General features: G+C 40.5%; 2 protein-coding genes, 3 non-coding genes and 2 pseudogenes across 6 annotated transcripts; all 7 read right to left on the bottom strand.

The window, feature by feature from the left end:
* Window positions 1-21,384: 21,384 nt before the first annotated feature.
* On the bottom strand, window positions 21,385-24,619 carry SP5 (Sp5 transcription factor). Of its 2 annotated transcripts, XM_065927896.1 has the most exons (3): window positions 24,489-24,616; window positions 23,752-24,154; window positions 21,385-23,055 (listed from the first exon to the last, which is right to left on the bottom strand). In XM_065927896.1, exons 2-3 carry the CDS (start codon window positions 23,800-23,802, stop codon window positions 21,913-21,915), a joined length of 1,194 nt encoding a protein of 397 aa, XP_065783968.1. In that variant the 5' UTR covers window positions 23,803-24,154; window positions 24,489-24,616; the 3' UTR covers window positions 21,385-21,912. The 2 variants fall into 2 exon arrangements, 1 of the variants encoding a protein (XP_065783968.1); XR_010662244.1 differs by lacking the exon at window positions 21,385-23,055 and adding an exon at window positions 23,217-23,388 and having other exon boundaries at window positions 23,752-24,619.
* Window positions 24,620-73,891: 49,272 nt separating this feature from the next.
* On the bottom strand, window positions 73,892-495,845 carry MYO3B (myosin IIIB). Its single transcript, XM_065928997.1, has 37 exons — window positions 495,827-495,845; window positions 474,945-475,055; window positions 474,519-474,591; window positions 473,442-473,625; window positions 472,589-472,723; window positions 462,577-462,681; window positions 462,240-462,339; window positions 459,958-460,034; window positions 441,608-441,753; window positions 360,750-360,815; window positions 325,547-325,702; window positions 309,627-309,723; window positions 308,549-308,665; window positions 307,943-308,047; window positions 305,160-305,243; window positions 304,139-304,341; window positions 298,105-298,203; window positions 297,656-297,770; window positions 289,455-289,581; window positions 288,186-288,396; window positions 287,235-287,382; window positions 285,826-285,979; window positions 284,483-284,571; window positions 282,661-282,790; window positions 254,264-254,343; window positions 246,078-246,155; window positions 243,549-243,754; window positions 209,573-209,684; window positions 208,005-208,167; window positions 206,672-206,752; window positions 193,474-193,575; window positions 188,856-188,955; window positions 162,317-162,371; window positions 161,286-161,385; window positions 75,787-75,893; window positions 75,368-75,414; window positions 73,892-74,567 (listed from the first exon to the last, which is right to left on the bottom strand). Exons 1-37 carry the CDS (start codon window positions 495,843-495,845, stop codon window positions 74,429-74,431), a joined length of 4,221 nt encoding a protein of 1,406 aa, XP_065785069.1. The 3' UTR covers window positions 73,892-74,428.
* LOC136163467 (small ribosomal subunit protein eS6 pseudogene) lies at window positions 147,486-148,228 on the bottom strand (annotated as a pseudogene).
* LOC136165734 (U6 spliceosomal RNA) lies at window positions 160,873-160,976 on the bottom strand. Its single transcript, XR_010662727.1, has one exon. It is a non-coding gene; the product is annotated as a U6 spliceosomal RNA (small nuclear RNA).
* Window positions 180,567-180,688, bottom strand: LOC136165855 (small nucleolar RNA SNORA26). The gene has a single exon (XR_010662820.1). It is a non-coding gene; the product is annotated as a small nucleolar RNA SNORA26 (small nucleolar RNA).
* TRNAG-CCC (transfer RNA glycine (anticodon CCC)) lies at window positions 191,745-191,817 on the bottom strand. Its single transcript has one exon. It is a non-coding gene; the product is annotated as a tRNA-Gly (tRNA).
* LOC136162941 (large ribosomal subunit protein eL39-like) lies at window positions 351,300-351,520 on the bottom strand (annotated as a pseudogene).
* Window positions 495,846-538,231: the final 42,386 nt, after the last annotated feature.

Raw genomic sequence — 538,231 nt, 5'->3', positions numbered from 1 at the left:
CAGAGAACCCTCACCCCACCCCTATCCCCTCACCACAATAAAAGCCCCACCCCCTCCCCTCACCACAATAAAACCCCCAAGCCAGTATTATGCCTTCTATACTAGCTCTCTCAAAGCATTCTAGACCTGCCTGAAAGGCCTGCCCTGCCCTGCCCTCCCTAGAGACCTCAGTGATATAAATAATCTTTTCACAACCTCTTGCTGTGTGCATCAATATCAACATCTGACTGAACCAGATTTGGGGATGGTGATCCAGCCTGATTATTCAAGGTGGCCTCTATAATCTTAATTCAAAGCACAACAGTGAATTCACAGGCCAAGTCAAACACAGACTATCAATGCCTCAGTGTCATGATCACACACACTTAAGTTTCACACTTAACTTACATCACTTGAAATGAGGCAGCAATGCGTGATTCATTATTGTGAACCACAAATTGTGGTTACCAACATCAGCGGTGAGGGGAAAAATCAGTGACAGCGACTGCTAAGGGCAGTTAGTTCACGCTGTATCCATTTGACTCTAATAACAACCTGGTTTTCAGTCCCTATATTTTGGCCACAGATTTTATGTTACTTTTAGCTAAATGCATTCCTAACTGGTAGGATTATTTACTCAACATTATTCTCTCCATTTTCAGACATAATTCCCTGGGATCCTCTTTATGGCTCAGAAAACAAAGACAGCTATTGAACATTTCTGTTAGTTAACTAAGTAAAGAAGATTTATGCAATTCTTTCTTGCGCCTAAAATTCTCCCAATTTAACCGTACCTCACTGTGATCATAGGTTTGGTAATTTTTAAACTTAAATATATTAATCTTCTTCCATCTGGGTCAAGGGAGGAAAATGAAAATAAAACTTCCTAAGGCAAAGTAAGTAACTTCAAATTTAAAATATTAAAATGGTAAAAGAAACACAAGGTTTCTTTTTCCATTTTTTTCATTCACTCAGTCAGTCAGCCATTTATTTGAAAGTCTTTGACGCAACACAGACTGTATCTGAGGTTGCACTAGCCCCACCCCACGATTCTGCAGTCATCACTGAAACCTAGAACTTTTTGCATCCTTGGGAGGGGCTTTCTAGGACCCAAGATTTTCAGTTCTAAAACTGGGGCCATTTCTCTCTCTTTTTTTGTGTGTGTGTTTTTCCCCAGTTTTATTTATTTATTTATTTACTTTACAATATTGATTGGTTTTGCCATACATTGACTTGAATCCTCCATGGGTGTACATGTGTTCCCCATCCTGAACCCCCCCTCCCACCTCCCTCCCCATCCCATCCCTCTGGGTCAGCCCAGTGCACCAGCCCTGAGCACCCTGTCTCATGCATTGAACCTGGACTGGCGATTCATTTCACATATGATAATTTACATGTTTCAATGCCATTCTCCCATATCATCCCATCCTTGCCCTCTCCCACAAAGTCCAAAAGACTGTTCTATACACCTGTGTCTCTTTTGCTGTCTCGCATACAGGGTTATCGTTACCATCTTTCTAAATTCCATATATATGCGTTATGGTGGTGTTGGTGTTAGTCGCTCAGTCGTGCCCAACTCTTTGCGACCCCATGACTACAGCCCACTAGGCTCCTCTGTTTATGAGATTTTCCAGGCAAGGATACTGGAGTGGGTCGCCATTTCCTTCTCCAGCGGATCTTCCCAACCCAGGGATTGAACCCGGGCCTCCTGCACTGCAGGCAGATTCTTTACCAACTGAGCTATAAGGGAAGCCCTATATATGTGTTATGAGAGACCTTAAACAAGAACTGCTTGGTTGAACACCATCTAATTACTGGCCGGCAGAAATAATCAGACATGATAATTATTCTTGTTTTAAGACACTAAGTTTTGTGGTGATTTCTTATGCGGTGATAGACAACTAAAACAGCAACTCAAACTGCCTACGGTTGGGTCCCTGATCTTTTCCCTCAAACCTATTCTTTTCATAGTCTTCCCTTTTCCTTATATGACAGCTCCTTTCCTTGGCTCCCCTTTTCCCCTCTCACATCCAACTATTCAACAATTGCGTTGGTTTTACCTTCAAAATATATCGAGTCTGACCACTTCTCCTATCCTTCACTGCTTCCATCCTACTTCACTGCCACTGTTATCTCGTGCTCAGAAGATTTCAATCATCTCCTGACTAGTTTCCCTACTTCCTCCCTTGCCCCTTTCAGTCTCTTTCCAACACAGTATCCAGAATGATTCTGTTAAACTGTACGAGATCCTGTCACTCCGTTGCTCAAAACTCTCTCAAGGTTTCCCATCTCTCCTATGATAAAAGCCAAAGTCTTTGCTAGGACTCACACAGCCCCACATGATCTACTCCCCATCACTTCTTTCGTTATTCCTCTCTAGGTCTCCCTCTTGGTCAGTCTGCTGTAGCCACATGAGCTTCCTTGCTCTTGTTCAAACACAATAAGAACATCCATGTCTTAGGGCTGCAGGACATTCTGTCCCCTTTGCCTAGAATGTTGTTCTTTTTGCCAAGATGGTCATTTGTTTGGTTCCCTTGCTCTCTGGAGGCTGTCTTCTCACGGAGAAGGGCCCCGAGGCCCTCGCTGCTCAGAGCACCTAAAATTTCAGCCTCCCAGGCTGACTCTTCCTATTCTCCTTCTATGCTTTATTTTCCTTAGAGTACTTTTCATTATCCACCATACCATAATTCTACATATTTACCTTGTTTATTGTTTGTCTCCCCACTGAAATGAAAGCTCCATGAAGGCAAGGATTTCTGTCTGTTATGTTCACTGTGTTATCCTCAGAGCCTAGAGAACAGGACCTGGGACACAGCAAACTTTCAAGAAACTTATTGTTCAACGGATAATAGTATATGCACTGTATATACAGTACTATACACAATATATATACTCATGGATTTTCAAATATAGAAGCTGCACTTAGGAAGATAACAGAAGACAATCATGATTACAGAAGACAATGCAAGTGCTATCAACCTTAAGGATGTGAGAGTGTGATGCAGCAGTTTGGAGATGAAAGGAGGAGAAATACAAAGAAGGGAATGGATGCCAGTATCTTTATCCTGCAAAATATTAGAGACAAGAGGTACTCTTTCTGGTGATTGGAAAAAGAAGTAAAGTTATGAGCACCAAATTGAGAGTCAGAAGCAGAACTAAAAGAACTAAGAAAAATGAATTCTCTATAGGAACATGGGAGATGTGAGTGATGATGTTAAGTCATCACTGTGAGTCAGTAGAAAACATTGGCCATATCTGTCTTGGTCTGATTTCCCTAGAACACAGAGCCTGAGGCAAAGCTTAAGGGCTAATGTTTTATTAGGAGGTACAACCCCTGCTCTGAGAGAGTTAGAAGGAAGACAGACAGGGAAGGATTGGCAGCAAGTACAATCAGTTACTGCATTGATGAATGATGAGTTACTGCATTGGCCACTGCTTTATAAAGTGCCATGAATAACCATAGCTGGTTCCTCAGCTGGTGACTACTCAGTCATAAAGAAGCTCTTTGGGCAGGCTGGTTGGTAATGTTGTGCCTGGAACAATCCATCAGAGGGAGAAAGGTAGAGAAAACGTACCTACAATCTGCCTTTGCTTTCTTTCTTCCGCTGATCGGAATCTGCTGCCTGGAGAGTTGACTGTCCCACGCATGCAGGCTGTGTCACTGGCCCCTGCAGGAGCCACGGGGGAAGCAGACCTGTGCGTGTGGTCTAATGGCCTCCTGGGGTGGAAACAGCTCAGACCCAGTTGGTGACCACTGGGATGGCCTGGGCGGGGCGAGCTGAGGGACTGGGAGGAAGGTAAGGCTGAAGAAATCTGAGTAAATCCATATGATATAGCTGATATAACGCCCCAATCTGATAAATCAAGAGACACAGATACAAGCATTTATTTTTTTGGAGATAAGAAGGTAACTATTAAAAGAATAAAATCAGCAAAGAGTTAAAGTGATTGCCTCTGGGACAGGGAAGAGGTTGGACAGTAGAATGTTGGTTATTATTATTATTAGCTTTTCTAGACAATTGTTTCATGCATGAATTACATTGACAAAAATTATTTTTTAAAATCTCACAAACTCGGTTTTATTACTCCCTTTCCCCAAATTCTTCAATGATATTCCATTGCTTTTAGGACAATTAAACGTGTTGAACAAATTTATTTCCAAAGGAAATATTAGTTCTCAGACACTGCAGGTTAATATTCTTGCTATCTGTGTCATCTAAATTTGTTCTACTATGAATGTATTATTCAAATGCCAGGATTTTGTACTAATCCTGCCACAGACATGGCATTTAAAGGAAAAAAAGCGCAACTGGCCATGTTGAATTTCAGAGATTTCAGTTCTGAACTAAAGCCCCTGACTCTCAGGGGCCTGCAGGCCTCTCCAGCCCACTGTAAACTACGCCCTCCTGCTTTTCACTCAAGCCATATTGGCCACCTTTCTATTTCGTGGGCCCCCACTCTTCTTCCTCAGAGCTTTTGCATCAGAACGCTCCCTTCACTGACCATGACCCCCTCCCCACCCCATTCCTCGACACATCTACTTCAGTCTTTACACTGAGCTTCAGGTATCCACATATCACCTACATGATATTTGCCTTTTTTAGGTGATGCCAACTGTGTCATGCCAGGTTCCTCTGTCCATGGGATTTCCCAGGCAAGAACACTTGCTTGGAGTGGACTGCCATCTCCTCCTCCAGGAGATCTTCCAGACCCAGGGATTGAACCTGTGTCTCCTGTGTCTCCTGCATTGCAGGCAGATCTTTTACCACTAGTGCCACCTGGGAAGCTGGCATTTTAATCACCACCTTCCTTTAAACTGATACTTTGTTAAACATAAAGACATTTATTTTACAAGGAAACTTCATCTGCCAACAAAAGGGGAAACCAATATCATCTGTCATAAACTGCAAAACTGTAAAAAAAAAAAATAATGAGGATAATAATAATGCATTTCTGTATCACTAATGGTCCATGTAACATGCTTTGCAACACCCTAGACTAGTTACTTGACTTTTTCTTCCTCATCTTTGAGTTATTAGCTTAAATATTCCCTTCCCACCCTCCCACCCCAGGGAAATCTCTCTAACAGCTCCTGTGCTGTGCATCTTCCAGGCCATTGCTACACAACATTTAAGAGCCTACAATACCTGTGGTCATCTACCTGTGGGGTTATTTTTAAATAGCTGCTTCTCCCACTGGACTTAAGCTTCATGAGAAAAAGACGTGTGTCAATTTTGCTCACCTCACATCTCTTTATGTCTCCAGTGTGGAACCCATTGATAATGCTTTAAAAAGATGTATGGGATGAATAAATCAGTACCTGTATGACATCAACCAACTTCCTGTGTTTTGTTTCCATGCTCGCCAATCCATAGTCTAATTACGTGTCTCCAAATTCTTTCTGAAAGGAAGAAGAGGGTGGCCTGGGGTGGCAAGTCAGAATTATAAAAAATGCCTACAAGAGCATCTCCTACCCCGTGTGTCCTTATGCAGAGCGACTTTGTCACCCTCCCATTAAGAGATGAGTTTAATTCCCTCCCTTTGAATCTAGGTTAGGCTTAGTGACTCACCTGAACCACCTCATGTGACTTCCAAAGCAGGTCAGAAAAGGCTTGCAGCTTTCACCACTTTCTCTCAGCTCACTCACTGCCTGGGTGCGCCTCTCAGGACATGCCCTCACAGAGACCAGCCAATGGCTGTGAAGAGCTGTGAAGAGCCCAGCCAATGGCTGTGAAGAGCTGTGAGGAGCCCAGCCAATGGCTGTGAAGAGCTGTGAGGAGCCCAGCCAATGGTCGTCAAGAGCCCAAGCCAATTGGCTGCCAGCCTCAGCTGAGCCGGATCTTCAAGTACCAGGGCTCGGTCATCAGGATGGTGAGTGAGGCAGCCTCTAGGTGGGTCCCACCCCCAACCATCGAAGTTTCCCAGGTGAGGCCCCATATATTGTGGATCAGAGCCAAGCCATCCTATACCCTGTCTGAATTCCTGACCCACTCAATCTGTGAGCATAGTAAGATGACTGTTGTTTTATGCCATTAAGTTCTGGGGTGGTTTTTGCACAGCAGTAGATAATGAGATCGGAGGAGGCTATGGCAACCCACTCCAGCACTCTTGCCTGGAAAATCCCATGGACGGAGGAGCCTGGTAGGCTGCAGTCCATGGGGTCGAAGAATCGGACACGACTGAGCGACTTCACTTTCACGCATTGGAGAAGGAAATGGCAACCCACTCCAGTATTCTTGCCTGGAGACTCCCAGGGACGGGGGAGCCTGGTGGGCTGCCGTCTGTGGGGTCACACAGAGTCGGACACAACGGAAGTGACTTAGCAGCAGCAGCAGTAGATAATGAGATGGAGAAGGCAATGGCAACCCACTCCAATACTCTTGCCTGGAGAATCCCATGGACGAAGGAGCCTAGTAGGCTGCTGTCCATGGGGTCGCTCAGAGTAGGACACGACTGAGCGAATTCACTTTCACTTTTCACTTTCATGCATTGGAGAAGGAAATGGCAGCCCACTCCAGTGTTCTTGCCTGGAGAATCCCAGGGACCGGGGAGCCTAGTGGGCTGTGGTCTATGGGGTCGCACAGAGTCGGACACGACTGAAGCGACTTAGCAGCAGCAGAAGCAGATAATGAGAATAGAGTTTGGTACCTGGAAAGTGGGATTCTCCCATAACAACCCCCCAAACCACAACCTACCGGCTTTTGATTGGGAAGCTGGAAGAAGCTTGTGGAAACAAAGGAAAACCAATAAAATGAGAACAAGCAAAGGCTACTTATTCAAAACTTGAAGGAATCATCCACCATCATTTGCATTTTGGCAAACAGTCAAAGGCAGGCAGAGGAGTGGGGCAGTTTTGTAGTGGACAAAAGGGGAAAACTTCAAATATGCCGTGGTTGGAGGCTGTTGGCATGAAGATACAAACTAGAAGTGGGACAGACTAACACAGACTAACTAGAAGTGGGAAATCTTATGTGATTGGTTAGGATGAACATTTGGCTTTCACTGGTTGGCCCTAAATTGGAAGCAGGGATAAAAATTAGGGAAGCTAAAGTTATTAATCAAGTCTTGGTCATTTTGGGCCAATTGTTGCAAGAGGTAGCTATCTACTTTTCTATAGTCTGTCTTATAGCAGGCTGGATTTCTGGGCTAGTTACTATAGATAATAAGTTAGTTTCCTAGGCTGGCTGCTGCAGATTGTGGGTGAGAATTTTTATGTATTATCTGGCCCTTATCTGTTTGTATATTCAGCCCTCTCAAGATCTTGAGAGGTTTGCTAGTGAAATCTGGATGAACCTTGAGAAGACTGTCAGTGAAAACTAGAGAGATGAGGAGGAAATTGGTATTGGAAGGTGGAAAAAAGATGACCACGCTAAGTTGTAGCAAAAGGTTTAGCAACATCATCACCTGTGATAACATGAAAAATAGAAGATATAGCAAATGAACTAGTGGATCTGGCTAAGGAGATTTTCTGAAAGAATGCTGACAGTGTCAACTGGTTTCTTTTACTTACTGATGATAAAATATAGCTCTGCTTAATTTTGCAGCAACATTTAGAGGAAGTATAAGGAGCTCCAGTCAGTCTTTCCAAGCAGTAAATCATCCTCAGAGTTAGGCAAGACCCTCAGTGTAAAGGTCAAATCAAGGGTGCAATCAGGAAAACAGTGTCTCAGAGTATAGAAGAAGTCAACAGTGTGACTTTAATTTTTTTTTTTAAGGCCTCAGAAAGATGTAAGATGGTGCCTTATGAACCATTTCAGACAGATACATAATAGGCCTTTAAAGGACCTTAAGACTAGAAGACTCATCTCTTTGGTCCACAAGTCTTCAGACTGCAAGGAACTGCAGTGACGGGTCTGTGCCCCCAAAAGATCCTGAGACACCTGAGAAACTGCTGTGTGGATCTCAGAACTGAAATCCTAAATCACAATGGACAGTTGTATTTTTCCCCTTAAAGATTATATCTGAGGCAGTTTAATATTAAAATCATTAGTGTTCAAAGAGAACATTGTCAATCACAAATTTAGACTGTATAGAGAGTGGCATTAAATTGTAGGGTTTAATCCTGCATATGTATCTTAGTAGTGGTATTTTAGATGGATACAAAGTGAGGCAACTATAAACGAGGACACAATTTACAGAGGAAAACAAACAGACCTTATGAACAAACAGTACAGAAACTCTGATTTTTAAACCCTGAGCTGGGAAGGTATCTGGGATTGTTTAAACTCAAGTGTAGAAGCTGGCCATTAGCGCTGCTCCAGTGAGGAGCTGGAAGTAAAATGAAATCATTAAGTTTAAATGTAGTAAAACTGTTGGTTTTCACTCTATGTGTTTCTGTTTTTGTCTGTTTTTTAGAAAGCTTTCCCATTTCTAAGAGAAAGAGGTGGTGGTGGTTTAGTCGCTAAGTCTGACTCTTGCGACCCCTTGTACTGTAGCCCAACAGGCTCCTCTGTCCATGGGATTCTCTGGCAAGAATGCTGGAGTGGGTTGCCATTTCCTTCTCCAGGGGATCTTCCCGACCCAGGAATCGAACCCAGGTCTCCTGCATTGCAGGCAAATTCTTTCCCGACTGAGCTACGAGAGAAAGAGAGGAGTGATTAAACTTTACCCACAGATGGAAGGATTGGAGCAAAGAGGCAAACTTACATGATCAAGTCAAGGACTGGCCTATTTCAATCACAGTCCTGTTTGTGGATTATGAATCTTTTCAGAATACAACTAAGTTCTGTATCCACTGTCCAGGGGAAAATAAAGGTCCAGGAAGAACTTGGCATACAGTGCCCATTCATGGACCCCCATGTACAAACAACAGAATTCCATAAAGCAGTTAATGAACTTCAGGTTCTATACTTTGAAATGGAAAAAGAAATATCTAAAGGGTTCAAGAAGTAGACCATAATTGCATTTAAGTAATATAATCCTGTTTATAGAAAAGCAAATATTTATATTATATATAAAACAACAGTAACAGATTTTTTATTCTAAGTTATTTAACTTATATTATCAAATGTAATCCTCCCGCCTCAAAAATCCTATAGAGCCTACCAGGTGGTACTAGTGATAAAGAATCTACCTGCCAATGCAGGAAACACAGGTTCAATCCCAGGGTTGGTGAGATCCCCTGGAGAAGGAAATGGTAACCCAAAGCCTAGAAAATTACATGGACAAAGGAGCCTGGTGGGCTACAGAGCAGGGGTTGCAAAGAGTCAGACAGGACTGAGCATGTACGCATACCCAACAACCCCATAAATTAGGTTCTATCATTATACCTATTTTGCAAATGAGGAAACCAAGTCTTGGGGAATTAAGTAGTTTGTCTGAAATTATATAGCTAGGTGTGGGTACAGGCAGTTTCCAAACCCAGGAGACACACACACACACTCAAGCTGGAAGCCACATGAGATTAGGAACCTCTGGCATATTTAGCATCAAGGTCAGGGCCGGGAACAGTGCAGGAGATCAATAAAGATGTGTTGATTGAATGAAAGAACCAAAATGTTAACAGTGGTTATCTATGAAGGGAAAGGATAAAGTGGCCCTTTTATTTTCTGCTCTGTTTATTATTTGGATTTTTATGAGTATGTTGGTGAAACATTGTTAGTGTTTAATAAATAGCTATGTTCATCTCTATATTTTCCATCCCGCACACATACAGGCGTGTTCACGGGACTAACTCTCATCAAAGGGAAGCAGGTAGAAATAATGTGTCTCCTTTAGTCTGAGGCAGCTTATGAGACGAGGATGACTGGGGACCATTCCTCAGGTTGAGACTATGAGCGATCCAGCACTGAGGCTGCAGCTTTATCTCCCAGTGTGATCTTGTAGGGTAAATGAAGATGAATTTCAAGTTGTTGTTTATGACTCCCTGAATTATCTTTTTTGGTTTACTTGTTTATTGTATCTTTACTGCCCTACTAGAATATCAGTCTCCTAAGAGGAAAAAGCTTATCTGTCCTGTTCACTGTTCTGTCCCTAGGCTCATGTCACTGACACATGAGAAGAGCCCTATAAATAGTGGAATAAATGAATCACTCACTGACTAAAGTCCTCAGAGCATGGGCAAAGTTGGAAAGCAGTGATGGAGTTTTCCATAGCAACAGCCTAAGAGAATACCCTTTTGGGGGTGAGAACTCATTTTGAGGACTCCAGCAGACAGAGGCTAGGAGGAGCCAGTAAGGTGACACCATGTGACATCTTTTAAAGCGATGCAATTCACAACTGCCACGGGAAGAGTCAGCAGGAGCACTGCTAACGCCTGCCCCTGGAAGCACCGTGTGGTCCGCCAGGGTGCTGGTTATGGTTTAGTTACTGTAACAGACAGCAAATAACAATGGCTTAAACAAAATGGTTTATTTCTGTCTTAGAAGTCTAGCAGGTAGGCAGCCCAGGAAAGTTGGGCTGCTCTGCTTCAAGCGATGGTCTGGGGACTCCTATTCCTTCTGTTTTTTATTTTTCTAAGGTCCTTTAGGATGTTGCCCTTATCTACATGACTGACCTGGAGGCCCACCACCATTATATGCATCCCAGCCTCAGAAAAGGGGTAAAGAGGAAGGGGAGGACATGCAGCTTTCTTTAGGATGTTACTGAGAGTGGCGTTTATCACTCAGGCTCACATTCCATGGCTGGGAACTTAGTCACATGGCTACACCTGGCTACAAGCGAGGCTGTGGTGTGTCATCTCTAGACAGAGAGTCTCATGCCTCCCTAAAACCTGGGCATTACTACTGCTATAAGGAAGAAAGGAACGATGCATACTGGGGGGTAACTGGCAATCTCTCACCAGTGAGGAGGCATCATAGCTGATGCTGAGAAACTGTCCAAACCTAATGGTCTATATATGTGACTCCATTATTTTTTTTTTATTATTATTTTTGACTAGTTGTATCACAAGATATGATAGTCATCCTCTAAAATGGCCTCCAGTGATTCCCACCTCCTGGTATTCAAACCCTTATATAACCCCTTTCTCTTGGGTAGCCTTCTTCAAGTGAATAGAATGTTGATAGGCTGTACTTCTATGAGGAGATTACAAAAGATTTACTTCCAACTTCCTAGCATATTTTTTAAAAAATTGCTTTCCCAGCTTGCATGTTTTGATGAAGGAAGTGGCCACGTTGGAGGGACTCATGTATCAAGAAACTGTGGGTAGTCTCCAGAATATAGCCAATAAGGAACCGAGGCCCTCAGTCCAACACCCCACAGAGAACTGAGTCCTGCCAATAGTCACTTAAGTCTGGCAGTGTATCATTCACTGGTCCAGCCTTCAGATGAGGCCCTGGTCCTCGTCAACACCTTGACTGACTGCAGTCTCATCAGAGACCCTAAGCAGAGGCTACAACTAAGCTCTGCCTAGACTCCTGGTGCTCAGAATCTGTGAGATAATGTGTGTTGTTTCAAGCCTTTCAGACTGTGGTATTTGTTATGCAACAAAAGGTAACTAATACAGAGGAATCTCTGTCAAGACTGTTGCCAAATACTCTGGATCTAGCCTCTTAGGACTGCCATGCCTGTTTCTTCTGAGATATGGTCCGTCCATATTCCTGTGGTGCTGGAGAAGACTCTTGAGAGTCCCTTGGGCAGTAAAGAGATCAAACCAGTCAATCCTAAGGAAATCAACCCTGAATATTCACTGGAAGAACTGATGCTGAAGCTGAAGCTCCAATATTTTGGCCATCTGATGTGAAGACATGACTCATTGGAAAAGACCTTGATGCTGAGAAAGATTGAAGGCAGGAGGAGAAGGGGGCGACAGGGGATGAGGCGGTTGGATGGCATCACCAACTCAATGGACATGAGTTTGCACAAACTCTGGGAGATGATGAAGGACAGGGAATCCTGGCGTGCTGCAGTCCATGGGATCACGAAGAGTCGGACATGATGGGGCGGCTGAACAAGACCAGATACCTGTTCCTTCTGAGGTACGGTCTTTCCGTATCATCAGTCCCTTAGTCCTCCACGTGACACTCATCACTATCAGCTCTTTCCCATCAGAGAGGCTCTCCTTTTCTCCTCAGCTCTGGCTTCTTCTACTCCCTACCCTTCTAGTTTTTGCTTTTTGTTTCCTTTGAATAGTCACTTAGCACAACCTTCTATATGAGCTTAGATTTTGATAACAATAGTCAGAAAGATGCAAGGGGATGACTGCTAAGGCACTGGGAAGTTGAGATTGTCTCAGAGAAGGCAGGAGACTCAGGATACTGGGAAGGGCAGAGGGAGCCAGTCAGCAGCCTCCGACAACCACCTTACCTCTGCCCAAACAGTCCAGGGTAAAAAGAGATCCTGGTGTCATCCCTGAGTCTTCTCCCACTCTTCATGATCCTTAACTCTGTCCCCCTTTTCTAGGCTGCTGGGTTTCCAATGTATCATAGATAACTGTTGCTTCATTTGATCAGACATGCCCTCAGCTGTCTCCTCTGATAAATGAGAAGGTCAAACTGGATGATTTTAAAGTTCTCCAACTCCAACGTGTTAAATTCTCTCTCTCTAAGTACCAGTTGGGGGAATTTATCTGGTCACAGAGTGCACCCTTGATCTTTCAAGGTTCTGGGGAACTCCTAAGTAACATGCCATAGTCAGCATCAACCTAGCTTTTTGTTGTCTTTCACTAAGTGTTCTCCTAAAGCACCCCAGTGAAGAAAGCTGAGAACTGAAAAATTGATGCTTTTGAACTATGGTCTTGGAGAAGACTCTTGAGAGTCTCTTGGACTGCAAGGAGATCCAACCAGTCCATCCTAAAGGAGATCAGTCCTGGGTGTTCATTGGAAGGACTGATGCTGAAGCTGAAACTTCAATACTTTGGCCACCTCATGCGAAGAGTTGACTCATTGGAAAAGACCCTGATGCTGGAAAGGATTGGGGGTAGGAGCAGAAGGGGACGACAGAGGATGAGATGGCTGGATGGCATCACCAGCTCGATGGACATGGGTTTGAGTAAACTCTGGGAGTTGGTGATGGACAGGGAGGCCTGGCGTGCTGCAATTCATGGGGTCACAAAGAGTTGGACACAACTGAGCGACTGAACTGAACTGAAAGTACCCCAAATCAATGATGGACAGTTCAGGTTTGGAGGCAGAGAAAGAGGCTCATTCACTGGAAAAAACTTTCATTTATGTTACAAGCTTCCCGGGAACTTATAATTCATAACATCTTTCTGTAATTCCAAAGGTCAGAAATAAAATGTTTTTCAAAGAAATGTTACAAAATCATGCTTTGGTTTGAGAAACAGACCTGAGATAAGCCAATAAAGATTTGGTGGAGAAGGAGAAGGTGGGCTGAGGAAGATAGCAGAGAAGTCAGAGGAATTGAAGACTCTGAGTTTAGATAAATATCTACAACTTCCTAAATTTTGGCCTCCACCAAGAAGCCCTAGGGCTCTGGACTTGTTTTAAAATGGCTTTTTTTTTTTTTTTTTTTAAAGCAAAACAAAGGCTTGAAGCAACTGTGCTTGTGGTTTAGAAATGCCATCTTTGCATTTCTGCAGCATGGAGTGTACCTGTATTTTCCACTCATAGTGGTATAGTTTATACATGCCCTATGATAATTAGTTATTAATCATCCAATGACACTAGAAAACTAACCTGTTTATTTAGCTGAGTATTCCTTTAAAGGAAACAGATGTTGTTAAAAGTTATTGTCCTACGTTTGGGGGAAAATTCCACTAACATGAAATATGATTGGTGATTCAAAAACATAAATCTTCTGTGTATATTAAATACTATGATAAAAGGACAATTGTCTACATAATTGTATATCATGCACAGAAGAATCACTCTACAATTAAGACTATTTCTGTCTTTTCATCAGGAGTTAGAAGATTGTCAATTGAGTCTCTCGATTGGGTGAGGGATTTCAGCCAAGTGGCCTGTCCATTGAGACAGAATGGCCAAGTCCATTCTCTGTTTACCCAGAATAGCTTGTGAGTGGTAGGCTTGAATTTGCTTATTTCCATAGATTAATCTTATGCATTATTAAAGGTACAACCTTCTAAACTAGTGGTTCTCAAAGTTTAGCATGCATTGGAGTCACCTGTAGGACTTACTAAAACACATTTTGCTGGGCCCTTTCCCCAGAGTTTCTGATTTAGTTAACTTGGAACTGGACCCAAGAATCTGCATTTCTAACAAGTTCCCAAGTGATGCTAATGCTGCTGGTCTGGGGACCACACTGTCTTGAACTCTCAGCTCTATATAAAAACCGAAATGATTTCCAAATGCTGCAGGTGGAGTTTGTGGACTGTTTGTGAAAGCATAAATATTTATGGCATAAAATAATTTAATATTGTTTTACCTGCAGTAATTTAATTTCTCTTTCCTTTGTATTGTAATAGGAGGTTCATTAGTTGCTTTTTACTTAGGCCTGGTATTACATTCATTTGTGTACATGTCTTATCTCCTTTATGACTGTGAGCTCTTTGAAGGATTGTGTTCATCTTTGAATGCTCAGTGAACCTTAGTCATCAGATAAAAGGTGAATTGAACTTAGTTATGTATACATGTTTTGAATTTGTTTTGCCTGAGTTTTCTGCATCTAGTATTGTAAATAACAAATAATGAATTAATTATGCAGCTCATATTCTTAATTATATATATCAACATAACTGACTTCAAGGGTATGATGTCTTTAAATTTAGCTGGGTCAAAGCTTGTAAATCTAAATAGTTATATTAACATAATTATTGAAAAGTTGCCTATACTTTTCAGTTCTGTCACTGTACTATGAAATTTCCATACATATAAACATGACTTGGCGACATGCATCATGGTAGAGCATTTATGAAGACTGACACCCCCAGAAGTGTTATCTTCAAACACCAACATTAAGAGCATGTGAATATGTTCTGATATTACTCTGCAGAGAGGCTGACTGATTTAGCCCCAAATTACTTTGCTCCTCTTCAATGCCTTTAACTATATATTTTCAAAACCTGGATTTCTGAAAGCAGTTGCCAGAATGACAGGAATACCCATACTACTGTTGTATCTTTAGTAGCCTTAATAAAATATATTTGGATTTTTTGGTTTACAGATTTTAGACTTGAAGCATTTCAGCTTGAGAAGAGCCTGTAAAAATCCTCCAAGTTCAACTTGTTGAGGTCCACATCTCCCTGACTGCCAACTCATACTCAGCTTAGGTTTAAAAAGAAGAAACCATTAAAGAGAAGAATCAGCCTGGGGTAAGGAAGGCACTTTCCAGGGGTCCATTCTAACTTTGAGAAAGTGATCAAGCCTTTTCCTTCAGCTTCTACACAATGACCCTTTTAGGAACGTCCTATCTAAACAGGATCCTCCAAATGTATATTATACTCCATGGTCCTGTTATTCCCTCTGATCTGCTTCCCTTTCTCCCACTTCGAGATCTCCATGCTACAGACACAAGGGGACAGCTACAGCCCCGCACCCAGCTTCCAGCTCCTACCGCTCAAGACGGGCGGGCCTGCTATTCACAAGCCTGAATCGCGACTCGTGAAGGGAGTACTTTCTCCTTAGAAAACTCAGCAACCTTCTGCTCCAAACCCAGACTCAGTATAAAATCTGTCACCACAATGACTTTCTTGGCAGTTGTCTGTGGTACTATGGAGAGATGACATGAACTTCATCAAGGATCAAACAGAGGAGAATAAAGACTTTGAGACGAAATGAAGTCTCTGTCAAATATAAGAACATTAACAAGGAATAAAAACAGCTAAATGCTTATAGGTCCTTAGCTCAATAAATAAAGAGCTGTGTTTATAAATTAAGGTAATAGTTTTTTTTAATGCTTTTTACTAATTAAAGTTTATCCAACTGGGGATTAACTCAAACCATAATCCTCTACCATATTTTACAATTTTTCTCTCAATTGTGATGGAAATACTTTTCCATCACAATTGGAAGTACCATGATGTTCACAAATCTACAGTAAACAGCAGTCATATACTGCAAAGCTAAAACATGATTTGAATCTATAAATAGAACTCTAAATTTAACTCACTCATCTGTAAAATTTAGACCAAGGAATATAAATGTCTGTTAAAAAGACGATAGGTTTTAAATAACTAGAGTTTAGAATCCTGTCAAGTCCTACATAATAGAGAACAAAATAAAATAATAGGTATAAATACATCAAGAAAAGGACAAAAGACACATGACACAAAATGAGTTTCCATGCTAGAGATGGACACAGATATATCAATGACATGTGACAACCACAAGCAAAAAGACATACAGAATATAAGAATAAAACTTGCAAAGGCAGAAATAAGAGAAATAAGCTTTCATGGTACCTTGCATAGAGTTTTAGGAAATTGCTACTGAATACTTTTCAAATTAAGACACGTTTTCCCAACGGTAAGCATAAATGAGGATTTACCTTTGATACTTGCCTTGTGAATTGGCTGAAATTAAGCTGAGGGCCAGATGTTTTTCACCCGTGTTTCAGATTATGCTAACACAAAATCATTAGAAAGCAACCATGCAACTGAACGGTTTAACCTTTTTTAACTTTGTATTAAAAAATTTTAATACACTTATTTTTTAACCTTGTATTAAAAAATCAGGTGACATCTAGATATAGCCTTAGACCTCAGAAAACTTTAGTATATTTTTGATGTTATGGTTTTGGCAAAAAATGAAAAAAATAGTTTTTCTCTAAAACAAACTTTCATGTTACAGTGGGCAGACCAAAGTTTCATCATGCTGAAACAACTTTTTGAGAACTGAAACCCTGTAGATTTTTCATATACAGACATCCCTCGGCACACAATATTTTGATTTTATGATGGTGTGAAAGTGATACACATTCGGCAGATACCAAACTTCAGATTTTGATCTTTTCCTGAACTAGCGATATGCTGTAGGATATTCCTGTGACGCTGAGCCAGGCGGTGAACCAGTTACCAGACTGCCACACAGTCACCAGAGTAAACAAACAAAACGCAACCATCCTGTACCTATACAACCATTCTGCTGTCCAGTACAGGATTGCATAAACTGCATGAGACAACCAACATCTTAGTATAAAATAGCCTTTGTGCTAGATGATTTTGCCCAGTTGTACTTTGACCATGTTTAAGGTAGGCTAGGCTAAGTTAGGTTAAGTGTATTAAACGCAATTTCAATTTATGATATTTTCAACTCATGATGAGTTTATAGGGAGGTAACCTCATTGTAAGTCAAGGAAGATCTGTATCCAACTAGGAATTTGATTTATTTCCCCTGAATTGAATTTTGGTATTTGGTAGACAATCAAAATATATTAGTTAATATAGTTTATTATTGTGCAGAAACTACTGCAGTTCACATGCATGGGTTGAATTATGAATTAAGTGTCAAATACCCTGTTGGGGATTATGCTTCAGCATAATTACTAAAGACATGGAAGGAGAAGTATATAAAGTCTCAAAAGGGAAGTCATCAAAATGTCAGCATGAAAATGAATACTACATCAATCATCACGTGTAAATCTTCAATTGATAAAAAAATTAACAGTGAAACTGTGAAACTATTTTTTAAAAGTTTAAGATTGTCCATAACTGTTTAATTACCTCTTTGCTGAACAATATCACTTATTCATTATTGAAAGGACCATTATATAAGTTATTTTACAGTGTCCATAAATTAATTTGAACACTGCAGACTCTTTAAAAATAATCGAGGCACAATTAACACAAGGATCTTTATGCAAAAATGTGCTGAGTCTGAACACCAGAGAAAAATTTACTGTTTACACATATATTGAATGCCACATGAATCAGGTTACCATTATAGTAGCCCAATAATGAAACCTGTCATTTTGGTGTATTAGTCTATGTCTCATTACCAACATTCGCCTTTCTATCTAGCTGTTTTCCTTATCTGTTCCTAGTTTATTAAACTATTTTGGCACATGTTTTCATTTCAAAGCTGCCCTTGGTCTCATACTCTTCTAAGTTCCACTAATTTCATTACATATTAGTATGACTTGCTTTGAGTGGCCCTCAGTTTGGTACATTAGCAAAGCATAATTACATTTACCATAAAACAAAGCTTAAGGTTTGAATCTGATTCCCCAATCGATGATTTTCTAGTGAGACAGTGTTAGTTTATATAACTAGTCATTATTTAACATGGTGAGGTAACACAAATAAAAGTAGTTAGCAATTTTTGAGCTCTGAACAACTTAGTAGGTGTTAATGTAGGCACAGAGACCGCTTTAGTGACATTCTGTGAAACTCTCACAGTAGACCCAAAGCAAATGGGAAAGATGCTGCTTTAAACTGAATACCTACAAACTAGAAGTATTAGAATAGAAATAGATTGCAAATAGTGGTGAAAAACTGCCTTTTCTACAAATACTGTTTGACAGAGGTTTCTGCCAGAAGCAATTTCATCAATATTAATTTTTCGAATAGGTATGTTATCAGATTGACTTAAAGGAAAATAAAGCAACATATACAACACAGTGAAAAGACTAATACAATGGTGAAAAATGCAGTTGTATTTTCTTTAACATAATTTACTTTCATTACCAAAACTATTCCAAGTTAGTGGTCAGCTAAATGTAAATTTGCACAATTATTCCTCGAGAAAAGCAGAAAACTATAGAGTTGTTAACAAGTTCAGAAACATGTAACTCCAAATTACTTAAATTAGTGATAACTCAGTTTCTCCATGTTCTCACATTTTCGGTCAAATGGTTCATTTATCAGCTGTGTTAAACTTAATCATATCACACTTATTTTAGAATTTTCTGAAAGATCTTTATATTATAATAGAAATGTCTTTATATTATATTTGCATGCTACTAAAACAGTTGCTTAAAAAATGTCTATTGCCACTTGAAGCCATCATTAACATAGTTTCTTCACTTGGTTTTTAAAACTCAGTTGAATTGGGTTCTGGGGTCCTTAAGTAAAGCCTTGAATCCAGTTGGTGGATTCAACTGGATTCAAACTTTCTTTTTGGATGATGGCTAAATTCTACATAAAAAGTAAATTTTAGTTTATATTAACAGTAATTTGCTTCTGAACTTTTAAATTTGAATTTCATTAAAATTTCTAAGTGCTTAATTTACATAATTTATGCATATATTTCTTGCATACGATGTATTTTAAAATAATTTTTGGAAGTTCTAAGTGGTTAATACCATAGTAGGTTGCAGTTCAATGAAACAAATAGAGCATGCAGCAGCAGTTCACATTTTAACAGCTTACATAATCTAATACATTTCTTCACTGTCCAATTTGTATTTCTGAGCATTTATTAGCTTATTTTTCAGTATAAACATGAAATGCTTTCCTACACTTGAATAATGATATCACATTATTGTGACTTCCTGGTTTCTACTTGAATAATGGCATAGAACTTTTTTCTAAGGTAACTGAAACACAGATTTGCACTGACAGGAAGGAACAGTCTTTGAGTTGTACCAAGTTAGTCTAGAGCCTGTTTTTTTACCAAGCTTTTAAAATTTGCAGGTTCAATTAAGTAAAAGCATAAGAAAATGATCTGTCATCAGATGACTTCATTCTACTTTTAAAAATTATAAATATTGCATTTTTATATAAATTCCATATATTTTACCTTTCTCTTCACCATCACAAAGTTATAAGAAAACTGTCTTCAATACCTTATCTGTTTAGATACTAAATTCCATACATTTTACCGTTTTTTCTTAATAACAAAGAAAGTTATAAGGAAACTTTATCTTCAACACTTCATCTGTTTGAATGCTAAACAAACATAGCTGTCAAGAAGCTAGTAGATTCACTACAGTACTGCCCGTTGTATTTCCTTACCAAGGGCATTCTCTTTCACATAAGAGAATCATTTCAAGCCCAAAGGAAGCCCTTGGTGTTTCCACTCTCTAACAAGGATTCCTCTTTTCCTACCATCTGCCAAGAAACCTTTTTGGCTCTGAAGTCAACCCCATGGTTCAGGTGTGAGTTTCTGTAATTCTACCTAGAAATGATTCTCAAGAATCTTGCTGTAGATTAAGATCACACATTAGATGTATGTTAGTGTCACTGTGCAGCATCTTCATTACTATCACTTGCAAACTGTCATAGCCTTCAGAATTTAGGCAGCTCAAACTGCCCTTCCCAGGTAAAGAATTCCAATCTGTCATTAAATAATCCCCAAATCTCTAAAGAGAGTAACTGGTTCTAAGACCTATTCCCATAATAATTTTAGTAGTTATTACCTTGTCCCAAGTTACAAAGTAAAAATGCTATTTATTAGGAGTGTAAAAGTAATTTTCATCTCAATTATGTTGCTGGTTGAGTTTTACTTAATACATTAGGTCTCGGAGTATAACCCTCCTGCTTTTTAAGAACTTACCCCTAAGTTTGACTTCAAACAAAAGGCAAAGTAACACAGTGTGTTAACTGTGAAATCCTATCAATTTATATACACCTCTACTACCATGAAAAAAAAACTGTTTAGTTCCATGGAAATTTGGCATTAATAATGCCAGTCAATTTAACACTGACAAAATTGAGAATAATTTCTCTTCTTTGCTAGTTCTAAGTCAGAAGATTGAGGTTTCAGTTTCAGGTTAAAGACTCGTATTTGAGAAAACAGGAGCCAGCGGAATTGAAAAAAAAAACACTTGTAAACTTCACATTTAAAATTTCACATTTTAGAGACAGGTGAAAAACCTAGAGATGAGTATTCCTGGCTCCTCCCTGAGAAAAATCTAGTCTACTGCAGTGATTGAAAAAATAAAGTCCCAAGATACAAAAGGGAGCTAAACTTCCAGGCCTAGGGAGAAATTCCAAAGTGGCTATTGTGAAACAATACTGGTACGATTTCTACAGCAAAAGGATTAAGAGGAGAACAAGCAAGACAAGGTTGTGTATCATGACCGGGCTGAAATACAGGAGAAGCGCTTCTTTCCGGAGAAAAGACCCACCTGAAAAAGGGCCCCCAGTTACTCTGTAACTGTCCAGAATCTCATCTTGAACAGATCCTTGAGTTACTAGCACCTCTGCAGACCGCAGCATGGCCGGCTGCCAGGAGGAAGCCCAGCTTACCTGTGAACTCCGAGAGTACCAACAACCGGAAAGACACAGGCAATTCACCAGATAAAAAGATCGCGTACTGTACGTCCAGCAGGTATCAACTTTTAAAAAGAAGCCCGACAGTCTCCGGTCAAGTCCTAAGGCCGCGCGAGAAACTCAAGGTGTGATGGGAAAATCTTACCCTAACCTCTTAACCACAAAACTGACCCTGCCCTCCTACTTTTCGCATCTTTGTGCCCAACTTACGTGCCCAGAACCTTCCAAACCAAAGAAGCCTCGGACATAGGCAGCCCACAGGAGCCTTCAAATTCCTGGCGAAACCTGACCGCTTTGTAAAGCCTCCCGGAAGAAGAAAAGATCAAGTGAGACAGGCTCAGCGGGGTCTTGCCGAGGTGACCCCGGAGTTAACGTATTTATTTTCACGCTGCAACTGCTGATTGCTTTACAGAGACAATTCATGCTGTAGCTCTGCATGGAGCTGAGGACAAAAGTAACATTTTAATTAATGTTATTATAATTATTAAGAAAGCTATTAAATAACCTGTACAGAGCCCGGCCCAGTCCTAGCAAAAAACTTGAGCACTATTTCAAATCTCTCAAGGTCCTTCCGTTTTGATTTCAGTAGCGTCTGCTATACACAAAGGTCAGCCCAGGGTGGGTCCCCCTAAATGCAGGTCTCCCAGATTGGGGGGAAATGGTTCAGAGCCTCTTTTTCCTGGCGCCGAGCTCTCATCTCTACCACTCCTGCTCCTCCCGGATGCAGGGTCCCGTCCGCAGGCCGGCCAGGGAGCTGGAGGCCTGGCGTCGCTCTGGGAGGCGGGCGAGCAGGGAGGGGCAAGTGCCTCTGTTGGGTCTCCCCTTGGCCGGCTGCCCACAGCCCGTCCCCGCCCCCCCCATCCTCCCCGAAGAGGTGCTAGTAGGGAACCCGAGGCGGGAGAGGTGGCCCCCAGGTGGGCTTACAGGTCCCGCGGGTCCTCCCGCTTTACTCCAGCCTCAGCAACTTTGAGCTTCTTATTCTGGTGCGTCTTGACGTGCTTGGCTAGGTGGTCGCTGCGCATGAAGCGCTTCCCGCACTCGGGGCAGGCGAAGCGCTTCTCGCCCGTGTGAGTCCGCAGGTGCCGCTGCAGCTCATCCGAGCGCGTGAAGCTCTTGCCGCAGAAGAGCCAGTTGCACACGAAGGGCCGCTCGCCCGTGTGCCAGCGCAGGTGCGCCTTCAGGTGCGACGTCTTGCCGTACACTTTGCCGCAGCCCGGCACGTGGCACACATGCTGCTTCTTCTTGCCCGGCTCTGCCTCCGGGGCGCCGCCCGCCGCTTGGCAGTTGGGGCAGCGGCAGCGGCGGCACCTCCTGGCCGTGGCCGCCAGGGGGGCCTTGGTTTGCAGCAGCGCAGCGATTTGGCTCTGGTACTGCGCGAAGTCCGACGGGCCCAACACAAGGCCCCGCTGCAGCGCGGCGGCGGCGGCTGCAGCGGCGGCCGCCGAAGCGGGGAAGCGCGGCGCGTGGGGGCCCCCGGCGCAGGGGCCAGAGAGGCTGCCCCCTGGAACCCCCGAGGTTCCCGGACCGCTGCCGGCCTGCGGGATACTCCACCACGGGAGGTCGTCGGGGGCCGAGTTGGGGGACAGCTGGCGGCACGTGGGCGGCGGTGGCGGCGGCGGCGGGGGCAGCAAGTTGGAGTAGCCGGGGGGCAGAGCGGCCTGGGCCGCGTAGGGCACGTAGGCGGGCGCGCAGCTGGCGGGCAACGCCGCCATGCTCGAGGGCAGCATCTTGACCGGCGAGAACTCGTAGGGGTACGAGGGGTCGGCAGGGGGTGTAAGCGGCAGCTCGTGCGCCGCCCCGAAGGACGGCTGCAGGTGCGTTTTCTGTGGTGTCAGCCCCAGGCTGGGGTGCGGGGGCGGCAGCGCGCCGGGCGAGTGCGCCGGCATGTCAGCGGTCCACGGGTGAAAGAGCCTGGAGGGCGAGCCCAGCGCGGGGTCGTAGGACACCTGCAGGAAATCCGGGGGCGCCGTGGCGCCCGGCTGGCCGATACGGCTACAGGTGGCGGCTAGCAGCGCCAGGGGCGAATGCTTGCCCAGGTCCGGGGAGGCGCTGGGGGTGCGGTCCTGCATAGGCGGCGGCAGGGGAGGGCGGAGAAGAGACAAAAGGTTAAGCGCTCCAAGCGCGGTCTCCGGGTCGGCCCGCCTCCCGCACGCCGGCTGTAACACCGCCGCCCCTCCCCTGTCCCGGCTGTCCCTCCCCTGGCCGCCGCACCCTGCGCACGCACCCACCAGTTAGGGGAAACTTTTGTGCCCTCGCTACCTGGACGCAGAAAGCGCGAGCGCTTCCTGTTAAACTACTTGGTGCGGAGAGTCGCTATCCAGTCTCAGAGGAAGCAGGCAAAGTAGGAGGGGAGAGGGATCCGACGGGCCACTCCCGACTGCGCGGTCAGAAAGGGTCTGGAAACACCCACAGCCTGGCTGCTCATCTGCCTTCCCTCCCATCTTTTAAGCTCTCATTTCCACTCTACTCTCGCGCTCCTCCTCCGCCCGCCCCAGGAGGGCCCAGCGCGTTGAGCTGGGGCCGGTTCTCAGCGAGAGGCGCACCTCCGAACAACCCCCGCGTACGCGCGTCCCTCCCCCAGAGGCCACACTCTTGACACCAAGGTTGGGTGTGAAGTTGGTTATGGGCACCCTTAGGTCTCACTTCATTGGCACCCACCTAGCGGATTCTCTTTGAAATTCAGGGGGCACAGTACCAGGAAAGACCCAGACACGACCCTTCCCACCTTTCCCTCGCCCGCCTCCAAGCCCAGCCCTGACCTGGAGGAAGGCTTGCAGAGAGTCGTTCCGGAGGACGGCCACGGCGGCCATGGCTACGGCTTGCGGGCCGCTGGCTGCGGAGCAGGGCGCTGCTGAGGCATGGAGACCCGAGGGCGAGGACGAAGGGCCGCCTAGCGTCCCTTCCCGGCGCCCGCCCTGCGCGCTGGGGCCCTCCCTGCCCGCGCCCCTCGCCGCACCCCGCTCGGTCGCCCCGCGCGCGGTCTGAGCGCTTCAGGATCACCTCCAAGAATTTGATAAGGACTTTGCTGGGCCGCCAGCCAGTCAGAGGGAAGATTTATGGCTTTGAAGTTTGCCGCTACCCAATCATCAAAGAATAGCGGCTCTTTCAGAAGCGAAAGCAAATCCTTTGAATCCACAAAGCTCCTATGGTGTGTTTGTTGGTCTGGATAAAAGAACTGATTATTAGGGGGGATGGGAAGGGAGGAGATAAAGGCGGGACAATTAATGAAGTAATCACTATGTGGGAAATGTATATACACAAATAATTGGATTTTCCTGATCAAAGGGGGCCTTGCCGCCTGGAGACCCGCGCTTGGGTTGCTTGAGACACTCGATCCCCCTCTTCCCCCTACTCCCTTGCAATTAAAGATTTGCACCGAGGCTGCGCCCAAAGTGACAAAGTGTCTTTGTTATCTCCAGAGAAATCTGCCTTCGGCTTCCAGGCACGGGACTTGGAGACGAAGATGAGGGTAATTCTCTTCTCCCAACGTACTTACACACCCCACAGCCGGACAGCAAACGCAGAGGCCCGAGCACATCCTCACTCCGAGCACACCTTGGACCCGAGGGAGTTCCCGGGGCTGGGCACGGGAAGCCCCGCGCCCCGCCGCCGCGTGCTCCCGCCTCCATCTCCAGCCCGGCGGCAGCCGAGAGGCCGGCAGCTCTGTGACCCTGGGCGGGGCCGGGCGGCCGCCCAGGGCGCGGGATAGTAGCGCACACGCTCCAGTGCCTCCCGCCTCTGTTGCGACGTTCCTCCTGGCGATCTGGAAGTTCTCGGGCCACAACTTTTGTAAATAGTGAGCCTGGGAAAAACCCAGGCCGTGATTACTGCCAAAGCTAAGCTTGGCAGGACACCCAGGGCAACCCGAGGGAAAAATATTTGCTATCTCGCTTTTCTCTCTCTGGGCAGGGCCCTGACCTCTATGCGGCCCTACTGAAACCCCCAGAGATACTAGAAATCCCCACCGCCGCGCTAAGGCCCGCAAGGCGAGTGCGCCCTATTGCAAGCTGCACACGCCTGGAGGAAGGCTGTAGACGCTGTCGTTGAGCAAACCAGAGATTGTACGAGGGTAGCTCTCTAAGTGGAAAGAAAAGTCCATAAAAGCTGTTGTTCCTGTCACCTTTGTAAAAGTTCTTCAGTCTCGGGACATGCTTCCTTGGGGTCAGGAAAACTCTCCTCACAGTGTATTCTCCCCCAAACCCTCGCTGCCAGCCATGGCCTGGCCGAGGAGGGACAGCTGGCCATCTGCCTGCCTCCGGCCCAGGGCGCGTCCTGCGGGGGCCGTGCGGACACCCAGATCTCCTCACCCGGTAGGGCAGGCGGGGCTCCGCGGTGCCCTCACCGCGTTGGAGGGCATTAGGGGCCGGGAATAGCCGCTGAGGCCTCCCGCCGGCGGCCTCGGTCGGTGTGACCGCTCAGCAGAGTGGGCCTCCTGGGCTGGACCAACTCCGTTCCGCTTGCAGCCTCCGGGTACACCGTCTCCTCTCTGCGAGGCCGCGGACCGTGCAGGGATCCTCTGAACCATCTTGCACCCAGCCTTCCTGGGTAAGGTTCTCCCGGTACCGCAGGAGACTTACACGAGAAGTCGGATCAGGTGGTCCAACTTGCCGGGCGGAGCCAGCGGTTAGCCCAGCACCAACTTCTGGTTCGAGTCTGGGCTGTGTATTGGTGCCCTCTGCACTCGTATTGCATGCTGTGTGTTTAGTAGCTCACTTGTGTCTGCCTCTTTGCGACCCCCATGGACTGTAGCCCACCAGGCTCCTCTGTCCATGGGGATTCTCCAGGCAAGAATACTGGAGTGGGTTGCCATGCCTTCCTCCAGGGGATCCTCCCAACCCAGAGAGCAAACCCAGGTCTTCTGCACTGCAGGCAGAGCCACCAGGGGAAGCCCAACGCCAGGGCATCCTCCATGCCCAAAGCCAGCAAATAGAAACATCTTGCTGAAGAGGAGTGGGCCGAATGCAGCCCAAATATTATGTTTGAGCACTCCGCAAGTCCTGTCCTTGCATGCCCCTCTTCTTTCCAACAGGGTGCCACCCAAGATCGGTGACTGCACACTCGGCTGACACAGTCTGACTGCTGAAGAGGTGGTCCCAGTGCCCTGGGGGCCAGGAAAAGGAGGGGACTTAGTGTTTTGCTTCGGAGGCCGGGCAGACCTACATCTCTCCACCTGAGACCAGAAATCAATTACCTGCGAAACCTGGGACAGGAAGGGGCCCTTTCCCGCAAGCATGTCAGAGGCCAGGGAGTCCTAGGTCGCACACTCATGCAGGCACCTGTCCGCACCGTGGAAGCGGACCTGGTCCCTTAGTGAGCTTCCTTTTGGGCTCCTGTAAGCTCTTTGACCTCCACTATCGATGCGTGGGCAGAGTGCCGCCCGGACTGGGACAAGCAAGCTAGAGGCATTCCTATTTGCCGAACCTGATCGCTGTTTAAACAAAAAGGCTAGAAAACCCAATTCACATCTCCATAGTTGTTACAGAAGAGAACGTTTTCTCCAAGATGCCTCAGTAGCCAATAAACCTCCATCACTGGCCAGCAGGGAGAGTACTGACTTGGTGTTAATAGCTCCAACTCTGAAACTCTGAAGGCAGATTTCTAGGTGCCACTTTTCAGTTGGTGACATTGGCCAGCAAGTTACTCAACTGCCTTGTGCCTCAGTTTCCCAGTTTGTAAAATGGGGGTTATAGCACTGCTCACCATGCAGTGTCTTCATAGGCTTAAAAGAGGTGAATATATTCAAAGTCTTTAGGATAGTGTGGGTACACAGTAGACCCTCCCGTGACTGAAGTCCTGGTTCTCGGCCTCCCCTCCATTTGTGAAAACCCTCGGGGATTCCAGCCCTCCCAGGCGCAAGCTGAAGTTTGGAGAGATACTTTTTACAAAGTGCTGTTTATCCGTTCTCCCTTTGCACAAGGGGCTCCTGAAAAACTTACTCTTAATGAAGTAATGTTCGGTGCGTCCATTAAAAATGCAATGCCGGGAGATCAAAGTACAATATTTATTTTAGAAATTTGTTGCAATCACCAAGAGATACAGGTATCAAGGCCAAATGTCAGTTCCGTTACACAAAGCCCCGCGCCCGGGAAGAGCGTGTGGCTGCTCTGCCATAATGTAAAGAGACATCAAAGACCAGGCGCGCGGCAGAAGTGCGCAGCCGGGAGGAGGGAGGGAGCCCGGGAGGGCCGGGCGAGCCCCAGACGGCTCCGGGGCTGCGGGGGCGGGGGTCAGTTCAAAGGAGTATCCGCTGGGGCGCGAGTTCGCAGGAGGGAAGATTTAATGGGCTTTCCTTTGTTGGTGGGTGTGTTTGTGCTTGGAGGACCCAGGAACTCCTCTGTGGTCCTCCCGCCCGAGGGCGGGGGCGGGGGTGGGAAGCAGCGAATGGGGAGCAAACTTTAACCGCGGCGGGGGGCGGGGAGGTTGAATACTAGCCTCGGGGCGGCGGCTGGCGCAGCGGAGCGGCTCTCGCAGCAGCTCACCAAGCAGCAGGGTTCCCGGGCTGCGAAGTTTGCCTGGCGGTTTCTTCCAGGGCGGGCGGCGAGCGCTGACTGGGTGCCACCTGTGAGGAGAGGCGGGTAGGTGAACCCGCACAGGCATTCCTGCTACGGACGGACCTGCTGTGCGCGCTCCGGAATCGACTACAGAAAAACGTGTTTACTGAAGAGTTCTGGGGTTGCAATTTCGTGATGGGCCTGGTACCTCTCCTCAGGCATTTTCTTTCAGCAAAGGGGCCCCATGCCCCTGGGATCAATCCAACAGGTCTCCCATCTTCGGTTGACTTAAAAAAAAATCTATACATAATTTAGGTCATTTCAACACATTCTTAATTCACTGGCTCTTTAGAGCAGGATGTTGTTTGACTGCCCAGTCTCGCCCCCACTCTGCGAAAGCCTTAACCTTGCAAGATTCCGCATTCACCTAGTTAATACAGTACCAATTCTTGCTTTAGTAAAGGTGCCTGGAGGGGAGAGGGCAGGGTTTTCCTGGTGGAGGTAGAGCAGAGTCGCAGGGGGATGCCTGTGCGTTTTCTTAGGTCATCTACAACCAAGTATTCTTAGAGCAGTTACTCGGCAGCCTTTTGAAGTCCTGCTACAGCAGAAAGCTGCTATTGTTGTTTTCAACTCTCAACAGAGAGGGGATCAAACTTTGCCCCTTCAATTTGAAAGATTTTTTTTTGTTTTGTGTTTTAATGGTTGGTGAGTGGGGGGGAGGGGGGGTTCAATCTGACACACTCTAAGTTAACTTTGAGGATTTGGAGACCTTTTGCAGTTTAAACTGCAGACCAAATCACAGATGCCCTAACACTTGCGTCTGAAACAGGGCCTGGATCATTATTACAACCAAGATGATTCAGTGAGGAGGAATTACAATCCTAGGAATCTTTGGAAAACACAAGCTTAGTTTGAAAGTTTCTTGAGCTGGAAACATTGAGTTAACTTTAAGCTTAAGTTTCAGTGGGCTTCCTGATAGCTCAGTTGGTAAAGAATCCTCCTGCAATGCAGGAGACCCCTGTTCGATTCCTGGGTCGGGAAGATCCCCTGGAGAAGTGATAGGCTACCCGCTCCAGTATTCTTGGACTTCCCTTGTGGCTCAGTTGGTAAAGAATCTGCCTGCAATGTGGGAGACCTGGGTTTGATCCCTGGGTTGGGAAGATCCCCTGGAGAAGGGAAAGGCTACCCACTCCAGGAGCAGTCCATGGGGTCACAAAGAGTGGGACAGGACCGAGTGATTTTCACTTTATCTTCAAATTTGGATCAATATGTGATGGTTGGATAAGTGGAATTCTCAATCTAGGAGGGATAGTTTATCTCATCCAGTTAGACTCCTCCGTTTGATGGCAGAAGGAAACAATAGTTGCCTAAGGGTGTCATGCCTGTGCGGCACTGTGAACTTCAGCAGATGCTTACTGGCGTTGGGTGGTGGAGTGGAATTGTGTGTAACAGTGTCATCTGCACAGTGTTTGGTGCTACAGAACACATAAATGCCGTAGGGACTCAAAGGAGAGCGCTGCTGAGGTCTGGAGTAGTTGAGGGAGGCTTATTAGGGACCTGGGGTTTGAAGGAGACTTTAAGGCCCTATGGAATTTTAATTCATAGAAAGGAGAGGGTAAAGAACAGCAATGAAACAGAACTCCCCTTCAGGGAGAAGCTGAATAACCATGAAAGATGAAATTCTGCACCTTAGATTTGCTAGTGTAAACACAGTGGAGCCAGGTTAGAGAATCAGGGAGAAGCGTTTGGCCCAGATGCTATAGGTAGTAGGACTTTAGTGTAGGCTTCTTAGCAGGTGAATTACATAAATTCAATTCATTTCTTAAATTTCCTTCTTTAGGAGGGTTGGCTTGCTGAGCACTTAGAAGGGTAAATGCAGATGCAGTTTTCTAAGTGTGAGATGGTAAAGGTGTAATCTGGGAACTAATGTGGGTAGTGAAAGGGTGACAAACATTTTAAAGGGAAAAAGAGTAAAACTTGATTGACACGTTGGAATAAGAGATGAAACAAAGGGAAAAATAAAGATCCCTCTCTTGACAAATGGTGCTGGGAGAACTGGGTATTCACATGTAAAAGAATGATGTTGGCCATTTTATTTACATTGCACATAAAAATTAACTCTAAATGGATCATAGAGATCTAAATACAAGAGTTAAAGTATAAAAGTCATAGAAGAAAACATAGGATTAAGGCCTCATGACCTTGGGTTAGGCAATGCCTTCTTACATACACCAAAAGTATAAGTGGCAAAAGAAAAAATAATTGGACTTTGTAAAAATTTATAACTTTGTATCCTTTGCTTTAAAGGATATCATCAAAACAATGAAAAAGCTCATAGGAGAAAATATTTACAGATGATGCATCTGATAAGAGACCTGTATTCATAATGTATAAAGAAATCTTGCAACTCAACAATAGAAAACTAACACACTTTTTCAAAGGGCAAAGGATCTGAATAGACGTTTCTCCAAGGTAGATATGCAAAAGGAAAATAAGCACATGAAAAGATGCTCAATAGCATTAGCCATCACTGAAATACAAGTCATTATTTGGCTTTCACAATAGCCAAAAGGTGGAAACAGCTCAAATGCCTATTAATTGATGAATGGATATACAAAATGTGTTACATTTATATGATGGAATATTATTCAGTTGTAAAGAGTCTGAAATGCTGACACCTGTTACAACATGAATGGACTTTGAAAAGATTATATTATGTGGAAGAAACCAGTCACAAAAGATCATTTACAGTATATTTCCATTTATAAGAAATGTCTAGGATAGACAAATCCAGAGACAGAAAGTAGATTAGTGGTTGCCAGGCTCTGTGGGGTCGGGGGTAGGGGGAGCAGAGAATGATTGTTTTTGGACTGCTTTTTTCTTTTGGTGGGGGTGAAATATTCTAAGATTGTGGTGATGGTTGCACAACTCTGTGAATATACTGAAAACCACTTTAAATGGATGAATAGTATGATGCATGGTTATATTTCAATAAAGCTGTTAAAAATTCAAAAGGAACCGAAAACAGCATGTAAAGCAGTAAGAGTGGTTCAGTTGCTGATGAAATTGGGAGATTAAGGAAGAAAGAAAGACTGGAGTTACGTGGAAGTGCTGCATTCAGTTTGGGGCTGTTGAGTCTAAACTGTGAGCTGGATGTTCATGGGGGAAATGCTTGCAGAAAGCCAGAAGTGTGGGGATCGGGCAGTGCAAGTGAGCAATAAAACTAGAGATAAGGAATTACAAACTTTTGAAAAGCAGTGATGGTGGAATAGGTGAGCTCATTGAAGTGAGTGGAGAACCAGGTAGAGAAAAGCTACAGCAGAATTTGTGAGGAAACTCCAATTAGAAGATGAACAGAGGGAGAAGCACCATCAAAGAGCCAAGGGAGACTCAAGAAAGCCCAGAGAAAACAAAAAATGTAGAGGCAGGAGATGAGCAAGACCACTGGACATGACCAAAGGGGTAAAGAGCTAGAGGAAAGGGTAGTAAGAAAAAGAGTTCATCTGATTTGGGAGGAAACTTTGAGGATCTCTCTTCAGAGCTGAGGTGGGGACAGAAAGAGGAATATGAGTCTAAGCAGTGGCTGGATAAGATAGCAGAGTCAAGGCAAAGCGCTGCATTTGTGTTTTAGGGTGTGGTTAAAAGGAAATGTTAGAAAGAGGGGGTGGTTGTAGGTGGAGAGCGTAGAGACTGGGGGCTTGCAGTAGAGATGTGAAGGCTTCCTTTAATGAGGAGCAGAGAGAGGTTAGCAAGTCTAACTGCAGGAAGGAACTTCTGCTGGGGGCCATGCCAAATGAAACTCAAGGGGGAAGCACAAAGTATGCAGCAACATGGATGGACATAGAGATTATCATACCAAGGGAAGGAAGCCAGACAGAGAAAGACAAATAATCATATAATGTTACGTATATGTGGAATCTAGAAAAATGATACAAATGAACTTATTTACAAAACAGAAACAGACTTATAGACATAGAAAACAAAGTTATCGTTACCAAAGGGGAAAGAGGGGGAGGAATCAGTTAGGAGTTTGGAATTAAAAGATACACATTTATATAAAATTAACAACAAGGACCTACTATATAGCATAAGAAACTATATTCATATTTTATACTAACCTATAATACAATAGAAAAGAATCTGAAAAAGAATAAATATGTATATATATGTATGTATAGTTATTACACATCTGAAACTAACACTTTGTGTAAATTAGTTTCACATGTGCTGTGCAGAGTCACTTAGTCATGTCCGACTCTTTGTAACCCCATACACTGCAGCCCACCAGGCTCCTCTGTCCATGGGGATTCTCCAGGCAAGAATACTGGAGTGGGTTGCCATACCTTTCTCCAGAGGATCTTGCAACCCAGAGATCGAAAACCCAGGTCTCCCAGATTCTTTACCGTCTGAGCCACCAGGGAAGCCCATGAATACTGGAGTGGGTAGCCTAGCCCTTCTCCAGGGGATCTTCCCAACCCAGTAATCAAACTGGGGTCTCCTGCATTGCAGGTGGATTCTTTACCAGCTGAGCTACCAGGGAAGCCCAAACCAACCATACTTCAAATTTTTTTTTTTTAAGGTACGTGGTAAAGCCGCTGCTGGGAGTAAAGGGGGTGGGGGTATTCCACACTAAAAGTGCAGTAGGAAATGATTTGCAGATCAGGTGATGCTTACACCTACTTGTGTCAGGCCTTGTCCTGTGTGTTTTACTCCACCACACGCTTAAGTCCTGCCTTCTAGGCCACTCTACTGGCACCTGGATTTCCTCAGACAAGAATGTGGCCCCTATCCTTACCCCTCCTGTCTTGTAAGATGGACGGTGCAGATGTCCTGCTGTGGGGGCTGTCATGTGGGGCAGGAGGAGGAGTTTGGGGGTGCTACCTGCCTGCGTGGGAGGGAGGTCCCCACATAAACCTGCTGTTTTTTTGGAGGCATATAAAATTGCTTTCTTTGGGCTGTAGGCAAAAATATTGCTTTCAACAGCATGGATATGAGTGATCTTTAAGTGCAGACAAGGCGCCCTTACAAAAAACATCCTACAAAAGATAGTACCTAGCTTCCTTTCTTAGTGGCTGGTGTTGGTGGTACAGTGGTGAGCATAACTGGCTTCCAAACTTCCTTTCTTAAGAATATTGTTTCCTATTTTAGTTTATTAATATTCATGTTTTAAAACTACCCTGTGTTTTGATTTGTGACAATAATCACTTGATGCCAGGAGAAATAATGGCACAGAGAAGTGCAGAGGCTGAGGTCACTGCAGGAGCTGGCAGAAGCTCAAGCTCCTTCTGCTCCCATCTTTCGCGGCACAGGGAACCCAGGCTGTGTGAGTGCAGAGGGTCTGTGCGCTCAGGCACAGTGGGGGATCCCGGAGATGGAGAAGATGTGCCCTGACTTGTGGGGTCTGGAATCCAGTACTGAGGACAGAAGAACTCGCATCGGAGCCACGGTTGGGTCATGGGACCACGGGGAAGACATTGATGGCAGATGAGAGAACCGGGGCCCAAAGACGTGAGTGGTTAGCTTCCTGAGATCACACAACACAGTGGAAAAACAGTTGTGCCTAAGTCATTTCTCCAACGCTGGTAGAAAACGGGAGTATTGAAAGATTTTCCTTGTCCTGTTACTTGTGGGATCATCCCCCCCCCCCTCTTAAAACAGAAGAAAGTGATAAATCTTTCTTCTAAGCTACACAAAAATTTTATACATGAATTTCTGGAAATTTGATCTGGAAATAGCAAAAAAATGAAAACATGCATTAATTGGATGCAGGTCTAATAAAGATTCTGTCTGCATAACAAGAAACGAAAAACTCTGGACTCTCTTTTAACCCTCTGAGTCTAGCCTCACCCTGGATGGAGGTGGGGGGAGGGTAGCTCACGGGCTGGCAAAAGGAGCGCTATGAGGTGGTGGGTTTGCAGCACGATCTCTCTGGCATGCTGGTGGTGGCCCCTGGGTGGTCACTGCCTGTGCCCCAGGCGCTTTGACTTGCTCTGTGCCTATGTGACCACGTCCCGGAGGCTCACACTGCTGCTGCCCATCACAGCGATGTGGGGTCTCATCAAATCTCTCACAACCCTACCTTATGGATGGGGGAAATGTGGCACAGAGGAGTTAAGTTATTTGCCCAGGATCCTACATCCTGTTACTGGATTTGGATCCAGATAATGTTACTTCGGAGGGCAACCTTTTAACCTTCAGGATAGAGGGCCACCCTGAGGAACTCAAGTCTTTCGGTTATTAGAAAAGCAATGCACGTGTCTGTGGTTCTGCAGCGCTGGTATGAAACAAGAAACCTGGGTAATTTTTTAGCCCTGTTACAGGGTGTTTATTTGCCTCGTGGTTAAAATGTCAGATCCACAGACACATGTCTGTGTCTCCCAAGGAGAAAGACAGTTTGACCTCAAGGAGGATAGTCTGGACCCATGACCTTTCCTTTCTTGGCTGGAGTACCCTTCTCTCCCCCTTACCCTCATCCCAAGTCACCAGGGGGCACACAGAATCAGCTATTTACCTTGGAAGGTTTAAGGCTCCAATTCTAAGGATATAAGTGTTGGTCCAGTATCTTTAGGGGTCCAGCTAGGGATGGACTAACACAAACATCAGGTCTCCAAGTGTCCCTAGTTCCATTTAAAAGATCAGCTCACCCATGGGCCTTTTGGTCCTGAGAAACAACACCCTTTTCTGTGGGTTCTAGGATCATGATTTGGTTTCAAGTAGGAGCTGTTGCCTTATCCTAGCCCTCCCCCTGCAGAATCACTCAGAACTAGTTGTTCTCTTTGGGGACCCTCACTGATCCTCATCTCTAATTGCTCTCTTCTCTCTCTTTTCCCTTTTCTTGGTTGCTCTGTTAAGTCTTTGTCATTTATTATTTTCTAACAATTGCCCTCATCTCGCATGCTACTAAAATAATGCTCAAAATTCGCCAAGCCAGGCTTCAATAGTATGTGAACCATGCATGAACTTCCACATGTTCAAGGGATTTAGAAAAGGCAGAGGAACCAGAGATCAAATTGCCAACATCCGCTGGATCATCAAAAAAGCAAGAGAGTTCCAGAAAAACATCTACTTCTGCTTTATTGACTATGCCAAAGCCTTTGACTGTGTGAATCACAACAAACTGTGGAAAATTCTTCAAGAAATGGGAATACCAGACCACCTTACCTGCCTCCTGAGAAATCTGTATGCAGGTCAAGAAGCAACAGTTAGAACTGGACATGGAACAACAGACTGGTTCCAAATATGGAAAGGAGTACGTCAAGGCTGTATATTGTCACCCTGCTTATTTAACTATATGCAGAGTACATCATGAGAAATGCTGGACTGGAGGAAGCACAAGCTGGAGTCAAGACTGCTAGGAGAAATATCAACAACCTCAGATATGCAGACAATACCATCCTTGTGGCAGAAAGTAAAGAACTAAAGAGCCTCTTGATGAAAGCGAAAGAGGAGAGTGAAAAAGTTGGCTTAAAACTCAACATTCAGAAAACTAAGATCATGGCATCCAGTCCCATCACTTCATGGCAAATAGATGGGGAAATAGTGGAAACAGTGAGAGACTTTATTTTGGGGGGATCCAAAAATCACTGCAGATGGTGACTGCAGCCATGAAATTAAAAGGTGCTTTCTCCTTGGAAGAAAAGCTATGACCAACCTAGACAAGCTTATTAAAAAGCAGAGGCATTACTTTGCCAACAAAGGTCTGTCTAGTCAAAGCTATGGTTTTTCCAGTAGTCATGTATGAATGTGAGTTGGACTATAAAGAAAGCTGAGTGCTGAAAAATTGATACTTTTGAACTGTAGTGTTGGAGAAGACTCTTGAGAGTCCCTTGGACTGCAAGGAGATCCAACGAGTCCATCCTAAAGGAAATCAGTCCTGAATATTCATTGGAAGGACTGATGCTGAAGCTGAAATTCCACTACTCTGGCCACCTGATGAGAAGAACTGACTCACTCAAAAAGACCAAAATGCTAGGAAAGATTGAAGGCAGGAGGAGAAGGGGATGACAGAGGATGAAATGGTTGGATGGCATCACCAACTCAATGGACATGAGTTTGAGTAAACTCTGGAAGTTGGTGATGGACAGGGAGGTGATGGACAGGGAGGTCTGGTGTGCTGCAGTCCATGGGGTCACAAAGAGTCAGACACGAATGAGCAACTGAACTGAAGATTTGCCTAAGTGGCTTCTACATGAGGCTCCAAGACCTATACCAGGATTCATACTTACCTCTTGTTTACTGTATTGGTCAGGGTTCAGTTAAGTGAGTAGAATTAGTTCTACCTGATTAAAGCATAAAGGGACTTATTCCAAGGTTGCCAGTGTCTTACAGCTTGACTGGAGGAATAAAGAAACAAAGTCTCAGCTGAGCTTTCAGGAATGACTGCCAAAGCAACCCCACAAACCTGGGTGGACAAGGAAGCCATTGTCTCTTTCCAGGATCAGAAGGTGGTGGCATTAGAAAGCTGCCTGCCTATTGAGAAGCCAGTGACACCTGCCCAGCCTCAGAATTATACCACCTGTGATCTGCACTGTGATCTGTACCTTGTCTCTTGACACTGTATATATAGGACTGTGAAATTAGGACCTCTCTTATAACTGGCATAGAAAAAACAGATATACCACAACTGTACTTACTAACAGAGGCAGCAGAAACACAGTTCCTGCCTCACAATTATGTACTTCTGTCTCCTAAATTTGGTATGCTGCATCTGAGTGGCTTAATCTAAATCACAGAACCCTAAATCTGGAACCCTAGCTGCAAGAGAGTCTGAAAATGTAGATTTTTAACTTTCTGGCCTAGAAAGAAATTGGAGTAGCTACTAAGTGAGCCATTCCAGATATCTGCCATGTTTGCTGCTTATGAGGTTGCTTCACCTTGATTCCTGGTTTATATCCCCAGGTTCTCACTTCTCTTTTAGGGAACTGCAAGTACCAATTTCGGTTCAGTCACTCTGGTCTCGCTACAGTGGAGTTATGTCATTCAACCAGTATTTACTGAGTCCCTAACATGCGTGCTCCCTTAACTGTTTCCTTGCCTCATGACTACCCAGTTCATCTCCAGCTTTAACCTCGATCTTTCTCTAGAATTCCAGCCCATTATTAACTGACATCCTTGAGATTGCCTCAAGAATGTCCTGCCAGATCTCCAAAATAAATATATCCTCAGGAAACATCTCCCTGCTTTCCAAACCAACTCATTGTTCCAAGATTTCTGGTTGGTGGTGCTTAAACTGGTTCACATACAAACTCAGCTGAACTCCTTCCTTCACTCCCCACTTCCATCACTGCTCACTGCATTTCCATGCTGTCATCCAATTCTTCCTTCTCCCACTTCCATTTTCCTGTTTGAAGCTTTCATTATCTTTCAGCTCCCTTTTCACAGCCTTTGTGGCAGACTATATTTTCCAGAGATGATCCCAACAATATCTCTCATCCCACAATCTAACTGGCCTGAGTGACTCACTTACAACCAAAAGGAGATGGCAGAAGTGAATTCCAAGGCTAGGTGTGTAAAGGTCAAGTGACTTCCATCTGGATCTCTTGGAGTGCTTGCTTTCTAGATATTCCCTCCTTGGAATATTCCCTCTTGGAACCCAGCATGAGGAGACCAAGCCACATAAGAGGCTCCCAATAGGGGCTCTGGTCAACAGTATCAGCTGAGGGCAGTCTCTGAGTCATCCCAGCCCAGGAGCCAACATGTAAGTGAAGAGGCCTGAGAGTGATTCCAGTCCCCAGATGTTTCAGTCAGCCTAGCTGAGGTTCAGACATTATGGAGCAGAGGTGAGCCATCTTTTCTGTGCTCTGTCCAAATTCTTGACCCAGAAAATCCATGAGCACAGTGAATGGTTCTTGTTTTACTTCACAGAGTATAGGGTGGCCTGTCACACTGCAGAGCCTTAGGTAAACAGTCCTCAAAGCCATGCTGCACATCATCTGATGATCACCTTGCTAAAACACTGAGCAGCTCATATTTTTACTTTGCTCAGAAAACTGAAATGTCTCCCCACTGAATAGGGAATTAATTGTATGTTTTCCAGGCTTGCATTCAAGGCACCACATAATTCTGAATCTTCTTGCCTTATTTTCCACTTTAACTCATTACCCACCTTTCATTCCAATCTTACTAGATAGTAACTCTTCACCTGGCCCTGCCTGAAGCTTTCCTAGCTCAATGAATTTTCACAAGCACTGGCCTTTTTTGGAATTTTAATTTTCTATATCCAGCAAAGTCCTACCTTAAAGCCAGCTCAAATCTCTCATCCTCTAGAACTGTGCTGTACAGTATGGTAGCCAGTAGTGACCTGTGGCTATTTGCATGTAAAGTTAAACTGATTCAAGTGAAAACTCCTTTACTCAATCTTACTAGCCACATCCTACCGGACAGCACTTGCTCTAAGAAACTTCTCAACTTTACCTTTTCCAATTAATTTCTCCTTTCCTATAGAATCTCCTTTCCTACAGAACTGTTTATTTGGGTCTTTGTTGTTGCTCACAGGCTTTCTCTAGTTGCACCAAGCCTCAGTAGCTGCAGCTCGGGGGTTCAGTAGTTGTGACACATGGGCCTAGCTGCTTTGTGGCATGTGGGATCCTCCTAGACCAGGGATCAAACCAGTGTCCCCTGCTTTGGAAGGCAGATTCTTAATCACTGAACCACCAGGGAAGTCCCCCTAGAGAATCATGAACCACTGTTAGCAATTTTGACCTGAATGACATTTTGAAGGTCGTATAAGCCAATACCATAAAATTACAGATGTATCTTGGCTTTCCACTATTCTAGTGCATTGATCTATATATGGTAGGTGGGCTCAAACATTTCTTGAATTGCAAGGAAGCAACAATGAATCTATCTGTCCTAAGGGGTTTGGGTTAAATGAACTCTTTGGACATTTTCCAGTGAAAGACTAAACAAACAACAAATCATATGTCTTTGACAATATATAATCTCCCTGGAGAGCTGTTTCTCAAATTACAAATGATTTGGGAGGAGGGTCTTTTGGGAGGGGCATCTAGGTATAGATTGTTAAATACTGTAGGGATTTAATTATTTAGGAATGTGTGTATGTTTTGTCTCAAAGGATGCCAATTTTTGCCCTGTCCTCATGACACCTTAACTTACATGTCAGCTCTACATACCACTGAGCAAGGAGGAATTTCCTTCACATGGTTCCTTCTTTGAACAAGGAGGACATGGTAACAGATAATTACCAGACAGATGAAATTTCATTCAGTTTAAGTTTTCACCAATCCTCAAGTTATTAAATTCATACAAATTAGACACATAAATCTATGGCTTTTCCAGTAGTCATGTATAGATGTGAGAGTTAGATTATAAAGAAAGCTGAGTGCAGAAGAATTGATGCTTTTGAACTGTGCTGTTGGAGAAGACTCTTGAGAGTCCCTTGGACTGCAAGATCAAACCAGTCAATCCTAAAGGAAATTAGTCCTGAATATTCACTGGAAGGACTGATGCTGAAGCTCCAATACTTTGGCTACTTGATGTGAAGAGCTGACTCATTTGAAAAGACCCTGATGCTGGGAAAGACTGAAGGCAGGAGAAAAGGGGACAACAGAGGATGAGATGGTTGGATGGCATCGCCGACTCAATGGACATGAGTTTGAGTAAACTCCAGGAGTTGGTGATGAACAGGGAGGCCTGACGTGCTGCAGTCCATGGGATTGCAAAGAGTCGGACATGACTGCGTGACTGAACTGAACTAAAAGCTAAACTCTAAAATCATATACTATGTAATAAGATACTTTTTCATGTGTGTGCTTATGTAGAGAGAGAGAGAGAGAAAATTTAAGTCTAATCATCTAAATTTTCACTCATACAATATAGCCTGCTAATGGGGGATGCAGTAGACGCACTGTGTTTAGAACACAGCCTTCCACATGCCCCAGAAGAGAAAAGCTTTGATGATGTTTATGTATGACACTATGTGTTCATGTTAATAAGTGTTGATTATTACCATTTCCCTTCACTCATTATTATAGAGTGAAACACCTATTAAACCTGGGAAATTTTTGAGGTTAATTTTTAATCTAAACATTCAGTTTTAACCATAAAACCTGGACTCTGTACCAGAAGCAGTTTTCCAGTTACTCAATAACTTTATTTCAATCTGACAGTAATATATGGGAATCTATTTACCTGTTTCTGGAATAGATGATGAAAATTAAGAGTATTGTTGCCTGTTGACTCCTTTGGACCACTCTCCTAATTTAGTCATCCCTTTAGAATAGTTATGATTTCACCCATCATGGCACTATTTTATGCTTCTTTAGGTAGGATGGGTTTTTAAGATGCAGAAAGCATTAATTTTTCTTGATAGTTTAGAAAGGTGCCCTCAGGTCTTAGCACTATTATGCAGCACTTTAGGGAGATGCTTTTGGGCTTGATGCATCCCAGCGTGGTCCAGGGCAGGGAAGTCACCCTCCCCTACTCCCACATGCCTGCTGAGGGGAGGGCAGCCTTGTCCATCTTTACCAGTGAACCTCTGTCAAGTGGACCATGCCCTGAACTCCCATCCTAACACCAAGTGAAATAAAGTGAAAATGTTTGTCGCTCAATTGTGTCTGACTCTTTGCGACACCATGGTCTGTCCATGGAATTCTCTAGGCAAGAATACTGGAGTGGGTTGTCATTCCCTTCTCCAGAGGATCTTCCTGACCCAGGGATTGAACCTGGGTCTCCCACACTGCAGGCAAATTCTTTACCATCTGAGCTACCAAGGAAGCCCCAAGAGAGGGTTTTAATAGCTTTCCAAATCATTTGCCCTCATCTTGGTATTATTCACCAGATTATCAACAACTTAAGAATACAGTGGCTTAGATTTAAGTCTGAAAGGAAGAGCTATGTAAAATACCTGTGTATTTTGTTCTCCACAAAGCTAATTAACAATTGATAAAAATATATATTGCTATATTCTTTTGGCAGAGCATAGAGTTAACATTTTCTTCTAAGTAACTTCCCTGGTGGCTCAGATGATAAAGAGCCTGCCTACAATGAAGGAGACCTGGGTTAGATACTTGGGTCGGGAAGATACCCTGGAGAAGGAAATGGCAACCTACTCCAGTATTCTTACCTAAAGAATCCCATGGACAGAGGAGTCTGATAGACTACAGTCCATGGTGTCTTGAAGAGTTGGACATGACTGAGCGACTAACACTTTCTTCTAAAAGAAACTTCACAGACATATGAAGTTCTTTAACCTAATTTCAGTTAAAAAATAGTAACAAGTCCAGCCCTCTGTGCATGCACACGGCCATAGCTGTGTGATCCTGGGCAGAGCTCTTGACCACTCTAGGCCTCATTTTCTGCACCTGTGTAATAAGGGACAATTCTTTTTTTTTTTTTTTTGCTTCTGCTTTTCTTTCTTTCTTATTTCCAACACAGTAATAAACGCTTTTTTGGATATGTTAAATGTGAGGGCTTTTAAATAAGCTTTAATTGGGCAAAAATACATAACTGAAATTGACCCTCTTAATAATTTTAAGTATACAGATCAGTAGTGTTAAGTAGATTCATATTGTTGTGCAGCCAGTCTTCAGAACGTTTTAATCTTGCAAAACTATAACTCTATACCCATTAAACAGCAACTCCCCATTTCCCCAGTCCTTGGTAACCAGCATTCTACTTTCTCTGTGAATTTGCCTACTTTAGAGATTACATATGAGTGGACTCAAACAATATTTGTCTTTTTGTGACATAATGTCTTCAACTTTCATCCATGCTGTTGCGTGTATCAGATTTCCTTTCTTTTTGAATCTGAAGCAATTACACTTAAAAAACAAACAAAAAGCCCACCTGTATTCAATCTATTATTTCACAGATGTGGATGCTGAGGCCCAGAGAAGTTAAGTGACTCATGCAACGTCACTGAGCAGTTTTGTGTAGGAGTCTGGGCCAGGAGAGCTCAGGCTCTCGGGACTTTCGGACCAAGTACTTTCTCTACCATGGGGAATTTGCATGTGCACTCAGTCATGTCTGACTCTTTGAGACCCCATGGACTGTAGCCCACCAGGATCCTCTGTCCATGGAATTTTTCAGGCAAGAATACTGGAATGACTTGCCATTTCCTCCTCCAGGGGATCTTTCCAACCCAGGGATTGAACCTGGGTCTCCTGCATTGGCAGGCAGATTCTTTACCACTGAGTCACCGGGGATCCCACTGTAGGGGATGAGGGACTGCATTTCAGTATATTCTAAAAGAAAGATTATGGGGTTTAAAATAGCATTCTGTTTAAGCAGGGACTTCCCAGTAACTGAGACTCTGAGCTCCCAGTACTTGGGGCCTGGGTTCCATCCCTGGTGAGGGAACTAGATTCCTCATGCTGCAATGAAGATTGAAGATGTGTGCCACAACTAAGACCCGGCATAAATAAATAGCATTAGGTAGAAGGGAAAATAGCATCAGTTGTGCTGGAAAACAAGGTGTGCAGCTGGGAACATGCGGCAGAGCCACGGGAAGAGATTATGGTCTGTGAGGGATGGGGAGAAGGAGCAGCAGGAAGACTGACATGGGAAGAAGGGAGTAAAGTGGGGGGAAGGGAGCAGTGGGGAGAGAGAGGAGAGGGGAAGGAAGGAGAGGAGCCAGATGGGAGCTCAGTGACGGTCTAAGACCCGGCTTTAGAAGAGGCTAGGGAATCCAACCTGCAAAGACTTCTGCGCCTCAGCAGCCAAACCACTTTGACTTCAGGCCCACCGCCTCGAATCAGCTAAGTTTAGTGAGAAATCATGGAGTTCTCGATTCCATGTCCCCATAGTCACCTGTCAACGGATGCTTCAAATACCTGAACATAGGACAAAGGCTTAAAGTCTTAAATTGCAAATACTTGGTTTGGGCAAGTTGACTGACATGCTCTCCATGAAAGTATAATCAACCTATAGCTCAACAAGTGTAAGTGATTTTATCAGAAACTTTCTAGTTTAAGTGCAGAGAGTGAGTGGAACAGACAAGTTGCTGGGATTGCTAAAAAGGCAGGTATTAATGCAGGCGCGGGAAGGAAGGGGAAACCAGGAGTGGGGAGATTTGTGCATCTCTACCTGTGCTTGGCCTCAAATGCCTGCAGTAGTTATGCGTGTGGGTATTTGGAAGCAGGTCTGCCTTGACTAGAACAATGAGTATGGACCCAGAGGTTCACAGGATTTATGAAGATTTTACTTTTTCAACCCAGTTAATTCCTTTCACAAGGAAGCTTTTTCCCAGGTGATTCATAAATAACGGATCAGGCAACATGTTCCATAATATCTCTGTATTCTAGATACCCAGAACGCTTTGGTGCACACCCTGGGAACTCTAATTGGATGTTCATTTATTCTGAGAGTCTTTGTTTTCCAAAAACTAATTCTTCAAAGACTTGTACAAGACAGCAGAAGCCACCTTCACGGTGGACACAATTTTCTTTCTCTCCCAGGCTCCGAATCCTGGCTGGCTAGAAAGCTACCAGGCTCATTTCCATATCAAACAAAGAGAAGGCAGGAAAATACTCCCCTGATCGACATAAAAAGACACATTACAGGAGATTGTCTAAGAACTTGTTTTTACAGCCAAAATTAGCAAATTATTCACAGTAATAGGTGAGTCGGATGACAATAGTGTTTAAGAGAACAAAGCCGCTCATCAGGACTCCGACCTCAAATCCGCCTCACGGCGGGTCCCCAGCTGCCAGAACATCTCTGTGCACAGACAGCCAAGAGGCTGTAAAAAAGAAAAAGAGGCAGCCAGGAAGTCTGCCACTTACCCAGATGCAGCTACCAGAAAATGCGTTCCAGGGCGCGCTCCCATAGCTGCTCAGAAGGCTCCGTGGGTGGCCACTGCGTTAACGTGGGGCACACGTGGCTCCCATCTCGATAGGAGTTCCAGGGAAACCAGGGAGCTTCAGACGCCCCATATCCATTTCCTTTCTTGATCTGAAACCCTTGGAAGTTTTGGAGACTTTCAGTGGAAACCTGAGCTGCCAGCTGCCAAGTGTAAGTGCTTGATTTCCTGCACTTAATCAATACCAATTTAGTAACCCCTTGGAAAAGCTTAACGTACGCCGGGTTGCAGGGTGGTGAAAACACACTTGGCACCTTTCTGTATGAGGTCTGCCCCAGAGACAGCTCATCACCTGGTAAGTCAGTGTGGGCCATCTGGGACTCAGCGAGCCTTCCTATGAGGCGGTGGTAAAAGATTAAATAGACAGAGACTTGAAACTGTACCTGGGAACTGGGGCCTCCAGAAGGGGAGGAGAGTCTTAAGGCAGGACTCAGGATCCATCTATGAGCACCTGGGTTAAGCCTTGCAGAGGCAACATCCCCAAGGAGCTTAGCCAAGTGAGCAAATTGGGAATTTAATGAAATCAAGCACTTATACTTGGCAGCTGGCAGCTCAGGTTTCCACTGAAAGTCTTCAAAACCTCCAAGAGCTTCAGATCATCTAATTCCCCCTGCTTTAGGACATCCCTCCCTCCCGTCATAATTAACGAGGACCTGTCTGTTGTCCTGGCCTCTCGGGGACACGTCTTCTGCCAGGTGACAGCTAGAGCATCTCGTAAACTTTCTCTTACCTTCATTTAGGGCCTCTTGAAGATAACAGCTCAACTCAAAGAGTGCCTCCAACCATAGGATTCCAGGTACTGGCACAAAGGTGCTCAACTCCGGCTACAGGTGAGAATCATTTAGGAAAATTTTCATGACACTCAGGCCCCACCCAGACACACTAACTTAGAATCTGTGAGGCTCAGGCATTGGGATTTTAAAGAAACATTTTATTTAAAAATAATTACAGCTTCATAAGATATTGCCAAAACAGTGCAGAGATGCCCCATGTACCCTTCATCCAGCTATTACCTAAGTACAACGTGTAAGACCAGAAAACGGACACCAGTCCAATGTGTATGAGTAGTTTTATGTCATTTTATCACATGTGTAGATTAGTGTGACCCCAACAGCACTCACGATACAGAACCATTTCAGCTCCGCAGGCCTCCTTCCTGCTACGCTTTACAGCCACACCTAGCTGCTGCTCCTTGCCATCCCCAACCCTGGGAATCACTTATATGTTCTTCACCTAACTCTCTCTTTCTGAGAATGTTATATATAAATGGAATCATATAGTACGTAACCTTCTGAGATGGGCTTTTTACTTGACATAATGCCCTTGCGTGGGAGTCATTCGAGAGGCTGCATTTATCAATGGTGTGTTCCTTGTTACGGCTGAGCACTCTTGCACTGTATGGCTGTGACATGGTTTACCTATTCACTTCTTGATTATTTTCCATTTTTGATTATCACAAACAAGGCTTCTATAAACATTCATGTACAGGGTTTTGGAGGATATACGTTTTTCTTTCTTTGGGATACATGTTTGTAAAACTTCACGTCATTCCAGTAGGAAGCAGGGCTAAGAACTCTTGGACCAAGGAGAACTGGAGAAGTAGCTACCACATGTCTCAAACATTTGCAAGATACTCTGTGTGATGCTGTGCTGTGCGGTGTGGGGTGCAGAGGAGGAATGACAGCACAGGCGCTGCAGTCAGACTGCCTGCGCTCAGATCCTGGCTTCACCACTTTATGCCTCAGTTCAGTTCAGTGCAGTTCAGTCACTCAGTCGTGTCCGACTCTTTGCGACCCCATGAATCGCAGCACGCCAGCCTCCCTGTCCATCACCAGCTCCCGGAGTTTACTCAAACTCATGTCCATCGAGTTGGTGATGCTATCCAGCCATCCCATCCTCTGTTGTCCCCTTCTAGCTCACCTATAAAATGGGACAGTAAAACCAACTTCATAGTTCTAGGGTGAGCACGCAGGGAATACTGTTCTGGACTGCATGCTGTGTAACCCCAAGTTCATATTTTGAAGCCCTAATTCTCCATGTGATGCTACCTGGAGGTGGCCCTTTAGGGGACAATTAGGTTTAGATGAGGACCTTTAAGAGACAATTAGGTTTAGATGAGGTTGGGAGGCTGGCGTCCCATGATGGTCTCTGCTATAAGAAGAGACTGGAGAACTTGCTCTCCCCTTCTCTCTCTCTCTCTCATCCTCATGAGGATGCAGCAGAACAGGGTCCCTCTGTAAACCAAGAAGAGTGCTCTTACCAAGAACAGAATTCGTCAGTGCCTTGATCTTTGACTTGCCCAGCCTTCCTGTGCCCAGCTGTGAAAAATGAATTTCTGTTGTTTAAGCTCCTCAGCCTATGGTATTCTTTTAAAACAGCCCAAGTTGATGATAGATATAATTCATGTAGAGGACACAATAATAGCTCAGTGCATACTAGCACACAATTTTTCTGCTGGGAACTGAATTTAGGTCATGTTGGTTCCTGACTTAAAACTCCTCAAAGGCCATTTTAACGCCTCCCCTCAGGTCCTATGCACAAGCCTCAGTGAACTTTGCAGTGATATCTTGCTGTGGACAGCTGACAGCTAGTGTGAGAGAGGGTGCGCTTCCTCCTGAGAGCCCTCCCAGGGTCTGCCCCTTGCCGAGCTCTGCATTCGCTTTTTTATGACACTTCCTGCTGGACATTGGAATTGCCTCCATTGTATGGACACCATGGGCTTCTCGGTGGCTCCCTGGCCCATGTCCTGCCTACCAGTGAATCTCCAGTGCCTGACATGGTGCTCGTGAGTAGGTTCCCATTAAATACATGTGGGATGAAAGAACAAATAAATGAACCAAGGGTCCTGTTACGGCGTGTGGCAGGAAAGGACGGAGCCCCCAGGTAACTCTCTGAGAAGGTCCTGCTCTCCTGCTTACTCTGGGTGGCCGAGGTGATGGCAGCCTGGCCAGAGCCTCGAGTCAGTCACTGACACTTGTGCTGGGAGTGTCAAGGCTGCCGGTCACACAGTGAGCCCTGGGAACGAACATGACAGGCTGGGAGGATGCAGCCAGGGCTCCAACACCTGTATCAGGATCATAAGGCTGTCAGAGCAGAAAGAGGAGGACACACTGGGACTTAATGTTAGAAGAGGCAAGTTCAAGCCGTGTGACTTGGAGTAAATCAAGTAACTCCAGTGCCTGAGCTTATCTGGAAAATGAGGACAATAGTTGTTTACCTTAGGCCTGGAGCCAGGCTGCCTGGGTGTGAATCCGGCTTACCACTTACTGTTTTGTGACCATGGACACTTTATGTAACCTCTCTGTGCCTCATTTTTCTCATCTGTAACAGGGGGATAATAATAGTATCTACCTTATAGGGTTATAATGACTAAAAACAGTTCATAAATGTGAAGGGCTCAGAAAAATGCACAACTTACTGTTAATTAAAAATTTAAATATATATAAATAAATACAGTGAGAATAAAGGGTTATTGTGAGAATCCAATGAAAGGAAACTGAAGTCATGTTGCCTGTGATTCTGGCAAGGCTTTATGAAAAAGATTTTTGCTGTTTTAGTCGACATTCAAAATTCCACACTCTGATAAGTATCCGGAAAATAGCCAAGCTGTAGCAGGGAGCCATTGGACACCGTGGACCCGATCTGCTCAGGAGGGGCCAGAAGTTGCTGCCATCTGATGTCTTGTGGCTGCATGGAAGGAGCTGGGGCTGTAAGTCCAGTTCCTAGTGGACAGGTGTTTGAGACCCAGAACCGTCCTTACAATTGGCACCTTGTTGAGTTCTCCGCAGACAGGCGAGGATTAAGTCGAGAGGAGACCAGATGACTCTTCCATCCAGAGCTGGTGGACCCAGCAGGCAGGGCTGAGGCTCACTGATTGAGATTGGGCAGCCAGAGTTAAATCCTTCGCTGTTGTTGTCTACACTCTGCTTTGCAGAGAAATTTCAAGTTCTGGTCCCCAGAGCAGTCAATCCAACAACTTTCATAGATACTGTCATGTTCACATTATACTTCCATCTGGCCATGGCATTTCAAAGAACTAGATGCATCTCTTTTATTATCAAAAGAATAGTATAATTAATGCAAAGTTTTAGGCTCTGAATTCTGCTGTCAGAAATGAAGTCAAAAGAGCAGTGCCCTGGACATTAACTTTTCTTTAGAAGTTTTTATTTCAGTCAAAGAAAATAGAATGCCAGGAAGGAAAAGAGTTTTGAAGTATTTTGTTCTTATTTTCCTTTAGGAGTTCAATTTTAGAGTATTGATTTTTATTGATATACAGAGATTTTTCAGAACCTAAATGGAGTGTATAGCCAAAAATAGCAATGTAGTAAGAAAAGTTCTCTCTCTGAAATTTAAATAACATAAGCATGTATGAGATTGTTATACCTTTGGAAATCTCTCAAACGATCAAGAAATTACTTGCTAGTGTGATGAAACTGATGGTTCTTCCTGAACCATCATGTTCTTCCTTAAACGTGTAACACAGGGTGAGCAGTTTAATTATTGGTGTTTTGCCTGCCCTGAGACAATGTTGTAAGGTCAGAGGCTTATGGTGATATGAATATAGGAAACAATCTTGAAGAATGAAGCATTTGTCTGTTATGAGAAGATGATGCTCAGCCAGCATGAAACAAGCAGTCCTGCCTTCTAGCAAAACATATCCAGTGAGAAGAGGATCATTGATGCAGCTAGTGCACCGGGCCATCTTAACTCCACGCCCTCTGGTGGCCCTGCTTTGGAGAGAGTACCTTGGCTCAGTCTCCTGGGCCCCACTCTTGGAGACTGTGATTGGTGAGCTTGGACTGGAGTTTGGGGCTATGCAAGCACTGAGCTCACCCTACCATGGTTGTAATGAGGTGGGTCTCGCCAGCACCTTGAGAAACCTGATTACCTTTCCTCTAACCCCTCAACTTCATCCTCCCCAGTCATCTTACCCTGACCTTCTCAGAATTTACATAGTAGGTTTTCTTATGAACAATAAACTGGGGGACTTCCCTGGCAGTCCAGTGGTTAAGACCCTGCACTTCCAGTGCAGTGGGCACGGGTTTGATTCCTGGTCAGGAAACTAAGATCCCACATGCTGCATGGTGTGGCCAAAAAAAAAAAAGAAAAGAAAATTGGTATCCTGTTTCATAAGTCTGTCTTCTGCAAGATTAGGTAGACAGAGGTTTCAGTTTATCTAAAGGCCCAGGAGCTCAGCAGAGGTGCACAAAGGTGTATAGGGTTGGGGAGCTGGAAAAGGAGGAGCTGGGGCCTTCCCTCTGTGTTTCATGGACTTTTGTGACTTCACAAGAAGGAACAGCTCTTGACCTAAAACATTCTGCAAACTATTGGGTTATATTTATCAGTCCTCCAGAGCCAGACCCTCCATAGATAGACTGATTAAACTGAGCTGAGTTTCCAAGGATATTTTACCCCCTGATAAGTGGTGACCCCACGTATCTCAGATCGTTCTCTCAGATTGCATCCCTATCAGGGGGTAATGAGTAAGAACTGTCTTAAGGCTTTTGATATATACCCTCAGATTGCAGACCAGTAAGTCCATGCTAATGTTTACTTCTATCAGCAGAGCTTGAGAGTACACATTTCCTATAGTATTCTAACACTAGAACTTGAAGAAAAAAATTGCCATTCTGAAAATAAAATGGTACTTTATTTATAATCTCTGTTTTATTCCTAGAGCTTACCCACTTTCCTATAGGTATCAGTTTGTACCTATAGGTACCAATTTTCTATAGGTATCTTCTTTGTAAACTCCTTGGGCATGGTTTTCTTCATTTCTTTTTTTAGGTGGTGTTTTTTGTTTTCTTAGTGGTTTATGGGAGCTTGTTGTGGATATTGAAAGCAAGGCTACAATGTCTTGATTTTCATTGTATTCTTAGTGCATCACACTAGTAAAGACATATTTGTTGAATGAAAAAATGTAAGAATATTAGCCTTTATCATATATGCAACAGATGTTATTTCTAGCTTGCATTGGAATGTTAATATTTAAAAATATTTTTGTTTAAAATTATGTACAACATAAAATATTTACCATTTTAACCACTTTAAGAGTTTAACAGCATTAAATATATTCATATTGTTGTGCAACCATCACTACTATCCATCTCCAGAACTTTGTCATCGTCCCAACTGAAATTCTGCACCCATTAAACAATAACTCTCCATTCTACCAGTGCAGTGGAACTTACTGAATGGTGTCTTTATATGAAGGGGCTTTAAATTTTTATGTAGTCAAATGCATTATTCTTTTTCCTTTAAGTTGCCTTAGATAATACATTTAGAAAGGTCCCCCTTCCTAAAAACTATGGAAACATTCATATGTATTTTCTCTTAGATTTTGTAGTTTCTTTCTGTCTTTCTTTACATTGAACTCTTTCTTTAATCTACCTAGAATTCTCCTTCAATAAAACACTAATGACTGTTGGGAGATAATTCTGCATGTGTCTCTTGTGTGGCTGCACGTCTTATGAGCAGAGGCATTGACTGCCTTTGTTCTGAATTATCTTTTCAAGGATGTTTGCATAGTGATCAGCCTGAGAAAACATGGACAGTGTCCCCTTAGGAGCAGAGGGTAGGTTGATAGGTTATCCAATATGATAAAGATAATGCCTCATTCAAGGCAGAGGTGAGGCAGGATTATAACCCACTACAAAAAAATAGAGCTCCTTAAGTTTGGGGTTCCTCTCTGTAATACACCCCACAATATGTGCAAGTATCATCTGGTCCTCTTTGCTTTGCCCTGTGGGAACTGGGACTCAGGGAAGCAGTGTAAGTGCTGATCTTCTGGCTATTGCTATTGTACTTTGTCTTTGACCCAGCACTCTCGTGTTTTTGGACAACATCCATGAAGCTCTGTCAGGCTAACTTGTTAGTCTGCAAGTGAATAAAAATGTGAGACTGTCACAGTTCTTGACAAATAACTTTCTTCTCAAATTTTCCCAAAAGTTTAATTTTCCCAGCACTATTAATTGAATCATTTATCTAGTAATTTGAAATTTCAGCTTTATCCTTAAGAAATACTTATATAGTAATGGCTCAAATGGTAAAGAATCTGCCTGCAATGCAGGAGACCTGGGTTTGATCCCTGGGTTGGAAAGATCCCCTGGAGAAGGAAATGGCACCCCACTCCAGTATTCTTGCCTAGATAATTCCACGGACAGAGGAGCCCGTCAGGTTATGGTCCATGGAGTCGCAGAGTCAGACATGACTGAGTGATTAACACTTTCACACTTTACATATACCTGTGTTTATTTCATGTTTTTCTTGCCTATTTCATTTTTAAAAATTTTGTGTAATCTGGTACCAGTAAAATTCTGTTATTTTTTGGAAATTTGATAGCATACTTTAATATCTTTTTTCTTCTGTATTTTCCTATTCCTTGTTTCTTTCTTTCTTTCCTTCCCTTTCACCTTCAGTATTTTTTTTTTTTTTTTTTTTTAGCTTTTGTACCAAATGAATGGTATCTATTTTGTGTACTGTTCTGTCTGGCACACAGTAAATATTTAATACATATCTTTTGAATGCTACTAATGAAACACAACTATTTTTGTCAAGTATTCCATCCCTTTTGAGTGTTTGTAATTACATTAATTATAGCAATTAAATTAGAAATAATTTTGCATGCACTTCTAATTTGTTAACTAATTTGATACACTAGTCCTTTATTTTTTAGAAAAATTTTATTTTGTATTAGAGTATAACCAGTTAAAACAATGTTGTAAACTAGTCCTTTAAATGTTAAGAATTTAACTGTTACTGATTATACAATTTAGGAAAAAACAAATCACCTTCTTAGAAAATGCTTAATATAAACAGAATTCTTGCACTATCTTTAAAAAATTTCAGTTTCATATTTGCAGGATTCTGAAATTGATGATGTTTCCTGACCACTCTAAGGAAGTTTATAAGTAAATATTTATTTATTGCCTTTAAATGGACTTTATTATTTCATCACATCTAGTTTTTCATTAGAATAAAATTTTGCTGTTGTTTTTGCTAGGAATGTTACAGTTACCTGTCTCAGGAGATTGCTTAGAAAGAAAAATGATGTCATAGGGAGCATTTATTTATGGGAAAGCATTAAAGCAGCAGCATAAATATATGGACTTTGTCCATGACAAGAACTGCTACTTGGGGGCCATGGAGATTATTCCTAGGGTTGCTCCCTTTTCCATGGGTTTCTCTGCTGGTCACTGCTTAGGCCGTAGCCACTGCCAGTGACCTCCCTGGCAACTGTGGCAGTGAGCTGGGCAGTGAGAGTCAGGGACCATGGCCGAGGCAGCATCCTCTGGATGCTTCCCTTGATGACAGACAGGGATCCTAACTCTGTTAACCTGAAGACATTTAAAACTGCAAGTAGTCCCAGATTCTGCATTGTTCACTAATCCTATATCCCCTGTTGATTTGATGCTATTCAAAGAAAAATAGAAGTATAATACTCTCTAGAGAAACAGATGAATTCTCCAGCACATTTAAAATCCATGAAGTTCCTCATTCTTGTATTCACAAGGAACATTTCTACATTCTGAAAAATCTAGTGAATTGGTATCAGTATTTAAATTGATTTTGATACTTATAAGTGGCTTATAAGACAGAAATAAAGGTATTGAAATTTTGGAGGTAGGGACTGGAATTAAATAATAGAATCTACCTTCCAGTTATGAGATCAACCTAATTTTCAGATGCAGTGTTAATGCTTCTGTTTCTGTAAAGTAAAGCTCCATGTGGGCTTCCCTGGTGGCTCAGCAGTAAGGAATCCACCTGCGGTGCAGAAGACATGTGTTTGGTCCCTGGGTTGGGAAGATCCCTGGAGGAGCGCATGGCAACCCACTCCAGTATTTTTGCCTGGAGAATTCCACGGATAGAGGAGCCTGGAGGGCTACAGTCCATGGGGTCACAAAGAGTTGGACACCACTGAAGCAAGTGAGCATGCATGCATGCACAAAGTTCCATTTAAAATGTTTTTGCCGACTTGTTTGCTCCCAATAATTTAGAAAAACACTCTGTGATGTATAAGGACAATGCATATAATTTCTGTATGATCATAGTTTAGTGAGGACCTTATGATGTCTATGTGAAACCAGTGATTAGAAAACAAAATAACAGAATGAAAAGTCAGAGGCTTTGCTAAGGACTGCTAGGAAGAACATGTAATTGCTTCTCCCTCTCTTCCTTAGTGGTTTCTCATTGAAAGCCAAAAAACAAAACAAAACAAAAAAGAAAGTTGAAGTAAAATTTGTTCTCCCCTACATTTGTCAAACTCATCTGCATCATTTAGATATGTATATTTTTTTAGTTGGTGGAGGTCTTTATGTTTATAGCATTTCTCTCACTCTTTATATAGTGAAGAAGTTCTGGGGTTATACCAGCTCTAAAAGTGCAGGAATCTTTTCTGCCTTGTTCACCTCAGGGTCTCCAGCTCCCAGCACAGTGCCTGGCCTATAGTAAGTGCTCATTAAAAATGGATTGCCTGAATGGTAATCTGGTGTTACAGATTAGAGACAGTACCCTCTAAGGATGAACTGTAATTTATCTAGGGCATTTCACAAATTGTGATAATTGGGGAATCAGAAATGGTATTTTGTTAATTTTGGTGACTAGCTGGATAAGTGAACGTATCCTAGATAACTGAACTAACTTATTCCAGGTAGAATTATTCATTGTACCTTTCTCCATCACTTACCCCTTGCTCACTGTTTAGAAGCCACACATTGTTATTAGTCATGAAAAGAGGCAAACAAGAAACTAACTAAAAGAGATTTACTAAAATACAATGAATGTTGCATATGCTTCTAGACATCTAAAAAGGTGTATCTCATTTCTGCCAATTTAATAAGAATTTATATTTTATTGTTGCAATTTATTTGACATAAACAAAATCTAGGATTATGATAAGCCAGTGGACAAAATAAAGCTTTGTCAAATGAAAGTGGCCATTGCTCATCCAGGAATCATGGAAATTTGCAAAAAGAGTGCTGTTTACAGCCAGTCGGGGAGATACTTTGTAAATACACTCTCCCATAATTGAGAGTTGCCATTTAGTGGGGAAGAGTGCCAATTTTACAAAATATTTTAGGCACAAAAGAAAATCTCTTAGGTCCTGTTCTGAAAATGACATGAACATTGTTCTCATTCCCTAAGGTCTGGAGCTGGGCTCTCTTATTTACAAGACATGATTAGGAGGAGTCTATGCCATTTTAGACTAATGACGTAAGTTGGAGGATATTCATTATGACAAAGTATTTACTGCTTATGAGCACTAATTTCTAATAAGTGTTTAGTTCGCTTCTTTTTGTAATGCTGTGGATAGTTGCCTTAAGTGTTATTTATGAATGAGCATTAAACACAATAACCAAGCAGCTCTTTTTTAAAGACTGAAATTAAAATCCCAGATAAAGACACAATCCTGATTTAAAATACATTTTGCTGGTAGTTAGTCATCTAATTTGGCAGAGAGGAATTTGTTTCTGAACAAATTCCTTAAAAGATACAACGACAATAAGCTAGTTGATTAGATTTTCCCCTTTAACTTTTCATTTACTACTTGGCAAAGACAATTTGGGACAGATTTCTTTATTTTCTCCTCTGGCCTAAAACAAAAAACCCCCACTTTCCAAACTGTTACCACCGAAGAGTTTATTAAATGGCTGAAAAAGACAGCTGGTCCCACCATCTGTTAAAATTTTTCAGGGGCCAAATAAAACAGGTTACACCTTTAGCCATGCCAAGTGTTGCAATACCCCCTTCCTCTCACAGCCTGGGGAGGGCTAATCTGAATTTCACGCTCTGATTTTGCTATGGCTAATGCTTGAGCTGCTTATGTGTACTTCTCCTTGTTGCTTCTGTTACCTCTCTTTCTTAGTTACAAAGCTATTCTCACATTTCAACGAAGCTTATTTGCCACCATTACCTTACACCTAGAGTCTCTATAGTTACACCCAACAACTAGAAGAGAATGCATAGACACCTAATTTCTGACTTTTCAAGCAAAAGGGGAGAACCAAAAGTATGTTTCTGTTGTTTTGCAACCATTTTTCTATAAATGCTAATGGAGGTAATTCAGATTTTGGAACAAAGGCTTAGCTCACCACACATTGCAGGTGTGAGAGGGTTGAAACAAAAGAGATGCTAACCCTAATGGTATTTCTTGTCATTAACAATTCTTTGATGTTCACACTGGAGCCTCCCTTTTATCTTTTAGTTTTTCAGCCATCTTTGTTAACACGCAGCTCAATTGAATCTTTTTTTTTCCCACCTCCCCCTGGCCTTTAAAGACATCTGCAAAATGTTTATGCTAAGTTAGTTTCCACTGCATCTTTTAGTACCAAGGCAAAGTAAGATGAGATAAAGCTTGTGAGGTTATTATTAAAACATCAGTAAGTTTCTATCATTAAGCTGAAGGGGAAGATCAATAAAAAGGGAGCACTTAATGTTACTTTAATAAGGATGAGTTTCCTGTAACAGGACTTGGGATTAACTTTAGTATTACAGAAGTTGGCTTTACAATAAGGACATTGCTGTGATGAGGAGTTTAATTTGCCTTTACCCAATTAAGCACTTTGCAAATACTCTGAATGTACTTGATCTATTATTTCCTGTTTTCAAAAGGATTCATGATAGAGCATATTTTAAGAATATTTGACTATAGCTTTTGCTTCCTTCTAGATCAGTCCCTGGCAGACTGCCAAAGACTGTCTAAGGCCGGTTTGCCTCCGTCTGTCCTTCTGTCCATTTAGGATTGGAGGAGGGAGGAAGTGCGATGATAGAAAGTAGAAATGCAGCTCCAAGAAAAGTTTAACTTGCTTTGATGACAGCAAAAAAGTAGGGAACAGTCAACACTACATAATATACCCATAATATATCATCCTAAGCTATTCAGAGGCGGGATCTGCAGCTACACAGTGGGTGCAAAGTAGAATCATATGTTTTACACCAAAATTGTTTGGCTGACCTTACTATTTGTTAGTACATTTTGCATTGTTTTGAATAAAGTAGAAATGTTTATTAATAGTGTCTTAATTAACTAATACAGCTTTTCTTTTAATTGCTGGATGAGACAAAATGTTTAACTAGTTAACTGTTCAACCAATATAAGTGCTGATCTCTCTGGACATTTAATTTGTTTTCACCTGAGGACTCATTTTTTGGCAGGTATTAATTTGGAGCTAGGTTAACACTACTGTTCACAGCTATAATAAATGTGGCAACTCCCTCAGCCTTTTATATATAGTTCAGCCCCAAATGTCAAATGCTAGGGAGCAGATAATAAGAAAAGATAAAATACAAATTAATGTTAACAATGTATCTATTTTATGATTTTCCTCTCATATTATTTAATAATTCTTAGCATTTATATGATGCTTTTCATCTTCAAAGCACTTTACAAGTGTTAGCTAATTAACCATGAGGTAATGAGGCCTGGATAATAATGCTGCAGTAAATTTTCTCTAGCTCAGATTATAAAGTAGAAATGGAGATGTGTGTATTCATACATTAAAAAAACTAACAATAGGTGGTCTTAGAGATTTTTTTGAGTTCGAGACTCAGCCAGTTTATCTTCTATGCATAACTTACGTCTCTCTTTAAAATATCTTGGGCAACTCAGATGCTCATGAATTGTATTTCCCATTTGGCAGATGGTTGGCAAACTTGCTTTCATCTTAGCCTTGTCTGTTCTTATTCCTTGTTATTTTCACCTTGAGCTCTCTCCTCTTATTCAATAACAGAGAAAAGTCCAAAGGGAAGGACATTCAGTATTAAGAATTAGGTATAAACAATCATCTTCTTCTTCCCCAAATTTTCTATGTTCTTTTCCCATATGTTTCCCATGTAGTTTTCAGCTTGTGGACTACACACTAAAACATTTGTGTTATTTTGCACTTTTGTATAAGGCACTAGTACAGGTATATTTCATTACTTTAGAATGGATGTATATTTGTGCTACAGATAGTCTGACTTTGTATAAGGCCTAAATTATATAGCTTTTCAAATGGTAAGCATACTTTATTCAATATAAAGTACTACTCTCTGATATAAAATGTACTGCAGTAAGGAAAACTGTTCCCAATAAAAGCACTGTAGTTCATAGCTGACTTCCATTAAAAACTAATAAACACACTGTTTTATGAGAATGGAGAATGAATTACTGCACTCAGGCTCTGAGGACAGTTCTTATTTTCCTGAATCTTTAATTTGGAAAAGCCACTAAAGCTAATAAGACTCTTCTTATTCATGAATAAGATCTTGAGAATTCAGAGGGAATTTTATTTGAACCACATAAAGTCTTGTATATTCTAAGTCAGGGAAATTTAATTTAACAAGCAGTTATCCTATGTGTTAAAGGCTTTCCACTCTTTTTCCTATGAATTATGGTATGGAGCTATGTCTACAGAGCCCAAACCCAAGACTGATAAATTGAGGTTTCAATCTGGGCACTCTGTCCTCCTGAGACTTGGGGAACATGTTGATGCTACTGAAAAAAAGCCAAATGATGATGGGTGTTCCACAGACCACAATGTCCAAATGACAACTGAACTTTTTCACTTTTCAGTCTATTTCTGAAGTCTTGAAATCCAGTATCAGCCTGTCTGCCTTCACAGTAATAATAGATCCCCAAAGAGAAGAATCAATTGCTAAGATTCATTGAATCTGGTTCGATAAATGTCTTAGTGATAATGGCCTCTTGACCAAACTAGTACCAGCTGACAGAGTCCACATAAAATGTACCATTATTGTAGGATTGGTTTCCCCCAAAACAAATGAATTATACATTTAACTTGCCATCACATAACGTGATCAACTGGAGCTTATAATATGATGGTCATGGGGAAGTGTTTCTATTAAAAATCATGATCTTGTCCCCAGCCTTTTATTCCTAAGGATACCCGTAGTGTGGTGTGTTATTGTGATGACTCCAGTCTTCAGATAGGAGTAGGGGAGAAGTCAGGTAGGACAAGAAATGAAATCAAGACTATTTTTTAACATCAGTGACAAAACATACCCGCTTTTCTGTTTGCTGGGGGAAAGGAATGAACCCCAGTGAAAATAAGAACTGAATCAAGTTTTTTTTTATACTATTTCAATTAAATCTATCAAACATTTCCTTGCTAACTGATTTTGCTTCTGTTGAGAGGATCATCATCACATATAACAAGAAACTAACCTGATCCAAAATGCATAGGTTTGTCTGCAGTAGTTATTAAGTATATACTGACAGAAATACACTGTGGAGGCTTTATAGAACTTCAAACTCTTACAGTGTTTAATAAGAATTATTTCTTGTTATATCTAGCTTGTAAGTATAAATAATGGGGAAAAGATGTGAATTTGCTAATAATTTTTTAAAGGTGCTAAGTCAACCAAACATATTAAATATAAACAGAATAAAGATGTTAGAATAGTAGTCAGTAACTGGAGAGACCTAGTGTACTGAATAGGTGCTTCTTCAGTGGTTTGATGGTTGTTGATTGGCAGGATCCAAATCTGGAAGTGAATGTAGGATGCTGGATTCCAGGACATAAAGTCTTGGGGTTTCATGGTGGTTCAGGAAAAGCCAAGGAAGCTACTGATTGAGGGTCCTTGGAAACCCAGGCGTAGGCCCCATGGAGGAGCCCAATGCCCTCACTGGACAGAGGAGGAAACTACAGTTTTGGAGAGATTCTGTCCCAGCTCCTACCCTCTTTGTCCTCTTTGATCATGTTTTCTCCCCTCTTTTCTGAAGTGTGCTTGGTGAGCTGTTAAGCATCCCATACTGTCTTCCTCCTTCCATAGTCAATGATCAGTAAGGATCACAGTCCATAGTTCCATTTATATATTAGAGTATTAATTATGTAGGGTTTCCCAGGTGGTTCAATGATAAAGAACATGCCTGCCAATACAGGAGAGGCAGGAAACGCGGGTTTGATCCCTCGGTCGGGAAGATCCCTTGGAGTAGGAAATGGCCACCCACTCCAGTATTCTTGCCTGGAGAATCCCATGCATGGACAGAGGAGCCTGGTGGGCTACAGTCCATGGGGTTGCAAAGAGTTGGACACAATTGAGCAATTGAGCATGCATGCTTAATCATGCAACTTTTTTTTAAAGGGCAACAAAACCATTTTACTAGGTTTTTGGTTTAAGAATTTTCACTAGGCCAAACCTATTTGATGTTTTCTCAGAATGGTTGGAAAATAGTTATAAAAAAGTTTTCTCTCCATTTCTCTGAGTAATAGAGAGCAGGGGTTAGAAACTTTTTCTATAAAGAGTAGATAATAAATATTTTAAACTTTGTGGACCATGAGGGTTTTGTCATACTGACCTAATACTGCTGTTACTGTCTGAAAGCAGTGATGGACAAAATGCAGATGAACGGGTGTGGTTGTACACCAACAAAACTATCTATAACGAGAGGCTGTAGGCTGGATATGTCAACCACTAGCCTATTTTCCTGCATGACCATGGTTAGTCACAATTCTTGCGTATCAGTACTGAAGAAAACCCATGTTATTCATTTTACCATCTGGATATTAAGTGCCAAATAGCTGAGGCAAAGGCTGATGAGTTTTAGTCTTGATTTTTTTCAGTCTGAATGTTCTGAGTATGTAAGCAGAAGTGACTGCTAACCTAAAATTGTGTGTCATGGAGTTAGCATGCTATTAATATTTGTGATGAAGGATTTTTCAAAATAAAGACATTGTGAATTTAGGGTTATGCTTCTACATCAGTTGGATATTTAAAAAAAAAATCAGAGTGTAGTTTCTTTACAATCTTATATTAGTTTCTGCTGGACAAGTGTGTGTGTGTGTGTGTGTGTGTGTGTGTGTGTGTGTGTGTGTGCGTGTGTGTGTGTGTGTGTGTATCCCTTCTTCTTTGGATTTCCTTCCCGTTTAGGTCACTACAGAGCATTGAGCTGGACAAGTGTGTGTGTGTGTGTGTGTGTGTGTGTGTGTGTGTGTGCGCGTGTGTGTGTGTGTGTGTGTATCCCTTCTTCTTTGGATTTCCTTCCCGTTTAGGTCACTACAGAGCATTGAGTAGAATGCCCTGTGCTGTGTGTTCTCATTAGTTATCTATTTTATCAACAGTGTTTTTTAGCTTAGGTTCTAGCGGTCAGAACTACTGCCTATGGCTGCCTTTGCATAACACACCCCAGACTTTTCACTGCCTGTCAGTCTCCGAAAAGTTTGTTTTTCTTGGTTCCTTGCTTTAATACCAGCTCTCAGAAGTTAGCACATCTGAGAAACTAATCACAACAGAAATGTAGATTGTGACGAGAGAGTGTAATGCACTCTTCTTTCGGATAAAAGATGGCTTAGGTGGTCTTCAAACAGAAGGCTCACCATCATCTTCCCCATTGTTTTGTTAATTTTCACCAAGAAATCCAGGATATCTCTGCAAACTCCTGCTGAGGCTATTCCACACTGCCTCAAGACATCCAGTAATTTCATATTTCACAAGCTAATAGTTGTCTGAAGCTTCAAGTTTTTTTCAAACTCTGCCCTATTGGACTACACTGAACATTTCCACACCTAAGTTTCCTGTAAAAATGCTACTAATAATGATGATAACATCTATCTAACAGATTACTGTGAAGATTAAATGGAGCATTAGGGGGTAAAACCCAAGACTTTGCATATAACAGGTACTCAATACATGCCAGTTCTATTATTCTCAGATAAAAATTATATGAAACCATCAGGATATTATATATTAAATTGCATTTTGACTCTCTGTCCAGGTGGATCATCATTTAACTACCAATGTACCTTAAAGGACAGTGAAATGCAGGCTGCATGGCTCCTGGAAAGAACATGCTTATAGGGCTCTGATACATCTGGATTGCCTATTGCTCCTTCCTCCTAGCTTTCTGACCAGGGTCAGGTAACCTTTCTGAGCTTTATGTTTATACTTTTCACCTACTTAACATAGCCAGTGTGAAGATTTGATAGGAGAATGCCAGTGAAATTTTGTTAAATAAATGCATTAAATATTTAAATTTCAAAAATGACTTTAGATATCCTCGATTATATCTGTAAATATCTGTGAAGTTGTTGCCAGGCACTAGGTCTGGTATCAACATCTTATACATTTGGAGAATTAGAGAAATATTTTTGGGAAGAAAAACATCTCTTTTCTAAGAGATGTCTGTTCTGTGTACAAATGAGGCAGGTCTTAGACAGTATGACATAACCAGGAAGCCTGACAGTTTGGTACAGAGAGCCTAGAACACAAAATAAATTGACTTAGATTCTTTCCTCTACTCTGTTATTGCCTCACTGTGTGACCCCAGGGCAAGTCACTGGACCTCTGCTCCATCATCTGTAAAAAGAGTAGATTGGCCTAGGGATTTTCTGTCTTAATAACTGTCCCAAAATAGAACCTGTGTGCATACAGGGCAGTGACATGTCATTTTTATGTCTTGAAGTCTAGCAAGTGACATTCAACTATCCAGTGATGTCAGGGAAGGTTAATGTGTAGAAATATTTTCTTGGCAAATCAAACTTCTTTTGTTGTTTTATTTTTGTTCCCTTCCTTTTTTTTTGAACTGTATATGGCTCAGTAAATCCACAAGAGTGTGTGAATGGAGAAAACATTCTGTGTGACTCAAGAGACTAGCATTCTTTGCTGGCTGGTTTGAAAAACAGTAAACATAGAGGTTTATGTAAGTGAGAAACATTATGCAACTAAATAAAAAAGCACAGGCTCTCCCCAGGTTGTCACTGGTTCATGTGATGTCATGTGTAAATGCACAAAATCCTTCTCTACCTATAAGTTTATTACAGTGAAAGCCTGATTTGACTGGGCACTTCAATAAAAATAGCCAAACTGGTGTTTACACATGGCTGGGTCAGTCTTTCAACCAATTAGCCTGATCAATAACTAGCCTGACTTTATTGACAGGTCCTCAATGGATCAAATGATTCAAACCACTGGGTCTGATTAGACAGTACTGTGAGCAAGTCATGGATACAAGTAAGGAAATATTTAAGAGGAAATATCTTAACATCCCTTTAAAATTTCTACTTCACACAAGGAAACCCTCCTGCACTGTTGGTAGGAATGTAAATTGATACAGCCACTATGGAGAACAGTCAGGAGGTTCCTCATAAAACTAAAAATATGACCCTGCAACCCCACTCCTGGGCATATATCCAGAGAAAAACATGATCTGAAAGGATACATGCACCCCAGTATTCATTGCAGCACTATTTACAGTAGCAGTAGCCAAGACATGGAAGCAACCTAAATGTCCATCGACAGAGGAATGGATAAGGCAAATGTGGTACATATATACAATGGAATATTACTCAGCCATTAAAAATAACGAAATGATGTCATTTGCAGCAACGTGGACGGATGTAGAGAGTATCATACTGAGGGAAATAAGTCAGACAGAGGAGGAAAAATATAATATGACATCACTTATATATGGAATCTAAATAGAAATGAAACAAGTGAACTTACTTACAAAACAGAAAGAGATTCATAGACTTAGAAAACCAATTTACCGTTGCTGGGGGGAAGGAATAGTTAGGGAGTCTGGAAGGTCATGTACATATTGCTATATTCAAAATGGATAACCAACAAGGACCTATTGTATAGCACATGAAACTCTACTCAATGTTACGTGCCAGCCTGGATGGAAGGGGATTTGGGGGTGGGAAATGGATACATTTATGTGTATGGTTGAGACCCTTTGCTGTTCACCCGAAACTACCACAACACTGTTAATCGGCTGTACCTCAATACAAAATAAAACGTCTACAGTCTGAAAAAAAGTTTCTACTTCACACAAACTTGACTTAGGATGAAGACTATCATAATTCAATAATAGCTACATAGAAAAGGGGCACCATATGTAATTAAAAAAGAAATCCCCCAAGATTTATTTTAGGAAATAGTCTCTGAACTTTGAAAGATATATATATATATACATATATATATATGTATACACACACACACACACACACACACACACACACATATATGATACAATAGTCTCTTTCTCTTGAAGGTTATGTTAGTTGTCATCAGGGAACTGGCATTAAATAACTTATGAAATCCCACAAAGCAACATTAACAGTATGAAATACCAACACTCACAGCCCTGAACAAACCACTTTTCAATGACTCCTTTAATGTCTAGGGCAGTCTAGTTATTACAATGATTTTTCACTTTTGAACCTCACCTACTTCATTAACAAAAAATTAAATCTCTCCCATCTTCAGTCCAAATCTCAATTCTACTCCGTCTCTTCAGTCCCTGATTGCTTCCACCCTAAAAATCTGGATAATCCTACAAGCTTCTTGAATTAACTTTCCACCCTTTTCCTTCTTTTTCCTACTAAGCTTCTGGAGAAGTAGTCGGCTGCCACAAGAAACTAAAGTGACTGTCCCAGACATCCAGTTAATAAATTACAGAGCAGTTCCAGACCTTAACCTGTTTCTTCTGCATGGGGTCATCTTTAATTTATCCCTCCCTATGCCTTCCTTCCCTATCCCCTACCACTCAACACATAAATGATATTTTTGCAGGTGGTATTGGTTTCATACCCTTTCTACTCTCCTTCCATACTCTCACTCAGGTGCTTGTGTGCTAAGTTGCTTTAGTTGTGTCTGACTCTGTGCAACCCTATGGACTGTAGCCCTCCAGGCTCCTCTGTCCGTGGGATTCTCCAGCAAGAATACTAGAGTGGGTTGCTATGCCCTTCTCCAAGAGATCTTCCCGATCCAGGGATCCAATGCCTGTCTCTTACATCTTCTGCATTGACAGGCAGATTCTTTACCACTAGCACCGCCTAGGTCTTTGCTACCTTTCGCTGAACTAACATGTAAGACTTCCAGCTGATCTTGCTGCTCACTTCTCCCCTTCACACTACTGCCAACAAGCCTTTGCTGAATCCCAGCTCTGTTCACGGCATTTCTCTGAACAAAGTCTCCAGTGGTTTCTTTTTGCCAGTAGAGTACAGACTCCCTAGCACAACATTCAAAGTTCTCTATAATCAACGTCTCTAGTTTTACCTATTATATATGTTCTATGCGCTAATCAAACCAGAAAAGGACCTGAATTTTCCTGCTGCTTCACTATTCAAGACTCAGGATGAATACTGATTCCTTCATGAAACATTCCTTTAGGTTCTGTCCTCTAATATTACTACTCTGCCATTTCCTAGTAAATATTTATCCATGTGTCAACTCTTCCTTTCTATATTGTAAGCTCCTAGATCAGCTCAGTGAAAGCATCTTGAAACAGTAATATCTGGAGGTTAGTCATGAGGTACAGAACAATCATTTATTTTTAATAATAGTTCAAATTTATTGAACTGTACAAATTTATTGAACTGAAGGGTGAATTATATGGTATGTGAAATTTATCTCAATAAAGCTGTCATAAAAATGGAAGTTCAAATACTAATATTTGTAAATAATTTAAAATCATTTATATAATTTTAAGCAGAGCACTGGGCTTTCCTATTGCCCAGATGGTAAAGAATCTGCCTGCAATGCAGAAGACCTGGATTTGATCCCTGGGTCAGGAAGATCCCCTGGAGAAGGGAGTGGCAACCCAGTCCAGTATTCCAGCCTGAAGAATTCCAAGGACAGAGGAGCCTCATGGGCTATGGTCCATGGGGTTGCAAAGTGTCAGAAACACTTGAGTGACTAACACTTAAGTAGGAAAAGTTACAACAAAGCAAATAAAGCATTCACACATTTGTATCTATTTCCTGAGATCTCATTTGAAGTGAAGTGAAGTGAAGTGAAAGTCTCTCAGTCATGTCTGACTCTTTTCGACCCCATGGACTCATCCATGGAATTCTCCAGGCCAGAATACTGGAGTGGGTGGCCTTTCCCTTCTACAGGGGATCTTCCCAACCCAGGTCTTCTGCATTGCAGGTGGATTCTTTGCCAGCTGAGTCACAAGGGAAGCCCGAGATCTCATTTAAATGGCAGTAAAGAGAACTGAAAAGAATAAACGCAAAGTTGTCATGAGAATAAACTCAAATATGGAATTTTCAAGGGAAATGATTTTAACATATTTCTGGAAGATGAAAAGTGGATAAAGAAAGTATCTGCTTCTAGTAATTAAGAAATAGGTAATTCAAGCTGCCTTTCTTTGAGGTCAAATAGTAAATTAAGAAAAAAATTTAAATATACCTAACTGAAGGCATTGAAAAGCTAGCAAGAGAGTGAAGAAATACTGAACCAAGGTCTAGGAGAAGATAGAAATTCTAAGAGGATAGCTCAGCACTGGGGGTAACTTTTCTTCTGGGAGACATTTGCTAATTACAGAAGAGACAACTAAAAAGAAGCAGCTAAAAAAAAAAAAAAAAAAAAAAGGAAGCAGCAGCAGCTGTTAGGTTGAGCAGTGTGGGGCCAATGGGACAAAAGTTGGACTCTTAAACACATAGCCTCCAACACACGCACACATATTCTGACTTGGATTGCAAAGAGCTCTCCTCTAGCAGATAGGAAACCAGATGCAGCTGCTCTCACAGGGACTGCAGGTCCATTTCCAACCTTCCCAGACTCTGAAGTCATATTAAAGTTGTCCTGATTTATTCATGCCCCAGCAAATATTACTGTCTTATGGAGGAAGAGAATACTATTCTGAGCCTCCAATTACCTTTGCAAACAACTTTGTACATATAATTTCCATTATGAAATAAATAATAACTAAGACAGTAAGAAAACATGAATGAGAACCATATCTAGTAACACTGTTGGAAACAAAAGAGAGGGGAAACCATAAAAGCAGCCATGGAAAAAGACAGATTACCTTCACAAGAACAAGTTGGCTAAAGCTGACCTCTCAACAGATACAATGAGAACCAGGAGATAGAGTGCTGTCTTTAAAGTTCTAAGAGAAAATAACTGCCAATATAGAATTGTACACTCATCAAAAATATCCTTCAAGAACTAAGGTCAAATAATGATATTTTCAGTTGAACAAAACCTTACAGCAGGAGACTCACACTAAAGGAAATTCTAGGCAGAAGGAAAGATTCTAGAACAGAAGGTCAGAGATGTGGGGAAAAATGAGCAGACATGAAAACAATAATAATGTCTTGTGGGATACAAAATATGTGTTAAATTAAGATACCCCATAGCAGTGGGAATATAGTCAAGGAATATGATAGATAGATAGATACTGTGAATAGTGTTTTAAGGTCCTTGGATTCTTGCATTATCTAAGAAGAGGGTATAAGTAGCATAAGTAATATTAGATTTTGAAAAGTCAAGGGTTCAGTTCAGTTCAGTTCAGTCGCTCAGTCATGTCCGACTCTTTGCGAGCCCATGAATTGCAGCACGCCAGGCCTCCCTATCCATCACCACCTCCCGGAGTTTACTCAAACTCATGCCCATCGAGTTGGTGATGCCATCCAGCCATCTCATCTTCTGTCGTCCCCTTCTCACCCTGCCCCTAATCCCTCCCAGCATCAGGGTCTTTTCCAATGAGTCAACTCTTCACATGAAGTGGCCAAAGTACTGGAGTTTCAGCTTCAGCATCAGTCCTTCCAATGAACAGCCAGGACTGATCTCCTTTAGGATGGACTGGTTGGATCTCCTTGCAGTCCAAGGGACTCTCAAGAGTCTTCTCCAAAACCACAGTTCAAAAGCATCAATTTTTCAGTGCTCAGCTTTCTTCACAGTCCAACTCTCACATCCATACATGACCATTGGAAAAACCATAGCCTTGACCAGACGGACCTTTGTTGGCAAAGTAATGTCTCTGCTATTTAATATATTGTCTAGGTTGGTCATAACTTTCCTTCCAAGGAGTAAGCATCTTTTAATTTCATGGCTGGAGTCACCATCTGCAGTGATTTTGGATCCCCAAAAAACAAAGTCTGACAGTGTTTCCACTGTCTCCGCATCTATTTTCCATGAGGTGATGGGACCAGATGCCATGATCTTAGTTTTCTGAATGTTAAGCTTTAAGCCAACTTTTTCACTCTCCTCTTTCACTTTCATCAAGAGGTTTTTTAGTTTCTCTTCACTCTCTGCCATAAGGGTGGTGTCATCTGCATATCTGAGGTTATTGATATTTCTCCCAGCAATCTTGATTCCAGCTTGTGCTTCTTCCAGCCCAGTGTTTCTCATGATGTACTCTGCATATAAGTTAAATAAGCAGGGTGACAATATACAGCCTTGACGTACTCCTTTTCCTATTGGGAACCAGTCTGTTGTTCCATGTCCGGTTCTAACTGTTGCTTCCTGACCTGCATGCAGGTTTTTCAAGAGGCAGGTAAGGTGCTATGATATTCCCGTCTCTTTCAGAATTTTCCACAATTTATTGTGATCTACACAGTCGAAGGCTTTGGCATAGTCAATAAAGCAAGGGTACACACTGTAATTTCTTGGGTAACCATAAGAGAATGATAAAAGTGTGTGTATATGCCTAATAACATAGCCTCAGAATGTATAAAGAAAAAAATTGACAAAAATAAAAAGGAGTAGGCAAATTCATAATCACAGAGGGAGATTGTAACATACTTCTCTTAAGAACTAACAACTAATAGAAGCAGTCAAAAAATCAATAAGAGTGGGAAGATGATAACTGTCAAACTTGAACTACTGTGTATATATTAAAGGCTGTAGAACACACCTAATTTTAAAGTATATACGGACTATTTATAAAAGTTTTATTCAAAAAATCATATGTTAAGCCATGGCCAGGAGGAGAAGGGGACGACAGAGGATGATGGTTGGATGGCATCACCGACTCAATGGACATGGGTTTGGGTAGACTATGGGAGTTGGTGATGGACAGGGAGGCCTGGCATGCTGCAGTTCATGGGGTCACAAAGAGTTGGACACGACTGAGTGACTGAATGGAAAGTCTCAACAAATCATAGTAAATTAGTTCTTTGGCCATGGCACAATTAAGCTAGGTTCAACAACATAAACAAGAGAAAATACCTGTATGTTTAGAAATTAATAAATAAAATTCCAAAAATCTTATTTAAAAAATGTCATAAAAGGAATGAAAATGTTTTGAGCCCAATAAAAAAATGGGCTTCCTTGGTAGTTCAGCTGGTATAGAATCTGCCTGCAATGCAGGAGACCCCGGTTCAATTCCTGGGATGGTAAAGAATCCAATGTGGGATGTGGGAGTGCAATGTGGGAGACCTGGGTTTGATTCCTGGGTTGAATCCCTGGGTTGGGAAGATCCCCTGGAGAAGGGAATGGCTATCCACTCCAGTATTCTTACCTGGACAATTCCAGGGACAGAGGAGCCTGGGAGGCTACAGTCCATGACGTCGTAAGGAGTTGGACACGACTGAACAACTTTCACTTTCAATAATAAAAAATACTTGTATTTTGGTACTAATTTTATACTTAGAGGGAAGTGATAGCTTAAATGAATATATTAGAAAGAAGTTATAAAATTCTAAAAAGTTAGGAAAAATAACAGCAAATTATATCAAAGAAAAGATAAAATATAGCAGGAAAAGTTTGTAAAATAGAAATTAAATAGATAATAAAAAAGATGAACAAAATTGAAAGTTGTTTTCCTTAAAAGACTAATAAAATTGACAAACCTGAAAAGACTAGTCAAGAAAAAAGAGAGGGAACACAAATTATCATCATCACAAATGAAAAAGGGGACCTTACTGTAGATTCTACAATATAAAAAATATCTTAAGATAGTTTTTGAACAATTCTAAACAAATCTGAAAATGTAGAAGAAATGGACAAATTCCTTAAAAAAGAAAACCTACCAAAACTGACAGAGAAAGAAATAGAAAATATGAATAGTCATGTTAATAAAGAAATTTATTCCACTAAAATTTTCTCTTATAAAAAACTGTAGGCACAAACAGCTCCCTGAGTGAATTAAAAAAATTTTTAAGAAGGAATTATTGTCATGCTTATACCAACTATTCCAAAGAAAGACAAATTGAATATTATGAGAATTAAAATTTTACATGCCAATTTTATCATGAGCAGAGCTATAAAAATTTTTTTTAAATTAACAAATCAAATGCAGCAGTATGTAAAAGGATAATACAACATGATAGAGTTGTATATATTGTAAGAATGCAGATTTATTCACATTAGAAAATCAACATAACTCACTATCAAAATATAGGAGAAAATTCTTAGGTAATTTAAATACACACAAAAACCAAGTATTTGATAAAATCAGAAATCTACTTTTAAAGAAAAAACTCTCCTACAAATAGAAGAGATAGCAAACATTTGGTAAAGTACTGAAAGTTTTCCCTTTGAGATTGGGGAAAAGATGAGTCTTACTGATAACCCTCCTAATCACCATTGTATTGGCAATCTTAGCCAGGTCAGTATGGCAGATTCATTATAAACATGATTCCATTTTCTATCTCTCTGTGTACCTATGCCTTTTGTAACATATCTGACTGCAGCACTTCCCATCAAGAGATAGATTCTATTATCTACCTCGAATCTGGGCTAGCCTTGTATTTTGCTTTGGTTTAAAGAATGTGGTGGAACTGACAATGTGCCAGTCCTTAAGAGGCATCTCTCTCTTTTGGAGACAGACACTGCCACTGGGGATGACAGCAAATGGAAGGATGAGACCACATTGAATAGAACTAAGTTAGCCCAGCTGTCCCTGCTGTGGCTCTAGGTGTGTAAGGAACCCAGCCAACATCAGTAAAGCTGCTTAGCTGACCTGCAGCTAATTTCAGATGCACAAGTGGGCCCTGGCAAGAACAGCTCAAATAACAGAAACAGTCAGTTAACCCATAGACTTGTGAGAAATACATGGTTGATTTGGGTGGTTTACGGTGCAGCAATAACTAATTGAAACAGGCAGTGAGTCAAGAAAAAGCAAAGTATAAATATTGAAAAGGAAGAAAAAGTCTATAATTATTTGCAGAGGGTCTAACTGTATATATAGAAAATCCAAAAATATCCATAGACTTGTGAGAAATACGTGGTTGACTTGGGTGGTTTATGGTGCAGCAATAACTAATTGAAACAGGCAGTGAGTCAAGAAAAAACAAAGTATAAATATTGAAAAGGAAGAAAAAAATCTATAGTTATTTGCAGACTGTCTAACTTTATATGTAGAGAATCCAAAAATATCTACAGATACATTATTGGAATTAATGAGTAAATTTAGCGACAGTGCTAGATCTCAAGTGCAAAATATCAATTGCACTTCCATATAAGGATGATGTCTTTGTCTGTTCAGTCTGCTGTGGCAGAATACCATAGACTGTGTAGCTTAAACAACAGAAATTTCTCTCTCACAGTTCTGGAGGCTAGGAAGTCCAAGATTAGGGTGCTGACAGATTTGGTGTCTGGTGAGAGCCTGCTTCCTGATTCATAGGCAGCTAGCTACCTTTTCACTGTATCCTTACATGCAGAAGAGGCAAGCAAGCTCTCTGGGATATGTTTTACAAGGGTATTAATTCCATTCATGCGGGCTCTGTTCTCACGAAAGTGAAAGTGAAGGTCGCTCACCCATGTCCAACTCTTTGACCCCATGGACTATACAGTCCAAGGAATTCTCCAGGCCAGAATACTGGAGTGGATAGCCTATCCCTTCTCCAAAGGATTTTCCTGACCCAGGAATCAAACTGGGGTCTCCTGCTTTGCAGGCGGATTCTTTACCAGCTGAGCTACCAAGGGAAGCCAAGACCTAATCACTTCTTAAAGGTCACACCATCAAATAAATTGGGGATTAAGGTTTAGCTTGCAAATTTTGTGGGGACATAAACATTTAGTCCATAGCAAGCAACAAATGGAAATTTTTAAATAAAAATTACATATGGTACAAATTACATATGGTACATAGGAATACAACTGACAAAATATGTATAAGATTTCTCACATAAAACTCTAAACCATTATTGAGAGAAGAAATAAATAGAAGGATATATCATGTTCATGGATTGAAAAATCCAATATTATGTACATGATAATTCCTTCTAAATTGACTTATAGACTCAAGATAATTCCAAATAAATATCAACAGGCTTTTTTTCCTCTAGAAGTTGACTAATTCTACAATATACAAAGGGACCAAACTAATCACAGGTGTTTTGGAAAAGAAAAACAATGTTGGAAGATTTGCTCTGATATATACTAAGACCTATTATCAAAGTATGGCATTTAAGGTAAGGATAACAGAGAGCTCAATGGAACATAATAAAGTATCTGGAAACAGACCCATGAACACTTGGTTTATGTAAATAGTAGTAATTTAGAACAGTAGGAAAAGGATGGCCTTTTCATTAAATGGGGCTGAGACAACTGAGTATCTATTACAGAAAACCTGAAAATTGACCCTTACTTTCCACCATTCACAAAGTCAATTCTGTGTGGGTTGAAGATCTAAATGTGAGAGGCAAAGTAATTAATGCTTCCTGAAGGTACTAAAGGCAAATATCTTTATGACCTTGTTAAGTAAAAGATTCTTAACAGGCTATAAAAGAGCACTAATCAAAAAGGAAAAGATTGATATGTTGTACTATGTTAAAGTGACAAAATTTCTTTTCAATCAAAAGGCTTTTTAAGAAGAAGAAAGGGCAAGCCACCTACTTGAGGAATTATTTGCAACACATATAACTAACAATGTATAATACATTCCTCAAATTAAAGGAAAAATAGTCAATAAAAAACAGACATGTAGCAAAAGGAGATATCTAAAATGGCTATTAAACACATATAAATATGCTCAATATCATTATTAATCAGCGATGTGTGAGCTATAATCACAGTAAGACCCTACTATATACTTGTCAAAGTGCTCATATGAAGAAGAATGATAACAGCCAGAGTTGGTGAGAACGCAGAACAATGAAAGTGAAAGTGAAGTCGCTCAGTCGTGTCTGACTCTTTGCGACCCCATGAACTGTAGCCCACCAGGCTCCTCCATCCATGGGATTCTCCCATCAAGAATACTGGAGTGGGCAGAACAATGGGAGCTTTCTTTTACTACCAGAATGACGATAAATTGGTACATCACTTAGGAAAAAAGTTTGGCATCATCTACTGAAGTGAGGGTATGCGTACCTTGCTGCTGCTGTGTACCTTAGGATCCTATAATTCTAATCCTAGGTATATAGCCAATAGAAAGGCATGCAAATATAAACTAAGAGACATATACAATAATGTTGTGGTAGCAATTTGCAAAACAGACTCAGATTGGAAACAATTCATATTTGCCTATCAAAAGTATAATGGCTAAATAAATTATGGCATAATTATACCTGGAATACTACACAGTCATGAAAATGAATGAACTACATTTAAATCCCATAACACAGATGAACTTCACAAATATAACATTGAATAAAAAGAACAAGGCCCTCTCAAATTACATACTACATGATTCCATTTATATATAGTTTCCCAAATTTATCTATAAAAGATAAAACCAAACTGTAGTGTTTAGGGATACATGTAAATGGTAAAACTATGAAGATCAACGAAGTATTTACCATAATGTCATGAGAGTGTTTCTCTTTGGGGAGGTAGGTGGGGGTAGTAGAGATTGGGAAGGAGGAGACTTCTAGGGTGCTGACAGTGCTCTGTTCTTGACTGTAGGAGTGGTTACATAGATACTCATTTTCTGATAACTTATTGAGCTAAGTCTTCTGATTTGTGCCTATTTCTGTATATGTACTATATTTAAAAATTAAGTTTAGAAAGGGGATGGAGGCATATCTGTAGATGAACCAAAATGGGGGAAGAAACAGCAGTTCAGAACATGAACACCAATGGTTTCCATGAAGTTTTAAAATACTGTTCTACTATTCTTGGAATTATTTCTATTTTGTCCAAGGATCATTATTCTATTTGTCTTGATATTACCCTTCAGTCTTCTGGTTTTGTTCATGTCAGGCATTCTCACAGAGATACTGTCTTGAGTCAATGGCACAAAAAAACAGGTATTTAATTATATAATTTAAAAGGTAATCAACAACAATTTAAACACAAAATTGTAAGCACTGGAAGAAGAGGGGGTGAAGAAATTGAGATAAATGCACATCTTTCATAGAGGGGAGAGTAGATATTGTCTAAAATGATAAATCAACATCAAAGCAAATTATTCAGAGACATGATGGAAACCATTAAAAGAATTAGAGAGAATTTTTAAAAATGACTGCTTCTGGGAGAGGGACTAAGTTTGGGGCATTGAGAAGAACACTCTGGACTGTTTGACTTTTGCTTTGTTTTTGCTATATGCACATAACCTTCATAAATCTAGTAAGACATCTATGAGATTCCAGTTTGCATCATTCTCATCTAGAGATTTAAGAATTGCTCTTTGAATTTGTGGCATTATAACTAGTCAAAGAATAACATCTATAATATGTCTTATCTATGCAGTAGCTGATAATGAACATCATTTCTAAAGTACTGTTAGGAGCCATGATATTACTGAAGCAGTTATTCTATATGACCAGTTATTTTAGAGCTTCTGAATTATGATTTTATAATTACTTCTATTTCCTTTTAAACTTTACTTATAGGTATATTTTAATTAGAAACAAGCCTGTGTATACAATTGTATACAGACAAGTGGGAGATTATGAACATTTATATTCAACAGTTTGAACAGCTAACATTATCAAATCAAAAGTAGATGAATCAATGATGAAAGTGAAATTGCCAAAACTATTTATATTAATAACAATGTTAAAATCTATATATTCTATATACTATATTTTAAACAATAAAATAAAATGCATTTGTGTTTCTGCTCTATTTGCATACCTTATGAACATACATTTAGGGTGAAGATCTGGAAAAAAGATCAAGACTCATTTTTTAAACAGTAAAGTTCAACTATTGAAAAATTGGCTCTATTTCTTTTTCTTTTAATGTTACAATTTCTGAGATCTTTAAATGCCTCATTTCATCATTTGTGTTTGTAAAATGCTTATTAGAACTCTCCCCTTTAAAACTTTGGTAACAATTACTTTTTCTATTTCCTCAAGTTTATTTTTTTCAAAATCTAGGTACTCCCATGTGTACTATTGGCCAAATATTTTTAAAGTAGAAAGAATATTAAGAACATCTTTTCTAGAGAAAGTTAGATTTTCATATCACACAGCAGTCTCACATACTGTTTTGCACAGTAGCTACTCAAGAGAGTTTGTTGCATTGGATCACACTGAGTCATATATGGTATAATATGATTAAATAGGACTAGTCCAAGCTTCAGTGAAAAATCAGAGCTTATGGTATAAGAAAAGTGATCAATCACATGTAATTGAAAGTAACTTTAGATATGTTTCAGTAACTAAGTCTCTCCACTCACTCAAGGGGGGGCATTCCTCCTGTGCTGGGCACCGTGCTAGACTCTGTGGCCACAAAGATGGAGAAGACAAGATACTTCCTCTGCAGCTACTCATGGCCTCATGGAGACAGTCAACCAGGGAATGGACAGTAACAAAATAATGTGACACGAACTCTGATGGGTCCAAATTTTCTTTCCAATTCATTCCTTTCTTTATACTGTCAAGGTGATAAAGGTGTCTTAGTAAGGTGGAATAAAGAAGCAAAGTTTAATCAGAATAATAACCAGCAGGAGAGGGGTTCATTTGCCTTAAAGGAAGAACCTGAAAGGTTCAGACTTCTTCCCCTAAGCATGAAACATTATCCTGGCCTCAGAGACCTTGAGTGTATCCCTCTGGGAGGGGGGCACTCAGTAATGAAGCCCCAACCCTGTGGTGAGGTGGGAAGGATAGAAAAGACCAGCAAAAGGAAAGAGGATGCAGTGCAGAGGTGATGAGGAAAGGGACTCCTGGATTTTCACAGGGGCAGATTCTGCATGGAATGATGTGGTAGGAAAAATAAAGAAATATCATCAGTGTCCTCAGGTGAGATTGTTACTCTCATAGATATTGGGGCATGAATTATGGGTATTGCTGTAGTGGAGGTATGCTCATGTCCCACAGGGACTCAAGAGTTAAGAAAAGGAGGGGTTGCCCAGCTCAGGCTACAGAGCAGATGTTGCGAGACAGGGGAGTAGGTGATAGAGGCTGGAGAAAATGGTTTGGAATCTGAAAATTGTTCAGTAAGTCTCCAGCACAGACCACATGTCCAAAGAAGTTGATCCCATTGCACCTTTCTTATTGAATGACAGTCAGTGAATTACCATGATTGTTCTTACCCTCAACAGACTTGGGAGGCAGAAGGTATAGCTCAGGGTTGAGCAAAAGATGCCCCTTTTGAAGATGAAGAAAAAAAGAAAGGGTGGACTGAGCTGTCTTCCTCAGGGATAGAGTCCACAGGTGACAGAGATTTGTAATATTCATCTTCCCCATCAAGCACTTTGATTTGGCTGCAACAAAGGAAAGAGTTTCAGCAGCAGAAGAAAACAAGTGCAGCAGTCATCAGTGGGGCAGCTAAAATTGTGTAAGTTCCTGGAAGAGGGCTGGGCCCCCACACTGGGTGGTGGGGCACAGCTTAGCGTAGCTCAGGGTCTCCCAGCATGGAAACCGGGGTCTGAGTCACAAAGCCTCTCACATCTGGGTCACACACTAATAACGGACCCGATTTAGTGGTATCTGGAAGTTGTGATCGTATTGCAGCTTGATTTATGTGAATTAACTTGTCTGGTTCCCTCTAGATGAGAGAGTTCCCCTCCGGACCATCTTTAGCTCTCAAACTACTACCAATTACCTATCTCACTGCTATTCGAGACGCTATCAGTCAAATCAGCCACAAACTCTGTAGTGCCTCCTGGCTAATCATTGGGAGAAAATTTCCTCTGTGTACCTTTAAGGCTCAAGGGTAGAGGAATGTGGAGGAAGGAGTATTTGCACTACATGAAGTGCTCTGATTGTGGGACAGTTTTATACAACCCAATACATATCTCGAATTATAAGGACAGTATAATTCCCTGGATAATTATGAGAAATAACATTTACTTTTTGGTGGCAATTTCAGTCTTTTCAGACAGAATAAATTCAAGTTTTGTGTACTTGCTACTGTGAAAAGTAGTTTCCAATGTCAATAATAGTGGTGATATCCCCACTGCATATTTTTAGAAGCCTCTCTAGAAAGTTTTGCATTTTCTGTAATATCACAAAGGACCCCTTCTGTTTACAGTTGCTTAGAACTAAGAAGACAGATATTTACCCAAGTTTTCTTGGCTTCCTCTTGCTCCCTTGATATTCTAGAGTTCCCTGTGGAGAGGGCCAAGAACACAGTCAAAGCAAAGCAGCAAGTCGTTAATTTTTAATTCAAAGTGATTTTGTGTTGAATGCAAGCAGATGCTGATAATATCAGAAGTCACAGCATAATTTTTTTGATCAAAGGGCTCAAGTGAGCCTGATGAAGCATGCATCTTGCTCGTCTTTGATAAACCACATCAATTATTCACCGTGAAGGCAGACATCCTGACATGAAAGCAACAGATAAAGAGCCTAAGCACATGTTCAAGACGAGAGTATAAGAGAGTGGGGGTGGGGCTGGAGGGGCTGGAACAGGTATTAATAACAGAATTATTAACTGGAAACAAAGCCAGTGAAACAGCTTTATGGCCACTTTGAACTCACATTTAACTGGTTATAGTACATGGTATCCTCAGGGCTACTCAACATTTTGGGCTCCTGACATCTTCGGCGAGGTGTTCGCTGCTTCTGTGCAAGACCATTTTCTGAATCTGCAACAGGATAACAGAAGTTTTCTGTCAACTATCTGAGGTTTTGGGAAAATTAAGTGTAAAATTGCTCATCACATAAATGCATTTAGCAGAAACTCTGTCCTATTTTAACAAGCAAGTTAGAGCTTTGCTAATATCAGGAGAAATACTACACACACACACACACACACACACACACACACACACACACACACACACAGACTGCTAAGTGTAAACAAGGGTAGCTATCAGGGAGTTTGCCTTCATCTTTCTTATCTGAGTCAGCAGTCAACAGTGACAGAAAGCAAATTGGTTTGTCCATGCTGGTGAAGTAGAGGTTGGTGGTTAGCCTTTGTAGAGTAGAGAATGCCCTCTTGGTGAGACAGTTAAGGCAATGAAGGCAATCTGGGGCAGTTTGTACCATGTCCTACAGTGAGAGTTCAAAGACATCTGGAGAACACACATTGTTGGGTAGATGAGAAGCAAACCTTTTGGTGGGATACATTTTGAAGGCAAAGTGGCTTGAGCTAGTATTTTCTGAAATGCTTTGAACAATGCCACTGATCCATGCAGTCTCTGGAGGTAGTGTAAAGGAGAAGGCGAAAGGATGATTGCACGATTTCACGGAGCAGCCTCTCTGTCTTAGTCCTGATTTCAGAACCCTGGACCAAGGGTGCACTGGAGATTAGGAAGCCACGTGTACAATGAAGTCATGATTTATTTCCCTTCCAAGCAGGTGCTTTTTGTGAAACCTACTATCCTTCTGCACTATATCTGAGTCAGAATTCAGCAGTTCTAACTTCTTGCCAACACACACACAGACACAAATAAACACACACACACACACACACACACACACACACACACACACACACAGCTGCCATAAAATACTGCTCATGAGTGCCATGGACTGGAGAGGAGATATCATTTTCCTGAACCAAGGATATGTATACCATAAACTATTTATTTATAAAAGAGTGATTTGTACTTGGAATCATAGTTTGATTTTATTAGAGATCCTTACTCTACAAAGAAGTTCTAGGAGAATTTTCTAAGTGAAGAATGACTCAGCAAAGACGATTATGAAGAACAAATTATCAGTTTCCTAAATATGAAGTTTTGCATTTTTTGAACTGGAACATATCTATGTTTGAACAAGACTATTAGAACCATACAGGGCTTTAGGAACTATCTGTTCTAAATACCCATTTTTTCACAAAAGGAAACTGAGGCCCATAAATGTTGGAAGACTTACTCCAGTTTGAGTGGCAGAGTAGAGACCCAACCCTAGATCTCCTACCTCCTATTCTAGCAGTTAAAAAAACTATACCATATTGTCTTCTTAATAAAAAATTCTTTTAAAAAGTCAAAGGTCTGCATAAAAGTAAGCTCCATGAAAAAATATTAATTAGCATAGCAGAATGATGGTGCTTGCAGAGGATTCCAGTAGCCTGGACAGACATCCCCATTCACTTCTTCCGGAGCTGTGCAGAGAACAGGACTCCAGTCTCTTGTACTAGCACCAACCGCAGAGTAAAAGGAATCCAGAACTGAAATGGGTACTTTCTGATAGTTCCAACACACCTACTTCCATATGCTTTGCAAAGTCTATATTTTGTAATATGGTAGAACATGAGTTGTGAGGCTCTTTTACGTTAGACCTTCAGATTTATAGATTAATGAACAGAGTGTTTAGAGTTAAGGTTGCTTGTTTTAAGCATGTACTGGAGATCTGACATCTATTCTCTTTTAGACTTTCTACTATTATAGGAATTCCAACCCTGGCAACTCAAAAGACTGATCTTAAATTGTTTTAGGGTTCAGTTGAAGTTCAGCCCAGTTCAGTTGTTCTTTATGTAAAGATTACAATTGATCAGAAGCCTTTATTTATATTTTCCACTAGGAATGCTTAATATAAGACGTGGGTCTCAATTTTTGATCTTGATGAATTTGTTGTTCTATGGGTGGGTGTTCTTTTCCCAATTCTTAGAAAGAATCAGTTATTGGATTGAATTTTCTCTTTTTAAAATTTCCCATAAATTAAAACAAAATATTAGTATCTGATGGTATCTATACCATACTAGAATCTAGTATAAGCTGGTATCTGATTTAGCATCAAATTTTAATTTTTATTATTTTAATTTTAATACCTCCATATTTTATGTTGCTTTTTAAAACACTAGAACAGGTATTTTGCTACTGGAGCAAAACTGAGTATTAGTGATATATGATCAATCACAAGCAGCCAACTAAATTGAGAAACAAATTCAAGTACTGCTGTTGCAACAACTGGACAGCAATGTGCAAAAATTTAACTTAAATATAGAGCTTACAAAATATATTCTATATATGTGAGGTAATTCGCTTGATGATGTGGGGAAGACAAAGAGAAATAAGACGAGGTCCTTGCCTTCAGTCTAGTAGAGGACACTGTGCCTTAAAAGGTTAGTGACTTGCCTAAGGCCATAGCTATTACTGCTGAACTCAAATTAGTTCTTTTTTAACTCTAAATCTTTTATTTTTCTCAATACAGTTCTTGGTTCTCACAGGCCACAATACATTCCAGATGTGATATAGTTAAACATTTTGAATAGTCCCATGAAAACTGTAGAAGGAAATGAAAAAGACTACCTATCTTAACTGTGGAAGAAGATAATAGGGACAAGGATGGGTTCAATTATATTAAAGTGAAATATTCTATATGATGAACAGTAATAAAACCTTAAGATGAAAGAAAGTGCAACAGAAAGATTAAAAACAAATTAAAATATAGAGACACGATATTATACTTAAGGTGGAAAGGCTGAGGAAAGAGAAAGATGGTGGTGGTGGTTTAGTCGCTAAGTCATGTCTGACTCCTGTGACCTGATAGACTGTAGTCTGCCAGGCTCCTCTGTCCATGGAATTCTCCAGGCAAGAATACTGGAGTGGGTTGCCATTTCTTTCTCCAGGGGATCTTCCCGACCCAGGAATTGAACCTGGGTCTCCTGCATTGCAGGCAGATTCTTACCAACTGAGCTAATAGATATATTTCTATATTTTGAAATACAATTATGAAATGAGATACTGAAAAATATTCAGCCACCTTGACAAAGAGCTTCAGTTAAAAGAATTACTACTGCCTTTCTATTAGGATAAATTGAAAGGTCAAAAGACAATGTGGGAGTGGCCCTGGATACACAGATGAGTTTATAGGCTCCCCCTCTCCTGAAGTGACTTGACAATAGATAACAAAAACTAAGTAACTTGTTTCAAGGACCATGTTCCAACAAAGTAAACTGAAAGAGAACAAAAAGACCACTTGTATAAAAATGGATGTAACACTTTCTTCAACAGAAAAAAGCTAGAATCATAATAAATATTTAATAATTGGGGAGAAATTACTGCTGAGATATTAATATGATGTCATGTCATGAGAGCACCAATGAGGATAAAAATGGGTATGATATTGATACATGAAAATTCAAAATTAAGAAAAAGCAGCAAAACACAAAATAGCATGTGGTACAGTGATTAAACCTATGTGTGTATGCACTTTGAGAAGTTTGTCAAGATTTTCTTCCTTGAAAATTAAAAAAAAAATAATGAGGCATGTAGAACAAAAAATGTTTCTTTCAGTGTATAAAGAAATTACAGGTGAGAAAGACTAAGTCTGTAAGTGGCAGAGTGGATGCATGAATCCCTGTCTTTTAGCCCTTTAGCCAATCAGTTTGCCCAGAAGAGATACAAAGCAACAGGATTATCTAGCAATTGCCTAGTTCATTTGACTAGCTTATGTAGATAAACTGCGCAATTTGAGTTTGAAGACATACATTAGAATATAAGTTATTTACTTTGGAGACAATGAAGTTCATATTCTGTAAGTAGTCAACTTCTGCTTCATGTAAATAGTTGTAAGCCAAGCCAAACTTCAGTTTGTAATACTTTGGGGTGTGTGTGTGTGTGTGTGTGTGTGTGTGTGTGTGTGTATGTGCACATGCTCAGTCATGTCCTATGCTTTGTGGCCCCATGGACTTTAGCCAGCCTGGCTACTCTGTATAGAATTTTCCAGGTGAAAATATTGGAATGGGTTGCCATGCCCTCCTCCAGGGGACCTCCCTGACCCAGAGATTGAACCTACATCTCTTGCATCTCCTGCATTGGCAGGTGGGTTCTTTACCACTAGCACCACCTGGGAAGCCCATACTCTGGGCGCCACCTACCTACTGTGCTTTTTAAAAGTATATTATATCATGAATACTAGTTTGCATTTAACATAGGTCTCTTTCCTTTTCAAGAATCTCTGTACATTTTTCCCCCCTGCACCTTTTTTATTTCATTTTTGAGATCTTGAACACACCCTCTCTTCTGAGTTGTCACAGAACTCTATAATAAACTGGATATAAATCTGTCAGAAAATGCAAGAAATATGGAGGGAGTTTCAATAGCACCAGGAAATGCTAAGTCACATCCGATTCCTGCAGACCTTTATTAGGGAATACTCCTTATTATACGTGAACCGTGAACTTCCAGATGTTCAAGCTGGTTTTAGAAAAGGCAGAGGAGCCAGAGATCAAATTGCCAATATCCGCTGGATCATTGAAAAAGCAAAAGAGTTCCAGAAAAACATCTACTTCTGTTTTATTGGCTATGCCAAAGCCTTTGACTGTGTGAATCACCACAAACTGTGGAAAATTCTGAAAGAGATGGGAATACCAGAACACCTGACCTGCCTCTTGAGAAATCTGTATGCAGGTCAAGAAGGAACAGTTAGAACTGGACATGGAACAACAGACTGGTTCCAAATAGGGAAAGGAGTACGTCAAGGCTGTATATTGTCACTCTGCTTATTTAACTTGTATGCAGAGTACATCATGAGAAACACTGGGCTGGAGGAAGCACAAGCTTGAATCAAGATTGCCGGGAGAAATATCAATAACCTAAGATATGCAGATGACACCACCCTTATGGCAGAAAGTGAAGAAGAACTAAAGAGCCTCTTGATGAAAGTAAAAGAGGAGAGTGAAAAAGTTGGCTTAAAACTCAGCATTCAGAAAACTAAGATCCTGGCATCTGGTCCCATCTTTTCATGGCAAATAGATGGGGAAACAGTGGCAGACTTTATTTTTTGGGTCTCCAAAATCATGGGAGACGTTGACTGCAGCCATGAAATTAAAAGATGCTTGCTCCTTGGAAGAAAAGTTATGACCAACCTAGACAGCATATTAAAAAGCAGAGGCATTACTTTGCTGACAAAGGTCCATCTAGTCAAGCTATAACAAAGCTATAGTTTTTCCAGTAGCCATGTATGGATGCAGAGAAGGCAATGGCAACCCACTCCAGTACTCTTGCCTGGAAAATCCCATGGATGGAGGAGTCTGGTAGGCTGCAGTCCATGGGGTCGCTAAGAGTCAGACACGACTGAGCGACTTCACTGTCACTTTTCACTTTCATGCATTGGAGAAGGAAATGGCAACCCACTCCAGTGTCCTTGCCTGGAGAATCCCAGGGACAGCGGAGCCTGGTGGGTTGCTGTCTATGGGGTCACACAGAGTTGGACATGACTGAATTGACTTAGCAGCAGCAACAGCAGCATGTATGGATGTGAGAGTTGGACTATAAAGAAAGATAAGCGCAGAAGAACTGATGCTTTTGAACTGTGGTGTTGGCGAAGACTCTTGGGAGTCCCTTGGACTGCAAGGAGATCCAACCAGTCCATCCTAAAGGAAATCAGTCCTGACTATTCATTGGAAGGACTGATGTTGAAGCTGAAACTCCAATACTTTGGCCACCTGATGCGAAAAACTGACTCATTTGAAAAGACCCTGATGCTGGGAAAGATTAAAGGCAGGAGGAGAAGGGGATGACAGCGGATGAGATGGTTGAATGGCGTCACCGACTCCATGGACATGAGTTTGAGTAAACTCTGGGAGTTGGTGATGGCGAGGGAGGCCTGGTGTGTCGCAGTCTGTGGGGTCGCAAAGAGTTGGACACGACTGAGTGGCTGAACTGAACTGAATTCCTTATTCCTTAATTCCAAGTCATTACATGGCATGACTGCACAATTGTTCAAGCCTGTGGTGAGAAACAAATGGCTGAATTCAGTTGATGGCTTTGTTCTGTAACTTTAAATGACTGGCTTGGGAATTTAATATTTCAATTTTCTTTATTGAACATGCAGGTATATTTTAACTAGAGTGGCTAGATCAAATACAGGGTACCTGCTTACATTTGAATTTCAGATAAGCAAATGATACCTTTTGAGTGTAAGTATATCCTGTGTAATATTCAGGACATACTTATACTAAAAAGTGATTGGTTATTTATCTTAAATTCAAATCTAGTCAGGTGTCCCATTTTCCTCCCTAAATCTGGCAACCCTAATTCAAACACAATTTTAAGTCACAAATGAGGCTTTTTGTTTTTCTCCTAGCATCCCAGAGATAAAGGACTTCCTCTGTTCTATTTGACTTGCTGAGTTAGAGCTATTTTGGCCACAAATGCTCTTCCCAAACATTGACCCTAAGAATGTCTCCCTTTTCATCACCTAATCTGGATGTGCCAGTTCTGGTAAATTTCCTAGCATGGTTACATCAAGGGAAGGACAACCACAGGGATGGCAGGATGGGTCATGCAGCCTGAATATTCTCTGGCTTGGTGGGACAGTATGGATTCCAAGTCTTGAGGAGTGGGCAGGCAGGGAGCAGGGTTCCAGGGAAAGCCAGTCTTTTGCACCCTCCTTGAGGGCCTCAGCAAACATGAATACTTTCTGAGCAGTAGGACTTTTGATCTGATTGCCATTTTGTGGATGAGGCATTTTCAGGGTTTCTTGCCAAGTAAAACATCCCCTTTAAGCAAACAGAGTTTGGATTTACAGATGGCAAATCCTATATGAGGTTATGAGATACATTCTATTTAGGCTCATTTTCTTCACACTACAGCAGATGCTCAGCTTTTAAAAGTATCAGTGTCCATATATAATAGAGAGAGCCCAGCTTGGTGTTCTGTGATGACCTAGAGGGGTGGGATGGGAGGAGAGGAGGGAGGCTCAAGAGGGAGGGGATATATGTATAATGATGGCTGATTTGAGTTGTTGTACCTCAGAAACCAACACAACATTGTAAAGCAATTTTCTTTCAATTAAAAAATTACCAGTGTCCAGATCAGGACCTACTACACATTCATGGACTGTAGCCCACCAGGCTCCTCTGTCCATGGATTTTCCAGGCAAGAATACTGGTGTGGGCTACCATGCCCTCCTCCATGGGATGTTCACAACCCAGGCATCAAACCTGGGTCTCCTGTGTTGCAGGCAGATTGTTCACTGTCTGAGCCACCAGCCAAGCCCTATATCTGTATATAGATACAGATAGATAGATAGACAGACACACAGACAGACAGATAGATGGTACTGGTGATAGTTTAGTCACTAAGTTGTGTTTGACTCTTGGGACCCCATGGACTGTAGCCCCACCAGGCTCCTCTGGGGAAATCTTCCTGACCCAGGGATAGAGCCTGTGTCTACTGCAGTGCAGATGGATTCTTTGCTGCTGAGTCACCAGGGAAGACCAGATGGATAGATATATAGATTTAATTTCCTTAGATGGTTCTAATGTGCAGCCATGGTTGAGAGTCATGGTTCTAGACCAATAAGAACTACATTGGCATAAAGTGTTCAATGATTTGCACTACTTTAAAAATGCAGTCTGTGGGACTTCTCTAGTGGTGATTCAGTGGTTAAGACTCCTCACTCCCATTGCAGGGGGCATGAGTTTGATCCCTGCTTGGGGAACTAGGATTTCTCATGCTGCTCAGGCACAACCAAAAAAAAAAAAAAAAAAAAGAATGCAGTCTATAGAAAATTGTATAATTATCAAGTCTGTAGAATTAGGGTTGGCAGACTTAGGAAAAGAAAAAAAAAATTTGTCTAGATTTGAATTTCAGATTAACAACCAGTGATATGTTGTGGGACATGGGCTATGTCAGAGAAGCTCAGAGTCTTGATAAGGAGTTGCTGTTGTTGTTCAGTTGCTCAGTTATGTCTGACTCTTTGCAACCTCATAGACTGCAGCATGCCAGGCTTCCCTGTCCTTCACCATCTCCTGGAGCTTGCTCAAAATCATCATTGAGTTGGTGATGCTATCCAACCATCTCATCCCCTGTTGCCCCCTTCTCCTCCCGCCTTCAATCTTTCCCAGCATCAAGGTCTTTTCCAGTGAGTCGGCTCTTCACATCAGGTGGCCAAAGTATTAGAGCTTCAGCTTCAGCATCAGTCCTTCCAATGAATAGTCAGGACTAATTTCCTTTAGGATGTACAGGCTGGATCTCTTTGCAGCCCAAGGGACTCTCAAGAGTCTTCTCCATGTGGGAGAAGGCGAGGGTGGGATGACTTGAGAAAACAGCATTGAAACATGTATATTATCATATGTGAAATAGATCACGAGTCCAAGTTCAATGCATGAGACAGGGTGCTCAGGGCCGGTGCACTGGGATGAGCCTGAGGGATGGGATGGGGAGGGAGGTGGGAGGGGGGGTCAGGATGGGGAACACATGTACCCCCATGGTTGATTCATGTCAATGTATGGCAAAAACCACTACAGTATTGTAAAGTAATTAGACTCCAATTAAAATAAACAAATTTAAAAAAGGAGAGTATTCTCCAACACCACAGGTCAAAAGCTTCAGTTCTTTGGCACTTAGCCTTCTTTATGGTCCAACTCTCACATCCATACATACTGGATAGGGAGTCAAAGGGGAGAAATTATGCCTTGGAAGTTCAAATGTTCCATTTTAAGTCATGATATGGAGGATGATAATCTCTGTAGTTCAGCACCTTGCTTTTATGTCTAGGGGTTCTGAATGTCAGGGAGCTTGGGCCCCTCTGCTGGCCTCTGCTCGGAACCTGGGCTTGGAGTCAGGTCTTTCGATTCGAACCCCTCGGCCTAGGTATTTTGATGCTTGTTCTTTAACTGAGACATTCTGACAAGTTTTCAGCTTACTATATCTAACTTCAGGAGAGACTAAGGAATTCAGTAGGTTTTTGTAAAACACACACACACACAACCAGAAAGAGATATTTTCTCCTGGGGTGCATGTAATTCAGATCTTCCTTTCTAAGATGAAAGGAAAGCTACAAATTTTCCCAGTTGCCATGTTATGTCATGAACAATCTTCTTCAAAATTGCAAAATTGCTACAAAGAAAACATCCCTGAGTTACATTAGTGCCTGTGGAAGATGGTGGAGTTTTAAATTGTCTGTGTGGAATTTTCTCCTTATTAGTAAGGGAAGTGGTAATAACTTCTCCTGAAACTATTTAATAGCTCAGGGCTTGACATACACTCACCAAATAATGAATGAATGGTGACTATTCATCATTTTTGTTAAGTCCTGTTCCATTTCTGTGGTCCACTCTTTGTTTCTATCAATTGGGATACTATTGCCAAGGACCTTCCTATCCTGGGACACCTCTGGGGAACCTTAGTCTGCCAACGAGGGAGATGAAAATGGCCTTTAACAAACAAGGTTCGTTATATAATTTTTTCTTAAAATCATTTCAATATTTTTTCTAAGAATACATATTCACTTTTTTTAAACAAAAAATTAGTCATTCATATACTTTGTTACTGCTTTTCCTCATACTTAACAGTAAAGTTATAAATATTTTCCCATTTTTTAGCCTAATTTAAAAATAATATCATACTTTGAGTTACATTTTTAAAGTAATGAATGGACATGATGTTCAAATAAGTTAAGCAATGAAAAGAAAAAAAACAAAAACAAAAACAAAAAACCCTGATCCCATTCCCATAATAGCAGCAAATATTGGAACAGATTTCTTATCTGTCTTCCAGATTTGTCTAAATGGCATCAATTCTAAAGTTGCATGCTATTTCATTTTATAAATGGACCATAATTAACTTATGTAATTTCTTGTTTTGGGCACAGAAGTTGCTTGCAGTGTTTTTCAATAATAAACAATGCTGTGAGAAACATACTCTTATGTTTCCCATACTCATACTCAACTCATACTCAACAACATACTCAAAGCTCATACTCATGAGCTTTGACAATTCACATTATTTTCTTAGGATAAATCCCTAGAAGTGGAATTATTGGCCACAGATTATATATATTTTAAAAACTTACAATTTTTATTTCCAACTGCTTTCTAGGAAATATGTAGCAAAATATACTTCTATCACCTGTACCAGAGATGACTGTTTTCGAAGGCTTTCATCATGGACAAGCATCTTTAAGAAAAATCCTGACAATTCAATAGGTGAAAAAAATGGCATATCATTTGTTTTGATTTGAATTTCATTAATTACTTGAGAGGGTGAATGCCTGCCTTTCCCTGCTGTCTGTGCCATGTTGTAGGAAAGTATTTTTCAAACTTCTGTCATTCAACTGCCACATAAACTTTTTTTTTGCGCTATATTCAAGACACCTGTACTGTTCTTTAATATTTTAAAAATCAACTTAATTACTTTTTTCACTTAAATACATGGAAAACATGTGCTATTTGCCATAAACAGAAGCAAATAATAAAGTAAATACAGTGAGAATAAAACAATATTATTACACCTCAGCTAGATTCTATTTCCCACAGAATGTTCTGGGCTTCTTAAAGTTTTGTTAAAAAGACAGGTGAGAGGAATTTAAGACATACTAATACCACTAAGACTTTCTCCTTAATCTGAAGAATTTAAAGTGAGAATTGTAAAAGGAATAACTTTCTTTCACACAATTCAGTGTTATTTAAGGTCATACCCACACACCATCTAAAATCAATGTGCAAACTATCAGAGATCTACATCCCACGCTTTGAGAAACATGAATGTTGCAGAAGAAGAAAGGCAGGGGAGTCAGAAAAACCCTAGTATGAATCCCACCTCTAGCACTTGTTACAAGTCTGAACTTGCTGATGATGATCACGCAAGTAAGGCTGCAGTGAGGATGACATATAACCTATGGAAAGAGAAAGCAGGGCAACAGAGGCAGAGCAAGCACGCCTAAGTGGCTGTCATAATTCTTGGTGTGTGAAAGTGGTTCTCTGCCTTGTTTGTATGTTAGTATCACCTAAAGACCTTTTGAAAAACACAGATGCCTCAGCCTCACCCCTGGAAATCCTAGTTCAGTTGGTTAGGATTAGGTCTCTGGAATTGTTATTATTTTAAAAATGCCCCTCCCCCTTTCAGATGATTTTAATTTGTAGCCAGGGTTGGAAAAGACCAGAGATTTAACTCTTTCCTAAGAGCTTAGATTGATTTTGTGGATTTGTTAGCTGCCGTCTTGAAAGTTGGCCCAGGATCAGACAGGTTTTGCAAGGACAGAAGGAATTCTGGGAAGGGGAAGCATCTCCAATAGGGCCATCAATGTCAAGCATTTTCTTAGCCCTGGAAGCTGCATCAAATGGCTTGAGGCCAAAGCAGAGATTGATTTCCCTGGACATTGGGAAAATCATTTCTCTTGTTCCAAAAGAAAAGTTTTGCTGATCATGGAAACATTATATCTGGTTTCCAGAAGTACAATGCTGCTCAGTACTCTTCTGGAAGTTTCTATACGAATGTGTGACAAAGCTGAAAAGCCAGTCGAACCTAGTAAGACTTCCTTTAAGGCAAAACAAATGCAAGGCAAAATCTCTGAAGTGTTAGGAGGCTTGAAACTGGTCAAAAATGTTTAAAAGGTACAAGCTTAGAATAAGTTATACAGATTCTAGTGGGTTGTGCTGCTTTTCCTTCTTTTTCTTTTACTTTGCATAGTGGTCAGAATGTTTACATCATGTCCCATCTCTCTGCTTTTAGGAGTTTTAAAACTGCTTATTTTGAGGCCTCACAGCACTCCTTTCCAGCCAGGTGTCTTCATGTGGGGACAACTCACTTCTGTTCTATAACTTTGGTCCTGTAGGGGGATAGGAATTAAGGTGAAAATGGCTGCCCAGAGTGTGCCCAGTGGGAAAACAGCATTAATTCAGCTTTTTCAAAAATGTCAACATGAAAAAAAAAATCCACAGCCTGGATCTGCTGCTTAGCAGACCCACAATGCCAGGCAGCAGGCTGGGAGATGTCATTTCTGGAGCTCCTAATGAGATGCAAATCACCTAGTGAACTACTTGGGTGCTGGGAAACAATGTCCTGGGTAAAAGCAGATAAAAATGGAACGGAAGAATGTCTTTGAAGATTGGAACGACATTTTAAATGCTTGAGGATATGGGACACCAGATAGTGCTGGTTTTACTAAACTAATTGTGACTGGGTCTTTGATTCCTCGTGGCAGGGGATTCTGGGGCGTTCATCCCCAGCTCTGCCTGGCTCTCTAAATTGGGCACCTGGTTCCGGTTTCTGTTGTGAGTGTGCAAAGGGCCAGTCAGCTGTACTGACACCAGCACTGGACTTGGGGTCAGAAGGCCTGGGCATAGTTCAAGTTCTGGGTGAATTGCTTACCTCCTTGGGCCACCACATTTTATCTGTAAAATGGAGTTGGACTAATACAGTGATTTTTTTTTTTCAACAGAGGATGGTGATGTGGGATGTTACATCTGTTCTTGCCTGGAGATTCTGCGTTGTTCTCCACGGGGTCACACTCCTTCCCAGTGTGTGAGCATCTGTATACAGTGAAAGATATGCCTGATGGAGGTTTGTTGCATGAAATGAGTGTGAAAGCAGGTAAAGGCTGAGAACCATTAGCTGAGAGGCTCTTTAAGGTCCTTGCCAACTTTCAGTTCAGTTCAGTCGCTCACTCATGTCCAACTCTTTGCGACCGCATGAACCGCAGCACACCAGGCCTCCCTGTCCATCACCAACTCCTGGAGTCTAAGATGCTGTAACTACAGACTTCCTGCTATTTGGCCTCTTAGTACCTCGTCTGCAAAATGGACATGAGTGCTGTTGACCCTACTGGCTTGCTGGAATTTAAAGATGATCAATCAAAATACATTTGGGGAAAAATTCTCCATAACTACACCAGAACTTCATGCTAACACAATTCAGTCATTTAAAATGCAATGCTGCACAAGGTGGCCTCAGCTGAACCCCTTTCTGGGTCATTTGGTTACTGATGGACTAAAAGACCACATTTTAAGCTCACTTAGTCTTTCCCCAGGTGTGAGCAAAACCTGCAATTTACAGATTAATGTCATACAGCTGTACAAACACCCACCCAGGTTCATAAATTCTACACTATTTTTACAAATAGAGAGAGCAGTCATTAGTATGAATGAGTTGGTTTGAAGGAGATTATACACACAAATGACTGACAGGTATGTGTGTACCTGTGGGAAACAGTAGAGAATGTGAATAACAGAGGAAATGAAATCTCAGGTATGATTTTTGTTTGCATTAAACTAATGAGATGCAAAAGTGAAATCAATGTAGTATTAGTGGTGAAAAAATAGATTGCTTTGGTTCTTTTTCAGTTTTAATCTCCCAAAACCCAATAAAATAGGAAGTATCTGGGGGAGACAAAGTTAAATAGAAAATAATTACATTTGGGTTATTTTCCTATTTTGTGCTTCATGTTGGAAAAAAAATTCTTTGGTACACTGTAAATTAAATCTGGTTCAACTATCCAGTAAACATTTAAAGATGTATAAAAATAGTGAGACTCAAAGCTCTCAGTTCTCTGCTCAGATTAAGAGTTCAGACTTCAGTTCTATAGGGTCATATGGAATTACTTAATTTACTTTGCTTGTTTTCTTACAGTTTGATATGAGGTTAACAAAAACCTCATATGGTTCATAGTGGTATGAACTCATAAACAAAATACTGATCTGTCATGCCCTCTACTTTCCTTTATTTTTAAAGAAGGTTATTTTGTCATAAGCAGGTCATACAAGACCTGAATTTTAGTTTCTCCACTGGACTCGAGATCTCTCAACAGATGAATGTCATCCACTTTCTTCCCCTTTAAATCCCCCTTCTCTGAGTCACCTGACTCAGCTATAAGCACATTCCAACATGTTGCAGAAAAAAACAAGCCAAGTTTAACCAAAGTAAATACTTACAGCTATTATCAGCATACCTGAAATGGGTATCTCCTGGCTTATACAGTGATTTAGACCTTGAGAAGGAAATTTTCACCTTCACTCAGGCTTCTTTTGGAGTGATTTTGTATACTGACACATTGAGTCATTCTGATTACTAAATTTGACCGAAAGACACGCTCTGGTATAATTTTAAGTTTCCAAAAAAAAAAAAAGTTTCCAAACTAACTTATTTCAGGGGATTCATATCAGGAGTCTTCAACCCTTGAACCTATAGGAAACACTCTTTCAGTGTTTCCTGGCTTATTCAAATGAAATTTTAGCAATCCAATCAGAAGCCTGGTAGCATTTATGTGACAATGTAGGGAGAATCATGTTAACAGGAGCTGTCCACTGGAGCGATCTTGGACAAGCATGATGGTGAGAGGAAACGCGCCACTAGTTCTGGAAGGGCAGGAGCTCCTGGATGACTTGGCACCTTCCCACTTCCAGCTCTCACGGCCTCTAACCCTGCATGAGCCGAGGACCCAGCAGGGAGGGGTTAAATGGGTTGAGGAGCCAGTCCAGCTGGGGGTCATTAGCAATCAAGGACCAGCGTTAAAAGGCAGCAGGAGACTAAGGGTCTCTGACAGGCTTGGCTCCGTGCACCATCTGGAAGAAAAGAGGCTGTCTAAGCTGGATTAAAAAAAAAAAGAAAAAGACTTTGTGGAGATCCCCTTCTTGGAGATACAAACATGAACAGTGATGTTATTTTCCAAGTGGGTCCTTCCTTTTTGAGAGCAGGGCCAAACAGTCACATTTCCAGGTCAATCCCTGGCCATAATGGACCAGTCGCTGGCACCTGGGGCTGGGGCTGGGCCAGCCCGGGAACCTGTCTAGTGGCTTTATAGTGGCTAGTGATCAGAACATCCATGACGGATAATGAGGTACTGGCATTGTGAAGCCTGAGTGAGGGGCAGACTTCGTAGCAAATAACATATGTAACTGTATGTCTGTGCATTATAAACCAATCTGTGACAAAAAAAGAGAAAATCTGACAGCTTTACTTAGGATATTCCAAGTTGATCATTCAAGTTATAATTTTGGACACAATGAAAATTTAAAAACAAGCTAAGCTCACTTCTTAAGGTCATTCTAAGGCAATCTGTACAAAGAGGTAGCAAATACAGGCAGTCATAGATGTCACAATTACATCTTCCTGGTCACTGACAGTCACATTATTCACTAAGTTGCTTTTCTCTCTTTTTTCACTTTTGGGTCCCTCTTCCCCCTTCACCTTATCTATAAATAAGACAGAATCAAATGTTTCAATACAGAATTGTACTTATTTTGGTCACAGATTGTTGTAGGTTTACAGAATAAAGAAGCCTTATAATGTGATCCCTAAGATATATTACAAGACTAATTTAGAACAAGCTGTTAATCTCTTTGTAAGAATCATTAATATTATAGTTGAATTTCAAGAGGAATTTGCATTCCACGTTCATTACTGTGTGATTCTAACACTGGTCTTCAGTATACCTTTAACTCTGATAACAAAGAAGCCAGTGCAATCAAGCAGACTCAGGGTTGTATTTGTTTTTACAGGGTTGGACGTACTCTTCTGGAATTGCTAAGAATGAATAGTAGGTAAAATCATCCTTAAGAAGCTTTTGGCAAGTTTATAGATGCCTGGGAAAGGGGAAAGTAACACAGAAGATCTAGGACACAGTAGTCTCTCAGATTTAGGGTCACCAGAGTGGAGTGGAGGGTCAGATGAAACTGGCTGCTGATCCAGGTGATATACATAATTTGGAGAAGAAATCAAGATGGTTGGCAGGCCAATAGAAACACAAGATTCTGAGAGTTGGGATTTGGATAATTTTTAGTCATCCTATTCTAAACTTTGGACAAATTTATATCCATTATTGGCTCTCCTGTCAGAAGTATAAAGGTCCAGTCACACAGGACAGAGCTTATTTAAAAGGATATATACAAATCCCCAAAGACAGAACATTGTAGGCTCAAGGCATAGAGGAATTCTATGCTTAAAGTTCTGTAGCTGGGCTCATGCTGATTTTGACAGTTCCCATGGGAAATTTTCTTATTGGATAAGTGTGATTACGTGATGTGACTTCTAAATAATGGAAACTGAGCACTGATTAGGGTTATGGGTTCCTGGGAATGGATATGAGAAATTTCTTTCAAATAAATCGTTTGATAAAAACATCCAAACTTGATACAAACTTACTGCTAATCTCATACTAAAACTCCACAAAAGATCTGTCTACAGATCTGTCAACAGATTAATGTTGTCTCTTTAGTGTGCCATCTTTTATTTTATTGAAGGCAAAAGCAGAAGACTTTTGCGCTCTTCTGCCTTGTCCTCTCCCATCCCTAGGAAGAGAGTCCTCAGAGAGGAAATACTGAACTACTGATTCCATTTCCGATCTGCCGAGTTCCCTTAGGCTCCCCTGTGCCTGATGCTTCCATTTTGTGCAAATGGTGAAGTTTTGCTGCCATAGATATTATTCCAAGAGCTAGTTGTTGGATATTCCATTTTGCCAAGTGACTCTGGCCCTTGCTCTTTAAAAAGATAAAACAAACAAAGAAACAAACAAACAAAAAACATAATCATTTAACACATATGACTTGTTGATAGAATTTTTATTTAGACAAGTTTTCCCAATCTTGGGTTAAATGTCCTGCTTCTGTGTGATGTTACATAGGTTACTTTGAGGCACAGCAACCAAATTTCTGCTCCATAAAGATTAGGTGATATATCATCTAAATGCCAACAGAGCTAAGCTTCTAATTCTATTCATTCCAAAACATAGTTGGTTTGCAGTGCTGATGAATTTACTGTGCAATTAACTGTGGTTGATCTGTAAGTCCTCATGAAGGTTAGTAAAATCACAAACAGTAAAATGGACTCAGTGAATTTTTCTGACCTCCAAGATCTACAACTACTTGCTCCAGAGACTTTAGTCCCTTTTCTGTGATAACACAGCTTTGAAGAGTATATTGCCAGCTTTGTCTCTATGTACTGAGAATTACCTGTACAAGGCTCACAATATATAAATTGCTCAATAATTGGAACAAGCATCTCACATCAAAATATGCAATTCAGATTCTATTTACTACCTAAATGCAAAATCCTTGAAAGGGCTGAGCTATGAAATTATTCAAACATAAAAATATTTCTAAAAATTTCTCAACTGATGAAAAATACTATACCCTGTTTCTTTTTCCTGGGTATGATTTAGTAATAAGTATCAGGATATTTAGTATAAATATAAATACATTCTATGAAATAGAATAATACTTACACATGTATAGGGAAAGCAATTTTAATTTATTTGTGAGAATTACCATAGCTGGAAAAGAAATATCCAAAGGTACTTCACTTCTGCTCTTCAAGACCCACCGGCAGTTTTGTTTAAAACTTATAGAACAGCACTGACCACCTGATAGAGGGTAGTCAGTTTCATCAACAGAACCTAGACATGTAATCAGAGATCTCTGCCTCAGCCTCCCCTTTTGAAAATTTGCTACATTCAGCCACAGAGCATGATGAATATGTTGGAAATAAAAATTTCTAGGTGGATACTGGTTGTTTGCCCTAATATCTCCTCCCCTCTGCTCTAGTCAAAGGGCTTTATCTTTCCTGTGGGGAACATATTCCAAGAATGTGGATGTGGCTGCTTGCCCATCCTCTGCCTCTTCCCCAGACCAGACTGAACACATGGTCCAGGTCTGGTTCCAGGTCTGGGAGCCTGGAAGAGTGTCTCCCACAGAGACTAGTTCATGGGTGGACACAAGCCACAGGGCTGGAACTCCTCTAGGAGATCTGAGATGGGGCACTGGAGGAGAAAGAGCCCTTTGCTCTTTGAGATCTCAAGTTCTACCCAGTGGATATTGGCTCAGGGCTGGCAGTGGCCATTTTACTAACATTGAAAGTGATATCCTGAAAGGCTGAGCAGCGCTGAGAGAAGGAGACATAGACAGAGGCCTAATGACATTATTTAAACCCTAATAAAGTGCATTGTGGCTTAAGCTAGTTTGAGATGGGTTTCTGGTTCTTGGATCTAAATGAGACCTTGCATAGTTCTTATAAACGAGTAACAGTAACTAAATAGTTATTGTCCTTCCTGCTAATTACCAGCATTGACATTCCAAACCTGCACCCAGTATGGAGCCCACTGGGTTCCTTTTTCAGAAATGCCTAAGTTTCTCAGATGGGTGTAGTCCATCACAGATTAGGTCATTAGGTCCTTCTGAGCCACTAAAAAGTTAATACATGGAGGTTCCTAAAGAAATATCATGCTTGTATGGTATGGGTGTGTGTGTATAGCATTTCATAATTTTAATATTAGCTAGGGGTGGAACAAGCTAAGTGTGCCAGTGTAATTTGTGAGGCATCCATTTCTTATTAACGAAGTAAACAGAGGCATTTATGAGGAAACATGAGCAAGGAACTCAGCAAGCACGTGGGCAATTTCCCACCTACATCAGACAAAACATGAAAGAGTAACTCTTAATTACAACCAAATATTAGCTGACCCCAGGGAACTCATCATCCCATCTCAAGGTCTATATTTATGAAAATTTAAGCAATGTCTTAAAACATGTTAATTTGTTCTTTGTTTATTTCTTTCCCTGACAGATTAATTTATTCCAAGGGACTTTGGTTCTCAAGCGCTAATCTATCGATCGGGCCCACGTACGACATAACTAACAGCCTGGGGAGGAGATTTTGGTGGAAAACAAAAGTCTTTCTTGTAGTTTTCCTTAGGTAATTAACTTTGTATTTGTGGGCCCTGGAATGCTTCCAGTTTTCTTGGGATTTGCATCTCTGACTTTCAGATCAATGGTTAATTTCACAAGAGAAGCTAGGAGCACGGGGAGGGGAGGATGACGGAGAAAGGACTTCAGGCTCGAATGAGATGCTCAGAGTACATGGAGGCAATAAGAAAAGTTATGGTTTTTTTCCCTCTACTGGATGATATCTTTCCAAGAGCTTCTATGTAAAGGGCATTGAGACATTAATAAGAACTTGCAGTACTGGCTCTGGAGAAGGGAAGGTGAGGAGCCTGTGAGGAATGTTATTTGTCACTTATGGAAACATTTGTGAGGTTTGGATCTTTCCATCTTATATAATCCCACTGGGAAGTCCGAGCAATGCTTACAAAGTGCCATTGTTTTAACTTCTGTTAATTGCTTATCAGTTATTTTGAGGCCCATGACTGTACTGAGAAGTCTGTGGAACTTACACACTATAAATATTTATATCTTGTATAAAGAGAAAGTACATAGCAAGTAAGACATGGGATTAACCTTACACTCTGTTCCCTCACCAATATCATGCTTATATTACAAGACTAATTTAGCAGAATAGAAAGCCTCCAAAAATGAACCTGTCCCCAAATTTTAGGCAACTTCTTAAACATTCCTGGATTTTGTCTATAGGTTGTTTTTAAAGGTATACAAGTTTTAAAAAGTACATAAAAATCAGTGACCCCTAATCATATTATTTCCCCCTCACTAATCTTTCAAATCAGCAAGCAGAGAGGTTTCTGTCACTCTCTGGAATTCCTGATTTCTACAAGTTTTGTGCCTTTACCTAGAACTTATCATATACAACAAGCCTACATTATTACTTATAAAATGCTAAATACAAGTCAGAAATCTAAGGTACATATTCTGACTGTGTAATATTGCTTTTACAAATGAGTTAAATGGGATAAACCTAGTCCTATGTACTACTAGGACACAGATCTGAAATTCAGGTACCTCCTACCAGGTGAAAGCAGCTTCCTGGTGGCTCAGTGGTAAAGAACCTGCCTGCCAATGCAAAAGACGGGAGATGCAGGTTTCAATCCCTGAGTTGGGAAGATTCCCTGGGGAAGGAAGTGGCAACTTGCTCCAGTATTCTTGCCTGGAGAATCCCATGGACAGAGGAACCTGGCGGGTTGCAGTCCATGGAGTTGCAGGGTCAGACACAACTGAGCACACATGCATGCATATGAAGTGAAAGCAGTCGCTGCTCAGAATTACTGTAATAGAGTGTTACTTTTACACCAAATATTTCTACTGCTACCCCTAAAGTGCTTCTCCCAGCAGAAAGATTCACATCCCTGCCCTGTTGAACTCAGGAGAGGTTATGTGACTTTTTTAGGCCCATGAAACACAAAAGGATGCATGTATTTCTAGGCAGAAGCTAGAATGTGGTTCATTCAATTTCTGCCACAATCTCTACCAGCAATGATCTGGACGAAAACCGCTATAATAGCCAGGGCCCCGGAGTGAAGATGACACAAAGCAAAGCCACAGCCAAGCCACAGTGGTACAGCATGAGTGAGAAATGAGCCTTTGTGGTTGTAAACCACTAAGATGTGTAGGGTGTTTGTTTCTGCAGCATAGTCTAATCTATCCTGACACAATATCTTAAACTAGAGATAGACACTTCATTTAACTATTTGTTAGCTGGCATCTTATGAAATTGCCATTGGTAGTGATAAATAGAGCAATCTCATGTGATTCAGCTTATTATAATTGAGAAAAATTGTAATATAAATTTGTATTCATGAATGCTTTCCTTCTAAGCTATAATTGCTTATTAAGAGCACAATTATTACTTTCATTTTTCTTTTATGAGGAATATCATAGCAAAGTCAGAAAATGGTGGGAATGCATTCCTAAATCCACAGCAACATCACTGATCAACTGAGTGTCTTCCATGTGTCAGGTCCTAGGGATGCATTGGTGAGCAAGACAGACATGATCCCTGTCTTCATGGAGAGTCCATTCATTCTAATGGTGGAGTTCAACTCTAAACAAATAGATTATTGCAAATGATCTTAAATGAAGCAGATCATCCAAGGTTTTGATGTCCGTGGAGGGAATTTTAATTTTAAGCCAATGGGAAGCTACTGAAGGAGAATGGGAAGAAAAAAGACATGCAATAGTTTACTTCTTTAATGAAAATCATTATCTCTGGCTGGAGTACCACATGTGTGGAGGCACAAGTGTGGAAGTAAGAAGACCAGTGAGGAGGTCAGAGGTGATGGCTATTTGGACGAGGCTGTGGTGGTGAAGAAGAAGAGGTTGAGAGAAAATCAAGAAATGTTGGTGTCAAAACAAAAACAGAACTTGCCGAAGGACTGGATGTAGAAGGTGAGGGAAAGGGCACAATCAAGAGAGGCTTCCAGATTGCTGGCTTGGGTCCTTGAATGGATGGTATGCCATGTACTGAAATAGGGAACACCCAGGGAAGACAGGCTTCTGAGGCTGTGAGGAACTTAGGGGTTTGGTTTTGGACATGTGAAGCATGGGATGACTACGAAACATCTGAGTGGCGATGCTGAATGGGAAGCATGTGTGGAATGCAGAGAAACAATCTGGGCTGGACGTAGGAACTGAAGAGTAATCAGCACCTCAGTGGGATTTCAGGTTTGGGGCATAAATGTAGATAAAGAAGAAAGAAGATTCTTGGATGCCTGAGGAACCCCAGCATTTAGAGGTTTTAGTAGGAAAGCAAAGAGTAACCATGAGATTGGGGGAAAGCCAGGAGAATAACCTTCGCAGACACTAAGAAAGGGGCTGGTTTATGAAGGCCGAGAGAAGGGAAATAGAAAAAGGACAGAGAAGCTCCCCTGGACCTAGCAAACTGGAGGTGTTCCAATGACTCGGAAGTGTGTTTCAGGGGAGTGATGAACCCAAGAAGTTCTGTAAGGGAGGAAATACAGGCAATAGGTACAGTCAAAGATGTTTTAATATTTGGGATTGACATATACACACTAGTATATATAAAATAGCTAAACAACAGGACCTACTGTATATGTAGAGCACAGGGAACTCTACTCAGTACTCTGTATGACCTATATGGGAAAATAAAAAAGAGTGGATCTATGTATGTGTATGACCGATTTAGTTTGCTATATAGCAAAAACTAACACAACACTGTAAATCAACTATACTCCAATAAAAATGTAAAAAAAGTACATTTGTAAAATCTGAAGGAGCAAAGACAATTGGCTAAGAAGTGGAACAGAGAAGAAGGGTGAGGGAGGAGAGTTCAGAATTAACAGTATTTATTTTAAAAAGACTGTGGAAAACCCTGGAAATGATTGAGCTTACCTAGAAGCTACCAGATTGTTTTCTACCATTAGCAGAAATGTAGGCTTGAGAGCTAGCTAGCCAGTTATAACCCTGCACATCTGTAATACATGGCCACTTTCTGAAATACCATGTTCCTCAAGCATAATCTTCTCCTCCACTTTCTTTTCCTATATTTATGGAAAATGCTGACCTAGCTGGATTCTGTATCTCTTGGTACAGTTCACTTTCCTTTTAGCTTGAGGGTTATTAGATGAGAGTAGAATTTCATTATACATTTTAGTCAAAACAATGTTTAATTAATATTTTTAATTGAAAAATTTACACACTTTAGGTATAGGACCAGACAAATAGCACAAAAGATGACAGAGTGAATAATTCCTCTCCAGACCCTTAGTCCTTGCTCCAGAGAAATCACTGGCATTACAGTATTGTGTGAAATAGCCTCTGTAGATACAGTTAGAAAGCCGTCACTTCTGCTGTTAGAGCAAAACCCAAACCCCCAAACCCCTCAAATGTAGCATATTTCTACACTCTGTCTTGCTTTTCTCATATTTCAACATAATATGGAGACTGTTCCATAAGAATACATATGGATACAACTCACTTTTTGTGGCTTCCTAATATTACATTTTTTATGGTTGCACCATCATTTGATAAGTTTCTATTGATGAAGATGTAGGTTATTAGCATTTTAAAATCAGGAAGAAAAAGTCAAATGATTACACAAAACTTTGCCTAAGATTAATTAAACAGCTGTTATCCCCAATCCCAAGAAGATTAGACTGGGAATAACTGATATTTTCATATTTTGTGATAAGAAAGATAACTGGTGTTCTTGTGACTTTTCATTTATTTATTTTTAATTTTTAAAATTTTTATTACTTGGAGGCTAATTACTTCACAATATTGCAGTGGGTTTTGTCATACATTGACATGAATCAGCCATGGAGTTACACGTATTCCCCATCCCGATCCCCCCTCCCACCTCCCTCTCCACCCGATCCCTCTGGGTCCTCCCAGTGCACCAGGCCCGAGCACTTGTCTCATGCATCCCACCTGGGCTGGTGATCTGTTTCCCTATAGTTAATATACATGCTGTTCTTTGTTTCGAGAGAACAGCATCTTTCGACTTTTTCATTTATGATGTGTGGGGATATCAGCAACTTTAGCCTTTAGAAATAATAAGCATAAGTCATAGGAGTACTAAGGAAAGAACGAATATGGAAGTTTTAAATCATTTAGAATGATTTAGCTATCAAACGACTTACATAACAAGTACATGGTGTTTTTTTTTCTTGAATAATAAATATGCTACTAGATTTTTTCAACATGGCAAAGTTTTCTAAAGATACTTTCTTTAACACTTTATGTTACATGAACAAATAGTATTTTCAACTTCAAACAATAATGCTGCTTTTGGTTGGGGCAGGGGGAGGAACAGTCTGAGAGTTCAGGATTGACACGTATACACTTCTATATTTATAATAGATAACCAACAAGGACCTACTGTTATAGCACAGGGAACTTTGCTCAATATTCTATAATAATCTAAATGCAAAAGAATTTGAAAAAGAATATATGCATGTATATGTATAACTGAATCACTTCGCTCTACACCTAAAACTAACACAATATTGTTAATTGACTATGGTCCAATGCAAAATAAAAATTAAAAAAAATAAAAAAATTTAGAATCCGTCTACCAGTGTAGGAGATGAGGGGTCAATCCCTGGGTCAGGGGGATCCTCTGGAGAAGGAAATGGCAACCCACTAGAGTATTCTTGCTCCTCCAGTAACCCCATGGACAGAAGAGCCTGGCAGGCTATTATCCATGGGAAACAAAAGAGTGGGAAACAGACATAGCACTAAACAACAAAATTAATGTATTATGGAAGTAAAGGGCTCAAATGCCCTCTCCTGGTATCATCACTGATTAAGAAGGTGTGTTTCAGGGGTTAGGGAGCTGGACATTTGTTTGAAAACACATAAAATAAGGTTTGGTTGTGAAGGTTTGGAAGTCAGTCTTAACGATTCTGTGTTTTATTCTGTGATCCTTGGAGAGGCACTGAGGTTTCTGATCAGGAACACGACACGGTACAGCTGTCTCTCAGAATCTGGGGGGGGACTGGTTCCAGGGTACCCACGAACACCAAAATCCATGCTTGCTCAAGTCCCTTATACAAAATGGCCCCTTGTATCTGTGGCTTCAACCAGTCCTCATACAGAGGGAGGGCTGACTGTAATTGGTAGTAGTGTTACAGAATGAATGAGAGGAGAGGGAAAAGGGAAAATGGAAAAGGGCACAGCAGGAGTCCAACTGAGGTGATGAAAACCTTGGCTGGAGTGACAACAGAAGAAACAAAATGTGAAAAGGACATAAGAGCCAATCTTAACCTTTTTGTCTCTGTCCCAGCACCCCTGAGAAGTGAGACAAATCCCAGTAATTAACACTGACTCACTCTGCATTCAAAATTTTGTTATAAATGCAGCAGAAAATGCAATTAAAAGGCTAAACCATTAAAGCATGTCACAACAAATCATTACAATATATAAACAAGGAAGTGAGTGTCTTCAGAGTTTTCTATTGCTTACATTGAATGGGCTGCTTTTGCTTTTTTTTTTTGGTGCCTTCCATGAGCCATTGCTGTTATAAGGCAGGAAGGCAAGACCTCCAGGAAGGGATGATAGCAATGATGGTTGATTCATGAACCTAATAATTTGCACTAGGTAAATTCCAGATGGTTTAAGAATAAACACTTTAAGGATATTTATATTAAATCTAAATGTTAACGAAGTCTTTAAAATGATAAAAGATATGGGTGAATATATAATTGGGGTGGGAAAGAACTCTATTATACCAAAGGCAGATACTCTAAAGAAAATATTGAGTTGACTACATTAAAATAAGAAAAAAAAATCATAGAAAACTTTTAACATGTAGCATGTTTAACAGTGAAAGAGCAAACAAAAAGAGAAAAAATATAAAATACAAACAATAAAGTGAAAATATTCACAACTTTTATATTTAACAACAGATCACTATGCATAAACATCTATCATAAATCTTTGAGAGGAAGGTATTTCCTGCTCAGAGCTCTCTTCAGGGAATACAGCCCACTGGATAAACCTGAAATGCCTCTCCTTTGATGGAAAGGCAGTCATAGTTATCCAGAGTATGGCCAAAGGATGCTCCCAGTGTTAACAGAATTATATACCTTAGCTTGATATAGTCCATTCTGCTGATTGGTGAGGAGATAGGATGACTAAGAACATGATGGAGAAGGGGGAGGTCTTATAAAAATGAAGAAAGGATGCGTGGAAACATCCTTTCTGTGTCATGTTCCTGATAAAAAAAAATAGCAGAGAAATAGTAAATCTATTTTTCAAGCAACACAACACACAAAGAATATGAAAGCATCTAAAACACAGGACCCAGCCTGCAGTAAGATACTGTTTCGGAAGAACAGCATGTATATTATCTATGGTGAAACAGACCACCAGCCCAGGTGGGATGCATGAATCAAGTGCTCGGGTCTGGTGGGCTGGGAAGACCCAGAGGAATCGGGTGGAGAGGGAGGTGGGATGGGGGGCCGGGATGGGGAATACGTGTAACTCTATGGCTGATTCATATCAATGTATGACAAAACCCACTGAAAAATAAAAAAAAATAAATTAAAAAAAAAAAGTGTACTGAATTTAAGCAAAGGTTGACAAACTAGAGGCAGAGAGGAAGCAGGCCCTCCCTTTAATAATAATTACAATAATAGCTAATTATATGATTATGACTTACTAGGTACCAGAGGCTTAGCTTTGCTCTGACATACGTAATTTCATTTAATTCTCATAACGACTCCTGAAAATTGGTCTTATCCCCCATTCTACAGATTTGGAAACTGAGACTCAGGAAACTGAAATGCCTTGCTTGGGCTCACAAAACTAGAAAATGGCCAGGGGATTAAAATTTGTTCTTACTACTACACTCTGGTCATTTCCTCACTGGCCATCTCTTATTAGCAGGGAGACCACATGTGGTCTGAATGGATCCAGGTTCTCAGCCTGCAGCCACAAGCATGGCTCTTGGTAGAAGGACTGTAGTTCTGAATTTCCACATAGGATGGCTGAACTCTACAAGTGCCATGAAGTATCAGGCTACGCTAGGAGGCTGAGAGACTAAAAAAGGAAAAGCCACCACAAAAGAAATGGTCTTTTTGGCCTTCTACTTTCCAGTAACCAAACTGCAGTCTGTTTATTCAGATGGAGGCAGACCCTGGTGCCAAGCACTGTACGTTGCGGGGGAAGTTGTCTGTGTGGTCCTTTGATGTCACGTGCATCCCAGGAAGATCCAGCTAAAACAGGGAGAGCTGCTTCGTGTTTATGCCTCTAAATAGAACCATTTGAGTATACAGACCAAAGACCTGGTCTAGGAGCACTGCGTTTTCTCCAGTAGGGTGATTCATCACTAATGTCTTCATTTTGGACACTGCAGTTGAATGTGAAGCCATATGCTTTAAATTAAAAGCACACTAAGCAAATCACAAGTTTCTCAAGATGGTGCTTAAAGTCTGTTTTGGCATCTGTTGGTTGCCAAGAGACCCATATGATCCTGTAATTAAACAACAAATATTTTCTGCAAAATCAATCACTTTAGCTGTCCCCAAATGCTATGATTACGTTTAGATGCTATGTTGAGAAATAAGTTGCACAACTAGACCCTTTTAGAATTGTTTGTTCCCTACTCCAGTACTGTCCTGATCTTTCTCTTAGCCATTTTATTCCAATTCATTATATCAAAATGCAAAGCTTTTTAGTTCCAATAAACATCAGAGCCACAGAGCCAGAAATATTGGCAGCAGAACCACCACTAATAGATACTGTTATATCTACATGGTCAGAGGAGTCCTTCACCATGTGGTTGGTACCAGAATCAGTTATGGGTCTTGGCTGTAGTCATCAGAAACCAGTTGAGATCATCTTAAGTAAAAAGGGGAATTCACTGGAAGGAAGTCAGGGACTCAGAGAATGGATTGGGAGGGAGTGAACCCAGCCTGGTAGGATCCAGAGGCACTCTGGAGAGCCAGGGAGTGGAAAGAAGCATGACCACTGCTGTGCTGATGGCTCCACCTCCTCCCTCCCATGTCCTTGCCTGGTTGACTGGTACCCGGGGGGGGGGGCACCGCCTTGGCAGGACCTCTTTTACGGGCTGCTCCATGGCTGTTCTGTAATAGGAGGCAGGATTGCTCATACTTTCCACCTAGATGGGGAGGAAATTACCCCCAAAAGATGGGGTTGCTGAGAGCAAGTCAAGGCCAATAATAGGCAGTCAAAAATTCTGGTACCACACTTCTAAAATGGAGACCATTTTCAGGCCATGTTTTCCTATCTAAGCAGGAAAATGTGTGGATAGAAAACCAACTCTATGAGGGTCACAGAAGATGTAAAGGTAGGATACAACACCTAATAAGCAGACACTGGCAAGTGAAAGAGACTCCTTCCAGAAAGAATTGAAGCTTTTTTCACAGGTTTTTAACTGGTGAATGTGTGTTTAGAGCAATGACTTCCTAGGCCTACTTCAGCTGGGAGGTTGCCTTCTACAACATTCTTTGTTTCTTATCCTCTCACAGGGCCTTCTCCATTCCAGAAGTAGTGAGGCAGGTGGGTAGTGGTAGATGAAGGCAGAAGTGGAAAAAAGAACAGAGGAAGGGATGCTTATTTAAAATGGCTTGTTCTTCCCCCCTGTCAATGTTATGGGTAGGAAGAAAACACATAATCAGAACTAAGGAATTTCATGGCCAAATTAAGGCCAATTACGAATGTGCAGTAATGCTTAGGTATGTGGAACAGCTAGAAGCAGCGTTCTGCATGATTTACATTGTACTCTGAGGCCCAGCTGAACTTAGGTAAGATCTAGCCCAGATGAGGAGGGGCAGATGGAGAGCCCCAGGCTGGAACCAGTCAACAGAGAGTCCACCTAGGAGGTGAGACATGGGGGCTGATGGACCCACTCTCTCTGGGGGCTGGTACCAGAAGCAACAGCTTCTTGGGGGGCAGGGGTTAAGGGAGGGATACCTCTCAGAATGGTTGTGATGAGGCTTCTTAGATTATTTTCAGTATTTGAAAAAACCCAGCCAGCATCAAAGACGGGCTAATTGCAAACTCAAATTTCTTTCCTTTTGGCCTGAAATAAACTTACTCAATGTAGTGCCATTGACTGTATCACGGTGGGTTAAGCCCAAATGGCAACCATTCCCATAATTAATAGAGTGGTGGAATTAATTTTAGTAAATAAACTGTATGCTTGGAAGAAGATAAAATTTCAAAATATATTATCCATAAGAGAAATAATAGTAGGTGTTATAAGTGACAAGACATGTTGGGAACACCTGCACTTGGGCATTTTGACTGCAAGTGCTTAGTTGCTCTGTCGTATCCAACTCTTTGCGGCCCCAAGGACTGCAGCCTGCCAGGCTCCTCTGTCTATGGGGATTCTCCAGGCACAAAAACTGGAATGGGTTGCCATGCCCTCCTCCAGGTGCGACTGGAAAGGTCTCCACTAAAATGCAACTGGTTTAGGAAGCGTGAATTCATGAGGTATAGGGACCACAGGAGCCTCATTCATTCATTAGACTAGCTGAGAAAGGGGCAAGAATTGGTTGGGGTTAAGAATGAGAAGGGAGGCCTATGAAGGCCCAGATGGTATATGTCCTTTGGAGCTGGGAGACCCTGGAATACCCTTACGGCACTTAGAAAGCAACAGAAAACAAGAAGTGGGCTGTGTTGGGTGGGGGCAGAGGTGTAGGGCTAATAACGGCTTCTACCTCATCATCTAGTCTTGCCTGTCTAAGGTTGTACTGGACAGATCACCTCTCCAGCAGCCATGAGCTTTCCACCCACCATCTAGCCATCTTTAGTTAAGGCAGCAGTGCAAGAATTACTGCCATTTTTTTTTCTTTTTCATTTATTTTTATTAGTTGGAGGCTAATTACTTTACAATTTGAACACCTCCTATTCATGAGGGCTGGGCTGCCTGATTAGCATATATTATCTTTTATCTTCCCCACAACTCTGTAAAATGGTGGTCATGGTTGCTGTTTTACAGATGAAACTTGGGAGGGTAAGTGACTTGCCTAAGATCCCAAGGACTAGTGAATATGGGAGCAGACAGCTCCAGAGCCCACATCATTCTCTTGCACAGGTGTTCTGTAGATAGGAAATGGAGGGGGATGAGGGGGTTGGCGGGATACTTCCCTGACCTTGGGCTCCACACAACCCTCACAGCTGAGTCAACTGGGGCCAGTGAGGCTTTAATGATCACCTCTGTGCCTGGTACTGGGCTGCCTTCCTCAAAATAGACAGAAAAGTAACAGATGAAGGTGTGTAAGTGCAGTTTGGCCCTGAGGGTGTGTGTGCTGGGAGAGAGTGCATGGCCACAGGGTGGCCAAGAGCAACAGGGAAAAGCAAGGGGAAAGCTGCAAGAAGGAGGGGGTTGGAACATGGGTGGGGTTGGGGTTTGCATATGAGGGGCTAGTCTTGGGGTACAGTTTACCTCAACACATCTGCCACTAGCTGGGGCATCAGAAGATGCTCAGGACCTGCCACCCTCAGGCAAATAATCTTGTAGCACAAATTAGCCATTTTGTTATTTACTTCTGTGGTAAAGTTCCCATTTGCTATTAGATAATGTGTTCGATGTTTGTTAGCTGAGGTGATAGGAGCCACTTCAAGTCTGTTAACCCAGCACAGGAAACATCAGTTTACTTAACCTCACAGAATAGTCTGTGAGGAATGGTTGGCTTTAGGTGTTCTAGGGGGCTCACATCATGTAGCCTGGATTTCCTCTCTCCTACTGTCTCCTGTATACCCAGTGACCCTGCTTTTCTCTGTCTCTAAGCTCTGCTCCTCCATAGGCATTGACCACACTCTTGTACAGCCCTCCTCTTCCTGGCAGGGATGGGGGAGTGACAGTGCCGGAGGATGTGATCTGGGGGACGGAGGCAGCCTTATGTGAAATCACAACTTGGGCCTAACTTGAGGCATTTCTTCCACCCTGCACCAGTCACAGTGGCTGGGGGGATATCAGAGATACCAGGCCTGGATCACATAGTCCAAGTTTAGACCAGAAATTGGCATAATTTGCCTGAGAGCCTCATCAGAACCACATGAAGTGTGTGTGTCGGGGATCTATTTCCCAAAGGAAGGAAAGTGACAGGATCAGAAGAAGTGGAGGAGAAGGAATGCTGACAACACTAACCATTGCTGGTTACAGTGTCATGAATATCACAGTGTACAAATTCAGAGAGCTCCACGAAATAATATGGATTCTCTAGGAAAAATGGGCTAACATCTCAAGACATAGGAAAACCTCACAGATGCTCCTGACTAATGACTACCAGGGTGCACATCAGAGAGAATTGGAAAAAAAAATAACAGTGGAAAGCCAAGGCTGCATCATGTTCAAGTATATGGAGCTCATTTATTTTAAGATGTGCAGTTCTCTTTTAATTATTTATGATACCTCACAGCACATTGTAAGTGGATCTCAGTATGTTTTGTGAGACTAATGACGTCGTAGGAGTCACAGAACTCACTTGGGTCTGTGTTCTCAGCTCTTGCTAAGAATTGGGAGAGAAGCAGGAAGGTTGATATTCAGATCTATTTATCTGCTTGGAGATGTACATTTTCTATGCTGATGTGTGCAAGAGGCTATGGGCTCTGGATCATTGAACTTAGAGAAACTCTGTGAACCTGGGTGAGGTACGTCAGGTCACTGAACCTCAGTTTTCTTCTTTGTAAAACAGAAAGGTTAAGACTCATTAAAATTGGTGAGAGAGTCATTCATTACTATGTTCAAACAGTGAAGAGCACCTGGCATGGCTATGTGAAGGGCTTCAAGGATACGGCACTAAACAGCATGGATAGGGTCCCTGACATCAGCAAAGGACACCAGTGAAAGGAAATAATATTCAAAAGACACCTGGCACGGAGCCTGGTACGCAGTAAGTGCTTAATAACTATGAATTATGTTCCCACCAACTGACTCACTCATCTTGTCTTAATCCAAAAATGGTAGCAAATCTCTCAATTTCTCTGAGCCTCAGTTTTCTCATGGGTTTATAGAGGGGTTTAGAGATATTCTAATATTTCATATTGCTTTAAAATTCTGCAGATCTTTGGTTCTCTTTCCTTTTCACCCAGGGCACAGAAAATGGGCTTAGTTAAGGGAACCTCCCTAGGGACTGTCACTTAACTCCTGCCTTTAAAGGGCAGCTTCATTACTGTTGCTCAGCTGGCACCCATGCTATCAACCTGACCCCAGTGTAAAGCTTGCAGAGGTTTATACCCACCCCATCTAAATCAGCCTCAACAAGCACCTCAATAAACATAAAGACACGTATAAGAGTGATTTTATAAGACATGGAAAAGAGTGTAGTTATGATGGGGGCTTTCATTCAGATAGATTTGGCTGAAATCTCAGCACTAGTAAGGAATTTTTGGACACATGATTTAACCACTTCATGCCTCATTTTCCATATGTGTAAATGAGAGGAAAAAAATCTGCTTCAACAGGGATATTGTGAGGATTGAATAAGATAATGTATGGGGCTGGTGCCTGGTGTGGAGTGTATTAGTAAATGGCATATACTACCTCGAGTTGAGAAGTGATCGGATGTTAATTGCAAAATGGTAAATATAAGGAACTTCTGCTGGAAAGTAAAGCACCGGCAGCTGGTTCTAGATTTAAACTATCAATCTTATGTTTTAAATGAGTTTAGTATATACTATTTGTGCATTCTGTAAGTACATTATTCTTTCAGCAGAAGGTTGGGGAAGAGATATCATGAAAATTAACCAGCAAGTGCAATGCTCACTTATGAAACAAGAGGGCTGGATCAGTTCACCTTGAAAATTTTTTTAAATTCTAAAGTTCTAGAATTCCAGGCTTTGCTAAAAGTCTGTGGGGGAATTTGCCAAAAAAGGGGGGGGGGGGAATTCTTTGGTCCTACTCTGCTTCACTCTCTCTTTCCAAAGTGGACTTGTCAAATAATGGCCGCCAACCTCTCTTGTCATAACCTTAAGTTTTCATAGAAAATCTGTTTTGTTCAGTGAAATGTTGAAGTATGGTTTACAACCCCAACACATCTTTGATTTTTAATTTTTTATCTTAGAGAAAGTGGTTGGAACTCACTTAGCATAATCATGAGAAACAACAGAGGCCCTGTGTGCCTTTAACACAGAGATGCAAGAGTTCTAGGCCTCCTGGGAATGAGCATGAAGGTCTCAAATTGCAGGTGCATATTGACACTGAACAAGTTCTTAAATCCCCAGGAATCCTCTGGTGCTCAAAGGAGAGCAATCAAAAACCTAAACTAGCTATTGTGTCAATAGATTTTGTGAAGGAAAGGAAAAAATTATCATGCCTGAGGCTATTGGGGAAAAAAAAGTTCCAAGTAAGGAGGAGAGGTAGTAAAATATCCAAAGGCTCAGCTTGGTGATGTTCACTTTTAAATGTTGAGAGCAAATGTGGTATTATGACTGTTTTCTTCTCTGGGACCATTTTGACAGGACTCTGTGGCCTTTGAGTATCGGGACATAGTCTTTCAAGTTAATTTACTCAAAGATCCCACTACAAAATCAAAAGCCTGAAGGATGGTGAGTGTGAAGAGAGTGGTTCAGCAAAGTGCTTTTCCCAGCAGCACCCTAGAGGTCCTAATGGAGAGAAGCCATGTGAATACTCCAGCCCACATCCCAGGAAATTCTAAATTTGGCATCCCACCCTTCCATTGTACATTTAAAAGAGAGCAGTGGGCCATTTTTGTTCCCTTCAAATTCATCCAGATTTTCTTAGCTCAGTTCTATGTCTGTCCTTCACAGAGATAAATATGCAGATGAAGAAAGATCTTTCTCAGGAAACGATTTTGTAGATTCAGAGAGAGTTGAGGCAAACAAAACAAAAAGAAACAAACAATCATAGTGCATGACTTCTGATAATGGAAAGGAAAATGTTTGGAAAAAACAGTTTGAAGGCAGTAGTCTTAGCTGGTGCAAGGAGAGGAGCATTTGGGTCCTGGCCTTCTTGGACCTGGCTCCCTCATTATAGATGTATTAAAAACAAAATATGTTAAGGTAGGGGTGGGCCACAATGAGGAATTTCATTAGATGTAAAACTAAAATATGGAAGAGTAATTCCATTTGTTTCCAAACAGCTAGGGTGCCAACTCTTATTCTCAAAGCAGAAAAGTTAGGATAGAAATTTACAGAAAAAAAAAAACAAAACCAAAACTTTAAATTTTGAATCTTTGTCCTTTTATTCATAGGAAGCATTCACTCTCCTATGGCTTTTGGTTGTTTTCAGAGAAAGTAACTGTACCAAGTATTCTGTTCTTGAAAGTAATTTCTTATCATGTATACATATATTTGGGCTTCCCTGGTGGCTCAGATGGTAAAGAATCTGCCACAATGTAGGAGACCCAGGTTTGACCCCTGGGTCGGGAAGATTCCCCTGGAGAAAGGAATGGCCACCCATGCCAGTATTCTTGCCTGGAGAATTCCATGGACAGCGGGCCTGGTGGGGTATAGTCCTTGGGGTCGCAGAGTCAGACATGACTGAGTGACTTTGAGACAGAGATAGATACATATATTTATGTATGTTTGTATATATGTATACTTATATATTTATGTGTATGTTATTTGCTTATGTATATATGTCTATGATATAAAAATACATACTATATACATATGTGTATATATAGTATGTCTCTGTATATATACACATAGACATATATGTGCATGTATGTGTGTGCATATATATGTATATATATATATACACCTATCTATCTATCTATATATATATATAAAACACTTTTCCAGTGGATATTGGCAATTTGTTCTCTGCCAAAAGTGTTACATATATATAACAGGAACCAGAGATCAAATTGCCAACATCTGTTGGATCATAGAAAAACCCAGAGAGTTCCAGAAAAACATCTACTTCTGCTTTATTGACTATGCCAAAGACTTTGACTGTGTGGATCACAACAAACTATGGAAAATTCTTTAAGAGATGGGAATACCAGACCACCTTACCTGCCTCCTGAGAAATCTGTAGGCAGGTCAAGCAGCAACAGTTAGAACCAGACATGGAACAACAGACTGGTTCCAAATTGGGGAAGGAGTATGTCAAGGCTGTATATTGTCACCCTGCTTATTTAACTTATATGCAGGGTGCATCATGTGAAATGCTGAGTGGGATAAAGCACAAGCTGGAGTCAAGATTGCTGGGAGAAATATTAATAACCTCAGATATGCAGATGACACCACCCTTATGGCAGAAAGTGAAGGAGAACTAAAGAGCCTCTTGATGAAAGTGAAAGAGGAGAGTGAAAAAGCTGACTGAAAACTCAACATTCAAAAAACTAAGATCATGGCATCTGGTCCCATCACTTCATGGCAAATAGATGGGGAAACAATGAAAACAGTGACAGACTATATTTTTTTGAGCTCCAAAATCAACTGCAGATGGTGACTGCAGCCATGAAATTAAAAGGTGTTTGCTCCTTGGAAGAAAAGCTATGACCAACCTAGACAGCATATTAAAAAGCAGAGACATTACTTTGCCAACAAAGGTCCATCTAGTCAAAGCTATGGTTTTTCCAGTAGTCACATATGGATGTGAGAGTTGAACTATAAAGAAAGCTGAGCACCAAAGAATTGATGCTTTTGAACTGTGGTTCAAAGAACTCTTGAGAGTCTTGAGAGTCCCTTGGACAGCAAGGAGATCCAACCAGTCCATCCTAAAGGATATCAGTCCTGAATATTCATTGGAAGGTTCAGCTGAAGCTGAACTCCAATACTTTGGCCACCTGATGCAAAGAACTGACTCATTGTAAAAGACCCTGATGCTGGGAAAGACTGAAGGCAGGAGGAGAAGGGAACAACAGAGGATGAGATCATTGGATGTCATCACTGACTCAATGGACATGAGTTTGAGCAAGCTCTGGGAGTTGGTGATGGATAGGGAAGCCTGGCCTGCTGCAGTCTATGGGGTTGCAAACAGTCAGACATGACTGAGCGACTGAACTGAACTGATAATACTTTTGCCTCTGAGATCACATAATTTAGACAGTGTTTGTGATAAGAATATTAACTATAGGAAGCAATAAGTTTGAGGCATATTTTGACCAAGCTAATACAGACATAAATCCTCTGTGGTTTTGGGTTTGGAAATAGTCATTTTCTTTCCTTTAGCTGTCTTGTGATTTCAAAAAAACAAAAACCCATACCATGCACTGTTGCAAAGGCAGGTGTGAAAAGTTATCCAAGCCTTCTCTGCTACAGCGGTTGATATTTCTTTATCACAAAGTGTCCCTTCAGTAAAGGTGCTGCAATTCTTACTTTGCTGGCACTGGGAAGAGTTGGCAAGACAAAAAACTAACATATCCGTTTATTAAAAATATGAATTGAGTTCCAGAGATTTTACTTAAGTGTTGTTTACACAAACTGTTAAATATTTGGATAATCAATTGTCAAAGTAGCAGTTCCTGGAAGAATTATTTTTCATGAAGCTGCCAAAATATCTGATTTCAACATCAAAATTAATTTCTCAAAATTTTAGATTTAGTTTAAATCAAATTTAGATTTGATTTGGAGCCATCAATAATTAACTTTTATGAGCACACAGCAGAATCTCTGGTGTCTGGCAATGTCTTCAGGGCCACTGAAACCAAAACTTCCACCATGTGACCTTTATTCAGGGGCAGCTCTACTTTTAAATTAAGAACTTTTCATCTCAAAAATAATGAGCAATTTCTTTGAGTCACATATCTCTGTTGCCAGAAAAATAAAAGACATCAAATTTTTCAGCAACACACACAACCAGGCACCATTTTTGCTTTTATGTAAAGTATCAATTCCACATGTAATTGCTGAATATTTTCTAAATTAAGAGCCCATGTGGTGAGCGGGTGCACACAAAAAAGATAATCAGAAAAATCTCAGCATTAAAATATAGCCTGCAAGTAAAAACACATAAATCACTTTGGTGAGGCCCAGCCTGCTGTGAAAATGACAGCTCTCAGCCTCATATTTCTGTTGAGTCTAGTGCAGAGGAACCACTGGGCCTGTGAACTTTAGGTCATAAGGTAAAGGCAACTGAAACAAATAGCTATAGAGCATGAAGTCAAAGACCAAACCTGAGCTTATGATACAGTCTTATGATAGAGTCTGTGCTAGAAGGAGACCTGCATTCTAGTTTCTACTATTCATTCCACTACTCAGTAAATTCACTTCGCCAAAGGTGCCACTTTCCCAACTGAGGATAATAAAACCTCCTCTCCCTCTGCCTACACCGTGTGATTTTTAAGGTGATTTCCAACTCCAAGAGTTGTGACTTTACTTATTTCTTTATTCAGCTGCTTGTTCATAGCCTGTTGCTAATGAAGTCACAGCTGTAGATTATCTGGGTCTGTTCCGTTGTTCACAAATGGTACCCCAATGCTGGCTGGTCATCTGACAAATGTCACCAGAGGCAAGTCTGAGAGCACAACTGTGCCTGATGTGATCCTGTGTCTACTCCTGGAAAACCATGAAAGCATTTGCAAAAATGGAGGTGGCTTTACAAGAGCTCAAGGCCCTACAGTGTAGGGTGGGAGGGATGGGGAAGTAGAGGGTAGTGGGGTTGAGAAGGTGAATAGATCGCACAACCGCACTACTTTCCACGCTGAGAAGCTTTCAAAGGTGACTGAGGTATAAGAACAGATACTTTTTTGGTCCCATTTAGAAGAAAGATATGCTCAAGTGACTCCTGAAACTCTTTTTGACTCAGGATACAAAGAATCACTAGGAGTAACACATTATTCACCTGGGATGCATTATTCAGGCTAGTAGAAACATTTGCAACTTGAGGACATGCTGGAATTTATGTGCAAGACTGATTTGTCAGGTTTCCTCTCTGCATATGCTCGGAGCTGTAGTCTTCAGCCTTGGCTGCACGTTAGAGTCATCTGGGGAACTTTCAAACAATCTTGACGGTCAGACCACACCCCAGAACAATCATATCAGAATCTCTGCAGGTGAGATCCAGGCAGGTCAATATTGTTTAAAGCTCCCCTGGTGATTCCAACATGTGGCCAAGGTTGAGAAGTGCTGTATTAGAGAAATGACAGTCTGAAGCACGGACCCTGACTCAGGAGCTGAGAAGGCTGGAAATGCTGTCAGTTACGCTGACTTGTTAAAAGTGTCCCAGATTTCTAGAGTAACTACCTAGTGTCTCCTGAAAAGTTATTTCAGTTTTCCTATTAGAGGTCAGAATCACAGGCAGACTGCCTAAAAATAACTCATCAGCAACTTGTTTGACTGATGAAAATTTTGGAAATTTTAAGCTGTTTTTTAACTTAAGCTTATTGCCTTCTCCCTTTGAAATATTTTAAGTATTGAGAATCACCTTACAGATCAATAAAAAGTCTTGTTCACTGTGTTAACAAGTGTGAAAGGTCCAAAACAAACCCTATGAATATTCCCCAGTGCCGACATAACCTTCTACCTAAAATTCAAGAGACACTTAAGGGGGAAAAAACCAGCAAAGACATTTGAAGAGAACTGTATTTCCTTAAAGGAATGGCGAGTGATACATTTTCCACATTAATTTATATCCGCCCTTCATCTCCACAGGCTCAATTAATAGAAGCTATGCATAAATCATAGGAGAGATCATTAAATCAACCAGTTCACAGTGCTGACTAATTGGTAAATAAATACTTCATGAAAATGGTGATGGGTCTACAGATTCTGTTTTTCTTTTAAAAAGAAAAAATAACCATAAAAAACTCTTAACTATAGCTTCAGTAGAGATAACCACACCTCATCCACTTTGATTTTATAATACTTCTGAGTTTGTTGGAAGGAGTTATACCACAAAGATAGAGCCCTACAGGGTGGGCCACAATTCTGGATGAAAAGTTTATAATTAAAAGAAAAATTCAGATTTGTTTAATTAGCCAGATGCCTGGTAGCATGTACACAAGACATCCTAAATCTGGGTGTTACCATACTTCTGTTTTGGTCCAATTGTTTGTCACTGCATTAACCTAACTAGAGACAGAGGAAGAGAAAACAAGATAGGCACAGGGGAGGATGAAAACAGGTCTTTGCCAGGATACGCTGAAAACAAAGAGACACTTTGTAAATTAGCTTGCTATCTGAGGTTTTATTTATTTATTTTTAAATCTTATAAGGTTCTGCTATATATGAAAATTCCTGGGTTGGGAAGATCCCCTGGAGAAGGGAAAGGCTACCCACTCTAGTATTCTGGCCTGGAGAATTCCATGGACTATATAATCCATAGGGTTGCAAAGTCAGATACGACTGAGCAACTTTCACTTATAAGACCTGAGTCTGAGGTCAGGCTGTACTGCTTGATCACTGTGTGATCTTGGGCAAGATGCTAAACGTCTTTCACCATCTGGGGAGAATAATAGTACCTACTTATAGAGACATTGTCTTATTTAAGATACTGTGTGAAAAACATTTGAACCAGGTGTGAGCAGAGAAGAAAATGTTCATGAAATACTTATTATTGCTGTTATTTACTACCAGCCTAGTACCTGTTTTGATTTTTCTCAGAGAAACTCAATTTTTACAGAAATAGATCCAACAGAGCAAGGACACAGATTCAGATGTAAATACAGATCAATGATCCTTCATAAAATAAATGAAAATTCAGGAAATTGATGCCTTGAGCATCTCGTCTCTCGTGGAGATCTTGGATGTGGCAAGGGAATGGTGAAGGCAAACTTAAAAGGGAGGCAGTGTTCCCATGGCCTGTGGGAAAAGGCTCAGGGAGAACGAATCTGACTGTTCACTGGGGGCCTCTGCCTCAGGAGGACAGCAAGGCTGAGCTTCCCTCCACTGAGTCAGGATGCAGTGGGGCCCAGAGGTGGACCAGTGGGGACCTCTTCTCAAGAATCTGTCAATCGATTAGGTGAGACCAGAGTTAGCTAAACACACAAATATGCTTAAACACCAAAAGCAGAGCCCCTTGAGTTCCGTTAGGACCTGGGTGTGGACTCTGCAGTGTGGCAGCAGTCCGGGGGCAGTTTGAGGGACAGGAGTGGCCAGAGGGCCTGGGGCAAGGTTGGGCTTCCAGTGCTCGGGCCAAGGCTAGTTTCGCATTTGTGGAGAGGGGTTATGTCTCCTTGCAAGCTGTGACTTTCACAGCCTTTGAAGTGAGCGTTTGCAGAAAAAGACCTGCTAACTTCTAGGGAGTAAGCTCAGGAGGGCATTCTGTGGGAGAGTGAAAGAAACAGTCTCATTTCCTCTTCCCTGGACCCCAAGAGAAAAAAACCACGGCTATGAAAGGTTTAAATATTGAATGTTTGAACATTGCTGAGTACTCATTTCACTCTTCTGGGGACCTCAAAGTCACAACTCCAGCTGGGATTTGTATTTTCTTAAAGAAAGAGAGAGAAAGAGAGAGGAAGGAAAGAGAGGCAAAGAAGAAGAAGGACAACTGGGATTAAAAGCAAGAGGGTGAGGAAAACTGGAGAGTTCTCACCAGGTCTGATTAGAGACTAGACAATGATGTATAGACACTAGCCAGGGATGGGTGTTTAAATGCAGCAATCCCAAGCGGGAGGGGAGGAGGGAGAAATGGAAGAGGGATGGACTAGGAGTTTGGGGTTGGTAGAGTAAACTGTTGCATTTAGAATGGATAAACAAGGTCCTACTGTATAGCACAGGGAGCTATATTCAATATCCTGTGACAAATCATAAAGAAAAGAATATAAAAAATGAAAGTATATATGTGTATGACTGAGTCACTCTGTTGTACAGCAGAGGTTGGCACAACATTGGAAATCAATTATAATTCAATAATAAATAAATAAGTAATGAAATGCAGTGACTCCAACAATGGGTCCAGAATTAAAGAGAAGAGTGGTGAAGTCATCTCTCCTCAATAACAGTGCTTTTCCCCCAAGACTTCATTCTATCCTGCACACATTTGTCTCTATATTGTTTTGTTTTCTTCCAGAGTCTAAGACAGGAAGTAGCAGTTGTCCACCAAACTTCCTATCTTCACCCTCAACCCTTCCCAAACTGTTTTCTTTGAGTAACATCAAATCCCAGGAGCTCAGGTTCCTTGCTTCCTGGGAATTTTCCAGACCTACTTACTGGTAGCGTGTCTCTCCAGACATCACCAACTTCAATCTGCTTACAGTCCTAGAACCTCTTCCCCACAAAGTTATGTAACACGAAAGAGCCTTTCCTTTGCCCCTGCCAAGATTAAGTGGTTAGAAGGAAGTTTACAAATCAACTGGGTGCCTTACAATCGTTAGCCTATCCAACTCGAGGTTATCTTACATTGTGTGCGTGCCTGCTAAGACATTTCAGTCATGTCCGATTCTTTATGACCCTGTGTACTGTAGCCCTCCAGGCTCCTCTGTCCACAGGATTCTCCAGGCAAGAATACTGAAGTGGGTTGCCATGCCCTCCCCTAGGGGATCGTCCCAACCCAGGGATTAAACTCATGTCTCTTATTCTCCTGCACTGGCAGCTTCTTTACCACCAATGTCACCTGGGAAGCCCATATCTTACGTTAGATTAAGATAATTCTTGGCTTTCTGGATTGTTTTCACTTGTTAATAATGACACATACCTTTCAGCTCCTTTCCAACACGTATTTTTTAAGTTTCATTAAAATTGCCACAAAAGATTCTTGCCTGAAAAGATAGCTTATTAACATATATGATCATCAAGAGCATAATGGTATTATTGTATCTAAAGTAAATATTAGCTTTTGTAATAAATCAGATAGAAATTAAATTGCTTAGCCAAAATTGTGAGAGTTCAGCAAGACCCAAGCTTGCAGAGAAGGCTGTAGCCAATCAGAAGGCCAAATGAGAGCTGGGCACAGCTTGGGGTTCCCTCCTCATAATCTGACCAGCAGCCCTTCCACAGCAGTCTCAATAAGCACACAGTATCGGTAGAAGCTGGGGGACTACAGTATAAACACAGCTTCAAGGCCAGTCTTCTAGCTGTTCTCCAAACAGCTTACAGTCCCTAATATCTGCCCATGTGGGGATTCCAGAGCCAGCACTGGCTATAGCTATCTGAGAAGCAGTGTTTGGAGTTTCCCATTTACTGAGGAGATGCAAAGAAAGAAGAAAATCCAACTGATTTTGTATTAAATCACTTAACAAACATTAATTAATATCTACCAGTGAGCAAGGTAGGGCTACTAAGATGTCATGGAAAATGTCCGGAGTATAACATCCCAAATCCTTGCCTGCTGACAAGACCAGCCCTTTGCAGGTCAACCGAACTTCTTCCAGTCTTTCAAGTTTTGTGAATGTTCCTTGCTTTCCTTTTTGTCCCAGTTTTTTCATCATTCCCTTTGCCTGAAACATACTTTCTGCTATATTGTATGAAACTAATTTCTTCTCATCCTTTAAATACAAGCTCAATTATAACTTTTCTAGGGTAGTCTTCTCTGATCCTTGGGACAAGGCAAACTTTCTATTTGCTCCCATAGCCTCCTGAACTTCCCTTTTCACATAATCCCTTTCATGTTTATCACTGCTTAAATGTCTTTCTTCCTGTCTGTAAATTTCATGAGGCGGGCGCTGTCTGTCTTCTTTATAACTATGTGCCGATATCTTAAAACTTCATGCCTAGTACATAAGTTGCTTCATGTTTATTATAAGAATTATTTAATTGAATATAATGTCCCCTGCCTACAAGGACTCCTCTAACAGGAGAGGGGGGAAAAGTACAGATAAATGCCAGAGTATGTGTGTGTGTGTATATTTAAAATATACAAAATTAAAACCGGGCAATAGCACAAAGAAAAAATTCCAAACCAAGACTTGCCAGTTTCTGATTTTCCTAATGTTGAGTAACATCACATGGATTTCAATTCCTCCCTGTGGTCATTGTTACTATTGTAGATATTTAGCCACTGCTCATGAGAATGAGTAAAAGGAACTCAGTCTCAATTTTGTTCCTCTATATCTCAAGTTTTAAAATATGTGTGTGTGGTGGGGGGGTGGGTGGGTGTGTATTTCAGGGACACAGTGTTCAGTCTTAGCTTTCTCTAAATAGGCAAGTTGTCTGCAGTATTATGACTATCAGTGAAGTGACTTCACAGGGGGTTTTTTGACTGACCAAAAGCAGAACAGTAAGAAAGCACCCAAGAGCTCTGTCAGTCAGGATTCTGCATATAAACCTCTGCAAAACATTTACATAAGTCACTGACTCCACAGAACTATGCTAAGCTCTGAGGAAAAACTACAAAACTATATCTAATGCTATAAAGCATTAGCAAGAAAAATTCAGTGTACAAAAATGCATTATGATCAAATAGAATACCAAGATTTCAAGGATGGTTCAATGTTTTAATAGTTTTAGAAATGTGTAATGCTAATATACCACACTACCTAGAAAGTTAAGGAAAAACTTTAGTTCTGTGATTCATCTAAATCGATAAAGAAATAGATTTTGACAAAATATGGTACTCTTACATATTATCAAACTAGAAATAGAAGATAATTAATCTCATAAAAGTAATTTATTAAAAATTTACAGTACATATCAAACTTAGTGGTGAAACTTTACAGGCATTCTCATTAAGGCCAGGAAATACATAGTCATACTCATTAGTTCTGCTAATATCCAATCCTGTATTGAAGCTTCCAGAGAACATGGTGGGGCAAGAAAAAAAAGAAGGCTATCAATGGGAATGAAGAGATAATTTTTCTCTTATTTGTAGCATTGTTATAGGCTATACAGGAAGCCTGAGACAATCCATAAACTATTGAAACTAATAAGTGTCTAGCTAGTTGATATTCAAAATCAACATACAAGAATCAACAGTGTTTCAGTTCCACTTGTAAAAATAACAGAAAATATAAGTGTTGCAGGCCATCCCCAAGATGATCTCAATGAACCCCAGCCCACAAACCCTGCCTTCCTGGTATTCCTGTGTAAGCAATAGGAAAACACATAAATAACAATGTATAACTTCCAAGGTTGGGCTATTTAAGATACTGTGGGTTCATCTTTTCCCTCTTGGATCCCTTGTGGGTGGAAGCCAGTCACCGTGTCATGAAGACACTAGAACAGCCCTAAAAAGAGACCTATGTGATGAAGAAGTAAAGCCTCTTGACAACAGCCAGGAACTGAGGCTTCCTTCCAACAGCCATCTTGGAAGCAGATCCTCTAGCCTTAATTAAGCCTTCATATGACGGCAGCCCTGCTTGAAATCTTGACTTAAATCTCATAAAAAATGCTAAGGCAGAATCACAGTTAAACTTCTGAACTCCTGGCCCTCAGAAACTGTGAGATAGTAAATGTTTGCTGTCCTAACTAAGTTTTAGGGTAATTAGGCAACAATAGATAAATAAGTTTCAGAAAAATTTCCAAAATTAATATAAGAAAAGCTATGAAGACATAGAAAATTATTCCAAAAAATTATTAAATGACATAAAAGACATACTGAATAACTACAGTATTCTTTACTAAAGGGGAGAAATTCTTTCCAATTTAAGCTACATATTCAGGGCAAAGTCCCAATCTATGTCCTCTGCAACTTGCTAAGCTAATCCTAAAATTTACATGGAGGATCAGAAGAGCAAGAATACTCTAGAAAAATTTGAAGGATAACTCCAGGTGTGCGGAGTGGGATAGATAAGGCTTGTATCCCAGATATCAAAATTTATTACAAAGCTGTTCTAGCTTAACTAGAACATGGCATGGTGTTGGCATAAGAATAGACAAACAAATCAATGGAACAGAATAGGAAGCCCAGAAAGAGAGCTGGAATCTTGATTGATGTGATAGGCAGAATAATACCCAATCCCCACCTCCAAAAGATGTCCATATTCTAGTTTTCAGAATTTGTGAATATGTTAGGTTACATAATAAAGGCGAATTAAGGGTTCAGTTCAGTTCAGTTGCTCAGTTGTGTCCGACTCTTTGTGACCCCATGAACCGCAGCACACCAGGCCTCCCTGTCTATCATCAACTCCTGGAGTCCACCCAAACCCATGTCCATTGAGTTGATGATGCCATCCAACCATCTCATCCTCTGTCATCCCCTTCTCCTCCTGCCCTCAATCTTTCCCAGCATCAGGGGCTTTTCAAATGAGTCAGCTCTTCGCATTAGGTGGCCAAAGTATTGGAGTTTCAGCTTCAACATCAGTTCTTCCAATGAACACCCAGGACTGATCTCCTTTAGGATGGACTAGTTGGATCTCCTTGCAGTCCAAGGGACTCTCAAGAGTCTTCTCCAACACCACAGTTCAAAAGCATCAATTCTTTGGCACTCAGCTTTCTTTATAGTCCAACTCTCACATCCATACATGACCACTGGAAAAACCATAGCCTTGACTAGATGGACCTTTGTGGGCAAAGTAATGTTTCTGCTTTTTAACATGATGTCTAGGTTGGTCATAACTTTTCTTCCAAGGAGTAAGCGTCTTTTAATTTCATGGTTGCAATCACCATCTGCAGTGATCTTGGAGCCCAGAAAAATAAAGTCAGCCACTGTTTCCACTGTTTCCCCATCTATTTGCCATGAAGTGATGGGACCAGATGCCATGATCTTACTTTTCTGAATGTTAAGGGTACAGATGGAATTAAGGTTGCTAATCAGCTGACTTGACTTTAAAATAGGGAAATTATCCTACGTTAACTGGGTGAGCACAGTATAATCACAAGAGTCTTTAAAAATGGAAGTGAGAAGCAGAAGAGTCACTGTCAGACAGATGGCCTTGTAAGAAGGGCTTGGTCTGGTATTGCTGGTTTTTAAGATGGAGGAAAGAGGTAATGAGCCAGGGAATGCAGAAGGCATGCTGAAGATGGAAAAGCAAGGAAGTGAATCCTCCCCTAGGCCTTCAGAAGGAATGAAGCTCTGCCTAGACTTTGATCTTAGCCTACTAGGACCCATTTTGGACTTCTGACCTCAAGAATTGTAAGATAATAAATTTGTGTTTTTTACACTACCAAATAGTGGTAAATTGTTACAGGAGTCATAGGAAATGAATATAATCTATGTTACAAGCCAGTAGGTAAAGAATGCACTATTCTACCAATGGAGCGACACCAATTGGTTACCCATGTGGAAAAAAAGAAAATTAGTTCCCTCTCTCATGTTATATACAAAAATAAATTTGAGGTAGAATGAGTACCTACATGTGAAAAGCAAAATAGTAAAACTTTTAAGAGACATAAAGTTTAATATTTTTATGAGCTTGGAGAGGAAAGAATTCTTAAACAAGGCATAAAAAGCATGAGCTATAAAGAAAAGAAACCGGCAGAACTATGTTAAAATTAAAATCATCTGTTCAGGAAAAGATACTATACATAAATACAGAAAACAAGACACAGACTAAGAGAATATATGTGCAATGCATCTAAGGCACAAGAAATTAATATCTACAATATAGAAAAATTTTTTCCAAATCAATGAAAAAAAGGCAACCCATTGGAAAAAAATGAAGGATATGAATAATTAGTTCATAAGAAAGAAATTCAAATGCCCATTAACATATGAGAAAGTGCTTATCTTTATTATTAGTCATAGATGAGCAAAGAAAGCCATGCATTGTTGTGTATCTGACTGGAAAGTTTTTTTTAAAATCTGAAAATTCTAAGGATTGGTGAGGATATGGGAAAAAGGAAGAGTCATAGTCTTCTGGAATGAGTACAAATCTGTACTTTATTTTTGGAGAGAAATTTGGCAATATTCTGAACATTAGATGTGCATCCTCTGTGACCCAGACTCCTATTTAGGCAGGATGCGCCCTTGTATATAAGGTGACGTGCACAAGAACATCTGTCATAGCATCATTTGGAACAGTGAAAACTCATGAACAACTTAAATGCCAATGAAAAATAAAATAGATGCTGTGCTGCTTCCATGAATTAATAAAAGAGCGCCACATGTGTCAACATGGATAAACACTGGAAACATTTTAAGGAAGAAACTAAACTTGCAGAGTGATGAATACATTCTGCACTTGTAAGGCTTAAAAGATATACTATTTATAGCCAAGACATGGAAGCAACCTAGATGTCACCGACAGATGAATGGATAAGGAAGATGTGGTACATTTACACAATGGAATATTATTCAGCCATTAAAAAGAATAAAATAATGCCATTTGCAGCAACATGGATGAACCTAGAGACTGTCATACAGAGTGAAGGAAGTCAGAGAAGGAGAAATATTGTATGATATCCCTTACATGTGGAATCTAAAAAGAAATGATATAAATGAACTTACAAAGCAGAAAGAGACTCACAGACTTAGAGAACGAACTTATGGCTGCCTGCCCACACTGCTGTGTTTAAAATGGATAACCAACAAGGACCTAGGGTATAGCACATGGAACGCTTTTCAACATTATGTGGCAGCCTGGATGGGAGGGGAATTTGGGGGAGAATGTATATGTGTCGCTGAGTCCCTTTGCTGTTCACCTGAAACTATCACAACACTGTTAATCAGCTGTACCCCAGTGCAAAATAAAAAGCTTAAAAAATATATATACTATTTATGCTTTTGTATAGAGAAGCTTGTGTAGGATCTGAAGCTTATACTATTGCAGGTGGTGTACTCATTAAGAAAAAGATTATAAACAAAAATTTAAAATATAAAATAGAATATAAAATTAGGTACAGAATGGAATATTAATTTTGAATAAGAAAAACACAACAAATCACAAATTTTAAAAAGCTGACAAATATCTGGAATAATAAAATCCAGAAAAACAACATAGTATGATTACTAGCTATTCAACACATCTTTATATAACACAATGTTTTCTTATATTTGTTAGCTTCATTCTCCTTGACTACAATTAAAAAAATTTTTTTAACTTTTTATTTTATGTTGGAGTTTAGTAAATAAACAACGTTGCGACAGTTTCAGGTGGACAGCAAAGGGACTCAGCCATACAAACACATGAATTGATTCTCCCCCAAGCTCGCCTCCCATTCAGGCTGCCACAGAACACAGCAGAGTGCCCTGTGCTATGCAGTAGACTCTTGCTGGTTTTATATTTTAAATACAGCAGGGTGGACATATCGATCCTGCACTCCCTCGCTCTTTCCCACAGTCTTCACCACTCCCCGCAACCGTAAGTTCATTCTCTAAATCCATGAGTGTATTTCTGTTTTACGAATAAGTTCTTTCTACCACTTCTTTTTAGATTCTGCATATAAGGGATGTTACATGATATTTCTCTTCTGTGTGACTTATTTCACTCAGTATGACAACTTCTAGGTCCATCCAAGTTGACTGCAATTTTGTAACAGATTTTTTTATAGTGAGTGTTCAAAGACAATTCCATGGCTGATCAACTAATAAAAGACAGAAAAGGACCCTTTAGAGAAGATTCTTAAAGCATCACAACTCTAATTTCTGTCCTTGCACAGCAGAATGGCAATTTGACCTTTCTGGGCAGGGCTCCCAGAACAGCCTGGAGCCTGGCCCCTGAATGAGGAGCAGATTCTTCTCTGAGGTTGAGGGAAATCAACCAGGGGGAATCTACCCGGGGCAGAACATCTCTGGCTTCTGGGAGCTGGAAGGGTACAGAGGTGGTCCTGGCAGCCCCAAGGGTCTGAAAATTAGACTGACAAAGACAAATCAACAGGATGAAAACAAATTTATTTAATATAAATTTTATATGATACAGGAGCCTTCATAAGGAAATGAAGACCCAAAGAAATGGTTAAGACCCAAAGAAATGGTTATGCTAGGTGTGTTGAAGAGTAGAAAGATGTGCTAGGAAAAAAGGGACAAAGGTGAGCTAAGTACAGTAAACTAAGGGAAATTTAGCAAGGTGTGTTTAATCAGACTGTTCTATGTATCCCTTCTCTTGGGAGATAAGGATGCTCCTTTCCTCTAGGCATAGGAGGAAAATCTTGTATGAGAGCTTCATGATGTGTTCTCATCACAAAGGGCAGAAAGTCCTTGCTGCACATGACATTTCTCAAATTCCTTCAGCTTGAAATAGTCAGCATGCCAGCACGTCATATTTTGGGGTAGTGTGTCCTGAACCAAGTCACTACACATTTAACAAAAGATCAATAACTTGTTAGGGTATGAAATGAAAATTCAGTATAGTGATGACTGTGGGGATAAGAGACAAAGGGTAGGACTGGGATAGGGTGAGGGCGGTTTCAACAGTGTTTCAAATTAAAAAAAAAACTTGATGCAAACTTATGCGGCTATTTTTGTACTACTTTTCTTCTTTTCTGGATGTTTGAAAATATTTTATTACTTTATACATATACATATACAAAAATCAAAGCACTGACTGCTAGGGTTGTAACTGGCAGTGGCCCCTCCATGCTCAAATGACTTGAAAATGTCCTGTCCAAAGAAAAGATACTGTTTAAAAATAAGAGCTCTTTAAATTTGGTGATGCTTATTCTCCAGTCCTTTGCTGGTCATAGTTTCTCCATTGTATTATACAATCAAGAAGCACATTTCATAGCCTTAATATGAATAGTTGCTTCTATCGTGACATGCTGAGTAATTAAATTCAATCCACAAACTTTTTGTTGCCTAGGATTTATGGACTAATTAGAATATGAATTTCTTAAAATGAATAACTAGTTCCCCATAATATATAGAATTTCTGTAATAAAGTAATTTCTCTAAGAAAGTGATAAGCTCTTTGGGGCTACTGCTAAAGATCCAAGCCTTCAGGAAGCTTTCCAGGCCCTTCATGTAATGCTGCCATCAGTCAGGGAAAACACAATTCCTGGGGGCTCTGTTCACTTAGACCATAATATCTACTCTTTGAAGCAAGTTTCACAAGGAACAATGTGAATATTTTAACAGTTAGTTCAGAGAAATATGTGCAGATTGTGGATAATACAGCAAATATATTAATAGCCTAAGATATTTAATACATTTCAAAGTATAAATTATGTACAATGCAAATTTTAAGAGTAATTAAGAGTGTTCACTGTATTTACCTTAGGATGCTTTTGAGATCCTGTAACAGGAAATGTTTATTAAGCTTCCAATACTCTCTCACAGGGAATTACTTTTGATATTATTTGTTTAAAACAAAGTACCTCATAGCAACTCAGGAGAGGGTGAAACTTCAAATACAGAACAGCTGTTCTGTGTTTAAAGTCCAGGCCAGCCCTTAATACTGTGTTCTATAAAACAGATCTAATTAACATTAAGTTGCTTGGTCACCTTTTTGCCCACTGAAACAAACCATGTTGAGTCACCAGACGTTGTAGCCCTAAGAGAGCATAGTGACCTTGTGTGTGTGAGAACCCACTTTCTCTCAGGCTGACAGCTTGGCTGTATTTGGGGGAGGGCACATGTACCTCCTACTTCTTCGTAACGAACCCTGGAGAATACCCCAAACGGGTATTGTTTATGCAACCTTGTTTACAGAGGATTTGGGCATAACATTAAATTTATCTCAGAAGTATTAAATGAGAAACACATATGGCATGCGTGCATGTGCGCGCACACACACAGAGACATTCTCACATACCCTGCAGTTGTAGAACACTTTGCAGTTAGAGCAAAATCTTTCCTCTTCACATTCAATATCTGGAAATGCTTGAGGTTTGAGGAAAACATTTTCATTAAGTGTTTGATGTTGTGAAGGAGCTCCAGGCAGTGGAAGACTGCTTTGGTTCACATTTCAGAAGCTCCTCAGAATTTGGGAAGAGGAGCTAATGAAATATTTCCCTGTTTAAAGTCACAGGAAAATGAACCTTCTAAAAATTTAAGATATTCCATTTTAAAGTGCATGGTAATATAAAATACTACCTGAAAGCCATGATACTCCAAAGGGAAATAGGGACCCATCATCTCCTTAAAGAAATTCACATCCTACTAATCTTCAACCCAATACTGATAAATGGGGTGCTGAGTCACAGATTACTAGAATTTATTCTTAAGTCCAGAGACTGAAGAAACCTAGCTTTTATGTGTGAGCTAGCAATATTAAAGTGAAAACGAAAAAATATTTAGTCTTCTGATACAAACCAATTAGCCCATATCTAGCTATCTATTTACCAATACATTCAACCAGCATTGATTGACTGCCTCTCAGGTTACAGATGTTATAAAAAGGCCCCATTAGGCATCCAAACAGGAATGAGCTGCAAACTTTGTCCTCCAGGAGATTAAAGTCTAAAAGCAAAAACATTTTTCCCAGTGGGTAATAAATCAGATAACAGACCCATTCTACAACTTTTTATTACTTCCTAAATAAAATAGTTAGATATGAAACTTTTGCTTCTTTTCCCCACAACTTCTACCTCTCCTAATCTGAAGATCTTGGTACCTAAGAGAGGAGTGTCTCCACCTGGGGATATAACAGTGGTTCCACTGAATTGGAAGATGAGACTGTCACTTGGCCTTTGTGGCTCTATATTTTATTGAGCCAACAGGTTACAGAAAGGGATTACTGGATGGATTGATCTTGATTGTCAGAGAAATGTGATTACACAGCGGGGCAAAGAGGACTCGGGATGTTACCAGATACCTCTCAGTATTTCCATGTCCAACAGTAAAAGTTAATGGAAAACTACAGCAAGCAGAAATATGTCGAACCAGTGAAGATTCAGACCCTTTAAGAACGAGGTAAGCAAGCTGAAATCTTGTCTGAGAGATCACAGGGTAAGGAATAAGGATGTTATAAGCATCAACTATCGCATGAGGGCTTCCCCACCTGGTGAAGAATCCACCTGCAATTTGGGAGACGTGGGTTCGACCCCTGGGTTGGGAAGATCCCCTGGAGGAGGGCATAGCAACCCACTCCAGTATTCTTTCCTGGAGAATCTGAATGGACAGAGGAGCCTGGAGGGCTACAGTTCATAGGGTCACAGAGAGTCAGAGATGACAGTACAGCACAGCATAACACACGGCTTTATGACTTTTTCATTTATAATAAAAAGTACTATAGCAGTTCTACACATTTTCTTTTAGCCTTTCTTATGCACAAGTGTGTATTCACAAGTACACTAATTTCTTTTCCCTTTTCTTCTCGTTCTCATACTATTAACCAATACTCTCGGTTTCACAGTTTGTGATGGTGGGATGGGACCTGACAAAAATCACGTTTCCTTTGCTCTATGACTACCTATTAGGCTCTGCCAACAGGAGGTGCTAGAGGGAGACTGTGAGGCTGGAGGGGGGAAGGTGGGGTTTGAGTCCTCCTGTTTGCTCCTGTTCCAAACATCACCACAGCCAGGAATCTTCATCCTGGCAGCAATGCTTAATTCCAGCAGTCACAGTTGGTTCCAGCATGCAGTGACCGCACACTGCCAGAGCCAGCCTCACTGCCTCCCCTCAGAGAACAGCACCAGCTGGACAGTGACCCTTCCCAGGGGTCTGGACTTCAGCTCCGGGAGGTTCCTCGTCCAAGCCTAAATTCTAACAATATCAACATCTTTTGTTCCTCAAGCTGTAAGAGTGACAGCTGCTTCCTAAAGCTTCCAGGAAACTACAGGGTCTTTCCCTTTTGCCTTTTCAGTTCTCTAATACTGGTAACGAACTAAAGAGCTAAATTTTCCCAGTTAAAGTAACTGGTGTGGTTTCTGTCTCCTGACTGGACCCTGACTGATAAACACTGTTATTTCTCCAATATCCTTTCTATCCCTTCAACTATACAGAGAAGTCCTATCTGGGAAAGACTGACCCTGCTCCTGACCTAGGGATAGGCCCTAATTGGTCTAAGTCAGAGCAGCTTCATTCCCTTCTTTAGATGACTGGTGTATACAACCCAGGCCTCAGCCAATTAACTCACAGCCATGGGGACTAGTTAGGCTAGTCCAGTCAAATTGTGGGAGGTGGAGGCTCTGTCTCCATGGGAACAGGGCTTTGTTTAAATGTAAAATCTACAACTGCTGTAGTCATTTTGCCATCTTAAGGGAAACCAAAGAGAATGGAGCTAAACCAGGCAGGATGACCGAGTCAAGGGAATTTCAAAGAACAGAGCCTGAAGTCCTGAGCATGTCATGCCTCATATATTCAGGACATTTCAATTAAGTGAGCCAATAAATCCTCTTTACTGTCTCAGCTATTTTGAGTTAGGTGTGCAATTACTTGCCAGCTAAAGCCTTACAATGAAGTCATCTTATAATTAAACATATGTGTGACTATAAAAGACCATACTGACTTATATTATGATACCGTTTTATATACATGCTTTGTATTAAGCACTCACAGAGAAGGTAACCCAAATGGGGAGAATACAGTAAATACTGAAGAATGGTAAGTTCTTCACCTTTGTTTGGGTCCTTCAACTAGAGTTATCTTTTATAACCTGTCTTCTTCCCTCTGTACCTTAAAAATTAAAAAAAATCATCTTTTTTTTATCTGAATAGGAAAAGTTTTTCTGAGTCTGTTTTCCATATTCATCAGGACAAGGGAATGTGTTTATTTAAAAAAATTTTTTGTTGGTATTTCTAATATTCTGGGGATAGGAATTCAGATCCATTAGAATACATACAAGTTCAAATGAATCAAAACCTGGAAACTAATTTCCATCAGCTTCGCCTTCAGCTTCTTATGCTAGCATGTTGACAGGCCAATCAGGAGGAAAGTGGCAGCCTGCTCTTATTTCTAGAAACCGGAGATCTTTAGGGCCTACCTCTGCCTCTGACCTCCTATTTTTTTGGCCAAGCCATTGAACCCATGCCCTCTGCAGTTGAAAATCAGAGTCCTAACCACTGAACTGCCAGAGAATTCCCTGTTCTCCTTCTTAAACATTCTTAAACACTGTAAAGCCTCAACCCTGGGCCTTTGACCCTTTAGTGAGGAGAAAAGGCACCAGTAATAAAAATCACCCCTCATATTTGCATAGTGCTCCAATTTTCAAAATACTTTAGACCAATCATTTAAATTGGATACCAAACTTCCCGGAAGGTGAACAGGGGAGGTATTGCCACTTTATTGACGTGGAAGGTCAGGGCTATGACTGACTTATCCCCAGACTGACTTCTGTCCCCAGGTTAACCTAGCAAAGTGACCTCAACGCAACTAGAGGTGATCAGGAAATGAAGGCTAGTGAATGAAAATGAAAGAAAAAGGAGCTTTGGCACTGCGGCTTTCCTTACAACATTCTTAGGGCTGCAGAGTTCAGTGGTGGAACTAGGACAGGAATAGAGAAACTCCTCTGGAGGGGGCTGGCTTGGGACATGTTCGCACAGGGGAGGGCTGACGGTTAACCACCACACCAAGCCTTCATAAACTGACTCATTTTCTGACAAAGCTGACTATGCAAACCTCCTTCCCCATGTGGAACTCTCTCATGGAGAATTATTAGGCCACCAGGCCTCTGGTGTTTTTGCACAATGGCCTACAGAATTGGCTATGGGATTAAAAGCAAAAAGAAAGGAACCTCAAAGAAAAGGGAACTGTATAAAATAAAAGTGACTTGGAGATTCCCTTCCCCCTCCCACACCCCCAATCCTGCCTCTATCTAATGGTGCCTAGGGGGGAAGTAGAAAGAGCACTGTTCTGGACTGGGGCCTAGAGCTGCTGACTGCCATGTATCTTGAGTGAGTTGTTAGTTTTGGGAGTCTTCACTTCCTTTTGTAAAATAAAAGGCTGGACTCTTCACACATCTCTAAGGACCCTTCCAGTCATGTGATTCTAGAGGGCACTGGGTATGGCAGAAAGGGTTTCTCTGTCTAAAGCCTTCCCTTGCCATTTACCATTTGTCAAACTTGGACAAATTCTCTCTTTAAAAAGAAATAATGCTTATTTTTTTCTTCCTATCGTTAAAGTATAATATATGTACTATAGAAAATGTAAAACATACAGGCAAGTATGTTAAGGAAGAAAATAAGGATCTTTCATAATTCTGTTACCCAGAAATAATCAGCTGTTTTAGGGTATTTCTTTCAGTGATGTAAATTAGGGGTTGGCAAACTCTGACCCTCAGGCCAAATCTTGTCCACTGCTATTTTTTTTATGGTCTGTGACCAAAGAGTGGTTTTTACATTTTCAAATGGTTGAAAAATAATCAAAAGAGTAAGAATATTTTGTGGCTAGTGAAAATTATATGAAATTCAAATATAGGTGTCCATAAGAAAAATTTTATTGGGATACAGTAATGCTAGTTAGCTTATGTACTGTCTTTCACTCAACAACAGCAGATCGTGTGCCCCATTAAACCTAAAATATCTGGTTCATCACAGAAAATAGTTGCTAACCTTTGATATAGATAAAAAATATATAAATATGTGGGTTTATGTATTACATTATGTATCTTATTTTCTACTTTTTTCTCTTAACACTTATATACAAACACTGGTCACTGTAAATATTCTTTGTAAACATGACTTAATAGCTTCCTAATATTACATCATCATTTAACATGTTGTTGGATATTTGGTTTATTATTTTCACTTATAATTTTCAGAAACATCCTTAGGCATAAATATTTGACTATGTCTCTTATTATTTCCTAAAATTAGATTCCTACAAGGGAGATGACTAGCATAAATTATATGGATAGTTATAGATACTCTAAAGAAATGTGGTATCAATTTATATATCCATTATTCTCAGTGAGTGAGACTGCTCATCTCTTAGTACCCTCTGAGTAACCATCATTAAAGGAGAGAGAGGGGAAATAAAAGGAGAGGAGGAAGGGGAGAGAAAGAGAAAGGGGAGGTTAACATTGAGATTAGATCCAGGTCTATGAGCATAGTTCCTCTTCAATGATATGCTGGTAAGAGCTCTAGGAACTAAAAGGTTTGCTTTGAGGGTCAAAAAGGATGTGAAAGCATTTTGTAAACTATTAAAGAAGGATCACTGTCTCACAATTATTATCATGAAAGCTACCTATATGAAACAGCCAGTAATTCACCCCAAGGGTGGGAAAGCCATGCACCATAACTGTCCTTTTTATGAAAGAATTGGGTCTTAACTTCCCTGTGTTACATTCTTAAAATTAGATCCATGTGTTTCTTTTAATTAGTATTTGATAGAGTATTAATATTCTTATTTATCTTCTGCATGCCATATGGATTAAATTCTCATTACCTTTGATCTTAATACTTTTAAAATATGTAAATCAGCTGACACCCTCTTTAAAGCAGTGTTTGCATCCCTGTCTATTATTGCCTTGGGCAAAAGGAAAATATCTGCATTGCAAAAAATCCCCAAATTGTGTTGAAATCTTAAAAACTATATGTTACACGGGTCAATCTCAATAGATTAAATAATGGCCAACTGAAAATGAAGCCAATTAGAATTAAATATTGCTTAAACCTGATGAAGGTTAATGAGAGCCCACCATGCATGCACATCATCAAGATGGTCACGTTTCAGGGTGAAACTGGGTAAGGCTTTGTGATTTACTTAACTTCAATAAACAGAACACAATAAAGATTTTCTGATTTACAAAGATAAGCATGCTATATTAAGTGCTTCAGTGTTCTGGGTAAAAGTCTTTTCGTTTGTTTTGAGCTATGGCAAGTCACTTTATTTTCTTGGTCCTTAGTTTCTTTCACCATAAAATGGGGGTGATTAGGCTGCTGAATTCTAAGGCATATTCCAGCTCTAAGCACTAATTGGAAGTAATAACAGGACTGTTATGTAACATATTTTAAAGGAACTTCAAACTTAACTGGGACTGTAGTTACTAATTAATTTAAGAACTGGAGAAGAAAAAGTGCACCTATGGTTGATTAATGGAAATTATCCTAAACAAGACCATTATATATCCTTTTTAAGACCATCCAGTCTTTTAGAAAGCTTTTTATTAAAAAATTATATTGTGAAATACATATTGGCACTATCTTTTCACCTCTTAACTTGAAATATTCTTCTAGTTAATGCTGGGATAGTTTTTCCTTCCCCTTCAAGCTAGTTCAATTAATAATATAAAATATTTTTAGGGAAACTTTGTGTCAATCAAAGGTCCATAATCTGCATGCCACTAAATGCCACAAATTATTCTTCTTATTTTATAAGGCTAATTCCTTTTGTCAGCTGTTCATTTTATTTTGGAAAATAAAGTTTCCCAGGCTCATAATGGAGTTGAGAGCCCTCTTTGGTTTGTAGGAGGGCTAGAGTTCTTAGGTCCAGATGCAGTTCTTTCTGGAAGAGTGCAATCATGTGTTCATTGTGAATCAATTACCAAAATAGCCACTCTCTAATTTCTTGGACTTTGATTGACAAACATCCTATATCCTACTAGTTATTATATAATGCAGTTTGATTCTCAGTTCAGTAAAACTTTGCTGATACAACAGTCTACATACATATCTCCTAGAAGAAGCTGAATCTCTAGAATCACAAATATCTTCTATAGAGAGGGGGTTTTGCTTTAGAATTTACAATCCTTTAGAATTTATAATTTACAATATACAATCCACACACACACACACACACACACACACACACACACACACACACATCTTTTGTTTGAGCCCTATTCCTGAATAGTAACAAACAGATCAACTTCAAAGTATAGCTGAATATCAAGTATGGAAGATTGGAGTTTATATGACAAATTGCTGAAGGGATGAGGAATACCTAGAGCAAAACCAGACATGACACAGATTAATTCTCATAAAAGACTGACCTGGAAAAATGAGAACAGGCAGATTCACAATTTTGTGAATTTGTTTCCCCATGCTACACTGTGAATTACACTGCCAATTTGTTTCCCAAATTTAACCAAATATGCTTATGGATATTTATGCTTATCAAAATCTGCCATGTTGCACCAGGGGGTGTCTTATGTAAGTGGGTGCCAACTTTGACCATGAGGCGGGGCCTGTTCCATTGCTAGGTGGAGAAAATGCCAACCTTTGACAGCCTCCTCCACTCTTCTACTACCTGACCACCAAGTTTCATTTGTGCATTAAAGACAAACCATTGTTTCAGACTTATATCTCTAGCTTCATTTTATCATAACCTTAACAGCTGCCATTGAGACTCTTTGCCTTAAAAACTTATTGGAAAGGCATCACTTGTCTACAATGTGTTGAGGAAGAGCACAAGCCAGAATCTCTCTCCGGTAGTTTATACCATGAATCAATCACCAGGCCCTTTTAGCTTCCCTGTGGGAATCACTCTATCTATCATCACTTCAGAAGCTGGCACTCTACAGCTCAGCACACAAGGCCCTTTCTGATCTGACACCTACTTACCTCTAGAGCTCATTTCCTACTGCTCCTCAGAGCTTGGCCTATGCTCCAGTACAAGACACTCTGTTAGCCCTGAAGAATCATCTCAGGTTGATCTCCTGGAACCTTTCCTAACTGTAAGTTGAATGCGCTAACTCTGGGTTTCCATTTCAACCTGTACAGAACAACATAATAACAGTTATCCCACCTGACAGGTATAGAATCATATTCATCCTTCTCTTTCTGTGGCTTATATAAAAGTAAATAATAAATGAGTGTTTATTTAAGAAATGAACAAATCTTTTAGTTGCTCTTGCTTAAAAACATCCACCAACATCTCCAGTTCCTTTAGAAATTACTCACTGCTAATGAAAGCCAACTAGTCCGATAAATATAAGTGTTAACTATCTTGATAAATACAAGGTTATGTAAATAGCAGGCTTTTAGAAGGTAATCCTAAATCAACAAGGGAGATGTTACTGGTGAGTCTTTCAGGATGATCAGATAGAATCATTTATTTCACAAAGATGAAGTCCCAATTGTGTTCCAAGTACCATGTTAGGGAACAACAATAGCAAAAGGCTTAAGGAGAAGCCTGTGAGAACTTCAGATTCCTGCCTATCATTCACAGATGGGTTGCTGGGGTGCTGATAATTTATAAAATAAATGTTTATACAGATATCTGCGTGATAACTGAGAAACTGTCTGAGGCACTGCAAAACTACAAAGAAAAAATTGCAAATAAAGAATCTAAAAACTAGCCCAGAATAAAACACAAAAGGTTATTTCTTCAAGGACCAATAATCAGAATGGCCATTTGCTAAATAGAATCAGCCCTGCCAGTCATACAAGAATGATTAAGGAAAACCACCAAAAAGCAGGGTTAGGTATCTGCTACACTAGAAGTTTGTGTCCCCCCACCCTGATTCAGTTGATTCATATATTGAAATCCTAATCCCTAGTGTGGTAGTATTTGGAGGTGGGGCCTTTGGAAGGTGATTAGGAGCCTTCAATGGGGCTTGTGCCCTTATTAGACCCGGGAGAGGTAGCTTACCACTTCTGCCATGTGAGGACACCCAAAAGACCCCGTCTATGAACCAGGAAGCAGGCCCTCACTAGACACTGAATCTGCTGGCACTTTGATCATGGACTTCTCAGCCTCCGAAACTGCAAGAAAGGAATGTCTTCTGTTTAAGCCACCCAGGCTGTGGTATTTTTGTTAAAGCAGCTGGAACAGACGGAGGCAGTATGTAGTGACACCAAGTGGAGTAATGTATTTGCTGTGGAAGAAGATAGAGTGGTCCAGAGCCCAGGTTTTTCAGTGAGAAAAACCCATGTGGAATCTTGGCTCCTGGCTGTGGAGTGTGGGCAAGGCACCTAACCTTTTGGAACAGCAGTTTCCTTATCTGTAAAATGGTGATATTTTGCTACTTTGTTCACAAAGATCCAATTTAAAAAAGATTAATTTTATCCAGAGTAACCCAAGGCTACCAAGCATAAAAGAAAGAGCTAAATAAAAAGGAAGACAGAAAACTAACTCAACTCTAACCCTTTAAACCAATTTTTTACACGCAATTTCTTTCCTTCAAACACCATTTTCATGCTCCTGTTACAGCAGCTGGGAGAAGTTGGTTTTCACCCCAAACTGGAAAACTCTTTTTCTTCAGCCAAGAACTTGTGTATGAGATCTAAATTTGATTTCACAATGTTTGAAACAATAGTTCTGGCAGCTCAGTACATTAATCTTGGCTCTTCCCTCTGGATCATACCCATGTCTGAGTCTCCTTAATCCTCTTCCAAATTAGTTAAATTAGGTTTAGGTGGATGAAGTATTTACTAAATACTCTCATCTTCAAATAATCCCCGTCACCTTATAATGAAAACATTGTTAAAAGAGCCAGATCGTGCAGGAAAAAAAAATTAGCAAAATAGTCTGAATTCTAGAATTTAGGGATTAAAAGAGCAAAATATTTTCCATGACTTTCAGTTTTCTATCACTCACAATTCAAAACTTGAAGTTTCAGATGATAACCCAGTTTGGTTTTATAGAGTCTCTCTCTTTCAAGGTTCTAGGAAGGAAATGACTCCTCTGCTTATAGGTTAACACACAATTCAAGTGCAGCTTCATAACTTCCAGTGAAATATCCTTCAGAGGCTGTTGGTGATGAAACATGTATCTTCTTATATAACCATTTTTACCTAAGACATCAACCACATTAGTAAAGAGAAGAACATATTACTTGAATATTACTGGAAGTTGCATTTTTTTGTGGGGAATGTAAAAGTGAGACATTGACTTTAGCTAACTTTTGGAAAGATGGGCGAACAGCCATCAGAGAAAACTAAATACAGACAAAAGGAAACAAAACTGGCAGGTTAATATTCCTTGGAATGATATTCAGGTCCCAGCTAATGGGAAAGTATAGGTATGATGATTAACAAACAGAAAAATGACTTTTGCAATTTTATGAATCACTAGTATTTTAAGCTTTTTTTTCCCCTCTCCTCCAACATCCTTCACCACCAAGGTTGAAAGAGAAAATGACAGACTGGATGTCTAAAAATATCTGTGGATATTAAATACCACCTTATCTAATAGGACACACATGCCACTGACTTCATTTTTGTAGGCCTTGTCCCCGGCAATCCAACTTTTCAAAGAAACAGTTGGCTTCATCGGCTCTAGTATCATGACCAGATTCCTACGATAGTAACTGCATTCTGGAATCGAAATATCAAAGTATTTTGGTCCATAAAATTTTCACAGCCTCCATTTATGCCTTAACCTTAATACTCCGAGATCCAACTGAAACACATTGTTGAGAGTCACTGAAATCTCACTGACAAGTAAAGGTATCTTAGGGACGAAAGCCTGTACCTTTGCAAATGTAGGGAGGCAGATCACGTAATCAAACCTGGGAGCTGGATGTTTCAAAGAGCTATGGTTCTCATCTCTTTATTGAGCACAAAAAGATCCAAACAAAGTCACACAAGAGCTAAACCAATGCCATCTGTGTGGAAATCATATTTTAAACACAAACAAAATCAAATGCTCCATATGCCACCACTCCTGAACATTTGCCAGAATGTTTCTGAGTATTTATTGTTAGAGTGTCAGTGTGGTCAAGTGAAGAAAACAAAACAAAACAAACAAACCCAACAGGAAGTCCCCTGAACTCCTCCAGGGCCTTCTTCCACACTCTGCCCACTATCACCATGCATGTCATGTGTCCTGTTTGGGGATGCTGTACTCTTCCTGCCTCTGCCTCTGTCCCTTCTTTAGAAGAAGGGACATGTAAAATTATGAGGCTTTAGGAATTTTACAAAGCCAGTTTTCAGCCTCTGCCATGTCCTGACACATACAGAAAAAGAATACTATTTGTGTTGTGCAAACAGAAGCACTCCTTTTTACCTGGTTGGACCCTACTGCTTCAATATCTTGGCACAAACATAACTCTCCCACAACACACCAGTGTACAGTGTACTGCAGCACATCAATTGAAGACCTATTGCAAAGTGCATTTAACTAGGTGATGCTAATACTGTCGCTTTAAAAAGTTACTAAATGGAATATGAAATCTGTATTTGGAAGCACATAAAAATGTGCATGACTCTTCATCATTCCATTCCTAAATCTCACTGAGCTTTCCACAGTTTAGATCTGTGTTAAGACTACTTAAGACCCTAATTTCCAAACGCTTGTAATTATTTCTGTTCCCCATAAGCAGCAGTAAAAGGTGTAGCTTTCTTCACAGTGACATTCACTTTGCGACTCTGGCTCTGTGTTGTTCTTTTCCGTTGGACTTTCTGCCTGGAGGCATCTCAGCATCCACTCAGCAAGTCAAGTCATTCCTTCCAACTTCAGCTAAAGGCCCCAAACAAAACATCTTATGCTGAAGTGAAGCTCAGTGATTTATTCTTCACTGCTCTGATTGGATCTGTATCCTGTTAACTTTCTTAAACCTTTCATTACATGATTTTATACGAACTAAGCAATGTCATACTTCCAGGTCCAAAGAGTTTCAAATATTTCTATAAGTCCCTTTCTTTGAATCTCCCACAATCTTCACTAGCATCACCTAAAATTCATTGGTAGGGGAGAAATTTAACATTTTCAATTGAGGAACTTAGAGAAATTTACAAGGATCTTCCTGAAATTCTTATTAATTTCATTAATACTCATCTAGTTTTTATTTTGGCATCAGGATGACAGTTTCAGTAGAAATATATTATAATAATTATTGTTGTCATTCAGTTGCTAAGTCCTGTCCAACTCTTTGTGACCCCATGAACTGTGTAGCCCACCATCCTCTATCTTCCACTACCTCCTGGTGCTTGCTCACACTCATGTCCATTGAGTTAGTGATGCTATCTAACCATCTTGTATGCTATCTAACCATATAAATATATAATAGTAATATAATAATAAGTTTATAACTAAACATCAGGTTAATAACTGAAATCATTCCCTCTTCATCCTGCATTGCATCATTTTATTTTTGCTCTTAGAGTCTCTGGAAAGACAACATTCTCTTCATGACAATGAATGCAGTTCAAATTTTTGTTTTAACTGAAGGTTGCTTGCAAAAATTCTATAATCTGTTTCCTACAGGCTACTGGGTTGAGTTCTCATTTAAAAATATGACAATATTAAAGGTTAGATGGCTGACAAATATCCATGCTAAAGTTCTAAGGCTCTTAAGTGTGTGACTAAGGCAGAGAAGGCTGCATTTCTTCATCAGGTCACTGCCCTCCTCTCAAACCTGGACTCAATCATGCTGAGATGTGAGGACCGCATGCACTCTACTAATCTTCCTGACTTCTAGGAGGTACCAGTAAGACAGCAGGACACTAATCAGAAACATCTGAGCTTCAGAATTATACAGAGAGGATTTACGTACTGAGAATGAGACCCTTTTCAAAATGCCAAACCCATTCACACTTGGTGTATAATTTTTAAAAAATTGAGCTTTCTTTTGCTGGCATGATCTGATAACACCATAGATTCCCATACTTTGATTAAGTTTGGTGCAGATAACGTTAATGCTGTGGAAAAAATTAAGATTTTTCTCACTAGCCACTCATAGCTTTCTCCATAAGATGGGTAATAATATTTAGTTTCCGGGATAAGCAGGACTTAGAAAAATTCAAATGATAGAATTCTAACCATAATGCATATTCAAAATGAGCCTAAAATGTAAGCTTTATTTTCTTTAGTTGTCTATACAATTTACATGGTAAAAATTCTCAAGTATTACAATCAGTAAAATAATGCCATAGCCATTTTCTAAAGCTCATTTTTTTCATTAGATACCATGTTATGCACGTAAACTGAATTTTCTATTCAAAGTCCTTCTAACTCAGCAGCATTACTTCATCCTTCCCTTTGTAGCATAAACAGTGAAGAACAAGTCTCTTAACCTATTTTAGATACTTTCTTACATTAAGTGATTTAAGCATATTCTGTTGGGAATTTCTGAGAAAATAATACAACCTGCAGAAGTTTCTATTTCAACATATTTCCATCATTAAAATCCAAGAGTATTTTAATGTGCTATAACCTGCTGATATGAAGTCCAAAATATTTCAAGTTGTCTTCACTGATTACTCTAGTCAAATTCTTTTGCAACAAAGGTTAGGGGATTTTTCAGGTGTGTTATGGGAAAAGTGTTTGAGCAGAGGAGGAGAAAAGACTTTAAAGTAAGCTACACCCTCCTTTCAGCAGGGCCTGAGATCATCTCTCCAGACTATGCAAATTTATCTAAAATGATTATGCTTGTCAATCAGATGACCCAGTTTAGTTTCTCTCTCAAAGCACTGCATAAGCTAAATAAACCACTGAGCAACCTGATTTGGCCTACCTTGCTCCCTACAGATTTTTCCAAGGCTCACTACTAATCTCTTTCTCCAGCCTTGTTTGGAGACCACATTCATTTTCAGCTGATTTGTACAAGAAAGAAAAGATAAGAATGGAAAGACAGACAAACAGAAAGAAATCTCATCCCTAAAGTCTCCCACTGTTCTTGACAGATGGCTGTGTCCTGTTTCCTAAGCTCTAGTCTGTGGTTACCAACGTTGACCAGAAATATTTACAAGATGAGACTAAAATGTAAGATGTTCTTTGAGACAAAACTCATTTTCCCCTAAAGTGTCTACCCACCTGAATTAATTTATCATTTAATAAACATTTATACAGCACCTACTGTGTGCTAGATACCATGTCAAGCACTTTCTCGTTTCTCATCTATCAAAATTCTCAGAATGACCAAGAATTAACATCATTGGGTTCTTTTTTGTACTTCAATACAACTAGCCACAGAATAGTATAAATTGCTTCCATTTCCAGTTTTTTAAGAAATCTCCACACTGTTTTCCATAGTGGCTGTACTAGTTTGCATTCCCACCAACAGTGTAAGAGGGTTCCCTTTTCTCCACACCCTCTCCAGCATTTATTGCTTGTAGACTTTTGGATAGCAGCCATCCTGACTGGCGTGTAATGGTACCTCTTTGTGGTTTTGATTTGCATTTCTCTGATAATGAGTGATGTTGAGCATCTTTTCATGTGTTTGTTAGCCATCTGTATGTCTTCTTTGGAGAAATGTCTGTTTAGTTCTTTGGCCCATTTTTTTGGTTGGGTCATTTATTTTTCTGGAATTGAGCTGCAGGAATTGCTTGTATATTTTTGAGATTAATCCTTTGTCTGTTGCTTCATTTGCTATTATTTTCTCCCAATCTGAGGACTGTAAGTTTCATTAGGTCCCATTTGTTTATTTTTGCTTTTATTTCCAATACTCTGGGAGGTGGGTCATAGAGGATCCTGCTGTGATTTATGTCAGAGAGTGTTTTGCCTATGTTCTCCTCTAGGAGTTTTATAGTTTCTGGTCTTACATTTAGATCGTTAATCCATTTTGAGTTTATTTTTGTGTATGGTGTTAGAAAGTGTTCTAGTTTCATTCTTTTACAAGTGGTTGACCAGTTTTCCCAGCACCACTTGTTAAAGAGGTTGTCTTTTTTCCATTGTATATCCTTGCCTCCTTTGTCAAAGATAAGGTGTCCATAGGTTCGTGGATTTATCTCTGGGCTTTCTACTCTGTTCCATTGATCTATATTTCTGTCTTTGTGCCAGTACCATACTGTCTTGATGACTGTGGCTTTGTAGTATAGTCTGAAGTCAGGCAGGTTGATTCCTCCAGTTCCATTCTTCTTTCTCAAGATTACTTTGGCTACTCGAGGTTTTTTGTATTTCCATACAAATTGTGAAATTATTTGTTCTAGTTCTGTGAAAAATAGCGTTGGTAGCTTGATAGGGATTGCGTTGAATCTATAGATTGCTTTAGGTAGTGTAGTCATTTTGAAAATATTGATTCTTCCAATCCATGAACACGGTATATTTCTCATCTGTTTGTGTTCTCTTTGATTTCTTTCATCAGTGTTTTATAGTTTTCTATGTATAGGTCTTTTGTTTCTTTAGGTAGATATACTCCTAAGTATTTTATTCTTTTTGTTGCAATGGTGAATGGTATTGTTTCCTTAATTTCTCTTTCTGTTTTCTCATTGTTAGTGTATGGGAATGCAAGGGATTTCTGTGTGTTAATTTTATAACCTGCAACTTTACTATATTCGTTGATTAGCTCTAGTAATTTTCTGGTAGAGTCTTTAGGGTTTTCTATGTAGAGGATCATGTCACTCGCAAACAGCGAGAGTTTCACTTCTTCTTTTCCTATCTGGATTCCTTTTACTTCTTTTTCTGCTTTGATTGCTGTGGCCAAAGCTTCCAAAACTATGTTGAATAGTAGTGGTGAGAGTGGGCACCCTTGTCTTGTTCCTGATTTCAGGGGAAATGCTTTCAGTTTTTCACCATTGAGGGTAATGCTTGCTGTGGGTTTGTCATATGACCCAACAATCCCACTTCTGGGCATACACACTGAGGAAACCAGATCTGAAAGAGACACATGCACCCTAATGTTCATCACAGCACTGTTTATAATAGCCAGGACATGGAAGCAACCTAGATGCCCATCAGCAGATGAATGGATAAGGAAGCTGTGGTACATATACACCATGGAATATTACTCAACCATTAAAAAGAATTCATTTGAATCAGTTCTAATGAGATGGATGAAACTGGAGCCCATTATACAGAGTGAAGTAAGCCAGAAAGATAAAGACCATTACAGTATACTAACACATATATATGGAATTTAGAAAGATGGTAATGATAACCCTATATGCAAAACAGAAAAAGAGACACAGATGTACAGAACAGACTTTTGGACTCTGTGGGAGAAGGCGAAGGTGGGATGTTTTGAGAGAACAGCATTGAAACGTATATTATCTATGGTGAAACAGATCACCAGTCCAGGCTGGAGGCATGAGACAAGCGCTCAGGCCTGGTGCACTGGGAAGACCCAGAGGGATCGGGTAGAGAGGGAAGTGGGAGGGGGGATAGGGATGGGGAATATATGTAAAACCATAGCTGATTCATGTCAATGTATGACAAAAACCACTACGATATTGTAAAGTAATTAGCCTCCAACTAATAAAAATAAATAGAAACAAAATTGCTTCCAAAATGTTTGTCCAATTATGTACAGAGAATAAGTTTATGGCACAGGTGTTTCTGAGTCAAATGATATATTGGCAGATTTGTCCTCAAAGTAGGGTGTTGCCCGACACAAACAATACTATGAGTGCCCTTGTTTCCTTGTTTTCCTGACAGCCCAGGTATTATCTTTAAAAAAAAAAATCATAGCTTGGGGCTACCCTGGTGGCTCAGATTGTAAAGAATCTGCTTGCAATGTGGGGACCTGGGTCTGATCCCTGGGTCAAGAAGATCTGATGGAGAAGGGAAGGGCAACCCACTCCAGTATTCTTGCCTGGAGAATTGCATGGACAGAGGAGCCTGGCAGGCTACAGTCCATGGGGTTATAGAGTCAGATACAGATGAATGACTAACACTTTCATTTTCACTTGTAAAGCAAAAAAGAAATTTTCATTTTTTTGGCATTAAATTTGAAGTTGAACATTTGCATAGAGTCCTAGGTCATTTGTATTTTTTTTTTTTTTTCCTTTTATGAACTTCCCTTTTAAAGCTCCTGATCAATTCTTTCTAAAGGGGTGTTTTTTTTTTCCTTCAGTTTGAGGTGCTGATGGGCAGTTTGAGTGTATAAATCCTACTATTAATACTAGGATAGAGGCTCTGGTCATTTCAGTGGATATTAAAGGAAAAGGAGACCTAGAGAATTGAAATACTCAAGAAAAACTGCAGCAGAACCTTGGCTAATGTGATAATGAAATCAATTCTCCCAAGCTATCATAAACACTTTGTAATATAATTTTAATAGTTATATATTATTCCATAATATATGGGTTTCATTAGTGCCTGCAATGCAGGAGACCTGGATTTGATCCCTGGGTCAGGAAGATCCCTTGGAGAAGGGAATGGCTACCCACTCCAGTATTCTTGTCTGAAGAATTCTATGGACAGAGGAGCCTGGTAGGCTATAGTCCATGGGGTATAGTGGTATCAAATTTATTTAATTGTTCTCATAACTTTTTCTAGACTTTAAAAAGGCAGATTATGAGTAAATTATTGGGATAAAGGATCTGACCATTTTTAGAAGTCCCTCAATATACACTGAAAAATATTTCTGCATAAAAATTGTTCCTTTATACTTCTACCAGCATTCTAAAAGTGTGTCTTTTCCATTGCTCTCATTTCTAGACTCTACCATAATAAGTAGCTTCACTTTGTTTAAACAAACTGTTTCCACAAAACACACTTGAATATCTGTCTTAGAATTTTATTTGTTGTTATTGTTCAGTCTCTAAGTTCTGTCCAGCTCTTTGCGACCCCATGGACTGCAGCACACCAGGCTCCCCTGTCCTTCACTATCTCCCAGAGTTTGCTCAGATTCATGTCCATTGAATTGGTTATGCTATTAAACCGTCTTATTCTTTTCCATCCTCTTCTCCATTTGCCTTCAATCTTTCCCAGCATCAGAGTCTTTTTGAATGAATTGGCTCTTTGCATCAAGTGGCCAAAGTATTGGAGCTTCAGCTTCAGCATCAGCCCTTCCGATAAATATTCAGGGTTGACTTCCTTAAGGATTGACTAGTTTGATCTTCCTGCAGTTCAAGGGACTCTCAAGAGTCTTCTCCTACACCACATTTCAAAAGCATCAATTCTTTGGCACTCAAGGTCCAACTCTCACATCCATACATGACTAATGGAAAAACTATAGCTTTGATACTAGATGGACCTTTGTTAGCAAAGTGATATCTCTGCTTTTTAATATGCTGTCTAGGTTTGTTATAGCTTTCCTTCCAAGGAGCAAGCTGAATTTTATAACCATCTCTTATAAGTGGCCTCTTTCTTGCAGGCCTTGATATTCCATAAAGAGAGATCCAAGGCTAAATCTGATCATTAAGGAGGGACAATTTGATTCATATGACTTGAAAATTCCCCAGTTCAGAAACCAGCATGAAACTATGTCCTTAGCATATGCCTGAGATGATTAAAGTCTATCTTGCGTAGGTACTACTAGTTGTCTACTCAACATTCATTCTTGCTTGTTTCTTTCCCAAAAGAATGTTTTTTCATAGGGGCAACAAGCTGATTAACTCAAATTTCTTTTAGGTTCTCCTGCAGATAAAGGAGGGCCCTGAGAAGTAAACAAAAGGCATTTCATAGGGCCTCCAGGGAAATCCTTTTTGTCCTTTCAAAAAGAATGCAGCCATGATGGCTGTAGCTCTAGCAGCCATCTTGAGATCATAAAAAAAAAAAGGCAAGAGAATTGCAGAGGCATGGCCTTGCCTGACATTCTTGATCTCAGTCAATATAAAAAACTGCCTACCCCCAGAGTTCTGGTGGCATGAAGAAAATGCACATTTATCTGTTGAAGTCACTGTATTCCAGTCTGTTTATTTAAATAGAGAACAATTCCTAACTAAGGCACTGTTTTAAAAAATATATCCCAGAGAAGTGTTTTCACTTTTCATCTGTCAAAGAGAGTGTGAACTATTTATTAGGAACTGAAGTTATATTGGGTACTTTTAAGTGGTACAGCATTTCTTCCCAGCATATCCATTCTCCATTTATTTCTACCACATTTTCTGACCCAGAAACTGACCTGTATGGAGTACTTTGGCTTCCCAGTGGCTTGGCCAATAAGGAATCCTAACAGGACATCAGAAGGAAGGAAGAAAGTGAACAGGGAGAGATAAAATACTTTCTCCTATTCCACAGCTCCCTTCCTGTCAGGTTGTTGTGTGTTGACTATATTGTTTTTTTAAATTTTTAATTGAAGGGTAATTACAATATTGTGTTGGTTTCTGCCATACATCAACATAGATCAGTCATAGGTGTTTATATATATTTATATATCTCCCCTCCATCTTGAGCCTTCCTCCCACCTCCCATCCCATCCCACCCCTCTAGGTTGTCACAGAGCCCTGCTTTGAGTTCTGTGAGTCATATAGCAAATTCCACTGGGCTTCCCAGGTGGCGCAAGCAGTAAAGAATCACCTGCCATTGCAAGAGACTTGAGAGATGTGGGTTCAATCCCTGGGTCGGGAAGATCTCCTGGAGAAGGGAATAGCAACCCATTCCAGTATTCTTGCCTAGAGAATCCCATGGACAGAGGAGCCTGGTGAGCTATAGTCCAGAGAGTCACAAAGAGTTGCACACAACTAAGGCGACTTCACATGCACCTATTTTACATGTTAGTATATGTTTCCATGCTACTCTCCATTAGTTCTACCCTCTTCTTCCTACCTGCTGCCCCCGCCACCCCACCGTGTCCATAAGGCTGTTCTCTATGTCTGCATCTCTATTGCTGTCCTGCAAACAGTACCTTCAGTACCATCTTTCTAGATTCCATATATATGTATTAATATATGATATTTGTTTTTCTCTTTCTGACTTACTTCACTCTGTATAATAGGCTCTAGGTTTATCCACCTCATTAGCACTGACTCAAATGCATTCCTTTTTGTGGTTAAATTAATATTCCATTGTATATATGTGCCACAGCTTCTTTATCCATTCATCTGTCAATGGACATCTAGGTTGCTTCCATGTCCTAGCTATTGTATGCAGTGCTGTAATGAACCTTGGCATACAAGTGTCTTTTCAGTCTTGGTCTTCTTGGGGTATATGTCCAGGAGTGGGAATGTTGGGTCATATGGTTGTTTTATTCCTAGTTTTTAAAGAAATTTCTATGCTGTCTTCCATAGTGGCTGTATCAATTTACATTCCCACCAAAAGTGCAAGAGGGTTCCCTTTTCTCCACACCATCTCCAGCATTTATTGTTTGTAAATTTTTTGATGATGGCCATTCTGACTGGTGTGAGGTGATATCTCATTATAGTTTTGATTTGCATTTCTCTAATAATGAGTGATATTGAGCATTTTTTCATGTGTTTATTAGCCATGTGTATGTCTTCTGTGGAGAAATGTCTGTTTAAGTCTTTTGCCCACTTTTTAATTGGGTTGTTTGTTTTTCTGGTATTGAGTTGCGTAAGCTGCTTGTATATTTTGGAAATTAATCCTTTGTCAGTTGCTTCATTTGCTATTATTTTCTCCCATTCTGAGGGTTGTCTTTTCACCTTGTTTATAGTTTCCTTTGCTGTACGGAAGTTTTTAAGTTTAATTAGGTCCCACTTGTTTATTTTTGTTTTTATTTCCATTACTCCAGGAGGTGGGTCATAGAGGATCTTGCTGTGATTTATGTCATAGAGTGTTCTGCCTATGTTTTCCTCTAAGAGTTTTATCGTTTCCAGTCTTACATTTTGGTGTTTAATCCATTTTGAGTTTATCTTTGTATATGGTAATTAGGAGGTGTTCCAATTTCATTCTTATACATGTAGCTGACCAGTTTCCCCAGCACCACTTATTAAAGAGACTATCTTTGCCCTATTGTATATTCTTGCCTCATTTGTCAAAGATATGGTGCCCATAGGTGCATGCGTTAATCTATGGGTTTTCTATCTTGTTCCATTGGTCTATATTTCTGTTTTCATGCCAGTACCATACTGTGTTGACTGTGTTCTTGACTGAAGGTCACCTGTCTTCTCAAGACCCCTCTACTCACACAGTTCTTTCCTTCTGGGTTCCAGATGCCATGTTCTTTCCTTACCTTTTAGGTACATATGCTAACAGCTCCGCTCTCACTAGCCCCCAGGGTACTATAGTATCCTATATAGTTTCCTTATATTCTATCCATAACCTTTTATTATAAAATAATCCCTTGATTTAACAATTCTCAATCTATCCTAATTTGACTGTACAATCTATTTCCTGCTGGGATTCTGCCTGATATGTTACTTATTATACACATACATGCATATATCCATATATATATATATATATATATATATATATATATATATATACACACGCACTTATATATACACACATATGTTTAGACTCATACCTGCAGGCCTCTGTGTCAAGGTAAAGAACACTAGTTGTAATAGGATAGGCAAGAAAACAGTGTTAGGTGGTGAGTAGACTCAAAGGAAGTATGTAAAATGTTACAATAGTTAATCACAATCATTTTCTGAAAAATATTTTCTAAAATGCAGACATTGCAATCATTTTACTAGCTGAGGGGAAGATGTCAAGAATCTGTCAACACACATACCTCATTACCAACTCAGATATCTTCTCTTTACAGAATTATATAACTTCTAGGGAATTCTGGCATGACTTGATCCAATCTACTCACTTTTTAGTGAGGGCTAACCGACTGCCTAAAATCAAGTCAAATACCTAGTCTCTAGACATTTGACCAGGTTTGTTGTTATAATTTTGGGATTTTATGAGGTTTTGTTTTATCTTTATCTTGATTTTTTTTCTAAATTCTATCTAGTTACTATTTAGCCTTTGATGAAAGAGAAAAACCAACAGCAGTTTTAGAACTCTAAAATACAACATATGAGATTCTTGGGACCATTAATATTTTTACAAAATTAGTGGCCTAAGAAGTCAAAGCAGGGTAGCATCTAAGTTCAGACTGATATTAATGAGAACCAAGAAGAAACTGCTTTCAAGGAGAGCATAAATACTAATATATGTTGTGTATAAATTATCTGAGCATTTACAAGTGGCTCAGAAAATATTAACCCCATTTTGTAGGGAGTTCAAAGTAAAATACAAAATAATTTTATCTCAGTCTTTAAGTTCCAATTTTCAGTCTAGAATTCTAAGAATTCTCCTTCTCTATAAAGCATGGAAAATTGAACAATAGCTAAGTAATATTTTTTAATTAAAAAAAGAGTTAAGGTGATGGAGAAATAAATGGGGTTCAATATTTTAGAAAGAATTCTGAGGTTTTTAAAAAAATTTTTTAAGGGATCAGTGTTTTTTATTTTATTTATTTATTTATTTATTTTTTGGGTCTTATTTATTTGTTGCTCTTAGAACATCTCATTTTTGACTGGACTCAGACATAGAAGCTCTCAGAGAGGACAGCCTCCGTCTCTTGGCAATCTGTTCCTGTCGTTTTTCTTTGGCCTCCTTCATTCTCTTGGCCAAAGTTTAGCATATTCTGCAGCCTCTTCTTTATTTTTCTTAGTACGCTGTTTCTTCAGAGCAATACGCCAGCGTTTGTGTTGCAGAACTCGTGGAGTCAGGAGGCGCTGAATCTTGGGTGCTTTAGTCCTAGGTTTCTTACCGTCTTTGTTTAGGGGCTTTTGCACAACATACTGGCGGACATCATCTTCTTTAGAGAGATTGAAAAGTTTGCGGATTCTGCTGGCTCTTTTGGGACCCAGGCGACGAGGCACTGTAGAATCAGTGAGTCCAGGAATATCCTTCTCCCCTTTTTGCACGATGACCAAATTGAGAACACTCAGATTGGCATCCACAGTGCAACCCCGTACAGATTTGCACTTTCTCTCTCCAGTCCTCCTTGGTCTGTAACAGGAATGCCCCTTACTCAGTAGCAGGCGAACTCGGCCATGGGTCAAGACACCCTGCTTCATGGGGAAACCCTGCTTATCGTTCCCGCCACTGATTCGGACCACATAACCCTTTCATTCTTCACCCAGAGCGTCAGCAGCAACTTTTGTGGCCATACACTTCTCGTAGAAGGTATGAAGTTTTCGTTCATTGTTCACTTCAATGAGCTTCTGGCAGCCAGTGGCCGGGAAAGAGATGTTCAGCTTCATTTTGAAGTGGCCGACAGCCTCTGAGGCACCACGAGAAAGAGCGTTTTTTTAATGAAGAAGGAAACTACTATAGCAACCTGCCTTGGCATTTTTGAGAATTAGGTAGCTCTATCTTCTTCGGATAGCTTGTGTGTCTTCTAGTCCCAAGGCCTTAGATTTTGGCATTAATAATGTCTTGGATGTGGTCATAGCTTTTAAAGGTTATTTGATGAATTACAGAATGAACGGCCCCAAAGAGAAGTCTCACTAAGAAAGCTATAACAATCTACAAATAGTTGAAGAACTAAACCCGGAAAAAGAAGTAACCTTTTTTTCCCTTGTTCAGTTATTGGGAAATAGGAAGAGAAGTCCTTCTATCAAGCTTTCTAACTATAAAATTGATAGTCTTCAAAGTTAGTCAGCTACTCTCACCAGTACACATTCTTAAACTGGGATGTAGACCTTGATGGGACTATGAAGATGTTTGGGAGGAGCCTGGCATTATGCACAAATAGTATAGCCATGCATTTGCCCATTTTTCTGGAGTTAGGGGATGTGGATTACATTAGTTTCTCAGAGGGGCTCTGGATATAAAAAGGTCGGCAAAAGAATGTGTGAAATCAGCCTGCATGACCATTTGTCAGGAGTGCTACAGAGAAGCTAATCACTCTAAGCTCAGTGTTTATAATTCAATGGTTAAAGATAATGTAAGCAGAACTTTAATGCTAACCACTCAGTCATTATTTATAGGTTGTCCTTCAGATGTGTTAATTTGCTTTGAGTGGTGGGTTGGAGGGAGCATCTATTTTAACTTCCCCTTTATGGGGCAAGATAATGTGATGTACTTTTTCTCAATGCTTTCCCACAGTTTGTTTGGTAGAAGCTGCAACACAGAAGTGGGTTCACCATTAATAAACTGAATGAGAGGATGCAGTCTAGAACAAAGAATGGCAGCCCACAACAGATGAGAAGAGCCTGGTCCCCAGATGGCAACCCAAGTTGAAAATCAGAGCACAGAGTGCAAGTGTGAGGCTGGGAGCTGAACTGCTCTGGGCATGGATAAATATAGCAGTGAAGGACAAACAGAACAGACACTTTGTAATTTGACCCTTGGAGATCTGGAAAGGATCCTTGGATGCTCTGTCTCCGACTCATACCCCAAACATTCAGACCCTGGGTAATGAATTAGAATGCAAACTGTCCTTTTGGAGGACAAATCAGTTAAGAAATGAAACAATCCTCAAGTTCTTTGCACTTATCTGATTTCTACACAAAGGCAGAATTTGGCATTTAAAGCCCACTGGGAGAGCCCAGCCATTGTATCCTGGCATCAGAACTTCTCCTTTGAAATTAGGATAGTGTGTAACTCATCCCTCAAGAGCTTTGTAGATCTCTTGCATTTGTTTCTGGGGCCTGTTTGAGTTTGTTCTTTTAAAGAGGCTGCTTAGAGAAATTCCTGGCACCAATGTAATGAAAAGGGATATCATTAATTTCTTCCTTTAAAAAGGAAGGGTCCCTTTGGGACCACTGATGGCCATGTATATTAGGTTAGACAAATCCAGCCTAATATCTGGGTAGACTGGCTGTTCTAATTGCTGACTTCCAAGCAGCCTAACGGACCTTCCGCATAGTGGAGAACAAAAATGGGATTTTGAGTCAGAGGGAGCTCTCAAAATCCTTTATACCATTTAGGTGTATTAATAAAACATAATTCCTTCCCAATACACAAACTGCCAGACAATGAAAATATCAACCAATTAGTCCAATTTTTTAAAAATGTGGTAAAGTTTCAAGGTGATAAACTCTTACAACTTGTGGTAGCAATGGGAAAAAACCAAGTGCAGTTTGTAGAAATCAGCACACTCTGTAAGACATGACAATTTGAACAGAAGGAAGGAAGGAGTTGTTAACTTGAAATTAAGTACTTTCAGAAGGATTCTCTGAGGAGTGGGAAAATGCAGTGGCAATAGCTAAACATTTATTAGGTGCTTTATACATGTCAGGCTCTATCTTCATGCATTGAGCCCATAATCTGGAGTGAAACTATGGTATTTAGGATGCATACTTAGGGGGTGACCTCTAGGGAGGAGGAGAATCATAATCAGGAAAGGGTATCAGAAGGCTTCTGAGGTACTGGCAAGTTCTGTTTTCTGATCTCAGGTATAATTGTATAGAGACTTCATAATAATTCATTATGCTGTCCATCTCTTTTATAAACCTGTTTTCCTTTTTTTCTGTCAGCATGTTACATTTCAGAATTTTAAAAGGTGTTTGATGTCTCAGTGGGTAAAGAATCTGTCTGCATTGCAGGAGACACAGGTTCAATTCCTGGTTTGGGAAGATCCCCTGGAAGAAGAAATGACAACCCATTCCAGTATTCTTGCCTGAAAAATGCCATGGACAGAGGAGTCTGGTGGGCTACAGTCCAAGGTTGCAAAGAGTCAGACACAACTGAGCAACTAAGCATTCACACACATTAAAACAACCACAATCTTATATCTGTCATGAGAGAGCCTTTCCTGGTGTGAAAAGGGAACAGGCAGAGGGCCAGAGACATCCTTCTCCATTCTGTCTGGTCAGTTCCTGATCCCCTTCAGTTCTCAGCTTTGATGTCAGCCCACTGACCCTTCTCTGCTCCCACAAGATCACAAGGGTATCCCTGTCGTAGCATAGCTCCAGGGGCCACTCTTATTAACATCCTGGCCAGATATTTTGTTTCAGGTTTACTTGTCCATTTCTCTCTGAGAATGTAAACCCAGAAGGGCAATCCTGGCTGCTGCTCCATTATATACCATGGCACCCAACACAGCACCCACCACCACTTAATAACTGCTCAGTAAATAGCAGCTGACCGAATACTTGAATGAATGAGTAGTAAAGGTGCGCTTCATGCTCTCCCACCCCGCTTTGAACTTAAGCCAACAATTTCTTCCTTGTTAAATTCAGTTGTTACTGAAAGAAGACAGCCCCAGAGTCTTCCTGGGGCTAGTTTAAGTAACTAGGAGTTCTAGCTACTTTAAAGAGTCAGATAAAAATGAAAAGAGAGAAAAACCTTACTATGGTTCTGCACACAGTCATATAACCACAGATTCCGCACCCCCCTTCCCCCCCTCCCCCCCGCCAAACCCCCACTTATGTAATTTTGGACTATGTCTTTCTTGTTTCCCTGTAACATTTACAATTGATTACATTTAATTTAAGGAACACACTCATGTTATGGTCCTTACACACTCAACTACTGAACAACCAATCACCTTGTTCCTCTTAAGCTGTTTCATTTTCTTGGATAGGGAGTAGGTTACTATGCTGAGAGTCAGGTTTATTTAAAAAAATTTTTCTCCTTGATTACATGCATAAAAAAATTTGTTACTGCTCCACAAAATACATTGCTAAGAAAATGAAAAGACAAGATCCAGACTGGGAGAAATATTTGCAGAACACATATCTCACAAAGGACTGGTACTGAAATATACAAAGAACTCTTACACCCTCAAACAAGAAAGCGAACAGCACAATTTAAAAATGGGCAAAAGATCTGAACAGACACTTCACCAAAGAAGTTATACAGATGGCAAATAAGCATATGAAAAGATGTTCCACATCAGGGAAACAAAAATTAAAGCAACAATGAGATACGACTACACACCTATTTAAACGGCAAAAAGCCAAAACTCTGGCAACACCAAATGCTGGTAAGGATGAAGAACAACAGGAACTCTCATTCACTGCTGGGAGGAATGCAAAATGGTGCAGGCACGTTGGAAGACAGTTTGACAGTTTCTTATAAAACTAAACATACACTCTTACCATATAATCTAGCAATCACACATTTTGCTATTTATACAAAGGACTTGAAAAACTTATGTCCACATAAAAACCTGTACAAAAATGTTTATAACAGCTTTATTCATAATTGCCAAAACCTGGAAGCAACCAAGACATCCTTCCGTAGGTGAATGGATGAACAAACTGTGATACATCCATATAACAGATTATTTTCAACAATAAAAAGAAATAAACTGTCAAACCACATAAAGACATGGAGGAACCTTAAATACACATTGCTAATGGAAAGACATCAATACGGAAAGGCTAAATACTGTCTGATTCCAACTATATGACATTCTGGAAATGGCAAAACTATGTGAAAGTGAAAGTCGCTTCCAATTCTTTGCGACCCCATGGACTATACAGTCCTTGGACTTCTCTAGGCCAGAATACTGGAGTGGGTAGCCTTTCCCTTCTCCAGGGGATCTTCCTGACCCAGGAATTGAAACTGGGGTCTCCTGCATGCATTAGAGAAGGAAATGGCAACCCACTCCAGTGTTCTTGCCTGGAGAATCCCAGGGACTGGGGAGCCTGGTGGGCTGCCATCTATGGGGTCTCATAGAATCGGAAACGACTGAAGCAACTTAGCAGCAGCAGCTCCTGCATTGCAGGCAGGTTCTTTACCAACTGAGCTATCAGGGAAGCCAAAATTAACAGTTGCCAGGAGCTTAAGGTAAGAGAGAGAGGGATGAATAGATGGAGCACAGGGGATTATTAGGCAAATAAAAGCATTCTGTTTGATACTGCAATGGTGGATACATATTATTATATATTTTTCAAAACTCACAGACTATACAATGCAAAGAATGAACTGTCATGTAAATTATGGACTTTGTTAATAATAACATATCAATACTGGCTCATCATTGTAGCAAACAAGTGACTCTAATGCAAGATGTTAATAATAGGGGAAAATGGGGAGAGAGGGAAAGGTGAGGAGAGTAAATGGGAACTTGCTACTTTGCACTCAATTTTTCTAAAAACCCAAAACTACTAGAGAAAACTATTAATTTAAAAAAACTAATAAAATTTATTACTTCACATCTTGGAAAACAAACAAAAGTAAAATAGAAGAAAAATCACTCCATTCCTACTACACAACTGTGTGTTTCATTTTAAAGTTGAAAAGAATCCTTTAAAGTGAAACAAAGGAGGCAGCCAAGGTTAACAATGAGTTTATGCTGTTTCAAATACATAAAGTAAGAAAAGAATGTAAAAATAAAATTCCTCTTGGCACATTTTACAGCCACGCCATCAACATCCAATTCTGGAAGCCAAGCACCCTAACTTGACTCACCCCCTCCACCCCTCCCCACCCTGCTTGTTTGGCAGCTGTGCTCCTGATGTCCTGGGTCAATGCCAGAATCTAACTTGGCATCGGCAAAGAGTGCATCCTGACCTAATGCACTCAGGAAAGCACCAGAAAAGTTCCTGCTGATCCTCCTCAGATACGTTTACAGTAACAATCTAAGCAGAAATAATGTCCAAAAACTATCCAACTTTGTAACATGCTTTAATGAGCTGCAGAAATGAGAACATGCTGTCACAGGGCTTTCCCTGAGGTACATGACCATAAGAACTGTGGCTGACAAATGACCTCCATGTCTTTTACCCACCAGCCCTCAAAGGGCAGCCACCTTCCCCTCTAGTCTCAGCTCCTGCAATGGTGACAGAATCTCGCCAACTCAGTTGGCTGAGGGGTGGATGGTGCCAACCTATGTGAACTGCATCCTTTCTTCCTTATCATCATCACCCCCAAATTTCAGGGAAAATGTTCTGTCAAAGAATCTTTGCCTCTTGCTAGGTATTCTGCACAGTTCCTTTAGAAAGCCACAATTTTGCACAGAGGCCTCAGTCAGTGTAAACTGCCATGAACAGCAACTGATGACCCAAGCACTCTGCATTCTCCAAAATTATGAAATTAAGCAAGACAAAACCAAACTCAACACCCAGACAAGATCTAGTAGGAACCAGGAAAGTCTTTTAAAGGAAAGGTGTGTGATTAATATAAATGGCACTAGGTTAGAAACCAAATTTGGGATTAAGAAAACTATAATCCCTCCCTTTTTAACTTCCATTTATCTACCCACATACCTTCAATTCTTTTGCAAAAAGCCAGGACACAAACTTTATGGCAATGACATATGTATTAGAGATACATGCAGATATTCATATCTGGTAGAGTTTAGAGCAATTTTGCCTTGTGGGAGGCTGGCAGAGGTAGTAGAGTTTATAAAAGACAAAAATCTTTTAAAGACAGTAATTCCTAATAATTTTATAAATTGAGACACTTTTAAAAGTCTGGGACACTCCCCTCATCTTCCTCTACAGCAAAGTGACAAGGAACTGTAACTTTGTTCTGGACAACTTCCTGAAAATTCGATGAGACCACTTGAGATAAATACCAAACTTGTTTTGGAAAATGACAGCTGCAAAGACCAAGCTGTTATAATTGCATTTGTCTCTTAAGTGTCTTATTTCACTGCCTGGCCTGTGTTTGGTATACAGTAAATGCTCAATAAGTGTTTGTTAAGTGAAAGAATAGAAAGGCACCTATATAAAGTTTACTTTTTCTGATTCAACATAATATCATAGAGATAGGGGATGTGGTTCTCAAAGGGTAGCATTTTGGAATCTGGGAATGTGATAAAAATGCAAATTCCTCCTCATCTGTACCCCACACAAAATTGGAAACTATGGAATGAACCAGTAATCTGCATTTTAACAATCACTCTGGGTGATACTAACACTTACTGAAGTCTGAAAATCACCAGTTTAAAAGGGATCCTTTAAGAAAGAGATTACCTCCCACACTAAAGGTTAAGAATTCCACACCACTAGTACCTTCGCTATTGCACTAAGAAAAGTCCTGAGACCGAGGCTTCATGATGAGAGTTTATGGTGAATTCTGTGGCAAAAAGAAAAGATGGATCAGCATTATGGGAGTCAAAAAGAGCAGGGATTCGAGGCTTGAGAGATTATTAGTGGTCTCCAAGTCTTGTATGTGGCTTTCTGTCATGGCACTGGGTGTGGGACAAGGAGGCCCAGTAGCCTTGCCTCCATAGGGTCTGGCTCCCATGTGCTTTCCCAACAGGGATTATGTTGCCTTTGAGTCTCAGTTGTAGGAACATGCTTTCCTTGTCAAATGGGTGACATCTGAGCCCTTTATGATCACAGTGGTTGTGGTTTGGCAAGCTGCTTGCATCCCCTTCCAAACACAGGCAGCAGTGTGAGCTGATTCTGTAGCATAAATCTAAGGCTCAGTTTTGCCGGATACAATGATCTAATTAAAAAATTAGTTTTCACCAGTCAAGTTCAACTTCCAATATTATTATAGGGTGACCAACTTGTCCTAGTTTGCCTGGGACAATTCCAAAAAATCCACATCTTGGAAAACCTTCAGTCCCAAAAAAATTGAGATGTTTAGTCACCCTAATGATTTGGGGTTCCAAGGATAAAAACACAGCCCAAGTTTGCTTTCTGATAGCTGAACTTCTGCCAAGACCAATAAGATTTAGTAATGATCAGTGAGAAAGGCAAAGGAAAATAACAGAGTAGACGGCATTAGAGAAGCAGTGGGTGAAAGAAAATGTGTATGATTTGCTCAGCAAATCTGAAGATGATATGGAACCAGATCACTGAATTCTAAAGCCACTTTAATGGGGACTCTACCATACCCTGACACTGCAAGCTGCCAGAGGCAACCCCCTTCGGGGGCTAGTACAATACCACCTCTCCCTGGCTCCCTGAAAATGTACTAGACTCTATTTTAAAAAGCCATATAGCTAAAGTTACTCTTAGCAAATGCAATGACTCTTTTTTACCTTCCAAAAGAAATATGAATAATTTACACTACTTGCAGACAAGAAGATAACCAAGGGCAGGACTACCTAATGTCAGTGAGGTATCACAGGAAACCCAGGGGCTGACAATGAAGGCCCTTGAACAAGCAGGTCACAAACTTAAGCTTGTATACTTTATACTAAGAAAATACAGGTGAAACACCCAGTATGTGCCCAAAGTCGATACTTATTACATCTGTGGCAGTCCCCTTTCTTTCACTGGGATTTCCTTACATCCCCCACTCAGATACCCTTTGTTAAAATGTACAAAAAACAATTAAAATTTGGTTTTTATACCACAACGAGGAGAAAAAGAAGGCAAAAAGAAGGTATGTTATAAAAAATGAGCACATTAGCAATAGCAGGAAATAACAGCTTTGTGCTGAGAGAGAAGAAAGTTAAAATAAGTAGGTGTATTAACTAAAAATCATAACAGTTGAGGGTCATTTATTTTAAGGGTAGATGGCTCAGTGGTAAAGAATCTACCCACCGATGCAGGAGACATAGGAGACTAAGATTCAATCTCTAGGTCAGGAAGATCCCCTGGAGAAGGAAATGGCAACCCACTCCAGTATGCTTGTCTGAAAAATTCCACGGGCAGAGGAGCCTGGTGGGCTACAGTCCGTGGGAGCGCAGAGTTGGACACCACTGAGCGCCTCAGCACAAAAGGTGGCCCCGTTTCACAGTGATCTCCAGGGATCTCTGCGTTAGCGCTAGTGTGAACAACTCTTACTAATAATCATGTCCCAAGACACTGTGGGAAGGAGAACTGTATCCAATACACTCAATATGAAAGGGGAGTCAGTTTTAGAAAGTTTCAGCTGTCGGGAATATGTAACTGAATAGAACATCTCATTCATTGATGATGTCTATCATCTCTCCTCAAACCAGTCGTTCCCATTTCACTGAGTTTATACCCTTGCTACTCAAAATGTGGACCTTGGGTCAACACCATGGCACCACCCAGAAGCTCTTTAACACTGCAGAATCTCAGGAGCCACCCAGACCTGCTGAATCAGAATGTTCATTTTAACCAGATTCTCAGAGTTTGGTAGGACATGTATCACCTGGCTCCTTACCTTCTATGATTCTTTCTTGCTCTCTCAGCTCCAGTCACCCAGGTTTCCTTCTACTCCTCATGCATTCCACACTGTCTCCTCAGGGCATTTGCCTCAGCTGTTCCCTATATAGCATTCTGCCTATAATGCTCTTCTCCTAGAGAGCCACGTGGCTAATTAGCTTACCACCTTCAGGCCTTCTCTGTGCAGTGCTCTCTGACCACCCTGTTTAAAAGGAAACCATCCTCCATCCTCGTCCTCCATGCTTTGGCCACCCCCAATCTCCCTTGCTGTATTTTCTCCCCTATAACACTTCACCTTTCTAACATCCCACACAACTGATTTAGGATTATGCTTATTGTTTACTGTCCCTTTTCTAGAATGTCTCTTTGCCAGAATGTAGCATCATGAAGCTAGCACTTTTTGACTGTGTTGTTCTTTGATGTGTCACACATGACCAGAACAGTGCCCGTGAAGTGTGGTCTACAGGCTGACTCTTGCCTCTGGTCTCAACTAGATCACTGAAGAAATTTAGAGTAGTTTAAGTTAGAGTAAGAAATTTAGAAAAGTATAAAGCAATTTGATATTGACGCAACACCTAAATGGGTGATTATTTACCTAGTAATTCATTTCACTGTATTTTACAAAAATAGCAGGTTGTGCAATTTGGAAATTAAAACATCCAACTCCAATTTGGTCTTTTTTTTTTTTTCCCCCAATATGGTCTTTTTAAAAATAGTTTGAGAAGCACTGGCCCAGGAAAGTTCCTGGCATTTAGTAAGTGTTAATAATTGTTTGCTGAAGAAATAAAGAGAAGAACAAATACCTAAAGAATAAAGTTTTATATAGTAAAGGACTGCTGCAGTCCATGGTGTCGCAGAGTCGGACACAACTGAGCAACTGAACTGAGTAAAGGCAAATCAGGTTTGTACATATGTCTGTCAGTCCAATTAAATAATTTCTGCTTGGATTAGTGGCAAAGTGGTTCATGTTATGTACTTCCTCAATATACTGTGCTTTCCTGTCCCATGTGAAAAATATAAGGCTAAAATGATCAATGCAGGAAATTTCTGAGACTCTCTGACTAACTGAAGATAGCCTTTGTCCAAGCCCCACATTTGGACACTTTTTTGCCTGGCTGTTCTGAGCAAAGCTGGCCTGATTAAGTAACTTTAGATTTATTCCCTGCTTTCCCTTACCCTCACCTCCCTCAGATCTCTCTATAAAACAATGAAGTTAGCACTCACTGAAAGTTAGAAGGTAAGCTTGTTGGATGTTAGTGTTTTCTTAAAACTGAAAAGGTCATAATATTCTCAGGCTTCTATAAAATCATGGATCACAATAATGGATCATTTAAGGCAATGAATTAAACACAAAGGTATAACCAGCTAAAATGTCTCTTACAGAGTAAATACACTAATTTCTGCAGCTTATCACTGTGAATACATATATAAAACTGGAAATCTTTTGTTCTTCAGCCATCTTTGTTGGCTTCTAAGGTCAAGAGGAATCTGATTTATAAAATGCTTTTTCCTCCCCAAACCTTCCTTCCCTCTCCCCCTTTTCAGAACAACAACAACAAAATGAAATGGCTTGGATCTTTTAAACTTGTTCCACTGGTATGCTATACCCCTTGGGGGTGTTAAGAGACAGGGACAGAGGAGACTGGCGGGGCACTGTCCATATCACAAAGAGTCAGGCATGACTGAGCAACTAAGCACAGCACAAGAGACCTTTATTTTGTTCCAGGATTGTGAGAAGTACAGTTTAAAACTTCTCTGACTTATTTACTTGAGTTTCATTTCATTCTTGCTTCCACTATATCCTATCACCGTTGTGAATGCTTAAGAATTCAATTTGGGGACCCAGGCTAGTTTGCAAGGACAGAATTTGGAAATGAAAAGATGTGGTTCTAGAGAGTTTAAAATCTAGTAGATGCATGAAAATAACTGTAATACAGGAAGGATGTGATAAGTAGTAAAGGAAAGTCAAAGCACTCAGAGAGAGCCATGGTGGACTCTGAAGAATGGAGGGGGCTTTGAGAATGAACAGTGAGGCAGAGGCAACAGCATGAACAAAATCACAGAGGAGAGAAAGAACATACTTGGCATGCATGGAGGGTAGAGAGCAGTTTGGTATTCCAAAGCACAAAATGAGGGAGAGAGATCAGTGAAGACAGAGCTAGAAAGGAAGACAGGAAGAGCTAGAACAGAGACGGCCTTGTACGTTGTGCCAGGAAGCTTAAAGTTGATGCTAGAACGATAGGGAGCCACTGGAGATTATGGTGGAAGAGAAAGTTATGATTAGGGAATGCTTTAGAGCTCCTCAGATATCCATGGCAAGTTGAGAGAGGAAAAGAAGCAGTTAGGATACAGTTTACAAGAGTTTAAGGAGAAGTCATGGTGATGGTGGCAAACCAAACAGAGAAACCTTTAGGTGGGAAGGAAGGAGCAATTGTGACAGGAAGTACAAATGAACATTTGCAGCAACTTATTAATAAGTTTGACTTCTGCAGACACTTATCTAAAGACAGGGAAAGATGATTATAATCCAACATGTCTCTTCAGTAGTTAATTCAAAATGCAATATATTTTTACTCCTTCTAAACGATACCACCAAAACTTGATGCCTCAAAATAAGAACTTTATTTCTTGACCCATTTTTCATACTTAACTTTGTTTGCATTTGTATAATGTCAATAGCATAAGTACCACTGCAACATCTGACATAACAGTGTACCATTATGATGAGCCAGACACCATGCTGTGCCCTTTACTTCTACTAGCTTATTTAGTCCTCGATACAACCTTTTGGCTATGAATTACCATTTCCCTCATCTTACATGTGTAAGTACTGAGGTAAGGAATTGTTACATAAAGCTATGTAACAGGAAAGCAGAGATTTGCATCCAGGCAGATCTGACTCCAAAGGCAGAATCTGTGCCTTTGGCTATTCAATCATGCTTTAAAAATTTCTTTTTACATGTATTTTAAAGTAGAATGCTAGAAGAGAACAAAGACCAGATGGAACAAATGGAAAACAAATAGCAAGATGACTGATATAAACGAAAATATGTCAACAGTCACATTAGATGTAAATGGTCTAAACATCCAAATTAAAAGGTAGAGATTATCTGTCTGGATAGTGAAAAATGTCAACCAAATTCTTGCATAATAGATTCTATTCCACCACATGATCTTTTTCCTCAATTTTCATTTTTGCACCACTCTTACCCTTACCTCATTGTGACCTTATTCCTGAATATTATCTGGCTGTGAGGAAATTAGTCCATTGGACAGATTTATCATTTTCTGCATGTTTAATTAAAAGGTTCTGCTATAATACACTAATCCTCTCTCATCTCTCTTGAAGAGTTTAAGTTTCATATGGACTAAAGGTCCTAACACATATATTACACATTTTCCACTTCATATTTTACCATTTTGTCACTGAAAAACAGACTAAGAATAAACTTTGAGAAATCTAAGAAACTACTATATATTGCAGAAAAATAAATGAGGTCAACAGTACAGTAGTTTCTTAGTATTAGTATTTTAAGTTGAAAAGATTTCTTCCTTGGGAATGATCCAAAATGTGTTCAGTATTTTCTGGTTCATAAATATTTCTTATGATCTTGCTTCTAGTTTATCTTCCAGAAGTATTGATTATAGCCACTCATAACACCCCAAACTGACTTTTACCATATTCTGTAGCAAGAATTTAGAAAGGGGGGAAAAAATACCATTTTCCATGAGTGTGGCAAGATGTCTGTATTCTTGCTAAAAGAATAGCCATGTTGCCAAGAGGGCAGAACTACTCTCTAAATCCATATTCTTTACCAAGCCCTAGATTTTTACTCTGAACTATTTGCTTCAATGAAAGCTGGTCAGTTGTCTATCTTCCCTTTAAGAAAATAAAGTTTTTTTGTTGTTTTTTTTTTAATATGGAATGCTTTGCAAACTGGCATGCCATCCTTGCGCAGGGGCCATGCTAATCTCTGTACCTTTCCAAACTTAGTATACGTGCTGTTGAAGTGAGCGCAAGAAAGTTTTAAAGGAGTTTCTTAATTTAGGCTTCTTACAGGTAAAGGGAAAAGTATGGTCTTTGATATTCATTTTTTTTCCTTCAGAAAAAGTAAACAAGTGGCACGGGTAGGTAGTAAACTGCTACTTTTAATGAAAGTTTTGTTTCCAGTCTTTAAGGCTTTCCATATCTGAATTTTCTGCTAATATTAGCCCATACTAGTATCAGAGTACTGCCTTCTACACAGTCCTGTCTAAACAACTCATTAAAAAGTACACAAGCATGCAAATAGTAGAAATAGCTTGTGATTCAAAATGTTCTTCTTACCAGATTTTGCAGGGGCTCCCCTCGAGGGACTCAGTCCTGGGCAATCTGGAGCAGCATGGCATATCTGAGAAGACAGAGAATCAGTCCCAGAAACTGAGTGCTTCAGAAAGACCCAGTAAAATAATTATTATTTTTATCCTCTGATGAGGCAGCCTTAAGAACTTGGCTTCCATTTAACTAACAGACCCTGAACTTCAATCGTACCAGGGAAAAATTTACGTACATTGGGGTCATGTGGTGAGTTGCTCACCCCTTACAGTAGAATTGAGTGGAGATTCTCTCCTTGGGGCAATTAGCTGCAAAGTCTCAACACCTTTGCCTCATCCATTTATTTCTTCCTCTGAACAAGCCAACCTAGCCCCCTTATAAATTAATTATAGCCCGTATAAAATACAGCTTGTGCTGGTTTTCTCCTATACTTAATTTTTATCCCTGAGAAAGAAAAAAGAAAACCTATAGGAAGGTATTAATCTACTTAACATTTCTAAGTACATCATCCAAAGGATTTTGTTTTTTTAATCTTACATATGCTCAGCAGAGTTACTGGCAAAAACTGTACATTTTCTTCATTTCATCCTTTCAACATCAAATAGTAGGCAGCAAAAATTGGATCAGACTTCAAAGCCTGCTGTGGGCTCCAAGTCACAGAGAGACGCCTCCATTTCACATATTGAATTCGAGCAGGATATCAAAGTGCTACCAAAGAACCTCGGGTCCTTACTCAAAAAGAGGCTCTAACATCTGTAGAGAGTGGAGTGCACAGACAAACCACCTCAGGGATCAGCTAGCATTTATTCTCAGCAGCAAATTTCCAGGCTTTTGATTCTCTCTTCGCTGTACCTCCCTGCCTCTCTGCTGAACCAAAATTCTTAAGCAAGCTGGGCTTTTGTCTCAAAGCCTTCAAAACATCACTAACAGTTCATGTCTGGATGGCTCAACCAAGCAGCCACAGACAGGCACCATGACCACAGACTTGGACGAGTCTATAATAAGGATAGACAGTTACTTCAGAGTCAAGGATGTCCAGCTACCTTATTTGAGTGTCCTTTGAAGACATCACACCCTTTGGAAGAACTCTGGGCTTGCCTAAAAATAAAAATATAATAACAATTATAAATAATATTTTTAGAAGGCTTGAAAATTATAATTAAAAAAAAAACCTTACAGAGGATTGCTTTCCTCCAAAGATGAATCAGAACAAACTCTCATTAAGCATCTATTGTATTCCATTCCAATCCTTGGTTAGAAGAACATGGTCAACTTAAGGAAATGTATCCTGTCAGGTGTGGCTCATACACCCACAGTCAGCCTGAGATCCTAAGACCCAAGAAACTGCCCTGTTTAAGATCGTGTGATTTAATGTACATTACTACTGGATGTTCACAACCATTACCAAGTAGCCAACCATGATGCTAAGGCTGAACTTCTAATCCAGCACCTTAATCACATTGTTAAATAATTCAGAATAGATCTTGTAGTCAAACAAGTTTGGGGAATGCTAAGATGTGTGTAGGTTAAGAGGTTTCCTTACTGCAGAATGATCTTTCACAATCACAATATGCATTTAAGGGTTTCTAAAATGGGGTGTGTGCGGGGGGGAGGGGGGGGGGGAGAATTCAGTTCCCTAAACTACTTTGAGCAAGAAATTTAAAAAGTGATAATTAACATCTGTTTAAATACTAATGTTTCATGGAGCAAAGTTTGGAAAAATCAACTTGTATAAAAAATCCAGAAATTGGAACACATGGTATAAAAGTGTGATGAGGGTCTTCCTTGGCAGTCCAGTGGTTGAGCCTCTGCACTTCCACTGCCAGGGGCATGGGTTGGATTCCTAATAGGGGAATGAAGATCTCGCATGCTGCACACCACAGCCAAAAAACAGTAGAAATTATTATTCTTTAATGTTTAAGAGTATGATGATTATAACTCACTCACTGCTAAAACCGGCTCTTACAATTCCTTTCAGATGGTAGCCAGGAGTATGGAAAGCACTGACTAGGCTAAGGGAAGTCTGGATATTAAGTCCTGCTTCAAAATCCATCCTTTCTCTCTGGGTGTCTCTGTCTCTCTTACACATACACACAGGCATGCACATTTACACACATCCGATTGGGTAAATTACTATGGTATTCTGGGTTCTAGTTTTCCTCATCTATAAAATGAGGAGGTTGAAATAAGCTATTCCTAAGGACTCTCCTAGTTCTATATTAAAAACCCACTACAGTATTGTAAAGTAATTAGCCTCCAACTAATAAAAATAAACGAAAAAAAATCTTATTGTTTATTTAAGCTGAGCATTTCATTTTCTGAATTTCTGTGCATGGTTCATTAGTATTATCTTCAAAAATACATCTATATATATAGATTATAAGCAATGTATGTAAGTGCTCAGTCATATCCAACTCTTTGCCACTCTATGGACTGTAGCCCGCCAGGCTTCTCTGTTCATGGAATTTTTCAGGCAAGAATACAGGAGTAGGTGGCCATTTCCTACTCCAGGTTATAAGCAATATACACATCTAAAAATACCATATCACTATCTGTGGAGAGGAAACTATGTTGATATGTTTATTTGTGTATATACTTGTTTGTCATATGTCTCCCACTATGGAATGTTAGATTCCAAGAAGGTAGGGACATGGCCTGCTTTATTATGTACTCTGTATCAGCACTTAACCCTGTACTTAGTACACTAAAAGTGCTCAATAAATATTGCACAAGTTGAATGAATAAAAGGATGACTAGTGGACTCCCAAAATATGGACCATGAAGAATACCCTTTACATTAAAATTAAATTAACTAGCACTTATATAGTTTTCATATTTAAAAAATGTGTTTATATAGCTAATAACGATTTCACAACCATTTGAGCTAAGTGCTTTAATTGCCTGTATTATACAGATAAGGAAACTAGATCAGAGAGGGTAAGAGGTCTGCCCAGGGATCATGGCACATACCTGGCAGAGCTAAGACACTGACCCCTGTTAGTCTGACTCCAAATACTCTGCTCTTCCTCTGAAGAATGACACCCCCATGCCCTTGGGCCCATGAAACTCATTCCTGTCAGCTTAGGCAGGTCCCAGTGGCAGTGGGACACCTATAGAGAGTGGATTCAGGTCTCCCAGGAGTCCTGGTGGGCTCTGGAGAAAATCTAAGGAAGAGAATTTGGCTGTTGAATTACCATGGGGTCTCCAATTTCTGCCTTTCCTGCCCCAACAAAAGAATGAAACCTTTTAACTCCTCTAGTTTGCAAGTATTTTCAGGACCCAAAGGTCAGTGCACATACCTTCCAACAGTACACTGAGGGTTGGCTCATCAGTTTGACTACCTTGTCATTCAAACCTTTGGGAGGATCTAACGCATCTCAATATAATTTTTACATGTGTTACTTGGTTTTAAAAGGCAAAGGTAGGATGAGTAGTGTCCAAAAGCAAACAGATTAGAAAATACTTGATTAAACAAAGTTAAGCAGGTTTCTTTCCTAAGAAGATTTCCAGAATCTTTAACTTAATAATATGCACAATGAAATCTCAAGAGTAGGAGAGAACAGGCAGCATTTCCCAGACATTATCCTGACAATGGAAGCCTCCCTTCACTGGAGCATGTTGAGGCCCTGGTTCTCACAATACATCTTAGAAAACACTAATCTGAGCAGCCCTTATTTGAAACAACTTCCAATTTGCCTTAAAAGAAAAAAAAAAAGGGTATAAGTCACTTTTCTTCAAAAGTCTATAACTGCCTCAACTCTTTTGCAGCAATTTTATCAGATATCTTGTCATTTGCCTCAGGGACTTGAGCCTGGCAGCAAATGGATAACACTTTGCAAGTTGTCATCACCAAAACACAGTCAATACTTATTGCCTGCGTACATGCTACCAGACCATGGTCAAAGCATGGATACATGGTTATCTCATCTAATACTTTCAACAACCATGTGGATTAGTTCTATTTTTATACCCATTTACAGGTGAGGGAACTAAGGATCAAGAAGCTAATGACTCCCTGGTGGCTCAGCTGGTAAAGAATCCACCTGTGATGAGAGAGACCTGGGCTCAATCCCTGGGCTGGGAAGATCCCCTGGAGAAGGGAAAGGCTACCCACTCCAGCATTCTGGCCTGGAGTATATAGTCCATGGGGTCGCAAAGAGTCGGACACAACTGAGCAATTTTCACTTTCAAGCTAATGACTTGTTTAAATGTCATAACTGGTAAACAGTGCAGCATAAAACCTGCCTACATAAAAAGGAGACTTCAAAGGGAAATTACTTATTCAGATACAAATTATCAATTACTGATAAAATGTTAGACAAATGGTTGATGGTGAATAGGACGTGCAATATGGTGTCAAAGCACCACAATACAGATTCCTTCTTTAGGTCACAAGGAGAGTAAGGGAACTGCATACTGGATATTTATACCACCTCAATTCAGTGCCAATCTTAGCACCACTAATGCCCACACAACACTGTCTTGTGATGTGAGACAATATGAAATATTCAACATCACCCAGGATACTTATATTTTTTCATTTAGTTAAAAACTTAACTTTAATCAAAACTTTTAGATCTAATGTATAGTTTATCTAAAGCACAGTATAGAGGGGGAAAACTAGGACTGCAAAAAATCAAGCAGGCAATCATAGAAGATGAGCTATTTTATGGGATAACTGGTTCATTCTTCCAACAAATCACTGTCATGAAAAAGGGAGTCTTATATATTAATAGAAATTTAGGGGACATAACAACTTGATATAATGTAATGTCCTACATTAGATCCTGACTTGGACAAACAGGTATGAAGGACAATTCTTCAAACAACTAGGAAATTTTGATTGGTATTAGATGATAATAACAAATTATTTATTTTAAAGCATGGTATTATTTTGAACCTGTAGGAGAAATTTTTTGAAATAACACATTGTTCTCAGCCTCTGTTAGGAATCTGATGCTAAATGATAGAGGCAGCCCATTTGGTGATCAAAGGGTGGTGAATAGGAGGTAGTTGTCTCTCTGGAAATGATCCACTGCATATTTCCAGGGCTCCTGTACCCTATCAGAAGCCATGACTGAAGTCTCAAGCAGATTGCCTCAAGGGCTTGGCCACTCCACTGCTTTACTGCAGTCAATTCATTGAATTGTGGGTTCTTGGGGAGATGAAAACTCTGTCACCATTGAAAATCCTTCTGCTCAGTCTCTCCCTTGAATAAGCCCCCCAAACAAACTCAAATCTAATTCTCTTTCCTTAAACCAATCCCAATGCAACCGGATGAGAGGCAGGGTGAAGGCTGGCTCTCGAGCACAGGGTTGCTGAGAATGCCACAGCATCTCTGTTGTGCAGCAAAGATCCATGAGGCCAGCTGGCTTTGTCATGCTGGGCTGGCAGCACTAGGTGAAGTCACCTTGGTCCAAAACTGGGTCTCAGCTTTGCAGCCTCCAAAAATTAATCTGCCAGTTCTTTGAGGGGTAATATATTTTTGGGAGTTGAGTTGTACTAACCAAACTAAAAAGAGTCATATTTGAAAAGTAGAATGCTATTGTGTAACTTTACAGTGAGTACAATAATCTGGACCAAACTTTCCCCCTGACTAGTTCATTGTTTTACTCTGCAGACCAAATTATACATTAGAAGGAAAACAAAGGAAGCAGGGTGCTCTTGGAGGATCTGATCAATCAGGCTGGTCTTATAACTGGCCTTTTTCAACTTTAGGGTTAGAATCAGTCACTTTTTTCTTAGAAAGGAATAGAGACCTGCTGGCTACTCTTTGACTTGCCATTTTCTAGATTTCATTTAAATTTCTTTGTGCAGTTTTTATTAATTTTGATAAAACTTGCAAGATTGTGTCTTATATCAATTATAATGTAGAACGGTGTCTAGAACTGAGAAACCCACTAGTTGTTCACTAATGAAAAAATTAGTCATTCACTTACAAGCATATTCTATTTTAAAGCAGCTTATTTTGAAATTAAGGTTGAATAACTTAATTCCTGCAATCTCTGAATAAGACGGCAGTTATTCATTGTGGGTAGATTTTTCTTAGCTTCCTACTATCTTCAGATTTGGGAATAGTTCCTGGAACCTCTTGTCTTACTTGGTAGCCCTAGGAGAAAGGCTAATCAGCATAACCAAGCAAATTTGTTCCTGCCTCTTCGATAACTCTGAGAATAAACCTTTTGTACATGGAGTTTTTAATATGAAGAGGTCAATTTCTTTTTTCTAATAAGCAGCAATCAATCCACCCTGGCAAAACTATGCTCAGACTAAAATATTTTAACACAGTAGGAGACCCATGAATCTTGAGGGAGGCACGCTTCAGACAAATAAGTCAAACAATTTTCCTTCTGGAAGTTATTACTATGAAAGATAATAGAAAACATAAACACCTTGAGAAATGGTTTCAGTAAGTTCAAGTTCTGAAGGTAAATTAAGACCTTTAAGGGATGGTATCAGAGAAGAGGACACTGCCCTTTGTAAAAGATCCCATGCTAACCTGGGTGCTAACAAGGCTTCTCTATGAGTTGGCCATAGGCTGAACCCAAATGGCAACTCAAGAATTCTTGTTTAGTTCTTATATGGAATGTGAACAGTCCATCCCTCAAAGGGCTGAGGGTATAAACGTGAAACAACACCCAGATCTGAATCTACCAACATTGTATCAGCTACGTATTAACTCTTTCCTGAATTATATCAGCTAGGTATCATTGCATATTCTTACTGCTTACATATTTAAACAGCTTTGAAAGCACAGAATATTGGAGGATAATGTTTTAAGAACACAAATTATTAAGTTGGAAGGCACCCGAAGTGTATAAGTTAATGCATGTTTACTACAAAAACTGGAAAGTTAAGATTTCTAGAATGCTGTGTTGTTTTCTATTCACCACCACCACAATAAATATTTGCCAAGCATATGCTAAATCTCCCCAGGGTTGTATTCATATTTCTGTGCTTTTATCTGCAATGTCATCTTCTCCCTTGACCACTGGGCCATTGCATCCTTACCCTTTAGCTCTGGTGTTGGCTCCTCTGATGAGTCTTTCCTGCCTCATCCCCACCCCGGCCACCTCTCCCACTTGGGGCAGAGGTGGAGGTCCTTGGTGTATTTCCACAGTCTACTGAGCATAACCATACTGAAAACTTGGTTCTGTAACTGACTTATCTGGTACTACATCCTGACCAATTAAAAATGTCTGAAAATCATCTACAGAAGGTGAGCTTTATCAAATTTTGATCAAGGGAGGGAAAGCAAAGAGCAAGTACCATAATACACTTGGCTTTTGAGATATCAGAGCTGTTCCTATTGCTGCGCTCATCAGTTTTATCTTTTCTTCTCTAGTTTTTATTTGATGAAAATTCTCTCAACTCCCAAGTGGTCTGAATATTCACCAATCACTAATCAATGAAAGTGCAGCAATATCTGACTTTCTCCCCAAAGTAAATGACTAAACGAACTGATGGCAAAATGTTTCCTGTTTTCCCTCTTTCTGATTAAAGGTTTTTTGATTAAAAATATATATTCACTGTTGTACTGTATAAAATACAGATATTCAAGGAGAAGAAAATAAAGAAATGGAAGAATATCCACACCCAGATATAATATCTTGCTTTATATATTTTCAAATGCTTTTCTATGTATATAATATACATTAAAAAAATGGCTCATGATATATTTGCCATTATAACTTACTTTTTGTATTATGAGCATCTTCCCATGTATTTATGTGGAATACAACATAACATTTATGTAGTATACACCTATGTCATATTTATGGCTGTATAATACTACACTGGTTGGTATCACAAGTGATGTAAGTAATCTCTTATTTTTGGATATTTGTTTTCAGTTTTATGACATTATACATGTTATTCAGTCATGAGTAACTGAGTAACTCAGTACTCAGTTACTCAGTCATGTCTGACTCTTTGTGATCTCATGGACTGTATCCCCCAGGCTCCTCTGTCCATGGGACCTCCCAGGTAAGAATACTGGAGTGGGTTGCCATTTCCTACTCCAGGGAATCTTCCCAACCCAGTTATTGAAGCTGTATCTCTTTTGTCTCCAGCATTGGCAGATGAATTCTTTACCACTAGAAAAGTGAAAGTGAAAGTGAAGTCGCTCAGTCATGTCTGACTCTTTGCAACCCCATGGACTGTAGCCTAACAGGCTCCTCCATCCATGGGGTTTTCCAGGCAAGAATACTGGAGTGGCTTGCCATTTCCTTCTCCAGGATATCTTTCCAACCCAGGGATTGAACCCAGGTCTCCCGCATTGTAGGCAGACACTTTACCATCTGAGCCACCAGGAAAGCTACCACTAGAACCACCTGGTAAATAATGGGTCATTAAGGATATATGCATATAGTTATGAGTATATCCAATTTAATATCCAAAACTTTTCCAATTTTTGATTAGGATAAATTTAATTTAAAGCTATTAGCTTAAATGATGAACAAATTTTCTGTCTATTTTAAAACTTTTGAATTGTATCATCAAATTCTCCTTTAAAAAGTAACAAAAATTATCACTCATAACTATAAAAGTATGAAAGGCCCCACTTGTCATATCATCAACACTGGGTATTATCAGTCTTTTTCATCTTTGCTTACCTCTTAAGTTAAAAAAAAAAAAAAGGTAACTCATTTTTATTTTAATTGACATTTCTTGATTCTGAAGAGGGAAAACATTATCCCTGGGCTTTAATATATGATATGAAGGAAATAAAAAAAGCATAGGAGAAATGAAAAGAGTAATCATACAAAATAAGATCACCACTACAGTAGGAAAAAAGGAAACAAAAAGGAATGATCACAGCTTTTGTATTATTTTTTTCATTGGGTTTGCTACTTGGTAACTTTGCTATTTTGAATGCATGCACTATATTTTACCCCAAGTCAGTGTCATTACTCAATAAGTTGAATATGCAAATTTTGCTTAAGTATATGGATATTTGTTAGCTCTTGGACACATTCTAAATTTTAGAACATGGCTCAAGGAGAAATTCATAAAAGGGCTCAAAAAGGCTGACAAATGTTTCATGATGCCATTGCTCCAAGTTAGCACTAGTAGTTTATGTACTTATGCTAATTTTCCAAATCCCACTGAGCCCTTTAAATTTGATCATATTTGTCTGCCTCATTGCTTTTCCCCAAGCACAAGCCCAGACAACCTTAATTTGCCACTTTTGTATTCTCATTTCTTTTATTTTTTTCTCCTTTACTATTTTATTACAGGCAGCTGTCACTGTGTAAAGTCAAATGTAAGAGCAGAAGATTTTCTTCATTCTGCTGAGAATTCTTGTCTTATTGGGGAAAAAAAAAAGAAAAAGGACACTCAACACAGAGTAACCCATAAAGCTGACTTCAATTCTTTGTCAGCAATCAAGGGAGCCATGAGAAAATCCGACTTCAGGCTTGGGGATGGAGTTAAGATACAGTAGTGAGGAAGAACACATCACCCAAAGGGCTTTAGTGCCATGGGCTGAGGGACCCAGCACAGCCAGAAGAGCTGACCATTCAATCGCCACACCTATATGAGCAATATAGATCCTACCAGGGTCTCCGCTTCACAGCTGAAGCTTTAGTCTTTCTGAAGAGCCTGCCCTGGAGGCACCTAGATCTGCAGATACAACCCAGATCCCATGGACACAGAGCCTGTGCTCTCAGCCTGCAGTGCCATTTTGTTACTGGACTATTCCAGATATTCACTCAATCATATCTGGGATCTTAATAAATGACACCTGGGGTGACAAACATGTAACTATAAAAAACATGCTGGGAGCAGATTAAATTAAACTAGGTCTGGAGATAACTCTTAAACCCTGACCTGCTGATCTTTTACTCACCTTATGACTATGGGCTAATATTAAGATTATAAACATTTATGCCACACTCAAGGCTACAATTTGGTGGCAAGCTTTGAGATTCTGTACGATTGTAATAACAATAGATACTACATTGAACAATATAAGGTCCTGAACAGCCTCTCAGGCATCACTCATTTATTCCACAAATATTTATTGAGCCTCTTTAATTTATCTCCTACTGTTTGGGGGGATACAGACGTGAACAGGAAATCTAAGATGCCTCTGCTCCTAAGAACTTATATTTCTAACAGGGAAAGTAGACAATAAATGAAAAAATAAGTAAATACGTTAGCATGTTAAACAGAAGTAAGAGCCAAAGAAGAAAATTAAACCAAAGAAGGGGTAAAAGAAGTGTTGGAGGCAGGGTTTGCAATTTTAGATTAAGTGGGTACAGAAGGTGATATATAAGTAAAGATCTTAGTAAATATTTCCCTGGTGGTTCAGACAGTAAAGAGTCTGCCTGTAGTGTGGGAGACCTGGGTTTGATCCCTGGGTTGGGAAGATCTAAAGAAGGGAATGGCAACCCACTCCAATATTCTTGCCTGGAGAATTTCATGGACAGAGGAGTCTGGTGGTCTACAGTCCATGAGGTCGCAACTAGTCAGACATGGCTGAGCGCCCAATACTAGTTAAAAAAAAGAATTCACATCTTTGAATGTTGAGGTTTTTTTTTTTCACTTAAATACTTTATTTATTTATTTATTTATTTTTTCAGTTATCTCCATTAGTTGGAGGCCAACTACTTTACAATATTGCAGTGGTCCCTGTCATACACCGACATGAATTCACATCTTTGAAAGTGTTGTCAATGAAAAGCTCCTAATGGGCAAAAAAACCAACTTTATATGTCATGGCACCTTGGGATTTGAGGACTGATATAAACACTTGGTGAAAGTTTAGCAACACACTTGATATATATACACACATTCATGATACATTAGTTCCAAATCACTTAGGCTAGCGCTGTTATATAAAATATAGGACACCCAGTTAAATTTGAATTCCAGATACAAGATGAATAGTTCTTTTACTATAAAAATTTTCAAATACTTCATGAGACATATTTATGTTAAAAAGCAATCTGTTTTTTACATAAAATTAAAATATCAGTGGGTATCCTGTATCTTTATCTGCCAAATATGGCAACTCTAACTTGGGCAAATCAGCACCTCAGCTTCTTCATCAGCGAAACAAATAAAAAGTCTTACCAAACTGAGGTAAAAAGATTAACTTGTCCTTTCTGGAAGAATAAAATAAAAATATAAGATAACAGAGTTTTAAAAGGGTTAAATTGAGATGTGTATATGGTTAGAATTTAGAAATAAAACACACACTCAGTAACGTGTTATCCTTATTGCAGTTCTGCAAGACAAGTCCCTGAACATGGACACTTCAGGCTCCACAGGATAGAGAATGACGGTGAAAAGTATCTGGAATGGCTTTCATTCTGTAACCTTCCTCTCTCCTTTGGGTGGGGTCATAGGTAACTTGTGGGTTAAGTTACAGTCTTAGCACTTTAAAGACTTGTAGAGGCAAAGCAAACTTCAGAGACCATTCACTACACTTTTTTTTTCACATTGTAAGTGGGGAAACTGAGGCCCAGGGGCTGATATAACGTGTTCAAGTGAGTTAGAGGGAGAAACGGGTCTAACAGCCACATTCGTTGGATGATGCTCCTGTCACCAGTGCAGCCATCAAAGATAATATTTATCCCATTTTCCTCCCTTAGTTCTGAAAGCAGCGCTCAGTTTGAGGAGAGAGAACAAGAAGCATGGAAACTCAGGGCAGGATGAGCATGGCATGAAGTGACGGGACCCACAGACAGAGGAAGGAAGGGGCATAAGAGACACTATTTAGGAAGTGTTGAAAAATGAGGTGAAAAAGTCCGAACAAGACTGTGTGTGTGGGGTGCTGACTAGTCGGTGAGGTCACAGCGGAGAAGCTCTAGGACAGATACCTAGCAGCGTCATGCTGATGTGGACAGACGTTAGGTGCGGATGGAGAGGGGTCAGTTTCTAAAGAGAAAGTGGCTGATGGACTGCCCTGTCTAGAAGAGGGAAGTAGTACTGTCTTTCTTTTTCATTTTAACATTTTAATTTAACTCAACTTCATATTTAGGAAAAAGACACAAGAATAGTGTGTGGAATTCTGTATGTTCCTCAGCAGATTCTCCAGATACTATAATGTGTACATTTGCTTTATCCTCTCTTTGTGTCTCCAACTTTCTCTTAGTACATATATACTGATAACCACACACACACACAAATACGTAAATTTTTTTCCGAATCATCCAAGAGTCAGTTGTACCTGATACTCCTTTACCCCTAAATACTTCAGTGTGTGTTTCTTAAAAGCAAGGGTATTCACCTATATGACTATAGTGCAACGCTCAAAGTCAGGAAATTAATATTACTACAATGCTATTACCCAATGTATAGATTACATCCAGATTTTGCCAATTGTCTCAATGATGTCTTCCACAGAAAATTTTGGATCGTACATTGTATTCAGTTGTCATGTTCCTTTAATCTCCTTTCACCTGGAACACTTCCTCAGTCACACTTTGCATTTGATTTTGAAGCCCACAGGTCAGTCATTTTGGAATAAGTCCTTTTGTTTGGTTTGTCTGCTGTTTCTTCATGATTAAATTCAAGTTATGCATATTTTGCTGGAAATCCATTGAAGTGATGTTGTTTTCAGTGCATCCTATCAGGAGGCATGTGCTGTCAACTGTCTGATTACTGGTGATACTAACTTTCATCACTTGGTTAAGGTGGTGTCTGCCAGGTTTCTCCCACTGTTCTTTTGAAACTAATAAGCATCTTATGAAGATTTCTTCTAAAACACTGTTACCCCTTAAGCTTTCACCTATTAGTTTTAGCATCTATGGAAGATTCCTACCTGAAACAAGCAATGATTATTTTGATAGCTGCCAATGGTGATTTTCTGCCTTCATCATTCTTTTTACATGTGTTTCACATTTGACTGCAAGGAAAAGCTTACTCTGTTTCTTCCTTCCCCACCTCCCTTCCTTCCTCCCCTGCCTCCCTTCCTTCCTCTGCCTCTTTTGTTCCTTCATTTACTCCTTCCTTCTATCAATGTGGATCCATGAATTCTTACTTTATTCAATATATTATATTCTTTTATCATTATTTACTTTGATAGTGAAATTGTCCTCAATTTGGTTTAATTTTAATGGGTTGGGAGTAACAGACTTCAAAACAAAGACTTCAGAAAGGAACGTATAATACTAAGGAGTACATAAAGAAAGGTGAATTCCTCCAAAAAAACAACAATAATTCTCCTTATTACTACTATTTATGAGTGCTTTTGTACATCAGCTGAGACGCTGTGTGATTTGTATAAGTTGTCTCATTTAACTTTCATGACCTTGTGAGGCAATCATCATTTCAATTTACATTCCATTTAAAGATAAGGAGATAGAGACTCTGAGAAAATTTAAGTAAGTTCATCAAGATCTTACCCTTAGTAGTAGCAAGTCTAGTGGACTCCAGGGTCCCTGCTCTCAACCACTAGGCAACCCTACAAATAGGTGTGGAAACCTTCAGGAAAGGAATGGCACTTGGAAGCAAGGCTGCACTGTTCCTGTGGGCAGCTGGACATTAGTACCAGGATTTGCAGAGTCATCTAAGCTTTTTGCAGTTTTACAAATGGGGCAATAATTGCCTATAATTCTGTCATTAGTGTAGAAACTTCCCTAACCTACATTGTGAAAAGCATCTAACCCTGCCTAAAATCCAGGGAGGAAAGCATAAAGGACTCATTTGTGCCAATGTCAGCTGACACAGATCCAGAAAGACATAAGTTGGCCAAGTCACCAAAGGAAGTGTTCCCATGGGTGGGGACAAGTGAAACCCGGATTTAGGCAGAGAAGAGACAACTGCGGGAACAATAGACCAGGGATTCTGAGGAAATTCAGTATCTATTCAACTCTTGAGATCCCAGGTGAAGACAGGGCTGTTAGCCCTCCCCCCAAGGCTAACATACAAGATCCTTCTTCCTGCAACAGTACTAGCTTCTCCATCACCACCACACCACTTTTATTATTATATTTCAGATCCTATGAGAATAAGTTTGGGTGAAAAAAATATATTACCTGCTAGTGAAACTAATTCAAACAGCCATTTTGCCCTAGAGGGAAAAGCACAGGTGAATCTGAGAATAGCATCCTTACCCTCCCAGGAGAAAGAAACTAAAAATAAAAGACAACAAGGTGCTTCCTGCCAGTCAGTAAATCCAATAAGCAAAGAAGATGCCTCAACCTGGCACTGGGCAGTTAACAGTCAGCCCGACTCCCTCCATCAGAGAATGGCCATGTGGTTCTCAGAGCTAACAGCTGCCAAGCAGAACCTCTCAGATTAACCCATAGGTGGTGTTGAACCACTTCCCATTAAGATATTTGCAAAGCAAACAAAAATGATAGCCCCATTCTGAGTGCTGGGAGCCGGCCAGGAGCTCTAGCTGTTCTTGTTGACACAAAGAGCTCTCCAGGGAGGGTCTGGGCCAGAGTGTGGAAGGCTACTCCTGCCTGCCTCTCCAGACTGTGTTGATCTTAGGCCTTTAGAATCTCCGTATCAGGGACTGTTTATTATCTAATTTCCCAATCACAGCAGTTGCTGGAGCTCTGTTTCACCAGAACTCTCTCTTTCTCTGTCTCCCTGACCTACACTATTCAGATGGAAAGAAAAAATTTAACTCTCCTCCTGTTACGTCTACTCTTTAACGAGACAAGTCTGAGAAGTTACTAAGATGCATACAGAGAGTGTGGCATTGCCACTGTCAACAGCTTCTCTAGCAAACACTTGTTAGGGTTCCTTCTGAATTTAAACTAACCATGGCAATGCTAATGGGAAATATGCTTGCATATTTGTGTCCTACAGGTAGGAGCAAGCTACTGTTTAGTTCACAAAATACACTTGGAGCTGAAACACTAATATTTTTTCCTTCTAATCCAGAGGGTAAAATGAAATAAGGTTTAAAAGGTTGTGGACACATGTAAAGTTAATCTTCTTTCAACCTGGAGGATTACAGTCTAAGTTTTTTTTTTAACTGTTCATAAAGAATTGGTTTCATATAGAATTCATTTTTATACAAATATTGTTTCCTACAATATTTTCAACTTGAGCAAGTTTTCTTTTCTCAAGTTTCTTTTCTTTCAAAATAGCCTCCATATGCAAAGGTGTAAATGAAATGAATGTTGCTCAGTCATGTCTGACTCTCTGTGGCCCCAATTCTCCAGACCGGAATACTGGAGTGGGTGGCCTTTCCCTTCTCCAGGAGATTTTCCCAACCCAGGGATTGAACCCAGGACTCCTGCATTGCAGGTGGATTCTTTACCAGCTGAGCCACAAGGGAAGCCCATGAATACTGGAGTGGATAGCCTATCCCTTCTCCAGTAGATTTTCCCGGCCCGGGAATTGAACTTGGATCTCCTGCATTGCAAGTGAATTCTTTCTTTACCAACTGAGCTATCAGGGAAGCCCCACATGCAAATGTATTTTTTGTCAAAAACTCATTTTGAGCTTGAACTGAGCAAAGGTCCTGATGAGGATACAAGCAAAAGTTGACAGCAGAAATGTGCTGAATTTCTAGAATCTCCTAAACTCATGGAATGAGTAATGCAGGAAGGGAACAAGGGATGGCAAAATGGTCAGAAGAATTTGTCAGATTTTGTCATTACTGGAAATTGTCCTGAAGTTGTCATTTAGGTTAGAAACCAGAATGTTAGAGATAGAGGTATTAATTCTATAATGAGAGAGACAAAGAAAGAGAGAGAGATTGAGAGAGAAAGAAGGAAAGGGAAACAGATAGAGGTTGAGATTTCTTTAGAAAAAGTACAGGCATTATCATTCTAAAAAAAAAAGGCTTGCTTTTTTATAAAAAAGAAGAGAACTGCTTGACATTTACAGTATGAAGTTAGAAAGCAGCTTTTTAGACTTTTGAAAATATCATTCAGTTTTAGATGATGTTTCTCTAACTGTTGCTGGACCCAAGCTCTCTGTAAATGTGCAGGTTTTCCAGAGAGAAAGTGAATCTAACACTACAGGTCATCTTTGCTGAACTCAAGACATTGTTTGCTAATGTTGTTATCATTTGCTGATGGCAAATACGTTTAGGGACAGATTAAGTCTTTCCATGGATGATCACGTTAAAGATGTTGCTGGGGTGGTAGAGTAACCTCGTCTATCTGTAAGATGTGTTGGACATATCAGAAACTAGCTCTCATGCCAAACTGTCCAAATTGTTTCTGGACATGCTCTTGTCTTTGTCTGAGGTACCAGACACAAAAACATTGCCTTGAAGTGTGGATCTCACATAGGGGTGGAGGTGGCCAGAGAACCCAAGTCAAACACACATTCTAACATCATTTCCGCTTAAGTTCACTACATGCTGGTTCCTGGCAACTGATATCTTTAAGATATCAACCATAGATGGCTACCTGCCAATACCTAAGCTTCTAAAGAAAACACATAATTAAGCATCTTTCTAAACTCAGGGCTTACTTTTGAGCTAGGAAAGTATATCCACTACAGAATAATTACACAGTGCTAACAGCATCTGCCTTCATTTATATTGTTAGCACTGTTGTCTTTTGAGAAAGTCAGCTTCCTACCTTATCAAAAATTAATTATTGTGTTCAAGCTAAACTCAAGATAAATAGGAAGCATTTCTTAAGTAAAAGTAATGAAAGTTAGCTTTAGATCCAACAGAAATAAAAATTTAAGGAGAGTATATTCATTCATCCATTCATTTTATTTTATGCCTACAATAGCTGAAGATTTTAGATTCTAGATTCAGTGAGTCATACAGAAATAAATGACAGTTTCAGTGCTGGAGTTTATTATCTCATGTAGAATATAGTAATAATGGCTAACATTTCTGTGTACTTACTACATTCTACGTAGTCTTTAAAAATTTCCTATGGCTCATTCTCACAATAGCCATATGAGATAGATACCATTATCAGAAATATGTTTAACTTGCCCAAGTGACAAGTGTTTAACTTGGACACGGACCCGGGTGAGAAGAGAAAACAATCTGTCTCCAGAATCTGTAGCCTAAGTTGCTTCCTCTGCCTTCACAGAGCCCCTAATACATGTGGGCAGGAGTCAGACTCTCATGCTGGTGGGGCCAGGCCATGAACTAAGCAAGACTGTGAGTTACTATCAATGGAAAACAGCCTCTACTCAGTTCTAAATGATTACTACTAGATACTCCAACTTTCAGGAGTCATCAGAATTCTGAGTTGTGATATGAAATATTTCTATCTTTATATATTGGAAACATTGAGAATTTCAAAGATATTGTTCAGATTAAAGAAAATATATCTGCAAACCATATTCTATCCAATGACTGTGGGTGTCCATCTTTCGGCTTATAGAATAATAACCACAATATCATGCAGCCTTTAAGGTCTCTCATATCCACCTCCCATCTGCCTGATTCCCTATCGTAGTTCTTCCTGCATCACAGCATTCCTACCCACAATCAGTCCTTATCCCACTGAACATCTCTTCCCAGAACCCACCCCCCCAACCCATACGTTCTGCCTCTGGGCCAGGGCCCAGTCTGTTCTGCCACCTAGGCTACTCTTCTCCTGGCTCTAGTCTGCTTCAAAGCACTGCACCATGAGATGTCTCATGGGTGAGCCCTTGAAGGATGGTTAAATACCAACAGGTAAAGGAAGAACTGGCAAGGGAATTCTATTCAGAAGGAACAGCATGAAAAAATACACAGAAATAGGAAAACAAAAGATTTTGAAAACCATCAAACAATTCCAAATATTTTAAAAGGTTTTTGACCCTGAGAATCTGATCCTATAAACAGAACTCTGATTGCTGACATCCTGACATCCACGGTCCTTCTAAAAGAGTTCTTTGCATAAGGATCACTGATGATTTAAGGTTTGCTGAAATAGTTCAGATAAATATTTATGTACAGCCATAAGCAAATCCACAAGGAAAAATGTAATTCAAAACAGACTTTTTGTTGAAGATCCTTTCAGCTGATGATAAGGTTTCTGGTTTCAAAAGGTTTTGAAAATACATGTGATCAATTACTATTTTAAACAACATCTAGAAACTCTAAGAAGGCTCTAACAATCAAGGAAGCTCTGAAAGTTATCATTTGAGGGTATTGCCAATGAAACCTAGCTATATTGATAAGGGTGAGTCTTGGGCCCAAAATCAACCTCAGATTTATCCCTGAGGTAAAAGCCAGGAACACAGAAAAGAAAATTTGGCTCTCAGTTTAAAGCTGAGAGTGAGCATTGTTCTAAAGTACTGGAATCCTCAGTGCTTATTTTAGATCGTGGCTCAGACAGTAAAGCATCTGCCTGCAATGCAGGAGACCAGGGTTCAATCCCTGGGTGGGGAAGATCCCCTGGAGAAGGAAATGGCAACCCACTCCAGTATTCTTGTCTGCAGAATCCCATGGACAGAGGAGCCTGTTAGGTTACAGTCCATGGGGTTGCAAAGAAGTCGGACACAACTGAGCGACTTCACTTCACTTCACTAGAGCTAAACCAGAGGGGTCTTAACTCTTCATATAAGAGTAGCTTTGCAGGAACCTTTCAAATACTACTCTTACTACTATTATTGCTACTACTTCTATCACCATGATCAACAACAGCTTGCCATCATCTTTTATCGGGCATATATTCTGTCTAGAACCATGCTAATTCCTTTGTATAGATTACATCTAATCTTGTATAGATCTAATCTCAGATAATTTATTTTTAATTTTTTAGTAATCGATATTGGAGTATAGTTGCTTTACAATGTTGTGTTAGTTACTGCTGTACAGAAAGTGATTTAGTTATACGTACACATATCTCCACTTTTTCTTAGGGTCCCTTCCCATCCAGGTCACCAAAGAGCATTGAGTAGAGCTCCCTGTGATATACGGTAGGTTCTCATCAGCTACCTATTATCTATTTTACATTCAGTAGTGTATGTGTGTCAATTCCAATTTATCCCACTCTCTTCCCTCTTGCTAATGATAAGCTTGTTTTCTACATCTTTGACTGTTTATGCTTTGCAAATAAGGTTATCTATACCATTTTTCTAGATTCCATATATAAGTGATATTATACAATTATTTGTTTTTCTCCTTTTGACTTACTCCTGTATGGCAATCTCTAGGTCGAGCCATGTCTTATTTCATTCCTTTTTGGCTGAGTAATATTCCACTGTATATATGTACCACATTTTCTTTATCTGTTTCTCTGTTGATGGACATTTAGGTTGCTTCCTTGGCATGCTATTGTAAATAGTGCTGCAATGAATATCAGGCTGAATGCATCCTTTTGAATTATGGTTTTCTCCAGATATATGCCCAGGAGTAGAGCTGCTGGATCATATGGTAGCTCTTTTTAGTTGTTTTTTTTTTTTTTTTTTTTCAGTTGTGACTCCAGACAGGATCCAGAGAGGAGTTCTAAAAATCTCTTCTCTGGGTTTTAGAAAGTTTTCTTTACCCTCCTGTGTTAGCCTCTTAAGGCACTGCGTCAGCCTTAAAAGGGCATCTTTTTAGTTTTTAAAGGAACCTCTATACTGTTCTCCATAGTGGCTGAACCAATTAATATGTCCACCGACAGTGTAGAAGGGTTTCTTTTGCCACAACCTCTCCAGAATGTACTGCTTGTAGATTTTTTTGATGATGGCCATTCTGACTAGTGTCAGGTCATATCTTGTAGTTTTGATTTTAATTTCTCTAACAACTAATGACATTTAGCATCTTTTTCTGTGTTTTGGGCCATTTGTATGTCTTTTTTAGAGAAATGTCTATTGAGATCTTTGGCCCATTTTTTGATTGGATTGTTTGTTTTTTTGATATTGAGCTGCATGAGTCATTTGTATATTTTGGAGATTAATCCCTTGTCAGTTGCTTTGTTTGCAAATATTTTCTCCCATTCTGAGGGTTGTCTTTTTGTTTTGTTATGGTTTCCTTAGCTGTACAAAAGCTTTTAAGTTTAATTAGGTCTCATTTGTTTATTTTTGTTTTTATTTTCATTACTCTAGGCAGTGGATTGAAAAATATCTTGCTGCAATTTATGTTCATGAGTGTTCTGTTTAGATTTTCCTGTAAGAGTTTTGTAGTAGTATCCAACCTTACATTTAGGTCTTTAATCCATTTTGAATTTATTTTTGTGTATGATGTTAGGGAGTATTCTAATTTCATTCTTTTACATGTAGCTGTTCAGTTTTCCCAGCATCATTTCTTGAAAAGATTGTGTTTTCTTTTGTTTTGTCTCCTCTGTCGTACACTAGGTGGCCATAGCTATGTGGGTTTATCTCTGGGCTTTCTATCTTGTCCCATTGGTCTATATTTCTGTTTTTGTGCCAGTACCATACAGTCTCAATTACTGTAACTTTGTAGTAATCAAGATTGCTTTGATTATTTGGAGTCTTTTGTTTTTCCATACAAGTTGTAAAAATTTTTGTTCTAGTTCTATGAAAAATGCCATTGGTAATTTGATACGTATTACACTGAGCTGTAGATTGTTTTAGATGGTACAGTCACTTTGACAATGTTGATTCCTTCTGTCCAAGAACATGGTAAGTCTCTCCATCTGCTTGTTTCATCATTGATTTCTGTCATCAGTATCATAGTTTTCTGAGTACAGGTCCTTTACCTCCTTAGGTAGGTTTATTCCGAGGTATTTTATTTTTTTAATGTGATGTTAAAGGGGATTGTTTCCCTAAGCTCTCTTTCTGATCTTTCATTGCTAGTGTATAGAAATACAAGAGATTTCTGGGTATCAATTTTGTATCCTGCATTTTTTACCAAATACATAGAAGAGCTCTAATAGTTTTCTGGTAGCATCATTATATGTATAGTATCATGTTCTCTGCAAACAGTAACAGTTTTACTTCTTCTTTTCTGATTTGGATTCTTTTATTTCTTTTTCTACTCTAATAGCTGTGACTAAGATTCCTAAAACTGTGTTGAGTCTAACATGTCTAAAACTATGTTGAATAAAAGTGGCAAGAGTGGACATCCTTGTCTAGTTCCTGATCTTAGAGAAAATGCTTTCAGCTTTTCACCATTGAGTATGATGTTAGCTATAGGTTTGCCATATACGGTCTCTATTATGTTGAGGTAGTCAGTCAGTCAGTTCAGTCACTCAGTCCTGTCTGACTCTTTGCAACCCCATGACCTGCAGCACCCCAGGCGTCCCTGTCCATCACCAACTCCCGGAATTTACCTAAACCCATGTCCCTTGAGTCGGTGATGCCATCCAACCATCTCATTCTCTGTCATCCCCTTCTCCTCCCGCCCTCAATCTTTCCCAGCATCAGGGTTTTATCAAATGAGTCAGCTCTTCACATCAGGTGGCCAAAGTATTGGAGTTTCAGCTTTAACATCAGTCCTTCCAATGAACACCCATGACTCATCTCCCTCTAAGCCCAGTTTCTGGAGAGTTTGTTGTTGTTGTTGTTGTTGTTCATAAATGGGTGTTGGATTTTGTCAAAAGCCTTTTCTGCATCTGTTGAGATAATCACGTGGTTTTTACTTTTTAATTTGTTAATGTGGTATAGCGGAAGGGGACGACAGAGGATGAGATAGTTGGATGGTATCACCAACTCAATGGACATGAGTTTGAGTAAACTCTGGGAGTTGGTGATGGACAGGGAGGCCTGGCGTGCTGTAGTCCATGGGGTCGCAGAGAGTTGGACACAACTGAGCAATTGAACTGAACTGAATGTTGTATATCATATTGATTGATAGTGTATATTGAAGAATCCTTGCATCCCTGGGATAAATCCCACTTGATCAGAGTGCATGAAAAGTATTATAAACCTATTACAGTACAGACCTATCTACCCGATTGTGTTAGTGGGGAATGTGTGTGTATGCTCAGTTGTGTCCAGTTCTTTGTGACCCCATGGATTGTAGCCTGCCAGGCTCCTCTGTCCTTGGAATTTTCATGGCAAGAATACTGAAGTGGGGTGGCCATTTCCTACTCCAGAGGAATCTTCCCATCCCAGGGGTCAAACCTGTATCCCCTGCTCTGGCATGCGGATTCTTTACTGCTGATGCACCAGAGAAGCCCTCCCTGTCAAACTGTGTTTGACTTAATGAACAAATTTGACTTATGAATGTGCTCTCAGAATGGAACTCGTTTGTATGCAGGGGACCTACTGCAGTTAAACTAAGATTCAATCCCAGGTCTGTCACCTGACTTTCTACTGGAAGAAGGTAACACACAGCATCATAAGCATGTCACGAAAGAAGGCCCCCAGCCCTGCCTCGGCTCACACCTGCTGATATTCCCCCCACCGCCCCGGTGTCATGGGGAGGTGGGGGTGTCTCCTAATGCGTTAGTGCACTAGCTTGACCACAGGGGCAGGAAATGTGCACTAGCCCCCTGCGTGAGTGAAGTGAAAGTGGGAGGAAAATTAGCATGGGAATTGAAGGGTGGGAGAGGAAAGGTGGGAAAGGAGAGCTCCTCCGGATACTGACATGGAAAGAAAAGTTTTGTTTTGTTGAATCTTCTTAGCACTGCCACATATTTCTACAATGACCCCCACACACAGTCTGTCAAGATATGTGGCAATCAGTACTTCACAGCCCACAGGAAAATCTGGCCCACAGTCAGCTCTGATGGGAAGGCTGTTGCTCTGGCTCATCAATTCTGAGGTCAGCCCGATTGGCTTCAAGCCCCGGGCCGTAGGATGACAAACGGGAGAAATATGTGTTCATTTTCCCATCTTGCAAAGTGCCAGCTCCCCTCGAGCTGTCTGAGTCATGAAGTTTCGGTCTTTCTTGAGCCTGAAGTGGCCCACGATGAAGAAGCTTCTCTGGGGTTGTGTTACAAGCTGCTGGGTAAAAACATCTGCACCAGCATGATCAATCTGCTGCCTCCCTCATAGGGGTTTCTTTTTATATGACAACAGGCTAGCTGTGCTAAAGAATGTCAAATAAAAGCCTTGTGAGAGCTTTGCCATACGCAGGCCAAATTAAATTAAGGGGCATAATCCTCACTATTGTACTTATCGGCATTAAAATGGAGGATTACCATCATGGGAACAAAGCCCCATGGCATAAAAGACTACTTCCATTCTGTCATTCACTGTACGCAGTTACAGGCTTACACAGGAAGTGGAGCAGAGAAGCACCAGGCCAACCACTGACTTGGACTTGCAACGTGAGGTTTCTTTCTCCCCAGCCAAGTGAGCCGCCCCACCATGTACCCATGGGAACACCATTCCCATGAGGCCAGCAGCTGTCTCCCAAAGTTCAGAGCTAGAATTTTCTCCACCAGTTACAGGCTGAGAGTTTGTTGCCCATCAGAATTTACTCCTTAGCTGGCTGTAATTCAAGATTTGTTGCAATGACAGTTATAGAGAACAGAGAATAAAAAAACCCCTAGGCTAGGCATTTGGAGCCTGGAGAGGCAGCAGAATGTACTGGCTAAAAACATGGGCTCTGGAGTTACAGCTGTGTTCAAATCTTGACTCTGTCACTCTACTGACTAGGTAACACCAACAGCAAGTTCCTTGTACTCTCTAAATGTCAGAAATTATATAAAATGCACCTCTTCCACAGGATTATTATAGGATTAAAAAGAATCATTCATGCGAAATCCTTAACACAGTGCCTAGGAAGTTGTTAATGAGTATCAAATATTAGTTGTTACTACTATTATTAGAGATAGAAAATCCCTAGACCTGCCATTTATTCTCTGTGACAGTGAGTGAACCCCATGCTAACCAACTGGGGCAGAAGTAGGAAAATCTGATGCCTCCAACCCAGAGGCGGTCTCCAGTCCAGCATTTGGGAGCTAATTGAGTAGCCGTCCCTGTGTTCAGCTGACTCATAGAGAACATCATCCAAAAGACTAGTGTGTGCATTCTGTGAGATAACTGTGAGACACCTCACCACTGCCATAAATGTTGGGTGAATCAGAACAATGTCCTCAATATGTCCTTATCATTCTAGTCTCACAGTGTTTCTTGTCATGTCTGGGTCTTCCTTATAAACTCTTCCTTCTGACTCTGCCTTCCTTCCATCATTCCCTGTACCTATCTGTTCTGTCACTACCTCTTTAGGATTTTTCTAGAACACTTTATTGGTTGCTTCTCTAATCCCTTTATTCTTTGCTTACTTTCTTCTGCAGAAGCTGAAAATGCTCACCTTTCCAGCTTCCCTTGCTGGACTCCTCTCCCCTGCAGAGACACCTCTGCAAATTTCATCTGATAAGATGTGACAGGAGTGTCCTGGGGAGTTCTGGGAAAGGTCTCCCTCATGACCAACAGGGAGAGACTCCTGAGGATAGGCCTTCTGCATCCATCTCTTCCTTCCTTCTTTGAACAAGACCATGTGAACAAGGGATCCTTAGCATGCTGCTTCAGCTACCTTGCGCCTCTAAGTGCTGACGTGCTGGGATAGCAGAGCAAAGTAATGAAAGGAGCCTGTGTCCACATATCTGAGTGGCCGGCCCAGCACTGGAACTTCTGTCTTCGGACTTGTTACCCTGAGGGATCCTTGAATCTACTGAGTTTTGTTACTTGCTGCTGGAAGCATCACCACTGGCATGACCCAGCTCTCTTCTCGTTATGCCCCACCTGACCCCCTCAAGACTTCCTTCCTTTCAATCCCTGGGTTGATCCACAGGGCATTGAGGTGAACATCAAACACAGAGGGAAAAATGGGCTCCCACCTTCCCTAGGGCACAGATGACCTGAAGCACTATCTGATGAATTATTCTGGATCCTGTTGTGCCACCACCACTTAAAGACTGAGGAGGGAGAACATTCCTTTCATAAAAATATGAGTTCTGAAGAGTGGTCTTAGAAGTCAGCCTGACAGATTTATTGAGACCCATTGCATGTGCTAGAAACAGGAAGAAGGAAAATTTGGCCCTTGCCCTTGAGAAGCTGAACTGCTGGCACATGGTCAACCACAACACCAGACAAAACATGGAGAGCCAGAGAGTAACATACCAAAGTGGCCCGAGGACCCAGGCTGTCAGTGTCACCACTCACAATGTCATGGAGAGTGTGGGTCAGAATGCAAATCAGTTCAATCCATTACCAAGTCTCTTGTTTTGTTTGGCTGAGACTATATATGGGGGATGGGGAGCAAAACTTCCTTGAAGAAAGCAGTAGCTTGATGTACATTAGGACACAACCTCATTTTGTTATGAACCAGCCCTTTGAATAGTACAGTCATAAATGGACCACGATGGTTCAAGGAGTGTTAAAGGGAATTAAGGACTCTGTCGAGAAGAGATGTATGATGTTGCATCTTGATGAAATAGGTAAGAGCTGAACTGAAAGGAGAAGGCAGAGAGAACAGAAGGAGGTGAACTGGTAGGAACAATATGAAGTCTGACTCCAGGAAGCCACAGGGTGCATATAGGATCATGCAGGAGCTGAGTCTAGAAGACAAACTGCAGTGAGATAGAGAGAGGCTTGCAAAAGCAGACTGAGGCATCTGAACCTCTTTTGGTCTAAAACAGGAAGCCATTAAAGTTCTTTGAGAAGTCAGAATATGCTTTAAGAAAATTGATCAGGTGTTAGAAATGAAAGCTGATCTGTAAAGAGGAGAGAGTGGAGAGAGACAGAGATAATGGTAGGTCTGGGCCAGGGAAGGATGCTAAAAAGTGACTGGAGGTAGGGTTAAGTGAGACGTAGGGATCAAAAATGAGCACCAGGTTTGAAGACCAGGTCACAGGAGAATGTGTGTAGCACTCATGGAAGTGGCGAGGTCTGGTGAGCTGGTGGAGGTCCTTTGGTGGGCTTTTCTGTTGAGGCTCAGGTGTGTAGATCAGGAATCTATGGGCAGCAGGAGGTGGGTGTAGTAGGGTGGAGCTCAGAACAGAGACCTGAGAATCATTCTCTCTCAGCTGAGAGTTGGTACCAGAATAACACTAGCGAGAGAGGATATCACCCAGGGAGAAGTGAAGAAAGAAGAGAGTCAAGGACTTGGAGAACTTCCTGTATTTCAAGGTAGGTGGAAGAGGAGCAGAATAAAGATGGAGGACATCTGGGAGAAAGAAAGCTGAAGACCACAGCGCTGTAGAAACCACGGACGAGTGCAGTTCATGGAAAGCACGAGTGTGGCACCGAGTTCATGGCACCGAGTGTGGCACAACCTGATAAGCACAGGCTCTCTTAAGAGCTAAGCTTCCCAAGGACTGTTTGAGGGATGCGGTGAGGGCACGGGTGACTTCGGGTTTAGAGAGGTAGGGGTTAGTGAGGGAACGAGGCAACCGAGCTGGATGTCATTCTGAGGAAGTCTGAGGTGTAAAAGTAAGAAGAGGGAGGGACAGGGCCAAGGGAAAGACTTCTGTTAGATGGGGAGAGGAATCAGCAAATGGGGAAGAGGCAGCAGAGGGAGAAAGATGTGAAAGCCAGGGCTGGTCTGACTGATGGTGGCAGGACCTGGAGAGCAGGAACATCGCAGAAGTGAGCCAGGGAGAGCTCACCTGGGTGAATAAAAGGAAGAATGGACAGCAGACTAGAAGGAGCAGTTCTAAGGTGGAGGGAAGGGAAGTGGACATTGCTCACAGCACAGCCCTGATATTCTGAGTAAAGCTGGTCATCAGTGGAGGTTGATGGGAGTCAGGCTGGGGCTGGAGCCATTTCCCAAACTATATTCATTGACTTGCCCAAGATCAAAGGGCTGGAAAATGTTTAGCTTTAGGATAAGAACCCAAGTCTTCCACCTGCCAAGTTCAGTGGTCTCTCTGCTGAAAGACATTTTGAACTTTGCTCAAAATATGAGAGTATCTCTCATATGAGATACTAGGCCAATAATATTTCATCAAGTACCCTGACATGAGCTATTCTGACTATTAAGTACAATCTGCCCTCCATTTCTATGGGTTTTGTGCAAATCCAAGGTTGCTTTAATCTGTGGTTGTGAAACCCATGGATATGCAGGGCAAACTATACCACAACACTCTATATGTAAAGGACCTGAGCAGCAGCAAAGTTTGGTATCTGTGGGGGCTCCTGGAACCATTCCCTGTGGTTACTGAGAGACAATCACAAACTACTTTAAAATCAGCTCAAGCAATTTGAGACTTGCTAGAGAAGTACTGAGGATTTAATTTGTCAAGTTTCAAAATATTAATAAGATGTCTCAAAAAATTAAGAATTATTTCTAGAAGTTACAAATTAAGACCACCTCTTTTTCCAAAAAGATACAATGAATTTTCTAATGGCCTGCTTATTTCCTCAAAATCCTGGAGTAAACTTTTAATGAAAATGATATACCCTTTTTGCATTACCTTAAGCCCACAGTTTTTTGTCCTTTTAGGCTAGTCAATTCTTTGGTGGGGCAGGAACTGCCTTGTGCACTGTAAACTGGGCAGCAGCGTCTCTGGCCTTGATCCACTGGATGTCCTTTGCACAAACCCCCTGTGAAGAGTTGTGGCAGCCAAACACGTCCTCAGAAGGAGAGTGGGAGGGGGCAGAACTGCCCCCATTTGAGAACCTCTGTTTTAACCTACTGAAGCCAAGTACAGGTTTCACTATGAGGAGAACCCACAGGAGGGTTTTAACCAGATTGCCCTATAGATCGGACTTTTGCCCACAGAGTAATGACTTCTGACATGGGGGATTCTGGTGGGCAACACTTTTTGGCTCCACTCTCTCCAATTCACCAGAATAACAACAGTGTAAGAAATACTTTTGTTTCATTGTCTGTTGGAATAAAATCTTACAGATAAGACTCACCAGTTTTTCTCAGTGACAGGAGAGGTACTTGAAGTGTCTGCATGGCCATTGCTGGATTCTGTTTGTGGGCTGCTTTTATGATCGCCAGAGCCCCTCAGAACTAAGAGAAAACAAACAAGTGCTTAGAGACTGAGGATAAATTCAGAGGTAGGCAGGGTTTGATTTAACTAGCCATCTATTCTCTCTGCAGCACCTCACTGCCTGTCCTCATGCTGCTCCCTGACTTTCGGCAACCTTTGTCTAGGACACATCATCAAAACTGACTTGTTCTGTGATGACAGCCTTGCTTTGTCGTCAGTCCCAGCTGGCAAACTAGATAAAACAACTCATCTTGTAGGAAAACAAGCCACCTGTCTATGACAATAGATATAAAGAGCGGACAGGTTGGAGGCCCCAAGGTGAGGAAGTTGGCGAGCAACAGAACACATGAGCTGGAGTGGTGTGGTGCTGGACAGTCTTAGGAGTCCAGCTTCCAGTCCTGCTGGGCTGGGCAGAGCTGCCTGAGGATGAGGACAGTGGTCAAGAAATACCGTTACAACGTGTGTAAGTAAGTGAAAGTGTTAGTCACTCAGCCATGTCCGACCCTTTGCAATCCTATGGACTGTAGCCTGCCAGGCTCCTCTGTCCATGGGATTCTCCAGGCAAGAATACTAGAGTGGGTATCCATTCCCTTCTCCAGGGGATCTTCCCAACCCAGGGACTAAACCCAAGCCTCCTGCACGGCAGGCAGATTCTCTACCATCTGAGACAATGTGGGTAGGATTACTACAACTAGGGATTCATTTCAGGAGGAACTCAGTTCTGTACTGTGGTTGAGGACAGCTCACTGACGAGTCTCTCGAGAGTGAGAGTGACAAGTACAATTCCTCCTTTTATGACCAGGGCAGCTGTGACTGACTAACCATCGCCTTCTTCTCCTGAACTTTCATTCGGCTTCAAGTTCTCTTCTAACACAGTGTTTCATGTCAGTGGTTCTCAAGGTGTGGGCCCCACGTTATCACAGCTGATCGAAAACACATCACAGAAAGCATCAACATCACCTAAAACTTGTTAGAAAACAAAATTCTTGGGCCTCACCCTGACCTAAGTGAATCAGAAAGTCTGGGGTGGAGGCTGGCAATCTGTGTTTTTAACAAGCCCTTGGTGTAGTCAGGATCTATGTTGAGGTCTGGAAGAACACTGCTCTAGATCAACAATTCTTAATCTTGACTGTACGTTAGAATCACCCAGGAAGATTTTAAATATGCCTGAACCCAACTCCCAGAGATTCTGAAACTGGCCTGGTGTGGGGTTGGCATCATTTTTAAAAAGCTCCCTAGATAATTTTAAGGTGTGGCCAGGGTTGAGAACCATAGTTGCACATGGTTACCACCAATCCATTAGGGTCAGAAGGAGACTCTGTACCTATTTGCTGTCCTTATTTTAGATCATCTAGAAAGAGCCAAACCAAAATACAACCAAAGAAGGTAATCTACACATTTTTCAATTGTGACATAGTGTGGAAGGTGCATAAAATATTTAAGGTTTCTGTTATAATGATGGAAAATATAACATGATAAAAATGGAGTGCATTAAAAGAAATATGGAGATCAATTGTTTTTGTTTTGTCTATTCTGTGAAGAGTATGCTCTGATTTTATATTATTTGTTTGATTCCTTAGGCATATTTATCTCTTATGTAGAAGAAATGTGATTTTTTTCACTATCAGTGGTAGATAAGACCATCTGTTGTTATTACTATTGCTATAAACACCAAAAGGATAAAAAGAAAATTTTATATGGAACATTATTACATTTTTATTATTACATACACACACTCACATGCAAAAACACATTATGACCAAACAGTGAAACAACAATATTAAAGGAAGTGGGAAGCAGAAGTCAAGAAAAATAGCTGCAGCCTTTTAGAATTTCACAAACTGATCCCCTCTCCTCCCTTCCCTTGATTGAACGCCTCTGGTTAGAGGACCAGGCAGGCTTCCCCCTCCTGGAGATTTTAAAACATTGTTTGACCCAAGCTCACTTGTAATACTGTGAGAAACAATATAAAAGTGAGAAATGATATGAAAAGAAAAAAAGAGAAGCCCACTTTAGGGACAAAAATATCTGTTTCCTTATTAAGAAGGAAAATCAACAAAAATCATTTTTAATCTTGTTCTCTGGCCCAATTCAGCAGCACCAAGGGCTACCACTCACTGACCAAAGCCCAGATGGTCTTGTCCACATAGGAGGTTGACATTGTTGCTGTCTGCATCTATTTTGAGATCCTCAGTATGAAAAGGGGAAATAGCAGTTTAATAGCAATTTAGAGAGGAAGAAACACAAGCTAAGCTAGAAAGACCACTAACCCCATTTGGTTTGGGCTCTCCTTATGAAGGTGCTGTGTCCACCACCAGGAAGAGGGGAGACAGTGACACCTTTATCTGACACTTAGCAAATGCCCCCAGTTACTCTGCCCAGGTTTCCAACAAAAACCCATAGAATTTCTGATCATGTAATTAAAGGGAAAATTCATTCATGCTTCTTATTCACTTGCACTTTAGTCATCAAAATATTGATTTTTGAGAGTTATTTGAAGTTTAAAAGCCAAATAGAAAGGTAAAGAATATTCTTATTAAATATTAGATGAAGTCTGCTCCTTGTCCCCCAGCTTTGTCAGAAGAGCAGCAACAAGGATTTGAGTCAAACAGATAAACTTAAATCATAAATGTTGTACACCTGACACAAATATAATGTTGTAGGCCAATTATACCTCAACTTTTAAAGTTTCTTAAATGAATAAAAAAGGTTATTGAACCACTGAATTCAAAGAAAAATCCTAAGTTGTCAAATACTTTTAAAAATATGTATTTGGCTGCACAGGGTCTTAGTTACATGCAGGATCTAGTTCCCTGACCAGGGATTGAACCTGGGCCCCCTGCATTGGGAGCACAGAGTCTTAGCTACTGGACCATCAGGGAAGTCCCTGTCAAATACTTTTAAGTATGTTCAGTGACAGTTGGGATAATTTGGCATGTCTCTGGCAAATTAATTGTTAAACAAGGAGACTGGAGAAATGGAAATATGGAGAAAAAGGATAGCGTAAAACAGGGTTACTGATTCTAAGTGAACAGATCAAGCTAAAGGAATAAAACCAGTGACATGGCTGACAAAACTAAATGATGCGTTTCAATAGCAGAAATGTTCACAAAATATCAGACTTGAGGTATGTGCAGGTGTGACAACAGAGGCTCCTCCAGACATGGGTCTCCTGTCTCCAGGGAAGCATCCTGAAGTGTTATGGTTAAATGAAATAAAGAGATATTGGGAGGGACTTCTCTGGGGAATCAAAGCCTTCCAGAGTCAGACTGAAATTTAGAGTTATTCATATTTCCCAGAAGAAATGAGGCAATTCTTCACATTTTGAAATAAAATGAAAGAGCATTTGATCATCAGGAGGAAAAAGAAAAAAAAAAAAACCAACAACACAGCAGGTGTTGCAAATTAAAAATGCCTTTGGGGTCATTGAGGTAACACAAATGAGGTTTGTGGAGAACCAGAGGATGTACACCTGATTTGAAAACATTTGGGTTCAATGTTTTTGTTTTTTTTTAAAAAAAAAAAGTTGGTCTGGCCAAACAAACCATACCTATGTGTTGATTACAACAGGAAGACCTCCTATTTCTGACATCCGCTAGAGAGAACGGATCTAGACTGTAGGTCTGTAACATCTAGACAGCCTTCTTTTGAAACTGAAGTGTCTCCCGTCTCACCTCCAAGCCTCCTCAAGTTCAAGAAACACTGCTGCTCCTGGGGCTCCCTTTCTTCCCTTTTTTTCCCTCTCCCTAACCTCCTTGCCCTAAGTTAAGGCTCCAGTTGTGTATTTTCTTGAAACCTAGGCTGGGTTGCAGATTCCAAAGAAGCTGGAAGCACCCAGACCTCACTGCTAGGCCTGGAGTTACACTGTACCTCCAAGCTCTATGGTGAGATCCAAGGCAACTCAGCCTCACATTTCATACATGTGAGCATCAGCATTAAAAGGTCGTATTTTTAAAATCATAGCTGCTTCTTCAGGCAGAAGTTCAGGGACCTTCAAACTGAAAAAATTGAGGATTCTAATATCTTTTAAATGTTTGAAAACCATTGATCTAGTCCAATTCTCTCATTATACAATGATGGTAATTAATGGAAGTCTTAGACTAGATACTCAAGTTTTAACTTCTTGTCCACAGTGTCCTTCCCCCTATGAATGTGTTCAATGTATCAGTGTCAGGATCATAGAAAGATATTCCTGAGAAGCTGAACTTTCATAAGGTCTTAAGGTAAATAAGATAGAAACATGTCAGTGTCTGCTCCAAGAGGATGGACTGAAGGGAGGCAGTTGGAAAGGAGAGCTGCCACTAGCCCATCTTCCCCAGTGACAGGTAACTGGCGCCCAGTCAGCTGCAGAGGGGTTGAGCCCCAGAGATAAGGGGCTCCCCTGCAAGGCTAGCCCTGAACTTAATCAGCTGTCACCTGTAGAAAAAAAAAAAGTGCCAGACAGAGGGATCACATCAGGTGATCATTTCCAGCTGTGGAATCTTCTCTGGAGTGTCCATGAATACAGGACACCCATCCCAAACTTCTAATGACCTCACCTTTGTGGTCACCAGGCTCACCGGAGAACTGAACCTGCACAGTTCCCCTGGGACCCCCTGTGATGGTGGGCTGTGGATCACTGCTTTGGTCTGAAGGGCACCCTGTGGAATGAAACAAAACAGCATCTTCTCAAGGTTATGCCTTCCACCTGGATGAATGACCAAAGTGGGGAATACAGCATGGCTAGGGAAATCCACATTTTTCTTATGGTTTGAGGCTCTGAGGTGATGAATCTCAGCCATGGACTTGGAGCTTATTTTGAAGAGTTAACACAGAGTGGTTGTGAAAGGGCACAAGTACAGGGGATAGGAGACTTAGTAACTCTCCTGGCTGGACGCACTACCAGCTTGGTGACATGCAGTAGGTTGGGTAACCTGTCTCATTAATCGCATTGGTCAGATAGGGAGTTGGGTGACCAAGGTCATGAGTGCACCAGGTGAGGGTTCCAGGTGTGACAAGTGGACAGCATTCCCACTACGTTTCAGCAGTACCACCTGAGGAGAAAAAGAGGAATGGGGCCTCCGCTGTCTCTCCACATGTCTATCCTGGGGCAGGCCTCTCTTATTCCTTTTGTCTTGCAGTCCTATTCACTGACCTTTGTGGGTCCATGGTCAACTATGCTGTCATGGAAAAGGCAGACTACACACTATCTTCAGTGGAAGAACATCACCAGTGCAGTTTTTCATAGTCCAGTCAGTAACTACAGTTAACTTAATGCAAGGAGATCCAACCAGTCCATCCTAAAGGAGATCAGTCCTAAAAGAGATCAGTTCTGGGTGTTCATTGGAAGGACTGATGTTGAAGCTGAAACTCCAATACTTTGGCCACCTGATGCGAAGAGCTGGCTCATTTGAAAAGACCCTGAGGCTGGGAAAGATTGAGGGCAGGAGGAGAAGGGGACAACAGAGGATGAGACAGTTGGATGGCATCACTGACTCAATGGACATGGGTTTGGGTAGACTCTGGCAATTGGTGATGGACAAGGAGGCCTGGCGTCCTGCGGTTCATGGGGTCACAAAGAGTCAGACATGACTGAGCAACTGAACTGAACTGAACTAGCTTACTTCACAGTGGTAAACATCTAAAGACTTCTCTACCAAGACCATTAATGGCTTGGGTGGGAAAGTGCCGCAGGGATGTTCCTGGCTGTCCCAGGTCTTCTTCCATGCTCCACGACCCACAAGGTCACAATGGGTTGAAAATGTTCCTACATCTCAGACCACCTCCGGTATCTGGAGAAGCCAGGTTCTTTCCAACTAGACCCCTTGGCTTTAGAAGCAACTGTCCTGCCAGCAGGGCCCTCCTCTCCACAGCAGGCTCCTCCCTGAGGTTTCAACCCTAACTCTGTCCTATCTCCTTCCTCCCTGGCTTGTGATCCAGAGGCTGTTTGCTCTCATCTTGTACCACTTCTGACTCAGGCTCTTTCTAATTCTGCCAAAAGTGCTTCTAGACATACCATACTAGGATATTTGGGGCCTTTCTCCTTTTTTATTTCCTCAGATGTGTTTCTCTCTATCCTGTCTCTCTCCCTCCTCCTGGATGGCTCTCCTCCCTCAAGCATGGCCCTCCTGGTGGCACCATGCCTCTCCACTCCTTGCAGGCAGCCCCATAAGTATTCTGTGATAAGAAACGCAGGCTGCCTTGGACCACACTTAAGGAGGCACACAGAGTCCCTGTCCTCATGCCGCTGGCATTGTGACACAGAGACTGAGAATGCCTGTACCTGTTTACCCTGTACCTCAGAATGTAACCTTCTTTGGAAATAGGGTGTATGCATATATAATTGGTTTAAAATAAGGTCCTATTGGATTAAGGTGGGTCTTAGGCCCAATCATCAGTACCCCTATAAGGTGGCCATGTTAAGACACAGGACATGTTACGGCCAAGTTAGGACACACTCTCTCTTAGGAAACCTGGGTTCGATCCCTGGGTCTGGGAGATCCCCTAGAGAAGGGATAGGCTACCCACTCCAGTTTTCTTGGGCTTCCCTGGTGGCTCAGATGGTAAAGAATCCTCCTGTAATGTGGGAGACCTGGGTTCAGTCCCTGGGTTGGGACGATCCCCTGGTTGGGAAGATCCCCTGGAGAAGGGAATGGCTACCTATTGTCCTAAGCTCTTTACAAAAATTAATTCTTTTACCCCTACAGGGACTCTCAAAGGTACGGATCACTATCATTCCCATTTTACAACTAAGGAGACTGAGGCACAGGGAGCTTAAATGATTTTCCCAAGAAAGTCACACACAGCAGGAGGCTGGCAGAGTCAGGATTCAAACTCATGCAGTTTTGCCCTTAAGTCTGAATTCCTAAATATTACAGGGTGTAGCCCATTTATTTAAACATTTAAAAATCATTAACCCCCACTGTCTTAGTACTGGAAATAAAAATTCAGACTTTATTTCATTCACGTGCCTGGGCCTTTTAGAGTCCCACAGCTCAGCTGCTGCAGGAGACGGCTCTGGCACTGCCTGGTGTTTGATGACCCACCTAGAGGACAGACACAGGCACTGCTTCCAGCAGGGGCACTGTCTGGGTAGGTCTCCTGGCTGGTGAGCTTTCCTGTCCTCACCATGGACCTGGCAGAGAGGGCGCTTACAGATGAGGCACAGAGACCCAAGCTTCCCCTCCTCACTACTGCTGCCCAGTGGAATGAGAAGTTCATGCGGTTTCTGGCTGGAGTTACAGCTGGTCAGTAGCCATTTTACTAGAATTTAAAGAGGCCAACTTGTGGGAAGTCCAACAAGCAAATGCCACCAAAAGCAGCCCAAAGTCGAATTCTTTTCTTAAAGGACAGAATCTCATTGACACATTTTTTTTTCCCTACAGCTGTATCACAAAGCCTGGCCTCTGCCTCTACCACACAAAACAAATCTAGTAATTTTAGGCCTATGAGCATTTTCCACTCTGATTCTCCACTACTTAATTCCAAATTAATCAAACTTTGACAGAGTTCAAAGAAAGTCTCATCTGGTAACCACTTTCTCTAACTTGGAGGCTAAGGAGAGAGGCTTTCCTCTCCTCTGGAGACCTGTAGCATCACTGAGGAATTCCTATTCCCTTCAGGCATCTAGGGACAGTGGCTCTCCTGTCTCCTGACTCCCAGCAGCCTTAGGTTGGATTCACTTCTTATAATTTATGCCCTGCTTGCTTCCAAAAAGGATTGAGGCAGGGACGCTTCACATTCGCTCCTTGCGACTGTGTTAGTTGAACCTGGCTTAGTACTCCTTTCAAGCCTGTGGTAGGCCAGGTTTCATCTGAGACTGTCCCCTTCCCTTGTTAAAAAGTCTGTATTTTTAGAACAATTTTAGGTTCACAGCAAAATGAGGGGAAGGTACACAGATGTCCCATATACCCTTGGCCCCCACACATACTCAGCCTCCCCAATTATCAACATCCCTTATCAACTGTACATTGTTACAACTGATGAACCCATACTGACACATCATACTTACCCCAGATCCATAGTTTACATTACAGTTCGCACTTGATGCTATACATTTTATATGAGTTTGGACATTATAATGACACGTATCCATCATTATGGTACCATACAGAGTATTGTCAACAGCCCTAAAAATCCTCTGTGTTTTACCTATTTGTCCTTCCTCACAGCTCCCCACCCCTTGACAACTATTGATCTTTTTACTGTTTCCAAAATTTAGCCTTCTCCAGAATGTCATACAGTTGCGATCACTCAGTAAGTATTCTTTTCAGATTGACTTCTTTCACTTAGTAAAATGCATTTGAGATTCCTTCATGTTCTTGTGTGTTAGTCACTCAGTCGTGTCCGACTCTTTGTGACCCCATGGGGTGTAGCCCACCAGGCTCCTCTGTCCATGGAATTCTCCAGGCAAGAATACTGGAGGGGTTGCCATTTCCTTCTCCAGCATCGTGTCTTTAATGGCTTGACAGCTCACTTCTTTTTAGCGCTGAAGACGATTCCATTGTGTGGCTGTGTCATGGTTTATCCATTTACCTATAGAAGACACCTTTGTTGCCTCCAAGACTTGGTAATTATAAATAAAGTTGTCTTAAACAAACATTCCTGTACAGGTTTTTGTGTGGACATAAATTTTCAACTCCTTTGGGTAAATACTAAGGATAATGACTACTGGATTACATAGTAAGAGTATGTTTAGTTTTATGAGAAATTGCCACATTCTCTTCCAAAGTGACCGCATCAATTTGCATTCTCACCAGCAGTGACAGTTCGTATTGCTCCAAATTCTCACTAGCATTTGGTGCTGTTAGTGTTCCAGATTTTGGCTATTCTAATAGGTGAAGAGTGGTATCTCGTTGATGTCTAAATTTTATTCCCCTGATGATGTATGATGTAGAGCATCCAACTGTCTTCCCATCTTTCGAAGGAAAAAAATTCAGTATTTTTATGTAGTCTATATGACCACCCAAAGAACATCCAGCAGAGTGTTCTGAATGACAGGATGTTCAAAATACGTTTTGAGGGAAGGACAGGAGATCAGGAGTTATGCAGTCTGAATTGCAGGGAGGTTTCTTAGCCACAATCTGTAAAATGAGGTAAAATCACTAACCTCCTTCTCAGCGTTACTATGATATTATAGGAATAAGGAAACTGGAAGTCCTATGTGTGAATGTATGAATTGTAAATTGCTGTGCAAAAAGTATAAGATATTATAAAAATAAGTATTTCTATTGGTTAGTCAAGAAGGAAGCAACTCCTACTTCCAGTATCATTCTGACTTCTTTTAAAACAGTTATTTACTTTCCTCTAAATTTTTCTTAAAAAGACAAAGCTCCGAAGGTTTACAGTAGCTTTATTCATCATCACAGGAACTGGGAACAAATGTCCTTTAGCTGGTAAAGGGACTTAATTGTGGCAGACCCGCAGACCAGAATTCTGCTCAGCAATGAAAAAGAACAAGCTGCTGATAATGCAGCAACACTGATGAATCTCCAAAGCATTAGGCTAAGTGAAAGAAGTCAGATTCAAATATCTACATACTATACGACTTCACTTACATGGTATTTTAGAAAACATAAAATTATAGGGACAGGAAAACCAGTAGTGTTCACCAGAAGCTGGGTTTGCGGAAGGGATGGACGACAGCAAGGGCATGAGCGAACTCTTTGAAAACATCTTTTTCTTGATTGTGTTGGGGGTTACCTGACTATATGTGATCATCCAATTTTATCAAACTGAGTTTCACTATATGTAAATTATACCTCAATAAATCTGACTTTTAAAAATTTACCAAATTAAAAAAAAAAAAAAAAGAGGGTAAAGCCTCCTTCTCCCCAAACTGGATTGTTTCTGGACAGCAGGATTCAATTGCTTCTAACCCACTAGGAGGAGAGTCTGGGGGAAGAGTCTTGCTGTCAACGAGGGACACTTCACAAAACGTTTGCATCACTGACCTTAGCTGGTTTTGACACTAAGCACTTGGCTCAAAGTCTATGAAATTAGCAGGCTGTGGTTGCTTATATATCTCACCCATCACAACTTTATTGACGAGAATGGCTACCAGCTGTCACATCTGCCTCCGCCTCTGTGTTTGGTGATTCAGACTGCGTGGCCACAGCAAATCAAGCCACGATCCTGCTATGGCTCTTCATGTTGGGGTTTGAACTCCTGGCCAAATGGCTGTTGCTCAGCTGTTATGCTGCCAATCACCCGTCACCACGGGTTAAATGTGATAGGCTCACCCATATCTTCCAACTCTTCAGACATCTCAAAGGCAACTTGCCTTCCACAGCAGGAGGCAGCAGTCTTGGCGATATTTAACTCCCAGATTTTAGAATTTCTGACTTCTGGGAGGGGGTACAGAGGAAACTTGCTATTTTACAGAACAAGCTGCAGAAGGGCCTCAAAGCCATGAGTGAGAAAAATGACGTCAGGAGCATATCACCTAAGTCATAACAATTTTGAGGTCACTGAAAAATGTATCCACACAAATGAACCAAACTCTTGGCATGATAGATCATATCTCATTACAGAAAGAAAGCCGCTTGAAATCTTTCACATGCTATTGCTGTGTTTTAATTTTTCCCTGTCAGATAGGCAAAGACATAAGATTCAGAAAATTCTCTCTTTTATAAAGGTTTTATTATAACTGTATTTGAGATCTGACATGCACTATCTTTTCCTCCAAAAGTGAGAGAAATAGTTTCATCTTTCTGAAGTTACAACATTATTATTCTAATCATAGAAGAGTATTTCAGACTGATTTTTTTTCCCCTCAAGTAACTTCATACTTAGGAGGTGGGGACAGAGAGGAAATTGACACTTACTGAATAGCTGCCATGTGCCAGGTCCCATGCGGGATACTTTGTGTAAATTACCTGCTATGATCTTCACAACATTCCTGAGAATTAGACCTTAATGAGTCCCATTTTGTAGCTAAGAAAACTAAGGTTCAGAAGTTAAGCAATTTCCCCTAAACCGTATGACAAACCTGGTGGTACAGCCAGGATTTAAAGTAATTTTGACTCCAAAGTCCACATGCCTAGGATGGTATATAAAACTCTCCCCAAAGCTTTGACTGGTGCCATATCCAAGATGGAAACCAATGTTAGAGCTGGTCTACTAAAGAGAGCATTGGGTGAAGACTCAGAACAGGGCTCTGATATTATTCATTAAGCTCACATAACACATAAGGGGAGACAACTTATGTAGACTCTCTGTGCTTCTGTTTCATCTGTTTGGGGAGAAAACAAAATCTGCCTTTCTACACACAGTAGTCTTTCTTTTTTTTTTTTTCCTTTTTTTCTTTTATTATCATTTATTTTTATTAGTTGGAGGCTAAATACTCCACAACATTGCAGTGGGTTCTGTCACACATTGACATGAATCAGCCATGGAGTTACATGTGTTCCCCATCCCGATCCCCCCTCCCACCTCCCTCTCCACCCGACTCCTCTGGGTCTTCCCAGTGCACCAGGCCCGAGCACTTGTCTCATGCATCCCACCTGGGCTGGTGATCTGTTTCACCATAGATAATATACATGCTATTCTCTCGAAACATCCCACCCTCGCCTTCTTCCACAGAGTCCAAAAGTCTGTTCTGTACATCTGTGTCTCTTTTTCTGTTTTGCGTATAGGGTTATCATTACCATCTTTCTAAATTCCATATATATGTGTTAGTATGCTGTAATGATCTTTATCTTTCTGGCTTACTTCACTCTGTATAATGGGCTCCAGTTTCATCCATCTCATTAGAACTGCTTCAAATGAATTCTTTTTAATGGCTGAGTAATATTCCATGGTGTATATGTACCACAGCTTTCTTATCTATTCCTCTGCTGATGGGCATCTAGGTTGCTTCACACAGTAGTCTTTTGAGGAAAAAAGTTCAACAATTCTTTTCACAGCACAATTAATTCTCCCCCTAAAAGTTTCTTTACTATTATTTGGACAGAGTCCAAAAACTAATAAGGGTTTCATAAAACGTGACATCACATTTTACGATTCTGTGTGAAAAAATAAAAGACATAAATGCAATTCAAGAGTGTTGTTGACATCATTATTAATCAATTATTGACTATAATGCTGCTTCACTCAATGGTGAAGTGGTAAAGCTACCATCTGAAGAACTGCCTTTTTGCACCCAGATTCTGGAGCTCTACATGAAGTCCATAAGGGAGGAAATGATTCCCACCTGAAGAGGCTCTAGCCATGGGTTTACTCTGAAATTCAATCTTGAGTCCTGGGATGCCAACTGCTGCCCCAAAGTTTCATCTTCAGCATTTCCATGCCATGTCAGTATGGTATCAGGAAAAAGCAGACCTCAGTTCCACACTGGCTTTGCAGCTTACTCTCTAACTGTTAATTAGGCTAACAGTACTTCCCCTGCTGGGTGCTTAATTCTAGCATGGGCAATAATTTGATTTCAGAACAAAGGACATTCCTTTGCATCACAAGTTACTTCATGGCAAGAATTTTACTGCTTGTGCCCAGTGAGGTTTGGCAGAGCCCATTTCTGGACAGAAACCTCGAGGCTAAGGCCAGACTCTGTCTCTGCTATACACCACTTCCCTGAAGCTCTCTGTGTGTCCTGACCCAGCTCACAGACAAGGCACATTTTTCCCAAAGTAAATCACAATCCTTAACCCCCCCAAACATTCTCCTTCTCTAAGAAGTTATGCCTGTGGTTGTCAGAAACCAGTCACAGACCTTTACTTACAGAGAGTCAGAGAAGGCCAAACAGTGCAAGTGGACTCTGCAGGACCCTCACATAGCCTGAAAGGCGCCTTCCTTCAGTTAATCAGAGCTTTGGAAGACAGTGGAGCAACAGTGAGCTCTCCGTTCATCTCTAGCTCAGGTGCACCAGTTAATTCCTTCTCCTAGATGTTGTTTTACTCTTATGTGGAAATGGCCTGAAATACCAGGAATGGAGAGGCAGCTGGCCCCTGCCAAAAAGAGTTTGGAATTTTTCTTCTATCACATTTTGAGAAATCACATTTTTTGTGCAAAACAACCAGGAATATTTCCAAAAGACAGAAACAGAAAGAGTGAAGAAACAATGGAATAGGAAGGAATGATAGAGATGCATAAAGGAGCATGCTTGTTTTCCTCCTATGTGTCCAAAATGGATATTTTCCCTCACTGGGTACATTCATTTGACTTTCCTCTACTGTTTGACTTGCGATCAACAACGTGCTTATGCACAGATTCATCAAACTGAAAAACATCTGCCTAATCATTTTTACCTTCAAGAAGCATGGGCCATTTCAATGTATTGTTGTTGGTTGTTTAGTCGCTAAGTTGTGTCTGACTCTTTTGCAGCCCCATGGATTGTAGCCCACCAGGATCTTCTGTCCATGGGATTTCCCAGGCAAGAATACTGGAGTGGGTTGGCATTTCCTTCTCTGGGGGATTTTCCTGACCCAGGGATTGAACCCATATATTCTGCATTGGCAGGCAGATTCTTTACTACTAAGGCACCAGGGGAACCCATTTCAAAGTATATCCTCAGCTATATATTATAATGATTTAAACTCTTTGGTGTTTAACAGAATTCCCTTCCAAGGAGTGCTGACATAACATAGAGTACTTGATTATACAAACAGCATCCATTTGAGGGAAGCATGTTTTTTAATCCTCTGTGTTGAAGATGAAAAATCTGAAGCCCCAAACTAAATCCCATTGTTCACCTTGAGAGTAGCTCCAGCATAAAGCAGTTACTTAAACAGTAGTTGAATAAGTGAATGAAATAAAGAAATTTCCTAATTTAAAATATAGTTGTTCTGTGCACCTAGGTATATTTCTGAAAATCTAGTTCTAGGAAATTATTGCAACAACCCAGTCATTGATAACCCACCAACAATGCTAAAGGAATCAGCCTTTCAAAATTAGAAAAGACTAGGAGGAAGGCTTACCCTGAGAGAGGTTTAAAAGTTCAGGTGTTTTAAGTATTAAAACTTGGTTCTGTCATGATGTGGGGGTCAGACTTTTAAAAGAAGTTAACCTGGAGAAGGGGGAGAGCCTGTCTGGATTCTGTGCTTGCTTTCCTCTTTGGAAACTGCATTTAAAGCAATTCCCATTGGCTGGCGTCACATGATGTGCCCAGGGGTTCCAGCTGCAGCTGGTTTAAAATGCCTGCTCACAGGCTTACGGAAGAGGGCCTCTCAGCCTGGCAGGACTGAGGATGCCGTTCCAAAAACCACTCCCCTCAGAGGGCATTAGAAGGAGAAATGGCAATAGATTTTAGTGCTGTTATCCCTTGTAAGGCCAAGGAAGGGAGTAAGTAGGAAGCTGATCAGATAACAGAAAGAAAGAGAAAACAATTTCCAAAGCACTGAAGCAATTAGATGAGAAAGTGTTATAAACCAATGGGCTCTTCCTGCTCCTGGAGGGCTGGGGGAAAGAGGGGAAGAGAGGCTGCGAGAGCCAGCTCCTCCTGGAGACACCCTTTGAAGTTCCTTCCCAGTCCCTTGGGCTGTCACTGAGGGCTTCTCCCCTGTGAGATGAGGAGCCTGGCACTTTGCTCTTGCTTAAAAAACAGATCTTGAGTCAGAGGGGTAATTTTTAAAAATTGTGCTGTCAAAAACTTAGAGAATGAGACATTGTAGATCTTTTAAAAAAAATTCCCTGCAGGTTTTTTGTTTTGGTAGTATTTACTGAGGAATGTATGCAATTTTATTTGACAAAATCTAGTTATATCCATTCTCTGAAACTTAAGAATTCATTAAGAAAAAAAAACAATACATGAGTGAGGGGGCGACAACTATTAGTTTTTACTTAGACTACTTCATCTATCCAAACAGGAATATGTTTGCAATTATTTTTCTGATTAAAAAAGTACATATTTTAAATTGCATTATGTTTCCCCATAGCAAGAGCCTATTATCAGCATTAATCAAAAATAAAAACACAATAAAGCTTGCCACTTCTCACCACGGTGACATTTGAAGTTGTTTCCCTCTCCCTGAAAAAAGAAACCGAGGAAGGCTACTTTTGCCCAGATCCTCAGCAGGCTCTCTCCCTGTGAGCCCACATCTCACAATGGCCCTTTATTGCCGGCACAATGTTCTGCACACGGGAAATGCGTGTGCGTGTGCCTAGCATGTTTCCCCGTTTGTTTTCTTTTCCAGCATTGCTCACTGACTGATGAACGGTTCAGGCCCACAGAGAGCTTGAGACCACCAGCTCATGTATTTGAAAGGCTTCTGTTTATTTTGAAAATGCAAATGTGGCCTACCTCAAAGACTGACAGGCAGGAAAATACCAGGGAGCAAAGGGAGAGGTTTCCAGTCTGGAGCCCTGTCCCTCCCTCGATCACGCCCGCTGAGATCACTCGCCATCAGAACCACTTGAACAGCTCCGGGAATCTGAGCGAACGGCCCACAGTTCAAACGAGCAGGCTCGTCTCTCCCAAGTCTAGCCCAGCAGATCATAGCTCACCTGATTTAAAGTACTGATGGAGTCATTTTCAAAAAAACCCTGGGACTTGGAGATGGTGGTGCCCAGGCCAAGTACCGCCTGGAGGAGGGCCCCTAACATGGACACAGTCCTCCTAACAGTCGCAGCCCTGTCCTGGGGACAGATTCCTGGAGAAAGCCCGGGAAGGTTAATACCCTGACTTTGATCTCTGTCAAGGCATACCAGCAAGAATTAATTTACATTTCAGATGAAAAAGGTTGACAGCATGAAAAGGCATCTTGTTTCTGGTATGTGAATGTGCCGTAATAGATCGGGAATTCTGAAAGGAAGTTCTGAGGAAGCTAAAGGGATAAGCCGAGCGGCTGCTTTTATTGGGAAGGAGATGAAAGGAAAACAAATTTCAATATGCGCCGCTCTGTAGCAACATGTAGGCCAAATGCTTCCTAAATTTCAAGGGCTATTCTTTCAAAAACTATATAACAGAGCGTTGCAGCATGATTTAAAAAAAAAAAAAAAAAGACAATAGGCCAGAACTTGAAATATAAACCGAACACATTGCAGAGTCTACATTTCAAATGAAATGATTTGTTGAAAAAATAATAAATTAGAGAATAACCTTAGAAAATATCCAGAAAATGTTGTATTGTGATAGCATCCCGAAGCCACTTCTGAAGGATTCAAAAGTAAGAGTACCCCTATATTTGGGGTTTGTTCTACTTGAAATGTCCCAGGGACATGAAGAGCTTGTAATGAGAGGATTATACTTTAGGAAGAGCACACCCCAAAACACAGACATTGGAATAGCTGACTTGCTTTTAGATCAACACCGCCTTTGAATAGAAAGATAACGAAAACATTTCCAAGTAAAAGTAATCTGCCCATAAAATTGCAAATGTCGTTACCCTATCTGAGTATCTTTACCACTAACACAAAACCAGCCCCTCAGCTCCTGTCCGTGACGTTGGCTGAAGGGCAACGAGACATTGCCTGCCTTTGCTCTGGCTGTCACACTCTCCTGCCAAGAGGGTGAGCTGGTGTCAGTACCACCCTCAATAACTACATGCCCGCCCAAGCCCATGGGGACTCAGAAGCTCCCAATATCACTTGATATGTGGGACACTAGCTGCTAGGCTAAGAAGGAGGTTGTTTCCAAGGTTTAAAAAAACAGAAGCTACTTAAAGAAACGTGTTCTCTCTAGCCCCACGAAACAAAAGGACCCTTCATAGTGTACCCACCCCACAGGTGCTGCACTGAAAAGATGCAGCCGAATGTCCTGATATAATGGAGCAACTCACCCATCTGCATTATTCATATTCATCATGTGGCATATTCATGTGGCAATAACAAGAGTCCAAAAGGGAGCCATCTAAAGATGATTTTCAGAGAGGGAAAATTTGATTTATGATCCTACATACTTTATGATAAGGGAATCAACAATAGATAAGCTCAAAGTTTATATTTGAAAATATACGTTAGGCTTTGGCAGTATCTGAAACCCTCTCTCTCTCTCTGCTGCAGAATCTACTGACCTGGTCACTTCTCATTCTGTCTCTGATATCTTGTGTTCTCAGAGCCTGGGTGTATGTGCTCTAGGGCCCATCTCTTCCAAAGCCTCAATTAGGCACATGCAGCTTCAAAAGATAGAGGGAGCTGAGCCCCACAACTCCTGCGGATATTGCCCTTTGCAGAAGAGCAGAGTGACCCGGGATCCAGAGCTTGAAGTGCTCAGGCAGCTACAAGCCGAGCCGCAGCATGTTAACCCCATGGGGCCCAGAGGACCACTGAAGTCACACACAGGCCTGGGTGTGGGAAACACCGTTTGCCAGGCAAGTGCCTGAGTTATTCCTATCTCTGTGCTATGAAGGACAGGCTGAGCATATAGTTAGAGAATTCCAAGTTTGGAAGACCTTTCAGACCTTTCTAGCCAATGCTCTTGTTTGCAGACAAGTGACTGCAGGAGAGGAAGGGAATTGCTCAGTTGGCAGTATGTAAAATGGACTCTATCCAAACTGTCTGTGAATGAGTGCTGACTCGGCCTCTGACCAGCTGTGTGACTAAGGACAAGTTATTTCACTTCCCTGTGCCTTGTCTTCCCCCGCTATAAAACTGGGAATACAGAGAACCTACTTGGAGCATTCTTAGCCAAGGTAGGGCATGCGGCCAGTGCTCTCAATCATCACATGGAGAGGGGTGAATCAGAACAAACGCTAGACCCCATCAGAACTCTTGACTCCTCTTCCAGTGCTCCTGAATTATTAACCTTTCAGCTTTTTGAAACTCATATGAACTTAATCACAGAAGATTTCCAAGTGGATACTATGAAAATGATGTTTTAATTACCTGCGTGAATATGAACAGCAGACTCACTCCTTCTGTTGCTTATTTTCTTAAATTTCCTCCGAGCATCATATCCTCTCCAGGCTAAAAATATAAAACCATGTGCTAGGAATGACATTAATTTAAGAACGTGCCAGAGAATTGATATAAGCTGTTTCCCTCCAATCCTCTACCCATCTCCTCCTCCCCACTGCTTTCTCACTGAACAAAATAAGCAGAGCTACGTGAGTGATGGTGGGGCCTCTATGTACTCTCAGCTCGGCCTGCAAGATGCTTTTGAGAAGGAGTCATTTTGGTTTAGGCAGTGAATTTCCACAACCTCTGGATTCCACTTATGAATCACTTGGAGCCCTGTCCAGGTGAGGTGGGTCCCTGTCATTCCAATCCATGGAGGAAGCTCTGGCTTCAGGACTTGAGGGGTAGGAGAGGACTGGAATGGCCTGACTCACTCTGTATTTTTTATTGGGGGAAAGGTATAAAACATGAAAGTTAAAGGAGAGAAAAATAAATAATAACGATTAGTAGCATCACATTTGCATTTGTGGAGGGGGGACTATGTATAGAACTGCGTTCAGGGAAGGAATGCGTGACGGAAAGGGAAAATGCATGGGAAACGAATGAAGAGAAGAGAAAGGGAACAAGGGGCAGGGGGCAGGGTGTTGAGTCCTTCAGAGTACCAAGCACTGAACTGCTACCAGGAGCATGACCAGCTCTCCTTTCCACTTCCTCCCTGAGCGCTATAGCTTTCCACGTCACTGAATGAGGTCATGAAGTCCAAGTGGACGTTAAGATTCTGGGTTACAAGAACACAAAGGAAATCATCTGCTGCAGTAGCACAGGAACTCAGATGCTATTTGTGACACAAATGACACATGTGTATACCAAGAGGCACTGACAGGGCTGGGCATATGACCGAGCCTAGTGATTAGCTGCCAAGGTTTACAAGCTCTGTCTGAGCTAGAAAAGCCTCCTGGATGTGACAGACAGTAGCAATTCTGATGCTGGAAACCTGGTAATGGACATGAAGTGTGTATGAGGTGGGTTCAACTGGGAGCTGGGGCACATGTCTGTGTGATTTGCGTTTCACATCCATCCACTGCTACTGCCTCTATCTTGCCATGGGTAGGGATGGCTCCTTTGCTTATTTGGAGGTCAGAGACTGGCAGTCTTGCTCACAGCTATACCCCCAGCACCAAGCACAAGGCCTGGCCTGTAGTAGATACTTGATAAATATTTGCTGAAGGCAGGAGGGAGGGAAGAAAAGGAACCACTGGGAAGAACAAAAGGTGAATGCCCTCAAGCACTTAATGAAACACCAAGATTCAGGGCTGTTTACCTGACTGGATGGTAACAGCCCCCTTCTCTCTCTTCTCTCTGACTCTTCTGTATCTCCTGGCTCCCAGCCAGCCCTTGGCATATGCCTGCAGCACAACCACTCTGCCTATGACTTCCCGCAGCAGCAAATTTAACTGCTCGACATGATAATACTTGAGAAAAACCTGAAATAAGACATCAGTTTTAGCATTACATGTAGGCTCCCAAGAGCTCCTCTGGTGCTCAGGGGTAAAGAAGTGTGTTAGTTGCTCAACTGTGTCTGACTCTTCACTACCCCATGGACTGTAGCCCACCAGACTCCTCTGTCCATGGGATTCTCTAGGCAAGAACACTGGAGTGGGTAGCCATTCCTTTCTCCAGGAGATCTTCCTCACCCAAGGATCAAAACTGGATTTCCTACATTGCAGATTCTTTACTGCATTCTTTACTGTCTGAGCCACCAGGTTGAGATAAATCCTGCTAATGATTCTTCAGTGGTAGACAAACCACCTCCCCATACAGGAGATGCGGGTTCGATCTCTGGGTTAGAAAGATTTCCTGGAGAAGGAAACAGCAACCCACTACAGTATTCTTGCCTGGGAAATCCCATGGACAGAGAAGCGTGGTGGACTACAGTTCATGGGGTCGCAAAAGAGTCAGACACGACTGAACGACTAAACAACAATAACAGACTCCCACACAGAAATTCACTCTGCTCCAACAAATTAACATAAATATTAAAACATCATCTAAATAAAGTTTACAATGACTTGGTTTATGCTAACATTACTGATTTCTTGGAAGCAAATATAATTAATTCCCCTTGTAAGGTTGAGCCAAAGTGGGACTATTAATATACATAGACAATGAAGTTAACAGAGTTTTAGGAGATCCTAAATGTTCTCCAGGCTGGCCTCAGTTCTGCCATGAATTCCATTTTCTCAGCTTGATCTTTTCCCCCTCAGCTCTGATAGAGGTGTTAAACCAGAAAAACTGACCAGGGCCGACAGAAGTTCTGAGGGAATGGGGCTTGAATAGGCCACAGTGATCTAATTTCTGCCGAGAAGCAGCAGCATTGCCATCCACAATCAGGCTAAGGCTAGCATTGTAGGGCAATTCAGAGTGGACCACAAAAACCTGGAATCTTGCAGGAATATGATGTTTCCCTAAATTAAAAGCTAGATGTGATGAGACTACTAATCAGAGTGGGCAGTAAACAACACGAGTCTAATGAAAAAAGGACAAAAGTATAAAAGATACTCATTATTGTCATTAACATGATTTGTGTATTTGCCTGCAGTGCTGGAATAAGCAGCACTGAAAAAAAGGACATTTAAAAATGAGCTCAAAAATCTCATTCTAGAAATGTTAACTGGTTCTCAAACTATGTGCAGAACAGGAAGCAAACTCTCCTCTTTTGGCCCCTGAGGTCCTAGGACTCCAGACCCAAGACCAGCAAAGATCACTGTTAGGTTGGGGTCTTGTTTGGTAAGTTACAAAATTTACAGAGCTATTCAAATCACTGATAAGAGACCGAAGTACACAGCAGAGTATCTCAAGTGACAATCTAAACAACAAAGAAAGAACTACCTTTGTTTTTCCCAGCAGCCAGTGATCTAATCTGGACTTTTCCAAGATAGCGATGCAACTCTCTTTGCTATCAAGAGGTGTTTGATGTGCTCTGAATGCCAAGTAATAATACCTACAAAATAGAACAGTGAAATAAAGCATTTTTAGTCACCATTTGATTCAGTATCATAGAGTTGCTCTGGGCCCATTGACATGTCTTGTTTTTTTAATATCAAATATTTGTTGAGCATAAATAATAGTGTACTAGGTAGTAGAAGATACACAATTCATGCTTATTGGCTCTTATCTACTTTCATATTTTCTGCTATGTGTATTTTCCTTTTAGTATTGCTTGTAATTCATATTCAAAGCATACGTGGCATCTTTTACATGCAAAATCAAAGTATCTAATCCTTTAAAAAACTGAAGTTTAGACAGCTTTCCCAGCAAAAGCTATCATTTTAAATGTATTACTCTTTTAAAAATAATTTGTCATCTCACCGTATGAATTTTGGCTCTGCTTTGAAAATTCCATCTGAAGCAATGTGTAGATAGCAAAAATGATCACAGCCTGACACTACTGATTTTGTCTGTTAAGCTCTATGTCTCTCTCAAGGTAAAAAATGGGTATGTTTTCTTGAGACAACCACCAAAACCACATTTTTCTTCCTAAATTACTCATTTTAATAAACTTCCATACTTTCAGATGAAAGAGTTTCTGGGTAGATTCAAAGAACATGACCAAATTTTATATATGTGTGTGTGTGTGTACATATATATATATATATATATATATATATGTAAGCTTGTACATGTATATGTCTGTAGGTATGTCTATATACATGTATATGCATATATATGTACATGATGTTGAATATATTATCTTTTTAGAAAACTTTACCTTAGCTTTTCTTTTAAAAACTTTCAAGCATCTTTCCTCTGCTCCTTGTTGCCATCTGTAATTAAATTCAACCACTTGGAAGTATTTATTTGTCAGAGGATTTTCCTGTCATTCCTTGGACAAGGGTGATCTGTTATTTTAGAATTGCTTTAAAATGTAGAACCATTTTTACTTTTTAAGAAAATCACCAAAATAAAAAATATGTCCTTTCCTCTTACCAAATATTCCCATGCTTTCTGTTTATGGAAAGATAAACATACTTGATTAGCACTTGAGCCATTTAACTTCATCTTTGTGCTACAAGATTGTTTTACAAGTTAGGATCGAATGCTGATTTTGCTGAAAACATTTGCATTCAGAGATTCTGAGAATGCGTCTAAGACTCTGAGTCTCTGTCTCCACCTTTGAGGAAGAGAAGCAGTTTTCTCTCAGAACCCCTGAATGGTGGCCAGGACCATGCTAGGTCATCTGGCCAAGCCCAGGAGCCTGTTCACAGCACATGTTCCTGGAGCTAGGTGGGAGGAGGGACAGCCAGGGGTCAGGCTGAGGTCTGGGCAGTTCGTGGCATCAGCACATATTCTTTAGCCCTAGTTTCTCAAGGACTGTAATTTGAGTCATGGGTTCTTGGATTTGGCTTTGGCTAAAGCAAAAAGATTGTGTACTAGAGTGCATGGGGATGGTAGAAATAGATGGCAAATCTCTATGGGGTGAATGTTTTGGGACAGGTAAAGTACAGATAGCTTAAGATGTAAAAGTCATTGATAAAAGCAAGACTTCCCTACTCTCTTTTCCTTTAGTCCTGACCATTTATAAAATGGACTATATGCTATAAATAACATATGGCATGATTATATGTTTATAATATGATTAAGGGCTTCCTTGGCCTTCATCAGACAGGCTTGCTCAGGATGATTGCTCAATACTCTTGGTGATGAAACATTTAAAGAGAACCTAATGAATGACCAGAACTATGCAGTATGTGAGATTACAAGATATGTTCTAACTATCCATTCAAGGATTTATCCTTGCTTTGGGGGCATCCATGGATGCTTCTTAGCAATTTCTAAATGGGCAGAATATATCTTGAATTAATATAAATATTAGAAATTAATTTTGATTTTTAGCACTTCAAATCTCTTATTATGATAATAACATTCATATATAGTTTTTAGTTCAAAAAGAGATGGATAACAGTACTGTCAAGATGTGACGATTTCAAAAAACATTAAGGAAGCATTTAAGTGATATGTCTACAGTAGTCAGGTCAGAGAAGTATGAGTACAGTGTGTTTTCGCCACAGAGTATTCTAACAGATAATATGGTTAAAAACAAAAAAGACAAACAAGCACTTTGACTGAGCTTCTCTATGCTTCAACACTTCAATATAAGGGCAAAAATGAAATGAAAGGCACAAAGATAACAGGTCTGCCACCAAGGGGACATCTTTTCGAGATCCATTCCACCCCCTTCTTGAAGCAACTTGATGAGTATGCAACAGCAAAATAATACATGTAAAGATTTGTCTTGAGGGTCTGAGTACTTGAGAACATTATAAAGGTCAGTTCTATCTCTCTATTCACGAGTTCTATCCTGAGCTGTTCACCAGTTCTGCCCTGAGCTATCTCTGATAGGTAGAATTCATCTCTCAGATTGGAGTTTGAGCCTTGAGTTAAGAGTGAGAAGGTCTTTCATCTCTAACCATAGGTAAGTCACTTGTATCTGAATTTTCACAGGGAGCAATGGGAACCAGGTAAGTGGTTCTTAACTCTTTGGTGGGGGGGGGGGGGCGGGGAGGGTGGTGGAAGACTTTATGAAAATCTGGTAAAAGCTATAAACATTTTTTCTCAGGAAAATGCTCTTGATACAACATATTGCACATAGTACCAAGGGTTCCACATAGTTCCTGTTGGCCCTCCAACAACCTAAGAGCCCTTCCCTATTTCAGAGCTCTATGGAAAGTGATAAATTTTACAAGATCTTATCTTATTAAAACATATAAGTTATTAAAAGAGTAAATATCCAGTTGAAAAATATCTCTATCTAAAAATGTTAGTTTTCTGCCTAAAATGTTTTATTGTATGAAATACAAATTTTTCATGGAAGAGTTTTTAAGCTAGTTAAACTAGATGTACCAGTTACTACATAACAAATAACTTCAAAACTTAATGGGTTAAAGAGCAGCCATCTACTGTCTAACAGTTTGTGAGGGTCAGGAATTTAGGAGCAGCTTATCTGGGCATTTCTGGCTCAGGGTCTTACATGAGATTACAGTCAAGATGTTGGCCAGGGCTTCAGTCATCTAAAGGCTTGAGTATCTATTTTTAAGATGGTGCCATCACAAGGCTAATGGTAAAAAGCCTTAGTTTCTTTCTGTCTATTGACAGGATGCTTCTCAGTTCCATGCTACATAGGCCTCTTCAGATGACTATTTCAGTATCTTCGTAACAGAAGATGGTTTCACGAGAACAAGGGATCCCAGAGAAAAAACAAGAAGGAATCTGTAATGCTTTTTATGACTGAGGCTTAGATGTAATACACCATCACTTCTTCCATATTCTTCTACTCATAAGAAGCAAGTCACTAAGTCCAGATTACATTTAATGAGAGAATTTAAGTTTTACCTCTTAAAGGGATTTAAATATCAAGCAATTTGTGGCCATACTTTTAAACCACTGCAAAGAATCTCTCTGAATCATCAACTCTTATCAAAAAATGCACAAATATAAAATAAGTTAAAAGTAAAAGAAAAAGACATACCATACTAATACTAGTCAAATTAAAACTGGACTAGTTATATTAATATAAACAAAGTAGATTTCAGAGAAAATAAATATTATGAGGGATAAAGAAGTTTATTTCATAGTGATAAAGAGGTCAACTCATCAAAAAAAACTAAAAATTCTAAGCATTTTTTCACTTAAAAACACAGCTTGAAAATACATGAGCCTAAAAGTATTAATACCACAGGTGCTAATGCTGTTAATTGTGTCTTGTTAATAGTACACAATTATAGTCAGAGAATTCAGTACCCTCTTCCAATAATTGATAGGACAAGTAGACCAAAAAAAAAAAAAATCATCAAGGATATGGAAGGTTTGAATAACCAACCTAACCTAACCGACACTTATAGAAAATTCCAGCTAAAAATAATAGAACACATTTTCTTTTCAATTACGTATGAAACACCTACCACAATAGGTTATATTCTGGGCAAAAAAACCCTATGACTTAGTCACACAAGGTACATTCTCTGTTCATAGCCGAATTAAATTGGAAATCAACAAGATACCTGGAAAATTCCCAAATATTTATGAACAGACTTCTATGAAAAAATTACCCATGTATCAAAGAAGAAATCAAAAGAGAAATTAAATTGATCAAATGTATAAGAAAACACAACCTGTCAGAAATTTGTGGGATACTGCAAAAGTAGTAGTATTTAGAAATGTATACCATTAAACACCTATAACAAAAAAGAAGAATGGTCTCAAATACATGAGTTCAACCTCTAACATATATTAGAAAAAGAACAAATAAAACCCAAAATCAGCAAAAGAAAGGAAATAAAGACCATAGTGAAAAATCATTGAAATAAAGAAGAGACACTGAATGAAATTGAAAGGTGTTATTTGAGAAGGTTAATGAAATTGGTAAACCTTTAGCCATACAGGTTAGGAAAAGGAAAGAAAACAAAAGTATGAGATTAGTGATATTCTATAGATTCTACAAATATTAAAAATACAATAAGGGAATATTAGAAACAACTTTGGGGGCCTCCCAGGTGGGCCTAGTGGTAAAGAATCTGCTGCCAATGCAGTAGATGTAAGAGACGCGGGTTTGATCCTTGGGTCGGAGGAGGGCACAGCAACCCATTCCAGTATTCTTGCCTGGAGAATCCCATGGAAGGAGGAGCCTGGTGGACTATAGTCCACAGGGTCACAAAGAGTCAGACATGACTGGAGCGACTCAGCATACACGCACAAACTTTGTCATGTTAACAAGATAAAGGAGAAAAAACATATGATCCTACTAAATGAGGGAAAGGATTTGACAAAATCCAACATCCAACACTAATTGAAAAAAAAAAAAGAAACTTTTCAACAAGCTCAATTCAAGGGAATTTCCTCAATCTGAAAAAACAAAGTATCTGTGAAGACCCTACAGCTAACACCACATTTAATGGTGGAAGACTGAATGCTATTCCCCTAAGTTTAGGAGCAAATAAAGGATGTCCATCGTTACCACTTCTATTCAGCATTGTAAAAGTTCCAGCCATTGCAAACAAGAGAAAGAAATAAAAGGTATCTCTATAAGAATGGAATAGTAGAACTGTCTTAATTTGAAGATGACACATTATCTATGTAGAAAATCCAATGGTATCTATGAAACAAACAAAAAATCCTACCAGAGCTAATAAGTGAATTTAGTAAAGTTATAGGCTACAGATCAAAACCAAGCATCTGGCCCCTATCACTTCGTGGCAAATAGATGGGGGAAAATGGTAACAGTGACAGACTTTATTTTCTTGGACTCCAAAATCACTGCAGATGGTGACTGCAGCCATGAAATTAAAAGACACTTGCTCCTTGGAATAAAAGTTATGACAAACCTAGACAGCATATTAAAAAGCAGACACATCACTTTGCCAACAATGGTCCATATGGTCAAAGCTATGGTTTTTCCAGTGGTCATGTACAGATGTGAGAGTTGGATCGTAAAGAAGGCTGAGCGCTGAAGAATTGATGCTTCACAACTGAGGTGCTGGAGAAGACTCTTCAGAGTCTCTTGGACTGCAAGGAGATCAAACCAGTCAATCCTAAAGGAAATCAACTCTAAATATTCATTGGAAGAACTAGTGCTGAAGCTGAAGCTCCACTACTTTGGCCACCTGATGAGCCAACTCATTGGAAAAGATCCTCATGCTGGGAAAGATTGAAAGCAGAAGAAAAGCGGGGAGCAGAAGATGAGATGGTTAAATAGCATCACTGATTCAATCAACATGAGTTTGTGCAAAGTGGGAGATAGTAAGGGACAGGGAAGCCTGTCATGCTGCAGTCCATGGCATAGCAAAGAGACTGAAAAACCATACCATTTATAACATTTAAAAATGTGAAATACAATAGTGATAAATCTGACAATAAATGCCATTTCTTCAGTCTTTGTTTAAAGTCAACAGCCAGAGTTCTACACAGTAGAGGGCCAGTGTAGATCTGAAAGGAACAGTGTATAGTGTTTCTGTTGTCTACAGGTGATTTGGAGATTCAGCCTTTTTTTTTTTTTTAACTTTGGTCTTTTTTTCAAATATTGTTTAATAAAGTTTAATTAGCTCCAGAAAAAAAAAAGACCTGTGCACTGAAAATCATAAAACATCAGCTAAGAAAAATTAAAGAAGACCTAAATAGATGGAGAGAGATATTATATTTCTGAGTCAGAAGATTTAATATTGTTAATATTTGAGTAAAGCACATTACCCTTCATAATGCAGTGAGCCTCATCCAATCAGTTGAAAGCCTTAAAAGTCTGTGGTCCCCTAAGAAGTAAGGAATTTTATCACCATGCTGCCTTTGGACACAAGACTACATCAACTCCTGCTGGAATTTCTAGCCTGCAGATTTCTAACGCGCCAGCCCCCACAACTACATGAGCTGATTACTTAAATCAATTTCTCCTTGAGAGAGAGACAAATTTATATCTGTATGTATAAATACACACACATGCTATAAGTCGGTTTCTCTGGTGAAATCTAATATAGTCCCAGTTCCTTTTTGCTGTTATTTAAACATGGAGTGGAGATAGAGCAAACTGTGATAATAAACTTCCTACTGATGGTAGAGGCAAGTCTTGCGCAAACCCATGAGTTTGGTAGAAGGTTGTTTTTTAGTAACTTCCTTTCCTCTCTCTCATTTCTTCCCCCTTTGTCACTGAACTCCCCAAGTTTCTCACAGATGTTGGGTTTGTGTACCACACACTGGGGGTCCAGGACATTCAAATGCAGCTGTTCCTCCTCATGTTCACAAACAGATCTTCCCTGTCCTGTGTCAAAACTCTCCGTGCCTGGGCATTGTTGCAGGGCCATCTGTGCAGGGGATTAGCTGGCTCATCTAATAAACATTTAGATCCTGAAGGGAATTTAGACTCATCAATAAAAATTCTTACTTTGTTTAGAGGAGAATGCCTGGGAGAAAGCCAGAGAGCCAGAGCAACTGGCTTCAAGGCCACAAACTTAGAATTAGAGCTGAGGCTTTGCCAGGTCTTCTAATCCCAAGTTCAGGCTTCTTTATACTCATCTAACCTGTGTTTAGATGAGCCACCAGAGACTTCCCTGGTGGCTCAGACGGTAAAGTGTCTGCCTACAATGCGGAAGACCCAGGTTCAATCTCTGGGTCGGGAAGAACTCCTGGAGAAGGAAATGGCAATCCACTCCGGTATTCTTGCCTGAAAAATCCCATGGATAGAGGAGCCTGGTAGGCTACAGTCCATGGAGTCGCAATGAGTTGGACATGACTGAGTGACTTCACTTTCACAACCTGTGTTTACTCTTAGCTATTAATATATGCATAGGTAGTATCATTGTCTCTCTAACAGGGACCTTTGATCCTTCAGCACTTTCCAGCTAACTGGACTGTCTACAGTGATCTGGAATATTGGGACTTGACTTAGAAGTGTTTATTACCTATATCTGAAAATCAGCTGTCAGGCACTCCTTGACACATTATCCAAACAATACTCTATTTGCACTAGTGTATCAGTAAGGTGTTGCTGTTTCAATGGAAAACTACATTGTCTTTAGCATATTCTCCAGGGTTATCAGATTCCAGCCCTGGTTCATCTTCTTTGAGCTATTTTGCAACTCTTTCTAAATTGTAGGTAACTGATAGATACATAAATTCTGTCCATTCTGGTGATAATTTTAATTGACTTCTTTTCCACTGTGGAAAAACCAGCGGTGTTCCTATTCATGATTCATCTTAACATTCCTTTACTTTATATAAGCCTGTGCTAGTTTGACTTTTCCTTTGAACTGATTATAACATCTGTCTGGTTCCCTCATATCATGTGGATAAAATAAATTCTTTAAACACGTTTATTTTTATATCTGTATGTAAGTCACAATTATATCTTCTGAAAATTACCTTTAAACAAGAGGAAGAAAGAAGTCGAGAAATTCAGGCTATGGAGTTTTGACCCAAACGAGCACAAACACATGAGGAAGTGGAGGCAGAAGTCCTCATACCTAGGTAGACCCGGTGCTACCAACCAATCCTAAAAGGTCTAGTGTGCTCAGAAATACTGCCACTCTTCCACCTCTGAAGTGCAAATACTGGTTAGTGCAATAGGTTCATTTTGGAACTTACTGAAAAAAATCAAGTTATTTTCCAAAGTGATCACACCAATTTATAGCCTCAACAGTGGAGTACAAGAGTCCAGCTGCCCTCTATCCATGCAGCCCTGGAGATTGTCAGATTTACTGATTACTGCCAAAATAGGTATGAAGTGGTATTTCACTGTGGTTTTAATTTGTATTTCCTTAATTACTCATGTGGCTGAAATTTTCCTCTTGTTTTCAACAGTCTTCTGACAATGACATCTTATAACAATATATATAATGAATTTAATTCTTCTAGTTTTTCCTAATGATTATCCATATGCCTAGAATGGGAAAGGAAGAGAAAAAAAACAAAAACACTAAGAGTATCTAATTTAGGTAAAAAATTATATTAGCATTGGAGATCACTTACTTTTTGTTATGCCTGATATTTTTAATCTGTACCTCTTACCTTAATCATTCTCCTCCTGCATCTTAATGTTGTTTGAGAAGGATGTGCCTCTTTTAAAGATGCTTTTGAAATCCCAACCTATCCTGAATGAGCTCTGCTTTTCATTGCTCTGGTTTGAATTTTGCTCTCAAAGGCAAGCAAAACATCTATATTCTAAATGAAGATGTACACTATCTAAGTCAAGAGTGAGACATTTTTAAAAAGGTTAATTATACAAACAATTTTATTTTCCTTTTTCAAGAAAAAAACTTTAAACAAGTAACTTCCTTTAGGATGGGTCATTCATTCTGTATACTTCCAGAGCTCCGATATAACCATGTTATTACTATTCATCACTTTCTAAATTTAATTGACTTTTCATCCCCTCTCTACTCATTTGTTTGGGCTTATGAGGTGGCACTAGTGGTAAAATCTACCTGGAATGCAGGAGTTATAAGAGATGCAGTCTTGATCCCTGGGTTGGGAAGATCCTCTGGAGGAGGGCATGGCAACCCACTCCAGTACGCTTGCCTGGAGAATCCCCATGGATAGAGGAGCCTGGCGGGTTACAGTCCATAGGGTCGCAAAGAGTCAGACACGACTGAAGTGACTGAGCACGCACTACTCATTTGTTCATTAAATAAAACTTCATTTAGGACCTATTAATGTGCCAGATACTGATGGAAGAGCTGGAATGACATGAGTGAGCAAAGCAGATAATTTCCCCACCCTCACAAAGCTTCCATTCTAGTGGGGGTAACAAACATTAACAAGTACACAAAAGACACCATTCTGAGTAGGAACAAGGACTATGAAGAATAGCAAATCAGGGTAGAGAGGGCTCATTAGTGTATTTGGGGATATATTTTGGCAGGCAGCCTTTAGCAACCAGGATGGTGAGGGAACTCAAACCATGTTATTTGAGGAACTGGTAAAGATATTGGGGGCTTCAAACTGAGAAACAGAAAATTTAACAGGGTCTCATATGGGAGGAAGACGTTTTCTTTGACTCTCTTAGGGTCCCTCCCTGTCAGGGGCCTGAGAATTAGACTTTCACATACCAGATTCACAGAAGAAAAGCATTCAAATCTATTCACACAAGTTTTATGTAACACAGGAGCCTTCATAAGGAAGACATGAAGAAATGATTAGATGTGAGTGTTTTTACGCTGGGTGTGATGAAGAGTGGAGAGCTGTGGAAATGTGTGATAAGACAGGGGATGAGCTAAGTATAGTAAACTGGGAGCCTGTCTGTTCAGATTCTGCTCTTTGTCTTTTTGTGTCCCTTTGTCTTCATTGATAAGGATGTTTATTTTCTCTAGGTCTAACAAGGGTACCTTTCACAAGACAGTCTTTTTGGTTAGGTACTCAAATATGTTTCAAATTTTAGTAAGATTCTCTATTAGTGTGTTAGTTGCTCAGTGGTGACCAGTTCTTTCTCTATACATTTATTTACTATAAATATACATTTACATATAATAATATACATTTATTTACTAATGAAAATTGAAATAGCACATCAAAAGTTTTATTACAGTTCAAATTTTTGAAAACCAGATAATTTAGTTAATACACCTTTCTCTAATTATGCTCTGGCCACATTACCCAATGTTTTCTTTACATTCCTTCCATACAAGTTAATCTGTTTCAAATTCTTGATATTGGGTTTCATCTTACCGACTTCAGATTTTTAAAACAATGTGCATGCTTAGTCACTCAGTCATGCTCAACTTTTGCGATCCCGTGGTCTATAGCCCCCCAGGCTCCTCTGTCCATGGGTTTCTCCAGGCAAAAATACTGGAGTGGGTTGCCATTTCCTCCTCCAGGAGATCTTCCTGACTCAGGGATTGAACTGGCATCTACTGCATCTTTTGCATTGGCAAGCAAATTCTTTACCACTAAACCACCTGGGAAGCCCCACAACAGGTAATACTTGAGACCTATTAGTGCTTCTTTGTGCCAAATCAAGAGGTGGAACTAAAATATATTCAAGTCGCCCAAACGCAAGTTTCTCTATCAAGGTTGAAAAAAGATGTAAGAAAAAAAGACATCACAGAACTTGTATCACAGGTATTACAAGTCTATCCCTAGTGCAGAGTAGCTTTCCCAGGCTGCTTAATAATGATCCTAAAATTACTAGCAAGAAAAAAACAGTACAAGAACAAAGTTTATGGCTCAACTGACTCTATGTCATAATTATTTTCCATGAGCGTATCCTCAGAAGGATCTCTATGTACAGGCAATAATGACAGCTACATTTAAATCTTTCCAGAGATTGAGTCTCAACTACCTTCTGCCAAAGGTAGTTCTCTCTGAGTCAGAGGAGATTGGTTTCCATAGTACTATTTCATAATCTGAATCATCCTTTCTATCTTTTCTTTGTGAGCAGTTAACAATGTCCTCATTCTTCTCCTCCTATAGAGTATGCCTTTACTAAGTCTCTGTCCATCCTATTGAGGTGGATATTTTGGTAGAAGAGAAGAGAATTTGGTACTAGAGTTGAGAGGCGAGTTACTAAGATTCTTTGTAAATACTTCAGAGACAGGTTAGGAGGCAGCTGAAACTTCTTGAAAATTTTCTTTGACGGACATTTGAGGAGGCTCCAGGGTCCAGGTGGGGTTAAGCACTGATGAGTCCATTGGAAGTCCAGTCACAGCTTGAAGATTCTCATAGATCTTTGAGGTCCAGTAGAAGGTGATGCTTCAGTTCAGTTCAGCCACTCAGTCATGTCTAACTCTTTGCAACCCCATGGACCACAGCATGCCAGGCTTCCCTGTCCATCACCAACTCCCAGAGTTTGCTCAAACTCAAGTCCATTGAGTCGGTGATGCCATCCAACCATCTCATCCTCTGTCATGCCCTTCTCTTCCTGCCTTCAATCTTTCCCAGCATCAGGGTCTTTTACAATGAGTCAGTTCTTCACATCAAGTGGTCAAAGTATTGAAGCTTCATTTTCAGCATCAGTCCTTCCAAAGAATATTTAAGATTGATTTCCTTTAGGATTGACTAGTTTGATTTCCTTACAGTCTAAGGGATCTCAAGAGTCTTCTCTAACACCACCATTCAAAAGCATCAATTCTTATGTATTCAGCCTTCTTTATGGTCCAACTCTCACATCCATACATGACTACTGGAAAAACCATAGCTTTGACTAGATGGACTTTTGTGGGCAAAGTAATGTCTCTGCTTTATAATATGCTGTCTAGGTTGTTCATAGCTTTTCTTCCAAGGAGCACGTGTCTTTTAATTTCATGGCTGTAGTCACAATCTGCAGTGATTTTAGAGCCCCCCAAAATAAAATCTGTCACCGTTTCCACTGTTTCCCCATCTATTTGCCATAAAGTGATGGGACCAGATGCCATCTTCTTTGTTTTCTGAATGTAGAGTTTTAAACCAGCTTTTTTCCACTCTCCTCTTTCACTTTCATCAAGAGGCTCTTCAGTTCCTCTTCGCTTTCTGCCATAAGGGTGGTGTCATCTGCATATCTGAGGTTATTGATATTTCTCCTGGCAATCTTGATTCCAGCTTGTGTTTCATCCAGCCCAGCATTCGCATGATGTACTCTGCATATAAGTTAAATAAGCAGGGTGACAATATACAGCCTTGTCGTACTCCTTTCCCCATTTGGAACCAGTCTCTTTTTCCATGTCTGATTCTAACTATTGCTTCGTGACCTGCATACAGATTTCTCAGGAGGCAGGTTAGGTGGTCTGGTATTCCATCTCTTGAAGAGTTTTCCACAGTTTGTTGTGATCCACACAGTCAACAGTTTTGGCATAGTCAATAAAGCAGAAGTAGATATTTTTCTGGAACTCTCTTGCTTTTTCGATGGTCCAACAGATGTTGGCAATTTGATCTCTGGTTCCTCCACCTTTTCTAAATCCAGCTTGAACATCTGGAAGTTTTTGCTTTACATACTGTTGAAGCCTCATATAGAGAATTTTGAGCATTACTTTGCTAGTGTGTGAGATGAGTGCAACTGTGCAGTAGTTTGAACATTCTTTGGCATTGCTTTTCTTAGGAATTGGAATGAAAACTAACCTTTTTCAGTCCGGTGGCCACTGCTGAGTCTTTCCTTTGCTGGCATATTGAGTGCAGCACTTTCAAAGCATCATCTTTTAGGATTTGAAATAGCTCAGGGAATTCTATCACCTCCACTAGCTTAGTTCATAGTGATGCTTCCTAAGGGTCACTTGACTTCACACACTCCAAGATGTCTGGCTCTAGGTGAGTGATCACACCATTGTGATTCTCTGGGACATTAAGATTTTATCTGTATAGTTCTTCTGTGTATTCTTGCCACCTTTTCTTAATATCTTCTGCTTCAGTTAGGTGATGCTTGCTGCTGCTGCTAAGTCACTTCAGTTGTGTCCGACTCTGTGCGACCCCACCTACCAGGCTCCCCTGTCCCTGGGATTCTCCAGGCAAGAACACTGGAGTGGGTTGCCATTTCCTTCTCCAATGCATGAAAGTGAAAAGTGAAAGTGAAGTCACTCAGTCATGTCCAACTCTTCGTGACCCCATGGACTGCAGCCTACCAGGCTTCTCCATCCATGGGATTTTCCAGACAAGAGTACTGGAGTGGGTTGCCATTGCTTTCTCCAAGGTGATGCTTAGGACTCTCAAATTGCTACAAACTAGCAAGGAAGAACTATAGACCTGGAAAGAGCAAGAAAAATCTAAACTCTTAACTGTGGTGAGAGAAAAATCTCACACAAGACAGTTCTGTGGCCTGCTTCATCGAAGGTCAGGAAGTACTTTCTATAGACACCATTTCTCAAATTCCTTTGGTTGAAAATATTCAATATGCCACGTGTTGTAGTTTGGGGTAGTGTGGCCTGAACTCAGTCCCTTAAACTGTCAGACCACCTTCATCAGATCCATGTGGAGATTTCATAAAAGATGTGGATTCCTGGGCCAGACTCCAGATACAAAATCAGAAGCTCTGGGTCAGGGCTCAAGACCTCTATTTTAACAAGCTCCTATGGAGATTTTGATACACAGTAGAATTTGAGAACCACTGACTCAGGGGACCATAATAGCTGACTTAAGTTTAAGTGGAGAACGCAGCTAATTTGTTGTCTTACATCCAGAGGGAAGAATTCGGATGGCTGCATAGGAGTCTCCTGAAGGCTGGTTTTGGTCAAGGTTAGGAATGACATGGTTGTGATCAAACATCTGAAAACATTTACTCTCAGGAGCCAAAGAGTAAATCCTCAGACCCAGAGCTATTCAGGAGGAAGCAGACTGACAAGGCCAAGCACGTTGCCAAAGAAATTCTAGTTTTAAGCTATGTACTTGAATTGAATGACCCTTTAAGAATCCTTCCAATAGAGTCTTTGTTGAATTGTCCCCAGGCCTATAGAACTACTCCTGGGATTTTAGAACTGATGTCTACGTTAACCCAGTACGGCTATTGTCACGAATTCTGGGTTATTGTTATTACATTTGGGTAAGTTGGAAGTCTCCTACAGTAGCAGCGTCACCTGGAAACTTGCACATATACCTCCCCACTGAAGCAGAGACTCTAGGGCTCAGCAATCTATGTTTGAACAAATTAGCCATCCGAGATAGTCTGATGTGGGAGAAAATTGAAAAATCACTGATTTGGAGAAACAGAATCCTACGGAAGTCAGGTGGCTTGCCTAAGGTGATCCAGTCTATCTGATGAAAGAAACTGGCTCCTATAGCTGTCATCTTTTTTTCTTTTTTAGGCCCAAATGACCTTTTGGAGCACATCATTTTTTCTTGGAAAGGACAGTCACTTAAAATCTATGCTAAAGACTTTCTCACACATGATTAATATTTAGGATTGTTTATTGAGCCTTGTTGGCAAACAGTTGGACACTATGTCAATATCTACAAGGAGAGGAATGGCTTAATAAATGTCACAGATTTCAATGATGAAGCTAAAAGGAATCAGAGCTACAGAACACCATGAATTTATCTCTAATACCTATTGTTAAATAGGAAAGCAAGTTGCCAAATGGTATAAAGTGTGATTCAAGTTAAACTGAAAATTTAGGGGTTTTTCTTTTCTCATCAGTTTCTCTCCTGGAATTTGTGTGTGTGTATTCTGAAAGGATAAAACTACCCTGAAAATAGCAGTGGCTACTCTAGAGAAGAGACATAATGCAGATACTGGGAAATGGAATTAGAGATGCAGAAAGAAAGACTTTAGCCTAACATATAATATTTTAAAATTTTAGAGGAAAAGGTATTCATATGCTATTTTTCCAATTTGAAAATTAAATTTCAAATATTAAGTAAAAATTGTTATCATTTAATCACAATGGGCCCAAATCCTGGTCAAATATTGATTTGGCCAGGTTTGATTAATATCTCCTCCATCTAAGTAGAAATATTCTTAGTCATATGGCAAAAGAGTATCAGTTCTTTTCATATTTTAAAATATCCCCTGAGAAACCCTAAATTTCTATCAGTAACCACCCAGATTGTCTACTCAGACACCTAAAATACAGGACAATTATCTGAACAAGTCAATCCATAATAATAATTTTCTATTATGTAGATAATAGAGGAAACTGAGCTATTTTGGCCTGAATAATCTGATAATTACTCCCAATTGCCCATTTCCCTTTAATGTGTATAGAAATCCAGATTTAGTTTATTAACTTCTTTCCCATATTTACCATAAGTCCCTTTTATTTTAATTTTTTCCCTTCATGTTTGGACCTTTAATAAAGAGAGAACAGCTGGCCACCATCTGCTACCCCAAAAAAAGTCATTATACCCATTATATCCTTAGGAAGACTCTTCAAATTTGGCCTTGCGATAAAAAGTCACATTGATCTGTGTTACTAGACTGTGGAAGTCCTGAGATTGTAAATTCTAATTCAGTATTACTACAGCACTTGGTGCACACAATAGGTGCTTAATAAATGTTTCTGATGCTGTTGCTGTCTCCTCATAAGCTCTAAATGGGAGGCTTTCTAAAGAAAAAAGAACAGAATTAGAGATTGTGTCTTAGCTTATTCACAAATTAATTTGTAATAGAAAGTTAAAATTTAAATTGATCATTCTATTTCACCACTAGTAAAATTATTAATGTTGTTTTTTTTTTTTCTGCCTGAATTCTACTGACTTTGCAATCATTATTTGAATGTGTTCAACTGTGTCATTTATGTATTTTAAGGATGGGCTTTGAACCCAGACTGATTCTCATTTCACGTCCTGACTGTACCATACAGTATCTGTGTGATGATTTTAACCAGTTTCCTCATCTGTAAAACTGGAATAATTTCATCTATTTGGGGGGCTAACGGTAAATGTAGGATGCATATGTAAAGCACTGACAGGAAGCCTGCCTTAAGCAGATGGTCAATAAATGTCCCTCTCCCCTTTCTTCTCTTCCTTTCTTTGACAAAAATGCATTTTTCTCCTCCCCAACTCAAATGTCTATGACAAATCAGCTAGCAATCTTTCCTCTGTGTCATCCCTAAAACATGGTTTTTAGGGTTGGGCTGATACGTACCATAAAGTGAACAGAACACACTAGAACAAGAATGACTGAGAGGTCAGTTGATGGACTGGGCAGTGGTTTGCAAGAGCACTGTATTAAAGGGAACGACATCCAAGCTCATTCTATGAGGCCACCATCACCCTAATTCCAAAACCATACAAAGATGCCACAAAAAAAGAAAACTACAGGCCAATATCACTGATGAACATAGATGCAAAAATCCTAAACAAAATTCTAGCAAACAGAATCCAACAACATATTAAAAAAATCATACACCATGACCAAGTGGGCTTTATCCCAGGAACGCAAGGATTCTTTAATATCCGCAAATCAATCAATGTAATATACCACATTAACAAATTGAAAGATAAAAACCATACGATTATCTCAATAGATGCAGAGAAAGCCTTTGACAAAATTCAACACTCATTTATGATTAAAACTCTCCAGAAAGCAGGAATAGAAGGAACATACCTCAACATAATAAAAGCTATATATGACAAACCCACAGCAAGCATTACCCTCAATGGTGAAAAATTGAAAGCATTTCCCCTGAAATCAGGAATAAGACAAGGGTGCCCACTCTCACCAGTACTACTCAACATAGTGTTGGAAGTTTTGGCCACAGCAATCAGAGCAGAAAAAGAAGTAAAAGGAATCCAGATAGGAAAAGAAGAAGTGAAACTCTCGCTGTTTGCAGATGACATGATCCTCTACATAGAAAACCCTAAAGACTCTTCCAGAAAATTACTAGAGCTAATCAATGAATATAGTAAAGTTGCAGGTTATAAAATTAACACACAGAAATGCCTTGCATTCCTATATACTAACAATGAAAAAACAGAAAGAGAAATTAAGGAAACAATACCATTCACCATTGCAACAAAAAGAATAAAATACTTAGGAGTATTTCTACCTAAAGAAACAAAAGACCTATACATAGAAAACTATAAAACACTGATGAAAGAAATCAAAGAGAACACAAACAGATGGAGAAACACACCACCTTTATGGATTGGAAGAATCAATATTGTCAAAATGGCTGTTCTACCCAAAGCAATCTATAGATTCAATGCAATCCCTATCAAGCTACCAACGGTATTTTTCACAGAACTAGAACAAATAATTTCACAATTTGTATGGAAATACAAAAAACCTCGAATAGCCAAAGTAATCTTAAGAAAGAAGAATGGAACTGGAGGTATCAACCTGCCTGACTTCAGACTCTACTACAAAGCCACAGTCATCAAGACAGTATGGTACTGGCACAAAGACAGAAATATAGATCAATGGAACAGAATAGAAAGCCCAGAGATAAATCCACGAACCTATGGATACCTTATCTTTGACAAAGGAGGCAAGGATATACAATGGAAAAAAGACAACCTCTTTAACAAGTGGTGCTGGGAAAACTGGTTAACCACTTGTAAAAGAATGAAACTAGAACACTTTCTAACACCATACACAAAAATAAACTCAAAATGGATTAAAGATCTAAATGTAAGACCAGAAACTATAAAACTCCTAGAGGAGAACATAGGCAAAACACTCTCTGACAAAAATCTCAGCAAGATCCTCTATGACCCACCTCCCAGAATATTGGAAATAAAAGCAAAAATAAACAAATGGGACCTAATGAAACTTAAAAGCTTCTGCACTACAAAGGAAACTATAAGTAAGGTGAAAAGACAGCTCTCAGATTGGGAGAAAATAATAGCAAATGAAGAAACAGATAAAGGATTAATCTCAAAAATATACAAGCAACTCCTGAAGCTCAATTCCAGAAAAATAAATGACCTAACCAAAAACTGGGCCAAAGAACTAAACAGACATTTCTCCAAAGAAGACATACAGATGGCTAACAAACACATGAAAAGATGCTCAACATCACTCATCATCAGAGAAATGCAAATCAAAACCACAATGAGGTACCATTACATGCCAGTCAGGATGACTGCTATCCAAAAGTTTACAAGCAACAAACGCTGGAAGAGGGTGTGGAGAAAAGGGAACCCTCTTACACTGTTGGTGGGAATGCAAACTAGTACAGTCACTATGGAAAACAGTCTGGAGATTTCTTAAAAAACTGGAAATAGAACTGCCATATGACCCAGCAATACCACTTCTGGGCATACACACTGAGGAATCCAGATCTGAAAGAGACACGTGCACCCCAATGTTCATCGCAGCACTGTTTATAATAACCAGGACATGGAAGCAACCTAGATGCCCATCAGCAGATGAATGGATAAGGAAGCTGTGGTACATATACACCATGGAATATTACTCAGCCGTTAAAAAGAATTCATTTGAATCAGTTCTAATGAGATGGATGAAACTGGAGCCCATTATATAGAGTGAAGTAAGCCAGAAAGATAAAGATCATTACAGCATACTAACACATATATATGGAATTTAGAAAGATAGTAACGATAACCCTATATGCAAAACAGAAAAAGAGACACAGAAGTACAGAACAGACTTTTGAACTCTGTGGGAGAAGGTGAGGGTGGGATGTTTTGAAAGAACAGCATGTATATTATCTATGGTGAAACAGATCACCAGCCCAGGTGGGAGGCATGAGACAAGTGCTCAGGCCTGGTGCACTGGGAAGACCCAGAGGAATCGGGTGGAGAGGGAGGTGGGAGAGGGGATCGGGATGGGGAATACGTGTAACTCTATGGCTGATTCATGTCAATGTATGACAAAACCCACTGAAATGTTGTGAAGTAATTAGCCTCCAACTATTAAAAAAAAATTAAAAAAAAAATACTGCAGTGGCCAAAAAATAAATAAATAAATAAATAAAGTAAGGTAGAAGCACAAAAAATTAAAAAATAAATAAATAAATAAATAAAGGGAAGGACAAAGCCCCATCTGGGCTCTGCAGGAAATGTGCCTTGACTGAAAAGCCAGGTCTGCAGCTGGGGCTGGAGACCGAAGTAGTGCTCATTTGCCATCTCTATGCCAGGAGGTTTCATTTCATACTTCTCCTCTTCTTCCCTTTGTTCATTATTTTCTTCATTATTTTTTCTCTCTGCTACTTCATTGTTATTATCCAAAAGAAGCCAGTTCACTGGAAATTTGTTTTAAGGAATCTCCAAGCAGGAACATAGAGTTTTAAATTAGCCTCTGATTTTCATAGAATAAACTGGGCAGCCAATCCAGCAGTCTAGAGTGGCAGTCTTTTCAACTGCAGTGATACTGTCTAACATCTTCATAGCCTCTTTCTTCTGGTTTTCCTTTATTATTTCTTTATATACTGTTTTCATAGCTGTTCCCTATTTCTTTTTCTACATGGGTTCTTCCCTATCACTGAATTAGCTCATGCGGCTGCACACAGAGCAGACACTAAGGAAAGCAGGAAAGACAGCCTGGGCTTATTACTGCTGCTCCTCAGTATATTTGGAGAGCAGTGAGATTGATATTACTTCTTATATCCACTTTTTAAATCACTATTATAGATTTTAGGCTGAATTTTGCAGAGCTTTCAGCTATAGAAATGATTTTTCTGATTAGATAAGAGGCAGCTGTCAGCAGTGTGGGCTTTATGAGAAAGGCAGGACTTTACAAGAATGAATTTTGGGATTCTGAATCATCTATAAGCAAGTTGGGAAGGATCGTCAGGCCAAGCAAAGCAATTCTAAATTCATACTGCATGCTAAGAATGCAGAGGTGGTCACAGAAATTCTCTTCAGTCTATAATAACCTGGAAAGTTACTGATATGGCCACTTTCTTGAGATGGGACCTTGGGAAAGCTACTTCATCTTTCTGGTCTCAGCCTTCTCCTCTGTGAAATGGAAAAGTTGGATCAGGCCATCTCTTAGAGTCTTTTAATGATATTATAAAATGTACTTTTAGAATGTTTTTTGGTGATTGTATTATTCAAAGTTGTAACAATGGTAATATAAGAGTTAAGAGAGAAAAGAAGTCATCCAAAGTCTCACCTACATAAAACACATCAACACACAGTTAGGAATCAGTAAGCAACTTTTTCAAACAAAAAACAAGGGTGGGAATGACAGTACACAAGAACAGCAGGTATTCTAGATCCCTCCCAGAGAATGCTACCACATAGTTGCTGCCCCTAGAAGGGTAAATGCAGAGACTGTTCACATAAGCATGTAATATGTTTTACTCACAATGCTGAATCAGTCCATTATCCTCCTTAAGTATTATCTCCTAACATGTCCTTCACAACTATGTAAATCAATTTGCATTGATTGATGCACTGAGAATTCTGTTCACTGAGTTGTAGATATACTAGCTTACCTAAATGGCACATTGAAATCTATTTCATGTCAGGTTCTCACCTGTGTGATTGCAAGTGAAAAGAAAAAAACAAAAAACCCAGTGAATCACCATCCTAGCTCCTGGAGGATTTGTGTTTTCTTATTCACTGCCAACTACCCAGAGAAGAAAGTATCAGCTTTATTCTTTGAAAACTGAAATTTGGATTTCAGTCTTTCTTGAGATGTCTGGATTCTTCTGTGATCCTGATTTTTCTCTCAACTCCTGTCCTGTGAGCTAGAACTAACTCTGGGGCTCTGTAAGGAAATGTCAAGGACCTCGTCCTCATAGTTGAAGTTTTCACAGGGTAACTGATAATAGTTCAAGAGCTAAAAGAATTTGCTGCAGGCTTAAAACTGCAAACATCCCTCTCCATGACAAAGGAATTAAATGGTCCTCAATATCTTGCCATTTCTACTCAGGCACTTTTGTACTTTTTAATTCTAAAACTACAATCCTGAGGAAGAACCTAGGTAGCCAGGAGTAAGAAATGAGTGAGTTGTGAAGACCTGAAATTATTTATTCAAATTCGTCCAGCCCCTTAGTCATTCATCCACTCCCTGATTCAATTAAAAAACATTAGATTTCTTTTCTATGGCAAGCATAATTAGTGGCTCACCCATTTCCAGTCCCACTTCTTCCTAGCTAACAGAGAACCAATTTTTCTTTGGGTCATGATGCACCCAGCCCCAGTCCTGTTCCTCACTTACTAAGCCCATCTTTGTAGCTAGAAATGGTCATTTGACTCAGTTCAGGCCAAAGAGAGGTTATGTGAAATGGTTTCTGGGAAAATGTTTTCTTTCCTAATAAAAGTTGGGCAGATGTGACTGACTTAGCCATTCATCCTGCCCCTTCCCTTTCTTCCAGCCTTGAATGCAGACATAATGCCTGGAGAGGCAGTAGCCACACTGTGACCATGAGACACTAAGCCAATCCATACACTAAAGATGGTAAAAAGGAATTAAAGGAGGTAAGAAGATATTCATGGCCCTGATGACATCACTGAACAGCTAATCTAACATTAAAAATACCTTACCTATCAATTTTTTTTGTGAGAAACAAATGAACAAACAAATCTCTTTGGCAATAGTTCTCAATATGGGCAATTTTGCTCCCCAGGGAACATTTGCCAATGTTTGGAGACAATTTTTATTGTCACTACTTGGACTGCAAGCTATTGGTATCTTAATAGGTAGAAGCCAGGGATGCTGTTATACATCTTATAAGGCACAGGGATACCTTCTGCAACAAAGAATTACCTGGTCCAAAATGTCAGCAGTGCTGAGACTGAGAAACTCTGGATTGAGCCACCAAAAATATTTGCTTGCTTGTTATTCATAGTCAAATGCATTGCTGACTGATAGAGTCCCTCAACTGGGAAATATTAAATATACACCATGGGCCAGTCACCATACAATATAAGATACTAGAGATTTAAAAAATGAGTACAAAGTCAAGGATCAAAGTCCAAATATGAAAGATTTGAAAACCAAGGTTAATTCCAAATATGTATGGATGCCTAGAGTTGCTCCAGACCATCCACTGGAAAAAATATCTGGATCTCAAAGGGTTGCTCTAGAATCTGAGAGAGTCAGTCGGTCAGCTCTGGAGATGTCCACAGTGTAGACTTTTACGGCTCTTCTCTCTTACAGTAAAAACTGAAATAGAAAGAAGGCTTTGTTAAGGAAATATTAAATCACAGCAAGAATTCTGCAGTATAAAAGGGAAGAAGCAGCTTTCTTGAGCAAACTAATTACTAAAGACTATTCTTAGAGCACAAAGAGAGGACAGGAGAGAGACTCTGACAAAGAAAAATGACATCCAACATAGTCCCATATGGGACAAGACTATCATGACCTACACTGATGAAGACCAGAGAAAAGTGTCCAAAATGCTAGAAGATGAACTCAAACTAGGCCAGGACAGATTGAGTTTTTTTTAATCCCTTGGTTAAGTAGAGCTGGAAACTGTTACCGGGAACCTGCTGTATGGTAGAGCTGTGGTTCAAAAAACAAATATCTTCCCAAACAAAAAGCTGACTGACTATGCTTAGCTTAATTTAGTAAACTGTATATAGTTCTCATTCCAGTGTTAACATTGTTATTATCAACAAAAGTTATATTCATCTTAGACCCTCAGGGACTTCCCTGATGGATCTAGTGGCTAAGACTCCACGCTTACAATGAAGCGGGCCTGAGTCTGAGTTCTGGTCAGGGAGCTAGATCCCACATGCCACAACACGCTGCAACTAAGACCAGGTGCAGTTAAATAAATAAATAATAAGTAAAAAATAAGTAAATAAATAAAAACCTCCTCTAGCTATCCAGTTGGGGTGGGCCTTTCTGCACTGTTACAGTTGATTCCAAGGTATGGCATGGTCAAACAAGGGGTAACGAATGCTTATTGTTTTAGCCTATTCATCCTTTTCTTCTCCTTCCTTTAACAGAGCCCCTTAGACCATGGTTCACACAGGGCTGACCTCCATCCCCTGGTACTTGGCTGAAGACTCTACCAATTAAACACCAACAGGTGACCCAGGCTGGGACAACAAGAGTGTTTCTTGAATGGGAAGTCTCAGGAACTTGCTTGTTGCTGACATTGCCAAACCTTTAGGATGCTTCCTACAGAAGCTTCCAGGGACCTTCTTTGTGGACACATGGCAAAGAACTGCCTAGCTGACAAAAAACTCAAAAGAGGGAAAGCAAAGTTGGTGAAAAGAAAGACAATGGCTTGGTAAAATTGCTTGATGCCCTGGATCCAGACGTATCTTTGAACTTCCTCGTTATGTAAGCCAATATATCATCCCCTTTTAAATTTTGCTTCAACTCATTTGAGCTTCAGTCACTTGTTATTAAGATTCCTGACTAATACACCAAGTAAGCAGTCTTCTTTTACAGGCTATTGCCTTAATAGGGCATATGCTGTGCTGTGCTAGGGAGCTCTAACTGATTCTTTCTTTTCTGGAATGTGAGCAGAGAGGTGAGAAGATGAATAAAGAGGCAAGAAAGCCAGGCAGGAGCCAGACAGAGAATCTTCCTTGTCCTATGAAGTTTGTCTTTTTTGGGGGGCGGGGGTGGCAGGGGAGGAGAGGGGAGGGAAGATCAGTGTTTATTGTAGAGAGAAGTAAAGCAAATTTGTCTAAATGCTACCTTTTTCAATGTATTAAGCTCTAATAATTCAAGCTGGGTTAGAGACTTTTTATTAACTTATTATGGTTCTTTACCTTTTCTTGACAAAAAGCTACTTAGCACTTACCTGAAATCTTATGCTCTAACAATCTAGATGCTACTTTTTTTTTTTTTTATTAGTTGGAGGCTAATTACTTCACAACATTTCAGTGGGTTTTGTCATACATCGACATGAATCAGCCATAGAGTTACACGTATTCCCCATCCCGATCCCCTCTCCCACCTCCCTCTCCACCCGATTCCTCTGGGTCTTCCCAGTGCACCAGGCCCGAGCACTTGACTCATGCCTCCCACCTGGGCTGGTGATCTGTTTCACCATAGATAATATACATGCTGTTCTTTCAAAACATCCCACCCTCACCTTCTCCCACAGAGTTCAAAAGTCTGTTCTGTACTTCTGTGTCTCTTTTTCTGTTTTGCATATAGGGTTATCGTTACCATCTTTCTAAATTCCATATATATGTGTTAGTATGCTGTAATGATCTTTATCTTTCTGGCTTACTTCACTCTGTATAATGGGCTCCAGTTTCATCCATCTCATTAGAACTGATTCAAATGAATTCTTTTTAACGGCTGAGTAATATTCCATGGTGTATATGTACCACAGCTTCCTTATCCATTCATCTGCTGATGGGCATCTAGGTTGCTTCCATGTCCTGGCTATTATAAACAGTGCTGCGATGAACATTGGGGTACACGTGTCTCTTTCAGATCTGGTTTCCTCAGTGTGTATGCCCAGAAGTGGGATTGTTGGGTCATATGGCAGTTCTATTTCCAGTTTTTTTAAGAAATCTCCACACTGTTTTCCATAGTGACTGTACTAGTTTGCATTCCCACCAACAGTGTAAGAGGGTTCCCTTTTCTCCACACCCTCTCCAGCATTTATTGCTTGTAGACTTTTGGATAGCAGCCATCCTGACTGGCGTGTAATGGTACCTCATTGTGGTTTTGATTTGCATTTCTCTGATGATGAGTGATGTTGAGCATCTTTTTATGTGTTTGTCAGCCATCTGTATGTCTTCTTTGGAGAAATGTCTGTTAAATGAAACTAGAACACTTTCTAACACCATACACAAAAATAAACTCAAAATGGATTAAAGATCTAAATGTAAGATCAGAAACTATAAAACTCCTAGAAGAGAACATAGGCAAAACACTCTCTGACAAAAATCACAGCAAGATCCTCTATGACCCACCTCCCACAATATTGGAAATAAAAGCAAAAATAAACAAATGGGACCTAATGAAACTTAAAAGCTTTTGCACTACAAAGGAAACTATAAGTAAGGTGAAAAGACAGCCCTCAGATTGGGAGAAAATAATAGCAAATGAAGAAACAGACAAAGGATTAATCTCAAAAATATACAAGCAACTCCTGAAGCTCAATTCCAGAAAAATAAATGACCCAATCAAAAAGTGGGCCAAAGAACTAAATAGATGCTACTTTTTACAATGCAAGCCAAACTTAACCTCAACAAAGACAGCTTCTGTCATGCATTTTAAAACTGCAAGAGCCAGAGAGTCAATCAAGAGATGGTAAAAGAAGGTAGTGATGAAGAGTAAGGAATAAGAGTTTGCTTCAATTCAATAAATATTTATTAAACACCTAATTTGTATTGGGCACAGTGCTGGAGAGTACAGATATGAAGTTAGCTGGAAAATACCCCTGCCTCCCATGTGGTAAATGTCAAGGTAAGATACCAGCAGCTAGTTTCCACCTCAATGTAATAAGTGCTACTAATGAAGCTCATCACAGAGTCTCCAAACCTAGCCTGGCAGGATCAAGGAGAAGATAATTCCTGTTCACAGTCTGAAGGAATAAGCAGAGGTTAGCCTGGTTAACCTTTCAGGTTAACCTGAAAACAACAATTACAGAAAACTAACCAATCTGATCACATGGATCACAGTCTTGTCTAACTCAATGAAACTATGAGCCAGGCCATGTAGGGCCACCCGACACGGATGGGTCATGGTGGAGATTTCTGACAAAATGTGGTCCACTGGAGAAGGGAATGGAAAACCACTTCAGTATTCTTGCCTTGAGAACCCCATGAAAAGTATGAAAACGCAAAAAGATAGGACACTGAAAGATGAACTCCCCAGGTCAGTAGGTGCCTAATATGCTACTGGAGATCAGTGGAGAAATAACTCCAGAAAGAATGAAGAGACGGAGCCAAAGCAACACCACCACCCAGTTGTGGATGTGACTGGTGATGGAAGTAATGTCCGATGCTAATAAAGAGCAATATTGCATAGGAACCTGGAATGTTAGATCCATGAAACAAGGCAAATTGGAAGTGGTAAAACAAGTGATAGCAAAAGTGAACTTGACATTTTAGGAATCAGCTAACTAAAATAGACTGGAATGGGTGAATTTAATGGTCAGATGACCATTATATCTACTACTGTGGGCAAGAATCCCTTAGAAGAAATGGAGTAGCCATCATAGTCAAAAAAAGAGTTTGAAATGCAGTACTTGGATGCAGTCTCAAAAATCACAGAATGATCTCTGTTCGTTTCCAAGGCAAACCATTCAATGCCACAGTAATCCAAGTCTATGCCCTGACCAGTAATGCTGAAGAAGCTAAAGTTGAATGGCTCCATGAAGACCAACAAGACCTTCTAGAACTAACACCCAAAAAGATGTCCTTTTCATTATAGGGGACTGGAATACAAAAGTAGAAATCAAGAGATACCTAGAGTAACAGGCAAATTTGGCCTTGGAGTACAGAAAATGAAGCAGGGCAAAGGCTAATAGAGTTTTGCCAAGAAGATGCACTGGTCATAGCAAACACCATCTTCCAACAACACAAGAGAAGATTCTACACATGGACATCACCAGATGGTCAATACCGAAATCAAACTGATTATATTCTTTAAAGCCAAAGATGGAGAAGTATGTACAGGCAGCAAAAACAAGACCAGGAGCTGACTGTGGCACAGACCATGAATTCCTTTTGCCAAATTCAGACTTAAATTGAAGAAAGTAGGGAAAACCACTAAACCATTCAGGTATGACCTAAATAAAATCTCTTACAATTAGACAGCGGAAGTGAGAAAGAGATTCAAGGGATTCGATCTGATAGAGTGCCTGAAGAACTATGGACGGAGGTTCCTGACATTGTATAGGAGGCAGGGATCAAGACCATCCCCAAGGAAAAGAAATGCAAAAAGGCAAAATGGTTGTCTGAGGTGGCCTTACAAATAGCTGTGAAATGATGAGAAGCAAAAGGCAAAGAAAAAAAAGAAAGATATACCCATTTGAATGCAGAGTTCCAAAGAATAGCAAGGAGAGATAAGAAAGCATTCCCGTGACCAATGCAAACAAAAAGAGGAAAACAATAGAATGGAAAGGACTAGAGATCTCTTCAAGAAAATTAGGGATACCAAGGGAATATTTCATGCAAAGATGGGCACAATAAAGGACAAAAATGGTATGGACCTAACAGAAGCAGAAGATATTAAGAAGAGGTGGCAAGAATACACAGAAGAATTATACAAAAAAGATCTTAATGACCTAGATAATCACGATGGTGTGATCACTCACCTAGAGCCAGACATCTTGGAGTGCGAAGTCAAGTGGGCCTTAGGAAGCAACACTATGAACAAAGCTAGTGGAGGTGATGGAATTCCAGTTGAGCTATTTCAAATCCTAAAAAAAGATGCTGTGACAGTGCTGCACTCAATATGCTAGCAAATATGGAGAACTCAGCAGTGGCCACAGGACTGGAAAAGGTCAGTTCTCATTCCAGTCCCAAAGAAAGGCAATGCCAAAGAATGCTCAAACTATTGCACAATTGCATTCGTCTCACACGCTAGCAAAGTAATGCTCAAAATTCTCCAAGCCAGGCTTCGACAGTACATGGACCGTGAACTTGCAGATGTTCAAGCTGGATTTAGAAAAGGTGGAGGAATCAGAGATCAAATTGCCAACATCTGTTGGATCACTGAAAAAGCAAGAGAGATCTAGAAAAGTATCTACTTCTGCTTTATTGACTACGCCAAAGTCTTTGACTGTGTGGATCACAACAAACTGTGGAAAACTCTTAAAGAGATGGAATACCAGACCACCTTACCTGCTTCCTGAGAAATCTGTATGCAGGTCAAGAAGCAATAGTTAGAACCGGACATGGAAAAACAGACTGGTTCCAAGTCGGGAAAGGAGTATGACAAGGCTGTATATTGTCACCCTGCTTATTTAATTTATATGCAGAGTACATCATGAGAAATGCTGGGCTGGATGAAGCACAAGCTGGAATCAAGATTGCCAGGAGAAATACCAATAACCTCAGATATGCAGGTGACACCACCCTTATGGCAGAAAGCAAAGAGGAACTGAAGAGCCTCTTGATGAAAGTGAAAGAGGAGAGGGAAGAAGTTGGTCTAAACCTCAACATTCAGAAAACTAAGATCATGGCATCTGGTCCCATCACTTTATGGCAAACAGAAGGGGAAACAATGGAAACAGTGAGAGACTTTATTTTGGGGGGCTCCAGAATCACTGCAGACAGTGACTGCAGCCATGAAATTAAAAGATGTTTGCTCCTTGGAAGAAAAGTTATGACCAACCTAGATAGCATACTAAAAAGCAGAGACATTACTTTGCCCACAAAGCTCTGTCTAGTCAGAGCTATGGTCTTTCCAGTAGTCATGTATGGATGTGAGAGTTGGACTATAAAGAAAGCTGAATACCAAAGAATTGATGCTTTTGAAGTTGGTATTGGAGAAGACTTGAGAATCTTGAGAGTCCCTTGGACAGCAAGGAGATCTGAGTCCATCCTAAAGGAAATCAGTCCTGAATATTCATTGGAAGGACTGATGTTGAAGCTGAAACTACTATCCTTTGGTCACCTGATGTGAAGAACTGACTCATTTGAAAAGACCCTGATGCTGGGAAAGATTGAATGTGGGAGGAGAAGGCAATGACAGAGGATGAGATAGTTGGATGGTATCACCGACTCAACAGATGTGAGTTTGAGTAAACTCCGGGAGTTGGTAATGGACAGGGAGGCCTGGCATGCTGCAGCCCATGGGCTCACAAAGAGTTGGACATGACTGAACTGAACTGAACTGAACTGAACTAGCCTGTTTAAGTTAATTGACCAAGAACTTGGAGAAAGGGCATTCAGGCAACATAGCATGAATGTAACATGACCAATAGCACGGAAGTATGGAACAACGTGGGGTGTTTGTGAAACTCTAAGTAGTCTGGATTTTGCTGAAGTATGAGCTGAGAGATGGGAAGACAAGAGAGAAGAGATTGGAAAAGTGGGTGGGGTTCAGATCAGGGAGATATCCCCCTAGCAGGCCAAGCGGCTGAGGCTTATCCAGTGAGGTCTGAATGGTTATTTCAACTAAGGATTTTAAGCAAGGAAGCAACATGATTAGATATGAGTTTTAGTTAAGTTGTATTCTGGTGGCTCTTTGGAGAAGAGAATAGGCAGGAAGTCCATTTTGGAAGCTAAGACAAAAGGGTAGACAAAAGAGCCTCAAGAGGTTTGAAATAGATTTTGATCAATGGACTAGAATTGAGAATTCAGAAATAATTTATGACCAATTTATGGTCAATTGATTTTTAACAAGAATGCCAAGACAATTTAACAGGAGAAAGAATAGTCTTTTCAACAAATAGTGCTAGGAAAACTTGATATCCATGTATAATATAAATGAACGTAGTTGAACCTGTATGTACTTCATACCATACATAAAGATAATTCAAAATGCACTATTGATCTAAATATAAGGCCTAAAACCATAAATCTTAGAAGGAAACATAGGAATACAGCTTCATGACATTGAATTAAGCAATAATTTCTTAGATATGACACCAAAAACATGACTAACAAAAGAAAACAGAAAAATTGGGCTTCATCAAAATTTAAAAGTTTTAATGCTTGAAAAGATACAATCAAGAATTGAAAAGACAATTCCACAAAAAAAGAAAACTGCAAACAGTATATCTGATAAGGGCTAGTATCCAGAGTATATAAAAATCAACAATTAAATGGGTAAAGGATCTGAGTAAACATTTCTTTGAAGGAAATATTATAAATGAGCAATAAGTATATGAAAAGATGCTCAGATTAGACAGCAGTGAGTTGCACAACTCAAAAATATACTAAAACCATAGAATTGTGCACTTTAAAAGGTAATTTTATTATATATGAATTATATCTCAAGCTGTTGCTATTATTATTAAAAGACCTTGGGAGAAAGGATGGGAGATTAATAAAGCCTTGGGAGAAGGGATCAGGAAATTCCCAAAGGAACCTTTTTGATAAACCTTAGCTGGTACAGTTGACAGGACTTTTGATGGACTGTTTGAAGAGAATGAGAAGACAAAGGTTACACCTAGCTTTCTGAAGGACAGGAAGTAGAGGAATAGAAGGGAGAAGGAGAAGAGACCAGGACACCATGGGTTTCTCATGCAATCATGAGAGGAAATGGAAGTTGCTGATGAAAGAGAAGATGGCAAAAGTTTCACTTTGTTCAACAGACACTGATTTAACAATTATTATGAATTGAGTCCTGGGAGATGCAGTTCTCCCTCCTGTGAGCTCAACCGGGAGAGGCGGGCCTTTCTGGAAAACTTAAAGGCTAAGGCCCAGGAATCCACACGTAATCTCTGTAAATCTTTAGGATGTGGACTCTGTGTGTTCCTGACTTCTTATCATGCAGATGATGAAACATCCTTTATGGAAATATTAGGTTACTTGCCTAATACTATATCTAAGAGGAGACTAGAACTTCAATCTTCTCACTAAATTATACTATTTCTACAATAGTTTAGTAAACCATAAGACTTTGAACTGATTATGCTGTACTATCCTTTAGACATTTGCCAGAACACATCCAAGTACGTGCATCATACACGTGTGTCTCAGAGCAGATTTTCTGCTGGACCATACTTCAGAGTCCATTGACCATGAAGCCAACAAGCATTCATAGTTATTTCCTGTGATAGCTCAACAGTAGGACTTCTAGGAGGTTTCAGCTACCTGCCCAGTACTGGCAGGTGGCCTTTTTTATGCCTACCTGAGAATAGATGAATGCTTCCAACCCACCTGGCCCCACTGTTGAGAGGGTGTTGAAAATAGCCCTTTTCTTGAAGGCTACATGAGTAGAAAACTGGAAGGGCATTTCTAAGTCATTTTGCTGGAAAATTCAAGGATAATGAGGCAAGGAAACATTTTAACTTTGGCCAAGTCTGCAGACATGGATGACTTGGGGAAGTCCTTCCTCATTTTCGAACCAGACAACATAATCCTCAAAACACTGCCTTTCAGGTGTGTGCAAGTCAGGATTTCAGTCCTGAGTGCCAGAAAACACAAAAGGTAAAGAGTAACACTAAACAAGTCTTTATCTTTTATTTACTGCCACCTGATAAGTCCTGCCTTTGATTGTTTTGTCTGCATATTTCCTGCTAAGAGTTTACAAAACAGCACTCCTGAACAGGAAGATAAGAGGCGCACCTATTTGTTGAATAACATCAAGGGGGGAAACTGCTAACTCATCCATTTTGTTGTTAAGTTGCTCAAAAGGATCAAAATACCAATTAACTTGCTGCCTCACAAATCTTTGATACCCTCAGATTTACTGACATTTTGAAACTCCTGTTCATACTTGCCTACTGGCTTTCTGATTATGAACAAAGAAGTGCCAATCTGTTTAGCATTTGACCTGTTTTCTTAAATATTTTTTATGTATTCAACTCTTGGTAGCTAAAAATACTTGACTAGTCACATTCATGAGCTAAAATCATCTTTTGTTTGTTTGTTCCACCTCCAAATTTAAGATGGAAAAAGAGGCTCAAAGACACTTCCTTTTAAAAAGCCATTTCATTCTTATTTTTAATTTAACAATCTCATTGCCAAAAGCTCTTTTTGCCCTTTCATGTGCATGGAATTTAGTGGCAGTGGGAAGATCCAATGAAGTGACCTGACATATTAGGATCCACTCTTCCCTGAGGAAAAGTTGGAAAAATGACCTTGGGCCGAAGTTTCAGCATGGTGGTAAAAAGAAACTAAAGATGGTTGGTGGGATGCAGCAGATTTTATAATGAATTTTAATTTTCCTCCCTGGATATTCTCAGACAGTAGTGCTTCTCAGAGATTCTCTGTTGTTGTTCTTATTTCTTCACAGAAATTTTGTGAAAATTCTACCTATAATCACATGTATGTGTAAGACACACCTATGGCAGCTGTTCAGAAAAGAGCAACATTTCACTCTTAGGTAAAGGCAGTTTCTGGGTGTAAAGAGTTCTACAGCAATTTCTGCAAAAAACTTTTATTGAATGGAGTAGACTGAAGCAATTAAAACTGTGGCTGTTGTTGCCAGACTCCTTGGGTTCAAATTTTGGTCCTATCATTTATTAGCATTGGACTTTGGTAAAATCACTTACTTTCCTTCTATGCTTCAATTTCCTCATCTGTAAAATGGGGATAATAATAAAGCCTAGCTTATGGGGCTGCTGTATGGATCAAAGGAGATTACACATTTGGGACATTTTAGGTGCTATATAGATGTTAGCTATCATATTAAATCGTGCCAGATCCTGAGAGAGGAGTGGGTGTTGTATATACTTACATTTGCCAGAATCTTGAGCCATTCATGGAAGAATACTTCCATTACAGCAAAAGATATCTGGAGATTTTGAAACCTAAGGTTTATATATATATGTTTATACATAACACATATTATATATGTGCTTATTTATAACACAAAATTACCTATAGACATTTGTGTTTTTCAGATGTGATCAGAAGGGGGGCTTCCCTAGTGGCTCAGACAGTAAAGAATCTGCCTGGAATGCAGGTGACCCAGATTCGATCCCTGGGTCAGGAAGATCCTGTGGAAGAGGGCATGGCACCCAACTAAATTATTCTTGCCTGGAAAATCCAATGGACAAAGGGGCCTGGCAGGCTACAGTCCATGGGGTCACAAAGAGCCAGGCAGACCACTTTACCTGCCCCCTGAGAAATCTGTATGCAGGTCAAGAAGCAACAGTTAGAACCAGACATGGAACAACAGACTGGTTCCAAATCGGAAAAGGAGTACGTCAAAGCTGTGTATTGTCACCCTGCTTATTTAATTTATATGCAGAGTACATCATGGAAAATGCCGGGCTGGATGAAGCACAAACTGGAATCAAGATTGCCAGGAGAAATATCAATAACCTCAAATATGCAGATGACACCACCCTTATGGCAGGAAGTGAAGAGGAACTGAAGAGCCTCTTGATGAAAGTGAAAGAGGAGAGAGAAAGAACTGGCTTAAAACTCAACATTCAGACAGCTAAGATCATGGCATCTAGTCCCTTCACTTCATGGCAAATAGATGGGGAAACAATGGAAACAATGACAGACTTTAAATCAAAATTGTGGGCTCTAAAATCACTGCAGATGGTGATTGCAGCCATGAAATCAAAAGGTGCTTGCTACTTGGAAGAAAAGCTATGATAAACCTAGACAGCATATTAAAAAGCAGAGACATAACTTTGCCCACAAAGGTCTATCTAGTCAAAGCTATGGTTTTTCCAGTGGTCATGTATGGATGTGAGAGTTGGACCATAAAGAAAGCTGAGCACCAAAGAACTGATGCTTTTGAACTGTGGTGTTAGAGAGGACTCTTGAGAGTCCCTTGGGCTGCAAGGAGATCCAACCAGTCCATCCTAAAGGAGATCAGTCCTGGGTGTTCATTGGAAGGACTGATGCTGAAGCTGAAACTCCAACATTTTGGCTACCTGATGCGAAGAACTGACTCATTTGAAAAGACCCTGATGCTGGGAAAGATTGAGGGTGGGAGAAGAAGGGGATGACAGAGGATGAGATCGTTGGATGGCATCACTGACTTGATGGACATGAGCTTGACCAAGTTCTGGGAGTTGGTGTTGGACAAGGAAGCCTGGCATGCTGCAGTCCATGGGGTGCCAAACAGTTGGATACAACTGAGTGAACTGAACTGAACTGATCAGAAGGGAGCTTAACTTGTCTTCCAGATGACTGTAATTCAGTCAGAGTACAACAGAATCAACATTTAAGCAAGTAAATGGCAGCTGGAAAATCTTCCCTGGTGGCTCAGTGGTAAAGAATCCACCTGCCAATGCAGGAGACGATGGCTCCATCTCTGGGTTGGGAAAATCTCCTGGAATAGGAAATGTCAACCCACTCTAGTATTCTTGCATGGGAAATTCCATGGAAAGAGGAGCCTGGCAGAGTCCATGGGGTTGCAAGAGAGTCAAACACGACTTAACAACTAAACAACAAACTAGCCAATCACGTGTTTGGAGGCAAGAGGGCTGGGGATGATTCTAGGGGACAGAATGGCTTTGGCAGAGTTGTGTTTAATATAATGTATTTCCCAAAATACCAGCCTGACCTTTTCACAAACTCCTCGAAGAGGATGCGGTGAGAATACCCCTGCTGGCGGATGCTGACTGTCTCTAGGATGCCCGTGGAGCGGAGCTGGGCCCGCACTTTGTCTGTGGAGAACTTCAGGGCCTCTCGGTCATCATTGGGCTTGATGCAGCGTACAAAGTGCGGCTGTCCCACCACCATTTTAGAGAGCAGATCCATCAGAGAATACTACCAGGGGAAAAAATGCACAAGAAGTGAGGTTACCAAAATCACAAATGGATAATAACAACGGTGGCTGGCCCAGGCTTCCAGGGCAGTTTGTCAGCTTGTAAACAACTCATGGAATCTTTGAGGCTGAACAAGAATCCAGCAAAAAGAAGTAACAATATAAGTTCTGACTTATATTGTTCTGTACTTATAGCTGCCTATGGATTTTCTTTAAACATCACCTAGGGCCAAGCAATATCCCACTTGGCAGAAACTCAGCCATCTAAGAACTTGCTTAGATTATCTCATAACTCTGTTGCCAGAACTAGCTTGTCTCTGATATTTCAAGGTGATGCTCCATAAACTGTATCTGTAATTTTAAAGGTCCAGCTTTCAGGAAAGGGGTTGGTTGCCTCCTTAACCTAACAATCACCAGAAAGTCTAGGCCAATCTTATAAAGGCACAGGCAAAATGAGAAAAATAAAGAGGGCAAAGAAAACAAGAAAAATGGATGGTAAAAGGAGATTATAATGAAGATGAATTAACACACCAAATGGCTGTGTAGAGAACAGAAAGAGCACATGGAAAACTAGGGGTGCTCTCCTTCTCTCACAGACATCCACAGTGGCAGTTTTTCTTTTGGACATGTCTTTGGGGCAATTACAAGCCACACATAAAATCAGTCCCATTATGTCATAATCTTACCTGCTACTGATCCAAAATGGTGTTACCTAGCTTGGCAATGTGCTATTTTTTTTAGCATTTGGGGACTAGTATATTGAGGACACCCAACTGTTTGTTATGGAGATACTTCTGAAAATTGCACGCCATTGGCTTCTTCTGCTGAAAGAGGGATTCTAAGATCTTGAGGATAACCTTACAGTCAGAGCCTTCAAATCCCATACATGCAGAAACTAGCAGAGTATAGTCAAGCCACTAGGGGGATCAGAATAAGAAATAAATGGCAATTAGAAATGTCCAACCATGAGTGATGAAAAAGGGGCTGAAAACCTACCTGTTGGGGAAGCTGTAGCAGGCATCACTACATCAGTGGAATGCTGGACCCAAAGACCTCTCCAGTTCAGTTCAGTCACTCAGTTTTGTCCAACTCTTTGTGAACCCATGAACCGCAGCATGCCAGGCCTCCCTGTCCATCACCAACTCCCGGAGTCCACCCAAACCCATGTCCATTGAGTCGGTGATGCCATCCAACCATCTCATCCTCTGTCATCCCCTTCTCCTCCTGCCCTCAATCTTTCCCAGCATCAGGGTCTTTTAAAATGAGTCAGCTCTTCGCATCAGGTAGCCAAAGTATTGGAGTTTCAGCTTCAAAATCAGTCCTACCAATGAACACCCAGGAAAACACCAAAGACCTCTAGGTCCCTACAATCCATACACTGAGACTCATTCTAATCTACCTCTAAGGCACAGGTCAGACTTCTTGGCTCTAGATCCTTCTTGGACCCACTAGCTTTGGGTGGAACCTTCTTTCCATGGTGCTGACTCCCAGGCCCACCCTCCAGCCTGCCTGGCAACTCCAGCTCATGATCCACTTGACTTACTATCCCTGCCAAGTCCCTTACTTTGGCAACCCCACCTTACAACCTTATTTTGTCGTTCCTGGTTTCAGTAGTTCTGTCTTTGGCCTAATAGCATCTCCATCGTGAAGTTGCCTGGACCTCAGTTTCCCATGGTCAGTGATCTCTAATGGGTTCTCAACCCCAGTGCTTCATAATTTGAAAATAAACAAATCTGTGCAAATCAGTACCAAGTGACAGTCTCTTATCTTTCCTCTCTAATGTGCATGTGACAGAGTCCTTATGGAGACAACATTTTTACTCAAAAGAGTCATTCACCAGGTAAAAATATGAGGAACTGGGGTAACAGAGATGGGAAATAATGGGGCTCAGGTAAATGGATCTTGCAATGGGTCAATTCAGTCTATGAAAATAAAGTTGAAGCTAAGACATATTTTCTCATAAACTTGATAAGCCTCCTTCTAGACTTTTATTAACTACTTTACTTCTCAGTAAATATGCTGGAAAAGTGGCTGCCTCCAGTAACTTTAAGGCCAAGAAGCAGCTGAAACGCTAACAGAATCAGCACATTCAATGGACTATTTGCCAGTGGCAGAAAGGGCCCTCTGTAGACACTTGCGGTCTCACACTATACTCAAGGGTGGGTTCCCTGTTATAATTCTCCTTTCCCTACAACTCCATCTTTCCTGACTGACTCTGAGCTTTGCTCTTGTTTCAGTAACTCTGTGGTATCTAGGCCTCTTGTGCGAATGGCTGACTCAACTTTTCTGGAAACAGGCAGAGGAGAGATCAAGAAGACTCCTTACCCGGAAGTAAGAAGCCATGGTTTGCCCCTTCATGTTGGTGGTTTCTTCCGGATGCCGTATCACCTCCAGAGTGTCCACCTAGAGCATAAGCAGAGGACAGTGGTTTGGGTATAGAGACTGCTTATTTTCTGACATTTCCCAAAATGTGAAAGGCTATTTGGTCAAATACCTGAGGGGCCTTGATGTTTATGATGTAATAGTACATACTATAGTACATATTCATTTAAAGACATCTTAAAGAAAAACAGAATTTACACTGTTCTACTTATTTGACAACAACCACACTCTGTGATACACTATATGGTCTCAGTACAAACCCCAACCATGTTCTTTCTGTATTTCTCCATGTTCTACTGGGCCCTTATTAAGTTCTCCAATAATGTCATGTGAGACCATGCTATTTTTAAAAAGAAAACTGGGTAACAACACATGAAGCCGGGCAATTACAAAGTGAAGTGAAGTGAAAGTCATTCAGTTGTGTCCGACTCTTTGCGACCCCCATGGATGATACAGTCCATGGAATTCTCTAGGCCAGAATACTGGAGTGGGTAGCCTTTCCCTTCTCCAGGGGATCTTCCCAACTTGGAGAATTTTGGCCTGGAAGATTCCATAGACTATATTGTCCATGGGGTCACAAAGAGTCAGACACGACTGAGCAGCTTTCACTTTCACTGTAATTACAAAAACACGGACCCAAAGCTCAGGTTGCACCACAAGAGAATTAGTGAAATCCTAACTGCCTTCCTGCTATCAGACCCTGACCCTGCAACATCCCTCCTGCTGCCCACAGCTCCTACGTTGTTCACTATGGACCAGAGCTTAGAGTACACCTGTTCCCAAGCATCTGCCCCAAATACCTGGGCTGACTGGGAAGAATTTATGAATGAAAACCACTGTAGCAAACAATTGCAATCTCAATGATAAAATTCCTGCTTCTGCACACAGAAAGCTATTTGGTTTGCAGAGCATATGAGCAGCATTTCAGCACCAGCCTCCGTGGTAGCCTCCCATCTGCTCAGAACAGGTGGCAAGGGTATGAAGCAGGAACATTTGAACTGGAAGATGCTGCTGTCAGCACGTGTGTTCCGCTCAGTGGAGTGCTGTCCAGGCAGCTACCTCCCCGCGGGGTGAGGATGTCTGCAGCCTTGTTCAACAACAGTGAGAAGAGGTTACTTAGAAGGGACGGGGCCATGGGAGGTGGCTGAATAATGAGACTTACTTGAGGGGCATTTAGGAGACCGTTTGCAAAACTGAAGAAAACGCTTCAACTGGCTTGTATAAAGAAAACAGGTCTGTTTAAGAAGGGGAATAAATATGGAACTAAGTTTTCAAACTAGAAAGCAACCTAAATAGTGAGCAGGAATCTGAGGGTATCTCTGAGCAAAGTGCCAGGAGCGGGGGCAGTGCAGCTTTCTTTCTCTAGGCTGCAGACTGGATCTGTTCCCAGAGTCATCATTTCATCTAGATGCAGCTGAGCAACAGTACAACTGCCTGTAGCTGTTTTTATTTTTATTTTTTTATGAGAAAGAAGGAAATGACAGCTCTGTGTTTAAAGGGAAGATTGCTCTCACATAGAAAAGAAAAAACACAACATACCCGCCCCACCTGCATAGGTCCGATGGCGCTACCTGCAGTGACCACACGGAAGGTTCCTTCCCTATTTCAACCTCACTAGGAGTACACAGCTCAGCACTGGTGAGATTTGGGGAAAGCTATTTAGGACTGAAGCAAGAAAGATCTTGGCTACGGTCTGCCTTTGGCCAAACTGTAAATTCTGACAGTTTTGCTAAACATTCTTTTTCCTTATTTTCTTTCTCCCCACCTGACTTTCATATACACACACAACTTTTGAGAATTTTCCACTATTTCTTTTTATTCAGAGATCCTCCCTGAAGAACCACAGCTTGCTTTGAACTCTGCTTTTCCTCCTTCATTTCCCTCCCTTTTTATTCAAATTAGCTGGCTAGTGCCAGCCCCCTCAGGCTCTAATACACTGTGAAAGGGCAGCTGGGAAACTTATCCATATTTCTCTTATTAGTAGAATTTACCTGTTACCCTTCTTCAGAACAAACAGCAGAACCTTGGCATTTGAGAATTTAACAGTTTAGTGATCAGGAAAATCTTTGATGTATATTAATTCTGCTAAGATATAACTTTATAAGTGTGATATGTATTGTTTTCAAGATCAGTACCCATCCCCTGTAGCAAGTTGGAAAAATACAGAATGAAGCACCAGTTTGCAATCCAAGATCCAGGGCTGGAAGTATTATTAACTTCCCAAAGCCTGTGTTATTTAAAAACCACTACTGTGCATACACACACACACATGAAGTCAGTCAGTTTCCCTTCCTTTATTACCATGTTTGATTCAGTTTTAGTAATCACCCAGCATGACTTTAAGTCCTGCTCTTAACTCACATACGGAGTAATTCTTGGGTAGTAAAAATCTATTCTGTTATATAAAACTTAGAAATATTAATGCATGTCTATAGTTCACCACCTACATATCTAGTACTATATTTTAAAGAATAAACAATGTACTGTTGGGGTACCTTCTAATTTTAGAATTTGGAAAGGTCCTGGGTTGGCCAAGGGTCTCTTGGATTGGCAAAGGATATTTGCATAGTTATGAAGTTCCCCTGTACATGGAGTGGATCTAAAAGAGGGAATTGCACTTCAGACAAGGGACATACCAGAAGTTGCCTCTCTCGAACTTTTAAAGCAGGAGGCCTTTGTCTGTGTTGGGCCTGCCATGAACTCTGTGCTGTGCTAAGCTGCTTCAGTTGTGTCCAACTCCTTGTGACCCCATGGACTGTAGCCTGTCAGGCTCCTCTGTCCATGGGATTTTCCAGGCAAGAATACCAGAGTGGGTTCCATGCCTTCCCTCCAGGGGATCTTCCCAAGGGATAGAACCTGCATCTCCAGTGGCTCCTGCACTGCAGGCAGATCTTTACCACTGAGTCACCAGGGAAGCCCACCATGAACTCTACAGAACTGAAAAAAATTCAAAGCCAAAAGAGATAAGAAGGTTATTGTCTAAATTAAGAGCTTGTCTTTCTGAACTAATTTCGTTAATAGTTAAAGTTAAGTGTTAGTCGCTCAGTCATGTCAACTCTTTCGGACCCCATGGACTATAGCCCACCAGGCTCCTCTGATCCATAGGATTCTCCAGGCAAGAATACTGGAATGGGTTGCCATTCCCTTCTCCAGGGGATCTTACCCACCCAGGGATCAAACCTAAGTATCCTGCATTGCAGGCTGATTCTTTACCATCTGAGCTACCCAGGAAGCCCCCAGTTAATGGTTTTAATTAAAAAAATAAAGTTTCTTAGAAATGATCCAGAAAGTAGATTCTATTGAAGCCATCATCTAGCAAATTGTTCTTTCCAAAGGCGGGGATTTCGCAACAACAACAACAAAGTCTTTTCTGTAGATTCTTATAAATTTTTACCTCAGATAGGAGGAAAAGAGGTTGGGAGAGCTTCCAAGGTTCAAGGGTTTGTGCTAGAGGGCCCAGGGCTTGGAACTGGACACACTTGGTTCAAATTCTGGCTCCTGCGCTTAATAGCTATGTGGACTTTGACTTATTATTTAACTTTTCAAAGTCTGTGTATTTAAAAACCACTGTCTTGCACAGGTGCGCACACAGAAAAAGTCAATCAGTTCCCCTTCATTTATTAACATGTTTGATTCAGTTTTAGTTTAGTAATTCATGGGTTGCAAAAAGTCGGACATGACTTAGCAACTGAACAACAATCATCAATATTAAGGATGCTGGGTTTTTATTTCATGGAATAAGGAGAGTAACTAGCTCCCATGCAACACAGCAAGGAAATCTTTTTATTTATTGGCAGAGAAAATACTTCCAATGAAACCAATTTCAAAATGATCCGTATAACCAATATTCTGGATAAAAACATCGTCTGTCTAACCCAGCATACCCTTCTTCTACACCACCAGTTGATATAACCATATAAGCCAACTGGAGCTGATCAAGCTTGCTTTTGTCAGGAAAGCCCACATGACAAATGTCCTGCCCGATTCCTTGTGAGTGGTGCTGGTTAGCCTTCAAAGTAGTCTTGAATAAGCTTTACAGTTTGTGGTACAGACTCCAGGCCCATAGGAAATGAGCAAGCTTCCGTATACATATGGACTACACACATGGAATTTTAGATGGTTATCAAAACATGAGTAATAAAACATTTATTGTTTCCAATGTGAAGTCACTATACTAAACACTTTGCCTACATTATGTCAATGAGTTCTCAAAAGGACACTATGAGGTAAACATCATTATTACTACTATTCTACATATAAGGAAGTTAAGGTTCAAAGATTTTAGGTAAATTTCCCAGAGTCTTGCAGCCAGTAACTGGCCATGCCTAAGTCTGAACCCAGATCTGATTCCAAAACTTACTCCTTAAACATAATATACTGCCTTTATATGTGATTTGTTATAAGTTATAAAAATCAGTCTGAAAGCACAGTATTATTAAAAAGATTTGCCTCATCTGTCAACTAAATTTACTCTAGAATATAGACATAGCTTCCAAAGAGCCTCGAAAACCATCTACATCTCAGTAATAAATGAAAACCTGGAGGAATTTTTTTCTTTGGTCTAAGTAAGTACCTACTATTTGCATTTCCAAACCTCAGAAGTATTTACATTTAGCCTCTTGACAAAGCCTTTGGTCAAGAATTTTTCCTGCTATCAAGTGATGCATCCATCTCTTAAGGAAAAAGCCCCTACAGCATCACTCCCCTCAAAAGTCTCCATGGTGCTGACACCAGCCCAGTGTGGGGGTGCTGAATGTGGTGGAGGCTAGCTTCCTGCAGGGTCACCTCTTCTATTTTTTCTTGGATAAGGCAGAGAGGAATTGGTGGAGCTTTTTAATGCTGTTGTTACACTTCATATTTTCTGATGCCTTAATTAGAACTTTCAACTCATCTTCTCTCCAAGGGAAAACAAATCTCTAGTCATTTTCATCTCACTTATATATATTGTAGTGATGTAAATACACGCCACGCACTAGAGGGCACACTTCTCACATAGGCAGTACAGGGAAGGAGATAATGTGTGGATAGGGAGTGTGGAAGGCAGAGGAATAGGTCCTGGCAGAATCCAGAGGTCAAAACATCAAACTGAGCAAAGGAGGGGAATATGGGCTGACATTGAATAGTACACAGGAGACTTTCATCTTTTTTTGTCATGACCCTTTTTAGAAGGAGTCTCAGTCACTCAGTTCAGTTAGTCAGTCATGTCTGATTGTTTGCGACCCCATGGACTGCAGCACACCAGGCCCCCCTGTCCATCACCAGCTCCCAGAGTTTATTCAAACTCATGTCCATTGAGTCGGTGATGCCATCCAACCATCTCATCCTCTGTCATCCCCTTCTCCTCTCGCCTTCCATCTTTCCCAGCATCAGGGTCTTGTACAATGAGTCAGTTCTCCACATCAGGTGGCCAAAGTATTGGAGAAGGAGTCTGGTGGAAGCCAATGACTCCAAAAAAACCCCACACATATGGTTGATCCTCATTATTTGTGGATCTGTATTGGTGAATTTGCCTACTTGCTGAAATATATTTTTAATCTCCAAATCAATCAATGCTCACATGCTTTCATAGTCACTTACAGACATGCAGAGTGGTGGAAACATACCTGGATGTGCACGCTCCCAGCTAAGGCTGAACAAAGTGACACTTTCTCTGCCTTCCTGTTCCAGCTCTCACACCATAAACAAGTGTCCTTTTCAAGGTGTATTTAAGTGCCAGAATTTTTCCTTTTTTTGTGCTTTTGATTGGTGATTATACTGTTCAAAACAATACCTAATCACAGTACTGAAGTCCTATCAAGAGTTCCTAAGAGTAAGAAGGCTATGATGTGCCTGTTGGAACATATTTGTGTGTTAGTTTACCTTCACTCAGGCGTGAGTCCCAGTGCTGCTGGCCTTGAGTTCAATGACACAAATACTATATTTGAAATAATGTTTATACAAAGAAAAATGGCATATAGTTAATCATTTGTAAGAAGTATCTACAGTGGACCCTTCAGCCACAGAGATTTGAACTACATGGATCCATTTAAATGCATATTTTTTCAATAGTAAATACAGCACTACTATACAATCCATGGTTTATTGAATCTGCATCTGTAGGACTGTGGATACAGAGAGCCCACTGTAAAGTTATTAGTGGATTTTTGACTGTATGGAGGGTTGGTGTCCCTAACCTCCATGTTCTTCAAGGGTCAACTGTATTAAATATAATGCTTTTAAAGAGAAACACACACAATATAGGTTATATATTAATCAGTTGACAACAGTGTTGTGATCAGAGGCTTGCAGGAGCCTAACCATGTATTTCTTCTATGAGCAATGCTTCAAGATTTGCTGATTCAGCATTCACAGAAGCCTCATAGAACATCACTTTTGTGAATAATGAGAATCAAGTGCATTGAACACAAACAACATTTACATATAATATCAAGAGACTCTCAGAACCACTGAAACCCCTCTGTAAGCCTGACCTAGGGTCCCACATAACTCATGTTAAATAGCCCTAATTTCCTGCCACAAACGCACATGATTGAAAAATAGAATATTCTACAGGATTGTGCTAACAATGTGGATGTAAGAATTACTGTTAACAAAGATGATCTGAATCCTTACTATGTGCAGGTCTTTTACTCTCAGAGGAAGTGAGTATAGATATGTATGTCTGTATCAATTTGGGGGTAATATTCATGCATTATATGTGGTTGTATTGATTATTCTTTATTAAATGAATCATTTAATATTCAGTATAAACAAAAGGTAAGAAAATTCAAAGACATGACCTGTTTTATTATCCCCTTACCTTTCAGATCATTATTTCTTGCTGCTAGTATACACAATGAATATTAAGCAGCCATTCTTTGAAAGTTGGGCTAAACATTAGCAGGAAGAATAGAATAGTCAAAAATATCTTACAGCAGGATATTTAGTGACTTGTCTAACACCCTCTTTGCATAGATAAGTACATCACTCATTTTTCAGAGAGCAAAGCAGAGTAATAGGAGAGGGTTTCATTTCTTTCTTCCCTGCTGACTCCTTTTGTTATCCTACTCTGTACATTGGTGATAGCTTCAAGAAAAAGTGGAATGTGTGCACTTCTTCCTGTGGATGTGGATGTGCATGTGTGCTAAGTTGCTTTAGTTGTGTTCGACTCTGCAACGCCATGGATCAAAGCCCACCAGGCTCCTCTGTCCATGGGATTCTCCAGGCAAGAATACTGGAGTGGGTTGCCATGTCCTCCTCCAGGGGATCTTCCTAACCCAGGGATTGAACCTGCTTTTCTTACATCTCCTGCACTGGGAGGTGGGTTCTTGTCCACTAGCATCACCTGGGAAGCCCTTATATCTTCCCAGATGGATTTTATTTTCAAGTGTCATTGTTCTATAAACTTAAGTAGTATTTCTGAGAATCAGGTAACGGGGTCTGCATATGCCATGTGGCATAAGGATTAGTTTGAACTGAAGACATGTAAGTAACAACAGTTGTAAGAAGAAGCTTTTCTGAACTCTCCTTATCTGCCTAAAAGCAAAGCCTTCAAAAATAATTCAACTGTCATAAATCCCCTCCCTGGGAGCTTTGCAATCAGAGAAGATTGACTCATATCACCAGAGATGAGAAGTCAGCACTGGGATAAGAAATCGCCTAAATAGATACTGTCATATAAAACTGTTATACTTCCCATTTATTTTCCTAAAGGACCATTTATTTTTCCTAAAAGTCACTGATTGTCCCAGAAGTGTCCTTCTTCCTCTCTTCATCTCCTATTAAGATGGTATAGAAACTCCAAAATCTAACTGACCCTTAGAGTCACTTTTTTGGTGAACCTCTGTATGTATATGATTAAAATATGTTTTTTTTCTCTTGCTAATCTGTCAGTTCAAGTTTAATTCGGTCTTCAAACACTGAACTTAAGAGGGTAGAGGAAAAAATTTTCCCCCTGACACAGGATTGTAAAGGATTCCATGATGATGTTTCAAATCTCTTAACCCCAAATTCCTAATGCTTCAGTCTCTATTCTAGACTTCCCAGGTAGTGGTTCAGATAAAGGAAATGAATACTGCTCACCTAGGATGACCCCTAGGGTGGAAATGTCTTGTGGTCCATAGTATTTTGGGTACAAACCTGCTACTCACCTTGAGTCTCCCAGAACTGAAATGCGGAGGCAAAGATCTTGAGGCTGCTGTTATCCTGGCTCTTGTCTGGGCCAAGTTACCTGTGCAAAGAAGACAAAAAATTGAGGCAAAGGAGTTAAAAGAATAGTATGATAAGTAATTTTTCCCTTTGTGTCCCTATATTTTTCAGAATGTTCTAAATGATCTGCCCTGAACTTGAAACATTTGGAAAAATTTTGAAATTCAATGATGTAAATTACAAGTAAAATATAATATTTATAAGCTATAATCTGTAATATAACTTAAATTTATATTAGTTTAATAAACAAATAAGAAAGCCCAAAGTCTCACATTCACTTAACAAACTAGTGCTCAGTCACTGAGTCGTGTCTGACTCTTTGCGACCCATGGACTGTAGACTGCCTGGTTCCTCTGTCCATGGGATTCTCCAGGCAAGAATATTGGCAGGGGTTGCCACGTCCTCCTCCAGGGGATCTTCCCAACCCAGGGATCAAACTAGAGATTGAAGGAAATTACTATAATATAAGAGAACCATATATGAAAATCCCATAACTCATGTACTCAACAGTGAAAAACTGGAAGTTTTCCCTCTAAGGTTAGGACAAGACAAGAATGTCCGCTCTCACCACTTCTATTGAACATAATACTGGCAGCCCTAGCTAGGTCAGTTAGGCAAGAATTAGAAATTAAAGGCATCCAAATTGTAAAGTAAAATTATCTCCATTCACAGATGACATCATCTTACATATAGAAAACCTTAAAGATCATACACATGCACTAGCAAATGAATTCAAAGTTGTAGGATATAGAATCAACATATAAAAAGACAGTTGCACTTATATACACTAACAATGAAAATCTGAAAAGGGAGTTAATAATTCCATTTACAATGGTATCAAAAAGAATAAAATACTTAGGAGTAAACTTAACCAAGGAGGTGAAAATTTATACACTGAAAACTATACAACACTCCTGAAAGAAACCAACAAAGGCACAAATAAATGGAAATCTATTCCATTGTGAGGGAGAAAAAAATATTCTTTTTCCTCTACCTGTTAGGGGAAGCACACTGACTGAAACGCCCACTCTGGCCAGGCACCATAGTAACTATTTACATGAGTTGTTTTATGATAGGAGGTCCTGGTAAGGAACAGGGAACTAACAAGCCTCCACCAACCAGAAAAGTTTGAGAAAGGTCAAAAGGAGACACCATCTGTCAGCCCACCTCCCAGAATCCTTCTCTCTGGCATCCATCTTAGCTGAACAAGGCATGCACCACCAGGAAGAACTCTTGAGTCAGAATGATTGGTTAAGGACAACCTGGAAATGAATCCCATCACCATAAAACCCGAGACTGCAAGCCATGTGACAGAGCTGTTCTCCTGGGTTCCCTTACCTCCTGCTCTCCATCCGGGTGCCCTTTCCCAAAAAATCTTTTGCTTTGTCAGCAGATGTGTCTCCTCAGACAATTCATTTCCGAGTGTTAGACAAGAGCCCGGTTTCAGGCCCTGGAAGGGGTCCCCTTTCCTACAACATACCCACCTTAGGTTCATTGACTGGGGCCCTGCAAATTAGACTGACAGAAGGTAGAGTAGCAAGAGAAAAGCAATCAGAAGTTTACTAATGCATGCATTGCACATATATACAGAATTATTCAGTGATGAGTAATTCAAAAGGGTGGTTAGATCTAACGAAAGAACAATAAATTTATAAAAAAGTGAAAGAGAAAGAAAAAGAACTTTGAGTTTCCAGGGGTGGGAAGTTATGGTAAGGGTAAATATATAGGGAAGCGCTTCCCTGGTGGCTCAGTGGTAAAGAACCCACCTGCCAATGCAGAAGACGTGGGTTCCATCTCTGGATCAAGAAGATACTCTGGAGAAGGAAATGGCAACCCACTCTAGTATTCTTGCCTGGAAAATCCCATGGATTTCCCATGGACTGTGATGGTCTACAGTTCATGAAGTCGCAAAAGAGCTGGACACAATTTAGCCATTAAACAACAACAAATATGTAGGGAAGCTATTATAAGATAAGGGCAAATTTATTATATAGATTCCTCTAGTTCTGTCTCTGAGTTGATAGGGTCTAGAGTTGTCTTTGGTGATTAACTTCTGTCTTTTTTGGTAGAGAGGAGAGAGGGCACATTTTTACAAATTTATGCCCTGCTTTTGGCAAATGCACAGAAGGCAGAGAACTTTTCTTATATCTGCTCCTTTTCAATTGCTTTCAGCTTAAAATAATCCTTATGCCAAACTGGCATATTTTGGGGTGGCATATTCTGTTACCCTGCATTGTGTTCATGGATTACAAGGCTTAGTATTGTTAAAATGTCCACACTACCCAAAGAGATCTACAAATTCAGTGAAATGCCCATCAAAATCTCAATGACATTTTTGGACAAATAGAAAAAAATACTAAATATCATATGGAACCCCAGAGGACTCCAAAACAATATTCAGAAGGAAAAGAAAAAACTGAAGGCCTTATATGTCCTGATTTCAAAATACATTACAAAGCTATAGTAGTTGAAATAATCTGGCAAAACAATACTGACATGAAGATAAACATACAGACCAATGGAACAGAACAGATAGCCCAGAAATAGACCCATGCACATATAGTCAAATAATCTTTGATATGGGTGTTAAGACTACACAATGGGGAAAGGATTATCTCTTCGACAAATGGTGCTGTGAATACTGGGCATTTACATGCAAAAGAATGAAACTGAAACACTATCTTATACCATATTTGAAGATCAACACATAATAAAGACTTAAATGTAAGACCAGAAACTATATAAGCATAAGGGGAAAGCTTCATAACACTGGTCTTGACAATTATTTCTCAGGTAGGACACCAAAAGCACAGGCAACAAAAGCAAAAATAGACAATTGGGACTGTATATCAACAGGGGGAAAAAAGATGGGGGAAAACCATCTATCTCGTAAGAGGTTAATTTCCAAAATATATAAAGAACTCCTACAACTCAACTCTTTGTGACCCCATGGACTATACAGTCCATGGAATTCTCTAGGCCAGAATACTGGAGTGGGTAACCTTTCCCTTCTCCAGGGGATCTTCCCAACCCAGGGATCAAAACCAGGTGTCCCACATTGCAGGCAGATTCTTTGCCAGCTGAGCCACAAGGGAAACCCTACAACTCAGCAGCAAAAAATAAGCCGATTTAAAAATGGGCAAAGAATATACATGCCTGCAAAGATGACATATAAATGGCCTGAAGGTATATGAAAAGATTCTTAGTATCACTAACAGGGTAATGTAAATCAAAGCCACAATGAGATATCACCTCATACTTGTTAGAGTGGCAATGAAGAGGAATAAAATATCTCCCTTTGGCATACTGATTATTTTAAGTTGGTTATTTTTGAGAAATGTAGACACACATGAGGCTCTGAAAACTGAGCCGAAATTACCCTTTTCTAAGAAAACTTTACAAGAGGAATGAATCTCCAAATGTAAAAGTGTCTCCCTCTCTCTACTAGAAAGAGAAGAATGACTAGCTAATTTTCAGGGCTGTTAGGGGCACTGGATGCAATAATTCATGAAAAGCATTATCAACACAGCTCTGGTACAAGGAAAGTGCTCACTTCGTGTTACTAGCATTGATGATGATGATTTGCTATGAACAGTTCACATGGGCAAGAGAACAGGGAATTTCACTAATTTGCTACTGTGAACCCTGGTTTGTAAAAAAAATTAATGAAAGATGAGAAAAAGTGATAAGGCAACTCCACTTTGAATATCCATCTCTTGACCTCTCTGATTTCTACTGCTTTTTGCTTTTGAAGGGTCTGAGTGGCCTGCTGGAACTCTCTTCTCTCTTCCTCTACACCCACCCTTCATCTCCTTTCTCATCCTTAGTCCCCCAAACCAAGAGCTCTGTTTTACCTAAAATGTCATTGGATTCTGTAGCAAAATAAAAAGTTGTCAGTGGAAGGAAAAGCTGCAATTTGTGCATTTGCAAGACACTAAAGATTTCAAAGTTTCTAGCAAGTCTAGCACAAAGATGTCCAAATGTTTTCTCTGGCGATATCTTCAGAGGCTAAACTGTGATTAATAGCCCAGAAAGAATCCTTTGAAGCAGGATTGGTGACATCAAAGTCGTAATCCAGGGGTGGCAGGAGCTTTATAATGAGTGGGAAGCATTTTAACACATTTCAAAGGATTTACAGCATGAATAAACAATAGACCTCAGCAGATGTGCCACACACACCTTTCAGAAACATAACCTATAAGAAGTTTCCATTTTAATTTAAATGTAAATACAGTGTTCACACTTCTTTCAAATGTTAAGCATCCTCAGTGCTTCACCCCCCAGACAGCCTCTTTGGCTAAGGATGCCTCAACTGCTCCAGAGCACCCTCCTGTGACTCACTGACATATTGGAGGGTGAAAAAACGGAAGTCAGAGGCAATGGATGGAATTTAGATCCTATGTGGGAACTGGGTTAGGAAAGAATCTAAAATGGAGCTTGCAATGATCCCAGATAATTTCTCTGCTTCCAACTTAAAGGAAAAGAGACAAGTGGTCTGAAGACAGAGCTGAAACTTTTAAAAGATGGCAATTTCCTGCCTGCTTCAGAGGATTTTCAGCTCTTGGAAAGCACCCAGCACCCAGGATTTCAGTTGCCTCTTAAGAGTTGCCCAAGATGATGGGTTGCTGTTTTAAATAATCAGGCTTGAAATTTGACTTCCCTCTGCTGCCCCCTCTGGGTTTAAAGGATTGGTTGCAGGGTTCTGGTGGTGACTGCTGGTGGGCATTTGTTTAGGAAAATTTCCTGTTTTAATTTTCCATAACACAAGAAATAGGCTAATAAGCTAATAAATGATTGCAAAGAAATGCTGAAAAGTAAAAGGTTGGTGTCAAATGCTGCCCAAAAAGGAGTTGCAAAGAAAACATCAGCTCTTTTTTTGCCAGATTAAGTTATGTGGGTAGACCTGAGAACTATTATGTCGTACCCCACAGTCAGTGTGGGTGACAGTGAAAGTTGCTCAGTCATGTCCAACTCTTTGCGACCTCATGGACTATAAGCCTGCCAGGTTTCTCTGTCCATTGAATTCTCCAGGCAAGAATACTGGAGTGGGTGGCCGTTTCCTTCTCCAGAAGATCTTCCTAACCCAAGGATTGAACCCAGGTCTCCCTCATTGCAGGCGGATTCTTTACTGTCGAGACACCAGGGAAGCCCAGTTTGGATACTGAAAACCAAAGTCACACCTTTCTGTCTAAATGAGAATGACCTTGTGCTATTCCTGTCCCCATTAACATGAATTTCTTTTCCAGGAGTCTCCTGTCCAGACAAATGGTTTGATTGTTCATTACAAGAATTTCCCCAAAGACCCAAGACCCATCAACTCTTTATGAAAAATGTCCATTGTTTAAACTCCATGGTTCTGTGAATCCCTTGTTTCAAATTCACACGTTGCTGTTTCCACCAATCATGTGCTAGTTATATTGTATGTGATCCTTGTTATTGCTGTTCAATCCCCTAGTCATGCCCGACTGTTTGTGACTCCATGGACTGCAGCACACTAAGCCTCCCTGTCCCTCACCATCTCCCGAAGTTTGCCTAAGTTCATGTTCATTGCATCAGTGATGCCATCCAGCCCTTTCATCCTCTGACACCCTCTTCTCCTTCTGCCCTCAATCTGTCCCAGCATCAGGGACTCTTCCAATGAGTCAGCTGTTCACATCAGATGACCAAAATACTGGAGCTTCAGCATCAGTCTTTCCAATGTATATTTGGGCTTGATTTCCCTTAAGATTGACTAGTTTCATCTCTTCGCTGTCCAAGAGACTTTCAGGAGTCTTCTCCAGCACCACAGCTTGAAGGCATCAATTCTTTGGTGCTCTGCCTTCTTTACGGTCCGGCTCTCACAATCGTACATGACTACATGGAAAGACCATAGCCTTGACTGTACAGACCTTTGTCAGCAGAGTAATGTCTCTGATTTTCAACATACTGTCTAGGTTTATCATAGCTTTCCTGCCTAGAAGCAATTGCCTTCTGATTTCATGACTGCAGTCACCATCTGCAGTGATTTTAGAGCCCAAGAAGAAGAAATTTGTCATTACTTTCACTTTTTCCCCTTCTATTTGCCATGAAGTAATGGGGCTGGATGCCATGATCTTGGTTTTTTAATATTTAGTTTTAAGCCAGCTCTTTCACTCTCCTCCTTCACCCTCATCAAGAAGCTCTTCCTTTCCTCTTCACTTACTCGTGTGATCTTTATGCAGTTCTAATCAAGTGCTCTCACTTAGAAAGACTCATCTTAAATCAAACTTGACCTCTCAACAAATTCTGACCCAGCCTTTCCTTCTCTAAGACACTGCCAAAGCTTTGAGAGATGGTGGTCTCTCTTCCTGTGGGGAGCAACAAACTCTACTTTGTCTAATTATAACAACAGGTAGGGTGAGTAATGTTTAGGGGGGCAGCTTGGGACAGACTTGATGCAGGGGTGATACCTGGAGTAAATGAAATGTTCTAATTTTAGTTAATAACACTGTAACCAATAAAAATGCAAGGGGTTAAATTCAGTAGTTGTATAAAACATACTAGAGTATTTTGTATGTTTTTTTAAAAAAATACTTAGATAATGATCTATGCTATAAATCTATATAACAAGAACTTGTTTTAGATTTGATACACTGAGATAACTTAAAATAGTGACAAGAAAATGACACAGTTGTAGGAGGCGGAGAGAGAAGAGGTAATGTTAGATTTTGTTTTGCAGATTTCACTCTCTCCTGGCATTTATCTATGCCTTTGAGTGTTAATATCAATAAATGGACAAGTGGGAGGTGGAAGAGTTCCCAGTCTACTTAATCTCTCAAGAAAAGAACACAGATAATTTATGTATATATGGAAGTGACTGTAGTTTTGTGGAGGGAGGAAATAAAGAGATCAGCCTGTACTCTAAGCTGTTCTAATGAAGAAAGATACGTACATACAGCAAATGTTCTTTTCTGAATGTACAACCTAGACTTTATCGTGTATGTGGGAAATTTAATGCCCAAAGGGAACCTTTCCCTATTTCTGCATTCGTTGGCATTTGTCTGGAAATTTAAGGAATTTCTGCACAATGAACACCTTTAGACTATCTGCTTGAAGGAAGCCAAACCAAGGTTTTCACTGATTTTTTTTTCCATTTAAAATGAGAACTACAGCTTTAAAGATTTGTGGCCCAGAGATTTTAAAATTGTATAGCTGAGGAAAAACTAATAACTCCTTTCCTCTTTAAGTTTGAAAACTCATAAACAGGATGTCATCTCAGCAAACAACTGCATCAAATCATCAGAACGTGTCAAGGAGGCAACCAGACTTCCTTTCAACTCAGTCAATAGTGGAGCTGAGGCTCTCTGTTTCCTGCATTTTATTGCCACATGGGTGGAAACTGCCAGTTCAGCCTATCTTAATAAAGATAGAGCTAGTTAAGAAAAGCCTTGGGTGTTGTCTGCTCTCCCCACATGTTTCACTTGGAGTTTGCTTGGAAATACCATGACTGCCAAGTGACATGACATGTGTTCACAAAAGTGCTGGAACCTAGACAGTTGATACCTATCCATGAAGACTTAACTCACTGAGAAAAACATGAAATCCACACACGCATACCTGCCAGTACCCACACAAGTAAGGATCATTTATTTCAGTCTCAGGGCAACATCCACATGCAGCAGAGTGGTTTTTAGTCCAATAAAGCCTAGTCTTGGACAAAACTGCAATTTAGCCAAAGGATATATTCAAAGTCCCATACACGGCTTTTCACATCCCTATTCCCACTTCTGAAGGTCAACATGGCTTTAATGCTGTGCCTCTTCCCTATCCCAACAACCAGTTTTCCCTATTTCCTTGCTCCACCCTGAAAATCTCCCCAGCAGACCTTCTCCATATTCCCACTGAAGCTCCCCTGTCTATGTTCTAAACCTTCATGTTACTATTCTTCCTTGACAACTAATCCAGGTCCACTTTCTTCATGGATGGATAAATGTGTTACTTCATATACGTGAGATGTTTGCATATGAAGGGGAGCAGAATTTGTCATCCCAAAATATGCCTCTCTAGCATAAGTATTATTTCAGGCTAACTATTTTCAAGAAATAGTCATCACAGGAGAGACTCTGAAAACTGAGTAGAAATGATCCTTTTGTAAAGAACTTTGGAGAGAGAAAACATGGAAAGGGAAGACTTTGTTAAGACATCATGAGTTACTGGTGGGACCATGGACAAAAGCTTAGCTAATTTTGGTCTTCCAGTGGCCTTATGTAGCTACTCATCCCACCATGTGGCCAAAGGTGAATGGTTTGGATACAAGCCACTGTGGGTCTTACATTTGTTACTACAGGGGGTAGAGCCTTGAGTAAAATCTCTTGTGGGTCAGGTTTTTGCAATACAGGGAACCCACATTTCATAGTCTAAGACTAAATGACAAGGCAAGAGAGAATAAGCTGATTACTAAATAATAAATAAAAAATACTTTACATAATATAAAATAGGGATATAATTATATTTTTATATAATACTATATTTTATATAATATAAAATTGGATAAAAAATCCCTCCCTAGAAGCTCTGCTCAATACAACTTATCTATTGATGGTGGGTCAGTTATAGGTTTCTCTATGTAAAGCATAACATTGTGTTTTCAATTAAGTCTGAGAAAGCCACATGGTGTTTCAGAAAATAAGAGGCTGGTAACTTCACATTGTGCAGGATGATGACTGAGTGCTTGAAATTATAAGTGCTTATTTAGTTCTCCCTCTTTAGCCTGGAAGCAATGAAAAGAATGCTAGACTCATAACTGAGAAACCTGAATTCTTATCCCAAGCCTATCTCTGACTTTAGATCACTTCTAGTCTCTATGACTCAACAGTATGACACCTGAAATGAGAAGTTTGAGTAGATGAGCAGTCCGCCACTCGTGTGTGCTGCAGCATTTTGCCATGGCACTCATGGAACAAATCCTCTGTGCTATGCAGCTGAATCTAGATCGATGTCTGCTAATGTGGTATAAGAGGGGTAGACTCTTGAGAGATGGGACTACAAGGATAGTGTAATGTTTACCTGGTACCAAAAAATGATTGCATGACATCTGTGGCCAGGGCATGTGAAAACTTTACCTAGGTTGTAAATCAGAGAGCTGGTCAGGGCAGTAAGCAATATTGATCAAAAGCAACATCGGGGGCGAAATTCACAAATGATACATCTGATAATGGATTATTATCCAAAATATATAAAGAACTCTTGAAATTCTACAATGAGAAAACAAACAACCTGATTTTAAAATGGGCCAAATACTTTAACAGAAACCTCACTAAAGAAGACACACAGATGGCAAATAAGCATATGAAAAGATGCTCCACATTATATATCATCAGGGAAACGCAAATTAAAATGAGATACCATTATACACCTACTAAAATAGCCAAAATCCAGAACACTGACATCATCAAATGCTGCCAAGGATATAGAGCAACAGAAACTCTCATTCACTGCTTATGGGAATACAAAATGGGGCAGCTACTTTGGAAGACAGTTTGGTGGCTTGTTACACACAACAAAAATACTCTTACATATGATCGGCAATTATGTTCCTTGGTATTTACCCAAAGGAGTTGAAAACATGTCCACACAGAAACTTGTTGCCAAAAATTGGAAGTTACCAAGATGTCAGTAGGTGAATGGAAAAACAAATTGAGTTATATCTAAGACAATGGATTACTTAGTTCTTAAAAAAGAGCTATGAAATCATGAAAAGACATGGAAGAACTTTAAATCTATATTACTAAGTGAAAAAAGTCATCTGAAAAGACTAGATATTATATTATTCCAAATGGAAAACGTATTATTCCAAATAGGAAAGACAAAACTATGCAGACTATAAAAAGATCATGGGTTCAGGGAAGAAAATTAATACAGTAGATAAACTGGAGTAAAAAAGGTTAAGTAGTGTTGGATTTCCATTCAGGTCTGAAAGTCTATCGATGGTTGTGAAATAAATTTTAAGAGATTGCTGAGTTAGGGAAAACAAGAAAGAACAAAACAAAGAGGGTAAAACTAAAACCTACATAATGTATTATTTCCTAGCAGTTTGGCAAGCAATAGAAGAGGGGAGGATGGTGATGATAGTGCATGTCTGTGTGTTCAGTAGACTCTTTGTAACACCATGGACTGTAGCCTGCCAGGCTCCTCTGTCCATTGGATTTTCCAGGCAAGAATACTGGAGTGGGTTGTCATTTCCTTCTCCATGGGATCTTCCCAACCCAGGGATCAAAACTGTGTCTCGGCATTGGCAGGCAGATTCTTTACTGAGCTCCTGGGAAGCCCAGCTTACATAAATAGAGGAAGCTTAAGTAATGATTTGACAGAGGTGAGGCTATTTAATTTGCTAACTCTCTCTTCACAGCTGATCACCATGAGAAACTAACCCTGGCTCTGTTCCTGGGGTCTCTTTCCAGTTACTCCTCCACTTCCATTGCTTTTTTGGCTAAAGTGAGCTTATTCAGATCTCTAATTTGTATATCACTCTTTTTCATAGCACGAGAGAGGGGACAGAGGTACGATATTTTGCTCCCCCCCAACAATGTTTTAAAGACTAAGTAACTCAAGGTAACAGGGACAAGAGTAAAGGAAGAGAATAGGTGATTAAACTGAAAAAGTACAGGAGACCCCTGTAAATTAAAGATCATCCCAGAAAGCAGGTTTGCTTAGCAATAAAACCATGTGACAGAAACGTGAGACACACCCCCAAGACAACGAAACAATGGTGGAATGAGATGCACATCCTGCCCAGTGAGCTCAGCAAGTGAATGATTCCTAGGACATGCTTCTCCGCATTCACTAGAAACAAAAATAAAGGGAAAGGTAGCATTATATTAAAACCTGACATATTTTAGTATGGTATATTTTGGTCTATTTCTGTAGCAGCATGACAGTTTCAGTTTGACCATATAGGGACAAAAAAACTCCCTTTCCCTATGTGGAGAAGTGGTTTATGATAGAAACTTGATGTCTACTCAAGAATGAAACAGAATATGGTCTTTCCAACCCTCCCCATTTTTCCTTTAATTATAAAATTGTAGCCACTAAGTTCTCAGGGCAGCATGCCCTTGCCTGCCTGCTTGCATCTCTTACAAGTGTCCTACACTAATAAACTCCTTCCTTACCTGTCACTCTAACTCTCACTGAATTATTTCTACACCAAGACAGAAAATCCTTTGTTTCACTAAGCCCTGAAACACATTGTGTGATTTCAAAGGTGCTTATCTTCAGCATCTTCATACTAAAGTATTCTCCAAGTGAAAAATTATGCTTCTTTCAATTTGCATATTAGCAAATACCAGTCATTTTGAAAAGCTGATTGCTAATATGAATGCAACCATCACTTATACAATTTTTTTGTTTGTTTGTTTGATTGAGACTCTGAAAGCATTCAAGTTTAACTTTTGGTCTATAGCTATTCAAGTCCAGTTTTCTCCCTTACCAATTATTTCGCTTTCTTTCAAGGAATAACTATCACCACCTAACACCTTTTCAAAGACCTACTCTAAAACATTCAGGTGTGGATCTTGGAGAAAAACTGTAGCTGCTTAAAAATCCAGAAAATAAGGAGAGGCAAACTGAGAAAGGAAACACTCTATAGGCAACTAAGTTTATAACAGGCCTATCTGGCCAGTGTGACTTGTATCTAAGCTACAGTGCCACAGGTTTTCTTGACACCAACACGTACATATTTCTCACTCTCTTCTTTCACTCTCCCTCCCTCTCTCTCTCAAATTTTTGTTTGTTTTTACCATTCATAAAATGGCACTGACCAAAAAGATTCTTCTACTGAATCTTATATGTGTCATGGTGCTGAAGGATGAAGTTTATGTAAGTTCTATTTTTTAAGTACAGGCATTGCTTTTTTTAATTGACTATGCCAAAATCTTTGACTGTGTTAACCACAACAAAGTCTGGAAAATTCTTAAAGAGATAGGAATACCAGACCACCTGACCTGCCTCTTGAGAAATCTGTATGCAGATCAGGAAGCAATAGTTAGAACTGGACATGGAACAACTGATTGGTTCCAAATAGGGAAAGGAGTATGTCACCCTGCCTATTTAACTTACATGCAGAGTACATCATGAGAAATGCTGGGCTGGATGAAGCACAAGCTGGAATCAAGATTTCTGGGAGAAATATCAATAACCTCAGATATGCAGATGACACCACCCTTATGGCAGAAAGTGAAGAAGAACTAAAGAGCCCCTTGATGAAAGTGAAAGAGGAGAGTGGAAAAGTTGGCTTAAAGCTCAACATTCAGAAACTAAGATCATGGCATCTGGTCCCATCACTTTATGGCAAATAGATGGAGAAACAGTGGAAACAGTGACAGATTTTATTTTGGGGGGCTCCAAAAATCACTGCAGATGGTGACTGCAGCCATGAAATTAAAAGATGCTTGCTCCTTGGAAGAAAATTTATGACTAACCTAGACAGCATACTAAAAAGCAGAGACATTACTTTGCCAACAAAGGTCCATCTAGTCAAAGCTACATTTTTTCCAGTAGTCATGTATGGATGTGAGAGCTGGACTATAAAGAAAGCTGAGCACTGAAGAATTGATGCTTTTGAATTGTGGTGTTGGAGAAGACTCTTGAGAGTCCCTTGGATAGCAAGGAGATTCAACGAGTCCATCCTAAAGGAAATCAGTCCTGAATATTCATTGGAGGGACTGATGCTGAAGCTGAAACTCCAATACTCTGGCCACCTGATGCGAAGAACTGATTCATCTGAAAGACCCTGATGCTGGGACAGATTGAAGGCAGGAGGAGAAGGGCATGACAGAGGATGAGATGGTTGGATGGCATCACCGACTCAATGGACATAAGTTTGAGTAAACTCCGGGAGTTGGTGATGGACAGGAGTGCTGCAATCCATGGGGTCGCAAAGAGTTGGACATGCCTGAGGGACTGAACTAAACTGAACTGGACTGATTGCTTTTTTTGAGAACTTGGCTTTATGAAACTGTGACACAGCATCCAGAATAACTGATTTCCAAATCTCCCTTAATTAAAATCTTATCCTATTCTCTGATAAAGGAACTCTACAAGCATCACAATTCTGTACTAATTCTAGAGGCTTCAGGTAGTCAGTGCGTATGTGTCTGAATCCTTTTAAGTCAATGCAAATATTTTACTTTATATTGGTATTTGTCTTTAGAAATAGCAGTTTTCCTTATTCCAGTTACAAGATCTCTGAAGCCAGGCACTAAGTATTTCTATTCTTGTTCATTAATTCAAAAATTATTTCTTCAGCACCTTCTACAAGACTTGTGAAGAGCTCTACAAATGTGTGTGTGTGGTTAGTTGCTCAGTCGTATCTGACTCTCTGCAACCCTATGGACTGTAGCTCGCCAGGCTCCTCTGTCCATGGAATTCTACAGGCAAGAATACTGGAGTGGGTTGCCATTCTCTTCTCCAGGGGATCTTCCTGACCAGGGATCAAACTGAGGTCTCCCACATTGTGAGCAGATTCTTTACTGTCTGAGCCACCAGGGAAGTCCACTCTATAAATAGTAGGTGCTAAACAAAGAAGTTTATTGAAGATGGTTTAATTCACTGGAACTACATTTCAAATGATTCCTACCCTTGCCTTATAGTTGGATCATATCTATCACCTCTTGGCAAACTTCAATACCACAGATTCTTTCAGTCATCCAAAAAGAAACACTCATTATTCCAAAGAAATAGCAATTGACTGTGAACCATTTTACACAGTTAGTAGATCACCAAGGATGAACAGAAAATGTCTCATCAAAGCCAAAGATGTTCCTTGATGTGACATTGAAAGCTACCCATGAATCTAATTAAAACACTGTCTGTGACTACTCACTGGAGTCTAAGCTCCATTAGGGCAAGCAGTAAGTCCATTCTATTTACTCCTCTAGACCTGATTCTTAGCACAATTTACCTAGCACGTAGTAGACACTCAGTTAATACATGTGAATGAATGAGTGAATATGTGTGGCATTACATTTATTTAACATGGCATCCAATGCCCTTTTAGGAGTAGGCCCCAGCTCACCTCACTTCCCTCCATGTACCCTGAACGTTATGCTGCTCTCTGGCCATACCACACTCCCTTCATATTTCAGAATCTTTGCTCAAGCTATTGGAGACCCAGATGGCAGAGGTGAAGTGGCTAAGACCGTGAGTGCTAGAGTTGAACCACCTGGGATTTTTCTCAGCTCTGTCACTTACTTGTTAGGAAGGCTTGAATGAGTTACTTACCTGCTTAATATCTGGATTTCATCATTGAGAAGGCTGGAAGAACATTTATTGAGTTTTGGGAATAAAGTGTTTCTGTTAAATTTATAGTGAATAGAGTTTCAGTGGTGAGTGGAGATGCAGATGTTGCTGGTATAGGGGATTTGATTAAAGCCACATGGAACCCCTAGAAGCCCTACTTGGCCAAGAGTTTTAGTTTAAGCTAAATCACTTGACTCAGTGATCATCTCTTCAGCATATATTTTGAGATTTACAAAATATTATTAACTAGAGGTTTTGGCTAATCAGAGTTTTATAGACTATACAATTTTCTATTGCCTAGAACCTTATTAAATGTTGGATTGGATGACTAGAAAGAAAATAAACTGAGGATGTAAGAGTTGAGGGTTTATTTTATTCTTTCCTATTTATATTCTTAAGATACTATTTTCAAAACAGAGAAATCACAAACACTCAACAGAAAGAAAGAGAAAAAGGAAGGAAGAAAGGAAGGAAAGAAGAAAGGAGGAAGGAGGACTCATAGTACTATATAATATTATTTCCTGTCTTTTAAAAAAATTCATCAGAGATAAGGAAATATATGTAGAAATCCACTTATTTTGCTCTATATCAGAAAAGAGTTAATAATATTTAAATACTACCATTTATTGCATGCATGCTATATCACTTCAGTCATGTCCAACTCTTTGTGATCCTATTGACTTCAACCTGCTAGGCTCTTCTGCACATGGGATTCTCTGGGCAAGAACACTGGAGTGGGTGGCTGTGCCCTCCTCCAGAGAAACTTTCCAACCCAGGGATAGAAACTGCATCTCTTACGTCTCCTTACGTATTGGTAAGTAGGTTCTGTGCTACTAGCGCCACCTGGGAAAAGACTACTAACATTTACTAAATGCTTACAATGTAGTAAACACTATGGTAAATGTGTAGAGTGAATTATTTAACACAACACTGTGAGCCACGTCCCCAGCTCACTGAAAAAGAAAATGGTGGCAGAGTATACAAAAGCCTATGGCCAAAGGTCAGATACCCGCCGTGCAAAGTGTGGAGCAGTGATACTGAGAGAGCCCATCAACTAGGACGGCCTAATTATAGATTTGGTGGTTATTTCAGGGTTTCTGGCCATATTCGAGGAAGACCGCTGAGTAACTGAGGGGACTGCTGCCCGGCCAAACTGATTGAACCCAATTGATTTTCGATGATGTCTGAATTCTTTAGTCATTTACACACCAAACCAGGTCAACTGCACACAGTTCCCATTGATTACCCAGCAATCATTATCCTTGTGACTAAGCCAAACCTAATCATCTGGAAAACAGTTGATCTGGGTTTTATGTAACTTGAACTATCCTTATGAAACGTAAAGAATGGAACCGCTCTACTAAATGCTCCTCTCCCACTTCCAAGTCTCCAGTGAAGTTAAGTGACATTTTATTTAGTTTCCTGACATCTCACATGTGCAAGCCAGTAAAGTTCACAATTGTTTCTCCACACAGCTGCGGCTTACAGCTTCTCTTCACACACAACATGCTGGCACCAGAGCAAAATGATTAACTTTTATATGCTTCTAACATATGGACCAGACTGTTAGAAGCTGGTCTTGTGTTCTAAAGAGAAAAATACAGTTTTTATTAACATGACCCAAATTCCTGGGAAAAAAGCGTTACATTGTGATCCATTTCTAAGCAGAGAGATTATAATTATGATGACTTTGTTTCTAATTCACTTGATTTGGAGTGCCTCGAGTTATCTTCTAGTAAGTTGAGGGGTGAGGGAAGATGACCTGAAAGCCCCATTATAAAGAGATTTTGTGGTGGGATGAATTAATAAACTATAAATGGCCTTGAGACTTTTCCTCAATATGAGCTATGAAATAAATGCAAAGAACCTTTCATCTTAAATGGGAACATATTTCTTCTCTATGAATGAGAAGGAATGCTGGTGAGAGAAGCAGAATTTGTTTTTCTTGCATTTTTGACCATTTGAAAAATCAAAGCTGCAATATTTGCTGTACTTCCCAAGATCATTAAAGAAATAAAATGGCCCTAAATTGTACTGCCACTTAAAAATAAAATGTACATTCACTGGCACATGTAGGAGCTATGAGAGAAGTATTACATTAAAATGTACTGAGGAAAGATAGTGGATCTGATTCACAACAGATACTTTCCCAATATTAGAGCCATTATATTATAACTCATTAGTGAAGGTTATTTTAGTTTTTGTTTTTCAAGGACATAGTAGGAACATGGTCCCTAGAGCTAGGAAAGTATGAGGAACTTTTGGAATTGGATTTAAGAGCCACACTGGAAGATTGCCCTGGAAAAGAAAGACTCAAGGAGAAAACTTTCCAAACAGCATTGCCTCATTGAGTCCCACTTGACTCTTGATCCTCAAGATGCTTTTTGAAGCAACTTACTGGTTTTGGAAGATCTATACATGGGAGCCATCTCTCGGTATTTCTGCAGTAAAGACACTTATTGGAATTTCATACTTAGTATTCCCCACACTTTTTACTATGGAAATCTCTTCTTCACATCACACCTCATCACATCTCACAAACCTAAGTTTTATGAAACACATGTCGGAAAACATTGCTCGATGCTGATAATATGGGACCTTTCTATCTCTGCAAAGAGAGCCACGAGAACTTTTAACAAGCGTGCGCTGGAGCTTTGCAAATCCAGAACAGTGACTTTTCTCACACACCGGGAAACAGACTGAAGTATTAATGTAATAAAATATTACTTTATGAAGAAAGAAGTATTTATTTTCTTTGGAAAGACCAGCAAGAAGGGCTCTTTGGCATTTCTTCAATTCTCTTTGAGGGCAGAAATGAGGCACATCTGTGGCCAGGGCAGCAATTCTCTGAAGCCACGTTATTCAATGTAGTGGCTGCACAACACATGAACTGTGTGGCTCGTCCGAAATGAGATGCACCATAAGTAAAAAATACACACCAGATTTCAAAGACTTAGTAAAACAAAACAAGTAAGATATCTCAATAACTTTATACTGATTACAGTGTTGAATGATAATATTTTGATATGATGAGTAAAGATACATTAGTAAAATTAATGTTTTCTGTTCTGTAGACTAAATGTTTGTGTCCTCCATCCCCTACACACACAAATTCATACACTAAATCCAGGCCTCTAATGTGATGATCTTTGGCGGTAGGGCCTTGGGGAGTTAATTAGTTGATTTGCAAAAGCAGAGCCCTCATCAACAAGATCTGTTTCCTTATAAAAGAGGCCCCAGAGAGTTCCCTTACCCCTTCGGCCATCTGAAGACAGAGAGAGAAGACAGCCAACCGTGAATCAGGACCTGGTCTCTCATCAACCATAAAATCTGCTGGTGGCTTGACCTTAGGCTTCTCACCCTCTGGAACTGTGAGAAATAAATTTCTGTTGTTTATTAGCCACCCAGTCTGTAATATTTTGTTATAGCAGCCCAAATAGACTAAGGCATGTTTCTTTTTACTTTTTAAAATGTGGCTCATGTAACATTTTCTTTCCCACTGGACAGCATGGTGCAATAGACCAAAGAACAGAAGAGAGCCCAATGAGAGCTTTCAAACCACAGTGGAAAAAAAAGTGAAGTCACTCAGTCGTGTCCGACTCTTTGCGACCCCATGGACTGTAGCCTACCAGGCTCCTCCATCCATAGGATTTTCCAGGTAAGAGTACTGGAGTGGGGTGCCATCGCCTTCTCTGCATAGCTGATGGGATAGAACAAACTGCAGGTAGACTTTTTAAAAGGAAAGAAAATTTTAAGCGGCTTACATATGAACAAAAAGACAAATGAATAAACAAACAAAAACAAAAACAGTACTTGGAGAATACAACTCAAAACCTGAAGGCATTCAGGGAAAAGAAAAAAGAATTTCAAGAGGTGCTCTCTTCCTCCTACAACCATATCACACACCCATTTTGTCCTCAAGTCTAACAAAGACAACCAGTGATTCTTCTAGACAAGGGCTGAAAACCATTAACAAAGGAGACATAGGAAGGTGTGAAGTCTCTCCCAGGATGGTTCAGCTGCTTCCAGGACCCTCTGTAAAGGGCAGAAGGGGACACTGTTCCTCATGGAACCTGACAGCAGAGGCCTTCTGTTTTGCAGCCGGCTGTGGCAGCAATAGATGGGAGTGTGACTTCACATGCGCCCAGAGTCCTTAGGGCAGTGAGGTTTCCAAGAGAAAACGTGGGTCTCGTGCTTCCCAGCAAAGTACAGTCTGTGCTTTAAGCATGAGTATGCTGCTTGCTTCTGGGAAAGCCACACCCTGCCCACTCCACAGGAGGAAGGGGGCTGGCAATCAATCTCAGATGCTGTATGTAACTACAAGCCTATCTGCACTTCTCCAGAACCTGAGTCCTAACAGGGCATCACACTTGTCTCTCCAGATTCCAAATCCAGAGCTCTAGATGGAGCTCTGAATTTCACAACTTGTTAAAACAAATCTCTCACGTTGGTGGGCTCGCTGTCAGCACCATAAATCAGGACGACTCACACACGTTTCTGATGTGTTTCAAGTGCTCTCAAGACCATGAGGGAAATCCATTCTCAAAGTGCACTCCTGCCTGAACAGACAGACTCTCCTGAGCATCTCCTATGTGCCCAGCGCCTCTCCAGGAGCTAGAAAGAGGAGCCTACTAAATGGACAAAATGCTATCCTCATGCAACTTACACACAGGGGTTTCAGTTTATTGGAGATAAACAAGAAACAGCTCTACTTTTTCCTGTTACATCCTGTTACATCCAGGCTGTTACCGCTCCTTTCTTTGAGGATGGCAGCTCCCTTAACTATATTTTAGCCCTACTTCACAGATTTTCTGTTATTAGAGATTACTTTTGGATTTGAAGATTCCTTCTTATTTGTTTTTGACCTTTAATATCATCTCAAGTCAAAGCTTTTTTCCCCACTGCCCCTTTACCTCCAGGATGGATAGATACCTCCAGGACTTGAAGGAGGCCTGTCTCCCGAACTTCTGCTCTGAACTGGCTTCTCTGGTGCGGGAGGAGGGAGGAAGGAAAGGAGAGAGGGCAGAGCTCTCTTTCTCTGCCTGGGTGAGGCTGTAAACTCTCTCTGGTTAAACACAATAGTCCCTGGGCTTTGTAGGAAACAGTGGTGGCCTCACATGCCCCCTAGTAAGGGAGCTCACAGGGAACAGCTCCTGCAACAATTAGTGATCCTGCTGCTGCTGCTGCTGCTAAGTCGCTTCAGTCGTGTCCGACTCTGTGCGGCCCCATAGATGGCAGCCAACCAGGCTTTCCCATCCCTGGGATTCTCCAGGCAAGAACACTGGAGTGGGTTGCCATTTCCTTCTCCAATGCATGAAAGTGAAAAGTGAGAGTGAAGCCATTCAGTCGTGTCCGACTCTTAGTGCCCCCATGGACCGCGGCCTACCAGGCTTCTCTGTCCACGGGATTTTCCCGGCAAGAGTACTGGAGTGGGGTGCCATTGCCTTATCCAATTAGTGATCCGCTATGCACTAAATTGTAGCCTCCTGCCCCCGCCCCCCCCCCCCCGCCAAATTCATATGTTCAAGTCCTAACGCTCAGTCCTTCAGAAGGTGACCACCTTTGGACACAGAACCTTTAAAAGGTGATTCAGGGCAAATGAAGTCATACAGGTGGGTCTCAATCCAACATGACTGGCATCTTTATAAGAAGAGGACACAGACAATGTACACGCAGACCAAGGCGTGACCATGTGAGAACTCTGAGAAGGCAGCAAACTACAAGCCAAAGAGAGAGGTCTCAGAAGAAACCAAACCTGCACATATCTTGATCATGAACTTCTACCCTCCATAATTGTGAGATAGTAACTTAAGTCACTTTTTGTCTGTGGTGCCTCATTATGTCAGCCCTAGGAAACTAACACAGATTAGAAGTCAAGAATTTGATTTTACCTTTAGATTTTCTACCGTGCAGGAGTGAGTGAGTTATTTAACAAATATTTACTAGGACTCACTATGCATTAGGAAAGGAGGGTAGGGGGCAGGTCATAGAAGAGAGACAGACAGGATCATGTCAGCTCCTAATGGAGACAGTTAAACAGGGTAACATGACAGAGTGAGTGGGGAAGCACGGGGCTATCATCCACTGGGCAGAGAGAAGGCCTCTCTTTGGTAGTGACATTTAAGCTAAATTCTGGATCACAAGGATAAACCTGTAAAGGTCTAGCCAAAGGATGTCCCGGGCAGAGTGAGCAGCTGGTGCTGAGTCAGGAAAAGGCTTGGACTGTCCGAGGAACAGAATGAAGGCAGAGAGGGAGAGGAAGAGTTCAAAAAGATGGGGACATTACGTTAAGAGTTTCAGATAAAGAAAGGAGTCTGGATTTTATTTTAGGTGTGATGAGGAGCCATGGGAGGCTTTAAGCAGGGCAATGACATGATCAAATTTCCATTCCTAGAAAGAGGGCTGTTTAGCTGTCAGGCTGTGTGAGGAAAGACCAGAAACAGAGTCTGGTTAGGAGATGCAGTGAGAGGGGCTGTAGAGGCACCACTTTGCTCACTGACTTCATCTTCACCTGACATTCTCTGTGTGACCCTGTCCAAAGTTTCCTTTTTAATAAGGGCACCAGTCACACTGGCATAGGGCCCATCTTGGTGACTCCATTTTACCCCAATTGCTTCTGCAAGGCCCTATTTCCAAACAGAGTCACATCCTGATGAACTAGGAGTTTGAATTTCAACATACATATTTTTTGGGAGGGAGACACAATTCAACCCATAACAAGCAGTCAAAAAGATAGAAGATACTGTGTTGATGAGGATGACCACATTAAGAGGAATAAATAGCTGATGCAGAAGAGAGGAGGAATAATTGCAGGATGAAAGCCCTTGTGAAGGTGAGGAAAGGAATGAAGAGGCAAGCGGAGAGTCGCTTGTAATGAGACTAAGGATGGTTCAGTCATTTAGATTAGCAGGAAAACAAAATGAGAACAGATGCAGGTAGATGGGTAGATTTGGTTCAACCATCCATTCATTTACTCAGCAAATACATAGAGAGTGGCTACCATATACTAGGTATTGCTAAAACTTTGAGGAGACAGTAATGAACAAACCAGAGAAAATTCCTGCTATCTGGAAACTTAATTTATATTGGAGGAAGACAGACAATAAACAAGTAAATTATATATAGTAAGTTAGGTAGTGATAAGTGCTAAGGAAAAAGATAAAACAGGAAATGGATTTATAAGTATTCAGTAGGTTGAAATTTTTACCAAGGTAGCCAGGAAAAGTAGATTTTGATAAAAGACCTGAAGAAAGTGAAACAGCAGCCATGGGTATGTCTTGGGGAAAATATTCCACATAGAGGGGATAGCAAGTGAAAGGGCACCTACATAATAACTACAGCTAATACCATACTTAACGGTGAAAGATTGGATGCTTTACCCCCAAAATCTGGAACAAAGCAAGATGCTTCCTCTCACCACTTCTATTTGGCTATATACTGAAAGTCATAGCCAGTCAAATAAGACAAGAAAAAGAAATGAATGGTGTAAGATTGAAAAGAAAAATAAAAAAGGGTTCTCATTAACAGATAACATGATTGTCTATGTAGAAAACCCCAAGAAATCTAAAAAAGCAAAGTCAAACAAAACTCCTAGAACTAACAAGTAAGTTTAGCAAGGTTGTTTAAGACAAGGTCAATCCACAAAAATCTATGGTAGAATAGAATACTAGTTCCAAAAGTTGAAATATTTAGATATAAATCTAACAAAACATGTATAAGATCTGCATGTGAAAGCATAATACTAATTAAAGAAATCAAAGAAAATCCAAATAAACAGACATGGTGTGTTCATAGAATGAAAGACTCAATGTAGTAAACATAAATATTCTTCCTGAATTGACCCATAGATTTCATGCAATGGCAATCAGAATCACAGTAAGCCTTTCTATAGATATAGACAAGCTGTTTTTAAAATTTACATGTAAAGACAAACAAACTGGAATAGCCAAAAAAAAATTTTGAAAAAGAAGAATAAATCTGAGGCAATCACACTATGTGGTCCTAAGATTTACTATAAAGCTATGAGTGAGGACATTGTGGTATCCATAAGTTAGACACACAGACGAATGAAACAGACCCACACACATATAACCAATCCGTTTTTGACAAGTATAAAAGCAGTCAGTGGAGAAGATAGTCAGTCATTTCAATAAATGGTTTTGGAATAACTAGACATACTTATGGGAAAAAAATGCTCTATCTCACACCTTATATAAAAAATAACTCATGCTAGATCTAAATGTAGAATGTGAAAGTATTTCTTGAGCGTCTATTCACACAGAGCTCCACATAGACTCCTTGGGGCCCTGGTTCTCTCTAATCAGTCTTTAACCCCCTATTTAAGTTTTCCTTTCTCACCCTAAAGCTGTCCCAGCAGGAGCCCACCTTGCCCCCCACCCTGAGGATTTCGAATCAACATCAGGAGCCCACTATTGTTTTTCCATTTGCTTCCCCTTCCCTGTTGGCTCAGCTGGTAAAAATTCACCTGCAATGTGGGAGACCTGGGTTCGATCCCAGGATCAGGAAGATCCCCTGGAGAAGGGAACGGCTACCCACTCCAGTATTCTGGCCTGGACACAACTGAACAACTTGCACTTCACTTCACTTCTCCCTCTCTGCCCTGAGTCCGTTCCTCTTTGCCCTGTTCACTTACTCACCCCCTGCCACCTCCCTCTCATTTCCAGGGCTGTACGCCCTGGTGCAGAATGCCTCAGTACACCAGACTGTTCAATTTTCTCTAGTCTATTAGGGGGGAAAAAAAATCTCTTCCAAGAAGCCTTTCTTAGTTAAGAGAACTCTTTCCCCACTCTGACTCATGGTATATCCATGACTTTTCCTTCTATTTTTACCTGTATAGATACAGTGCTTGTGTGCCCCACATTTATTGATGCATACAGGGCGTTGTGCATCCTTTACACATTTTAGGATTTGGCATTCTTTCTCTGTCAGTCTATTCTGGCTGGGATTTTCTTTTATTCCTTCTAAAAAGCACCTATGCATAGCACCATACCTATTAATAGAAAGACGATAAATATATATTATCAGTTGACTGAGATGCACTCCCAAATTAGAAGAAAAAGGCAGGTCTTTGTACGAGGAGGGAATGAGTCACCAGGGCTCCCTAACAGGGTTGGCTTACTCCTTCCTCCATTTCAGGAAGAGCCAAGCACTGTCCGTGTCTGTGACTTGGAACTTTGTCACTTAGAGTCAGCTCGTCTTGCCAGACTCATACACTGAACTGCCAGAATGGAAAAAGAGCCAGAAGTGGAAAATGAAAACTCTGAGAGATGGTTACAAAAAGGCATCCTCTTAAGAGCTTAATGCTGTTAATTTGGGGAGTTACAGAATCAGGATCAGGCAATTCACAGCAAGGATTTCAGCAGGGTATTACAGAGCTTTGCAGATACAATGTGGGGGCTCGTCTTGTCCCCCCTCCAAATTATAAGGGGAGCCAATGAAGTCAAGATAGAATTTACCATTGACTTTTACTTGCAAATTCTAAGAGAGGAAACCTCAGAATCCTCAGAGAGACGGCAGCAATAGAAACAAAACTCAGTTCCAGATTTTGAAGCAAAATCAGACTTTGAGGCTCAAAGAATAACTCCCCAGTTTTACTCTTGGTTTTTTTTCCCCCCTAGCTTCTCCCAAGTCCCTAATTCTTTTAAAACCCCAAACTCCCATTTGGAAGTCAAAGTTCATGATTCAAAGACAGAAATGGATTTTTCACAGTTCTTTTTGAAAACTTCTCTTCTCTTTCCTCCCCTGAGCCTTTTGAACTTTTCTCTAGTTTACTTGTAGCAAGTAGAATATTCCCCAAACAGGAAAATAGGCCATGAAACTATGTTATAACATCTTTCCTTTTAATGTTTTTCTACCTAGATCATTAGTTTGAAAAGTCCCAGCTGAAGGGTTGGAAAGCAGTGTTGCTGCCACAACAAATTTTCACATATAAAGTCTTCAGAGAATTTCTTATCAATAGGAAGGATTACAAGGAAAATTTCATCACGTCTGAAGTGGCCAAAGAGTGGTTGCAAAAGCAAAGAAGAGAAGAGAGAGAATCCTTACTGACTACAGCTGGCTGTTTATCTGATGGTCACCGGCATCTCAGAATGAGAAGGCACCCATCAGGCAGAGGTGATTCCACCACCAGGCACAGCTGGGTGCCCACAGAAACAGCTGCTGGGAAGGGTGCTGCAGCAACCTGGGAGAAGCTGAGGACCCTGAACCTCATGATCTCATGCTCCATGTTTTATAACCTTTTCAGTGAACAAGAAGGTGGGTACAGGAGAAAGGAAAATGCCAGCTGGAGTACTCTCTCTGATTTTATATTATAGTTTTACACAAACACACCCAGAGGTTAATCCTCTTAACCTTGATAAGAGATTAAACCAAGTGCTGATACTTCTGTGTGAAATGCACTAATGAAGGGATTGTCACCAGCCCAGCAGTCCTGGAGAGGAGGCATTTTAAGATATCATCTCTATCCTTGGGGGAAAAAAGTATTATTATGAAATAGATTGCATGTGTAAAAAAGTGTCCAAAATATAAATATATAGCATAATGAATATTATAAAGCCAATATCCATGTAGTCACCACCAAGACCAGGAACCAGAGTATTGCCAAACTCCCCTTGGAAGTCTCTCTTCTTGAAACTGAGGAGCCAAACACTGGACCTCTTTTTAAAGTTTGGGGTTAATAGCCTCGAAGGCTTCCAGTCTTTGACCTTTCTCCTTCCTCTCAGTAGTTCATCCCCTAAAAGAAATTTGTAAAGTAATTGCCCATAATATCTATGCTCATTGAACTAATGCCCCCTTTACGTGTTTGAAGCAGGATAAATAAAAATTTAAATGACCAAGAAAATAGTTTCTCACACAATGAAAATATTAGCACATTTTCTTGCAAGAGAAGCTCCCTGGTAGCTCCATCAGTAAAGAATCTGCCTACAATGTGAGGGACCCAGGTTTGATTCCTGGGTTGGCAAGATCCTCTGTAAAAGGGAATAGCAACCCACTCTAGTATTCCTGCTTGGAGAATTCCATGAATAGAGGAGCCTGGTGGGCTACAGTCCATGGGGTTCAAAGAGTCGGACACGACTGAACGACTAACATATGTATTCTCTTGCAAAATGCTAGGATGTGTGGGATCTCACTTCCAGCCCCAGTGCTGAGATGGACAGCCACACGCCCTTCCTGAGGGGTATGTGCTGGAAATAAGCATTTGCATTTTCAGCAAACACAATACAACCTTTTCTGTCCAGTAAGGTTTTTCCACTTTCAAGGGGTGTAATATAGTAAAACCAAAAAATATAGAATGTGGAACTTTTAAACATTAGAAGCTTAATTAGTGTTCAGACCTTCAACAGAGGATACACAATCTCTTCAAAACTGAGGTTTGAAGGCAAATATTGTCATAATGAGATAAATTAGGGCTCAATTCTAGGTAGAAAGTGAAGGTAAAAGAAAGTTCCAGTTGTTTTTAGGGCAAAGCCACATTATCTTTATATTCCCATTTACTGCCTATACAGTGCCTTATTTATTAGGAACTCTTCAATGAATGTTTGTTGATTGAAGGTATTTTTCCATGAATAATTTCAGAAAAAGAAAACAGAATTGTGCTTACTAAAGTTTTCATAATTATACTCAAAAGGTGGAGAAAGGCAAAGCTAAGAATTTCAAAAGAAATTATTATGCATAATATACAACTCAAGAATACAAGGAAGCTTGTCAGGAAAACATGTTTCTTCTTGTCTCAGTTCTCACTTTTGTTTCCTCCAGGTGCTGTAGGGTGCAGTTTCAAGGCAAGATTCAGAAGGAGTTATAAGACAGGAGGAAAGTTCTTTCAGAGAAAAGCAAAAATAAAAGCAGAGGGTATCTCTGTTTTTGTTCCTCCCCAGCTTTTAGGCGATCATGGGCAACAGTGGCTACTGCAGAGCATGACTTCTTGCACAGCGCCACCCAGTGGTCAAGACTTGACCTTGTTTTTTATTTTGCCAAAGATTGAAAAATTAGAAATTCCAAAATTGTCAATGGAATTGACAAGTCATAACTCTTATTTATAGGAGGGCATAAATGCTAGCTAACAAGTCACTTGGATATATTTTATTTCAAAGAGGATGTCTCCTATTAAAAATGACTGCCTCTTTGACTCTGCACAGAGTCATCTAGTGAGTATACACCTGAGTCTCTGGTGAGGGAGCCCCAGCTCTGCCCACAGCTGCCCACTCTCCAAGAAGTTGATAATAAAACCAAATCCTGGCTGTGCCCAAGGGAGGTCTGGAGAAGAAGCTGGAGGCAGCCTTCGGAGGGGTACTCTACTATTCTTAAGGGAGCATTTTGAAAAAAGTTTAAAAGCTGGTTTCAAAGTAAAGATTAAGCAAAGGTTGTAGACTGTGACTTTTTTCTTAAGTAAGCTTTTCATTATTGTGCACGTTGCTAAAATTCAGAGCTGGCAACCACTCTCTTTTAGCTTGCACAGGCTCCAAGCTAGACACACTGCCAATGATCAGACAAGTGATGTGAAAAGAAAAAAATTATGAACAATGATAACGAGGTTTCTCTGCCTCCTTTTTAAAAAGTAGCTGTTTCCAGACATAGCCTCAAAAACATAAGGCCCTTGAGAGGAGAGCTATGGGAAGCCCAAGTCTGTTGCCCAGCCAACAGCAGCCTCATCCCAGATAAATCAAAGGCGCTTGACCCAATTAGAACCCATTGGGTGAAACAGCAAAGACTAGGATGGTCCATCTTTTGGCCCTCCTAATCCTGCATGAGGACTGACTCAACAACTACACAGAAGCTGACTCTAAGGAGACAAAGGCTGTGAATATAGGCCAGTGACATATCTGTTCCAAGTTGGTTAGAAACAGTGGTGGGCTTAGTCAATAACTAAGTGGGAAGTTGGACTAGGTGACTTTTGAGGACTGCCTGACTGGATGACTCTGATTGGTCCCATTCCCATTACTTGAAATGATACAAAGATAGAAATAATCTTCTCAATAATTCTAGATAAACCAAGACCATCCTAAAGTATTTAGTATGAACTATGGGCTTTCCTTGTAGCTCAGTCGGTAAAGAATCTGCCTGCAGTGCAGGAAACCTGGGTTCGATCCCCAGGTTGGGAAGATCCCCTGGAAAAGCAAACAGCAACCCACTCCAACATCCTTGCCTGGAAAATGTCATGGACAGAGGAGCCTGGTGGGCTGCAGTCCATGGGGTCACAAAGAGTCGCGCACGACTGAGCGACTAACACTTACTTACTTATGGTAATATAAGCTATGGGCTTCCCTGGTGGTGCTAGTGGTAAAGAATCTGCCTGCCGATGCAGGAGACATAAGAGACATAGGTTCGATGCCTGTGTCAGGAAGATCTGCTGGAGGAGGGCATGAAAACCCACTCAAGTAATCTTGCCTGGAGAATTCCATGGACAAAGGAGCCTAGAGGGCTACAGTCCACGGGGTCACAAAGAGTCGGACGTGACTGAGCACATAATAACACATGTTTTTATTTTTATTTATTGGCCACACAATGTGGCTTGCAGGATTATAGTTCCCTACCCTGGGGTCAAACCTGTGCCTGCTGCAGTAGAAGCATAGAGTCCTAACCACTGTACCAACAGGGAAGTCCCAACCTACGCTTCTATAAGTGGAAGAATGAAAGGAATCAGGCAGAGAAAATGAGAAGTCTAAAATCTGATATTATGGAAAGTGTGTGTGTGTGTGTGTATGTACACACATGTATATATAGGCTGATACTGTGCAGTGAGATGCAAAAACAATAATCACTTTCCTTTTCTTGAATTTAGGTAAATAGACTTTTATCCCTGCTCAAATTTCAAAATGTTATTAGCACAGCCCTGGTGGTATTTAGACATCAACTGGAAAACCCCAGCAGGGCTTGTAGAAGTATGAGGCAGGCCTAGGACTGTCAGAGACATTACAAATACCCAGTTTGTTGTTGTTGATTGTTGTGTTTTTAAAATTTTTAATTTATTCTTTATGGTCATGCTACATTGCATGAAGGATCTTAGTTCCCTGACCAGTGGAATCATGGAGTCCCAACCGCTGGACCACCAGGGAAGTCCCTCCAGTACCTGTTTTAGTCAAAGGGATTGAGAAGAGTTGCTGGAGAAGCTGGTTTTCTGATGCCCTCAGTATGACCACCACATCAGCAGGAAGAGTGTCTCTGTTTTTCTCAAGAACCCCAGAAGCATCATATAATACCTGCAACGTAAAAAGCAAATCACAAGTGAGCCACCACTGTCCCCAACACAGTGTGGCCAGGCAACACTGGGATTGCCTGAGGTCAGTCATTAATCTCTGTATAGAATTCATCTTTACATAGACATGCTTTTAAACCCAGGCCACCAGATAAGGGGGAGAATTGAAATTTTTGAGAGGCCAGTTTATCTTAATTCCTTGTTCAACAGTTCTTTGATGAAGAGAGTCCTATCAAATATACAACACTTCAGAATAATTATATTGGGCACTCACAATATGAGAAGCATCCATCTGATGAGGTTAACACTGCTACTGCCTCCATTTTACTGTGGGCAAACAGAGGCTTAGAGAGAGGCTGAATCATGTGGCCATGGTCACACATGTCACCAGGGTGGGCAGGCATCCCAACCAAGGCAGTTTGGCTCCATGCTCATACACACTTCACCCTCACTGCTTCCCAAGGTACTTGTGGCACCTGAGTGGTTGGCTCAGGGGTTCTGAGCATTCTTGGTTCTCAGGGCAGAGGACATCTAGATCGGAGACTTTTTAAGGAATGCTCCAAAGAAATGAATTCAAGAAAGGACACAGAGCCCAGAAGGAAAAGGATCCTTTCTTTTTCCTTTTAAAATCAAGAAAGGACAAGAGGGAAGAAGAGTGGTAGTTAGAAAATAGGTGTAAAAGGACAGAGATGGGAAGAGAGGTGCAAGGAAGGGGACAAGACTGGAAGGCAGGAGAGAGTAGAATGGGACCAGGAATCAGGGCGGATATCTTATGCAGTCAGCCTTCAACACTAGAGTAAATAAAGTTTTTAGGAGGGAAAACTGGATTGCAATTTCTATCCAAGATAGATACCGTTATATAGTAATGTGAAGACAAAAACAATCTCTTCACTTACATTACATTGCTTTTCAAGCAACATTCAGTCAGGCAAAATTAATTTCCATGCCATGATATGAATGTGAAAACTAATTTCAACAAGTCTTAAATCAACAAAATAATCCAAAATGCCTTTTATTGAACTCTTACCCATTTTCTGGGCCCAGGGCCTCAGCAGACCCTGCCGGAACCAATTAGCCATAATTCATATGGCTCCTTAGAGAGTAACATGAGCAATGGATTGTTGGCTACAGGAGGAGGGGATTTCCTGAATCACTCACTAACCTGCTTCAGGAACTTGAAATTGAGACTGAGGAATAATGGATGAAAAGTGGAAATTTCAGTTAATGTTGTAAAATCTTAACATCTGGATGATGAAGTGAATTCTTTCCCCTTTTTATCTAGACATTTTTGGTGCCCTGTAGACATATGCTTGTGCTACAAAGTGCTAAAAATTGAGCCCCACTGTGATATTAACCCTCCTTCGTTGCCTACACATCTCCAAATTACTTCTGAATGTGAGCATTCACCACTAAACGCTGCAAAAGCTATCATGTTTTCTCTCTGGAGAGCTGTCACTTCTAGGCCAAACCTCAGGTGAGAAGCAGATGGCAGCTCAGTGGGCCACCCCAGCGAGAAATTACTTTGTTGCCAGCGGCTACTTTCCATGAGCAATACCACTGAGAAGGTTTAAGAATTATGATTAGGTATACAAGAAGAATTAAAAGGAGAAAGAAATCTGCAAGCAATTTCATGAGTGCCACAAACAGGGTACTATGGACGTTTGTTCCTTGTCAAAATTCAGGTTTAATAACTCACCTTTCCAGCATAATGTTGAATGCCAAAGCACAGCTCCATTCCTTTGGGCCTCCAGAAGTATTTGCATCGAAGATTATCTTCAAATTTATCTGTGTGGATTTTCATGTTATAAGTTACAATGTGAACTCTTCAGTCCTTTAGACAAAAATACGCTCCTCAAACCACAATGACTCAGAATAAGGAACTTCAGAGTAGCCTGATATTATTCTTATATGTACAGTGATGGAGAAAGATGCCCACCCCTACCACATGATGGGCATTTACATTCAAGTGCTCATCTAGCTGTTTCATGCTGTCTTTTGTGTCAAACTGATCTCAATGATATCAGTTATGGATATAAGTTATTGATATCTCCATATCAGCAGATATGGAGTCCTGCCCTGAGAACTCCAAGAATAAACACTGTTGACACCAGAAAACCAACCAATTAGCTTTAGAACCATGAAGATACTCCAGGGAAGACAAACAACCCTGGTTTATATTCCTCTTGATAACTTGTGACAATTTTATAGCTAAAAGGAAGTCACTTAAAGGTGACAGTCTCAACTCCTAGAAGTGAATCTCTCCCACAGATCAATTTTCCATCTGGGAAAAAGGCTCGAAACTTCTTCTCCATTCCTCTCCAGATAGTTATGCTGTTGTGGTCAAGGGTGGCCTACTCTGTGTGAGGAACTGTGCTAAGCAGTTAAAGGGATGCAGGGGTCAGACTTTGTTGCCCAGGGATCTCACAATGTGAGAGATGGGGTCACATGCAACTCTGAAGATTGACAAAGGAGGAGGTGGAGGTGGAGAGGTATGGGGGTAAGTACAGAGGACTCCAAATGCCAGAAGGAGATGTTTTACCATCACTCCACAGATAATGGTAATTGAATGAAAAGGTGGCTTTACAAAAACTATATTAGGTGGGATGTCCAGTATAAAACATGAGCCAGGAAGCCAGAACATCAGCAGGGCTTCTATACAAAGTTGTATTAAAGATGGCTGGGGGTCCAGGTGGAGATATGAGAGAAGGGCATGAAAAAGGAGGGGTATCAAGTGTTGGTCATGGAAAATAAGGGGAACAGAAGGTGTAAAAGTAATACCAATATAGGGTAAAGGTATTTCGCTTTACAGAAACAGGAAAGTGAGGAGAGTTTGAGAGATGGTGATGGGTTTGCTTTAACACACAAATCCTACCAGGATGTGTTCTGAATATTTCAATTTATTAAAAGCAGAGTCTTTATTTTCACAATCACCAGGTAGCCAAAATACACAGGAAGGATTCCATAAATGATTTGATGATATGAGCCAAATAGCCAAGTTCTCTTCTGTACATATGTATGCCTTTTCTAATAGGTACCTACCAACTAGGGTCTGGTCTGTTGCCTGAGGAAACCGACTTTCCTCATCCAAAAGTGCAAGCAGTCCCAGGGGTTTCTGGAGGAACATATCCAAGAGGGGGCGATTGTCCTTATACTCCACGGGTGTAGCGTCAATGCCCTCGTTCTGATACTCCATCTGGAAGGAAATGGATCGTGAATCACTCCAGCCCAGTACTGGCCTAGGTACCACCAGGCTGCATGCACTTTCTCTGTCTGGCAACACTGAACAGGGTATGTTTTATGTGAGTAGGACAAGGGTTTCTGCATCCAGCACTGCTGAAGCTCAGGATTTAAGACTGACCTACAGGGAGCCTATGGCAGGTGATAAGGTTGGCAAGAGAATCTTGGCTCTCTGTCTCTCAGACACAGACTTGGTAACTCAAATTGAGAAGCTGATGTAGAAGGAAGGGAAGCTGAAAATTTTTTATTCTGGTGACAAGTATGGTTGAAACCAGGAGGAAAGCAGATTTCTGTCTTCTGCAAAGGAATCATCTTGAACTAAAAAAAAACTAAAAAGAACTCCAGATTTCTTGGGAAAATCAGTGGAAGTAAACTAGATTGAAACAAGGTCTAGTTTTGTACAAGATGGGTGGGGGAGGAGTGCATTGTGGATTTGTCCAGTTTCCATGATAAAACCAATACTGGTGTTTATAGTCCATGACTTTGTCTTTATTTAACCTAGTCTAACCTAACAGTTTAATGTGTCCCTTGATCTTGCATTAAAACAAGGAATTTGGTGAGAATGTTTAGTTTTTACAACTATATACTCTCTCTTCATACAGGAGAGTCTTGGGGTTGGGGTTTGGGTTGGGGTGGAGGATAAAGGCCCCAGACTTTGGGTCCACTAGCTTTACATCCTGTTTTATTTGCCATTAGACTCATGGGGGGAAGATTTCCATTTTGAGAAAACCAAGAATGTATCTTACTCCTCCCTGAAGATACCCATCCACTTCTGGTGGGGTCTAATATGCAGGAGACAGGGGATTCATACGGTCAGTGAGGGAGCTAAGGAAACCGATAACATTATCCCAACTTGCAGATCATCCTGTATCATTTTGGACATGATCACAGATATTTTTAGTTAAATAAAGCAGAAGAGAATGTAGCATTTTGGGCAATGCATATGAATCAGTTTGGAAACAGCATTCAAATAATTGGCTTGTCAGCAGCTTCACTCAAGGGAGGAAATGTACCTTTCCACAGAAATCGAGACCTCTTTTTATCAAACTACATTTAGATTGCCAAGTTATTTTGACAGGACTGCCTCATCAGTGGTTTTTCTTTGGAGCCTTTGACCTATTAACCTCACTAACAAGGTTTCTGCTTCGAACTCTGGGCAGCCTATAGGCACATTCCCCACCAGGTCCAGTGCCTTCAGAGTTCACTGTTACCTGCTCGAGAGCAAAAACATGCTGATTGAAATAGTACTGAATTTGCTCATTGGCGATGTTTATGCAGAGCTGCTCAAATGAATTTCTCTGAAAGTTTTCGAATCCAAAAATGTCCAAGATCCCCACATTCATACCATCGTCTGCAGTACTGTATGAGAGAGAAAAATACAACCTTTTAGAGAAGGAAACAGCAGTCTCAGGACAGAGAGAATATTCCTGCCTACATTTTTATCAATACATGTAGCCACTCAGGGAAGGCAGCATCCTGCCACCTTTCAGAAAGAAACAGTCTATGTGTTAAACAGTTTCCTGAGTCCTTCAACCGTACTTCCAACTTCTCTTATTTTAAGCAACTTCTCTTATTTCAAATTTTCCTCAGAAGCTCCATCTATAGAGAGATTAAAGAAGAACCACTCTATTTGAAGGGGCTGGAACTGCTGCTCATTTATTCTTCTACTTTCTCACCCACAAGGCTTAGCTGGAAGAAGACTCTAGCATTTGATACTGTCAGTTCCTCCACAATTTAGAAAACACTAGTGTTTAGCACAGATAAAGCTGTAGATGTAGCAATACTGTGAGATTTCTGTGCTTTAACACCTCATGAAACATCTCAGTTGATTCTAAAAACAGCAGAAGGAGGAGGGTATTATTCTCATTTTACAGATGAGGAAACTATGACTTAGGATGTGCACAAATGAAGCTGTGGAGTCTGGATGTAAAGCCCAGTTTTCCCAGCTCCTAGCTAAGCTTGTTCTTTTAAATACCATACTGCAGTGGCTCTGTAATCATGACCCTCTCAGGTGTAAATATACCATCTTTTAAAGGAGATGCCCTGAGATCTTCATTAAAGAAAACCCAAGAGAGGACCAAATGCTTCCTCTTGGACATTCTAGGAGACACTGGGGTCAATTACAGCTCTCCTCAAGGTCTCTGCTCATCGGGGGAACTTGCCATATGTTTCTGTCTGGCTGCAGAAGTGTATTGATGCGATTTACGATCCAGCTGAAAAGCCTCCCATACAGGGCTTTGGACATGGCATCTCTGACATCTGAGGCCCTGTCCACAGTGTTGGCGCGGATGATGGTCTCGCCCCGGGTGACCACGCAGTGTGAGGTGAGAGCCTCCTGGAGCTCTTCAGGGCTGATGCAGAGAACCGAGGCAGCTAGAAGAGAGGGTGAGGATAATGCTGGAGAATGTAGGCATCCATCCATCTGTCCAAAACAGCCAGCCAGCCAGTTAGCCAGCATTCATTGAACATCAGCCATGTGCCAGGCTATATCTTCAGAACTTCAGAGCCAAGGATAAACATGTGGGGCCCTGAACCCTAAGAAACACCTAGACTGATGCAGTACCTCCCAAACTGTTTTGAAAGTTCTTTACATGTGTTAGATAAAAAAATGTGGAAGGAGGTGGTCTTTGACCAAATAAGTTGGAACAATTGTTGGAGAGTATAGTCTGTTCTCAGAAAAATCACAAAGCACATTAGTATAGTTAAGTGCTACAGTTTAACACAAGAGATGTTTATTTAAATAAGCTTTTTTTTTTTTTTTCCTAACTCAGGAATCTTATTCTTTGTGCCACTATTGCCAACCCACTCCAGTACTCTTGCCTGGGAAATCCCATGGACGGAGGAGCCTGATAGGCTACAGTCTACGGGGTCGCGAAGAGTCGGACTCGACTGAGTGACTTCACTTTCACTTTTCACTTTCATGCACTGGAGGAAGAAATGGCAACCCACTCCAGTATTCTTGCCTGGAGAATCCCAGGGACGGGAGCCTGGTGGGCTGCCATCTATGGGGTCGCACAGAGTCGGACATGACTGATGTGACTTAGCAGCAGCAGCAGCATTATTACTTGTGGAAATTTAAAAATAAATATGTGCATGTGTTATCCCCTCCAGATGCTGATTCAGTGAATTTAGAGTGAGGTCCAACCTCTCATATCTTTTTAAAAATTTGTAGATGATTTTTAAAAGCAGCCACTGGTGAGAATCACTGCCCAAAGTTACCTGCCATGGACTTGTCAGAAGAACATCTGTGTACTTGCCACTTATGAAATGAACACTGATGTTCTACAAGATATTCTCTGGGAAACACTGGTTAGTGAAAACACCCAGAGCCAGTTAAGGACCAGCACATTATATCTTCAAGTCTTGAAAAACTGCCCAAGTAAAAGAAACACGTACTTTGGCAAAACAATGCATAGGAATCAAATACTTACCATTTTCCAAGGCTTCTGCATTGGGCACCTCACTTTTATCCGTTTGATGCTGAGAGGAAATAGCTGCAAACTCAATGTTTCCAATATTCAAAATCCCAGCTAATATCCTGTACACTGAGTGCACCTCCTGAAAAGGACATCAAGAATCATGTTTGGTCATTGCCAGTCAAACCAATAAATTTGCCAGCACTGTGGTAGAAACCACTAGTCCACCCACATCCATCTCCACCCCGCTGTCCTGGGATGCAAACAACAAATGTCCAACCCTTCCTTGCAGTTAGGTCATGTAACTAAATTCTTAACAAAGGAACAGGTAGAATGAGGTGGGCCATATCTGGGCTTTCCTTATAGAAGGGAGCATGCCTCCTTCAAGCCTTTTTTTCCATTACTGCTGGATCAAACTCCCAACAACCTACCTTCGATCATGCCACTGAAGAATGTCTGAGACCAATGACTGGATGGAACAGAGATGTTCTACAATCTGAACCTCTTGCCTTGGAATGCTTACATTACAGAGAACTGATCTTTGTTCTTTAAGACACTTATAGCCTTTAACCCTAGCTAATACCAGCTCCCAAATTCAAGTATGGGTCTTTCTTCAAGACAAGAGTAGAGATGTTTCCTTAACCTCTTGAATACAGCTTATATGAAATAGTTGAGGGGCATTCATTGATGTTGCACTAGAACATCTGAAGTTAAATTATGGAGTATATAGTTATGAATGAGGTCAAGGCATTTTGAAAGACTCACTAGAAATTATCTGTCATGTTTTACTACAATAAGAAATAAACATCTGGTCTTCATACCCATTTCTGGCACAAGAGTTTCTAAAACTCTAGGACTTCTGGAGTGATAGAGCTGAGAAGGGTGTCCTTTGTTCATCACAATAACCCCCTTTCATCCACATCTGAGTTTGTGCTAAGGAGGAGACTCTTGGGGGACGGGTGTGCTGGTTGTCAGAGGAACCAACAATGTGATTAAAGGGTTGGAAATCTTAGCTGGACTCCAGACTTTGAGGAGGGCACACGGCTTGAGATAGAGTCAATCATCAATAGGCAATGACTTGATCAGTCATGCCTAGGTAACAGAGGCTCCACTAAAACCCCTAATTGAGCAGGTTTGGAGAACTTCTGGGTTGGCAAACACATAAAGGTGAAAAGAGGAGGTGGTGCCTCCTCTTCTGATACCTTGCCCTGTAAATCTCTTCCACTTGTCTGTTCCTCAGTTGTATATCCTTTATAATAAACCAGGAATATTAAGTGAACTGCTTTCCTGACTTCTGTGAATCCTTCTAGCAAATTATTGAACTTGAAGAGGGGGGTCTTGGAAACTCTATTTACAGCCTGTCCATTAGAAATAGGAAAACATGGGAGTTGCAACTGGTATCTGAAGTTGGGGCAGTCCTGTGGGAGTAAGCCCCTAACTTGTATGATTTGAAGCTAACTTGAGGTAGACAGTGTCGGAATTGAACTGAACTGTAGGAGAACTGGTAGGTATGGTAAAGAAAACTCCACACATTTGGTAAGAATAGAAATGATACGTGAGGATCTAAGTCCTATTTTTATATTGAAAGTGGAATTCATAAGTATAATTAATGGTAAAAAAAAAATAAAGTACAATTATTTGTCTAAATATTTGCATTTCCTATAGGTGAGAAATGAAATATATAGCCAGGAAATCCCTGTATCTTATGCTTATAGATAAAGTACTTTGACAAAAATACTCAGGCTGGACACTTGATTTAGTACTATACATAGCAGCAAACTAAGAGAAACTGTCATTAGACCATTGATAAAGCACTGCCCCTGAATTGAGCCTTTCTGCAAACACTGCTCAGTAAAGCCAAAAAACTGAACATGGACTGTAATAGTGACATCTGCTGGATACCTGATAATGCTACAAAGACAAATGAGGATTTTAAACTAGGCTTCCACCATAGAAAAATATTGTTCTTCAAACTCCTAAATCAAAGGCAAGATGTCATGTTTCTGACTTCAAGAATCACTGTTTTAATCACACAACTTAAGAGTGGCTAAGGAGAACACCTACCAAATGGGTTTTCTGGGACTAGCATGGATTTAACATGACAGAACCTCATTACTTTGATCAATACAGTGTGAGGCTTGCAGAATGCATCCAGAGACTCCCCACAGAAGCAGATCCCGGAGAGTAAACAGAAACTCCACAGCAATGAGTTTTATATCTGCTATTTCTATACATAGTTATCTCAAGAGCTTATCTAAAACTCTCAATATTTCCTCTAATTAAAACACACATATATACACCATGTATAAGTATACAAGCTATGAAATCTCCCAAAATAAGGCATCCAGGCATTTCACCACTAGGATGACCATCCACAAAGGAAATGACAAGGACCACACCCTTGAGATCAGCATCTCACCCCGTGTGTCTTTGGCAATATTCTTTTCAGCACAACACTCAGAGATTTCCTCTTTCAAAGAGGAAAATTACCTATATATTTTAGAAAAGATTTTGGGTTCAAACACTGTGCAAAAGACTGAAGTTAAAAGCAGATTGGGTCTCCTTCCTTGGTTCAGAGAAGGGGACTTGAGAAGGGGTGCCCAATGCTCCCCTCATTATGGAGGTATTAGCCTTACAGTGCTGCCTATGCTGTTTCCAGCCTATTCCCCTTGACTCTTCAGTTCCACCGTTCAGCCAATTAGTTCTTCCTTTCTGACCTAGGAACCTACATCCATTCCCGTATTTAGGTCAAAACATTATTCATTTAATGGTAGAATTCAATCAGTGATATGTCCAACTGTGCGATTACTCCTCCCTCCCCAATATGTAATCCAACGTCTCTTCTCTTCTCTTCATAGTCAGCATAGGAAGGACTTTTCACCTTCCTCACCTTGCTCATTTCCCCTTGCCTCATCTCCAGCTATGGAGGCTTTCCTGGAATTCCTGCCTTTCCTGAAGAATCTTGCTATCTGCTTGCCATTCATTGTTGTTCAGTTGCTAAGTAAAGTCCAACTCTTTGCGACTCCATGGACTACAGCATGCCAGGCTTCCCTGTCCTTCACTATCTCCTGGAGTTTGAGCAAACTCATGCCCATTGAGTCAGTGATGCAATCTAACCATCTCATCCTTCTCTGCCCCCTTCTCCTTTTGCCTTCAATCTTTCCCAACATCAGGGTCTTTTCCAATAAGTCAGATCTTTGCATCAGGTGGCCAAAGTATTGGAGATTTAGCTTCAGCATCGGTCCTTCCAATGAGTATTCAGGGTTGATTTCCTTTAGGATTGATTGGCTATCTACTCTTGTCTTTTTATTTCTTACCAGTTTCTAACTTTCCATATCATAAAATGGAGTCAACTCACTCAGGATAGGAACAGTTAGCAAGAAGACCAACAATTTCTACAATTAGGTTTCCCAGTTCACTGTTGATGAGTATGAATTTGGTTTTACCACCAATTGGCACAAGTGGGAAAGTATTTTTCTACCAAAGCCCCATGCAGGATGTATGACCTTGGCTTATTTTTCTCTTTTTCTCAGAAGACACTTCTCCCACTGAGGCAGACATTCTCTCTGTAAAGATGAGGCTAAGTGGAAAGTTGAGAAGAATCCTGGTTTTCTCTGTTCACTTTAGTTAAGTCATTCAGTCATGTCCGACTGTGACTCCATGGACAGCAGCATGCCAGGCGTCCCAGTCCATCACCAACTCCCAGAGCCTACTCAAATTCATGTCCATCGTGCCGGCGCTGCCATCCAACCATCTCATCCCCTGTCATCCCCTTCTCATCCCGCCTTCAATCTTTCCCAGCATCAGGATCTTTCCCAAAAAGTCAGTTCTTTGCATCAGGTGGCGAAAGGATTGAAGTTTCAGCTTCAGCATCGCATCAGTCCTTCCAATTAATATTCAGGACTGATTTCCTTTAGGATGGACTTGTTGGATCTCCTTACTGTCCAGGGGACTCTCAAGAGTCTTCTCCAACACTACAGTTCAAAAACATCAATTCTTCAGCGCTCAGTCTTCTTTATAGTCCAACTCTCACATCCATACATGACTACTTGAAAAACCATAGCCTTGACTAGATGAACCTTTGTTGGCAAAGTAATGTCTCTGCTTTTTAGTATGCTGTTTAGGTTGGTCATAGCTTTTCTTCCAAGGAGCAAGCGTCTTTTAATTCCAAGACTACAGTCACCATCTGCAGTGATTTTGGAGCCCCCCCAAAAATAAAGTCTGACACTGTTTCCACTGTCTCCCCATCTATTTCCCATGATGTGATGGGACCAGATGCCATGATCCTAGTTTTCTGAATGTTGAGTTTTAAGCCAACTTTTACACTCTTGTTTTTCACTTTCATCAAGAGGCTCTTTAGTTCTTCTTCACTTTCTGCTATAAGGGGTCCTGTCATTTGCATATCTAAGGTTATTGATATTTCTCCTGGCAATCTTGATTCCAGCTTGTGCTTCTTCCAGTCCAGCATTTCTCATGATGTACTCTGCATATAAGTTAAATAAGCAGGGTGACAATATATAGCCTTGTCGTACTCCTTTCCTGATTTGGAAACAGTCTGTTGTTCCATGTCCAGTTCTAACTATTGCTTCTTGACCTGCATACAGATTTCTCAAGAGACAAGTCAGGTGGTCTGGTATTCTCATCTCTTTCAGAATTTTCCACAGTTTGTTGTGATCCACACAGTCAAAGGCTTTGGCGTAGTCAATAAAGCAGAAGTAGATGTTTTTCTGGAACTCTCCTGCTTTTTCTGTGATCCAACGGATGTTGGTAATTTGATCTCTGGTTCCTCTGCCTTTTCTAAATCTAGCTTGAGCATCTGGAAGTTCATAGTTCACGTACTGTTGAAGCCTGGCTTGGAGAATTTTGAGCATTACTTTACTAGCGTGTGAGATGAGTAAAATTGTGAGGTAGTCTGAACATTCTTTGGCGTTGCCTTTCTCTGGGATTGGAATGAAAACTGACCATTTCCAGTCCTGTGGCCACTGCTAAGTTTTCCAGATTTGCTGGCCTATTGAGTGCAGCACTTTCATAGCATCATCTTTTAGGATTTGAAATAACTCACCTGGAATTCCATCACCTGCACCAGTTTTGTTCATAGTGATGCTTCCTAATGCCCACTTGACTTTGCATTCCAGGATGTCTGACACTAGGTGAGTGATCACATTATTTCTGCTAACCTGGAGCTAATTCAAGGAAACTGCTAGCTGCCTTCACAGGCATCTCATGGTAGTTATGTTTCGGTATCTCCCTGGGAATTTACTCACCCTTTCAGTCTCTCTTTACCTTACTTCTTTTTTATGTCTTTAGTTTTTCCCCAGTTGGTTTTGTTTTTTGTTTTTTTGCCCAAAGCACTGCATTAGGCCCAGTTGACTGGCATTCTTCCTTACAGGTTCTTTACTCAATTTCCTTTTCAGAGGCTCACAACATTCCTAACTTTAAAGTTAATGGTTGGTTTAAAAAGAAATTTTTTTTGAATGTCAATCATACATCAATAAAGAGGTTTTTTTAAAAAAAGTCAATGATAAATCTTACTGTCTGTCATTAAGGCACTGGAAATCTTCAACACCCTCAATTAACACTTTAATACGTACCCCTCTAGTCTATCCTCAGCAGTATTCTCCCAATTCATTATCTGTTTTGAAGAAAGGGAAAAAAATATCCCCTAATCTCAAAGGCTTCTGCCTAGCCTCTTCATCAAGGGATCTGCAATAAATGTCCAATCTTGACCATCACAGATAACCTGCCAGAAAAATCTTCATGTACTTTTAAACATAAACATACCTAAAACTCAATTTATTTACTATGTTATGGTAATTCACATACCAGTAAGACACGCATAATATTAAACAAAAATAGTACGGTTTAATCCAAAAATAAGAGTAGAAAAGCACTGGTCTTCATTACAGGGTTTTAGGTATAACCCCCCCACCCCCACCCAACTGCCCACAGGGATTTCATTGTTACTGGAAGACTCTTTCTACCAGTGAAGTTTCTTTACAATAAACCTAGGTTCAAGGGTTCTTTCAGATACTTTTGGCTCTAAGGGTTTGGGAAAATTTGAAGGGCTTCCTGCAGGGAATTAGTGACACTGTAAGAAAGAACAGGGACCATACTCTCTGTATAGAAATGCCCCTAAGAAAAACTTAAGAGAAAGTTTTCTTACATCAGTTTTTTAGCATCTGCTTCCTGACTACCATCCGAGCCATCAGGAGAAGGAAATGGCAACCCACTCCACTACTCTTGCCTAGAAAATCCCATGGATGGAGGAGCCTGGTGCAGGCTACTTACTATCCATGGGGTCACAAAGAGTTGGACACGACTGAGCGACTTCACTTCACTTCCTGACTACAGTCAATTAGGTCTTTCTGAATTTAGTCAAACTACTTTGAGTTTATAAACACAAAGCAAATTGAGTTAATTCAGTAAAATAAGTTGTCTATAGAGATACAGACAAAGATATAACCAAAGAAATCAGGATAAGAAAGATCCAGCCTCTTCCTTCCATTTCCAGAACTGCTGACATAAACTGTGTTTATTTCCAGCATGAATTAACATGGGACATAATACATGGGAATATACACACACATACATATAATCACAGTCTGATTACTCATTTAACAGTCCAGACCAGACATAAACTAAAAATATTTACTAGCTTTTGTGCTTCTTTATTTTCATATCTGTTCATGCAATCATTCACTCATTTCTACTAGACTTTATTCCCATAGGAGTTAGGGACGGCTTACTTCAAGGATATATACTTAGCAGATCTAGTTTCTTTTGTTTTTAATTTTCTTATCTTAAAACATCATCTGTTTTATTATTATTTCTACCATTAGGACAGGGCTGATATAATAGCCTTTCCTTTAGAATTGGCACCAATCTTTCCACAGTATTCTACAACCATTGTTGTACTTATTAGAAACAAAATATTATGAACCCTATGACTGACTTCTCTATTGTTCCTGTGCCCTTTTAAGAAAGTATGCCCTTAACACGTCAGCATGAGCCAGGTGACTTTAAATGGCTCTATTGCCAAGCTTTGGCTCTTCTGGTGACGCATCTTTGATAACAACCAGCTCTATAAATTAACAACCATAAAGGTCCTTTAATAATGCTGGAACCTGTTTAATTGCTCTCCTTTAAGAAGCCAAGAGAAATATATTTCTATTTGTATCTGACCTTTGGGATTTTCCGCTGTCAGTTTAAAGTCTGTGGGAGGCTGACAGAGAAATTTAACAGCTAGCTAGAAAGACGAAATGTATTATTATAACTAAAATCAACCAAGCTGGGGAGGAAAGGGCTGGCCAAACGCCTTGGATTACAAAAGCAATCTTTTATCCAGAGTGGCTGCCCTAAGCTAACTCAAGTGTCTTGTAATCTCATCCCTGAAGATTTAAACATTTTCACCTATCTCCTAATCATTCACCTCCTTTGTTGGAAAGGCAAAAGAATCTGTATATTTTACAAATTTGATGGCAAAAAGCCCAGAAACTATGACACAAATGTATCACACCGTATTATTTGAGCCTAGGGTAATAAATATTTTCTGTCACTCCCGGTATATATTTAATAGAGACAACCTGTATCTAGCATGATAAAGGCAATATAATACTTAGAACTGTAGCTAATAATTGCAATTCTGCACCATGGAGAAGAAAGTGACTGCAAGAAAGTTGAAAAGGTTTAATTTGTCTGAGGCACAAGTAACTACTTACACAAATATATTCCTGTGGCTTGGGGGTAACCTCCTTATTCTTATACTCCTATTAGGCAATTCACTTTAATGTTTGGAACAACCCCAACTCAGAAAAGGGCAGTGTTGTTTTGGTGTTTGATATCAAAGCTGGAGTGAATTGATGACAGAGGTAACAATTCATGGTATTTGGCATTTACAAAAGTACTTCTACATTATTTTTTAATTTTTATTTTTAGTACTTCTACTTTAATGTTCCCCTTGGATCTTACTAAAATGCAGATTTTGATTTAGCTGTTCTTGGTTAGACCCGAGGATCTGCATTTTCTAACAAGCTCTTAGGTGATGACAATGTTTCTGGTCCCTGGGTCACACTTTTAAGTAGCAAGACCTTATAACATGACCAGCATGGCATTTGAAAAGCATGGGTACCGCCCCAAGTTGGAACTTTCAGGTCTTCATTCTCACTGACCCAAGAATATGAACACTTGAGTTTCTTTTTGTCCTGGCAATCACTTACCTTGTCAGTGAATCCTATAATCCTGAAGCAATGCTGAATTGCTTCAAACTGTCTTCTGTAAGACTCCTTGGAAGTTATGTCATGCATCACCCTTCCAGTTTCATCAGCTATGTACCTATATGGAGTATGACCACACAGAATGAGTACTTACTTGGCAAATGGCATCCCAAATACCAGGGTATCATTGGGCTCCTTCTTTGTAAGAGCATTTCCTTACAATCTAATACTGTGATGAAATAATGGTGTGCATGGCTAAACAAAATGGCTGCAATTGAGTTTTTAAGCTTTCTAGAAAATGCAAAGGGAAATAAAGTTCCTGCCATCTCATGTGGGCATTTTTGGCTAAAGAGACTGTGTGTCCAGTTAGGAGAACAGCTCCATTTCCAAGTTTTGTCAATTGTTAATTGTATATTCTTTACAAATTAGCAACTAAAACCCCTGACACTTACCTAGGAGGCTTTTCCTCAGGAAGTCGGAACTCAGAAAGTTTCTTTTGGTGATAAAGACCAGCATAAATATAGTAAAATATGTGAAAATTTTTCTCTCCTCTGGAAAAAAGTAGGGAAGGGACATTGTTAATAACATATTCTGGGCTTCTCTACTCGATGACTTTTCCCTTCCATGCAAATTATTATTCTGTAGCCAGTTTGCATTCATAGGCAATTAATATGCTACATTCCTGGAGAAGGAAATGGCAGAATACTCCAGTATTCTTGCCTGGAAAATCCCACGGATGGAGGAGTTTTGCAGGCTACAGTCCGTAGGGTTGCAAAGAGTCAGACACCACTGAGCACACAGTACAATACGTTACATCCCAAATACAGAATAGTAATAGGGATAGGATTAGGATAGCAATTTCCAGTGTCACACTATTAAACACATTTATGTTTATTTTTTTTTCTCCCAATTATTTTTATTAGTTGGAGGCTAATTACTTTACAATATTGTAGTGGTTTTTGCCATACATTGACATGAATCAGCCATGGATTTACATGTGCTCCCCATCCTGAACCCCCCTCCCACCTCCCTCCCCATCCCATCCCTCTGGGTCGACCCAGTGCACCAGCCCCGAGCACTAGTCTCATGTATCCAAACCTGGACTGGCGATCTGTTTCACACTTGATAATATACATATTTTGATGCTGTTCTGTCAGATCATCCCACCCTCGCCTCCTCCCATAGAGTCCAAAAGTCTGTTCTGTACATCTGTGTCTCTTTTTCTGTCTTGCATATAGGGTTATCATTATCATCTTTCTAAATTCCATATATATGCATTAGTATACTGTATTGGTGTTCATCTTTCTGGCTTACTTCACTCTGTATAATGGACTCCAGTTTTATCCATCTCATTAGAACTGATTCAAATGTATTCTTTTTAATCGCTGAGTAATATTCCATGGTGTATATGTACCATAGCTTCCTTATCCATTCGTCTGCTGATGGGCATCTAGGTTGCTTCCATGTCCTGGCTATTATAAACAGTGCTGCGATGAACACTGGGGTGCACGTGTCTCTTTCAGATCTGGTTTCCTCAGTGTGTATGCCCAGAAGTGGTATTGCTGGGTCATATGGCAGTTTTATTTCCAGTTTTTTAAGGAATTGCCACACTGTTCTCCATAGTGGCTGTACTAGTTTGCATTCCCACCAACAGTGTAAGAGGGTTCCCTTTTCTCCATACCCTCTCCAGCATTTATTGCTTGTAGACTTTTGGATAGCAGCCATCCTGACTGGCATGTAATGGTACCTCATTGAGGTTTTGATTTGCATTTCTCTGATAATGATGTTTATACAGAAGATTTTAGAGAATGGAACACTTATAGGAGGTGACAACTCAGGTTACTTACATTTAGAGATCTTTCTATTTCAGACCAAATAACTGCATCTGTGTCACACATCGTGTTTGAAGCCCATGTTGCATCAGAGACAGTGATATCCAACTTACAAAGATCACCCAAACTCCCTACTTCACTGAAGCCCAAGACAAGAAGCAGCTTACCAGTAGTACAGCAAGTTAGGGAAGGGAACTGGTCCCAGAACTAAGGTCTCCACTGTCTCAAACTTGTATTCTTTCAAATACAATCTAAAAAATGTCATGCATCAGTCTACCTAGTCTTGTGGAATGTATCTGTTTTTAGGCCATTCTGGCTAAGGTGGGTGCTGCTGGACTGTGGTCTGTGGACTGCAGTCAGCTTATGATGGGACAAAAAACTGGAAAGTCTGTATCCATACATTTTATAGTAAGCGGTATTTCTATGATATCTGAGAATATGATGATTTTTCTGGTAATACATTTCAATTATATTTTACAAAAATAAAATCACAATTTATCATGAACTATTAAAAAAAAAATAGTCTTTCAACAAAGATAGTTGGAAAAGTCTTCTCTCTATCCTTACTTTCCTTTGGGGGTCAGTCTCTTCTGTTGATGCCCTAGGATTTTCACAAATCCTCACCTTGGCCAACGTAGCTCTGTGCAAAGAAATCTTATCTTCCTTCTACTCCTTGTCCCTGTCTGTGACGTGGGCCCCACTCTTTTCTTCAGTTTCTCTTGGATATTTTCCTGGATATTCTAGCCTTCCTCTACTTGATTATTCTGTCCAAGCTCACCTGGTACATTCTTATCTCTACTAGCCATTCCTCACCCATTTGTTCACTCAACTAATAAACTTACTGAGTGCCAAGTATGGCAGGCACTACACCAGATGCCAGGGATATGGGACAGAGGATTGCTGCTCTCTGGAGCTTCCTTCCAGTGATGGACAGAGATGAATCAGTAAGAAAACTGGTGATAAGGACTTTTAAAGAAACAATCAAAGGGCTGAGATGAACAACATTCACAGATGAGGGTCACTTGTGCCCAGTGAAGGGAAGGACTCTCAAAGGAAATAACACGAAAATGAAACTTTAAAGTGTGAGAAGAGAGTGGAAGGAGCTACAGGGAGAAGAGGGAAAGCATTTCAAGGAGACGGAGCAGCACGTACACAAAGGCTCTGAGCATGATATCCATGTAGGGACCAAAAGTCTGCTGGTGAGAAGCCGGTGGACAAGTGGGCAGGGCCAGCCCACACAGATCTTACCAGGCTATAATGAAGATTTTGTTATTATGCAAATAGAATTCTTTGAAGTGTTTGAAACTGTAAATGTGAGACTAGATTGTAAGAAGTTAAGATGGATGCAAGAAGACCAATCAGAAGGACTTGGCGAGAGAATCCTACTACGTGCCAGAGGAGAGCAGAACCAGAAAGATCGGACGACCAGAACTTACACAAGTCCCACCTTCTTCTCATCTAATGTCTTCAGTCTGTTTTACCCATCAGTGCTATCATACTGACTAAAATTAACAGCAATAATAAGTTATGGGTTACTAGAAACCAATTATTCTATATTTGGCAAAAGTCACATATCATCTCATTTAATTCTCATAACAGCCTGTGAGGTTGGCTTTGAAAGTGAGAGTATTAGCCGCTCAGTCATGTCTGACTCTTTGCAACCCCATGGACTATCGCCCACCAGGCTCCTCTGTCTATGGAATTTTCCAGACAAGAATACTGGGGCAGGTAGCCATTCCCTTCTCCAGGGGATCTTCCAGACTCAGAGATTGAACCCCGGTCTCCTGTATTAAAGGTGGATTCTTAACCATCTGAGCCACAAGAGGTTGGCCTTTTTATGTCCTCTTTTGTATATGAGGAAAGTAAGCTATAAGGGTAGTTCTATTAATAAGTGACAGAGCTATGATTAGAACCCTGCTTATATTTTCCTTGTAAAAGATCACTTTACATTTGAACACAGGAAACTACAATTTCCATTCTGTCAGAGGTAGTTTCCTAAACTTTAAAATAACCCTAATTTAGAAAGAAAGAAGCAGGGCACCTCATAAAAATTAATCAAGACACCACAGGGAAGCTAAAAATGACTGATGCTATCCTTTCATGCATTTGTTTAATTTTCAAGTCAGTCCCTATTTTGTGAGGAAACTGCAGGTATCTGATAAAAGAAGATGCTGGGGTTCTGAAACTAAAACAAGTCCTGTGGGTTCTACTTGCACAACCTCTCTCAGATTCATCAGCTCCCCTGCTTCCCCATCTCCACTGCTACCACCTCAGTTCAGGCTAACATTCTCTCTCAGGTTGATTTGAAAACAGCCTCCTAGTGGTCTCAATGTAATAGTACTTCTTGCATCTTCTCCAATCCATTTGCTCCACTGAAGCCAGAGCCATCATCTCATCATAACAAAATGCAAGTTGGGTTTTGTGACTCCCCTTCTTGAAAACATTAAATGGCTTCTTTTTACCTTTAGAATAAGGTTCGGAAGAATTGTCTTTAGAATAAGGTTCCTCAACCTGGCTCCAAAGCCCTGCATGATCCAGCCTCAGTCTTGTCTTTGCTTCTCTCTTCCCCCACCCCCTCCACTCCTGTCCCCATCCCATCTCTTTGGCTGACTTCTAGTGATCCTCAGGGCTCAGATTAAATGTCTCTCAACAGGAAACTCCCTCCTCCTAAGCTAGGCTATTGACCTTTCACCTATTTTACTTTCAGAGTGCCTTACATTGCTTTCTGGTACCTACCACAATTGTTATGCATTAAGCTTAGTTTTGTTTTTTTTTTCCTTAATGCCTGTGACTCTTCCCGCACCTGTCCCTCTCTCATCCCCCATCCACTCCAAGTTCCAAGAATACTAGGACCTTGTCTATTTTGTTTACTCTTGCAACCCCAACAGAGAGCACAACACTGGCATGCAGCAGGAATTCAATAGATAGTAAATGCATAAATGGAGCCATGCTCCTGAGGAAGTCTGATGTCCTCTAACAGTAATAATAATAGGAAGAGAGGCTAACTCTCTGATAACATGTACCAACCCAGGCACTTTTAAAAGTTCTTTTACATAAACAAACTCACTAATTTTCATGGCAAACTCATGAGGTCGGCTCTAGGAGCATCTTCACTTCACAGAAGAGGCTCAGAGAGGTTAGATGATGAGGTTAATTCTTAGGTAGCTTGATAAGGAGTCGGGGCCCTCGAGGAGAAGAAAGGGATAAACCTTTTTTCTGTATTGCTTTGTCTTAATCATATAAGACATTTTTTCTTAAACTCTGAGTTATTATGACAACAATGTTTAAGACTAACTTTCTTTAAGCCCAGAGCTAATGATTACACAACAAAACAAATCATCTTGCTCAAAGTTATGTTTTACCTTAAGCTCTGTACTAATGATTATATACGAACAATGCATCTTGCTCAAGGACATGTTTCTCCTTCTTAACAAGAATCTTCTGACTAATCTTATCTTAAGATGCATGTTGTGGGAGTGGGTCTGGTAAAAGTATATAAGGACTTGATAAGACTAGCGAGTGGGTCACTCTCTGTCCCCCTTCTGATGTGTGTCAGAAGCTTTCTTTGTCCTTTTTCACTGTAATAAAATTCTGCAACACAAAAGCTCTGCATGATCAAGACTGGTCCCTGAAAGTGAAAGTGAAAGTCGCTCAGTCATGTCTGACTCTTTGTGACCCCATAGATTGTACAAGTCCCTGGAATTCTCCAGGCCACAATACTGGAGTGGGAAGCCTTTCCCTTCTCCAGGGGATCTCCTTTCCCTTCTCTAGGGGATCTCCCCAACCCAGGGATCAAACCCAGGTTTCCCACATTGCAGGCAGATTCTTTACCAGCTGAGCCACAAGGGAAGCCTGAGAATACTGGAGTGGGTAGCCTATCCCTTCTCCAGCAGATCTTCCTGACCCAGGAATCGAACTGGGGTCTCCTGCATTGCAGGCAGATTCTTTAACTGAGCTATGAGGGCTAGATCTTCTTTGGAGATCATGAATCTGACATCGTTCTCCATAAGCTATCAGTGACATACCCAAGGTCACACAGTAAATGTCAGAGACAGCCTTGAACCAAGAGCAGTCCATGCTATTGACCACTACTGCTATGCTGCTATTTTTTTTTTTTTTTTTTTTTTTTTTTTGCTGCACCATGCAGCTTGTGGGATCTCAGTTCCCCAACCAGGGACTGAACCCTCAGCAGCAAGAGTCAGAATCCTAACCACCGGACCACCAGGCAAATTCCTATACTGCTCTTCTTAAAACAAAGTAAATTTTTCTTCTCTCAAACTAGGGGAAAATTAACATGTGGCATATTCTCAGTGCTTTTGTTTTTTTCTTAATAGACAAGCTCAATTTTAAGGGAACTAGTAATTTATAAAAGTAATTGCATATTATTAAATTCTACCTGGTATAACCAACTCCAGGGAATGGGCGTACCTATCCCAAAGTAATCCCATTCAGCCCTTTCTACTGTGCTTGTAAACATCTTTTAGGTTAGAAATCACCATTTATCCTTTCCTTAAGTCGTTTCTTGCCTTTGGGGAGGCTGAGGGTAGGAATGGGGGCAGGGATACTAAGAACAAAGAATGGAATGTAGCCATAAAAATTCTCAAAGCCTCCTGTCTACACTGTAGCACAAAACCTGAGAAAATAGGGCACCTACACCGCCTGTTTTATAACTCTGGATTTTTCAAGGAGATATTCAGAGATTCTTGCTCCCATCACAGCTCCAGTTGGTGTAAACATCATTTCCAGATATTTTCCAAAACGGCTGGAATTGTCATTGATGGCAGTGCATGCATTTCCAAAGGCTTCCACCAGAGAGTTGACTTGCAGAATTTTTTCTCTCAAGGTCTGATTATTTGCCTGTGCCAAACAAAGAACAGTCCAGTGGAGTCTCCAGAAACATTACTCCAGTAGAGCTGCCACACACCCCTCCCAGTCCACAAAAATCACATTTATCTTTTCGGGAAAAACTCCATCTGGGAAATTAGCATCAAACACCAGCACTGTTTTCTCAGATAAGCATCTCCCCTGGTGCAAAAGTATCAGATGAGGCTAGGTTAGGTCAGTTTTTATGACCAGCCACATTTCTCTTAAAATCCTTGACAGATAAAATGCCTAGAGTTTAGAAAGAATTTCAAATAGAGAGATTCCATCACTTTTCTCAGTTATTCATTATAATATTCAATAAAACTCCTCTGTAAAAAATACTTAAATTTGTTCTTAGTCTCATAATACACTGCTTATAAGTAATTGCTAGGCTATTTTTACAGCCATATCTTCAATGTCCATTTCACCAAGCTAAAAATTTCTATTTCCCTCAACTTTTGCTCAAAGATTTCTACTTTCCAATCCTTTAATCATCTTAGTGACTCCCCCGATCCTACTCCTAGTGTTTAACCACTTTTACTACTTAATGGCTAACTGTTTGTATTATACTGAGAACAAGAAAAATTAATTGCCAAATCTAGTAAATTCATGCTGGCATTATTTTCTTCACTACATGAAAGGAGGAGGACATGCTGACATCTTACAAGGCCTAGCAATCAGGAGGCGAACATAATAAAAATGGAATGTTTCTATGTACCCCCTAATAAAATCCAGTATTTCCATCATTTTAGAAATATGCAGTTACTCTGAAGGGACTTCAAGCCATAATACAGAAAGCAGGCCATCATTACCTTTCCCAAGAAGGTCAAATGCTGAACAATCAGGTGGGCACTTTCCGTCTTCCCAGAGCCACTTTCTCCGCTGATGACAATGCACTGATACAGAAAATGAAGTGTTGGTGAAGAATTCATGGCACAGTAAACATCCTGTGTGTTCAGCTGTGGTTTTCATATAACATTCACCACTGTTCACCTTAACTCTTCACTGAGCAATACATCTTAGGAATCTTTCCATTTCAGTACATTGAGAGCTTCTTTAACCTTTTCAGTCATTTGTGGCTCCTCTGTACAGATGTACCATAGTCTATTTAACCAGTCAGAATGGATACTTGAGTTTTTCCCTATGTTACTACAAGCAATACTGCAATGAACAGCCCTATGCGTGGGTCATTATATTTATGCAGGTTCATTTGTAGAATAAATTCCCAGAAATGGGGTTGTAGAACCAAAAGGTAAACACATTCATAAGTTTGATAGATAATACCAAATTGCTTTCCTAAGGACTGTATGAAAGTACCTATTCTGGAGCATTACCAACTGGGTATGTTGGATTTCCGCTATTCTGGTAGGCAAAACACTGCATCTCAGTACAGTTTTAATTTGCACTTTTATTATGAGTAAGATTGGGCATCTTTTCATAAGCTTAATGTCATTCATATTTTCCTTTTTTGTGTCCAGTCTATATCTTTTGCCTTCTTTTTTAAATATTATTGGTCTTTCTATCAGTTTTTTCTAGGAGCTCTTTATGTATAAAGGAGATTAGTGGGTGTGGTATAATAAAAACATATATTGGGTCTTTGCCTCTGGTTCCTGACTCTGAGCTCCTAAACTTTTGGAATGTCCTGAATGATAGAAGTGGTGGAGCAGCCTTTGTTATTCACAAACAAATCCCTTTCAAGCAAATGTAGCTACTAACCAAGTGGTTCAAGGTGGAGCCCAAGATAGCTTCAGGATGGGGGGTGATCACCAAAAAAGACCAAAAAAGATTTAGGGGGAGGGAACTTTCAGCCTTATCATTCCAACTTCTGGGGAGGAGAAAGGGGCTAGAGATTGATTGAGTCATAAAAACTCTTGAACAACGAGAATATGTGTGAATATGTTGCAAGCCTGGGAGGGGCCTGTGCCTAGAAAATGCATAGAACCTTTGCAGCATTTTCTCCCCTATATCTTGCCCTAAGCATCTCTTCCATTTGGCTGTTTCTGAGTTGTGCCCTTTATAAAAACCCAGTAAACACAAGTATTTTCTGAGTTCTGTGAGTCATTCTAGTGAATTATCAAACCTCAAGGGGATTGTGGGAATCCCTAAATTTGTAGTCAGTCAGGCAGAAGAGTGGGTAGCCTAGGCACCCCATTCACAACTGGCATTGAAGTACAGGTGGTCTTGTGGACTGAGCCCCGAACCTGTGAAATCTGTGCTAAATCTGGGAAGTTAGTATCAGAATTGAATGGAACTGAATTGTTAGACATCTGGTTGGCATCACGGAATTGGAGAACTGGCTAGTGTTGGTAGAGACACAACATTTGGTGTCAGAAGTGGTGTCAGAAAAAAGATAACACAGTGGGATAAATTTGTAACTTGAAAAACACATATATCTCCCTTCATTTACTCCTGTCTATGAATTCTGTCGACATTTCACAAATCTCTGGGAAAGGTAATAATTTGGAGAAGTCAAGTTTCTAACCTATAGTTAATCCATGTATTCCATTTTATATTTTGCACTATTAAAATTTCAAGTGTTCCTCAACAAATCCAAAACTGAACTTCACAGGTCTCAGGAAATATATACATTGTGCTTCTCTCATAAAAATTTTTCACGAAATTAGACGGTTTCTATTTCAAACAGAAGAAACACACAAGGGGAAAAACACATACGACAAGTAAAGGAAGGGCCAAGGCTGGATATACCACCACTGTGAACTGGAGGTCCAGACAGTTAAAATGTGTGGGTGAGTTTTCTGTTAACAGCACTGAGTTTAAGATTTGTGCAGTTTTTGCCCAATTCATCACAATGTCTTAGCAGCTAAACCGTGCGGTGCATGACCATTATCAGCCTGTTGTGCAATATTTCATACAAAAAGGACTGGACCATGAACTTTCTGAAAACTTCCTAGGAAAGAACTTAACTTCTGTCATTCTCCATCTTGTTTTTATTACAGTCATTACCACGTCATCAGTTTTGTGTTAGCTCTATGTTCTCATACTAGAATTATCTTATTATATTTTAGGGATTCCCTGATAGCTCAGTTGGAAAAGAACATGCCTGCAATGCAGGAGACCCCAGTTCAATATCTGGGTCAGGAAGACCTGCTGGAGAAGGGATAGGCTACCCACTCCAGTAATCTTAGGCTTCCCTTGCGGCTCAGCTGGTAAAGAATCTGCCTGCAATGTGGGAGACCTGGGTTCGATCCTTGGGTTGGGAAGATCCCCTGGAGAAGGGAAAGGCTAGCTACTCCAGTATTCTGGCCTAGATAATTCCATGGACTCTATAGTCCATGGAGTGGGAAAGACTTGGACACAGTTGAGCGAATTTCACCTTCCTCTATTATATTTTACCAGGGAAAATGAGTGTATTTGAGGAGGATGTCTCATATTTCTTGAAAAGGGTTTCTACATTCTCTTGTTCCTCTAGTTTATCACTACTCCTGTCGCACTGAGCTACTATTTCATTGCCTATTTCCTTGAGTCAGTATCAGCAACCAGAACGGCAAGTTCTTAGGAAAACTTAAGAGCTGCAAAGGAGGACAGAAAACATCCTATTGTGGGACTTGGTGGGGAAGGACAGTTAAGTTCTTACCTGGTCTTTGCTGAAAGTAACCATGCATTGGTAAGCAGCATCTGCTGATGCAAATATGTGGGGGGGATTTGAGGCACGTTTCACTCCATGATACAGTCTGGAAAACTGAAAAACATTAATTTAAAGAACTCTTCTAATGTCCCAGTACCCTTTGCCCATAAAACCAAGGCTTTGTCACTTTTCAGGGTAATTGTGGCATCAGGGAGGCTGTAGAGCAGAGGTTCTAGAGTCTACAGGCCTGACTTAAAATCCCAGTTCTTCACTTACTGGCTCCATAGCTTGTTCAAGGACACTAACTTCACTATGTGAAGTCTCCTCATCTACCAAATAGGCTTACTAATAATACCCACCATGCAGGGTCATGAGAAATATCCAAGGTAACCCAATGCCTGGTATACAGTAAACACTAATTGAATGTTAGCTGTTATCATTACATCTTAACTTAAAAAGTCACCCCCAAAATGTATGAATTTTGTTGCATTATTATTTTCAGTTTGGGATATGTCCACCCATGGTATTTTATTCTCACTTTTTCTCCCTTTTCATTTTTCCTTGAGATTTCAAATTTCCTGTTAAGGAGCCACATGCTCATAAAACATTCCTTACCTGTGGAGAGTATATGCTTAGATTCTGGAAGGGGTTTAAGGCAATTAAGATATCTCCAACATATGTGTAAATAAGTAAGTCCACATAACGCTTCTGCAGCTGATGAATAATTGTATCCTAAGAAGAAGATAAATAGTACCGAGAGTAAACATTATTTCTAGTCAAGGGAGAGATCCTAAAAATAACAATAAGTGTTTTCTTACAAGAAAAATTTTCTCCAAAAGATTAAAATAGTTCATTTAAATCATACCCTATTGATTAGGACCCTAATGATCGTAAATGCAGATATTCACCTTGAAAGAAGAAAAAATTAGGAATATGCTATTCAAAAGAATTCAGCCCATTTAGGACTTCCTAAAAAACACTGACATATCTGACAAAAATTTTGTTATTGTGAAAAAACTGTTTGACCCCATCCAAATGTTCTATTCAGAATTCGATTTAATAGGCCATTCCTATTAATAAAGTACAGATAAATTGTAACTTCATTTCTCAAAGCATTACACTTAAAATTTATGTGGTGGGAATGTAGAATTGAACACTTTTATATTACACTTTAGTGATTCATACATTGCATTTAAGGGTCCCCAGAGTTAGAAACAGCAGAAGCAGGTCCAATGCAATTAACAGCTCTATTAAACATGCATATTTTAAATGGGGATTATCACAATTTTCAAATTTGGAATTCAAGCTATATTAGCTTCACTATTTCCCTAAATGAAGCTCTTCTTTATGAAGAACAGACAACTGTCTTAATTTAAGGGTTAAATTGCACCATTCTATAAACAGAAAATAACTTCAGCTGATATAAAAACATCTTTTAAGCCTACAATATACAAGCCTTCATGGGAAAACTCCAAATCCTTTTCTCTTCATCATTTAGAACATTTAGGGGACTATAAATGAACACAGAACAACACGGGATCATAGTCACAGCAGCCAAACATCCTTGAGTTTCACCCCAAGGCTACACAAAGTTTCAAGTGACCTTAGCAGAACAGGGACCACAACAGAAAGATCAGACCAGTCATGTGAAACAAACGTCCTTGGTGAAAATTGCCTATTAAACATTTAGTACCTCATCCAGGACTTCCATATTGACCAAGTCATCCTCAAGGCAGTATTTTTCAGCATCTTCCACATGATAGGGTCTTTTGGTGTGCATCCTTTCATGCCTAGAGTTTATCCAGAGAATATTAGTACTAAGACGGTAAAAAAATATAGCAGAAACTAGGCCACAAGAACAATTCAGCCACTGTCTTATCACACAACATATTCAGAGACTTCAGAGAAGGGACAGGAAGCGCAAGCCTAGTCCAGGCCCCCAGCCCTCTCTCATCACTGCAGAACTTCCAGGGGAAATGGGTGCTCCAGCACTCAAGATTCCGCTGCGGTGAGGAGCACTGCCCATAGACTGTAGCACACCAGGCTTCCCTGTCCATTGCCAACTCCTGGAGTTTATTCAAACTCATGTCCATTGAGATGGTGATATCATCTAACCATCTTAACCTCTGTTGTCCCCTTCTCTCCTGCCTTCAGTCTTCCCCAGCATCAGGGTCTTTTCAAATGAGTCAGTTCTATGCTTCGGGTGGCCAAAGGATTGGAGTTTCAGCTTCAGCATCAGTCCCTCCAATTAATATTCAGGACTGATCTCCTTTAGGATGGACTGGTTGGATCTCCTTGCTGTCCAAGAGACTCTCAAGAGTCTTCTCCAACACCACAGTTCAAAAGCATCAATTCTTCAGCACTCAGCCTTCTTTATAGTCCAACTCTCACATCCATACATGACCACTGGAAAAACCATAGTTTTGACTAGAGGGACCTTTGTTGGCAAAGTAATATCTCTGCTTTTTTTTTGCTGTCTAGGTTGGTCATAGCTTTTCTTCCAAGGAGCAAGTGTCTCTTAATTTCAAGACTGCAGTCACCATCTGCAGTCATTTTGTAGCCCCGCAAAATAAAATCCCTTACTATTTCCACTGTATCCCCACCTATTTGCCATGAAGTGATGGGACCAGATGCCAGGATCTTAGTTTTCTGAATGTTCAGTTTTAAGCCAACTTTTTCACTCTCATCTTTCACTTTCATCAAGAGGTTCTTTAGTTCTTCTTCGTTTTCTGCCATAAGGGTCGTGTCATCTGCATATCTGAGGTTATTGATATTTCTCCTGGCAATCTTGATTCCAGCTTGTGCTTCCTCCAGCCCAGCATTTCTCATGATGTACTCTGCATAGAAGTTAAATAAGCAGGGTGACAACATACAGCCTTGTCATATTCCTTTCCCGATTAGGAACCAGTCTGTTGTTCTATGTCCAGTTCTAACTATTGCTTCTTGACCTCCATACAGATTTCTCAGAAGGCAGGTCAGGTGGTCTGGTATTCCCATCTCTAAGAATTTTCCACAGTTTGTTGTGATCCACATGGTCAAAGGCTTTGGCATAGTCAATAACGCAGAAGTAGATGTTTTTCTGGAACTCTCTTGCTTTTTTGATGATCCAATGGATGTTGGCAATTTGATCTCTAGCTCCTCTGTCTTTTCTAAATGCAGCTTGAACATCAGGAAGTTCACGGTTCATGTACTATTGAAGCCTGGCTTGGAGAATTTTTAGCATTACTTTGCTAGCGTGTGAGATGAACACATCTGTGCGGTAGTCTGAACATTCTTTGGCATTGCCTTTCTTTGGGATTGGAATGAAAACTGACCTATTCCAGTCCTGTGGTCACTGCTGAGTTTTCCAAATTTGCTAGCATATTGACTGCATCCCCTTTCCTGAATGACCACTATTTGGTGGGTATTCTTCCTGTCTATTTAAAAATACTGGTCATATACTGATATGTATTCATGAACAACACAGAGACTTTTTATGTTTAATTATAAAAATGATATCATACTGTTGGTTTCATTCTGCAAATTTACTTTTTTTTCAATCAACATCAGGATCCCCCTCACCTCCCTCTATATACATCCAGAGAAAAAGAGAGAGAGAGAGAGCTGTGATGATAGTGGGTATAAAAGGTAATAGAAATAGACAGACACACATACACATACATAGAGACAGAGAGAGACAAGAAACAATGGGGAGAGAGAGAAAGAGAGGGAGTGACCAAGTATCACTTTAATCATGGGGTAATATTACATCAGATAAATATATACCAATTTCTTTACCCAGTCTTATATTGATTAGCATTTAGGCTGATTCCAGCTTTTTACTATTATAAACAAAACAGCACTCAGTATCTTTATCTGCATCCCCTTGCACATATTTGTGAGATTTTCTCTAAGGGCTGTTACTCCCCAGGCATTTAAAAACTTGCTGCCTATTAAATTAAAAATTACTTCCTGATCCCTATTATTGATAGATTTGAAGAAGGAATATTTTAAGCATGGTATTGGTCATCTCTAGTACTAGAATCAATTTTGCTGCTAATTCATATAAAGTTCCAAAGTAGATGAAACTTAATTTCACTTAATAAAGTCAAATTTATAACCTGAGCATTTAAAAGTTGTTATTAAACAGAACAGTTTATTCATCTCTATTCTATCATATTAGTGATATGAAAGAAAAATCATTGGTTTGGAAAGCAGCTTTTTATAAAAACTCAGAGCTGCTTCTATCTAGCCACTTTGCTAAATAAAAAACTGAGAAGGTTCATATTTCTGGCCAAATCCTATTCATATAAAGCCCAATCACTTTTTTCCCTTAAAGTTCATCATAAAACCAAATACTATAACATATTTTTAGTAAACTAATTAAATTCTCATCATTAATTCAGCTAGTTTATCTCCTTCCTAAATTTATAGCTTGCAATCATATGAAATAGATTACGTTAGAGTTTATTTAAAGCATCTTTTAACAAAGAAAGTCAGGAATTTAATAACAAAGAAAGTCAGCCCTGGTTCCAGAGCAAGGACTCTCCATTCTCTCCCCATACTGAATGCAAGTAAATATGCTGGACACAATGCATGGTATTCTGAGAGGTACATGATAACAGGCTGACTAAGGGAATCAGAATTCAAAATATCACTGAATGAAATGGCAAGTTTCCTAGGAATTTTTTTCTTCCAGTAACTCCTGACCTGAACTTGAAGTCAGCCTGATCTGCATACAGGGATGTCAATCTTCACACTGTGTGGCATTTTTATAACCAACTAAAAATGGAAGTACTGACAAACCTCAGTTGCAGTATCACAAATAAACTCTATTACAAAGTCCTGACTTTAACTATGAACATGTACAATGCAATATTGAAAGACTGAAACTATTATCTTCTGAACTCATAGAGTTAATCTATATGCCAATCTATCTGTCTCACAGATTTAACCTCCAGGAATTATGCAGATGCTATCTGCAGATATGAAACTTGATTCTCATAAAATCTCCAGTAATATTTTATAAACAACAAAAAACTTTTAAAAGATTTAACCTGCTGTCATTAGCATGTATGACCTTTCCTCATGTGTATAAGCAATTAACTTTCCTAGAATTATTTGCTCCCAAAATTGAAACTAGTAATCTAGAAGCTGATGTAGATGCAAGGTATTTCCATTCTGATGAAGGCCAGTTCATTTTCTCAACCAGGGAAATAAACATGTGCCAGCCCTATCTCTATCTTCCTCAACTAGTGTTCTTCTGAAACTGCTACCTGCTTCATTTTCCTGCTTTGGATACAGGAAAAGTTTAGAGAGCACAAAGAGAAAAAATTATTTACTCCAATTTTTATATTTTAAAATTGACATTATTCTAGATTACATATTTATTCAAAGTGTTACACGGTTTTATATTTGTGCATTTTTAGTTGAAATTAATCAAAATAAATTTGGATTAATGTTTTTACAGTTTTCTTGAGTTAAATAATTTGTTGTCACTGGTTAACAGATGACACCACCCTTATGGCAGAAAACAAAGAAAACTAAAGAGCCTCTTGATGAAAGTGAGAGATGAGAGTGAAAAAGTTGGCTTAAAACTCAACATTCAGAAAACTAAGATTATGGCATCTGGCTCCATCACTTCACAGCAAACAGATGGGAAAACAGTGGAAACAGAGACAGACTAATTTTTTTTTTTGGGGGGGGGGGGCTCCAAAATGACTGCAGATGGTGACGGCAGCCATGAAATTAAAAGACGCTTGCTCCTTGGAAGAAAAGCTATGACCAACCTAGACAGCATATTAAAAAGCAGAGACATTACTTTGTTGTTGTTGTTTCATTTATTAGTTGGAGGCTAATTACTTTGCAATATTGTAGTGGTTTTTGCCATATATTGATATGAATCAGCCATGGATTTACATGTGTTCCCCATCCCGATCCCCCCTCCCACCTCCCTCCCCATCCCATCCCTCTGGGTCTTCCCAGCGCACCAGCCCTGAGCACTTGCAGAGACATTACTTTGCCAACAAAGGTCCATCTAGTCAAAGCTATGGTTTTTCCAGTAGTCATGTATGGATGTGAGAGTTGGACTATAAAGAAAGCTGAGCATGGAAGAATTGATGCTTTTGAATTGTGGTGTTGAAGACTCTTGAGAATCCCTTGGACTGCAAGGAGATCCAACCAGTCCATCCTAAAGGAAATCAGTCCTGAATATTAATTGGAAGGACTGATGCTGAAGCTGAAACTCCAATCCTTTGGCCACCTGAAGCATAAAACTGACTCATTTGAAAAGACCCTGATGCTGGGAAAGATTGAAGGCGGGAGGAGGAGACAACAGAGGGTAAGATGGTTGGATGGCATCACTGACTCAATGGACATGAGTTTGAGTAAACTCTAGGAGTTGGCAATGGACAGGGAAGCCTGGCGTGCTGCAGTCCATGGGGTCACAAAGAGTCGAACACAACAGAGCAACTGAACTGAACTGGTCAACTTAAAATTTCTTTTAAATTCAAATGCTCCACCTAGTGCCTTACTTGAGAATAGCATCTATTATCAATTGAATGGGTAAGTCTAGCGATCTCTTCAAGAAAATTAGAGATACCAAGGGAACATTTCATGCAAAGATGGGAATAATAAAGGACAGAAATGGTATGGACCTAACAAAAGAAGAAGATATTAAGAAGAGGTGGCAAGAATACACAGAAGAACTATACAAAAAAGATCTTCACGATCCAGATAAAACAATGGTGTGATCACCAACCTAGAGTCAGACATCCTGCAATGCAAAGTCAAGTGGGCCTTAGGAAGCATCACCACAAACAAAGCTAATGGAGGTGATGGAATTCCAGTTGAGCTATTTCAAATCCTAAAAGATGATGCTGTGACAGTGCTGCACTCAATATGCCAGCATATTTGGAAAACTCAGCAGTGGCCACAGGACTGGGAAAGGTCAGTTTTCATTCCAATCCCAAAGAAAGGCAATGCTAAAGAATGCTCAAACTACCACACAACTGCGTTTATCTCACACGCTGGTAAAGTAATGCTCAAAACTCTCCAAGCCAGGCTTCAACAGTACGTGAACTTCCAGATGTTCAAGTTGGACTTAGAAAAGGCAGAGGAACCAGAGATCAAATTGCCAACATCCACTGGAACATTGAAAAAGCAAGAGAGTTCCAGAGAAACAACTACTTCTGCTTTATTGACTATGCCAAAGCCTTTGATTGTGAGGACCACAACAAACTCTGGAAAATTATTAAAGAGAAGGGGATACCAGACCAACTGACCTGCCTCTTGAGAAACCTGTATGCAGGTCAGGAAGCAACATTTAGAACTGGACATGGAACAACAGATTGGTTCCATATTGGGAAAAGAGTACGTCAAGGCTGTGTATTGTCACCCTGCTTATTTAATTTATATGCAGAGTACATCATGAGCAATGCTAGGCTGGAGGAAGCACAAGCTGGAATCAAGATTGCCAAGAGAAATATCAATAACCTCAGATATGCAGATGACATGACCCTTATGGCAGAAAGTAAAGAAGAACCAAAGAGTGTCCTGTTGAAAGTGAAAGATGAGAGTGAAAAAGTTGGCTTAAAACTCAACATTCAGAAAACTAAGATCATGGCATCCGGTCCCATCACTTCATGGCAAATAGATGGGGAAACAGTGGAATCAGTGACAGACTTTATTTTGCGGGGCTCCAAAATGACTACAGATGATGACTGCAGCCTTGAAATTAAAAGATGCTTACACCTTGGAAGAAAAGCTATGACTAACCTAGACAGCATACTAAAAAGCAGAGATACTACTTTGCCAACAAAGGTCCATCTAGTCAAAGCTATGGTGTTTCCAGTAGTCATGTATGGATGTGAGAGTTGGACCATAAAGAAAGTTGAGCACTGAAGAATTGATGCTTTTGAACTGTGGTGTTGGAGAAGACTCTGAGAGTCCCTTGGACTGCAAGGAGATCCAACAAGTCCATCCTAGTCCTGAATATTCACTGGAGAGACTTGATGCTGAAGCTGATACTCCAATTCTTTCGCCACCTGATGAAAGGAACTGACTCATTGGAAAAGACCCTGATCCTGGGAAAGATTGAAGGCAGGAGGAGAAGGGGATGACAGAGGATGGAATGGATGGATGGCATCACTGTCTCAATGGACATGAGTTTGAATAAACTCCAGGAGTTGGCGATGGACAGGGAGGCCCAGAGTGCTGCAGTCCACGGGATAGCAAAGAGTCAGACGTGACTGAGCAACTGAACTGAGCTGAACTGGACTACAGCCCACCATGGTCCTCTGTCTACCAAATTTCCCAGGCAAGAGTACTCGAGTGGGTTGTCATTTCCTTCTCCAGGGTATATTCCTGGCTCAGGGATGAAACACAAGTGTCCTGCTTGGCAGGTGGATTCTTTACTACTGAGTCATCTGGGAAGCCCCATACCATCCTACTGAGAGCCAAATATGAATGAAGTTACCACCTAGATAACTTTAAGTACATTAGTTCTATCTTGATCTGAAATTTAAACTTATATCCATCAAATAAACATTATAATACACGGATTAAAAAATACAAGAATTAGTTGGGTGGAAATCTCTAAAGTATCACCCCATTTTTTCATTTAAACATAGTTTGACCATAATTCCAATAAATCAGCATCTTTTCAATTATATTAAATGAATTTGATATAGCTACCTTCTCCAGGCAGTAAGAATCAGTGACAGAGGCAGAAAGTTAAACATCAATTCACTTAGTTATAGACAGACGGATAGAGACAGTTACGCTGTTCAGTCATGTCCGACTCTTTGCAACCCCGTGGACTGCAGCATGGCAGGCTTCCCTGTCCTTCACCATCTCCCAAAGCTTGCTCAAACTCATGTCCATTGAGTTGGTGATGCCATCCAACCATCTCATCCTCTGTTGTGTCCTTCTCCTCCTGCCTTCAATCTTTCCCACCATTGGGGTCTTTTCTAAAAAGTTGGCTCTTCACAACAGGTGGGAAAGTATTGGAGCTTCAGCATCAGTCCTTCCAATGAATATTCAGGACTGATTTCCTTTAGGATGGACTTGTTTGATCTCCTTGCAGTCCAAGGGAGTCTCAAGAGTCACAGTTCAAAAGCATCAATTCTTTGACGCTCAGTCTTCTTTACAGTATGGATTTGTTTCTTGTCTCTTAGGAAAATCCTTAACCTCCTATATGCCAATCATCTTCAGCACTTGATGAAGCAATCATTCAAAATTCGTGATTTACACAGGAGTCCAAGAAACCAATAGTGTATGTGTGTGTGTGTGTGTGTGTGTGTGTGTGTGTATGGCGTTACATGTTTACAGGTAAAAGAGGAAGCAAGTAAGTAAGACTTACTGGGAAAACCTCAGCAGTTAAGCGGTGAAGTAAATATCTGTTTTTAAAGGTCATTGCTGCTGTTTGAAAAGAAATCAGAAAAGTTGAGGTCATTGTTTTAATCATTGTTTTAAAGCCTTAGGCAAATTGCAAGGGTATAATCAAAATCCATTAAACAGAGCAGGAAACAACCAGCAACTTAATTGCTCTACCAAGTAATACTTGGTAATAGACCCTTGGCATTTGAGGGTTTAACATTTGTGGTTTCAGCTAATCCCAAACCATCCACTGGGAAAGGAACAACATGCTGGATTTTGCGATTTTCCTGAGGCCAGAAGTTGAATCCACAGTGGAAGGTTGGGAGGTGGGAGAGGGTTGGGTCACAGCACAGCCAGCCATTGCTTTCCCTGCCTCCACTCCCACTGCAGACAGTGGTTTTTACTCTTCTCCCACTAACCCTTGTGAAGTGTTTTTTTTAATAATTCATGTCTTCTCTAACTTTGATAGTGACAGGACACACCAGATGACATTGATGAATTCAGGGGTTTCCAGAAGTGAGTTGGGGAAAAAGCCCTTTTGAAAGTCAAAGAAATGGGAGCTGATGTAAAGGAAATGGCCAAATTGTTTCACAGAATCCTTGACAGCTTAAGCAAAAATGTAGCTGTAAACTGTTGTTCATGGAATATCAGCGTTATTTAACCTCCTTCAAGAGAGAGTCAGCCTTGGATACATAACCTCTCTACTGTTCCTGAATTCAACATATACTATAGCAAAATTATAAATTACTGGAAAAACTTAAATTCCAATAGTTTCACTCATTTAATCAGCATCAAGAATTGGTATCAAATCTCAGATAGCACAACATAATGTGAAGTCGGAATGGATCAGTCTAGCTGTCCCCCAAAACTGTACCATTCAGAACAGCTAGAATGCTTAGACCAGGAGTGAGCACCTGGGGCTCACCACTTAAGCCCTTTTTTTATTCTGTGAATGAAAAATACTGCCTGCCTTATCAGTGAACAAAGGATGTTGCAGCCATCAAGCCATCACATTACAACCTCTCTGATGGTGAGCTCTGAGGAAATTCAGGATGGAAACTGGATGCCTGATGCCCACCATTTAGCAGTCAACTGCTCCAGCCACCCTGGATGGTGCACCCCGAGGAGACACAGAATGGGAAAGCACAGGATGCTGGCCCCAGATAGCTAAGGTGCATATCAAAGGAATGATGCCAGGGAGCCCACAGTCTTGTATCTTCCCATACATAGAGAAGCGCTAAATTCCTTAACTTGAGATATCTGGATTTCTTTAATTAACTGTAATCTTTGGATGTTCTGACCATTTGGTCTTCATTGCAAAAAAAAAAAAAAAAAAAAAGGAAAAAACTTCTACATATCCTGGATCTCCACCTTGCCTCTTTGGAGCAGTTCCCCAGAGTTACCTGAGATGTTGTGTCCCAGGCTTAGGTCCTCAGTTTTGTCCACCAAGTAAAACATAACTCTCAATATTTAGGTTGTACATTTTTTTTCAGTTGACAACATAAGTACAGATTCTGCTCTATTGTGAATAAGTCCCCCAAGATTCCTAACCTCACTCCTGAATATTCATCTTATTTCCTCATCACAGCTGGAATGGACCATTTCCCTATAACATTCCTGTTCCCCCCTCCCCCACCTTCTATCCACTGACAGTGAGGGAATGGGGGAAAGGAGCGTCTTCCTTGCTCCCCTCTGCCTCTTCCCATCCATTGTTCTCCCTGACCGGTCTCTCTCTTTTAAAAAGTTCACATGACACTTTTGTGTCATCTTCTCCAGCACTTGACCCCCATTTTCCTTTCTCTCTACTCCTTCTCCTGATACCAGGCTTTGGTTTTCCCATACTCTACCAATCACTCCTCGTTCTACTCTTTCCCCCCTTCTCACTACTGCACTTGACTAGTCTTTTGCAGACCTGCCCCCATTCCAGGCATTAAATACATTGTTCTTGTCTTGATTTTAATTTTAAAAATTTGGAAGTCAACACTATCTTATCATTGAGACAAGAGCTGGGACTTTATTTTTTGGGGCTCCAAAATCACTGCAGATGGTGACTGCAGCCATGAAATTAAAAGATGCTTGCTCCTTGGAAGAAAAGTTATGACCAACCTAGACCACTTATTAAAAAGCAGAGACATTACTTTGCCAACAAAGGTCTGTCTAGTCAAAGCTATGGTTTTTCCAGTAGTCCTATATGGATGTGAGAGTTGGACTATAAAGAAAGCTGAGTGCTGAAGAAGTGATGCTTTTGAACTGCTTTTTGAACTGCTGGAGAAGACTCTTGAGAGTCCCTTGGACAGCAAGGAAATTCAATCAGTCTGTCCTAAAGGAAATCAGCCCTGAATATTAATTGGAAGGACTGATGCTGAAGCTAAAACTACAATACTCTGGCCACCTGATGGGAAGAACTGAGTCATTTGAAAAGACCCTGATGCTGGGAAAGATTGAGGGCAGAAGAGAGGGGACGACAGAGGATGAGATGGTTGGATGGCATCACCAACTCAATGGACATGAGTTTGAGTAAACTCAGGGAGTTGGTGATGGACGGGGAGGCCTGGCATGCTGCAGTCCATGGGGTTGCAAAGAGTCAGACACAACTGAGTGGCCAAACTGAACCAATCACTTTGTTAATTCTTTTCACTTTGTGATTTCAAGAGTCTTCTTTGTTGATTCTTTAAAAATTTTTATTTCTCCTCTACTGGAGTTGTCCACAATTGTGCTGTGACTAGTTCCCAGTAATCTCTCAAAGGTTCCTGAGAACTCAGCTCTACAATCTCTTTTCTCACCATCCTTTCACTGCATCTGCTCTTTGTCTTCATTGTAACTGCCAGTCCCCTGACCCAGACACATGTTCAAAGTCAATAAACCACCCTGGCTTCACTTTTCTTCCACACTCCCAAAGACCTCAGGGATACACTCCTACTCAGATTCTTTTGCCCCCGTGTCCGTCCATAATGTCTATCCAAGCCAGTCTCCAACCTGAAGAAGAGCACAGCATCTGCTTTGTGTCCTCCTGCTCTTGTGGCTAAGAATTGCTAGAGATGATAGATGGAAAAGGTGACAGTGTTGATGGTACAACTTTACAGAGGTTCTAATGCCAAATGGTCTCCTGAATGTTCTACATGCATCATCTTAAACACTGATTAATTCTACTAAAATACATTGCTATTTGATGAAGTTCCACCTGGGTTTTCTGTGCTATTGAGTAATAGTTACATCCATCTTTAATAAACTCTTTATCATATTTGTCATATTGGCTATTTCAAAGATTTAACACTTCCCTGGAGCCCACAGCCCATTTCCAACTTTGAGACCACTTTGCTTATTTTTTTGGAAAGCTAAAGACCATAAATTTCCTCATAGCATCTCCTCTTCCCCCTGCCCTTCACATTTTCTGGGTATCACATAATCTTTCTGTGTCTTTCCCAACCAAGACGTGTTTTCTAAGGTCAATCTTTCTCTGAGGCGCTTGATCCTCCCCTCTTGTGCTTCCTCTCTTAACTTCTCTGTGTTTTCAATGTCTCCTTCTTTAGAAGATCCTTCCCTTACCTATCCAAGTTCTTCCCCATTATGCCTTCTGCTGCCTTCTGCTCCACAGCCCCCTGAAAATGCCAACTTTTCTCTCCTCTTGGGAAAGTACTAAAGTGGATAGAACATTCCCTGCCTTTGCAGGAACAGTAAAGCATGTTCACCCTCTAGGCTATAGTTCTCATTTCTCTACATTAACTCTCAAAACTAAACAAGTCTGTGCAGCTGAGGGGCCCAGTACTGTCTAGACTATTGAAGAATGCTTCTTTGGGCAGAAAGCTAGAACCTTTGTGTAAATCTGTAAGTACATAGCATAGCATGGACTGTGTAGGGCATCTGATAGGATATGAAGAGGAAGCAAAGCCTTTTTACTGGTCTTTGTCTCTCAGTGTCTTGCAGTTTCTATTTGATTGCAGTCTGAACCAGGGTAAGGAGCCCAATTCGGGTAGACCCTGTAACACTTCTCTCTTTCCAATTCACCACTAAATCCTGATGATACTCTTATTGTAATATAAGGTTGGTGCAAAAGTAATTGCGGTTTTGCATTGTTGAGGTTTGCCATTTTATATTCAAATACATTCTCAAAGAAATGTGGTTAGGTTATTCATCATTTAAATACACTTCTTTATGGTTTTTTTTTTTTTTTTTTTGCTAATGACATTACTTGCTATCTATATTTATTTTAGACTGGGGAAATGATGTTAGACAGAAAGCAAATTCAAGTGATTTTCTTATTCAAGTTCAAAATGGGTCATAAAGCAGCAAAGACAACTTGCAACATCAACAATGCATTTAGCTCAGGAGCTGCTAATGAACGTATACTGCAGTGGTGGGTCAAGAAGTTTTGCAAAGGAGACAAGAGCCTTAAAGATGACGAGAGCAGTGGTCAGTCATGGGAAGTTCACAGTGACCAACTGAGAGCAATCATCAAAGCTAATCCTCTTATAACTAAGTGAGAAGTTGCTGAAGAACTTCAACATCGACCATTGTATGATCATTGTACATTTGAAGCAAATTGGAAAGGTGAGAAAGCTTGACAAGTGGATGCCTCATGAGCTGACCAGGAATCAAAAAAATCATCACTTTGAAGTATCGTCTTCACCTGTTCTACACAACAACAACAAACCATTTCTTTATTGGATTGTGATATGTGACAGAAAGAGGATTTCACAATGACTAGCCTAGTGACAGGACAGAGAAGAAGCTCCAAAGTACTTCCCAAAGCTAAACTTGTACCCAAAAAAAAGGTCATGGTCACTGTTTGGTGGTCTGCTGCTGGCCTGATCCCCTACAGCTTCCTGAATCCTGACAAAACCATTACATCTAAGAAGTATACTCAGCAAATCAAGGAGATACACTGAAAACTGCAATGCCTGCAACCGGCATTGGTCACCAGAAAGGGGCCAATTCTGCATAACAACATCTGACCACACATTGCACAACCAACGCTTCAAAAGTTGAATGAATCGGGCTACGAACTTTTGCCTCATCCACCATTTCACCTGACCTCTCACCAACCGACTACCACTTCTTTAAGCATCTTGACAACTTTTTGCAGGGAAAATGCTTCCACAACCATCAGGAGGCAGAAAATAGCTTTCCAAGAGTTCATCAAATCCCAAAGCAGATTTTTATGCTCCAGGAATAAACAAACTTACTTCTCATTGGCAAAAATGTGTTGACTGTAATGGTTCCTGTTTTGATTAATAAAGATGTGTCTGAGCCTAGTTATAATGATTTAAAATTCATGGTCCAAAATTTCAATTATGTTTGCACCAAACTAATATCTTCTGTTATTTACAATTGCCACAATCTGCTCTCATCCACCCTCCTAGTTCCAACTCTGGACAACTCCATTCCATCACTGCAATCAGAATGGTCTTCCTAAAGCACATCCCTGCTTGAAATCCTTCTGCTGCTCCCAAGTGCCTAAGAACACATCCAGACTCCTTAGCCCATCTTGCCCTGGCCCCTGCCTGCCTTGCATCCCCTTCCCCCAAGTTCCAGCAACACCAACCAATTGTTCACCAAATCCCCTAAGCTCTCTCTTCAGACTCTGTGTCTTTGCCCTCTGCTCATCCTTCTCCTCCATGGGGAATAACTGTCTTCTGTTTGTTCTTCAGGATGGTTCAAGGATCACCTTCCCAACAGTTTCCAGGGTTGTTCCTTTCCCAAGTACTCCTGGAAGTACCCCAGGAAACCTTCTATTCAAGTACTTTTCATGCGGAGCTGCTCTCATCTGATTCTTGTCTATTTCACACACTGGACTATTAACTCTTTATCAGGAACTGTATCTGATTTCCCTTGTAGTTCCTCTGTTTGGCAGAGGACTTGACACATATACACATATAAATGTCTCTAGAATGAATAAATTAGATTTTAAATGAGACAAAAATTTGTATTTGTAACATTTAATATCTCTGTACTGTTTATTCTCATGATGTTGTTTGGTAAGTAAACAGAGATAAATTTCCACAGATTAAGGCCAAAAGAAATGGAGGACTCTGAATTAAACAAATTTCAATGTATTCAACTACAACTACTGCTAACAATGACTGAGTTATCAACTGAGTATCAACGTTATCAGAGTTATTTAGCTCTGTTATCAACGTTAACTATTTTTTAAGGTATTGAACTCTCAAAATTATCTCCATTTCACAGATAAAGAAATTTTGGAATAGAAATATTTAATAACTTGTTGATAAGTGGTTGAGTTGGGATTCAAACCTGGCAGAGTCAGGTTTTTTTTTTTAAACCACTGCATGTGTGACCAAAACTGTGCAGAAAAAAAAGTAAATTGGGTATTTGCCTCACTCATCTATGCACTTATCCCATTTATTCTTTGCTTTTTCCACCTTAACTTGGAAACTCACAACTTTAAATACATTGAATTACCAGCATCAAACATTATCTAAGAAGTTTTCTGGATGGACTTAACAAATACCTATGTAGCCAGCTCCCTGCCACTGCTAAGAAGAAGTAATAATATAGGATAAGTCGTAAGATGTGTCAATTACATGCATTATGTTTCCTTTAGAATTAGTTTTACTTTCTCCTAAAGCAGTGCCTGCTTAAAGTTTTGACACCTATTTGTGAGGTTGTATTTTTTTTAGTGACTTTTTCAAAGAAACATACACTTCTGAGTGAAACTTTAGATTACAAAGACCCTGAGAGAAGGGTCTTTGACCCTATGAGACCTTTGACATCAAAGGAATTAACAAACATAAAGAGAAATTAGAGGGGGAGGTGAGAGAGCCTGGAGTCCTGGTTTTCTAAGGCAAATTGAGAAAAATCTTTAAAAAGAGGACACACATCTGGACATGCAAAATCAGACAAAAGTACAAAGCTGAATCACTTTGCAACTTAGTTTCAGAAATTGCTCTGCAGCAAATCAGAGGAAACAAGAAGATACCTGACTCAATGTAAAGTGTTTAAATGCGGGGTTTGCTTCTCCCTCGGTTTGTACTTTATTTTCATCTTCATTTCTCATGGCGGATTTGTGTGTGTGCGTGTGTGTGTGTAAAGGTGAGTGGTAGAGGAGTGGTGGCTGGCATAGGAACAAAAGCAGAAGAAGAAAAGAAGATTTCAGTTCTCTGAGGCTTAAACACAAATTCTACTGCTTCAAAAGGCACCAAGTGACAAGAATTTCTCTACCCTGTAGGCAAGCCATAGAAATAGAAATTGCAGTGGAAAAGGGCAAAGAGTAGGAAAAAATTTGTTTTGAGCTATCAAAAAGGGAACCTGGTGGTGGTGGGGAAAAAATCAGCAAGATATATTCACCTTGAAACTATGCCTCAAGCTTCCAGAGTTCTAATGCTTTTTGATTTGTAAACAGTTTTCTGCAGAATACATGAATATTTCCAGAACTTGTGACTTGTGATATTTTAGTTTCTTCACCTCCAGTCCTTTGAATGTTCTTTTAATAATAATGGATTAGAGCTTATCTGCATCCTGGCCAGTTTTATAAAACCAAGTAATTGCTGAGCTGGGGAAGTAGCTTTATTCGCATTTAATTTTTTTAAAGAGAAATTCTGCCACCCTCTGGACAGAAACCAAACATCTATTTCTTAGAGACCACCACAGAATACTGTCTTAAGGAACTGCCCTTGAAAATAAACATTTAAAAAGAAAAAAATCTACCCTATAAAAGTAGAGGAGGGGGGAATCACAGTTACTTTAGATAGCATAGACAATATCTGGGGGGAAAACTCATATAAAAATACTAAATTGCTTCTAAGGAATTTTTAACTAAAGAAAATGGGCTCAAAGCACTTTAGAGAAAAAATCTTCAGTGTTGAACTCATAATCTTTCCAAAACCACTTTATAGCCTACACTTCTGCTTTCCAGCCTGCAACAGCCAAGTAAAGATTTCTTGCACAATCTCAGCCATGGCTGGTTTCACCCAGTTTTCATTATTGGTGGAATTTTGTTAAATCTACATGTATATTAAATATATATGTGTGTTGGTTTTTAACTAGAACACTAGGGCAGAGTGAGATTTCAGCCACTCTGAGACAAATTAGCCGTAACAGCACAAATGGGTAGCTTGTTTCCGAAGCTTTGCTGTTGTCATCCACTGAGCATGGAGTACTTAATATCATGTAAATGAAACTCAGAAATGCAGGGATGTGATAATTACCAGTAATAATGCTGGGTAAATCAAAACACATGACATGCCATTTTTTATAAATAACCAGAGAGAGGAAGCAGAAAAATGCCGAGGACCATACCTGGTTTTAACAACAGGATTTAGATGCTTCTGGTCTTGGAGGACCTTGGCCAGCTGCTTCTGCAGAAACAAAAGCTTCCCGTGGACTCCTTTAATAAATGGGTGGTCGAGGAGATGTGTGACCGAAGGTCGCTTTTCAAAATCCTTAATGAGACACCTGTTCACAAAAATCAACAAACAGTCCAAGTATTATCTTAGACACCTGGCTTTTCTGTAAATATGGGAGAGAGGAGAAAAAGCTCATTTATAAAACCTGATCACTAACCTTCCATAGCTGTTTTTTCATAGGTAGCAGAACATAGAAAAAAAACATTCTCTACTAGTCAAATCAGTCAAAATATCAGAAATATATTTTAGTATGCTTTAAATATGTATTGAAAACACAATGAATTTAATTTGAAGTATTCAAAACACTGAAAAGATAGACTGGTCAGACTACATTTTCATTACAAAAAAAATGTTTACAATGGAGTCAAGTTGATTAGTCTATATACTTTATTTTAGAAGCATATAAAATTATATATTGTCATTTAAATGAAATCCTAGTATATGAAATGTCCAGTATTTGGTGGTGGGGGAAATACATTTCGGAGTTTGCAAGGACAGAAATGAATCATAAAGAAACCTTCACAAAGAAGATTCAACCCCTTGATTTCTAATGCCTTCTGAAGAAGCAGAAAAACCTCAGAACAGGAAGTGACTACAATATAATTCCGATGAATTGGAATGGAATTATTCAAACAGGGAACAAAAAGTCCATTCAAAATGGTAAAAACTGGGTTGCATTTAAACTCCTCTGTGGTTAATTGGTTAAAACTGCATGGTTGTAACCACTTTCTGCTTCAGATTCAATGCCCTTTTCAAAGAAAACAATGATTCAGTACATTTTGCTGTGTGCTGTATGTTATTAAAGATGATTTTGACACAGGAAATTTCTAGTGAAATTGAATCTGACCATCGCATTTCCATTCTGAGTAGCTGCCCTTGACAGGAGAAAGAAATTTCAACATTCACATTTAAGTTATCAGTCCTTAGTGAACTGGAGGCTTAGGGTAAATAGTAGATGCCTTTCTGCCCACTCCATAAAATAAATGTTTTCAGTTTCCCCAATAGTGACATGCTAGCAACATGTGAAACACAACATATTTAAAATAATGAAATGCGCTGACAAACGGTAAAACGTTCAGTCTCACCTTGAGCATCTTTTCAAGACATTTAAGACACAATCCTCAACTGTTGGTTTTATTAAAATGCCTTAATCTTTGCCCTTCAAACTACTTTTGTATCCCTTGACTTCTAGTCCTGAAAGATACTTGGTAAATTTCCCAGTTATTTAGTTTTAGAATTGATTCAGGGGATTTCCTATCTACTGGAATTGGAGCTTTCAACTAGAAAAGCCAAAAGAACCCAGACTATCTCCATTCTGCTGCCTGCACAACTATAAATACCACCTCTGTCTTGCTATAGGAAGAAATCAATCATTTTAATTTTATAGGTCCAGGAGTCTTTTGTATCTGTTAGTTTTCTTATAAAATAAAAAATCAGTGCCCAAACCTGAAAAATACTCTGTTCATATTTTTAAATCAGCAGTCTTCCTGGGATTCCATGTACATTCATCTATATATAATTATGTGACTACCAAAGGAAAATGAATGCTAATAATTCCCTAAGCACCTGGGAAAAAGAAATTTCTGGATAGTTTATGTGGTCATTAATACAGGTGTATGGTTTCATCATCTTGGCTTGAGGGATGGTATATGAAAACTCCCAAAATAAAAACAGTCTGTGTTCTCTGAGAGTTCCTACTGAAGATGGACATGGTGGCTTCACACCACAACCCCTACCCAACCTGGATGGGAAACCAGACACTGAGGGGACCCCTAGCTAAACCCGCCCAGGGATATTGTGAGGGCACATTACATCTGTCTCCCATCACCAAACAGTCATGCCACCTGTATATAAGTACATGCCCAAACATGGGGAATGCAATTCCTTAATAGATTTTCCCACCATATTAATTCTTTTTGCTTTCTGAGCAACTCTCAACTGCTTGTTGACTAGCCAATACTTAAATAGAAAACTCAAGGAGGCAAAAAGTGAGAGGCATACAATTAATAGAAAATTTATAGCAGGTGAATGGAAAAATGAGTAGGAGCTGCTTCTGCCTTCTCCTTCAGGATAGGTACCTTGGAACAGTGTTCCAGGTACTCAAAACTCCTTAGACAGGGCTTGAGACAGACCAGGAAATCCATACTCCACCCTTATGAAAATAGGTATCTGCTGGATTCTGGAGATGCTATTAAAGGTGCTATAATATCTTTCATAATTTTAGCACCCACTGGAAGAGCAAGGGTGCAAACAAGATTACAAGATCCTTTGGCATTTTGGAGAGGATTTCTCTCTAGATCACAGGGCGAGTAAGAGGAATGAGGATAAATAATTTAGTGAGATAATCAGACAAGGGAGAAATTAACAAGTGGATCTATGATCTCTTGGGAGATTAAAAAAAATAAAGATGGTAGGCATTCTACTCTTTGAAGGAAAGACCAACAGGATTTATTTGTTAGTTCTCTCAGGAAGGCCCAAGTGTGCTGAATGTCATACCACTGGATCAGCAAAACTGAAACTGAGTGTATATGGGAAGAATGCTAAGCAGAGGTGTGACATATCCAACTGCATTGGAGGATTTTTAGGAGAAGGACAGGAAGACCTTGAGAGTAGAGCCTTATTCTAAAACACTCTTGCATACTTTTTTCTCATGGGGAGCAAATAGCCAGGATGAAATGGACTTATTATTTTACTGATAAATAAAAGAAAGTTCTGTCTTAGGAACAGATATGGCTGGAAGTCAAGCATTACTAGATACCAGGTCATTGAAATCATATCATTTCATTTGTTCAGCAAACAGTATACAACCAGAAGTAGTCAAAATATATTAATTCATAAAAAATTATGACCCTTTTCCTCAAAGATCTACAGTGTGATTTTAAAGATGGAAGGACAAGAGGAACATAGAAAACAGCAGAAACCAGTGTTTGATTATTTAGAATGAAAAAGTCACAAAAAAGCATAGGGTTTTGGAGCTAAAGGACCAAGATTTTCTATCCTAACCCTGCTTTTACAAGGTAAGGAAGTTGAGGTCAAGTCCTGATAGTGATGAGACCAATTCCCTGGCTCCCACAAGAGAACCCCTCCTACTCTGCAGCGTGTTGTTAAAATGGCACAGGCACAATGTGCAGAACAATACTAAGTTATGGCAGGTGGGGGGAGCAGTCAGGTAAGCCTAGTGGAGAGAATGCGAATTGAGCTGAATTTGGGGAGAAGTTTTGGAACTAAATTGAACTCAATTCCAGGAGAAGATATAGAAGACATTTCCAGGTTGGGAAACTGGATCAGCAACGCAAGAAGCCAGATTAGGCAAGCTGTGTAGTTAGGAACTCAGGAGGCCACCAGAACGTTGACATTCACCTCCTAAGCTGCCTCCTTTGAATGTCTAAGAACAATTCTTCACTTTAGTCCTTTTGCCAACTTTACTTGGGAATATTCTTTATTGTTTAAGATGTTGCAATTTTGTGTCCCAAACCCATAACACTATGCTTGTCAGCTTGTTATTCTGTCTTATTCTCCTTTCAGGCAGGGATTTAGTGGATTAATATAGATAGAGTTGACAGTCAAGACCCATAAGAACTCCATGTCCTTTTCTATAGCATGATTAAATCCTCTAACAATGTGGAGAACAAACATGGAAAACTTAGGAAGTTATAATATGCTTATTCATTTCAGGATTTCTTCTTAAACCAGGGATTGCAAATTCCAGATGCAGAATATTTTCTCCCAGCCTGGGATTCAACAGTTTTTATAAGGACATGCATAACACATTGACCTCTGTGTGGGAATATAGGGGCTGGCCAATATGAGGTAAGTTGGGTGAAACACTAGACTCATGAGACATTCCACTGAAAAACGAAACTAGTCTTCTGGTCAAAAGGTTGGGAAACACTGGTGATTCCCTAAATCAAGTAAGTCTGGAGCTTCATAGTACATATGAGCATATTAAATACTCTTAGAAGTATGGAGGTAAAGAAAACTCGATTTTGTTTAGGTCCATGTTTCCAAACTTACTTGGCCACAGATCCTTTTTTGTATCAATGAAACCAGAGCCCTGCAAATGACATCCTTGGAAGCTCTGTTGTGAGCAATTAGTACCAGACTTTTGTAAATAACAGCTGAGTCTTCATCTCAGCTGATTGAGGGGAGACACTCAGAGCCCCTAATTTTCACCAGCATGTTTGAGATACCTGTAGGCTGCATTTCTGCAGAAGACAGGGTCTCAAACTGAGGAAATACATTCTCCAAGATAACTTCTCCCCAGAATCTTTGACTCTGGAAAAAAGAAATTAAACAAGGACTATATTTAGGAAATACTGCTTTTCCCCCCAAAGTTGTAAGTAATTTTTTCTTTCAGTTCCAGATGTTTTAAAACTCATTTTTAAAAATCTGGATTTATGTGTGGTTATCTCTGTGCTAAGATACAAAACAAAGGAATAAAAAATTAAAACTACCATGAGATGTATTACCTGGATTTACAAGGCCATGGACGGTGGTTTTGAATATGATAGAAAAGTCCACCAGAAGAAAAAGGAAGCAAACTTCAGCTCTGAAAGAAATTAATCCATTACCTAATTTGAAATTCTAGTACCTTCCATCATGCATTCTTGGCTGAAGATTAATTCTCAGAATTCATTAGTGTCACCACATTAAACACAGGTTGTTGCAGCCATTTGCTGCAATCTCCCAGCCTGGCTTCTGCCAGAATCAGGGGGAAAATAAAGAGCCATTTCTTAACAAGAAACAAGGTCAGACTTTTGTGTCAGGCTCTGGAGCTGGCAGTGCTTCTGTTCCTTTTGCTCCCAAATGATCACACTGTCAAGATGCACCTGCCTGGTTGCTGTAAACAGACATTTCATAACTAAAGAATCAGATGCCTTCAAGGGGGAGCTATTTATTAACAGTCACGAATGGATGTTTACTGATGACTAAACTACACTTGATAAAAGCAGCTGAAAAGTAAAAAACTAAAAATACTGGTGAACTTGGAGACAAAAACAGGAGAGGGAGCAGTTGTATTCCACATGCTGGGACAAAACTACACGAAAACTTGAGATTTATGTCTCTTCTCATTTCTTTTTTAATATGCTGTCTTTTATACTTTCTGCTGTTTTCTTGTGGGCTTTCTACTTAGGTTGTTAAATGTTTCCGTTGTTACCGAGTAGCTGAACGTTCTTGATCTGAGCAAGCATTTCCCTGCCCTGTGATGCACTGCATCTGCAGTCTGTATCATCGGCAGACAGAAGCCTGAGTGAAAAAGAGGCCTCTGCATGAAAAGAAGAAATCCTCCAGAGGGTATACTAATTATAGGTTAAATATCACAGCCCATGGTGCTGTCCTGGAAGGAAATTTCCACTTTGGAAGACAGGACTATGACAATCACAGGCATTTTCCCAATATGACTAATGCCTCAAAAGAAGGCAGGCTGAGAAACTTGACATTGCATATGTAACAAAACCAAATCTCATTTGGTGGAAGACTTAGCTCCATTTCAGTTTTCATGTTCAGTCTGCAAATATTGCACACGGTGGTGAACTGAAATCATACACTAAGTTCACATGTGGTGTAGGGAAGTAGGGTCCTAACCTGAAACAGAGAAGAGAGGACCAGAAGTCTGTTTCTCAGCGAGGCTGATCTAGGGTTATCAATCAGAGAAAAACAGTCAGTATTTGCCAAAAAAAAAAAGCCCTCAGAAGATAGGATGGAGGGTTTTAAAACAGGAAGCTCAGTCCTTATTATGAAATGGGTAATGGGAGCAGATCCTGTGTGGCAAAGTAGGAGAGAAATTGCAGAGTGGCAGGACCACAGGGCAGCTGGCATCTTGCCTGAGGTCACTAGGGTGAGAAGGCAGGAAAGAGTTAGAAAGAAGAGTAAGTCAGCACCACCTTTAGACAAAGTCATCAGCACCAAAGGTCCAGAGTGAGTTCAAGGAAACACAGGAAGGAAAGAGAAATGGAAGAACATTGCATGTGCATCATGGCAGCTGGAGAGAGTCCTAAAGCAAAAGGAAGGTCCGGGATGGGAAGGTGGCCCTAGGGCAGAGAGTCACCATGTGTAACCTGGAATGACCCAGGACTGTGGCCTGCATGACACCTGTGAACACAACTACCTCTTCGTGTTACGTCTATGTCTCTGATCCCATAATCAATAGTAAATAGTTAGAAAAGTCTAGACTGACTCATTGTATTCTTAGGGAAGGTGATTGGTAACAGACATTCTAGATCCTCAACATAGCTTGTCTGGCAGACAAGTTGAGGGCCACAGCCAGGAAGGACTGAGGGAAGAAGAGTTTACTACACCACAAAAGAACGAGTAAAAACGCAAGAGGCAAAGTGAGGAGAAGAACCCAAAGAAACCAGGCTAGAACTGAGGAACAAGACAAGATGGGGCTCAGGGGACACTGAAGCTGAGGAGAAGCCAAAGGGGAGGGTGGTGGCAGACGTGCAGTCTCACTACCGCTGTCGCTGCCACTTCTTCCTTCTGCTTCAGTTGGGCTTTCCACACGGCAAAGACTGGGGCTGAGCACACCCTCTAATGGACATGCTGTCGCCAGAGAAGATCCCCAAGTCCATGTCTTAGGACTAAGGCTGTCTTAGGGACTGACACCAGAGGGCCCAACTCACCACCTTCCCACTCCTCTCTTTCTTTCTTTCTTTCTTCCTTGATTCGGAAAAGTATCGATACTTTGCAACTAAACAGATATTTCTCCAGGTAACTGGCCATATGGTTCAGTCAGGGTGCTGGAAAAAAAAATGAACCATTACTTCATCGCACAGCTCCAGCAAGTTTATTGGACAATTAATCCATATTCAGATCCCACCATCTGGTTCAAAGGGTTGGGGAAGGTGTAGTCCCGGGAGATGGGAGTTCTCTGAGGGCTCCATCTCGCAGGCCGTGGCTTCTCAAGGATCTGGGATTTGGCTGTTGCTGCAAGTGCTGCTGAACTTCCCCTGCATCAGCCACGCCACTGCCTTTGGGACCTCTGTGAGGGGCTGAGGTTGGCCATAGGTCAGCCCTAGACTCAGCCAGGAAACCAGATGTGGGCCTTGGCTTCTGTTAAGAGGTCTTTGCTTCAGGTAGAAATTAAGGTAATACTTGCTTAAAGCAGGTCAGGAAGATGAGGAACAAAGAGGGAAGTTATGGCTGAGCCCAGAAAGAAGTGTGGTTAAGTAAATGTTGGTGAGTCAGAGCAAAAAGTTCATTTTAAAAAGATATTAATCTTTTCATTAATCATTCATATAACTAGATTCATATAACACATATATTATTATAGCCAAACTATTATTAATCTTAAAATATTTTAAATAGTCTGTTGATTTATTTAAATGACAGTATACTTAATCACTATTATTCTCTCAAGCATGACACATGTACTCACTCATTTAAAAAAATTGGGGCACCAATCATTGGAGCAGTAATATATAAAGGTTAAAAGTCAGGGGTTAGGATCAAACCTAACTACTTCATATAAGTACATGATGATATATAAGTTAATTCAATTCTCTGGGCCACAGTTTCTTCATCTGTAAAATTGTAATAAAGTCATTGTAGGGAGTAAATGAGATGATCAATGTTCAGTGCCTAGTACATAGTAAGCACTCAATAAATTTCAGTTCTGTGGGCCAGCCACTGTACTAGGTGGTGGGGATACAGTTAGTCAGTTCATTGGAGGAAGATAGCATGGCATATGCATGGATAAAATGGCATATCCAATTCCAAGCAGGATGAGTGCTATAAAAAAAAAAAAAAAAAAAGGTTAAAGTGCAAAGGCTCCTTGAGTCAGATTTGAATAATTTGAATAATTTAACACGTGCCCATTAATTACCTACTTTTTCTCAATGTGATTCCCACCACTCAGGATAAAATTACTATTTGATAGATGTCCTAATCAGAACTTTCAAAGTTCTGGGGAAACAGAGAATTTTAGGCCCTGACAATTCAGCAAAAGCAAAGAACTTTGGCATTTTCAAGTTCAAGCCTTTGGGCACTCCTGTTTTTGAATGTCTGGCTAATTTCTTTGATTCAAAAATCAATTTCCATTTTGACAAACCGTTATGGTCTGCTTCTTAGTCCAGGTTTAAGTGCCAGGGATGTATGAATTCTAATCTTTCCTTTGATCCTACTTGTCATGTTGTCTGGGATTAAATCCATAATTCTTATTTGTATGCATTTTTTCTGAGGAAGGGGAGGCAATGGACAGTACCCAGCCATTCCCTATGAGAAAAGAACAACCAGTTTCATAGTGCATGACCATTACAGGTAGGACTACTCCAAGACTGGAGTAGGGGGCTAGGAGAGTACAAAATAAATAGAAAATATATGCCTCCCCCCAAAATTTATCTTCTGGGATAACGTCAAACTTACACATAAGAAACATTCAGAGATCCAAGTGAGATTAAATTCATTGATTCATTCAAACACTTACTAGGTATTTACTGTGAATGGCACTGTACCAAGTATTTCAAAGAAAAGATGCCTGGAGTGAGATGTAAACTTTTATGGAACTTAAAAACAAGCAATAGGATATAGACATCAATAACAAGAATTCAAGGCTAAGAAGTGTAACCACTAGAGTGGTTCAGATGAAGTAAACAATTCTAGCTAGGTGAACAGTGTTTCACTGGAGAGGTGATATTTAGGTCTTAAATTAGGAAACTAATATTGACCGGAAATACAAGAGAGGAGCACTCTAGTGCAGAACACAGTAGGAATGGAAGTCCATTGGCTCATATGGGGAACAGAGTAGCATAGAGTAATACAATTGTGATATAGATGGGGTGAGACCAGGAACATCTTATGCAGAACCTAGAAGTTCATACCATTGAGTTTGAGTTTTCTTTCTCAGTCACATTGAAGTGGCTTTTTTGAACAGCAAGATAACACAATTACTTTAAAAAACAAACTGGAACTATACTAGAAAGTAAATTAAAGGGAGGGAAGTAGGCAGGGAAGAGATCCATTTAGGAAACATACACTCTGATTTAAAGAAATGAGAGGGGAAAAATGATGGCTGTAGCTGTGGAACTTGAAGGCAAGTCAAGAGCATGGAAAGAAAAAAGAAAGAACCATCAATGGAATCTTACACCAAGTTAAATCTAAGGACAGACCTGTAGCTAAATCTTTGTGAACATAACAATCTACTTTTAACCTTCACTATCCAATTACAATCTCTCTTGATGAAAACCAAAGATCTTTAAGTTACCAATTCAATGGTCTCTCCTCATTCTATTCTCTGTTCACTGATGACCACCACTGATTTGCTCCTCCTTCTTAAAATATTCTCTTTCCTTGCCTGCAATGATGCCACATCTTTTAGTTATTCTCTCACTTCTCCCTGACCACTTTTGCTCATTTATTTTCACTACCAGGTGGAATAAGATGACAAGGTAGAGGAGAGAGGGTCTATAAAGACAAGCCCAAAACAAGGAAGAATGGAAGTAGAATATCAGCCTTTATGCCCACAGGCTTGGAACTTGTTGCTGAACAACCTCAGGCTTTACCTGGTGGGTCAAACGACCCAAATAGAGAGAGTATTTATTTGCATCCTATGGATAAGGCCATCTTTACTCTCACAATTCCAAACAAGTCTACAGATTCTACTGCAAATAAGTGAATTTAACTACAGTGCACATGTCTGGCACAAAGTGAAAATTAAAAGTGTAAGAAAAGCAGCAAAAACTACTCCATAAAATTTACAGTTGATTGCCGCAAATCACTTTTATAATAGCATAATGAGACATAATTCATATACCATAGAGTACATTCATTTAAAGTATACAATTCAAATAGCATACTCACAGTTTTATAACCACTAATAATCAATTTTTAGAACATTTTCATTGTCCCCAAATGAAGGTCTATATACTTTAGCAGTCACTCCCAATTTCCCTTCAACCTCCTTAGTCCCAGGTGACTACCAACCTATTTCCTGTTTATATGGATTGCCTAGTCTGGACATTTCATATAATATGTGTGGACTTTTGTAACTGGCTTCATTCATTTAGCAAAATATTTTCAAAGTTCATCCATGTTGTAGCATGTATCGACACAACATTCCTTTTTATTGCTAAATAATGCTCATTGTAAGGATATATCACACCATGTCTATCCATTCATCATCTGAGGGACATTTGGGTTGCTTCTACTTTTTGGCTACTATGAATAATGCTTCTATGAACATTTGTGTACAAGTATGTATGTGGACATATGTTTTCATTCCTCCTAGGTGTATATACCTAGGAGTGGAATTGCTGGATCATATGATAACTTTATATTTAAGCTTCTGAGGAACACAAGACTATTTTCCAAAGTGACTGCATCATTTTAAATTCCAACAATCAGATACAATTTATTTTTAATATTTCATCTTGGTCTAGAAATAATTTAAGGCATCTAACAACAACATGTGTTTAAATAAATAAAGGTACTTGCAGTAAGGCAAGATAAAAATAATTAAAAGTAGAAGAGAAAAACAAAATAAAGGGGAAATTAGGGAATGAAAATAGGAATTAGAATACCAAATAAACCACTTTGTTAGAGGTGGCCACAGATTTGGTTCCAGGCTCTCAAGCAGCCAATGTGAAAGGGAAAAGGCAGTCTGTTCTCTATTCTTAAAATTCATTATATAAAAACAGACCAGCTGCTTGAAGAAGGATGATGAAGATGATGTTGCTGTTGACTGGTAAAGAGACTAGAGATTTACAACTTTCCTGGGTTTTCACAGAAATGACTTCATATAATGTAATGAATATTATTTCCCTCTAATAAACATGGCCATGGGTTTCATAGGGCTGTTTCTTATATTAATAACATGCTTTAATCCCAACTGATATCTTGTATCAAAGAACCATCAAGTAAAAACATTCTCCCTGGGTGGCCAAGGAAACACAGAGTTCTCTGATCTTAATCTAGGCTTTATATCTACTAGCAGCTAGGTGAATTTTTGTACAGTTAAGTCCCTTGATTCAGCACATGCTGAATGTAGCATTCAGTTGCTGACATCCATCAAGGAGAATAAAGGCAATGTGCCAGCTACTATGTGCTATTCATTGCAAAGAAAGGAAAGAAGATGGCTAAAAAAATTTAGCCTACCAATAAAAAGCAACTCAAAAGTCAGGAGGAGGGGAGATTGGGAGTGGTGGGAAAAGGACTGGAACATCACATCAGTCCAGTTCAGTCGCTCAGTCGTGTTTGACTCTGCGAGCCCATGAACTGCAGCATGCCAGGCTTCCCTGTCTATCACCAACTCCCAGAGCTTGCTTAAACACATGTCCATTGAGTTAGTGATGCCATCCAACCATCTCATTCTCTGTTATCCCCTTCTTCTCCTGCCTTCAATCTCTGGCAGCATTGGGGTCTTTTCCAATGAATCAGTTCTTCACATCAGGTGGCCAAAGTTTTGGAGTTTCAGCTTTGGCATCAGTCCTTCCAAAGAATATTCAGGACTGTTTTCCTTTGGTATTGATTGGTTTGATCTCCTTGCAGTCCAAGAGACTCTCAAGAGTCTATTCTAACACCACAGTTCAAAAGCATCAATTCTTTGGTGCTCAACTTTCTTTATAGTCCAACTCTCACATCCATACACAACTACTGGAAAAACCATAGCTTTGACTAGATGGACCTTTGCTGGCAAAGTAATGTCTCTGCTTTTTAATATGCTGTCTGGGTTGGTCATAGCTTTTCTTCCAAGGAACAAGCATCTTTTAATTTCATGGCTGCAGTTACCATCTTCAGTCATTTTGGAGCCCAAGAAAATAAAGTCTCTCACTGTTTCCATTGTTTCCCCATCTATTTGCCATGAAATGATGGGACCAGATGCCATGATCTTAGTTTTCTGAATGTTGAGTTTTAAGTCAGCTTTTTCAGTCTCCTCTTTCACTTTCATCAAGAGGCTCTTTCACTCCTCTTTGCTTTCTGCCCTAAGGGTGGTGTCATCTGCATATCTGAGGTTTTGATATTTCTCCTGGCAATCTTGATTCCAGCTTGTGCTTCATCCAGGCTGGTATTTCGCATGATGTACTCTGTATAAGTTAAATAAGCAGGGTGACAATATACAGCTTTGACATACTCCTTTTCCAATTTGGAGCCAGTTTGTTGTTCCATGTCCAGTTCTAACTGTTGCTTCTTGACCTGCATACAGATTTCTCAAGAGGCAGGTAAGGTGGTCTGGTATACCCATCTCTATAAGAATTTTCCACAGTTTGCCGTGATCCACACAGTCAAAGACTTTATTTCATAAGTGACATGAAAACAATAGGACAGTCACATTTGCTCTTAAATGATGGCAATAATGATTCCAACTAAAACTGCAGGCCATAATATATAGTGGAAGTGGGAAGAGGATTAGATTAAGAAGAAAGATAATGGCCTAGTTCAGTCGTCTTGCTGGCATTGTGTCTACCCATATTTAGTGCTCTTTCTTTTACATGTGTTCTTTTGGTAAATATTTTAATTGACTAAATACTTCTCTGGTTGATTGCCAATTGTACGAATATTATTGATGATATTCAGTCAATTTGGGGAAAATAAGCTAAATCAGGGTTTCATTAACAATCTAAAGTGAAAGTGAAAGTTGCTCAGTCGTGTCCAACTTTTTGTGACCCCATGGACAATACAGTCCATGGAATTCTCCAGGCTAGAATACTGGAGTGGGTAGCCTTTCACTTCTCCAGGGGATCTTCCCAACCCAGGGATTGAACCCAGGTCTCCCTCATTGCAGGCGGATTCTTTACCAACTGAGCCACAAGGGAAGCCCAGCCTAATTACTATTGAAAAATCTGGAGAAAATACTGTCAGATAATAAGTAGCTATATAAGATTTCCCTGGCAGTCCAATGGTTAAGATCCCTGTGCTTGCACTGCAGGGGGCAGGGCTCCATCCCTGGCTGGGAAAGTAAGATCCTGCATGCCTTACAGCAAGGCCAAAAAATAAGTAGTTGTAAATGTCTTATGCAAATAAGGATTTTGCACAGCTATTGGCTGCCTTGGTTCATGTTTGTGAGGATACAAACCACTACCAACCCTGTCACCTGCCATCCCTCTGCCCAGCTTCTGACCAAAAAAAACTTTCCAAGGTGATGATCTACAAAGCCAAAGAGATTGCTACTTTTGCTCTTGGGAGAGACAGTTCTTCCTGAGGAACTGGTCACCCAAGGAAGCCAGTTAGTGCTGTGCTTCTGCATTTAGACCAAAAAATGAACACCAGGGAGGCCAATACAGAGTCTTGTTCAAGCACTAAATTTTTGTATGATAAAATATTTTTCTTTTTTAGGCGAGGGAAATCAACTGCCAAAGAGAGCCTGGGGAGTCCCTAAGGCCCCTGCATTAACATGAAGGAGTAGAACAGCTCCATCTATTACATCAAAGCCTCATCAGAGACCCTAATCCTTTCTGAAAGGAACTCTCAGTCAGCCAAGCCTTTAATTTGATGCATAATGGGCCCTCTAATTAACCCTTGCAAAGTAAAGCATAGACACATAGACACTGCAGGGAACAAATGTTCTTGGGGATTGATAAAGAAAGTGGGGGTGGGTAGTGTGGATAGCTTCTACTCCCACTGTTAGTGATCTAACTCCATGCATAAGTTTTTAAATGGTTAGCTTTCTGTTTTCCTTTTTAATTTTCCTTATTTTTTCTACAGTGGATGTGTCACTTGCCTGCTCTGCACTGGTGTGTCCTGAGCTTCAAGCCACTCTAACTCAGTGACAAGCACAGACAGGTGATGCAGAATGAGTATGTCCCTAAATATACTCATAGCAGCAAATCAGTGACATGATAGGCTATCTCAGGCCATTTAACCACTAACTCTGCTCTAAGACAAACTACTTGTGCTCAAAAAAGAAAAAAAAGTAAAATGAGTAGGAACATATGCCTGAGGGGAAGAGAGAAGGAAGAGAGAGTAACAGCTCTAGTAGTTTCTCTGATGTGTTCTAATTCAACAGATGTCTAGATTTAAAACACTGTTGATCCTCCTTGTGGGATCCTATTACTGGACGTAGACAACTGTATACTACGTTGCCAAGGACAGGTAACAGGTTAGATGGGTCATGGGTTTCACACTAGTGTGCATTAATAAATCATATACATATTAGACTTCCGGCTCATTTTATCAGATAATGAGATGAATGATTGAATGTATGACACAGTGGTCAATTACCATGTGGATGATATAAATTCTATTGTGCTGAAGACATTTATCTCTGAATCGATCTGGCTTTTCTAGCAAGGATTATAAATTACTAGCCTTCCATAACCATATGATAAATACTCTAATAACAGAATGCTACCAACTCCTGGTTTCCCAATAAATTTCTACATGATTTCAGTTAGAGAAGTAATGCAGAAAATCTGGGTTTTCTAAATCTTTATTCTGTTGTCAAAATTATATATAGTATGAAGACCATGGAGAAAAGCCTGTCTTTCCCAAACAAACAGCAGTATGCTAAAGTCAGCAAGCACAAGCTCCCTACGTATTACTGTTACATTTTCAAGGATTTTGTGAACTGACTGATGTTACACTGGTATCTTGAAATTGGTCATGGTAGGAGTATTTATACCATGGAAATCAGTAAAATCAATGAACAATACAAATCAACCCCCTACCCCCACTCACTCAGTTGTTAAGCATCACTGCTTGTGGACTAGAGATCCTGGGGAAAACTGTCTGCTAATTCAACAGCACAATTCAATAATTCACATAGGTAGAAATCCCTTTTTAGCACCTTTTCCCTCTAATTCTTTTTTTCTCATTTCCTGTCCTGTTGGATTAATAAAATTTTCTATAAATCTCTTTTTTCCTTCTGTTGATTTAGAAACTAGACACTATTTTTCTATATTTTATTAATATTATCCGGCATGTTAACATATTTGCTTAACTATAAATTTTCCAGTAGTTTCATCCTCACTTTGAGCACAAGAACCTATGCATGCCATAACCATGCATCAAACACTGCCTGCCATTTTTATGACTGTTTGGTTTTTACATGTTTTATCCCAAATAGTTCTTCTTATAGTTAATAGTTACTTACATCACTCCTTCAGATTGTTCCATGAAGTCAATTTCATTTCAACTGAATTTGTTTCATTTGTTGTTTTGGTGGGTTGTCTTCTCAGCCTTAGGTTTCTTTACATGCTTTGAAATAGCAGTTGGCAGGCTCACTTTGAGGAGGAGAAGGGTTTTGTTTCCCCTCTCACTTCCTCTGTGTCCACCCCCATAGGCTAATAACTGTAGGGCTGTGTCTTTTCTAGGTCTCTAGCCCCAGTCTACATTGTAGAATGGCATTTTGCTCTCCTGTTCCACGGTTGCATTAGGTGTACAGAAGAGCCCATCCGTGTGGCAGCAGAAGATATACATCCAGCTGCTTACATATCCTTCTACCACCTTGAGTCAGAAGCTGGCTAAAAGCCATCACCCCAGGGAACAGTCAGCACTACCTCAGGTGATGGAGAACAGCATCGAAGAAACTGCCACAAAGTACAAAATCATAGGACCCCTCCCCTGCCCCATTCTTTTCCCAGCCTCTTTTTATCAGTCCTCGAGAACCACCTCAAATACTGCTTCAAGTAGAAGTCCAAATGAATTGCTGGAAGCCCTCTTAGTCCTTTTATTCATAGGAACCAAACTCCCAGACACCACTACTTGCTTTTGATCCCAGGAGACTGTGACTTCAGCCCAGCAGAGCACTTTTTGGTTTTATCCATTCCAATATGTCACAATATTTAGAGTCCTTCCGTCCCTCCCTAGCAGTTATGTTTTTGGTTTTTTCTTTTTAAATGTGGCCTGTCATTGTTATCTGTTTGGAAAAGCACAAACTTGAAAAGCCCCCTTGACAGAAAATCTCTTGCATCTTAAGGCAAAAAATCCTTAAATATCAAAATTATTGAATAATTTCTTAATACTATCCTAAATTATCTTTTTAGTTACACCTATAGATGAGAAGAATGTATTAAGCTATTAACATATGTGGCCAAGATTAACATCTATCTGTGAGATGTGCCCCTGATTTTATTTTATATGGAGGAAGCAAAGTTCAGGTCATAGGCCACAAACTCCCCCACTTCCATTTTCATCCATCACACCTTTGTATTCCCCTAAGCAGTCTTGGTGAGGCAATGTTTATATTAAAAGGAAATTTCCAGAATCTGTGGGACATAGTGAAAGCTATTCTAGTGGGAAAGGGAAGTTTATAGCAAGATAGGCCTATCTCAATAAACAAGAAAAATCTTGAATAAAAAACCTAACCTACCATCTAATGGAATTAGAAAAAGAACAAGCAAAGACCAAAGTCAGCAGAAAGAAAGAATAATAACGATCAGAAAGGAACTAACAGTTTCAAAGGGGAATTCTACAAAAAAAAAAAAAGAAAATGAAGAACTAATCCTAAATTTCTCAAATAATTCCAGAAATCTGAAGAAGATGGGACACCTCTGAATTTATTCTATGAGACCACCATTACCCTGATACTGAAACCAGACAATGATACTACAAAAAAGAGAAAATTACAGCTCAATATCTCTGATTAGAAATCTTCAACAAAATCTTACAAGTCAAATTCAACAATATGTAAAAAGAACCCTGCAGCATGATTAAGTGATTTATTCCAGGGATACAATACTCACAAATTAATGTGATACACCACATTAACAAAAGAAAGGATAAAAATCACATGGTTATCTCAACAGACACAGAAAAAGCATTTGACAAAACCCAACATTCATTCATGATAAAAAAACAAAAACCCTCCGCAAAGCTGGTATAATAGGAAAACATATGTCAACAGAAGAAAGGTCATTTAAAACAAACCCCCAGGTAACATCATTCTTAATGGTGAAAAGCTGAAAGCCATTGCTTTCAGGAACAAGACCTGTTCTCACCACCACTATTTGCACAGTATTGGAAGTCCTAGCCACAACAATCAGACAAAAATGAATAAATAAATAAATAAAAGACATCCAAATTGGAAGGGAAAAAGTAGAAATGTCACTATTTGCAGATGACATGATATTATATATAGAAAATCCCCAAAATAAAATTAGTTCTCTTGTAGCTCAGTTGGTAAAGAATCTGCTGCAATGCAGGAGACCCAGGTTTGATCCCTGGGTCAGGAAGATTCCCTGGGTCAGGAAGATTCCCTGGAGAAGAAAATGGCAACCCAATCCAGTATTCTTGCCTGGAGAATCCCATGGACAGAGGGGCCTGGCAGGCTATAGTTCATGGGGTTGTGAGAGTTGGACCTGACTTAGCAACTAAACCACCACCACACAAATAATAAACTACCAGAAAGAGAAAGCAAGGAAATAGATTTAAAAATCACATAAAAGAGAATAAAATACCCTAGAATTTTATTTAAAAGAATTTAAAAATACCCTAGAATTAAAATTTAAAAGACCTGTACTCTGAAAACTATAAAACAGTGATGAAGTAAACTGAAGGTGATACAAAGATATCCTATGTTCTTGGGCTGGAAGAATTAATATTGTTAAAATATTCATACTACCCAAAGAAATCTACAGATTTAATGCAATCCCTATCAAAATACCCAAGGCATTTTTCACTAGAACTAGAACAAATAATCCTAAAATTAATACAGAATACCCAAAGACCCTGTATTGAGAAAGCAATCTTGAGAAAAAAAGGACAAAGCTGAAGCCATCAGATTCCCTGACATCAGAAAAGCTATGGTAATCAAAACAGCATGGTACTGGCACAAAAACAGACATATAGATCAATAGAGCAAAATATAGAGGCCAGAAATAAACTCATGCATATATGGTTAACTAATCTAAGACAAAGAATATACAATGGTGGAGACAGTCTTTTCAACTAGTGGTGCTGGGAAAACTGGCCAGTTGAAAGTAAAGAAAAAGATATTAGAACATTTTCTCACACCATATATAAAAATAAACTAAAATTAAACTAAAGAGCTAAATGTAAGACCAGAAATCATAAGACTCCTAGAAGAGAGTATAGGCAGAACACTCTTTGATGTAAATTGTAGCAATATGTTTTTGGATCTGTCTCTTAAGGCAAAAATAAAGAAAAGAGACCTAACTAAACTTAAAACATTTTGCACTCCAAAGGAAATACTCAACAAAATGAAAGGACAATCAGTGGAATGGTAGAAAGTGTTTGTAAATGATATGACCAATAAGGGGTTAATATTTGAAACATATAAACAGCTCATACAACTCAGTTTTTAAAAAAGGCCTCAATTTAAAAATGGGCAGAAGATTTGAACAGACATTTGGCCAAAGAAGATATGCAGATGGCCAACAGGCACAGAAAATGATGCTCCACATTGCCAATCATCAGAGAAATGCAAATCAATACAATGAGATATCACTTCACAACTGACAAAATGTCTATCATCAAAAAGTCTACAAACAACAAATGGTGAAGATGGAATGGGAACTCCAGTACACTACTGATGGGAAAGGAAGTTGGTGCAGCCACTATGGAAAACAATATGGTGGTTCTTCAAAAACCTAAAAATAGAACTACTATTTGATATGATCCAGCAAGTCCACTCCTGGATATAATCTGAAGAAAATGAAAACATTAATTAAAAAAGGTACATGCACTCCAAAGTTCAGAGCAGTATAATTTACAATAGCTGATATAAGAAAGCAACCTACATGTCCATCAACTTATGTGTGGATAAAGAAGATGTGGTATATATAGATATACGGAAATATTACTAAGCCATAAAAAAAATAATTAAATTCTGCCTTTTGCAACAATGTGGATGGATCTAGGGGGTATTATGCTTAGTGAAATAAGTCAGATTGGGAAAGACAAATACTCTATGTTATCACATGTGGAATCTAATAAAAAAAAAAAAACCAAATATCTGTATATTAAAAAGAAACAGGCTCACAGATACAGAGAACAAAGTAGAGGTTACCAGTGGGAAGAGGAAAGGGGGAGGTTGGCAAGATAGGGTGTGGAATTGAGAAATACAAACTCTCATATATAAAATAAATAACCAACAAGGACATATTGTACAGCACAAGGAAATATAACCATTATTTTGTAATAACTTTAAATGAAGTAGTCTATAAAAAACTGAATCACTATGTTGCATACCTGAAACCAATATAATACTGTAACTCAACTATGTGGTGGTGGTGGTGGTACTCTGTCATGTCCAACTCTTTGTGACCCTATGGACTGTAGCCTGCCAGGTTCCTCCGTCCACGGCATTTTCCAGGCAATACTGGAGAGGGTTGCCATTTCCTACTCCAGGGGATCCTCCCAAACCAGAAACTGAACCCAAGTGTCTTGCATCTCCAACACTAGCAGGCAGATTCTTTACCACTGTACCACCTAGGAAGCCCATACATCAATTTAAAATAACAAAAAAGAAAGGAAGTTGCCAGCTCTGTAGAATGTCATGTCACTGACCATGGTCCTGAAACACCATGTACTATGAGAATATAGCTTTTTCTCTTAATCCTGGGTTCAGAAATGGCTCCTCTTCAACCTTTCCTGGACTTCTGAACCAAGTGATGAAGGATGTGATGGTGGGAATAGCAGCAGTGGATTGGGGTCAGAAGAAAGAGAATAGGGGAAATGGAGAGGAATGGGCAGAAGTTGGAGGGTAATAACCACTAAGAGTGCTGGGGAAAGGATTTGTTTTGATGTTATTTCCATATATTCAAAGCAACCAAAACAAACAAAAAATAATCCACAGGCAACTATGTAGTTGTCATCACTCACTTTTACCAATCCTATCATGTTTTTGACTGTTGCAATTTTATTTTTGCTTTGGGAAAGTATATGTATATTGTTTGTTGCTGTTTAGTCATTCAGTCCAACTCTTTGCAGGGAGAATACTGGAGTGGGTTGTCATTTCCTTCTCCAGGGAATCTTTCTGACTCAGGGATCCAAACCATGTTTCCTGCATTGCAGGTGGATTCTTTACCACCAAGCCACCAGGGAAGCCCATATGTATGTTAGGAGAGTGAATCTGAGTACCTTTTACACCTCTCATAATCTTCCTAATGCTATATTTTTGCCTAGAAGAGACTGTTCAAAGATTATGAGTCATAACATCCAACTTCTAACCAGGTCCATCATATGCTGTCCCTCATATTTTGAAGATAGCACCTCCTTTCTAGGGTTCTTGTTTATTCAGAAGGAAATGATGTTTATGAATTCCTGCCATGTGCTAGAAACTGAGCCAGATATTGAGGATACAAAACAGAAAGACATTCTCTGCTCCCAAGGTACTCAAAATGTGAATTGGGAGATAGATACACAAACCAATAATTTCAGAATGACTTGACCTGCTGCTCTCCCTTCCTTATTATGAAGGTCTGTCAAAGGTACCATGCTCACATGAAAGTATGAGGGAAAGGGGACCTAATTCAAGTTAAAGAGGCAGGAGATGCCCCACTTATTCAACTTTGCTAGAAAATGCAAAGAGTATGGAAGAGAAAATGCTATTGCATAGACAGTCTATCCTGAATGGCTTAGTGTACTGAAGAGCCTTGGTGTATTCTTTCAGTAATGCAAAGCCACAGTATGATTGTGAGGAGGGCATGACTTGAACAGTTTGGGGTTTCGGAAAGATCATGCTGACTTATGAGGGATGGTTTGCAATGACTGCAGTTGTAGAACCAAGGAGAGTAACATGGAAGTAACATAGCACAAATCTGAGTCATCACCTAGGAACACCAGAGACCTGTATGATGGAATATTCTGGGCACCCAAAAGAAGCCAGATAGCAAAACTACCAGCCTAAGTTGGGAGAAGATAGGGGAAACTACATATCCTATACTATAGTTAGGGCTCCCACCTCTAGAGAGGCCTTGGACATGAAGATGGAAAGCAGACCATGTCTAAACACATCTAACTTATATGGGTACAGGGGAAGAAGAAGAGTGATTTTGACAGGTATTTCAACAGTCTGGTCACCCTTGGCACCATGCATGGACTGACAAGGGGAAGTACAGGAGGAACCTGAGCAGCCAGACATGGGTCCTCTTCATATCTCCTCATGGAAAAAGGTGTGTGGGGGGGGGGGTGGCTGTTGACATTCTGCCTCAAAAACACACATACAGTCTCATTCAGCCATTAAAAAAGTAATGAAATATTGATATATGCTACAACATGAATGAATCTCAAAAACGCACAAAAGGTCACCTATAGCGTGATTCCATTTGTATAAAATATCCAGTCTAGGTAAATTCATCAAGAAAGCACAGGCAGAAAATAGATTAGTATCGGCCAGGGGCTAGAGGGGAGGAGGAAATAGAGAGTAACTTCTTAGTGGGTATAGGGCTTCCTTTGTAATAATTTAAATGTTTTGGAACTAGGTGTAAGTGGTAGTTGCACAACACTGTGTATGCATCGAATGCCACTGAATTATTCACTTTAAAGTGGTTAATATCATGTTACGTGAATTTCACATCAGTTAAACACACATGCACACTGCAGCATCATGAGACTCAGAACAGATACTGTACTATGATGCAGACCTTGGCTTGAATTTTAGTTCTGCCAGTTTCTAGTAGGTCCAGCTGTGAGAGCACAGGCTGGTCACTTAGTTCCTACAGCACTCAGCCCTGGATCTGAGCAGGAACCTGCCTCAAATGGCAGCAGTGAGGAGTCACGGAAACAATGCATATAAAATCCATTTCACTGTGACACATGACAATCTTTAAATAATTCCTTATGATTAGTGTCTATACTTCTCTCACACACAATTCCAAATTTATTCAACTAATTCTATTTTAACTCTCAAGTATCTTTTACACTACATCTTATTTAGTTGAGAGTAAACTTTATTTGCTTTCCTTTGTGGAATGAGTTTTGCCGAGAACAAAAATTTTCACATAGCAGAGAGCCTGGTCATAATTAACAAGATCTACAGTGGTACAAGTTACCCAGTTCAGGTTCACAGCAAATATCACTAAGTGATCATGATCCTCTATCCTGGATGTGGCCTCTGAATCCTTCTAATATAGTATTCTAGAAAGGTGATTGGGTGGTTAGTGCTGAGATGCAAGATGACACCAATTGGTCATCTCTTTCTATTCTAAGTTGTTTCTCTCAGAGAAGCATATGTTACCATGAAATCTTAGAGCAAAAAGTATATTTGGTTCTTGAAGTTCTCAATAAAGGCCAGCAAATCACTGGCAAGTACAAAAGCATCCCTCTTTTACTATTAGTCAGTAGGGTTGGGAAGAGGAATTTAACACAAACCCTTAACATTTGAGACATTAAAACAAAAACAAAAAAAGGAAAGGGAAAAAAGGGAGGAAGGAAAGTAAATGAAGAAAATACACTATGACTCTGTGGTGTAATACTAATACTTGAGGTTGTGTGTACTAAAGGATTTTACATTACCCTCACTGGTAGATTGGCAGACATTGCTATCCTCACCCACAACTTAGGAAGCAGAGGCCTGGAGAGATCAAATGAGTTGAAGACATGGAGCCACAAAACCAAGCTTCCCTGGTGGCTCAGATGGTAAAGAATCTGCCTGCAATGCAGGAGACCTGGGTTCCATCCCTGGGTCGGGAAGCCCCCCTGGAGGAGGGCATGGCAACCCATTCCAGTATTCTTGCCTGGAGAATTCCATGGGCAGAGGAGCCTGGTGGGCTACAGTCTGTGGGGTCACAAAGAGTTGGACACGACTGAGTGACTAACACTTTCACTTGACTTTCAACCACCAAGTCATGGGCTATATTGGTTTCCTAGGGCTGCTGTAACAAAGTACCACAAACTGATATTTATTCTCTCACAGTTCTGGAGCCTAGAAGTCTGAGATCAAGATTTAAGATAGGTAGAGCCATGCTGCCTCTGAAGGTGCTAGAGCAGGATCTACTCAATCCTCTTTTGTAGCTTCTGGTGGTTCCTTGGTTTGTGGCAGCACAGCTCCAATCTTCACATGGCATTCTCTCTGGGTGTGTCTATATCCAAATTCCCCTTTTTTTACAAAGGTCACTCTTTGTGACCCATGGACTGTAGCCCACCAGGCTCCTCTGTCCACAGAATTCTCCAGGCAAGAATACTGGAGTGGGTTGCCATGCCCTCCTCCAGGGGATCTTCCCGACCCTGGGATTGAACCCAGGTCTCCCACATTGCAGGTAGATTCTTCACCATCTGAGCCACCAGGGAATTTTACTAGTTACACCAAATTAGGCATCCACCCTACTCTAGTATGATTTCATCTCAACTAATTACAGGTGCAATGTCCCTGTTTCCAAATAAGGTCACATTCTGAGTATGGAGGGTTGGGACTTCAGCATATGAAATTTTAGGGGCCCAATTCAACCCACATCATGGGATGATCAAGGCCAGGTTTTCTGTACCTGTGTGAGGAGGACCGCCTGAGTCTAAGAGTTTAAGTTTTAGGCCTCCACTGAAAGCAAGAATTCTCTCTATTCACTAAAATAGAGAGCCCTCTAAATAAAATTCTTCTTTCAAAAAACCAATTAATAGTCCTTCACATAAAAAAATCAATTATGGGATATTTCCCCCACTCATTAACATGGTATGATAGCTATATCACACACTTGATCAAGTTTCAAATCAAAATACTGAGGGGTCACCAGAAGTCACACACATACCTAGAAGGAGATGAAAGACCAAAAGAATCTATGATGACTTATTGTATTTAAAATCAGTTATAAATTTTGAATCCACTTAAAAACAAACAAACAACAACAAAAACCAGCCCTTTCCTCATCACCCTCAAAGGGTGATGTCTGCTATTTTTAACACTGCCAGAAATTCAGTAGGCTGGAAGAATGTAGTACTAGGACATGAGCCTTCATTTCCATTTCTAATTAAAATTCTCACTGATCCCGACCCAGATGTGCTTTTTTCACCACAGCCTGTGGAAACTTCACAATGGAAACTATAGTGGCCTGAGAATGGAGGAGCAAGCAGGCAAGAATCTGGGGCTTGGCATCAAACTGGAAGACCGTCACAGCCCTTGGGAGAAGATACAGGAAGGGTGTCAACCAGGCCACTCCGTGTTCCCATCTTATCCTTACAATCTCATCTCTCCCAGCCCACAGGTCAGCCTTGGTGGGGGTCACAATTGGCTTTCCTCAAAATCCACTGCCTGGATCTACTTCCTGACTCCCTCACCTCTTGGCATCATTGTTGTAAGTTACAATATTCATCGTGAGCACTTACATTTGCTGAACTTTCAGTCTGTACCTCACTTCTTTCAACACTCTATAAAGAACAAGATTGTGGATTACTACCTGTCTACATGCTCTTCACGTGCCATAAGGATAGCACCCTGGTACTGAACTGAGCCTGTGGCTGCCCTGTTCAAGGACTGCATTTCTTATCTTCCTTTGTAGCTAGATGTGGCTACGTGATAAATTGCAGTTAACAATATATTGTATGGATTTGCCAGAAAGTCTTCTTCAAGAAAGGAACCTTTCATTTTTATCTCCTTCTATCTGCCCATAAATGTTGGAGCTACAGCAGCCATCTTGGTCCATGAGGTGCCTTGGGAATGGAAACGACACTTAATGGGCAGCACAAGGGCAGGAGTCTGGGTGGGTGCCACGTGCCCCGCCAGACCAGCAGCACATGCAAGGTTTAACTCCCAGCTTACTTTATGTGAAAAGAAATAAAAATCTACCTTATTTAAGCCACTGTTACTTGGGATTTTCTTTCACAGCAGACTTAATCTCAAGTGGTTAAGTACTAACTAGAACTCCCACTTTACAGATAAGGAAACTGAGGCTCAGAGAGGTTAAGTAACCTGTTCAAGGTGAAAAATCTCAGTGGCAGTGCTAGACTACAACCTGATTTCAGACGCTATGTTCTTAATCTCTCCAACATATATTCTCTAAAAAGACCCTTCCCCTTGCTGAAAACAGTGGCATCATGTTTAATTCTTCCCTCTCTGTAGCATTTGTCTCCTCCCATGGCTTCCCTGATAGCTCAATTGGTAAAGAATCTGCTGGAGAAGGGATAGGCTACCCACTCCAGTATTCTTGGACTTCCCTTGCGGCTCAGCTGGTAAAGAATCTGCCTGCAATGCAGGAGACCTAGTTGATCCCTGGGTTGGGAAGATCCCCTGGAGAAGGGAAAGTCTACCCATTCCAGTGTTCAGTCCTGGAGAATTCCAAGGACTGTATAGTTCCTGGGGTGGCAAAGAGTCAGACATGACTGAAAAACTTTCACTTCACTTCATAGATAGGTGCCACACACTGTGGGTTCTGCCTCCCAGGGTCCTGGCAAAAATTTCCTGTCCCACTGCTCCCTACTTATGTAGAAACACGTGGCTGGCTGCAACAGAAACAGAAGTGCTCAGCCTATACAAGCTATGCCCTGGGATGTGGGGGGAGCTAGGGTTGCCTGTGCTTCAAGCACTGTGACACCTTCTAGGGTTGGTTCCCTCAGGCTGAGCTTGAAGGGGCTGCACCCTTGAGAAGGGAACTGAGGAGTGTTTTGTGTGTGTGTGTGTGTGTGTGTGTGTGTGTGTGTCCTGAGCTGTGGAAGTCGGAGAGCTGAAGTCTAAATAAACAGAAGTTTGACAACAGATTCCAGAGGTGTCAAAAATGTTGTTGACACTTTCTTTTTTCCTAAACTAGAGGTTTCACACATTTATTACTGAACCTACTAGTACAGAGACAAAGAAACAAAAAGAAAAATAATATCCCTCCCCCACCTCACAAAATGTCCAACTCTCCAGATAGTGGTGATGTTTTCATCTTGATGTGGTAAGAAGTGTATGCAAGTGCATACAGACCCAGCTTGGTTCTTCTCCATAGCCTCTTCTTAGAGTTGTACCTGATTTTAAGACCAGTTTTCCTATTAGAATCCACTGGGGGATTGGACAGTTCTGCTTTTGTTTCTTGGCCAGGAATTACTTGATCCTGAAAGTCTTGTGAGAAGAACAGAATCAACCACATATCCCACAATGGCAAGGAAAAGGAGGGAGTCAGTGACACTTTCAAAAGGCAGTTTCAGAATGGTGATATGGCCAATTATGAAACATAAAAATAATAGCCACTGTGGGTTGGGCACAAATGCATAGGAAGCAAGTCTTCTTGGGGTTGAAATCCCAGCTCCACTCCTTAACAGCTGTGGTCTTGGGACATGGCCTCTTTTGACCTCATTTTCTATTAAATAGGGATAACATTAGAACTACTTTATAGGACTGTGAGGATTAAAAGTATATGATGTGTAGGTCATATCTGAATGGTGGTTTTCCCTACTTTCTTCAATTTAAGTCTGAATCAAATCCCTTATGATTATATAGTGGAAGTGACAAATAGATTCAAGGGGTTAGATCTGATAGAGTACCTGAAGAACTATGGACAGAGGTTCATGACATTGTACACAGGCAGTGATCAAGACCACCCCCAAGAAAAAGAAATGCAAAAAGGCAAAATGGTTGTCTGAGGAGGCCTTACAAATAGCTGTGAATAGAAGAGAAGCAAAAGGCAAAGGAGAAAAGGAAAGATATACCCATTTGAAGGCAGAGTTCCAAAGAAGAGCAAGGAGAGATAAGATTTCCTCAGCGATCGATGCAAAAGAATAGAGGAAAAGAATAAAATGGGAAAATCTAGAGATCTTTTCAAGAAAATTAGAGATAACAAGGGAACATTTCATGCAAAGATGGGCACAGTAAAGGACAGAAATGGTATGGACCTAACAGAAACAGAAGATATTAAGAAGAGGTGACAAGAATACACAGAAGAACTGTACAAAAAAGATCTTAATGACCCAGATAATCACGATGGTGTGATCACAACCTAGAGTCAGACATCCTGGAATGTGAAGTCAAGTGGGCCTTAGGAAGCAACACTATGAACAAAGCCAATGAAGGTGATGGAATTCCAGTTGAGCTATTTCAAATCCTAAAAGATGATGCTGTGACAGTGCTGCACTCAATATGCCAGCAAATTTGGAAAAGTTAGCAGTAGCCACAGATTGGAAAAGGTCAGTTTTCATTCCAATCCCAAAGAAAGGTAATGCCAAAGAATGCTCAAACTATTGCACAATTGCACTCATCTCACACACTAGCAAAGTAATGCTCAAAATTCTCCAAGCCAGGCTTCAGCAGTACATGAACCGTGAACTTCCAGATGTTCAAGCTGGATTTAAGAACCAGAGATCAAATTACCACCATCTGTTGGATCATCGAAAAATCAAGAGAGTTCCAGAAAAATATCTACTTCTGTTTTAATGACTATGCCAAAGCCTTTGATTGTGTGGGCCACAACAAATTCTGGAAAATTCTTAAAGAGAAAGGAATACTAGACCACCTGACCTGCCTCTTGAGAAATCTGTATGCAGGTCAGGAAGCAACAATCAGAACTGGACATGGAACAACAGACTGGTTCCAAATAGAGAAAGAAGTATGTCAAGGCTGTATATTGTCACCCTGCTTATTTAACTTCAATGTAGAGTACATCATTAGAAATGCTGGGCTGGATGAAGCACAAGCTGGAATCAAGATTGCTGGGAGAAATATCAATAACTTCAGATATGCAGATGACACCACTCTTATGGCAGAAGATGAAGAAGAACTAAAGATTTTCTTGATGAAAGTGAAAGAGGAGAGTGAAAAAGTTGGCTTAAAGCTCAACATTCAGAAAACTAAGATCATAGCATCTGTTCCCATCACTTCTTGGCAAATAGATGGGGAAACAGTGGAAACAGTGAGAGACTTTATTTTTTGGGGCTCCAGAATCACTGCAGATGGTGACTGCAGTCATGAAATTAAGACGCTTGCTCCTTGGAAGAAAAGTTATGACCAACCTAGACAGCATATTAAAAAGCAGACACATTACTTTGTCAACAAAGGTCCGTCTAGTCAGAGCTATGGTTTTTCCAGTAATCATGTATTGATGTAAGAGTTGGACTATAAAGAAAGCCGAACACAGCAAAGAATTGATGCTTTTGAACTATGGTGTTTGAGAAGACTCTTGAGAGTCCTTTGGACTGCAAGGAGATCCAACCAGTCCATCCTAAAGGAAATCAGTCCTGAATATTCATTGGAAAAACTGATGCTGAAGCTGAAACTCCAATACTTCGGCCACCTGAAGCATAGAACTGACTCTTTGGAAAAGACCCTGATGGTGGGAAAGACTGAAGGCAGGAGAGAAGGGGAAAACAGAGGATACAATGGTTGGATGGCATCACCAACTCAATGGACATGAGTTCGAGTAAACTCCAGGAGTTGGCAATGAGAGGCCTGGCATGCTGCAGTCCATGGGGTTGCAAAGAGTCGGACACGACTGATTGACTGAACTGACTGAACTGATGACGTGTAGGGAACAGAGCCTAGCATGAGTAAGAGCTATATATGTAAATTATTGTTATAATTATCTGCCAGGTTCTACATATACATTATATAATGTAATCCTTACAGTAACCCTCTGAGACAGGTATTCTCAGCCCCAATTTGACAACTGAATACCAAGGATCAGAGAGGTTAAATACTTTCCCTAGGGTTACAGAGCTATTAAGTGACGCTGCTGGATAGCGCACACTGCTCTCCAATGGCTGCCTCTTCTTGATGATAAGCCCAGCTGGACTTGGGGAAGGGCTGAAATGACAGGACATGGACAGATGTGCGAGTCATGCCACCATCTTTCCACCCCTAGCCCAAGCACACAGCTCACTGCTGACTATCACTTGTCTATTTCAACTGCAGATTCTTTTTGATGTATGTTATGAAACTTAAGCATGTGTTTTCTTTTTTTGAGTAAATTGTATAGATGGTACATTCAGACTAACCTTATCTAAAAGTCATCTAACATCAAAAAAAAATCTACAAACAATAAGTGCTGGAGATAGCATGGATACAAGGGAATCCTCTTACACTGTTGGTGGGAATATAAATTAGTATAATCACTATGGAGAACAGTATGGAGGTTCCTTAAGAAACTAAAAATAGAGCTATCATATGATCCAGCAATCCCACACTTGGACAATATCTGAAGAAAACCATAATTTGAAAGGATGCATGTACCTGGATGTTCACTGTGGCACTATTTACAATAGCCAGGACATGGAAACAACCTAAATATCCATCAACAGGGAAAAGGATAAAAGAGATGTAGTGTGTATGTGCGTGTGTGTGTGTTTGTGTGTATATGCATATACATACACATACACACATACATACTCAGTCATAAAAAGGAATGAAATAATGCCATTTGCAGCAACATGTATGGACCTAGAAATTGTCATATAGAGTGAAGTAAGTCAGAAAGAGAAAGACAAATATTGCATAGTATCGCTTATACGTGGATCTAGAAAAATAGTACAGATGAACTTATTCGCAAAGCAGAAATAGAGTCACAGATGTAGAAAAGAAACTTATGGTTACCAACAGAGAAGGTTAAGGGGTGGGATGACTTCGGAGACTGAAATTGATATATATACACTACCTTACATAAAATGGACAATTGATGAGAACATACTGTGTAGCACAGGGACCTCTACTCAGTGCTCTGTGGTGACACAAATGGGAAGAGAATCCAAGAAAGAGTATATGTAGTCTTTCACATATACATACATATGAAACTGAATCACTGGCATGAGTAAGAACTATATATGATATATACACATATATAACTGAATCACTTTGCTGTACAGCAGAAACTAACACATTACAAAGAAACTATACTCCAAAAAAATTAATTAAAAAAATTAAAATAAAAGTCACAACATAATGTGCCACAAGCACTAATGTGAAATCTATGACATATGCTACAGACTTGGTCTCTTACAAGTTCTAAATGTATTTGTTGGGAATATGCTGACAAGAGTCTGGGGTACCTACTTTACTATGTCATTTGTTTATTTTGGATTAGGCTGAACTCCTCATTGCCATAGTTCCCAGGAAACAGTATATTTCAGGTATGTGCAGATACTACACTGTGTTTCAAACTTCAAGCCACACTAAGGCTTATACCATGAGAAAAGCAGATTTTATCAGCTGAGTTTACAGGTGGAGTATAAGTGAGATCGAATCGGGCCCTCGGTGTTTTTAAGATGATCTATTAGGTAATCTAAATTAGATGCTCTTCAGGGAGATACAACCTTGAAACACACAGCTTTATTCTTCTCATGAAGGGGAAAAAAAATCTCAGTTTTTCAAAATGAGAAAGAAGTTGGGTTGCATTTATAAATATATTGATCAATATGTTTAGAGAGGACAGGAGAATTGGGAGTTTTTTAAATTAGAATTTTTTTTAACTTCTCCATCAGTTTTTATTAATTCACTAATTCCCTATAGCTCAAGAGATGCTAATTAATTCAAGTAACCATAATGCTAATCACTGGCTAAATAAATCTAAAATGGAAAGAGTCTGTCACCAGAGATACCACTGCTCATTTTAATTAAAATTACCAATTCGTGAAGTAATATAAATAAAGGTTATTGTATCCTTCTACTCAGACGGTATTAACCCTGTGCATAGCCACCTGAGAATCCATCAGGACTTAAAAAGCCAAGAATATTTGTGGAAACTTATCGTCTCTGAGTTAGGATATTTATCATTCCAAGAGTGTTGTTCACTGATACTATAAAGCCATGTGGAATTAAGCTGCCTTGAAATGCAAAATGGAGAATGGTGAAGGGCTGAGAATTGTTGCCTTGAAGGGAGTACAATCAATGTCAAGAAATTAACCATTCTAAAATGATTACCTTTACAAACATTCAGGCCTAGAGAAAAGCAGATGTTCCAGGTCTGAGTTTCAATTTTTAAGGAATAAATTTATGCAAACGCCCATTTGTTTTAGTAGTTTTGTAGTTAAGAGTGATCACACCTTGTTAACATTCAGTACAACTGCTTATAGCCATTTGAATGTCATTTGCAGGGATAGGAAAGGTTGCCTCAACATTTCATGACTACATGGCAGGCTCACGTTGGGAAATAGACACACCTGCACGCTTAGCTACTCAAGCCAGTCAGCCCTGGAAAGAGGTGTGTGCATGGGCAATCATGTGGTTCAAATCATCAATGAGTCTGAAGCTGAATAGTCATAGTACTCTTGGTGGATTTGCCCTTGACTAAGAGAAATCCATCTTTATTGTCTCACTAATCAGCTCAAAAGCCATTGATGATGAAGTCCTAAATCTAATTTCTAATAAAATCCCAAAAGTTTCAGAGGCAAAATAAAAAAGCACAGCTCACAGATACCTTTTGATCAAAGGTTGGTAAAGGATTTTCGTAGATTAGTCCAAAGACTTGACATTGGTTTGAACTAAAAAGAGAAGTGACGTCCTTTAGAACCAAAGAGAACCTGGTAAAGGAAAATTATTGTCATCTTATCAAAAGGCTACTTCTGAATGGAGCTTCCAGACAAAATAGAAATCTGTCTGGGACTTCAACTAGATAACCTTGTTATGTAAATAGCTTTAGCCAAAGAGTAAAGGGCTGATAATGAAATCCCTACACAGCCAACCACACATTACAAAGGTGACAAAAAACACCAGGCAGGGTTCTAGCTTCTGGATAAAAAGCAGTGCAGAATTTATGTGAGTATCATGTTTAATTTATCATAACTAAGCTGTCAGGAGTCATGCTTTGACAAATGCTTAACTAACACACACAAATGAATCAATCATCACTAACGACCAAAGGTTCAAAACCAAACAGGCTGATGTTTCCTTTCTTTTTTTTTAACCCTCAAAATAGGTTTACTAATAGGATGTCAGAATTTAAAACCTCTTCTACTGTCTCCAGATTAAGAAGAATGCTGGAAACACATCTAAAAACACTAAGCTACTTCCTGGCACTTACAGCCTGCCTCTGCTCCCACCCCTGCACTTATTGCACTTGCTCTCTCTCTCTCTCTCTCTGTCACACACACACACACACACACACACACACACGAGTCCCCTGTCTACATAGCTGTGATCACTGGGCTGCAGCCTGACCAATTCCTTCAGATCCCTGAAGCAACAATGAGAAGCCATGAGGTCCTTTGGTGAATGGTGACCATCATGGACCAAGACTTAAATTATTGAATTGATGCTGATATGGCTCAGCAGTTACATGAGAACCAGGTATTAAAGGTTTTATTTTTTTTATTTTTTTTTTTTGTATTAAAGGTTTTAAAACTGTTAAAAAATTTTCTAGTCCTATTTATTCTTTAGAAAGAACTAGTTTAGTTTACTTTAAATCAAGGAACCGTGGCTCCACCCACAATGGGAATTGAAGAAATTATTAGCCTGGATAATTCAGGCTAAAAAAATTTACCAGATAACATTCTTCCCACCTCAGTTTCAGCAATAATGAAAAGTTTATGATCTGAAGGTCTTAATCCTTCATAGTTTCCCTTTTCCTTCCCAAGATCAGTAAGGTAAGTATAAAAGTAAACCAAGGCTCTCTCTTTAAATAGACATTTCTAACCCAGCGAGTATCTTTGTTTACATTTAATTAGAGATTTGAATAAATAGAATGAAATAGAAAATTAAAATCGCATTTGGTAGGCTGGTTCCTAATAACCAAAGGGTAATATTTTGGAATAGTAAATAGTTTTCTACCTAAAGATATAAAATACAATAGCTAGTTCCTAATCTTGACAGTAACATTCCTAAAAAATTTGTAAAAGGAAAATTCATGGTTAAAGAATCTCAGACCTTATGGGGAAAATAGAATTGAGGTCAGGAAAGAATCTATGAACACCTATAACATCTAATATTTTCATTAATAAAATCAGTAAGGACAAATCATTAAATAAAGAGAATACTGATGACATTTTTCCATATCTTAAATTAGTAATAAAGCACACAATCACTTAATTTCTCTTTACCTTCACTGGTTCATTAGAACCTTTTCAAACTCTCTCTCCTCTGCCATTTCAATAAGATGCTTTTGCTCTGTAGCTGACGTATGCATACTAAAGGCATTGTTTTCTGTGTTGAGTCCTCCATTCTAGTACCAACATTTTTCTAAGACTAAAGCAACTCAGAATGAGCACATATAGAATTTTCAGAGTTGGGGAAGACTTAACCAGATATAAATGGGAATATAATGGGATTTGCCATAAAGAAAAATCAACAGTAGAGGGGGATTTCTATACTATATTTAATCCTGAAAGCCACAACCCTATCATCAATTACGTACCTTTATTCCCACATCTATCCATGAAATACTGTGCTAACTTTAAGAACACAAACACTCTTGAAGCCAAACCTTTGGTGAATAAGTCACATTTTAGAGGCATTTAGTGTTTGGTATAGGAAAGTGTTTTTGTGAGTATGTGATGTGGTTTTCTAGGTCAACAGCTTCGAGAAGGTCAATCAAGGGCATCTATCTGTGTGAAGCAATGGAATGAAAAGGAAAATCAAAATCACAGAAAGCCTAACCGTTGGATTTCTTTCTCTGGGGTCATCTGAAATGTGTTTCCAGCCACCAGGATGTCTGTAGCTCTCCAGTGCCTTCCACCTCTTCATTTGGCTTCCAAATATCAGGAAGTGGCTCTTCCTCTGCTCCTCTGAGAGCATCATCCCTCCTGCTGTATCTGTTGTTCCCCTCAACACTGCCCACTATCACCAGCCTTGACTTGCAGCTGCTTTTGCATTCTGCAGTCACTGCAGAACATCAGAGTGGGGACCAGAAGGACAAGAAAATATCATCTGTCCCCGGCCCTGAATTTCATGGTCACATTCCAACACAGCCTTCCTTTGAGTTGTGGAATTCTTGGAGTTCTTTACCCCTCCTCCCTTCTGAGGATGATAGCAAAAAGCTAGGAGAGATTGGCTGGACAAACAATTTCAGAGACCTTGAACTATGCTGTATTTGAAATGAAAATGAAATACAGGTTCACAGCTCTTTATACAAAACCCTTGGGGCCAAATATGTTTTAGAATTCAGAATTTTATCAAATTTTAGAAAAGTAAATCAGTGCATTTACTGTATGTTATATAACATCCCCAGCAGGATCTAGGGCAGCACACTGTAATCAAACACATTAATTTATCTGCAGCAATTCACATGAATATTCACACTGAGTAGGACAAATAATGGCTATAAATAGCCTCACTTCAGTTTAGGTCATGTGTTGCCACCAAATCAGTTCACATAAGGTAAGGGATTGCAGCTAAATGACTCAAATACAAAAAAAACTTCCATTTTTCAGAGCTCTTTGGGTCTTGGAATTGTGAACAATGGATTGTACTGTGCTTAAGGAAGGCGATCAAGAGACCCAGTTTGCTTCCTTTCACTGTCTTTGTGGAAGCTAAGTCTGCACATAGGCATAAAGTTAGAGAAATTTGTGTTGACTCTTTCCTTCTTCCTGTATATCAGCTATTTTGATCATGTCTTTTCTCCTTCCATGACCCTTGAGCCCTTTCTTTGATACACTAGATGCTGAGGGCACCTCTATAGCTTATAATCGCCTTGTCTAGATTCCTGCCCCCCACAGTTCACCAGGCCCCTTTACATAGACCCCTCCAACACTGAGCACCTTCCCCAGATTCAGGACTAGCGTGGTTTCTCTGTCAGAGGACAGCACTCAGTCCCCACACTATTGGTGCTACTGTTGGCTCTGCTCCTGTCTTGGTCCCATGCAATACTGCCTAGTTCCTGGTAACACAGTTCCCACCAGGTACATTACCCATCAATTGGATTTTCATCTTGTTCTCCACACTCTGAGTCCTGGCTGGGGCTTCTCACCTTGGTGCCTCAGGCCCAAGATCTCACTTTGCCGTTCAATCATCTTGGAAGCTGGAGCCCTGCTCCTAGACCATAGATCCTAAAGCAAAGCCTAAATTCCAAGCTGCAAAATCTCTACTGAAGGCTACCACCTTCTGTCTCCTCTCTGGCTCAAGTGTGGGTGTCAGATGTTTATATGGAGTCCCCTCTCTTGTTAAATAAGACCCTTTGGCAATATTTTTTCCAGGACAGAGTAGTCAGATAAATGTGACACATATGATCAGGAGGACCGATTATAACCAAAAGTCAAATGGAATTCCGTATTTTTCAAATCTGCAGAGGCACCATCTATCATTTACCAGAACAAATTCTGTGTCATGATGAGCTAGAAGGTGTAACAACATCTAGCACCAAATCAATTCCACAGCTTGGATTTCTCCAATCACTGTCCAAGGCCTTGCTGGATGAACAATTTTTCGTGGAAGAAATACTCACTGTGAAATGAAGTGGTTGAATTCGTCACACCATTTTTCCGGATGAAGTAAAGTAGGTGGAGGATTTCTGAAAAACAAAAACATTTTTTTCTTACAAAAAAATTGTTTTGTTAAAAGCAAAATGTCAACTTATCTTTACTGATATTGTTCTAAATAGCGCTGATAAAATCTAGGCTTATTTATTTCTGCGTAGGAGTCATTTATCAGTGGTAAATTATAAAGTGCCAATCCCTATTCATTTAGTGGCTCACTTCCATTGACTGAAGGCCTACTATGTCCACAGCTTTCTGCAGGACCTCTGAGGGTTACACAGATCAGGAACGTTCCTCAGGGAGTGGACACTATTGAAGGGTGAGGCAAGTGCACGGCCACTATAACTGAGAGCTGAGTATTATTGGCGCCATAAGAAAGCTATAAGCCAAGTGCTATGGGCTTGAGAGGAGACTTTTAATTTTACAGGATTTTCAGATTATTATGATCCATTTGAATTAATTACATGATGTATTTAAAGTATACTTATAAATTCACTGGTCACATTTTTAAAAATTTTTCCTATATGTCAGCATTCACAATAGGCACCAGAGAAAGCAAAACAGCTAAGACAAGGTTCCAGACCCTGAGAAGTTCCTGGGTAGTGAAGAGGACAGACGCCTAATGTAACTGGAGTTAGGCGTTCACCTAAGTACTGGAGGTCCCACGAGAACTAGAGAACTGTGGAAAGACTGGCAACCAGAACACTTCCTGGTGAGAAGGCAGGAAAAGGAAAATGTCAAAACCCTGCATTTGGCTGAATATTTACCCGAAGAGAATCAATTTTAAAACAGAAGTGACATTACCTTTAATTGATAAGAATTTTTTTCTAGCAGTAAGTGGAAATAGGGGCTTATGAGCAAATCAAGTTCAGCAAATGAAGAAAGTTACATTTCTGCACACCTGAATGATGACTTAAACCCATTATATACCTTTGTTTTCACTTGGGTTCTATCTGCTTCCTAAAGCCATAGCTTGCTCAGCTTCGATCAGCAAAGGAAGGGGGTGCATGATCAGAAATAAAAAATATATCTGATAATGTGATAGTAAGCTACCTCTCAATACCCTTCCTTTTCTCACCTCTTCTAATACAATTTTTATTCTGATACAATGCTGCCATATATATTTTTCCTGAGTTTCGTGCAGCTAGATATGGCCATGTGACTGAGTTCTGGTCAAATTATATACTACTAAAATTGTTCTATGATATTTCTAGAAAGTTTTCTTAAAAAAGAGACATGCTATCTTTTTTCTTCCCCCTTTCCGCTTCTTGGAACATGGATGTTATGATTGCACCATGAGCAGCCATTTTGTATGTGAAATGAAAATGTGAGCTATGAACTGAGTATGGCAAAGAAGAGGGATTCCCTGGCGACTCAGATGGTAAAGAGTCTGCCTGCAATGCAGGAGACCCGAGTTCAACCCCTGGGTTAGGAAGATCCCCTGGGAAAGGAAATGGCAACCCACTCCAGTATTCTTGCCTGGAAGATCCCACAGACGGAGGAGACTGGGGGGCTACAGTCCATGGGGTCACAAAGAGTCAGACATGACTGAGTGACTTCACTTTCATGGCAAAGAAGATAGACAGGATGTTGGATTCATGATGACATTTTAAAGCTGCCATACCAGCTCTAGATTGCTTCTGCCTAGTCTTCCTTAACAGGACAGAGAAATAAACTTCCATCTTCTTTAAGCCTCTGTTTTATGTAATTAATTCTAATTGAGCTGATCATATTTCAGAGGATTACTCCATTATATGGTTAGAACATAATTTTATAAGTATATCACAAGCACACAGATATGTGGAAGCATAATAAAGTGGCAACTTATCCAATCTCGGGAGTCCAGAAGACTTTAAAAAGAAAACAAATTTCAGCTAACCCTTGAAAATTGGTTGGAGTTTTTAAGAAAGAGGACAGGAAAGCTATCTCAGTTTTAGGAAACAAGATGTACCAAGTTACAGAAGTGTAAAAAATCTGGTAGTTTCAAAGAACACAAATAATCTTTTGAGGCTAGACTTTTTGATTCTTTCAGGTCTGGAGAGAGAGGTGGGAAGGATAAGGTGGGAAAGAAAGAATGATGAAAGGAACTATATGATTTCCCTGTTCTACATAACAATTTAATTATTCTTCAGATCTTCTGATTTAGAAACCCAAAGGAAAATTACCTGTGTACCCAGCTAGAAAGAGTAGCCATTGAAAAGTTGCCCTTCAGTTATTTTGGAGACTGCCTCTATCTCATTCATTTAACAATATTTGCCTTCAACTTTCCCTGGACTTCTTTACATAATAAATATACCATCACATAACTTCTGCTTTAATACCAGCTTGGCTGAACTATTCTTACTGACTCTAGCTATTTGGAGATTATATGTCCACATGTCCTTCCAGTTCACCTCAGGGTAGCAACTCTTAGTGAACAGTTTACTCTATATCATCTCTACAGCCCTTTCCACAGCTCAGACTTCCCCAATTCTGCTCAGATTTCCTGCTTATTCTGCTCTCAGGGAGGTCAGTTCCACAGAGAAGAGTTGCTCAAGCAATTTACTGTCTATCAGACTTCATCCACCTCCAAAGCCATTAACTGTGACCAGTAAGTCACTTGTAGGCACACTTGATTAAACCCTGGTAGGCTTGACCTTGGCCAGTCGAGCATGGAGGGACAAACCTCTGCCACAATTAGAGAGTGACCTCGCAAGAGACAACTGGATAAATGGATGGAAGTGTCCATATTGGTGTGAAGAACATGTCCCTTCCTATTTCCAGTCTGTCCCTCAGCAGGAACTATAAGCAGGGGTTACTGTTTATGTGTTGGCCTGAACCTCTGCAGCAGGACACAGAGGAAAACAGCAGGAAAACACCATTCGCCCAGGCTACCACCAACCCCTCATAGCTTAGTTGGTAAAGAATCTGTCTGCAATGCAGGAGACCCAGGTTTGATTCCTGGGTCAGAAAGATCCCCTGGAGAAGGAAATAGCAACCCACTCCAGTGTTCTTGCCTGGAGAATCCCATGGTCAGAAAAGCCTGGCAGGCTACAGTCCATGAGGTCACAAGAGTTGGACTCGACTTAGCGACTAAACCACCACCACCACCACCACCAACCTATGACGGCCTCACATGAACCCCATACAAGGAAACACTTTCTCTGAGTTTGACATCACAGGAATTTAGTTTTAGAAAAGCTCATTTGACCTTGTAGATGCCCCACCTTTCCTGGAGTCCATCCATCATACTTAGGTTCAGTAAATTACTATCTGAGCATAATGAAAACTAAAAGGAATTCGAAGGCTTTACAGTACTTTGTTTGCATTGGCAATATAAATTTTCTTTCTCCTGATATGCAGAAAGAGCACCAAATAATAATAGCCCTGCCTTTTTGGCTCCTCTAAACACTACAGATGAAAGCTGCAACCCTGCCCAAAAGGGTCTCTCACCACAAGGAGAAATGCTTCATGTTCAGTGTGATAAGAGTGTCAGAGCATAGCTGAGGTCAGCAGGCATCACTCATGTATGTGTATGGATGCTGAGAGCCTGTAGGATGCTTGAATGCTGAGTGCTTGAAAGGCGATGAATCTGAATACCAAGTTCTCATTTGGATAATATTTATAAACATACCAAGGCAATGTAGAAAAGAGATTAGTCAGTAAAGGAAAATGACGATATTTGATTTGAGGTTTCCCTGCCTGGAGTTTATTTGGACTCCAAATTCAATCTCTACAAAATAACCCCTGCATACAGACAGCATTAGAGCTACATGAGGCTAGCAGCAAGGGGTGATGCCCATTTTTGACATCATAATCCTAGATCTAGCAAATACGAAGGAGATAGAGTTAACCTTCTTCCCTCAAAGCCTCTGTGGAACAAAATGATTTGCTGAACAGTCAGATTGAATTCATTTTAGTTCCTGAAATAGAGAAGCAGCTGATTGGATGAAGGGGGGCACCCAATCTCAGGACAACCAATCCAAATTTCATCTAGTGACCTGTGCCAAAGCATGACTCAAAATGATAAGCTGGGTCAATTTGATTCTCTTTAGAAGGTTTCCCCCCCCCCTTTTTTTTTTCACCTTGAATGGAAACAGAACAAAAAACAAACAAACAACAGGCAGTTTAGTAATGGGATCTGAAGCTGAAAGATCCATGATGACAGGAGAGCACAATATACAAACTGGTTTTGGGAAGCAGATACTAGGAATAGGCAGGAAACTAGGGAATGAGGAGAAAGCAGCCCAGGTAAAGAGAAAAGAAATAAGCTACAAACATCCCAGACCCCATGATGGGAGACCACATAGGTTTTCCTTCAGTTCCTTTTGTGAGTCCTTCTCCCTCTGGTGCAACTACAATATATTGGTCCCAGTATTCTATTCTCAGCTCTCTTCTCCTCCTATTCTAAACATTCACTGAGGGCTCACTATACATTAACAGCTTTCTAATCTATATTTCCTGCTTCAGTTTTTCCTCCACCTTTTCACTGGTGCATTCAACTATTTACTAGATGTTCCATTTTGATTTCCTAGGGGCACCTTAGAGTCAGCATGTTCAAAATCAAACTTATTATCTTATAAATCTGCATTCTACCTGGTAGTTGAAGTCAGAAACTTGAGTTCAATGCTCTCCACTGACACCACATCCAATGTAAAAAAACAGAATAAGGACTCCCCTTATTAAAGAAGTCCACATTCTAGTGCCTGGTGCCTATGAACATGTTACCTTCCATGGCAAAAGGGAGTTTGCTGATGATTACAGTTAAGGACCTGGAGATGGAAGATTACTTTGGATTATCTGGATGAACTTAATTTAATCTCAGCTCCTTTAAAGCATAAAGGAGAGGCAGAAAGAAAGAAGCAGTAGGAAAGAAGTGAAATGTGAAAGGTACTCTACTTGCCACTGTTGGCCTTGAAGATGAGGAAAGAGAGCCACAAGTCAAGTGGACTTGGACTGCAGGTGGGCTCTGGAAGATGGGAATGGGACTCAGCTGCTACTCAGCAAATAAATGGGGATCTCAATTCTGCAAATACAAGAAACTGAATTCTGCTAATGACCTGAACGAACAAGGAAATCAGTTCTCTCCTGGGGCCTCCAGAAAGGGATGCAGCCCTGCTGACACCCTGATTTTAGCGCAGTGAGATCCATGTCAGATTCCTAACAAATTTGTTATGACAGCAATAGAAAACTAATACATCAATCAAGCACCAACATCTATCAATTCTGCTTCCTAAATTCCTTTCTCATTACCCCATTCCCTCTTTCATGGCCTAGTTCAGTCACTTATCATCTCCATCAGCCTACTCCATAGCCTCCTTATTTTCCTTTCTCCCTCTGTATTCATCTCCCTCTAATCCATCTTGTACTTGGAAGCTAGAACTTCTTTATAACATACAAATATGATCTTGCTATTTTCTTCAAAATTCTATAGTAGGCCTATGTTGCCAGCATGATAAAATGTCAACTCTTTGGCATGATATACAGATGGCCATACCTGCCTATCTACTCAATTCCATCTCAAACCACCCACCCAGCGCTGCAGTATTATACCGTGCAGAACTTGAACTCCTGAAGTCAGTCCTGTTCTCTCATGCCTTGGGGCCTTTGCACATGCTATACCTTCAGTTGAGAATGTTCTTCCCAATTTGTCCACCTAGTAGGCTCCTACCCACGCTTCATGTGTACCTTTAGTACCTAGCACAGCAGCACTCAGTAAATTTTTAATAAATGAATGACTACATGAATGAATGCACAGAAACACAGATATACTGTAAGTAACCCAAGAAATGATGCCAGGACAAAACATGACCTTGATCCCCAAAGTAGCAAAAACAAAACAAAAAAATCAAAGTAGCAGGAAAAGAAAAAAAACAAAAAAACTAGACAAATATGGAACAGTTCCTTTGGATGTGAGCAAATTCACAGTAAGCAGAGTTTGAGGAACAAAGGAGTCCCCTTAGGTAGTAACTTGATTAGGATTTGATAGTATAAACCTCATTTTCATCATTTGGGCTACCTTTGTTGTACTCAGGACCCTGAACATATTTTACTAAAGCTAGCAAATAAAACATCTGACATCAGACAATGTCTATAATGCAGTTTAAATCATGATTTATTCCAGTTTCACATGTGGGGCAAAAGGAGCTTAAAACAAGGAATTTTCTTAAAAATGTCCAAGTAAAAAGTGGAAGGCTGCTGCTGCTGCTGCTGCTGCTGCTAAGTCGCTTCAGTCGTGTCCGACTCTGTGCGACCCCATAGACGGCAGCCCACCAGGCTCCCCCGTCCCTGGGATTCTCCAGGCAAGAACACTAGAGTGGGCTGCCATTTCCTTCTCCAATGCATGAAAGTGAAAAGTGAAAGTGAAGTCGCTCAGTCATGTCCAACTCTTAGCGACCCCACAAACTGCAGCCTACCAGGAGGTTTCTCTGTCCATGGGATTTTCCAGGCAAGAGTACTGGAGTGGGTTGCCACTGCCTTCTCCAAAAGTGGAAGGATCAGGTTTCAAATAGGTGTTTCTGTCTCCAGTGTCCACACACCTCACTGTTCCCTGTATTTCATCTCATAAACAGTCCACTACTTTAAAAGATGAATTAAGAGAACATATATGCAAAAAATGACAGAAAAACAATTAGCAAGCAATACCTCTAGAAGGTGTAAAATGAAGTCGCCAAATATTAAAGCACATTCATGAAGAACATACTGAGTAAAGGATTTATCAATAAGACTAAGTTAATTAAGAAAGACTACCTGGAAGGTGTCAATTTTGCGGCAGACCCTATAAAGAATATATCAACCAGACGGTAGGAGGGGAAAGGTTATTAAAGGAAAGGGAAGGAGAGAGAGAATAAGCGGAGGAAGATACAAAGATTGAAGCATAATAGTTAATAATCATTAATATACAGTTAAATAAACACAGGAGTGTGCTAAAAAGCTAGTCTATTTCCTTACTAATAAAAGCAATACAGCAAGACATTTGAGGAAAATGAATTATTCTGAGTATTGACCACAGAGACAGAGCTGCCACTCCGACACCTACTACTAGATTCACTAATGAGGGGGAATGGTTAGGTCTGTGCCCATGTCTCCCCTCAGGATCACCGCCTAGCTCCAACCAAAGTGGTTGCTTTTTGTCCTAAGTCATATCTTCCCTGTTCAGAATTATTTTAAAGTTTTTATATTTAATTGTAATACATGATTCCATCTTAATATTAAAAAATTCCCCAGGGATAGAGAAAGCAAAGAGTATAATATCTCTTCACTACCACCCCTAATCCCAGTCTCCTCCCTGTGTCAGTACGGCTTGTATTTTCTCTGTTTTTTTTTTTCACTTTTAAATATTTGCTATAATATATATAGTTTCGCTGTACTATAAATTATAATATAATAAATATAAATTTATATTACTATTTACAATATATTTATAGTTGAGGACTGTAGAAATGAAACTGTATGCTACACATTAAGTGTCCTGGTCCCTATATTTCCCATTCAGTAACAAGACTTAAAGACAATCCTAGACCAACTTCATACTCAAATAGTATTCCCCAACATGTGCATACAATTGTTTAGCCATTCATTCACTGATGGATATTCAGGCTGTTTTAATTTTTTTCCATAGAAAAAATAAAGATAGAAGAAGGCTGAAATGGTTTACATATGCCATTATGTGATTTCTAACTTTTAAAAAGTTTCTTAGGTGGTGGACACCTCTTGTCAGTGAACATTTAGGATCCTGCCATATATTTCAAATGCAAAGAGAGAAGGTGCTGACTGCCTCATTTTCTCAAAGTGACCAGTGAGTAATTGTAGAACAGAGGAGAAAGTGACAATCCAAAGGCCTATAGGGTTGTAAAGAGTTGTGAAGGTTGTGAAGCACCCCTGGGTTACCACCTCCTAGAATATGCTGTCAATGGGAACTTTGAGTTATTCATCTCCATCAATGTCAGACCAAGAACTCTACTCCTGAGGTCCCCTCTGCCACTTGCAGGCATCTGCACCCTGGTTTGGACAGTGGATATCTCTGGGTAATTATCTTGACACACAGGACATAGACCAAGATTTATTAAAAATATACATGTAATTCTGTTAAAGAGGAATCATCTGAAAAAATTAAATAGCTGCAGCTATATCTTTATCAAAACCACAATGAGGTACCATTACATGCCAGTCAGGATGGCTGCTATCCAAAAGTCTACAAGCAATAAATGCTGGAGAGGGTGTGGAGAAAAGGGAACCCTCTTACACTGTTGGTGGGAATGCAAACTAGTACAGCTGCTATGGAGAACAGTGTGGAGATTTCTTAAAAAAACTGGAAATAGAACTGCCATATGACCCAGCAATCCCACTTCTGGGCATACACACTGAGGAAACCAGATCTGAAAGAGACACGTGCACCCCAATGTTCATTGCAGCACTGTTTATAATAGCCAGGACATGGAAGCAACCTAGATGTCCATTGGCAGACGAATGGATAAGGAAGCTGTGGTACATATACACCATGGAATATTACTCAGCCATTAAAAAGAATTCATTTGAATCAGTTCTAATGAGATGGATGAAACTGGAGCCCATTACACAGAGTGAAGTAAGCCAGAAAGATAAAGAACATTACAGCATACTAACACATATATACGGAATTTAGAAAGATGGTAACGATAACCCTATATGCAAAACAGAAAAAGAGACACAGATGTACAGAACAGACTTTTGGACTCTGTGGGAGAGGTGAGGGTGGGATGTTTCGAGAGAACAGCATCAAAACATGTATATTATCTAGGGTGAAACAGATCACCAGCCCAGGATGGATGCATGAGACAAGTGCTTGGGGCTGGTGCACTGGGAAGACCCAAAGGGATCGGGTGGAGAGGGAGGTGGGAGGGGGGATCGGGATGGGGAATACATGTAAATCCATGGCTGATTCATGTCAATGTATGACAAAAACCACTACAATATTGTAAAGTAATTAGCCCCCAACTAATAAAAATAAATGAAAAAAAATTTTTAATTGAAAAAAAAAAACAACCCAGAAAAGAGATACATGAAAATGACATAGAAATCAGAAATACAATGCTATGTGCTAAACCCTCAGTAAATGTGAAAGACCAGTTCAGCCCAGAAAGGACTCCATTCATGCAGAATGCTAACTCCACAGTGAAGGCAGCTCCATCAGGGTCAGTCCTTTGAAAGAGGGAGAAGGAGGAGGGAAGAGGTTTTCAAGGACAACACTAGATGGATGGGAAGGTGTCTGGAAAGAAGTAAATGTACAAAAGGAAAAATACTATTACTCCACCCTTTAAGTTCTCAACTGGGGCCCTGTGGCAAAGGAGAGACAACATGAGAAAAGCAGATAAATATGTTTTAATATAAGTTTTACATGCATGGGAGCCTTCATAAGTAAATGAAGATCCAAAGAAACACTTAAACCTGAGCATGTGGAAGAGTAGAGAATCTTGGAAAGACATGATGGGACAAAGAGTATGAGTAAGTGTGGTGAACTGGGGAAATTTAGCAAGGCCTGTTCACTCAGGTCCTCTCTGTGTCCACTGTCTTGGTCTTTTGCAGTAAGGATGCTTCTTTCCTTTGGGTATAGGGAGGGCATCTCTCACAAGAGGATTTTATAATCTGCTTCTAGGGATGGTCAGAAAGTCCTTCCTGCACATGCCACTTCTCAAATTCCTTCAACTTGAAATATTCAATATGCCAAGGTCCCGTATTCAAGGGTAGCATGTCTTGAATTGTGTCACAAAAACTAAATGAGTCTAAGTCACATCTCAGCCTTGTATCACCATTGTCTAAGAAAGTAGAGATTTTATGATTAATACCTATGATAATTTTTTCTACACTGATAAAGTTACTAAAAGTAGCGAGGAGAAAAGCAAAAATTTGTACTTAAATCTCAACCTTGCTGATTCCTTTTTTTTCTGCTTCTTAATAACCTAATTTGATTTTGTCCCTTAAACAACACTGCTGGCAATGTTAAGCTAAAATATTTAAAATGTAAAGTTACCACATCAAATCACATGGCCCATAATAAACCCATTTTCAACCATTTACCATCAGTAAGTGACAAGATGGTCATTTCCTCTGGCTTTAAGCTCAGCAAGAATCTGTTTCAAAGATCATCTCAGAATCCCAAAATTGCATTACGTTTCTCATGTCAAGCCTAAGCCTGAGATGGAATGTTTTACTGAGCTTTATCAATCGTTGGCCACTATACCACATTTCAAATGTTCGCAGAATGCACTTTCTCATTCTCTCTAAAGCACACTGGGTTACCTTTCCTTCATTTGTACTTTCACTATGTAAACACACAGGATACATAGGCAACTCAGTCACACATGCAGAGTGCCAGAGAAAGTCAAGGACAATAGAAAGTGCTATGTCAAGTAGTGTGTGGCTCACTGTCTGAGCCAATATGGTCACTTGCTGACATCCTTTCTTCAATTTGCTCCTTCAACAAGAACTCAGCAACTCCATCATACTCAACTGTTAAAGTCCAATGTGTGGAGAACATGACCTTGCCCAACAGCTGGCTAATGACCCATTTCCTCTGTGATCCTTTATGCAGAGAGTGAGCCACAGTCTTTTTTTTTTTTAAATCACAGTTTTAAGTGCATGATTTATTAATTCATGATTTTAAAGAGATGCGTTTCAAACAGATGACACTGTTTTCTAAATGTTTTCCTTATCCTCAAATTCTGGACTGTTTATATGGGTTCTGTGGGACTGTACTCATTGAAGGGGATCACTAATGATTTTTCAAATCATTTTGGAGGTATAGAATCACTCTCAGGTTAGTATTTTAAGAAAAAACAATGTCTGGTTAGATGAAAGTCATAGTGATGAGCTAGTAGGTCAGGGGACAGGCAAAGCTAAACAACACGCACTAGACATGCTATGCTTTCCTGGTGCATCCATTTTTCTGGCAATAAGTTATTTAAAATTGTTTTATGCAAAAAAAATCATTGGTGCAGACAATAAAGAGTAGGACTTCTCCCTGCCTGCATTCTGAACTAATTGAGAGACAAGAAAAAGTCAGCAGATTGAGTCCAAAATGATACCTTTATTACTGATAAAGTTGATCTCAGAGAATGTGGCTTTTACCTGAAGAAAATAGTTTCTAAGACTGAAAGACAGAGTTAGATAGACTTAACCAGCTGGTCTTTGGCCCAGGGCTGGGCCACCACAGGCCTCTCACTCAGAGGCAGAGCTTTGGCCAAGTGCAGGCTGGAGAACCATCCTCTAGTGCAGGCTGACTCGCATAAGGAAGAGAAGGGACAGAGCTGGGGTCTATACGTCCAGTGCCTCTGCAAACTCCTCATCTGCATACAGCACTTCTGACCCTCTAGGCTCTGTCAATTTGGGTCCAATCAGAAGACAGGAAAAACACTAGTAATTTGAATGCATAAAATTTAATATAAAGAATTAATATGTGAATCAAGAATTTCCAGATGTTCAAGGTGGATTTAGGAAAGGCAGAGGAACCAGAGATCAAATTGCCAACATCCACTGGATCATAGAAAAAGCAACAGAATTCTAGAAAAATGCCTACTTCTGCTTCATTGACTATGCTAAAGCCTTTGACTTTGGATCACAACAAACTGTGGAAAATTCTTAAAGATATGGGAACAGCAGACCACCTCACTGCCTCCTGAGAAATCTGTATGGAGATTAAGAAGCAACAGTTAGAACCAGACATGTAATAACAGGCTGGTTTCAAATTAGGAAAGGAGTACATCAAGGCTGTATATTGTCACCCTGCTTATCTAACTTACATGCAGTGTATATCATGTGAAATGCTGGGCTGGATGAAACACAAGCTGGAATCAAGATTGCCAAGAGAAATATCAATAACTTAGATATGCATGTGACACCAGCCTTATGGCAGAAAGCAAAGAACTAAAGAGCCTCTTGATAAAAGTGAAAAGAGGAGAATGGAAAAGTTGGTTTAAAATTCAACATTCAAAAAATAAATAAATAACAGTCAACATTCAGAAAAACTAAGATCATGGCATTTGATCCCATCATTTCATTGCAAACAGATGGGGAAACAGTGGAAACAGTGAGAAACTTTATTTTGGGGGGCTCCAAAATGACTGCAGATGGTGACAGCAGCCATTAAATTAAAAGATTGCTTGTTCCTCGGAAGAAAAGCTATGACCAACCTAGACAGCATATTAAAAAGCAGAGGCCTTATTTTGCCAACAAAGGTCCATATAGTCAAAGTTATGGTTTTTCGAGTAGTCATGCAGGATGTGAGAGTTGGACCATAAAGAAAAACTGAAAGCGGAAGAATTGATGCTTTTGAACTGTGGTGTTGGAGAAAATGCTTGGGGTCCCTTGGACTGCAAGGAGATCAAACCGATCAGTCCCAAATATTCCTTGGAAAGACTGATGCTGAAGCTGAAACTCTAATCCTTTGACCACCTGATGCGAAAAACTGACTCATTTGAAAAGACCATGATGCTGGGAAAGATGGAAGGCTGGAGAAGGGGACGACACAGGATGGGATCATTGGATGGCATTGCCAACTCAATGGACATGAGTTTGAGCAAGCTCTGGGTATTGGTGATGGACTGGGAAGCCTGGCGTGCTTCAGTCCATGGGGTTGCAAAGAGTCGGACATGACTGAGTGACTAAACTATACTGAATAGTGGATTAGATACTAAGGAGTGAAGAGAACTCTAGCAAGAGCAGACATAGGAGCAGCTACTATGTCTAGATGAAACAGAACATCCCAAGAAGAAACTAACTTGTAGGAGCCCTTGCCCCCAAGGCTGAGACTCTGATCTCCTTGGAAAAGATGTGATTGTGGTCCATGGTGGGTGAAGTTCTCAGAGGTGAGACAAGCCAGGACTGGCAAACAGGAAATCACGTGCCTGGTGCCTGAGACTCACCAAGAAGCTGCCTAGTGAGTTCTGGTAAAACTTACTGGAGGGTGAACACCACTGGGCGTCCCAAACACCGGTGAGGGTCAAAGGCCACAGAAGCAAGAAGGAAAAGCTACCCTGAAACCAGGAAGAGGGCCCTTTCCTCTGGCAGTGGCCTTCTGGTGCCCTCTACTGACAAAGCTTAACTCCTACCATATGGCAAAAGAGAAATGTTTGAGTACACTCCAGTATCACAAAGCAGGGGAAAGAAGGGTAAATTTGGAGCTGAAAGGCACTAAATTAATAACTGGCACAGGAAAGAATTGAATGAGAAAAACAGAGAGAGGTTAGGAGTTTTACAGTGTTTTTTTGTTTTGTTTTGTTTTGTTTTTTAAGATGAAACACCAGATTTTAAGAAATCTCTATTTCACGGTGGGGAGAGAATTAGGAGTTTTGGGGTTAGCAGATGCAAACTGGTATATATAGAATGAATAAACAACAAAGTCCTACTGTATAGCACAGGAAACTATATTCAAAATTGTTATAAACCATAATGGAAAAGAATATGGAAAAAATATATCTGTCTACATATCTATATACCTGAGTCACTTTGCTATACAGAAGAAATTAGCACAATATTGTAATCAACTATACTTCAATAAAATACTTTTTTAAAAAGAAATTTCTATTTCAGGCTTGGAGTAGGTAACTTCCAACCATGATCAACTGAATGAGTCTAGCCTTCTCTGCCTTAAGAGCACTTGCTGAATATATTTAAGAGGTAATGAAGAGATAATGGAAAACTTCTTCATTCCCCACTTAAAAATTTTGTTTTGTCATGGTGCATCAAATTTCCTCATTAAGACTCATTGCTTTCTATCCCAGAAGTTCCTTATTGAAATAGGAATATTCTGGGGAGCATCCTATTGTAAACCTTTATTGTCCAAAACTTTTCTTGAGATAAAAGGCAGACAAGAATAAAAACTTAGAAAAAGGGACTCAGCAACGATCCATGAGGGGACAGAACCACAGACACAGACTTAATCTCTTTTGTGATTTCTCCACTTCTATGATTCCAACTTTGTGTGAGCTGAAAAGTGAAGAGTCAGGTGGCATGACACCTCTTGCTACTTTCCTGTCTCTCTGCCTCTAAAATGCATCCCAGCACAGAAAAGAAAAGGCATCAGTGAAAGTCAGTGTGGTTCACAATGCCCAGGATCATGGTCACAGAGAGGAACTCCTTTTCCTTCTGGGACTTCTTTCCAACTCAACAGTCACTAGCACTCTGTATGAAATGGGCAGAGGGGAGCTGATAATTGTTCTTTCCTCACCCCCTTCCCATTCTCTCAAGCCCATTCAGGAATCCAGGACTTTGCCTTAAGCTGGATCACTTTTTCTGCACTGTCTAATATTATTTCTGGGGAATCCTTAATTTCTTGAGAGCTTATTATGTATTATAAGCACTGTGCTAAGAATTCACTTATTCAATCCTCACATAAACTCTCTGAAGCAGGTTATACAATGCTCTGTTTTAGAGAGGAAAAAATCAAGGATGAGAGCAGTTTGCTGCTGCTGCTGCAAAGTCGCTTCAGTCGTGTCCGACTGTGTGCGACCCTATAGACGGCAGCCCACCAAGCGCCCCCGTCCCTGGGATTCTCCAGGCAAGAACACTGGAGTGGGCTGCCATTTCCTTCTCCAGTGCATGAAAGTGAAAAGTGAAAGTGAAGTCACTCAGTCATGTCTGACTCTTAGCGACCCCATGGACTGCAGCCCACCAGGCTCCTCCGTCCATGGGATTTTCCAGGCAAGAGTACTGGAGTGGGGTGCCATTTCCTTCTCTGGAGAGCAGTTTAGAAGCTGGTAATGGTGTCCCCAGGCTTCCTGTGCAGGCAGCCTGATCCTGAAGAACACAATTACAACAACTGCTTCCCCACTTGGGAATTCCTTTTGGTTAATCAGGCACCACAGTATCTTTAGATTCTACCAGAGCAAATTATGTCCTATTAATACAGGAATATGGGTCTGATTTAATCAGCCAGTTGCCTTTCTGACATCCCATCAACTTAAACACAGTACACTTCAGACAACCAAGACATTAGTAAGCAAACTCAAAAACATTTTGTTTAGGATACAAAATAATCAGTAATAAGGAGCATGAGCAAAGAATGTTTTCATCTGTTGAGTTTTATGCATCCTCTGTCATTCAGCTCCCTCCAAAGTCACAGCTGGTAAAACCAAATGGGTCATTTTACCACAATCAGACTAACGTCACAGTTCAAGAAGCACCATTTGTCCTCCAAGGCAAAGCCATGCACCTAATTACAACACACTGTTAATAAATTTATAATAGACAAAAAGAAATTGACTGCTATGGATTTTTCCCCTAGTAAAGCAAAACCATTTAAAGGGCATTTTGTGCAGCTATTTCTTCTTTTATTGTTTCAATAAAGTTAGTAATATATTCCAAACAGGAAAAAGCAGGGCAGACCTCAGATGAACAGATTGTATCATCTGATCCTACCACATTGTCTCTAATGGGGGAAATTAGCAGCTGAACATCAACACCTGTCACCATGCGCAGACCCTGGCACACACACCAGGTAGGAAGACTGTGCTGTTCCTTAGAGCAAGCAGAGCCTGGGCCACCAGACCCAGTGCACATACCAGTGCCGACAGAAGCAGGCTCCATTTAAAATCAAGTGGACATATTAAATGCCAGGGGTGATGCAGCTGCAGTTCCTAAGGAAAACTGGATGTTTACAACTGTGAACTCTAAAAAGGTTTTATGAAGATTGTGCTAACTGCAAGTGGAACCACACAGACTTAAGCAAAGAGACTGGTCCCAGAAGGAACCATTGAACATTCATCCCCTTACAAGGGCAAATGTACCACCAGAACAGCAACCCCCTCTCACACATAGATGGCTTGAGTCACGTCTCCACTGGCAGATTACAGCCAAGTGTTTTACCAACCTCAAGATCAATTGCAGTTATTGAAACTGAATGAATTACGCTGCAAGTCCAGGCAGTTTGTGAGCATGCCCAAGTAAACAAGCCCACATTTATTTTTCTGACATCATAAGCATGTCTTCTCTTTATAAGGGCTTTGACCATTTTTCTATCTGGTTGCCTAGCAACATTTTGAAAGGACAGAAAAAAGGAAGAGGGATGCTGGAGCCATACCAGTGAGTGAATTTGTATTTATTTCACAGATTCCTTTTCAAAATTCCTGGGGTGGAGGTGGGTGGGGGAGAAGGAGCTGTGTTATGTTATCAATAGTGCTGCTACTCTTATACTAGGAATATACAATGCCAGCAAATATATTTATACAAGGATACTCAGCAAACAAAGGGTGGAGGGAGGTATCACTGGTTACTGCATGTTAATACAGATGAAGAACAAATACATTAACATCAAATCAAAAGAAACATATTGAGTAAACATAATGCCCATTTCATTGTTCTCTCTCAGGAAGGTCTCAGACCATGCCTGAGGAAAACCTATAATCTCTATCATTTTATCCAAATTGTGAGTGGGTAATGAACAATACAGCGCTCTTGTCTGCCTTGTATCCTTTCTTTTGCTAAATGATATTTCCCGACAGAAAGTACCAATTCCAATCAGATGCTCAATTTTATTTTAAAGGAATTGAATAAAGTAGGCTCCCATGATTCTTCTAATTTCCTCTGCATCTGTGGCTACTTTCCTCTTTTAAAAAAAATTTCATATCTAAAACTTCCTTTTTTCATGATTAGTTAATAATTCATCTATTTTATTATTTTTACCCAAAAAAGCTTATGATTTATTTATTGGTTCTATTGTTTCATGTATTTTTGCTTCATTACTTATCACTTCTATTTTATTAAATCCCTTCTTCTTCTACCTGGATTTAAACATTTTTTTAAATTTCTGTGTTAGAACTTTAATTCATTTACTTTCATTCTTTCTTGATTATTAATATAAGTATTTGGGGCTATGAATTTGCCTCTAATCCCTGCTTTAACTATTTTCCTGTTGATTCTGATATGCAGTATTTTGATAATAATTACTTTCTACATATTCTTCAACTTTCATTTAGATTTTCTTTTAAACTTGAATTGTTAAAGATGATTTTGCTTTTTACTCACCTAGGTGGCAGGAAATCTATGTTTTCTGTGTTTATTTCTAATTGTTTGCATTGTGGACAATTAATGTTGTCTGTACTGTTTATACTTTTGGAATCTGAGAATGTCTTTGTAGTCTTTGTAATAGGCACCACAGTAGTATATATGTTGTTGTTCAGTCACTCTGTCATGTCTGACTCTTGCAACCTATTGGACTGCAGCAAGCCAGACCTCTCTGTCCCTCACCATCTCCCAAAGTTTGTCCAAGTTCATGTCCATTGCATTGGTGATGCTGTCCAGCCATCTCATCCTCTATGACCTCTTCTCCTTCTGCCCTCAATCTTTCCCAGCAGCAGGGGCTTTTCCAATGAGTCGGCTGTTTGCATTAGATGACCAAAATACTGGAGTTTCAGCTTTGGCATCAGTCCTTCCAACGAGTATCCAGGGTTGATTTCCCTTAAGATTGACTGGGGAATCTCAGGAATCTTCTACAGCACCATAAGTATTTATATTTATATAACATATGCAATATAATATCATATACATGTATATTAATATATAAAACATTGTCCCTCAAGAATAGAGAATGCTCCTCTTTTCAAGCACTCCTGAAACATTCACAAAAATTTATACTATTGCTTATTATTTTTTAACATATTACAACTGCCATGGGACGAAAGAGGTTCAATAATAACTTCTGAAACTAATGTGTATCTCCTTGCACTTTCTGTAGTTTCTGCTTTATGAATGTGATGCTATAAATGGATATATTTCTATCTTCATTTTAAAAATAGCACCTGTTTAAAGTACCCTTTTTGAACTAATTAAATATTTCTGGTCCTGAACTCAATGTTATCTAATATTAAGGACATGGTGTTAGAGCTTGCTGGTCTAGTGGCCTGTGTGCCGTAACTGCTGAGCCTGTGCTCTAGAGCCTGTGAGCCACACTTACTGACCTGGAAGGCCACAACTACCGAAGCCCATGCGCCCTATGGCCTGTGCTCTGCAACAAGAGAAGCCACTGCGTTGAGAAGACCTGTACCTCAGCTAGAGAGTAGTCCCTGCTCACTGCAACTAGAGAAAGCCCACACGCAGCAATGAAGACTCAGCACAGCCAAGAGAAAAAGTGTTATAACTATTGCTTTAGAAAACCATGTATCCTTTAAAGAAATGAGAAATGAAACTGAAAGATTATATTTAAAGAATTTTTCATATTAACCCACATATTTACCATTTCCTGTGCTCTTTATTTATTCCTGTGGACTTCAGTTACAATCTGCTATCATTTCCTTTCTGTATGAAAGACATCCTTGGGGCTTCCCTGGTAGCTCACTGGTAAGGAGTCTACCTGTCAGTACAGGAGACAGTTTCGATCCCTGGTCTGGGAAGATCCCACATGCTCTGGAGCGACCAAGCCCATGCACCACAACTACTGAGCCCATGCTCTAGAGATCAGAAACTGCAACTACTGTTTCCTTGCCCTGCAACTACTAAAGGCCGCGCACCCAACAGCCCATCGTGCTCAGCAACAAGAGAAGCCATTGAAATGAGAAGCCTGTGCACTGCAACTAGAGAGTAGCCCCCACTCACCACACTAGAGATAAGCCCATGCAGCAACAAAGACCCAGCATAGCCAACAAATAAGCAAATAAAGTTATATTAAAAAGACATCCTTTAGTATTTCTTACAAGGCAATCAGCTAACAACAAATTCTCTTAGTTTTTGTTTATCTGGGACTGCCTTTATTTTCATTTTTGAAGGATAGTTTTGTTACCTATAAAACTTTTGACAGTATTCCCCAGCACTTTGAATATGTCGTCCCACTGCCTTCTGACTATCATTTTTCACATGATAAATCAGCCACTAATCACACTGCCACTCTTCTACACATTATCAGTTGTTTTTCTCCTGATGATTTCAAGATTTTCTCCTTGCCTTTCAACAAACTGACCATGATGTGGACAGATGTTTAACTTTGGACTTGTTGAGATTTTTATTTGTGTAGACCAATGTTTTTCAACAAATTTGGGATGCTTTTACCCTTTACCTCTCCAAGTACTTTTTCTGGACCTTCATCTCTCTTTCTTCCTGTCTGCACTTCCTTTACATGCATGTTGAAATTTATGATGGTGTCCCACAAGTCTTCGTGTCTTTATTTATTTTCTTTTTTCAATTGCCATACTTTAAAGCACCATTATAGCAGAACAGATGCAGCCTAACATAGAGGGAAAGAGCTTGACTGGGATCAAACTTTGTGAATTCAGGTCTACACACCACCACTTACTGACTGTGTGACCTTAAGCAATTTACTTGGTTTCTCTTTACCTCAAATTCCTCATCTATAAATTGGAAATACAAATAGTGCTTACCCTATAGCAGAGTTTGAGAATTGAGATCATATGTATGAAGTGATTAGAACATAGTCTGTCATAAAGGAAGCACCCAGTTACTCTTTGCTATTATTATCTCTGCTGAAATAGGATTTTGGTTATCACCAACAGGTATAGCTAGGAATTAGCTTTGTAACTGAAGCCTGGAATCTGGTGTAAAAGGGATAAGCCCCTTGTACATGACCCTTTCAGCAATCCTTTCTAAGTTTCCCTCTGTAACCTCAGTATATCTGGGTTTCTGTATTGTTTTTTCTAATTTACATTATAGTCACATTATATTATACATTATACATTAATACTCAGCTCACTTGGTAAAAACTTTAACATGTGACACAGATTTTTCTGGCCCCCTGCTCTCTGGAAGGCCTGGACCTTGATTCTCATGCCTACAGGTGCTAGTTGTCATTGGGCTCTGACTTACACCAACAACTCATAATCATATCACTCTATGTATTAAATAATAAGCATTGTTTCTGTACTAAAGTACCCACTCCTCTACCTTTCCAGCCCACTATACTGGACCCCTTGTATATGACTCTTACATATTTGAACTCAAGTTTGTTCAAATTCCTTGAGACAGTGGATTTGGTCTGGGGTCACCCATCTCATGGAGTACAGTCCAATAAACACACCAGCAGTCCAGGTTCCAGTTCTTCCTAGTCCTGGCCCTCTTCATCCTGTTGGCTCATAGTCTTGAACATTTCCTTTACCATGGGTCACCACTTCCCAGTCCTGTTTCTGCACTGACTGCCAAGTAGTTATGGCTATAATATTTGGTCAAACCAGAGTGTCAGTGGAATGATCTAGAAACAAGTATTCTGAGAATTTCTAGTTAACTACTAACGTGGCATTGAGACAAACCCAGGTGAACTAAACAGATCAAATTTTCTAGTCCATATGGTCAGCCTAGGCTAAGTCTAGGCAAAGATGAAGACATTTTCCCGTGCCGTCTCTCCACTCTCCAAACTTGTATGCAACTCATATATTTCCCAAAGAATGTGACTCTCGGAAGTTTTCCAATGACAACTAATGGCTCTTTGCACTTTACAAAGCACTTACACAAATATATTTCATTCAATCATCACAATAAGCTTGTGATCTAGGTGAAGTCACATGATTATTCCCATTACACAGATAAGGAAACAAATTTGGAGTGCATAAAGTTATTGAACTATTTTGGGTGTAGAACTGAGGTTACAAACTAACTTCTCTTGCTTTCAACTCATTGAGCTTTTCAGAGTGTGTTTCATGAAGCAGTAGTCCCATAGGAAATGCTATGATTAATAAGTTTAGGAAATGGTGAAGATTTTGTCACAATAAAAATCTCCAGGAAATCCTAAAGTAAATTAATCTTGTTAAGTTTATTTTCCACAGTATTTCTCATACTTATCTGACCACAGAACCCCTCTTTTTTGTCTAATAACTATGAACATGCCATAGAATTTTAGGAAACATTGCTCTACACCAAGCTGCCTTACCAGAAAGTCACAGAAGGCCAAATTGAGTGAGCTTAGGGGATTCTTGGAGGGGCATACTGCTCTGAGCAACCTCCAGCCTTTTACCAAATACTTCCTCTATTGAAAATGATCCCTGTCTGCAAGTAAAAAGGGACTCTGGTGACAGGAAAAGTGGACTATTAAGATGAGGACAAGGAACAAAAATCTAAATACATACATGTATTTACTACAAGATCAGGATACTTCCTAAAGTGGCCCTAACTCAGTGTTTTTCAGGATGGAGTTTACAATAGCACATATGCATCAGAATAATCTAGGAAATCTTGTAACCATAAAGATTCCCAGATAACACTCAGACCTGTTGAAACAGAGCATCTGGGAATAGGGCCCAGGAATCTGCATTTTAATAACCCTACAAGGTGATTTCGCCATGATTAGAATCTGAGAAGCACAGCCTAAGGTAGTCAACAACAGATGTGAGATACTTTTCCAATTAAATCAAAGTCACGAACCAAAGTGAAAATGACCTGAGATGTATCCAGTAGGGGACTATTTGGTTCCATGGTAAATAACCACATCTCAGTAAGACCAGCCTTCCTGGGGAAGACTATTCCATGGTCTATCAGATCTCTTCATTAGGGAACTTCCCTGGTATTCCATCTAAGTAGCTTTCCTTAATTTGATCCTATTACTCCCATGTTTTATACAAAGCAAGTGCAGCAGTTATACTCAATAAACAAAAATGCAATATAAATGCCATTTCAGGCTCATTTTTCCACCCAATTACTCTCAAGTGGCCACATCTCTCAACAAAGTGAGGGTCAACCTAACTGTCCAAGGCAAGCTGAAGTCTCAAATCTTGATTTGGATGAGTAGTGCCATATTCAGAGTCAAGTGTGCAGCCATCAATGGCCCCATTCTTGCAAACAGATGGCATTCTCACAGCTTCTCGGCCACATTACAAAAATTGGGACTCAGAGGGCTGTTCAAGATGGAGGCACTTAAGGAAATTGGAATGTGACCATAACTACTGACTCAGTTATAAATATTGTGATTTCTCGGCTTTGGAAAAAGACCACAAACAGGATAACATCAGTATCATGACAATCAAATTGAATAAGCCAAAGCAGCAGGAGAGATTTGGATAGCACATCAGGAAATACCTGCTGACTATCTAGACTATTAGGAATGGCAACAAGCTGCCAAGATAGGCTGTATGGTATCTTTGAGGTCATTAAAAATAGAAATACAATCTTCCAAGAAGATTTCCTGCCCAGGAACAAGTGGGTAAACAAGATGGCCTTTTCAGATTAGAATAAAGATTTTAATGAGTATTCAGATGTATTTAGAGAAGGGTGTTCTGTAGAACCGAAAAAAAGCTCTTCAGAAGAATAAATAATGCATTTAGAGATCATCTGAAAAATTTCAACAGATTTTCCTGGGAGTACCTTGGTTTCAGAGTAACTGGGAAAGACTTCAGCAGATTGGTACACCTAAAATCATTAAAATAATTAACTGTCTAAATCTGATACACCCCATCATCTCTACATGTGCACACACATATTATATACATATGTATATACATACATATACATATATATACATATTATATACATTATACACATGTATACACATTATATACATTATATATGTATATTATATACATATGTATATATACATGTGCATGTATGGTTGGAGTTTGAAGGCTATAACCCTAGGAAGTTTCAGTCTGGAATACTTGGCAAGTTATTTGACCTAAAATTGCAATAACAATCAATAGTAATCCTGCCTATAAATAATAATAATTCTTTGGAATCATCTCTGAAATAGCCCAGACATCTGTTATTTTGAGGTCACATTTATGTTGACCTGCTTAGATCCTGGGTGATAAAGAATGTGATCATTTCAGATACTGTCAGGCCCACAGCTTCCATCACAGAGAGAAGCTATGACTGGGAGAACATGCAAAACATAGGCTCTCGATTTGGACTGCCTGAGTTCAAATCCCAGTTCCACTGCTTATTATCTGCATAAGCCTGAACAATATCTCAAACCCCTGAAGTCTCAGTTTTATCATATATGAAGTGAGATAAATGCAATGACAAATACAACATTGGGATCAAATGAGTTCAGTAGAAATATTCATGTAAAACATTAAATGCACCAAATAAACATTCAATAGGTGGTTAAAGTTGATCTTATTGTTAAGAACTATAAGTAAATCATGAGTCCCTTCACTCTAATTCTCCAGATAGTCCCTGACATTGTATGATAAATTTATGAGGAATCAGTCTGCAAAATAAAGCAGACCTTCAGGAATCATAAGAAATGCTTCTTTCATTTCCTGAAACTTCAGGCTGTCAAGAAACAAAAGAGACGAGGGAACCAAAAAACAGCAAAATAAAAGAGTAAGAACAATGTTTGTGATCTGAAGCAAAATTTGTCCAGTCAGGGCTTTAACCATCCAATACAAACTCGAGACAGTTAATAAACTCTTATAAGGGAAGGGAGATGTTTTGTGAAATACATGGCTATTGGTGGCCCAGCCTTGAGGAACATAAGGGAGGACGAATTGAATAATGTTGAGTAATATAGCGTAGTGTGTTCAATTTATATATTCTAATACCAGAGATTCACTCCCAGCACAAGGTGCTTTTCTTTCAACACTTCCCATTCTAGGACTTCTTAACCCTACCAACTAACCCAAATGTGACACTTCCATTAGGGTTTTCCTCTCCCCATAGCCATTCCAAGATATTTCACTTAAAATACATTGGTCCTTACATGAACATTCACTCATTCATTCAGTACTGCTTAATTGAGTACCTACAAGCAAAATATAAAGCTGAACTTAGAGCTAAGGTTGACATATGTATGTACATATATGTATATGTGTGTATATGTGTGTGTGTGTTATATATCCCCCCTTTCAAAGCTATATTTTCTGTCCCTAACAAGTTAAAGATCAAGTGAAAGATTTTAAGACAGAGCAACACAACCAAGTAAATTTAGGGGAAGGAAAGAATGCAATGACTGGGGTGAGGGAGTAAACGGCACACTAGCCTGTCTGCAAGAGATGTCTGTCACTAGACACGGTTAAAGTAGGGAGGAAAGCACACTTCATAGGGAGGAATGCAGCTTCAACTTTCTCCTCAGAATCTCTTTGTGGTGAGTTCATGATAAATTCAGTTGGACGAACACATGAATTAATGAAATAAAGCCTATTTAACCTCCATTCAGGAAAATGGGCATACCAGGTCCTGGCTCAAGGTTATTGAGGCCTTCCAGGATGAAGTACTTGACAGAATCCAGTCACAGTACCAATTCTAAACTGCACATTAAATAAGCATAATAAAGATGTGAGTTTGGAGGTGAATGGCCAGCAGGAGGTTACTTTTCTGGAAATGGCATGGGAGGTGGGGAGTAGGGGAAAGGAGGAGAAGCAGTAGGGAGGGAGCACAGCCCCCTCCTTCCCCTCTTAGCCATCAGGCTTCTGGTTTACTAAAACTCAAACAGACCCCTGTTTTCTTTCCTGGGCCAGTATGAATGGCAGTAATTATCCACTCGAGTCACAAGGCAGTGCTGGCTCCCATCTCCTTGCAATTTTGAGCAGCGTGTGTGCGTGTGTTTACCCACTACTATTGAGGGGTGGAAAATAGATTACAATTACATTCTGGCTGGCTTTTGAAGGCTTGATAGACAGCTGGAAAGAAATCTTTCCTGCAGCTGGCGGGATGAGAGGGTGGCCAGGAGGCGGGCGTGGAGAGAGGAAGAGAGGCCTTGTCAGGAGAGGAGGAAACAATGCAACACAGACTCAGTACATTTTCAGAGGAGTATTTTTTTAAAGATTAGGGTTGCTAATATTAAAAATGAGTCCGGGGTCCAGTGGCTAGTTGCACATATGTGGGAAATAAGTCCCTCTCAGGAACATTCTGAGTGTTCATTTCCAAAGATGCTGTCACTGGATCATACAGCAGCGAGATCAGACTTGGACAAGGCTGGCCCTGAGGATGGGTGCAGCCCACACTCTGAGTCAAAGGGCTCAGCTGGACATTTCTCCCTCTGCATCCGGAATCACTTTTCTAGGTTACAACTGATACGATTCTCCAAGAGATTAGGTAAGATGATTTTTATTCCCTTCCACTCCAAACCAAGTATTTTTTTTTTTTTTTTTTTTTAGTATTGGGGTGGGAGGAAGAGAGTGGGGAAGTCTCAGTTACTTCCTGAGCACTAAATGCCCAGATACTGGAGGACAGGGAAGCCTGGCATGCTGTATGCAGTCCATGGGATAGAAAAGAGTCGGACATGGCTAGGTGACTGAACAACAACAAAGGCCGCCATATGTATTATCTACCCAGCCCATGTAATTCCAACCACCTCACTGAGAGTGAACTCTCATTTTATAAGGGAGGAAAGTGAAGTTCAGAGACGTGAAGCACAAGGATGTTCAGGGACAGAGTAGGCAGCCCTATCAGGGTCATTTCAAAGTTAGTCTCCCAGCACAGGGCAATACTGAGTCTTTATCTGGTTGGTCACAGCACCCACAGTGCTCTGTGGTTTTTCTGAAACATTATCTCCCAGGCCATAGAACCTATTAAAGGTTGATAGGGTGAACTTCTTACCCTGTTGTTGAGGAATTGTTGGTCAGAGTGTGGAACATAGGAACAGGCAAGTACAGACCAGAAGAGAATAAGAAAGGTTCCACACCCCAGGTCTGGTTCTGAGAAAAGAGCTTATGGTTGGGGCATGGAAAGACAAGGATGAAACTGCAGGAGGAGTACAGGGGACAGTCATGAGTTAGGGCAGGTCTCTGGAAAGAATGGCAAAGCTGAACTGCAAACACAAACTCAGTCTCCTTTCTAGCCTGCCTTGGGCAGGGTTTTGTCTGTGGTCCCACACACATCCACCCTAGACCACACCAGCAATTCTGTCCCTACAACTTGGAGAACTTTCATGTAAGTGTCCACTATGACCTCACTCTCACAAGGTCATCACAAGGGAGGTCTTTTAAATACATGAAGACCACAGGTATATCTTAGTTGGAGCTGGTTCAATGAGTCAGACAGCCTCAAACAAACCCGAGTCTCCAGAAATAAAGGTATAGGAATTGTCATACATTCCTCAGATTACAGGAGACCTTGTTAGGCTTTCTTAATCTGCTTGGAGTATCTCCTAATAGAAGTGTACCTTAAGCCACCTACTCAGAAAAACAAGTGATTAAAATGAAAATAAAAAATATCCCGCTTTGGCATAGTGGCCCGTGGCTGACCTTTCTCCTGACACACTGCAGGGTGTGCAGGACGCATTTTACAGACCAAATGAGCAAGATGTGAGGTTTCACTTAGGGCCTGAATGAGAACTATTCATTCTTATCTTGTTTCCGACTTCCTTTGGATAAGCACAGATAGATTTGAATCACTAAAGAATGTGGTTAAGGAGAATGAAGGGGAAGGACAAATACCTCTTCACTTACCAGTGGTTATCCTCTAGGCTAAATGCAATATATCTATGGTATTTTATCCAATCATTCCTATGACTGAAATGCATGTCAAAGCAAGAAAGGCAGATCAAATTAGGCATCAAGGATGCAGCAGAAGTACAATAGAGGTTTCATTTTTAATTTATAAAAATTAAAATATTATGCAATATTTTGTTTTTATTATAATTTAAAAACTACCCATGTGGGAAATAAGAATGTTAATTAGTGGGAACAGTGGAGGGGGCAATGCTAATATATTTGTTACTCTTTTTAATTGTGCTTTTAGATACTCAGTAGTCTAGGTTCTGCAATTCCATAGTGGTTAAGAAAATAAATACAATGGTTACATCACAAATGAAATATAGATAGCACTCCTATGTATAGTTTACAGACATTTGCAAATATGTGGGTATAAAATCCCCACTCCACATAAGGTACTGGGGAATGTGCCAGCTTTAAGTGTAACCAGAATTCAGACAATAATTGTAGGTAAACATGGACCCCAAATTTCAGGTAGATCTGATTTCCCTGGCTGACAGATGGAAGTGATTTCAGCAGGCCTCTAATCTCCAGAGAAGGTGGTTAGCACAATAGTCTGTAAAAACCACCTGCAGCTGCCAAGTAAATATTCAGAAAGTCTCCTTTATCCTTAGCTAATGGCAAAAATAAACATTTCCACATTTTCCCATCAGCCTTCTAGGCAGGGTTTGCCTTGATAGCATTTTGCTTATTGATCTAGATCAAAATTAGATCACACTTTAAAAACTGGTTTACTAACCACCTCCTTTGTCAATGGGATTGAAACTCTTCCCTAAATGTGAGATAACACCTATCCACATTTGGTCAGGGATTTCTTTGTTCAGTAACACACTAACCAGGCATGGTAAGCTCCTACTGAAGGCAAGGGGTTGTTAAACACCAGAGGTGCCATCCTTGCACTCCACCTGCTTACAGATTAATCACAGGTAAGTAAATAAGCCATTACAAAATGTTGCCCAGGGGTCCCAGCTGGATGAGTCCGAGATGGATGATGGGTTGAATTTTGACTCCCTGCTATCACTTCATCCTATCCCAGACTGGTTTTAAAGGTAATTAGCATCATGAAATCACAGTAAACCCTAACTACTCCCAGAAACACTTATGACTGTGAAAGAAAACTGAAAACATAAAAAAATGTGCATCTTAAGACACTTGTTATGTGAGTGATAGAAAGGATGGAGAAGAAGGTATGCAAAGGAATGAAACAACCTTCGCTGAAAGACAAAGATAATTATGTGCCAGAAGAATATTGAAAAATAAGAACAAAGTTAGGAGACTCATACTTTCAGGTTTCAAAACTTACTACAAAGCAATGATAATCAAAACAAAACAGTGTGGTACTGGCATAAGGACAGATACATAGGCAAAAGAAATAGAATAATAAACCCGTATATCTATGGTTGATTGATTTTCAACAAGGGTGCCAAGACCATTCAATGGGGAAAGAACAGTCTGTTCCACAACTAAGGCTGGGACAAATATCCACATGCAAAAACAATGAAGTTAGACCCATACTTCACAACATATACAAAAATTAATAAATGAATGCACAATCTAAATTTAAGAACTAAAACCATAAAGCTCTTAGAAGAAAACAAAGTGTAAATATTCCTGACTTTGGAATTGGCAATGGATTCTTAGATATGACACAACAAGCACAATCAACGAAAGGAAAGAATAGATGAATTGTGCTTTGAAGGACACCATCAACAAAGTAAAAACACAACCTACAGAATGGGAAGAAATATTTCCACCTTACTTATCACATAAGGACCTAGTATCCAGAATATATTTAAAAAAAAAAAAACTCTTACAACTCAACAATAAAAAGATAAACAGATAAAAGATGGGCAAAGGTATTGAATAGACATTTTCCCAAAGAAAATATACAAATGGCCAGCAACCACATGAAAATAAGTTCCACATCGTTAGCCATTTGGAAAATGCAAGTCATAAGCACATTAGGTACCACTTCAGACCCACTAGGATGGCTATAATACTTTTAAAATACTAAATAACAAGTGTTAGAGGGGATGTTGAGAAATGGAAATCATACAGGCATGTTGCTGTGTTGTGCTATGTCACTTCAATCATATCCAACTCTTCGTGACCTCATGGATTACAGCCCGCCACACTCCTCTGTCCATGGGATTCTCCAGGCAAGAACACTGGAGTGAGTTGCCATTTTCTCCTCTAGGGGATCTTCCCCATCCAGGGATCAAACCTGTGTCTTTTATGTCTCTTGCATTGGCAGGTGGGTTCTTTACCACTAGTGCCACCTGGGAAGCCTTATTTTTATTTTACTTTGCAGATTTTTTTTTTAAACAAATTGACAGTTTGTGGCAACACTGCACTTTTCCAATGACATTGGTTCAATTTGTGTCTCTGTGTCACATTTTGGTACCTTTCACAATATTTCAAAGTTTTTCATTATTATGGTTTGTTATGGTGAACCGTGATCTGTGGTCTTTGATGCTATTATACAACTGCAATTGTTTTAAGGCCTGACAAACCACATCCACATAAAATGATGAACTTAATCCATAAATGTGTGTGTTCTGACTACTCTATCAACTAGCCATTCTCTCCCTCTCCTTGGCCCCCTCTATTCCCTGAGACACAACAATATTGAGATTAGGTCAATTAATAACCCTACAATGGCCTCTAAGTGTTCAAGTGAAAGGAAGAGTTGTATGTCTCTCATTTTAAATCAAAAGCTAGAAATGTTTAAGCCTAGTGAGTAAGGTATGTGGAAAGCTGAGCTAGGCCAAAGGCTAGGCCTCATGTGCCAAATGGTTACCCAGGTTATGAATGCAAAGGAAAAGTTCTTGAAGAAGATTAAAAGTGCTACTCCAGTGAGCATTTGAATGATAAGAAAGTGAAACAGCCTTATTGCTGATATGGAGAGATTGACTGGTCTGGTTAAAAGATCACACCAACTATAACATTCCCTTAAACCCAAGCCTAATCCAGAGCAAGGACTTAAATCTCTTCAATTCTATGAAGGCTGAGAGAGGTAAGGAAACTGCAGAAGAAAAGTTTGAAGCTAGCAGATGTTGGTTCATAAAGTTTAAGGAAGAGCCATCTCCATAACACAGACATGCAGGGTAAAGCAGCAAGTGCAGATGTAGAAGCTGCAGCAAGTTATTCACAGGATCTCACTGAGATAATCAATGAAGGTGGCTGCACTAAACAATAGATTTTCAATGTAGATAAATCAGCCTTCTAGTGGAAGAAGATGCCCTCCAGGACTTTCATAGCTAGAGAAGACTTTCATGGCTAGATGTCACCTCTAACACATTTAAATTTGTCTTCCCTTCTAAAAGAACTAGTTCATTTGGTTGGTTTTAGGGTTGTCTTTCTTGTAGGTTGCGGAAAAGAGGAGTGTGATAACCTAATCGAGAAAGGTCTAAAGGAATGTGAGAAGGGATCATTAACCATAATACAGAATTAAGCTGGTATTTTTAATACATCAAAGAATAAAAGGATTCTTGAGAGAAAGGTGAGAACTGAAATCAACTTGAGTATCTAAACCCAGCCCCTTGGATTCTGAAGCCCAGAGACCCATACCCACACCTAGAGGATGCCCAGCACTAAAGACCCTATTTGAGATCAAGAAAAAGGAAGCATGATCCTTACACAAGTAAAAATTGTTGTGGGAGCAGTGATTTTTGCACTTCCGCTGACACAAATCTTGGCATGGAGAGCGTGCTCTATTCCCAACAAGCCCAGGGAGACACCTTTGTGCAGACACAAAGAAGAGAGGTACTCATGTCTCACCCTCAGCAACATGGCTACAAAAATAATTACAGGAGGCAATGGCTTCTTTGATTTTTGCTTTCAGGTTTCTGAATGCCAGAAAGGCCTCCAAAGGGCACCGCCGACAGCAATTACAGCATCCCCTTGCAATGTTGCTGGAATAGAACAGTCACACTTTCTCAGAAACGGAGAATAGTCTATTATTACTGAATGTTCTGAGACAATGGGGTTCAATAGGGCAAACAAAAGACTTTGGAAATAGGAGGCCAGTACATTCAAAGCATTGCCTTAGCCATTTGCTCAATAAATATCTATTGAGTACTTACTGTGAACCAAAACAAGTACATAAGAGAATGACTTCCCACTTTCAGCTGAGACAAACCATTCCCTCCACCTGTGACACAGTGTCTTGCCCTAACACTTCAAGGCCATGTGGGGAGATGGAAAGCCTAAATTCAATGACTTGAATCTGACAGCTTTAGAGAGTCATACATACCATTGATATGCAATGAATTCTCCATCATATTGACAATAGGAAGAAAGTTACCTTGGGAAGAACAATGTCTCACTGAATAGATCATTTTAATTTTCTCACATTAAAGGCATAATTCACCATGTTTCTGAGCACCCTATTCTGTAGTGAAAGTATATATGCCTTTTCAAGTCAGCGGTCAAGGAAAAAGCAATGTCATGATCAACCTAAAGTAAAAGACCTGGTAAATCACAGGGACTTTGAAATGGAAGAAAAATTTTGTGAAGGAATGAGTATAAAATAAATGTTTTCCCCATTTCCGTTTGCCTGAGAACACACAGAGCTACTTGCAAAAAATAAAATACATAATAATTAAAAAAACAGTATTTTAAAATAGGTTATTCAAATGTACAAAATGTACATGGGTACCTAATGACTCTTCAAGTAGCAAGATGACATCACAGACCCAACCTGAGAAAAACCTGATTATTCTTTTTCCCCCAAATGATCACCATGTTGTCACTTGGTATCCAGACTTGCAACGGCAGATGGGCTAATGTGCGGTCAGAACTACAGAAGTCCTCTCTTCTCAAATGAGGACCAAATCCCTGGCCCTGGGGTCATGAATGTAGCGCTCCAGCCAACTGAACTCAACTTGACAAGGATATTTGGAAAATCAGAAGCCAAACTAATGTCCAGTAACTAGTCACTGTCTGATAACCTGTATTTCCAAGGTTAGACTGTTTGAATTTAAACTTCTCCACAACACTCCACCCACACACATGCACTTAAACCATGTATGTATATCCATGGAGTTCATAAAATAATGAAGAAAACCTTCACATAGCTCTGACTTGAAGTTCTAACTACTGTGGAAGCATGTCTAAAAACAGTCATGTGAAACCGCCATATGTAAATATTCTATGATACTTTTTCCATTGAGAGGTGAGGTCTATGCTCCTATTAAGTAGTGGGATCGGTACCCTAACCTCTTGAACCTGGGCTAGTTCTATAACTGTTCTGATCAACAAACTCTTGCAAAAGTGATGTAGTGCCAGTTTCAGAAACCAGACCTTAAAAGAATGGCAGCCTTCACTTCCTGTCTCTTGAAACGCTTGCTTGTAGAGACTTGAACAGCCATGCAGTCTAACAACCCTGTTGGAGAGATCACATGCCTAAGGAGAGGGGTCCAATTGAGCCCAGGCTTCCAGACATTTCCAGCAAGGCACAAGTCATGCAAGTGAAGCCATCTTGGACCTACAGACTGGACCAGAAACCAGCAGAATGCCACTGGGTGACCTCAGTTTATGTCAGAGTGAAATGAAAGAATCACTCATCTGAACTTTGCCCACATTTCTAACCCCAAATATTGAAAAGTAATAAAATGTTTGGTTTCTTTAACCCATGAAGGTTTGGGGTAATTTGTCACACAGCAACAAATACGTAAAACAAAAGCTTACAGGATCTTGGAGCTGTGACTACTTGAGTGAAGGACATAGGGAAAAGTTTCCTAGCAAGGTATTAGTAGGCAGAGGGAAGCCTATATCTCTTTCCCTCCATTATTACTAAAGACTTGATATAATGCTTGGTGACAAGGTTAGGAAACTAGAAGTGCAAGGGTTGGATAAGGACTACATAATCTAAAGGAAACCACCTCTTACAGTAACATTGCTGCATCCTAACATGAATAGTTTCTGGAAGAGTAAAAGTGGAAAAATAGCCAGAAATATTTTGGGGGAAAAAGTGAGGATTCATACTAGCAGCTAAAAAAAATATACCTTAAAGTAAAGAAAAGAGTATGGTACTGTTTTAAACACAGAATAGATATTTGTAATTGCATTGTGACATCAAAACTAACTTCATCCTTACCTCATAGTCAATACCTCCACATTTTAGCTCTTTCTCATAAAATAAGTTCAACATCTGAGAGATTAACTAGCATTTAACTGTTGTGTTTGCAGGACCCATTCTCTAAAGCAGTGATCTCAAGGAGGAAGAGTGAAAACTTTAACATGACACATGCCTCATGCACTCCAGATAGTTCCCTTGCCCCTCCCATGGGCTTTTACTAGTATGAACTTCACTACTACAGAAAGTACCTTCTTTTAATAGTAGTGTATGTTATGCCTTTCAGGAGTTTGGAGGCAGGAAGAAGTTTGGGAACAACTGCTCAAAGAAGTAGTTATTTAGTCTCCTTGAAATTGCATGCTGAAATTGGGGCTGATAGATGGGCTTCCCCAATAGCTCAGTTGGTAAAGAATCCACCTGTAATACAGGAGACCCCGGTTCAATTCCTGGGTTGGGAAGATCCACTGGAGAAGGGATAGGCTACCCACTCCAATATCGTTGGGCTTCCCTTGTGGCTCAGTCAGTAAAGAATCTGTCTGCAATGTGGGAGACCTAGGTTTGATTTTTGGGTTGGGAAGATCCCCTGGAGAAGAGAAAGGGTATCCACTCCAGGATTCTTGCCTGGAGCCATGGACAAAGGAGCCTGGCAGGCTACAGTTGATGGGGTCACAAGAGTCAGACACGACTTAGTGACTAAACCACCACCACCACCCATACTATAGGAAGTACTCTTTATTTAGATTATACAGTCCCAAACACAACTAACATTTAAATTGTGGAAAACAGAAAACTAATTCTGTCTTTATTTAAGATAAGTACCTTCCATTCCATATAATGTTTTTTTTTTCCTCTTAAAACTCTTCCTAACATTAACATTCATATATTAATTCTAAGAGAAAATACATGTGGAGTAAGAGCAAAAGAAATACAAAACCACATACAAAGTAAGAACACTATTCACACAATTTCACCTTCAACTGTTATTACTCATTGTGCCTATTCCTTGTTTAAAGTTAGAAGTCTCACTGATCTCATTGTCTGTGGCAGCATTGTGGGTTAGAAGGACTCCAAGAACTGCTGAAGGATATATCCAGCTTGGTGGGAAGGCTTGCCAACGCTTCCTCCCATACTTCAGTCTTGCTTCAGGGCTTCAGAGAAGTATCCAAAGCTCACAAACACCTATCTACTTAGAAGTTCCCAGTAAGGCTTTAATTTGCCTCCCGCTGCTGGCTCTAATTATCTAGCCAGGGCCTGAGAGGGAAAATCCAGCCTCCTGCTTCTACTCGGCCCAAGTGGCAGCTCTCTCGCTTGTTTCCCATTGGCTTTCTCCTCTCGAACGGACCCTGACACATAAAAAACCCTCAAATACTGGGCTGGTGTGTCCCCACCGTCACCTGCCACATGACTGTGTACCACACAGGAAACATTTGCTCACGATAACTATCATTAGTTATTGCAAGTAGACTACTGAACATTAGTCATTAAGCCACTCCAGCAACTCCCAACTATTGTTTTGTTTCCTGATGGAAGCCAGGATTCTGACGAAGAGCATTCTCCTTAAAGGATTCTGCCTCTTCCCCACTTCCAATCATTTTAAGCATAAATTGAATTTAGTGGAAGAATTTGAAGGCAGAAAGATTTCTTAGTAACATTACACCTTAATTGGACCATGCTTTGTACCCATAAGTATACAAAATTAGGATAACCTATACCCATTATTGGGGCCTCCTGGTGGCTCAGACAGTAAAGAATCTGCCTGCAAAGCAGGAGACCTGGGTTCGATCCCTGGGTCAGGAGGATCCCCTGGAGGAGGGCATCTCAATCCACTCCAGTATTCCTACCTGGAGAATTTCATTGACAGAGGAGCCTGGCTGGCTACAGTCCCTGAAGTTGCAAAGAATCAGACACAACTGAGCAACTAACAAACACACGTGTACTTACCCGTTATCGATTCGGTTTGAGGGACTATAATTCCCTCAAGCTTCAGATGAACCATGTGATGTATAAAGTTACCCTAAAATATCAACATCCCCAAATTTGACATCCTAATATGTTATTAGGACTAAATTATTTATTCAAGTCTAGGATATCTTCGGAGAAGGCAATGGCAACCCACTCCGGTACTCTTGCCTGGAAAATCCCATGGACAGAGGAGCCTGGTAGGCTGCAGTCCATGGGGTCGCTAAGAGTTAGACACAACTGAGCGACTTCACTTTCACTTTTCACTTTCATGCATTGGAGAAGGCAATGGCAACCCACTCTGGTACTCTTGCCTGGAGAATCCCAGGGACGGGGCAGCCTGGTGGGCTGCTGTCTATGGGGTTGCACAGAGTTGAACACAACTGAAGCGACTTAGCAGCAGCAGGATACCTTCATTAGTAAACTAGGACGCTTTTTCCTAGGACTTCAGTCTCTAAAATAAAACCTGGTTGAGCAGTTGGTACAGATAATTAAAGGTCCTGTAGTCTTTCCCATTCAGCTGAGGAAGGGATCATCACACTGACAAGAAGATTGGTTTAACATTCAGGGAAATTACTCTCACTGTCATCCAGTTGACTCCCACTCTCCTGTCTGAGGGAGCCTCTTTCCTAGACTGAGATGTCTTCTCCAAAGGTTGCCAGCACAGATGTAGCCTGAAAAAGTCTAATGAGCTTGCATGCCAGCACCCACCATGGTGTGTCAACTAACTGAAGAAACCCTCTCTTTGAAATCAGCACCTCTTTTCCAGGTGTGTTTTGAATCTCCGAAAGATCTCACGTGTGGAAACCTGGTTCATCTTCACTCTTTGCTAGTTTTGAAATGGAAGACCAGAAAAACAAACCCCCACTTTCAAGTCTTACTGAGTAAGTCATTTAAGATACAAGGTGGTAAATTTTAAAAGGTAGAAGAGTACTCTGATATCTACCTAATTTTTATTCTATGAGCACTAGCTTCTGGAAGTTGGTTGCAGACTAGATGTGCCAGGATGCAAACAGCAAGGATGGTTTCAGTCTTGTCACTCTTACTGTTTCCTATGATGCCTGATCCTCTACTTTTTAAACCACAAAGGAGAGGAAACATCTCACATCTGTAGCACTAAGTCCCTTATTTTGCACTCTGGCCCAGCCACCAAGTACCCTTATTACCAGCAGGGCTTTCCCAGAAGGACACAGTTGAGGGCAGGGGTTAGCATAAGATATGCCATGTGGTAAAGATTTAGAAAATGGCATATCCTTAGATTGAGGGTTGGAAACGAGTCTTCTTTTGTGGTCCTAAACCCTGGTATAGCAGAAAGTAAGGGAAGAACTTACACGCTGATTAGCACTTCATTCTTTTAATATGGGTTGTACTCATATTGGTCCTCTAGCAGACAAGGCACACTATCAAGCATGTTGCCCATCTGAGTGGCAAGAGAAAGAGAACATGAAACTTGCTTTTCAAAGGCTTCCACCAGAAATGTCACATGTTAGCTCTGCTCACATTTCCTTGGCCAAAACAACTCATGTAATCAGACCCAATTTCAAAGAGGCATGTGAACGCAATCTAACCTTGTGCCCAAACAAAGGAAACTGGAATAATGACCTCTATGCACTGCATACTTCAGAGGTGATTGAGGATCAAATGCAACAAGATATGAAATTGCTTTTAAAAACTGCAAACCCAATACAACAGAGAGTCCCCTTATTAATGAATGCCATACCACTGAGAGTATTCAAGACTTTTGCCACACTGAGACTGTATAATCTCACCCTAACAATGCAAGCACAAATGTTTTTGATATTCAGGAGATGCTTCCTAGGCTTTTATTAATAGATCTCATCAAAGATCCAAGATAATTCTCCCTGTGATCTCGGGATGGACCTTTTTCCTCACTATCCTCTCCCACACTAAAAAGCTTTTTACCCTTATTTTTGGGATCCCAGAATTGAGTTCATTTCCATCTATATTCAGTGTCCAAGGAACAAAGGAAAGGGAATGGAAGCTAAGCAACTTGGTTGCAAATTCTGGCCCTAATACTTGCTAGTTACAAAATCTCAGCTAATCTTTCTAAACCTCAGTTTCCTTCTCTAAAAAATGGGCATATTAATCGCATTTACCTTCCAAAGGTTTTGAAGATTAAATATACACATTAATATGTAAAGTGTTCAGCCCAATGGCTGGCTCATCATAAGCATTCAGAGAATATTTTCCCTTTTTCTTTTAAGAAAAAAGAAACTTACTAGAAAATTATTTTAAATGTCATGGGAGCAGTGAAGGTAACTTGTCAGCCAAGCCATTGGCAATGTCCAGGGAGCAAGGATGGTCCCAGAAAATGGGAGATGAGTCTGCTTCAGTTGATTCATTCATTTAGTAAGTTAATCACTCAGGCCTTTATTTCCCATTCTATCTATTCCAGGCACTGTGTTAGGCCTATGACTTCAGAGATAATTAAGACACTATCCTTCTTTCCATGAGCTCATAATCTAGTAGGGAAAGATACACAGATGTACTGTTCCAGAACATAAGAAACATGTTAAGAGATATAAATCCTAAGTAGAGCTAGAGGAAGCTCCTGGTCACCACACATCCTGAATGTTGTCTTGCTTGAGATTCTGTCCTGGAGTACTAGTCCTTCGGTGAAAGAATTTCTCTCTCTTGTTAAGAAGAAAATAGCACCAAGGGAAGAGACACATTATTCTCACTTCCTCCCATCCAAGACCAATCATATCAGGGATGTCATCTGGCTGGTCTCTGGGGAGGGCTGTAGCCTCAAACTTCCCTTCCCATTCCCATCATAGGGACCAATATTTCACTGTCTGAGGTTCATTCATTTAGATCACTCTTCAGCCACCTGGGATTTGATTTGGAAATAAAACAAATTATCTTTGGAATAAAATTCCCAGAGAACAAGCCCTGAAATATATATGGCATATATTTATATCAACACATATACAAATATATTTATAAGCTTTCATCAATATTCTATCAACTCTCCAAACAGTATTTCTAGAACACTATTATTGTAATGATTATTTGCTCGCCTAATCATTTTCCTTTATATATTTGTGTCTTTGGTCTCATGACAGCACCTGTGAAAGGCTAGAGTTCCTTGTTAAAAGTACACTCACAAGCTATTCCTATAGGATAGCTGCGGTGCTAATCAAGAAGAGTGATTAAATATCTCGCAAGCAATTTTAACATTCATCAAACTGATAATGGCAAGAAACAAATTGGAGCCTTTCAGTGTTTTACCAAATGTGCTCTCTAATTCCTTATTACGCTATATATTTCTGGAAACTATTTCTATACACAAACCAAGCTGAAAAGAAATGTGCTATTTGCTGCAAAAATAAAAGAACAAGTGTAAGCTGCTTGCCACCCTGGGGATAATCACAATCACATTAAAATGCAGCTCCATGGCTCATCTTTCATCTTTCCCCTCTATCAGTCAGTAAATTAATTCCTCTATAGATATGAACATCAATATTCTATTTCTGTAAAAAGTGCCCTTTTTCAATTACTTCCTGAGAAAAGCAGAGTTACTATGGCAATCTCCGAATTTTGCACTCTGCAGCTTTCGACTACCACTGTTTTATAAATGGAAAGCTACAATTTAGCTCAATTCCTTTTGCAAGGTGTAAGGAGAATACCCACATGTTCTTAACTGTCTGTGGCAACAACATGGGAGGGGGAGTGGGGAATGCATCTTTTCTTAAGGGGGAATTTTATATCCCAGCACCCAGTGAGGGCCTCGGTAATAATGGGTGCCAGATAAGTTTATGGAAGATAAAGATGAAGAAGTAGTTTTGTATTCCCCTGGGACTCCCTCCTATTAATAATCCTATATTCAACATGTAAAGGAGACCAATTTGTGCAAAGGTTTTGCATTCCTCTGGGCTATGAAAAGTAGTCTCATGGCCGATGAAGACCCCCTATTCCTCCCCATTACAGGGCTCTGCTCAGTTCCGTAGCCTCCTTTTAATCCTACTCAATGCTATCCTGCAGCTTCCCAATATCTGGATCACAAGAATCTTCTATAATAGGTCTGCTTTGATGTGGAGACATCTAAGTAATTCATTGGAAAGCTCGTTCAAACACCCTTCTTATTGTATTCCATGTGAGTATAGACGTACCGTTAGCCACCAGTAGTTACACAGATGGATTAATAACATCTTAGGCAATTTATCTTTCCACTTCAGTTTCTATATGGATTGTCTTTTAGAGATTTCTTCTGTTTTAGACCAAGTTCTTTTAGGCACTCCTTTCTCTTTCAGTCAGGCCTTTGACTGGAAGGACAAAAGAAGCACTCAACCCACACACAGGTCAGCACTCTGCTCATCAGAGTAGGAGCTTAGAAATGGAATGGAAATAGGGCTGAAGTCCTTCATAGAAAGATTAGGGTCTGCCTCTTAACGTGGAAAGACCTCCCATCTCTGGAGAGCCTATAACAAATCTTAACCTGGGGCCATGGATGTGTTTCTGAGCATCCATAAATCCTCTAACTAATAGGCAACATTTTATACATTTTCTAGGAAGAAGGTTATATGATTTTCAGCAGTGCCATATGAGCTCAGGACCCACAAAATGGGTGAAGCCCAGAGGCTTAGCAGAGGTGGGCTTCAGATAGAGACTTGGAGCAGATAGCCAGCATTCTTCAACATACGGAAAGAAAAGAGCTCTCAACATGGAATTCTATTCCCAGCTATTTTTTAAAAGTGAAGATGCCCTGTAATAAAGAAAGAAAAATACAACCCACAGACTTAGAAGATATTTATAACACATATTATATAACATAATATATAAAACATATTATGGATTAGTATCCATAATCTATAAGATGTTCCCATAAACTAATAAAGACCAAAAATGCCTTGGTATACAAGTTGCTAATATCTGATTAAACTGAAGATATTCATATCCAGTAATACAGCTGTTCTATTTCTAGATGTGTCCTCCAGAGAAATCCTCATTATACATGTCCACAAAAAGACAACTACACTATTATTTATATAACAATTTACACTCCCATCAAGAAGAATATGGATAAAGTATGATATAGTCTAATAATGGAATACTATGCAGCAGATAAAATGAACAGATTAGATCTACTGCATCAACATGAATAAACCCCAAAAACATGGTGTTTAGCAAGCTACAAGTGAATACGTATAGCATGAGACAGTTTATGTAACATTTTAAAAGAATCAAACAGTGTATTATATTACTAATATATGCATATGCAATAAAAGTTTTCAAAAACTCATGGCAAAGAAACACACCAATTTTATTGGGATGGTTACCTACCTCTAAGAAAGGAGACTGAGGAATGAGATAGGTAAAGTCTCTTTATCCCTATTATCTTTTATTCATCAAGGAAAAGGAATTTAAATGGATGTGGGAGGTTCATAGGTGTCATATTTTCTAAACTTTTTTTGTATGTTTTAACTATTTAACACAAAAATGAAATAAAAATTTAAAAACCTAAACTACACTTTTCAGGGATAAATCTTTTTATCATAAATATCTTTCTCAAAGCTTCCTTTCTCTTTTTTCTTCTGCCCATCATTCACCAAAATTCTATATAGGCCTCAGAAAAAATTCCCTGCTATGCCTGCCTCTCCTGCTTCCTGCTCCGCACTCCTTCTGGACACCGCATTGGACCCAAATGCTCCCTGTTATCAGAACTACTACACTGACATGTATTGGGCTGACCCACAAGAGACTGCCGCTGTTTGCAGGTCAAAAACATTTAAGTATTGGGAATGTCATACAGTTCCACCAATCATTATATTTACATAACTGCCTTTCCTAACTAGACTCTGGATCCCTTGGATGTTCATGTTAGATTCACCGCTTTGTTTAAGCGTGACACGCAGAGGGTGCTTAGTGAACTGCTCCCATAATGTCAGGCATTTGCTCTCAGCCTCTCCTTCAGTCTTTTGCCCCTGGATTTAAGAGGATAGATGAGTGGTACAAACATTTTTCCACTGTATATCAGCAAGGAATTATGGAGTGGTCATTGATGTGTGGTCTATGTTTCGTGGAGTTCTCTGCTTATGCAAGGAACTAAAAACAGAATATGTGAGTGAAGAATTCACAAGAACTGCTCAGCTGCCGGACAGAAGGGATTCTTGGGAAACTGAAGAGCCAGTATACTGTACCAATAATGCATAAAGATGCACATTTGTGCATTTTTTATTCACTCTTTCACCTATTCATTTGTTCAGTATCAGTATGTAATTTATCGAAACTTATCAGGAATGACCCAATAATTCAAACATGATGTGCCTCTTTAACTGCCATTTTCAACTAGAGGCACCACTGCCCACCTACAGCCTTCTGACAGCTGCATAGAGTACTGACCAGGACATTTTAACCCAAGAAGAGACAATTATAATTGCTGTTACTGGTAACAGTGCTGTTAGTTTCAGGAATGAGCCAGTTTATGCCTGCTTTATGACCGATGGATGGTCCATGTCTCCTTTCTTCTGCTTCTGTGAAAAGGGTGTGTCCCATAATTGCTGTTCAAAACTGGAGAAAATATTCTAATAGGGAAGAACATCATAAAATTTAAACATTATAATGAATTCATTTTAGTATTTAGGATATTTGGACTCTTATTTAATAGCTTCAAAAGCATTCTGCTGTTGCCAAAAATAGATGTGTGCTATTTGAATTCTAAAGAGCTGTTTTATAAGGGAAATAGAACAAATTATAGAAGCGATTCTGTGTATAATCCTTTCCTATGTGCTTGCTGTATATAGGACTATGACATTCTTAAAATTTCAAGCAGGGAAACCTGCTCTGGTTACCTTGGTGATAAACTGGGGATAAAAATTACACATAATTGCTGCTGATGTCACTACTGCCTTATTGTTTCCAAGGCTACAGATTGTCTCCAAATAATTGTAATGCTTTGTGCATTGGAAGGCCACCATGTAGGAAAAAGCTTAGTACTGCAGTTATTCTTTCTAAATCTATCTAATAAACCATCCATGGCCTCTCAGGGACTTTGGATAATTACGGAGATAAAAAAGCATTGAAAAGGCTTCTATCTTAACCTATCCCAGGAACACAAACATCATTGAAATATCTAATATATAGAAAAGCTAGTTTCAGTGATGATACATCAGGAACTCTCCTTCTAAGATACATTTTCTCTATATGCTAGTCAGGAAAGCAAACTGCAGAAGTGTGTGTGTGTGTGTGTGTGTGTGTGTGTGTGTGTGTGTGTGTGTGTATTCTGCATGAAATATACTGACAAATGTGCAGCAAACTGTTGACAGTGCTACTTTCTGAGTGGTAGGATTAAGGCAGGCTTTCATTTTCCATAATACATATATTTGGGTAATATCTGAATTTTTGCAGTTAACATATATTACTTTTGTAATCAGATAAAACAGTTAAAACTCAAAGTCCTCAGCAGAGCTATTTTTAAACTACCAGTCAAAATGAAATGGCCTCCTAAGTTGCATGAATAGATGAAGCCATTTATAAAGGACACATTTCCCTCTATCCAGCTTTCATTTTAAAAGCAGTTGCCAGTGAGTTCCTTGTACAGTCACACTCAGCCACCCACAGTTATCCTCATAAGTAACATTAGGCACAAATCAAGAATCTCTTTGAAAACCAGCAACTGATGTGTGCTGATTAACTTCCTATCTTTTTCTTTTCTTGCATCAGCCATAGATATTGACTGCCCAAGAAATCACCACAAAGCAGTTATGGTCAATGAAAAACACCGTTAAATTTAGCTTCTTGGGAAATCTTATTTAAAGCGTAAGATGCTTGAAAAACAGTGTGGGAATGGTGTGATTAACCCTAACAATCATTAGAATAGTGTGTGCTTTCCAAAGTCACCAAACCTACTGCTAAACCTGGGCTTCTAGGTGCAACCTGAGCCCCACATTTCAGATGCTTACCTGACTAACAGCAAACAGGGCAAGAGCCTTCTGTCCAGCCCTCTCCCAGGGCTGCAAGGGCCTCATATGCTGCTTGGTGACATTGGGCTTCAGCAATGACCTTGTCAGCAGGACATTTTCCACCAAACCAAACTAGAGCTGGCTCTCACCATATCTTAGCTGCCCTTGCCTTGCTGAGGGGCAGGTTTTACATAGTAACAATTTACCTTTGGAGTCCATTTACCACATAAAACATAAAATGGCTCACATCTGGGGCTGGGAGGGGGCTCACAGAACAATCTTCACCTTTTAGACTAAAATATATAGAAATATGAAACAGAATTGTGATCCAGATAAATAAATTATAAAGCAAAAACACAGCCCTTTTGTATCAGAGTCCTGATTCTTTTTCTGCTGGTGAAATTTACATCACAAATTGCTACTATAAAAGAGATTAGAGATCAAAGAATTACGTTTACAAGAAAGGCAATTGGTTATACTGGCAAGGTATTATATTATCTCCATGTGAAGAACTGAATACTAACTACTTGTCTTTATTTTTTGATAGTCATCATTTTAGGCTCTAATAATGCTTTAATGATTTATTTCTGTGCCTTCTGTAATTGGCCAGGTATGTACCTACCCACACATTTACAAGCTAATGACAGTGGCAAACTCTACTATTAAGATGGCAGGATTGTTTAAGCTACAGGGTTTACATATTACATAACATGTTTCCTCATTTTACCAAAGTGGATTTTGTAAACTTTAGATAACCATAAGCATATGAGTTCTACTTTAGAAAGCTCTTTAGAGTATCATGAGACCAGAATTAATAGAGCTTGGAATTTATGAGTAAGTAGTCTATAAATAAAAGGGGACCCATTCACATCACTCCCAGTTTCTCTACGTGACCCATTTATTTGCCATTTCAAAGGACCATACGAGGAATAGTTCACTTACAACTTGAACTAACATTAGTTTCCACATCACTCACTCCTGACCTCATCGAAAGTCTCTTTCTAAGGCAGTGGGTATAGATGGGAAATCTAACTCTTTGTATCACTTCATTTGTCTAGAGCGACAATCACCATTTCAGGAATAAAATTTACAAGTGATCTATGAATAATCCCTCCTAGGAGATGAGACTGGTTAGCATAGAACTATACCTCTAAGTCCTCCCTCATTGCAGAGAGGAAAGCAGTCTGGATTTAGTAAAGGTTACAAAATTCTGCTGTTAAAAAAATGTAACTGAAAAAACCTCGAATAGCCAAAGAATCTTGAGAAAGAAGAATGGACCTGGAGAAATCAACCTGCCTGACTTCAGGCTATACTACAAAGATACAGTCATCAAGACAGTATGGTACTGGCACAAAGACAGAAATATAGATCAATGGAACAAAACAGAAAGCCCAGAGATAAATCCATGCACCTATGGACACCTTATCTTTGACAAAGGAGGCAAGAATATACAATGGAGAAAAGATAATCTCTTTAACAAGTGGTGCTGGGAAAACTGGTCAACCACTTGTAGAAGAATGAAACTAAAACACTTTTTAACACCATACACAAAAATAAACTCAAAATGGATTAAAGATCTAAATGTAAGACCAGAAACTGTAAAATTCCTTGAGGAAAACATAGGCAAAACCCTCTCTGACATAAATCACAGCAGAATCCTCTATGACCCACCTCCCAGAATAATGGAAATAAAAGCAAAAGTAAACAAATGGGACCTAATGAAACTTAAAAGGTTTTGCACAACGAAGGAAACTATAAGCAAGGTGAAAAGACAGCCTTCAGAATGGGAGAAAATAATAGCAAACGAAGCAACTGACAAAGAATTAATCTCAAAAATATACTAGCAGCTCCTGCTGCTCAATTCCAGAAAAGTAAACGACCCAATCAAAAAATGGGCCAAAGAACTAAACAGACATTTCTCCAAAGAAGACATATAGATGGCTAACAAACACATGAAAAGATGCTCAATATCACTCATTATCAGAGAAATGCAAATCAAAACCACAATGAAGTATCATCTCATGCCAGTCAGAATGGCTGCTATCCAAAAGTCCCATGCAATAAATGCTGGAGAAGGTGCAGAGAAAAGGGAACCCTCTTACACTGTTGGTGGGAATGTAAACTAGTACAGCCACTATGGAAAACAGTGTGGAAATTCCTTAAAAAATTGGAACTAGAACTGCCATACGACCCAGCAATCCCACTGCTGGGCATACACACTGAGGAAACCAGAAATGAAAGAGACACGTGTACCCCAATGTTCATCGCAGCACTGTTTATAATAGCCATGACATGGAAGCAACCTAGATGTCCATCAGCAGATGAATGGATAAGAAAGCTGTGGTACATATACACAATGGAATCTTACTCAGCCATTAAAAAAGAATACATTTGAATCAGTTCTAATGAGGTGGATCAAACTAGAGCCTATTATACCGAGTGATGTAAATCAGAAAGAAAAACACCAATAAAGTATACTAATGCATATATATGGAATTTAGGAAGATGGTAACAATAACCCTATATGTGAGACAGCAAAAGAGACACAGATGTATAGAACAGTCTTTTGGACTCTGTGGGAGAAGGCGAGGGTGCGATGATTTGAGAGAATAGCATTAAAACATGTATATTATCATATGTGAAACAGATCGCCAGTCCAGGTTGGATGCATGAGACAGGGTGCTCAGGGCTGTGCACTGGGATGACCCTGAGGGATGGGATGGGGAGGGAGGTGGGAGGGGGGTTCAGTATGGGGAATACATGTACACCCACGGCTGATTCATGTTAATGTATGGCAAAAACCACTATAATATTGTAAAGTAATTAGCCTCCAATTAAAACAAATAAATTTAAAAAAAGAAAAGAAAAGCCATGACCACCATAACTATATACAGAATCACTCAGAGGTGCTTATTTTTGTTTTTGCCTTTGTTTTATTTTGTTTTGCTTTATTTTGCTTTATTTTGTTTTTCCCTGCATGAACAAAATATAAACATTATTATTTAAGATAAAAATTTATACCATTTCTTCCTTTACCCCTCCAGAATGCTAGATAACTGGTTTAACCCATTCATTTTGTGTTTTGTTTTCTGCACAGATTTTACTGGCTTTATACTCTGTTTTCTGAAAAGCATGAAACAATTCCTTAATTAAGAAACATGCCTCAGAAGTCAAAAAAAGGGCAGGAAAACTATTCATGCCCTGACAATGAGCCTTCCTTACAAGCATCAGAGACTTATTTTTAAGACAAGCTAATGTACTGAGCTAATGTATGTGTTATGTGGTTTAAACATGAAAAGTTCAAGAAACCCTAACTCCATGCCTTTCTAAAGCAAAACAAAATAAAATTAATACAACAACACAGTATTTAAAGACATAGTATATATGAAATACTTTGGAGGAGGGCATGACAACCCACTCCAGGATTCTTGCCTGGAGAATCCCCAAGGACAGAGGAGTCTGGTGGGCTGCAGTCCGTAGGCTCACACAGAGTAGGACATGACTGAGCAACTAAGCACAGCATATAAGAAATAAGTCATAGTAACAGTAATGATTCAACCACATCAAGTTCCAAAGCAAAAATGAAGGAAGGGGATGACAATATCTGGTAATTTTGGATGAAAGAGGTTGACAGTAATCAAAGATGTGCAAATCTCAGTTATCTCTCTTCACAGACTCTATTCTAAGATATTAGGAAGTCCTGAAACAAGAAAACCTCTCTACTACATCTGATAAGGGGTTAATATCCAAAATACAAAAAGAACTCAAGTCAATAGAAAAACATCTTTTTTGCTGCCAATTAAAAAGTGGGCAGACAATCTGAATAGACATTTTTCTAAAGAAGATGCAGAGACAGCCAACAGGTACATGAAAAGATGCTCAATATCACTAATCATCAAAGAAATACAAATCAAAACCACCTGTCATAATGACTATTATCAAAAGAGACAATAAATAACAAGCATTAGAGAGGATGTGAAGGAAACGGAACCCTTATGCGCTGGTAGTGAAGGTGTAAACTGGTGCAGCCACAATGGAAAACAGTATCAAGGTTGCTCAAAAACTTAAAAATCGAACTATCATATGATCTAGAAATCCTACTTCTGGGCATTTATCCAAAGAAAATGAAAACACTAACTTGAAAAGATATCTGACCCCATGTTCATTGCAGCATCATTTACAATAGCCAAGATATGGAAACAAACTCATAGATACAGAAAACAGATTGGTGGTAGTGAGAGGCAGGTATCAGAAGGGGGTTTTTGCCAAAGTGGGTAAACGGCATCAAAAGGTACTAACTTCCAATCGTAAAATATATAAGGTATGAGGATGTAACATGAGCACTGTAACTATAGTTAACAATACTGTATTTCATCCTTGAAAAATATTATGACAGTAAGTAAATCTTAAAAGTCCTCATTATAAGAAAAAAATCTATAACTACGTATACAGGGAGATGGATGTTAAGCAGACTTATGGGAGTGATCACTTCACAATATGTTAAATTATCAAACTATGTTGAACACCTGAAACAAATATAATGTTATATGTCAGTAGTATCTCAGTTGAAAACCAGAAAAAGATCTGTTTACTTTGTTTAAGCCAGAATTTCCCAAATGCATTTAACCCTAGCAACCCTCAGTTCAGTTCAGTTCAGTTCAGTCGCTCAGTCGTGTCCGACTCTGCGACCCCATGAATCGCAGCACGCCAGGCCTCCCTGTTCATCACCAACTCCTGGAGTTTACTCAAACTCATGTCCATCAAGTCGGTGATGCCATCCAACCATCTCATCCTCTGTCGTCCCCTTCTCCTGCCCCCAATTCATCCCAGCATCAGGGTCTTTTCCAATGAGTCAACTCTGCACATGAGGTGGCCAAAGTACTGGAGTTAGTAACCCTCAGAAGCTGTAATTGTTGTTGTTTTCAATCACCCTGTTTAAATATCCTATGAACCAGTGTTTAAGTCTGGGAGGTGCTGACTTAGGTCATCTAATCAATATTGTTTCAAGATCTTAAATCAAATGGTTAACAGGCAAAATGTTAGATGAGGGTGCAGTAGCAGCTAGAGCTCTGGAAAGTGGACATATTTCTCTTTAAACATAATCTTCTAACACTACTCAGAACCAGTGAAAAAACAGTACCTTCCATTTTGACACATTTTGAATAATGTCAAACCTGCCAAAAAAGCAAAATCATGTTCCAAATCCCTATTATCTAAAGCCTAAGGTCACAGAGGAAAGGAAAAAGAGAACTGGATGAGCTAAACATTTAAAAAGTTTTGAGACTCTTTATTAGGAAATTAATATGTTATGGAGAAAATCTTACTTTTGCTTTCTTTTTTTCTTGCTAATTAATTCATTTTTTAAGGTCAAGTTTATTGAGTTATAATTTACTTTCTGCAAAACTCTTCCTTGTTAGATATACAAATCTGGGCATTTAAACATGTACTGACATGTAATCACCACCAGAAGTAAGCTATAAAACATTTCCATCACTCTAAAGAGTTGCCTGGTGCTTCTTTGCAGCCCACTTCTCCCACCTTCCCCTATGCCTTTCAGTTTTGATTCTACAGAATAATTTCCTGGATGCTGTGCAGCATCCTTAGTGCCTAATGTTAGTTCATTCATTATTTACTAATACCAGGATACAAAGAATACAAAAAGGAGAACCCTTGTTATCGTCCCTCAGAAAGCTCCCAGAAATGCACTGGTTAAAGCTCTTCTGTTTGCACTGAAAAAAATGTTTCAAATAGCTCCAGGAGTTTTATGTAAGGCCATGGTACTCCAATAAACCTGAGAACACAAAATTACATTCAGACAGGCCCAAATTAACCAGGCTGGGAACAGGAAAGGTAAGAAATTTGGATCATCTTGGTAAACTATGTTGCCTCTGCTGCTGTTGCTGCCGCTAAGTCGCTTCACTCGTGTCCGACTCTGTGCGACCCCATAGACGGCAGCCCACCAGGCTCCCCCATTCCTGGGATTCTCCAGGCAAGAACACTGGAGTGGGGTGCCATTGCCTTCTCCTCATGTTGCCTCACCAACTCCTAAAGTCAGCCCGGTTCTCTTCTCTCTCTCTCTCTCTTATGCACATGCCCTCTACCCCCACCCCAGTTTTCCTCCAGCTGGTTCTACTAATTCATCTTGAAATATGTCCATTTTGGTCATCCCAGTCCCAACTCTTGCCAACTTTTCAGCTCATATACTGCTATAGACTGAATGAGTACAAAATTCCCCTCAAAATTCATATGTTGAAACCTAGTCCCTAATGTGTTGCTGTTTAGGTGTGGGGACTGTGGAAGATGATGAAGTCATGACAGCAGAATTCTGGTGAACGGGACGAGTGCCCTTTTGGAAAGGATCCCAGAGAGCCCCCTCACCCCTTCTTCCATATAGGGACACAATGAGAAGTTGGCTGTCTATGAACAAGGAAGTGGATTCTCACCAGATACCACTGTCATTCATAAGCCAACCAGCCTATATGGATTATACCACCAAGTGGAATGTCTCCATGTCTCAGTTAAACTTTCTAAGAGAGGAAATCTGATTGGCCCAGCACCACACTATGCCTTCCACAGCCACTTTCCCCATTCAATCAAAGTGGAGTCTACAGGCCTCTTACTATCAACTATGGCTCATGAAATTGGGGTCATTTCAAGCTTGTGAATGCCTTACTCTGGGAATAGGCAATTGTCACAAAAAGTATTTCTGCATTATGTGATAAATATACATGAGTCCAATCTTTTCTGATATGTTGAAGGTTTCACAGAGGAGGTGATATATAAGCTGAGTTTTAAAGTCCATGTAGTTGGGCTTCCCTGGTAGTTCAGATGGTAAAGAATCTGCCTGCAATGCAGGAGACCTGAGTTCGATCCCTGGGTTGGGTAGGTCCCCTGGAGGAGGGAATTGCAACCTGCTCTAGTACTCTTTTCTGGAGAATTCCATGGACAGAGGAGCCTGGTGGGCTACAGTCTATGGGATGGTAGAGTCAGACACAAGTGAGCAACTAACACTTTCACCATGTAATTAGTGGTAGAGCCCAAGGGGAATGTGGAGTATGTGTGAACAAATGGGCAATGAGCATTCCAAGCTAAGGATACAGTATGTGAAAAACATAAAGAACTAGGGAAGCACATGTCTTCCTTAGGAAACTTAATTTGATATGATTGGAGAGCAAGGTGCATTTGGGCAGTGTCAAGAAAAAAGTTGGAACCAGAATATGAAGGGCCTTACAGGCTGTAGCAAGAGATCTGGATTTCATCCTATGGGCAATCATGGGTAATTCAAATATTTGAGGCAAAATGAAGAGTCTAAGTTTGTTAGGATATCATACAGCAAGGACCCAGGGTCTCAAGAATTTTCAGATCCCTGTATCTGCCTCTAGTTCTCAAGAAAGAAATGCAAAAGGACTGCTCTGGGCTTCTTTGTTAATTATCAGGCTTTCAGCCCAAGCCCCTGGATGATCAGTACATCAGACAGGTGAGACTTCAGAGAACTGAGTAGACCCCTTTTGCTTTGGGTCCAGAAAGCCCTCACGCTTATACCAAAAACAGACTGAATACCCTATCTGGATCTTTCTTAGAGACCAGTTTTTGAATTTTGACCCTCCTGATCCTAAGTTTTATGTGACCAATAAAGTTGATCCTGAGGAAAACACATGCACCCCTCCCCACCAAAAAAATAAAATTCACCATCTAAAAGAAAAGGAAGAAAGATCAGTTACCCAGTATCCCTTCCTATAATGGCTAACACACACACACACACACACACACACACACACACACACACACATACACACACACACACACACACACTCACTACCAAAGTCTTAACTGCGTCCACTGCCTGGGGCTGCTCTTCATGGGTGAGTAGAGTAAAGGGCGGAAACTTGGGCTCCCTCTTGTGTTGAGCATTCCAGTGGGGACAAGATGAAACTGGCTTTTCATTAAGAAGGCAGTAATGTGGAGAAAGGATTGGAGAGGCTGACTTGAAGGTAGGAAGACCAATTGGGAGGGACTGCTCCAGCTCAAGTCAGGGTTCATGAGGGCCTGTCCCAGGGCAGTAGAGGACTTGCAAAGGAGTCAAGGAGCAATGGCCCATCCAGGCGTTTTCAACCTTAGGGAGCGTCAGAATAGACCACAGGATTTGTAAAAACACACAACATTGGGGTCTACTTCTAGTTTCTGATTCAGTAGGTCTGGGGTAGGGCCTGTGAATTTGCATTTCTGATAGGCTCCCAAGTGATGCTGATGCTATTGGTTCAGGGACCAAGTTTTGAGAACCATCGGAAAAGAACCATTCTGTGTGCCAAATCAAAAATGCACTGTTCTCTCATTTTAGAAAAATAAGTCACTTGTGCTAGTGGCATTAAGATAAAATGCAGAAAAACAACAGTCCCTTACCAGTTACCCAGCATCTGCAAGATGCCTACACACAAAGAGCTATTTTCATTGTTATGTACGGAAACCCAGATGCACACAACCACCCAAATCTACTAGTCCTCACCGCAAATTCAGAGGCTACATTCCAAACAACTTGAAAATGCAAAAGCCATATTCAAGTAAGGTTTCCAAATCACATTGTATGTAGTAATAGAATCAGTACTGGTTTTAAACTAAGAACTCCTTAAATTTGGCTTCTTTGTGGTAGAAATTCTCATCAGTTCAGTTCAGTCACTCAGTTTTGTCCGACTCTTTGCGATCCCATGGACTGCAGCATGCCAGACTTCCTTGTCCATCACCAACTCCCAGAACTTGCTCAAACAAGTCCATCAAATCGGTGATGTCATCCAACCATCTCATCCTCTGTCATCCCCTTGTCCTGCCTTCAAACTTTCCCAGCATCAGGGTCTTTTCCAATGAGTCAGTTCTTCACATCAGGTGGCCAAAGGATTGGAGTTTCAGCTTCAACATCAGTCCTTCCAATGAACACCCAGGACTGATCTCCTTTAGGATAGACTGGTTGGATCTCCTTGCAGTCCAAGGGACTCTCAAGAGTCTTCTCCAACACCACAGTTCAAAAGCATCAGTTCTTTGGTGCTCAGCCTTCTTAATGGTCCAACTCTCACATCCATACATGACTACTGGAAAAACCATAGCTTTGACTAGATGGACCTCTGTTGTTAAATTTGTTGGTTGTTGTCATTAAATTTGGTTTCTTTGTAGTAAAAATTCTCATTATGACTGTTAGCAGTTTTTTAGACCAGATTAGCAGCATTAATACATCACTTTTCATAAGATAACATTGCTTAAGGAATTTCTGGGTTCACTGCAAGTTAAAATGGTTATTACTTCCAGTGACTCTCAGCATTAGGCCATGTTGTACTCCATCCACTGGGCCACACTTCACACAAGCAGAAGCAGCAGATGGGGGAGGTTAAAAGAATCAAATAACAAAGTATCAACTTTGCTAGGCCACCTCCCTTCATAATTTAGACCCTTCTGTTGGAGACTTGAAAATATATTCTAGACAGATGACATGTTAAGAGAATCATTTCATGGTTCAGTGTCCTCTCAGTGTGATTTATCTCTATCTGCAGACACCAGAGGCCCCCATTTAAGAGATTTATGAGCTACCTGTACAATTCTATTTCATTGAAAGGAAATGTATGCATTATTGAAAATCAAAATGAAAATATTTAAAATTATGCCACTTTCCAACTAGAGGGTTTAGAAATAAAATCTTTACATTCCCTGTTGCCTACCCATTTCTTTATCCCTTTAACAAATACTAAAATAATACCTTGAGGAGAACAGGGAAAAGTCCTCATTTCTGAATTCTTGGACCTAGACTTAAGTTTCGAAACCTAGATGTGAATTATAAATCTGCTACTTAGTAGCAATCTTTATGGGCTTCAGTTTCCACATTTAGAAGATAAGTATAACACTTTCTTCCAGGGTCTGAGAATTACAGAGAGAATACATATGGATACAGTGTGTATAGGGCGAAGTGTTACACAACTCCATGGTTGTAGAACTAGTCTTAGTCCCTGCCTCAGAAAGATCCCCTGGGAAGGGAATGGCTATCCAACTCCAGTATTCTTGCCTGGAGATCCCCATGGACAAAGGAGCCTGGCAGGCTACAATCCATGGGGTCACAAATAGTCAGATTCAACTAAGCAACAACACTTTCACTTTTCACAGCAGGACGGGTAGCTGTGAAGGTCCTAATCTTCAGTACTTCAGACCCCAAACCTGCAGCAGCATCACTATCACATGAGATTTGCTAAGAAGTGCAAATTCTTTCTGCCCTGACCCCCACTAGACCTCCTGAATCAGAAATCTGGCAAAGGGGCTCAGCAATGTTTTAACAAGTGCTGCAGGTGATTCTAAAGCTGTGAGAATTCATGTGCCAAAGTGTATTTTTATTCTGATCTTGATAGATATTAATAAACTACCTTCCAAAAGGTTTTTCCAATATTCCCATTAAAAACGGTGATGCCTGTTTCCCCACATTCTCACCAAGGTTTGTTATTGCCCATCTTTCCCAGTTTTACAAACCTGATGAATGAAAAAAAAGTTAGAGTATAATCACATGTTACCTGTAAGGTGGGGAGAAGGGGGGTGTGAAACATAGGTTCTAAAGTGGTGATAAGAAAACCATGGGGGAAAAAAAAGAAAACCATGGATAGTCAAAATAACCTTCAAAGATCTCTTAGGAAAAATGCTACTTTGATGACCTACACAGCCACTTCAACTACAGACAACTCAGCCAGCTTTTTCCCTAGGCTGTCTCCGTGGCTCTGGATGAAATCTGGGGGAACTTGTCATATGAAAAGTACACATAATTAAATACCAGACTCCCACTCTGTATAAAGGAATCTCTCACATTAAGAAGCATTAATGAGATATGTGACCACCTGAGCAAACAGCAGGTTTTTCTCCCCCTACCCCCAGTTCCCCACAGCTCGCATCTTACCTTCACCTGGGCAGAGCTGGATGCAGGTAACTCTCATGCCCTATGAAGCAGTTCAAGTGTGTACCCTTATTTTACATTTTCTTGATTTTGCTACCAAAATGCAAGTCCGTGTGCCCAATACACAGTGAGACCAAACAATAGCAAAACATCAGAGTTTAGAACAGAGAAAGGTTTGTTGCAGGGTCATGCCAGGAGATGGGTGGTTCACGCCCTAAAAAACAAACAAACAAACAAACCAAATTCCTCGAAAGCTGTTAGCAAAGATGTTTTCTAGGAAAGGTGAGGGAGGGCATGGTTAGTTGTTGCAAACTTCCTGATGTCAGATGTTTGGGCTTGAAGGTCAGGTCATGGTCATGTAACCACGCTCCTATAAATCTCCAGACAAATACTATTCTCTGTTCTGACAAGAAAGGGTGAGGTCCCAGGGTACAACTTTCTCCTTCGAGGTCCAGGTCCTGGCTAAGAGCAAGCTGATCGCAGTTGGCGGCTCCCTGAGGGCCAAGTCCCCAGACCCTGCCCAGCTGTCACTGCTGAGGAAGCCAGGAGCCCAGAACCCAGCTGGCTCTCGGGCTCTTCCGGCTGCCTTACGGGTCCCACAGGCTGCGTCCCTTGCAAACGGCCACTGCCATTAGGTCTCCGTGGCAGGGATGGGGAGAGGTTCACCTCTGCCTCAGCGCCCCAGTGACGGCTCCAGCGCCCTGCAGGACACAGCCCCCAGACTGTTCCCTGGGACCCCCAGGTTCACCCACTGCCCCAAGGCTGGGTGAGCTGGAAGGCGACGGGAGAAGGCCGGTATCTGCCTCGGTTTATCTCATTCTCTCTCTGACGACCACCAGCCCGCTAACTGTTGGCTGAATAGGCCACTAACGGTCACTTATTGACCGTTGCTTGCTTAGGGGAGGGACCTACTGCAGCACTGACCAATGGCTGAGCAGGACCACCAACGGTTGCTAACTGACAGTTGCCCACTTGGAGGCGGGGCCCACTGAGGTGCCTGGCGGAGCGTGGCAGTGCTCCATTATAATTTGGACAGTTTGAGCACATTTCCGTGTTTCAGTGGCCATTTGTATTTCTTCTGTGGAATGCCAATGTCTATTCTTTAACCTTTCTTCAATTGGACTGTCTCTTACTTGTTTGAAGGGGTTCTTTATATATTTTGCTATGTGTGATCAGTCGTTAACTCATGTCTGACACTTTTGCAACCCCATGGACTGTAGCCTGCCAGGCTCCTCTGTCCATGAGGATTTTCCTGTCAAGAATATTAGAGTGCTTTGCCATTTCCTTCTCCAGGGGATCTTCCTGACCCAGGGACTGAACTCCCGTCTCTTGCATCTCCTGCATTGGCAGGCAGATTCTTTACCACTGTGCCACCTGAGAAGCCCCTTTATAGATTATAGATATTAATTTTTCTATCTGTTATATATGTTACAAAAAATTTCCTTCCATCTCAGTATTGCTCATTGGTACTCCTTTATACACCATATTATTTACCTGTTTCATATGTCTTCCTAACTAGATAATTGTATAACTGAAGAACAGTGAATATGTCTTATATTTTAAAATATATCTCCTCATCCCCTCCAGCCATCAATTTTGTAATAGAGTTACCAACAGTAAAATATTCAATAAAGGGACTTTCCCGGTGGTCCAGTGGCTAAGACTCCAAGCACCCAATGCAGGTGGCCTGGGTTCAATCCCTGGTCAGGGAACTAGATCCCACATGCCACAGAGATCTTGTGAGCAACTTAGACCTGGTGCAGCAAATAAATATTAAAAAATATTCAATAAATTCAATTAATTACTATAGAGAAAAGCCATGTTTTAAGTATAAACCCTGTTATTACTTAAAATTCAATTTAATATTTAAAGTAACTATTTATTTAATTAAATATTTAAGTTAACAGTTCCTGTTATGATTCTTCTTTTAAACACATTGTCAACCATTTAACACTATTGCCATCAGAAGAAACCTGTTAAGAACAATATAGGGCTATTCAAAGTTCTTATTGACCTTCCTTGAATTTCTGACTCTGTAGATGAGAATCTGTTATGAACTAAGAAGTACGAATTCACTATAGATTCCTAGTTATTATGACCTTTACAAAGAATTTAGAACTTCCCTCTCTCACTTGTGTCAGTTCTTCTACTCTCCCATATGACAGAGAAAAAATGATAAACATGTTACTACATACAGAAAACTGACTTTTTCTTGAAACAAAATTGTTAATAAATAGGTGAGACATAAGCAAGCCATAGAAAGGATTACTTTAAAATATTCTAAAACAAGTAATAATTTCTGGTAGGTCATTCTACAAAAATACAATTAGCTTATAACAATAAACAAACTTGATTGGTTATCTGGAAACCCATTTGTTTAACTCAGGGAGTATACCAAGAAATAACATAAATTAAAGTTAGCTTAAAAAATTAAAATGAGATGCTTTATTGACTTCAATTGTGCTCCTGTTTTATAGCCAGGTGGGGGTTTAATCTATCAGTCTAGAAAATCCAAAAATTAATCTCATATTAAGCTAAAGCACTAGAGAGCTATACATGTGAACTGCACTGTTTTATTAATTTTGACCTAATTTTCCTTTATAGTCATAATGTCAATTTACATTGAAAAATTGTTATTGGATTTACCACGAAGATGATAGTGAAAACATTGTTTACTATGTTACCTATCTTGAGCACACTGCATTTGTTTTTAATCTTTTAAACATTGCAAATCATGTAGCTGATTGTATTTTGCTGTTTGCCTTGAGAGTTAGGAAGCTCAGAAACAAATGTATGGTCCAAAGGTGAATAAGAACGTGTGGTGCAGTTTATCAACCTCCCCTTGGCTTAATCTTTTTCCTAACTTTGTTTTCTATCCATACTAAATTTCTTCCCTCATGTGTTTTCATCTTGTTGCAAAGTCTGCGTTTTCTTAAATACTTTTTGGAATAGCCAAGTGATGAAGAGATGGGTACCTAACTACAGAGAAGAGAGAAATCAAGGTATAAGGGTGGACACTAAAAGTAAGCCCTCAGCAGAGTCACAGATTTTCTTCAAGCCGAAATCTGGCATTACCTGGGCCGTAATTCAATCAGAGGACTAAAGTACTTTAACTCTCTGGTTATCTCTTTACCCTGAAACCCCTTGTTTGGAGATCTCTCTGACCTCACAGCTCCTTACTTTGTGTCCTGGCTCCTGCCTAGCCCGCCTCCTGCTTGTGACTACCCACACCTTGGCATGGGGACCTGGGGGCTCTGGCTGTGTTCCTAATGACTCTAATTTGCTGATTTTGGCCCCAGTCACACTATAATTACTCCAAATTCACATATGATGTAGGGTTCTTTTTTTTTAAATCACATTTACCTTCCAAATTATGCAGAAAAGTGCTTTCTTTTAGAATCTTTTTGGAATGCATGAATCTTTTCAGAGTTTTGGAAACTCCAGCAGTGTGATTTATAGGCAAAATTTTACAGTACTCTGAAATTAAGGCCAAGACTTAAAAATCTAGAAGAGCTTCAAATTCCTTAAGTGTTTGTCTCCAACCAGAGGGAGACTTTGGAAGGTGAGAAGACAAGAGACCCCTGTATCAGGAGGCAAGAAAAGTTAAATAAAGAGATAGAGTCCTGTTATGAAAGCAAACCTCAACAGCTTTCTGGTTCATAATCACAGCATTCTAAATATGAATCTGTAAAATGTTAAGAAGCCTTTTAAAAGCCCTGCCCTCATCAATTATCTCCTTTCACATGGCATCATCCACCTCTCTTCCTGCCCTTCTGTTTAACCTGATTTTCCCACATGACAGTCCCTTTCACTTTATTTCCCCCTTCACTGCCAAACTGTGCTCATTGCCCTCAAATTCACTTATGGCTTAAATTTTGCCACTGGCTTTTGCTAATCACCTTGCTTCTGCTCTTTCCCAAAGTCAAGCAGTCATCAAAGGTTTCTCAAATGTCAAATTCAACAGACATCCTCTTCTCTCTTTTCATTGTATTTATCCTCTAAGTGCACGGGACAGTAGTAATAACAATAGCTATTATTTATTGGGCACTTATATGCCAGGGCACTTTGCCATATCATCTCTTTCCCTTAGCTCTGTCAATGTTATCATCCAATAACACTGATATTATCTCAGCTAAGAGAGTTCATATAACTTCTCCCAAAGCACACCACCATCAGTGGAGGATCCAGGATTCAAATCCAGGAATGTCTGTGTGGTGGATTAGGGACAGCTGCAAACTGTCTGCCAGTCCTTCCTCAGAGAGGTAGTGTCTATTTTCCTCCCCTTGAATCTGGGTTGGTGCTGTGATTTGTTCTGACCCATAGAATGTGGCAGAAGGGATGCATGTAACTTCCATGGCAGGGCCTTATAGGATCTGCAGATATACCTTCATGCACTGGGAACTTTGTCACCATGTGGGAAGTCTGACAACCCTAAGACGAGACTGCCATGCTGTGAGGCAGCTGGTGGATAGAGGAGGCCACGTGTAGGAGCCCGGGGCATGTAAGTGAAGAAAGAGTCCTCTGACCTTCTGGCCTAATCAACTGCTAGCCGAATGCAGCAGTTGAGCCAATGCTCCAGCTGATTTCTCACTATGTGGAGCAAAAAACCTACCTACCCAAGTCCCACCTGAATTCCTGACCCACAGAATCATGATACATCAACTGTTATTCAAGCCACTAAGCATTCAGCCAACTAAGTATTAGAGTTGATTGTTACATAGCAATAAATAACCAAAGAAGTGTGATACTAAAAGCCTATGCCACTTGGCCTCTCTAATTTTCACTTTCTCCTACTTTCCTTGAACAAATTTCTCTCTATTTTCAGACTTATTTGATGATATATCTACACACTCAGTTACCTCAAAATTATTTTATTTAAGAAAAAGCCTGAACACATAGTATGCACATAATTTGGTCCCAGGTGCTATGACAGATATAAAGATTCAAAAAGTTGTAGCCCTATCCCTCAAAGGCCCTTATATCCAATCAAAGAGAGAATCAAATACACAACTTGACACTAATACATAAAGGAGTAAGTAAAGATGGATGTGAGTGTTAGAACTTGACCTGGGAATGGCCTGGGTTCAGGCCTCTGACAGGAACCCTCAGATTAATAGGGAGGCCTCAGTGCATCACTGAGGGGAGCATGCCTGGGGAAGGATGAGCCTTGATTTCTAACTGCCGACAACGCCCCATAAGCATCAGCAAGTTCTGACACCTGCCCTTGCCCCCTGCCCCCCGCCCCCCGCCTCTCCCCTCATCTTGTGCTGACTTGCTTGGCCCTGGCACAGCCTCTGCATGCCCTCCCTACCCCTATTTTCTCCAGTTCATCCTTACTGTCTCTAGAGGTATCTTTCTGAAACAGGGGACATACTTGTCACTGTTCTCCTAAAGGCAATGGCTTCCCAGTTCTCTGCAGTCCCAACAAACTGCTCAAAATAGCCATCAAGACCCTCAGCACGGGTTCTCCAGGTCACTTTCTCGTCCATCTCTCATGCTCACAACTCGTGACCTGGACCCACGTGTGCACCGTGTTCCCTCTGCTCATGCTCTCACTTTGCTTCTGAAGTAGCACTTCATCCATCCATCACAGATGTACAAATCCAGCCCTCCCTAAGTCTCTTCGGTCAAAATCACTTCTCCTTTTACATCTCCACACCCTTTACACCCTCCCTCCATCTGCCCTAGGTGTACGCTTCCTTACATGTGTGTGTGCACGCACTGCACTCAGTTGTGTCTGACTCTTGGTGACCCCATCGACTATAGCCCACCAGGTTCCTCTGTCACTGTAATTTCCCATGCAAGAAAACTGGATTGGGTTGCAATTTCCTTCTCCAGGGGACCTTCCCTACTGAAGGATTGAACCCAAGTCTCTTGTGTTTCCTGCATTGGCAGATGGGTTCTTTACCAGCTGAGCCACCAAGGAAGCCCTTCCTAACATGAGGGAGTTTTAAATAGATTGTGAGCTTCTGAGGGCCATGTCAAGGCTGTATATTGTCACCCTGCTTATTTAACTTATATGCAGAGTACATCATGAGAAATGCCGGGCTGGATGTAGGACAAGCTGGAATCAAGATTGCTGGGAGAAGTATCAATAACCTCAGATATGCAGATGATACCATCCTTATCGCAGAAAGTGAAGAATAACTAAAGAGCCTCTTGATGAAAGTGAAAGATGAGAGTTAAAAATTTGACTTAAAACTCAACACTCAGAAAACTAAGATCATGACATCTGGTCCCATCACTTCATAGCAACTAGATGGGGAAAAAATGAAGACAGTGACAGACTTTATTTTGGGGGCCTCCAAAATGACTGCAGATGGTGACTGCAGCCATGAAATTAAAAGATGCTTGCTCCTTGGAAGAGAAGTTATGACCAACCTAGACAGCATATTAAAAAAGCAGAGACATCACTTTGCCAACAAAGGTCCATCTAGTCAAAGCTATGGTTTTTCCAGTAGTCATGTATACAAGTGAGAGTTGGACTATAAAGAAAGCTGAGCATGGAAGAATTGATGCTTTTGAACTGTGGTGTTGGAGAAGACCACTGTTGCAGTCCCTTGGACTGCAAGGAGATCCAACCAGCACATCCTAAAGGAAATCAGTCCTGAATATTCATTGGAAGGACTGATGCTGAAGCTGAAACTCCAATCCTTTGCCCACCTGATGTGAAGAGCCGACTCATTGTAAAAGACCCTGATGCTGGGAAAGATTGAAGGCAGGTGGAGAAGGGGACAACAGAGGATGAGATAGTTGGATGGCATCCCCGACTTGATGGACAGGAGTTTGAGTAAACTCCAGGAGTTGGTGATGAACAGGGAAGCCTGACGTGCTGCAGTTCATGGGGTCGCAAAGAGTTGAACATGACTGAGCTACTGAACTGAGGGCCAGTGCTCTTCCTGGCTGATCTCTGCATTTCCACAGGTTTCAGCAATCCTTCACACATTGTAGGTGCTTATAAACTTATAGTTAATTGATGGTATCCTAAACACTTTTGTCTTTAATTCAAGCTTTGATTAAGCCTGCCAAATCTATTTTATTCTTACATTTATATTCTCAACCCCAAAGATTAACAACCGAGATTATCAAATCATCTCATGTGGGATGCAACAATGCTAAATATAGCACCAGCCACAACCAGGCACGTTTCTCTAGAACATATTTTTCATACTGCATATACTTCATAAAGAAAGACCACATTGTGCACATAACACACACCACGGCCTCATGTGTGTGCACTGGAATGCCCTATTTATAACACAGATACGAATGACTACTGAAATTTAGAAAACGTATCCTTTATCTCCTTCTTCAGTTACCAGCTCATTTTTCCTGCTCCCTTTAGAGCTGACTTATCAAAAGAGTTTTCTATAATCACTATCTCAACTTCCCTTCCGTTTAGGAAATGTTTTATTATGTAATATATCATGTATAACCTAACACTAGTGTAACCACTACCCAGCTCAAGAAACAGAATATTGATATCATCTGAGACTCTACTCCACTTTGGTTTTTATCCCTGTAACTCCATTGAAGCAGCTCTTGACTGGGTCACAGTTTCCTCCAGGTCATCAGATTCAATAGGCAGTTCTCAACCAGTCTCTTACTTGACTCATGAGCATTTGATACATCTTGATCATCCTCTCTCCTAACCCTTCCTTCTCTGGTTTCTGGAAATCACCCTCTTTTAGTCCCCCTCTTGTCTCAGAGCCATTCCTTGTCAAACTCCTTTCCTGATTTCGCTGCGTCTTTCCCATCTCTAAGTGTTGGAGTCACCTTCAGGACCTTGTATCTTCTTTATCTACACCCACTGGTAAAGAATCCACTTGCAATGCAGGAGACACAGGAGACATGGCTTTGATTCCTGAGTCAGAAAGATCCCCTGGAAGAGGAAATGGCAACCCACCTCAATATTCTTGTCTGGAAAATCCCATGGAGAGAGGAGCAATACTGGCGGGCTATAACTCAAAGGGTCACGAAGAGTCGGACATGAACACGAGCATGGATGGACTGCCCAAGTAAAGTCTACTAGACCCATGATATTAAATATCATGTGTATTCTGATGACTCCCATCTGATGACATCAGACCAGATGTCTCCACAGAGCTCCAGACTCCTGCTTCTCACTGCTTGCTCAATAGCTCTACTTGGATGACAAATCTGCATTTCAAACAATGGCTGAAACAGAACTCTTAATTCTTGACCCCTCACCCCTGCCCACCAAATCAGCTCTTCCCACAACCATCTGCACTTCAGGAAGTAGCCTGTTTTCCAGTTTCTCCAGCCAGCTATTTTGAGATTTTCACTATCTCCTCATTTTTTCTCACACCTTATTTATAATTCATCAGCAATCCTTACAACTGCACCTTCAAATTATATCCATAAACCAGCTACTTCTCACCACCCGCACTTTGGTCCCAGGTGCCATTCTCCCTTACCTGAATTATTACAGGTAAGAGACCCTTACCTTCCTTGTTTCTCTGCCTGAACTCCTACCCTCTTCCTTCCCTAACATTCCATTCTCCATGTACTATCCAGAAGATTTCTTTAAACAGAAGTCATTTCATGTCTCTTCTCTACCTCAAACTCTAATGGCTTTCCATCTCATTCATAAAAGAATTCAAAATCATTGCAGTAGACTACAAGGCTCTGCACGATCTGTTCCCAACTCTCTCCCTCCCTGCATCATCTCCTCCCTCCCCACCTCCCTCTGGCTCTCATTGTGCTCAATTGGGCTTCCTTTCTACCCTAAAATGTGTCCCCTGCCTTCCCACCTCAGGAACTTAACCCTTATTTTTGCCCTAGGCATGAATTGCTCCCTCACTCCTTTTAGACTGTTCCTTCTACCTTATCAGAGAGGGCTTTATCAGTTCAGTTCAGTTCAGTAGCTCAGTCATGTCTGACTCTGCAACCCCATGGACTGTAGCATGCTAGGCCTTCCTGTTCATCGCCAACTCCCAAAATTTACTCAGACTCATGTCCATTGAGTCAGTGATGCCATCCAGCCATCTCATCCTCTGTTGTCCCCTTCTCCTCCTGCCTTCAATCTTTCCCAGCATCAGGGTCTTTTACAATGAGTCAGTTCTTCACAACAGGTGGCCAAAGGATTGGAGTTTCAGCATCAGTCCTTCCAATGAATATTCAGGACTGCTTTCTTTTAGGATGGACTGATTGGATCTCCTTGCAGTCCAAGGGACTCTCAAGAGTCTTTTCCAACACCCCAGATCAAAAGCATCAATTCTTCAGTGCTCTGCTTTCTTTATAGTCCAACTCTCACATGTATACATGACTACTGGAAAAACCATACCTTTGACTAGATGGACCTTTGTTGGCAAAGTAATGTCTCTGCTTTTTAATATGCTGTCTAGGTTGGTCATAACTTCTCTTCCAAGGAGCAAGTATCTTTTAATTTCATGACTGCAGTCACCATCTGCAGTCATTTTGGAGCCCCCCAAAATAAAACCTGTCACTGTTTCCATTGTTTCCCCATCTATTTGCCATGAAGTGATGCAACCAGATGCCAGGATCTTAGTTTTCTGAATGTTGAGTTTTAAGCCAACTTTTTCACTCTTGTCTTTCACTTTCATCAAGAGGTTCTTGATGAACCTCTTGTTCTTGATGAACCTTTAGTTCTTCTTCGCTTTCTGCCATAAGGGTAGTGTCATCTGAATATCTGAGGTTATTGATATTTCTCCCGGCAATCTTGATTCCAATTTATGCTTCATCCAGCCCAGTGTTTCTCATGATATACTCTGCATATAAGTTAAATAAGCAGGGTGACTACATACAGCCTTGATGTACTCCTTTCCTGATTTGGAACCAGTCTGTTATTCCATGTCCAGTTCTAACTGTTGCTTCTTGACCTGTATACAGATTTCTCAGGAGGCAGGTCAGGGGGTCTGGTATTCCCATCTCTTGAAGAATTTTCCACAATTTGTTGTGATCCACACACTCAAAGGCTTTGGCATAGTCAATAAAGCAGAAATAAATATTTTTCTGGAACTCTTTTGCTTTTTTGATGATACAGTGGATGTTGGCAATTTGATCTCTGGTTCCTCTGACTTTTCTAAATCCAGCTTGAACATCTGGAAGTTCATGGTTCAAATACTGTTGAAGCCTGGCTTGGAGAATTTTGAGCATTACTTTGCTAGCATGTGAGATGAGCGCAACTGTGTGGTAGTTTGAGCATTCTTTGGCATTGCCTTCCTTTGGGATTGGAATGAAAACTGACCTTTTCCAGTCCTGTGACCACTGCTGAGTTTTCCAAATTTGCTGGCATATTGAGTGCAGCACTTTAACAACATCATCCTTTAGGATTTGAAATAGCTCAATTGATTCCATCACCTCCACTAGCTTTGTTTATATTGATGGTTCCTAAGGCCCACTTGATTTTGCATTCCAGGATGTCTGGATTTATGTTGGTGATCACACCATCATGATTATCTTGGTCAGGAAGATCTCTTTTGTATAGTTCTTCTGTGTATTCTTGCCACCTCTTCTTAATATCTTTTGCTTCTGTTAGGTCCATACCATTTCTGTCCTTTATTGTTCCCATCTTTGCATGAAATGTTCCCTTGGTATCTTTAAGTTTCTTGAAGAGCTCTCTAGACCTTCCCATTCTATTGTTTTTGTCTATTTCTTTGCATTGATCAGCACCTTATATATAATAGCAAATCCCACCCCAGCTGTCACTCTCTACTCCCCTTGTCCCAGTTTATTTTCTTCAGTCAGGCCCCTGTTACCACCCAGCATATTATATATTTTGTTTAGTATTTCTGCCCCTGCCTAAAATAAAAACTCCATGAGGACAGGAAATTAGTTCTGTTCACTGCTGTGCCTGACACAGTGCCTGATTACAGTGTACACCTGATGAATATTGATCAGATGATTCAAGAAATTAATTTCAAGCATCAATTTACAGTCCATTTGTAAGTAGCTCACTAGTCACATACAGGCTCCAAGTTTAAACTTGGAAACTCTTACATTTTGCCAAGTTCATTTGGCAAACATTTTTTACCCAGGTGTCATTCTTTCCTTACTTGTAAATTTGTTCCAGATGCACTGATTTTTTCCCCCACCCCTTTCCAGTTAGAGAGCTAAACCAATGAACTATGTCCCTGATGATATACAAATTTAGTTACAGTTGGGGTTATTTTCTTTCTGATAGACTCAGAAGTGCCAAATGTGAAGTTTTGGAAAGAAGTAAAGGCAGGGCCTTCCCTGATAGCTCAGTTGGCAAAGAACCTTCCTGCAAACAGGAGACCTGGGTTTGATTCCTGGGTTGGGAAGATCCTCTGGAGAAGGAAAAGGCTACCCACTCCAGTATTCTGGCCTGGAGAATTCCATGGACTATGTAGTCCACGGGTTCTCAAAGAGTCGGACACAACTGAGCAACTTTCACAAAGTGGGGTAGCAGAAGGAAAACTATGATCTCCAGAAAAGAAGATCATCATTAAGGCAAAGACAAAACACACTTTTGACCTGTTCCTTTAAAGTCACAGAATAGTGAGCCGTGGCAGGTGGAGGCAGACCACCAAGGCAGGACCAACAACAATTCTAGTGATGAAGGAGACAGGTCAATTTCTCTACATTCACCTCTCCTGACCTTGACCTTGAACTGAAGAATCAGAATGTGTGAGACTCGGGTATATCACCTAGGAAAAGTCACTCTCAGCCTCTGGGCTGCTTATGGTTACACTGGATTATATCAGTGGTTGTAAACATTTTAGGGTCCTATACCATTTTCAGAGCTATGGACCATTGTATTAGTTTTCTAGGGTTGCCATAGATGCCAACTGGATGGCTTATATTTTAACTCAACTACCTCTATCATGACCTTGTTTCCAAATTAGGTCACATTCTGAGGCACTGAAGGTTAGGACTTCAATATAAGTTTTGAGGAACACAATTCCACCCATGACAATCATTTTTCTAAAACTGGCCCATTTTGTGTTCTATCTTGGCTAGTTTACAGACCCCTTGAAGCTCACCTCCTGCTACATATTGGCTTCTATTAACTGTGTGTCTTGAAGCAAACCATAACTCTTTTGAGCTATGAATCCTCAACTCTAAAATGACAAAAACTCTACCTATCAGAATTACAGTGGCAATTCAAAGAAATTACATATAAGACAGTAGATGTGAATTGTGAATGACAAACAATTGTAGAAGCACTATTTACAATGGTTGAACTAGAGCCCAAAGCTATTGGTCTAGAAGAGTGGTCTCTAAGTATTTTTGATTGTATATTTTATCAGTAAGAAATTTTTGAGTGAACCCTCTAATAAAAACTTCCCTTTCTTGTAAATTGTATGCAAGTGTTACTAAATTTTTAAAAATGAAGAAGATGAAACAATGCTTTTTAATAGTATCCCCAGAACATTCAGTAATTAAACTAGAAAGGTTTGACTGCATCATATTAATAACTTCTTGCTCAATATACACTGAGGAAGAGATTTATCTTACCAGTAGTGGATATAAATCGATAGTTCAAATACTCTTCATAGTAATCTTGAATTTCAAAAAATGACTTCTTGGCACAGTTGATTAGTTTATCATTGCTCTTAACTTCACGTAACTGATGAAGACTGTTCTAGAAGAAGTGTCATCATCTCAGCAATTTTTCTGATGCTCAGATGCGCTTGCACTAGTAGAATCAGATACAATCCAGAGTTTCTTTGCAGAACCCTTTTAAAACCACGTGTCCATTTTGTGAGGGCCTAATTAGTTGACGTTTGATGGTATTTGCCACATTACCACTTAATGAGACACCCTTTAACTTCAGTGCTTCCTAGGACTCTACAATGGAACCTCCAAGTAGGCCCTTCTCAGCCCCTTGACTGTGGGGCTCCCCCGTGATTCATCTACAGATCAAACCAGAAAAGACCATCCAACATTTGGACTGAGTGAAGGCACTAGTGTCAATCTCCAGAGTCAGTAATAGGGAAGCATAATTTGTTTCTTGGTTTTGAGATTTAAAATGCATAGGTATAGAAGTCTTACTGTTTCTTCTCTGCACCCAAATAGGTTGTTCTGTATCTTCCCACACTAGAGACCCCTGGACAGTCAGTACATTCCTGTATTCCTCTTCTCCCTTAAGCGTATGTTGACATAAATGAGAGTGTCTATTGAGTAACTGATGCAGCCAGAAGGGTTAAATTTGGGCAGGAGAAGAGTGGAGGAAATTGGAAGAGGTGGAAAGGGGGATTTGTTTCATTTCTGTTTCCTTGGATTGATTAAAAGAATGATGATCAAAACAGAATAATATGTTATTCTAGAGGGATTTGATGCTACTCTGTCAAGAGAGGAGGGCCAGAAACTGACCAAAATAATGAGGCCAATAATGAACTTGACCAGCCATTTCTGGCTTTGAAGATGGAGAAGGACGGGACCAAAGAGTACATGTAGTCTCTAGAAGCTGCAAAAGGCAAATACATAAATAAATGAATGAATTTTCCCCTAGAGCCTCCAGAATGGAACTCAACTCTGATGACTCATTGATTTTAGTCCAATGAGACCCATTTCAGACAGCTGACTTTCAGAACTGTAAGACAAGACATTTGCATTGTTTTAAGCTACTTACATCAGTGTTAATTTGTTATAGCAGGAATAGGAAATTAACACAGGGGATGTGCACCCCAGATCTTGTTATTATGGGGTTGAGCCTGAAGACATTAGAAACAAATATAAATTAGTATTATCCTACACATGCTGAATGACTTCCAGAAACTTTCAAATCAGGCAGAATCCCTGTAACTTGGTAGCCTAGAGATAACTAATTTCAAACCCCTTCTCAGTCCTTCAAACACCAGGCTTCCCATCCCCTCACTCTTCCAGAAGGAAGGCATCTATTAATAGAAAGTCATATTTTCATCAGAGCTAGAGGTGGACTGCAGAGTAAGGATAGCAGGAGAGGCCACATCCATCGAGACTAACAAATAATACAGCATGGTGGAGCTCCCAACCCAAGGGACAGGTGGAACAGAAAAAGGGGTAGGAGGGGACCAAGACTCCAGAGAACAGAGCCAGGGTTCACACAAAGAATCCGAGGCCAAAATAAGCAGCTGAGAGTTTGTATGCAGAGGGAGCAATAAGGCCATGGGTCCAGGAAGACACCCTCGCCTCCTCACCTTTCTCTGAATTGGCCACAAACTACAGGTGGAGTTAAGAACAAACCCTAGGTGAAGCCTGGAAGTCAATGTTGGTATCTCACAGCCAGGACAAGCCATCATGCTTGGGATGCCCGTCTGCCCTCTGTGCAGCGGGGAGGCCCTTTGGGACATGGGAAGCAGGTGATGCTGCTCGTTGGATCATGCTCCACTGTGCTTGGCCCAGCCAAGGTAGACGTGTGGGTCTTCTGGGACATCTTCACCAACCTCACAATACCTGTCCCAGGTATGTGATGGGCCTGCCACAGCGACTGCACAGTACCTCTAGTTCGAATTGTACCATGCAGTTCCCTTTATGCTAAGATGGAAATATCAAAGGTCAAGAGCCATCTCCTTCTATTCTGAACTCCATTCCAGAAATCCTGAGTCTGGAAGGAACTCAGAGAAGAAATGCAGAGGTCTGTTCTCCATGCTGAGCGTTGTGGAAGGGAGCGGCTCTTCCCTGCCCAGGTAGGGCTGGATGGGGAAGGAAGTCTTGGCTCACTGGTCCAGAACAAGGGAAGGAGGAACTCTCATGCACCCACTTCCTATCTTAAGTCCTGCTAGGCATGATTTGTACAGAAATCCCATCTGGAGTTTGATGGAGTGGAAGGTTGCCCAATCTAATCCCTGGGACCCCCAATCCCAGGACTTTTCTACGCTAACATTTCCCTTCTACCCCAATCCCCTTATCCCTAATGATGTCTTAGACAACCTTCCAGGAACAACAGGCTCCAAAGGAGATAAAATCACTGGATTGTTTCCTAGGGCTGCCATAACAGAGTACCACAGACTACGTGGATTAAAACAACAGAAATTCCTTTGTAGTGCAGAAGCTTTTAAGTTTCATTAGGTCCCATTTGGTTAGTTTTGCTTTTATTTCCAATATTCTGGGAGGTACCTAGATACCCATCAGCAGATGAATGGATAAGGAAGCTGTGGTACATATACACCATGGAATATTACTCAGCCATTACAAAGAATTCATTTGAATCAGTTCTAATCAGATGGATGAAACTGGAGCCCATTGTACAGAGTGAGGTAAGCCAGAAAGATAAAGATCATTACAGCATACTAACACATATATATGGAATTTAGAAAGATGGTAGCGATAACCCTATATGCAAAACAGAAAAAGAGACACAGAAGTACAGAACAGACTTTTGAACTCTGTGGGAGAAGGTGAGGGTGGGATGTTTCGAAAGAACAGCACGTATATTATCTATGGTGAAACAGATCACCAGCCCAGGTGGGATGCATGAGACAAGTGCTCGGGCCTGGTGCACTGGGAAGACCCAGAGGAGTCGGGTGGAGAGGGAGGTGGGAGGGGGGATCGGGATGGGGAATACGTGTAACTCTATGGCTGATTCATGTCAATGTATGACAAAACCCACTGAAATGTTGTGAAGTGATTAGCCTCCAACTAATAAAAAAAATTAAAAAAAAAAAACCCAGAAATTCATTCCCTCACTGTTCTGGAGGCCGGGAGTCCAAAATCAAAGTGTCATCTGGGGTAGGCTCCCTGGAAAGGCTCCTTTCCTTTCTGTGGAAAGATTCTCCCTGGCCTCTCCAGCTTCTAGTGGCCTAGGTGCTCCATGACTATGGCAGTGCGGCAGTCTTCCTGTGTGACTCTGTCTTCATGTGCCTGTGTGTGTCTAGGTCCAAAACTCTTTCCTCCTCTAAGGACACCAGTCATATTGGATTAAGGACCCACTCTGCTGCACTACAACCTCATCTTAATCCAGCTAACTACCCCTGCAATGACCTGATGTCCAAATAGTTTCAGTTCTGTAGTATAGTGGGGTTAGGTCTTCAACATATCTTTTTAATGGGAGACATACCACAATTCAACCCCAGACGGTCATCCTTGACTATTCTGCTGAAATCCTTTTTATTTTTCCTGCTTTTACATTCTTCATAATGTACAACACACTCCTATCTGTATCATCTCTAATTTCTCGATTCTCAACCATGAGGTGGGGATGGGGAAGGTAGGAACCAGAATTTCCAGGAGAGACACTGTAGTTTCAAAATATAAATAAAGAGACAACTGTCTGATAGCTGTTTCAGAGCCAGGTTTTTCTCAACTGTGGATGTACTTTTTTTTCTCAACTGTGGGAGTCATCTGGGGGAACTTTAAAATGCAAACAGTATGCATGTTATTACAAATGTATAGATTTGTAAAATTAATATCAGTGCTGAGTTTGACTTCAGACTGACTACATTGGAGTCTCTGGTGGTGGTGCCCAGGCACTGGTATTTTTCGAAGCTCCTGGGGGATTCTAAGCTCTATTTACGACTAAGGATCTCTGTGCTGGGTGAGACTCACTGCTTAGGGAATGGCTCCAGCCCTGCAGTTGTTGACGACTCACATTCCTCTCTATTGGTACCCGTGGAGCTTAGGGAGGGTGCTGAAGGAAACAGTTTACATAGGCATTGTTATCAAACAACATTCTGCTTAAGTTTGGTGCCATCTGTGTGCCCCACCCCACCCCAGAGATGAAAGGATGGACTGGTGCCAGAGCAGTGTCTGAATCCCAGTGTGAAATGCCAGCTTCAGCTCTGCTAGAGTTCTGCCAGGGTAGGACTCTCTTGCGGCAATTTGAGCGTGGTGCCCATGATGAATCCATCCTTCCAAAGGAGTTCTGATTGGGATGGAGCCAGTGTGGGGGTGGTGTTTGTTCTCACTTTCAAGCCTCATGTTAATCATGAAAGACTGTCTTACTGTTTGACCTACTGAACTTATGCCCCAACTAAGGTCATTTTCCACCCATGCATTCTCAAGCCATGGCTCTCTCAGTCTATACAGCAAGCCAGAGTTTCCAAGTTTACTTATTTGTTAGAGAATCCCATTGTTCTTGGTGACAAGGTCTTGGGGGGTTCCAAGTCTGACATTCAGCATACCAGCTACCCTTCCATGAATGTGATCAATAGGCTAATGTCCTCCAATTTGTTATATACTTTAAAACATTCAGCAGACAGGATGGTCAGCAGAGAGCCCTACCCAAGGCCTCCAGGACTTCCCACCATGGTGACATTGACAGCATCACCCAATGCTCCTCAACATATACATCCTTCCTGGGTTGTGATCCATCACCACTACCATCCTCCAGCCTGTGTTTCTCCATCTTGGCCACAAAAACATCACAACAGATTTTAACCTAAGGGCAATATTCCAAATATATTCTTTCTGAAACAGTCCCTATTTGCCTTTGTCTTGCAGTAACACCAAACCACAACATTAGCTGGACATGGCTTATTTTTAATGAACCCAGACAATTCATAATGATCACAGATTTCTCTTCTAAGAATTCATACGCTCTTCAAAGAAAAAAGAACCTTAGTAATTATAATTAGCCCAGCATAGAATCAAGCTCACCAGATAGTAGTCTACAGGTCCTGCTTTCTTTACTTTTTTGAAGAACTGAAGCACATTCTCCTTTTCCACTCTTCTAACACTGTTTCGGTCCTCCAGAATTCTTCCAAGATCACCGTCAGTGGGTGGGCAGTCTCATCTGCTCAGTCCCTGGGGTATCACTCCTCCGAGCTGAGAAACCTGAACTCGTCTGGAGCAACGAAGTGCTCTCCTTACAATCCCTTCACATAGCTTGGGTTTCAGTCTCCCATTACCAATGTTTTTAGCCTTGGAAAAAAAATCATTCCAAATCTTGACAGAGCTCTCACTATTGTGCCTTTACCTAGGGACATGAAATTACTAGAACATGAGGGGAGACTGTACCTACCAAGAGGGTTAAAGGGACCTATAGAGGGGGGCAGCCAAGCCCCCATGACACAACTCACCCACCAAGCACAAAGCTGCCACAAAGATGAAACTGAGAGGAAGGAAAAGCCCTGCAGCCTCAGTTCTCAGAGGATGACAGTATCACCACGCATTGTAGACACAATGTGAGAGGGGCCCAAGGTCAGCTCTGCTCCCAAGGGGCAGTCCTGACATCACATTCATGGGTATATATGGGGACGGGGTGGGGGTGGAGGGGGTCCACATCTCTGAGAAGCGTGGCTGTGAACAAAGGAATTGTGATAATGGATATTCACAGCAGAGTCCCTCAGGCAGATGTAGTAGAAGTATTAATAGTGAGGAATTATTGAGAAATCAGTCTTCATTCTCAATTTCCCATATAATCATCAATAAATCAATTAGCTAAACTTTCAAATGACTGATCTCATAGGTAGCCCTTTTGAAGAGAAGGTTTCAACTCCTGAGCTACAAGGGAAAGCAAATTTCTCACAATATAAATACTCTTCTGAGGTTTTGTTCTTTGATAGCATCCAGCAAAAATTGAATGCTTTCTATATACTGTCCTGAGTAATTTGCATTCATTAACTGCTCACAACAACTCTATGAGGTTAATATAGCTTCAGTCATATCTCCATTTTACAGAGGAAGAAACTGAGGTGCAGAGACAAGTGACTTGGTCAAGTCCATACAGTTTGAAAGTAGTAGAACTGGTATTTGAACTCATGCAGACTGACTACGGAACATTGGGGTAAATGAATTGTAAAAACAGCCCAATTTTCTACCTGTCCCTGTATCTATGTTGGGAACCCTGTCACCAACGTGAGAAGAGTCCTGGCCAGCCTGCTAGATGATGAGAAAACAGCAAAGCCAAGTCATCCTAGACAAGGGCATCCTAGACCAGCTAGCCCGAAAGCAAATCTCCAGCTGACCACAGGAAGGAAGCATGAGGAAGTCCAGCCAAGAACAGCCACTCAAGAACCCAGACTTATGAGAAATAATAAGTGATTGTGCATTTAACTTTGGGGTGGTTTGTTACCTACCAGCAGATAACTGACACAAACATCAATGCTTGACCACTACCCTATATTTTCTTTCTTATGACCCCGGCTTCACCTGTTTTCAGGACTTTTCAGGAAAGGACAGCTGCAGCTGTAATGAGCCTCCATTTTACCACTTTGTCACTGTTCATCCTTGTGCTGTCCCTGCCCTACTATGCCAACCCGTAAAGACAGTCTATCTAACTATCCTTCACCTTTACTCCTGTTTGGTTTTTTTTTTTTCTCCCAGGAATCAAGAGGAAATGAGGGTGCCGGAAACCCTTCAGTACTATTTCAAGTTCTGTTGCCTTGTCTACCCCCTTTGCCCATCTCTCCACTATTTAGGAGCTAAGTGGGCATTAGCCAAAGTGACTGGGGCCAAAATAATGAGATCAGAGTCAGGAGGGAGAGAGCTTGGATAGAGTTCGAAGTCAGCACCTCTCATTCTCCAGCGTTTCCCTCCTCTCCAGGCGGGCATCCTCTCCACAGGGATGGGGACCAGCACTCCCTGGAGGCACACTCCTGCTTTGCCACCTGATCTCCAGATGAAACCCTGCAAAGATGAACTTTCCCTGCCTGCCAGGAGTCACGAGGGGCAGCAAGCTGCACCTCCACAGGAACTAACAGCCCCAACTGCTCAACTCAAATTAAAAAAAAAGAGTTTGGAAATATGTTCCACAGAGGGGAAGCCTTCTGGGGCATTTCTGCCAGCTGCCTCCAGATACTTTGTTCTCAACTAATGGAGAAGATACCCTAGGGGGAAGGAGGGCACCCCCAAGACATCCTGAGAGGCAGGGGCCACAATCCACTAAAACGGGACTAGAAATCTCCCAAGAAAGAAAAAGAGGCGTAAAAGACTATTGTTTTTCTATTTGAGTATTTTTTAACTTATTTTTGCTCTTAGGCACTCAATAAATGCTAAACGATGCTAATTCTCCTAGCTCTTCTTGCTTTATGAGTGAAGCCTGGATTGTAAGGGTTCGTTGCTCAGAGGGCCAATAGCTAAGTGACCTGGGTTGATGAAGAGAAACCAAAGTTCCCCCGGGGGTAAACCCAGCCTTACTGTGCCATTAGACACCCACCCTCCCAACTCATTACATTCCAACAATAGTTTTAATTTCTTTTCCTTATATTTCACAGCCCTAAGGGAAAATGTCCTGTGACAATTCTATAACACTGAGACAATTGCTGGTGACTCAGGACGTCCTGCTGCCTCTGCAGCATCTCACAGCTGAGGAGCCGGTTTGCCACCCACGTGGGAACAATTTGGTCTGTGAATTAGGGAAGTCCGAACAAAAGGAATCTTCACGTTTTAAAAATGATGGAAATTCGAAGAAATTAGATGAAAATTCAGCCCAAGGAGTGTGTTTCAAAACAGGAGTCAACTGTAGGCGTTGAGACCCTGAGGAAATCTGTCACATGGACTCCTGCTTTCTCAGTCCCTTCTCTTTACCTTTTTTTTTTTTTTTGCTGTTTGACTTCCGCCCATTTTACCTCTGCCAGTGAATGAAGCAGTGAATGGAATGTAAAACTATGTTCTCCTTCAGACAAAACAAACAAACTAACAAAAATATCCTGTCTTATTCATCTTGCACTTCAAGCACTCAGCCCAAGCCTGACTTAGCAAGAACCAAGTTAGAGATGTCCCGGGTTGGAGGGCACGGTCATCCCTAATCTCCAGCAGACTGTGTTCCAAAGCACTCTTGTGAATGGATAGTTTAGAGCAGGGAAAGCATTTTTTCCCATTAGCAAGAAGTTTAAGACACAGGCTGTCCTGGGACTCAATTATAAAACTCGAGCTGGCCATGAGCCTAATAATACGCCAGGAGTGAGAACTTCAGTTGTTTTATCACCTCCTCCCAAATAACCACTTAAAAGTTTCCATGAGAAAATGCATTCCAAAGCAGGATGCCAGGAACAGATTTTCATTTCCTCCACAACCAAAGTGAGGCTTTCCTACTGAAAAACCAAAAGGAAAATGAAGGGGGGAAGATGCTACCAGAAACAGCGCTGATGGTCATGGCAGGCGCAGGCTTTGCAAGGAGCATGGAATGGGATGGGACCGACTGGGTACCAACAATGACAACCTGAAATGCTGCTCTGCTTTTATGTAACACATGTTCTTCAGTTCTTTAGCTCAAACACTGGCCTTAAGTGCTTAAGTGCCTAAATCAGGAACTAAAAGGCAGTTGCCTGAAGGGGAGCTTGGAGAAGGAAGGAATTTCTGGTTTGGGAGTCACTAATCATTGAACCAAGGAGGGCCTGGGCTCACCTGTGATGACACTTAATTTCTGTTCTTCAGTTCCTTGACTGACTGACACGCTGATGCTAATAAAATTCTAACTCTCAGGTTTCCTCTGTCAGTTTGAAACGGGAGCACGTAAAAGGAAGGCAGACTGTAAGCTTCTTAAGGACTGGGATATCACTTTCATTTTTTTTTCAGTGGAAAATTTTATTCAAGTCAAATATATATAACCCAGGAACAGCCTCTCAGAAAGCTCCAAGAACAGTTCCCTCCTATTCATTTCTTTATATTCCAGCCCCCTCAGTGCTGAAATCACAATCCATTAATAAATAAACATAACTTAAGAAAGGGCTTTAACTTTTCAGTGCAGTTGCAAAATGGGAGGTCTTTGGAGTCAAACTTTACAGATTCAAACCATTTTCCCTCCACTGGTGTGGGAGCAGGGCTTTCTCCCTGGAATTCCAGTTTTCTCCTCTAGAATAAAGCGGTGATAGCATCTACCTCAAGGGTCACTGTGGGAACTGAACACATTTGCTTTTGTGAATTGCATAGCACTGTGCCTGCCACATAGATGGCACTCAATAAAGCTAAGCTAGGGTTTTCCAGGTGGCTCAGTGGTAAAGAATCTGCCTGCCAATGCAGAAGCCACAGGAGCTGTGGGTTTGATCCCTGAATCGGGAACATCCCCTGGAGGAGGAGATGGCTACCCACTCCAGTATTCTTGCTGGGATAATCCCATGGACAGAGAAGCCTGGTGGGCTACAGTCCATGGGGTCACAAAGAGTTGGACACGACTGAGTGACGCACACATGTGAATATAATTCAGACAAGGATCTTGAGATGGAGTCACCCTAAATTAGTATGAGGCCTAAATTCAATGATGAGTGGTCTCACCGGTCAGACAGAAAAGAAAAACACATAGAGTGTCAGTGAAGAAAGTCATGTGAAAAGAGAGGCAGAGATTGGAGTGATGCTGCCAAAAACTAAGGAATTCCAGAAGCCACAGAATCTGGAAGTGGCAGAAAGGATTCTCCTTCAGGGCCTGCAGAGGGAGCAGGGCTCTGCTGACATCCTGATTTTGGACATCTGGCTTCTAGAACTGGGAGAGAATACATTTCTCTTGTGTTAAGACACCAGGTTTGCGGTAATTTGTTGTGGCAGCCCTCAGAAATTAAATAGCTGGGGACAGTTTGGAACAATCTAAATTTGGTAAGGAAATCAAGCCTGAACGTAAATTGGGATGATCATGAGTTCTTTTCCCAAATTGTGTACTAGAGGAAAACTCCTCTTTAGGAAGGAAAAGTCACTGGCTTCAGGGACTGGAATGTTCAAGTTATTCTGTCTCATCCACTCTCAGACAAGGACATTTCTGCTGGGAATCTTAAAAGCACCCTGCATTTTCCCACAGGAACGCAACGGAAGCTCTCAATGTGCAGTAAGACTCTGCACCGATTCAGCTGCTATCTGGCCCCAATAAACAGGCCAGTGACAGGGCTCTTGGTCCTCATCCAGTAAACGCACCCACGCTGGTCCCCACTGCCTCCCTGACCCCATCTGTGGCGGTCAAAGAGGTCATTAGCCAAAGACTCCAAGCTAAGGAAAGATACCTGGTTGCCAAGAAAGGTACATAATTGTACATTTCTCCTAACTCCATGGGTTCTTGCAAATACATCTATAAACTAGAGCGCCTTTTAAGTGAAAAATCTGTCCAGGTCATCTGCAAGATCCTTCTAAGCCTTTGGAATTCTACAGGAGTCCACAGGAGAGAATTGTCAGAGAGAGGTTGTTGAGCCCACTGATGCCTAGAGAAACAGTTTTCCTTCTTTCTCTCTCCTCTAACTCCTGGAGAAAAATAGCAGCACAAAGAGCAGTGGCTGTCAGAGAGGGGTGACTTTTTTGGAGCAAAGGCATTAGACAAGATGACACATGCTGACAAGTTCAGCAAACAGTGGCTGCTCTGCCAATCAGCAGATAATTTCTGTGTGTTTGCAATGAAGGAAAGATTGCAAGTCATGTCGTGATCAGAGACAGGTCACGAATACCCCACGTGTCATCTTCTAAAGTGAAGGTCAAAAGAAAGGGGGAGGTGAGTGGAGGCAGACAGCAGAAAGCAGGAGACCCCTGTTCAGGCAAATCAAACACAGCTAGGCAGATCTCGCCTGTTTTCTGACAAAGCCCAGGGAACCCCAGTAATCACCTGTTCTGTTGACATCTGAGGCTCCCTCCTCACATGTAACCAGCACTGTGTTAAGTCCCAAGTCCTTTATCACTCACGAAAGTCACTCCTTCCCTGACTTGGGGCAGGTTTTCTTTTCTTCCCTTACTTGTTAATTTACTGAACTTATTTCCAATCAGAGAAAGGCATAGGCAAGAGGCAGGTAAGAAAGGCCACACACAGTACTCTGGCCCCCAAGAGCACTCTGCAATGGATTTCATTGTTTAATTGAAGAGAGCTCCAGAACACTGACAACACTCATAACCAAAGAGGAAAAACATTCTGAAACCAAATAGGTTCAAAGGAATTTTGTCATGACTTGCCATTAGCTTTAGGAAAGGAAATGCTGGGATAGAATGAGAGAGAGCCATGAAGCACATAGGTAGATAACCCGAGTGCCTATCTAAACTGTTTAAGTATTAAATTTCTCCATCAAAGAAGTTTTCTGAGAAAAGGATACTGTTTTGACCACCGAAGATTAAGAGGATAAACACATGCGCACACACACACACAAACACACTTGGCAATCTATGACCCTTCCTAAGAAAATTGTGTAATTCTAATTAACAAGATACTTTTTAAGTAAAAAACTTGGTGAGTATAAAAAGCTATCAGTTCAGTTCTGTTCAGTTCAGTCGCTCAGTCATGTCCGACTCTTTGCAACCCTATGAATCACAGCACGCCAGGCCTCCCTGTCCATCACCAACTCCCAGAGTTTACTCAAACCCATGTCCATCGAGTTGGTGATGCCATCCAGCCATCTCATCCTCTGTCGTCCCCTTCTCCTCCTGCCCCCAACCCATCCCAGCATCAGGGTCTTTTCCAATGAGTCAACTCTTTGCATGAGGTGGCCAAAGTATTGGAGTTTCAGCTTCAGCGTCGGTCCTCCCAGTGAACACCCAGGACTGACCTCCTTTGGATGGACTGGTTGGATCTCCTTGCAGTCCAAGGGACTCTCAAGAGTCTTCTCCAACACCACAGTTCAAAAGCATCAATTTTTCAGTGCTCAGCTTTCTTCACAGTCCAACTTTCACATCTATAAATGACCACTGGAAAAACCATAGCTTTGACTAGACGGACCTTTGCTGGCAAAGTAATGTCTCTGCTTTTTAATATGCTATCTAGGTTGGTCATAACTTTCCTTCCAAGGAGTAAGCATCTTTTAATTTCATGGCTGCAATCACCATCTGCAGTGATTTTGGAACCCCCCAAAATAAAGTCTGACACTGTTTCCACTGTTTTCACATCTATTTCCCATGAAGTGATGGGACCAGATGCCATGATCTTAGTTTTCTGAATGTTGAGCTTTAAGCCAACTTTTTCACTCTCCTCTTTCACTTTCATCAAGAGGCTCTTTAGTTCCTCTTCACTTTCTGCTGTAAGGGTGGTGTCATCTGCATATAAAAAAACTATGCAGTAATTATAAACATGCTACATTTAAAAAAATAAAACCTCCATCCTTCCTGTCCAAATATATCAAGCTGGCCATTAAGGTTGTAATAAAGGCACATGTAATCACACTGAGGGCCTGCTAACCACCTAGTGTTGACATTCCCTAGTTCAATCTGATTCATCACTTGCACAGGAACCAAGGGATGGTGAAAAGGCCAGAGGTTACACCACAAGGAGAGAAAGCTTCAACCTACTTTAGGATAAGGATCCGTGTCACTAAGATCCTTTTTTAGCCATTCACCTGTTCCTAAAGTTTGCCCTGTCCTGAGGCAAGCAGTGGGAGGCTTGGTTATTTGTGTTCAGATCTGGAAGCTTCTCCCAAGACAGAAGAAGGGAGGGGAGAGACAGTATAAAAGTTATTAGGGGAGAGGGTGTGGAGAAAAGGGAACCCTCTTACACTGTTAGTGGGAATGCAAACTAGTACAGCCATTATGGAAAACAGTGTGGAGATTTCTTAAAAAACTGGAAATAGAACTGCCATATGACCCAGCAATCCCACTTCTGGGCATACACACTGAGGAATCCAGATCTGAAAGAGACACGTGCACCCCAATGTTCATCGCAGCACTGTTTATAATAGCCAGGACATGGAAGCAACCTAGATGCCCATCAGCAGATGAATGGATAAGGAAGCTGTGGTACATATACACCATGGAATATTACTCAGCCATTAAAAAGAATTCATTTGAATCAGTTCTAATGAGATGGATGAAACTGGAGCCCATTATACAGTGTGAAGTAAGCCAGAAAGATAAAGAACATTACAGCATACTAACACATATATATGGAATTTAGAAAGATGGTAACGATGGCCCTATATGCAGGGCAGAAGAAGAGACGCAGAAGTACAGAACAGACTTTTGAACTCTGTGGGAGAAGGTGAGGGTGGGATGTTTCAAAAGAACAGCATGTATATTATCTGTGGTGAAACAGATCACCAGCCCAGGTGGGATACATGAGTCAAGTGCTCGGGCCTGGTGAGCTGGGAAGACCCAGAGGAATCGGGTGGAGAGGGAGGTGGGATGGGGGACCGGGATGGGGAATACGTGTAACTCTATGGCTGATTCATATCAATGTATGACAAAACCCACTGAAAAATTAAAAAATTAAAAAAAAAAAAGTTATTAGGGAGTGGAGGTTTGGCTGGGCACAGAAGCAAACTAAGAGGAGTCACTGGAGATAAAGGGTCTGTTAAACACATACACATTCACGTGAGTATGTGTGTACCCATGCACACGCACACACACTTTCAAAGCTGCCTCATATTTATTACCTATGAAATTTTCAAACATTTGGTCTGTATACAAATGCACATCAAAAAAAAAAACATACCCAAGTAGATGATCGCCTATTAAAAGTACATATGTCTTGCTAATCAGAAAAGTGAAAGTGTTAGTCGCTCAGTTGGGTCTGACTCTGAGACCCCATGGACTGTAGCCTGCCAGGCTCCTCTGTCCATAGGATTCTCCAGGCAAGAATACTGGAATGGGTTCCCATTTCCTTCTCCAAGCTAACGAGAAACCACACCTTAGTTCTGGTAATTGAGAAATTATGTGGCTACAGTAAATAAAGAGTAAGCCATTTGTGAAAACTCAAAACACACATGTAAATTATTCCAGATACCATCTATCATTTTCTGACATATTACTTTACACAATACTGTTTTGGGGTCCTGCATTCTTACATTATTTTGAACATTCATCAGATTATTCATTTAAAAAGTCAGGAGCTTTGTCCTAATCATCTGGACCTGTTTTTATACTTTGGAAAAGTAAAAAAGACCAACTCTGACTTGGTTGGGAATCATTTTGGGAATAATGGTGGGTGGTTGTTCACATCTGGACTAGGTATAAAACGATAACATTACGGTGATGAATGCCACAGAGCCTCATCTGCATATAAATAGACCTAATCAGAAATGCAAATTGCAATCAGGAGAAATTTTTAAAGGCTGTGATAGCTGTGTGATTGTGCAGATAAAGAAAGGTTAACACTTGTATTGTTAAAGCAGTTAAATGGCTCCCAGCCGGCCAGAGCCTTCCTTTGCAAGAGAAATGTGAAAGGCACAAAGCTTTCAAGCTGCAACATGCCTGCAAGGAGCTCCCAGATAGCTTCATTTTCTGTAACTAGTGCCTCGCCAAACATCAGCCCTATTCTGATGAAAGACAACCAACAAACCTCTTGTACAAAACCCTAATGAATATAGACAATAAAAAAATATATTGGTATTTAAATACCCTTCAAACAGACCTCTTTCAGCACCATTTCCCACTGAGACAGAAATAAAGGGTTAAAGAGAAAATCATGACTGATGTAACATTTTTCTAAAATTTTTTAGTGCTGGTACACATTTTTTTTTTTCATCCCTAAATTTTTCAGCATACTGGAGAAAGATTCAAACTGAAAAAAAAAAAAAGACCAGATATGATTATATAATTTAAAAAGAAAACACTAGTATTTAGACAGAGTACTTAAGCCAAAGCTACATTTTCAGTCTTGCCATGCAAAGCCTAAAAAATCAACATCTCAGAAAAACTGGAGTACTGAAAATATGCCATTGTTACAACATACTCCTATTATTTTTGGAATATGCTGTCTTTCAGGAAACCCTCTATCCCCCCTTCCCCCGTGCCGACCCCCCGCCGCCCCCTTAAAAGAGAAATACATTTTACAAACAGGCTTTCACAGGTTTGGAGAGAAACTGTTTACCAACTCTTTATTATCCTAACGAGCCTCGTTCACAAAGAACTAATGAGCCAAGAGCGCCATCTTGTGTCCTACCTTGGAATCTTAAAGAGCGTTTTCACAGGATGCATGTCAAAGAGGGGAGGATCTCCGTCCCCCAGTTCAATAGCTGTGATCCCCAAGGACCAGACGTCACAGCGAGCGTCATAGGAAGAGTCGTACTGCTGCTCACAAGCGATGACCTACCAGACAAAAGCAGGACACGACACATCAACCCCACTGACACCTCAGGTGCCCCAAAAGGCGCTTGGCCGGTCTCAGCCCCCGTCTCAGTTTCCTGGCTATACTGATACTGAATTTCAGTAATAACAAAAGGTCCATTTTCTAGGCTTTATTCGTGTGATTGATTTATCATCCGATATGTTCATCCACTTTTAAAATGTATGAAAGGACGGTGCAAGGGTGAATACCTCACCACACCCACCCTGACGCCCTTTAAGGGTCAGGCCTTGTCTAACACCTCCTTACCAGCTGCCGATTCAACAGTGAGGAACAGCTGTTCTCAAAGATGCCTGTCTCTTGTGTCTCCTGCACAAAGTCCCTACAGACTGATGTGGTTAACTTAAAATAGGAACCACTCCCTCGCATTCTCTTTTTCCAAGAAAATCTTCCCCCCTCCACAACCCCAACTGGTTTATGCTTCCGCCCAGCTGCTGCTTCGGGGATTAGCCCAACCGGGTACTGGAGAAGGGGAACCAGAAAATGCCCTTGGGCTTGTCATTGGTTTGAAGAGTTTGGAACCTTGTGGGAAAGTATTTTTCTATCAGCTTTTTGAGTTAGCAGGGAAAGCTCTACACTTAAACTCTGGTGGGTATCACAATGGACTGGGAGAAGGCAGGGGTGGGCCGGAGCATGTTGCAGGGACCGAAAGCTCCTTTTTGACCTGAAATCTGCCTCCTTGACCTAGGATAACCCATGATTATGAGAAGGTAGGAGACTTTTACGGTTTGAAGCTGTGTTGGTCCAAACAGCCTATGAGGTAGACATACAGCATCGCTGGCCAAAGGAGTGGGCCTCCCTGCCCTCTTAGGCCATCAGAAGGTCGTTGACTTTGAGTGAGATGGACCAACTTAGGTGGAGGAGAAGAGTAACAGATCTGGCTTACACATTAGCAGGAGCATTCTGGCTACTGTGCTGAGGATACATTAATAAGACACGTGAGTAGAAGAAGCAACACCAGTTAAAGATGCTACTGCAGGAATCCAAACTAGAGACAGTGAGAAATAATCAGATTTTGATAATATAATTTTGAAGGTAGGGTCAACTGGATTTGCTGAATGGGGCTTATAAGAAAGAGGAGTCCAGAATTTTTAACCTGGGCAATTCCAGAACGAAATTGGTATTTAATGAGATGGGGAAGACAGTAGTAGAAGCAGGTTTGGGTTGTGCTCCACTGGGGACATTCTAAGTCTGAGATTACTGTGAGACTTCCAAATGGAGAATTTAATTTTAGTTAGGTAAGACTCAGACGTCTGACCTAGAGAATAAACATGTCTTGTTTAAAGCCACTAAATATGTGGTAATATTATGTCAGTGACAGAAACCTAATACACCTTTTCTCTGCCGGACCCAGCTCACTGGTCTCACGATGCTAGGTGAACATGCCCATCTTACCCAAAACATGGTCTCCTACTTTCATAATTGTCCTCTACCCTTTTCTTCTGATTTCTGAACTAAAGAACCCTTTTCCATGTACCTGCATCCTTGGCCTGGGATGGATCCCAGCCTCATGCTCTGAACAGACTCGCCTGCCACAGAATGATATATTTAACACATTAACACCTTAAAAGGATACTTTTAACACATTATTTTCAAATGTGCATTTAAACTCAAGTTCAAATAATTCCAATTTTTGGAAGCAGGGGCCGTTTCATTGTCCCCCAAGACCTCACTTTCATCACCTCAATCAGGTGAGAAACTACATTATTTTAAAAGATCTCCAGAGAAGGCTATTTAACACCTTCCCTTTCAGAAATGACATTTCCAAATGTGTGAGACAAATATAATTTTAGACCTATCAATCAGCAAGTAGTTCACCATCCTTATACATTCCTGTGGAGAATAGAGAAATAAGACTGTATCCTTCTCCAACAAGAGCTATGGCTGAGTGAAATTTAAAGTGAACCTGTAAGAAATTAAATAACAATCTATGACACTTATAAATGTCCTAAGCCAGTGCATACTAGCATGTCTAATAAAGGATGCAGGCTTCAAAAGCTTGGGATATTAGAGGGAGACCAATTCAGGCCAACCAAGATAATGAAAAGTATCTAATGCCCCTAGTCTACAACTTCCAGGAAGAAATTCCAATTGACTTCTAGCAATCTTGAATGGGACACAGAAGGCAATTCCAAGAACCTGTCCAAAGGTGGAAATGGAGATATCCTATCGTTTCTCAAGTGCTGTTATAAAATATTCAAAACGTGTATCTGGTTTTCACTTCTCTTCACAGACAGACACATACTATCTTCAGCTCAGTTTGATTAATAGAAGAGTTTGGCCAAATTCTCTTCCCTAAACTCAGCTAGCAATGTGACAAAGGAATTATTTAAGCTTAGCTTTCTAAAGAAGTTTATAGGAAATTTCTGAAGTAAAATAACTCACAAATAATTATTAAGTACTGATGAGCCAGCATGGTCCTAGGTAGGTACACAATCACTCTGTGGGACAGGTACTATTACTGCCTGTAGTAGGCATGGAAACTGAGCTATAGCACAGTTAAATAGCTTCCCCAGAGCCCACAGCTAGTCATGGTCAGGGACAGAATTTGAGCCCAGGCAGAGGAGAGACATCTAAACATCATAATATGATAAGGACTCTAAATAATAAAGGTTGTCAAGGAACCTGAATTATCAGCATCTGTCCTCATATTTTGACCAAACTAGCCACATTTTTGAGATTTGTTTCACCTAAACTCCATGTCTTCAGAGAGAGTCTCTCTTTCCCTTTCTCTTTACTGAGTTATGGGTGATGGGATTCAAAGACACACACTAAGAGGTTACATCCCTGATGGAAGGTCAACACATCCTGGAACTGTATTCCTGTCAATGCAACATCAAAGTCTGCAACTGTTTCTTTAGGAGAAAAAGCAATTTCATTCTCCTTAGCTCAGCATTCTCCTTGTCTCTAGGTAAAATAAAACTGAGTTAAGAATGCTTAGATGGTCAGTTGGTCTTGTCCCCAGGAGAACGCGACCTCTCAGAGAGCTCTCTGAATCGCTTGTTACCATGCTCCACAAAGAAAAGGTGAATGGCAGTGGCAACTAAGTGCACGGCCCTGGGACCAGGTTTCCCAGGTTCTGTAAGTCATATTAAAGGGGTGAAGAGAGGGGAGTTTGAAATGGCATTGCCACAGGCCCATGACCCGAAACACGTCATCCTCTTACATCCCTCCACCTCAGCTCTGCTGCCCCCAGGAGGAGACATACTTGAGGCAAGTGTATACTCTCCCTTACGTCAAGCCTTTGCTTCAATCACAGGAGTATAAATGATGTTGGTGGCAGTGGAATGAGACAGATAGAACAGGTGAGAGAGAGAGAGAGACTTCAAGGGAAGACTTGCAGGACTTGGGAGGCTAGGGAAAGGGGCACACCAAGGAAGACTAACATATGACCTGGGTGACCAAGAGAATGATGGTACCATTCACAAAACAGGGAAGTCAGGAAGAAGACATCAGTTTGGTAGGCAGTACAGCAAGTTCAAATTGAGTCTAAGCTCTATGCCTAACTAGGTACAAAAAAGCCATGTGTGCTCTTGGAAACTTCTTTCCCCTGTGTAGATTCAATAAGAAAAACAAAATTCCACCAGGATCAGAAAGAGAATATACTAAAGGGTAACAATGAAACACTGATGTGCTTTTAGTGACTACATTAAATTTTATGTTACAGTAAATATATCTTACATTTCGCAACTCTATAGACTTTAATCTTCCTATTCTTGGTTGCCAACACAACTAGTCAAAATTTGTAGTTTGAATACACAGTTATAAGTACCAAAAGCAGATACAAGGTTGTATATCATCAACTTTAACTGGGATATTACTCTTAATGTAGTATTGTGAATAGAAAAACTGCTAATGAATGTCAATTCTACAAAGTAAGAATTCTCCATTGTTGATTTCAGAGTCTCACAAGCATGTTCATATGAAGAAGATATGTCTTCTGGAATGTTTCACACGATGTGTATGTAAGTGCACCTGGCAAAAGCTAAGAGCATAGAATTAACTGAATTAAAGAGAGTTCTACAGCAATATTTGCTAATGACCTACTAGCTCCAAGATTAAAATGCTGACTCATTGAGTCTCAGTGAGTTTCAGGATGTATAAATTCCTACAAACTTCTGCATAGTCACCTTTAACAACCTTTCATTCTTCCGCATGATATCAGTGAGTGTTTATACTGCTTCTGAGTTTTAATGAGTAGTTTTATCCACTTGGTGTTAATCTATCATTAGCCTCATCACTTCTAGGTTTAAAGGGGCCAGTCTTACGATCTCATCAAAGTGACCCCTGAAGTAAACAGAAGTAACACAGGGTGAGGATTATGTCTTATCTTTCTTCCTTTCCCATCCATATCAATTTGTGGCACTCATCAGAGAAGCTATGCTGAAAAACTTTTGGATTGGAATCAGAAAGTCTGAACTCCATTATTCACTAGCTGGGTCCCTCTGATCAAGTCCCCTGAAAATTTTGAGCTGAGGGTTCTTTAGTTACAGTGATCTCACTTTCTAGATCTATAAACTGGCAAGGTGGGGATGAATAATCTCTAGTATCCCTTCCAGCTCTAACATACTGATTTCATGATTTCAAAATAAGTGGTTTGGGGGTATCTCAAAATGAGAGGCTACCTTCTCTATGCAAATTACTTAGCAAACAGTAGATTATTCTGGGGTATGAACCGGATGACTAGAATTTTGAGTGGATTGTATTGCCAATATTTGGTAGAAGGTGTTAAGGTCTTTGAAAAGATGCTGGTTGCTGTGATAATGCCTCCGTTAAGGAAGATAAGCTTCAACAACACAGCAGTTGTTTGGATGCTGGTTAATGGAGCATGTCCACGTTCCTACCTTGAAATGCAAACTTATGACTTTTCTGATACACTTAGACTACATTGATGCTTATTTTAGGAAGGAGAAAGACACTAATGTTCGGATTTCTGGCAATATCTATGCACTAACAGCCTCAGTGCTCAATACCAATACCTATTCTACCCGGAGATGGGCTAGAGCCTCTGAAATGTTGGTCATTACCTCCTGGGCTACCCCAAAACTTCTTTCTTGAGGGAGCTGAGGACAAGAAATACGTTTTCACTATAGTTTAGCTCTACTGGTCTTTGTCGCAAAAGCTAGCAGTCAGTTTTCTTTGTTAGGGCAGTTCTCGCAAGACTTCTTTAAGCTAACGAGTTCCAAAGTTTAAGACTCCAAATCCACGCCAGTCACTCCCTCCTCCCCTCTCTTAAAGGAGCTTATAGGGTGAAATTGTAGCTACAATTTGATAACACAACTGCTTTGGCACACATCATTTCCTTATCCATCCTTGGGTCCTTGGGCATGGTCCACTGAGTTCTGTTGAGGAGGCTGGCCCTTTCTTTAGTCATGAGCTGGAGAAAACTAACTGTGAAAAGCTCTGGGAGTGTGAAAAGACTTGACCCTCTGGTGGCTGCAAAAAGGTCCCAGAGCCAGGCACCTTCATTTTGGTTTTGCCGCTTTCTCACTGGATAACTTTAGCAAATTATTTAATCTCCCTGTATCTCTTCTTCCTGTATAAACCAAGTAACCCTTTCCCCCTGGGTGTTGTCTGAAGCATTGCTTAGGGAAATGCTGATTACCCAGTTTTTTCTATGGTACTAGAATGTTAGTAGAGGATATCACTGGGTCATAGATGCATGGGTAATATATATTTTATTGATTTACTTCTATAAGACTGTCTACATTTACTAAAATACCTACAGGGAACACAAATTATTTCTATAACAAAAAAGAACAAATTTTGTCTGTTTTTCTGTCTTGAAAATATAAATAAGTATTGGAAAGTTTGCCTTGATCTTCGAAAGGGTGTGGTTACTTCCTCAGGGGTATGTATTGGCTGTGGGGATTCTTCATCAGCAAGATGACAGGTTAAAGGTGATGTCTTGGTTGTAAAACTAGGGTCACACAAGTTTAAAAAGAATTCTCTTCTCAACCATACCCCTTTCCATTGTAAGCAGAAGACCAGGCATAGTACTGTCACTTTCTCAGGCCACCACAGTCCCATGGAATGCCCCATGATTGCAGTCTCATTTCAACCTAGACCAAGAGTAGGGCTTACTGGTAAAGTTCCCAAAACAGGGGTGAGATATACCCTCTATCTTTGCAGAAAGACTTGAGCTATAATAACCTGAGAGAACAGTCTCTCCTCAACTCAAAGTCTTCATTATCTACGAAGAGTATCTGTATTAGACTGGATATAAGGGGAATAAAAAGTAGTCAACATATGAACTCCTGCATTCAGAAAACCTAGATTTCTCCAAACTATTTAACTTAAACCATTTATCAGATGACAAATCAAAGAACTGCTGGGCTGAAATCTCTTTCAATAATGTGATTTTTAACCAATATGTTCAAGCAAATAATATTACAGTAGCATCATCCACCATAAGGAAAAATATGTTTTGTTCTTTTAAAGAATGATTTACAAAACTTAAAAGACAATAGCTGTTATTCAGACTATTTTATTTTTCCACTAATTTTTAAAATGTCATTAAAAATGCAATTAGGTTTGCTTTATATGTTCTGATTTCTCATCTTACTAGAATTGATTGTGTGATCCAAAATTATAACCAAAGGTCAAGATTAAAATTTCAGTCAAGTACACAGGCAAAATGCTGTTATCTCAAGAGCTAAATTCAGCTTAAAAAGAGGCAAAGCAAATAGACCTAAAGCTATTAATCCTTGGCTGACCTTGAGCCCAAAAATAAAGTCAACAGACTGGCAAATAAGATGGGTTGAGAAGTAGGAAGGCAAATAGGATTCTTAATTTTGCTTACATAATTCACACAGCATAATTAATAAATGTTATTGATCATAAAGATTTCGAAAATAGGATTTCCCTAGAATTGTAAATTGCAGCTATAAATATTCCAGTGGCAAATATTATTCATCAGTTTTACATACAAACATCTTAAAGTGTTACAAGCTGAGATATTGAATAAGCACATGAAATCTCTTCCCTTGGACGAAATATAACTTCAAGGGAGAATACATTTGATATTTGAGGGGTTTCTTTCCAAAAGGGATGTGGACTAGAAGAACTGAAATTGATGGGGTGGTGCTTTTTTTGGCTCATTCATAAAACTCAAGGCTAGAACTGAATATATATTCCTTATACTGAGAAACTGCCAGTAATAATTTAAATTATGCTGTTCACATAAAATTGAGAAAGGTCTCTAATTAAAATATGATGTTCTACAAGCCTTTTCTCAGGATTGTAACACTCAGCTTATGCCTTTAGAAAAATAAAACAAGGTTCAACTTAAAAAGACGCAGAGCACACGCACACGACACCGCTTCCCACCATGGCTGGCGGAGGGCAGGGGGGCTGTTCTGGGTTTGAGGCCAGCACACAACACCAATTTTGTACTGAAATTCCCCAAAGCCCTGGAAACATATCACTTTTGTTGTTTCTTTTGTTATGGACTGTAGCCCACCAGGCTTCCCTGTTCATGGGATTTCCCAGGCAAGGATACTGGAGTGGGTTGTCATTTCCTTCTCCAGGACATCTTTCTGACCCAGAAATCAAACCCGTATCTCCTGCACTGGCAGGTGAATTATTTACCAATGAGCCACTAGGGAAGCCCAACATATTACTTACACTTAACTGTTTGGCAAGCCCTGCTCTCAGACTCAGGACCAGTATCACAGAATTTCTCTGTGAAAGCAAAATCAGTGACCCCAAATTTTTGTATGTGTCCTTAGTACTCAAAGACTCTGAAGAAATACATGTGCTTGGAGACCCAGGAGAATCCCACCAGCCTCCCTTAGCAGCTTTCCCCAAATTAGAGATGGATGCTGGAAGGGATCCTAGGATTCATTAAGTCAATCCCCCTACTTCACAGATGAGGAAACCGAGGTCTTAGGGAATAGCTTAGTCACAGAACTGGTTTGTAGCCAAACCAGGAGCAAAGTCCATGACTTCTCCATGAGTGAGGCATCTCCCAGGGATTCTTATAATACACAGAATGCTAAGACATTCCCAAAGGGATTTCATGTTCCATCCTAAGCCATAGCCATGGTAACTGTCATACTCTGAGCATGCAGCACTCCCTCCACTTAAGCAGGTGGGGTTTCTACTGCCTCTCACTTCCCCATGTGCTCACTTTTCCTTCCACTGCCCCTTCCCTTTGTCAGCTAGTGCTCTAATTCTACCAGAGGAGGAGTTCTACAATTTCATTCTTTTCACAGCTGTTAGGTCAGGTATTCTTACCTTAGGGGAGGAGACAGATTCAGAAGGGTTAAGAAACTCTCCCCAAGTTATTTAGCTAGTAGGTAACAGAACTGAAGCATAAGCCACAATAAGAAACCAATGGGGGGAGGGGTTGCAGGTAGCTTTTCTCCTCTGCAATACATCTGAAAAACAGGAAGGGAAGCAAATCGAACAGAATATCTGAATGTTCCCGCATGGGCACTCCCCTTTATCCACACGTGGTCTCTGGGTGATGTCCTCTCCCAGACTGACATCACCGTGCAAACCAGAGCGCCCTTGGGAATATCACACAGTCCTGGCAAAGAGTGATTTCCTTTATCTTTTTAAAACCAAAAAAGATATGAGAAAAACCTGGGACATAATAGAGTTCCATGAATAGGAGTTCCACATGCTCCAGACTCACGCCCACCCCAGGCTCCCCTGGGGCCCATTCCTAATGCTGACTGCCCGCCTCCCTCTGCTTTCCTCCAACAGCTCAGGGTCCATCGTGCAGCGGAGCCAGCGCAGCCCTGGCCTAGCTGTAAACTGCTTTCCCCTTCCGTGGGGCTGAGTCCCTGTTCCCGGGGCAGGGCAATGGAGGCGCTAACCAGAGGGTAGCCGCCGGGTGATCTGACTCGGAGTCTAGGAGGAGCAGAGGCGGGCTCTGACATTTCTTCAGCAAACACTTCTGCCCCTGCGGGAACAGTTCTTCATCTTTGGTGGATTGAAGAAGGGGAAACAACAGGTGCCTTGACCTTTCTCACCTCCCCAGAGAGAGGTGGGAGGACAGTCAGGGAATTCTAAATGCTCACAGAGGCTATGACTTTGCTAGGTCTTACTCAGCCCTCAGCACGAGGCAAGTTGGGGGCCCCTCGTGCTTCTGCACATCTGGAAGCTGAGGCCTCAAATGGGGTTCTATATTTAGATCTGCCAGGAGGAGGGTAGTGACAAGTCACCACCACCTCCGGGGCCAGCCCCCCACCTCCACAGTGACAGATCATATATGGCTCAACCCCGCAGAGCTCCAGCTGAGAGGGGAGCTGGGGCTGAAGCAGAGGGTGAAATCTGGGGCTGCATTAGTCACTGTGACCCTTCACCCACCGCAGCCCCAAGTGTTTGGGTTGTGCTCCAGGACCCTCAAAGACAGGACCACCCTGGGAATGCAGGTAGGGTCTGCCCCGAACAAGAAGGGAGGGAATCCTTGCTTCTCACAGGCTGGCCCAGGAACCTGGGGGGAATCAGGGGACACAAACGGCTGCAGACTCTCAGAAATGAAAGTTGTGGGGGAAGACACACAGGTCTTTCAGTCAACCATCCAAGGTTCTAAACCCCTCACTTGAATCTCCTGAGCAACCAAAGCCTATATACCTCACAGTGAAGTGATTGGCAGGTGGGGTCCCAAGAATCCCCAGCCTTTTAAAACAGAGTTGGGTAAAATCAGACCCTGGAAGTCTCACCATTGTCATCACTTCACCCTTACTGAGAGCCTGGAGAGATCCCCCCTTCAGTATCCCAGGAACTCCAGGGGCTCGGAATGTGAGAGTGGGAAGACTCTCTTTCCCCCGGAAACCATCAATGTTCTCTGAAACCCAGAATGGACCTCAGAGGCAGAGACAACCCAGGCCAATCCTCTGAGCTGAGAACAGGGAAGGAGAGGTAGGGTTTAGGCAATAGGCCCCACCATTTTCACTGCTCACACCATGCTGAGTATGGCAGCAAGCACTTTCAGGACATCATTTCATTTTGTCCTCTGAGGCTGCTTTTTTTCCCTTCTCACTTCCTCTTTTAACTTCTCCCATCTTTCTAATCAAAATATTCAGTAACTCGCCTGAGGTCCAGGATTAGGTGTGTGCACTATTTGCTTGCAGGTCTATGACTCCAAAATTTGTACTCTTATCTTTACTACCAAAAATGAAGCCATATTAAAATAACTGAACCACATTCACTTTTTTAAAATGAGTGGCAGGGCTATAACTAAAATCTAAATCTAAATTCTATTCTGAAGAACTTTGCTATTTTACTTTTCCAGATCCTTCTCTGAGGCATTAATTATACTGGTTTCTAGTGTCACGCTGAAATATTGTATTTTCCTCAGCATATTAGGAAGTATGATTCTTATTTAAAAGAATTTTTAACTTGGAAAAAAAGATATTCATCTTATCTGGTATACTGGTAGTCATAAACAGTTTGCTCTAGTATAGTGGTTAAGAGCGGGGATTTTGGAGCTAAATATCTGAGTTAAAATCCTGGTGTCATCACCTAACAGCTGTCCAAGGACAAGAACTTTCTGTGACTTATTTACTTTCTCTAAAACACTGAGCCAGTAATAGCAATAATTTCATGGGGTTGTTGTAAGGATTACAAATGAATTAATTCATACAAAGCATTTAGTGCCTAGCACATAGTAAGCACTCAACAAATGCTATTAATTCTTATTGGGTACCAAATCCATTAGCTAGAGCTTAGGGAACAAAATGGTAATAATGACAACAATAATATTTCAGCTCTGTAGTGGTTTATGACTTTCTCAGCCCATCAGCACAAAACATCTCATTCGTCATCTCTATTCCTGGCAGTGCCAAAGGAAATAGCATTATTGTATCATTTAGCTAGGAATGGCATAATTAATGAAGGCAAGAGTGGTTGCAAAAAGCCTGTGATATTTCTGCATTGGTGTAAGCCGGTTGTTATGGCAACCATCCCCTGTCAACGACCCTTTGCCAAGCAGAGAGAGACCCATTTTTGGCACCGTCACAGCACATCTGTTTCTCTGCTCAGCTGATTAGCTCTTGTTTGCAACAACCAGCAGATGGAAGTAAAAGTGAAAAAAAATTTTCTAAAAAGAAGCAAATGTTTATTTCATCCACAACTTTGCTTTCTAATACAGAAACAGACTTTTGGCTGTTTTAGGAAGATGCCAAGTAAACTGGATGCTTAATCTATAGGCTGCTTCTCTCATTGGTAGGAGGGAAAAGTGTAATCAACCTATAAGTTACAGGTGATAGGTCCTTCTTGTAAGTCTTTTAAAATGATGTGACTCACACTCCAGAGTGTTCTTCCACCACCCCTTCATCTCTACACGGCTTTGACATAGGAGTCAATTCGGCACACACGTTCCTGACCATATATCCCATGTGAAAACACTGAAGCTGAGGAACACAAGGCCAGTGGACCAGGAGACCTGAATTCTGGGGCCAAATATGACCTGAACCAGCTCAAAGAGTATCTTCTCCCTGCCTTAGTTTCCTCACCTATAAAATGGAACTTGGATTCCCATGCTCTCTGAAAATTCAAAGAGCTCCAGTACTCACCAGATATGTGAATCTGGATACAATATCTCCTACAGCTCTTTGAGCCTCACTTTCCTTAGTGGTAAAATGAAGAAAATGGTATCTACTCCAGAGGGCCATTGTGAGAATGAAATAAAACAACATGTTAAAAAAGTGCCCATCCCAGTCCCAGTGCATTCACGGGCACATCCTCAGTAATTGCAAGTGTTCTTCCCACTATATGTCTGCTGAGCAGGTGAAATATTCAAACTATCTGCCAATCAGCGACACATGGCCCTGAAGCTGGTTCTTAACACACCCTTCTTCCTAGACATTATCCCCTGGATTTGCTGGACTGTTAGGAAATCTGGGTGTCCAGGGGAAGAGACAGGCACTTCTGGTGGCCAAAGAGCACTCTAGAGGTTCTGGATGGCAGCCACTTACCATCTAGGACAAGAGTATTTCAGTATTTTAACAATCAGCGTGGTCCCACCAGTGCTTCCCAGCTAACTGTAAGGCATTATTTTATTTTTTTTTTTTTTTTATTTTATTTTATTTTTTTAAATTATTTTATTAGTTGGAGGCCAATCACTTTACAACATTTCAGTGGGTTTTGTCATACATTGACATGAATCAGCCATATAGTTACACGTATTCCCCATCCCGATCCCCCCTCCCACCTCCCTCCCCACCCGACTCCTCAGGGTCCTCCCAGTGCACCAGGCCCGAGCACTTGACTCATGCATCCCACCTGGGCTGGTGGTCCGTTTCACCATAGATAATATACATGCTGTTCTTTCAAAACATCCCACCCTCCCCTTCTCCCACAGAGTTCAAAAGTCTGTTCTGTACTTCTGTGTCTCTTTTTCGGTTTTGCATATAGGGTTATCGCCTGTAAGGCATTATTTTAACAGAGTCTACAAATATTCTCAATAAAGACAATAATAATGATCTTGGTCACTTTCTTTGGGTTTCAATCATTCATAAACACTCAGTTCAATTCTGCACTACCTGTGATGGTAGGAAAGGTAGATTAAGGGTCAACTAGTCCTACACCCCTGCCTTCACCATAAACAAACATAAATCAGGCTTGTGTCCCTTTCTGCTGTGAACCAGCATATTATTATCTGGCAGATGTTCAATGCAAATACTAGCCGAGCAATCCAGTACTGACAGTGGGCATGGGTTGTATTGGAAGTGCCTTAGTTCACTGAGTCACAACACAAAGATTCCAGTTACTGTTACCCACCTACCCACCCAGTGTTCCTGGGCACTTAGCCTGGCAGAGCCTTAGATTCCTTCTCTATAAAATCAATGTCATTATGCCTAACTAACTGGCATCTTCACAGGTAGTGAGTGCTTAAAAATAATATTTGTAAAAGTTCTATGCAGATGTGGGATGTTATTATTCATATGATTATAAGAAACTGGCTATCAGGAGACAGTGACCGAGAAAAGCGGCAATAAACATGGGTAAAGAGAGGGTTGTGTGAGTTAATGCAGTTCCCCCTTTACCGATGCTTTATAAACAAATATATAAGATACAAGCCACAGTCACAGGCAAGGAGGGAGATCAGAGGCTCAGTGTTAATTAGGTTAAGGGAATTGACCTACACCAAGCATCTCAGAGATAATCCAAAAATACCTGACCAGAGAGCAGGTAGACCAGCACAGAATCCTCAAGGTGTTGAGGCTCCATGTGAGAAGGCAGTTTGTTATGGTACATCCAGAACAACACATGGTACATTCTAGCACATACAAAAAGAACTGTGTTTGCCTCAAACACCTAAGGTTGAGAGAGGGGTGTGTGTGTGTGTGTGTGTGTGCGCGCGCGCGCATGTGTGTGCATGTGTGCAGACAGGCAAAGCTGAGCTAACTAACCTAGCATCTGTAACATGAGGATTTGTAGATTCAAAATGACTGGCTGATTACCTTAGAAATCTGAATTATTTACTACAGAGGAGGGGTGCTAACTATTTTGGAGAGTTGTTACAGGTTGAATTGTGTCCTCCAAGAAAGATTCGTTAATGTGCTAGCTCCCAGGATCTCAGAATGTGAAATTACTTGAAAGTAGGGTTGCTGCAGATGTAATTGGTTAAAGTGAGGTCATACTGGAGCAGAATGGGTCCCTAATCCAGTATTACTGGTGTCCTTATAACATGATGGCCACGTGAAAGCGAATACACAGGGAGAATACAATGTGATTCAGTTCAGTCGCTCAGTTGGGTCTGACTCTTGGTTTCTATGTTGAGCATCTTTCTTTCCCATTTAAAGTCATCTTTCTGAGTCAGTATGCTACTGACATGCTCAGTTTGTTTAAAAAAAAAAGAAAAAACTCTACTGATATTGACTTCTAGAATAACTCTTACTATGCCAACCAATATTTCCCCAGTAGCAGTGTTTCAAAGTACTGTAACACTAAAGGCACCCCCTGGAATTTTTCTTCTCCTACATGGCTGAGTTGATACCACTTTCACTCAGCATCTTTCAACCTTACTAGTATCTACATGAGGTGGCAAAGAGAAAATAAGTGGAGAGTGTTGTGAATATGATAATTCATGCTATGGCTTCGAGCTGCCCTGGTGAACTGCTGTTTAAACTGCAAGTTAACACTTGATGGTGGCCTGGTCACATTTCATCAGCTATCTGGTTTGAAGCCTATAGCTGATTTGAATTATTATAGATATTGGAGTTACTCAGGCTGGTGAAATCAAAATGTAAATGCAAAAAAAATAATTTGGTTCAATTTCTCAAAAATAGGGGCTTCCCTGGTAACTCGCTGGCAAAGAATCTGCCTGCCAATGCTGGAGATACAAGTTCAATCCTTGATCCGGGAAGATCCCACATGTTGAGCAGCAACTAAGCCAGTGCATCACAACTACTCTAGAGCCCAGGAGCTGCAACTACTAAGCTCATGTGCTGCAACTATTGCAGCCCACATGACCCGAAACCAGCGCTTCACAACAAGAGAAGCCGCCACAATGAGAAGCCTGCACAATACAACTAGAGAGTAGCTCCTGCTCACTGCAACTAGAGAAAAGCCCAAGCAGCAATGAAGGCCCAGCACAGCCAAAACTAAATAAATCATAAAAAATAAAATAGGATCAAGGAGCTTTCAGCTGTGTTTTCAAAGTAAAAGCACTGGTGGCATGCAGTCATTTTATTCCACTGGCATTGGCATTACATGCATTGATGTCATACTTAATCTGCTGCTGCTGCTGCTGCTAAGTCGCTTCAGTTGTGTCCGACTCTGTGTGACCCCATAGACGGCAGCCCACCAGGCTGCTCTGTCCATGGGATTCTCCAGGCAAGACACTGGAGTGGGGTGCCATTGCCTTCACCTATATTTAACCTAAATACCACTTATTCACATAAGCAGAAATGAAAGCATGTTAAGGTCATTATACTATGCAGGCCACCATATAAAGACAATATCCATTTGAACCATTACTGATTATCCTTTCAAGGACTCCTCTTGACCCAAACCCTGGCCTCACAGAAGGACAGTATAAGTTTGTTGAAAGGAACACTAGTGAAAGTCACTCAGTTGTGTCTGACTCTTTGCGACCCCATGGACTATATAGTCCATGGAACTCTCCAGGCTAGAATGCTAGAGAGGGTAGCCTTTCCCTTCTCCAGGGGATCTTCCCAACAAAGAGATCAAACCCAGATCTCCCACATTGATTCTTTACCAGTTGAGCCACAAGGGAAGCCCAAGAATACTGGAGCGGGTCACTTATTCCTTCTCCAGCGGATCTTCCCGACCCAGGAATCGACTGAGGTCTCCTGCGTTACAAGTGAATTCTTTACAACTGAACTATCAGAGAAGCCCCAGAGGAAAACTACTCAGCCATTAAAAAAAAAAAAAGAATGAAATAATGTTATTTGCAGCAACATGGATAGACCTAGAGATTATCATACTAAGTGAAGTAAGTCAGAAGGAGAAAGACTAATACCATATGATATCACTTATATGTGGAATCTAAAATATGATGTTAATGAACTTATCACCCAAACAGAAACAGACTCACAGATATAGAGAACAGACTTTGGGTTGCCAAGGGGGTAGGGGAGGATGGACTGGGAGTTCGGGGTTAACATGCAAACTATTATGTATAGAATAGACAAACAACAAGGACCTACTGGACAGCACAGGAAGCTATAACCAGTATCCTGTAATAAACCATAATAAAAAAGGATATGAAAAAGAATATATGTATAACTGAATCACTACTGAAATTAATACAACCTTGTTAGTCAACTATACTTCAATAAAATAATTTTTTTTTTAAGTTTGTTGAATGGAACTGACCAATGTAAGATTATTCCTATGGACATTCTTATGGAGCAAAAAGACTCTGGGGAATAAAAATATGAGGACAGTGTGGGACTGAGTCCCAGGAGCTGCAGCCTGATCCCAAAGTGTCTTGGATTGCAAACACACATTCTGAGAGAACCTCTGAGTCATACTCAGAGGAACTGGGCACTTGCTCCTGAGAGACACTCTCAAGGTCTCCACACCATAATCTGCCTACTCCTCAATTTATCCACTATAGCAGGCAAGATGCAACACTAGCTTTTCCCTGATAAGAAGGGAACCAGTTCCAGGCAATCTGGGCAACAGAAGCTCACCATGGACCACTAAAGTGCCCCTAGTAGAAACAGTCCACATATTTTCTTCAACCCAGCTGAAACCTAAAAGTCACAAACACTTCATGAGAAATGCGTAAAGCCAAGGGCAGTTTTCCCTTTTCTGTGTTCTGTGGTTCTGAGAACACCAACTTGCTGGAGACTGGAATGGGAATACCATCTTCTGACTTATGCCACCCTAAGAAAGAATTGAGTGGCCTCAGGTACACTCTCCTTGAATAATAAATTAACCAATGAAAAAAATTTTTTTTGATTTTTTAAAATAAATAATTAACCAAAATCAACAGAGCAATGTGTGAATACCAATAGTCATAAAGCCCTCCTCAATCTACCCTCCAAACTCATCTTCTCTTTGACGTTTCCTTTTTAACCAAAATATTCGTTCATTCAACAGATGCACATTGAGCACCTACTCTATACCAAGCACTACGCTGAGAGCCGAGCATCCCAAGTCCCTGCTAGAGTTTAGAGTCCAGTTAGAAGACCTGCTTGTCAATAACTGTAGTACATAGCTTGCTAACGGAGAGAGTAAAGGCTGCAGTGGACACTCAGGGAAAAGAGCCTCAGTGTTGGCCAAGGATAAGGAAGATTTCCTAGGGGAATAGCATTTGAGAGAGGATTGAAGATTGAGGAGGAAATTTGCAGAGTTCTGAAGGTCACTCCAGATGATGTAACAATATATAGAAAGGTTTAAAGAAATGATATATAAAGACAGATTTGGGGAATTACTTGTTTTTCTACTACTGCTGAGGCATTAAAAACAAGTAAATTGGGGGAAAGGAACCTGAGATGAGGTTGGACAGCAGAGAGCTTGAATATGAATGTCTTTGTTCCTCATCCGAAGGAATCTTGACTTTGTCCTACAGTGTTTCTTAAAGTAGAGTTCATGAGATCCCTATGAAAATTTTTATGGTTTGCCTTTGTTTCAACAATAATTTTATATGTAATAATGAAATGGGAGAAGTTGCAGTAAAAACTGTGTTCCAGATTATCTGGATGGTCATTTGCCACATAACATCAATGCCCATATTTATTTTTATTATGAAGCTGGCATCAAGTCAACAGAGATGTACCAGTTAGAGGCCAAAGGAGATGCTATTTAAACAAGGAGATCACACAAGCTGAAACAGAGTAAAGTGGTGGGAGAACTGGATCACCAGATGTTATGCGGCAATAAGAATGACAAAATAACTCAAAATAATCCATGCTGTCATGCTCTGAAATGGATTCACATTGCAAAGGACAACTGAGTTTCACAAAACAATGTCATTTGTCTCATTAAATTAAAACTGTTCATTTGAACATTGCTGGCTTCGTAGTTTTTCATAATATAATTCCCCTCATCTCTAAGGAGATGACTACGTAAGTCCTCTTATTAAAAGAGCCCACTTGCCTGATTCCAGGCCGGAGTACTGTGGAATTCAACGCTGACCTGACTAGCAAAGCTGTAGTTGTGCTTCAGGGTCTGTTGGTATCTAGCCTGGAAATTCTGCAAACTTTTACATGTGCCATTTCACAGAGGATTTTGTGGTGATGCCAGAACTAAAAATTAGACCCAAATCCCAGGTTTTACTAGAGATACAGAAAAGTACATAAGAGAAGTGGCTATGTATCCTGTATTTAAAAAAATAGCTGGGACTATGGCATATTGTTCTGTAGGCCACCTGGAACTGAAATCTGTCTCTTCATTGAGCCATGTGTCACTGGGCCTGCCTCTATCCAGGGAAGGTGACCTCTTCTAATTTACACAATGGTGGGATGAACTTGCCAAGCCATGACCCTCGGAGAACATGGCATCTTCTGGAGGAGGCACCTTTTTTTCTAACTGCCTGAAGGTATTCCATGGGCCTTCTGTCACTTAGTCCTGAGATTGTCATCATTCTCACCCACCAAGTCAGAACTCTCACAGTTCAATGAGGATAAAGGATTTTCTTCTTGCTGAAAGTTTTGTGAAGTGTGTGACTTTCCCATTAAAAAGGCATAGTACCAAGGCTTTCAACAAATACACAGAAATAGATGCCCTCTGCTCACCTCAGGGGCCATCCAGAATGGGGTGCCAACAGATGTGTTTCTCCGTAGACGTGTACTGGTGAGTTGAGCTGAGACACCTACAAGAAAAGCGTGTCATAATTCAGCAGCGAGCAGACGATGATGCTAGACCAGGGCTGGCAAACTTCTTCCATAGAGGGTCAGACAGCAAATATCTTAGACTTTGTGAGCTTAAGGCTCTGTAACAACTACTCAACTCTGCAAAATCAGCTCAGATAACACAAAAGCAAATGAGTGTGGTTGTGTTTTTGCAAAAACTTATTTAGGGATGCATATCATTATCACATATCGTTCTCTTCTTTTGATTTTTTCCCCCAACTGTTAAAAAATATAAAAATCTTTCTTAGTTCATAGGGTGTACAACAATGGGACACAGGTCAAACTTGGTTCACAAGCTGCAGTTTGCCAAACACTGTAGGTATGAGCATTTAACGCTCTATCTAAATCACTAGGGTATTTTTTTTTTCTAGTGAATATTTCTATCTGTACTGCTGCAAAATTGGAATCAAAAGAAAGCATCAAGAACTAGGATTAACCCCCAATACCTTCCTACTATATTTCTAAAATATTTCAGGTGATATCTTTCTTAAAAATGGTGCTTCATTTGATGGAGGAAGAAAATTGGCATGTATTATCTATAATTGAGCATCAGTGTAGACATAGAAAATTTTCAGTGCCTTATCTTACCTAGAAGGCTGGAAACCTGTCAAGAAAAATACATTTGTCAAATGGAAAAAGAAACAGACTAAGACTATTATTATCTAGGGCTCAATGTTGAGGACTTGAATTTTAATATAATTCCCATGTACTTTGTTTTAGTCTTTGGCCAGTTCTTTTTTTTTATGCCACAACAGATGTAAAGGTGAATTGGATTAGGAGTCAGAAGGCCTGTTTCCCATAGTGATTATGCCTTTTCCTTTAATAATTGTAAGGCCTCAAGCAGACAACCTCACAACGAGTCTCAGTTGTCTCACCTTTAAACTGGGGATGATACTGCTCATTACACCTAACACAAAGAGCTCTTAAATATCAAGTAAGGGAGCAACTGTGAAAATGACTTATAAATTGTAAAGCATTTTACAAATATAAGGTACTGTTTTATACCAAGCAGAAACCTACCACAGCCCTTAAGACAATAACAATAGTTGCCACTAATGTTGTCAATAAGAACTAAAAAACTTGGATACATGTGCTCATCAGCAAAGAACATATCTTTAAGACTGTTAGGCATAGATTTGCCAAGTACCATGGGTTGTTTTTTGATGGTAGTTCCACTAACTGCTTGCATTCTTTACTCTTTATTAGAAAGCCAAAGAGGGTTCTTTAGACTCTATTAAAACACCCTAACATTTTTCTTTGCTTTTTTAAAAAACAGACCAATTACTTAGTGCAATTTCATTTATCTTGGAGTAATTTCTTCTGAGCAAATGATTCACTGATACATTTTAACACTAAATTCTTCCTTACCAATAAAGCAATGAACATACAAAATCATCCATCTTTTCTCCTCCTGTGCTGCCACTGAAAAAGAACATTTTAAAAAGTGCTTCTGCAAATGTTTTCTCATTATTTACAGCAGTCATGCTGAAGGACTAACTGTTGTTAAATTCATTTAGAAGATTAAACCATTTGATAACCTTAAAGAGGAAAATCAAAGGGTTTGTTGGATTCAATACAAGGAGTGCTGTAAGGAGACAGTTAATAGTTCTCTGGCCTTTGGTGATACCGCTCTGCTTCCTCTCGCCTTTCCATTTCCTGTAAATGTCTCCAGTTCAACCAGCCTCACGTGTAGCAGCAATAATCACAATTTAAAGGGATGTTAGTTTCCAGACCCAAAGGACTATTTTACCTTCTGCTCACTGGGAATTAGTATGCCTGAGGCTAGAGAAAGTCATTTAAAAGACCAAACGGTTTTCTCTTTTCATATGCAAAAGAATAATAGACAAAATGTAAATTATAGACAATTGCCCTGAGTTGTGAAATCTTCCCAACAAACCAAAGTTTTTCCCATAAAATTTTTCTTTTGAAACACTTTCATATTCTCTCTTTAATAAAATTGCTTCTAAAGCTGAAACCAGATTAACAAACAGCATCTCCTAGGGTGATCCATCTGGTGAACCCCCCGACTCTCCAGGCTGTGTGTCACTGGAAAGGCCCTCAGCCTACCGTGTAAAAGAGAGGCCCCAGTCTTCTGAGATCACAATAAATTGTTGCCTTTGGCTAAACTGCACACATCAAGAAAACAAACGACAAGCAGTCATTACCAAAGTCAACGAGCTTAACTCCTCCTTCTGTTGTCAGAAGAATGTTATTCCCCTTGACATCACGGTGGATGATTCGGTTATTGTGCAAATGCTGAAGGCCCTTCATGGAGTCCCATCGCCACCAAACAACAGGAAAGAGAAAAGGAAAATTTGCAACGGTTAGTTTTAAACAATTACCCTACAATTAAAATCTAATCAAAGTGCATATTAGGCTACACCTCCCTGCTATTAATACACCTTGCATATTATAGAGCAGTATTTCCCCTTGTTACTATGCTGTGGGGAGCCAACCAATGATAAACTGCCCCCTCGACCCCACCCTGAAGGACGTCCTTACCAAGAGGGCCCCGTATAAGATGTATGAGATCACTGCTTCGTCCAATCGCTGGTTGCACCTAAGCAGACTTTTGACGAGCTCGGTGACCGAGCCCCCATTACACAGCTGCAAGAGGAGGTGCCAGAAGAGAGAGACAGCAGGAGCATACATACAAAAGGAAAAGAAAAAAGACATTAAGAAAAGCCCACTGATTACTGACCTCAAGTAGGAAATTTGCAAATCACAAAACTCTAGGTTGGAACAACTTCAAATTTCCATTGCACAGTCAAATCTAGTTCTCTGTGTGTATGTGTTTGTGTATATTTATTCAAGGTGATAACTTATGATTGAAAATACAAGTCCAAAAAAGTCTACTTCTTTCTCAAGTTAAATAGCAAAGCATAAGACACTATTTAGACATTAAAAAAGAATGCATATAATAGTTATGGTGAGTTATTATTAGAAATTTTACATGTCTCTTTAAAAAAAAAAAAAACATGCAGTTTGAAGGAAGGACAGAGTCAAGATGAATGCCCTTGATTCTTGGGAGGGGATAAATTTTATTTCAAATCTTCCTGTCTCCAGTGCTGGGACTGCGGACACCAGACGCCCAACCAGTAGCTCTTTCTAGAGTTGCTGTCAGATTTATGGAATGGAGCCGCATCATATGTTCATTTAACCTTTTCATATTCAACTTTAGAAGCTCAGCAACTTCATGCTCTTTTTTTCCCCTCAATTAAAAACACTGTAAAAGTATATCTTTCACACTTGCTCTCTGTTACGGAATATACCGAGATTTTAGATACATAAACCAGGCATATTATCTTTTCACAGCAACTTAAGGGTTTTCAAGGATAATTTTGACTAAGTGCAGAAGGCAACGTGGAGGTTTGGGTGTGCTACATGCCATTTGAAATCAAGGGTTCTAAAGTGGTTTGAGCAGGGCTTGTATATACCTTGAAACTGTAGGCAGCATGTTATATATTCATCTTGCACTTTCCTGCTGAGAAAATTCACAGCTTTTGTCAGATCCACAGAGCCATCCGTGTCCATATAAAGTCAAAACCCTGATTTAGAGACCTAGGTTTCCTCCTGGCACTGTGTGTGTGATTTGAGAGTTAACTAGTGAACAGTGGGGGTCCCCTGACTGTGGCTGCTTGAGTCAGCTGGCTTTTTGTAAGCAAGGAAATCTGAGAGAGCACAGATTAGCACCTTTCCTAAAAGAAGACACTCTTTTATCAAGGGAATAGTACATTAGGATCTATTCGACTCTAATTACCAACATTTGCAAGGTTTTAATAAATGGTGAGGAGATGTTTTTGTTTAATGAATGTATCTCTCCTTGCTACATATGGCAGATACCTTGCCCACACATTAAGAATCAAGATAAGCTGAAACTGAATCTGCCCATGTTTTTACCATGTAAGTTGGTCACAAACAATACTATTCAACTAAAAATCCAATATAGAATTGTTTGTGGGGGCTCAGTTTCTTCTGACTCTTTACGACTCCATGGACTGTGGCCCGCCAGGCTCCTCTGTCCATGGGATTCTGAAGGCAAGAACACTAGAGTCAGTTGCCATGCCCTCCTCTATGTGATCTTCCCAACCCAGGGATCAAAACCTCATCTCCTGCATCTTCTGCAGTGGTAGGCAGTTTCTTTACCACTAGTACCACCTGGGAAGCCCCAGTATAGAATTAGGAATATTTAATAAAACTATGATAAATCACTATCTCTCAGAAAGGATTCAGGAGGGAGCCAAGAACAGTGAAAAGCACTGAAGGCTATAGTGGTCTGGGATTATATAAGCATCCTCAGAATCCTCTCTCCACCAATGTTTGGTGTAACTTGTTAACTCAACATCAACACCTCTCATGACCATAATATTGAGTATCAGTGTAATTTCTTCTAAAGGATTCCACATTCTTTTTATTTCAACTATGTCTTACATGACCCTGAAGGGCACGTAACATTCAATGTTCAATCTAATACTTTCTTGAACAGTGAATGAATTTTCAGTGTTATGATTTGTAGAAGAATCTTAAAAGCTAAGCTTTCAGTAAACATAAAATAACTTTCTCAGGACTCCCCCAATTAGATTTTATATTTCAAGGAAACAAAAACAGGAAAACTGAACAAAGAGTCAAATGATGATCACATAAGAATGCAGAACATGACAGAAGGGATGTTATGGACCCACAAAAAAAGTCCTTCCAAGGCTGATGGCATAGAGCTTGGAGAGCTTGAGAAAATAAGATTAGGGTGGTGATGCTCCCTCTTGGAAGTGGGAGTTGTATAAAGGAATCATGATGATGAAACCATTTCATATGAACCTCTTTTATTCAGAAATCTGCAGGGAGACTTCCTTACAGGAGCCTCATGCCAACAAAGGGGTATCCGTGCTGTAGAGAGGCAGTAGAGTGCAAGATCCACCCAACCTGGGATTCTAACTGTCCCTATGCCTGACCTGTCTCCTGAGAAGCCTGTAGGCAGGACAAGAAGCAACAGTTAGAATCAGAAATGGAGCAACGAACTTGTTCCAAATTGAGAAAGGAGTACATCAAGGCTGTATATTGTCACCTCCTTATTTAACTTCTATGCAGAGTACATCATGCAAATGTCAGGCTGGACGAAGCACAAGTTGGAATTAAGATTGCCAGGAGAAATATCAACAACTTCGGATATGCAAATGATTCCACTTTAATGGTCAAAATCGAAGAGGAATTTAAAAGCTTCTTGATGAAGGTGAAAGATGAGAGTGAAAAAGCTGGCTTAAAACTCAACATTCAAAAAACTAAGATCATGGCAAGGGTCCCATCATGTCATGGCAAATAGGTAGGGAAACAATGGAAACCATGATAGACTTTATTTTCTTGGACCCCAAAATCACTGTGGATAGTGACTGCAGCCATGAAATTACAAGATCCTTGTTCCTTGGAAGAAAAGCAATGACAAACCTAGACAGCACATTAAAAAGCAGAGACATTACTTTGCCAACAAAGGTCAGTATAGTCAAAGCTATGGTTTTTCCAGTAGTCATGTATGGATGTGAGAGTTGGACAACAAAAAAAACTGAGCACCAAAGAATCGATGCCTTTGAACTGTGGTGTTGGAGAAGACTCTTGAAAGCCCCTTGGACAGCAAGGAGATCAAACCAATCTATCCTAAAGAAAATCAACCCTGAATATTCATCGGGAGGACTGATGCTGAAACTCCAACACTTTGGCCACCTGACGTGAAGAGCCTACTCACTGCAAAAGATCCTGATGCTGGGAAAGATTGAGGGCAAGAGGAGAAGGGAATGAGATGGTTGGATAGCATCACTGACTCAATGGAGATGAGTTTGAACAAATTCCAAGAGACAGTGAAGGACAGGGAAGCCTGGCATGCTGCAGTTCATGGGGTTGCAAACAGTCAGACACGACTTAGGGACTGAACAATAACAACAGCCTGCTCATGACCTGCAAGAGATTTAGAACCTGATGCTGCACTGGGAACAAGGACAAGGCTAGAGTTTGATTGAAAAGGAGAGACAGTGAAGAGCCCACGATAAGGAGTATCAGGGACCTAAGACTCAGGGAGATACCAAAAGCAGACAGTAGGAGGACTCAAGGTCATCACACAGTTGGAGTGTGGTCTCATTGCCATAGATTTACATGAGCATCTGCTGTGTTCAGATCCAATTGTCACCCCAGAGAAGGACAGGAAGAGGGAAAAAGAAAACCATTTTAAAACTAAGTCCTTATCCAAGTGACTAAGCTTTGAGCTGGACTGTGAAAATGGGAAACAAACTCCCCAAACTTGTCACTCTCCAAAGAAGTACTCAGCTGACTAAGTTTAATAGGATGAATTCAAGTCAACCGTTTCCTCTAGACAGGCTGGGGGCTCAAAAACAATGTTAGGTTTAGCTATTGGAAAGAAAGTGACCTCTTGGTTCTCAGCAGTTTGTGACTGTCCAGTTTGTTACCCATTACTCAATCACGAACACTGTCCCTGCACCTCAAAGAGCTCAACATCAGAAATGGACATGCGAGTAATAAGAGTGGCAGGTGGAAGTGGAGTATGCCCAGGGGCGTGGTGGCGCTGAAGAGGGAAGGGTGACTTCTGCCCTGCCAGGGTGGAAAGGGAACAGTCTGGAAATCTTCCCAGAGGATGTAACACATACAATGAATCTGAAGGACAAAGGAGCTTGTGGCAGGTGAACAAGAAGAAGAGCATCCTTGAAAAAGGGACACCATGTGCAAGGAAGGGAGCACAAAAGAATGAGGTGGTGGTAGTGTTTCTATTTGCGTGTGTGTGTCTCTGTCTGTGGGTCTGAATTCTACACACTCTGCCACTGTTGGGACAAAGGGACAGAATCTACACAGAGAGATGGGGAAGTAGAAAGGGGGACAGGGGATGCAGGTGTGCCCTGCCAAAGTGTGTGGACATTATGCACATGTATTATGGTACCATAATATACCATTGAATAGGAGTGGTAAGCTAGCAACAGGTTTTAGACAGGAGGTCTGTTCAGATTTCTAGAAAGAAGACCTTGGTAGCAGATTGGAGGGTGGGCAGAACAAGAAGACACAAGGAGCTAGACAACTGTCAGGAGATGTTGAAGCAATCAAGAGAAGCAAGGTCAATAAGTCAAGAGTCCTGAGGACAAAGAATCAGAGACAGATACAGAGTGGGTGTTGGGGGGTGGTGCTTTTATGAGATAGCATCGACAGGAATTTTTGACCAGCTGAATAGAGAAAGTTAAGAAGAGACAGAGTCTAGGGGTCTTGTGAGAATATCAACAAAGTCCTTTGATCCTCTAAAGCCAAAGCAGTAATAGAGAGGCAAAGCACTGCAACACCTTCATCAGAACCACTTCTCAGCCTGGCTTCCATCTCAGGGAGGCACATCCTTTATTGAATTGCAAGTGCACTATTAAAATTCTACCCAGAGAACATTTAAATTAAATACTGGGTGGTGATCCAAGCTAACTCAAGCCTGGAATTTTCCCCTGAAACCTCATTTTAGTCTCTCTCTTGCCCTACTTTCAATCTGGCCATTTCTGCAACAAGAGCCTATTTAGTGGCATTTTAGATGGGTAGCCAACTCTCAAACTTTTCTTCATAGCTCTAGAACCTACAGATGGATTAAAAACAGCCATTTTGTCAGCAGGATCAAAACTCAGCTGTGGATTTAAGAACAACAATAGAATCTGACTCAGTTGGTGCCTTTTGTTCACTAAATGTCAGAGTTTAAGAGCTGTCTGATTTCTTGCAGTTCAAAGAAACATATAATTAAATGGCTCAGGGTACCTTTAGAGGAAGCAGTCCTGTGAGGTTGATAAGCCCACTAGCAAGGTTTTAAAGGGCAGCCTGTGGGTTACAGGGAAAAGACTTAGGGAACTTGGATATAAAAAAGGAAAGCGGGTACACATTGACAATTGTCTAATCAGAGTAAATATTCAGTGAAATGGACTGAACACTTTAAAAGCATGACAAGGGAACTATATTTACATGCATCAAATAATATAATCCTCTTAAAGCTGTAAGGAGGCAGCCAAGCTTCCTACCCCACCCACCCCTGAGGGTTGGCACCTGCAGCCTTTTATTCCCGCCCACGCTGCCAGCCATCAGACTCAAATACAGAGGTAGGTCTGCATCCCTGCGTTCCTCCCTACACCCTCAGCATTCAGGAAATGTGGCAGCTGGATGCATCTTGAATTTAATGAGCATTTCGCTCCAAACCAAGAAAAACAGAAAAATCATTTACATTCCATATCTATTTTCCAAAACATCGTTGAATATTGATTCAATCACAGTATGTGCATTTGCTAAGATTGTCGTAATTTCAAGCAATAAAATGTTCCTTGCTCCATAAGCCATCAACTTTCCTCCACATTATTAAAGAATGACCCATGCAACACCGTCACCAGACCTTTATTCTAGTTGAAACTCTAACCTTCGAGTAGATCCTGTACTGGCATGTTGATTTGCCCTAAGAGGACAGAATTAGGAGGAATTTCTTTTCAATGCTCTTTTGTTCAGTGGACTTGATCTTTCAAGGGTGTTAGGTTCTACAGAGGGCATAAAGCAAAAGGCAAGGATTATCAAAATTACTCTTGAAGATGCCTTAGGGAGCACCATGTTAGACAATGTCCACCTCTCAGGAAGGCCAAGCAACATAGTTTTCCTCCACACCATTGGGAGACATTGTGTTCATTTTACTGATACTAAGTAAAGTCACTGTCTTGCCCCTAGAAGAATGAAAACAATGTCACTTGAAAGTGTGGAGTTCCAGTCCGGGTGGGCTGGGAGGAAGATGCTCACACTACTAGAGGCAGGAGGGCCCCAAGACCCCACCTCCTGTTTCAGCCTCTCTCCAGGGCACATCGTAGATCCGGTGGGTAGGCAGAATCACTCTAACACTTCAGCTTCTTAGGCTCTCTTGTTTTTTGCTGAACAAAGATAGCACATGGATATAGAGTGCAATTCAGCTGCATTTCAAAGTTCTTGCCTTCTCCACTGCTACATGTTCTGTACTTCCCTTCTGACCCCCAGGCACTCCAATGACTCTCATTCCAGAATCCAGCCCGAAACTTTCATTGAAGTCAGTGTTCTGTGCTCCAGGGCTTTCTAACCATCTCTGGCCAATCAAAACATGGTTCAGACCATCAGAGTTCCACTATGACCCTGACTTGTTAACATGATAACCTTGACTCATGCCACAATATCAGTGGGTGAAAATGGCTTAAGGTGTTAACTTGCAATGATAGTGGGGCTTAGACTGGACTTTTTCTAGGGCCTTACATAAATAAATGCAAAATCTGAACAGAGGTATCATTTCCCCCCACTTTGGCTTAGATACTAAATTTACACATAGAGGAAAAACAGGTTAAAAATAATTCTTTCATTTGGTTTTGAAATATAAGGAATTTTTTTAGCTTACATTGTCACTAGCACTCTAAATGCTCAACTATTTCTTTTAAGTTGAACATATTATTTGAGCAGAAATTATAGTATTTACCAGTGGAAAGTTTTATACCAAAGGAAAACAGAAAAAAATATATTTCATGTCTTAGCAAATACTAGGCATTTTGTCTGAATATGGAGCTTTTCTTAAAGGTCTAATTTCTTATTATATTTCATTTAGGTGAGAGTTAATAAAACTTGTAGATTTTCTGAATTTAACATTAACTAGGATAAAACTTATTCACAAATTATCCAAAAGATTATTATGTATATTTGTCTCCATATCTTTCTCCTATAGTAGTTGTCTGTCACTGAAGAAAGCTTTGTTTTGCTTTCTGGTAACAATTAGTAATTAATTTCAGAAATGACATTTTTATTTGCTTTAGTTTTCAGAGTTGTGGTGATTTAGGAGGGTTATTAATAACATTTTTCTATCCTCAAGAACTGCTCTGTGGAATAGCTTCTCATGGTTCCTTTTATCACATTCAGCAAGTAAACAGCAAAGGCAGTATAAATTTAATCTCAATATACAGGATGAAGGGAGCAATATTAAACAGATCATAATTTTATTGTACACATTTCCTGAAGCACTCATTAAAAAGCTATAGGCGGCACAACATGGTCAAGGTACTATGTGGGCTGTCATTATCTTCCAGCAGTGTGTTTGCGTGTGTATAATCAGGAACTGCTGCCATTTCAACCAGAGATCCAAAGTCTATTCCCTGGGCCTGACAGACAGCATCGTGGGCAGCAGCAACACAGAAGGGAGAAAAGCAAAGTGCAGTCCTTCTCCACCTCTGCCGTATAACTGGTTATGGGACGGTAGGCATGCCACTCCTTCTCTGGGTCTCTATTCCTCAACTGAACACTAGGAGACTGACTAGCAGGCCGAGGTCCCTGCCAGCTCTCCGAGTCCAGGAATCTGTGTCTATAAGCATACTGGAGGCACCGGACACAGCTAACCCAGGATCCTGGCATGGACGGCCCATCCCCAGACAGAAAAGACTGAGGGTATCTGGTTCCCCATGCCGTCAGCTTTGGCGTGGGCCAACACAACCTGCAAAAGTTATAATATCCGCATACTGTATCGCTGAGGCATGAATAACTCAGTGCGCCAGGGCAACCTCATTATCTGTACTTAGTCACCCGGAAAAAGCAAGAGGCAGTCCACGGGGAAGTATCTGCACAAGGCTCAGTTCATAGTTCTAAGTTCCTTCTCATCTTTCAAGGCCAGGTGCGGCCCTTTCCAGCTGCCTTGGCTGTGCCTGAGGGGCTAACATTCGGTCACTCCTCATGGGGAAGAGCACTTGTCCTCCCAGTGGTAGCAGGTCTGAGCAGCCTACCCACCCACCTGGTCAAATGGAGGGAGGGACAGTCCCTTTTCAGGCTCTGGAAAACCCCTGAGAGGTCCAGTTTTCTATATCTGAACACAGAGTCTTTTTAAGTCAGGGTAAAATAAAAAGAAACTAAGACTTCTTGGTCACTGTACTAATATTATTTAATGATAATCAGGTTTAAAACACTGAGGTCTTACAGAGTTTAAGAAGAATATAATCCTAGAGACCCTAGAAATTGTTATTTCAGAGACCCTAGAAATATTACTTTCCATATTGCATGATAATAAGCATTTAAAAATTAATGTTAATAATATTCTAGAGCTTTGTATGCAGGATAAAATCTGTAATATCCCCAGGAAAGGAGTGGGGGATAATAAAATCCAAAACATGATACTATGAGAACATGCTATGTGACGTAACCAGCCAACTAAACAGACAAAGATGCTTTCTATAAACCAAAATCCCTTACATCTTTATTCTGAAGAGCACAATTAATGACAGAAATGTTCCTTGCAGATTATCCCATCTGAATACAACAAATGAATTTCTCATACATGGTTGCTCTGGCATCCAATATATATTGTCTCATGACCAGGCCCTCCCAGAGCCAGATGGGAGGTTTTCTACAAGAGACCTCAGACGGTAAATCCAGGACTGACCTCCCCTTTGTTGCTTCTCTCTTAAAACTTTCACACATGTCCCCATGCTCATGGATCACACATGTGACCTCAGGAACAGAGGCTGGTTCAGAGGGGTGGAGTCTATGACAGATGAGGGTGGGCCTCGTGAGCATGAGGCAATACAACAGACCTGTCCTAATATACTAATTTCACACGCTGTCACTGCATTATTGCCATGTTAGTCCCATGGAGGAATTGTATATGTGGGAAATGGACTCCTTTGCACCCAGTTACACACATTCAATTCCACTAACAAGGTAGAAAGAAGGCAAGACTATAGTGGATACAGTGATGCTGTCTTCAGACTGTCTCTTCAAAGCAGATGTTGCCAGGAATATCAGCTGCTCCCTGCTCCCAAGTCTCAGAGGCTTCTCTCACCAGGAATTGTGCCTAGCTACAGGGAACTTCCTCCCCCAAGGCCGCATACCCATCCAGGGTGGAATGCGCCCAGTGATTGGCTGATGCAAAGATAAAATACAGGATGACCCTACAAGACCATTCCAGGTCTTCTCCCTGAGGATGGGCTGAGGCCTCTGTTATGACTACACTGATGTTTCCTGTCTCCTTGTCCAATCCCACCTTCCGTCCAGGTCTAGCCCCAAGAAGAGGAACTCTCCAATAACCTTCCATAAACGACTGTCAGAGTTTATTTTCAGGAAATCCAACCTGAGATGAGGATTAATGACCATGAATAGGCTGATTCAAATTTGGTGAGCAAGTAAACCTTGGGGTAACAACTTTTGAAAATGAGCTGCAATCAGTTGGAACGTGTTTTCTGTGAAATTTTCCCAGCCTGGAGTAGAAAATAACCTTTTCCAACTGTATTCTTGTATTCATTGTATTAGGAAAAAAGATTATTAAAACCTCAGAAGCAGAGAAACATGCACATTTTCAGCACACAGCCTACCTGTAAGAACGTGGAGAATATCATATCTGGTAAGGTACCTGTGATATGCAGGAGATCATTTCCCCCAAATGTGCATCTTATACTATTTAGGCAATAACGTGTCTGCTCACCCCTGGTGCACTATCTAAATCGATGGTCATCCAACGGGAGCCTCTTACCTCCAGGACCAGCCACAGCTGTCCTCCCACACAGTGATCCGCTTTGTAAAACATCCCGTAAAACTTTACAACATTGGGATGATTCGGGAGAAACTGCAAAATGTTGTATTCTGCCTCAATCTCTTCATCCATATCCTATATAGGGTAAAAAAATGAATGGTGGATTCATATAATGTGTGAGGTAGGGTATAGGACTGATACCATGATCAGGTAACCTGTTAATAAAGCATATTTAGTCTGCATTTTTTATGTCATCATTACCATATCTTGAAAACACCTAACAATGAACATGTAGATACCAACTAAAGCCTTCTAATTGTTATATCAAAAAAATGTCTTCATTATATATCTTTAATAATAATATCATAAATATCTTTTTAAAACTTAAAAATGTCTGAATTTTCAAAGCAATTAAGGAGAAGTAGCACAAAGGGATCCAACCAGGATACAACATTTATAACCTCATTGTGCTTGTGGACAGCATTGTAAGCTGAGTGTCCAGTGCTTTGAATTATGGATGCCAGGCTAAGATGACTGAACACCACAAGTCTGAGCAACTTTGTAGCTTACAGAGAGACCAGACTCTGTGTAAACCCAAAACATCACTCTTTACAAGAGAATAACTGTTGAAGAGCCCTGGGGACTAAAACCAAAACAATAGTAAAAAGGACAAAAGAGAAAATCAAAGGAACTTTTGAATCCAAATGAGGCCCCTTCATTTAGATGGGCCAGGGAGTCATAACTCATTTTGAGATATCATGCCAGGTTTCACTATCTCTAGAAAATCACCCTCAGAATCAAGAAGGTAGTTGAAAACTCAGTGTACATGAAACCCTATATTGTGGTTACTTACACTGATTGGATCCAGAATTTTTACTGCAGCCAGGCTCCCATCTTTCTTATTAGTCACCTTGTAGACCTTGCCATAGGTGCCTTTACCTATGGTTTCTATAATTTCCCAGGTATCTGTGGGATCTGGAAGCGATTCAAGTCCAAGCATCGTGGTGTTGTAATGAAACAATCCATACAGATATCTCCTGGTGGGAAGAAAAGCTTGTTATGAGCAACAGATCACAGGATTAGTGTCAGTGGGCTTTTGAAACGATATTTTTATTTCTTAATCAGCAACCTTGTGGTACTGTCCTTGTTTTAACTGTTCCCTTGTATTTTAAGTAGATTTTTCTTTAAGGAATTTGAAGCCTCTTTAAGAAATGGGGGTATAAGATAGAGGGTGGGCAGCATGGCTCTGGAACATCTTTCAAAACACAATTCTAAAATGAGAGATTATATCACACAGAAGGAGGGCGTAAAAGCAGCAAAGAGGATGTCCAGTCATGACCAGACAATCCCATTCTAGGTTGCTAGTAGTGGCTGCTGATGCCAGGAAAAAAATCTGAAAGTCTCAGGTCTGAGATCTTTACAGCCAGATTATGTAACCTTGACCAGGTCTCTCTGATGGTCACTGGAAACTAGCATCCAGCCTCTATGTGCAAAGTCTGGGCTGTTAGGAAGGAGGATCTGGTGCCTGTACAAATCCCTATGTCCCTGTCCCTTCAGAAAGCTTATGTTACATCTTCCACGATTCCTTTGAGTCTCGAAAGGCTGGCTCAAGGGTTAATGATTAGGAAATGTGAAGATGTAGAAACAAAGAATAGCTATCGGGCCAAGAATCTGGTAACAACTTAGACTATAAATCTGCCACATAGCAGAAACACTAAACTCCCAGATCGCTGAAAGATATGGATAAAAGCCTGACAGACATTTCTGAATTGTTTCTACAGGAAGAAGACCTCAACCAGATGAAAACTGCTGACAAGAACAGAGATTCTAGACTGGTTGAAACCAGAAAGCTGAGGGTGCTTGCAACTTCACCTTGATGCCAACCGATTCGAGATGCTTGTGCACAAGTTGATCACACATCCTCCCTCACACTGCCTTTAAAACTCCTTCCCCGGGAGGAGCCAAGATGGTGGAGGAGTAGGACGGGGAGACCACTTTCTCTCCTACAAATTCATCAAAAGAATAACTGAGCGCAGAGCAAACTTCACAAAACAACTTCTGATCGCTAGCTGAGGTCACCAGGCGCCCAGAAAAGCAGCCCATTGTCTTCGAAAGGAGGTAGGACAAAATATAAAAGACAAAAAGTGAGACAAAAGAGCTAAGGACGGAGCTCTGTCCCGGGAAGGGTCTTAATAGAGGACGTTTCCAGACACCGGGAAACCCTCGCACTGGCAGGCCTGGGCGAAGTGTTTGAATCTCGGAGGGCAACTTGACTGGGAGGGAAACAATAAATAAAACCCACAGATTACGACCCTAAAAGCAACTCCCAGCAGAAAAGTACGCCTGCATCCGCCACCAGCAAGTGGGGGCAGAACAGAGAGGAGCGGGCGGCATTGCTTGGGGCAGGGTCCGGGCCTGAGTGCCTTGAGGACAATCGGAAGGAGCTTTTGTGAGTTCCCAACTTGAACTGTGGGAGAGCAAAGAGAGAGAGAAAATTAACTGGCCCGAACACACTGCCGGCTGTTCGCAGAACAAAGGGACCGAGAAAGTCCTGAGAAGAGCTCGCAGGCTGCGGACCGGCCCAGCCCCGCCGGAGGCAGGAGGCAGGGGGGAGGACTGCATCCCCTACCACACTGCAAACAGGCCTCCACTTTCTAATAAAAGACCTCCCGAGATTCTGGATGGTCGACATCCACCGGGAGGGTCGCGGCTAGACACAGGGCACACGCACCCGACCGGCGCGGGCGGGGACTGGGGCTGGGGACGCGGAGGGCAGAGGGCGCACGCACCCGGGGAGAGACCGCCAGACAAGCGCCTGGCTGCCTGAGCCACTCGGGCGGTGTAGGGACAAAACGCAGGCGCAGCTTTGTGTCCCGCGCTTTTGTGGATCACCCGAGGGCTGGAACCGCGCACAGCGTGGGGCGCACTCCATACAGAGCAGCCAGGAGCCTGAGCAGCGCAGACGGAGAAAATAGCGCCAGCCCCTCCCTGCAGCGCCAGCCCCTCTCCGAGGTGCGACGGAGCTAGCTACCTGAATAAGAGTCCACCTACGCCTGCCTGTGTCAGGGCGGAAATGAGGCCCTGAAGAGACCGGCAACAGAAGCCAAATAAACAAAGGGAACCGCTTCAGAAGGACCGGTGCAACAGATTAAAATCCCCGTAGAAAACACCGACTACACCGGAAGGGCCTGTAGATATCGAGAAGTGTAAGCTGGAACGGGGAGCTATCTGAAACTGAGCCGAACCCACACTGACTGCAACAGCTCCAGAGATATTCCTAGATATATTTTTACTTTTTTTTTTTTTAAGTAAGAAAAAAAATTTTTTTTTCTTTTTTCTCTTTTATTTTCCTTTAAAATTCCCTATTACTCCCCCACTACTCCTTAACTTTCATTTTCATAGATTTTTACAATTTTTTTAATTAGGAAAAACAATTTTTTTTCTTTCTTTTTTTTTCTTCTTCTCTTCTATTTTCTATTTTTCTTGTTCTCTTATTTCTTTTAAAGTCCTCTAGTACTCCTCTACTACTCCTTAATTTTCATTTTCAATACACTGTAACCTTACAGGAAAAAAAAAAAAGAAGAGAAGCCCTATTTTTAAACCGAACTTCATATATATTTCTAAAATTTTTTTGTGTGTTTAGGTTTTTGTTTTTAATATAGTATTTTTAAGAGTCTAATCTCTACTCTAGATTTTTAATTTTTGTTTTTCAGTATATGATATAAATTGTGAACATTTAAGAATCCAATATTCAGCTCCCATTTTTATTCAGGAGTGTGTTGATTATTCTCTCCCAATCTTGACTCTCTGTTTTCTACCTCAGAACACCTCTATTTCCTCCTTTCCCCTTCTCTTCCCAATCCAATTCTGTGAATCTTTGTGGGTGTCTGGGCTACGGAGAACACTCTGGGATCAGACAACTTTGTAGATCTGTCTCTCTCCTCTTGAGTCCCCCCTTTTCTCCTCCTGCTCATCTCTATCTCCCTCCTCCCTCTCCTCTTCTTCATGTAACTCTGTGAACCTCTCTGGGTGTCCCTAACGGGGGAGAATCTTTTCACCATTAACCTAGAAGTTTTATTATTAGTGCTGTATAGTTGGAGAAGTCCTGAGACTACAGGAAGAATAAAACTGAAATCCAGAGGCAGGAGACTTAAGCCCAAAACCTGAGAACACCAGAAAACTCCTGACTATATGGATCTTTAAGTAATAAGTGACCGTCCAAAAGCCTCCATACCTACACTGAAACCAACCACCACCCAAGAGCCAATAAGTTTTAGAGCAAGACATACCACGCAAATTCTCCAGCAACGCAGGAACATAGCCCTGAACGTCAACATACAGGCTGCCCAAGGTCACACCTAACACATAGACCCATCTCAAAACTCATTACTGGGCACTCCATTGCTCTCCAAAGAGAAGAAATTAATTTCAACGTACCAAAACACCGACACAACCTTCGTTAACCAGGAAACCTTGACAAGCCAATCGTCTAACCCCACCCACTGGGTAAAACCTCCACAATAAAAAGGAACCACAGACCTCCAGAATACAGAAAGCCCACTCCAGACACAGCAATCTAAACAAGATGAAAAGGCAGAGAAATACCCAACAGGTAAAGGAACATGAAAAAGGCCCACCAAGTCAAACAAAAGAGGAGGAGATAGGGAATCTACCTGAAAAAGAATTTAGAATAATGATAATAAAAATGATCCAAAATCTTGAAAACAAAATGGAATTACAGATAAATAGCCTGGAGACAAAGATTGAAAAGATGCAAGAAATGTTTAATAAAGACCTAGAAGAAATAAAAAAGAGTCAATTAAAAATGAATAATGCAATGAATGAGATCAAAAACACTCTGGAGGGAACCAAGAGTAGAATAACGGAGACAGAAGATAGGATAAGTGAGGTAGAAGATAAAATGGTGGAAATAAATGAAGCAGAGAGGAAAAAAGAAAAAAGGATCAAAAGAAATGAGGACAACCTCAGGGACCTCTGGGACAATGTGAAACACCCCAACATTTGAATCATAGGAGTCCCAGAAGAAGAAGACAAAAAGAAAGGCCATGAGAAAATACTCGAGGAGATAATAGCTGAAAACTTCCCTAAAATGGGGAAGGAAATAGCCACCCAAGTCCAAGAAACCCAGAGAGTCCCAAACAGGATAAACCCAAGGTGAAACACTCCAAGACACATATTAATCAAATTAACAAAGATCAAACACAAAGAACAAATACTAAAAGCAGCAAGGGAGAAATAACAAATAACACACAAAGGGATTCCTATAAGGATAACAGCTGATCTATCAATAGAAACCCTCCAGGCCAGAAGGGAATGGCAGGACATACTGAAAGTAATGAAAGAGAATAACCTACAACCTAGATTACTGTACCCAGCAAGGATCTCATTCAGATATGAAGGAGAATTCAAAAGCTTTACAGACAAGCAAAAGTTGAGAGAATTCAGCACCACCAAACCAGCTCTTCAACAAATGCTAAAGGATCTTCTCTAGACAGGAAATGTAGAAAGGTTGTATAAACGTGAACCCAAAACACAAAGTAAATGGCAACGGGACCACACCTATCAATAATTACCTTAAATGTAAATGGGTTGAATGCCCCAACCAAAAGACAAAGATTGGCTGAATGGATACAAAAACAAGACCCCTATATATGCTGTCTACAAGAGACCCACCTCAAAACAAGAGACACGTACAGACTAAAAGTGAAGGGCTGGAAAAAAATATTTCACACAAACGGAGAACAAAAGAAAGCAGGAGTAGCAATACTCATATCAGATAAAATTGACTTTCAAATAAAGGATGTGAAAAGAGACAAAGAAGGACACTACATAATGATCAAAGGATCAATCCAAGAAGAAGATTTAACAATTATAAATATATATGCACCCAACATAGGAGCACCGCAATATGTACGGCAAACGCTAACGAGTATGAAAGAGGAAATTAATAGTAACACAATAATAGTGGGAGATTTTAATACCCCACTCACAACTATGGACAGATCAACTAAACAGAAAATTAACAAGGAAACACAAACCTTAAATGACACAATGGACCAGCTAGACCTAATTGATATCTATAGGACATTTCACCCCAAAACAATCAACTTCACCTTTTTCTCAAGTGCACACGGAACCTTCTCCAGAATAGATCACATCCTGGGCCACAAATCTGGTCTTGGAAAATTCAAAAAAATTGAAATCATTCCAGTCATCTTTTCTGACCACAGTGCAGTAAGATTAGATCTCAATTACAGGAAAAAAATTGCTAAAAATTCAAACATATGGAGGCTAAATAACACGCTTCTGAATAACCAACAAATCATAGAAGAAATCAAAAAAGAAATCAAAATATGTACAGAAATGAATGAAAATGAAAACACAACAACCCAAAACCTATGGGACACTGTAAAAGCAGTGCTAAGGGGAAGGTTCATAGCATTACAGGCTTACATCAAGAAACAAGAAAAAAGCCAAATAAATAACCTAACTCTACACCTAAAGCAATTAGAGAAGGAAGAAATGAAGAACCCCAGGGTTAGCAGAAGGAAAGAAATCTTAAAAATTAGGGCAGAAATAAATGCAAAAGAAACTAAAGAGACCATAGCAAAAATCAACAAAGCTAAAAGCTGGTTTTTTGAAAAAATAAACAAAATTGACAAACCATTAGCAAGACTCATTAAGAAACAAAGAGAGAAGAACCAAATTAACAAAATTAGAAATGAAAACGAAGAGATCACAACAGACAACACTGAAATACAAAGGATCATAAGAGACTACCACCAGCAGTTCTATGCCAATAAAATGGACAACTTGGATGAAATGGACAAATTCTTAGAAAAGTATAACTTTCCAAAACTGAACCAAGAAGAAATAGAAGATCTTAACAGAACCATCACAAGCAAGGAAATCAAAAGTGTAATCAAAAATCTTCCAGCAAACAAAAGCCCAGGACCAGATGGCTTCACAGTTGAATTCTACCAAAAATTTAGAGAAGAGCTAACACCTATCTTACTCAAACTCTTCCAGAAAATTGCAGATGAAGGTAAACTTCCAAACTCATTCTATGAGGCCACCATCACCCTAATTCCAAAACCAGACAAAGATGCCACAAAAAAAGAAAACTACAGGCCAATATCACTGATGAACATAGATGCAAAAATCCTTAACAAAATTCTAGCAAACAGAATCCAACAACATATTAAAAAAAAATCATACCCCATGAGCAAGTGGGCTTTATCCCAGGAATGCAAGGATTCTTTAATATCCGCAAATCAATCAACATAATACACCACATTAACAAATTGGAAGATAAAAACCATATGATTATCTCAATAGATGCAGAGAAAGCCTTTGACAAAATTCAACACTCATTTATGATTAAAACTCTCCAGAAAGCAGGAATAGAAGGAACATACCTCAACATAATAAAAGCTATATATGACAAACCCACAGCAAGCATCACCCTCAATGGTGAAAAATTGAAAGCATTTCCTCTGAAATCAGGAACAAGACAAGGATGCCCACTCTCACCACTGCTATTCAACATAGTGTTGGAAGTTTTGGCCACAGCAATCAGAGCAGAAAAAGAAGTAAAAGGAATTCAGATAGGAAAAGAAGAAGTGAAACTCTTGCTGTTTGCAGATGACATGATCCTCTACATAGAAAACCCTAAAGACTCTTCCAGAAAATTACTAGAGCTAATCAATGAATATAGTAAAGTTGCAGGATATAAAAGTAACACACAGAAATCCCTTGCATTCCTATATACTAACAATGAAAAAACAGAAAGAGAAATTAAGGAAACAATACCATTCACCATTGCAACAAAAAGAATAAAATACTTAGGAGTATATCTACCTAAAGAAACAAAAGACCTATACATAGAAAACTATAAAACACTGATGAAAGAAATCAAAGAGGACACAAACAGATGGAGAAACATACCGTGTTCATGGATTGGAAGAATCTATATTGTCAAAATGGCTATTCTACCCAAAGCAATCTATAGATTCAGTGCAATCCCTATCAAGCTACCAACGGTATTTTTCACAAAACTAGAACAAATAATTTCACAATTTGTATGGAAATACAAAAATCCTCAAATAGACAAAGTAATCTTGAGAAAGAAGAATGGAACTGGAGGAATCAACCTGCCTGACTTCAGACTCTACTACAAAGCCACAGTCGTCAAGACAGTATGGTACTGGCACAAAGACAGAAATATAGATCAATGGAGCAGAATAGAAAGCCCAGAGATAAATCCACGAACCTATGGACACCTTATCTTTAACAAAGGAGGCAAGGATATACAATGGAAAAAAGACAACCTCTTTAACAAGTGGTGCTAGGAAAACTGGTCAACCACTTGTAAAAGAATGAAACTAGAACACTTTCTAACACCACACACAAAAATAAATTCAAAATGGATTAAAGATCTAAATGTAAGACCAGAAACTATAAAACTCCTAGAGGAGAACATAGGCAAAACACTCTCCGATATAAATCACAGCAAGATCTTCTATGACCCACCTCCCAGAATATTGGAAATAAAAGCAAAAATAAACAAATGGGACCTAATGAAACTTAAAAGCTTTTGCACAACAAAGGAAACTATAAGTAAGGTGAAAAGACAGCCCTCAGATTGGGAGAAAATAATAGCAAATGAGGAAACAGACAAAGGATTAATCTCAAAAATATACAAGCAACTCCTGCAGCTCAATGCCAGAAAAAAAATGACCCAATCAAAAAATGGGCCAAAGAACTAAACAGGCATTTCTCCAAAGAAGACATACAGATGGCTAACAAACACATGAAAAGATGCTCGACATCACTCATTATCAGAGAAATGCAAATCAAAACCACAATGAGGTACCATTACACGCCAGTCAGGATGGCTACTATCCAAAACTCTACAAGCAATAAATGCTGGAGAGGGTGTGGAGAAAAGGGAACCCTCTTACACTGTTGGTGGGAATGCAAACTAGTACAGCCACTATGGAAAACAATGTGGAGATTTCTTAAAAAACTGGAAATAGAACTGCCATATGACCCAGCAATCCCACTTCTGGGCATACACACAGAGGAAACCAGATCTGAAAGAGACACGTGCACCCCAGTGTTCATCGCAGCACTGTTTATAATAGCCAGGACATGGAAGCAACCTAGATGCCCATCAGCAGACGAATGGATAAGGAAGCTGTGGTACATATAGCCATTAAAAAGAATTCATTTGAATCAGTTCTAATGAGATGGATGAAACTGGAGCCCATTATACAGAGTGAAGTAAGCCAGAAAGATAAAGAACATTACAGCATACTAACACATATATTTGGAATTTAGAAAGATGGTAACGATAACCCTATATGCAAAACAGAAAAAGAGACCCAGAAGTACAGAACAGACTTTTGAACTCTGTGGGAGAAGGTGAGGGTGGGATGTTTCGAAAGAACAGCATGTATATTATCTATGGTGAAACAGATCACCAGCCCAGGTGGGATGCATGAGTCAAGTGCTTGGGCCTGGTGCACTGGGAAGACCCAGAGGAATCTGGTGGAGAGGGAGGTGGGAGGGGGGATCGGGATGGGGAATACGTGTAATTCTATGGCTGATTCATATCAATGTATGACAAAATCCACTGGAAAAAAAAAAAACAAACACTCCTTCCCCAAAGCCATCAGGGAGTTCAGGTCCTTTGGGCGTCGGCTGTCTGTTCTCCTTGCTTGACGCCCTGCAGAAAACGTTGAACTTTCTTTCACCACACCCTGGCATCAGTGGATTGACTCTGGGGTGAGCGGGTAAGTCAGCGCACAGTATCCATCGTCACCCAGTTCTTAGATCCTGCAAGGATTAGCCAAGCCCAGACCCCATCCACACAGCAACAGCCTACTGTGGGAATCACACTGAATGGCTAACCAGAAGCTGCAAGCTCACCCCACCTTAGCAGTATTCTATCTAATAAGGACTTGGCCCTGTAAAGTTCAAGTACTTTAAAATATCAGCGGCAAGCTTAGAAGGCAAACAAAGTCACCCTAGACTGGTCCCATGAAAAAGCCCCTTCAAGTATAGTTACTCCAAGGCTGGAAGAGGGGTCTCATCCCCAGGCTGCTTCTGACCTCAGGAGATGGGCCATTAGACTCCAACAGGAACCACAGCATCCAGTCCCCAGGTTTGCCTCATGCTGGGCAATCCAAATTCCACTTCTAATTATCTTCCAGACTGCATTCACTCAAGAAACAGCATTTTGACTTGGAACAAAACTCCACTTTTTATCCTTACCCTATTTGATGAGGGCATTTCAAAGATATTGAAAACCATTACCAAAACCAAACAAAATCCCAGTATCTGTGGTATTGATACTGGGAGGGAATCTGTCTTTCCAGAGTCCACGTGGCAGGCATTTCATGCTCTGAAGGGGTCTCCAACCAGCACCTTGAGAGCCCAGGCCAGGCTCACCCTGGGCTGAGACAATGACCCTAAAAAGGTCAGGTGGTCAAACAACTCCTGATTTTCATCTTCTGGTTTCAAGATTCTAACAGACTCTAACCTTTTCCCTTGGCCAGTGTTTCCTAAAATCCACCTTTCTCAGCACATGTTTCACAATTCTTGCAATATATGTATGCTACCTGTGCTATTAGCTACTAATTTAAATTACTTGCCTTTTTACATAAATAAATATCTTATGGTTTTTAATTTTTTTTGTTGCCCACAGACTGCTGGGAGAAATATCAACAACCACAGATAGACAGATGATACCACCCTAATGGCAGAGAATGAAGAGGAACTGAGAGCCTCTTGATGAAAGTGATAGAGGAGAGTGAAAAAGTTGGCTTAAAGCTCAACATTCAAAAAACTAAGATCATGGCATCTGGTCCCATCACTTCATGGCAAATAGATGAGGAAACAAAGGAAACAGTGACAGATATTTATTTCCTGAGCTCCAAAATCATTGTGGGCGGTGACTGCAACCATGAAATTAAAAGATGATTGCTCCTTGGAAGAAAAGCTATGACAAACCTAGACAGTATGGTAGAAAGCAGAAACATCACTTTGCCAACAAAGATCTGTGCAGTCAAAGCTATGTTTTTCCAGTAGTCAGGTATCGATGTGAGAGTTGGACCATAAGGAAGGCTGAGCACCAAAGAATTGATGCTTTTGAACTGGGGTGTCGGAGAAGACTCTTGAGAGTCCCTTGGACAGCAAGGAGACAAAACCAGTCAATCCTAAAGGAAATCAACCCTGAATATTCATTGGAAGGACTGATGCTGAAACTGAAGCTCCAATACTTTGACCACCTGATGCAAAGAGCTGACTCATTGGAAAAGACCCTGATACTGGGAAAGATTGAGGGCAGGAAGAGAAGGGGACGACAGAGGATAAGATCCTTGGATGGCATCACCAATTCAATGGACATGAGTTTGTGCAAGCTCCAGGTAAGCCTGGTGTGCTGCAGTCCATGGTGTCACAAAGAGTTGGACATGACTGAGCGGCTGAACAATAACAACACAGCATGTAGGATCTTAGTTCCTCGACCAGGGATCAAACCTACACCCCTGGCAATGGAAGTCTGGAGACTTAATCACTGGGAAGTTCCATATATATCTTTTAAAGGCACTTCATATCCCTACCCTAAATCATTTGCCATGTATCAAAATTAACTATGAAAAGATGATTATACTAAAAACAACAGTTGTTCAAGTACAGCCAGAGACCTGCCCCTGTTCTTTTGGGGAAAAGAAGGAGATCATGGAGTGATGGGGTAGAGTTAAAGACTAGCACAAACTTTTCCCTTAATTTCATCAGAAGACATGAAAAAGAATTAGCAAGTGAGCAGTTTTATCACTATGTAATTCAGTGTCCTTTATTGCAAGATCCTCAAAACCTCTGAATACCTTGGGAATGGCTCTTCAGCTCAGCTTCTACAAAAGCAAAAGGCAGGATCAACTGGGGATGTTGATTAGGGCCAGACAAGTGGGGATGGGGAGGGTACTGAGATGTGCTTCCTGGAGAGAAGAATCTGGCCCATCGGCGTGGGTAGAATTACTTTATATGCACTAGGACAGACCCTGCTTCTCCACCTGCATCTGGGCTCAGCACCACTGACACAGAGGTGTTGAACCAAAATGCCTGCATAATCCAGGCCCTGCCCTGCCTAGCCCCAAGATTTGCCTAGTAGTGCATCTCTCTGGGCCTCAGTTTCCTCACTGGCATGGTAGGGCTGCTTCTGCCACCTACTTCACATTGTGGCTATGAGTCTAAGAGGATGAAGACAGCACGAAGGGAACATGGTGAGTGCTCGACCAGTGACAGCTGCTGTCACAAAGGCACAGCACCATGTTCTGCCTCAGCATAGGCAGCATAGTTTCTTGCTCTGTTTTATTTTACCCTCAGCCACAAACCAAATGAGAACCAAATTTGCTCTGCTCCAATCAGTTATCCATTTCCAAGAAATGGCAAGAATTCAGTTTATGCAAGTGAAGTGAAATCATAGAGCCCGTGACAGTGGGAGGGGACCCTTGGAGGCCCTCAAATCAAGTGGTTTCCTGATAATTTGGGGCCATGACATCCTTTTGTTAAATTAAATCTTACTTAGTATGCTGATGGATAAGCTGAGAGAAGCAGTGTCCTTCTGGCTGAGGGAGGCTGGGGAAGCAGGTGTCTCCACTGTGCCTCCCATGGGGGACCAGAGGGAGCACCGACCCCCTGGTCTGCTCACAGCTGCTGGGTTCAGCACTGCGAGTCCTGTAGCCTGAAAACCTCAGAACTAGGCAAACCAGAAGAGTCTGTCACCCTAGACTCTGGGATCTTCTCTGAGCACTATTAGAAAATCACTGATTAAGTGGCCTCCACCATCACCATCTCATCCCCTGCTATAGTTAAATTGCAACTTCCCTCCACCCCAATTCATATGACTGTACGGGTGTATGTGTTCTTCTCCGTCGTGTCTGACTCTTTGCAACCACATGGACTGTAGTCCACCAGGCTCCTCTGTCCATGGAATTTCCCAGGCAAGAATACTGATGTGAGTTGCCATTTCCTTCTCAGAGGATCTTCCTGACCCAGGGATAGAACCTGGGTCTCCTGCATTGCAGGTGGATTATTTACTGTCTGAGCCACCAGGAAAGCCTGCCCCAATTCATATATGGTGAAGTTCCAATCTCCAGTACCTCAGAATGTATTTGGAGAGAGAGCCTTTAAAGAGGTAATTAAGGTAAAATGAGGTTATGGGGCAGAGGGCTGGGAGGAAGTTAATCCATATAACCAGTGTCCTTTAAAAAGGAAATTAGGGCACAGACACACAGAAGAAAGACTGTGTAACAGAGGGATGATGGTCATCCTCAAGCCACGGAGAGAGCCCTCAGAAGGAACCAACTTTGCTGACATCTTGGTTTGGACTACTAGCCTCCAGAACTTTGCAGAAATAAATTTCTGTTGTTTAAGCCACCCAGTCTGTGGTACTTTGGTATAGGAGTCCTACCTACCTAACTAAAGGGTTTCCCTGCTGGCTCAGTTGGTAAAGAATCTACCTGCAATGCAGGAGACCTGGGTTCAATCCCTGGGTTGGAGAGATCCCTTGGAAGAGGAAATAGCAACTCACTCCAGTATTCTTGCCTGGAAAATTAAATGGACAGAGGAATCTGGTGGGCTACAGTCCATGGGGTTGCAAAGAGTCAGACATGACTGACTAAGTGTGCATGCGTGCACGCGTGCACACACACACACACAGTAATTTACAGACTCTCAATCTACATATGAAACTAAAGTCCAGGTTGGTGACAGGACTGTGTAGGGGCAGTACAGGAATGGGAATCCAGGCTTTTCTAAGCCCACAGAATGGAATTAAGGGAATCCTCTGATTAGCAATGGTGCTCTCTGATCAACTGCACCAAATACTGAACAGTTCTGTGAGGGAGATGCTTCCCACATGGAAGCCAAACGCGTCACAGATCTAATAGACAGCGTTCTCTGCACTCTGCAAAGCAAGAAAAACTCACCAGTGGGAATCATCTACAGTCGACACCAGTAATGGGTGAGCGGGAGGCAGACCCACCAGTTTCCAGTGCTACGTCCATCATGGTGATCTGGACATTCATTCACAGACAGGGTTAAATAAAGGTGCAACAGAACAGGCACACACTAATAGGCTTGCCAGTTTGCTCTCTTTAAAATCAATACCCGACTCTATAAACTCTCTGATGATTGATTAAACAGCCAGCCCAAACAGTGGCTGCTTCTACAGCCCCATAAACGTGGTGATAATCTGCTTGGGGAGGCAGCCCTATAGACAGCCCTGCTCCTGGCCAGAATGTTAACCTTGGGGGGTAGATGGCGCTTCTGCCTATGTCTGTGCCCAGGGCCTCATGTAATTAGCCAGGAGTGACCAAAGAAGTGTCAGGAGCAGCTTGGAGTAAGAGGGATGAACGTGGGACTGCAGTTTCCTGCGTCTCCCACATGAGGTCTCCATCATTTATTTAAACACAGAATTAAAGAATGACCTCAGGAGATTTGGCTTCCCTGAGAGCTCAGCTGGTAAACAATCTGCCTGCAATGTAGGAGACCCCAGTTCAATTCCTAGGTCAGGAAGATCTGGTGGAGAAGGGATAGGTTACACACTCCAGTATTCTTGGGCTTCCCTTGTGGCTCAGCTGGTAAAGAATCCGCCTGCAATGCTGAAGACCTGGGTTCGACCCCTAGGTTGGGAAGATCCCCTGGAGAAGGGAACACCTACGCACTCCAGTATTCTGGCCTGGACAATTCCATGGACTGTGTAGGCCATGGGGTTGCAAAGAGTTGGACATGACTGAGCAACTTTCACTCCACTCAAGACACTTGAAATATCAAGTTACATGGGTTGCTCTCAATGCAAAACAAATAGGACAAATCTATCTGGGAAGATGTGAGTGATGGCATTTTTCAGCATGAGATGGGCTCATGCAGTTTACACCCCAATTCATATTTCTTATGGGCCTGGACTCGTCTGTAGTGTGGATGTTCTAGAGTGAAGAATTGATGAATACCCTTTGATTTTTTATGTAGTAATACTATGGAAGTCAATACCACAAACAGATTTCTAATCAAAGTCACTACTCTCTCGGAGCAAGATTCTGCTGTCCCCTCTCTTCCTGTGACATCCAAACCCTTCCACTATGGGGAAAAGCTATCAGCAAGGCAAGGAGGACATCACTTATGAAAGAAATCTCCATTCAGTACATACGGGTAACATAGGTATTAAAGGAATGTTTCCCTACCTTTGTCCACACATCACAATTAACAAAATATCTAGGATATATTCAACTTCTCATTACTTTAGCCACCAGATAGATAGAAAAGCAGACAGATATTTAATAAGAGACTTTAAACAACGGGGCTTCCCTGTGGTTCAGACGGTAAAGCGTCTGCCTGCAATGTAGGAGACCCAGGTTCAATCCCTGGGTTGGGAAGATCCCCTGGAGAAGGAAGTGGCAACCCACTCCAGTATTTTCGCCTGGAAAATTCCATGGACTGTCACCTGAGGAGCCTGGTAGGCAACAGTCCATGGAGTCGCAAAAATTCGGACATGACTGAGCGACTTCACTTTAAACAACAAGGTCCTACTATATCTCACAGGGAACTATATTCAGTATCTTGTAATAACCTATAATGAAAAAAATCTGAAAAAGAACACACATAAATATTTACATGTATATATAACTAAGTCACTTTGCTGTATTCCAGAAACCAAGACAACATTGTAAACCAACCATACTTCAATAGAAAGAAAAAAGAGACTTTATCTTTGTGGTAACAGAATCCCTTAGAAGTTAAGAACAATAGTCTTTGTTTTGTTTTCAGAAGGCAATCTCCTAGAGTCATAGGCCGTGCCTCTTTGCAGCAGTTGGGAAAGTAGGCTGTCAATAATATTCTTCCTGTTGATAAGACAGATGGACTGAACATGACCTCTGTTTGCAACTAAGAACAGGGAAAGGTCTTGATCCACCAGAGAACAGCTCAGCTCCAGAACCTTCTACCACAAGAGAGGGGCCCCTTGCCCAATTTACACGTCGCACTGCAGTGAGGAGTTCCCATGTGGCTGTAAACTCATAGCACATCTGCTGCTTTATCTTAGCAGGATTGAATGTCTAAAGACTTCCTGAGGAGTTCTGGTTACAATTATCAGCAGAGGACACACTTTAAAAAATAAGCCAATGTATTCCAAGCTTCAGTACAGTTCAGTTCAGTCGCTCAGTCGTGTCCGACTCTTTGCGACCCCATGAATCGCAGCATGCCAGGCCTCCCTGTCCATCACAAACTCCTGGAGTTTACTCAAACTCATGCTTAGGTTGGGTCAAACATTACACCATAGAAATTTAAATTCCACACATTTTTAGCAATCACAAAGGAAAGTCAGACAACCTGATGGAAGAACACCCTAAGAAAGAGTGTTGCCAAAAAAATTAAAGCTGAATCTGATCAAACTTCTAGATTACCAATTTACAGGAATAACACAGGTCAGGGCAACATGCTAGACAACACCATGGGTGTACAATAAGCAAAATCCAGACTCTCAGTAAAAAATGCTCTAAGACAAATGACCCAACTTCTTCAAAAAATAAACTACAAATAAAAATTAAAAAATTGAAAGGGAAAACCTCAGGATTAAAAGGTGCTTATGACTTATGATACATACCAAATATAAAATAAGCTGGATTCACAAAAACAAACTTTAAAAAAAATAACAGTTATGAGATTATTAGGACACAGACTAGTTATTTGATGATATTAAAGAAATATTGCTAATTATTTTAGCTGTGAATACTATATTTGTGGCTGTATTTTTAGTCCTTATCTTTTATCAATACATCCTGAAATATTTACAGGTACAACAATATGCTATCTGGAAAAATATGAGTGGAAAAAATACAGGGCATACATGACACAAGATTGACCATGGGAGATTATTATTGAAGCTACGTACATGAGGGTTCATAATCATGTTCTGTTTACATTTGTATGTTTTTCTATTCCCTATTTTGGAGATTATAAAAAGTTTTAAAACTTCTGTGTAACTAATGTACGTCGGCATATATTCTGATATTCATACACCTGGTCAATTCCACCTCTCCCTGAACCATTTTCTCACAGTGGATGATATTCTATAAAAATGTCTCTGGACAGTTACATGTAAAAGAATGAAATTAGAACATTCTCTAACACCACAGGGGCTTCCCACTTGGTGCTTAGTGGTAAAGAATCCTCCTGCCACTGCAGGAGACATAAGAGATGCTGGTTCGATCCCTGGGTCAGGAAGATCCCCTCAGTAAAGAAATAGCAACCCACTAACACCACATACAAAAAGTAAACTCAAAACGGGTTAAAGACCTACATGTTAGACCAGATATTATAAAAGTCCTAGAGAAGAACATAGGTAAAACACTATTTTACATAAATCACAATATTCTTTTGGCTCCATCTCCTAGAATAATGGAAATGAAAACAAAAATCAATAATTGGGGCCTAATTAAACTTTAAAAACTTTTGCACAGCAAAGGAAATCATAAACAAAATGAAAAGACAGCCTCCAGAGTAGGGGAAAATATTTGCAAATGATGCAACTGACAAGGGATTAACCTCCAAAATATATAAACAGCTCATGCAACTCAATTTAAAAAAAAAAACCAAATAACCCAATCAAACATGGGCAGAAGATCTAAATAGACATTTCTCCAAAGAAGACATAGAGATGGCGAAAAGGTACATGACAAGATTCTCAACACAACTAACTATTAGAGAAATGCAAAGCAAAACTACAATGAGGTATCACCTCACACTGGTCAGAATGGCCATCATCAAAAAGTCTACAAATAAGGAATGCTGGAGAGTGGGTGAAGGAAAAGAAACTCTCCTACACTATTGGTGGAATTGAAAAACTGGTGTAGCTGTTATGGAAAACAGTATGCAGTTTCCCTAAGAAAACAAAAATGTAGAATTACCATATGATCCAGTAACCCCATTCCTGGACAGAGAAAAACCATAATTTGAAAAGATACAGGCACTCCATATTCATTACAGTACTATTTACAATAGCCAAGACATGGAAGCAACCTAAATATCCATTGACAGATGAATGAATAAAGAAAATGTGGCATATTTATACAATGGAATATTACTCAGTCATAAAAAATGAAATGATGCCATTTGCAGCATGGATGCACCTTGAGATAATCATGATAAGTGAAATAAGCCAGACAGAGAAAAACAAATATCATATGATATCACTTATATGTGGGATCTAAAAAAATGATGCAGAAAAACTTACATACAAAATAGAAACAGACCCACAGACACAGAAAAAAATTTTTGGTTACCAAAGGCAAAAAGGAGGGAGGGATAAATTCAGGAGTTTGGGATTAACATATACATAGTATACACTTAAAATAGATAACCGCCAAAAACCTACTATATAGCACAGGGAACTATACTCAATATTCTGTAATAACCTTTATGGGAAAAGTATCTGAAAAAGAACAGATATGTGTATATGTATAACTGAATCACTTCACTGTATGCCTGCAACTAATACAACATTATAAATCTATATTTCAACAAAAATAAATTAATTTCTTTAAGTCTCAAAGTCTCATGTGGGCTAGCACTGGAGTCATTAAGAAACAGTAAACCACCAATATAAGATCAACAACAAAACACTTTGATTCTAAAGCACCCACACTCGTATCGTCCAAAAGTCACCTTTCCAGTCTGCCTCTAGGTGACCGAGGCACGGTCAGTCCCCCTCAGTGGCTGATGTCCCAGCCCAAACTGCCACTAAATGCAGAACTGTAGTTATGAGAAACTAATGAACCGCTGAATGGCATAGGAAAATCAATAGGCAGAAGAAGGCAAGTGACCTTCTTCTGCCCGTCCAACGCCTGTTCTTTTTTCCTGAAGGAGGAAGAGAGAAAGAACATCAATACACAGACACTGAAATAAATAAAAAGGCTCATCACCAAAAAGATCTGTGATCTTTTCTCTCTGGTCTCTGAAAAAGGACTGCCCAATGGCCTGAAGCTGAATCTGCCCAAGGCTAAATGCAGAGTCACTAACTAGCCAGGTGGGTGGCCCCTAAGCAGCCTGTGAAAGGCCTAGAGGGAAAATGAAGGATAGTCCAAGGTGAGCCTTGGCTTTGGTAATAAAAGGAATCCGCAAAACAAATTTCACATGGTGCCCTTAAAACTGACGTGTTGAGTGGGAAAAAAGGAAAAAAACTAATCCAAAGAAAAACGGTCCTCCTGATAAATTCCCTACTCATTCACCTGTGTTTTCTCAGAGGCCCTATGAGCTGATACACCACAAGGGGTCAAAAGTAAATAGATGAGCTCAATTCTTCCAGGGCTGAAGTGAGCACTAAATATCCTCACTGTGAAGTGTGGCCATTTCTTCCATGTCCTACTGCTCTTACCTTGTGCTTTTGCCCATCACCTCTGTGGATTAATAAAAAATTAGACTTGGGCTTTCAAGGTGACTGCACATCAACAGTAGGTCATAGATTAGCCCGTGTGTACTCAATCACTAAATCGTGTCCAAATCTCTGTGACCCCATGGACTGTAGCCTGCTAGGCTCCTCTGTCCATGGGATTGTCCAGGCAAGAATACTGGAGTGGCGTGCCATTTCCTCCTCTAGGGGATCTTCCTGACTCGGGGATCAAACTCATATCTCCTGTGTCTCTTGCTTTAGCAGGTGTATCCTTTACCACTGAGCCACCTGAGAAGCTCATTAGCTTAGCCCAAGTTATTATAAAATTTATTGTTTGTGCATTTAGTAAGTAGTTATTAAATGCCAATTGTATGCAAGCCTTGGACTAGGTTCTATAAGGAAGAATAGGAATCAGCTTTGGTTTTAAGGTTCCAACTTGTTTACAAAAACTTTATGACTTCTGGGTGAGAAGGAAGAGTAAAGTCAGGTATCAAGTTTCTCTAAAACTAAATGAATGAATATTGTTAACAGCAAAAAATTGAGATCCAACAAAGAAAACGAAAATGTACAGCACTAATCAAACAAAAGACGGGATGCAATTTCATGCCATAATCTTTGAAAAGTAGCATTTGGGCAAAGCGAGAGATGGAAGATCCCAGGAGTGACTGCTATTCTTAGCTCAGCTCTCTTCTCCCAGAAGAGTGGTGAGTTTGACAAAATGACAGTTCGACAAAATTCTGAAAAACCTTAGTAACACTCTCTTTTTAGAGAGAATTAGAGGGATGAATTAGCAGCAGAGAAATGGGTCCAGGCTCATCACTTATATATGCAGTAAGAATTTAAGAACCTTTTGCTTACATCACTCAAAACTAGGCTTTGTGGGTCATTAAAAGAAGTAAAAGAAATGATCAGGCTGTGTTCTAAAACAAGTTACATTTCCGAAGATACGCAGGAAAAGATGCCTCCTGCCAAGCAGAGTATTGCTAGCACAGCACTTTTAAACAATATTTCGGAGAGAAAAGCAAAGTCAATATCAATCAAGCATGACTTCCCCAACGTCCTATACCCGTACATAAGAGGGCAAAATGAACAGTCGAGATAGACAGATGTTTCCTGGTAAAATTAACTGAATATCAAGGCAGATAGATAATTTTTCAGGTACAGAGGACAGACACACACACACACACACACACACACACACACACACACACACACACAAATCCATACCCCAAAACAAAACGAAAAGCAAACAGAACAGAAGCTCAGGTTTCTCCCCACACCAACACTCAATACTCATTAGAGGAATATCTGTAATCTATGTGTACAGTAGTCTGAGGGAGAAAAAAGTGTGAACATTTTTATATTTAGCCAAAGTGTTATTCAAGAATAGAGACAATAAACATTTTCAGACATGAAAGAGCTCAGTAATTTCGTGACTCCTACTTGAAAAAAAAAATGACTTGAGTTCAAAACTGAGCAAACAAAGAGATAAAGGTGGAGGAAAAAGTCTGATAGGGATATCTGAAATTATTTATATTTAGAAATGATACAAAGCAGCAGTAGGAAGTACATTTACAGAGGGAACTGTTATACATTTTAATAATAAAAAAAATAGTAAACCAAATTAACAAGAGGGGGAAAGTTTCTCTACTTTCTAAAGATGATAAATCAAAAAATGGACATTTAAATATACTATTTAAAATTATAAAGTTAACCAAGTGAAATAATATTAATTAAAAAGAGGAAAATGCACATGCATTAATTTTCTCACTCGTTTCACTGAGTCACTAGTAATTGCTATATTGATAAACAGAAGTTAAAATCACTGATACAATCCCAAGGTCCATCACTATGGAGAGATTGTATGATAAATCATAATAATTACATAAAACAAAATATCATCTATCCATATGTAATCACTTAAAAGAAAGTAAGTTTTGCTTTGACTAATATAGAAGAATGTCAAAATGTACAATTACAGTTTTTTAAAAGTATTGAACAATGTGTAAAAATAATTTTTGTGTAAATAGAAATAAAATGTACATTTACAGCCATTTTATGTGTATGCGTGTGTATCTACACATTTTCCAGAAGGCTATAAAACTCAAACTTTAGGGAAAGGTACCAGGAGAGGTACCAGAGAGGTTGGAAAAGAGAGAAACTAATACTGAAATTAATATAATTTTTAAAAACTTCATACCTATCTACACAATACTTTTTTGCTGGGACACAGATTATTTTATTTTACAATATAAATTTTTTTTAACAAATAAGAGATCTCTAGAGAGATTATTCTCACCCAGATGCACACTGGAGTCATGGAAAAGCAAAAACCACATGAAGCTGTAGAAGCCTATCTTGAGAAGAAGAAAGAAGAAAAACCCAAAGGACCATATACTTGAGAGAGGACTGGTGACTGGGTTCACTATGAACGCTGCACCCAGGCCCTCTCAGGCCTGCTGAACTTTGCTGTCTGTCCTTGAATATCCCTGAAATTTCCTACTACATTCTCCTAAGAAGCCCCCCAACACAGGTCCCCTTCTCACAAGCCAATTTGTGTCTCACAGGCTGACTTTAGTTCCTAACAACCCCAAAGGGGCCTTGACCTGTACCTTGCTGAATACCCTGTGTTATTCCATAGTGGAGGTGCAGCCTTACCTTGCCGAAAATAAAGCAAACTGAAGTTTAAACCCCGTGAACTCCTGCAGTCAGTCATGCCTAGCGAGCATGATTTAAATAGAAACTTGCCCAGCAACATTCTAGAATAAGAATATTCATGATGAAGGTATCCATGCCTGAGTATCTTACTAAGAATATTTTGTCTATATGTTATAGTATGTTCTATATGAATCATAAATCATAGGACGATGCTTTTAAAGCTGGAAGCACAGCTTTTAAAAAAGAAATCAGAAGAGTGAACAGTGAAAGTTCAAAGGAAATTTGGCCAAATATTAAATATAATAAATATGCAGAGACAGACAAAATTTTAAAAACACATACCATACAAGCATGAACAAATCAGAACAATTCCAAACTGATGCATAAGCAAGTGCATGATGTAACAGCCAAGGCTAGTACGACAGAGACAAGGCCCATTTTTAAGAACTGGCTTCTTCACAAACAACCCATCTGCACATGGTTAGATAGGACCCACTCAAGTATAGCACAGATCTCTTCTCTTCTGGGAGGCTCCCCTACTCTTGCCAGGAGAGGTGCCCTTTCTTAGTGGTCTTGGGTATTAGGCACTCTTAGGGTATTACATACTTTTTTCTAGCAGTGATCACATTGCCTGACATTTGTTGTTCACATGTTGGTTTTCTCCACCAGTGAGCTCCTAAGTACAGAGGCCATGCGTTAAAATTTTTCTCTGACTCATCAGTAAATACCCAATGTATAATCAGTGTTCAATAAATACTTATTTAATATAGGATTAAAAATCAGAACTTTAGAAACCAGTGAGGTTTTCTTAATTAAAAAAAAAATTCTAGCTTCATAAAACACTAAGACAATACAGAAAAATAAAGGAATAAAAATATCACAATGCTCATAAAATTCCACCATCCAAACATAATGACTCTGAACTATAAATATCATTCCAGATACTAATACACACCCTCATATATACTCACATAAAGATGAATGGCTATGGTTATTTGCTTGCTTGTTTCACAAGGCAGAGGATCTGGTTTCCAGCCTCATCTCCCTACTGAATCGCTATTTCAAAGGTTTCAGTCATGAAATTCAAGACACTTAATCCTTATCCTTACCCTCCAGGGAATCAGCCATCCGCGAACCCTCCAGGACTGTTCTCTTTTTTTTTACAAAACACTCCCTTCCCTTTGTTTTCTTTACACCTTACTTTGCTGGTTCCTATTCTGCCTCTTCATTCTCCCATTAACATGGACATTTAAACCCAAGTCCTGCCTTCAGTCCTTCACCTGTCTTACAAATGGCTCATCTACACTGACAGCTCTAATACACTGACAGCTTTAATAATCACGTCATGGCAGGTGGCACCATTTTTCCAGCCCTATTTCTATTCCTCTGAGCCCCAGACCAGGATTACTAACTGCTTGCCACTAACATCTCCACTAACATGCAACCCTTAATTTGCAAAACCCTCAGACATTTCACTTATAAAACTAAACCAACCACCTTTGGCTCCTCAAAGTCACTACTCAATTTCCAATGTCCATTAGGGGCACCATCATTTTTCCTGGTAGCCCAAGCCATGGCCTCACTCTCACATTAGTCAGCCACTAAGCTGTGGCCATTCTTTGTTCATTTTTGTCTCTCCCCTTTCATCCTCACTGCTGCTACCTCTGTGCATCTTACAAGGGATGGCTACAAGAGCCTTCCTGTCTTCCTTCCTCTAGTCTCCTTTTATTACAACTCCTAATATACCTTACAACCACATACAACATCCAAAATCATCAAGTAATTCATGTCACAATCTTGCTCAAACAAATAACCTGTGATGGCTTCCTACTGCTAAATTTAAAGACAAAACTCTTTAAATATTTAAGATCTCAATAACCTAAACACAGCTTTCCATTCCTGTCTCAAAACTCCTTCCATTTCCTTGTGTCAAGCTTGTGATGAATTTCAACTTAAACCCTTGCCATTTTCTGAACCATCCTTGGATGTTTGCACCTCTGTCATTTTGGATTTCTGCCAACAAGAGTGCTCATTCCACCATATCCATTAATCAAGAATCCTGCCAGTCCTTCAAGAGCCAGCTCATGTTCCCTAACCCCTCCACAAATAAGCAGCACCTCCTCCTCTTAACTCAACTCCCCATCAGGATCTCAGGCTTCTTATAGACAAGGACCATCTAATTCATATGAGTCCCCTCTGCACTTGCATCAGCTGTCACTCAACAAATATTTATGAAACCAAAAGAGGAAAAGATGGAATGCAATTAAACAGGGAGGACTGAATTTTGGAATCCCAAAACAATAACTTAAGCTGACCCTTGAATTAAGTATATGCCTTTAATTAGTAGGGATTGTGGAAAGGATATACAAGAAAAAAATTAAAGAAGGCATGTTGAGCATTTTCAACAAGAAAGTCTTTCACTGTGGAGGGCTGTCCTACATATGTCAAAGTTGTGTGCCAGCCCTCCTTCCATTGGATAACCACAGGCAGCCCCCAGCCCTCTTCCAGGTGAGAAGGATAAATTAAGGTGAGCCGTGGGCACTGGAGAGGAAACTGCTGAACCCTGACAAGATCTGACTGGAGTAAAAGAATTACTTCCACCAAGGAGATGAGAAGAAGTACACCCAGCACCATTTATCTTTCACCCCCTCACGCTACTATGGAGGAAATAAAGCAACTGACAGCCACTCCTTTTTCCATCAGCTTCCTCACGCACACACTGAGAAGCAGTGAAAACATAAGGTGAGAAGCATGGCCACTAACTCTGGGTTCAAATCTCAGTTTTTATACTTCCTAGCTTCATTGGAAAGGAGAGGATTGCTTAACCCTCTGTGCCTCTGCTTCTCATCCATTAAACAGAAATAATGACTCACCTTTCAGAGTTGTGTGGTAGTCCCAGCCAACAGAAGGCACAAGACACATTGCTTATTATCACATATTGGAAAAAATCCACTAGCTAGAAAAGAGAGAATATCACCGCTGGATACACTTTCAATAACCAGGAAAACCCCTTTTATCATAGAGAGCATTTTCTGAGTAAATATTAGATGCTGGACACTATGCCAGGTGCCATACTTCCATGAGACAGTAGCTGTTACTATTGCTATTTTATAGATAAGAAAACTGAGGCACTGAAAGGTTAAGTGAGTTAAACTGGGAACCAGGATTTAATTCTTTTTGTTGACCCCACTCTGACTCATTGAGTCAGCTAATATTTAGCGAGCATATACTGTCTGGCAGGGCTTCCCAGCTGGTGCTAATGGTAAAGAATCTGACTGCCAGTGCAAGAGACATGGGCTTGATCCCTGGATTGGGAAGATCCCTAGAGTGAAAAATGGCAACCCACTCTTGTATTCTTGCCTGGAAAATTCCATGGGCAGAGGAGACTGGTGGGCTACAGTCCTTGGGGCCATAAAGAGTTAGACACGGCTGAGTCACTGAACACACACGCACACTGTCTGGCAGTGTGCTAGGTGCTGAGGATATAGCCAACACTTCAACTGATGATCAAAACAGGCTAAAACCATGCCTTCATGGAGCTTGTATTCTAGCAGGGGGAGAGAGAGAATCAACAAAATAAATAAAAACAATAAACAGATGATGGGTGGTGATCAGCTGCTGGGAGAAAATAAAGTAGGAAAGGTGGATAGAAAAGAGTGGTGAAAGGTAGGGGAACTGCAATTTTAAAATGCATGGCCAGAGAAGTATCATTGACCAAGAGGCATTTGAGAAATGAGAGGAAAGAGATGAAAGAGGAAAAATCTTAGCCAGGGATTTGGAGTAGGAGCCATTCCTAATAGAGGGTACAGGAAGTGCAAAGGCCATGAGGCAGGAGTTTGCCTGGCTTATTCAGGAAACAGCAAGAAGCCAGTACAGCTTCAGAAGAATAAGCAAAGGAGAGAAGCAGGAAGTGGGGTCAGAGAGAATGGGGTGGGGAAAGAGGAGAGATCATGTAGGTCTTCATTAGCCTTGTAAGGTAAGGACTTGGATTTTACTTAGAAAGCTGTTGGTGGGATTTGAGCAGGAGGGACATGATCTGACTTATGTTCTAACAAGTTACTCTGGTGGCTGCATAGAGAGTGAACTGAAGGAGATGTCTCTTAGAGGTACCTTAAGAACAGTCAAAATTATTGGCCAAAACACAGAAGCACCAGTGCCATCCTCAGTTCTAGCAGGTGTGATCCAAATGGACGTTTTTCAGAGTAAAGTGCTTGGGAAGCCTCTTTCCACTCTATCTAGGATGTCTTGTTGACTACACAGGTCATAGGGAGCCCTCCTTCAACTATTCAGTAGTGGGACCCTTTCTAAAGCAGACTGTCAGGATGAAATCCACAGCGGCTGGATGGAAATTGCCACATTCACACTCATCACTCCTTAGTGTTTTCCTCATTTTTGGTGGTGAAGTTGAGTACAGAACTGGTTGTCCAGTCTTAGTACACGGTACGCCTTCTATGATGGGAACATTTAGAAGACGGCCAAGTGGGAGGACAAAGTCCAAAGAGAGCTAGGATTAAGCTTAGCCAGATATTCCACAAAATGCATATTGACACCTACTCTGAGCAAATCAGTTACCAGGACTTTCCTGGTAGCTCAGACGGTAAAGCGTCTGTTTACAATGCAGGAGACCCAGGTTCAAGCCCTGGGTTTGGAAGATCTCCTGGAGAAGGAAATAGCAACCTGCTCCAGTATTCTTGCCTGGAAAATCTGCAAAGAGTTGGACACGACTGAGCAACTTCACTTTCACTTTTCTGAGCAAATCATTGAAAGACTCTAAAATGAATCAAATTTGGTCTGACCTAAGTAGGCATACCATCCATTATGTGAAAGAATATGACTTGAATATAAGTTACTATACAGCAATAAGTAGGCACACCACACATGATACAATATATAGTATAGTTACTTGAATATGATTATTTAATTACATGAATACCAGCAGCTATACTGCAAAATAGAAAGTGACGAACGTCTTATAGGGAGGGAGATAGCCTATTCAGAGGATCTGCGGGTGGCCTCTGACTTGGCCTCAGAGAGGAAACTGGAGCTAGAGACACAGAGATGGGCAGAAGAAGGTGAGGCCAGGCAAAGGGAAAGACTGGAAAATGGGGGCCTCAGGATGGGAGCTCAGTGGGTAAAGAATCCGCCTGCAATGAAGGGGACCCCAGTTCACTTCCTGGGTCAAGAAGATCCACTGGAGAAAGGATAGGTTACCCATCCAGTATTCCTGGGCTTCCCTTGTGGCTCAGTTGGTAAAGAATCCACCTGCAATGTGGGAGACCTGGGTTCGATCCCTGGGATAGGAAGGGAAAGGCTACCCACTCCAGTATTCTGGCCTGGAGAATTCCATGAACTGTATAAACCATGGGGTCACAGAGAGTTGGACACAACAGATCAACTTTCACTTTCAGGATGGAAACCAAGGTTGGGAGTTTAGAGAGAGTCGGGAATGCTCAGAAAAAGCTCTCAGCAACATATTTAAAACGAAAATTCTGGGCCCGCACCCAGCAATTCTGAGTTGATGGGTGGAAAAATCTCTATTTTTAGCAAGGACCCTCAAGTAATTCTGAAGCAGTTAAGTCCCACTCGACCCTACCTCCACTTTGAGAAATACCAGTAGAGATGAGTTAAAACCACCCATGTAAAATTTTCCTTATTATTTTCTCTCATATAATCCTATTTATTTCCCCTACAGGACTAACTATTATAGATACTGTTTATACATCTTTTACTATTGTTTCACTCCACAGGATATGAGCTCTATTAAGTCACCAACAAACAGCAAATATTATACTTAATACTGGCAGAATGTTGAACGGGAGAACTAGGTCTGAGTGCTGGAGGCCTTGAATATCTCACTAGGTATACAAACCTTATTCTAAAGGCAAGTCACTCAACTTCTCTGTTCCTCAGTTTCTTCTGCTGTAGAACATGGAAAATAAGAATATTTTCTCTATGGATTTGTTCTATTAATTAAGATAAACATGCCAACATATGTAAACTTTAGATCTATTCCTGATCCTGGTTCATAGCAAGTTCTCAGTAAATTATTATCACTATTATTATTAACCAGTGGGAAGCTATGGGAGGTCCCAAACAAAAAAGTAACCTAATGGTCAGTTTAGGAAGATTCACCTGGTAGGAGTATGTAAAGATGGATGAAAGGAGTGATTCTAACTGGGAAGATGAACCAGAAGGCTACTGGTGGATTCTGGTTAGAGTTATAAGGGTTTGTACTAAGGCAGAAGTCTCAGGAAAACAAAAGGGCTATCTGAGAGAAAATTAGTAGTAGCAGAATCAACAGATTTGGGGTAAAACATAGACTGTAGAAATGAAAAGGAAAAGCAGAATTAAAAAGCAGTTAGAGTTTTGAGCCTGGAGAACTAAGAGACAGTCAACCAAAATGGGGAGCCCTAGAAAAGGCACAGTTCTGGGGAGAAATTCCAAGTTTTTCTGGGGATCTGCTGGGTTGAAGGATGAGTGACAAGAAGGCAGAACTGGAGCTCAGGAGAGGCTGTGCTGGGAGAACTCACTGGAGAACAGTCTGTAGAGAGGCATGAGCTGTGACCCTGGTGGGGTTCCTGAGGCAGAGGTGGGTGTGGGGGAAAGGGGAAGGCAGAACCTCATACAACCTGTTCACTGAGCAGAGGTGTGACATGTGGAGGAGGAGCCAGAGGAGGAGCTGACAAGGGGGTTCTGGAGAGAATGGAGATCAGAGTGTCCTGAAGAAGTGGGGTGAAGTGCCCTGAGAGGATGAAGAGCAGGATTCTGGAGTTCTGGAGAGAATGGAGATCAGGGTTTCCTGAAGAAGTGGGGTGAAGTGCCCTGAAAGGATGAAGAGGAGGAGGGTTAAGGAAAGGTCTGGAATTTTTTCTTCAAAAAGATGCTCCGAGGAGGCACCAGGTGAGAACATGGAGAGAATGGCCAGGATTTAAACACCTCGCTTGGGAGCTAAAAGCAAGGGTTCCTAATGGCATCCAGGCAGCATGCCCAGCCCTGTCCACGGAACAACACCCCAGGGGTCAGCTGGACCTAGCACACTGTCACTCAGCCTGAAGGGCCCCGGTGCTCACAGAGTGGCAGGGAAAGACAATGAGTGTGGGCCAAACTTTTTTTAAAAAGACTTATAAAATAAATAAATAAATAAATAAAAAAGACTTACAAGAAAGTCAGAACATAGTCATAGTTTCATGGTCTCATGATAAAGCCATTTGTCAGGGTGGGATGCGGGGTAGGACGGAGGCTCCAGAAGGGGGAGATATATGTATACATTGGCTGATTCACTTTGTTCTATAGCAGAAACTAACACAACTTTGTAAAGCAACTATACTCCAATAATAAAATTATTTTGAAAAGAAAAAAAAGCCATTTATCACTTAAGCCTCTAACTGTTGCAGACTAGCTCCTATAGATGAAAAATTCTCATTTAACTACCTAAAAATATATATCATTTGTGGAAGTGACCATACTTTACAAAAACCATGAGTAACTGAAAAAGCATTAAGAAACAGAACACATTTTGTAAAATGCCTGCTTTTACTTGGAGAAATAATTCTATTTTTCGGTGGCAGAATCTATTGCTCTGAGGCAAGAAGTCACTGCTATGGACTATATGTTTGTGCCCCTACCCCACACCATGAATTCATATGTAAAAGCCCTAATCCCCAATTCAATGGTATTTGGAGGTGGAGCCTTTAAGAGGTGATTAGGTCATGGAGTCTTCACAAATAGGCTTAGTGTCCTTAGAAGAAGAGACGGAGAGGATGGCCCTTTGCCACTGAAGACGCAGCAAGAAGGCGACAGTCTGCAAATCAAGGAGTAGGCTCTCACAGAACCCAACAATGCTGGTAGCCTGATCTTGGACTTACCAGCCTCTAGAAACTGTGGAAAATAAAATCCAAACAGAACAGAACAAAGCAGTCACCCGGCTATACCACAGATCAAAACAGAAAACTATCTGAGTTCATCACTGAGGGCCTTATGTAGATTTGAGAAGGAAATCTTCCAAATTTACAAGATTTCTTATTCTAATGAGTTCTAAGTTACTTCACAAATATATAACTAAATAATGAGCACTTTTTAGTACTATCAATAAGTCTGATTCAGTCAGTCAGTCAGTTCAGTTGTTCAGTCATGTCCAACTCTTTGCAACCCCATGAAATGCCAGGCCTCCCTGTCCATCACCAACTCCCGGAGCCTACCCAAACTCATGTCCATTGAGTCGGTGATGCCATCCAACCATCTCATCCTCTGTCGTCCACTTCTCCTGCTGCCCTCAATCTTTCCCAGTGTCAGGGTCTTTTCAAATGAGTCAGCTCTTTGCATCAGGTAGCCAAAGGATTGGAGTTTCAGCCTCAACATCAGTCCTTCCAATGAACACCCAGGACCGATCTCCTTTAGGATGGGCTGGTTGGATCTCCTTGCAGTCCAAGGGACTCTCAAGAGTCTTCTCCAACACCGTAGTTCAAAAGCATCAATCCTTCGGTACTCAGCCTTCTTTATAATCCAACTCTCACATCCATACACGACCACTGGAAAAACCATAGCTTTGACTAGATGTACCTGTGTTGACAAGTAATGTCTCTGCTTTGTAATATGCTGTCTAGGTTGGTCATAACTTTCCTTCCAAGGAGTAAGCATCTTTTGATTTCCTGGCTTCAGTCACCATCTGCAGTCATTTTGGAGTCAAAAAAATAAAGTCTCTCACTGTTTCCACTGTTTCCCCATCTATTTCCCATGAAGTGATGGAATCAGATGCCATGATCTTAGCTTTCTGAATGTTGAGCTTTAAGCCAACTTTTTCACTCTCCTCTTTCACTTTCATCAAGAGGCTCTTTAATTCTTCTTAATTTTCTGCCATAAGAGTGGTGTCATCTGCATAAGTCTGATTAGCTCTATTTTAAAAATACATCCCTGAATCCAAATACCTGCCACCACCACCACCACATACCCCCAAGGAGCCTTTTGGGCAAATTAGAAAAAAGACCCCTTATCACCTCTGCCAGCATCTCCATCAGGGCCCTGCATTCAGCCCTGCTACTTTCTCCAGGGGCTCAAGTCACCCAGGTCCCCCATCAGGACCACAGTCACAGTCTCCTTTCTTCCTGTCTCCAGCTCCTATCCTTGCCCCTCATCCCTAGCAGTCAGTTCCCCACACAGTTACAAGCAAGATTCGTTTTAAAGTTATGCAAAAGGCTACTGCATTTAGAACTGGATCCCACCTTGTCCCACCAAGAACCTGCATCACCTAGATCTTTTTCCCTCTCTGAACTCGAACTCTTATCACTGGTCTGGAGCAGCAAGCTTGTATTTTTATGATCCTACCAAATCTCTCAATTGTCTTCACATTTTTGAGCCTCAGTTTCCTCATCTGAAAGATGAGATGGTTGAACTAATCATGGTTTTGTGATTGCTCAAGGCACTGCTCACCGAACTTGCTCAAACCCGGAGCTGCTGACACTGAATCTTCAGGGGAGAGATCAGGAATGGGCATTTGACCATGCTCCCTGGGTGAGTCCAGAGATCTCTCGTTACCTCTAAGTTCCCTTCCCTAGTGTTGTATGATTTTTAAACCCTAAGCCTATACAAATACTGAGAGGAAAAAAAAGAATCATGGCATAATTGAATTTATCAAATATTGTTCAAATCGTCATTTCCAAATCAGAAGGTAGTCACGATGTGGCGGATACTAAGGAACAGTACACACCCACAGCTATGACAAATGATTAACTAAATGATCAGATTTTTTTCACTTCCTTACCAAAGTATGGAGAAATTTATCTTGACTTTAACTGCCTTAGACCTGAGTGAAATACATTAAAAACAACTCAAATGACTGATGACTAATGCCCTTCAATTTGGCATCAAGCTGAGAAATTCTGTGCAGAAATAAAGTGGTTTATAATCCCACAGGTCTGTTCTATTATAAACTGCAGGTGGCAAATCAAGTAGCTATGAACTATGATGTGTGTGTAAAAAATCTATACTCAAGGAGGGCATTTCTGCACTCTTTTAACGGGAATTTAACAGCCCAGACAAAAGGCAGATGTTAGTCTTGAGGACCCAGGGATCTAGATGATGCCTGAAAGGGTTTGAGGCCGGAGTGGCTATCAATCCCCTCACCTGCGCAACATGCAGGGCAGCTGTGCCTGCCTTTTGCAAGAAAAGCAATCGAAACTAAGCTCAGAAGAAAGCTGGAAGGAAAATAACTGCAACTCACATTGATGACCTATTTTCTGAATCCGGCTTATCTGAGATTGGATTGTCACTCCTCCAAAAACCCGTCGAACCCTTCAGGCCCAGGAAATGGCATCTTTGAGAAGTGCAGGGACCAGAATGTGCAGCACATCACCAGCAGAGAGCTTGCTTCTGACACAGGTTGCAAGCGGCACAGCTTCACAGGGCTATTGTGGGAGCGGCGGACACGTCTACCAAAGCCTCAGAGGCGCTTCATTCTTAGCCAAGATTAACATGATGCTAATCGGTAGTGAGCCTGATCTCTTTAGTGTCTCCTACCAGCGTACGCAGCAGAATCAACACCATCCAGCCTCCCAGTCTCCAAGTGCATGTCATGTAATGTTTCCAATATATCCCTCCACTTCAGTCTGCAGTTTCCCTTCATTCCAGACATCCTACAAACTAATCATCTTTTTTTGACTCAAGGGCTCAGTCAAGGCCTGCAGGCAGGTTCACTTTTCTGATCTGCAGTTGCACCTTGGCTAAATGCCATGAATTTCTGATCTGAATTCCTAAATAAAAAAGAAGTGACTCTTCAACAGCATTCAGAAGCATGCTCTGGGCCAAGAGGAGAGAGGGGCAGCTGGGAATAGGAAGACAGGGCCTGCAGCAAACTTCTTTTCTGGCCAGCCCAGGTGGCATGCAGGCCCTCGTAAAATAGCTGAGGACTGCAAAGCGGCAGGCAGCAAGAGCCAATAACCTTGGATTAGCTGGATCCATAAATTGTGAAGAAGAGTCTGTTTAACCCAGGACCAAGAGCCCAGGGGGGAATGCTGAGCAGATAAATTTAGGTACAGTTTTGAAGGAAAAAGTGAACAGGATTCATGTACATGAGGCAGGAAGGAAATACAGAGCCAAGAAACAGCTCTCAGAGGATGCAGATGTAAGAGTGTCATTTAGAGAATGCTCATGTTATAGTTTGTAGAATCATAACACAGCTGGATGGAACTGATTGATAATCCCATCTATTTGCTGAATAAGTAAATGGATGAATGAGTGAACAGGATACAAAAAAGAACAAAGTCCAATAGAAGGGTCATAGACATAATCAAAAGATGCGTCAATACACAAAAATCCAATGATGGCAGAGTTCTCAGGCAGCCTGAAGGGTTAAAATTGAAATCCAGAGGTGATAGGGAGTCACACCAGGCTCTTAAACAGAGGGGTAAAATTGGAAATTTTCTTTGAGAAAGATTCCTGGCAGTTTTCACAGGAAAAAGTAGAACAGGAAGGCCAATAAGATAGTTTCAAAGATCACTGCCCAGGCACCAACAAAGGAGGATCAGCTAAAACATCTTTAACCAGAGATTTTCCCTGGGCACCCCAGCAACTTATCCTGTCTTCCTGCCCCACTTCTCCACCCCCCACCTCAGCCCTGACAATACTTGTTAACTCAAAATGGACCATCTGAAGGAAGGAATGGGCTCCTGCAAATAGCTGAGAGTCTGATCGCCTCCAGATAAGTTTTTTCATCTGAGTAACGAGTTAGAGGTCATTCCCAGTGTGTGCACAGAAGTGACAACCTGACAGCCATTTGCATAATTTTTCTTCTTTAACAGCCTTCAAAATAATAATAGGCAAACTAGATAGAATTTATTCATTTTAAATTTGCTTGAGCTGCTGGCATTAATGAAGGTAACTACTAAAGGACCATAAACATTTTAAATTCACAAATCATGTAGTGTATCACTTGTCCTCTCCAAGGAGATATTTGAGGGAATTTGTGCTACTATAATTATCAACTGATTTGATTCTGGGATTTTGATGGCCACTTGTTTTTTGATGTACTGATATTGGAAGGTAGCTTTCTTAGAAAGTTCATCTAAGAAGGGCAGAAAAAATGATATCAAAAATAATATAATGGTATCAAGATAATAACAATGATGTAATAATATGATATCAAGAATAAGAGACACATCATGTCAGCAATGACTCAAGAATCTAAGAATCCAGAAGCAAAAGAATGTCATAGATGACTTTTGCAGGTTCTGACATCACTACACAGTCTGCAACACTGTGACAGTGTCTGTGATTGTCATTATATATCCCAGTCTTAACATAGCAACTGGTAATATGGTGCGATGGTGAAAGACGTGACCAACTGGATGAACGAGTGAATGAAAAAATGAATGAAGAATGAATGTGAGTTCTTTACATAGTAAAGGCAATTGAGACACCTAAGAAATTTATGCATAAGGGTTACTTTTTAAAATAGATGGAAATAGCAAACATTTCAACATTTATTCATAAGCCTATGTGCCCCCATGTTTGCACAACTGCACACACACATCTCAGGTAAAAACACCTTCAGCGGGAGGGGGGATCGGGATGGGGAACACATGTAAATCCATGGCTGATTCATGTCAATGTATGGCAAAAACCACTATAATATTGTACAGTAATTAGCCTCCAACTAGTAAAAACAAATGAAAATAAATAAATAAAATGTGTATAAGCAACAACAACAACAAAAAAACACCTTCAGAAGGTACAGACATCAAACAGACTTAAGTTTTAAAATTCTTTATACAGTCAAAACATTTTAAAATGAATTACCATCAATTAACCTTTCGGTCTCCCTCAATCATTTATGAAGTGCCAGGTACCGCATTTGGTGGCGGAAGAATTGCCAAGGCAAAAAAAGAGCTAACTTGGAGGTTTCTCCCCATGGATAATTTTTCCAAAGAATATTCTATTACTTTTTATCCTAAACAGATGCATTTTTTGGCAGGACCAAAATAATCCATTTTCTGCTCTATTTTAATACCCACATTTTCAATTCATGGGTATTATCCCTCAATTCCAAATGACATTCTAAGTCAAATGAGAACTTTGCCAAAGTCATCAGCTGGTACTTAAAAAAGGAAAACAGATCTTAATGGTAAAAGGAGAGAAGATCTCTGGATATTAAGTCTGTCCTGAATAGCACAGTCATTGAAATTTGCAAGGCAAACAATATGTTCAATTTGAGATTTTTAAAGTTGGGGGTCTCAAGTTCTGTTTTCACACACACACACACACAAACACACACACACACACACACACACACACCCCAGGCATACACAGATCTCCCTTTTGTCTGTAAGGACAAAAGAGAAAGAATGGCTAAAGAGCAGACCGAGGACTGTGGTTTTGATGTGGGTCATGTTCCCAGGCAGCTGTTACTACACTTGTATGCTTCTTTCTGTGTAAAGGACCATCCTTCTTCATCCTGAATGCCATAGAATTTACTATGATGTTGCCATTCTACTGCCCCAATCATGCTTTGGATACCATTGTGTTGAAATCATTTAGTATTCATATTTTTAAATAAATCCTCCTAACACCCCTCTAATCAAAGCACGGTTGGATCCAGCCTATCAGTGTGCTGTGGTGTGACAGGTCCTAGTGCCCTAAAGCACACTCCTCGCGCTCAGGAATGGAACAGGAAATGTGCTGCGGGAGCCCAAGACAAAGAGCTAATCCAGCCCAGGAAGTGCCTCCCCAACTTGGTTGCACACTGGAATCACCTGGGCAGACTTAGAAATACTAATTCCTGGGTCCCACCCCTAGAGATCCTGATTTAATTGTTCTGGAGTACAGCTCTGAGCATCAGCAATTTTCAAACTTCCCAAAGGAGTCTAGTGTTCCACAAAGTTGAGAGTCATCGCTGCAGGGAAGCGGTTTCAAATTTTAGAGGGTGTCAGAATCCCCTTGAGGGCTTGTAAAACTCAGGCTGCTGGGACCCAAACCAAGAGCTTCAGACATTAGTTGCGAGGAAGAGTCTCAGAAGGTGCATTTCTATCAACTTCTCAAGTGATGCCACTGCCGGAGTCCAGGGACCACACTGTTCTGGGGGGTCAGGGGAGGCGGGAGCTGAAGGGATGGGGAAGAAGGGAGTGTTCCAGGCAGAACAAAGACTCAGAGACATGCCCAAGGGCAAACACACATTCCAGGAACTGAAAGGTTTGTCCTACGGTCAGAGTTTAGCAAGCAACGAGAAGGTAATGCAGATCAAGGCTGAGAAGTAGGTGGCAGAACAGACAAGGTGGAACACACGCCCTGTTCCTGCCCTCCCTGGTTTTGCCTGAGGAGAAACTGACTCCAGGAGGCAAAAGAGTGTGCTCTTCTTCACAGGGACTGGCCCCACCAGAGCTATAATCAATAACCCCCTTAAGTCTCAGGTTATTAAAAGTCCAGGCTGCTGCTGCTAAGTCGCTTCAGTCATGTCCGACTCTGTGTGACCCCATAGACGGCAACCCACCAGGCTCCCCCGTCCCTGGGATTCTCCAGACAAGAATACTGGAGTGGGTTGCCATTTCCTTCTCCAACGCATGCATGCATGCTAAGTCACTTCAGTCATGTCTGACTGTATGCGACCCTATGGACAGCAGCCCACGAGGCTGCTCTGTCCACACGATTCTCTAGGCAAGAATAGTGGAGTGGGTTGCCATTTCCTTCTCCAAAAGTCCAGGCTAGATTATCATTAAAAAGTATTAACACCCTCTACAGATACAACATTCTGTAGCTTTCATGACACTTTTGCAAACATATCATTCAGTTCTTACAGACGTTCTGGAAGGCAAGAAGACCTGGAACTCCTGTCTTCATTACTCTGACAAGGGAAAATGAATCAATTAGCGGAGAGGGGGCAGCCAGGTCTCAGACCCAAGCATTCAGCCTCCTGGTCTGGTGATCTTTTGTAATTCATTACCCTGCAACTTTTAATTCTACCTCCAAATGGAAAAGCCCAGTCTCCTAGGAAAATTGTCCTCCTAGTGCTAAAAGAAAAAGCAGGTAAGTAAACCCAGCTCTTCACAGAGTTTAGGTGCACATACACCTGCTTATAGAGTCTGTACGTGTATCACCGCAGAATGTTCCAGAGAGCCCTGGCTATGTTTGGACAACTATTTGACTCCAGAAATTCTGTCAGATATAAAACTGATTTGAAAGAGAACTAAAGTGTTTGTCATCACATTCTAGATGACTTCCTGAGGCAATAGCCCTGAAATCTGAGCAACGGTGAGGGGGGCTGTAATGTTTAAGTGTGTTATACTGCAAGTCAAAAAAGCTGGATTTTCCTAAACCATGGATAGCTAAGAGACTGCATGAATGTAATGCACAATTCAGGAACTTACTGTTTTATTGCTTTTTTTTTTCTGTCCAAATTAATACTCTTTTGAAAAGATTGACTCCTACTCTAACTTTTGTATTTTCTTTAAATTTCAAGAGTGTATTATTCTTTACTCTGATTATAAAGTAGTATATATTTGTAGGCAAAATATTGGAAAATACAGGAAAGAATTTAAGTGAAAATAAAATCATTCATAATTTTGCCCCCAAAACTTATCAGAATCAATGTTTTAGTATCCTTTCTTCAGACATTTTTTTAAAATGCTTGTGTGTGTTTATAAATATTGATGATCTAATGTTTGACATTTGATTTTTTTAAAATATTATAGTAGTAGGTTTCTATATTATTTAACTATAATTGTGATTCTTAAAAGGGAATACGCCCACTAGTAGAGTATCAGAATCACCTGGGAAGGCTCTTTTCAAATCACAATTTCTTTCCCAACCTATGTCCCAACCAGCCCCTCCATCAAGCTAAGACTTGCTAGTGGATAAATATTGTTCAGATGAACGAGAACATCACATGCCTCTCATATGAGAACTGCCAGTCTAATATATCACTGACCATTTCTTTTTCTATTATGTGGCTCCACCAAAATGTATATAACCAATCTACTATGAACATTATGTTGTTTCCAATTTTTACACATTTAAGAACTATTACAATAACATTTTCAGGGTTTCCCAGGGGGCACGAGTGGTAAAGAACCTGCCTGCCGATGCAGGAGAGTTAAGAAATGCAGGTTAGATCCCTGGGTCAGGAAGATCCTCTGGAAAAGGTCATGGCAACCCAATCTAGTATTCTTGCATTGAGAATTCCATGGACAGAGGAGCCTGACTTGCTACAGTCCACAGGGTCACAAAGAGTTGGACACAACTGAAGGGACTTGGCATACACAATAACATCTTCACATTCTTGAATGAATTCTTGTATACATACCTGATGATTTTAGGCTAAAGTCCTGGACTAAAGGAGTTGAATATTTCTAAGGTTTATGCATAGCTTTGGGGGCAAAGATACAGCCTACACTAGAGAATGATCCAAAAAAAATACGAATATATAAATATACAAAGAATAGTTCTCATACTGAATGAGTTGTTTTCAATCACTGGTTCTTCTAAGTAAAAGGCATTCATAGACTTTTATTTAGGTGTCTGAACACTCTAGATTTCATGCATGCACAAAGCTCCCAGGGAAGTTCGCACATCTGCCTCCACTGTGACTTCAGAGATGCTTTGGCCTCTGAAGTCTTAACTACCTGCTTATACCTTCTTGGAAAGACCCATTAATCAGCCTTCTTAATTCTCTTAAGAATGAATTTTTTTCTGGCACTAACTGCCTATCCAGTCTCCTCACAGGGAAACCTTCAGCTTCCTTTTCTTTCAAAGTCAGAATGGAAGGGCTAACTATGATACGCATGTCTGCATACACACAGCCCCACATGTGTTATTTCTTTTCAACCGGAAAAGGTTTCCTTGGCAACCACCTACATCACTGCCTCAAAGCCTCCTGCTCAGTAAGTCCCTGATGATAGCAAAAAATAAGACTCTTCCTCTATAGATTTTACTGCTTTGTCCCCCAAGAGCATTTCTCCACATGGGCAGAAATGGTAGCTGTCTTGTTTGTCATCAACCACTGGTCTCCCAGTGCTTGGCAATAGATCTCAAAACATATTTGCTAAATGAATAGATGAGATTCAGCAACCTCTGTTTTGTATGTAAGACCTGTGAAACTCATAAGCATTTTGAATATTTAGAAACAAAACAAACTTGACAAAACAGTTTGCAAACAGCCATATGGTGGTTTCCTCACAAGAGATGTTCAAAATGAAAATACCCTACTTCCTCTAATTTGTTCTGAACTGAATCTGCAATGTACTCGTTAGAACTAACTTATAAGACCTGAATACACAGTAGATGTACTATTACCCCAACCAGATTACAAAGTGAGAACTGTTCTTACCACAGTTGCTGAATATGGTTGGGGAGGTTGTACACTGCCCAAAGTCAACCAGCCAAGGAGATGACTGGAGCCAAAATCTAGCTCAGGCTCTACTCATTATTACATGTGCCATGGCACGGTGCTGCATACACTCAGAGAAAAAGGCAACTTTTTCCAATGATCACCAGGCACCATCACTGACCAAGTTGTTGAGCATTTTGTAATTCACACAACAGCACTAGATGGGTTCTCTGTTTCTTACATTTATTCATATTCCTCAACCACATGTAGCAAAGTTCTTAAATATGTCAGGCACTCCATCAACGTACATCTAATAGATTGAGGGAATATAGTGTTCATAGATAATTCATAATTTTATTAATACAATTCTGAAGGAGGAAACATCCCAGCAGAATAGTGGTTCACTCAATTTGGGATCAAATACCATTTTAGCAATTGAAGAGAATTCAGAAAACATGTCCTTCTCACTTAATAGGAGAAAAGGAGGCTGAGAGAGTCATCTAGATTACTGGACTCTTAGCACAGCACTGTTAGGCCAGCCCAGATACATATTAAATCCTCCAAATATCTAAACTGTAAAAGCCCCTCCAACAGGACCACCCCCCAGTCCCCAGCTAAGCAAGTCTCATGATAAAGTAAGCAGTTTTGCAATTCAACTGGGACTTTGAATTTCAGCTGGGTTGTTATATTGCACGAATTATTTTTTCATAACATCAAGATATTCTCCTAACTTTCTAAATGAACTCTGATAGAAAAGAAATAAATCAAACTTTTATAAGATCTAATAGATGTCAGAGTGTTCATTCCTCGGCAGAAATTCTAATTCTTTTTTTGAAAAAAAGATTAATCATCAAAGCAACTTACTATTGAAGTTCCTCATTTATATTATATTAAATTTATATTACTTGCCACTTCTATCAACTCTAAAGGAGTAATTTTCTATATTGAATTATTTATATTCTCTTGTAATCAGATATCTGATAAACTTTTAAACATTTATACACCTACCTAATTCAAAGATGGTAAGTGAACTAATCTGAAAATGAAAATCCACCTGTCAGAATTCAGAGCAGTACAGAATTTCCGCATGTCTCTTTATCTACTTACCTGTATCTCTACACACACGCCTGCATAATAGGTACCCAGTCATCATTAAATGACTGATGAATAAACATAATAAATATCGTGACTTAAGATGGCAAGTCAGATAATGTCCACAAACAATAGTAGATAAAATAGCATATTACTACATTATTTCAGCACTTTATGAATTTTAATGCACCCTACCTTGTTTGTTATTGTCATTTCTATAGAAAAGTCTTTTTTTTTTAATTGGAGGAAAATTGCTTTACAATGTTGTGTTTATTTCTGTCATAAAATGCAAATAAGTCATAATTTGTGTGTGTGTGTATATATATATATATATATATATATATATATATATATATAAATACCTCCTCACTCTTGAGCTTCCCTACTCTGCCCCCACCCCACCCCCATCCCAACCCTCTAGGTCATCCCAGAGCACCAGACTGGGCTCCCTCTAGCCAGACTAGCCTTCCTCTAGCTATCTATTTCACCTAGGGTAGTGTACATATGTTAACGCTACTTTCTCAACTTGTCCCACCCTCTCATTCCTTTGCTGTGTCCACAAGTCCATTCTGTACATGTGCATCTCCATTCCCTCCCTGCAAATAGATTCATCAGTACTGTTTTTCTAGATACCACATATGTGTGTTAATATACAATACTCTAACTCTAGGTTCATCCAACTCACTCCAACTGACTCAAATTTGTTCATTTTTATGGTTAAGTAATACTCTATTATATATGTACCATATCTTTATCCCTTCATCTATTGACAGACATATAGGTTTCTTCTGGCAACCCACTCCAGTATTCTTGCCTGGAAAATCCCATGGACTGAGGATCCTGGTAAGCTACAGTCCATGGGGTCGCAAAGAGTTGGACACGACTGAGCGACTTCACTTCACTTCATTGTAAAAAGTGCTGCAATGAACTTTAGGGTACATGAAAAGTCTTGATGTTGGATTTCTCATATAGCAGGGGCCAACCTATACCATATCCCTGGACCATGAACCAGTACCGTACAGCAGGGGGTGAGCAAATCTTCATCTGCTGTTCCCCATCCCTTCCATCACTCACATTACCTCTTGAATCATACCCCACCCTGTCCTGTCTGTGGAAAAATTGTCTTCCATGAATCTAGTCCCTGGTACCAAAAAGGTTTGGACTACTATCCTATAATACTGCTGCTGCTGCTGCTAAGTCACTTCAGTCATGTCTGAGTGTCCTATAATACTAAGACTCTCATAATACAAGCATATTTTAATTTGGTATGAGCCATAAGAACTCCTAATCAAGATGCATGTGTGTTAGTTGCTCAGTTGTGTCCCATTCTTTGCAACCCCATGGACTGCAGCCCACCAGGCTCCTCTGGTCATGGGATTCTTCAGGCAGAAATACTGGAGTGGGTTGCCATTGCCTTTTCCACCTAATCAAGACATGAGCTTTTAAAAGAGAGAATTAAATTTGCTCCTTTAAAGTGTCACAAGAAGATAATTTACACATTGCTTATCTGTTCTGACTTTCTGTATTAGTTTCCTCAGTTCAGTTGCTCAGTCATGTCTGACTCTGCTATCCCATAGACTACAACATGCCAGGCATCCCTGTTCATCACCAGCTCCCAGAGTTTACTCAAACTCATGTTCATTGAGTCAGTGATGCCATCCAGCCATCTCATACTATGTCATCCCCTTCTCCTCCTGCCCTCAATCTTACCCAGCATCAGGGTCTTCTCAAATGAGTCAATTCTTCACATCAGGTGGCCAAAGGATTGGAGTTTCAGCTTCAGCATTAGTCCTTCCAATGAACAGACTGATTTCCCTCAGGATGGACTGGTTGGATCTCCTTGCAGTCCAAGGGACTCTCAAGTCTTCTCCAACATCACAGTTCAAAAGCATCAATTCTTCAGTGCTCAGCCTTCTTTATAGTCCAACTCTCACATCCATACATGACTACTGGGAAAACCATAGCTTTGACTAGATGGGCCTTTGTTGGCAAAGTAATGTCTCTGCTTTTTGCTGTCTAGGTTGGTCATAACTTTTCTTCCAAGGAGGAAGATTTTTTTAATCTCATGGCACAGTCACCATCTGCAGTCATTTTGGAGCCAAAAAAATAAAGTCTCTCACTGTTTCCACTGTTTCCCCATCTATTTGCCATGAAGTGATGGGACCAGATGCCCTGATCTTAGTTTTCTGAATGTTGAGCTTTAATGCAACTTTTTCATTCTCGTCATTTACTTTCATCAAGAAGCTCTTTAGTTCTTCTTTGTTTTCTGCCATAAGGGTGGTGTCATCTGCATATCTGAGGTTATTGATATTTCTCCCAGCAATCTTGATTTCAGCTTGTGCTTCTTATCATTGCTATAAATTAACACAAACCTAGTAGCTTAAAATAACAAACATTATTACCTTATAGTCCTGGAGGTCAAAAGCCTGAAATAGGTGGTTGTTTTTAGTACTAAGTCATGTGAAACTCTTTGCAACCCTATGGACTATAACCCACCAGACTCCTCTGTCCATGGGATTTCCCAGGCAAGAATAATGGAGTGGGTTGCCATTTCCTTCTCTAGGGGATCTTCCTGGCCCAGGGATCGAACTCACATCTCCTACATTGCAGGCAGATTCTTTACTGCTGAGTCGTATGGGAAGCAGTATTACTGGGCTAAATTCAACGTGATAGTAGGGCTATATTCCTCCTAAAAATTCTGTAGTAGCAGAGCTGATGCTGGGAATGACTGAAGGCAGGAGGAGAAGGGGATACAGAGGATGAGATGGTTGGATGGCATCCCTAATTCAATGGACATGAGTTTGAGCAAGCTCCAGGAGTTGGTGATGGACAGGGAAGCCTGGTATGCTGCAGTCCACAGGGTCGCAAAGAGTTGGACCCAACTGAGGGACTGAACTGAGCAGAGAATCTATTTCTTTGTCTTTTCAGCTTCTAGAGGCCACTTGCCTTCCTCAGCTTGTGGTCTCTTCTTCATCTTCAAAGCTAGAAAAATAGCATCTTCAAGTCTCTCTTGGACTCTGACCCCTGACTGTCCTGCCTCCCTCTTTCACTCATAAGGATCTTTGTGTTTATATCAGATCCACAGGTAATCCAGGTAATACTCCTATGTCAAGATTCCTAATTTAATCAGACTGCAAAGTTTCTTTTGCCATGTAAGGTAACATAGTCACAGGTTCTGGGGATTAGGGCATACACATATTTGGGGGGTGGGGAGGCAGATTATTCTGGCTACCCCCATCCCAAAACCATGGCTGGCATTTAGCATTGAGCAGTGCCCAAGGGAGGCAACACAGAAGTAATGAATAAGACACATTTTGGGAGTGAAGGAGACCTGGGTTTGGATTCTGGCTTTGACCATTTACTAGGATTCCTGGGTAGTTCAAATGATAAAGACTCTGCCAGCAATGTGGGAGACCTGGGTTTGATCCCTGGGTCAGAAAGATCCCTGGAGAAGGTCATGGCAACCCACTCCAGTATTCTTGCCTGGAGAATTTCATGGACAGAGGAGCCTGGCAGGCTGCAGTCCATGCGGTCACAAAGAGTCGAACACAACTGAGCAACTTTCACTTTTGACCATTTACTAGCTATACTGGAGGAGGAAATGGCAACCTACTCCAGTCTTCTTGCCTGGAAAATCCCATGGACAGAGGAGTCTGGTGGGCTACAGTCCATGGGGTCCCAAGAGTTGGACATGACTTAGAGACTAAACCACAACCACCACCACCACCACTAGCTATATGGCCTTGGCCAATATATTCAAATCATTAGCCTCAGCTTTTTCACTTGAAAAATGGGGTCACAGTACCTACTTTGTTTTGTTGCTATAAGGATTAAGGAGAAAACAAACACAAACCAGCTGGCTCCCAATCCACAGTGGGTGTTGAATAAATTTGAGTCAATTTCTCTTGCTTCCACACTGAACGGGCACAGCAACATTAAGCCAATTAATGACTAGTGACTGTAGCCATGAAATTAAAAGACGCTTGCTCCTTGGAAGAGAAGCTATGACAAACCTAGACAGGGTATTAAAAAGCAGAGACATTACTTTGCCAACAAAGGTCCATATGGTCAAAGCTATGATTTTTCTAGTAATCAAGTATGGATGTGAAAGTTGGGTCATAATGATGGTTGAGCACCGAAGAATTGATGTTTTTGAACTGTGATGTTTGAAGAAGACTCTTGAGAGTTCCTTGGACAGCAAAGAGATCAAACCAGTCAATCCTAAAGGAAATTAACCCTGAATATTCATTGGAAGGACTGATGCTGAAGCTGAAGATGATGCATCCTGATGCAAAGAGCCAACTCACTGGAAAAGACCCTGATGCTGGGAAAGACTGAAGGCAGGAAGAGAAGGGGATGACAGAGGGTGAGATGGTTGGATGGCATCACTGACTTGATGGACATGAGTTTGAGCAAGTTCTGGGAGATGGTGATGGACAGGGAGGCCTGGCTTGCTACAGTCCATGGGGTCACAAAGAGACAGACACAACTGAGCAATAAGAACAGCAGCATGCTGATTTGTATTATATTGACATGAAGTTAGTTACTATTAAATTCAGTATAGAGAGGATTTCTCTGGCCCAGAAAGTTAAGAATAAACAGTCAATTACAGGCTTTTCTTTGTTAGCAAACACTGTTAAATATCGGCAAGCCTTCTTGAAAACTTGTTCTACTCAGTAACTTAAATGTCAGCCTGATTTAAGGCAATGGAAAGGATTTCCTTTTATCTCTGATTCTCAATTACCTCCTAGAGAAGATACTTATAGCCAGGAGTTACCAAATCATGCTTTAAATCTGTAGAAAATGATAATATTATAGTGGAGTTCATATTAGAGGGCACTTTAAAATGCCAAGTTTCTAAATAATTTTTATTATATTTTTAAAATTCAGAAGTTTTATATGCATAATATCTGTTGAGTTGACAAAACTGACCAAAGAAAAAAATGCAATAACTATTTGAATGTCATCATTTAGGATGTTATAAATAAAGTATTAGATCCCAGATTAGATATTGTTATTCTTTATTCATTCCATAAACATTTATTTTATCTTTACACCATGGTAGATACTAAAATGGAAAGAAAATGAAACATCAGTAAGATTCTGGTGCCTGACCTCCAGGCTCTCTCAAGCTAACAGGGAAAGGGACAGAAATGTGTTGTTTTTCTATAAAATTTCTCCTTTAATGTTATTTTTTAGTTTATATATAATTTACTTAGAGTGAAATGCTCAGATCTTATGTGCACTATTCAGTCTAATTTTGTCAAATACATATCAAGAGACAATATATTTCCACCACCCTGGGGAAAGTTCCCTTGCGCACGTTCCTGGTCAACCCACACTCCTTTCTTAAGCAACAACTGATTAGACTTCTATCATCATAGTTTAGTTTTGCCAGTTCCAAAATTTCATAAAATGGAATCATACAGGACGTACTTTTTTGTGTTAGGTTTCTTTCATTCAGCATATATTTTTATATCGACCCGTACTGTCACACTTATTAGTAGTTCGTTTGTTTTTGATTGGTTGGTTTGTTGGTGTGCTTTGCTCTATACTATTCCTTTTCTGGATAGATCACATTGTCCATAGATCAAAATGGAGTTGCTAATGTTTTGTTTTTGTTTGATATCTACCTCTATAATCTCTTTGCTTAATATAACATCTGGCACATGAGAGGCACTTGGTAAAATTCTGGTTAATAAATGAAGGAATGAATAGTGGGCTGGACCAAAAGAGGAGCTGGAACTAAACAGCACCTAAACTGTTCTACCATGTTTGATCCTGTCATCAAGTAGCAACTGCCCCTTCAACTCTCAAATCACTTTCCCCAACCATCTTAGCAAGAATAGAGACTTGAGGATCATGATCATAGCTCTTTTCAAGTCACATATGCCCACTTTTCAAGTCCACTGTCTTCCCAACCCACCCCCAGGTGACTCAACCCTGGCTGCACACTGAGCTTTTTAAAAACATAAGACCTGACTTTAGCATTAGCAATTTTTATTTAATTGGGCCAGAGCAGAGCCCAGGCACCTGTCCACAACTGCTGATGTGAATAATAACAACAACAGTATCATGATTATACAGGAATTATCTTATTCAAGTAGCTCATTAAGACCTACACCATGTTTACTATTATTTACTATGCAGTTAGCGAGCCAGATGCTTAGAACCAGGAGCTAATATTATGTAGGGAAAGATTAGAGAAAAAAGAGCAGAATCATGCATTTTATACTCTTGGCATAACCCAAAAGAGAGCATATAATTGGTGGCACATTAAAAATCCTGTCCAATGTAGTCTGCTGCTCCCACCCAGATGCCAGGGTGGGAGATGACGGCGGTACAGACCCAGTGCAACTGATATGCTTTTGTAAGCAGTGTAGAATTAAGGGGCCCCTGAACCTTTTCCAAGTCAAATCATTGTGGGGCCAAAAGAGAGCACTGGACTGGCAGTCAGGAGACTTGAGTTCTATTTCTCAAGTCTCAAGGCTATCTGCCTTGTCATCTTGAATTCAAGTTAAGTATTAAGCCCCTTCAGGGAAGAGGGTGGTGACTAGGTTGATTCCTTTATTGGATTTGTTTTGAAGGACAAATAATGTGTCAAAGTTTGCATAGGATATAAAGAGCATTCCAGGCAGAGGGAATTTAGGAGGCAAAAGAAGGAAACATAAAATGCCATGACATACTTGGGGAAGAACAAGTACCTCAGCTTAGCCAGAGCATAAAAATCAAGGAGAAGCAGAGGCAGGATGTGGGGACTCAGGCAGACCTGCTCCTGAGTGTGTCATGTGTATCACTGTATGTCATGCCAGGAATCTTCAGCTGCATTCAGCACAGACAACTAGAGAATCATCAAAGAGTTAACATAAAGAGCACAATAACAATATCACAATAATAGTGTGATTTAGAAAAATCACTCTGGCACCAGAAAGAAAGAGTGGAGGAAAGGGAGCAATCCCAACCCAATGGCATGAATTCGAATTAAAAGACTCCTGCAATCACTTTGCCTCTCTGCTCTCAGGTTCTCGTGTATAAATTGGGCAGTGAATTAGGATGTTGATTATAAATGACAGACATGTAACTTCAACTAACGTTTTTTCAAACTAGCTTTTTTAAAAAAGGTAGTTTCTTGGCTCACATTCCAGAAATGTCCAGGAATTAATGGATTTCATTCATCACTCAAAGGATTTAATCAGAGTTCTCTACATCTTTCTAACAGGATCTCTCTGCACGAGAAACCAAATGGCCACCAGCCACCCATCAGTTCAGTTCAGTTGCTCAGTCATGTCCAACTCGTTGTGACCCCATGGACTGCAGCACACCAGGCTTCCCTGTCCATCACCAACTCCCAGAGCTTGCTCAAACTGACATCCATCGAGTTGGTGCTTCCATCCAACCATCTTATCCTCTGTCGTCCCCTTCTCCTCCTGCCTTCAATCTTTCCCAGCATCAGGGTCTTTTCCAATGAGTCAGTTCTTTGCATCAGGTGGCCAAAGTATTGGAGCTTCAACTTCAGCATCAGTCTTTTCAATGAATATTGAAGACTGATTTCCTTTAGGATTGATTGATTTGATCTTGCAGTCCAAGGGATTCTCAAGAGTCTTCTCCAACACCACAGTTTAAAAGCACGAATTCTTTGGTACTCAGCCTTCTTTATAGTCCAACTCTCACATCCATACATGACCACTAGAAAAACCATAGCTTTGAGTAGACGGACCTATGTCGGCAAAGTATTGTCTCTGCTTTTTAATATGCTATCTAGGTTGGTCATAACTTTCTACTGGAGGTGCTATAAATTACACACTGTGACTGAAGAGTCTCTTGATGAAAGTGAAAGAGAAGCGTGAAAAAGTTGGCTTAAAAATCAGCACTCAAAAAACTAAGATCATGGCATCCAGTTCCGTCTCTTCAGGGCAAATAGATGGGGAAACAATGGAAACAGTGACAGACTTTTATTTTAGGGGGTCGAAAATCACTGCAGATGGTGACTTTCCAACCATGCATCCAGTCCATCCTAAAGGAGATCAGTCCTGGGTGTTCATTGGAAGGACTGATGCTGAAGCTGAAACTCCAATACTTTGGCCACCTCATGCGAAGAGTTGACTCATTGGAAAAGACCCTGATGCTGGGAGGGATTGGGGACAGGAGGAGAAGGGGATGACATAGGATGAGATGGCTGGATGGCATCACTGACTCGATGGGCATGAGTTTGAGTAGACTCCGGGAGTTGGTGATGGACAGGGAGGCCTGGCGCGCTGCGATTCATATAGTCACAAAGAGTCGGAGACGACTGAGCAACTGAACTGACTGACTGAACTGACCAGTAGACTAACAGCTCCAAAAAAAAAAAAAAAAAAAAAGAGGTCCCAGGAAGGACTCTGATTGGTCTGGCTTGGGTCATGTGTCTAACCCAGAACCAATCACTATGAATCAGGAAATGGAGTGCCCTGATTGGCCAGGCCTGAGTCAATACCCACTTAAATAAGACAGAGACAGGTCTATGCCATTCAGGCCACATGGAATGAGTTCCCCATAGGAAAAGGGAATGCTACTCTCAGATGAAAAAAGAATAGATGTTGAATTGGCAAAAATGACAGATGTCCACTAGAAGAGATTATACCAAACAGTCTACAATCCGCACACTGTAAGCCATGTTTTCAGTATAATATCTTTCCCTTCTCCATCCCGCCAGGCTCTCAGAGCCATGCCTCGGTCCAGGAGGAAGTTTAGACATCTCTTACTGATATTGGTAAAAGTTTGATCTCTTGAGATTACACATACACACAGACATGTGCTAATGGCAAATAATGAACAGAAACTGATGTTCTTTAATTCTCATACAATTCATCTTCACACTAAAAGGAAAGGAAGGAGGATAGATTTCAGTGAAGCAAGTTCCCTTTCAGTTCAGTTCAGTTCAGTCGCTCAGTACTATCCGACTCTTTGCAACCCCATCAATCGCAGCACGCCAGGCCTCCCTGTCCATCACCAACTCCCGGAGTCTACTCAAACTCATGCCCATCGAGTCAGTGATGCCATCCAGCCATCTCATCTTCTGTCGTCCCCTTCTCCTCCTACTCCCAATCCCTCCCAGCATCAGGGTCTTTTCCAGTGAGTTAACTCTTCGCGCCAACTCTTCACATGAGGTGGCCAAAGTACTGGAGTTTCAGCTTCAGCACCAATCCTTCCAATGAACACCCAGGACTGATCTCCTTGCAGTCCAAGGGATTCTCAAGAGTCTTCTCCAACACCACAGTTCAAAAGCATCAATTTTTTGGTGCTCAGCTTTCTTCACAGTCCAACTCTCACATCCATACATGACCACTGGAAAAACCATAGCCTTGACTAGACAGACCTTTGCTGGCAAAGTAATGTCTCTGCTTTTTAATATGGTTTCTAGGTTGGTCATCACTTTCCTTCCAAGGAGTAAGCGTCTTTTAATTTCATGGCTGCAATCACCATCTGCAGTGATTTTGGAGCCTCCAAAAATAAAGTCTGACACTGTTTCCACTGTTTCCCCATCTATTTCCCATGAAGTGATGGGACCAGATGCTATGATCTTAGTTTTCTGAATGTTGAGCATGTTTTCCTTTAGGAAACACCAAATAACAAATTCGATTTAATAATGTTCATTGTGGGGATTTCCCCAGTGGTCCAGTGGCTAAGACTCCATGCTCCTGATGGAAGGGGGCCCTGGTTCCATTCCTGGTCAGGGGACTAGATCCCACATGCTGTAACTAAGGCCCAATGCAACCAAAGAAAATATATAGTTTAAAAAAATAATGTTCATTGTGAATCTAGAGAGGATTTAAAAGAGAGCCACAAAATTAAGTCATAGAAAATAAGCTCCTGAAAAAGACTTAAGGATCTAGGATTTTTTTCAGCACGAAGAAAAGATTAAGAATATTAAATAAATGTACCAGCAAGGTGACATGGCCTCTATCTCCAATATTATAGAATTTACTAGACATAGAAATAACTAATTATTCCTTCCTCTTTTCCCACTCTGCCTTTTGATATGAAGAATTTGGGATATCTTAAAATGATAGATATATTTTTATTTAGTGAAAAGGTACTGGAAATTAGAACAGTTACTAAAGTAAGCTGAGAATGAAGGAAGGAAAGAAGCCCATAGACTGTATGGACAGTTTGAGATGGCTGGTTCTTTCCAAAGGCAATGAGAACTAAAAGACGCTGAGGTTTCATGACCTTGTATCTAAACTTAAAATTAAAGTAGGTGATAATTTATATTCTTTTCACTTGACTTTGGGATATGTTTTAAAAAAATGTTTAAACCCTCCCTATAAAAATATACTGGAGAAGGAAATGGCAGCCCACTCCAGTACTCTTGCCAGGAGAATCCCATGAACAGAGGAGCCTGGCAGGCTACAAGCCATGGAGTTGCAAAGAATCAGACACGACAGAGCGACTAAAACACACACACATAAAAATATCCAAATGTAAATAAATAAATTGGTCAAACAATATTCTATTTAAACATCACTTAACACTTCAAGAAAACAATAAAGTGGTGTAAACCCTAATACCTCTTGTTTCCAAGTACCAAATAAATGCACTGTTAACTCAGGTCTTTCAAACTTTAAAAATTAAACAAAAATTTCACTAAGAAACTACATAACACTTAGTCTTGCTAAATTTAACCCCACATTAGTTATTTATATTTAAAGTGGTTTATGATCCAATCAATTAATGTTTACAAGACATCTGTGATGTGCAAAGTATTATCCCAGACATGGTAGGGAACACAGAAGCAAAAGGTAGGGTTTTTACCTTCATGAAACAGTAATTAAGTTATGTGGACAAAGCATAAATATTGTGAAAAGTTAAACAAAAATACAGAAGAATGCAAGATATGAAATATCATATGGCAGGTCATAATTTATTACAAACTGAGTGGGACAAACCCTAAGTCCCAGGCAAGGGAAACTGCTGTAAACTTGGGGTTTGCAAGGAGATGGGAAAACCTGAAGAGGACCAGAGATACCAGTAAGAAGAGGAGAGAGAGGACTGGGATTTGGAAAGCACAAGCTACACTTCATCAGGTGAGAACCAGCATAGGGCTTCTCTCGAGGAGGAGTAGGTAAATATTTGCTGGGTAAATATTTGGGGATAACTTTGGCCTTAAATATTTTGGAGTTAAGAAGATTCTTAAGGGAATTACTAAATAAGCATTTTAGGACCATTGGTCTGGTCACAATTTATTTTTAAACACTGCTTATTATGCTGTAGATACAGCTGAAGTACTTGAAAAATATGGACTCAGTTACTCCTCATGACGACCCATTACGGTAAATACTAGGACTCTAAAGCACAGAGCGGTCACGGTCACTTGCCTGTGGCCACACAGCTAGCAGGAGTTAGGGCCAGTGTCCACAGCAGTGGTCTGGCTCCAGAGTCCATCCTGCCCATCACTGTGCTATGTTCACCCTGCAGAGGACAACCAGGAAGGAGTGGGCCTCCCAGAAGCAGATCAGGAATCCCCACCCAGGATCTAAGTGCTGGGTCTGGCCATAGTGAATGGAGAGGAAAAGGGACCCTGTGGAGGAACCAGACAAAATAATGATTGGTTGAATATGGGCAGGTGTGGGGGGTCAGGGGACGGGGTTAAAAATGGTAAGAGAGGAAAAGTCAAAGAGAACTTGAAATTTTTTAGTTTTATGCTTCCCCAAGAGAGATGCAGTTCTGGTCAGGGAAAATGGGTCCCAAGGCAGGCATGAAACGTATGAGCTTCTTGATGTTAAACAAACCTGGCTTTGAAACTAACTGTGTAACTCTGGGCAAGTTATACAATCTCTCTGTGCTTCTTTTTCTTCATCTGTAATACGAACAATTTCAGCAACTGAGATAATGTAAATCAGGGGGCATAGCATAGTCTTTGACAAGGAGAAAGCCTTTTGTTTGATGCCCTTGAGACAGCGGAGGCAGGGGACTCAGTGGGGATGAGTTCATGGCTGTAGAATGTGGATTTGGGGAGAGAGGAGAGGAAGAGCTTAAAATAATCAAGGACCAGAAATGAGACTGCCTCTTTGCTAGGTCCATTCTTTAAACATTATTCTTTAAAATTATTGTATGTAATTCTCACAATCCAATGAGGTCATTTACAATGTAGATTAGGAAGATGGAGTGGGAGGAAGCTTTCCTAGTTTGGGTCTGTCAAACCTCCAAAGCCCTCTATCCCCACAGCCTATTGCCTCCCCAACAACTGTGGTGCTATGGAGAGCTATCGCCAAGTCGGACAATATCAGAGATGAGGAAGAGGGATGAGGACTGAACACTGGGGGAAAGGAGACCAAGAGGGAGCACCAGCATCTTGTAGTCATGACTGCCATCTGCAAACCATTGTTATTAGCTGTCAAGCACAGTTGTTCTTCAAACATCTGAAAGTCAAAAAAGGAGACCCTAGGCAGCTGTGACCTTGTCCATACAGCCTACCTGTGAAATAACAGAAGAAAATATATATATTGGTCTCTGCCTTGTTCCTGATCCATGCCTCTTGTAATTTCCTAAATGTTAAGAGCACTGGGAGCATCTTTTGTTCTAGTATTTGGTCTTTGGCATTGCCATTTGTTCCTGACACAGAGCTGCTAAATTCCTTGGAATTTCCTGGGTGATAGGAATGCCTTTAGTTCTAATGAGGCAACTCTTGATGGGCTCCTGGATGGAGGCTGATCACCAGAAATATCGAACCATGTTTAGAAATGTGCAACTCTCAGTCCCAGTCCATATTCCCTGAAAAGGGGAAAAGGAACTGGAGACTGAGTTAATGATTGATCATGTCTATGTGATGAAGCCTTCATGAAAACCCCTAAAGTATGGGTTTGGGAATGCTTCCAAGGTTGACGAAGACATCTACATGCTGGGAGGGTGGTGTATTCCAACTCTACAGGGATAGGAGCTCGGCACTTGGGACCCTTCCAGATCTCACTGTTTCTCTCCACCTGGTTGTTCATCTATATCCTTTATTATATTTTTTATTAGCCAATAAATAGTAAACATAAGTAAGTGTTACCCTAGCCTCTGTGAGCTGTTTTAACAAGTGATCTAATCCAAGAAGGTGGTCATGGAATCTGATTCATAGTCACATCAGAGAGAAACTGTGGGTAACCTGGGGATCTACTACTTGTGACTGGCATCTGAACTGAGGCCGAAAAGCAGTCTTGTGAGACTGAACCCTTAAGCTGTGGGGTCAGCACTAACTCTAGGCAGTGAGTGTCAGAACTTCTTGGTGTGGAAAACTCACACATCTGGCACCAGAAATGTTGTGAGTGTGGTAGAAGTACAGGAGTAAAGGAGAATCAAGGAGTCTGTCCAAGTAACTACCCCAAGTGAGGACTCTCCAGTCAACGGTGTATGTTGGACCTATCCCAGGAAAAGCCCAGTACAATACCCCAGACAGTCACCTGGGGGCCTGCTTTCTCATCTTCCTACTAATCCTAGTTCCAAGACTAGGTGTGGTTTCTGTGTCTCTTTCACTTCAAAGGATTCCACTAAACACAGCCTTGTTCTGCATTAAAAACCCCATATTTGCACATTACTGCACACTATTGTCTCAGAGACATACTCTCATCATCCCCGCTTAACTGGAATTGGACTGGAATTTTCCACTGCCTTTTGGTCTGGGTGTTCTAACATGCTAGCTATTGGTTTTTTATCTGGGAAAGGGCCACCATTTCTGCCCAGGGTTTCTCTCACCCTCTTAAGCCCACACTCATATTCCTACATGTTTTGTAGGAATGTTAATCCCTTTCTGGAAAATATTTGTGGCAGAGAGGTTAGTTGGGATCCAGTCAAAGAGAGCAGAGTTTCAAGAAAAGAGTAATCAGTAGTCTTATAGGCCACCAGAAGACTGAGGACTAGGAAAAGCCATTTGACTTAGCTAGTGAGAGCTAAAGGTAGTTTCCAAAGATGCTAAGCAACAGAGGCAGAAGCTACGTTGCAGGAGTGAAGAACAGAAGAACTGTAAACCATTTCCCCCCACCAAAAAAAACAGGGAAAAACAGGGTAAAGAGAAAGGGAGTGTGATATGGCCAACTGAAACTTTTTCTCAAGGTAGGAAAAAAACCTAGGGCTATTTTCCAGCAGAGAATAAAGAAATAGAATATGAAACCAAAGTCTAAGGTGCAATAAAACTTCCTTCTTGTTGATGACATATTTCTGTCATCAAGAATTAACTTCACTTTCCAAAAGCTTTAATGAGCAAGTAAAGTGTATATAAGTAGAGATACTCTTTCACTTAGATTTTTGAATTTAAAAATGATGCACATAAAAACTAATATATGCAAATCCTTTTAAAATTATAAGCCTTGTAGGACTCTCTGACCCCTTTTGATTAAATTCAACTGGCATGAAAAGCAGTAATTGAAGTATTAAGAATCAATTAACAGTGATCTGGCTGATTGTCATTACACCTTTAATTAGCAGTACTGGTTTCAGTATCATAGTGCAATAGTTAGCAGCTATAAATGAATTGATTGCCCAGCCACCAGCTGACATTTTGAGAACCTTGATACATCATTATTTTTTCCTGCTACTAATTAAGATTTATATCTTCCACTGAATTAATATTGCAAAAGCCTTTGTGATAGAGGCAGCATTTTTCCACTGCCTTTGTGTCTGTGGGTCTCACTAGTTATAGTGCAGACACTCTAGGACCACAGACTTGTAAACTCCTTCCCAGGACTCATTTCAAACTGGATCCTCTGCTGATTCATCCAAGAAATGTTTATAAAAGGACAACCACACGCAAATCACTGTGCTAAATGCCAGGGCAAGGGTGGAGGAGAGAAAGGAATACCAAGGTAAACAAGGCACTCTCCCTGAATTTAAGAAGCTCATCATTTCTGGAGGATACACACACTGGGTACTCACCATAACACAACAGAATGAAAATTACAATAGGCTAGAAATAATGTAAAAACCCAACAATCAAAAAATGAAGATCATAGCATGTGGTCCCATTACTTCATGGCAAATAGATGGGGGAAACAATGGAAACAGTGACAGACTTTATTTTCTTGGGCTCCAAAATCACTGCAGATGGTGACTACAGCCATAAAATTAAAGGATGCTTGCTCCATGGAAGAAAAGCTATGACCAACCTAGACAGCATATTAAAAAGCAGAGACATTACTTTGCCAGCAAAGGTCCGTCTAGTCAAAGCTATGGTTTTCCCAGTAGTCATGTATGGATGTGAGAGTTGGACCAAAAAGAAAGCTGAGCACTGAAGAACTGATGCTTTTGAACTGTGGCATTGGAGAAGACTCTTGAGAGTCCCTTGGACAGCAAAGGGATCAAAAAAAGTCAGTGTTAAAGGAAATCAGTCCTGAATATTCATTGGAAGGACTGTTGCTGAAGCTGAAGCTCCAATACTTTGGCTACCTGATACAAAGAACTGAACTGACTCATTGGAAAAGACCCTGATGCTGGGAAAGATTGGAGGCAGGAGAAGAAGGGGACGACAGAGGATGAGATGGTCGAATGGCATCACCAACTCAATGGACATGAGTATGAGCAAGCTCTGGGAGGTGGTGATAGACAGGGAAGCTTGGCGTGCCACAGTCCACGGAGTCACAAAGAGCCAGACATGACTGAGCGGCTGACCTTACTTACTCAGGTTGTCCAACTCCCAGACTGTGGCAGTCTCCACCATACCACACTACCTCAAAAGTTGTGATTCTCAAGTAAGGACTTGGGGGTTCTTATGTTGGCCACTGAGAGCTTCAGTCATTCTCCCTTCTGGGAAGAGCTGGCTTATTTTGGAAACTTGCCCATATCACTCCTCTTCCTCTGCAACATTCTACACTTCTCTTTGCTTAGAGGATCTTGAGAGTTAGAGGAGCTCAACTTGAGAGCATCAGGTAGGCTCCAATTTAATGGATACATTCTTTGGGCAATTAAATTGCTGCATACATTAGCAGTTCCATTAGGGTTAGAAGGAAAAAGATATCACACACCCACCACTGAATGTGCTGAATACAAGAATTATACTTCCAACTTGCCTTCCAACAACTTATACTTGCCTCAACATTGAACTTTCCATTTGTTTTCTGCTTGAAATGATTGAGAGAACCAAACTTCTCGTGGAAGAGTTTGATAAAGAAGTTCCAGGTCATTAAGAAGAAAGGATGGGAAATTGGGTTGACAGAAATAAGCTCCAAAGCACAAGGGCCTGCCTACAGATTCAAGCATGACCATCTACACAAGAGAATAACCTTCATGAGACATTTCTCTTTATGACTCTGCTGTTTGGAATCTCTAGCAGGCTGTAACATCAATTAAGCAAAGCTCTTTGCGAGTCCCTTCATTAAAAAAAAAAAAAAATTCTCTGTGGTCTCCTTAGTGAACTCTTTCTTGCTGCTTTGCTGCTTGTTGCTGATAGCGAAAGGTTCTCATTCCAGCTTGGTCTGACTCAACTGCCAACTACTTTCTGTCATTCAGAAATCTCATCTCCAGGTCCCTACTGTTTTCCTGCATGAGGCTGATTGCCACTTCTGGTTCCCAGGAGGCGCCCCAGCTCAGACGAGCTGCCAGCTTCCCACCACACAGCTTTGATCTCAGAGCCTCTGTCCTTGATCAGAAAATCACCTCTCCACCAAGCTCAGGGTCTTTTCCTGCTGGACAATGCAATCGTCACGGTGAGACAGCCAGCACGTGTTCCTCACGCAATGGCCACACCATACAAGACGCAGAGCTCACTTTGGTTGGACTTCTGCTTTCACCAACTGCTGGCCTCCGGATTGTCAGAACTAACAAGTGTCATTGTGGGAATGGTATTGCCTGGGATTTTACTGCAGGACCAACCTACAGCAAAGAAAGCAGTTGTCAAGCAATGTGGCCTGGGATCTAAGCAGTCTTCAGTGGTTTTAACAGTCAAGGCTTTTGTAGATGCTATCAGGTGGAGGAAAGTCCCCTCTATTCTGAGTCTGTTGCAAGCTTTTAATCATGAATCAATGTTCAATTTTGTTTACAAAAACTTTCTCTGCATTGATTGATATGATCACATACATTTTCTTTCTAGACTGCTAATATGGTGGATTATGTTGATTGATTTTCAAACACTGAATGCCTTGCATTCCCAGGACAAACCCCTCTTGGTTGTGATGTAGCATTTTTTTTATGTATTGGATTTGATGTGCTGATATTTTGTTGGGAACATTTGTGTCAATGAGAATAGAGATCTGGAATATTCTCATATTGTGTAAATCCAATTTTGGTATCAGGATAGTATTGCCTTCATAAAATTGGTTAGGAAGTGTTTACTCTTATTTTCTGAAAGATTATGTTGGATTGATTTCTTCTTTAATATTTGGTAGACTTAGCTAGTGAAATTATCTGGTTTTTGGAAGGCTTTTGATTATGAAATCAATTACTTTTGATAGTTATCAGACTACTCAGGTTATCCATTTCATCTTGGGTTAGTCTGGGTAGTTTTTTTTTTTTTTTTTTTTTTTTTTGAGAAATTGGTCCATTTCATCTAAGCTGACAAATTTGTGTGTATAAGAAACTGAAGCCCCAGTCCTACAGCCTCAAGGAAACAAAGTATGCCAAACCACCTAAGCAAGTTCTTCCCTCGTGAGCCTCTGATGAGGCGATAGAAGCAGCCTGGTGACTCCCAAAGTAGAAAATCCAGCTAATTCATGCCCAGACTTCTGACCTACAGAAACTGTGAGATAATAGATGTGTGTTGTCTTAAACTGGGGAGTGCCCTGTGTGCGGCCATAGAGAGAACTTCTCAGAGGACTCACCTCGGCCAGACACAGGCAGCACCTGGAGAGCACCCTGTAGGTTATTTCAAAGTCCCGTGATGAAGGAGACCTTCAGTCCATTTAGATATTTGGAAGGTGGGCGGGGGAAGGCACAGGTACACTCTCTCACTGTTTCGTGAACCTCTGATGACCCTGAGCCTCAGTGCTTAGGAAGGTTGTGTTACAGTTGCTCTTGTCTTCCTCAGTCTTTCCCAGTGACTTTAATTCTCTTCCCCCTAAGTCTATGAACATCAAACAGGACATGAATACAGTTCTGGCATATTATTGACAGAATTCAAGGGACGCAAATAATTACTCAGACTGAAAAGATTAAGCTCAGATGAGGAAGCACAATCCTTTATAATTTTGTCCGTCTGTAAATGGGCAGGCATACACATGGTTGGCATTTCATTTCCTTCCTTCCCTCCCTCCCTCCCTCCCTCCTTTCTTTTTACGTCCTGTCTTCCTTCCTTATCTCTTTTCCTTTTTCCATCCTGCCTTCCTTCCTTCAATAAATATTTATCAAATATTCACTCCATACCTGGTGCTGTGTTAGGCACTGGGACATTTGCAGTATAAGAATCATGCTATAAGAGTTAAAGAACACTACTGCCCATCTTTTCTTTGCATATGTATGTGATTGTAGCTGGGTACATAATGTCCACATTATCCCCAATGGAAAATGAGAAGTAATGTGTGACACTCACGACAAAGCTTTTAAGGAGTACATGTGTCTGTGGGTGGGAATGTAAATTGGCGAAGCCACTATAAAGGACGCTAAAGAGGCTCCTTAAGAAACTAAAAACAGAGTTACCATATGATCCAGTGATCCCACTCCTGGGCATATATCCAAGGAAAACTCTAATTCGGAAAGATACAGGCACCCCAATACTCACGGCAGCACTATTTACAATAGTTAAGACTTGGAACAACCTAAATGTCCATTAACAGAGGAATGGATAAAGAAGATGTATATATACATATACACTACTCAGTCATAAGAATGAATAAAATAATGCCATTTTCAACAACATGGATGGACCTAGAGATTATTATATTGAGTAAATTAAGTCAGACAGAGAAAGACAAATGTCATATGACATTAGTTATATATGGAATCTAGAAAAATGATACAAATGAACTTATTTACAAAAAGAAATAAACTCACAGACATAGGAAACAAGCTTATGCATACCAAAGGGGGAAAGGAGTGGGGGAAGGATAAGTTAGGAGTTTGTGGTTAACAGATACACACCACTATACATAAAATAAACAACAAAAGCCTACTGTATAGCAAAGGGAACTATATTCAATATCTTGTAATACTCTATAATGGAAAAAAATCTGAAAAAGAACATATGTATATGTATAAATGTATAACTGAATCACTGTGCCGTACATCTGAAACTAACACAACATTTTAAAATGACTATACTTCAGTTTAAAAATTAATCTTTTAATAAGTGGATGTGTTTCCTCCATGCTCTTTCCTCTTCTACCCATTGGGTACAGGTCAAAATGACAAGGCAGCAAAGTCCCAAGAAAGAAAGTAGATTGAAGCTCCTGAATCCTTCTATGAAGGAAAGCCAGTCATCAACTAATGGTACATATGTACAGTCCCCATTACATTTGTGCCATGACGCAGCTTTGGGGGTCTTCTTTGTTTCTTTAGCAGTTAGGCTACCCTGACATAGAAACCGGTATCTCTAAGTGGGGGGCTACTGTTTAAAACCATGTTTATGAGAACTGGCCTGGTGGTTTGGTGCCAGATAGCAAAGAAACAGATATAGCAGCTCGGAAAGCTGGAAATTCCTCTTATCCCATGGGTAAAATATTTGATAAAACTGTCCTCTGCATTGGATAAGGTTAATCCAATAAGGCCTATAAGGCCTGGAGCTTCATGGCAGGAGTTAGCAAACTACGGCTCATGGACCTGCTGTCTGGTTTTGTAAATAAAATTTTATTGAAACACAGTCATTTGCATTCCCTCACATACTGCCTATGGTTGCCTTCTCACTATAGGGGAAGTGTTGAGTAGTTGTAAGAGAGCTCCTGTGGACTCCAAAATTTAAAATATATACTACCTGGTCCTTATTTGTCGACTCCCAGTATCATGAGGTTGACAGTGACAGTGATGGGACTTGGGTGATGATGGAGCTAGAGAGTGGAAGATGCCTGGGATCCTGAATCATCCCCGCCAAACCAGGTCATATACTGTTAAATGAATGAGAAATGCATTTCTACTGCATTTGAGCCATCATATGCTTTGGAAATGTGTTTCAGCAGTTTATCTTACCCTATCTGAGGCAGGTTGATGGCAAAAATGGTCCCAAATCCTCACTCCTCCCTGGATCTCTTTTTTAAAATATAACTTTGCAGTACCTGCCCATTTTGGCTGGGGTTTTCTGTACCATCCCCTGACTCTGGGTTCAGCCATGGAAATAATCATGGTCATTAGATATTAGCTAATATAGCACAAGCAAAGGCTTGAAAAAGCATTTGCACATTTTCACCTTATGTCTCTTATTCCTCTGGATCTGCCATAAGGATGAACTTGGTCTAGCCTGCTAGAGGATGAAACACATGGAAAGAGCTGAGATGGCATAGCTGTCTCAACCAAGATCAACAGAGTCACCCACCCAGCTTATTAACTCATAAGAAAAAATAAGGCTTTATTGTTACAGATCACTGAGATCATTGTGGTTGCTTGTTTCATATCATTGTGGTAATGAAACTGAGCAAGACCCTGTAGGGTCTTCCCAGGTACCAAAGCCCCTCCGTGTCCCCCATTGTTTGTTTGTAGAAAAAAGGCTTTAGTCTCCTCAACCTTTGCCAAGTTCTAATCTGGACTTCGGGTTTCTAGACTATCAGATCCATGTGATAGTTGAAAGGTTTCCTGGGTGAGGGACAGAAGAGACTCCATTATTTCAAGAAGGCATGGTCTTCTCAAATCTTCAATGCTCTGTGCTTTGGGCAGATCTTTGTTTAAATTACGGAACTGATTATAGTCACTCCCCCAAAGAGTTTACTTTCACTGATTATTTTCTTCTTTTTCTCTGTAAGTGAACCTTAGCCTTCTTTAAATTATAAAACTCTGCCTGCCCATCAAATAGCCTTAGGTTATAAAAACAAGGAAAATTCATAATTAAGGTATATAGCATTTTAGAACCTATTAGAAATAATGATAAAAAAAAAGATAAAGGCATCCAACCTATGAATTCAGCATAAAATTGCATTAAGAAATGATCTTCTCCTAGTATCCAGCCAAGGTGGCTTAGCAGACTGCAAAGATAATATCCCATGTTGCAAAGCATGGAATAAATAAATGGCCTTCCTCAAAACAACCATGTAATTTCTTTATAGGAAGCAGTACTGTTTTTATTTATCTACTCTTTAATTGTTTTAGCAATATTTACATTTGAGAGACAGGGAGCGTATGGGAGTCAGGGAAGATGAAGAGATGTTTCTCACAGTTCACAGCTGGCCAGGAACGGCCACAGAGGCTTAAGAAGGTCAGGGCATACCTGGAGTCATCTGTCTCTGGTTTTTCAAATGGGCCTGAAAGGTTGAAGTAAAGGATAGGGTAAGCACAGGCAGATGTCAGCAGGGACGCACAAGGACAGCCATGCATACCAGGCTGGTATACAGCTTCAGGAGAGCGACCGTTCACAAACAGTCCTGTTTGCACAACTGCTAATGAGACCTTAGACACACCAGTTTCTGGACTTAACAGCAGTCCACAGTCTGCCCAGAAAAGCAAACACAGTTTAGCTGAGCAGAAAATGTGCTTGAGAAATCCACTTGTTTAATTTCAGTCTTTTTTTCTTATTATTTAATGTGGAAAAATACACTCTATTTGGCCTCCCTCTGAAAAAAAAACAAAAACAAAAACACAGTTCCTTTTATGGGAGCAAAACAAATAAAGATTCCTCTCTCAACCAGCCGAGCAGATAAAGTGACTACTCGATAAGCAAAAATGATACCTCAGGTCCTTAAATAACCATTTCCAATATAAGCTCTGTTAGTTACTCTTGATTGCCTTTTTTTCTAAGCAACTCACTCTGCAGAAAATATTCCAAAAACATCAGAGTGATAAAACTCAGTCCTGAGAGACACACAACTAGATAAGCGATTTGAGGAGAAAGACTAGGATTGTGGGTTTTCCACAATGGAAGTCCCAGAGTGGTCTTAGAGTTGAAGTTTCTGGAAAAATCCTTTTAGCATAGCTTTAACTTCTGCCATCAAAGCTACAGCTGGGGTGAATCTACCATTTGCAAGGGGCAAGCATTTCTAAACTTGCTGAACTTTTGTCGTCTTCAGACCAGATGCCTGTAAGGTGGTTGCTTCAAGGGAGTTTGGAAACTGCCTACAAGGGCACTTTGCTGAGGCTGGCAGACGCTTCTAGTCCCGGCTGGCTGAACACCCAGATTATGTGCAGTGTGGAGACTGTAAGGTCAACTTCCTCCCTCCACCAGTAGGTTTGGCACCAGATAAATCCATTAATATTTCCCCTTGAAAGAAACAGGCTTGTCAAACACGGGGAGGACAGAGCTTCCACCACATCCTATAACTGCTGTTGTAGACATTTTTAGCAAGTGACCAAATACCAGTATTTAGGGTTCCCACAATGGACTCTCTATGTTAAAATATATATGCCAGATTCATTTTTCCATACAGACAACCCCTTCTGGGCTCTTGGCTACAATATTCTAATGAAAGATTACTAGTGTTTAAAATGAGAGTTTTATTAGATCCTGTTTCAGTTATATCCAATCAGAGCATTTTAGTTCCAATCCATTGTCCTTTTTACGTAGTCAAACAGATTGAATCTTAGATAGCAGCATTTGAACACTGAACAGTCACCTCTTCCAAAGTCATCTTCTTTTCACCATAGATTCTTCTCTGATTATTCACTCCACACTTGGCAAAAGTTAGTCTGGGGAAGCTGCTACGCTAGGCCTGGGGACATGACAGTGAACAAAACACTGTACCCACCCCCAACAGATATTACAGTCAAGTTGGAGAGACCCTATGCAAACTGCTTTTTCACATTCCAAAGAAAGTGGCCTTCTCCCTTCATCTTATATGAAACTGAGTACCCTACTTCTCTTTCTTATTAAAACCTTTTGATTATGAAAGGCAAACATGCTCACTAAAAATGTTGAAAAATATTAACATGTAGGAAAGAGAAAAGTAAAATCATACATAATCCTCTCAGAGATAACTGTTAAAACATTAGGGAGGCAATGTTCATAGCAGCAGTATTCACAATAGCCAAGATATGGAAACAACCTAAATGACCATCGGAAGATGAATGGATAAAGAAAATGTATGCACAAACACACACACACACATACACACACAATAGAATACTACTCAGCTATAAAAAAATTAAGTACTGCCATTTGCAGCAACATGGATAGACCTAGAAATTATCATACTAAGTGAAGTCAGAAAGAGAAAGACAAATACCACAAATGAACTTATTTACCAAACAAAAAGAGACTCACAGACATAGAGAACAGACTTGTGTTTGCCAAGGGGGAAAGGTGGGGAGGGATGGATTGGGAGCTGGGGATTATCAGATACAAACTATTTTATATAGAATGGTTAAACAACAAGGTCCTACTGCATAGCATAGCAAACTATATTCAATATCCTGTGATAAGCCATAATGGAAAAGAATATGAGAAAGAATGTATACATATGTATAACAATCACTTTGCTATAGAGTAGAAATCCACACAACACTGTAAATCAACTATACTTCAATCAAATTTTTAAAAATTTAAAACATCAGAGAGGAACATATTTCCAGGCCTTTGTCAGTGCATGTGTGTGTGCCTGCGTGTTTCTGCAATTATGTACACTATTTTGTTAGGTTTATGGATTTTAAAAAAAGGTATGAGACAACAAAGAAGAGAGAGAGAAACAGAAAGAAGTAGAGACAGATTTTTATATTTTAATTTTTTATTGGCGTAAACTTGATTTACAACATTGTGTTAGTTTTAGGTATACAGTAAAGTAATTCAGTTATACATATACATGTATGAATTCTTTTTCAGATTCTTTCCCCATATGTTATAACAGAGTACTGAGTAATTTCCTATGCTATACAGTAGGAATATTGATTATCTTGTTGATTATTTATTTTATATACAGTAATATGCATATGTTAATTCCAACTTCTTAGTTTATCTTCCTTCCCATCACCGCCCCCCTCCCCCACCTTATCCCCTTTGGTAACCATAAAACCATTGTTTTCTAAGTTGAAACAATGACAGATGTGAAGAAACAGAGGCAGAGAAAGGGGGAGAGACACAAGGAAAGAAAGGCAGTTTTCCTTTAAATAGTTTAGGTCTCCTTCCTCACCAGAAAGATTTTTTTAAATGCTTCCTGGTGACTGGCTCTCGGATCCCCCTTATCTCCACTGTCTGAAGACAGAGTGCCAGGGAAGGTGCTCCAGGCCCAGCTTCTTGGCCAACGAGCTGCATAAATCAACTTACAAGCAGTGATTATAACTAGGGGAGGAAAGCCACATGCCTCTCTGGTCCCTCTGCACCACCCTCAGCCCCGTAACCTCATCTTCATCTTTGGATAACAGCAACTGGTCTTCCATCAGCCTCCCTGGAGGCCGGCCCTGGGAGGCTGGGAAGAAGGGAGGGTGCTCAGCTTCTGATGGGAAGAAAGGGGGATAAGACCCTTCTTCCCACACCTACCTGTGCTCAGAACCACAAAGCTTTCCCAGAATGTCAGGGTCTGATGGCAGGCTAACATTTTTGAACTATAGGTATAAAATCTGATAGATCATTTCTGCTAAGTCCCCAAAAAAGAGCAAGAAGTTCTGAGCAATCCAGCAGCCTCCTGCCTCCAAAGTTCCCACTTAGCAGGGTATAGTCTGCATCTGCATTGTGGCCCCCTCATTGGACTGGGCTCCTCTAAGCCCAGGAAGGCCTCCCACAGCCCAGGGCAGAGGTGGCTGGACAGCAGGAGAGGCATGTGGAGAGACCAATTTTATCAAAAGACCTCATTAGAAGGCAACATTTTCATATTTACTTCGCACACAGTTGCACTAAAATTCACAGCTGCTGCTTAACACTTTTGTGACAAGAACACGTTAAACAAAAATATATGCTGGGAGGGCAGGGTGCATAGCAGATAGCTTTTAATCATATTTAAATTAAATTTACCTAAACCTTGCAAATTTTAACTCTTCTTGTGCTACAGCTGACAAGCATCATCACATGATTCACAGATGCAGCTGTTTTATTTTTTAAAAGGGAAAGTCTTCTTTAGCATGAAAACAACACATGCTGGAAAGAGTAAGCCCAGCTTCTGCACATCAGTCA

This window comes from Muntiacus reevesi, chromosome 3, assembly GCF_963930625.1.
Source record: "Muntiacus reevesi chromosome 3, mMunRee1.1, whole genome shotgun sequence".
Lineage (NCBI taxonomy): Eukaryota > Metazoa > Chordata > Mammalia > Artiodactyla > Cervidae > Muntiacus > Muntiacus reevesi.
Note: the sequence above shows the minus strand (reverse complement) of the source record. Positions and strands in the feature narration are given on the sequence as shown.

Excerpts from the sequence above, each read along its gene's own strand:
- MYO3B (XM_065928997.1), bottom strand. Across the intron at positions 472,724-473,441 it reads AAATTCTGGATCCAATCAGT|GATATGGATGAAGAGATTGA; the intron begins GTAAGTAACCAC and ends TACCCTATATAG. Across the intron at positions 308,048-308,548 it reads TAAGCATATACTCTCCACAG|TTTTCCAGACTGTATCATGG; the intron begins GTAAGGAATGTT and ends AATGTTTTTCAG.
- SP5 (XM_065927896.1), bottom strand. The coding sequence starts at position 23,802 with ATGGCCGCCGTGGCCGTCCTCCGGAACGACTCTCTGCAAGCCTTCCTC. Across the intron at positions 23,056-23,751 it reads CTCTGCAAGCCTTCCTCCAG|GACCGCACCCCCAGCGCCTC; the intron begins GTCAGGGCTGGG and ends CCGCCTATGCAG.